The sequence below is a fragment of the Macaca mulatta genome, chromosome 1 (genome assembly GCF_049350105.2).
Source record: "Macaca mulatta isolate MMU2019108-1 chromosome 1, T2T-MMU8v2.0, whole genome shotgun sequence".
NCBI classification, from domain to species: Eukaryota; Metazoa; Chordata; class Mammalia; order Primates; family Cercopithecidae; genus Macaca; species Macaca mulatta.
In genome coordinates this window covers 219,732,418-220,309,133 of record NC_133406.1, presented here as the reverse complement: position 1 = coordinate 220,309,133, position 576,716 = coordinate 219,732,418, and the positions used below count along the sequence as shown (strand labels likewise).

The window sequence follows — 576,716 nt, the reverse complement described above, 5'->3', positions numbered from 1 at the left end:
CCAGCGAGAGGCCAGCAAGGTGAGGCTGTCCCGGCTTCGAGGGGATGGTATGGGTGGAAACCTCTGTTCTCGTTCCAGAGTGAAAGTCAGGTTTGGGCCAGAGCCACAGTGACAGATCCTCTGTGTTAGGAAGGTAAAGGCTAGTTACAGGAGAACAAAAAACAGATTTTAATGTAGATAGGAGTAGGAGCGCTAGCCACATCATAGTCAGAATCCCAGCAGTTCAACTCCTGTGGCTTTTTAGTTGCTTAAAAAGTTGTTCAGAGGCCAGACACGGTGGCTCATGCCTGTAATCCCAGCACTTTGGGAGGCCAAGGTGGGCGGATCACTTGGGACCAGGAGTTCCAGAGCAGCCTGGTCAATGTGGTAAAACCCCATCTGTAATAAAAATACAAAAATTAGCCAGGTGTCGTGGCGCATGCCTGTAATTCCAGCTACTTGGGAGGCTGAAGCAGGAGAATCACTTGAACCTGGGAGAGAGAGGTTGCAGTGAGCCAAGATCACACCACTGCACTCCGGCCTAGGTGACAGTGCAAGACTCTGTCTCAAAAAAAAAAAAAAAAAAAAAAAAAAGCTATTCAGAGAGAAAAGGATGTATTTTTGAGAAACGTTTAATGGAGATGTAGCTCATGGAAACAGCTGAGAACTGATCAGAGAGAGAGAGATGGAAAACATTTCCTGAGAGCAGATCTGGACGTTGTGAAATTAATATAAAGGAATGCATAGGCAGACCCGTCTGAAGCCGTAATTGGAGTGGCAGCTGGCTCAGGGGCAGGCTTAGTGCAAAGAGCTGAGCCATAACTGCGTCCCAGCACTGTTCTGCCACTCTGTTAACCGCTCTCTGTACGTAGCCTGCTATCTTGGTGCACAGTGATGGTTAGAATAATAGCTGCAACCAGTTATGAAATGATAGGAGGCAACTTACCTGGTACAAGGGACCAGATAGCTGTGCACAAGAGGCACTGGGCTTTCCACCGGGGGGAAAGGCTGTTTAAACAATGCATGCTACCCCATGCAGAGGTGTACATGTGGAAAAGCTTGGAGCACGGGGAGGGGCAGGCAGTATTTGTCACCTGAGTGAAGGGCATCAGTAGGAGATGGGTAAGGAAGAACTGGGTTGGGACCAGAGAAAGGAAGACCCTCACTAACAAAGCAGGCTTTGGGTTGAGACATTAACAGACATTAACAGAATGTCTTCAACAGATGTTCTAACTTTAGCTTCCCTTCCTGTTGCAGAGACCATCTGCCCGAGTAGCTGCAAATGTGCTTCATCTAAGCCTCTGGGGTGAACAGATTCTAGCCCTGAAGAATCTGAAGTTAGATAAGATGGTTGGCTGGCTTCTCCAACAATCGGCTGCCACTTTGTTGGCCAACAGGCTCACAGAGAAGTGTTGTGTGGAAACAAAAATGAAGATGCTCTTTCTGGCTAACCTGGAGTGTGAAACGCTCTGCCAGGCAGCCCTCCTTCTCTGCTCATGGAGGGCAGCCCTGTGATGTCCCTGCATGCAGCTAGTGAATTACTAAAAGAACTTGGCATCCGCTGTGTCGTGATGGTCTGTGAATGGTGAGGGTGGGAGTCAGGAGACAAGATGGCGCAGAGAGGGCTGGTTAGCCAGAAAAAGCTTCAGGCTTGGCAAATGGAAGAACTTGAGTCAGAGTTCAGTCTGCAGTCCTGTGCTCACAGACATCTGAAAAGTGAATGGCCAAGCTGGTCTAGTAGATGAAGCCGAACTGAGGAGGGAGAGGCCTGCATCCACATAGAGGCTCCAGGCCAAGGCACTGGCTGTCAGTGGCAGAGTTTGGCTGTGACCTTTGCCCCTAACATGAGGAACTCGTTTGAAGGAGGCAGCGTAGCATGTCTGCATTTGCCACCTGGATGAAGGCAGCTATCAGCATGGGTCAGCACGAGACAGCACATTCAGTTACGGGAGTGGGAAACGTCTGCGTGAGGCCTGGGCCTCTGTATTCCCAAGCTGTGTGTTCTGGACCAGCTACTGAATTAATCTCACATAGCGAAAGTGACTGATGAGCAGTTAAGTGTGGGGATTTACACTTGAGGGCTTCCCTCCTGACCAGCCTCTCTTACAGGAACTGTGAAATATTAAATGCAAATTTACAACTGCAGATGACGTATGTGCCTTGAACTGAATATTTGGCTTTAAGAATGATTCTTACACTCTGAAGGTGAGAACATTTTGTGGGCAGGTATCAACATTGGGGAAGAGATCTCACGTCTAACTTTATACATGATTTTTAGGAACACAGCTATTGCCTAAATAAAGCAACGTCAACATGCAGTTAAGGTTCTCTTCAACTAAGCTGTTCTAGTTTTCTCTTCCCCAGCACTGTCATTCTAGATTTTCCATTTCAGTGATTCCCACCCCTCAGTCTACTAGCAACTTTCTTGTATCCTTTGAGGAGATGTTAGGAAGACTCATCATTTCACAGTTAAAGACAGTCCAGTCCTAGGCAAAATTTCATGAAGCCACTTAGGACTTTGTATCTAGTCATCACCAAACAGCAATCCCCACCCACAGCCGTTAGCAAAGCAGGACGGAGGCAAGGTGAAATTTGAGGGCGACGTCGCTCTTTATTTTAGAAATGAGAGTGACTGCACATATGAAAAATGCCAATTAGCAATTCGAAGTGGAAAAACTTACATAAAAATTATCCCGACTCCCACCCGTTGGCTCTCAGTGTTACATCTCCCGCAGAGGTAAAGTTGTGCCATTCTCCCATGGCTTTAAACAAAGCAAAATAAAACCACCAATCCTAATAACCCCCGCCCCGTCTCCACACTGTGCAGAGTCCCGGGGCTCTGGCCCCTCAGTCAGACTTCTCCTTCTCCTTCATGTGCAAGAAGACGATGCTGAAGATGAAGAGCCCCAGCATCATGGAGAAGGCGCTGGTGTAGTAGGGGTAGGCCGAGGGGATGAAGCGCTCATACTGTGTGTGCTGGAGTGGCCGCACGGATACCTGCAGGACAGACGTAGCAACACCTGGCCACTGCAGAGCCCGGGCAGGGCACATGCTAGCTGAAAACGGGCTGTCACCTATGCTTACCTGAGTGGAAGAGTACAGGTGTGTGTAGCCTAGCCGGTTGTAATCCACTTTAAACTGGAATACACCATACACATCAGGCAACTTGAACTGAACGCTGTATTTGCCACCTGCAGAAGAACCAACACGAATAACCGGGAGGGGTTTCCCAGAGCGTTTCCTGGTTGGGCCTCAGGAGCAAGTGAGGCCTGGGCCGTTTCTGGCAGTATCCTTGTGCAGGAACTACACTCACCTTTCTTCTTCAGGAAGGTCCTCACAAAAGGATCGATGCGGACAAACTCCAGTTGAATGTCATCGCCATCAAAGGGGACCCATTTCCCATTTGAGAGCTGCTGGATCACGATGCTGTACTCCTGAGATAAAAGGCCAGGTTAGCCACGGCTGGCCATGACTGGAGGCGTGCCACCACCCGCAGGCAGAGCTGCACTTAATTCCCACCCGACGAACGTGGCAGGAATGCCCAGGAGTTCAGAAGACCTGCAGATGCCCCGCCACCTGGCCCTGATCAGTAACCAATCTCTCTCCTCAGCAAGGTTAATCCCCCAACACAGCATCTCTGCCTCTTCTCTGAAGGCTCAAATGCCTTCACACGGTATTCATGGCACATCAAAGTCTGGACTCAGACCACCCTGCTGACCCGGAATGTGCCAGGCACTTTCAAGCATTCATGCTTCCATATTCGCTTTCTCTCACCTAACAAATTCATCCTAATGACCTAACCGAAATGTCGTTTCTCTTATTAAGTCCAACTTTCTGGGCAGAGTTAATCAGTGAAGCCCCTCCCACTGCTGCCACTCTTAGCAAATACACATACCTCTTCAAAAGAAGTGCTCCTATTAGGACATCAGTTTTCATGCCAAGCTCTGCATTGAACCTGGCATGCTCGGGTGTAAGGATTAACTTCTTCATCTTTATGTATGCCCTTTAGGCCAGCACAGAAGTGTTCAATAAGTGCTTCTGAGCTGAGCCCAGTCAGCTTGGCAAACCCTTGGGGCCCTCCCACCCCAAGCATCTCTTACCACTAGGTCAGTGACAGTGTAGGCATTGGGTGGGGCTGTCTCGCCCACCCGGTGATGGGACACAGGCCCCACACGGAGAACACCCTCCTCCTTGAACACCCAGCGGGAGAGGGCCACAGCTAGCTCATAGTTGCCTGTCTGGGAATACCTGCAGGAGGGAAACAGAAGAAGCTTGGGCACCAGAGCCACCTTTTTTCCAGTGGTGCCTGATGGGCAGGACCGCTCATGTCCACCATGACAATGCCCTAGCAAAGTTCTGCTTGTAGGCCTTGGGCACCTAGGGACCCATGGTTAAAGGGAACACAGGAAAAAACGAAAAGATACGGGTGGTTGGGTGTTATTGCTCTGGGTGTCATTTGCACAACAAATACACAATTTTCTAAAAGGAACGGGGAGGTTAGGGATCTCTAGATGTCACGACTACCTTAAAGAATTGGAAGTGAGGCCGGGCGCGGTGGCTCAAGCCTGTAATCCCAGTACTTTGGGAGGCCGAGGCGGGTGGATCATGAAGTCAGGAGATCGAGACCATCCTGGCTAACATGGTGAAACCCCGTCTCTACTAAAAATACAAAAAACTAGCCGGGCGTGGTGGCGGGCGCCTGTAGTCCCAGCTACTCGGAGGCTGAGGCAGGAGAATGGCGTAAACCCGGGAGGCGGAGCTTGCAGTGAGCCGAGATCGCGCCACTGCACTCCAGCCTGGGTGACACAGCGAGACTCCGTCTCAAAAAAAAAAAAAAAAAAAGAATTGGAAGTGCCAATACCAGCAATATAGCAATAAAGCCCTGAAATAATCTGACAGCATCTGAAACACTCAGCCTCTGACACTTTGAGCTAAAAGCCTCCTTCTTCCCCTTCTGAGTCCTCCCCATATACACAGACTGCACCACCTGGATCCCCGGCCCCTAAGCCTCCTGGCAGCTACCTCTGGGAGCCAGGTGCTGCCTTCTGCACTGCTGAGTTGAAGAAGGAGTCGCTGAAGAAGTCGAGGGAGCCGCTGAAGATGACACGGGCATTGTTCCTGGCCTGGAGCCCAGCAATGAGGAGGGTGTTCTTCCCCACCGCATGTGGATACTGGGAACAAAACAAGGCTGTGACCCAAGCAGTTCCAAGTAAGGGAAAAGCTGCCGCGCCTCCCGAGCAAGAGGACAGCAGGCCAGACCAAAACGACCCTGGCCCTACCTGAAGGGGAAGGCTGAGGCCACACCGCTTCTGCTCATGCCCCACCCCACCAACTTGTCACTTCCTCCACCTCAGCCAAATGTGCTGTTCTGCTTCATTCTTATTTCGAAGGCTCAAGGTTGTGAAGCCCTTACCTGAGTGATAGGCTTATCTGGGAAGAAGGAGTAAGATGTGGAAGAGCCCGTCAGGATGTCCAACACCAAAGGGTTATCAGGATCAGCCACCATCCTGTAGCAGGACGAGAGCAGCCCAGCACTGGCCCCAGGAACTGAGTCCAAGGACATGGGATCCCCAAGAGCCAGTTCTTCCCAGGAATGAATCCTTTTGTCTTAATTGCCAACCACTTAGCTCTTGTCTTGCTATAACAATGGAGTTTGACTTTTTGTTTTGTTTTGAAGACAGATCTCACTCTGTCACTCAGGCTGGAGTGGAGTGGCACAATCTTGGCTCACTGCAACCTCCGCCTCCCGGGTCCAAGACATTCCCTTGCATCAGCCTCCCAAGTAGCTGGGATTACAGGCGCACACCACCATGCCCAGCTAATTTTTGTATTTTTAGTAGAGACAGGGTTTTACCATGTTAGCCAGGCTAGTCTTGAACTCCTGAACTCAGGGGATCTGAGCCTCAGCCTCCCAAAGTGCTGGGATTACAGGCATGAGCCACCGCGCCCAGCCAACTATTTTTTTGTGTGTGTTAAGAGAGGAGCTCTCACTATGTTGCCCAGGCTGGTCTCAAACTCCTGGCCTCAAGTGATCCTCCTGCCTAGGCCTTCCCAAAGTGCTGGGATTACAGGTGTGAGCCACTCTACTTGGCCTTGACTTAATATAATACATTAATCCCATTTATATAGCCCCAAAGAATCACAATTTTGGCTTGATTTCCCAAAAAAATTAAGTGACCCCTTATTCCCCTAGGTTTCTGCTGGTCTCTTCCTGCGCACTCACCCAACACCTCGAAAGAGGATGGGATTGAGAGATGATTTCCCAACGATGGTTGGGGCCTTCAGCAGGTTCTCAGTGTCAGCCACGATTAGCGTATGCTGCAAAGAGCAGATGGAAAGGTGGGTGGTCAGGAAAAGGTTCCTGAAGCCAGGGAGAACCTCCTCACGCCCTCTTGGTTTTTGGCTAGGCAGAGCTTTGCCTTATGTCCCTGAAACCTGGAGGGTGACAGGCCTGATTACCTGGCCAAGGTCTGAGATGTCATAGTTGTGATGGTCAATGACAGCCGTTTTCTCCTCATCAAACTCGATCCCACACTCACTGCCCAGCTCTCGAAGAGGGTCACCTGCAGAGACCCAAGAGACACCTGGCTGAGCCCTTACAGGGGGACCTTGGGCCAAGTGTCCTGGCTTCATTGTGACTCCCTCTCTGCCAGTCAGCCCCAGTGCCCTGCAGCTTCGTCCGGCTGTCAGCCCCAAATGGACCGCTGGACAGCAGCGTGGTATTCTGCCCCAGGAGTCACAATCTGAACTGATAAAACAGTTCCCTCACTGACTCCCCAGCTAAGGCCCACCCAGTGAATGCTAATTTGGCAGCTTCTGTTTGTAATGCTCTCCAACGCCCTGGAGAAGTGGAAAGCACCAGAACCTCCCAGGTCGGACTCACCAATGTCTGAGCTGGCAGCTACCAGCACACTGCCTCCACCGTCAATAAAGGCACTGATGGTCTCCACATTGATGTTGCCTCCAAAATCTGAAAGCAGGCACCAGACACAGTGACCCAGAGATCTCCTCTCCCTGCTCCTCTTGACACTGGCAGGGAGGGGACATGAAAGGCAGAGCAGCCACGATCACTCACAGAGCAGCACCCTCTGGGGGCCACAATGAGGGAGAGGTTACGAGCACCACATCCCAGAACGGAAAGGCCCCATCCTTCCAGCGTGAAGACTCAAAATTATGGCTCGGACTTAGAAACTTCTGGAGGTTTGGAGGAAACAGTCAAACATCCACTAATTGCACTGGTCAAGTAAGCTGTACGTATGCATTTGGAAATGCTGTACTGCCCATATTTCATCTCATCACCTGCACCTTTCACACTAGTGACGCTGATCACTGGAGTCAGTTTCCAGAGCCTGTCAATTCCACTCCGTCTAAATGGTTTGAGGAAGAGCACTTCTGCATCGCCGGTGATGCCGCCACTTGACGCCAGTACTCCCTGGTCTGGCATTAATCCATTTTTCCTTATTAATCCTACAGATTCTATCCATGACATCCACAACAGAGCCACCCAGTACACTGCTTTTTAAAAAGTGATCACCAAAAGGGCTCATTAATTTCCAACATTTGTAACTGTGAGATCCTATCCTTTTTTGGTCAATTAATTGGGTCATGTGACTACTGCTATAAGCATCTAAAACTAGCACTGGGTGGGGCTATTTGAGGCTCCAGAGTCTCCCCAAAGTGTACTCTGATGTTCAACCTAAGGTAATGAAGGAAGTGCTCAGTAATCCATTTATTCATTAAATGAGTAATTCTGTGAGCCGAGAAGAAAAACAAAGCGGACAGTGTGGGAGGGGAGCTCTTGTGCCAAGGCTGTTTAGGGAAGACCTGCAAGTGGCATCTGAGAAGATGTAAGCGTGAGCCAGGCAGTCTGTGGGGTCAGAGGATTCCCAGCATAGTGAACACCAGGTGCAAAGTCCCCAAGGCGGGTGGGCACGGTCACCAGCAAGGGGCCCAGTGTGGCTTAGCTGGAAAGAAAGGAGTGAGCAGCAGGAGGTAAGGCCGGGTGAAGTGAGGGCCCGGGCTGCGCAGGGCTCTGCACCCCACACAAGGGCCCTGTCGTGGGGAGCTGCTGGAGGATTCTGAGCAGGAGCCTGGCAGGATCTCCCTCCTATTTTTGAAGGATGATCCTGGCGGCGGGGTAGAGACTAGGGTACGAGGGTGAGCGTGGCCGTGGTGATGGGTGAAGGCCACTGTGAAAAGCTAGGCAGTGAAGAGTGCTGAGCTGACCATGCAGCAGCAACAGAGGGAGGCGCGGCAGGCTTCCACGCCTTCTGAGGGCACAGCCGCAGGGCCTGCTGATGCTTTGACAGAGGCCTCAGAAAAGCTCCAAGGAGTCTGGCTGAGCAGCCGGAAGGACGGACGTGCCAATTTCTGAGACTGGACAGAGAAGTGTATCCATTAGACCCCTAGTAGCAGGTGGAAATAACTTTGTAAAGATCTGAATAGAAGAGCCCTGTTTCTTGAGGGGTAATCTTCAGCAGAAAATAAAAGTGCCTTACCTGACCTTCAGGCATACACAGAAGCTCCTGTACTCTCTACCTCTGCCTCTCATGCTACATTCAAAAAGCCATCTATCCACTCTCCTTCAGATCAAAAAGCCATCTATCCACTCTCCTTCAGATCAAAAAGCCATCTATCCACTCTCCTTCAGAGAGGCCAGGCAGTCTTAGACATTCCAAAAGCAGCCTATTGGCAGTGCAGTGGTTTGCAATCTTGGGCGATTTTGCCCCTCAGAGCAACGTCTGGAGACATTTCTTTGCTGTCACATAACAGGAAAAAGTGGCTACTGGCATTAATAGGCAGAGGCCCAGGGTGCTGTTAAACACCCTACAGTACACAGGACAGCCTCACTGTAAAAAATTATCCAGTCTGAAATGTCAAGAGTGCACCTGTTGAGGAACTCTTGTAAGGTAGAGAGAACACGGGCTTTGAAATTGAGACCACCTGGGGTTAAAACTAGGCAAATCTCTTCATCCTTTTGAACCCATTTCCCCATCTATAACAGGGATCCAGTTTTTCCTGGGTATAGAGGATGCGCTGAAAATTTCTTCCCTTGTAGCCATGACTGCCAGTGACCTGGGAGCCTTCTGATGCCAGAGAGGGCAAAGAAGCCACTGGAACATGGAGAGGGAAGCCAGACCAGCACTCACACACCTGAGAGAATGACAGTGACAGTGGTCATGGGACCAAGGCAGGGCCCTGGGAGCAGACACCAAACCCCTACACCCTGAACCCTACCCTGCAGCCTTCTCCCAAGGAACGCCTGAGGATTTCCTGCAGCAGCACCTTCCAAAGTGTGGGACCCACTCCACCAGAGGCAGAAAAGGCAGCAACAGGAATGCGGGAACCGGGTTTTAAATAACCTTGAATCTCAGGGACAGAAATTACTCCCCTTCCTTACTTTTCAAGCTTTCTCCATCAAAGAGAATGTCTTAGTTTGATACTAGTTGTTAGAACTTCTAATGCTTGCTAATCTCTTTTCAAGAGGGAACCTCAGGTTCAAAGCCTTCAGCAGGCAGCAGTATCTGGCTAGAACTTACGGATGTTGTTTTTATTCTATTTATAGTTACCTTCTATGTACGTCAAGTGACGACACTGGATTTCCATTTTCAGTGGTGATTCTGGGCTCACTATTGGTTCCCTTTTAAAATGTTATTTTAGTTTAGTTTTGTTTTTTTCTTCTTTTTTGAGACAGGGTCTTGCTCTGTCACTTATGCTGGAGTGCAGCTGGCATGATCTCAGCTCACTGCAGCCTTGACCACCAAGGGTCAGCAATCCTCCCACCTCAGCTTCCCCAGTAGCTGGGACTACAGGCATGTGCCCCACGCCCAGCTAATTTTGTTCATTTTTTGTAGAGATGAGGTGTCACTATGTTGCCCAGGCTGGTCTCAAACTCCGCGACTCAAGCGATCCTTCTGCCTTGGCCTCCCAAAGTGATGGGATTACAGAGATAATCTATCGTACCTAGCCTTTTTTTTTTTCTTTTGAGCAGGTCAATTTGAAGAAAAATACTAGGTAGTTATTAGCACAGGAGATATGTAATATGGTAAAAACCATGAAGGATGTGTGTAAATAACTAAAGTTGGGGAAACACTGTTTTTCACTCTCTGCTGTTTCTCCCACCAACAGTATCCTCTCTCAGCCCACTCCCGACCAGTCTCATTCACTGCTTCTTTCCTTTGGACCTATACAAGCTGACAGTGCTTCCACTTCATCTTACATCCTGACACAGGGTTTGGTAACTCATTTCAGGTCTTTACTTTTATTTCCTCAAAAACAGACTGAACTCCTCTAGGGCAGACTCCCTATCCTTAAGATCTCCCCCAGTCCACTGTATGGTACCTATTTCAAAGTTTCAAACACAGTAAAAACTTGGCAAACCACCCATTACTACACTGAAGCCTCCATTCACCTGCCCAGTCATCTGAATATTTCAACTTATACCAATTGGGGGTGATATCCGCCTAACTAATCTTGCCTCCAAAAAGCCAATTCCAAAAGCACACGTTGCAAGGGAGTTGGGAGTGACACAGTAAGTAACAGAAGCCTAGGAAAAATACTTGAGGGATTTGGTGGAACCGAACCTCACGTGAACTACAGAGAATAAACAAGCCATGTCCCAGTTATTCGAGAGTCTGAGGGAGGATCCCTTGAGCCTGGGAGGTAGAGGCTGCAGTGAGCCATGATCGAACCACTGCACTCAGCCTAGGGGACAGAGCAAGACCCTGTCTCAAAAAAAAAAAAAAAAAAAAAAAGGCGCCAATGAAGAACTTCCTAGGCTTCATCAACTGAAGGGAGGAAGGCAGTCCTGTCTTAGACAGGGGTAACTTGAGTCTTTTGAGAAAAAGATAAACTGAAGCAAATAAGAGAATGACTAACATGCTCACCAAAAAAGTATGGCAAAAGAGAAACAGCCAAGGAGCTGGGGATGTTCAGCCTGGAGGAGAAACAACTGAATAAGCTATGACTATGTGGAGGCTATGCCTCCAAGCAAGATAAGCATTAGATCTATTCTCTAAGGTGCTGGGGAGCTTAAGAACAAAATAAAGCAGGAGACAATATTTGCTTAATATAAGAACTTCTTAACAGAATTGTTCAGTGGTGGAGTAGATTGCCTCGTAAAACAGGAATACTCAAGTATAAATTGGATAATCTGGCCAAGATATTCATTCTGTTAAACGACTAGCTCTCTGCGAGGCTGCTGGACCTATCTATCCAGCCTCAAATGGGAGGAGGGGTAGACTGGATAATTGCTAAGGCTCTTTTTCCAGCCCGAGACTATGAATCTATCTGAATTCTTAAGATCAACTGCCACAATGCACAATGCCTCTTTATAGCAATCCATATTAATAACAGGCCATTTCCTCTTTCCACCCAGGCAAACCCAACCCAGGAGATTTCCATCTTTCTATGAGGCCCTTTACAGAGTAAACTCCCTTCTCAGTAGAGCAGCAGGGTCCTGGGTTCCATAGTCTGCAGCAACACTTGACTCCACAATCCTTAGCTGTGTCTTTTAGAAAGATCTCCCCTCCTAGGGTCAGGTCAGAAATGAGCCTTTTTCTCATCTCCGTGGTAGCTGCGCCCATCCTATCACCCAGGACATGCCCAAGAACCAGAAGAAAGCAATCCATCAGTCCCGGGTCTCGAATCCCAGCGCTAGGGGCGACGCGGAACCCTTACCTTCTACCGAGGGGGAGAAAATGATGAGATTGTCATAGAGGAATTCCCCATACTTTATGAGAGACAAGCTGGGGTCATCAGCGGTCTTGAATGTGAGCTCAAAGCCCCGGTCTAGACAAGAAAAAACAGGTAGTTGAGAAAGACGGGACGCGAAGGGAAACCCCTGCTGCAGACATCGCGGACCCGCACCCCAAGCGGCAGGCCAGACCCGGGCGGCCTGCTCCAGGAAAGGGAGTGGGGAGGAGAGTGCTCAATGCCCTCGATGCCGTAACAACCCCAGGCCCCCACACGCTCCTCCCTCAGACCCCGCTCTCACCCTTCAGGCTCCGGAAGAAAAGCGAATGAGTCTCCCGCACGTTGAGGTTGTCCAGCAGCACTAAGGTGCGGGGTCCGCTGGCGCAAACCGCGCCAAGCAAGGGCAGCAGCAACCAAAAGAGGGCCCAAGCCCGGGCCGCGGTGCTGGGCTCCATCTTCCTCCTCCTACCAAAGAACCCAGCACCTGGACACCGGAAGTACCCCGTCTACGGTAGCCCAATCGCGGCTCGTGGCCGTGGAGCATCACCCGGAAGTGATCGGCATACGCCGGGGCTAGGCGCCAGAGCCGGAGCTTTGGCGGTAAGGAGCGCAGAGCACAACCGGAAGTGTCCTGGTGGGAGGCGGATTCCTTGAACCCTATTGGTGAGAGTGTATCAAGGCCCCGCCTCCCTAAAGAAAAGGTTCAATCCTAGAGAGACAGCTCTGCAGCCGCGGCCAATCAACGAGGCCGAGCGCCCTTTGCTCCGCCCAGGCCGGCCTCCCGCCCCCTAGTCTGGAGCCCGCTGCCCGCTGGAGCTTGAGGGAGTCTGCCTGGGTTTGACCGTCGCGTCCCGGACAGGTTGTGGAGCCACCTTCTCGCTGGCGGGGTCTTCACTGGGCCTGGGAAGGCTCGGGATCAGGAACTAAGCCCCACCTCCACCATCTCTAGGGAAGAGGGGTTGGAAGAGTAAGATCAGGGCCAGGGCACTTGGAGCCAGCTTCCTGGGGCTCACGACTCCAGGGGCCATGGCATGGACGGGCCTGTCCTGCCCAGCTCGGTGGCCCACGCTGGAGACTGTGGATGGGCAGTGGACTGGCCTAGCGATGGTTCTGTTTCCAAGCTGCATCTCTCACTAGCCGTTACCCGGGCATTGCACTTCTCTCCAGGACAGTTTCCCTGGCTGTAAATAGGGCTAAGGACGAGGTCCAGCTTCGCTGCTTATCTGTGTGCCTTAGGAACAGCCATTTAATTAACTCATCTCTGGGCTCTTGGGAGGAACATGGCAGGTTTTGAAGCACTTAGCGCCAGGCTAGACTGAACATCCATTCAATAATGTGGCTCCCACCTCTTCTAGGTTAATACAGAGGCCACCCGGTTCACGTCAGACCTGCCTTTGCCCACCAGGGGTCTAAGTAAAAACTACCACAAGCAGCAAGACTTCCACTGTCCTCTGCGTCCCAACCACAATCCTGAGGCCAATGGTGACGGCACTTGTAGAGACAGAAGGTAGCAGTTCCTTTCTGACACTTGTCCACCAACCCAAAAATTGGGCAAAAATCAAAACCTCCCTCCATGCATCTTCTTAACGGACTCTGCTTGCTCTCCATTCCCACTGGCTCCGCCCCAAGGTAAGCCTCTGCAGAGCTCCTGGCTCCTTCACCCTAACTCCTGCCCTTCACCCTCGACACACAATACCACGTCCGCGCACCTCTAATTCAGAGCCAACGGTGTTAAACTGTTGTTTAGGAGTCGGCCACAGCACAGGGACACCCCAAGGCTCTTTGCTGTCAGGTCTCCACCTACACTCATCTCAGCAGCCTCATCCCCCCTCAGTCCTTGCTCAGGGCGTCCATGCAACAGGAATGGCCCAGCCTTTAACCCCCTGAGTTCCACACCTCCTGCCTTTTGCTTTGCAGCGCCCTCCGCCAGGAGCCCCCTCCTTACACCCCCATCTTAAACCTCCCGGGATCTTCTCCATCCTTTCTGGGAGCCCCACCCAGCACTGCTTCCTTCAGAAAGGCACTCTTTGTTCCCCATAAAGACCTCATCTCGACCAGGTGCAGTGGCTCACACCTGTAATCCCAGCACTTTGGCAGGCCGAGGCGGGCAGATCACTTGAGGTCAGGAGTTCGTGACCAGCCTGGCCAACATGGTGAAACCCCGTCTCTACTAAAAATACAAAAAAAATTAGTCGGGTGTGGTGACGGGCGCCTATAATTCCAGCTACTCATGAGGCTGAGGCAGGAGAATCGCTTGAACCCGGAAGGCGGAGGTTTCACTGAGCTGAGATGGCGCCACTGCACTCCAGCCTGGGTGACAGAGCGAAACTCCATCTCAAAAAAAGAAAATAATTTTTTTTTTTTTTTTTTTTTTTTTGAGACAGTCTAGCTCTGTTGCCCAGGCTGGAGTGTGGTGGCGCAATCTTGGCTCACTGCAAGCTCCTCCCGGTTTCCCGCCATTCTCCTGCCTCAGCCTCCCGAGTAGCTGGGACTACAGGTGCCGCCACCACACCCGGCTAATTTTTTGTATTTTTAGTAGAGACGGGGTTTCACCATGTTGCCCAGGATGGTCTCGATCTCTTGACCTTGTGATCCGCCGGCCTTGGCCTCCAAAAGTGCTGGGATTACAGGCGTGAGCCACCACGCCCGGCCTAAAAATAATTTTAAAAAGACCTGATGTCACCTGTTCTGACTCAAGACGCACTGCCGCCTGCCACTGGCTGGACATCTCTGTAGCTGTCTAAGCACCCCCACCCGAGCTTCTCAAGAGTGTGAGCTTCTCAAGAGTGTGAGCCCAGGCCTGGGTGTTGTGGGACCTGCCATGGAAATTGATACAAAATAGGGAGGCGGAGGACTAACACAGAGCACCTGCTATGCCCCAGGAGCTTTACATACTATCTCATTTAATCTTCACATGAACCCTGTGAGGTGGGCGTTATCCCCATTTCACAGATAAGGCTCAGAGTGAAATGGGTTCCAGGACTGTGCCAAAGGCCAAGCCTTTTCCCTTAGATTTGGGGCCCCCCACAGGAGAGGCCTGGGATAGAATGGGCAAGGGGAGGTACCCCCCTATGTGGACACAAATAGGTTGGCCTGGATTCATTTCTGGCTGTATCAGGGAACCCAGTCCCAGCACAGCCCCCAGGACTGTCAAAAGCTGGGCCCTTTTCTGGCCTCAGTGAGACATGGCCCTATTTTCCACAACAAGGGGTCTGCTTTCTTGGGTCACAGGTCCTTCGAGAATCTAATGAAAATTCAGACGCTCTTCCCAGAAGAATGTACTCACGATTGTAGGGAGCTGCAGAAACCCAGGAGGTCCCAGGCAAAAGAGCCCTTCTTCCAGAAAGAGCTTCCCTGGGACAGCCAGGCCACAATGGCAGGGAGGGGCCCCAAGTGACACAGTCAGAGGGCCAGAGAAGGGGAGCTTATCTTAAAAGCAGTTTATTGGGCAGCTTGATGTGGAGTGGCCTTCCCTGGGCCACAGACCAGCCAGGGGTGGGCAGTGCAGGAAGACTTGCTGTGGGACCCCTGTACCACCCACGGGGCAGGGCAGTTCTCAGGAAGTGGGGCCAGTCAGGCAGAGGCACAGTTCCTTCCCGGCTGATACTGAGCTTCCTCCACGTGGCAGCTGCTGCCCACTCCATCAGGGCTGGTGAAGGCCATGAAGCAGGTCTGAGGCTTTGAAGCAAAGACCAACACTGGTGGGCATGGGTGTGCGCTCCGTGGCAGGTGAGCAGACGGAAACACTGATGTGGTGCGAACAGCTGGAGCAGGCCTCTCTAAGGAGGACTGTTCAGCCTCCAAGGGGCTCCTGCCCAGGGCAGAGGTGGACTCTCTGGGGAACAGGGAAGGGAATGTGTCTTCCCAGGGCTGAGGGAGCCCTCAGGCCCTGGAGCGCTGTGTGGCAGGTGGGAGGAGGCCTGGCTGGGACTGCCCTGGGAGGGCCTGGCAGTCATTAGATGCCTATAAGGCAGACAGCGGCAGGCAGCTGTGCTCACAGAGGCTCACTGCCAAAGTTGCTTTTACTTTTCTTACGCTTGGCCTTGGTGAAAGGGATGTCAAGGGACTCGAGGCGGAAGGGCCGGGGCTGGGGCATTTCAGGGGCCTGGGTGGGTGGGATGGCAGGGTTGCTGAGTGGGCAGCTGAGGCCTGGTGGCGAGTTGTGATGTGCTGTGGGGAAGAGGGGCAGAGGTGCTGGTAAGCCAAGAGAGCAAGGATGGAGAGAAAATGCCCTAAGTGGGTAGGATGGAGAGCCTAGCCCACCCTGCTCCCGCCACCCCCTGCCCAGCCAGAGGCCCTGGCCCTGCAGCTGGGACCCCAGGCTCTGCAAGGCTGCTCTGGCTGAGGTCTCAGACCCAGCAACTATGTCTGCATCTAAAGAGGCTGGGCTGGGGAGTTGGGGTTTTAAAGCCTCAGACTGAGGCAGCCTGGGATCTCAAGCCAGTCAAGCCTGGGTTCAAAGCCCAGCTCCACTGCTTCCTATAACCTTAGAGAAGCTGCTTCATCTCTGAGCCTTAGTTTCCTCATCTGCAACATAGGCACAATGCCAGGCACTCAATCCTATTTCCCCACCCACCCCCCACCACCTTATTCCTCAACTCTACCCGTTCTGTCTCTTAAATAACCTCAATATATAGAACTAAAATTTGCTTTTTTTTTTTTTTTTTTTTTAAAGACAAAGTCTCACTCTGTCACCCAGGCTGGAGTGCATTGGCACAGTCTCAGCTCACACGGTCTCAGCTCACTGCAACCTCCACCTCTCAGGTTCAAGCAATTCTCATGCCTCAGCCTCCCGAGTAGTGGGAATTACAGGCATACATCACCACACCTAGCTAATTTTTTTTTTTTTTTTTTTTTTTTTTTTTTTTTTGAGACAGGGTCTCACTCTGTCGTCCAGACTGGAATGCAGTGGTACAATCTCGAATCACTGCAACCCCCACCTCCCAAGCTCAAATGATTCTCCTGCCTCAGCCTCCCAAGTAGCTGGGATTACAGGCACGCGCCACTACCGCCTGGCTAATTTTTGTATTTTTAGTAGAGAGGGGGTTTCACCATGTTGGCCAGGCTTGTCTCGAACTCCTGGCCTCAAGTGATCTACCCGCCTCAGCCTGCCAACGTGCTGGGATTACAGGCGTGAGCCACCACACCTGGCCAAGATTTGCTTTTTATTGCTATTTTATTGGAAGCTCTGCGGGCTTTGCTTTCAGTTTTAAAAGCAGATAAATGAAGTGATGCTTAATTCTTAAAAGCGTATTTTGCATTTGTGGCCCTTGACAAGTGAAGTCAATCTGCATTTGGAGGAAGTCACAATGCTGGCGTGTAACTCACCAGGAAGCTGGTGTGTAACTAGTGAGACCTGAACCCGTGCATCCCCAGCCGGGACCCTGAGCCATGTGCTGAGTGCCTACGGGGGCCGGGGAGACAAGGATGGAGCAAAGAGGAGACTCTGTATTGAGCACCAGCCCCCGGGCTGGGCCGTTTCCTCACCTCCTCTCACCTAATCCTGAGAAGTTGGTGTTACCCCCCACATTTTGTAGCTAAGGAAACTGAGGCTCCGAGAGGGAAAGCAGTTTTTGAACCCAGGTCTGTCTGACTTCAAAACTATCCCCTTCATGCCTCTCCCAGTTGTGTGGAGACAGTGGGAACAGGGGAGGGACACTCACTGAGGCTCTTCCTGGCGTCGGTGCTGAGGATCTGGCTGGCCCGCTTAGACCGGAAGTAGTTGCTGGCGATGTTTTCACTGTTGCTTCGGCTGAGCATGAGCCTATAGCGGTCCTCCTCCTGCCAAGATGCAGATGCCCGTGGTCACGCCCCCTTGTTTGTGCCCCTGGCACAGGGCTCCGCAGCCTCTGGCATCCTGCGGCAGTGGGGGGCCACCCCAGCCTCCCCCAAGTTATCACAGGGCTGGAGCAGGCACTGCCCACTCTGGTATACCCTACACCGTAGGCCCTGGACTCGTGGGTGGGATCCCAGGTAGCTCGGGGCCAGGAAGTCAGAGTCTCCAGCCAAGCCTGCACCCGGCCTCCCCTTCCTTGAGATGGGAAGTGCCTTATTCTCTCTTACAAAGCTCAAAACAGGGTGTCCTGCCGGCTCCAGCAGGGGCCAGGGTGATACACAAACCCCAAATCTATCACGACATGTTCATAGAATAGGCAATGCGATGCTATCCTCAGCTCACGGGTACATTTGTGACCATTAGAACTGGAATCCTAGCGTTTTTATCACCAAGAGCTATTATTTTTCACCACTATTATGGACTTGTTTTCTTCAGTCTAAACCTCCCTTTTCAGGGAATTGTCCTCCTTCCACTTGATGGTCCCAGTGGGGTGAGCATTCATAGAGCCCTATACTACATCTGACTCCCACCCCTTTGCTACACAGCTGGACATGTGACCCAGACTGCACCAATCACAGAACCACATCTTCCTAAACACAGTAATTGGTCCAAGAGTAGGCCCATGACCCAGGCAGAGCCAATCAGAATCTCTCCCTGAGCTGTAGTTTAAGGATGCTTTAAGACAAGGGCCTCCAACCCCCAGGCCATGGACTGGTACCAGTCCATGGGCTGCACAGCAGGAAGTGAGCGGCAGGTGAGCAAGTGAAGCTTCATCTATATTTACAGCTGCTCCCCATCGCTTGAATTATTGCCTGAGCTCCACCTCCTGTCAGATCAGCGGTGGCATTAGATTCTCATAGGAGTGCAAACCCTATTGTGAACTGCGCATGTGAGGGATCTAGGTTGCTCGCTCCTTATGAGAATCTAATGCCTGATGACCCGTCACTGTCTCCCATCACCCCTAGATGGGACCGTCTAGTTGCAGGAAAACATGCTCACGGCTCCCACTGATTCTACATTATGGTGAGTTATATAATTATTTCATTATATATTACAATCTAATACCAATAGAAATGAAGTCCACATTAAATGTAATGCACTTGAATCATCCCGAAACTATCCAACCCCCACCCTGTCCTGATCTGTGGAAAAATTGTCTTCTACGAAACTGGTCTCTGGTGCCAAAAAGACTGGGGACAGTTGCTTTAACAGACCAGGCCTCTCTCCCTTTTGGATCACCAATGGCCAGCAGCTATCCTTCCAACCATGTGGAGAAAGCCTGCAGCTAGCATACCAACGGAAGCAGGAACAAGAGGTGAAGACATAGGCCAGGAGCGGTGGCTTACGCTGTGATCCCAACACTTTGGGAGGCCAAGGCGGGCAGATCACCTGAGGTCGGGAGTTCAAGACCAGCCTGACCAACATGGAGAAACCCTGTCTCTACTAAAAATACAAAAAAATTAGCTGGACGTTGTGGTGCACGCCTGTAATCCCAACTACTCTGGAGGCTGAGGCAGGAGAATTGCTTGAACCTGGAGGCAGAGGTTGCAGTGAGCTGAGATCACACCACTGCACTCCAGCCTGGGCAACGAGAGCGAAACTCTGTCTCAAAAGAAAAAAAGAAAAAAAAGGTGAAGACAGACACAGACCCTGACTGTTTCAGCCCCTAGATCCAGCCATGCCTGAAACTGGTCCACTTACATGAACTAAAAAATTCCCTATTTTTCTTATGGTTGTTTGCTTTGGTATCTATCACTTGGAGCTGAACGCATTCTGACATAACCTCTTTGTGGTCCCAGATTAAGAATGTCTTTTTTCCTGGCAGCAAATTTCCTTTTGATGAAACTGCCAATCAAGCTCTAGACCACCATGAGTGGCCCCTTGCAGCCTGAGTTGCTCAGCCAGAGATGTTTGGTTGGAATTCATTAGCGATCTTATCATAACTGTAAAGGTATATTCTATGTGGGTTTTCTGAAATATTTGTAATGGCTTAAGGCAGAATCTGGCCTGCAGACTATTTTTGTAAATAAAGTTTTATTGGAACACCATTCATTTGTGTATTACCTGTGGCTGTTTTTGTGCTACAGTGGCAGAGTTGAGTGGTTGTGACAGAGACCACATGGTTCACAAAGCCCAAGATATTTATGATCGGGTCCTTTACAGAAAAAGTTTGTTGACCACTTATCAACAAACTTTTTGACCCCTGTCAAACCCCTGTCAAAAAGTTTGTTGACAACTCTTTGAGTTTTTCTATTAACTTAGCTGGTAGTTACTGTCCCCAGCAGCCGCCAGAGGCCCAGACACAAGGACACCAACAGGGGGTCCAGCTGCCTGGGTCCCTCTCTGGTGGCCCTGCCTAGCCTGAGGATCTATAAATAATAACAACTTTCATATCATTGTTCATGGAGTTGTGTCGTGGAAGCTGTGCCTGCTGACCAGGCCACCCCCAGGGACCGGTGGACTCCCCGCTGGTGCCCTTCTGTCTGGGCCTCTGGTGGCTGCTGGGGACAGTAGCTCCCAGCTAAGTTAACAAACTTGAAGAGTTTCATTGAAAACACCCTGCTTGGCCAGGCACAGTGGCTCACGCCTATAATCCCAGCACTTTGGGAGGCCGAGGCGGGTAGATCACGAGGTCAGGAGATTGAGACCATCCTGGCTATCACAGTGAAACCCCATCTCTACTAAAAATACAAAAAATTAGCCGGGCGTGGTGGCAGGCACCTGTAGTCCCAGCTACTTGGGAGGCTGAGGCAGAAGAATGGTGTGAACCCGGGAGGCAGAGCTTACAGTGAGCCGAGATCGCGCCACTGCACTCAGCTCACTGCACTCCAGCCTGGGCGACAGAGCGAGACTCTGTCTCAAAATAATAATAATAATAATAATAATAATAGTAATAATAAAAAGGAGGCCAGGCATGGTGGCTCACACCTGTAATCCCAGAACTCTGGGAGGCCGAGGCGGGTGGATCATGAGGGCGGGTGGATCACGAGGTCAAGAGATCAAGACTCTCCTGGCCAACATGGTGAAACCCTGTCTCTACTAAAAATACAAAAATTAGCTGGGCATGGTGGCACGTGCCTGTCATCCCAGCTGAGGCTGAGGCAGGAGAAACGCTTGAACTTGGGAGGCAGAGGTTGCAGTGAGCCGAGATCGCACCACTGCACTCCAGCCTGGTGACAGAGTGAGACTCCATCTCAAAAAAAAAAAAAAAAAAAAACCACCCATGCTTTAAGAACATGCATTTCTGCTGGGCGCGGTGGCTCAAGCCTGTAATCCCAGCACTTTGGGAGGCCGAGACGGGCGGATCACGAGGTCAGGAGTTCGAGACCATCCTGGCTAACATGGTGAAACCCCGTCTCTACTAAAAAATACAAAAAACTAGCCGGGCGAGGTGGCGGGCGCCTGTAGTCCCGGCTACTTGGGAGGCTGAGGCAGGAGAATGGCGTAAAAACCCGGGAGGCAGAGCTTGCAGTGAGCTGAGATCCGGCCACTGCACTCCAGCCTGGGCGACACAGCGAGACTCCGTCTCAAAAAAAAAAAAAAAAAGAACATGCATTTCTGTTGCACTGCAAAATATAGGAGATAGGTCTTGCCACTGAGCTCAGAAAAAGAATAAAAAAAGACAATACGAGAGAGGTGAAAATAAAGTGACTTAGGAATCCCAATTACTGCTTCATGAACCCTCTGAGGACCCTTGTGGTCTGAGGATTACCGGCAGGAAACCAGAATGTGCTGCTTGTCCTCTGAGTTTGAGGCTGAAGCCTCTGTCCTTCACCGGCAAGATGGGCCACCGGGAACCACTACTTTCCCTTGGTATTTATGACCGCGAGTGCCTTTGAATGAGGGCCAGAGGGGGTTGAGGGTCTAGGTGCCAATGGAGGGACATGAAAAGGATCCAGCCTTGGCCCCTTCTTTAATCCTTAGGCAGGAGGAAAGTAGAAGACCAGCTCTCTGCGGTAACGCTGTCCCACAGCACTGGGGGCAGAGCCCTCCCAGCCCCGACACCCCACTCCTTCTCCCCACCGGGAGGGAGTCCTCACCATGTTCGGCTCGCCGTTGTCTGCTGCAGAGGTTTTGCGGGCTGGTTTGTTCTGTGGCCCAGTTGAAACTGCTATGAGAAAACAAAAGCTGAAGTCACTGCTGCCTGGTGCAAGGCCCAGAGGAGGGCACAGGTGGAGGTGGGGGTCAGGCCTGGCTCAGGCTTAAACAGGGGAGGACGCTTCCCAGCCCAAGCCAAGGGATAATTTTAAGAAACAGACAGCAGGAGGGGCTCAGACACCAGAGAAGACCCTCATCTGCTTCCAGGCAAGATAGCAGCCAAGGGGCTTCCAGGAAAGACAGCAGGCGAGGGTGGGGACAGACAGGAAGGCTGCTGCATCCGAGAGCATGTGGGAAATGGAGCGGGCTGGGGTCTCAGCAGGGATAGTGTCAATGCCATCTATAAATATCAGAGATGTCGGACCTGGATGAACACTCTGAGCAAGAGGGAGGACTCCTGGGGGGCACTGTGGGCTCCCCAAATGCGCAGAGTCAGGTCCATGGCTGGAGAAAGAGCCACAGCATGTCTGGCTTTACTCTGAGACTCATCAGAGGTGAGGAGGCCTTCAAGGTCATCTCATCCAACCCCTTCTTTGTAAAGAAGCCCAGAGAGGGACAGTGATCTTCGGAACGTCACACGTGAGGTCAGCAGCAAGAGCGGAAGCTGAACCAGGCCTGAAACTCTGCACTGTGGGTTTCGATCCATGGTCCTCCCACTCACTGCTGTGACTGTGACTTTAGACCGTCTGAGATTGTGTGCTCCTATGTGAAAGGGGTAGAAGACCTGTCCTTCTTAGGGCTGTTGTAAGGATGAACCAGTGGCAATGCTGATTAGGGTAACATGTAGCAAGCACTCACTATGTGCCAGGCGCTGCTCTAAGCGTTTCATGTGTAGTAACACATTTCTGGTTTTTGTTTTTCGGGGGTTTGTTTGTTTTGAGACAGGGTCTCACTTTGTCACCCAGGCTGGAATGCAGTGGCACAATCTTGGCTCACTGCAGCCTTGACTTCCCAGGCTCAAGCAATCCTCTCGCCTCAGCCCCCCAAGTAGGTGGGACTACAGGTACACACTGCCACGCCTGGCTAATTTTTGTATTTTTTTTTAGAGACAGGGTTTCATCACGTGGGCCAGGCTGATCTCGAACTCCTGGACTCAAGCGATCTGCCAGCCTCAGCCTCCCAAAGTGCTGGGATTACAGGCGTGAGCCACCGCACCTGGCCTGTTAACACAGTTCAAGCCTTACAGCAACTTTAAGAAAGGTGCTGTTATTCATCCCCATTTCACAGATGAGGACACCGAGTCCCAAAAAGGGCACACAGGCAATGGTGCTGCCAGAATTCCAACCCACATCTGTCTGCCTCCAGACAGTGTGAAAACACACCACTTTCTCAGAGTCCTGACGCATTAGATACCCAGGCCCACGTGTCTGCTACACCCACAGCCTGCAAGGACAGGCCCACGCTCCCTGCCAGTCTGCAGGATGGTGAACCGTGAAGGAGGGAGGGGAGGGCAAGGGCCAGCCAAGGTCCTGACCTACTGGGAGGCTGGTTTTTGTGATGACGGGCTGTGGGATCTTCCAGAAGCCATTATCTTCGTCCCAGCAGGACTCACGCCGAATCTTCTCCAGGTTGCTGTAGTTACAGTCCCTGCGAATCAGGGGCTGCACCTGCTCCAGGAGTTGCTGCAAGAGCATGGAGTCACGCTCCTGCCGGCGGATGGTGGCCAAGTAATCGATCTTCTCCAGCTGAAACTCGGACTGCAGATCTTTGATCTCCACCTCTGCTGCCCGAAGCTGAAAGCAAAGGATGACAGGCAGTGAGCAGGGAAAGATACCTCCCGTTCCATCTAACCGCCCTGTCCACTCACTGTCCGGCCAGCAGCCACACATCGTCTGTTCACTGGCCTGATCAGCCATCCATTCTCATCCTCACCATCCATCCAGCCATCCTTCCCTCTATCCATCCATCCACCTTCTCTCACACCCACCAATCCTTCCGTCTATCCAACCACCCTGCTGCCTCTCCACCTGGCATTTAAATGAGCTCCTAATGTGTCCCCCCAGCCCTGCAAAATGCAGGGGAAAAGTTGATCAGCAACTCCAACAGCCAGCCCTCAGTCACTATCCCCCAGTGTACGTTTCATTCAGGGACCTTTTAGAAGGCCCCACATCCATCACCACAGTTCTAAAGGATCTCAGAGAACGGCACAAGTGACATCTCTAAGGAGGACAACAGGCACAAACTCTCCAATTGACAATCCTCACTCTCCCACTGCTACAGCCCTGTTACAGTGTGACAAACACTGGACCTAAGAGTAAGACCCACCTTGATTTGATCAGGGGTTCCAGATTCTTTTGGTCTCCTCCTCAAGTCTGCCAGACTGGTCCCCCTGGTCCCTCCTGAGCACAGGTGACTGCCAGCCCCAGCCATAACCACCCTCTCCCTGAGCTCCAGGACTCCCTGGTACACAGTCTGTTTCCTCAAAGAGCAGGTACAGTTTGACTAGTAAAGAGGGATGTTTGAGGTTGGGCGCGGTGGCTCACACCTGTAATCCCAGCACTTTGGAAGGCTGAGGCGGGTGGATCATTTGAGGTCAGGAGTTTGAAACCAGCCTAGCCAACATGGTGAAATCCCATCTCCACTAAAAATACAAAAAAATTAGCCAGGTGTGGTGGTGGGCACCTGTAATCCCAGCTGTTTGGGAGGCTGAGGTAGGAGAATTGCTTGAACCCGGGAGGTGAAGGTTGCAGTGATCACACCAGTGCACTCCAGCCTGGGCAACAGAGTGAGACTCTGTCTCACAATAAATAAATAAATAAATAAATAAATAAATAAATAAGAAGGATGTTTGAATTCATGCACTGATACCCATTTGAGAACAGCTGGCAGGACACGGGTGGGCAGGACAGCCACAGAGAGGCTGGTGCACAGGGGTTTCAACTGGATTAACAATGTTCCATTTCTTTTGTTTTGTTTGTTTGTTTGCTTTAAATAGAGACAAGGTTTCACTTTGTTGACCAGGCTGGTCTCAAACTCCTGGACTCAAGCAGTCCTCCCATCTCAGCTTTCTAAAGTGCTGGGATTACATGCATGAGCCACAGTGGCCCAGCCTGCTCCTTTTTTTTTTTTTTTTTTTTTTTGAGACAGATTCACTCTGTCGCCCAGGCTGGAGTGCAGTGGCGAGATCTCAGCTCACTACAACCTCTGCCTCCAGGGTTTGAGCGACTGTTATGCCCCAGCACCCGAGTAGCTGGGACTACAGGCTTGAGTCACCACACTCAGCTCACTTTTTTGTATTTTTAGTAGAGACAGGGCTTCACCATGTTGGCCAGGCTGATCTCAAATTCCTGACCGCAGGTGATCTGCCCGCCTTGGCCTCCCAAAGTGTTGGGATTACAGGTGTGATCCACTAAGCCCGGCCCTGCTCCATTTCTTAGACTGGGTAGTAAGCACATGGTGTTAGTGGGTATAATAATCATTATATATATTTGGACATCTGGAATCACGCACAATAATTTTTGTTTGTTGTTTTTTTTTTTAGAGACAGGGTCTCACTCTGTTGCCCAGGCTGGAGTGCAGGGGCACCTTCTCAGCTCACTGCGGCCTCGACCTTCTGGGCTCAAGCAATCCTCCCACTTCAGCCTCCCAAGTAGCTGGGACTACAGGTGTGAGCCACCACACCCTGCTAATTTTTTAATTTATTGCAGCGACAGGATCTCCCTGTGTTGCCCAGGCTTGTCTGGAGTTCCTGGCCTCAAGTGGTCTTTCTGCCTCAGCCTTTCAAAGTCCTGGGATTACAGGCATGAGCAACCGCACCCAGCACGATAATTTTTATAACAGTTTTCTTGAGATGTAATTCATATAATTCATATGCCATACAATTCTCACCGTCACCAAGCTGGAGTGCAGTGGTGTGATCTTGGTTCACTGTAGCCTCGACCTTCCAGTCCTCCCTCTCTCCCAGTCCTCAGTCTCCCGAGTAGTTGGGACTACAGGTGCATGCCACCACTTCTGGCTAATATTTTTTAAATTTTTCGTAGAGGCAGGGTTTCCCCCATGTTATCGAGGCTAGTCTTGAACTCCTGGGTTCAACCGATCCTCCCACTTTGGCCTCCCAAAGTGCGGGGATGATAGGCATGAGCCACTGCACCATCCAATTTATCCCTCTTTTTTTTTAAGTGACTTGTGCTTTTGGTGTCATACCTGAGAAACCACTGCCTAATCCAAGGTAACAAAGATTTACACCTACGTTTTCTTCCAAGAGTTTTACAGTTTTGGCTCTTACATTTAGGTTTTGATCCATTTTGAGTTAATTTTTGTATGCGGTGTGAGGTAAAGGGTCCAACATTATTCTTTGGCATGTGAATATCCAGTTGTCTCTGCACCATTTATTGACAAGACTGTCCTTCTGCCACTGAATTATCTTGGCATCCTTATCAAAAATCAGTTGACAGGCTGCATGTGGTGGCTCAGTCCTGTAATCCCAGCACTTTGAGAGGCCAAGGCAGGTGGATCACCTGAGGTCAGGAGTTCGAGACCAGCCTGACCAATATGGTGAGGCCCCATCTCTACTAAAAAATACGAAAATTAGCCAGGTGTGGTGGCATGTGCCTGTAGTCCCAGCTACTTGGGAAGCTGAGACAGGAGAATTGCTTGAACCCGAGAGGCAGAGGTTGCAGTGAGCCAAGATTGCACCACTGCACTCCATCTCAAAAAAAAAAAAATTAATTGATAACTGTAAATATGAGGGTTTATTTCTGGATGCTCAATTGTATTCCATTGATCTGTGTGTCTGTTCTCATGCCAGTACCACACTGTCTTGATTACTGTAGCTTTGTAGCAAAGCTTTGCAACCAGGAAGTGTGATTCCCCTGACTTTGTTCTTTTCAAGATTGTTTTGGCTATTTTGAGTCCCTTGAATTTCATTGTGAACTTTACGATTAGCTTATCAATTTCTGCAAAGAAACCAGCGGGAACTCTGAACTCTGATAGGGATTGCCTTGAATCTATAGATCAATTTGAGGAGTACTGACCTCTCACCAATACGACTCTGCCAATTCATATGAACATGAGATAGCTTTCCATTTATTTTGGTTTTCTTAATTGCTTTCACATTTTTTTCACTGTTTTTGGAATATAAGTTGTATACTTTTTTTTTTAAAATAGCTGGGCGTGGTGGTGCACATCTGTAATCCCAGCTACTCAAGAGGCTGAGCCATGAGAATCACTTGAACCTAGGAGGTGGAGGTTGCAGTGAGCAAAAATCATGCCACTGCACTCCAGCCTGAGACTCTGTCTCAAAAAAATGAAAAAGAAAAAAAGAAAAGATAATATCAAATCAGCTCCTCACACATGTGCCAGGATAAACTCCAACTAGATCAGAGATTTACTTTTTTTCTCCACCCCTGTGACAGATTAAGGATCAGAGATTTAAATGTAAAAAAGATGAAACCATAGAAGTTCTAGAAAAAACATGAGGGAATTTTCCCAACTATGATTGAAAATGAATATGCAATAATTTTTTAATAGTTGGTCAATTTGACAAAATCTAAAAATTGAAAATTTTCATATGGCAAAAATATCATAAAGCACAGTAAAAGACAAAAGACAAACTGGAAAAAAATTTACAATTTATATCACAGACCAAGAGTTAATATTCCTAGTGTATAAAGAGTTTCTACATGTGGAAAAGAAAAAGAACAACCACCTTAATAGAGAAAAGAGCAAAAGAGATAAAAATAGTTTGGAGAAAAACTACAAATGGCCACAAAACATACGCAAAAGTATTCAACACTGCTCACAATAAGAAAAATGCAAATTAAAACTACACTGATGCTGGGCACGGTGACTCACGCCTGTAATCCCAGCACTTTGGGAGGCCGAGGTGGGCAGATCACCTGAGGTCAGGAGTTTGAGACCAGCCTGGCCAACATGGTGAAACCCTATCTCTATTAAATTAAAAAAATTAGCCAGGCATGGTGGCACATGCCTGTAATCCCAGCTACTTGGGAGGCTGAGGCAGGAGAATCACTTGAATCTGGGAAGCGAAGGTTGCGGTGAGCCGAGATTGCACCATTGCACTCCAGCCTGGGCAACAAGAGCGAAACTCCATCTCAGAAAAATAAAATAAAATAAACAACAAAAAATCAACACTAAGATATTATTTCTCACCTAACAAAGTGGTAAAAATCCAAGTTTTGGGGGCCGGATGCAGTGGCCCAGGCCTGTAATCCTAGCACTTTGGGAGGCCAAGGCAGGAGGATCACTTGAGCCCAGGAGTTTGAGACCAGCCCAGGCAACATGGTGAAACCCTGTCTCTACAAAAAACACAAAAATCATCCAGACATGGTGATGCACGCCTGTAGTCCCAGCTATTTGGGAGGCTGAGGTAGGAGGATCACCTGAGCCCAGGAGGCTGAAGTTGCAGTGAGCTGTGATCGTGCCACTGCACTCCAGCACGAGCAACAGGGTGAGACCTCGTCTCAAAAAAGAAAAAGAGCTGGGTGTGGTGGCTCACACCTGTAATCCCAGCACTTTGGGAGGCTGAGATGGGCGGATCACGAGGTCAGGAGATCGAGACCATCCTGGCTAACATGGTGAAACCCCGTCTCTACTAAAAATACAAAAAATTAGCCGGGAGTGGTGGCGGGTGCCTGTAGTCCCAGCTACTAGGGAGGCTGAGGCAGGAGAATGGCGTGAACCTGGGAGGCGGAGCTTGCAGTGAGCCGAGATCGTACCACTGCACTCCAGCCTGGGCGATAGAGTGAGACTCCGTCTCAAAAAAAAAAAAAAAAAAAGGGAAAAGAAAAAGAAAATCCAGGCTTTTGTAAATATACTCTGTTGGTGAGAAACACATGGATACATGCTAGTGGAAATACCAAACAATACAATCCTTATGGAGGAGAAGTTGGCCTATCTAGTGACATCGAGCAAAATCACACTTGCATTACCCTTTGTTCCAGCATCCCCAGTTCGAGGAATAGATTCTAGAGAAACCTACCAAGAATACAGAAGTCATATGCACAGGCTGTTTACTACAGCAGCCTTTATTATTACAAGATATTGGAAACACCCCAAGTGTTTATCAAGAGAGGACTGACTCAATAAGCAATGATCCAGACTCACGATGGAGAGCTATGTAGCTGTCAGAGAATGAGGAGGCCAGGCATAGTGGCTCACATCTGTAATCCCAGCACTTTGGGAGGCTGAGGTGGGTGGATCACCCGAGATCAGGAGTTCAAGACCAGTCTGGCCAACATGGTGAAACCTCATCTCTACTAAAATATAGAAAAATTAGCCAGGCATGGGTGGTACACACCTGTAGTCCCAGCTACTCGGGAGGCTGAGGTGGGAGAATCTCTTGAACCCAGGAGGCAGAGATTGCAGTGAGCTGAGATTGGGCCACTGCACTCCAGCTTGGGCAACAGAGCGAGATTCCATCTCAAAAACAAAAAAGAATGAGGAGTATCTTTCCATACTGCTGTGGACTTCAGGATATTATATGCTGTTACGTGAGGAAAGCTAGGTAGCAGAAAGCGTGCACTAGAGCTACTTTTATCTAAGAAAGAGCTGCAGTGAGCTATGATTCTGCCACTGCACTCCATTCTGGGCAACACAGCGAGACCCTATCTCAAAATAAAATGAAAAATAAAAATAAAAGCAACAGAGGAAGGCAGAGAGGCAGGCAGGAGCGATGTGGTAGAAAAGATGTTTCTGAAAGATGAGGCAGGAGTGGAGTCAGAGAGATTCCACGCGTGAGAGGGACTGCTCCCCACCCTGGCTGTCTTTGCAGGGGTCCAGGAGCCCAGGAGTGCAGGCAGTATCTAGAAGCCTGAGTGCTTGTGTGTGTGTATTGGTCTGTTTTCACAAAGCTCATAAAGACATACCCAACACTGGGTAATTTATAAACAAAAAGAAGTTTAATGCACTCACAGTTCCACATGCCTGGGACAGCCTCACAATCACGGTGGAAGGTGAAAGGCACGTCTTACATGGTGGCAGGCAAAAGGAAAATCAGAACCAAGTGAAAGGGGTTTCCCCTTTTAAAACCATCAGATCTCATGAGACTCATTCACTACCACAAAAACAATATGGGGGAAACGGACCCCATGATTCAATTATCTCCCACCGGGTCCCTCCCGCAACACATGAAAATTATGGGAGCTATAAATCAAGATGAGGTTTGGGTGGGGACACAGCCAGACCATGTCAGTGTGTACACAAACATACATACGTATTTCCTTATACAAACAAACAAACAAACAAAAAAAAAAACAAAAAAAAAATCCCAGCTCTCTAGGTGCCTTAGGATGAAAAGATCCATCTAAGTCTGAATCTCTCCCATAAGATCTCCAAAAAAACATACAGAAGAACCAGGAGAGAAAAATAAAACCACCCTTAACCAGTTTACAGCATGACCTGAAGACAGAGAACACTGGAAGCTTTGAATTACATGGAAGTACGGAGATAAACCCTCAAGTCCAGCAGACAGCCCCTGAGCCACCCCATGGGGAGGTAAGCAGAGAGCACCCAGGACAGCATGGGGCGAGGAGGAACGAGGTGATGGAAGGCAGGATGCAGTCCCTACACAAGGAGCAAGAAAATCCTAAAAACAGATCTGAAACCTGAAAATGAGAAACTGATGGAAGAGACCAGTATATGTGCAGGACCAGAGGAGTTAGTCTCCAGAAGGTGCTGCATTTAGAAGTGGGAAGCACCGGCTGGGCGCGGTAGCTCAAGCCTGTAATCCCAGCACTTTGGGAGGCCGAGACGGGCGGATCACCAGGTCAGGAGATCGAGACCATCCTGGCTAACATGGTGAAACCCCGTCTCTGCTAAAAAATATAAAAAACTAGCCGGGCGAGGTGGTGGGTGCCTGTAGTCCCAGCTACTTGGGAGGCTGAGGCAGGAGAATGGCCTAAACCCGGGAGGCGGAACTTGCAGTGAGCCAAGATCCGGCCACTGCACTCCAGCCTGGGCGACAGAGCGAGACTCCGTCTCAAAAAAAAAAAAAAGAAGTGGGAAGCACCCTTGATGTGGAAACTGAAAGTCCTGCAGAAACAAGAGAAAACCACAAAAGACAAAAACCACCAAAAAAAACAAGCTTTCCTTTCACCCCCAAGATTTCTGCCCCCTATTTTTGTGCCTGTGAATATGGTATCTTCCTTGACAAAAAAAAAAAAAAAAAAAAGGCTTTGCAGCTGGGTTCGGTGGCTGATGCCTGTAATCCTGGCACTTTGGGAGGCTGAGGCGGGCAGATCATTTGAACTTAGGAGTTCGAGACCAGCCTGGGCAACGTGGCAAAACCCCTTCTCTACAGAACAATTAGCTGGGTGCAGTGGCATGCGCCTGCGGTCCCAGCTACTTGGGAGGCTGAGGCAAGAGAATTGTTTGAGCCTGGGACAGCCAAGGTAACATAGCAAGACCCCCAGGAGTTTGAGACCAGCCTAGGTAACATAGCAAGACCCCTTCTCTACAAAAAATAATTAAAAAAAAAAATTAACCAGGCGTGGTGGTGCGTACCTGTAGTCCCAGCTACTCAGGAGGCTGAGGCAGGAGGATTTCTTGAGCCCAGGAGGTCAAGGCTGCAGTGAGCCATGATTGTGCCACTGCACTCCAGCCTGGGCAACAGAGTGAGACCCTATCTCAAAATAAAAATAAAAATAAAAGCAACAGAGGAAGGCAGAGAGGCAAGCAGGAGCGATGTGGTAGAAAAGATGTTTCTGAAAGATGAGGCAGGAGTGGAGTCAGAGAGATTCCACACGTGAGAGGGACTGCTCCCCACCCTGGCTGTCTTTGCAGGGGTCCAGGAGCCCAGGAGTGCAGGCAGTGTCTAGAAGCCAAGAGTGGCCGACAGTCAGCAAAAAGATGAGAACTTCAGTGCTGCAAACCACCTCATCGAACTAAATTCTGCCAACACCTGAAATGAGTGTGGACAAGGATTCTTCCCTTAGAACCTCCTGAAGGAAGTCCAGCCCCACTAACACCTTGATTTCAGCCTTGTGGAATTCTAAGCAGAGAAGCCAGCCCCACTGTACCCAGACTTTGACCTACAGAACTGTGAGATGGTATGTTTGTGTATATTAAGTAAATAAATGTATAGTAATTTGTTAACACAGTAATAGGAAACAAATCAGAGATTGATTGATTGATTAATTTGAGACAGGGTTTCATGCTGCTGTCCAGGCTGGAGTGCAATGTCACGATCTCCACTCACTGCAAGCTCCACCTCCCAGGCTCAAGCAATTCGCCCACCTCAGCCTCCCAAAGTGCTAGGATTACAGGCATGAGCCACCGTGCTCGGCCTAGAGTTCTATTTAAAACTCCACTTCACTATACAAAGAGAAGAGTGTGCTATTGAATGAAGAAACCTAAGATACCACCCCAACCTTCATCTGTGCCTTCAGCTGTTATTGACAGTCCAGAAAAAACAAGACATCACAGAATAAACAGAAAAGAAGGAAAAAGCAGATGTGTCTAACCAAAGCTACTAGAAGAAACAGAAAATAAAAATCAAAACATTTCAGTGAAGAAAATTCTCCCCGAAAGCACAAGCTCACAGAACCTAGACAGCAGATTAAAAATGTAACACAAGGCCGGATGCAGTGGCTCACACCTACCCCAGCAGTTTGGGAGGCTGAGGCGGGAGGATTGTTTGAGCCCAAGGGTTCAAGGTTATAGTGAGCTATGCTCGTGCCACTGCACTTCAGCCTGGGTGACAGAGTGAGACTCTTAAAACTAAAAACTAAAAAATAACCCCAATTAGAATACATTTGAATAAAATGTTCTTAAACAGGCAGTCACAGGTATGAACATTTCTAATCCAAAATCGAAAAACTTAGAAAGGGATAAAAAAATCAAGAAGATACGAAATAGGACATTAATGAAAAGAAAGGAAAAAATATTAGAAATGTAGACCTAATTCAAGATATCTACGTGAGAATGAATTCAACTGGAAATATAACAAGGAGCATTAAGAAAAGACATAAAAATAGCCAAGAAGGGCCAGGCATGGTGGCTCACACCTGTAATCCCAGCACTTTGGGAGGCCGAGGCGGACAGATCACGAGGTCAGGAGATGGAAACCATCCTGGCTAACATGGTGAAACCCCGTCTCTACTAAAAATACAAAAAATTAGCCAGGCGTGGTGGCGGGTGCCTGTAGTGCCAGCTACTCAGGAGGCTGAGGCAGGAGAATAGCGTGAACTCAGGAGGCGGAGCTTGCAGTGAGCCGAGATCACGCCACTGCACTCCAGCCTGGGCGACGGAGTGAGACTGTCTCAAAAAAAAAAAAAAAAAGCCAAGAAAATAAAAAACTAAGGAGGTTAAAAAGGCAAAAAGGTTTTGTTTTGTTGTTTTGTTTTTGAGATGGAGTGTCGCTCTGTCACCCAGGCTGGAGTGCTGTGGCGTGATGTCAGCTCACTGCAATCTCTACCTCCCAGAGTCAAGTGATTCTCCTGCCTCAGCCTCCTGAGTAGCTGGGATTACAGTGTGCGCCACCAGGCCGGACTAATTTTTATATTTTTCTTTAGTAGAGATGGCGTTTCACCATGTTGGCCAGGTTGGTCTTGAACTCCTGACCTCTGGTGATCCGCCCGTCTCAGCCTCCCAAAGTGCTGGGATTACAGGTGAGAGCTACCGCGCCCAGCCCAAAGAGGCAAAAATTTTTATGCTTGGCAAGATCCTTTGGCTGCCAGGACGGTGGTGGGGGCGGGGAGGGGTGGGGAGGACCCTGAAGATGGCCAAGGAGCCATCATGAGGATCAGGAAACCCAGACAGCACAGAGAAAGCTCCAAAGGCAGCGCATGTAACCCTCACCACGGGCAGAATCGCACTCTCCCTGACTCGGGCCTCACTCCCTTTCTCCAGCTGCATCTGCCCACTCTCTGCTCCTAGAACATGCTGACCTCTCTCCTGCTTCAGGCTCCATCCCAATGCTCCTCCTCACGCCACCCAGGGCTGGTTCTTTCTCTCTCAGTTCTCCCAGAAGTCTCTACCTCCAGGAGAACGTCCCTGTCCCCCACCTGTGGTAGCCCAGGTCCTTCTGAGGTTCCCAGTCTGGGTGCTTGTTTCATGGGCATGCTTTGTGGAAGGCACTTTATAGAAATGAATCAAGTTGCCGGGCGCGGTGGCTCACGCCTGTAATCCCAGCACTTTGGGAGGCCGAGGCGGGCGGATCACAAGGTCAGGAGATCGAGACCATGGTGAAACCCCGTCTCTACTAAAAATACAAAAAATTAGCCGGGCGCGGTTGTGGGCGCCTGTAGTCCCAGCTACTCGGGAGGCTGAGGCAGGAGAATGGCGTGAACCCGGGAGGCGGAGCTTGCAGTGAGCCGAGATCGCGCCACTGCACTCCAGCCTGGGCAACAGAGCGAGACTCCGTCTCAAAAAAAAAAAAAAAAACCAAACAAAAAAAGAAATGAATCAAGTTGTGCATTTGTAATGTGTGCACTTAATCATCTACAAAAATGAAAACATAAAGACGGAGTTGTCTCGCTCTGGTATTCTCTTCACAGTACTGACCACTCCTCGATATTCTCTTATTTCTCTGCTGTGTTATTTCTTACACACACACACCCACACGTGCACACACACAACACATACACACATGCATGTACACACACACAACATATCCGCATGCATGCACACACACACAACACACACACTGGGAGACAAGCTCCACAGTGACAGGGACACATGTGTCTCTGTGACTGCTCTGCCTGCCAGCATCAGAACAGGGTGTGCCACACTGCAGGCACTTAATAAGTGCTTTCCAGCCTGGGCAATATGGTGAGACCCTGCCTGTCCAAAAAATTTCATAAAGTAGCCAGGTGTGGTGGTGCACACCTGTAGTCTCAGCTACTCGGGGGACTGAGACAGGGAAGATGGCTCGATTCTGGGAGGTGGAGGCTGCAGTGAGCTGACTGTACCACTGCACTCCAGCCTGGGCGACACAGAGAGACCCTGTCTCTGAAAATAAATAATAAATGCATGCATGCCTGCTGTGTAAAGAGTAGAGGGCTGCCTGGCTTCCCACAAGGTGTAGGGATGCCTGGATGGGGGTCTCACCCATCTCTGGACAGCTGGGCATGGGGGGCTGCACCTGGGCCTCACCTTCCTCTGCATCTTCTCCAGCAGCTTGCTCTTGGCCCGGACTTCCTCCTGGATGGAGTCATAGACATTGAGCAGCACCCAGTCCCCGCTGTCCTCATCCGAGTTCTGCAGGGCAGCCACCAGCTGCTTCCTGCGCTCGTCTGCGTAGCGCTTTCGCCGCTTGTGCTTCTCCTTCAGGTCCTTGTTCTTGGCCTGCTCGCCACCCACCACCTGCTGCTCCAACAGCTGCAGACTGCCGGCGCAGAGGAAAAAGCAAACAAGAAAATATCTGCTCATCACCGAGCACGTGCCATCCGGCAGGCTCCAGGCTACGCGTGAGCCCACCAAATCCTTCCAACGACCCCACTTCACAGGGAGGGAAACCGAGGCTCAGCGACAGGACGCTGCTTGCTCAGGGTCACAACCAGGACTCCTGCCCAACTCCCTGCCTGTGCACTCGACCACAGTGGTGGGTCAGGGCGGGAATCTTCCTGTGGGCTCAGCTAACCCACCCCTGAGCTGCGGACTTCCCACGCTGGTGCTCCCTGCAGCTGAGCAGGTGCGTTCTGTGTCTGAGGCCACTGGCATGATGAGAAGAACCCTGGGTTGTGAAAAATGTTCAATGCACTCAATGCACAATATTTAATCAGGGAGGGACACGTACAATACATTGTTAAGACTATTATATCCAACATGCTCAAAAATGGTTAGAGTTTTGTCCTTTAAACGTACAAACTTTAGGCCGGGTGCAGTGGCTCACGCCTATAATCCCAACACTTGGGGAGGCTGAGGCAGGTAGGCTGCTTGAGCCCGGGAGCTTGAGACCAGCCTGGGCAACATGGAGAGACTCCATCTCTACCAAAAAATAAAATAAAATAAAATAAATTTTAAAAAATCAATAAAAATGCACCAATGCCAAAAAAAAAAAAAAAAGATACAAATTTTAAATAACTATAGAGAAAAGCTTACGGGAATTGCCACCTCCCACTGTCTAATGAAGCAACACAAAAATTTTTCAAACCCTGCCTCTTTCCAAAGGGAGTGAGTAGCCCAGAGGCTTGATAAGGATTCACAAAAGGAGGAGAGGATCATGCTCAGGAAAAAAATGGAACTTTGCAACCCGAGCAGCCAGGCTCTAACCACTTCAGGCTCCATGGCAGCCAGTGCAAAAGGGAACCATGTCCATGTCACTGCTCTGTTTAAAATCCTGCTGTGGGGCTGGGTGCAGTGGCTCACGCCTGTAATCCCAGCACTTTGGGAGGCCTGGGCAGGTGAATCACTTGAGGTCAGGAGTTTGAGACCAGCCTAGCCAACATGGTTAAACCCCATTTCTACTAACGATATAAAAATTAGCCAGGCGTGGTGGTGCACACCTGTAATCCCAGCTACTTGGGAGACTGAGGCATGAGAATGGCTTGAACCCAGGAGGCAGAGGTTGCAGTGAGCTGAGATCACGCCACTGCACTCCAGTCAGCCTGGGCGACAGAGCAAGGCTCCGTCTCAAAAAAAAAAAAAAAGAAAGAAAGAAAAAGAAAAAGAAAAAACAAATCCTGCTGTGGGTCGAGCCAAGCACCCAAGGAGGGTACACAGGGTCCTCCCTCCAGCCCCCCTGCACCCCTCCCCTGTTCACTCCAGCTTTCACTCATTGCTTGCACGTCTCCAAACGCCCAGGCCGGGTCCCACCTTTGCAAGTGCTGTGCCCTTTCTCTAGGATGCCACCCCTGCAGCAAACCTTATTCAGGTGTCTCCCCTTCTGTGAAGCGCACCCCCCCTCAGCCTTCCCTCCATAGCACACTGCGAAAATAGCCAGGACACGTGCCAGGTGTTTACTGCGTGCCCAGCGTGGGGCTGCCACGTTGCAGGCAATGCCTCGTTTTGACCCTCACCACAAGCTTCTCACACTGAGACTATTGATATCGCCCATTCTGAAGACGGGCAGCGAAGGCACAGAGAGGTTTCAAGTTGGCCCGAGGTGGCAGAGCTAGTGGAGGAGGCAGGCTGGGAACTGCTAGAGAACAGGACCCTCTTGGCTCTGCCTGTCCCCCGCCCTGGCCTGTGGGCCCTTGGGACTGGGGCAGCAGCTTGCTCATTCTTGCGTCCTGTGCCCAGCACTCAAGAGTCATTCAGTTAGTGTTTGAACTGTGGCCTCTGGGACTGGGTCTCCCCCATTGAACCCCTGGATGACTGTGGCATGGAGGTCGGGCTGACATCATTAACAGAAGTGAGAACTGAGGCTCAGAAAAGTTAAGCAACCTAACAAAGCCACACGGCAAGTGAGGAAAGGCCAGCTCCCCAGGCGGTCTCAGAGAGTGCCTGGGGATGACTTGTCCTGTGGGTGAGTGGGTATCACATCAGGGAGGGCACTGGAGGCCAGGGGGCTGGGGGCTTGGCTGGGATGGGAGAAAAGCCTGTGATACTCTGCCCTGGGATTCCTGAAACCTAAAGGCCAGCAGGCCTGACAAGGGATGCTGGTGGCAGCCTGTGTAGCTTCCAGAGCAGAGCCCTGCCCGCCCAGTCCCCACTGTGCCTGGAGACGAATCAGGGCCACCCTGCCACGTTAGAAGGGAGAGCTGGGAGGAAGCTATGGCACCCCCGCCTCCATCCTGGAACGCAGCCCCTTCCTACCCCACCGTGGGGTCCCACCGGCCCCATGCTCTGCTGCTTACCGGGCCAGCACCTGCTGCTGGTCCACGACGGGCAGCGGGTCATCGGTCAGCACTGCCACCTCCATGCCCACACTGTCCCTCCTCACACTGGCTGTGGACGGCAGGGACTGAGGCTGAGCCACCACGGACACTGGGGCCTCAGTCTCCAACCACACGCCAGGCTCTGCCGTCGGCACCACCTCCAAGGCCACTTCGGAGGCCAGATCTACCTCCTGAGTGTGAAGAGAAACCCAGGTGGAGGTGGGAAGGCCACCCCCTCCCCCACGCCCGATGTCTCCCAGGAGGCTCAGTCCCAGACCGGGCCATTCCGCCTGCTGCAGCCCCGACAGGTCACCTCCAGCTCAGGGACCCCAGTGACACAAAAACACGCCCTGTTGAGTTCTTACTGCCGCTATTCCCACTGACACCCCCACGCTGGGAGGAAAGCTCCCAGCTTCCTCTCTCACCTCCCACAATCCAGTCTCCACAGGCAGCCAGGGCCATCTTAAAATAGAAACTGATCACATCCCGTTCCGATGAGCCCCGCGTGACTTCCCGTCGCGTTAGCAGCAAAGTCCACTTTCCTCTCCGCCGGCTCCCTACCTCCACGGCCTCCCCCACCACCCTGGCCTCCTTTTCCATCGCTCAGAAAGTCAAGGTCTTTCCAGCCATAGGACCTTGGCACTTCCTGTCCCCTCTGCTTGCTGCTTCCCCCCGTCCCTCCTTCACGCCTGGGTCCCATCTCAGAGTCACTTCCTAGCCAGGGCTGCCCCGGCCGCTCCATCTACGCCCCGCTGAGAGTCTGCTGCAGGCCCTGTGCCCAGCCCACCCTTGAGTCTAGATTGTCTTCTCTATAAATGTGGGGAGATTTAAAGCCTCCTCTCGCTCTCCTGGGGTGTTCAAACTGGGTTCCCTGATGGTGTCTTAGGGGCTACCAGCCCCGACCTGCAGCCCTTGTCCTTTACATACACTGGGCCTCAACTGCTTTACACAAAGGGCACCAAGGCTGAGGAAGGTTTGAAAGCCACCATCTAGAACAACAGGCCTCTTTCACTCCATAAGAAGATGATGGTTCCTCCCACTGCATACTGCCTGGTCACGGGCCATGGGCCACAAGCCCGGGGAAGGCGGGGGTTGTTGTTCTCAGCTCATGCATGAGGAAACTGAGGCACAGGGAGGGAGAAGACAAGCTGGAGTTTCCCAGGAAGTTGAAGAGAACCCCGTCCCCAACACGGAGACCCAGGGAGGTACTCACAGGCCTGGGCGGGAAGTCATCAGCCGCCTCGGCTTCGGGTCTGGCATCCCTGGGCTCCAGCAGGTCTGTCAGCACGGGGGCCTGGGAGGAGAGAGGGGATGGGGGAGGAAGAAGGCTGATTTGGGCCAGAACCATCCTCTGCTCCCTTACCCCTGGCTTCACTTCAACTCCCCAAGGCCTCTTACCACCCGCTACCCTCCCCTGCCTGTCACTCCTGAGAGAAGGAGCACAAAGTGGGGGAAGAGATGAGGGAGAGAACAGAGAAGAGAGGAAATGGGACAAGGGCTGCGGGTCAGGGCGTGTGGTGGGCTCCTGCTGTGTACCAGGAGTGTTGCCTGTATCCACTCCTCTGAAGCATCCTCGTTTTACAGATGAGGAAACTGAGCTCAGAAAGGTCACACACCAAGGAAGTGGTAGACCTGAGATCTGTCTCTCTAAATACACACACACACAGACACACACACACAAACACAGACACACACAGGAAAGGAAAGGAAAGCAGAGAACAAAAAGAGAAGAAAATAGGACTCTTTTTTTCTTTGAGATGGAGTCTCACTCTGTCACCCAGGCTGGAGCACAGTGGTGCGATCTTGACTCACTGCAATCTCCATCTCCCAGGTTCAAGTGATCCTCCTACCTCAGCTTCCTGAGTAGCTGGGATTACAGGTGCATGCCACCACACCTGGCTAATTTTTATAGTTTTAGTAGAAATGGGGTTTCACCATGTTGGCCAGGCTGGTCTTGAACTCCTGGCCTCAGGCGATCCACCCACCTCGGTCTCCCAAAGTTCTGGGATTACAGGAGTGAGCCAATGTGCCTGGCCAAGAGGAACATTTTTTTAAAACGAGAGGGTTGTTGAAAAGGGAGAAGATGTTGGTCAGGGGGCCGGACGGACGGAGGAAGAGCAGTGTCCCAGAAGCCTCACGGTCACTGAAAGGTGGCTGGATTCCCACAGACCCCCCACCCAGCTCACTACAGAGCTCACGAGCCGGTGAGGGTTGCCCAAGGCTCCGTCAGGCCTGGACACTCACTGTAACCATGGCAACTGGGCAAACGCCCCGTACAGCTGTCACTCCATCTGCAGAACAGGTGCCCACCTGGCATAACCTTGCACCTCGACCCCAACTTTCTTACTGAATTACAGAGCATGAGACAGATCTTCTCCTTTCCCAACCCCTGGACACCAGTGCCCCTGAACCAGCTACCAGTGCCAGAGCCACAGCGGACACAGTGGAGCCACGGCCTGAGCAGCAGAGGCCGTGTGTGTGAACAGTGTGTGGACAGTGAGCTCCAGACCCTGGGCAAGCTCTGCCTGCTCAGCGTTTGCATGGCACCAGGCATGACATCAGCTACCTGCACGGGGACCTTGGGGATGTCTGCCTGGGGTGCGTCTGTCCTGGCCACGGTGGAGGAGAGTCTGGCCAGCTTGGCTTCCACCTCGGCAAACGGGTCCCGCAGGCCTAGTAACCCCTGCAGGGGCACCTCCTGCGGCTCCTCTTCCGGGAGGTAGTTCTGTTCCCCCAGCTGGTGCCCAGTGGCCTCCTGCCCGACACACTCATCCAGGAAGTATCTGCTCCTGGACTCCACAGTGGGCATGGAGACCTCCACGTTGGAGGGCTCCTCGGGCCCAGGGAAAGCCTCAGACACAGAGGTTTCTTCGAGTGAGGATGACTCACTGGAGCCCACAGAAATCCCAGACTTGGAGGGTTCCACATTGGGCAGCTCCGCAAACCTGGAGGAAACCTCAGTCTTGGAGACATCATCACTGGGCAGAGTGTCAGTCGTGGAGAAGACCTCGGGTTTCACCACTGTCTCATACTGGAAAGCAGGCGGGTACTCAGAGCTGGTGGCAAACTCGGCCCTGGACATGACCTCAGCCTTGTAGAGGACTTCCGCCTGCAAGACAGCCTCTGCAAAATGGAGAAATTCCTTCAGGTTTTTTTTTTTTTTTTTTGAGAGAGAGTCTCGGTCTGTCGCCCAGGCTGGAGTGCAGTGGCCAGATCTCAGCTCGCTGCAAGCTCCGCCTCCTGGGTTTACGCCATTCTCCTGCCTCAGCCTCCCAAGTAGCTGGGACTACAGGTGCCCGCCACCTCGCCTGGCTAGGTTTTTTTTTGTATTTTTTAGTAGTAGAGACGGGGTTTCACCGTGTTAGCCAGGATGGTCTCGATCTCCTGACATCGTGATCCGCCCGTCTCGGCCTCCCAAAGTGCTGGGATTACAGGCTTGAGCCACGGCGCCCGGCCGTCCTTCAGGTTTTTAAAGGGTCAGAATGAGAGATCCTTCTGCAGAAGGTGGCCCCAAGCCCAGTGTTTCTTTTCCTTTTTTTTTTTTTGGAGACGGAGTCTCGCTCTGTCGCCCAGGCTGGAGTGCAGTGGGGCAATCTCAGCTCACTGCAAGCTCTGCCTTCCAGGTTCACGCCATTCTCCTGCCTCAGCCTCCCCAGTAGCTGGGACTATGGGCACCCGCCACCACACCTGGCTAATTTTTTTGTAGTTTTAGTAGAGATGGGGTTTCACCGTGTAAGCCAGGATGGTCCAATCTCCTGACCTTGTGATCCTCCCGCCTCAGCCTCCCAAAGTGCTGGGATTACAGGTGTGAGCCACCACACCCGGCCCAAGCCCACTGTTTCTAAAAGACCAGCTTGAGAGTCAGAGCCTCCTAGGCCCTCCAGAGGCTGGCTACAGCCTGCCTGCCTTCCCATCTCTGCTCTTATCAGAACCCAAACCTACTGCCTTCCACCTCTTCCAGGAAGCCTTCCCTGACCAACACTGTGATTTCTCCATTTTCTGACCTCCACAGCCACTAAGTGCTGGGCTCTTACGGCACGCCCTGCCTCGGGACCACTCTTCACACACTGGCAGGCTTCCTGGGGCCTTGTTGCCTTCCAAGGCTGGGAGTTCAGCAGATTTCATGCCCAGGTGCCCTAGGAGCCCCCACTGGAGTGCCCGGCCCAGGGCTCTTGTCCACTGGATATGCTAGATCCGCGAGAGCTAAATGAATGCTGTGGATGAATGTCAGAGCCAGACAAAGAGCAGCTGGAGGCCTCATATTCAATCTGGACTGCAGGGAACACTCCAAAGGGCAGAACATGCTAGAATCGGCTCCCTCCTCTTCCCCTGGGTCTCCTCCAGGAGCGCGTCTCCCTTGCAGTGGAGACAGGGCTGCATTCACATGGACCCCTTAGTGCTCCGGCTCAGGGGGCTCCCAGCGCCTCTCATACCTCCCACCCATTTCTTCATCGCTGTGTCCCAGACCCCTGTAAGCGGGTCTTGATATTTCCCTTTGCTGAAATATGGGATCCACTCCCCAGCTAAATGGCCTGGATCTCTCTCAGACTTGGTTTCCACGTGGTTAGGGGAAGATTCAGGGAGTCCTACCTCGCTGGACTGGGGAAAGAGAGGCTCAGTGAGAAGGTACAGGTAAAGCAGGTAAATTACCCGACACGTGGTAATGTGCAACAAATGGTACCGACGGTGCGATCAGTATCATCATCATTCCAGGCCTGGATTCTACTCTATTCATGAGTGCTAGGAAGTCTGAACCTCCAGGCAGCATGCGTGTTTGACTGACACTGGTACAGCAGAACATCCTAGGGCGGCAAAAAGAAGACAAAAACTAAAGGCCAAGTGCAGTGGCTCACGCCTGTAATCCCACTTTGGGAGGCCAAGGCAGGTGGACCGCTTGAGCCCTGGAGTTCGAGACCAGCCTGGCCAACATGACGAAACCCCATCTCTACTGAAAACACAAAAATTAGCCGGGTGTGGTAGTGTGCACCTGTAATTCCAGCTACTCAGGAGACTGAGGCATGACAATTGCTTAAACCCGGGATGTAGAGGTTGCAGTGAGCCAAGATCATGCCACTGCACTCCAGCCTGGGCGACAGAGCAAGACTCCATCTCAAAACAAATTTTTTTTTTTTTTTTAAAAAGACAAAAACTTCCAGATAGGTAAAAACTTGTGGCTACGGATTAAATCCTTATTATGGGATGTGTTTGCTTTGGTAACAGAGAGGCTCAAAAGTAAGAGGAGAAAATGGAAAACACAGAAATTTGGGGCAGGGGCTTGCCTTTACAGAAAGGGTGTACTTCACAGCTCACAGTCAGCCTCGAGCTGGAGCCCAGCCCGTGGCTAAGCCATCCCAGTGCAGTGCTGTGGGTGAGAACACTGGCTCTGGGGCCAGACTGCCTGGGTTCAAATCCTGGCTCTCCTTTACCAGCTGTGTGACCATGGATGGGCAACTTACTTACCCTCTCTGTGCCTCAGTTTCCTCATCTATATAGTGAGCATAACTGTCGTACCTACCTTACCGGACCATTGTGAGGATAAAACAGACCTGAGCCTGGGGTGTAGAAAATGCTCTGTGATGCAGTTACTGCAGTGAGGCAGAAAGGAGGCCACCTTCCCTCGAGACAGCCTGGAGAGGCAAGGGGTGCCCACCTGTCTCCTTCCGCAGGTTCTCCTCCAGTGTGGACAGCCTGACATCATATGAGTTGCGCATGGCAGTGATATCTTCCTCCAGCCTGGCCCGAGACTCCTGCTCAGCCTTATAGTCGGCTTTCAGCCGGGCCAGGCGCTCTTCATACTCCTGGTGGGGAGGGGGGACCAGAGGGCAGGCAGCATTTTATCATCGTTTTGAAACCCAGCTTTAGGTATTCCTTTGTTGCTATTCAAACAATACAGAACATATAAGTAAGCCAAGAGAATCCAATTGTACAACACTGTGATAATTACTTGCTAGTGAAGACCTTTCTAAACTGTTCTCAATGCTTTTTTGTTTTCTTTTGTTTTTGAGACAGGGTCTCACTCTGTCCCCCAGGATGGAGTGCAATGGCATAATCATGGCTCATTCCAGCCTCAAACTCCCAGGCTCAAGTGATCCTCCTGCCTCAGCCTCCTGAATAGCTGGGACTATAGGCATGCCACCATCAGCTAATTAAAAAAAAAATTTTTGTGGGGCAGGCGCAGTGGCTCACGCCTGTAACTCCAACACTTTGGGAAACCGAGGCAGATCGCTTGAGGCCAGGGTTCAAGACCAGCCTGGCCAACATGGCGAAACCCCGTCTCTACTAAAAGTACAAAAATTAGCCAAGCATGGTGGCGTGCCTGTAATCTCAGTTACTGGGGAAGCAGAGGCATGAGACTGCGTGAACCTGGGAAGTGGGGGTCACAGTGAGCCAAGATCATGCCACTGCTCTCCAGCCTGGGTGACAGAGTGAGACTCTGTCTCAAAAATAAAAATAAATAAAAAATTTCTAGAGTAGGGGTCTCACTATGTTGCCCAGCTTGTTCTCAAACTCCTGGACTCAAGTTATCCTCCCACCCTGGCCTCCCAAAGTGTTGGGATTACAGGCATGAGCCACCACACCCAGCCTCTCAGTGCTTCTTTTTGTTTGTTTGTTTGTTTTTTGAGATGGAGTTTCACTCTTGTTGCCCAGGTTGGAGTGCAATGGCACAATCTCAGCTCACTGCAACCTCCACCCCCCAGGTTCAGGCGATTCTCCTGCCGCAGCCTCCCAAGTAGCTGGGATTACAGGTGTCCACCACCAAGTCCGGTTAATTTTTTTTTTTTTTTTTAGTAGAGACGGGGTTTCACCATGTTGGCCAGGTTGGTCTTGAACTCCTGACCTCAGGTGATCCGCCAGCCTCAGCCTCCCAATGTGCTGGGAATACAGGCGTGAGCCACTATGCCCAGGCTGCTCAGTGCATTTTTAACAGATTAATAATATGTGCGTTTGTTTGCAATCTATTTTATCCACACAGCAATATATCAAGAACACCTTTCCATGTTGGCAAATACCTTTCTGCCCAATGGTCCTCAATCCATCAATGACAAAATATATTTTTATTCACCCACTTCTCTCCATCTTTGCTATCACTGCCAGCTCTCATCCAAACAGCCACCTGGTCCTCACCTCTGTTCTCACTCTGGCCCCAACCTCTGACACAGCCATGGTGTCCATGCAGGTGTCTCCCCTGCTTAGGATCTGCTAATGGAATCCCATGTTCATGGATGAAATCTAAGCTCCCCAACTTGATCTGAGTCCCAAGTGATTTGGCCCTGCCTACCCCTCAACGGCTATGATGCACATTTGGGGCCTCCTAGACAAACCCACTTCCTCCCTGCCCCAAGGCCTGTGCCCTGCTCCCTGGCAAGCACCTTCCCAGGCCTCAGCTTAGTAACACCCCTCAGAGAGGCCTTCCCTGACCATACTCTCAGAAGCCCTCCTGCACTGCTCTCTGTCCCTTCCTCTATTGCTTTTTTTTTTTTTTTTTTCCTGAGACAGAGTCTCACTCTGTCACCTGGGCTGGAGTGCAGTGGCTCAATTTCAGCTCACTGCAACCTCTGCCTCCCAGGTTCAAGTGCTTCTCCTGCCTCTGCCTCCCAAGTAGCCTATTACATGCTCACCCCACCATGCCTGGCTCATTTTTGTATTTTTGGTAGAGATGGGGTTCTCAATCATTTCACTACCCCAGGATGAGGACTCCTGGGAGATAGCCAAGGGCAGGACACACTTGCCCGGGGAAGGGTGTGAATGGGTGTGAACGGGTGTGAACGGGTGTGACTGGGTGAATGGTGGGTGGGTGGGTGTGAATGGGTGTGTGGTGTGTGAATGGGTGTGAACGGGTGTGACTGGGTGAATGGTGGGTGGGTGGGTGTGAATGGGTGTGTGGTGTGTGAATGGGTGTGAACAGGTGTGACTGGGTGAATGGTGGGTGGATGGGTGTGAATGGGTGTGTGGTGTGTGAATGGGTGTGAACACTGTGTGAGCTGTCTCAGCAGCGCCCCCTTCCTCACAGCCCTCCACAGCTGCTGTCTTCTGACACCAGGGCAAGGGCCGCCAGTTGCTTCTTTTCCTTCCTTGTGTCTCTTCTGTCTCTCCAGCTTCCTAGTAATCACAGGAGCTGCTACTTCTGCCTGACTCATTGCTTCCTCCATGATCATCTCTACGTATTTGATTACAGTTTATTGTTGGTCTCCCCTACCAGAAGGCACCCTCCAGAGAGCAAGGACCATCCTGTCCTTTTTTGTTGTTGTTGTTGTGAGACGGAGTCTCGCTCTGTTGCCCAGGCTGGAGTGCAGTGGTGTGATCTCAGCTCACTGTAACCTCCACCTCCCAGGTTCAAGCAATTCTCCTGCCTCAGCCTCCTGAGTAGCTGGGACTACAGGTGTGCCCCACCACACCCAGCTAATTTTTTACATTTTTGGTAGAGACAGGGTTTCACCATCTTGGCCAGGCTGGAAGGACCATCCTGTCTTGTAACCTCGGAGCCTGCCAGAAGAGGGATTCCAGAAACACCTGTGGAGCCAGTAAATGGCAGAACTGCAGGTTATGGGCATGCAACATATTCAGGCCTCTGACACACACGTCCCAAGAGAAGGGCAGGGCATTTATGAATTAAAGATAGTCTGGGACCCTTTGTCTTCTGGAGCCACTGCTGACAGACGCGCCTGCCACTGTAGTAAGCCAGAGAGAGGGGACAAGGACAGGGATGGGGTGGGCAAGCACCACGTCATACTCCCACATCTCCAGATCCCTTTGGCAAATACAAACTGGCATGGATAGCACTGATTTAGGCTCTTAGGGAGGGAGAGAAGGGGACAGAGAATAATTCAGATGTAATCGTGCATTCTTCAGTACATTTTTAGATACACTTGAACCTCAAAGCAATACCCACAGTGTTACTGAGGCCCAGGGAGGTTCCATGACCAGGCAGCTCTTCAGAGCCCTGCAGCCCTCTCCTCCACTGCCCCCTGCTCTCGCTGCCCTCCTCACCAGGACCCATGGCTCGAGTCATCCCAGGACCCATGGCTCGAGTCAGTAAACATCCCTGACTCCCTCACCCAGCCCCTCTATTGTTTTCTCCCAGCACAGCCCTGACCCTGGTTAAACCCAGGCCTCACCTTAGCAATACACGGATGGAAACATACACATACTCACGCACACACATGCAGGCACACACATGCACATGCAGGCACACATGTACCCGCAGGCACACATGCGCACACACACATGCACCCCATAGGCACACATGCACACACACACATTCACACACATACACATGCAGGCACACATGCACACATACATGCACACGCATGCACGCATACATGCACACACGCACACACGGACACAACATATGCATGTGCACAGCACCACCAGTCTCCTTTTTTTTTTAATTTTTAATTTTTTTTTTAGTCAGAGTCTCACTCTGTCGCCCAGGCTGGAGTGCAGTGGCACCATCTCGGCTCACTGCAACCTCCGCCTCCCGGGTTCAACCAGTTCTCCTGCCTCAGCCACCCAAGTAACTGGGATCACAGGCACATGCCATCACGCCCAGCTAATTTTTGTATTTTTAGTAGAGACGGGGTTTCGCCATGTTGGCCCGGCTGGTCTTGAACTCCTGACCTCAAGCAATCAGCCCCCTTCGGCATACCAAAATGCTGGGATTACAGGCATGAGCCACTGCGCCCAACCCCATTCTCACTTTTAAACATGGGACCCGAATCTCAGGCAGGTGGGCTTCTACATGGCAGAGCCCACAGCCCCAGTCCCACCCTTTCGCTCTGTCTTCCCAACCCTCCTCTCCTCCCACATTCGTTGCCTGGTGAGTCACAGAGAACAGGGAGGCACAGGACTCCCTCACCTTCCCGTCCACCTGCAGGTCTACCCGGAAGCTCCACCTCCTCTCATCCCACGCCGCACAGCTCCAGGACCTTGTGCTTGCGATCCGCCCCCTCCTTCCTGTACCTCGACTTCTCCCTCTGTGCTGGATAATTCCCGACAGTCTACAAGACATGCTCTCTTACTTCCCACATTTAAAGCATTAAAAACCCTTCCTTGGCCCCACATCTCCCTCTGGCTAGAGTGTCCAGCACTCAGCAAGCGCTCACAATATGCCTGTTAAGGTCTGAATGGCGGAGCTGACCCCCAACTCTTGCTTGGTACATGATACACAGCCCGCCAAGGAGAAGACGGCCCTTCATTTCATCCTCTTACATCCCTAAGCAGCAGCAGGAAAGGCGCTATGATGCCTGTTCTGCAGATGAGACAGAGGCTCAGAGAGCTCCAACAACCTGCCCAAGGTCACAGAGCCTATAAGGATGGACCTGCAGAAAGTGAAAGCTGGACGGACCCCAGGAATCTTCCGGTCCAAACCCCTGGTTCAGACTGGGGACCGAAACCCGGCTCCCGGCCCGTGCCCTTCCTTACACAGAGGGGCCTTCTCCCTTTTCCTGAATGGTTCTGGAATAGAAAGCGAAACATGGTCCCAGGAGCATAGCAGGAGCTCAATAAATATGAGAGTTGAGGAAAAGAACAAATGGGAGGGAGGAAGGAAGCAGGGATAGCAGAGGTGCGGGGGGCACACACATCTTCAACGCTTCCTCCAAGCATGGCTCACAGAAGAAACCTCACGGTTTCTTGGAATCCTGGTGGCGGTGGCGTCAGGCAGCAGCACTCTGACGCAGTGTCCACTGGGACGCCCCACGAGGAGGAGGCAGGCGACCCCATCCCCAGGGCAGAAGGCACCCCCATCCGTGGCTCTCCGGGGGCCTGCCAGGAACGGCGTCGCTTCTCCCTGGTGACCACCAGGGGGAGGCAGTGCCCTACTTACCGGAGAGCGGGGCCGCCGGCCCCATCGGGCTTCCCGGGAAGGAAGCCTCCGTCCCCGTCCTGCACAGCCCGCCCCACCCCCTCCATCTGTGACCAAAGCCCCCCGGGCTGCGACTCCATGTGTGACTCCCAGCCTCCGAGCCCCCCTGTGCGACTCCATGCCCACTCCGAATTCCAGCAGGCTGGCTTCTCTGGTTTCTGTGGGCTTATCTGAGCTCAGCCATCCCCCAGGGCCCCTCCTTGCTAAAGCCTCCCTGGGAGCCTCCCCACGGCTACAGGAAGGGACCTGACACCCGGGCTGGAAACGGCAGTGGAGGGAGAAAGGCAGTGCCCGCCGCAGAGCTCCCAGAGCCAGCAGGAGCGGACGGCGTCCGCTGGGGGCACCATCGAGCCTCTCCCCAAACAGCACAGGCCCCGCCCGTCACGTACAGCACCCAAGGCCTGGATTTCTCCCAGGCCTCTGGCCCACAGGACTGAGACCCCCAAAGTCCTCCTATCTGCCCCAGAGGCTGGGCCCCAGGTCCCCACAGCCCAACAGGGGCTTCCGAGGCCTGAGGGCGGACCCGAATGGGAGGTCGTAGTTGAGTGGCAGGGGTCCAGCAGCGGACACATCCAGGCCCAGCCCCTGGATAGCTCGTCCTGCGTGGCATCGGGTTCCAAATCAGGAAAAGCCAGGGATCTAAAGGGACCATCAGGCCCGGCGCAGTGGCTCATGCCTGTAAACCCAACACTTCGGGAGGCTGAGGTGGGAGGATCGCTTGAGCCCAGGAGTTCAAGACCAGCCTAGGAAACATAGAGACCCCATCTCTACAAAAAAATTTAAAAATTAGCCAAGCGTAATGACATGCACCTGTGGTCCAGGCTACTTGGGAAGCTGAGGTGGGAGGAGCACCTGAGCCAGGGAGTTTGCAGCTGCGTGAGTTGAGATCACACCACTGCACTCCAGCCTGGGTGACAACAAGATGCTGTCTCAAAAATAAATAAGTAAATAAATAAATGAATAAAGGGACTGCCACATGTCAAACTCCACCGCACACTCGGGTCTCAGGATGCAGCATTTAGGCGGGATTCTCTGGAAACCAACAGAGCCTGGAGTCAGGGATGGAGCCAAAGGCAGGAGTGGGGAGGCCCCACCACGCCTGGCTGTGGAAGTCCTGCTCTGGGGATCAGCTCTGCCTTCGGAAATCAGGGGCATCATCTCACCCGCTGCTTCCCAGGGATGTTGGGAGGCACTCACATGAGAGGACCCAGGCGCCCCAGGTGACAGCTTTTTCCAGGAGGCTAACACCACATACCTGCTGGTCAGACGGGCTGCCTGGCTCTAAGACCCTGGCTTGTTCACGGCTGCTGCGGGACAGACTCCTCCGCACCCTGACTGCCTCGCCCCTGCACAGGCCATTTCCACAGCCAGGCATGCCTTTTCTGCTTCCATCAATGCACAGCTACCCCTTCCTTCAAAACCGAGGGGGAGAACACACCCCTGGAGACGCCCCTGGAGACGCCCCCGCACCCCTCTATTCTCACCATGCAGGCCCTGAGGCAGTACTGACTGCAGTCTGGAGTCAAGAACTCAAGTTCAAATCCTGGCTCAGACTCTTTGCTGTGTGACGTTGGGCAAGTCCTGGCATCTCTTTGAGCCTCAACTTTCTCAGGACCAACCCCAAGGTGAAGGTACGGTGATACCGCATTGGACCCAGCGGCAGCTCTGCCCTTCTTGCTGGGCCACACCTGCCTGCCCCTTCTCCATGTTCCCACCCACTTGGATCTCACCTCCCGGATCAGCTGCTTCTCGGCCTCCATGTCATGCTGGATCACAGGTGGGGGCAACAGCTTCTCCTCCAGCTGCACAGGGTCTGGGGGCACCTGCCTGGACAGCAAGGCTGGAGGAGAAACAGAAATTAGCAGCCAGGACAAGGGGCAGATGGTGTGCAGGAATTACACGGAAATCTGTAAAAAGACGACCTCATGGTCATTCAAAAAGACTTTAAAGTATTGAGCTTATTTCAAACACATCTCCATGTAAAAGGCTGTTAGTCACCCAACAAATATTTATGGAGCACCTCGATGTTCTAGACGCTGAGGATGCGGCACTGAACAAAGACAAAACTCCACACCCACGCTGAGTTTTCCACTGGGAAAAAGAGGCAAAAGGCAGATGGACAAGGTGAAATGCCTCGTGGTGGTGTTCAAGGCCCTCTCCACTCGAGCCCTGCCTGACTACCTCCCATCAAAATTAATAAGCAAAATGGGTAACACGTTACAAGGTGATGTGTACTGAGAAGAAAAAGCAAGTAGGGAGGGTGCTTGGGAGTTAGAAGCAGTTAGAAGGGTTGCAATTTATTTACTTATATATTTATTGAGACAGGGTCTTGCTCTGCCACCCAAGCCAGAGTGCAGTGGTGGGATTATAACTCACTGAAGCCTCAAATTCCTGGGCTCAAATGATCCTCCCACCTAAGCCTCCCGAGTAGCTGGGACTACAGGCACACACCACCATGCCCAGCTAATCTTATTTTATTTTTTTGTAAAGATGGGGTCTCACCATGCTGTCCAGACTGGTCTCAAACTCCTGGGATCAAGCAATCTTCTCGTCTCGGCCTCCCAAATTTCTGGGATTAAAGTGTGAGCTGCCTTGCCTGGCCCAAGTTGCCATTTAAATAGTGTGTTAGGCCGGGCACAGTGTCTCACGTCTGTAACCCCAGTACTTTGGGAGGCTGAGGCGGCGGATCACTTGAGGTCAGGAGTTCAAGACAAGCCCAGCCAACATAGTAAAACCCCGTCTCTACCAAAAATACAAAAATTAGCCGGGCATGGTGGCGGGAGCCTGTAATCCCAGCTACTCAGGAGGCTGAGACAGGAGAATTGCTTGAACCGGGAGGGCGGAGGTTGCAGTGAGCTGAGATGGCGCTATTGCACTCCAGCCTGTGCGAAAGAGCGAGACTCTGTCTACAAAAATAAATAAATAAATAAATAAACAGCTTATTTATTGAAGGTCTTTTAGTCAAGGCATGAAGGAAGCAGCGAGGAGAGGCAGGCACAGGAGGAGCTTGCTAGAGGGCGGGAGTGGTGAGTGCGAGGGTCCTGAGGCAGTTGTGAGCCTGCACTGTTCCTGGCCCAGCCAGGAGGCCAGTGTGGCTGGAGGGGAGGGAGTGATGGGCAGGACAGGCAGAGAAGTCCAAGAGGGATAATGCCAGATTGTGAGAGCTGTGGAGGGCCGGGTGAGGGCTTTGGCTGTGACTCTGGACTGAACGGGGCAGGTGTGCACAGGGCAGTCACAGGCCTTGCATTTGAACAGGCTCTCCCTGGCTGCTGCGCGGACAGTGCACTGAGGGGAACCAGAGCAGGCGCTAGGAGACCCGTGGGGGGCGGTGCAGAAACTCAGGCTGGAGGGCAGCAGTGAACAGGCTGTAGCCAGTGTTTTCTTTTTCTTTCCTTTTCTTTTTTTTTTTTTTGAGACGGGGTCTTTGCTCTGTCGCCTAGGCTAGATGCAGTGGTATAATTTTGGCTCACTGCAACCTCCCTCTCCCAGGTTCAAGTGATACTCCTGCCTCAGACTCCTGAGTAGCTGGGACTACAGGTGCACACCACCACGTCCGGCTAATATTTTCTGTTTTAGTAGAGACGAGGCTTCACCATGTTGGCCAGGCTGGTCTCAAACTCCTGACCTCCAGTGATCTGCCCACCTCAGCCTCCCAAAGTACTCGGATTATAGGCATGAGCCACTGCACCCGGCCAGGCTGTGGCCAGTTTTGAAGGTGGAGGTGGCAGGAGCTGCTGACCAACTGGATGTGGATTTGAGAGAAAGTGAGAAGCCAGGGGTGACCCCAAGGTGCCTGGTTTGAACACCTGAGTTGCCGCCATCAGCTGTGGGGGGGAAGCACGCCTAGCAGATTTGGGGGCCCATCGAGTTGACAGTGGGACATGTTGGGTTTGAAATGCTTATTACACAGCTGCAGATTCAAGTCCGGAATTCAGAGGACATGGATAGTATGTTTTACTTGTTTTCTACATTGCATGATGTTCTGTTATCTTGAAGGACTTGCTGGGCAGGATTAGACTGCCCTTCAGGGCTAGATAATTCCTAGAAACCGTAAACCACGAGTCAGTGAGTCCATCTTTGGTATATAAACCAGCCGAGCCCGAGTCCACACCCCAAGCCACCTGCTGTATATAACTCTCACACCAGGCCAAGATTCCCCCTGCCCTGAACAGACCCAGGGCCAGGCATAGACAATAAGGAACAGCCCCTCGACCCAAAAACCTACCAGAATTATTCATATCAGCTGGTCCCAACCTGCCTTCCAGGCCCTGCCATGATTTTCCCACAGGAAGCCCAGTAAAGGCTGTGGCCCGGGCCCCACTCCCTTCTCCCTCCAGACCAATGCTGGTGCTTCCCCGTGGCCTGTGGGTGTGCCCGACCCCAGGTTTCCAGGAGCACTGTGAGTCACAGTGAACTTCCCTTTCAGTGGCGCTGACCTCTCTGTGCTGTCACCCAGTCACGTTTATAAATTAAGACACGAGGCCAGGCAAGGTGGCTCGCGCCTGTAATCTCAGCACTTTGGGAGGCCGAGGTGGGCGAATCACGAGGTCCTGATCAAGACCATCCTGGCTAACACAGTGAAACCCCATCTCTATTAAAAATACAAAAAATTAGCTGGGCATGGTGGCGTGTGCCTGTAGTACCAGCTACTTGGGAGGCTGAGGCAGGAGAATCACCTGAACCAAGGAGGCAGAGGTTGCAGTGAGCCGAGATCGCGCCACTGCACTACAGCCTGGGCAACAGAGCAAGACTCCGTCTCAAAAAAAAAAAAAAAAGAGACACGACCACAAATTGCATGGCCAGGCTGTGGGTTGCATGTGGGGAAGTCGGGAGCGCAGAGGTGGTGATAACACCAGGGACCCAGGCGAAGCCACCTTAGCAGCGAGTGCAGAGAGAGGACAGCAGAGGTCCAGCCCAGGACAGCCCAGGGTTAGGAGGCCAGGGAGCAGGAAGGACTCGCCCCTGGGAACTGAGGAGAGGTGGGTGGGGAGGCAGGAGGGGACCGAGGGCAGAGGCATGTAGGAAGCAAAGGTCTCATGAAGGGAGGGGGTCTGCTGAGCCAACTGGTGCTGAGGTGGCAAGGTGAGGCCTGCCCCAGGACAGTCACTGCGCTCCACAACAGGAGGCCATAGATGACAAGGACAGCATCAGTGGGCCAGGACAGGGCCTGTCTGGGTAGGGGCAAGAGAGAGCGGAGGGAGAGAAACTGGAACCGGTAAAAGTAGATGGATGTTTCAAGTTTTGTTGTAAGGGAAAATGAGGGATATGCTAGAGGGAGAACCAGGGCTAAGGGGGAAATGTCTAAAGTGAGTCCTGGGCGGGGAAAACACAGGGAGCTTTGGGTCAGGCACCCCTGGTCTCAAGGCCCAGCTCCAAAGTGAAGGCAGCACACATTGTCTCTGGAGCCCACTGTGCCAGGCCTCGTGCTGAGCCCACACATGCATGATCTCAGGTAATTTTCCCAGTTGCCTCACAGCACACACAAAGCGGGTATCATTATGATGGCCCTTTTACAGATGAAGAGACTGAGGTTCTCAGTGGCTGAGTTGCTTGTCTGCGGAGCTGGGAGGTGAGCGGGTGATAACTGCTCAGCTCTCAGCTATCCACCCAGCACCACCCCAGTCACTCTGCTGGCTGGGCTCCTTGCTCCTCATCCAGGGAGAGGGGGTGCTAACAGCCTCTACCCTGGGGGGCTGCCTCTGTCACCAATGGAAGGCTGCACAGGTGTCAGCTGCTGGGTGCGGGGGCCGCAGGCCCAGCCTCCCCCACTCCCTCCTGGTACCCTCACCATTCTTGTCTTCCCCCTTACCAATCTTGCGGGTGAGTAGGGTTGGGGTGAGGAGTAGGGAAAGAGGAGGAAGGCAGATGGCTGAGGTGGAATGCCTTGCAATGGTGTTCAAGGCCCTCTCCACCCCAGTCCTGCCTGACCACCTCCCATCACCCAAGGCAGCCGGCAGAGGGCTTTGTAGTTCCCCAAACGCACCTTAGAGTTTTGCGCATCTCTGCACACACTGGACACTCTTATCCTAACAGGGAAATTTCTCCTCTTCCAAGACTTTGCTCAATTACTGCCTCCTCCGGGAAGCCTTCCCTCACCGACATTATCCCACCACAGATAGACCTGGCTGACCACACACTCCTTTCTGCCCTGTACAGCTGTCTGCCCTAGAGTGTATCTCATTGCATGTGATGGCCTGCTGGAGTGTCCTTCTTCCTCAGGAGATTAGATACCCCACAAGGCACAGCCTGCCTCTGATTCATCTCTGTGCATCCAGTACCCAGCACGGGTCCACACACAGAGGAGCAGCTCAGGGAATCTTGAATGGATGGATGGGCAGGTGAGTGGAAAAATAGATAAAAGAATGGATGATAGGATGGAGTGAATGAATGGGTGGATATATGGATGATAGGGTGGATGGGGTGGGTGATTAGAATGGGTGAATGGATGGGTAGATAAAATGAATGGAAGATGGATAGGTGGGTACACAGAAGGAAGGCTGGAGATGGATAGATGGATGGATGGATGGATGGATGGATGGATGGATGGATGGATGGATAGATGGATAGATGGATGGATAGATGGATGGATGGATGGATGGATGGATGGATGGATAGATGGATGGATAGATGGATGGATGGATGGATGGATAGATGGATGGATGGATGGATGGATGGATGGATAGATGGATGGATGGATGGATGGATGGATGGATGGATAGATGGATGGATGGATAGATGGATGGATAGATGGATAGATGGATGGATGGATGGATAGATGGATGGATGGATAGATGGATGGATGGATGGATGGATGGATGGATGGATAGATGGATGGGAGATGGAAGGATGGAAGGAAGAAAGGAAGAAAGGAAGAAAGGATCTCTGGATGAATAGATAAGTGGATGAAAGGAAGATTGATGAATGGATGGATGCATGGACAAATGGATGGAAGGAAGGATCAATGGATGAATGGATGCATGGATGGATGACAGATGAATGGATGGAAGAAAGGAAGGAAGGGTCAGTGAATGCATTGATGGATGAATGGAAGGGTGGGTGGGTGGCTGTGTAGATGGATGGATGGAAGGAAGAAATGGATTGATGGAATGAAGGGAGGGATGGGTAGATGGAAGGATGGAAGGATCAATGGATGGATGGATGGATGGATAGATGTATAGGTGGGTGAGTGGATGGGTGGATGGGTGACTGTGCAGATGGATAAATAATGGGGTGAGTAGGAAGGTGGGTAGGTGGACAAAAAGGTGGGTGGATGAATGGGTAAATGGGAGGATGGGCAGATGGGTGGATGAGTGGGTAGGTGAATGGGTGTGTGTAGAATGAACAGATGGAGAGGAAGGTGGGTGGGAGGGGGATGAATGGACAGATAGACACTAGCTTTTTTGTGTTCTCTTCCCTAAGAGCTTCTGAGATAAAAAAAATCTTAAGACTCCTTCAGTTCCAAAGCCCCTTCAGGCCAATGCTCCAGGTGTGGATTTCCACCTGCCAGGTGACAGGCAAATGCCGTGGCGCACAAGCTGCTATGACGAGGTGCCCGTGAAGAGCAGATGCGGCTGTGGGGAGCGAGTTGCCAGCCGTTGAGCAGCGAACACGTATTGCGACAATGCCACGGACAGCAGCAGACGGGGGGGTGGGGGGGGGTGTGGATAATGGATGAGCAGATCAGAGGTGGGGAGTGGGCAACAGCCTGCATCAGATGGGACAGGCCAGAGAGACTGCCCTCCTCCCAGGGCACTGACAAGCAGATACCATCTGGGCCGTCTCCAACCAGGGCCCAGCGCTCACATGGGGCTGAGGGGCGGGAGGATGCTGCTCCCACTGTCTTTTAGATGGGAAGTTGGAGGCGAGAAAACAGAGGGGAGGAAGTTTTCTCCTGGGGACCTGGCCCTCCCGCCACTACCCCAACGTGGTCCCACCTGACAGGCTGCTGGGGCTCATCTGCTGTGTCAGGATGGCCTTGAGCTTCTTGATCTCCTCCTGGTACTCGCGAAGCAGCGCATCCTTGGGGTCCTCATTGATGCGCGGCTTGTTCCTGATGTTCTTGGCCCGGTTGGCGTAGCGCAGTGTGCTGAGTGTCTCATCGTAGTTGTTGTCCGCAGGCGACAGGCAGGCCACCATCAGCGTCTTGGTGTTGCCGCCCAGTGAGTCCTGCAGCAGCCGCGTCAGCTTCGAGTCACGGTAGGGGATGTGTTTACAGCGCCCATCCACCAGTGCCGAGATGACGTTGCCCAGCGCCGACAGCGACAGGTTGATCTTGGTGGCTTCCTTGAGTCGCTCGCCCGTGGCCCCGGTCTTGGACTGCCGCTCGCTGCCCGCCAGGTCCACCAGGTTCAGCTTGCCCGCCCGGAGGTGGTCCTTGCCCCGCTCATCTGCAGACAGACCAGGCAGAGGGGCGAGGGCCTCGGGTGAGCCCTATGTATCGAGGGCAATCAGTGCCAGGCACTGGGTGCTCAATGCCTGCCCACCGAGGGTTTCCCCTCAGCTACACAGGAGCCCCAGGAAGCAGGTGCTATGATTAGGCTCATCTTACAGATGGGTAGACTGAGGCTCAGAGAGGGCATGGAACTTGCCCAAGGTCACACAGCTGCTAAACACTATAGCCACCATCAGAACCCAGGGCAGGCTGTCTCCAGGAGCAGGGGCTGGAGTTAGAGACCATTCTGAGTGCAACAGGGCCTCTGGCTGCCACAGCAGCTCCCGAAGGCTTCCTGCAAGGTCAAAGGTGGAGAAGGGCAGGGGTGTGGCTGGATCGCCAGGGAGTTATGTCATTCAACACAGAAAACATCTGCTTTGGAGACTCCCGGACCCGGTTCCCAACCCAGTCCTGTCGTCTCCTTGCTGTGTGGCAGTAGCAGAGCCACCTATCTCCCAGATTCTCAATTCCCCACATCAACAAAATGAGACCCCATTAGGGTTTGTGAGACAAAGTGGCAGATGTTAGAAGCCACGTTTGCTCTTTTCCACTTGCCAGCATAATCAGCTCGCAAAGCCGCTGCCTCTGTGCCAACGTGCAGAGCTGTGCAGAGCTCCGCAGATATGCTTTGAAGACAAAACAGAATGGAGTCTACAGTTCCCCATGTCTCTGGCTGAATCACCACCTCACTTAAAGACAGACCCTAGGCCATGCCTCTTCCTACACATGAGATAATATCTGCCGGGGTTTGTGAGGAAGCCTCTGGAATCTATCACCGGATGTGCTCTTGCACCCAAACCTTGATGTTTCTGAGCAAGTCAGATGCGATTCTGCAGGTGCTGCCTTCACCACCTGTATATAAACTGTGACCTGAAATACTGACAGAGCCGCTCTGGGCTGTAGGCCCCAGTCTATTATCCTCAGTAGGATGTCTCTTTTTTTTTTTTTTTTTTTTGAGACGGAGTCTTGCTCTGTCACCCAGGCTGGAGTGCAGTGGCCGGATCTCAGCTCACGGCAAGCTCCGCCTCCTGGGTTTACCCCATTCTCCTGCCTCAGCCTCCCGAGTAGCTGGGACTACAGGCGCCTGCCACCTCGCCCGGCTAGTTTTTTTTGTATTTTTTAGTAGAGACGGGGTTTCACTGTGTTCGCCAGGATGGTCTCGATCTCCTGACCTCGTGATCCGCCCGTCTCGGCCTCCCAAAGCGCTGGGATTACAGGCTTGAGCCACTGCGCCCGGCCTTTTTTTTTTTTTTTTTTTTTGCCTTTGGGACAGGATCTCACTCTGTTGCCCAGACTGGAGTGCAGTGGTGCAATCCTAGCTCAATACAGCCTCGAACTCCCAGGCTCAAGCAATCCTCCTGCTTCAGTCTCCCGAGTACCTGGGACTGAAGGCGTACATCACCTGGCTAATTTCTTTCTTTCTAGCGATTGGGTGTCCCTATGTTGCCCAGGCTGGTCTCAAACTCCTGGCCTCAAGTGATCCTCCTGCCTTGGCCTCCCAAAGTGCTGGGATTACAGGCATGAGCCACTGTGCCCAGCCTTGTTGATTTTTCTTTAGTTGACAGGTTGGTGGTCTGGAGAAGTAAACAGCGCATTCGTAGCCAGCCAGTTCCTTTTTTTTTTTTTTTTCTGGAGACGGAGTCTCGCTCTGTCGCCCAGGCTGGAGTGCAGTGGCCGGATCTCGGCTCACTGCAAGCTCCGTCTCCCGGGTTCACGCCATTCTCCTGCCTCAGCCTCCCGAGTAGCTGGGACTACAGGCGCCCGCCACCTCGCCCGGCTAGTTTTTTGTATTTTTTTTTAGTAGAGATGGGATTTCACTGTGTTAGCCAAGATGGTCTCGATCTCCTGACCTCGTGATCCGCCCGTCTCGGCCTCCCAAAGTGCTGGGATTACAGGCTTGAGCCACCGCGCCCGGCCGCCAGCCAGTTCTTTAGGCTATTAAAAAACAACAACAGGCTGGGTGTAGTGGCTCACGCCTGTAATCTCAGCACTTTGGGAGGCCAAGGCAGGTGGATCACCTGAGGTCAGGAGTTCAAGACCAACCTGGCCAACATGGTGAAACCTTGTATCTACTAAAAATACAAAAATTAGCCAGGCATGGTGGCACATGCCTGTAATCCCAGCTACTCGGGAGGCTGAGGCACAAGAATTGCTTGAACCTGGGAGGTGAAGGTTGCAGTGAGCTGAGATTGTAACACTGCACTTCAGCCTGGGCGACAGAGCAAGACTCTGTCTCAAAAACAACAACAACAGGCCAGGGGCAGCAGCTCACACCTGTAATCCCAGAATTTTGGGAGATGGGTGGATTGCTTGATCCCAGGAGTTCGAGACCAGCCTGGGCAACATGGTGAAACCCCTTCTTTACCAAAAAAAAAAAAAAAAAATTAGCTGGGGCGGGGCGTGGTGGCTCACGCCTGTAATCCCAGCACTTTGGGAGGCTGAGGTGGGTGGATCATGAGGTCAGAAGATCGAGACCATCCTGGCTAACACAGTGAAACCCGTCTTCACTAAAAATACAAAAAATTAGCCAGGCATGGTGGCGGGCGCCTGTAGTCCCCGCTACTCGGGAGGCTGATGCAGGAAAATGGCGTGAACCTGGGAGGCGGAGTTTGCAGTGAGCCAAGATTGCACCATTGCACTCCAGCCTGGGCAACAGAGTGAGACTCTGTCTCAAAAAAAAAAAAAAAAAAAAATTAGCCACGTGTGGTGGTGCATGCCTGTGGTCTCAGCTATTTCAGAGGCTGAGGTAGGATGATCACGTGAGCCTAGGAGGTTAAGGTTGCAGTGAGCTGTGATCATGCCACTGCATTCTAGCCTGGGCAACAAAATAAAACCCTGTCTCAGAAAAAAAGAAAAGAAAAGAAAAGAAAACAAAAAAAACCACACCAAAAACAGCTGGGTGTATAGTGTCATGTGCCTGTGGTCCCAGCTACTCAGGAGGCTGAGATGGGAGAAATGCTTGAGCCCAGAAGTTCAAGGCTACAGTGAGCTATGATTGCACCACTGCACTCCAGCCTGAGTGGCAGAGTGAGACCCTGTCTCTAAAAAAAGGACAGGAAGGAACCTGGTGCTGCCCCTTTGGGAAGCTCTTTGCAGAACGGAACAGGAGCCTTAACCACGTGTGTTATCTTTGCTCCAGGAACTCCCTTCCAGGGAACCGAGTCTGAGGAAATGACTCTCAGAGGAGAAAAAGCTTTGTGCACACAGATGTCCATCATGGCATGACTTCCAGCACTGGGAAACTGGAAACCACTGATCAAGGACCAGTTGGAAAAGGGCATGAGCCAGGCCACCACACATGGTCATGAAGACACGGTGACAGTAACATGCAGAAATGCTTAGTGATGGCAAGGGAGATGAAACCAGGGGAAACCATGGCATAAGATTTCAGCTGTGTTTAAAACATTCATAGGAAAAAAAGGATCAAAAGAAAATACGGGCTGGGCGCAGTGGCTCATGCCTGTAATCCCAGCAGTTTGGGAGGCTGAGGTGGATTGCTTGAGTCCAGGAGCTCGAGACCAGCCTGGGCAACATGGCGAGATCCTGTTGCTACAAAACATAAAAATTAGCTGGGTGTGCTGGTGCATGCCTGTAGTTCCAAGCTACTTGGGAGGCTAAGGTGGGAGGATTGGTTGAGCCTGGGAGACCAAAGTTGCAGTGATCTGAGATTACACCACTGCACTCCAGCCTGGGCAACAGAGCTGTCTCAAAAAAAAACCAAACAAACAAACAAAAAAAAAACCAATGTGTATATATGTGTGTGTATATATATTGTATATTTATATATAAATAAACAATATAAAGAATTATATTATAAATATAAATAATTATTATACATTAATATAATGCTTAAATGTTAGTGGTGTTTAGGTGTCAGAACTATGAGTAACTGTTCCCTACCATTCCCTACTTTCTTACCATCATCACTGAGCTCACATTATTTTATAAGGTGAATGTGCAACCAGCCTGCCTCATCCTTCAAACCTTCCTGCAAAGACCAAAAGGTGCCCACCAAACCCGCTCCCCCCTCCTCCCTCCTGATCTGTTCTCAGTTGCCCTGGTCTCTGTGCCTCCCCAAGCTGCAGCATCGAGGCTGTGACCACGCTGGTCCCAGCCTTCCCCATATCAGCACCCCCAGGACACTGGGACTCATGGCCTCATACCCAAGCAAGCACTGGGGCTTGGCCCAAGGCCAGGTCACCACACCGGCTGGGCAATATGTCTGGGAGGCTCCATCTACCCAGGCCTTGACCCTGGGTAGTGCAGTGGTGTGATCTCAGATCACTGCAACCTCGGTCTCCCAGGCTCAACCAGTCCTCTCACCTCAGCCTCCCAAGTAGCTGGGAGTATAGGCATGCACCATCACACCCAGCTAATTCCTGACCCTGATCCCTGGGTCAGGGATCTCTCCAGAATTATGTTCCCAGTTGGGCTGAGGCCACCTCCTGCCCCATTGCTCTTTGGAGTTCTAGTCATGATGGACCACAACTTGGAGGCAGCTGCAGTATTCATGGGAAAACCCAGACATCAGGGAGACCCGGGTTCAAATCCCAGCTCCACCAGTTAGTGGCAGTAAGACCTTGAACAAGCAAATCACTTTCCTTCTCAGAGCCTCTGTTTCCTCATCTATAAAATGAGGATTCTAGTGCCTGTCTCTAAATGGAATGAAAGGTATAAAGAGTTTGGCACTGTAGATGACCAATGGGGCCCCCAAATAAACATGGGTTTCTTTCCTTCCTCTTCGCTTTCTCAGCAGCTCTTCCAGAAAAAAACAATAATGAGATGACTGAGGAGTAGAGAATGTTAGAGAGAGGAGAATCCACAGGGTTGGAGTGACACACACTCCAGAGGAAGACCCCGGGATAGAAGCTGGGCTCTGACGCTAGTTCCTAGTTGTGTGACCTCGATTTCTTCATCTGTAAAATGGGGATGATTCAGTATCCACCTCATGGGAGTGCTGTAGGAGTAAGTGACACAATACACACACATTACCTGGCATATTGGCTGGGCGCAGTGGCTCACACCTGTAATCCTAGCACGTTGGGAGGCCAAGGCGGGAGGATTGCTTGAGCTCAGGAGTTCAAGACCAACCTGGGCAACATAGCAAGACCCTATCTCTACAAAAAATTAGCCAGGCGTGGTGGTTTACCTGTAGTTCCAGCTGCTCAGGAGGCTGAGGTGGGAGGATCACCCAAGCCTGGGAGGCAGAGGTTGCAGTGAGCCGAGATCACCACTGCACTCCAGCCTGGATGACAGAGTAAGACCTTGTCTCAAAAAACAAGAAAATAAATAAAAATTGTCTGGCACACAGTAAGTGCTCAATGTTGGCTCCCAGCGTTACTGTCGTTGCTGCTGTTTATCCTGGGAACACGGTCCCAGCATCCCAAGGATCTTCTTGGGTTTCCCTCCAGGCTGTTAGAGCATCTCTTCCCACTTTCCAGGGGCTCTTGCGACCCCGAGAGGTGGCACGCCTTGGCTAGTGGGAGTGGAAGTGTGGCTGGGTCATCTGTCCCCCCGCCACCCCCGCCCGCAGCAGCTCGCATACCCACAGCAGACATCTCGATGCTGATAGTGAAGATGGAGTGGGAGCGTGAGGAATCCTTGTTCATCAGCGTGTAGCCGACTGAGCGGTTCTTCCAGCCGGTCTCCATGATGTGCTCACACTGGGCCACGCTGTGCACCGTGTGCATGGACAGCCCCTTCACATACACGCCCTTCTCTGGGTGCTCCTTCAGCTGAGGGAGGAGAAACGGGTCGGGGTGGAACCTCCAGCCTCCAAAGGTTAGGACCAGGGATGGTCAAGGAACCAGAGAGAAGGGCCCCATGCGGACCGCCCTCGCCCTCCTGCAGTGCAGGCTGGCACCTCACACACCTGTCACAGGGAGGGGTGCGTTCCAGGCTCAGCCAGCCTCAGACCTACCCCTGCCTCCTACTTGCTGGGGGACCTTCAGCCAGTGATAACCTAAGCCTCAGTTTCCACATCTGTGAAATGGGCATGAGACAGCTATCTCACAGGGATATGGGGAGGAATCCGTAAAATAAGGCACATACAGTGCTTAGCATGGTGCCAGCACCTAAGTGCCCCATAGATGCCAGCCACTGTCTGTGCTGTTGTTGTTAGTGCTACGATTGCAAAAGCGGTTTTCCGTCAGGGAGCTTCAGATCCCAGGGGCTGTGTCTGTCGCCACCCATGAGCCCCGAGTGCTGTCTCCTTTCGCCCTGTTGCTAGGGCTCCATATCCCCTCCGCCGTGGCTCTAGAACAGCAGGAATATCCCCAAACCCTCAGATCACAGGTGAGGCCACTGGCTGCCCAGAACCCCACAGGCTCACAGCCCGGAGGCCCCCAGCCTTCAGGGCGATGGCAGCAGTAAGTTAATTTATCTGCTGGCTCCCTGCTGGTTTTCCAGGCAGCAAAGTCATTTTGTTGCAGACCCAGAGCTGTGAAATGCAGTATTTTCCAAGTGTGAGAGGAAAAAAAACCACTCTGGCACAAGAGCAGAATGAATGAGGACAAAAGGCATTAGTCTGGCAAGTGGTCCTGCGGGTCAGAGCCACAGGAGGCTCAGCGGCTTTGCTCCCAGCAGCTTTAGGGGGGTCCCAGGTGGGCTCAGGCCCCAGCTGTGGGAGGGGCGTGGGTGGGGGTCAGGGGTGGTCCTATCTGCTGAAGCGTGAAAAAACAGCCAAGCCCCACCAAGGGACTGGGCTTCATGGAATAGATGAGTAACTGACACCCAGAAAGGAGAAGGTGAAGGTCACAGCTGTTAGTGGGGTCACAGCCGATGGAAGGCTCCAGGGATAGGGCACAGACACAGGCCGGAGCATCCTGCAGTGGCTGAAGCTTGAGATGACAGAAGGCAGGTCTTGGCCCAGGTGGCAGCTGTGAGGAGGGAGCTCAGAGGACGGAGCTGCGTGTGGCCAGAGGGCACCCCGTTCTGTGACTTGCTGGTTGGGGAGGTTAATTTGCCTCTCTAGGTCTCAATTTTCTCTTCCGTAAAATGGGGATGATAACTCCTATTTCTACAAGATTATTATGAGGATTAGGAAGAGAACAGATCTAAAAAAAAGTTCTGTGGGTACTCAGCAGGGGTCAGTTACAAAAAGGATGAGTCGCCATCTCGGGCCTGAGCAACCCGAGGAGACAACCCCTCACCCAAGAGGTCTCCTGCCATGAGATTTTCCAGCCCAGGAAGGCTCCCTGCTCCCAAACTTATGATGGCCTCAGGGGTCCTCCCCCCACCGCACTCCCAACCTCACTCCACCCCCGACGCCTGGGGAGGCGCTGAGTGACAGCCCCCAGCTGCGCACCAGGCTCCTTGGTAACTGCTCATCTCTGCTGCGGAGGCCAGAGCCGGGTCACCATGGCAACCAGCTGGGATGCAGCAAGGATGAGAGAGGGGAGCATGGCAGGAACGTGTCCATCGTTGCCACGGGGAGGGGAGCCCTTGACACTTTGCCGGGACATGGGTGGGGAGAACCCGCTGGAGAGGCCCCCTCAGACCTCACCAGATCAGACAGTACAGGGCTGGGTTCTGGGATGGTAGTTTACAGTGGCTAGGGGGAGGGCACAGAACTCTGCTTCCCCAAACCTCTTGCTGGCCTTAAGTGATGTAATAACCTCTGATTATAACCACGATTGGGCCTCTGTTAAACACGGGTTAACAGTGTGTGCTGTGGAGTTCCTGGATTCAAATCCCATCGCCACTCTTTATCGACGGTGCGTCCTTGGGCTGGTCTTACTTAGGCACATGGAGCCTCAGTTTCCTCATCTGTTGTTATAAGGGATTAGAACGGTGCCTCCTCCTGGACTGCCAGGAGGTTTACATTAGAGCCATCTGCACATCCTCCTCGAGGGAGTGTGTCTAAAGCCCGGTGGTCCCCGGAGTGTGTTTCAGAGAGCGCATCTGTCACTGCAGCCCCCAAGGCAGCTGGTTCAATAGGCCTGAGGCCCATGGCTCAGCTGCAACAAGTATGCGTAGCTGCCAGCCTTTGGCCCCTCTAAGCCCGGCTAACTGAGGCCTTTCTAGGGTCCAGGGTAGTGAGGAGGGGGAGGAGGGTTCCCTGCTGCTCCAGTGCAGGTTAGCAGAAGGTTTGCAGGGGGCCAGAGTGCCCTAACCCCACAGGCTGGCCTTCTGGGACTGACATGTGGAAACAACACCCTGTGTTGCCTCCTGTCTTTGATTCCCTGTCTGGGGGCTGAGCTATGATTAAGCTGCACTAGGAGAGAGAACGCGGTAGAAAAACTCTAGGTGGGAGGCTGGAGGCTCCCGCATAAAAAACACCAAGTGGCTGGGTGCATGTGGTGATACATGCCTGCAGTCCCAGCTACTGGGGGCGCTGAGGTAGAAGGCTCAAGGCCAGGAGTTCGAGGCCAGCCTGGGCAACGCAGCGAGACTCTGTCTCAAAATGGTCTCGCTGCGTTGCCCAGGCTGGAGTGCAGTGGCACAATCTCAGCTCACTGCAACCCCTACCTCCTGGGTTCAAGTGATTCTCCTGCCTCAGCCTCCCCAGTAGCTGGAACTACGGACATGCACCACCACGCCCGGCTAGTTTTTGTATTTTTAGTAGAGATGGATTTTCACCATGTTGTCCAGGCTGGTCTCGAACTCCTGACCTCAAATGATCCGCCCACCTCGGCCTCCCAAAGTGTTAGGATTATGGGCAAGAGATACCACGCCCTGCCTAAAAAAATTTTTTTATTAAAAAAAAAAAAAAGTCCCGACATCAGTGTCCCAGTGCCGGCACCCTCAGGACACTTTCCCATATTTCTGAGGGAGCAGCACCAATGCCAACCTCCCCCCTACCAGCCCCACCTGCCCACACTGGGTCTGTGCCCACCTCCAGCTTCTGCTTGGTGTCAGTCCCCAGGAGGTCCCGCACGTCTTCATTGTAGATCTCCAGGTAGGAAGCCCGGACCAGGAACTTGGTGTTCTCTGCACACTGCAGGGAGTACACAGAAAGAACCCAGACATCAGAGCTCCAAGTCCACCTGCTGCCAGGCTTGGCCCTGGGCCCTGGGCCCTCTGCCACCAGGACATCATGGGAGGAGAAGGAACGTCGGGGCAAGAGGAGTCTCCAACCCAACCCGCCCTGTCAGCCCTCCTGGCAAGCTCTCTCCTCGTCTCCAGCTTGGTGGGTGCCCAGGCCTCTTTGAGTTGTATCATCTTCATATTGCTGTCTAATGCTCTGTCTACAGTCCTCATGGGAAAGGAAACAGAGGCCTCCCCGTTATTCAGGGTAAAAAAACACACAAACAAACAAACAAAAAAACAGGGCCGGGCGCTGCTCACGCCTGTAATCCCAGTGCTTTCGGAGGCCTACGTGGGTGGATCACCTGAGGTCAGGAGTTCAAGACCAGCCTGACCAACATGACGAAACCTCATCTCTATTAAAAATACAAAAATTAGCCAGGCGTGGTAGCAGACGCCTGTAATCCCAGCTACTTAGGAGGCTGAGGCAGGAGAATTGCTTGAACCAGGGAGGCAGAGGCTGCAGTGAGCCAAGATTGTTCCATTGCACTCCAGCCTGAGCAAAAGAGCAAGACTCCATCTCAAAAACAAAAACAAAAACCCTGGCTGGGCGTGGTGGCTCACGCCTGTAATCCCAACACTTTGGGAGGCCAAGGCTGGCGAATCACTTGAGGTCCGGAGTTCAAGACCCAACCTGGCCAACATGGCGAAACCCCATCTCTACTAAAAGTACAAAAATAAGCTGGATGTGGTGATGGGCGCCTGTAATCTCAGCTACTTGGGAGACTAAGGCAGGAGAATTGCTTGAATCTGGGAGGCAGAGGTTACAGTGAGCCAAGATCATGCCATTATACTCCAGCCTGAGTGACAGAGCAAGACTCTGTCTCAAAAAACAACAACAATCCAACAAAAATCTGAGGCCACAGGGAAGGCCTGGCTCTGGGCTGGCTCTGGGCTGGTCCCTGGCAGCTCTCCGAGGCCCTACATATTGCTCTGGCTACCATGATGAGTCCTGGGAGCGGCACAGTGGGTTCTGCAGCTGACCAGGGTCGTCCCCATCCGCCATTCCCCATGCACTGCCACAAATGGTCGCCAGGTAATTCTCACCTGCAGCCTGGATGCTGGGATGAATTCAGAGTCCAGTCTCAACCTGGCCCATAAAGGCTCAGAGTCTCAACCTCCCTATCTCAAAAATGGGGCTATCAGCTACCTCCTGGGTCAGGCTGGAGATTCAGTGAGATAAGGATGCCAAGGGCTTCACATACGACTTGGTCCATAACAATTGCTCAATAAGAGGGAAGCTGTGATTGTTACAACCACTTCCTGGCCCAGTGCACAGGGTCAGCAGATCCACAGGAAACGCTCCACTAAGGGTTAGAAGCCAAAAATGACGCGAGAAAAGCACGGACAGAATTTTCTCTGTTTTACGTTTTTTTCCCACCACCTTTTCAGAACCTGGAGCCTTCCCTGCTCACCTGCACGGGGTCAGGCCGGACTCCGAACACTTCCTGTGTCCCTGCCACCTGTCAGAAGTGCTCTGGGGCCCAGCTGCAGCTCTGGCGCTGCCCCTTCCCTCCACGAAGCCCGTACCTGGACGCTCTCAAACACGTGCTCGAAGGCCCTGGGGATGATGCCTCTCTGGGAGGGTGGATCCGGCAGGCCCTGCATGGTGAAGGACTTCCCGCTGCCTGTCTGGCCGTAGGCAAAGATGGTGCCATTGTAGCCCTCAGTGACGCCCTGAGTGGGAGGAAGCCAGGACCCCGTGATCAGCGGACCAGGCACAGCAGGGCTCGGGACAGGGCTCCCTAACTCACAGACTCAGGGCCCTTCCTGGTCCCCCCACCCAACAATGGCACTGGAGTGTGGAGATAAACAAGGCCCGGCTCTGTCCTCAAGGAGCTGACTGTCTGGTGGGGTGGAAGCTGTCCCAGTGTGTGGGTGGGGAAGAGCCTGCGCTGCGGGCTCACATCCATCTCCACCTTTACTGTGTGCCCTTGGGCTGGCCTTACTGAGGCACATTGATAAGATGATAAGAATAACACCTTAGGCCAGGTGGGGTGGCTCACGCTTGTAATCCTAGCACTTTGGAAGGCTGAGGCTGGCAGATTACCTGAGGTCAGGAGTTCGAGACCAGCCTGGGCAACACGGTGAAACCCTGTCTCTACTAAAAATATGAAAAATTAGCTGGGTGTGGTGGTGAGCTCCTGCAGTCCCAGCTACTCAGGAGGCTGAGGCAGGATAATTTATTGAACCAGGGAGATTGCAGTGAGCTGAGATCATGCCACTGCACTCCAGCCCGGGGGACAGAGTGACACTCCATCCAAACAAACAAACAAAAAAAGATCGGCCGGGCGCGGTGGCTCACGCCTGTAATTCCAACACTTTGGGAGGCCGAGGCGGACGGATCACCAGGTCAGGAGAAAGAGACCATCCTAGCTAACACGGTGAAACCCCATCTCTACTAAAAAAATATAAAAAATTAGCCGGGCGTGGTGGCGGGTGCCTGTAGTCCCAGCTACTCGGGAGGCTGAGGCAGGAGAATGGCGTAAACCCGGGAGGCGGAGCTTGCAGTGAGCCGAGATCGCGCCACTGCACTCCAGCCTGGGTGACAGAGTGAGATTCCATCTCAAAAACAAAAAAAAAAACAAAAAAAAAACAAAAAAAAGGATCAACATCTTAAAGAGTAAGAATAGCACCTGCGAGGCTCCTGCAGCGTGCATATGGGGATTCTTTCATGCATTGGCACAGGAAGCACCGCCATACACAGGTGATCGCCCAATGTCCGCTTGCAATGGAGGGAGCTGGACACGTACAGGTGATTCTCGTGGCGGGCTATGGGGCGGGAGCACAGCGACAAGAGTCCAGGCAGCCAGCAGGGATGGGGAGTACAAAGAAGTGAAAACAGGATAGTGCAGGAAGAACAAAGCACAGCTTTCCAGGCGGCAAAGACAGGGAGAATTGGGAAGGTGACAGGAAGAGGAAGGCATTCCAGGCTGAGGGGACAGCTTGAGTAAAGCCACACAGGTGAGGTGTGAAGAGCAGAAGGTACTGGGGGAAGGGTGGAAGATGAGGCCTAGAAGGAAGAGAGGAGGCAAACCCGGTGCCGTTCCCAAAGTCATTTTTCCTTCATGGCTGTTTCTATTCATTCGACAGGGACTATGCTTAGCCTAGGGACAAAGTGGTGAACCAGGTAGACACAGTTCCTGTCCTTGCAGAGCTCATGAGTTTGCAAATTCTAGACCTTAGTGTGGGCCTGGGGTGGATCCTGTGTGGGCAGATCATCCCAGAGAACTGCTCTGAGGCCCCAAGGGCCCACATGGCATCTATGCCCGGTTCCACTGCAAAGACCCATGCTGTAACCAAAACAGGGCTGGGTGTGCCCCGACTTGCCAGTGAGGGAAGATGAAAAGTCACCATTTTGCCAGATCCAGTGACTCATGCCTGTGATCCCAGCACTTGGCGGGAGGATCACTTGAGGTCAGGAGTTCGAGAACAGCCTGGCCAACATGGTGAAACCCCATCTCTACTAAAAACACAAAAATTAGACGGGCGTGGTGGCAAGCACCTGTAATCCCAGCTACTTGGGAGGCTGAGGCATGAGAATCGCTTGAACCCGGGAGGCGGAGGCGCTGGGGACAGTGCAGACCTGGAGGCGACACTAGAGGCAGGCTCTGGTTGTGTCCCGCCTGGACAAAAACCTCCGGACCTACCTGTTCCCGTCTGCCTGCGCCCCTCGAGGGCCTTTCCGCCTGGCTGGGGGGCAGTGCCGCCCCCTGGGTACCCTCGGGGCGGCCCCATGCCCTGCGGCCTGGAGGGCGGCCTGTCCCGCGCCCTCACCTCCACCAGCGGGTAGGCGATCTCGTTGTAGATCTGCTCGGTGACGTGGTCCACGTGGTAGGCGCCGTCGAAGGTGAACTGCTTGGGCGGCTCGTCCGCGGCGCCCGGGTTCTGGATGCAGCACTGGCCGCGCGCGCAGTCCACAGTCACCACCGGCTGGCAGCGCAGCTCCCGCTCCCGCTGGTTCATGGGGCGGCAGCGCACGACAACCTTCACCGCTTCGGAAGCCATAGCGCCGCGCCCAGGACCACCGGGACCGGAGCCGACCCCCGCCCCGCCGGGGACCCCCAGCAGCCCGGGCCAAGGGGCGGGGCCAGCGCCAGCCACGGGGGGCGGGGCCTTGCGGCAGGGGTGGGGCCGCGGCGGGGGGCGGGGACCCCTTGGGGGGCGCCCCGAGGGGAGCGGGGAGTCGCAAGACCCGAGCCGGGGCCGCCGCCTCCTCCCGCGCCCGGGCTCGCCCGTTTCTGAGGCCCGGCCCGAGCGGGGACGTGGGGGATCCGCGCTGCAGGCGCCGCCGCAGGACCTCAGCCCGGAGCCTCCCCAGACGCCCGCCGGCACGCTCACCGCCTCGGCGTTCGCGGTTGCTGGGCAACGCCCGTGGCGTCACAGGAGGGGCCCCGGGAACGCCTGGCCTGGCCCGCCAGCTTCGCCCGAGTAATCCCCGGGCAGCCACGCGCGGCCACTTGCGGGAAGCCCCAGTCCTGGCTGGGCTCCTTTCGCATCTGCTGTCTTCTCGAATCCGCACAGCCCCAGTTCAGAGACGTTGCGCAGCTTGCCGAGGCTGCGGTTAAGACTAGGACTCCCGGCCTAGATAGATCCCAGGCCTTAGGCACGGGCCAGGGACCTAACTGAGAACAGCGGCAAGGACCTGTTGCCCCTTATCCACGTCCCCGTACTGGCTCAGGGGAAGGCTGCCCACAACCCACAGCCCCTGGACAGCTTCCTCTCATGCCACCCTTGTTATTTCTAAGACCCGAGATTGTAAAACAAACACTTTAGAAGCCAAGTCTTTTGGGCCGGGCGCGGTGGCTCACGTCTGTAATCCCAGCGCTTTTGGAGGCCAAGGCGGGTGGATCACCTGACATCAGGAGTTCGAGACCAGCCTGGCTAACATGGTGAAACCCCCATCTCTGGTGGTGGGCACCTGTAATCCCAGCTACTCAGGAAGCTAAGGCGGGAGAATCACTTGAACACGGGGGGCAGAGGTTGCAGTTGCAGTGAGTTGAGATTGCACCATTGCACTCCAGCCTGGGCAAAAAGAGCAAAGTTCCATCTCAAAAAAAAAAAACAAAACAAAAACAAAACCAAATCTTTTGGATGGAAGGCTGCCTGGCCTATCCCTCCTGGCTCAGCGCAAGTTCCCCAGCCAGAAGAGCACCTCTGTCACACCTCTGGGCTCTTCCTTGCACTGCAACACTGAGTGTCAGCTCCGTGTCAGGCACCGTGACAGATACTGGGGAGACAACCCTCCTGGCCCATGATCTAGCTGGAGAGACAGACACAGGCAACAAAATCCCACAAACAAAATCCCTTAAATGAAAATGTAATTAAAAACTGAATAATCAGTTCCATGCAACGTATTTTTTTTGAGACAGGGTCTTGCCCTATCACCCAGGCTGGAGTGCAATCATAGCTTGCTGCTGCCTCAACCTCACGGTCCCAAGCGATCCTCCTACCTCAGCCTCCCGAGTGGCTAAGTTTTGTTACCCAGGTTGGTCTCCAATTTCTGGGCTCAAACAATCCTCTCACCTCGGCCTCCCAAAGTGCTGGGATTACAGGCACGAACCACTGCACCCAGCCCATGGAACATATAAAAAAGGAACCTCACTCAGCCCAGGGCATAGGGCAGGCATCTTGAGGTTGACTGGAGCTGAAATATGATGGCTGCGTGGTTAACAAGGTGAAGGGAAGGGAGGAGGTGGAGGATGCCGGTCTGGGCTGTGTGGAGGTCCTGTGGCACATTGCAGAAGCAGAAAGCAAGCCCGGGTTGCCAGTGCAGAAGGACTTGAGTCTTTTTCCTATAGACATATCCACTGAAAGTTACAGCAGAAGAGGAACGTAATTTGATTGAGTCTCCCTGAGCAATTCCTTCTGAGCCCTTGAGGACAGGACCTCTGGTTCACCATTCAGCACCAGCTGAAGGTATGTTTGGCAAAAACGAAATAGGGAAACTGGACAAAAACCTCACCTTTCGAAGGAAAGAAAAGTCTGTAGCAGATCATCTGAAGCAACACATTTTATTTTGTTTCAAATCCATACAGCAAGGAAAGCGGGGCTACCGAGGTGGCGCTGATTGGAACAAAGAGAAAACTGTGGTCTCTGATTAAGACATGGAGTCTGCAAACAGGGGCCAAAAACCTTGCCCTCTTTGTAACATGAGATCAATCAATGCTGGCTGGAGGGATGTTAAAGTGCTTGGTGGAGACTGGTCCCTTCAGTGTGCTAAACATGGCCCTGATAGCTTCTCCACACAGGTAATTCACCAGTAAAACCCATCCCTCACAGAGGAGAGCCTTGGCCCAAGTCTGGACCAATGACCAGGTCTCCTTAACTGCCAATCTCTGGGCTATAATCCTGGGCCCAGGACATCGCTAAACCTCTCTCTCCTTGCCAGGGAAATGTGAGGCTGGGGCCTCCCATAGAGACCAGTGGTTGGTCCAGGAAGGGGATGGCTCCAGCACAGATGGCTGTAAAGCAGAGTCCCAGCTTCCCACTCACACTCAACATAAAGAAGTCCCAAAGGGCAGTTCCTTCTATCTTTTGTGACGGGATAGCTCACTTCACTTGCAAGGAAGTTACAAGGTCCCAAGCCAAGCCCCTGTCCTCGCTGGAGGGTTGGAGGTGGGGAACACGAGGCCTGGGCCTCTGGGAGGCTGGCTTCTCACTCCCCAAGTTTGCCTCCCTTCTTTCTGCTCTGGCGGGGCTGTCCACTTCCTTCCAGGAGTCAGAAATCTGTGACTTTCAAGGCACTGAACAGTTCTGTCCCACTCCCAGATGGGGAGAGGGCAGCCCCCAGGCTCATGACGCGGCTTCTGCTTCAATAAGAGAAGTTCATGCAAAATGAACTTGTTCTGTAACTGAGTTCGGTAGATTCATGTTTGTCAAGTTTGCTTACAAAGAGGGCTAGCTGGGTTTGTCGGTCCCTGGCAGGACCACTGCCTCACACTAGAGTCGCTTCCCTGGGTCTCCCACGGCCCGCTGAGGCCAAGCGCCCCTGGCAGGGCCCACATCAGGTCCACCTTTCGACGGTTCTGCTGTGACTGACCCCATTCCCAGTGGGGCTGGCCTGGTGAGGCAAGGTGGCCCCTGACAGCCACGGTCAGCGCCATGCTAAGGGGAATGTCAGCATCGGACAGCCTCCCTCCCAAGGCAGCCACCAAACCACATGCGGTCGAGTTGGGGAGGGCCCTGGTCACCCCTCTAAGCCTGCAGCTCACTGCTGGCCCCTCCCTATCAAATGGCTAAAGGAGATGAGCTGAGGGTGGGGGTGCCCTGGTGATTCCTAGGGAGAAGGGGTGAGCTGTGCATCCCTTCGGAGAAAGTGGGAGTCACAGCCCTGAGGTTTTGAGTGGAGACAGCATGGAGATTCTTGGCCCTATCTGCTGGTGTGCATCCCTTTCTGCAACAGGAGTCCACCCGTGCGTGAGCGCTGGGCACAGCTCTCTGTCCCTCCTGCCCTCTCTGCACCTTCCCACCCCTCCTTCGCTCTCAGATACATGTGAGAAACAGCCCTGCTCTGTCAGCCCAGATGGGTTCATCCCCAGCCTCCTGCCCACCAGCTCCACAGAGTCATCTCTGCTCCCACAGACACAGTGGCTCACTCCAGGTCTTTGCCCAGAGTGCAAACTCACTCCTGCCTCCCCAAACCCCTCTCATGAGCTTTCTGGAGACTCCCAGTCAGGGCCCCAAGTCCTGGCCTCCTTACGAGAGGGCCGCGACTCCGCGGTGAAGAAGCTCCTGTCCCAGGAGTAAAGTGGAAGCCCAGAAGTCCCAAAGCATCCGAAGCCACCCAGCGGGTCATCCAAAGCCACCCAATGGGTTACCCAAAACCTGCAACTCCACCTGCCCTCCTGGAATCTCAGCAGCCCACATGTTCTGCGAGAAGCCACTGGCGATACCCAACCTCAGGGCTCCCCTCCCACGGACAGTGAGGTGATGGAAGACTGCTCCAAGGGCAGGGTGACTGGATGGAACTGGCGACCAGAGGCGTGCAGGAAGGGCAGAGACACTGCCGGGGCCCAGGAGCCGGGATGAGGCGGGGCCTGTGGGACCCGGGCCCTACCTCTTAGCCCAGGCCCTGCAGCTCTGCCTCGGACTTGGCATGGCTGAGGGGCCGGAGAGTCCGGGGCGGCCTGCCCGGGGGCCCACAGTCCTGCTCCTCGTAGGTGGGGTTCAGGCGGCCCATGTCGAGGGGACAGAAGAGGCTGCGTTCAGTAACCGCGTGGTTCTCCACCAGAGCCTCCAGGCTGGGGAACTCTGCCGGCAGGTGCTAGGGGAGGAAGGGGCTTCAGCTCCAGTCCCCTTCCCCAGGGCTCACGCCAGGCACCAGCCACCTCCTCCCACAGGAACCTGCCCATTTTAGAGAGCAGGGGACGAAGCCCAGAGACTTCACATGTGCTATCGTGGCAAAGCCAAGCACCATTCCCTCTCTCTCTTCCCAGCCTGGGTAGGACTGAGATGTTTAGCTTGGAAGTAAGGGCACACATGTGAAAAACCCCTCCCATCCCTAGAAACTGGGGGGCAGGACAAGACATCACACTGGAGACTCAGAGGTTGTTGAGCTCAGGCAAGCCCCTGCTCTCTCTGAGTCAGTTTCCTCCTCTGCTAATTTGGGCTAGGGTGTGGGAAAGCCAGGATTCCTGTAGAAATGTTACACGTGACTCCAGCTCAAGACTCTTATTAGAGGTACCCTTCGAAGCCCCCTCCGGACAGAAGGGCCCTCAGTGACCAGGCACCTCCCTTCCCCTCCAAGAGCCTTCAGGTCAGAACAGAGTGGAGCCAGCAGAGGTGGGGCCAAGTGGGCCAGCTGTGGGGCGAGGCCAGCAGGGCCAATGAGGAAAGAGCAGGACAATAGAGGCAGGATGGAATTGGACGAGGAGCGACACCAGGGAGAGCCAATGGGAGACAGGGATGGCGGTGAGGCGCATTCAGGACCTCAGCAGTTAGAAACGGGAGGGCACCAAGGACCAGGGATGGAGCCAATGATGCGGCGGGGCCCAGGCCCCTCTGGCCGCTGCACTCTTACCTCCAGGCAGTAGCGGCCCAGGTGATTCCGGAAGACCTGGTGGGGCACCACGCCGCACTGCGTGTGCACGGACAGACACCACTGGCCGCTGGCACCCGGCTCAGGCCACAGCAGGAAAGCCCCAAGCACGTCTCTCCGCAACAGGGCCAGGGCACAGGGCCTAGGGGCACAGAGGGGAGAGGGTAAAGGCTGGACTGCTCTCCTGGGCAATGGTCATGACAACCCCAGCAGCATCAAGGCAGCCTGTGGATTAAATGCCCTTAAACACACAGTGCATTGCCTGGGCTTGGTGGCTTATGCCTGTAATCCCAGCACTTTGGGAGGCCTAGGCAGGAGGATCCCGTGAGCCCGGGAGTTCAAGGCTGCAGTGAGCCATGACCACGCTACTGCACTTCAGCCTGGGTGACGGAATGAGACCCTGTCTCTAAAGTGAAATTTAAAAACAAAACAAAACAAAAAACAGCAAAAACCCAACATGGGGCCTGACTCAAGAGTCAGGCTCAACAGAAAGAAGTTTTTAGAAGCTTAGAAGGTTTCTCCAAGGTCTGTAATTGTTGGCAACGTCAAGACTTTCTCAGGAAAGAGGCTTAAAGAGCTGACGCTTAGGGGCCTCGCCCTGTGCAGGCCAAGTGCTGAGGGCTCTACCCAAATTACCTCATTTGACCCTCTCCACAGCCTTAAGATGAAGCTCCTTTCGTTAACCCCATTTTACATTAGAGAAAATGGAGGCCCAGGGTGGTGAAGTCCCAGGCCTGAGGTCACCGAGGTTGGCAGCGCTCTGCCCGTGCACAGGAGTGTGTGCCTCAGGGGCCTGGGAAACCCGTATTTCTCTGCCCACTCCAAGGGACTGGGCATCGGGCCAGGCCAGGCCTTTCCTACCTGGAGATGCCAGCGAAGGCCCAGATGTTCTCCGTCAGGCTGCCCTCGCTCTCCACCAGGCACGAGTGGCCACCAGGACCCCGGGGCCATGCCTCCCATGCGGTAGGAACTGTGGAGACCATCCAGGAGTCAGAAGGAGAGTGGCCAGGCCCTCCCATTCCCTACGGCTGCAGGCCTCATCACCCATCACCTCTCTGCCCTGCTCAGCAGACACATCCGCACACAGGTCTTCCACCCGCCAGTTTTGGTCCATATGCAGCTGTACGCAGTCCCCTGTGCATAGACCCGGATGCAGGCAAACACACACAATGCACAGGCATCACTTGGAGGTGTGGCCACAGCCTTGCAGGAATGGGCACTCACGCCCATCTCTGGCTGGTCCAGGAGCGCACAGGCACGTGTCCCAGGTACACACAGGGCAGGCATGTTCCCACTACTCACAGGCCTCCCGAGCCGACAGCTGCAGCTGGGTCTCATAGGTGCAGCCGCGGTAGGCCCCCGAGCGGATCACCTTGCTGCGAATGGCCTTCTTGCGCACCAGCGTGGGCGAGCAGTAGGGATTCCCCAGGCGGGCATGGCGGGCGCGGCCTTCCGACTCTGGCAGCTCCTTCTAGGGCACCAAGAGGGGCCCACAGGCAGGCAGACTCAGGTCCAGCCATGTCAGGCCAAGTGAAGCCCCTGCCCCCGACATGCCCCCCAAACCTATACCCAGTTCCCTTGTCCACTGCCCACTCCTTGGCTGGGGTGCTGCGTACCCCACTGCCCACCAGCCCCTCTGCTGGCAGCCGCCGGAAGGAGACCAATGCATGGACGTTCTGAGAGAGTTGATCACAGCCGAAGGGCTCCCGCACCAGGCCCCCAGGGGGGCCCCCAGAGCTGGACAGTGACTTTAGGGGCACCACCCCTGTGGGTCCTGGGCAGGGCTCTGGCAGTGCCCGCTCCTCAGGGTGCTGCAAGAGGTAAGCCAGCTGGAAAGAGCGGCATAGGAGCAGGTGCAGGATCTGGACCTGGGAGGGAGGGAGAGAGGTGGGCTCAGTTGGAGGAGATCTCCGTCTCCCTGGGCCTCAGCCCACTCACCATGGGTGCATGCAGCCCCTTGGCTTCGGAGGCGCTTCCCATTCTTCCTGGGAAAGCTCCTACTTACCCTTCAAAACCTCACCACCATGCAGGCTCCCCTACCAGCTTCCTTTATTTTTTATTTTTTATTTTTTTTTGAGACGGAGTCTCGCTCTGTAGCCCAGGCTGGAGTGCAGTGGCCGGATCTCAGCTCACTGCAAGCTCCGCCTCCCGGGTTCACGCCATTCTCCTGCCTCAGCCTCCCGAGTAGCTGGGACTACAGGCATCCGCCACCTCGCCTGGCTAGTTTTTTGTATTTTTTTTTTTTTTTTGAGACGGAGTCTCGCTGTGTCTCCCAGGCTAGAGTGCAGTGGCGTGATCTCGGCTCACTGCAAGCTCCGCCTCCTGGGTTCACGCCATTCTCCCGCCTCAGCCTCCCAAGTAGCTGAGACTACAGGCGCCCGCCACCACGCCCGGCTAGTTTTTTGTATTTTTAGTAGAGACGGGGTTTCACCATGTTAGCCAGGATAGTCTCGATCTGACCTCGTGATCCACCCGCCTCGGCCTCCCAAAGTGCTGGGATTACAGGCTTGAGCCACCGCGCCCAGCCAGTTTTTTGTATTTTTTAGTAGGGACGGGGTTTCACCATGTTAACCAGGATGGTCTCGATCTCCTGACCTCATGATCCGCCCGTCTCGGCCTCCCAAAGTGCTGGGATTACAGGCTTGAGCCACCGCACCCGGCCTCAGCTTCCTTTATTTATTTAACAAACAGTGAGGACCTTCTGTGGTCCAGGTATCACGCATGGAGCAGAGAATGGAAGCATGAGCTCACGCACTCCTGCCCCCAGGCTTACCACCCCAACCCTGCACGCCACATCAGCACCCCCTTCCAGGAAGGGCCAAAAGCCCAGGCCCTGAAGTCAGAACTTGAGTTCCAATCCTGGCTCTGCCACGTAGGAGCGGCTGTGGGACCCTGGGTAGAGCATGGCACCTCTCTGTGCCTCGGTTTCCTCATCCCCACCTCCCTGTGCCCCTTTGAGTCAGTGAAATGGAGCACAGGAAATTCCCAGCACAGGCCCAGTGCTTGTTGGGAGCAGCGCATCCCACCCGCCACACACACCATCCAGACTCAACGTGTCAGACCCGTGAGCATCAGATCAAGGACCATGACTCAGCCACCTGTCACCCTAGTATCCAGCACAGGGCCTGGATAGACAAGATGACAGCAAATGGTTGCTGGCCAGAACCAAACTCAGAGCCTGTCTGCCAAACGCCTCGCTGCTGAGGCTCTGTTGTTCACGACAGTCAGGCTGGCTTTGACTTTCTGATCCACCTGCCCACCCCGACTGCTCTGGGCCAAGCACTGTCTCAAGACCTGGACCCAGACTCTGCTCTCAAAGAACTCAAGTGCCTGTAATTAGGGCAGACGATGGTAGCGTGCAGTTCATGTCGCAGGACCCCAGAGAGAGGGGCCCTGCAGAGGAGTCAAGGCGGGGTTCAGACATGTGGGCTGAGCCCTGGTGAGTGGAATGTGCCAGGATGAGAAGGGGAGGGGGTGCCAGACAGAATGGCATGAGCGAAGCCCTAGTGGTGTGACTCTCCATTCTCCAAGCACGTGGCCAGGTTCCCGCCCCTGGGCCCTAGGGAATGCTGAGGCCACTGACTTGCTTTGTGGTGTCCTCAGTGGGAAGAGCCACGGAAAGAGGCGAGGTGTGCATGCCTGGAGGGGGATCAGGCTGCCCTGACAAAACCCTCAAGGAACCCGCCCTGATGCCCGGCACACAGTCCCTCCGGCCTCCATGGTGGTCCCCTGCCTCGAGCCCCAGATACCTCTCCTGGCTGGCTGCCCACAAAGAGGTGGCAGAAGAGTTTGCTGGCTGGGCTCCGTGGGTTTCGAGCCACGAAGGCAAACTGGCAGTCGGCAGGGCACCAGGTGGAGTAGAGGATGCGCCTCAGGGCATGCGCCATCAGAAGCACCTGGCGAGGCAGCAGCATGAGGCCCCCATCAGACCCACCAGGCAGCCCCACCCCTGCTCGCCAGCCTGCAGGGGTGAAGAAACCCTCTTTCCTTCCGTCCCGCCCAGTCTCAAGCCCTCATCCTTCACATGGGCCCTGGGGCTCAAGATCGCCACCCCCATGTGATGCTCGGCCTGCCGGGGGCCCAGAGAACGGGAGTGACGGCAGGCACTGGGGTGACACGCCTGGCCCCTGGAGGCAGGTGACTGGGGTGTGAATCCTGGCTCTGCCACTCATTTGTGTGACTCGGGCAGGCGAGGGCAGTCCTCTGAGCGCCTGTGGTGACGCGTCAGGTAGGGAGATACCAGCACCTCTCAACGGGGCTGTTGCTGGGGGTCAGTGGGACCTCATGTGAGTGGCACAGGACCTGACCCCAGGGCCCCGCAATGCCCAGCTCTGGAGACACCAGGTGTGCCTCAGTGGTAGGTGACTGATGCCCGCAGCTGTGAGGTACAGTCTGGCGCGCAGTTAGTGCCCGCCCCACGCTGGCTCAGCAGGAGGACGAGCCGGCAGCAGGGCAGGGAGGAGCAGTGGCCAGGAGCAGCCCTACCGCACCTGGGTGAAGCTGCCCATGGCCCACCAGCCAGGGCGGGGCAGGGAAGCTGCGAAAGCCTCAGTGGGCTGGATGTTCCTGATGCTCAGGCGGGGAGGGGGCCCCGGAGGGATTCTGGAGGCCCAGGGGTGGGAAGCTGTTGCCCGAGCCAGCCCTGGGAGGAGGCCCTTGGTGCAAGTCCACAGGCCCAGAGCAGGTAGGCTGGTGCGCCAGGGGGACCCCAGGGGAAGCAAGGGGGCTGAGCTGAGGCCAGGACCTAGGTGGAGAGCGCATCCTGAGGCTGGAGACACCTGTACCCATCCAGTCCTCACCTGCACCCACAGGGGTTCCTACCTCACCCTCCCCGCTGTAGATCTTGAGACCCTGAAGGTTGAATTTCAGGATGACGGCTCGGCGTCGGGGACAGTCCTAGGTGGAAAATAGTAGTGGGGCCAGGCATCACCTCCCAGACCCTGCCTTGGCCTGCCCAGCCTCAGTACCATCCACCAAAGGCTGGTTAGCCCACTCCACCACCCCTGGCACGGGGTGGGGCCCTGGCTGGTGGAACCCCCTGGCGCTGGGGAAGTGTGGATGGCTCCTGGCAGACGACCCCTAGCTACGGCCACCGCTGGCCAGGCTATGACTGTCACCCACATCTCCATCTGTGGCTTCCAGCTGTGGGGCCCAGGTCGCAGTAGCCCAGGGCATAAGGGATGGGGCCTCTGGGGCCTGGGTGTGTGTCCTGACCAGCCCACCACAAACACTGCCTGTGTCCCACCCCTCTCTAACTGTGGGGAGGGTGGATCTGGTCTCGGGGGTTATCTGGTCTTCAAGGCTGTGACTTTCACTAGGGAAGTGCCCTCCCAGGCCACCCACCTTCAGCGCCCACAGCTGCTGCTGCACCAGCCACACGCTCTCCTGGGTGTCCAGGTCGTCCACAGGGAAGGAGCCCACGTACTGCTCGGTGGTGGGGCGAAGGGAGTAAGTCAGGGAGTCAGGTCCGTGGCTCCTAACCCCATCCTCCAAATTCCCCCCAAACACACATCTGCTCTGCCAGGCAGGCTGTGGACAGACAGAGCTCGATTCTCGGAGCCCAGGCTCTGCTGCTTTCCTGGCAGGTGACCTTGGTCAGGTCACTGAAGCTCTCCGAAGTCCCAGTCCCTCATCAGGACACACACACACACTCCCCAGCCCAAGTCAGGGAAGAGAGAGGTAGAAGTAGGTCCTAGACCCATAGCACTTCCCAACCACCAGCACCTGCTACCTGAGGGCCACCCACCAGAGCACACCTGGACAGGGCGTCCCCACCCACCTGGGCAAACTTGGTGATGCACCTGGGCCGGTGAGGGGCCAGCCCACAGTCAGAGGCCCTGCGGCCCCCAGCCCCCGCCTTCTGCATGGCCCCCGGGGTGCCTGGCTTCCAGCTCCACAGGAGGGGAGGCTGCAAAGGGCAGAGGGGGAAGGGCTGCTTTCGAGGCAGGCAAGCCACAGAGTGCCCCCCACAGGCCATTCATTCACTGGCTTCCTAAGCAGCTGCTATGTGTGCAGCAATGCTGGGCAATGCCCTGGGCACTGGGGAGCCAGCCCCGAAGAAAATGATGACATCTCTGACTGCCCTCAAGGAGCTTCCATTGTTGCTGGGGGGAAAGACATTGAACTAAATAGTAAGGTAGATCACACGTGAGATGCGGATGGAGCGAGGAGGAGAATGGGAAACGTCAGCTTAGAGGCTAGGCTGATTGTTGCTGGGAAGCCCTCACTGAGGAGGGGAGGTTTGGGTCAAGATCTGAAGGGTGTGGCGGTACATGCCCAGGGTCACTCACTCATTCACTCAGCAAGCTCTGAGGATTGTGGTGCTCTGGGCTGGGGCCTCCCCCAGGGGGTGGAAGTCAAGGGATAGACCTGTAACCAGCTTTCACAAAGTGCCCGAGGGAAGGGAGGGCCACCTGAGAGGGCGCCATCAAAGAGAAAGGCAGTGACAGCAGCAGAAACAGAGACTGCAGCAGGTTGGATCCAGTTTGGGATCAGCCTTAGATGCCAGGCTCAGGAATTCAGACCCCACCCTGTGGGCAGTGGGAGCTATAGCAGGTTCTAGGGCAGGAGCTCTGTAATTCATGAAGGTGGCTGGCTATAAGCTGGATGGCCAGAGCTGATGAGGCCAGGGACCTGCTGCAGGTGACCATGCCTCACTCAGCCCAAACGGACCCCAGCCCCTTCCTGAACCCCCCAGTCCCTTGCAGATCACGAAAACCAGAACTCAGCCAGACAGTGCACTGACGCAGACGGGATGTGGGGAAGGAGGACAACTGCCCTGGGGGCTGAGGACCACCCCCTCCAACTGCTCAGCCCAGCCAGGCTCTGGTCTTTCCTGGGACCCCTCTCCCACATCCAGTCGTGGAAGAGGAGTGGACCCCCCTTAGGCGATTGTCCTCAAGGGCAGGGAGCACACTATTTCCCATGGGAGCCCAGGACACAGCTGGTGCTCATTTAATGTGGAATTAACACATCATAGCCCCATGGTTCCAAGAAAGAACGGCTGAATGCCTCTGGCGAGGTCCCCCAGGACTCAGGTCCCTCAGTCTCTGCTGGGACCAATGGGAAAGCCACCTCTGTGTCCCATCCTGGCTGGCTTCTCTCACCAGCCTGCTTGTCATCACTGACTTGGGATCAGAGTCCTGGGTCCAAATCCTGTGTGACTTTGGGCCAGCTGCCTCAACCCTCTGAGCATCCCCTTCCTCATTTGCAAACCTGGGATCATGTGAGAAGTAGATGGGGACAAGAATGGAGGAGCAGGCGCCCAGCCCGACATCAGCCAGGCTTGCATCCAAAGCTCAACAAAGCCTGCTGCTCAGGAGGGAGCTTGGGAGGACAGCGGGGTCTGACCACTTCCGCTTCCCTCCTTGTCCTTGGCCACCCCGACAGGCGCCCACCCAGGGTGGGAGGGCCAGGCTGGGGAGTCCTGCCTGGGGGCTCGGATTCCCGCCACAGAGAGCAGGTATCCAACAGAGCCCTGGGCAGCAAGGACGGGTCTGGGGTGTGCTCTAGCTCAAGGAGGAGGGCTGGGGTGCTTTGGAACTGACTCTGTTAGCACCAAGAGCCCAGGAAGGGACCCTGTTTCTGCCCGCCCATGACCTTTAACCCCAGGCTCAGGCCAGGGTGGAGGTGCCTGCACCGATCCACTTTCAGTGAGCAGCCAGGAGCCAGAAAAAAAACGCTGCACCTGTACCGTCCCCTTGAGTCTTCCTGGCGCCCCCTCCTATCCTGGCTGCCCTCCTGCTTTTCTGGGCTATTGTACCCTGATCATTTTCATGTCATACCTTTCATGTTTAAATAAAGCAAAGTTAGATGTGCAACCCGCACTAAAGCCATGTGACATCATTTCCAGGTAAGGAGGTGGCAGGGCGGGGGGGCTTCCAGTGAAGCCACCTTTCAACTTCATAGTCACATCCTGGGGCCAGGATAGGCCAGGATGGCAGGCAGTGGGGAGGGAGGAGGCAAAGACAACGAAACGCAAAACGCGGAGAAAAGGAGAGGGAAGGTACAGAGGATTAGGGGGTGGCCGGGGACAGAGGCAGGAACAGAGAAGGGCGAGAAAGACAAAGCAAAGGAGAGAAAGGAGAGCTGTGGGGAGGAGAGGGAAGGGTACGTTTCCCATCCTGTCCTGGCGGACCCAGCCCCTCAGGCACCAAGCGTGAGATGGGGAGGAGCCGCGTGGGCATCTCACACTCACACGCGCACATAGCTGTGTCCAGGGCTGCTGTAGCCCCTCCCTCCACACCCAAAGCTGCAGCTTTCGGCATCCCCAGTGTCCCGGCTGTGGGGATGCGGAGGCCAACCACTGGCCCTCTTAGGGGCCCCACCCCACCCACCATCACCTGATCCTTTCCCCATCTCCCTGGTCCTTAGCCTCCGTGGAAACTGGAAGTTCCTCCCTCCTTCCTAAGCCTGAGGAGCACAGTGCGTTCAGCCCAGGCGTGGAGTTGGGGCGGGGGGCTCCGGGGGGACCAGGGAGGGCACGGGACTCACTCTAAGCCTGGAAACAGACCTTACCCATTCCAGGCACAAAACACCCACTTGTCTCTCTGGGGGCAGATCTGCTTTTCCCAGGCTTTCCACTGCAGTCTGGCTGGGCCGGCACCTTCCGAAGGGGACACACTTGGAATGAGGCTGGGGCTGTCCTCAGGTTTTCCAGGTGGCCCTGCTCAGAGGCAGGAGACTGGATGGGCTGACCTGCCTCGTGGGCCAGGCGCAGAAGCCCTCTGGGGCACTGCACCATAGCTGAGTTGGGGAGACCACCAGCCTGCAGACCCTGGGTCAGCAAAGGGTGGCTCAGAGGAGTGAAGTCACTTGGCCATGGTCACACAGCTTAAGTGGGAGAGCAGGGAAGCAAATCCATGTCTCGTGCTGTTTCCTGAGGCCATGGCGGTGCCTTTCTGCTCGGACTCCCCTCCCACAGATAAGCAGGGTGTCCACTGCTGGAGTTTGGTGGGGGTCCCCGCCAGTCCAGGAGGAGGCGAGGCAAGGAAGCCGCCGGCTAGGGAACTAGGTGCTGCCTTCTGGCCGGAGGGTCTACTCCCACTGCCCCAACAAGCGTCCACCTGTCCTGGGCCACAGGGTCGGGAAACCCAAGGCCACCCAGCCAGGGGTCAAGAACCTGGATTGTGGGGTCTAACGTGGTTGGCTGGCGTGACCTTGGGCAAGTCACTTAAGCTCTCAGCCTCCAGGTCCTCAGCTGTAGGGTGGGAATCCCCCAGCACTACCTGTTGGGGTGCTCGTAGCTCTGGTCCTTCTTGGAATGTTTCCGAGGCTGACTGTGTGTCAGGCCCCGCCGCCAGTGGACGAAGGTCCCCGCCCTCTAGGGGCACCCAGCAGGGGGTGGTGGAGGCGGCATGGGGCTAAAGTAATGAGAAGAGAACAGCGGGGTGAGGAGAAGGCGAGGTGCGTGCGTGTGCTGGGGGTGCTGCTTCACGGCCTCTCGAAACAGGCGACACGGGAGCGGGAAGTGCTGTTCCAGGGGTGGGTGCGCCGAGGCTCCTGGGGGGCGGGCGCGGGGGTGCGAAGCGCTCCAGAGTGGGCCGCCGGTCCCGCTGCGCTACCTCGCTCGGGGCGCTACGGGGGACGGCCAGGGGCCCCAGCAGAGTCCCTGGACCCAGGAGCGGGCTGGGCTCTGCTCCAGGGCACGGAGGAGGCTTACGGTGGCAGGGAGGGCAGAAGACGACCGAGCGAGTGACGGGCGCCCCTCACTCCCGAGACCCTCCCGCGCCCGCGTCCGCGTACCAAGCCCCCCGCCCCGGCCCGGCTCCCGGCACTCACTCACCACCTCTCGAGTCAGGTCCCCGCCGCTCCGGCCCGCGACCGCCGCGTCTTCCGCCGCCGCCGCCCGGCGCTCGGGTGCCCGCCCTCCGCCGCCCCCGCCCCCGGCCCCGCGCCGGTCCCCGCGCCCCCACACGTGGCCGCGGGAACCGACCCCCAGATCACCTGGCGGCGGCGAGCCGCCTCACTCACCAATCGGCGCCCTCGGAGCCGCTCCTCTCCGCCGCGCCGCCCAATCAGCGGCCGCGAGGGGCCCTGGCACCGCCCACGCCCGGCGCTGCGCCTGAAAGGGCGGTAGAGGCTGGCCCCGAGCTCCGAAGGCACCTCCTCCCGGGCTGGGGGCGCTGAATCCCCCACGCTTCACTCACGGGTCCCTCCTCCTGGAGAGCCTTTGCCCCTCCCCTCCTGGCTGGCTCCTCCGCGTCTTCCGAGCTGCGGCTACCGCACCGCCTCCTCCGGGAAGCCTTCCATGACCACCACTCACGCTTCACTCTCTGCAGAGCCCTTGTGACTCCCTTGCTCGCCTGTCATCCCTCTCCTCTTACTCGAGGACAAGTGACACTGGACCGGAGTGTCTCCGTCCCCATTGTGTAGGACCGAGCCCGGCTCGGTGGAGGCGCTCAGGGAGGGGTGGTTCGGACCCGGCCTTTGTGAGTGGAGGGTCGTTGCGCATCCTCCTCCTCCTCACTTTCTTCCCGCCCGGACGTTCTCAGCAGGGAACTGACCGATCCTGCCTAGCCCGGGGCCCAGCACCGAGAAGTCTGGGAAGGAACGTTGCTCACCGCACACGGGCCATGGCCCCGTCCTTCGGGCCCTTTAGGTGGGGAATGGGGCGAGCAGCTGCAGCCACGGCACTGGGACCGGGAGCGCTAACGTCCCAGGAGACCGGGCGACGAGCCAAGGCTGCTGTGTATCAAACGTGACATCTGCAGAAACCCCCCCGGAACCTGCCCATGCACCACACCACAGAGAAATCAGGACACAGGGGCTCAGGGCCAGTGGGGGCGCAAAGACTGCAGCCCGGGAGCGGGGCACCCTGACAGGCGGGAACAGCGCAGAGGGCCTGAGGGTCCCTGGAGTTCCAGAGGAGGCGGGTTTGCGCCAAGAGGCCATGCTGGCCATTCCTCCTCAGGGGATCTGGGAACCCAGAGGCAGCAATGAGGCGTGGCCCCAAATCTGGGCGCTTCCTCTTACGAACGTGAGGCCTTGGGCAAACGCCTTTATCACTTTCATCTGTGAGCGCCTCGGATGGAAAGGAGCGTTACTAACGCCTGACTCACAGCCACGTGAGCATTCAAACGAGCAAAGTGCGTAGCACAGTGCCTGATCCACAGGAAGTGAGGCACCCAGTAAATATTAGCTGACATTAGACTTTACTTTTATTCTTGATTTTCTTTTGTATGTGACAGTACAGCAAGGTGAAGTTTAAGGCAGGGTCTGACTCTCTCGCGCAGGCTGGAGTGCAGTGGCGCGATCACGATCACTGCTCACTCCTCCATCTCTCAGGTTCAAGCGATCCTCCTGCCTCAGCCACCGAGCAGCGAGCAGCTGGGACTACGGGTGCATGCCACCACGCCCAGCTAATGTTTTTGTTTGTTTTTTAGTAGAGACGAGGTCTCACTATATTGCCCAGGGCTGAAGCAAGGGTTCTCTGACTTCTAAATGTCAAGTGCTCTGGGCAACACTTCACCACAGCCATCTGCCAGCCTCGAGTCCAGTGACAAGAGGGACCAAGATGGTTTACAAGTCGCTCCTATTCTCTGCAAATCCAGCTTATTAAACTCGGAGTTCACAAAGAATAAAGGGTTAATTCCTAGCTTTCTTGAGTGGGGCAGGAGGGAGAAAAACGCATAAATTTTAAATAGAGGACTGGACAATTACTAGCTCCCCAGTCCCCGTTTTGAGAATATTCAGAGAGAGCAACAGGAGGCACAGCTCCGTTAAATACTAACTCTAACAAGTTTTCTGATGCATACAATTCATTCTGATACATGCAATTTAAAAAATAGTGGCAGGAATTTGTTTCAGGTCAAAATGACAAAAGTTTAAATTCAGATGATGAAACAGTCAAAACCAGAGGGAGAATCCCGCTTTCTAAATCTTTCTCAGAAGGAAACAGAGGGTCAATATTTGAGTGGCAGGCACTGTGCTAGATCCCAGGAACACAGAGATTTACAATAAAACATACAAAGTGCTACAAAAACCAGATCTAGAGGCCGGGTGCGGTGGCTCACACCTGTAATCTCAGCATTTGGGAGGCCAAGGCACGTAGATCACCTGAGGTCAGGAGTTGGAGACTAGCCTGGCCAACAAGGTGAAACCCCATCTCTACTAAACATACAAAAATTAGCTGGGCATGGTGGTGTGGGCCTGTAATCCCAGCTACTTGAGAGGCTGAGGCAGGAGAATTGCTTAAACCCAGGAGGTGGAGGTTGCAGTGAGCTGGGATCATGTCACTGCACTCCAGCCTGGGCAACAAGAGCAAGACTCCGTCTCAGGAAAAAAAAAAAAAAAAAGAAAAGAAAAGAAAAAGAAAATCTAGAAAGATAAGTATGTTCAAAGTCTGCGACATTGACTACTGACTTCTACTAACAAGAAGGGCCTTCTTTTTGTTGGTCTTCAGTCTGACTCAGAAATACAAGGTTTCAAAACCAAATGCATTTATATATTTGAAGTTTTCTATTTTTACTTAAAAAAATTTTTTTTTGGCTGGGCGCGGTGTCTCACGCCTGTAATCCCAGCACTTTGGGAGGCTGAGGCAGGTGGATCACGAAGTCAGGAGATCGAGACCATCCTGGCTAACACGGTGAAACCCTGTCTCTATTAAAAAATACAAAAAAATTAGCTGGGCGTGGTGGCAGGTGCCTGTAGTCCCAGCTACTCAGGAGGTTGAGGCAGGAGAATGGCTTGAAACCCGGGAGGCAGAGCTTGCAGTGAGCCGCACTGCACTCCATGGAGCCTGGGCAACAGAGTGAGACTTTTGAGATGGAGTCTCGCTGTGTCACCCAGGCTGGAGTACTAGGGTGCAATCTCTGCTCATTGCAACCTCCGCCTCCCAGGTTGAAGCAATTCTCCTGCCTCTGCCTCCCAAATAGCCTATTACATGTGCACACCACCACGCCTGGCTAATTTTCACATTTTTGGTAGAGACGGCCCAGGCTGGTCTTGAACTCCTGACCTCAAGTGACCCACCTGCCTCAGCCTCCCAAAGGGCTGGGATTATAGGCATGAGCCACCGTGCCCGGCCTTCGTTTTAATTTATGCATAGAAATAATGTAACTGCTTATCTGAGTTATTTCCCCAGGTTACCAAATTCAGTTGGTCCTAAAAGCAATTCTCCTGCCTCTCCTAAAAGCGCAGAAACACCAAACTTGTACCACAGATGCAGCCTCGCTAAAGGTACATTTGATGTACAAACTGAAAGGTTTACATGAAATGTAACAAACTTCAGTGGGTGTCAGCCATTTCCTGGGTTCCGCTCAGGATTGCAGCATAAAACGGCCATCACTGCGTCATCTGCCAAATGTCTGTGATCTCACATTCATGACAACACAAGCTCTTGGTAGCCACCAGGTGTAAAACTTCAACCACTGGATTAATGACTCACGTGTGCAGGAAGCCCAAAGGACCCGTATTAAGCAGGGAAGGACGACAAAAAGGCAAGCTGGGGTGGGGGTGGGAGTCATGACTGCTGAACATGTTGGTGCACATGCCATGTCATGGTATTTCCTGATGCGTCAATGACAATGACTAAACCACACATGTGTGAGCTTGCTATCAATCTTCCCTTCTCTAAAATCCCAGAATCTAGTGCTGGAGTGGGCAGCTGACGAATGTGTGGGAAGTAACACCACATCACTGAGAAGCTGTTCTCCAACAACAGGACTGAAAACCAGAGCCAAGATGGTGAACTCCCAACAGGCTTAGCACAGTAACAGGTCATCCACATCCACTTTGAACAGTGCACACTCCATCTCAAGTCTCCAACACCTTCACATGTTGAGTTACTTTCACCTTTGAACACTATCATTCTGTTCTCTCAGATGTGTCCTGGCGGCCGTCCCTGCTATTTACCAACACTGTCCCCCAAAAATAAGCGACCTAGAACATTGAGTTTAAAAAATATTCCGGCCAGGTGCTGTGGCTCACACCTGTAATCCCAGCAGTTTGGGAGGCCGAAGCGGGCAGATCACCTGAGGTCGGGAGTTCCAAGATCAGCCTGACCAACATGGAGAAACCCTGTCTCTACTAAAAATACAAAATTCGCCGGGCGTGGTGGCGCGTGCCTGTAATCTCAGCTACTCAGGAGGCTGAGGCAGAAGAATCACTTGAACCCAGGAGGTGGAGATTGCAGTGAGCCGAGATCACGCCATTGCACTCCAGAGTGGGCAACAAGAGTGAAACTCCGTCTCAAAAAAAAAAAAAAAAAGAAAAAAAAAAAAATTCCGAGCCAGGCACAGTGGCTCATACTTGTTGTAATCTCAATGTTTTGGGAGGCTGAGATGGGAGGATCACCTGAGGCCAGGAGTTCCAAACCAGCCCGGGCAACAGAGCAAGATTCTACCAAAATAATAAAAAAAAAAAAAAGTTAAAAATTAGCTGGGTGTGGTGACACACACTTATAGTCCCAGCTATTTGGAAGGCAGAGGTGGAAGGATCGCTTGAGCCCAGGAGTTTGAGGCTGCAGTAAGCTATGATCATGCCACTGCACACCAGCCTGGGTGGCAGAGCAAGATCCCGTTTCCAAAAATTAACAAAAAAAAAAAAAAAAAAAAAGAAATTCGGAGACAATGTCATGAACTGTCCTCCCTAAATTCTTATGTTGAAGTCCTAATCTCCAGTACCTCAGAGTCATATTGGGAGATGGGGTCTTTAAGGGGATAAATTAAGAGTTCATTAGTGTGGGTCCTAATCCGGTAACACTGATGTCCTTATAGGAAGAGGAAATTTGGACACAGACAAGTACAGAGGTGAGGTGACATAAATACACAGGGAAAAGACAGCCATTTATAAGCCAAGGAGAAAGGCCTAGAACAGATCCTTCCCTCAGGGGCCTCAGGAGAAACCAACCTTGCTGACTCCTTGATGTTGGACCTCTAGCCTTCAGAACTGGAGAAAATATTAATACATTTTTGTTTAAACCTGTCTGTGGTACTTTGTTATGGTCCCCCCTAGAAAACTAATACAGTGATTAAAATAAGATTACTGGCCAGGCATGGTGGCACATGCCTACCCCAGCTACTTGGGAGGCTGAGGCAGGAGAATCGCTTGAGCCAGGAGTTTGAGTCTAGCCTAGGTAACACAGTGAGACCCCCATCTCTAAGAAACATAAGGCTCCTTATCCATCAGGAAATGGGCCACAACACAGTATTGCTTGGCTCTTCTTCCCTGTATATTCTTCTGGTTGGCAGAAAGTGTGGAGGTTATACAGAGAAATGTCAGAGCTGGAGGGGCTGCAACAAATGATTTGAGTTCAACTCACTTTTCCAGAGAATCAGAAGGTTAAGTGACTTGCCCAAGGTAGCACTGCTAGTCCTGGTTCCAAAGTGGACACAGACTACAGGTAGCTGTACACTCTCGGAGGGTCCCAGGCACTGCTTCTCGTGTTTTCCACGGAGAGTGAGTGAACGTACATGTCTTGGGGATCAGACAGCAGAGCCTACCTGAAGCACTCCTGCTGCTTTGTTTCTGGGAAATCTCGTTTCATCTTACCAACTCTTGTGGGCTCCATACTACCTTCCATTTGTGTCAATATTACCATGAAGCAGTATACTCTGCAGTATCTTTGAATAAAACTGATGCCCCAGAAAGAGGCACCATATTTCTTTTGTTCCTACGCTTATCCGAGAGGCAGAGAAACGAGGAATGGTTTCTAGTACCTTCCCAACTGAAAAGCACAGGTCTGGAAAAAGATGGCTCCTTCCCAGAAATGCTTTTTACAAAGTTTGTTACCACAGACAAAACAGGAGGTCTTGAAATGCATTCCAGAAAGTAAGGTAAGGCAGGTATTAACCAGTATTAAAATAATGCCTATGCTGAAAGACTTAAGCTGGTATTCTTTAATGGAGATTTTAAGAAATAAAGATTGCACATCAAGTAGTTTCAGTTTTCTCTGCAGCTCTGTTCTTCATCTACACGGACAAGTGAGCCAAATGAGGCACCAGGTTTGACCCCGGTGGCAGCTAGGCATCTGGTGGCCACAGCTCAGAAGGAACTCACATCTCTTGCTCACCTGGCTTCTCTTCCCTGCTCCCTGGCTTTTGAAACTCGAGGCTGTATATACTTCATTCTTGTTCATCTTTTACCAAGTAAGCTTCTAACAGTTTAATAATCTGATTTAAAAATCTGCGAATCAAAAAAAAATACGCTAACCAATGCCCATTAATTTTATGGCATGACCCTCTCGTTCTTGCTGTCAAGAGTTTGCTGCTTGAACTATCAGTGTACAAAACCACTAAAGGAGGCACCGAAGGAGGATGAGTGGTCAAGCCTGGCTTCAATCTAACTCCTTCACTTATTACACATCCTGAATTTGGGGGAAATCAACTAAATTTATTTGCTTCTGAAAATTGAGGATAATTTCATATATCTTTGAAAATATATCTGTGAGAATTTGAGATAATGTGATTTAAAGCATGTAGCAATAAGAAACTACAATGTAGTTTAAACAAAACAGAACTTTTGTGAAATTGGATGTTTTGGCTCTCATTTTTAAAAAGTCTTTCCTAAGATACTAAATGCATTACTAACTGTAGCGTAGTGAACATAGTTCAGTATCTCTTTGGAATTGAAGACTCTCACATTGCTTCTAGGTATTACTCTAAAAAAACAAGGATTGTGAACGTGAAGCCCATCAATTTAAAGATGAGGAAATCAAGGCTCAGGGAGATTAAGTGGTGGCCAGGGTCATACATCTGGTAAGTGACACAGTCTTCAAGGACCACTGTGCAGGACCACAGCCATAGATGTTAGGACACTGGACTGAACGGTATACTCTGACCGGGAGTCAATCTCAATTTGCAACAGAAGAACATTTATTATTCTATAGACTATATCAGCAAGTTTGAGTTACACAAACAGGTAACAAGGAATTTAGGTCTGACAGAATGAATTCATCAGAGCAAAAGTTCTCAAAACAGTAGAATGGATGAGCAGGATGTGAAACTCAGGGAATTAGGAAAAAGAGTATTTATTTGTTGGTATTAGACAAAGCACACAAAGATAGGAGAGACTGAATGACTAAGGTTTCTTTCAGAATCATAAATAAAAGAGCAAGGATTTCTAACATTCCAGGTCATGATTACTAAGCAGATCCCATGTCCAAAAAATTCAGTTTTCTGAGAAAATCCCCATTCTGGAATTTTTCTTACTTCCTGGAACATAAGTTCACAGTTTATAAAAGCAAGCTGCTCATTTAGCAACATAAAGTTCTGATAGAAGCTGTGGCTCCTGGTGGGGAAAAGCTCTCACGAGTATCAGCGTCCTGCAAACTGGACGAATTCACAGGATGAATTTTCCTACAATGAGTACACCGCGAGGAAACCAGAGTGTCCCACAACCAGGATATGAGAATGACCAAATACCTGGAGTGTCCTAAAAAAAGACTTAAGGGATTGCTTAGTAACTTGTGACATAAAAATGAACAAACAAAAAACCCCCAAAGTGTAGCCAAGATAGTATCCTCCAGTAATCCAAGGTCTAATTTTGACAGTTATCAAAATTAACAGCCACACTGACTTGACTATTGGCAAAGTTGACAATAATTTCATTTCCAAGCCCTCTGCTCTCTTAAACATGTGCTTGGCTGGGCGCAGTGGCTCATACCTGTAATTCCAACACTTTGTGAGGCCAAGGCAGGAGGATCAACTGAGGTCAGGAATTCGTAATCAGCCTGGCCAACCTGGTGAAACGCCATCTCTACTAAAAATACAAAAATTTGCTGGGTGTGGTGGCACATGCCTGTAGTCCCAGCTACTCAGGAGGCTGAGGCGGGAGGATTGCTTGAACCAGGGAGGCAGGGGCTGCAGTGAGCCAAGACCCCACCACTTCACTCCAGCCTGGGTGAAAGGGCGAGACTCTATCTCAAAAATAAAATAAAAATAATATCTGAACAGAGCCTGATGTGGAAGAAGCTCAGCTAGTGTTAGGTGTTATGACTATTACTAGTTACATTAATAAGCCAGACTATACTTTATGAGACATACTCTAGGCACCACAGAGTTCTGTTTTGCCAAGCAAAGATTTGATAGTGAACAGTGTTAATTATACATTATATACAATATCAGGAGAAAAAAAAGAGTTGTAATTTTTGAGGAAAATTGCTTCAGCCTGTTGAGGCCTCCTTTGCCATACCAGTGGTTGACAAGACAGAATTAAGAACAGTTAAAACAGTCAAAAAGTTGATAAAATTAAATCATCAAAGGTAGAAAGTTTTTCCAACAGGAAAAAAGCCACTGAAATTAGCAATCTTGTGGAAAAGAACAGAAGAAAGAATAGGGCCAGGTATGGTGACTCACACGTGTAATTCTGGCACTTTGGAAAGCCCAGGTGGGAAGACCGTGTGAGGCCAGGAGTTCAAGACCAGCCTGGGCAAAATAATGAGGCCCTGTCTCTAGAAAAGACAAATTAGCCAGGCATTTCTTAGCTTGCCTGTAGTCCCAGCTACTTGGGAGGCTGAGATGGGGAGAACTGCTTGAGCACAGAAGTTCAAAGCCGCAGTGAGCCAAGATCATACCACTACACTGCAGCCTTAGTGACACAGCAAACTCCATTTCAAAAAAATAAGTAAAAGAATACAGCTATAAAGATGATAGAGATTAATTTCTTTAAAAAAGAAAATAATGTAGCTGAATAGGGGTACTGTTTAGCCATCTGTAATGGCTTCTAAACAAATCTTTGTCAAGTGGTTCCTAAGCCAAGAGCTTCAACAGTTCTGGTTCCTTGGCTTTGGCTCTGCAGAAGTGAGTGACCATCTGTTCCACCATGAAAATGCAAAAGCAAAATCTACATGCTAGAGAGTAATGTCAACCAGAACCTCTGGGGAAACAGTTTAATGGTCTTTTCCAATTAAGAATAGAATTTCTCTTCTTTCATAGCTAAAATTAGAATTTTTGCTTAATCCAAAGAAAGATAAATTAATCAGGTTCCAAAAATAGGAGACCTTAACTATAATCCTAAATTTTTAGTTTCTCTTAGTTAAATGCAGTATTTAATGAATATGGGTGGTGAGCTTCGTTCTCATGACATATCAAGATGGCAAGAGGATCACAGCCTGACAGAATAATTTCATAGGCTCTTTAAAGTAAGTATTAAGAATTGGTTAGCAAACCTTGACAAGGGCTAACAAAATCTGGAAAAACAGGAATGAAGAAAAAACAAATGTCAAAAGATATTAGCATATTGTTTAGTTTTGTTTTCATGTCATTTTCCTGTTAATTATACCCAAAAGACATGATTAAAACATACACCTGTTTCCTAAGATTCATACAGGATCAGGTTGCCTTTAATTAAGTCCATGTGGATGGTTAATCAGAATCCATCTGCAATGAATGCTTGTGTCAGTGCTAAGGAAAGGTCTCCACATTTCGCAGCAATGGTGTCTTTTCTTCCTCATTTTGTAGGTTAAGAAGCCAACAATTGGCCGGGCGTGGTGGCTCACGCCTGTAATCGCAGCACTTTGGGAGGCCGAGGCGGGCAGATCACGAGGTCAGGAGATGGAGACCATCCTGGTTAACACGGTGAAACCCCGTCTCTACTAAAAATACAAAAATTAGCCGGGCGTGGTAGCAGGTGCCTGTAGTCCCAGCTACTCGGAGGCTGAGGCAGGAGAATGGTGTGAACCCAGGAGGCGGAGCTTGCAGTGAGCCGAGATCACGCCACTGCACTCCAGCCCGGGCGACAAAGCGAGACGCGTCTCAAAAAAAAAAAAAAGCCAACAATCTCTCTCCCAGCACTTTCTGAGACTCATTTATCAAAGGTAGCTTGTAGGTAGTTTCAGAGTGTATGAAACACTCTAAATGAGGTCACTAAGCCACCAACAGAGTACTGAAGCTATTGATCCATGCTAGAGATTTCTGGGATTACCTCTGGGGTTTGTTGTTCCCCTTTCTGAACAGAGAAATAAAAACTATAAACGTGTTCTGCTCCTTTGGAATGCCTGGAAGGGAAAAATCAAACATTCTTTTATCTCAATGTAAGTAAGGTGTATGTCTTTGACAGCTGTGGATGTTCGTGGAAGAGTGCAATGACCCTCCTGTTTTTTCCCTTTACATATGTTGAAACAAACTGTCCTTATAGTTAACAGAATGTTAGAGTTGGAAGAAACTTTAAATGTTCTAAACTTCTCAGCCTGTGCTTAAGTGCCTGGTGTGCAATACAGCCACCAGGTGATTACTCAGTCTTTTAAAAAGCAGTATCGTAAAGCAAAGAAACCAACCAAAATCTCCCAACTTTTGATTCCAGAAGAGTATAGAATTCTGAGCACAGGTACCTAACATCCATACTATTAAGAATCATTACTTGCTAGAGAGCACAAGAGAAATTACTACAATTTCTTTCTAGAATTTGATATCTAGGGTTTATCTGTTATCTTCTGCAGTACTGTTTTTTCTAGTCCAAGGACTTATCTGAACATTGAACATTTATTGAACATGAAAGATTGTACTCTATGATCTTGAAAGCAGTCCTTAATAAAACACAAAATGATTTTTTAAACCTTTGATTCACTAAGTAATTAGCATTCAATGTATCTGGAAACATCATTTACCCTCTCTAAGAATTCCAAAGCACATGAACTGGAGCTTGTATTTAAAAAGGAAAATGATGGTGTTCATTTCAAGGAGTAGAAAAGACTTGAAGTGAGGGTGACACTTAGCACTTATATACTTCTGAAGACATACTATACTCAAAACCTTTAAATATAAGCTACGGTTCAGCAGCTTTTAAAATTTCATGTTTATTCATATTTTTCAAAATATATGTACATAAAAAAAGGAAGATTTACAACAGGAAAGATTGCCTTACATGCAACACAAATTCCAATGAACTCATGATGGGATCACACATGATCATGATCTAATTCAAGCCAATCTTCTCAAGTCCATTTCCCAGCCATACTTTAGGCTACAGAAGGGATCCCAGGAGACAAAAGTGGAATGAGTAAGAAACAAACATCTTTTGCCTCTGGCAGTACTCAAGGGGCCAGAAGATGTACTTCAAAAAGTTTAAGACAATTAAAATGTCAAGTGCCACAGGGAAGAGAAATGATAACCAGAAATTGGTATTTCTAGCTAGTACTATTTAACACAACTTCACAATACTAAAACAAATACAAATAAGAAAGGGTTAGGTAGTTGGGCTTCATTTACTTTTCTTCCTTTTTTTTTTTTAATATCTCAAAAAGGAAGCCACTTGCTTGATATCAAAAGTGCTGTGGAAAGAAAGGAGGGGAAAAAACCCACAAATAAATGTGGAATCTATTTTACCAAACTGTGTATTTTTCCACTTAACATTTCTACATTAGCAATGATGTAACTCTCCAATATTGCCTTATAAAAAAGGCAAACAAGAAGTGACAACTCATGCTCCCAATATTAAAAAATATATTTAAACGTATGATCAAGAAGATTTGGGCTGGGAACAGTGGCTCACATCTGTAATCCCAGGATTGTGGGAGGCTGAGGTGGGCAGATCATGAGGTCAGGTGATCGAGACCATCCTGGCTAACATGGTAAAACCCCATCTCTACTAAAAATACAAAAAATTAGCTGGGCGTGGTGGCACGCGCCTGTAGTCCCAATTCGGGAGGCTGAGGCAGGAGAATTGCTTGAATCTGAGAGGCGGAGGTTGCAGTAAGCCAAAATCATGCCACTGCATTCCAGCCTGGGTGACAGAGCGAGACTCTGTCTCAAAAAAAAAAAAAAAAAAAAATTTGTTTTGGTTTTTGGTAACACAGGTGACACCAGAAATCACAAATCAACATATTTCTGTACTTCCCCTTCAGTCAAAAACCAAGTGGGATAGGCCGGGCATGGTGGCTCACTCCTGTAATCCCAGCACTTTGGGAGGTGGATCACCTGAGGTCAGGAGTTCGAGACCAGCCTGACCAACACGGTGAAACCCCATTTCTACTAAAAATACAAATAAATTGCCAGGCAGGCGTGGTGGTGCACACCTGTAATCCCAGCTACTTGGCAGGCTGAAGCAGGAGAATTGCTTGAACCCAGGAGGCGGAGGTTGCAGTGAGCCAAGATTGTGCCACTGCACTCCAGGGCACGTGAGCAAGACTCTGTCTCAAAATAACAATAACAACAACAACAACAACAAAAACAAGTGATATAGAGAACTTGTGCTTGCTGTTAAGGGAATGCAATACTTTGGGCCAGTGAAAAATACATGGAAATTGATCAATATGAAAACTAACCCAAAGAAGTCATGTATCTTCAAAATCTAATGAGATCACACTGTTTTTGGCTTATTCCCAAAGCTGTCTCTGTGTTTATAGTTGGAGAGAAAAGGTTAGTGGAGTGGCTTTTATAAATAAGATTAATTATTACAGCTATCACTGAAGTTTCCAGGCAGGAGGCTTTACAATTCAGTCAGTGCTATATTTCACCTCCATTTTACTTCCAGGACCTGACTGACATACCATTCTTGATGCTTTCTACAAATATAAAAATCATTGCAACTGTTCAGATAAAATTGGAAGGGAAAAAAAAGGCAAAGCTGACCATAAAAACAATAGGGGTTGGGGGAGGGGGCAAAAAAGGACAAGTATAGATTACATAGTTGAGGAAAGTCCAGGATTATTGCAGAAATTAAAATGAACAAGGAAAAGGGCAGGCACCAAGAAAAGCACCTAAAGCTAGCAAATGCCTACACTGGTTTATTTATAGTCCCTCCCCACAATGTTCATAGGGGAGGAAAATAATGTAATTTGAAAAGCATCAAAACTAAACAAATGCACACTGACCTTAGAAAATAAGATTTTGAATTTCATCATGATACCCTTTTTTCCTATAAAATTTACTTTTTCACTCTGAAAGACTTCTTCATGGTGGATTTACCCTTGCCCGGCAATTTTACTTCCTTTCTTGCACTGGTTGCAGGCTTCTTTGAGGAGCCACCACTAGGTTTCTTGATGACTGTGGGTGAGGGTCTGGCTTTCTTGGCAGGAGTTTTGGCCTTAGGAGGGGCTTTCTTGGGCAAGGGCCTAGCTTTCCCCCGCTGGGCAGCTGAGACTTTAGGTGTAGGTTTGGACCCTCTCTGCTTCACAGACGTGGCCTTCCCTGGGGACTTGGCTGGGGTTTTCTTCTGCAACCTGTGAGAACCAAAGAGCAAAGACCATCACTTCTTAAGAAATCTGTTTTCTTGGGACAACCAGAAGCTTTCTAAAGAGAAATGGCAGGCCGGGCACGGTGGCTCACGCCTGTAAACCCAGCACTCTGGGAGGCCGAGACGGGTGGATCACGAGGTCAGGAGATCGAGACCATCCTGGCTAACACGGTGAAACCCAGTCTCTACTAAAAAATACAAAAAACTAGCTGGGCGAGGTGGCGGGCGCCTGTAGTCCCGGCTACTCTGGAGGCTGAGGCAGGAGAATGGCGTAAACCCGGGAGGCGGAGCTTGCAGTGAGCTGAGATCCGGCCACTGCACTCCAGCCTGGGCGACAGAGCGAGACTCTGTCTCAAAAAAAAAAAAAAAAGAGAGAGAGAGAGAGAAATGGCATATGAAACGGTCACTTATGTTAAGAATAGGAATGTGACAATTTTTTTACTAGAGATTTTACTAAAATAAAATTCAACCAATTCATGAAGTCTAGACATAATTTCATGACGTTTTTCCTAGGGAAATGTGGAATTATTTTTCTTTGAATAACTAAACTGGGGATACACACAGCCTTGCCCTAAAAGTTTGGAGCCCTTGATTTTCTTTTTTTTTTTTTTTTTTTTTTGAGACGGAGTCTTGCTCTGTGCCCCAGGCTGGAGTGCAGTGGCGCGATCTCGGCTCACTGCAAGCTCCGCCTCCCCGGGTTCACGCCATTCTCCTGCCTCAGCCTCCCGAGTAGCTGGGACTACAGGCGCCCGCCACCTCGCCCAGCTAATTTTCTTGTATTTTTAGTAGAGATGGGGTTTCACCGTGTTAGCCAGGATGGTCTCGATCTCCTGACCTCGTGATCCGCCCGTCTCGGCCTCCCAAAGTGCTGGGATTACAGGCTTGAGCCACCGCGCCCGGCCTGAGCCCTTGATTTTCAAGAGAGAAGATCAATCCAAATTTATATAAAGAACTTGAGAGGGGTCCTGAGTTTCTGAAACACTTTTTAGCTTCAGCCCCTCCTATAGTACTATTTTTCAGCTCTGAGGTATTTAGTGTCCTCCCCACAAGGGGTTTTCACCTTCTCTTAGGTGGCGGCTCTTCATCCTCAGAGTCTTCTTCTGATGACTCATCTTCATCCTCATCCTCATCTCTAGAATCGTCTGGCTCTTTCTTCGGAAATAGAACTCCTGGGCTATGGGGGGAAAATTAGATTAAAACACAAGTCCCATATAAGACAAGAAAAATAATGTGAACCTAGATGCTCTTACCTGGACATTTCCCACTTCTTCCCACCCTTCCCAAAAATGTCAAGTTAGGTTACATGTATCAGGTTACAATTTACCGTATTTTGAACATACATATAAAGTTATGCCAAATCTATAAAAATCCTGTACCATGCCTAATTCTATACCCACTATTTAATAAAATTAACCCATAATCATTTATTTAGTAAACAACTACTTAAACCCCTAATATGTGTCTGGCACTGTATTAGCCAATGAGTACACAGCAATGAACGGTCTGCATGGAATACACACTTCAGCCTCATAATAAATACTGGCAAAAGACCTCCAAGTCTTAACAGAAGACCTCAAAGGCCTAAATCTCTTCAAAGCTTTACAGAAATTCAGCAAGGATCTCCTAAACTCTTTTTTGTCCTTGGTGGTATAAACCTTGATTCCTTTGATTAACATGTCCTTAAATAACATATATACATACATATATGTGTGTGTGTTTCTTGTTTTTTTCAGACACAGGGTCTTGCTATGTTGCTCAGGCTGGAATCAAATTCCTAGGCTCAAGGGATCCTCCCACCTCACCTTCCCAAGTAGCTAGGACTACAAGTGCATCCCACTACACCTGGCAGAATGTAACATTTTGTATGTGTGACTTTGGGAATTTAATTTAATGTTTGAAAAATTCATATAATATGTATTCAGCCAAGTAACTTATGTTTGTACAGAAAAATATAAGAAAGTTACACAATAGTCTTGCTAAAACAGGGTCTTAGTGGTATATGTTATGAACTTTACTGGAAATCAAAAGGCTTTAACACCGGTGCATGAAACAATGCTTGGACCACAGGAGGTGCTCAATACATTTTTTTGTTTCAAAGAATAAATAAGGTATTTGCAAGAGACAAATTTTCAAGTAAAAGTGTCCCTGTCTCTACAGTATGAAGGCAGAGTTAAGATTCTTGGAAACAGTCAATGTTCTCCCCACTTGGTATTGGACAATTAAAACTTATACATACAATCCCATCACTTTGGGAGGCTGAGGCGGGAGGACTGCTTGAGCCCAGGAGATCAAGGCCAGCCTGGATAACATGGCGAGACCCCATCTCTACAAAAAACACAAAAATTAGCCGGGTGTGGTGGCACACATCTGTAGTCTCAGCTACGTGGGAGACTGAGGTGGGAGGATCACTTGAGCTCAGGAGGCGGAGGTTGCAGTGAGCTGAGATTATACCACTACTCCAGCCTGGGCGACAGAGTGAGACCCTGTCTCAAAAAACAAAAACAAAAACTCATTCATAATCCTCTAAGAATCTGTCATTATCATTTACTTGATAAAGGAGGAATGAATATCAAAGTGACCATCCAAGGATCTCAAATAATCTGATGCCTGGCTAAAATCCCTATTTTTAAACAAAAACCTTTTACTCCAAAATAATACTGCCTTAAGTCATCTTTATTTTCAAATACAGTTGACCTTTGAACAACACAGGTTTGAAACGCATGAGTCCACTTTATACGTGGACTTTTTTTCCAACCAGACACAGATCAGAAATATAACATTCGCAGGATGCAAAGCCTGCATACAAGGAGGACAGACTTTTCAGATACATGGATTCCACAGGGCTGAATACATGTGCATTTGGGTATGCAGGCAGTTCTGTAACCAATGCCCCACACATAACAAAGGATGACTGTATTTCCAGTTCACTAAAACAGTAATGAGGGTAAAATAAATTAAACTAAATGTGTAACTTAGAATCAGATTATAAATTTACAGTGATCTATTATAGGCTAAGTGCTCACCTGGGATAATAGGGAAAACAGAGCTGGAAGGTGCCACTGAACCCTTTCCCAGAGATCTGTTCCATCCACCCATTCTTTTCGCATTTCTGCAGGGTTTTTTTCAGCAAATGCACTAAACAAAAAAATTCAGAAATGAAAGTTATCTAGTTATTCAGATAATTTCCTCAACCCCTCAACCACAAACAGATGCCCATCAATTTAATATCCTGTCACATATAGTAATTGACAAACACTAAGCGAATCCTATGTGTTCAAAGGTATTTAATTCATTAAACATTTATTTAATGCCTATAAGTTTGGCAAGAGTTAAATTATATACATACATACATATATATATTTAAAAATTTTGCAAAATATAGAGACAAAGTCTCACTACGTTGCCCAGGCTGGTCTCAAACTCCTGGGCTCAAGCAATACTCCCACCTTGGCCTCCCAAACAGCTGGGACTCCAGGTATGAGCCACCATACCTGGCAAGAGTTATAATGAAAAGAGACATTAGAGACCATTGAGTCAAATACCTTATTTCATAGAAAAGAAAAAACTCCAGAGTGGTTAAGTGACTTGAGCTCAAAGTAGTTAAGTGACTTGCTCTAAGGTAGCACATAAACAGCAGACCTAAAATTAAATATTTAATTATTTCCATTCATTTAAACATCTACCTATAGGTATTGATAATCATCTAGGAGAATATCTTATAAAGAGGAACAGAACGAATTATTCATAAGTCAGTAAACAGTAACAAAACAGTATCATGGTTCCTGAAGTCCTTCATTCTCATCTTCCTTACAGAGACACATCCAAAATATATTTTATGGTGATCCAGTATCCAAAAAACAGCTGCAAATATCAATGAAACTGAAAGGCTTGTTAACCAAATTCATCTTCTCTTAAAACATTTGGCAAACAGAAAATCATGAAATAGGCCGGGCGTGGTGGCTCATGCCTGTAATCCTAGCACTTTGGGAGGCCGAGGTGGCGCAGATCATGAGGTGAGGAGATCGAGATCATCCTGGCTAACACGGTGAAACCCTGACTCTACCAAAAAAAACAGAAACAAAACAAAAACAAACAAAAAAAAATTAGCTGGGTGTGTTAAAGATGCCTGTAGTCCCAGCTTCTCAGGAGGTGGAGGCAGGAGAATGGCGTGAACCCAGGAGAGGCGAAATATGCAGTGAGCAGAGATCGCACCACTACGCTCCCCAGCCTGGGCAACAGAGTGAGACTCCGTCTAAATAAAAAAAAAGACTTCAAAATTACCTTTTAATTTACAATAATATATTCTGGATTGCCTTCTTCTGTTACTTAATTTCCATATCCCTCACCCTACAACATTGTGTCTAATAGTTCATTGAGAAGTCACCCAGTCTCACCAATCCATACATGATAATGCTGATAAGGCAGGGTGTCTCATCTCAAATCACCACCTCCTAGAGTAAATATACTTTACTGAAATAAAGTATTTTCTGTTGTGGGGCTTAGGTTAGTAAGAACTAATGTAAGTAGTAAGTATTCTAAAATCCTGGCTTTGTTTCAAAGTAAAATTAGATGTTTTTGGTGAACATCCAGAAGTAGGAAAAAATATACTATAATTTAGAGTTGTTTTGAACCCAGAGATTTATCTGAATTACAATAAAAATCAGAAAAATAAAATCAGTTAAAAAAATAAAATTTACAGTAAAGTAAAATCGACTTCTTACAAGGATATGCTTTAAATTAAGAATTCAGTTTTGATTATTTGTTTTTCTTTTTGTAAATATTAAATTTGTAAGGCTGTTCCCTCTTGGTTTTCACAGTCAGTAGTTAATACTTTGACATTAATAGCATGATCTCTATGTTTTTTTCTTCTTTTTTTTTTTTTGTTTTGAGACACAGTCTTGCAACTGTCGCCCAGACTGGAATGCAATGGTGTGATCTCAGCTCACTGCAACCTCTGCTTCCTGGGTTCATGCGTTTCTCCTGCCTCAGCCTCCCGAGTAGCTGGGACTACAGGCGCACAACTACCACACCCTGCTAATTTTTTTGTATTTTAAGTAGAGATGGAGTTTCACTATGTTGGCCAGACTGGTCTCGAACTCCCTACCTCGTGATCCGCCCACCTCAGCCTCCCAAAGTGCTGGGATTACAGGCATGAGTCACAGCACCTGGACTTCTATAGTTTTTTCAAAAGAAAATTCTCCTAATCCCAGTTCAATATATACAACTGAGTCTTACTTTGATAGTTAGAATTGGTTCCTGGGTGATTCTCTAGGACGTATTTCTTCAGAGCAGTGGTAGAGCAGGTCTTCGGCTCATTCATGGCAGCAATAGCAGACAAGATTGCATATTCCATCAGGCTTCCACCAAGCAGGGGTTTCTCCCCTGATTTCTTCAGCTGTTTTCCAAGGAGGAAGAGAAAAGCATCAAGACAACACTCTCCCAAAGCAGGTCAAGACAAGACTCCTCTGCACCAGGTGGGTCGGAGTTCCTGCATTATTAGCACAGATATGTTTTACAATAAATTGTCAGCTTAGGGACTTTCTCTTCCCATTCAACAGGTATTCAATCTAACTGAGAAGTTCCAACCCTCCTATGGATATTTTCTTCTTCCATCTACCCTCCATCCACCCTAAAATGATAGCCAACCTAACCCAAAGATACCGACAACTGTACCCCAATAAGCAGGTTAACCAGTTAGGTCCCTAAAAATTAAGATTCTTTTGGCTGGGTGCTCACACCTATAGTCCCAGCACTTTGGGAGGAACAGGCAGGCAGATCACTTAAGGCCAGGAGTTCGAGACCAGCCTGGCCAACACGGCGAAAACCTGTTTCTACTAAAAATACAAAAATAAATAAATAAATAAATAATAGCAGCCAGGTTTGGTGGCAAGTGCCTGTGGTCCCAGCTACTTGGGAGGCTGGGGCAGGAGAATCACTTGAACCCAAGAGGCGGAGGTTGCAGTGTGCTGAAATCATGCCAGTGAACTCCAGCCTCGGCGACAGAGCAAGATTCTGTCTAAAAATAAATAAATAAATAAATAAACATTATTTTATTTGAGAATATTTCACTTTTCTGAATCTGAAAAATGAAGTACATCTGACCCTTGAACACAACACAGTTTTATCTGTGCTGGTCCACTTATATGTGGATTTTCTTCTGCCTCTGCCTGCCACCCCAAGACAGCAAGACCAATACCTCCTTGTCCTCCTCAGCCTACTTAACTCGAAGATGACAAGGATAAAGACATTTACGATCATCCACTTCCACTTAATGAAGAGTAAATATATTCTTTTCTTTTCTTTTTTTTTTTGAGATGGAGTCTTGCTCTGTCGTCCAGGCTGGATGGCAATGGCGTGGTCTCGGCTCACTGCAACCTCTGTCTCCTGGGTTCAAGCAATTCTCCTGCCTCAACTTCCCAAGTAGCTGGGATTACAGGTATCCACCACCAGGCTTGGCTCATTTTTTTATTTTTAGTAGAGACATGGTTTTACCATGTTGGCCAGGCTGGTCCTGAACTCCAGACCTTAGGAGATCCGCCTGCCTCGGCCTCCCGAAGTGCTGGGATTACAGGTGTGAGCCACCGTGGCTGGCCATATTTCCTCTTTCTTATGATTTTCTCGATAATATTTTCTTTTCTCTAGCTTTATTGTAAGAGTACATTATATCATACATACAACACACAAAATGTGTATTAACTGTAAGGCTTCCGGTCAACAGTAGGCTATTAAGAGTCAAGTTTGCTGGGAATCTAAAGTTATGTATGAAATTTTTTTAATGCATGGGGGATCTGCACCTTTAACCCCTATGTTGTTCAAGGGTCAGCTGTAGTTATAAAAAATAATAAATAGCCCTTTTAATCCTATGAGGAAAATAGCAATGAAAAATTTTGATAAATATTGAGGGTATCAGGGAGCACAGTAATCCCAGTACTTTGGGAGGCTAATGGGGGAGGACTGCTTGAGGCCAAGAGTTCAAGACCAAACTGGGCAACATGGCAAGACCTTCTGTCTACTAAAAATTAAAAAACTAGCTATGAATGGTGGCGTGCCTGTAGTCCTACCTACATGAAAGGCTGAGGCGGGAGGATGGCTTAAGCCCAGGAAGTTGAGGCTACAGTGAGCTATGATTACATCACTATACTCCAGTTTGAGTGACAGAGCAAGACTCTGTCTCTAAAAATAAATAAATAAATAAATAAACTTAAAAAAAAAAAAAAAGAGTATCATACAAAAGAAAATTACACAGCATACTTTGAAAATGAAAGGTGTGGGAACAAAGGTTAGCAATAATACGCAAAAAGGGAAAAGGAGAAAACCAGAAATGCTCTACAAAACTGGTTAGTGGTTCTTAAAGAATGGTCTGGTTACAACCGTCTGGGTTCCTGAGACCCTTTCAGAGGATCTGCAAAATCAAAACTATTCGTATAATAAAACTAAGATAGGCCAGACGTGGTGGCTCATGCCTGTAACCCCAGCACTTTAGGAGGCTGAGACGGGTGGATCACCTGAGGTCAGGAGCTCAAGACCAGCCTGGCCAACATGGTGAAACCCTGTCTCTACCAAAAATACAAAAATTAGCCGGGTGTGGTGGTACATGCCTGTAATCCCACCTACTTAGGAGGCTGGGGCAGGAGAATCGCTTGAACCTCAGAGGTGGAGGTTGCAGTGAGCCGAGATCAAGCCACTGTACTCATTGCAGCAAGACTCCATCTCAAAAAACAAACAAAAACTTAAAATGTGATTTGCTTTTTCACTGTCTTTTTTTTTTTTTTGAGACAGAGTTTCACTCTGTTGTGCAATGGCGTGGTCTGGGCTCACTGCAACCTCCGCCTCTCGAATTCAAGAGCTTCTCCTGCATCTTTCTCCAGAGTAGCTGGGACTACAGGCACCCGCCACCACACCTGGCTAATTTTTGTATTCTTAGTAGAGACGGGGTTTCACCATGTTGGCCAGGCTGGCCTCAAACTCCTGACCAAGTAAACCGCCCGCCTGGGCATCCCAAAGTGCTAGGATTACAGGTGTGAGTCACCACACCTGGCCTTTTCGCTATTTTGACATTTGCACTGATGGTGCAGAAGCAATGGTGAGTAAAACTGCTGTCAGCTTACCACAGATAAAGGCAGAGGCACAAAAATGTGGTTATTGTCTTCTTTACTGCTATGTACTTATGGTTTTAAAAAAGAGCACCAATTCACTTAGAATGCCCTTGATAAAGTTCTAAAAATTATCTCAACTTCTGAATATGTGTCTTTAGAATATTTTATGTGATGAAACAGGAAGAACACATAATCCGTATCTGCTACATATGCAGACATGATGGTATCCAGGAAAAGCACTTGTGTAATTGTTAGAGTTATGAGCTGGATTAGCTGCACTTTTCTTCGAACACTTTTTTTTTTTGAGACGGAGTCTCATTCTGTCACCCAGGCTGGAGGCAGTACAGTGGTGTGATCTCGGCTCACTGCAACCTCCGCCTCCCGGGTTCAAGCGATTCTCCTGCCTCAGCCTCCCAAGTAGCTGGGATTGCAGGTGTGTGCCACCATGCCCAGCTAATTTTTTGTATTTTTACTAGAGACTGGGTTTCACCGTGTTAGCCATGATGGTCTCGATCTCCTGACCTCGTGATTCGCCGGCCTCAGCCTCCCAAAGTGCTGGGATTACAGGTGTGAGCCACCGCGCCCAGCCTGGAATACTTTACTTGAAAAAATAACTGACAGCTAACCTACTGGTTATGAGGTAGACAGTATCTTGAAAATGAACTAAGAGCCGGCCATGTCAAAAAACAATAGTATTTGTTGCCAATGATAAAATTCAAACTTTCAAGAGAAAATTTAAATTCTGAAAAACTTGTATCTATCACTGTGAGTTTGTTATTTTCCCAATACTTAAATACTGTTCTTGTAAGATCAGTGGCCGATACCAATGACTGTGATTTTTGTTATCGTATATAATGAAATGCCAACATTTGGAAAATCTACATAACTGCGAGCTACTGTTTTTCAAATGACCAATGTATTGTGCTACAAAATTATGTTGGATTAAAATATCTATTCAAAGTTCAATAAATTTTAAGGTAACATAGTCCAAGAAATTCACTGATTATGGTTTCAGGTTCCACATGGCAACTAAACTTTAAAGAATTTACCACAAAACAAATAATGTTAACAGACCATATGAACAAAGGACACAAACCACACAATCATCTCAACAGACACTGAAAAAGCACTTGACAAATCCAACAGCCATTCATGATAAAAAAAAAACTCCCAGGAAACTAGTAGCATAGAAGGGAACTTGCTCAACCTGACAATAGGCATCTATGAAAAACCTATAGCTAACTTGTGAAAGACTGAATGTTTTCTCTCCAGGATGTGGAACAAGGCAAAGATGTCTGCTGTTACTACTTCTATTCAACACTGTAATGGAGGTTAATCTAGAGCAATCAGGCAATCAGAAGAAGTAAAAGACATCCAGACTGGAAAGGAAGAAGTAAAATGCTCTTTATTTGCAGATAACGGATCCTGTATATAGAAAACTGTATGGAATTCACAAAGAAACTACTACAACTGATGAGTTTAGCAAGGGTGAAGGACACAAGAGCAATGGACAAATCAATTGTACTTCTATAGGTTAGCACTAACAACCTGAAAACGAAAATTAGAAAACACTTCCACCACTCATGACGGCATGGAAAAAGAATAAAATACTTGGCAATAAATTTAACAAAAAAAATTCAAGACTCGTACACTGAAAACTACAAAAGACTACTGAGAGAAATTAAATAAAGAGACCTTCTGTGTCATGGATTGGAAAATTCAACATTGTAAAGATAGTGAGTCTCCCCAAATTGATCTATAGGTTCAATGCAATTCCTACTAAAACTCCAGCTGTTTGTTTTTTGGCAGAAATGGACAATTTGTATGGAACTGTACAGGACCCAGCATAGTCAAAACATTCCTGAAAAAGTTAGAGGGCTTATAATTCCAAATTTCAAAATTCACTATAAAGCTACAGCCAATAAGACAGTGGAGTACTGGCATGAAGGATACACATATAGAACAACAAAAGAGAACTCAGAATCCAGAAATAAACCCTTGTATTTATGGTCAATTGATTTTCATAAGATGCCAAGGCAATTCAATAGGGAAGGGACAGTCTTTTCAATAAAAGGTGCTAGGATGATCAGATACCCACATGCAAAAAGATAAATTATATCCTTACCTCACACTATAAACAAAACAATATAGATCACAGACCTAAATTTAAAAGTCAAAACTATAAAACTCCAAAACATAGGAGTAAATTTAGTTAGGCAATGTTTCTTAGATAACCATAAAACTGCAAAAGCAATTTTTAAAAATGATAAATAGGACTTCATCAAATATTAAACACTTCAAAAGATACTACTGAGAAAGTCACAGGAGAAAAAACTTGATGGGACTTTATATCTAGAGTAATGAATTCTTATAGCGAATAACTCCATTTTAAAAATGGGCAAAAGATCTGAATACACATTTCACTACAGAAAATAAACAAATGGCCTTAAGCACAAGAGATGCTCAACATCAGTAACTATTAGGGAAATGCCAATCAAAACTACAATGAGATACCCTATATCCACTAGTATGGCTATAATAAAAAAGAGTAACAAATGTTGAAGAGGATATGGAGAAAATTGAGCCCTGGTCAGGTGGGTCACACCTGTAATTCCAACACCTCGGGAAGCTGAGGCAGGCAGACTACTTCACTGAACCCAGAAGTTCAAGAGCAGCCTCGGCAACACGGCGAAACCCCATTTCTATAAAACACAGAAAAATTAATCAGGCATGGTGGTGTCCCATAATCCCATATACTAGGGAGGCTAAGATGGGAGGATCAATTGAGCCAGGGAGGTGGAGGTTGCAGTGAGCTGAGATCACACCACTGCACTCTAGCCTAGGTGACAGAGTGAGACCCTATCTCAAAACAAAACAAAACAAAACAAAACAAAACAAAATGACTTGAGTCCTTATAAACACTGCCAGTTTCTTAGAACATAAATTTACCATATGGCCCAGCAAGTCCTGAAAACATATCCACACAAAGACTTGAACATAAATGTTCATAGGCAGTATTATTCATAATTAGCTGAAAAGTAGAAATAATCCAAATGTCCACCATCATCTCATGAATAGATAAACAAAATGTGACATCCATAGAATGAAATACTATTGGACAATAAAAAAGAATGAAAGTACTGGTACATGCTGCAATGTGGATAAAACTCAAAAACATCAAGGTAAAAGAAGCCAGACACAGAAGATCACATAGTACATGATTCTATCCACATGAAACATGAAGAAAATGCACATGTGCAGACAGAGAACAGACTAGAGGTTGCCTGAGGTTGCTTTTGGAATAGGGAGTGACTGCAAATGGTTACAAGGGATCTTTTCTGGGTGACAGAAATGTCCGAAAATTGGACTGTAACAGTTGTACAACTCTATAAAGTTACTAAAAATCACTGGGTTATAAACTGTAATTATATAAATTAAATTGTATATGGTATGTAAATCGACCTCAATAAAGCTGCTAAAAAATAACAATTTATTGAGTTTTGGTGTAGTATGAAATAATAATTTCTACAACTATCTGAAAGTTATCTTAAAATATTCCATCATTTTCTAACTGTATTTCTGTGTGAGGTTAGATTTTCTTCAAATAAGTAACCCGAAATAAACTGGAACAGATACTAGCTGTCTACTGTTATGCTAGACGTTAAAGACATTTGCAAAAATGTAAACAGTGCCTGACGACTTCTCATTAAAAAAAAAATTGGGGGAGACAGATACAATCCCAGCACTTTGGGAGGCTGGCGCTGGAGGATCGCTTGAACCTGGGAGATAGAGGCTACAGTGAGCTGCGATTGTGCCACTGCACTCCAGCCTGGGAAACAGAGCGAAACGCTGTCTCAAAAAAAGGGCTGGGAGGTGAAGGGGGAGGACAGTTATTTTTCACTAAAAAATATGTAATTTATGTAAACATGTAATGGGTTTTCTACTATTATTTTAAAGCAAATCAATAAATATTTAAATTTTTCCTCAGTTTTCTTTTTTTTTTTTTTTTGAGATGGAATCTCACTCTGTCACCTAGGCTAGAGCACAGTGGTGCGATCTCAGCTCAATGCAACCTCCACCTCCCGCATTCAAGTGATTCTCCTGTCTCAGCCTCCCAAGTAGCTGGGACTACAGGCACGTGCCACCACGCCCAGCTCATTTTTATATTTTTAGTAGAGACAACGGGGTTTCACCAGGCTGGTCTCGAACTCCCAACCGCAGGTGATCCACCCACCTCAGCCTCCCAAAGTACTGGGATTACAGGTGTGAGCCACCACACCCAGACCTCAGTGTTAGTTTCTAACATAGTAAATGTTGACAGATACAACCCACATAAACAAAAATTATTTGAGGTTCCTCAATAAATTTTTACAGTATAAGGAAGGAGGTCCTGAAACCAAAAACTTTAAAAAGCACTTCTCCACAACCAGGCCTCTGATTTCTAACCTGGAATGTCCCTGAAGCACCTTTGCCAGTTATCTGTTCTAACTGGCCTCTCTCTACTGCTCTCTGCAGAGCGTTCTTCAACAGCTGAGGCCTGCAAAGAAAAACAAACAAACAAAAAAACAGTGATAAATACATTAATAAAAAAAAAAAAGTAAAGAAATAGATACAGGGTTATTCCCAGATCTAGAGTTCTGATTACTATTATTATCATCATTATTTTTTTTGAGATGGAGCTTTACTCTTGTTGCCCAGGCTGGAGTGCAATGGCACAATCTTGGCTCACTGCAACCTCCACTTCCCGGGTTCAGCAATTCTCCTGCCTCAGCCTCTCGAGTAGCTGGGGGATAACAGGCATGCACCACCACGCCCAGCTAATTTTGTATTTTTAGTAGAGACGGGGTTTATCCATGTTGGTCAGGCTGGTCTCGAACTCTTGACCTCAGGTGATCTGCCCAATTTGGTCTCCGAAAGTGCTGGGATTACAGGCGGGAGCCACCATGCCCAGCCTCTGATTACTAGTATATGTATTAGCTTTGTTAAAATGAAAAAAAGTAGTAACAAATTGCTGACATCCTTAATAAGAGGTACTCTTTTCTTTCAAGTAAAGAAGCTAAGTCATTATTTATACATACAGAATCTCATACCATATAGAACCAATTTCTAAATTGCCAAGACACTCCAAAAACCCACCCACCACTGGTTGCCATTGGACCACAACCATGATCAAACTGAGTAATCAAGCAAGGGATGGATATCTTAAAAGTCTCATTCAACTCTGGAATTCTCTGAGGCCAACTGTGAACACTGGCCTGTCAGAAATGCATACATGAAATTAAGAAAATCAAGAGAACTCTTGAAATAACTAAGAGTTGAAAATTAAGAATCTAAGAGGTCTCCAAATACATTAGTATGTTTAGAGAAAAGTATAGGGTATAATACTGCATCTTGGGCTGTGCTCACTTTTTGATGTAAATAGAGAAAAGCCAAAAACAGAGTTTTTGAGTTACATCTTACATGAGGATTTTTTTTTTTTTTGGATACAGGGTCTCGCTCTGTTGCCCAAGATGCAGTGCAGTGGCAAACCATGGCGAGCTGCAGCCTCAATCTCCTAGGCTCACACAATCCACCTGCCTTGGGCTCCCAAGTAGCTGGGACTAGCTGGGTGTATAAGTGTGTGCCACTATGCTTGGCTAAATTGTTTTGTTGTTGTTGTTGTTGCTGTTTTGGTAGAGGTGGAGTCTCACTATGTTTCCCAGGCTGGTCTTCAACTCCTGGCCTCGAGCAATCCTCTCACTAAGGCCTCCCAAAATGCTGGGATTACAGGCATGAGGCACCACGCCTGGCTGAAGATTAGATTTTAACATTTGACTTCTAACGCCATATGACAGACCTAGAAAATTTCGAAAGACACCTTCTTCAAGGCCAACTCAGTGTCTCTATGTACCCAATATGTCCAGTTCTTCTTCTAGGTTGCAAAAAAATCACTATTACCAAATTAAGAAGGCAACTTGCATGTTATATAAAAAACCAATGTCTTGGCCGGGCATGGTGGCTCATGCTTGTAATCCCAACACTCTGGGAGGCCAAGGCTGGTGGATCACGACGTCAGGAGTTTGAGACCAGCCTGGCCAACACAGCGAAACCGTTGCTCCACCAAAAATACAAAAAAATTAGCCGGGTGTGGTGTCAGGCAACTGTAGTCCCAGCTACTCAGGAGGCTGAAGCAGGAGAATCATTTGAACCCAGGAGGCGGAGGTTGCGGTGAGTTGAGACTGCGCCATTGCAATCCAGCCTGGACAGCGGAGCAAGACTCTGTCTCAAAAAAAATAAAATAAAAAACAAAACAAAACAAAAAACATGATGTCTTTAAATATTAGAATCCTGTTTAGCATGGTGTGATGGTCATACTATGAGAAGTTGGTACTGAGACTAATAAGAATAATATTAGTTGAACATTTACTAGGTGCCAAGGACTATTCTAAGTGCTTAGCACAGACTAAGAAACTCAAACCCTATGAGTTAAACATTTTTGTTTTTCTTTTTTTTGAGATGGAGTCTTGCTCATCGCCCAGGCTGGAGTGCAGCAGTGCGATCTTGGCTCACTGCAACCTCCGCCCCCCAGGTTGAAGTGATTCTCCTGCCTCAGCCTCCCAAGTAGCTGGGACTACCGGTGCCTGCCACCACGCCCAGCTAATTTTTTGTATTTTTAATAGACGGGGTTTCACCATGTTAGCCAGGATTGTCTCGATCTCCTGACCTCATGATCCGCCCGCCTCGGCCTCCCAAAGAGCTGGGATTACAGGCGTGAGCCACCACACTCGGCCCCTTTTTCTTTTTTTTTTTTTTGAGAGAGGATCTCACTGTGTCACTCAGGCTGGAGTGCAGTGGTATGATCACGGCTCACTGCAGCCTCGATCTCCCAGGCTCAAGTAACCCTTCTGCCGCCTCAGCCTCCCGAGTAGTTGGTACTATAGGCACATGACACTACACCAGCTAATTTTTGTAATTTTTTTGTACAGAGGGGGTTCCACTATGTTGCCCAGCCTAGTCTTGAACTTGTAGGTTCAAGCGATCCTCCTGCTTCGGCCTCCCAAAGTGCAGGGATTACATATGTGAACCGCAGCACCTGACCGGCAGAGAGGTTTTGGTTGGTCATTATCAACCAAATACAACGTGTGGGCCATGTTCGTAAAAATAACTGTAAAATATCATTCTGGAGACAACTAGGGACACCTGAACACGGACTGGGTACTAGATAATAATAAATTATTAATTTTGTTAAGAATGATTTAAGTGGCCGGGTGAGGTGGCTCATGCCTGGAATCCCAGCACTTTGGGAGGCTGAGGCAGGCAGATCACCTGAGGTCGGGAGTTCGACACCAGGCTGACCAACATGGAGAAACCCCATCTGTACCAAAAAATACAAAATTAGCTGGGTGTGGTGGCGCATGCCTATAATCCCAGCTACTTGGAAGGTTGATGAGGCAGGAGAATCGCTTGAACTCGGGAGGTGGAGGTTGCGGTGAGCCAAGATCATGCCACTCACTGCACTCCAGCCTGGGAAACGAGCAAAACTCCATCTCAACAACAACAACAACAACAACAAAAAGAACGAATTAAGTATGATGGTTAATGTTCTCTATGTTTCTTTGTACATGTTTGAAAATTTCCAAGATAAAACATTTAAGAAAGTATTAAGGGCTCCTTCTGTCATATGAAGATACAATGAGAAGACGACAATCTGCAACCCAGAAGAGGCCCTCACAGAACTCAGCCATGCTGGCACCCTGATCTCAGACTTCGAGTCTGCACAACTGTGAGAAATACATTTCTCTTGTTTATATGCCAAAGTAACAACAATAATAAAAATAGTCAAGGCAGATCTTTGGTGATGATATTAGACTAAAAACTTAAGGAAGTAAAGGAACTGGCAAAGTGGCTTATGGGGAAAAAGCCATTCAGTTAAAGGGAATGCAACAGAAAGGCTGTGAGACCAGTGAGGGAGTGAAGAGTAGTAGTTTAGGTCAGAGATACAAGGGAATGTAGTGCCTTGTATTTAAAGGCACTTTTAAAGATTGATTTTTTTGTTTGTTTGTGTTTGTTTCCCCGCCGAGACGGAGTCTTGCTCTGTCGCCCAGGCTGGAGTGCAGTGGCGCAATCTTGGCTCACTGCAACCCTGCAACCTCTGCCTCCCGGGTTCAAGCAATTCTCCTGCCTCAGCCTCCTGAGTAGCTGGGATTACAGGCATGTGCCACCACGCCCGGCTAATTTTTGTATGCTTAGTAGAGATGAGGTTTCACCATGTTGGCCAGGATGGTCTCGAACTCCTGACCTCGTGATCCACCCACCTCAGACTCCCAAAGTGCTGGGATTACAGGTGTGGGCCACCACACCCAACCCTAAAGACTGATTTTTTACCTGTGAGGGGGTTGGGAAGACATGAATGTTTGAGTAGAAAGGCAACATGACACTGGGCACAGTGGTTCACACCTGTAATTCCAACACCTGGGTGGCCAAAGCAGGAGGATCACTTGAGGCCAGGAGTTAAAGACCAGTCTGGGCAATGTAGGGAGATTGTTTCTATAAAAAACTTAAAAACTATTAGCTGCATGTGGTGACACATTCCTGCAGTCCCAGCTACTTGGGAGGCTGCAGTGGGAGGATTGTTTGAGCCTAGGAGTTTGAGGTTGCCACGAGTCGCAATCTTGCCACTATACTCCAGTCTGGGCAACAGAGCAAGACCCCAGCTTGAAAAAAAAACAAAAAAAAAGTGACAGGCTGGGCGCAGTGGCTCACGTCTGTAATCCTCTGGGAGGCCAAGGCGGGCAGATCACTGGAGGCCAGGAATTTGAGACCAGCCTGGCCAACATGGTGAAACTCCCAATCTACTAAAAATACAGAAATTACCCGGGTATGGTGGCACAGCCTGTAATCCCAGCTACTCGGGAGGCTGAGACAGGAGAGTCACTTGAACCCAGTGGGTGGAGGTTGCAGTGAGCCGAGATCACACCACTGCATTCCAGCCAGGGAAACAGAACAAGATTCCTTCTCAAATAAATAAATAAATAAATAAATTTTAAAAAGTGACAGAACTTACATTTTTCAAAAAGTCTCACTCTCACTATGATGGTAAGAACATACTGAAAGGGAGCATGAAAAAAGCAGTTAGGAAGTTATTGCTCTAATACAGGTGAGAGATGATGGTGGCCTGGAAGAGAATGGTAGTGGTGCAGGTGATGAGTAAGTAGTATGTTTACTATTTTATTTTTTTATTTTATTTTATATTTTATTTTGAGATGGAGCCTCACTGTCGCCCAGGCTGGAATGCAGTGGCGTGATCTTGGCTCACTGCAGACTCTGCCTCCCAGGTTTAAGTGATTCTCTTGCCTTGGCCTCCTGAGTAGCTGGAACTACAGGCGCATGCCACCATGCCTGGCTAATTTTTTTGTATTTTTAGTAGAGAGAGGGTTTCACCATGTTGGCCTGGTTGGTCTCGAACTCCTGACCTCATGTGATCCACCTGCCTCCCAAAGTGCTGGGATTTACAGGCATGAGCCACAGCACCCAGCCTGTTTACTGATATATTTTAAAGACAGAGCAAAATAATTGCTTATAGATTAGAGAAAGGTGTGTAACAAAGAGAAGAGTCCAGCACAAAGCCAGGGTTTTTGGTTTCAGCAAGTGGAAAGATAATATTGTCATGAACTAAAATGAAGATAACGTGGGAAATGCAGGGATTTTGGGGGGGAGCGGGGGCAGAGTGGGGATCAAGAGTTCAGTTTTCAACATTTAAATCAGACATCCAAGTGGTGATGTTGAACAGGCATCCATATACATGAATCTGAAGTTACAAGGGAGGTACGGGCTAGATTCATAAATTTGTGAATTAATAGTTTATAGCTGGTATTTAAAGCTTTGCAAGTGAAAGGAATCACCAAGCAAATGTGGACATAAAAGATGAGAGGCTTAAGGTATAACCCTGAGGGCACCTTTATATTAAGAGGTAAAGCAGAAATCCTTAGAAGATTGAGAAAGGAGGGGTACAAAGGTGTGGTGTCCTGGAAGGCAAGTAAAGAAAATGTTTCAAGCAGGTAGGAGTCATCAACTGTGTCAAATGCCATTGAGAGGGCAGTTGGTAAGGACTATGAATTGACCACTGAAATCTGCAAAGTGAGACTGAGAAAATATTCAGGTAACGTGGTGGGGTAAAGTCTGACTAAAGTGGGGAAAGTGGAAGGGAAGACATTGGAGATACCAAGTACAGACAACTTACATTTTGGTGAAACTGTATTTTTCTTCCTCTTTTGTTTGGCCAAGCAAGAATGGCTGAATTTTCAAGTTAAATGTGTATATGACAGGACTCCATTATAATCAAGAATTAGAGAAAATCAATATGGCTTCACGTAAAAGAAAAAAGTTTCAATGGAAAAAATTACCATTAAAAAGGCCATGAGAAAAGGTCTTCAGGCTCATTAGCACCTTTGGGTTGACAACCCATCTATTATCAGGTAAATTTTGTTTCAGCATAAGGTCATGACAATATGTTTCAAAAGAAGTGGAGCAAAGGCACACTGGTAGCAACACACCACCTTACGTAAGTAGAGTAGAACCACAAGAAAAAAAAATGGGGAGGATATGGTCTCCACTCACCAAAAGGCAGAGAGTAAAGGGTGTGAAAGGAAAATAAGGCTTGGGATCCCCAAATCAGGAACCAAAGGGAAAAGTCAAGCTGGGAACTGCTTAGGGCAAATTTGCCTCCCATTCTATTCCTAAAAAAAAAAAGATAGCCACTAAGATAAAAAAGCTACGTACTTCCCTCACAATTTGTCCACAAAGGAAAATCCTTGCAGACAAAGGACAGAACTCCAAGTCATTCATCTACTCACCTAGATAAATGCATATCTGTCTCCTTTGAAAAGGTAATCAGAAACTCAAAAAGAATGAAACTGTCTTTTATTTACCTATAACCTGGAAGCCCCCTCCCTGATTTGAGTTGTCCCACCTTTCCAGAATAAACCAATGTACACCTTACATTATTACTGTCTCACATCTCCCTAAGTGTAAAACCAAGCTGTGCCCAGACCACCTTGGGCACAAGTTTTCAGGACCTCCTGATGCTGTGTCACGGGCACAACCTTAACCTTGGCAAAATAAACTTTCTAAATTGACTGAGACCTCTCTCAGATAATTTGGGGTCACACAAGGGAGATAAAAGTGAAATGTGAGACCCAGTGTTGCAGGTGGGGCCTAGTGGGAGGTGTTTGAGTTACAGGGATGGATCCCTCATGAATGGCTTCGTGTCTTCCTGGTCGTAATGAGCGGGTTGTTTAAAACAACTGGTTGTTTTAAGAGTGTGAGATCTGGTTAAGAGTGTGGCACCTTTCCCTCCTCTCTTGCTCCCTTTCTTGCCATGTGATATGATAGCTCCTCCTTCCACCATGATTATAAGTTTCCTGAAGCCCTCACTAGAAGCAGATGGCTGCACTATGCTTCTTGTACAGCCTGCAGTTACTATGAGCCAAATAAACTTTATTCTTTATTAAAGAACAGTGAAATGTTTCCATCTTTAAATGCATCATACAATGCATTTTTGATCCATAATTGTGTCTGCCTACTACCACTACACTCAGCATGTAAGAAGCATGAAAACATCAGCACATTAATTCATTAATTTAGAACTTTCTGCTTCAATGATTCCCTTTTTTTTTTTTTTTTTTTTTTTTTTTGAGACAGAGTCTCGCTCTGTCGCCCAGGCTGGAGTGCAGTGGCCGGATCTCAGCTCACTGCAAGCTCCGCCTCCCGGGTTTACGCCATTCTCCTGCCTCAGCCTCCCCAGCAGCTGGGACTACAGGTGCCCGCCACCTCGCCCGGCTAATTTTTTGTATTTTTTAGTAGAGACGGGGTTTCACGGGGTTAGCCAGGATGATCTCAATCTCCTGATCTCGTGATCCGCCCGTCTCGGCCTCCCAAAGTGCTGGGATTACAGGCTTGAGCCACCGCGCCCGGCGATTCCCTTTTCTTTTGCACTATTTCACTAGCTCTTTAATTTGGCACTCTGATGACCACTACTGATTTTCTGAAAATGTGGCTTCTGGACTGAAACCTCAGCAATTCTAAATGTATGCTTTAGTAATGCAAGTAAATACTGGTACTAAACTGTATCAGGACATTGTGCACTCAATATAGTAGTCTTCTGTAGACAGAAATCTGGATTAAACATAATTTTCTAGAAGTCATCTCACACAAACACTCTCAGAGTCTGCGAATTACAAATTTAAACAAATTGATATATCTGCATGAATCTACAACTGAGCAAATGGGACAATCTAAATGATCTGTCAAGACGTTAAGTGGCAAATTTTACATATGAATTACTAACAAAATTATCTCAGAACTTTAAGCCACGTTTAAATGATGAAAACATTCTGCTATTGCTGTGTAAAGGTGTTACTGAAGCCTGAATTCTCATGAAATATATATATGATATACATGTATGTATGTATATATCATACATCTATAATGTTTTCTGAGACAGAGTCTCACTCTGTCACCCAGGCTGGAGTGCTAGGATTATAAGCGTGAGCCACCGTGCCCAGCCTAAAAGTACATTTTAACCCAATACCAGACTCAAAAACTATACTCAGATGCAATTTTTCTTCCTGTTTTTGTAAATACTAACATTCTTCTCCCCAACACATACGATTTCATTTGTGTAAAGTATTTCTACAATAAAATGAAATGTCTTGTACTCATTTATATCAGAAATTGAAATAGTATTTTCTACACTTTTTTTTTTCTTACAACTCTGAAGCTTTTTATCCTTTTTTCATAGACTTTTCAAACACTTTCAAAATGAACTTTATGCATTTCTTTCTGGTGCTGTACTTCATTCTTTAGTTATTAAAGGCTAAGAATAAATTAGGACCTTTAAAATCTACACTCCTTTTTACTTTTATGTGTTTTTTTTTTTTTTTTTTTTTTTTTGAGACGGAGTTTCACTCTTGGGCCCAGGCTGGAGTACAATGGTGCAATCTCGGCTCATTGCAAACTCCACCTCCTGGGTTCAAGCAATTCTCCTGCCTCAGTCTCCTGAGTAGCTGGGATTGCAGGTGTCTACCACCACACCCGGCCTAGTTTTTTTTTTTTTTTCTTTTAAACCTGAGAAGACACAGAGTTCAATATTAAATATCTTAACAGCTAACAATATTAAAAGAGTTACTCTACCAGGCTCTTACAAAGAAACATACAATTTGGGTTTGGAAAAAAACAAAACAAAACACATGCACACACACAAAAAAAACAAAAGTAGGCCAAGAATAGTAATCGGTGCCTGTAATCCCAGCTACTCGGGAGGCTGTGGCAGGAGAATCGCTTGAACCCGGGAGGTAGAGGTTGCAGTGAGCTGAGGTTGTGCTACTGCGCTCTAGCCTGGACAAGAGTGAGACTTCATCTCAAAAATAAAATAAAATAAAAGGCCGGCCACAGTGGCTCACACCTGTAATCCTAGCACTCTGGGAGGCCGAGGCGGGTGGATCACTTGAGTTCAAAAGTTCGAGACCAGCCTCGCCGACATGATGAAACCTTGACTCTACTAAAAATACAAAAATTAGCTGGGTATGGTGGTGGGCGCCTGTAGTCCCAGCTACGTGGGAGGCAGAGGCAGGAGAATCGCTTGAACCCAGAAGGCGGAGGCAGGAGAATCCCTTGAATCTGGGAGGCAGAGGCTGCAGTGAGCCGAGACGGTGCCACTGCACTCCAGCCTGGATGACAAGAGCAAACCTGTCTCCAAACAAACAAACAAACAAAAAAACTACACATGGAGATATGAAGAGAAACACATAATGGGGCAAAAAAAATAAGACCAACAAAAAAGGTTTATTCTTAGCTAAAAGTAATCCTTCCTCAGTATTTAATCTATCTCCTTTCCCATGAAAAGGCAGCTAAAGGAAGTAACACATCATGTTTTAAAGGCCAGGCCAATGGCTCATACCTGATGTCCACTCTAAGCTTAGGATAATACTGAGACACGTATTTCCTGATGAGACTGTAGGAAGCTTCTTTAGGTTCACAAAGGCGAGTAAAGGCCAGTGGGAGGACATCCTCCAATTTTACTTGTGGTTCTGGATCCACTGCAGAACTTCTATTCTGAAAAGTAATTATCAAAAATTATGATCATTATAGAATGTAAATGCTTCTACATACAACTCAAAGGCTTTCCTCAGTTGATGATCAAATTTGTCAATTTTGTGGCAACTTCTTTGATATAAAATTTTCAACTGAGAGCATTAAAAATACATATAAAAGCTGGGTGTGGTGGCTCATACCTGTAATCCCAGCACTTTGGGAGGCCAAGGTGGGCAGATCACTTGAGGTCAGGAGTTCAAGACCAGCCTGGCCAACATGGTGTAACCCCCCCTCTACTAAAAATATAAAAATTAGCCAGGCGTGGTAGCCTGTAATCCCAGCTACTCGGGAGGCTGAGGTACAACAATTGCTTGAACTCAGGAGGTGGAGATTGCAGTGATGCAAGACAGAGCCACCACATTCCAGCCTGGGTGACAAGTGAGACTCCGTCTCAAAAAAAAAAAACAACAACAAAACAAGAAAACAGCCGGGCGTGGTGGCTCATGCCTGTAATCCCAGCACTTTGGGGTGCTGAGGTGGGCTGATCACCTGAGGTCACAAGTTCGAGACCAGCCTGACCAACGTGGTAAAACCCTGTCTCTAATAAAAATACACAATTAGCCAGGACTGGTGGCATGCACCTGCAATCTCATTTACTCGGGAGGCTGAGGCAGGAAAATCACTTGAACCCGGGAGGCGGAGGTTGCAGAGAGCTGAGATTGCGCCATCGCACTCCAGCCTGAGCAACAAGAGCAAAACTCCATCTCAAAAAACAAAAAAAAACACATAAAAGTAAAAAGGAGTGTAGACTTTAAAGGTCCTAATTTATGAAGTGCAGCACCAGAAAGTAATGCATAAAGTTCATTTTGAAAGTGTTTGAAAACTCTATGAAAAAAGGATAAAAAGCTTCAGTCATAAAAAAAAAAAAAGTTTAAAAAAACATTATTTCAATTTCTGATATAAATGAGTACAAGACATTTCACTTTATTACTGCAGAAATACCTTACACAAATGATACGTGTTGGGGAGAAGAATATTAGTATTTACAAAAACCGGAAGAAAAATTGGATCTGGGTAGTTTTGGGGTCTAGTATTCAGTAAAAATGTACTTTTAGGCCGGGCACAGTGGCTCACGTCTATAATCCCAGCATGCCGGGAGGCCGAGGCAGGCAGATCACCTGAGGTCAGGAGTTGGAGGCCAGCCTGGCCAACGTAGTGAAACTCTGTCTCTACTACAAATACAAACATTAGCTGGGCATGGTGGCACATGCCTGTAGTAGTCCCAGCTACTGGGGAGGCTGAGGCAGGAGAATCGCTTAAATCCTGGAGGCGGAGGTTGCAATAAGCCAAGATCGTGCCACTGCACTCCAGCCCAGGCAATAGAGCAAGACTCTATCTTAAAAAAAACAAAAACAAAAAAACTCCTGTATCTTCTCTAGTTTAAAAGATACTTCACAAAAAGCAGTATAATTCAGCCGGGCGCGGTGGCTCACCCTGTAATCTCAGCACTTTGGGAGGCCGAGGTGGGCAGATCACTTGAGGTCAGGAGTTCAAGACCAGCCTGGCCAACATGGTGAAACTCCATCTCTACTAAAAAATACAAAACAATTAGCCGGGCATTGTGGTGAGTGCCTATAATCCCAGCTACTCAGGAGGCTGAGGCAGGAGAATTGCTTGAACCCAGGAGGTGGAGGCTGCAGCTAGCTGAGATCACGCCACTGCACTCTAGCATGGGCAACAGAGCAAGACTCCATCTCAAAACAAAAAGCAGTATAATTAATATAGCTGCCCATAATTTAATGTAAGGCACTTAAGAGCATAGACTTAACCAGGTTGGACTGCTTGGATCTGCATCCTGGCTATTCTACTCACTAGATGAACAAATTATTTGTAACTTCCCTAGACTTTAGCACAAAGGCTGAACTTTGCATACTGCCAGGCACACAGCAAAGACTCAATGAATGTTGCTGTTTTTGGTAGCAATAACAGCTCCACAGCACTCAAACTGTGGTATACATTGTCTTACCTTTCTGTTTCTGGATTTCTGAGGTGTTTTTCTTGATTTCTGAACCACAACAAAACTTCCAGAAGCACCTTTTCCTTTAACCTAAAGTAAATTAATTTTTGTTATTCTAGTATTCATAACTTTACATTAGGCTAAGGAAATTACAGGGCATGGTAATGCAAGAGCTAATGTAAAGTGGTGTTTACTTCTTCAGAGAAAAAAAAAACAGTCAATGAAAAGTCAAAAGACTTCAGATGAAAGGTCCTTTACGTACCATCTAGCTGATGTTGAGTAATATTGTACAACCCAGTTAACCCTCTGAGCTTTTTGTTTTCTCATCTACAAAATTTTGAGAAGAATGCTACTGTGATACTAGGTTAAACCGTCTATTAAAAACTTTCAAAACGAAATAAAAAAGGAAAATAAAAATATCCCACAGAAAGAAGGGACATAATCTCTTAGGGAAAATAAGAAAAGCCCTCACTATCTTAAAAGCTCCTTGGAAAAAGTTTACACCCTAATTAGTCTCAGGCCACATAACTTCCCATAGTTTACCAACGATACATTATTCCTTATGGGAAGGGTTATCTAACAATATTTTGGCTGGGCACAGTGGCTCATGCCTGTAATCCCAGCACTTTGGGAGGCCAAGGTGGGTGGATCACGAGGTCAGGAGAACCAGACCATCCTGGCTAACAAAGTGAAACCCCATCTCTACTAAAAATACAAAAAATTAGCCGGATGTGGTGGCGGGCACCTGTAGTCCCAGCTACTCAGGAGGCTGAGGCAGGAGAATAGTGTGAACCCGGGAGGCGGAGCTTGCAGTGAGCTGAGATCACACCAGTGCACTATAGCCTGGGTGACAGAGCGAGACTCCATCTCAAAAAAAAAAAACAATTTTTTAGCCACTGCACACAATGCTAAGTTTTACCACATATTTCCAGTTCACAAAGCACTTTCATAAAATTTTAAAGTTGATTCGCAATAGGCCAGGCATGGTGGTTCATTCCTATAATCCCAGCACTTTGGGAGGCCGAGGTGGACAGATCACTTGAGGTCAAGAGTTTGAGACCAGCCTGGCCAATTTGGTGAAATCCTGTCTCCACTAAAAATACAAAAATTAGTTGGGTGTGGTGGCGGGTGCCTGTAAACCCAGCTACTCAGGAGGCTAAGGCAGGAGAATTGCTTGAACATGGGAGGCAGAGGGTGCAGTGAGCTGAGACTGTGCCACTGTGTAACAGAGCAAGACTCCATCTCAAAAAAAAAAGTTGATTCACAATAATTAAAGTCTTCCACAGCTTAGTTTTACCTACACTGCTATCAATGAGCAATCAAGCTGGAATGCTTTTAGCCTACTAAGAGTTGTTTAGGCATCAACCAAAGGTGGTCAGGCTATGTAGGCTACAGCAGGTCATAAACTAAAACATGAAGCCATCACATAAGCTTTGCTGACATATACTATGTTACACAACAGGTCCTTGGCTCTGATAATCATATTAACTAGGTTAAGACCTTTTAGTCAATGATCATTCTGTTTTATTTTAGAGACAGGGTCTTACTCTGTCACCCATGCTGGAGTGCACTGGCACAATCATAGCTCACTGCAGACTCAAGCAATCCTCCTGCCTCAGCCTCTTGAGTTGGGAGTACAGGCATGCACCCCTACATTTGGCTGATTTTCAAATTTTTTGTAAAAGCTGGGCATAGTGGCTCACGTCTATAATCCCAGCACTTTGGGAGACTGAGGTGGGTGAATCACTTGGGCCCAGGAGCTTGAGGCCAGCCTGGGCAACATGGCAAAACCTTGTCTCTACAAAGAATACAGAAATTATCTGGGTGTGGTGGTGCACACCTATAGTCCCAGGTACTCAGGAGGCTGAGGTGGGAGGACTGTTGGAGTCCAGCAGGTAGAGAGTGCAGTAAGCCAAGACTGCACCTCTGCACTCCAGCCTGAGCCAGAGTGAGATTCTGTCTCAAAAAGTAAAATAGAATACAGAAATAATTTTTTTTGTAGAGACAGGGTCTCACCTTGCTATGTTGCCCAGGATGGTCTCAAACTCCTGGCCTGAAGCAACCCTCCCACCTCAGCTTACAGGCAAGAGCCACTGCGCCTGGGCATCAGTGATAATTTTAAAGGCCATTTAAATATCAGTTTTACATTTTGAGAAAGCTAGACTCTCAGCTCCACACAGCAGCAATCTGTTTTATTCAGTAACAGACCTTCAGGCAACTGGCACATAGGAGACAAGACATATCTGTGAAATTAAGTACTAGTTCAAAGTCCCTAAGCAGAGTTTAAATGCCTGAGTGGCACAGAATTCTATTCTGATCAAACAGGCAGTGGGTCTAGAAAAAGCGTAACCAGACTCTAGGAATGTGGTGAACTAGGTTTTTAAAATTAAGACGTTAGTAGTTATTTCATCACTCTGGACCTCTTAAGAGGGTAACACATTATAAAGTTTATTCTAGCTTTAGATTTCTATGGTTCTAAGCCTCCATGCACTATGCAAGGTAAAGTAGACTTATGCCTGAAATCAACATTGGTTCTAGTGCTAGTCACATTTCACTCAGGCTTCTCTGATACTCCTAATAGGCTTTAATGGTTTAGATACTAATCAGTTAAAGTGAGCATATTTATGAAGCTAAAAATTAATACTAACAAGTCTATCATGTAAGTTAGGCTTGAATGGAAACAAACCTAAGACAAGGGCAATTATCATTTTTGTTATTCCTTTTTTTTCAGACAGGGTCTCACTCTCACCGAGGCTGGAATGGTGAGATCATAGCTCACGATAGCCTCAACCTCCCAGGCTCAAGTGGTCCTCCCGCCTCTACCTTCAGAGTAGCTGGGACTAGTGGCACATGCCACCAAATCCTGCTAATTTTGTATTTTTTCTAGAGAAGGGGTCTTGCTATGTTGCCCAGGCTGGTCTCGAACTCCTGGGCTCAAGTGATCCTCCCAACTCAGCCTCCCAAAGTGCTGGGACTACAGGTGTAAGCCACCATGCCTAGTCTCATTTTTGCTGTTTCAGTAGTAGGATTCCTTACCTTTCTCATGTTCAGTGCTACATGATTTCAAGCACAAGCAGCCCCCAAAGAAAAATCTAATTAAGAACAAAACAAACTAGAAAAAAGTTACACTATTTAAATGGCACCAACGTTTTTGAAACCTAGCCTCAGATAATTCAACTAGGTTAAACTTAAGGAATTTCATCATTATGCAACTTATTTTTTAACAAAAAAGACACAAAAAGCCTAAACGTTACTAACTGTAGACTTAAAGCTAATACACAGTGAAATGATCTTACTACTAATAATTGTGTAATACCTGTTTGATGACGCCTCTATTTAATTCTCTTTTCAGTGCTTGTTTAAGGAGATAACCCCTTCTCTCCAGCTCCAGAGAAGGATACTTATGGATGATGTATTTTCGAATAGCAACCACTGATGCACCACTCTTCTGGAAGCATGCCTAGAAAAGATTTATCAAACCATATACATTAAACCAGTTTTTTTTTATTAGATACAGAGCCTGACATATATTTTCAAAATAAATTATTTTGGAAGTGAACTTGATAATGGATGACAAAAATGGTAGGGAAGAATGAACTTCAGAAGACTTCAGTTCATAATGGCTGTAGAGAAATAACAGAATTACTAAATATTTCTACTACAATTTTAAATTGTTCAAAACAGCCTAAAAGATCATACTGAACATGAACAACATTCTATGCATAATGAAGAACCTCTTTCCATTTTAATTCCATTCTATACCTAGAAGATGGATCTTTGGCATCAAAATGAGAAAAGTAGAACAAACCTATCACTTATAGGATCACAGATCTGGCCCATTTTAAGGCATGAGCTTAAGGAATGAGCATGCCAGGACATTTTCCTGAAGGCTCTGTATGAATGTCAGCAGAGAGAAGAATCAAAGATAATCTAAACAAATGGCATAAAACTGGGTTTACACATGGCAAAGTCCTGAAGGAGAATTTTGGTTAACAGTGAAGGTGTTCTATTTGAATTTAATGTGCCCTCTTCTATTTCCATCCTATTTTACTTATACTCCATTTGACTAATGCACCTGGAAGAATGAAGTAGCTCATTATGTCACAAAGGCAGCAAATACTTAATTTTCTCAAATGCTTAAAGTTTTGTTTTCCAACTGGTCACTGACTTGAAATCAAATGCTTTAAATTTTGAAGCACACAGAAGTAGCATCTGTCATTTATCTAATGGGCCAGTCCATCAATTTTGTACTGCCACGGTGTCTATTAAATGAATGTAGCACTTATTCATTCTCACTGAATAAGAACTTCATTGAATGTTTTTATACACTTTGACAACAAAGAAAAATAACTCACAGGTACATGGTCCAGAAAAGATTGTACAACATGAAACAAGCTGTATTAATATGAGTCATGTAATTCAAGTCTATGTCTCTGAACTATTAATGACCTACTGAGGTTTACTCCTGATCTTTCAAGAAAACACAAAGCAAATAAAATCAAGCAGAAAAGAACACTAATGCTGAAACAAATAATCTTTTGCTCCACCAATCTGACAGTGAGATGGCAGTAGGTATCATGATTCCTTTTTGATACAGAAAATGGTATCCATGGTCTGCAATAATTTGTCATATTGCATGGAATACACATTATCTATATAAAATCAATCATTAGGCCGGGCGCGGTGGCTCAAGCCTGTAATCCCAGCACTTTGGGAGGCCGAGATGGGCGGATCACGAGGTCAGGAGATCGAGACCATCCTGGCTAACACGGTGAAACCCCGTCTCTACTAAAAAATACAAAAAACTAGCCGGGCGCGGTGGCGGGCGCCTGTAGTCCCAGCTACTCAGGAGGCTGAGGCAGGAGAATGGCGTGAACCCGGGAGGCGGAGCTTGCAGTGAGCTGAGATCTGGCCACTGCACTCCAGCCTGGGCGGCAGAGCGAGACTCCGTCTCAAAAAATAAATAAATAAATAAATAAATAAATAAAATAAAATAAAATCAATCATCTGCATAAATATGCACAGTTATATTCAAACCATTCTTTAAGCCAAATTGATATCGTTTTAATTTTTTATTTCACTATTCTAAAGTTTTAGTCCTTTTTCCATCCTTACTATGATGCTGCTCCTTCAAACCCAGGCTGAGTGGTCAAGTGAAATCCTTGAAGAAAGGCTATACAAAGAACAGAGATTTCACTACAGTGAGGTGATCTAGACCAATAGTATTCTTAATGAGACGAGAGCATAAGAAGTCTTGAAGGAGTAAAGGGACAAGTCTGAAGGCAAACCCGTTTTCCAGTTTATATGTTAGTGCTATCTTCTCGCATTCTAAGAATGACAACCAGGCTGCTCCTTTTTATACACATCCCCCCTTTTCTGGTTAAAAATCATCTGTATCCCTGTCTCCCCAATCCTGCCTCAGATCCTAACAACAGGGTCCCTGAAAGATGGGTCTGTTTGAACTCCTCTTATCATCTGATCATATGAACTAAACAAGGCAAAATTAAATGAAAAGACTTACACAATAAAGGCAATGTCAGATTAGAAGATAACCTTTAAAAATTAAAATAGAAAAACCACATCTAACGAAAGTCAATGGATTATAGCAAATCATAAATCTATGTAGGGAGGACAATTTTTGTAAGCATTTTGGAATGTCTAGGTGATAAAGCAGTGTTTATAACAGGGTTCAGGTGTGAAAGATATCTACTACCAAGATCAGACACTTAGCTTTACAAATGAACCTAGAGATATTTTTTAAACAAAAATTCTCAGTATTTTTCAGTTACTGAGTCACAATTAGATTAATAAGGGCAAGGACTTTGCTAGCCTTAGTTAATTTTATACCACTAGCAGGGGCGCCCGACAGAGGGAAAGTAGTCCTTAAATCTTTGTTCAATGAATTAACATTTTCAGCCTTCAAATAAAAACTGTACTTAATCGATAAGCTGAATTTAAAAATTCTAAAGTTAAAAATATTTGCTATAGCAAATGTATATTTTTGAAAAAAATTAAGTGTTCACCAAATCTGATATTAGAAAAACATGAACTCATAATGACTTTCCTCTCTTTAAAACTCCTTTAGGAAGCAGAGCAAGATTTATGTCTAGACAGAAATATGCCATTTTCAAATAAGAAAAAAAATGAACATAATAAATCTAGGATGAATTGCTTGAAATAAAAACTTGCCTTAATGGCCTCAGTTAAGATTGCATCCATCTTGGGACGTGGGGAAGAAGCCATCGGTGTTTGTTTCTGGGCCCTGGCTAGCTGGCTGGCAGAAAGGGTAGCCCAGGAAGGAATTGTTTTTTTCACTTTCTTCTCCTTTTCTTTAGACTGATCTTTCTCACTTTAAAACAAAGAATTGTTATTATAGAAAATAAACTCTCTAGAAAGACGTATAAAGTCAGAAGGAGGAAAAGACCAGGGAGGGATAAAAATTAATGCTTTAATTTATTCACAGGCTAAGGTGATATGTACCATAAGCAAAATTTTACAAAACAAGTCTTTCTTTAAAAACTGGGTACCATAAATGAATTAAAAAGGTATTTTTCTCTTAGGTGCAGAAGAGAGGAGTCACATAAATTAGCACTGGTATAAGGGCTCAGTACATAAAAGAGAATTTTAAAATGCATATTAGTTAGCAACTACAACAGATGCAATATGGTATAGTGGAAAAACTCAAGCTCTTAAGTCAGAAAACCTTTGTCTGCATTTTCACACAAACATTTACTAGCTAGCTATATGATCTCAGTATATGATGTGAGTCTTTCTCCTAAGCTATAAAATAGTAATATAAAACCAACTACTTCCCAAGGTGTTGCAAGAATTATAAGAGTATGTTTATCAAAGCAATTTTGTAAAATTTAAAGAATTATATAAATTTTATTCTGAGTATATAATAGTGCTCTGTGCACCTAATAGATGCATTAGAACATTTAACAACAGAGGATAGGCTGGGTGCAGTGGCTCATGCCTGTAATCCCAGCAATTTGGGAGGCTAAGGTTGGAGGACTGCTTGAGGCCAGGAGTTCAAGCCCAACCTAGCCAACATAGTGAGATACCATCTCTATTAAACACACACACACACACACACACACACACACACACGATAGTCGCTATAAATTCCACAGACCTTAGCTATACTTATGAAACTCAGATAAAGAATACCCTGAATATTACAGCTAGAAGGTAGAGTTATTACTAAGTTATTCTTTTATGGTTATGTGCTGCATAACAATATTTTGGTCAACAGACCACATATACGATGGTCGTCCCCTAAGATTATAATGGAACTGAAAACCTCCTATTACCCGGTTAACATGATAGTGGTGGTAATATCACAGCGCAACAAGTTACTCACTTGTTTGTGGAGACATTGGTGTAAACAAACCTACTGTGCTGCCAGTCACATAAAAATACAGCACACTGGCTCATGCCTGTAATCCCAGCACTTTGGGAGGCCAAGGTGGGCAGATCACAAGGCCAAGAGATTGAGACCATTCTGGCCAACATGGTGAAACCCCCGTCTCTCCTAAAAATACAAAAATTAGCTGGGTATGGTGGCGCACGCCTGTAGTCCCAGCTGCTCGAGAGATTGAGGCAGGAGAATCGTGTGAACCTGGGAGGTGGAGGTTGCAATGAGCCGAGATCGCGCCACTGCACTCTAGCCTGGGTGACAGAGCGAGACTCTGTCTCCCCCCCAAAAAAAAAAAGCACATTACCATTATACATAATACTTGATAATAAACAGCTATGTTACTAGTTTATGTGTTTAGTATACTCTACTTTTTATCATTAGAGTATATATGCTTTCTACCTTAAAAAAAAAACGTTAACTGTAAAACAGCCTCAAGCAGGTCCTTCAGAAGGTATTCCAAAAGACAGCATTGTTATCATAGGAAATGACAGGTCCATGTGTGTTGCTGCCCCTGAAGGCCTTCCAGTGGAAGATGTGGAGGTGGAAGACAGTGATACTGATGACCCTGACCCTGTGCAGGCCTAGGTTAAGGTGTGTGTGTGTCTTACTTTTGTTTTTTTAATAGATATAAGGTCTCCCAATGTTGCCCAATCTAGACTCAAATTTCAGGACTCAAGCAATCCCCCTACCTCAGCTTCCTAAGTAGCTAAGGTAGCTAAGGCTACAGGTGTACACCACTGAGTCTGGCTTTTGTCTTTGTTTTTAGTAAAGTTTTAAAAAATAAAAACTTTTAAAAATAGAAAAAAGCTTATAAATTTAGTGTAGCCTAAGCATACAGTATTTACAGAGTCTACAGTTGCACACAGTAATGTCCTAGGCCTTTGCATTCACTTACACTCACTCACCCAAACAACTTCCAATCTTTTAAGGTCAATTCATGGCAGGTGTCCTACAAAGGTATACCTTTTTTTAAATCTTTTATATCATATTTTTACTGTACCTTTTCTATGTTTAAATACACAAATACTTACCACTGTGTTATAACTGCCTACAGTATTTAGTACAGTAGCATGCTGTACAGGTTTGCAGCCTAGGAGCAACAGACTATCCCATAAAGCCTAGTTATGTAGTAGGCTGTACCATGTAGGTTTGTGTAAGTACGCTTTATGATGTTGGCACAATGATGAAATCGCCTAAAGATGCATCTCTCAGAATGCATACTCATTGTTAAGCAATGCATGACTCTATTTAAAAGTAATTTCTAACTGTTTGACCAATTATGAAAAGAGTAGAATGAATACTACCAGCTCTCCTGCAAAAAAAAAAAAAAAAATTAAAAATTAAAAAGTAACTGCCATCACCTTATATAGATACATATCAACAGCAAATTTTACTTTCAGATTCTCAAAGTCAATTCTCCAACTGAATACTTCATCAAACATATATAGACTTTTAGGTCACACTAACCAATAGCTTGATACAGACTAACGCCTTCTAACATAAGCACACAAAAGCAACCCACTCCTGGCACAGAGGTAGGAATAAAATAGTGAAGTGTCTTCTAGGTCAGATTTTTATAATTATGTTTCATTTCTTATTGAAGTCTTGCCAATGCTTAAAATATCAGATACTCCCACAATAAATTACAAGCTCAAAAACATATTCCAAAGTCAATGACAAAGACTTTTGGATCATTCAAACCATTGTGTTCTGCTAACTACAGCATATTCTAACAGGTCATACAACTATATAATAAACCTATTTCAAATGGTAATTCTAAAAATTAAATCCAAATAGCAAATACCTAGCATAAGCCAATGTTATAACACTTTAAAATAATCTGATCTAAAGTCCTTTTACACCTTCTTCAAATACAAATAGCAAGAAGACATAACTCCTTACTCCTTTTTGGTTTCCTCAGAAGACTTATTTTCTTCTTTCTCTTCATTCTCAGGTTCCCCCTTTGGCTGCTCTGCCTCACTCGAAGTAGCAGGTGGAGTTTCATTCTCTTGTTCTTCTACAGTGGAGACAGATTCCTCTGAACTTATGTCTGGTTCTAAAAAATCAGGTGAGCAGAATTGCATAAGCAGATGTATTCCAATCTGAGTCAATAAAAGGGTAAAAGTTTATCTTATTAAACGGACCAGCCGAAGTCTCCAATTAACAAATGAATTCTAGAATGAAAACAAATGACCGCTAATGCAGTTTTCTTACATTCTTTATGTCACTCAAGTTGCCTGGTCAGGTGGTTATCTATTATTAGAAAAATAGATAGACCAGGAAATTACACAGAAAGGAAAACTCATTTCATCCCAAATGATTTAATTATTCTACTTTGCAATATTCATGAGACTTATAATTAAGAAATTAGCCATTTTTTAATTCAACAGTCAAATCTCAGAGAATAAGTAATAAAAAACTCATGTATTCTCCAAGAGGATGACTGAAGCAAGAGTAGAAATATGAGAGGGGAACATGGAGGTCTGCTGTTATTTGTGCCTTTCCTTCACAGCATGTCTCTGAGCAGCTACTACAAAACACAGAACCCCAGGCACTGGTTATGCAGGGACTTCAGAGAACTCCAAAAAACAACAACAACAACAACAACAACAACAAAAAACAAACAAACAATCACACACACACAAAAGAAAAAGGACTCCAGGGAGGCCGAGGCGGGCGGATCACAAGGTCAGGAGATTGAGACCACGGTGAAATCCCGTCTCTACTAAAAATACAAAAAATGGCCGGGCGCGGTGGCTCAAGCCTGTAATCCCAGCACTTTGGGAGGCCGAGACGGGCGGATCACAAGGTCAGGAGATCGAGACCAGCCTGGCTAAATACGGTGAAACCCCGTCTCTACTAAAAAATACAAAAAACCAGCCGGGTGAGGTGGCGGGCGCCTGTAGTCCCAGCTACTCGGGAGGCTGAGGCAGGAGAATGGCGTAGACCCGGGAGGCGGAGTTTGCAGTGAGCTGAGATGCGGCCACTGCACTCCAGCCTGGGCGACAGAGCGAGACTCCGTCTCAAAAAAAAAAAAAAAAAAAAATACAAAAAATTAGCCGGGCGCTGTGGCACGTGCCTGTAGTCCCAGCTACTCAGGAGGCTGAGGCAAGAGAATGGCATGAACCCGGGAGGCGGAGCTTGCAGTGAGCCGAGTTCGCGCCACTGCACTCCAGCATGGGCGACAGAGCGAGACTCCATCTCAAAAAAAAAAAAAAAAAAAGACTCCAGTGGCAAGCATATACTTCAAACCAAAGTATATGATTGAAGAATTTGATCATTTAAATTATGTGAACTACTTATTGCAATAATGACAAGGACTTCTTTGTGGCCTACACATAAAGAGAATTTTAAAATGCCACTTCTTTCTTAAAACCAAATCGCATAAGTACAATTCTAACACTTATACTAAGCGAGTGATTTCCATCCTCCTTTGGCCTTCTCTGCTTCTAAAATTGTTTTCCATATGCTTAGGATCACAAAGTATTATGGACAGAACTTCACTGTAACAATGGTATCTGGGGATAAAGATAGTAACTGCATTTAGGTTTTCCAAAATAAAATGTATTTTTCATCATGATATATCTTGTACTGCCCCTCACACCAACAACTTGACCTAAATTGCTGCATGGGCAAGAATTTACTATTAGTTAGTCATGTTTATTTATACTTTGTCTTATTCTAAAAAAGATGAAAAGCTAAGAATCATTCACGGGTTTTACTGCAATAAGACTTATAAATTTAATTTTACATTATTTTCTCTTCTCAAGAGTAACTGCTCAAGAGTTATGGCTTAAAGTTCAGTCACTCAACGGATACTGAATATGTAGTTTGTATATGACTGTTTCCAACTCACCGAACTACTGTCTGTTTCTGGGTAAAATGTAGAGTTTATAAAATTTAAAATGAGTGAAGTCTAATTTCTATGTACAAAATACTATGTACAAAATGGGATAGAGAGAAGATTAAACAAACATACAACTTGTGAAGTGACACTGTTTCTTCATAAACTCTTGGTTGACTTTTCTAATACTTTACCTCTGAACCCTCTGGCACATATTCTGAAAACTGATGTTATTAGTGATTTAGTGGCTTCAGCTGGCTGTTAAACATGGATTAAGATGGACCACCAAGCGGCTTATCCCACTGCTGGACAAGATAACCTATCTTCAACTCACCAGCACCCATTTACTTTTTCAAATATTCGGATTCTCATGTTTCTTAACTGCCTTAGGCTAGGGTGCCCAAATTGCTTACAGCATTCATCGAAGGATTTAGAGAAAAAAATCCAGGCTCAGCCAGAAAAAAGAGTATATTGACTCATTATTGATGTCTGTCCTGATGCACCAAGGGATACAGGAAACAAGGATGCACGTATTTTCTATTCCTTTTTTTTTTTTTTTGGAGACAGTTTCCCCTGTTGCCCACGCTGGAATACAATGGCGTGATCTCAGCTCACTGCAATCTCTGCCTCCTGGGCTCAAGCAATTCTTGTGCCTCAGCCTCCTGAGTAGCAGGGATTACAGGCATGCACCACCATGCCCAGATAATGTTTGTAATTTTAGTAGAGACGGGGTTTCACCATGATGGCCAGGCTGGTCTCGAACTCCTGACCTCAGGTGATCTACCCGCCTTGGCCTCCCAAAGTGCTGGGATTACAGGCGTGAGCCACTGTGCCCGGCCCTCTATTCCTAATACATGCTAGTCAGCAAATAATTGATTCTAACAGCCACAACAGAGGCAGCACAGTGTGCTCATCCCTGAAAAACTTGAGATAAAAGGCAAGAGAAAAAGGCAAAAAGGGAAAAGACAAAGAAAAAAAACAAAAAGATCATGAGAAGAAAAATAAAGACGGGAAAAGGAGAAGAGATGGTTATAGACGCCATAAAGGAGCACCAGCACTCCATACTGATGGGTTTATATTTCTTTCCATTTGTTAAGCTCCCACCACTGACTTTTCTCTACCGATACCTGTTACAGATCAACAGATCACCATTTGCTTCTCTTAAGGCCTCCAGATGATTTCTGGATGAACTTTCCACGTCTATCCTAAAGGCCCACGTTTTCCATTCTCCCACACTGCATTCATCCCCATGACACTTTATGTCCAGAATGCTACTCTTTGGCCATTCCTGTCATCCCCAACCATTTTTCTGTTTTTAATTCCAACATATCATTTTCACCTTCCAAAAATCTTTACAGAGAAGATGAAATCTTACTTTGCCCTCATGGTCTGGCAATGACATACCAATAGCTACTGATTCTCTCTCCAAATGTTTCCCCAAAACACTTAGCCATGAAAAAAAGAATAATTAAGTTCAAAGGAATTTATGGGACACTCCAAACTGCAGCATAACTTTTGATGTTTTAAGTTGTGTCACCATTTTACTTTACCTGGCTTTTCTTCCTCCCCTTCAGCAAGCTTGCTTTTGGGAGGAGTTTCCCGGGTAGAATTCACAGTTCGACGAATCGGCATGGTGCTATCTTCTACCTTCTAAGAAAAGAGATGGCCATAATCAAACATGCATTAAAAAATTGTTTTATCTCTTTCTCAAAAGGCCTAACTGGGTGTCAGAAGATGTAGGAGAATTCTTCAAGTCGACTCCAGGATCTGATGCAAATTACTTTTAACAAGTTTTTTTGAAGTGAAATATGATTTTTAAGATACACTTTTTAAAAGTATGTTATTTTAGCTTGAATTTCAAATGGAAACACATAATTATAGTTGATTTGCTATAAATTTAGAAGGTTGGAGGTTTTCTGAGGAATTTGAGGGGAAAGGGAAGATGAAAAGAATCTGATTTTGTTTCAAATTCACAACCTAGACTCCCCAAAGTAAGGGAAGGAGCATGTACCAAGAAGGAGGACCCAGCAGGGCCTGAAGTCAGGGATTGATCCAAGAGTGAGCTTCAAGAATGTGTCAGCCCCTACCTCACCTAACTTGTCCGCGTGGATCAGCTGAGCTCCTACTATAAGTGGGAGTGCCTTAGGATGGACGAGTTCACCTTGAGACGTATCAGTCGCCATTTTAAATAATTTCTAGGCCCGAGTACAGGTTACACTCTGAAGCCTCTGCTGTTAACCACAAGGATTTTTCCTAATGGTTTCAGTGTGGTGAAGAATCAACCTAAAGCACAGAAAAGACCTGGTGTGAAGATTAACAGAAACAAAACTAAACTAAAACTTCTAAATTTAATACACATCCAAAGGGAAAAAATATAACTATAAAATGTATAGTTAAGTGACAGATGATTTGGTTACTCAGAAAGATAAAACTACTAAAATATAGACTACATAAAGCAGCAACTAAGACGAATGCATAAGCCACAGCAGCTGTTGCACCTTCCGCATGAACAAAGACAAGGGCAAGGCAGCTCATATGGAACCTAGTCCCATCCCCTCCTGCCACCATCAGGAACTGAGGAGGACAGAATAGAGAGACTGAGGAACAGTCAGTGAAATGTTAGTCAAAGATCAGTTTACAAAGAGAAGGCTTTTGTTGTCACTGTTCTCAAAAGGGTAGGAAAATTAACTGTAATCTTAAACTCTATCTCTATTAGAAAAGTACTTTTATTTTTCTCTGTTAAGGGAAAACACAAGGGCAAAAATACTGCTGAATAACCCAACATTCTAGTAACTTCCAGACCCACAGAAGCAAATTTAGACCATCACTTAGGAGAATAAACGTATGCTTCTAAGACTGTCATATTTTTAATGTAAGGAAAACTAGTACAGAAGAATATAATTAAATATTCAAAGATCAAAAACCCATGCAGTCACCCAAGTTTACCTGATCACTAACACCCCCTCTTCCCCAAAAATCTCATCTAAGACTCAATGACATTTTATACAAAAATTCCTCTATTAAAAAAAGACCACTTAAGTGTTTAGATCTCTGTGCTAATGAACTATTAACAATGAGTGGGGGAATGACAGTCATTCAACTTCTACATTAAGCTCTAACCTTGTCTAAGAATTTAAGAGCTTTCAACTTGGCAAGTAACAGTCCCAACCTACAATAACTAGGATAAATCCAGAAAACTGAAACACAGAGGATGCATTCACATTTACAGGGAAAATATCTTTACAGGAACACCAAGAGCAATACCAGACTTGTCAACTGTCAGTCAGCTGCAAGCAAATCTTTCAGTCAGCTGAAAGAATTCAGTGCAGTGTAACACACTCATACATAGTGAACTAGAATATCCATTAATATTAAAATTTTTTTTCCTTTTTTTGAGACGGAGTCTTGCTCTGTTGCCCAGGCTAGAGTGCTGTGGCACGATCTCTGCTCACTGCAACCACTGCCTCCTTGGTTCAAGCGATTCTCCTGCCTCACCTTCCTGAGTAGCTGGGATTACAGGCATGCGCCACCATGCCCAGCTAATTTTGTGTTTTTAGTAGAGATGGGGTTTCACCATGCTGGTCAGGCTGGTCTTGAACTCCTGACCTCAGATGATCTGCCCACCTCAGCCTCCCAAAGTGCTGGGATTGCAGGGGTGAGCCACCACGCCCGGCCTATTTTTCTTAATCATAAAAAGCCTTACGCAAATCTGCTGGTATTTTTACATGCAAACATGATACGGAAATAACAGAGTATCACAATCAGATTATCCTTAGTAAAGTTATATTGCTAATGAATTCATCTTTCTTAATCCACGATAACACTAGCTAGGCTGAAAATGCTACAGTGAAGTCAACAACCTTCAGGAGTATCCGTTCATAGGAATCTTTAAAAAAGTATTTTCCCATTTGGCACAGTAGCTCATGCCTGCAACTCCAGCACTTTAGGAGGCAGAGGTGGGAGGATCCCTTGAGGCTAGAAATTCAAAACTAGCCTGGGCAACATTAGACTTGGTCTTTACCAAAAGTAAACAAATTAAAATTTAAAAACAGGCCAGGTGTGGTGGCTCACACCTGTAACCCCAGCACTCTGGGAGGCTAAGGTAGGAGGATCACTCCAGCCCAGGAGTTCAAGACCAGCCTGGGCAATACAGACCTTGTGTCTAAAAAATAAATTACAAATGGGAATGGTGGCATGTGCCTACAGTCCCAGCTACTTGGGAAGCTGAGATTGGGAGGATTGCTTGAGCCCAGAAGGTTTAGGATGCAGTGACCTGAGATCCAGCCACTGCATTCCAAGCCTAGCTGACAGAGCAGAGCCTGCCTCAAAATAATAGTAATAATAATAATAATTATTATTAAAAACACACACACACACACACACACACACACAAGGGCCAGGCATGGTGGCTCATGCCTGTAATCCCAGCACTTTGGGAGGCCGAGGCTGATGGATCACAAGGTCAGGAGTTCAAGACCAGCCTGGCCAGTATGGTGAAACCCCGTCTCTACTAAAAATACAAAAATTAGCCAGGCGTGGTGGTGTGCGCCTGTAGTCCCAGCTACTCAGGAGGCTGAGGAAGAAGAATCACTTGAACCTGGGAGGCGGAGGTTCAAAAATGTAGTACTTAATACTATATTCATTATGTCTGAAGAACACTTAAAACCCAGTTATTTGGGACAAATATTAAGAGATGATAGGGCCAGGTACAGTGGCTCATGCCTGTAATCCCAGCACTTTGGTAGGCTGAGACAGGGGTCACCTGAGGTCAGGAGTTCGAAATCAGCCTGGCCAACATGGTGAAACCCCATTTTTTTTTTTTTTTTAAGACGGAGTCTCGCTCTGTCGCCCGGGCTGGAGTGCAGTGGCCGGATCTCAGCTCACTGCAAGCTCCGCCTCCCAGGTTTACGCCATTCTCCTGCCTCAGCCTCCCGAGTAGCTGGGACTACAGGCGCCAGCCACCTCGCCCGGCTAGTTTTTTGTATTTTTTAGTAGAGACGGGGTTTCACTGTGTTCGCCAGGATGGTCTCGATCTCCTGACCTCGTGATCCGCCCGTCTCAGCCTCCCAAAGTGCTGGGATTACAGGCTTGAGCCACCGCGCCCGGCCGTGAAACCCCATCTCTACTAAAAATACAAAAGTTAGCCAGTTGCAGTGGCGCACGCCTGTAGTCCCAGCTACTCCGGAGGCTGAGGGAGGAGAATCACTTGAACCTGGAGGAGGTTGCAGTGAGCTGAGATCATGCCACTGCACTCCAGCCTGGGTGACAGAGCAACACTCCATCTCAACAAAATAGAGATGTTAGCCTCATCTCCGCATTTCCTTAGTAAAAGTTGTAGAACTTTGAAGCTTCAATCTGTAGTACTTTCTTTAGAATATTGGGTTAGTCCCAGCTACTACGCGAGGCTGAGGCAGGAGAATCACTTGAACTCGGGAGGCGGAAGTTGCAAAAAGCTGAGATTACGCCACTGCACTCCAGCCCGGGTGACAGAGTGAGACTCCGTCTTAAAAAAAAAAAAAAAAAAAAAAAAAAAAAAAGATGTTAGCCTCAGCTCTGCATTTCCTTAATAAAAGTCAAAGTCACATAACTTCAAAGCTTCAACCTGTAGTACTTGCTTTAGAATAGTTGGGTTAATTGGCTATTTAATAAATTCACTGTTCATTACAGAGCTAAGTATATGCAAGGTTAATTCACACTGCTAACATCACTGTACCTATGTTTTTTTTGTTTGTTTTGAGACAGGGTCTCACTCTGATGCCCACGTTGCAGTATCACAGCTCACTGCAGTCTCAACCTCCCAGGCTCAAGCAATTCTCCCAGCTTAGTCTCGCTAGTAGCTGGGACTACAGGCATGCATCGCCATGCCTAGATAATTTTTCTCTTTTTTGTATAGACAGGGTTTTGCCATGTTGTCCAGGCTGATCACAAACTCCTGGGCTCAAGCGATCCACCTGCCTCGGCCTCTCAACATGTTGGGGTTACAGGTGTAAGCCACCGCATTTGACCCAGTGTACCTATTAACTAAACTTTTTACTATTGCATTTGTGAATGATCAGATTTTTAGGCTGCCACACTTGTTCCTGGCAGGGATCTGATCTGATTCACTTGCTGCATACCTGATGCCTGAGAACATACCAGGCACAGAATAGATGCTCAATTAATATTTGTTAAACTAAAGGATGAACAAATGAAACTTATTTGTGTTTTTCTTTTTTTTTTTTTTTTTGAGACGGAGTCTCACTCTGTTGCCCAGGCTGGAGTGCAGTGGCGCGATCTTGGCTCACTACAAACCCCGCCTCCCGGTTCACACCATTCTCCTGCCTCAGCCTCCTGAGTAGCTGGGAGTACAGGCGTCCGTGTCCGCCACCACGCCCGGCTATTTTTAGTAGAGACGGGGTTTCACCGTGTTAGCCAGGATGGTCTCGATCTCCTGACCTCGTGATCCACCCGCCTCGGCCTCCCAAAGTGTTGGGACTACAGGCGAGAGCCACCGCGTCCGACCTATTCATGTTTTTCATCTTGGTTCTTACGTGTGCCAAAACCAGTCTGAGTTTACCTGTGGTTTACATGGTCCTCTTATAAGCATCAGTTTGTTTAAAGTTAGTGTTTGAACAACTACAAAGATTTGTTTTTTGTCAAGGGAAATACTTAAATTAAATCGGTTGAGACAGGGTCTCAGGACATGACCAGGGATCACTGTAGCCTCGACCTCCTGAGCTCAAGTGATCTCCTCCCACCTCAGCCACCTGAGTAGCTGGGACTACAGGTATGCGCCACGACAACCCGACAGTTTTTCTATTTTCTGTAGAGACAGGGTCTCCCTATGTTGCCCAAGCTGGTCTCCAACTCCTGGACTCGAGATCCTCCTCTTTGGCCTCCCAAAGTGTTAGGATTACAGGTGTGAGCCACCATGCCTGGCTTTAAATTATTTGAATGCAAGCAAGAAAAAAAAGGATTGTAGAAATAAAAAGCCCAAATTTCAGTTTTAATTTATTCCCTCTACATTAAAAGAAAGCGGCAGAAAAGCGAGGAGTTTAACACCGTATTTCAGTTTACTGATACCCTTGATAATATGCATTTTAGGGAAAGTACTATAATTTCACATTTTACCATAAAATATATGTAATACATGTTATTAGTAATGCACTGAACACCTCACATTGTTCCCAATCTAAAGTCATTCATTATACTCAGATTTAACGAGTCATGTCACAAAAAGAATGCCTGTAATTTGATTGCTGGCACCATTTGTTTTTCATTTTCAAATTTAAGTTATGTAAGCAAGCATATACTCGGTGTCTGTCTCTGGCATAGATGCTAAGGACACTAGAGTGTCTCATCTCAACAAAATCACAATCTAACTGGGTAAGGAGTTGAAACTTTCATCTGGATATGGAGAGTTCAGCATACTTTCTCCACTAACTTTCAGCCCTACCATCTTCCAAGTAAGCTTAAAAACAAAGCCAAAACCAACCAACCAACCCAGCAAATTTTAAAATGTTACTTCTATTTTGAAACAAATTACACTAAACTTTTGAGAAGAGCAATGAAAAATTTAAAAGCTAGTAAGTTTTTTGCCTATGCCAGGTTAAACAAAATTAAAGCATCTTTCAAAAATGACTAGTCACGTCTAATTTCACTCTTAAGACAAGACAGCGTGCTCAAAAAGCCGCAGGCGATTTTTAGACGTTATTTCGAATTGGATTCTCACTTTCGATGCAATGCAAAGTCAGGAAGCGCAATAACACAGAGAACGTGCACACGGAGGCGGCAGCACAGTTCACCCGGTTCGGTCTCCGTACGGGAGAGAATTCTTTCTCAAAAAGGTTAAGTGGCTGTCCCCGATCACAGCTGTCAATTCAGTACCAACCCTCAGATCTGGGGCTCTCACCTCACCACTCCTGCCTCCATCTCTTACAAACGCTCAGATGGGCGACTGTAACTTTCTGACGACCTACCGAGGCACTGCTCCCATTCAAACCCCACCGCCTAAGGTGGCCAGTAACCAGTTCTATGTTTCCCACCGGGGGAGCAAGACTCAAGACCGCCGTCGCGGAGCAGCAAAGCGACAGCCAACAGCCCCGCCCGCAGAGGGCCGCGGGAAGGACGGCAAGAGCAGCGGAGACAAAGCGGCGAGGCGAGGCAGCTACAGGCCACAGCGGCGAACGCGCACGGCGGGGGAGAGCGCGGGCCGCCAGCGAGGCGGAGAAAGCTCGGACCGCGGACACCGACGGATGAGGCTGGGGCTCGGCGCGGTGACAGTTCGGGGCTCACGCTCGGCAGGGACACCGCGGCGCCTGCCCCGGCGACGGAAGCAGCGGCGGAACGCGAGCCTCAGCGCTCCGCACACTCACCACTGGGAGCTCCGTAATGGCGGCGGCGGGGGCGGAGAACCCGGGGGGCGGGCCCGCCGCAGCCAGTCACCGCCGCCGGCATCTTTCGAACCGGCTCCGAAAACCGCTGAGAGAGTGGGGTGAGGGGAGGGCGCGGGCGGACGCTGGACCGCGGCGGGCCTCGGAGCATGCGCAGCCCTCAGCCAATCGGGGCAGGCGGAGGACGCCGACGCAGGCGCGCTGGGACGCAGGGTCGCACGGCCAGGGAAGAGCTCCCCCTCCTCCCCCAAGTCCAAACAAAACAAGGGCGGGAGCGCGCGCGCCGGAGGGCCCCTGAGGAGGAGTCCGCCAGAAGGGCAGGGGGCTAGGTCGCAGGGGAGGGGAAGGGAGGGGGGCGGAGCGGTCGGGGCAGGCAGACAAAAGGCGCCACCTCCGGGGACCCGGGCGCCCCGCCCCCTCCTCTCAGGGAGCGGCGTCGGCGCCCCGGGCGAGCGGCCTCCGCCACTCGCCTTCGGGGCTCAGCGAGCCCGCGCCCACTCCCCGGCCGCCTGTTCCGTCCTGCGTTACCTCTGCGTTCGGCCGGTCCTGGCGCCCGCGTCCCGCACGGCCTCTCGGCGCCGCTCCCGCCGCCGCTAGTCGCCTCCGCCGCCGCTGTCCTCCAGTCCCAGCCGCCGAGCTCTGCCGCCCCGCCCCCCTGCCCGCGGCCCCGCGCGCGCCCCCGCCGGCCCCGCCCCCCGCGCGTGGGGTACGAGGGGGCGCGCGGGGACGGGCGGACGCCGGCGGAGCGCGGGGCGTCGGCGCGCGTTCCCGGCGCTGCTTGGTGGCACCCATTGGCTTGGCTTGGCGTGGCGGGGCGGTGTCGGTTTCCTCGGAGGGGCGCTGCTTTCCCCCGCAACCTTGGCTTTCTATGCTCTCCAGGGCAGTCCCTGCTCTTAACTGGGTTTCCGCTTCGGCCACCCGTCCGCCTTTAGCGGGTCTCGCCTTTTCCGCTTCTCAGTTTAGGCGCTGCTCAAGAGCAGACAACCTTTTTTGAAGACCGTAGAAGAATTGGAAAACTAGAGAGCGGAGAATTCACTGCCTCGCATTAGCTCCCGTTAAGTCTCCAGACAGTACAGGGCAGAGTAGTGACTCGGGAGTCGGAACTGAAAAGTTGAAACGGGCTTTCCGAGCTCCCTAATCCGCACATGCAGGGGGAGTTCCCCAGAAGAAAACCCTGAGATTAGAAGACGGGATTCCCTTTGAATTGTCATATTACGTTGCTATCAGCGTACTTAAGCAACGTACATACGAAGGAAAAGTGCAGCTCTTCAAAGCTAGTTTGGAAAGATTGTTTTTAAAGTTGCAGCTGTTGGGGGACAGGGGAGGGACTGGGTAATAAATGTAGGGAAATACCAGTAGAATTGCCCCAAGCTTACAGTACCCAAACGTATGTGCCAAGGTTTATAAAGACGACATCATTTAAGCACTCACCTGGCCTTGCCATTAGCATGATTCGTGTCACCAGCTTTCCCTGCCACAGCCACCCCACTCTATCGGTTCAAATTTCACAGCCACCATAAAAAATGTTTTACGAGGTGAGTGAATAATCATGATGAATAATCATATCCTGATGGCATTACCAGTGTTTAGTACTCTGGTGTGATATTCCAGCTGTTCAGAAGGGGTTTTGGTCTTTTTATGGCATTCTTCATTCTGCTCACTCCCTTTGTTGTTAACGTTTCTGTTGTCTCCCTTTTCAAAGACTCTGTTCCATTTTTATGTATTCGTACATTTAAAACATCCTACCATTCTGCTTTTACACTAAAATGTATTTAACCCCATCTCATGTAAGAAGCAGACTCGGAAGAGAGCAAACTGGGAGATGTTTCCTCCTCCACATATTTTTGCTAAAAAAAATAAAATAAAATAAACTTAGGCCTAGACTGGTGGTTTATGCCTGTAATCCCTGCACTTTGGGAGGCCTAGGTGGGAGGATTGCATGAGGCTTGGGGCCAGGAGTTCGAGGCCAGCCAGGGCAACATAATTAGACCCCATCTCTAAATAAATAAATAAGGCAGGAATGGTGGCAAAGGCTTTTAGTCCCAGCTACTTGGGAGGCTGAGGCAGGAGGATGGCTGAAGCCCAGAAGTTTGAGGCCACAGTGAGCTATGATCACCACTGCGCTCCAGCCTGATAGAGCAAGACCCTGTCTCAAAAACATCTTGGTTAGGCACGGTGGCTCATGCCTGTAATCCCAGCACTTTGGGGGGTTTAGGTTCCCAAAAGGAGGATCTTTTTAGCCCAGGAAGTTTAAGACCACCCTGGAGCAACATGGAGAAACCCCATTTCTATACATGATAAAAATATTAGGCCGGGAACGGTGGCTCAAGCCTGTAATCCCAGCACTTGGGGAGGCCGAGGCAGGCAGATCATGAGGTCAGGAGATCCAGACCATCCTGACTAACACGGTGAAAGCCTGTATCTACTGAAAATACAAAAAATTAGCCGGGCATGGTGGCACGAGCCTGTAGTCCCAGCTACTCACAGGAGGCTGAGGAAGGAGAATCACTTGAACTCAGGAGAAGGAGGTTGCAGTGAGCCGAGATCGCACCACTGCACTCCAGCCTGGGTGACCGAGCGAGACTCCGTATATATATATAAAAAAATTAGCTGGGTGTGGTGACACACACCTGTGGTCACCTACATGGGAGGCTGAGATGGGAGGATCACTTAAGCACAAATGGTTGAGGCTGTAGTGAGCCGTGGTGGTGACACTGCACTTCAGCGTGGGCAATAAAGTGTTCCAAAAATCAATCAAGCTGGAGTGTCGTGGCTCATGCCTGTAATCCCAGCACTTTGGGAGGCCTAGGTCAGGAGTTCGAGACCAGCCTGGCCAACATGGTGAAACTCTGTCCCTACTAAAAATACAAAAATTAGCTGGGCGTGTGGCACGTGCCTGCAATCCCAGCCACTCGGGAGGCTGAGGCAGGAGAACCCCTTGAACCCAGGAGGCAGAGGTTGCAGTGAGCCAAGATTGCGCCACTGCACTCCAGCCTGTCCAACAGAGCGAGTCTCTGTCTAAAAAAAAAAAAAAAAATCAAGGCTGGGCATAGTAGCTCACACCTGTAATCCCAGCACTTTGGGAGGCAGAGGCAGGCGAATCACCTGAGGTCAGGAGTTCAGGCCATCCTGGCCAACATGATGAAACACTGTCTCTACAAAAATACAAAAATTAGCCGGGCATGATGGTGGGGGCCTGTAATCCCAGCTACTCAGGAGGCTGAGGGGGGAGAATCCCTTGAGCCTGGGAGGCGGAGGCTGCAGTGAGCAGAGATCGTGCTGTTGCACTCCAGCCTGGGCGACAGAGCAAGACTCTGTCTCAGAAACAACAACAACAACAAAAAATCAATCTTACTTTGTTGTTCACGACATGAACACCAAAGAAGGAAAAGTCCTGAAACAAATTTTTTCCACAAGAGTGCGGCGCGCGCCACGCACACACACACACACAGAGGCAGGCATTGAGGGTACCACTTACTGAAGACTGAAGCTGAATGTTTTCTACTTAGGCATCTGAAATTTTTATTATACATGTCTATTAAAGCACTTTACCTTTGCTCAATGTAATATTTAATATCTGGCCAGTTTTGATTTTTGTATGTACCTGCCTCTGAATCAAAAGATTCCATAGGCGTATAGTTTTATAGTTTATTTCACTTGGCTTTCTTTAAGCTATACTAGTCACAGATCATTGAAGTGTGTTATGTAACAGGTGTTGTTTTGTTTTGAGATGGAGTCTCTCTCTCACCCAGGCTGGAGTGCACTGGCGGGATCTTGGCTCACTGCAACCTCCACCTCCTGGGTTCAAGTGATTCTTACGCCTCAGCCTTCCAAGTAGCTGGGATTACAGACGTGCACCACCATGACTGGCTAATTTTTGTATTTTTAGTAGCGACGGGATTTCACCATGTTGGCCAAGCTGGCCTTGAACTCCTGACCGCAGGTGATCCACCTGCCTCAGCCTCCCAAAGTGCTGGGATTACAGGTGTGAGCCACTGCACCCAGCCAACAATTACATGATGATTTTTGTACCATTTACTTAAACATAAACAAACTGCATTGGTGGAAAGACCCACCTTGAAAAGTTTAGAAGAGCAGGTCAGTTCTTACGGGGTGTATTATAGAAGGCTGCCATCGAAGACTGAGCTTCCAGGCACTGGGAAGACCCTCTCACTCAGAGACCTCTCACACTCATCAAAGTCCCTGAAGTTCTACCACTCAGAGATTCATTCCTTTGGTTTAATCTTCACTTTCTTCTACAGCACCTAAAAAAATTGTTTTAGAGATGGGGTCTTGCTATGCTGCCCAGACTGGACTCAAACTCCTGGGCTCAAGCAGTTCTCCTGCCTCAGTCTCCCAAGCAGCTGTAATTATAGGCACACCACCTCTCCCAGCCATTCTTCTATAGCACTTTTCAAGTGATAATTGAGAATTCCTACTTTAAACCTCTTTCCGGATGGATCAGAAGATAAGAACCCTGGAGGTCTGACTAGGGTAGGAACTTCTGGGGAGAGAAAGGAGTAAATGAGGGGCCATCTGTGATGACTTCACAGTTCTGCCCAAGGCTATCCATTCTCAGGGAGTCCTTGCCTAGGGAGTCCCAGAAAGATGAAGAAACATAGTAGTTTGTGAACTAGGAGTGCAAGTGTTAAGAAGTCCTCACAATCTAACTGTATCATCTCTAATTTTCAACACCCACTTTTTCAGAAGCCAAGTCCCTGTTGAAACTTTAGCATGAGACTAGCTTTGCAGACTTCACAGCCTGTTGTGAAGGTAATAGATTGGTTGCTTTTTGTTTTTGTTTTCTTCCTGTTCCTCAAATTTATTTTATGTATGTATTTATGTATGTATGCATGCATGTATTTTTGAGACAGAGTCTCGCTCTGTCGCCCAGGCTGGAGTGCACTGGCGGGATCTCGGCTCACTGCAACCTCCACCTCCTGGGTTCAAGTGATTCTTATGCCTCAACCTTCCAAGTAGCTGGGATTACAGGCGCGCACCACCACGCCTGGCTAATTTTTGTATTTTTAGTAGAGATGAGGTTTCACCATGTTGGCCAGGCTGGTCTTGAACTCTTCACCTCAGGTGATCCACCTGCCTGGCCTCCTAAAATGCGGGGATTACAGGCATGAGCCACTGTGCCCAGACAAAGCAACTGCAGATTCAGATTCTAGGAATATTCCAGACCAGAGCTATGACATCACAGTCACTGGGCTGAGCATCAAAAGACATATCTACCTATTTTACTTACATTCCACCTTGTGTTAACAAGGAGAGGTTTGAAGAATTATTCCCCCCATGGGGGTTTTCTGGTAAAAATCAGAAAACAAATTCTAGAAGAGCTGTTAACAGTCAAATAATTTTAAAACATTTATTATGGAGACAGGGTCTTGTTCTGTCGCCCAGACAGGAGTGCAGTAGCACAATCACAGCATCGAATTCCTGGGCTCAGGTAATCCTCCTGCCTCAGCCTCCTGAGTAGTTGGGATTACAGGCACCCACCACCATGCCCAGTTAAATTTTTTTTTTATTTTGTATAGTCTCACTATATTGCGCAGGCTAGTCTGGAACTGGGCTCCAGTGACCCTCCAGTCTTGGCCTGCTATATTCCTAGCTGTAATTGGCTGCAATTACAGCTGTGAGCCACTGTGCCTGGCCAACACTTGAAGAATAATTCTTGATTGGCTGGTGGGAAGAGGAGGGTTCTGTTCCTAGCCCAGCTGATCTTTATTCTTTCCATGAGTCATGTCTGAGGGATTGCAATTTCACACAGAAGTAACAACAACAACAAAAAAAAAACAGGCCAGGGCTTGGATCTCATTAGAATGTATGGTCTTGGCAGGGTTGAAGGTTACTGGACTTTTGTGGTTTCCAGCCAGAAGGACTGGAAACAGCCCCTAACTTAGCTGCAGCATGGAAAGGGATGGTAAGAGAAGGAACAATGTATGCTGCTTAACAAGAAATGGAGGCTGATAAAAACATTTAATATGATTCTCCCACTCCCAGTGATTTTCTCTTACTGTTTGTAGTGTTACTTGAGGGTCAAGATGTTGGTTTAAAGGCAGGAACACCCTTGGAACCTCCCTTGCCATTGCTGCACTTTTCTTTATTCACTGGTGACAATAGTTTGAACTCCACTTAGCCTAGCAGTCATCCAACTTTGAAACATTTTCTTAAACTGAAGAATTCTGAAACACATGTTGTCCCAACAGTTTTGGATAAAGGATCGTGAATCAGTAATCGCCTCTTGCCCATGGGGGATACCTTCCAAGAACCCCAGTTGATGCCTGAAACTATGGATAGTACAAAATCTTATGCACACTGTGTTTTTTCCTATACCTAAATACATGTAAGAAAGTTTCATTTATAAATTAGGTGCAGTTAAGATTAACAACAATTATAACAATGTACTGTTAAAAAAGTTATGTGGATGTGGTTCTCTGAAAACATTTTTGAACTGTGGTCAGGCGTGGTGGCTCATGCCTGTAATCCCAGCACTTTGGGAAGCTGAGGCTGGCAGACTGCTTGAGCCTAGGAGTCAAGACCAGCCTGGGCAACGTGGTGAAACTCTAGGTCTCTGCCAAAGAATTTTGACTGTGGGGTCCCTGAAACCTCGAAAAGTGAAATCACGAATACGGGGGTACTACTGTATATAAAAGCCAAAATGTTTTACTAAATAACATTTACCTTAAGGTGTATTTGTATGTTCTATTTTGTAAAATGCCGACTGCATTTTTAAAAGTTAATTCTGCCATTCACAGTTAGAGAAACTCTATCCTATAGATGTCAGCAGCCTCCGCCCAGCGTTCAGTGGGAGTCAACATTTCTACCTACAGCTCTTACCTGAGGGAGTCTGAAAAGTGTGCCAAACGTTTCCTATCATTTTGAGGATAAAGGTTTGAAATAACAGTTATCCTTGAGTTTGTAGCATCTGACATACTGAGTAGAGTTACAATTCAGCACGCAAGGGAACAGAAACATTTGAGAATGTTATTACAAGAGTCTTTCCATAGGGATAGAATCTAAAACCAAGGTGAGTAAAGTACTTAGTCCCGCCATCTTCAGGGAAACTTCAGGGAACTTGCTTCCAAGCCTGTATTCATGTCAGGTTCTGGGATTTGTGTTGATAGGTCTTTTCCTGCTTTCAATGCCAGAGGCAAACCAGCTGCTTTTCAGCCTGAAGACACACTACTTGCCAGATGTACTAAAAGCAGAATATATCCAGTTTTGTTTTGACAGTGTCATGTGAAGTAAATGTACTAACAGCACTGTTCCTCCCCTTTTACTCCTGCTTTGTGGCTTTACAGGCAGATCTTTGCAGGAGGATTTCCTTCTTTGCAGGGCAACCAGGCCTCTGAGGGTGGCCAGAAATTAGTGTCAGCTCAGTGACATCCAGGGTGACCAACTGTCCCAGTTTATCCATTGAGGGTAGGGTGGGGAGTTTGTAGGGGTGGGGGTTGGACTTTCAGATTTTGTTTTTTTTTTTTTTTCCTTGAGATGGAGTCTTGCCCTGTCACCCGGGCTGGAGTGCACTGGCATGATCTTGGCTCACTGCAACCTCCGCCTCCTGGGTTCAAGCAATTCTCCTGCCTCAGCCTCCTACCTGGGACTAGAGGCACGCGCCATCGTGCCTGGCTAATTTTTGCATTTTCAGTAGAGACAGGGTTTCACCATGTTGGCCAGGCTGGTCCTGAACTCCTGACCTTGTGATCCACCTGCCTTGGCCTCCCAAAGTGCTGGGATTACATCCGTGAGCCACCACGACCAGCCAGACTTTCCGTTTTTAAACCAGAAAAGTCCCAGCAAACCAAGTTGGCTACCCTAGGACATTTGTTTTGTAGATATGGAGTAGTCTGAGAAAGTTTAAGTGTAAAGGGAATATTTTTCTTTTCAATAAAACCCAGTAATTTGGGCTGGGCGCGGTGGCTGACGCCTGTAATCATAGCACTTTGGGAGGTCGAGGTGGGTGGATCACCTGATGTTAGGAGTTGGGGACCAGACTGGCCAACATGTTGAAACCCCGTCTCTACTAAGAATACAGAAATCCGCCGGGCTCAGTGGCTCACACCTGTAATCCCAGCACTCTGGGAGGCCGAGGTGGGCGGATCGCCTGAGGTCAAGAGTCCAAGACCAGCCTGGCCAACATGGTGAAACCCCGTCTCTACTAAAAATTTAAAAATTAGCCTCCTGAACCAGGAGGCGGAAGTTGCAGTGAGCCAAGGTCATGCCACCACACTCCAGCCTGGGTGACAGAGGGAGACTCCATCTCCAAAATAAATAAATAAAAAATTAGGAATGGTGCTGCATGCCTGTAGTCCCGGCTACTCGGGAGGCCGAGGCAGGATAGTCGCTTGAACCTGGGAGGCGGAGGTTGCAGTGAGCAGAGATCATGCCACTACACTCCAGCCTGGATGACAGAGCAAGACTCTGTTTCAAAGAAGCAAAAAAACAGGCCAGACGTGGTGGCTCATGCCTGTAATCCCAGCACTTTGGGACGCCGAGGCAGGCAGATCATGAGGTCAGGAGATTGAGACCATCCTGGCTAACACGGTGAAGCCCCGTCTCTACTAAAAAATAAAAATAAAAATAAATAATGAGCCGGGCGCGGTGGCGGGCGCCTGTAGTCCCAGCTACTCAGGAGGCTGAGGCAGGAGAATGGCGTGAACCCGGGAAGCGGAGTTTGCAGTGAGCCGAGATTGCGCCACTGCACTCCAGCCTGGGCGACAGAGCAAGACTCTGTCTCAAAAAACAAAAAACAAACCAAAAGACACAAAAACAACAACAAAAAACCCCCAGTAAATTAAAGGAAAACATGAGTCAAAATCTGTGGTTGGGAATAAGATGGAATTTTAAAAATTAGAATCATGAAATTGGATCCATTTATTTAAAAAAATAGATGAAGAGTTTCAAAAAGATGGTGATGAAAAGGATCATTTCATTTTATAAATCAAAACGCAACTGCATGGTGATGAGAAAATGCAAACTTTCAAAAAACCAATACATACTGGCTCTGCGTTTTGTTTTGTTTCGTTTTTTTTGAGACGAGTCTCGCTCTCTCGCCAGGCTGGAATGCAGTGGCGAGATCTCGGCTCACTGCAACCTCTGCCTCCCGGGTTCAAGGGATTCTCCTGCCTCAGCCTCTTGAGTAGCTGGGACTATAGGCGCATGCCACCACGCCCAGCTAATTTTTGTACTTTTAGTAGAGACGGGGTTTCACCACATTGGCCAGGATGGTCTTGATCTCTTAACCTCGTGATCCGCCTACCTCAGTCTCCCAAAGTGTTGGGATTACTGGCGTTAGCCAGCGCACCCTGCTGGCTCTGAGTTTTCTTAATATACTTGCACAAGGCTGTAAAAGTTTCAACCATCCAAACTTTGGAATTAGTAGCATAATTCTTAAGAACCATATATATCAAGACCCAGGGTTGTTCAGCTTTAAAAACTGACATTTCATTGGTGATATTCCTGCTCTTCGCAAAAGATAAAAACATTTTGAGCAAGAAAAAAAACCCACGATTATATTCAAATTTATCCTAATCTTTGTGTCTTTTTTACACTCTGCTGGTTAAGTCTATGACACTTAATAAGAAAAAGCCAGAATTTATTTATTTATTTATTTATTTATTTATTTATTTATTTATTATTTATTTATTTGATGGAGTCTCACTCTGTCGCCCAGGCTGGAGTGCAGTGGTGTGATCTCAGCTCACTGCAACCTCCACCTCCCAGGTTCAAGCAGTTCTCCTGCCTCAGCCTCCCGAGTAGCTGGGACTACAGTTGCGTACCACCGTGCCTGGCTAATTTTTTGTATTTTTAGTAGAGACAGGGTTTCACCGTGTTAGCCAGGATGGTCTTGATCTCCTGACCTCATGATCTGTCTGCCTTGGCCTCTCAAAGTGCTAGGATTATAGGCATGAGCCACCGCGCCCAGCCTGGAATGTATTCTAAGCAGCCAGCAGGCTTGTTTGATATAGCTCTCTCTTTGCCCAAAGTAGTTGGCATCCCCTAAATTAGGAACAAAGCCAGAGCTGGATGTGACAGAACATGCATTTGTAACTACCTGGTATTTTTGGGAGTTCATTATGATTTTGTAGGAAAATAGTCATTTTCTTTCTAGGTAGGGCAATAAACAACTTGAAAGGGACACTAAGCATTGATCCTTGTGTTAAAAAACAAAAACAAAAAAACCCCAGGATTTTGCAATGTTCTACTGAATCCCCGGAAAAGTGGGAGCTAAAAGCCTCTATTCCCAAGTCTGTTAGCCGTAGGGATAGACAGTTAAGACTTCACAGTATTTTCTAGGGAAAGTAAAACAAATTTAAAAATTTGATCAATAGAAATGTGGGCCGGGCATGGTGGCTCACGCCTGTAATCCCAGCACTTTGGGAGGCTGAGGCAGGCAGATCACCTGAGGTCAGGAGTTCGAGACCAGCCTGGCAAATATGATGAAATCCCATCTCTACTGAAAATACAAAAAAATTAGCCAGGCGTGGTGGTGCATGCTTGTAGTCCCAGCTGCTTGGGAGGCTGAGGCAGGAGAATCGCTTTAACTGTGGAGGCGGAGGTTGCATTCAGCCGAGATCGTGCCACTGCACTCCAGCCTGGGTGACAGTGAGACTCCGTCTCAAAAGAAAAATAAAAAATAAAAAAGAAATGTGGATAGGTAAACCATAATCTCCTACAGTTCTGAAGATGGTGTAGCCTAACTGTATCTAACTGATTATGACCAAGGTAGTAGAGTGTGGCAGAAAAAGAACACTGGACACAGGCCGGTAGGGCCCTAGGTATTTCAGGCAGAATGCTGGGCACTTTAGCCGATCTCCTTTAATTCCTCAAGACAACCCCACGAAGTGGATAATGTTACTTTTGTTTTATAGATGAGGCAACTGGCCAGGTGCAGTAACTCATGCCTGCAACCCCAGCACATTGGGAGGCTAAGGTGGGTTGATGACTTGAGCTCAGGTGTTCGAGACCAGCCTGGGCAACATGGTGAAAACCCATCTCTACAAAAAATACAAAAATTAGCCACAGTCCCAGCTACTCTGGAGGCTCCCTTGAGCCCAGGAGACAGAGGTTGCAATGAGCTGAGATCACAGCACTAAGCTCCAGCCTGGGCAACAGAGACCGACCCTGTCTCAAAAATACATACATACATACATACATAAGAGGAAACCGAGGTTTCAGCAACCCCGGCAGGGCTATACTAATGCCCCTATTTTTCCAATGCCAATAATCCAAACTATATCCACTATATCATTTTCCCCAAAAGAAAGCTCTTGGTGGTGAGAGTTATTTTTTGGACAATAGTGCCTCCGAGAAAACAAGTGCCAGTCCTGCTTCTGACACTTGCTAGGTACATGACTTCTGTGGTACTCAGTTCCCTACCTGGTAAAAGGAAGCAGTACCACCTTACATGTCAGAAGCCTAGTATGAAGACCAATTAGATGCCATCCTGCATTGCCTAGGAAATTAATTTACTATTCGTTTACTACAGAAATTAGTTTTAACATGTATCATTTCACTGATACTGTGCTACAGGAAGGGTTTCTGTATTGTAGATGCGAAAGTACAAGCCTAAAGGTTCTCAAAGCAGCATATAACTTGTTTTGTGTTAGCTTTTTGAAGAGGATTATACTCTGGCAGAGATGTGAAATACTCCTAGGCAGTGGTTCTTAAACTTCAGTGTGCCTAAGAATCATCTGAAGAGCTTAATAGCAATTTCTTGGGATCCTTCCATCTCTTCAGATTCTGTTTTAGTAGGCTGGGGCCTGTGAATTTGCATTCTAATAAGCTCGCAGGTGATGCTGATGCTGCTAGTCCGAGGCCCATACTTTCACTCACCATGAGGTTAGATATAACTGATTACTCCAAAGAGACTACAGTTATTCCAACATGCTGTGTGGCTAACTGTGAACTGGAAAAGGCTGAAAGCATTGTTATTCCTTTTGCCGAGTAACTATTAAAAAACCAACTAAAGTTCATCTCCAGTGAATTCTGCTATGTGAAAGTTTAGGGCAACTTTCAAAAGTTCTTTCCATGACCGGGCGCGGTAGCTCATGCCTGTAATCCCAGCATGTTGGGAGGCCGAGGCGGGTGGATCACCTGAGGTTAGGAGTTCAAGACTAGCCTGGTCAAATGGTGAAACCCCGTCTCTACTAAAAATACAAAAATTAGCCAGGCGTGGTGGTGCATGCCTGTAGTCCCAGTTACTTGGGAGGCTGAGGCAGGAGAATCACTTGAACCTGGGAGGTGGAGGTTGCAGTGAGCTGAGATTGTGCCATTGCACTCCAGCCTGGGTGATAGAGTGAGACTCTGTATCAAAAAGAAAAAAAAAAAAGGTTCTTTCCCTCTATTTGTCCAGAAAAAGTTTGTCTGGATTAATTTGTCACTGGGCACGTTCAGATTCGACTTTTGCATGTGAGAATGAACTGTTGCCATACTGTCACCCTTTCTTCATTCTCAAATACACCATGCGTCACCCAACCATGGACTTTGCACACAAGATCTCCTCTACTTGAACAGACCCCCTTAACTATTTGATTCTCCAGATTTTTGTTTAAAATTCTCCTCCTAAGGGCAGCATTCCCTAATCCCCTAGTGCATACAGGGTCCCCATTATATGCTCTCCTAACACTGTATTTTCAAAATATGTGCCATATGTAAGTCCATTTGTTTGTCCAACACATTGCAGTTAAAATATATTTCTGAAATACCTGAAAATAGAAATCATTCTCTATATTGTTAGCTGAATCAGGTTATTTTCACCATTCCAATGTCGTCTCAACCCTGGGTCATATTATGATCACCTAGGGAATTTAAAGAAAAAAAAAAAGAGAAAGAGATGCCCAGGTCTCGTCCCCAGAGATTCTGAAATAATGGTCTGAGGTGGGGCTCCAGGATTGGTATTTTTGAAAGTTTTCCAGGTACTTCTAACATGCAGCCGATGGCGAGCACTATTTATTCCACACTGTAGGAAGCAGCTATGGCAGGGTGGCTTTTTGGAATTTGGCCAAGATCGTTTCCTAGGACTTCAGGTCAGAGGACATGTATTTACCAACAAGAGGTAAATATGACAGAAGGATTGAAAAGGAATAGTGATAGTACAAGTTCAACTCATGGGGATTTGAAATTTCAGAAATTCTTGATATTTTTATTTCATTGAAAAGCTGGTAATATCCTATTATTACCAAAACCTTGTATCTTTTTTAAGCTTGGTAGGCAGTATTTAAGGTGATTCTGGAGGTGCTCATATGGTTGGCAAGAGTGAACCCTTTCTAGAGAAGACAGGAAGGCCCATACCAAGCGGGTGGTCAAATATTCAGTGAACAGCAGTGTTAGCATTAGACCACAGATCTCCCAATTCTAGTCTATACCTCCTTCCACTACAGCACACAACTTCTTCCTACAGAAAGAAGAGTGAACTCTTGATATTCACTTAGGTGGCATCTCCCCACCCCCCGTTGGTTCTTCTGATACCCTAACTCATCTACTTTAAACTTGTATGGTTTCTAAATAGATGTATTTAAAGGTTTTACATTTACCTAAAAGTATTACTCAGCTTTTTTTGCTTTAAGAGACAGGGTCTCAACTCTTGTCACCCAGGCTGGAGTGCAGTGGCACAATCAAAGCTCACTGTAACCTCAAACTCTTGGGCTTACTTTACGTTTATCTCAAGTTTTGACATGCAGTGCTTTTATCATCAGTTAACTTTTCATTATTTCACAATTTCCATTATTATTTAACCGAGTTAACGTTTTAACACTGCTCTGTATTCGCACCTTAGTAGACTCTAAATGTTACTAAGGGAAATTAAAACAAATCATGAGAATGGGGAAAGAAACAGTTCAATATTTATTTGAGACAGAGTCTCACTCTGTCACCCAGGCTGGAGTGCAGTGGCCCTATCTTGGTTCACTGCAACCTCCGCCTCCCAGGTTCAAGTCTTGTGCCTCAACCTTCTGGGTAGCTGGAATTACAGGCATGTGCCACCACGCCCAGCTAATTTTTGTATTTTTTTAGTAGAGACAGAGTCTTGCCATGTTGGCCAGGCTGGTTTTGAACTCCTGGCCTCAAGTGATCTGCCCACCATGGCCTCCCAAAAGTGCTGGGATTACAGGTATGAGCCCCAGTGGCTGGCCCTCTATTTTCTTCTCCTGTAAGATGAGCAGAAAATGAATGAGGTATCTATAGGCTTGAGTCTTTTGGGTACCAAAGTATTTTATCTTATTATTATTATTTTTTAGACAGAGTCTTGCTCTGTTACCCAAGCTGGAGTGCAATGGCAGGATCTTGGCTCACTGCAACCTCTGCCTCCCGGAGTCAAGCAGTTCTCCTACGTCAGCCTCCCAAGTATCTGGGACTACGGGTGCCCGCCACCACACCCGGCTAATTTTGTATGTTTTTAGTAGAGATGGGGTTTCACCATGTTGGACAGGCTGGTCTCAAACTCCTGACATGTGATCTACCCACCCTGGCCTCCCAAAGTGCTAGGATTACAGGCGTGAGCCACTGCGTTCGGCCCAGAGTAATACATACACACACACACACACACACACCAGAACTATGTTTTCTTTTTTTTTTTTTGAGACAGAGTCTCACTGTCATCAGGTTGGAGTGCTGTGGCGCGATCTTGGCTCACTGAAACCTTCGACTCCTTGGTTCAAATGATTCTCCTGCCTCAGCCTCCCAACTAGCTGGGATTACAGGCATGTGTCACCACACACAGTTAACTTTTGTATTTTTAGCAGAGACGGTGTTTCAGCATGTTGGCCAGGATGGTCTCGATCTACTTACCTCGTGATCCACCCATCATGGCCTCCCAAAGTACTGGGATTACAGAGGTGAGCTACCGTGCCCAGCCCAGAACTATGTTTTCTAAAGGTCATAGTGCTCCATGTGAAAGCAGCTTACTCACCTGGCAAGAAAATGAAGTTTAAAATGTTGGCAGACCAACAGGCTGAGATGCCCCAATAGCAACATGCAAACCCAGTGAGTAAAATCTTGGTTTCTAAATCCTATTCTCCTAAAAGAAACCAGGGATTCTTGTAGAAATGGCTGATTCTAGGACTGAGGCAGGGAAAATATAAGGTATGTCTGTGGCATCATGTGATGTCAGAAAGTACATGCTCTAAAAAACAAAACTATCAGGGAATGTCAAGGGACACACAAGCCAACTTGAAAGAGCCCCTAATGGCTAAAGCTGGAACAATCTGAACAATAAAACCATGTACTATTGGGTTATAATTCAAAGTGTGAAATATACACAAGCCCATACTGACAGATACATAGCCATGCGTGTACCTTTATACATACATATAAATACATATGAGTGACTAAATAAACAAATGGAGAAGAGAGACATCTTCCTTGTGGGAAAATTCCAAATCATGTAAGTAGACGCTTCCCACTCTAGAAAGGAAGTGAAGCTTAATTCTCTCCTACTCCCACCTCTCTTCCCAAGTGTGGGCTGGATTTAGTGACTGGCTTTCAAACAGACTAGAGTAAGAAAGGGGGGAAAGAAAAGTTAACTATAGAGTGGAGAAACCTGGCAAACACCAACTTAACTAAGTAAAGTTAAGTGAGTATCTTGTACCTGCTGATAGATGAGAAGAGAGCTTCATTTATATGGTATTTGTGTTTCTATTTTTTAGAGACAGGGTCTCATTCTACTACCCAAGCTGAAATGCCGTGGCATGATCATAGCTCACTGCAGCCTTGAGCTCCTGGGCTCAAGTGATTCTCCTGCCTTAGCTTCCCGAGCAGCTGGGACTACGGGTGTGCATCACCATGCCTGGCTAACTTTTAAGTATTTTTGTAGAGATGGGGGTGGTCTCCCTATATTGCCCAGGCTGGTCTCAAACTCCTAGCTTCAAGTAATCCTCCTGCCTTGGTTTCCCAAAGAGCTGGGATTAAAATATACAGTTATTTTTATCTAAAATACATAACCCCACTTTAATCATGAGAAAAACACCAGACAAATACAAATTGACAGACATTCTACAAAATGTCCCATTATTACTCCTCAAAATTGTCAAGGTCATGAAAAAGACCAAAAAACTGTCAAAGTTCAGAGGACACTAAGGAGATGATTACTTAGATGCAATGTAGTATACTGGATTGCATCTTGGACCAGAAAAGGGACATAGGTGAAAATCTAAATAGTCTTAGGTTTAGTTACAAGGAACATACCAGAGCTGGTTTCTTAGTTTTGACAAATGTCCCATGGTAATATAAGATGTTATTATAAAGGGAACTGGGTGAGGGGTATATGGAACTTTCTGTAAAATCTGCAACTTTTCTGTGAGTCTAAAATTATTTCAAAATAAAACTTTAACTGAATAACATTTGGCATATGATTCTCTGTAGCTTAATGTATAAATCATCTCATGATTTGGTAATACACAGTGATGTCAGGTTGTTTTTTTAAGTCCCCAAACTAACAGATTATCATTTTTCTTTTTGAGGGACATATGTGATATTTTATGCCAGTGGGCATGCAGCATCTCTCTCCCTACCTGGCCTGAGCCTGTAATCCCAGCTACTCGGGAGGCTGAGGCAGGAGAATCACTTGAACACGGGAGGCAGAGGCTGCAGTGAGCCAAGATCATATCACTGCACTCCTGTCTGGGCGACAGATCAAGACTCTATCTCAAGAAAAGAAAAAGCAAACAAAAAGTAACGTAAAATGTTACTCCCTACAAAATGGAGAATATAGAAGTAGATGCTAATGACATAGTTGAAATTGAAAAACTATATTCCTCTACTTTTTTTTTTAAAGAATAAAACTTGAGTGATGAAAACAGAATCAGATATAGTAGCCTAGGATCTTCCCCCCACCAACTTAGAATTCTATTAACTTAAAAGGAGCCATTTGGCTGGGCGCGGTGGCTCAAGCCTGTAATCCCAGCACTTTGGGAGGCTGAGACGGGCGGATCACAAGGTCAGGAGATCGAGACCATCCTGGCTAACACGGTGAAACCCCGTCTCTACTAAAAAAAAAAAAAAAAAAAAAAAGGAGCCATTTGAAACAAAAAGATAGTACGTCAAAAACTCCTAAAACTTGTTTGGAGAGTGGTTTTAAAGCTCTCTTTGGATTTAATTGTTGCAAACAGCCTAGAATGAATTTTGAAATATAAAGAAAAAAATACTAACAAAGATCTGCCAGAGTAATAAGGAGCAGATACTTCTTAGTGGGATATGATGCTGATGCAGCATGTTAATAACCTTTAGCTTTCTGTTTTCATGAAGAATATGAGATCCATGAAAGCAGAGACTACTTTGGTCACTGTTATCCTATCTCCACTTAGTGCACAGTAGAAGTTGAGCTATATATTGGTTGAACAAAACAAGTTCATGATGCATTTATGGGCTGGCTTATTGGCCTAGGCAAGAGCCCAAAATAAGTTCATTTTGAAAATTAGTATCATTTTCCTTTGTTAGAAATGACAAAATGTTCATTTACTGAATAGCCATAAGTTAACTGGTTAGAAAATAGGTATAAGCACCCTAATAAATGCACTAAAAGAGGCACTGGGTCAGGTGCGGTGGCTCACGCCTGTATCCCAGCATTTTGGGAGGCCTTTTGCTACAGCTTGAGGGAGTGCTGGCATATCAATGTTGGCATTGTCACCTATTATATTAAAACAAGAATTGCCAAACCCTGTTTTCCAGTAAAAAGACTAGACAGGGTAATAATCTTGACAATGTTTAGCAATTCAGTTGATATTAGTAGGGGTCTATTATCTTACTTTGCTCATATTTTGTCATTAGGTAACTTCCAATCCTAGCACACATTCCGTGTCCACAGCAACAAGATACTCAAAGCTTACTTTGTAGTCTCTTCAGCACACTTCATGTTATAGGTGAGATTTCAAACATTGTTTCTGTCATTGTACTACAGATGTTTATGTCTTAAGATATTTTTCAACCCTTTAATTGTTCTTTCAAAAATATTTTTCTCTCTCCTCCATTCCTTACACTTGTTAATATGTAAAATACTGGCAACTAGGCCATCTCTACTACCTGAAATCCCTCCCTGGTCAGACCCCTGCAAAAAACAGCTACTGATTCTGAAGAGGCAGTTACCACCCTGTATTCCCCCAAACTCCCCCTCCCTCAACCCCTGTGAGTGCTGCCAATACCTTCTAAAAACTTCTATCACTCAGAAAAGATTCCTTGATCATAATCCTCTGCACTTTGATTCTGGAGTTTGTTTACTCAGCAAGACCCTGTCTCATAACAAAACAAAACAAAAGCAGCATACAGCAGGGGTCCCCAACCCCCGGGCCAACTGCACGTACTGGTCCGAGACCTGTTAGAAACTGGGCTGCACAGCCGGTGAGTGGTGTGTGAGCAAGCATTTCCGCCTGAGCTCTGCCTCCTGTCACATCAACGGCGACATTAGACTCTCACAGGAGCGCGAACCCCATTGTGAACTGCATATGCGAGGGATCTAGGTTGCGCATTGGGGACCACTGGCACACAGCATTACACCACTGAAAAATGGCCTCTGTGGGCTTATGTAGTGGGATCTTGTCTTGTGTTCAGCTACACTTCAGAAAAACATTTTATTGCTATAGAAAATTTTGTTCTTGTGTTTCACAAGTCTTGCCAAGTCTCTTAATGTGGATATTTCTTCAGAGATGGAAGCCAGCAGAAATCTCTTATTATCCAGATACAAAAGACAAAGACTATTTATCTGGGAGTAGTCTGGCTTTCTTCACAAATACACTGATGGCCCACAAACAACTGAAATGGAAAACCATCTGTAGAGACTGCGACTTCATGAAAGGGTGGGAAAATTAGAAAGCACAGCACTCCAATATCTGTAGGAGAAGCAGAGGCCAAAGCAGAGGCCCACAGTTAGCTTTATACTCACCAGAATGCCTTGAATGAGGTTGGAGTTGGCAGACAATGTGATTTTCATACATGGTATTGGTTTGATTTAAACCCCACCCCCACTTTTATAAAAATCCCACCCCCACTTTTGTAAAAGCATAACATAGCTTTTGGTTTTATTCATTCTTTAGAGGACATCTTTGGGTTTCTTAAGCATTGCAGGCAATTGATGGAAGATTTTAAAATCAGTGGTAGTGGCAGTCTCCAAGTGAATTATTATCCTGAGTCCTGATACATACAGTGGAAAACTTAGTTATCTAAAGGACTGCCCTGAGGTTTACTGTCCTGAATGCATTTCTAGTTAGTGTTGGAAATAAGTTTAACTGGACTCCCAGTGGGGCATTCCCACCCAAGCACGAGTGCCCTCCTTACCCACAAAGTAGCTTGCCTTTTCAGTGAGTAGAGACATATACATACATACATGTGCATGCACATACATGCGCACACACGCACACACACACACTCTCAATCTCTCTCGTTTTCTCTCTCCCACCTCAGGAGTGATTTGAATTAGACAATAAATAGCCAGACAGCACCCCCAGGAATGGGCACACATGCAGCAGCTGTCCAAAGGAGAAGTCACTTTACTTTTTTTTAAACTTGCAATGTTTGTCTTTATTTTGTTCTTTATATTTTCAAAGTGAAAAGAAATAGTATTGAGTCAATTTCTTTTTGTTTTTTTAAATATTTGTTCTATGTATTTACAAGCCTTAAAGTTGCTCTAAAGATTTCCAGAATATTAAGAGTACTTTTCTCAGGGTAGCACTTTTTTTTTTTTAAACAATTCTTGGAGTTCTGTGGTCCACAGCATTTCCTTCTGTTTCAATGTTATGTATGTTTTGATTACTATTGTGATTTTTTAAGTTTTCTGAAGCAAGCTGAGAGGCAGGCAGAAAGATTTGATGCCAAAAAAAAAAATCTTTCTTACCTTGTTCACCCCAAACTTTCTCAAATCTGGACTAAATGCTATACCTTAAAACAAACATGAGGTGCATCTTGAAGGGGAGGGAAATTTATTTCTCTGCTTTTCTATTATACAAGTTGTTTACAGAAACTGCAAATTAAAAAATTACACTGGCATTTGCAGTCCTTAAAATAAATTAAAAGTTCTCAACTTTTTTTTTTTTTTTTGCTAAACATTTTTTTTAGTCCTTGTTTAAAAAGAAAAGATTAAAACAGAAAATATTTTCTATAAATAATACATGTATTTTGGTTTTAGTGCTCCCGCCCTAAGGTTTGAAGTTTACTTTTTTCCAGTACCTTTTTCCTCCATGATCACCTTTTTTTCTCTTTCCCCTCTCCCACTCGTGCACACGTGGGGGTTTCTGCGAGAATTGGCCTTGCTGCACTGTGATTGGCGAAGACGTGAAACTTTTTAAAAAAATACTTAAATTGTTTGTTTCCTTTTGTGTATTTGAAGTTTTAGTTATCCTCAGACTCCTCTTCTGCTTCCCGCAGCCACGTGAAGAATGCCGTGACAGATTTCAGGGCCACGCCCTTCCCATTCTGCTCTGCAGGGTCCTTGCTGCTCTCCCATTTGTAGAAGGCATCCTCGGAGATCACCTCCTCATCATACAGGCAATCAAAAAACATTCGCAGCAAATCTGCAAGGAGGTGAAAATAAACTATAAGCTTTGGGACACTGTAGTTATGAGGAAAAGAATGTATTTCAAAATAATGAATGACTGAATAAATGTGCATTAATTCCCCCAGAAAAAAGCAATAATGACAATTCACCATACTTGCTCTTGACAGTATAAACAGCCCAACAACTTGTTCAAAGGAGAGGAAAAAAATATTGAAGCAGTCTAAATTATTTTTTATTCCTATTATTTTGTTCAATTTGAACTTCCTTTCTTTTTCCTTTTTTTTTTTTTTTTTTTGAGAGACAATCTTGTTCTGTCCCCAGGTTGGAGTGCAGTGGTGTGATCTTGGCTCACTGCAACCTCCACCTTGTGGGTTTAAGCAACTTTCCTGCCTCAGCCTCCCAAGTACCTGGGATTACAGGCACCCGCCACCACGGTCAGCTAATTTTTGTATTTTAAGTAGAGACGGGGTTTCACCATATTGGCCAGGCTGGTCTCAAACTCCTGATCTCAGGTGATCCACATGCCTCAGCCTTTTTTAAAAGATTTATCTTTGTAATTATATTAGTCAAGCTAATATTATCAAATTATCTGATTCACGGTAGATTGACTCTTCAATTATACTATAAGGATAATTTGCTTTGATCTTTTCCTTTATCTCCCAGAGTGATTCAGCAGGACTAGGGAAGAAGGAATTTTACAAAAGCAAAACTAAGGAAGTACCAAAGAACTACTTGAGTGCTCTCTCTCATAGCTATGTACTGCCCACTTTAACAAATTCCAACTGAATTTTCAAGATGTAATAAAAATCACTAGTTAACACTGAGTATCACTAAGACTTAAGTGTACAGGTTACTTTGTTTCATTAGCCAAGAATTAATCATAACACTTAACTAAAAACGATTCTGAAACTCCTTAGTAAATATACCATGGTAAATAAACTATACTTAGGGTCTTTGTTGGGTGTCTAAAGATTCTAGAGTATCATCCTCAACATCATTAACCATCTTCATGCCCTAGACCTGTGATGTCCAATATGGAAGCTACTAGCCAAACATGGCTATTTAAATTTAAAGTCAATAATTCAGTTCCTAAGTCACAACAGACACATTTAAGTATAGAACTGCCACATGTGGCTCATGGTTACCATACTCAATGGTATGAATATACTTCCATCATTGTAGAAAGTTTTGTTAGGCCTGCCCTGGAATGGGGATGAAATAACCTAATCTAAATAGTTTTCTTGTTGTGATCTTTTCATACAAGCATATAACAAATTCTTTTTTTTTTGGATGGAGTCTTGCTCTGTTGCCCAGGCTGGAGTGCAGTGGCACAATCTTGGCTCACTGCAAACTCCGCCTCCCAGGTTCAAGTGATTCTCTTGCCTCAGCTTCCCGAGTAGCTGGGACTACAGGCACACGCCACCTAGCCCATTTTTGTATTTTTTTTTTTTTTTTTTTTGAGACAGTCTCACTCTGTCGCCAGGCTGGAGTGCAGTGGCGTGATCTTGGATCACTGTAACCTCCGCCTCCTGTGTTCAAGCGGTTCTCCTGCTTCAGCCTACCAAGTAGCTGGCATTACAGACGCGTGCCACCACACCCGGCTAATGTTTTGTATTTTTAGTGGAGACGGGGTTTCACTGTGTTAGCTAGGATGGTCTCGATCTCCTGACCTCATGATCCATCCGCCTTGGCCTTCCAAAGTGCTGGGATTACAGTCGTGAGCCACTGTGCCTGGCCAATTTCTGTATTTTTAGTAGGGACGGGTTTTCACCATGATGGCCAGGCTGGTCTTGAACTCTTGACCTCAAGTGAGCTGCCCGCCGTGGCCTCCCAAAGTGCTGGGATTACAGGCGCGAGCTACTGCACCCGGCCAAATTCAGATTTATTAAAGTTAGTTATATGAGTTTTTGTTATTAGTGATTCTTTTATTGTCCAATGTTCAAACCCTAAATCATCTCTAAGTCCTGGCTTGGATAAATCTCACTCATTGGTTGGATTAACTGTAACATGAGATAAACTTACTGGCAGGTTGATCGAGTTTTACTATCGATGCTTGTAGTGCATAAAGTGCTTGCAGTTCCTTCTCTGTATCTGAGTCTAGGTACTTGAGTAAGATCGGCACTCTCTGCTTGATAACAGCAGTGTCCACTCTGAAGGTAGAAGAGTCGGCTAAAGATGATAGAAGAACTAGGAATTACATTTAAGGAGTTAACATAGAATTATATTTAATTTTCTTTCTTTCTTTTTTCTTTTTTTTTTGTGAGACAGAGTCTCGCTCTATCGCCCAGGCTGGAGTGCAGTGGCATGATCTCAGCTCACTGCAACCTCTGTCTCCCAGGTTCAAGCGATTATCCTGTCTCAGCCTCCCAAGTTGCTGGGACTACAGGTGCTTGCCACCACGCCTGACTGATCTTTTTGTGTATTTTTAGCAGAGATGGGGCTTCACAATGTTGGTCAGGCTTGTCTCGAACTCCTGACCTCAGGCGATCCACCTGCCTCAGCCTCCCAAACTGCTTGGATTACAGGCATGAGCCACCACTCCTGGCCTCTTTCTTCTTCTTCTTAATTTTTAGTTTTTTAAATAATAGAGACAAGGTCTCACTATATTGCCCAAGTTGGTCTTGAACTCCTGGGCTCAAGCAATCCTTCTGCCTTGGCCTCCCAAAATGGTAGGATTACAGGCATGAGCCACTGCACTTGGCTCATTTTCAATTTTCTGAGTACAAAGGACCCATATGGCTCTACAAGAGAAGAGGAGGCAAGAAGGTCTAAGGCAAATATTTTGAAATCCAAAATGCTCTGAAATTATTAATGAGACATTCTCTCACAAATAATAAAAAACATGGAGGGGGATGTATTTTGAATGCTGGTTTCCCTCGGGGTAGCATACCCAATTATCTTTAATTATAATGAAACGGTGACAGTGGTTTTATGACAAACTACAAAAGCAAAATTAATCAAATGTCTTACCATAAAAAAAGGTAAGTGAGGTGATAGATATGTTAATTAATTTGATTCATTCATTCCACATTGGACACATATATCAAAACATCACATTGTACCCCATAAACATATACAATCATAATTTGTCAATCAAAAATAAGTGAAACATAGAGTAGGAATTTCAAGTGAGTACTTAAAAAAAGCAACATAAAAAAAGCAACATTAGAAAAGGAAATTAAAGTGACACTTAATACAAATCTTTTCAGAAGGGTAAAATAATTGGAACCATTTTGTTATTACTAGGATAAAAATTAACTGTGGCAGTGGCAGATAGCATACCTAAGCCAGGCCTTTTGAGGGAAAGGAATGATAAAAAGGGGCTGAGAAATGCAAAGCATCCTCAGTGTGAAGACACATAAGGGCTTATATTATCTGTAAGTTATCACTAAGACACAATTTTGTTTTCAAAAGCAGACTTTGTGCTGGGCCTCATGGCTCATGCCTGTAATTCCAGCTACTCAAGAGGCTAAGGCGATAGGATCCCTTAAGCCCAGGAGTTCTGGTCCAGCCTGGGCAACATAGTGACCCCCACCATCTCAAGAAAACAAAAACCAACAGCTTTTGGACTTCCCAACTCGAATTTTAAAACATGAAAGTCTTATGATGGTTCTATGGATACTGAAAATGATTTTTAAAAATTTCATGAAGACTTTCTACTTAGCTTTGTTATTTATCTCATTAAAGAACACTGAAAATAAAGTCATTGTAAATCTTAAATTACAATTCTGAAGCTATATTAAGTGGCAGGAAGCTGTCTTCAAAAATAATACAGACAGACTTGAAATTCTGAGACATCTTTTGTGCTGATGAATTTTTTTTCTCACTCCAGTGACAGAAGTATGAATTTCTATCTGAAACTAAAGACATGTCTTCATTGAATAATGTTAAATATTGTATACAGCTTGGAATATTTAGGATTTCTACTGATCCTAATCCTATCAATATTAATAATTCATAAACCAGTAAAAGTGTCTTATCATATAAAATAAAGTCAATGAAGAACAGGACAAACTGTTGGTATTTTTTTCTTCATATATGTACTTATATAAAATGACTTTTTTGATGAGAATAACCCTATACTGATAATTAGATTAAGAATATTCAACCCATTCATTGTAATTCATGATTGGAAGGAGGCGGCAGCCCTGAATGTTAGAGGTGAAAAGATAAAGAAAAAGCTACACACAATGTAGTAAAAAACAACCCAAGGAGCATGCAAGGCATGTGGTAGCTGGTTAGATCTGGGTTCTCTGTAGGCGGAAGAGCTATTTGTCTCCATGCTTGAGACAACCAGGCATCACAGACAGAAAGGACAGTGCACAGAAAAGTGAGCTACATAGGTCAAGTTTTGAAAACAATGTAACATCAAACTGTATGCTTAGTAGTTGACATAATGGGGATTTCAGATGTTACGAGCTGCCTTCAGAAATGTTACTTACCTATAATAGCTGCTTTACAAACAGCAGTCATTAAAGCTCTAAGGAATGTAGGTGAACTCATCTGGCTTTCGTCTAGATTAGCCTGAAGTCAAAAAGAAATAAAACAATTAAAGATAACCTTGCTTAGCCAGGCACAGAGGATCACGCCTGTAATCCCAACACTTTGGGAGGCCGAGACAGGAGGATCACTTGAGGCTAGGAGTTGAGACCAGTCTGGGCAATATAGTGAGACCCTATCTCTACAAAAGCAAAACAAAACAAAACAAAAAACCCTGGTATTGTGGCACATGCCTGTGCCTCTGTTCCCAGCTACCTGGGAGACTAAGGTGGGAGGACTGCTTGATCCCAAGAGTTTGAGGCTGCAGTAAGCTATGACTGCACCACTGTACTACAGCATGGGTGACAGAGCAAGACCTAGTCTCAAGAAAACAAAAAACAGGCCCATTGCAGTGGCTCATGCCTGTAATTCCAGCGCTTTGGGAGGCTGAAGAGGACGGATCACCTGAGGTCAGGAGTTCGAGACCAGCCTGGCCAATATGATGAAACCGTGTCTCTACTAAAAACACAAAAATCAGCCAGGCATGGTGGCAGGCAGAGGTTGAGGCAGGAGAATCATTTGAACCTGGGAGGTGGAGGCTGCAGTGAGCCAAAATTGCACCACTGTACTCCAGACTGGGCGATAAGAGCAAAACTCCATCTCAAAAAAGACCGAAAAACAAAAAAAGATATCCTTGCACACCAGACAAATTATCCTCCTGAAAATCAGGACCAATCTGGCACTAAGAACAACAGATGAGTCACTTTTTTTTTGTTTTTTGAGACAGAGTCTCACACTGTCACGCAGGCTGGAGTGCAGTGGTGCGATCTCAGCTCACTGCAACCTCTGCCTCCCAGGTTCAAGCGATTCTCCTGCCTCAGCCTCCCGAGTAGCTGGGACTACAGGCGCCTGCCACCATGCCCAGCTAATTTTTTAGTACTTTTAGTACAGACGTTACACTATGTTGGCCAGGCTAGTCTCAAACTCCTGACCTTGTGATCTGCCCACCTTGGCCTCTCAAAGTGCTGGGATTACAGGCATGAGCCATCACGTCCGGACCACATGAGTCACATTTTTGCACATTCTTGCTAAAATTAAATATCCAATTCATTGAAAAATAATTTGGCTATTGCCAGTTCTATATGCAAATATTTGAATTAAGAGTATTTACTTTTCAGGGTCCTCCCCACGGCCTATCCGCTACTCGTTCAATTATACAGTGTTAAGTACTTGTACATTTGGAAGTACAACCACTTAAAAACATATTTTATTCACCAATAAATAATCCATATTAAGATAATCTACTCAATCTATGAAAGAATGACACCACAACTGCAGTGTATTTTAATGACTGCTTACTCAGAAGCATGTAACTATTTTTACATGTGCCAATACTGCTTTTTCATCTGAATTTTAATGTGAATTAAAGTTAATCTCAAGCATTACTTAACCCCTTTAAGTGGTGAGAAAAATATTACTCTTTTCTAAGGATGGCAAAACAAAAGCATTTAAAAACTAATCATTAAGGTTAAAAACTCATGAAGTGAACAGATAGGTAAGCGAATTAAGGGGATCCCACAAGAATCTTTCCTTAGAGATATCAGGGAAGGTGACATAGTCTTTATACCTCTACCCAATCAAAGATCTGTTCATCATTCGCTTTGTCCTCAATAATGAGTTTCTCGAGTCGCTTATACAGCTCTTCGGCAGACAATTCTTTCTTTGAAAGTGCTTCAGAGGAACAGGGACTGTCAGACTCTATGAAGTCCAACTTCTGAAACATAAAAGGAGGAACATATTAATATATTAATATAATTCTATGTTATTATCATCCTGAGAGAAGAACAAAGTCATAGGTTATGTCTTCTATTTTACACGGAATCAGAATGATCAGCAGAGGCTATTTTATGTTTGTAGTTGTTTCTTTTTTGAGACAGGGTCTTGCTCTGTCACCCAGGCTGGAGTTTGGCTCACTGCAACTTCCACATCACGGGCTCAAGCAATCCTCCCACCTCAGCCTCCTGAATAGCTGGGACTCCAGACCTGCACTACCACAGTTGGCTATTTTTTTGTATTTTTAGTAGAGAAGGGGTCTCGCCATGTTGCCCAGGCTGGTCTTGAGCTCCTGAGCTCAAGCAATCCGCCCTCCTTGGCCTCCCAAAGTACTGGGATTACAGGCACGACTCACCACGCCCAACCTGTTTGTATTATAGTTTTGAAAGACTGTAGTCCACTATCCTTCTGAATATTTTTCCAACTTCTCATACTGTGTATCTTAAAAAGGAAGGAAATAAACCCCCTATAATTATCTCTAGGCTATGGTTACATGCAAATAATCTTGAGCTTCAATCTTCCCCTTAGCTGCAACATAGCTCTTTAAGGCAGGATAGGAGCCCTAGAAAAGGGTAAAGTTTCACTCCCTTTCTGCAACCTATGGTTTAACATTAGTATTGGTACTCAGCAAACTCGATAGGTTAATATTAGGTTAATATTAAACCTATAGTTTAATATTAGTATTGGTATCAAAACTCGATAGTTTTGGCTTTGTTAAGTTATGGCCATTTTGAATATAGGTGTGAGAAATGATGCTGTAATTGTTTAGCACGTAGATACATAGTTTTAAAAAATCTATAATCAGTCTGGGTGCAGTGGCTCATGCCATTAATTCCAGCACTTTGGGAGGCCAAGGCAGGAGAAGTGTATGAGTCCAGGAGTTTGAGACCAGCCTGGGCAACATGGCAAAACCCCGTCTCTACCAAAACAAATACCAAAATTAGCCAGGTGTTGTGGCGTGTTGTCCCAGCTATTCAGGAGGCTGAGATGGGAGGATTGCTTGAGCATGGGAGGTTGAGGCTGCAGTGAGCTGTCACTGCATTGCAGCCTGGCAGTAGGGTGAGATCCTGTCTCAAAAAGAAAAAAAAAATCTATAATCAAAATTATTCATAATTTTCAAGGGACTAAAGAAATGAGGTATGTACGTATGCCTTGCTTCATGTGGCTTCTTTACACAAAAACCATAAAGATGAATATACTAAGGATTACTCACATTAGGTCTTCTCTAATACCCTTGAATACTCTGGTATAGTCCTGTACCCTATCCCCAATCCACAAAGTGAAAACCACTGTCTTGAATTCTGTCATCTGATTGTTCCATTTCTACCACTTATGTAGCATCTCTAAATGATACTTCCCAATAAGGTTTTATTATTTATTTATTTTTGACTTGAGGTCTCATGTTGCTAGGTTGGACTTGAACTCTGGGACTCAAAGATCCTCCTGCCTCAGCCTCCCGAGCAGCTGAGACTACAGTGTGTACCACTGCACCCAGTTCCATAAGGTTTTAGAAACGTGGCTCAATATTACAAACAGTTTTTCTGATTCAGTATTGGTTAACTACATATCCAATCCATGATGCTCCAATATATGCAAAAAACCACAACATTAAGGCCATAAGCTCTTTAAGCTTTATCTTTAAGTCAAGATACAGGCCAAGTTTTTTTCAACCTCATTTTTCAAACTATACTCTAAACACTTTTATATATTCATTTTATTATGTATATATTATTTTGCCTTTTTTTCTTTTAAACTGAAAGAAAAAAAATATTTATTTATTTAGACACAGTCTTCCTCTTTCACCCAGGTTACAGTGCAATGGCACTAGCACAGCTCACTGCAGCCTTGACCTCTGATTGCTTTTTTTTTCTTTTAAACTGAAGTCTCATATTTATTTATTTATTTAGACAGGGTCTTGCTCTTTTGCCCAGGTTACAGTGCAGTGGCACTACCATGGCTCACTGTAGCCTTGACCTCCCAGGCCAAGTGATCCTTAGCCAACTAATGCAGGAACAAAAAATCAAATACTGCGTGTTCTCACTCATAGGTGGGAGCTAAATGGTGACAACACATGGACACATAGAGTGGAACAACACACACGAACCTATCAGAGGGCAGAGGTTGGGAGGAGGGAGAAGATCAGGGAAAATAATAGGTACTAGGCTTAATACCTGGATGACAAAATAATCTGTACAACAAACCCTCTTGACACAAGTTTACCTATATAACAAACCTGCAAATGTACCCCGACCTTAAAATAAAAGTTAAATTTAAGGAAAAAGAGGAGTCAGGGAGAGGGAGTGGAGGAGGAGGAAAGAGGAGAGAGGGGAGAGGAGAGGAGAGAGATAAGAGAAAGAGAGAGAGACAGAGAGAGAGAGAGAGATACTATTGATGGCAGTGGCTGCTGCCATTACGCTGGCTGCAGGAGGGAGGCGCAGCTGGTGCTGTACACTGCATGGAGCTGGTGGGAGCCCTGTCCCTTCTGAGTTGGGATGGGAGCTGCGTGTGCTACTGCAGCCACCCAAACCACAGCTGTAGACCCAGGCCTCCTGCTCTATGGAACAGGCAGAAGCCCTGCCCTCCTAGAGTCACCCAAACTGCAGCTATGGATCCGAGCCTCTCTGTGCTCTTGGGGGATCAGGGAACAGGCAGGATCTCCCCTCCTGGGTGCTGTCACAGCTGCCTGACCCGCGGCTGCAGACCTGCGCCTCCCGTTCCACAAAGCAGGCAGGAGACGGGACAAGGGAGAGCCCTGCCTCTTCTGAGTTGGTGGGGTGGGAGCTCTGGGGTGCAGCTGTGGCTGCCCTCCCAGGCATGCAGGAACCTGGGCATCTCCGCAGTCTGCACTCTCAGGTGCCCCAGGAAGGACCCCCTGTCCCTGCAGGCTCAGGGGTGTCTGCTCTCTGATCTTGGAGTGGGGTTGGGACCAAGCCCCAGGGCCATGAATGGCAGCAGGAGGCAGACAGAGTCCCGGGTAGAAGGGGGCAGGGTCCCCAGTAAGGCCCCACCCTCAGGCCAGGGAGGAACTAAAGGCTGGGGTGCCAGTCCAGCAGACTGGAGTGGGGCATCATGGTGCCTCTTCCAGGCCCAACCATGGCTGCCTATGGACCAGTCGCCATGCATTTCCTCCCCTCTGAGGTATAAAAGCCCTGGGCTTAGCCAGAGCAGGGCAGAAGATGGCCAGAGGACAAAGAGGGCAGAGAGATGATGGGAGGACCAGCTGCAGAGAAGAATGCCTTCTCTGCTGAGAGCTACAGAGATGACCTGCCAGCAGAGAGGAGCTACCCTCTCCACTGAGAGCCTCAGAGACGTGCAGAAATGTCCAAATGACCTGCCTGTGGAGAGGAGCTATCCTCTCCAGAGCCGTGATGGCAGATTACAGGCACGTGGGATCACAGGCGTGTGCTACCACACCCAGCTAATTTTTGTATTTTTATTAGAGACGAGGTTTCACCATGTTGGCCAGGCTGGTCTCGAACTCCTGACCTCGTGATCCGCTACCCACTCCTCTGAGCTGTTCTAACACTAAAACTCCTCTTCACCCTTCACTTGTTTGCATACCTCATTCTTCCTGGACACAGGACGAGAACTCAGGCAAAGGTGCCATGGTCACAGAGGTTTCTGGCCAAAAAAATCAACACCCCAGAGATCCCATAACACTACTGCTTAAATACTTTGATAGTTACAGCCCTAAAAGCTACTTTAGTTGGAAAGGATTGAAATAACAGCCAGCCCCAGCACTGGCCTCTCAGTCAACTGCCAGGCAGATTAAAAGACACAACGCCAATCCTTGGAAAATGAAGTCCTTATTATTCAACCTGGCACCAGCAAGCTGCACCAGAAATGGTGTGATGCCAATTTCCTAGCGGTCTGCCACAGGGCTGGGTGCTGGTAGGTTCTATGCAAAATTCCTAAATTCACTGAAATTTATCAGACTCTTTTCATCATGCATTTCCCTGGTGTTGATAATGCATGTATTTAACCAGACTCCACAGTTCCAAAACAGTTGGCTTTAACAGATCTTGCCAGTTCAATAGTTGTGTCAGTGGAGGGACTGAATCCTGGAGCTTCACCACCTTCCCTATTACGTATACTTCCCTATTATGTATACTTCACCATCTTCCCTATTATGTATACTTCACCATCTTCCCTATTATGTATACATCAATTTTCAAATATTAAACCCACCTTACATTTCTGGGATAAACCCTACATCGTTATTATTATTATTATTATTATTATTTTTTTTTTCCTGATACAGAGTCTTCCTCTGTCACCCAGAGCTGGAGTGCAGTAATGTGATCTTGGCTCACTGCAACCTCTGCCTCCTGGGTTCAAGCAATTCTCCTGCCTTAGCCTCCCGAGTAGCTGGGATTACAGGCACGTGCTATCACACCCGGCTAATTTTTGTATTTTTAATAGAGACAGGGTTTCACCATGTTGGCCAGGCTGGTCTCGAACTCCTGACCTCGTGATCTGCCCACCTCGGCCTCCCAAAGTGCTGGGATTACAGGCGTGAGCCACCATGCCCAGCCAATCCTACCTTATTATAATGTGTTACTCTTATTATATATTGTTGGATTTGATTTTCTAAAATTGTATTGGGAATTTTTTCTCAATTTTTTTTATTATACTTTAAGTTCTAGGGTACATGTGCACAACGTGCAGGTTTGTTACATATGTATACCTGTGCCGTGTTGGTGTGCTGCATCCACCAACTCGTCAGCACCCATCAACTCGTCATTGTAAATGTAAATGCAAATTACATTGTAGATGTAAATATCACGTATAACTCCCTGTGCCATCTCTCCCCTCCCCCTCCCCATAATAGGCCCCAGTGTGTGATGTTCCCCCTCCAGAGTCTAAGTGATCTCATTGTTCAATTTCTCAATGTTCATGAGATATATTGCTCTACAGATTTTTGAAATGTCTTTGGTTTTGGTATCAGACTAATGCTGGCCTTATAGAAGTACCTGCTCCTCTTCAATATTCTGAATAGTTGTACAACTCTTTTGTTAAATGGGTATTATTTCCGCTTTGAATGTTTGGTAGAGTTTACCAGTGAAACCATTTAAGCCTGGACTTGTTTTGTGGGAATACTTTTAACTATGAATTCAATTTCTTTAATAGATATGCAGGTTATCCATCTCTTGAGACAGCTCTAGTAGTCTGTATCTTTTAAGAAATTTGTGGCTGAGCGCAGCAGCTCACCCTTGTAATCCCAGCACTTTGGGAAGCCGAGGCAGGCGGATCACCTGAGGTCAGGAGTTCGACACTAGCCTGACCAACATGGAGAAACCCCATCTCTACAAAAAATACAAAATTAGCCAGGCGTGGTGGCACATGCCTGTAATCCCAGCTACTTGGGAGGCTGAAGCAGGAGAATCACTTATGTTCTCCTGAGGTTATGGTGAGCCAAGATCATGCCATTGCACTCCAGCCTGGGCAACAAGAGCAAAACTCTGTCTCAAAAAAAAAAAAAAAGAAAAGAAAGAAAAATGTGTTCATTTCAACTAGTTCAACTACATCGATGTATTCAACTAGAGTTACTTCTTTTTGAAGACAGGGTCTCACTCTGCTATCTAGGCTGGAGTGTAGTGACAGGATTACAGCTCACTGTAGCCTTGACCTCCCAGGCTCAAGCAATCCTCCCACCTCAGCCTCTTGAGTAGCTATGATTACAGGCATGTACCACCATGCCTGGCTTATTTTTGTACTTTTTGTAGAGATGGGATTTTACCATGTTGCCCAGGTTGGTCTTGAACTCCTAGGCTCAAGCAATTTGAGCCTTGGCCTCTCAAAGTGCTGGAATTACAGGCATGAGCCACCATGCCTGGCTGATGTATTTATTGACATAAAGATTATTCATAAAATTTCCTCACCCACTTTTATGTACAGAATCTGTGTTGATGTTACCGCTTTCATTCCAGATATCAGCAATATGTACCTTCTTTTTTTTTTTTTTTTTTTGAGACAGAGTCTGGCTCTGCCGCCCAGGCTGGAGTGCAGTGGCCGGATCTCAGCTCACTGCAAGCTCCGCCTCCCGGGTTCACGCCATTCTCCTGCCTCAGCCTCCCGAGTAGCTGGAACTACAGGCGCCCGCCACCTCGCCCGGCTAATGTTTTGTATTTTTAGTAGAGACGGGGTTTCACCGTGTTAGCCAGGATGGTCTCGATCTCCTGACCTCGTGATCCACCCGTCTCGGCCTCCCAAAGTGCTGGGATTACAGGCTTGAGCCACCGCGCCCGGCCTGTACCTTCTTTTTAAACTTTTTTTCCTGATCAATCTTGCTAGAGGTATCACTTTTATCTTCTCAAAGTACAGGCTTTTTTTTTCTTTCCGAGACGGAGTCTCGCCCTTTTGTCCAGGCTGGAGTGCAATGGCGCAATCTCAGCTCACTGTAACTTCCGCCTCCTGGAGAACCAGCTTTTGATTTCACTGGTTTTTCTCTAAAAAGTCTTCTATTTCATTGATTTCTGATAAAATGTTTATTATTTCCTTTATTCTATTTACTTGGAGCTTCATTTGCTCTTATTGTTCTAATGTCTTTCTTTCTTTTGTTTCTGTTTTTTTTTTTTTGGTTGTAGGGTCTTGCTGTGTTGCCTGGGCTGGTCTCTCAAGGTCCTGGGCTCAAGCAATCCTCCTGCCTTGGCCTCCCAAAGTGTTGGGATTATAGGCATGAGCCGTTGTGTCCGGCCTTATTTTTCTAATTTCTTAAGGCTGAAGCTGAGGTTATTGACCTTTCTTCTTTTCTAAATATCAATGACATGTTGTGTTTTCGTTTTCATTCAGTTAAAAATGTTTTTTACTATCCTTTTTCATTGCTTCTTTGACCCATGTGTATTTAGAAGTATGTTGTTAAGTTTCTTAGTGTGCATTGCCCTAATTCTTAAAGGTTAGATTAGCTGCACAGGCAATTCTAAATTTACTGTTCGTTTCTCAGCACTGTGAGATTATTCTACCATCTTCTGGCTTTCATGGTTCCTATTGCAAAGTCTATTTTTTTGTGTATTTTTTTTTTGAGGGGGAGGCAGATAGGTAATGTGCTTCTTCTTTCCAGTTTCTTTAAAATCTTTCATTTGTCTTTGGTATTATGCAGTTTCACTAAAATATAATTATCCTGTATGGCATATATGGACTTTCATTATAGATTTGTATATTTTATCACTTCTAGAAGTCTCAGCCACTGTCTCTTCAAATATTGCCTCTTCTCCATTCAGGCTAATTTTCCTTCTGGGACTCCAATTAAGATAGTTTAGATGGTCTCTCATTCTTTCCTCCAAATCTCCTAACGTATCAACATATCTTAGATAGCTACCTACAGATTTTGGGGTGTGTGTGTGTGTGTGTGTGGCTTTTGTTTATTTGTTTTTTGTTTTGTTTTTTTTTGACAGGCTCTCGCTTTGTCTCTCAGGTTGGAGTGCAGTGGTGTGATCATATCTCACTGCAGCCTTAAACTCACAGGTTCTAGTGATCCTTCTGCCTCAGTCTCTTGAGTAGCTTAGCACTACAGGTGCACCAATACACCCAGCTAATTTTTTTTTTTTTTTTTGAGACGGAGTCTCGCTCTGTCGTCCAGGCTGGAGTGCAGTGGAGTGATCTCGGCTCACTGCAAGCTCCGCCTCCCGGGTTCATGCCATTCTCCTGCCTCAGCCTCCTGAGTAGCTGGACTACAGGCACCCATCACCACGCCCGGCTAATTTTTTTTTTCTGTATTTTAGTAGAGACGGGTTTTCACCGTGTTAGCCAGGATGGTCTCGATCTCCTGACCTCATGATCCGCCTGTCTCGGCCTCCCAAAGTGCTGGGATTATAGGCGTGAGCCACTGCGCCAGGCCCCGCTAATTTTTTTTTAGTAGAGACAGGTCTCACTATGTTGTCCAGGCTGATCTCCAACTCCTGGCTTCAAGAGATTCTCTTGCCTCAGCCTCCCAAAGTGCTAGGATTATAGGCATGAGCCACTGCACCCAACCTTTTTTTTTTTTTTTTTCCAAATCTCTTTAACCATTTTGACTAGTCTCTTGTTTGCTCATTTTTGTGATTTCTTCTCTTTAATATGGTATTGTTTTATATTCTGAATGATAATTCCATTACCTCAAGTCCATGGGATCTAAATCTACTACTTATTGTCTGTTTACTTTTATCTTTACTTCTTTAATTGTATGCTAAATGAACACCAGTGTCAACTCATATATTTAGATAACTTGTATTTGTAGAAAATAAGGGGACCTAAGTTGAGGATGTTTCTCCAAAGAGCATTTTGATTTGCTTCTTCTGGGAGCCAAGGTAATACTGAACTGGGACTAAGTCAACTTTTTCCATGACATCTGACATCATTTGTAATAGTATCTTCCCATTGGGCTATGTGTCCTTTGGGCAAGATGCCTTTCACATGTAATTACTATTCATAGTTCAGGTTTCATCTCTGGCTTTTCCCCCTCATTAATTCTTTTTGTCCCTTTGAAGGAAATTACTTCCACCTCTTCTGAGTCCAGCAACACATCAGAAGTTATGCTTCACGCAGGTTCTTATTGCTGTGGCAAGAAAGTTCTTCAGTGTTCTAGACTACAACCAAAAAGAAAGCTAATGTGCATAGCAACCTAATATAATGTCTTTATCCAGAACAATATACTTATTTTAAAGTCATTTTCAGATTGCATTCTTGTTCTCTTTTTATCTACGGTGATTTTTTCTTCTCCTTATTCCTGATTTTGTTGGCTGTCTTAGCTTTAGTTTTCCTCATGAGTTTTAAGATTTCGATTTTCAGTAACGTTTTGAGAGAGTTTTGTTTTCTTTCTGTTACTTTTCTTGATCTAATTTGTTTTATGGTTACCTCAATCTAACAGCCTACAAATCCTCCTGTAGGACCAGATTATACTGACCATGGGGTCTTCTGTTTTGTAGATTTCTGGATTTAGTTACCAAGTCAGTAGGCGGGATAGCTAAGTATAAGGGTATAAGACTTATAGCCTGGGTCTTATACCCTGAGTATAAGACTGTGTCTACTTCCTTGCACTTATTTACCTGTGCAGTTTCAAGTTATAAGCTTGTCTCTAATCTTCCACCTTATAATAACAAGTCTCCATTCCCCACAGAATAACTTCTGGCTGCTTCTGCCTGCCATCAGACCCAGAAATCAGGAGACAGCTTTGGCTCTGTCACCCTGCTTTACTTGTCAACTTCATTTCTGCTTCCTGGAGCTTGTTTTTCTACAGGTTGCTAAGTCTTTTACATTTTCTTCTTTTAAACATCAATCATCTGATGACCACACAGTTGCAGAGTGGCTTTAAAAGCATGAACTTGGCCGGGCGCGGTGGCTCAAGCCTGTAATCCCAGCACTTTGGGAGGCCGAGGCGGGCGGATCACGAGGTCAGGAGATCGAGACCATCCTGGCTGACACGGTGAAACCCCGTCTCTACTAAAAAATACAAAAAACTAGCCGGGCGAGGTGGCGGGTGCCTGTAGTCCCAGCTACTGGGGAGGCTGAGGCAGGAGAATTGCGTGAACCTGGGAGGCGGAGCCTGCAGTGAGCTGAGATCCGGCCACTGCACTCCAGCCTGGGCAGCAGAGCAAGACTGCGTCTCAAAAAAAAAAAAAAAAAAAAAAAGCATGAACTTAAAATGACATCTTTACCAAAATTCCTATTTTGATGTAATTTTAATGACTGGAATACGAAGGCAATTACCTTCATTTCCTCTATGAAACAGATCAACTATCAAACAGCAAAAGGTAAGCCTTGTTCTTACCTGCTCCAAAAGAAAATTATGTACATCTTCTCCTTCTGGTAAAAAGTCCTTCCAGCTGAGGTCAGCCTCCCTCCATAAGGCTCCCACTTTCTTATGGCTCTAAAATAGAGATAAATTCAATCCATTTACTTTCACAGTGGAAGAAGAAATAGAAAAAAAAAAAAAAAAGATTTGCCTGAAGTCAAAGAGTGCAAAACCCAAAAAGCTAAAAAATCAAAACTTTTCCAGTGGGGCATGGTGGTGTACACCTGTAGTCCTAGCTACTTGGGAGGCTGAGGTGGGAAGATAGCTTTCACCCAGGAGTGTGCGTCTAGACCAGGCAACACACACAGCAAGACCCGTCTCAAAAACAAACTTTTCCTCGCTGATAAAAAGTTAATCTCTTAAGACCTGTGACTTTCAAACTATGTCTGAATGCATATAAATATAATGGTGAATAATTGAAGTACAGCTGCTTAAGGTTAAATACTTTATTTATGAGGTGACTAATCTGGGGAGCTACAAGCTGGTTATTTGGGGTTTATAAATATAAACATCAAAAAAAGTCCAATACATAGAGTTTATAAATTCCACACTGTGTCTTTTCGTAGATAGCTCTGTATGTATCTGCTATTAAAGCCATTCGAGAAGCCTCACTAGAATCCCTCTTTGTAATAGATCACAGCGATGCTGCCTGATACAAGGAGGCTTAAGGCAGCTGTTGTTCCTGAACCAGGAATGAGAAGTGTTTCAAGGGCAAGAAGCACAAGGTTGAGCCCAAGAGAGACAATAAAGAAGAGCTGTTGTCAGGTAGAAAAACGTGAAGAGGTGCAAGTCCTCTAGCTGGAGAAAGTCACAGTGAAAAGGAAAGTGCCAGGTCTGAGGCTGTGGCTGTCACCTGAGAGGCATATATTAATTACTTCATAGAGTAACTTGTCCAAGGCACAGCTGAAAATATGGTGGAACCAGAATTTGAACCCAGGAATCTAGCTCCAAAGCTTATACTCTATGAGAATTTAGTTTTATTTAGAAGTAGGGTTGTGCTGTTTCTACACATAAAAGTAAGAATGTGAGTTTTATTTTTAGTTATTATTATTAATTTTTGAGACAGAGTCTCTTTCTGTAGCTCAGGTTGAAACGCAGTGGCACGATCTCAGCTCACTCCAACCTCCACCTCCCAGATTCAAGTGATTCTCCTGCCTCAGCCTCCCAAGCAGCTGGGATTACAGGTGCCTGCCACCACATCTGGCTAATTTTTGTATTTTTAGTAGAGATGGGATTTCGCCATGTTGGCCAGGCTGGTCTCCAACTCCTGACCTCAAGTGATCCACCCGCCTCGGCCTCCCAAGGTGCTGGGATTACAGGCATGAGCCACTGTGCCGGCCAGAATGTGAGTTTTTGTTCTTGTTTTTTTTTTGAGATGGAGTCTTGCTCTGTTGCCAGGCTGGAGTGCAGTGGCATGATCTTGGCTAACTGCAACCTCCGCCTCCCGGGTTCAAGTGATTCTCCTGCCTCCGCCTCCTGAGTAGCTGGGATTACAGGTGCATGCCACCACGCCCGGCTAATTTTTGTATTTTTAGTAGAGACAGGGTTTCACCATGTTGGCCAGGATGGTCTCGATCTCTTAACCTCGTGATCTGCCCACCTCGGCCTCCCAAAGTGCAGGGATAACAGGCATGAACCACCATGCCTGGCCAGAATGTGAGTTTTAAATAAGGACTAAAGTCAAGTAGGTCAGAGAGGAAGAAATTTTGGACATAAAAACTAGGGTTCAGTAAAAATTTTAGTGCCATTAAGCAAAGAGTAGTATTAACAAATAATCAACAGAACTAGAGACCAGGATATTTAGTGCATCTCTTTATGAATAACTACCACACAAATGGGATACAGAAGGACTTCTGTATCAGAGGGAGGAATGAAACACTGGCTTTAAACGTTAAAATCTATCATCCAATATCTTTGGGTCAGGTGTAAGTCAGAAATCACTCCAGAATCTTCATTTCTGAGTTCTATTTTGTTTTGACATCTCTCGTCCCTCTCATCCTAGACATTTAATTCCCTTTGTGATGCCACGACACTTCCCCAAACCTCTTAGACTTTAACAGAGCACTTTCACACTCTTTTGAAATTATTGGTTTAGATTTATCTGTTCCCACTTTATAGACTGACAGCCTGCCACAGACTTTATAGACTGACAGCCTCCAGCTCTATGGAGCTTTTCGTTGAAATCTATTAAAACATATAAATGATATACCCATTTTGTTTCAAGGGAAGAAAAAATCACCAACCACAAATAACACGTCTTGAGATTCTTTAGAATTATACCAAATCTAGTCGAGATTTGATAAGTCTTCCCCACGATATTAGTAAACAGAAGGACAAATGCACCTCAGAAAGAAACTGGGTTGAAGCAGAGACCTCACTCTTTTTTCAAAGAATAAAAGGAAATAGAATTTCTTGCACCCTGAGACCTAAGCTATTCACAGATAACCCAAGATCAAGATCACTGCACTGCCCTTCCTAATAATGCTGTTGAGGCTGACACTCAGTTTAACACTCACCATTTGTTTGCATAGTAGGTGCAATATTTCAGAAAGCAAGACCCCAGCTCTTCCAACAGGAAGTAAAGGTTTGCTAAATTCTCTGTAAAAGACAGGAGCAGTGAATAAGTACCTCTGAAGAAATCCTTTCTTCTAGAACAAGAGGCAAACAATGTGTGACAAAAAGCCAGACACTGTGCAACCTAAACAATACTGGGCAAGCCAAAGCTCCAGGACATGCTCTAAGTCATTTTCAGGAGAAGTTCCTGAAAAGGAACATGCGAGTTCTTGGTTTTTACCTTTTTCTTTAACCACTTCAGTGATAGAAGCAACACAAAGCTCAGACTCGGTAATCTGTTTGTTTATATAAGGTCTGCTTCAAGCTAAAACAAGAAGCATCTTAGGTAACAGGGAGTTGTGATGCTTTCATAAAGTTTTTTTTTTTTTTTTTTTTTTTTGAGGCAGAGTCTTGCTCTGTCGCCAGGTTGGAGTGCACTGGCGCAATCGCGGCTCACCGCAATCTCCAATTCCCTGGTTCAAGCGATTCTCCTGCCTCAGCCTCCTGAGTAGCTGGGATTAAAAGCACGCAACACCACACCCAGCTAATTTTTGCATTTTAGTAGAGATGGGGTTTCACCACGTTGGCCAGGATTGTTTTGATCTCCTGACCTTGTGATCCGCCTGCCTTGGCCTCCCAAAGTGCTGGGATTACAGGCGTGAGCCACCGTGCCTGGCCGTATATAAAGTATTTTTAAGAAAGGAAGCTTTTCTTTATAGATGAAATTATGGATGAAACAGAGAAGGGGCCAATTTTTTAATAGTCTAAATCAGTATTTCTCAAACTGTGTTCCATAGGATATCTATACTTTAAGTGATGCAATGCTGAATTAAACAAAGCTAACTACTTTTTATTTATTGCTTTATTATAGGACTCTCATAAACTTTAATATGCTAAATATGTTTTGTTAATCTCAAAGAAAAGGGACATGGCAGTGTGCAAAGTTTGACTATATAAACAACTTTTGCGGAAACACTAGTGTTTCAAAGAACAGAGTTTGGGAACCACTGGTCTATATAATGTAGCATCCATTCCCCACTCATATCCAAACTTAGGAATACTTGAGATCTGTTTCTTTTATTATAATCATGAGCATGTACTATGGGGTACCGCAGTCTGACAAGCTACAGTGGGAAAATATAACTACTTACAGCACTAGTGCAATGATAGACACAAAAGCCAGATTAACATTAAGCTTCTAGAAGCAGTCATCTTCCAGTTACACGATTCTGGAGCCAATCTATTATCACAACTACCCTCAACAGACCACAGGGCTATCATATCCCCAACATATCTCAGGTGTAGACCTAGCATAATGTAACATTTTTACACTGAAATCAGAAGTCTTTAAGAGTCACAAGCTGCATTCAGGAGTCTCCAAAAGCAACCATGGGATAGTACTATGCTAGAGAGCTAGCAGGTGAGTTATGTGTCAGTTCTACCTGACATCTATCAAGAGAAACAAGTATAACTTACGTGGTAAGTTCTCTCATGGAGATTCCGCCTTCTTTTAACATGGGGGTCACCAGTTCAGCAAGGTACAACCAAATATGGGGAATATCAATGGCCATGTCATCTGCCAATTCCAAAGTTTCTGAAAAACTGAAAAGGAATGGGGGTAAAAATAACATGCAAATGTAATTCAAAAGTTAAGATTAAATAAAAAGATAAAAAAATCAATCAACAAATACATATTAATCACCTGCTATGTTAGGTACAGTCTAGCCACAAAGTAACTGGTTAACACATTACCATTCTCAAAGAGATTATGTCAGCGTGGGGAAAAAGACTAGAACAGACAAAAGCATACTTGCAGATAGAGCTAATACTCTGAAGAACATGAACTATGGTACCAGAAGGAGGTCAGAAAACACCTCCATATAAAGGTGACATTTGAAAGCCTTAAATGATGAAAAAGAGGACAGTCCTGTGAAGTTCTAGGGGAAAAACTATCCATTTAATCCCGTACTATAAAGAATTCACCACAGTTGAATATCACGTCCTCTGAGTCAATCAAAAGCACTGACTAAACACTTACTGTAACAAAGATCTGACACAAAGAAAAGGCAAAAAGCCGGGCGCGGTGGCTCAAGCCTGTAATCCCAGCACTTTGGGAGGCCGAGACGGGCGGATCACGAGGTCAGGAGATCGAGACCATCCTGGCTAACACGGTGAAACCCCGTCTCTACTAAAAAATACAAAAAACTAGCCGGGCGAGGTGGCGGGTGCCTGTAGTCCCAGCTACTCGGGAGGCTGAGGCAGGAGAATGGCGTGAACCCGGGAGGCGGAGCTTGCAGTGAGCTGAGATCCGGCCACTGCACTGCAGCCTGGGTGACAGAGCGAGACTCCGTCTCAAAAAAAAAAAAAGAAAGAAAGAAAAGGCAAAAATCTGTGTCCTTGAGGAACCTTACAATGGGTAAAAAAACTGGATGGATATAAAAGAGTCTGACAACATTACTAACATTACCATCATTATTACATGTTACAAACTGTTCTATTTCTACAGAAAAGCTAATGGTTTCAGACTTTTGTCCTATGAATTATAACTATTTCTCAATGTCAAGCAAATGGGAATTAAATGTAAAACTTAGGAAAATCAAATATAAAATACCAGCAGTCTTACGTAGGCTAAAAATCACAGCTATTCACTTGGAAGTAGAAACAAACAACTCAAGATGTTGTTAATTATTTCCATATACAATATATTAAAAAGTACAAAAGCAAATGAATTTAACTACAGGAGACATACACATAACTGCAAGTCATAAGGAAAGGGAGGAATGAATTGAAGGGCTAAGAGCAGGTGGTAATTGTATGCATGCCCTTTCAGATCTCTACAATTGTAAAATGTGTGCTTTTCCACTGCAGTTCCAGGTTCTAGCCAAAGTACACCACCCTTTTTTCAGAGGCCTACATGTCAGTAAAACTTTTCACTTAAAAACAGCTACTACCGTGGGCAGGGTCACCATTCTGAAGCTGCCATTTCAAAACAGTTTGCAGCTCAGCCATATTACCTAACTCCGGGCTTCATGAATCCTTAATTCCAACTTTCTGACCTCACAGCTTGCAATTATTTGACGCCGAGGACAGTGTCTGTGCTATGGCAAATAGATGTCAAATAATTGCAGGTTCTCTCATTATGTGCATACTTTGGGTTCAGTTAATGTACTCCTGATGGAATATAATCTAGCTGGACTCCAGGATTTCTAGGTTAACCACCTGACCCTGCCAACTCCTGCTCCATGGGCTAGCAGCATAAATGAAGCTGTTCAATGGGCCCAAGAGACAACTGTAGCCATGCTGGTCTTTCAGCAGTATATCTGCTGCTATTTTTATCTCATATATTTTACCTCATTACAAATAAAATATACCCATATTCTTGCCTTGGTTTTTTACTCCTTGATCAGTCAGTTCATCATGGGACAGTCTGCAGAATACAATCAGTGGTCAAATCTATACTGCTAACAAAAACCTTTTTTAGCTGAACATAGGATTTCCAGAGAACAAGCCTGTAAGGAGCTTATTGTTTTTTCAGGTTTACAGTTCCTAAATCCTGTTGCATGATTCTAAAAGAAAAATCCTAAGTGTGCGGAAGCACCTAGGTAATAACTGTTTTTATGTCTTTGCACTACTACATAGCCTATAATAATGCTTTGTACCACACGTATTTTCTAAAAGCTGAAAAAATGAAACAGAGCTACATCATACCCTTGCCTCTTGGCATGTAGTGACCATCACAGTCATTGGACTGTCAGGCTGTTCTTTGGCTGCAGGGAAAAAACCACAGCCATTGGACTGAACTTTGGTAGGGTCTACATAGATGAGACTGCAGATATCCCTCCACCCATTTCAATCACAAAAGCTCCACTTCATTTTATATACTGGGTTTTTGTCTAAAATTTTAAATGTAGAAAGGGATACACGATTAAAAGAAAAATATTTTAAAATTTTAATGCAGTAAAGTTCCGATAAGAAATCTTTTAAAAAAGCAAAATAATGCTACCACAATTGAAAGTGGTATTGTCAAAATAACCAGAAAACAAATTACAAAATGGCAGTGGCAAGTCCTTATCTATAAATAATTATATCAAATGTAAATGGATTAAATTTTCCAATCAAAAGACGGAGTGGCTAAATAGATTAAAAAATAAGATCTGGCCAGGTGCAATGGCTCATGCCTATAATCCCAACACTTGAAGGGGCCAAGGCAGGAGGATCACTTGAGCCTAGTTGTTGGAGACCATCCTGGGCAATGTAGGGAGACTCTGTCTCTATAAAAAAATAAAAAAAATTAGCCAGGCATCTTGATACATGGCTATGGTCTCAGCTACCCAGGAGGATTGCTTGAGCCCAGAAAGAAGAGGTTGCAGTGAGCCTTGATTGCGCCACTACACTCCAGCCTTGGTGAGAGAGTGTGACTCTCTCTCAAAACTTAAAAAATAAATAAATGAAAAATGAGATCCAACCATATGCTGTCTGTAAGAGACTCATTTTACTAGTAAGGACATTAACAGACTGAAAAGGAAGAGAAGAAAAAAGATATTTCATGAAAACAGAAACCAAAAGAGGGCAAGGGTAGCTATACTTACACAAGACAAAAAGGACATTAAGTAAAAAACTGTAAGAGACAAAGGTCATTATGTAATGATAAAGGAATCAATTTACTAAGAGGATATCACAGTTATAAATACATATGCATCTCACATCGGAGTACCGAAAAACATAAGGCAATTAATTATCTGAAGGGAAAGATAGACTACAGTACAGCAAGAGTAGGGGACCTCAACACCCTTCTTTAAACAATGAACAACTCATCTAGACAGAAAATCAGTAAGGAAACATTGGCCTTGAATTATACTTTAAACCAAATAAAAATATACAGAACATTCCATTAAACAGCAGCAGAATACATATTCTTCTAAAGTGCAAATAAAACATTTTCCCCAATAGAGCATATGTTAGACCACAAAACAAGATTTAACAAATTTAAGAGGACTGAAATCATATCAAATATCTTTTTGGATCACAATGCAATAAAACTTGAAATCAGTAACAGGGGAAATCTTGGAAAATATCCAAACATGTGAATGTCAAACAACATTCTCCTAAACAACCAATAGGTCACAGAAAAAATTACAAAGGAATTTAAAAAAATACCTTGAGACAAATGAAAATGGAAACACAACATACCAAAACTTATAGAATGCAGCAAAAGTACTCTTAAGAGGGAAAAATGAGTATGCATATCAAAAAAGAAAAAAGATCTCAAACAATATACCATTACACATCAAGGAAATAGAAGAACAAACTAAGCCCAAAGTTAGCACAGGGAAGGAAATAACAAACATGCAAACAGAAATAAATGAAATAGACACTTAAAAAATGAAAGAAAAAAAAATCAATGATACTCGGAGTTGTTTTTTTTTTTTTGGAATAATGAAGAAAATCAAGAAACCCTTATCTAGACTAGGAGAAAAGAGAGAAGACTCAAAATAAGGAATGAAAGAGGAGATATTACAACTGATACCACAGAAATACAAAGGATCGTTAAGAAACTACTATGAACAATAATATGGATAATCTAGAAAAAAACAGATAAACTCACAGATACATACAACAAATCAAGACTGAATTATGGCCAGGTGCACTGCCTTCAACCTATAATCCCAGCACTTTGAGAGGCCAAGGTGGAAGGATCATTTGAGTCTAGGAGTGCAAGACCAGCCTGGGCAACATAGTGAGACATCATCTCTAAAAAAAATAAAAAATGAGCTGAGCATAGTGGCATGCACCTACTGTTCCAGCTACTTGAGAGGCTGAGGTGGGAGGATCACTTGAGTCCAGGAGGTTGAGGTTGCAGTGAGCTACGATGAAGCCACTGCACTCCAACCCGGGTGACAGAGCAAGACCCTATCTCAGAAAGGGAAAAAAAAAAAAAAAAAGGCCCAGGACTAGATGGCTTCACTGCTGAATTCTACCAAACACTTGAAGAAGAACAAATTCTTCTCAAACTCTTCCAAGAAATCGAAGTGGAGAAAATACTTTCCAAGTCATTTTACAAGGTCAGTATGGCAATCCTCCCACCTCAGCTTCTTGAGTAGCTGCAGCTATAGGCACCCACCAGCATGCCCAGATAGTTTTGGTATTTTTTGGTAGGGATGGGGTTTCACCATGTTGCCCAGGCTAGTCTGAAACTCCTAGGCTCAAGCAACTTGCCCACTATGGCCTCCCAAAGTGTTTTTTTGTTTTTAAAGATAGGATCTCACTCTGTTGCCCAGGCTGGGGTGCAGTGATGTTCTCATAGTTCATTACAGCCTTGAACTCCTGGGCTCAAGCAATCTTCCTGCCTCAGCCTCCCAAGTAGCTGTAATTATTGGCATGTGCCACCATGCACAGCTACTTTTTTTGTTACTTTTTTTTTAGAGATGGGGTCTTGCTATGTTGCCCAGACTGGTCGTCTTGAACTCCTGGCCTCAAGCCATCCTCCCACCTTAGCCTCCCTGGTAGCTGAAGATTACAGGTGCGAGTCACCATGTCCAGCCTATGTAGGGTCTTTTACCAATGTAGAATTGCTGCAAGCAGTCATAAAAGTTCCAGAAAAGTAGTCAAGGAAGAGATAAGAATTTCCTCTCTAACAAACATCTCCCAAAATGAAATATTAATGTATCAATCTTCCTCTAGGGTACATATTTTGTGTCTATTGTCCACTCTAATTTTTACAACCTTGGTCTTCATTTGTTTATTACACTTTCAAAGTCATTCCAATTCTGTGACTAACAGCAAACTGCACTCAACTATATTTATTAGACAGTTTTTAAAAAGTTTTCTGAAATCATGATATAAAAAGACTATCAACACAGTTTGAAGTGCATTACCTATACAATAATGCTTCTACCTATCTACCTACCGACCTAACTTGTGTCATAAAGTATTTAGATTCAAGTCCTGAAAATCTCAGGAGAATGGCTTGATGTTATCTTTGTGGAGGTATGTTTTACACACAGCAACTATTATGCTCACAGTTGACGTAACATCTTGTAAGGAAAATTCCAAAGGCCCTAAAAGCTATATTCATAAAGCCTATTTGAAATTTTTGTCTATTTTACTACTTTGCAGCAGTGCATACTCTAAAGAGAACCACAGGGAGAAATGGCAGATTAGTAACTAGCTCACCAGGGATCAGTATACCTGGAGGCTTTCTGCCTTTTTTTTTTTTTTTTTTGGAGATGGAGTCTCACTCTGTTGCCAGGATGGAGTGCACTGGTGCAATCTCGGCTCACTGCAACCTCCGACTCCCTGGTTCACACAATTCTCCTGCCTCAGCCTCCCGAGTAGCTGGGATTATAGGCATGTACCACCATGCCTAGCTAATTTTTGTATTTTCAGTAGAGATGGGGTTTCACCATGTTGGCCAGGATGGTCTCAATCTCCTGACCTCGTGATCCGCCTGCTTCGGACTCCCAAAGTGCTGGGATTACAGGCGTGAGCCACCGCACCTGGCTGCCTTTCTGCTTTCTAACCTTCCCAGGGTTATCACTGGCTTGGCAAGCTAGGCAGAAACTGCTTCCCCAACTGTTCAGAAGTTGACATCTAAGCAGTAGCAGCACCCAAACCAGCTGATCTCAGAGGCTCTTCCACAATACTATGGAAGGACAACACTATCTTTGTAGGTTAAGAAATAGAAGCAAAAGACAGGGTATCTTCATGGCTCCAATAAATGGTCCCCCTAGACAGTATGAGCCATTTATAACTCAGGTTTTAGAAGGGATTGTGAAATTCTCATCTACTTGCAAGATGGCTCCTGGCGGACACTGACATGAAGCAATCCCTACCATTTCCCTCTTAGAAAAAGGTGGGCACTAAATTGTCAGGCCTCTCCATTCAGAATAAAATAGTACAACTTTTACATGTCTTGGTCTAAGGTCCAAGACTGGTTAGGTCTAAGCATCAAAAGTTAGGCCTGGAGACACTGCACTGCCTCTAGTTGCAGAAGGAAGCAGGTATGGTGAAACATGAAGTAATTGCTGAGACACAGAAGCGTTAACCTCATTTTATGTCTAAATAAAAGGTAGTAGTGTGGTAGTTATTGCCAGCAACAGCAATTCTACTACCAACAACAAAAGTGTAGCCACCATGTCTGGTTATGATATTCTTTCTTCAGGGAATCCCACAAAGGGAGAAATGCAAATGTCTGAGATATCCTAGAGACTAAGTTAGTATCTCACAAGTTCAATTATAGCCAATAATGGTAGACTATGCTTCCGGGGATCTTTATAGATATGAATCAACTTCTGAATATAGTTTGAAGAGACAGAAAATAGTAAACAATAATTTACCATTATCATTTCCGGAATTTTCTGAGGAATATATCATAATACCTGGGTAATAAGTAACTATTTATAAATGGATATCCTTGTCACTCCAACAGTATTATTTCTAGGAAATTATAGTTTCAAGTCTGCTGGGGGGACCATATTCAATCTGATTTTGAGGGTGTACATACCTTCATTTGCTCTTACCATTTGCACTGGCTAGTTACTGGACTGAATTGGAAGCTTCTCTTTTAAAACTGGGAAACCATCCTGGCCTTAAAAACCAATAACCACAGCAACTTTTGCCAAAATTTCTTACTAACTGGTTCAAATGGACTTAATCTAGTCATTCACTGAATTCAGAGCAATCTAGCTTATTGCTGAAAGAAAACTTTTTTTTTTTTTCCATACAAGGTCTCATTCTGTTACCTAGGCTGGCGTGCAGTGGTGTGATCATGGCTCACTGCAGCCTGGACCTCCCAGGTGCAATCCTTCTGCCTCAGCCTCCCAAGTAGCTGGGACTATAGGTGCACACCACCATGCCCAGCTAATTTTTGTATTTTTAGTATAAATGGAGTTTCACCATGTTGCACAGGCTGGTCTCAAACTCCTGGGCTCAAGCGATCTTTCTGCCTCAGCCTTCCAAAGTGCTAGGATTACAGGTGTGAGTCACCATGCCCAGCCTGAAAGAAAACTTTTTTTTTTTTGAGAGGGAGTCTCACTCTGTCGCCCAGAATGGAGTGCAGTGGCACAATTTCAGCTCACTGCAACCTCTGCCTCCCTAGTTCAAGCGATTCTCTTGCTTCAGTCTCTGGGTAGCTGGGATTCGTGCCACCATGCCTGGCTAATTTTTTGTATTTTTAGTAGAGACACGGTTTCACCATGTTAGCCAGGATGATTTCGATCTCCTGACCTCGTGATCCACCCGCCTCGGCCTACCAAAGTGCTAGGATTACAGGTGTGAGCCACGGTGCCCAGCCTAATTTTCATAGTTTTAGTAGAGACGGGGTTTCACCATGTTGGTCAGGCTGGTCTTGAACTCCTGACCTCGTGATCCACCCGCCTCGGCCTACCAAAGCGCTAGGATTACAGGTGTGAGCCACGGTGCCCAGCCTAATTTTCATAGTTTTAGTAGAGACGGGGTTTCACCATGTTGGTCAGGCTGGTCTTGAACTCCTGACCTTGTGATCCGCCCGCCTCGGCCTCCCAAAATACTGGGATTACAGGTGTGAGTCACCACGCTTGGCAAGAAAACTTTTTAATGATCCTAGGGGCAAGTATAAATTTTCAAGGACCTAGAAGACAATGTTATCATTGTCTACAAAATCAAATGAATAAATTCAACAATGACTTTTTTGTTTTTTTGAGACTAAGCCAGGCAGAGTGCAGTGGTGCAATCTTCGCTCACTGCAACCTCCGCCTCCCGGGTTCAAGCGATTCTTATGCCTCAGCCTCACAAGTAGCTGGGATTGCAGGTTCATGCCACTACATTGGGCTAATTTTTGTATTTTTAGTAGATGTTGGCCATGTTGGCCATGGCTGGTTTCAGACTCCTGATCTCAAGTGATCCACCCACTGCAGCCTCCCGAAGTGCTGGGATTACAGGTGTGAGCCACTGCACCCGGACAATAATGACATTTAATGGTTACCTTATTCTAAAAGGATGGCTATATGTGAAATGAATACAGAAAAATATACAGTGGCATTTAATCATATGTGCATTTAATTTATGAGAATATAAGCTTGGCAAAAAAAAAGAAAGGAAAATTACAAGTAGTGCAGAATTCTTACTGCCATTTGACTCAATAAGCATATGTCCAAGTGAGGACGAGATGGCAGATGCATATCCAATGTCCAGACCTTAGGAGATCCTAGTTGCTATTCCCTTAGAGAGTGGGCATCTGTCAGTGCCGGGTGTGACTCTGTGTTTATATTTGATACAACATGGCTCCTAAAACAAAATTTTTTACCAATGCAATTTTCACTTTAAACATTGGTTATACAACCTATGCCTGGGTAAAATTTTGTGGTTGAACCAAAAGGAACCTGATCTATGCACTTGTGATGATGGTATATCACAAATATACCAGAACCTGATCAAATGAGGATTCACCACCAATGACAGGCAGACCTCATCAAACCGTCCATTGACAAGAATCATAATGAAACCAAACTGAAACAGACTAAATCATTAAGAACATGGAGTTACATATCCTTCTCCATGAGGCTAGAGTGGGCAGACAAGTGCTTCCTACCCACAATAACCATGGTTTATTGGAAGAATAAGGTTTTTAAATTTAAGACAATTTTTCAGAATTGTTCTCACAAAGAAAAGGTTTTTTCCTCAAAGAACATTTGGGGATCACATGTAAATGGGCTGCTAAAGGCCTCAGAGTTTCCCTGAGCCTAAGGGGTCTCTGCTACCTTACTTACATCATGATAGAGATCTAACAATAATATTCAGAAAACCAAAAGATAACCTTTATGCCCTAGCACAATCTATAAAATGCCATCACATCAACCAACATATATCAATATATTAATTGCATCATATCAACACATTACAGTGGATACAACTTTCATCTATGGAAAAAACTAAATACTTAAAGAGGTAAGTACTTTAAAAATTAACTGATACCCAAGAGCCTAGTAACTGAATACCACTCTTGAAGAGGATACCGACCCTTTGAAAAAGTCCTGTTTGCTGAGTTTTTCTGATTGTACCAGCTGATAGAGTAGTTGGCCCATGTGATCCCTGGTGATCTGGCTCCTTTCCAGGGTGGACTCCACTCCCACTCTCACAAAAACATGTAGCAGGCCCTGGGCATTCAGCTCTTCCACACACTGCACGGCTTCCTGTTCCAACAGCAAAGAAAGGCTTACTCCAAAATCTGGATAGTGTTACCAGAATGTTAAGATAACTTTAAAATCTTTTACTTAGAATCAGGAGAAAGCTCCATGAACAGGACAGTTTCCATATTTAAGTTTCTATTTGTTTAACATACTCTATAGCTCAGTAAATTGCAGGCTGATATGGGCAATATTAAAAGTCATACAAAAAAAGAGCATTATAGCTCTTTTCAAATTTGTCTAGTAGGTTTTCCAGTTTTTACCAGAGAACCGTTTTTATAAATAAAAATTTTTAAAAAAATGATGCATCTTTACAAAGTTAACATGTTTAGTTTAACAATTTTATTAAACATCACTCAAAGGGCCAGAGTCAAATGTATTTTTCTACATAATATTTACTTATTTTATGATCATTTATTTAAAAAATTGAAAATAGTATATTATGAAATAGATATTTAATGTCGTGATTCAAAAGCCTTAATGTGTCAACAGAGATTACTGTGTCTATGTAGGTTAATATTTGCTCAATCTTCAATGAAAAAAGTCTTCATATGAAAATTAAATTGAAGTGATACAGTTAGGTTAAGCATTAAAATTCTTTTAGTAAGTTTTTGTGGTATGCTTCTTAATTTGTGCTTGTTAACTGGTGTTTACTATAGAGTAATCCAGCCAAGTCAATATCTTTGGTCTGAAGGGTGAAAGCCGGTCAGCCAGAGTTGCTGATACACCAATAAAGCAGTGTACCTCTCTGCTCTCAGCTACTGGAAATTAGTCTGGTGCCCTGAATTCAAAATCTGTTGGTTCAACCTTTGAAGCAAAGTAGCTCTTCCAAGGGGGAGGATGTAGGTAGGAAGGGTGGTGACCTGATGCAGAAGGGAGGAAGCTCATCTAGGTGTCTCACCACTGATGCTTTTTCCTCCTTGCTCCTTTATTTAATACCTCCCTCACATTAACTTTTTATCTAACAAAATTTCAAGCCTACAGAAAAATTAAAGTCATACAATATACAACTACATATCTTCACTTTGATTTAGATTCATCAATTGTTTTCTTTCTTTCTGAATGTCCAAATTTACTATTAATGATGTCAATAAAAATATTTGATATATAATACATATTCAAATTTCCACAACTGTCTCTAAAGGTCTAACACAGCTTTTTGTTGTTGCTGAGTCCAGCTGAGAATCCAACTTTACATGTTATGATGTTGTTCATATTCCTTTAATCTAGAACGGTCCTTTCTCTTTTTTGTCTTTTCATGACATTGCCATTTTTGAAACATTTGAAAACATTTTGAGACAATTATGTAAAATGGTTTCTTTTTTCTTTTGAGACAGAGTTTCACTCTTGTTGCCCAGGCTGGAGTACAATGATGCAATCTTGGCTCACTGAAACCTCTGCCTCCCAGGTTCAAGAGATTCTCCTGCCTCAGTCTCCCAAGTAGCTGGGATTACAGGCACGCACCACCAAGCCTGGCTAATTTTGTATTTTTAGTAGAGACGATGTTTCCCCATGTTGGTCAGGCAGGTTTCAAACTCCTGACCTCAGGTAATCGCCTGCCTCAGCCTCCCAAAATGCTGGGATTATAGGCGTGAGCCACCGCGCCCGGCTGTAAAAGATTTCTTATATATGCTTTTAACCAACTAATTCCCTTTTGTTTCTGGCCACATCTGTACCTCACACACAGTCTTAGTTTGTTAAATACATTACCACTCATCCTTCTTATTCCAACTTCCAGAATGTCGCTTCTGTCTATTCCCTGGTCTCTTCATCCTTGTGGGTCTTTCACTTTTTTTTTTTTTTTGAGACGGAGTCTTGCTCTGTCGCCCAGGCTGGAGTGCAGTGGCGCGATCTCCCCTCACTGCAAGCTCCACCGCCTCCCGGGTTCACACCATTCTCCTGCCTTAGCGTCCCTAGAAGCTGGGACTACAGGCGCCCGCCACGACGCCCCGCTAATTTTTTTGTATTTTTAGTAGAGACGGGGTTTCACCGTGTTCGCCAGGATGGTCTCGATTTCCTGACCTCCTGATCCGCCCGCCTCGGTATCCCAAAGTGCTGGGATTACAGGTGTAAGCCACCGCACCCGGCCTTTTTTTTTTTTTTTTTTAAACAATATAAGGTCTCACTTAGTTACCCAGGCTAGAGTGTAGTGGCATGATTATAGCTCACCACTGCTTCAAGTTCCCAGGCTCCGGCAATCCTCTTGCCTCAGCCTCCCCAGTAGCTAGGACCACAGGTGTGCCACCATGCCCAGCTAATTAAAAAATTTTTTTTTGTGGAGATGGATATCTTGCCCAGGCTGGTCTTAAATTCCTGGGCTCAAGTAATCCGCTAGCCTTAGCCTCCGAAAGTGCTGGGATTACAGGGGTGAGCCACCGTACCTGGCCCCTTGTGGGTTTTTTAACCTTACTTTAAGCCAATCAACATCATTGCTACGCCTTTTCCAAAGGACCTGTAAATGAATGCAAATATTCAATCCTCAAGCTGGGCGTGGTGGCTCACACCTGTAATCTCAGCACTTTCGGAGGCCAAGGTGGGCAGATCATTTGAGGTCAGCAGTTTGAGACCAGGCTGGTCAAGAAGGCGAAACCCTGTGTCTACCAAAAATACAAAAATTAGCTGTGTATAGTGGCACGCGCCTGTAATCCCAGCCACTCGGGAGGCTGAGGCAGGAGAATTGCTTGGAACTGGGAGGCAGAGCTTGCAGTGAGCTGCAATCGCCCCACAGCACTCCAGCCTGGGCAACAGGGCAAGACTCTGTCTCCAAAAAATAAATAAATAAATAAAATAAATAAATAAATATCAATCCTCACTACACGGAAGTGATTAAATGTTTTCTAATGGGAATTCATTCACTGTGTTTGCATAAAGGGTCAATTAGCTATATCATGATACACATTTTTTAAACTTTAAAAAGTTCAGGGGTACATGTGCAGGATGTACAGGTTTGCTACATAGGTAAATGTGTGTCATGGGGGTTTGCTGTAGGGATTATTTCATCACCCAGATACTAAGCCTAGTATCCACTAGTTATTTTTCCTGATCCTCTCTCTCTCCTTCCACCTTCTGTCCTCCAGTAGGCCCCAGTGTGCATTGTTCCCCTCTACGTGTCCATGTGTTCTCATCATTTAGTTTCCACTTACAAGTGAGAACATCAGGTATTTGCTTTTCTGTTCCTGCATTAGTTTGCTAAGGATAATGGTCTCCAGCAAAATCCATGTCCCTGCAAAGGACATGATCTTGGTCTCTGTATGGCTGTATAATATTTCACGGCGTCTATGTACCACATTTTCTTTATCCAGTCTATTGTTGATGGGCATTTAGGTTGATTGCATGTTTTTGCTATTGTGAACAGCGCTACAATGAACACACGTGTGCATGTGTCTTTATAAAAGAACAATTTATATTCCTTTGGGTATATACCCAGTAATGGGATTGCTGGGTCAAATGTTACTTCTGTCTCTAGGTCTCTCAGAAGTAGCCACACTGTCTTCCACAATGATTGAACTAATTTACACTACAACAGTATAAAAGTGTTCCTTTTTCTCCACAACCTTGCCAACATCTATTATTTTTTGATTTTTTAATAAGAGCCATTCTAACTGGTATCAGATGGTATGTCATTGTGGTTTTGATTTGCATTTCTCTAATAATCAGTGATGTTGAGCTTTTTTTTCTTGTGATTGTTGGCCACATGTATGTCTTCCTCTGAATACTGTCTGTTCATGTCCTCTGTCTACTTTTTAGTGTGTTTTTTTTATTTCTTGTAAATTTGTTTAAGCTCCTCATAGATGCTGCACATAAGACCTTTGTTGGGGGCCAGGTGCAGTGGCTTATGCCTGTAATCCCAGTACTTTGGGAGGCGGATCACCTGAGGTTAGGAGTTTGAGACCAGCCTGGTCAACATGGCGAAACCCCATCTCTACTAAAAATACAAAAAAATTAGCTGGGGGTGGTGGTGGGTGCCTGTAATCCCAGTTACTCGGGAGGCTGAGGTAGGAGAATTGCTTGAACCCGGGAGGTGGAGGTTGCAGTGAGCTGAGATTGCACCACGGCACTCCAGCGTGGGTGACAAGAGCAAAACTCTGTCTCCATAAAAAAAAAAAGAGAGCAAAAGAAAAAACGACAACAAAAAACCACCTTTGTCTGATGTATACATTGCAAACAGTTTCTCCTATTCTGTAAGTTGTCTGTTTATTCTGTTGATTGATAGTTTCTTTTGCTGTGCAGAAGCTCTGTCATTTGATTAGATCCCATTTGTAAATTTTTGTTTTCATTGCAATTGCTTTTGGCATCTTCATCATGAAATCTTTGCCTGTGCCTATGTCCTGAATGGTATTGTGTAAGTTTTCTTCTTCACAGTTTTGAGTTTTACATTTTAATCCATCTCTAGTTGATTTTTGTATATGGTATAAGGAAAGGATCCAATTTCAATTTTCCGCATATGACCAGCCAGGTATCCCAACACCATTTATTAAAATGGGAATCCTTTCCCCATTGCTTGTTTTTGTCAGGTTTGTTGAAGATAATTGAAGGTGTGTAGTCTTATTTCTGGGTTCTCTATTCTGTTCCACTGGTCTGTGTGTCTGTTGTTGTACCATACCACGTTGTTTTGGTTACTGTAGCCCTGTAATATAATTTGAAGTAGGTTCAGTGCAGTAGCTCATGCCTGTAATTCCAGAACTTTGGGAGGCCAAGGAGGGCGGATCACGAGGTCAGGAGATCAAGACCATCCTGACTAACACGCTGAAACCCCGTCTCTACTAAAAGTACAAAAAATTAGCCAGGCGTGGTGGCAGGTGCCTGTAGTCCCAGCTACTTGGGAGGCTGAGGCAGGAGAATGGCGTGAACCCAGGAGACAGAGCTTGTAGTGAGCCGAGATCGTGCCACTGCACTCCAGCCTGGGCAACAGTGTAAGAATTTGACTCAAAAAAAAAAAAATATATATATACACACACACACACACACACACACACACACACATACACACATACATGGTTTGAAGCAGGGCAGTGTGATGCCTCCAGTTTGTTCTTTTTGCTTACGACTGTCTTGGCTATTTGGGCTCCTTTTTTTGGTTCCATATGAATTTTTAAATAGGTTTTTCTAGTTTTGTGTAGAATGTCAAAGGTAGTTTAATGGGAATAGCACCGAATCTATAAATTGCTTTGGGCAGTATAGCCATTTTTATGATAGTGATTCTTCCTATCCATGAGCATGGGACGTGTGGTGGCTCAGGCCTGTAATCCCAGCACTTTAAGAGCCCGAGGTGGGTGGATCATTTGAGCTCAGGCGTTCAAGACCAGCCTGGCCAAAATGGTGAAACCCCGCCTCTTCTAAAAATACAAAAATTAGCTGGGCATGGTTACAGGCACCTGTAGTCCCAGCTACTTGGGAGAGTGAGGTAGGAGAATTGCTTGAACTTGGGAGGTGGAGGTTGCAGTGAGCCGAGATTGTGCCACTGCACTCCAGCCTGGGCAACAGAGCAAGACTCTGTCTCAAAGAAATAAAAAAGACCATGACAGCTATATCCAGGGTGCCAGAAATGCTTCATAATGATAATGTGTTGTTTTTGCTCCTTAATATCGAAGTCAATTTGGTTTTCCTTTAGTGGGGTACTCATTCTCTCTGCCCACCACTCTATGTTGTAAATTATAGCATCCAATTAAAAGAGAGTACTTGGCAGAAATGCATCAGCGTTAAGCAAACTGAATTGTGTAGGACTTGGATTACTCAACCTAAGTATTATCAGTTCATAATGACACCTGATTTAGACCAGAACCAAGTATTATATACTGTCAAAGGACTTTGTTTTTTTTTTTTTTTTAATCTCATTTACCTTAAAATCATTAATGTGTAGAAATTCATCAATGATAGATTTGGACTTCCTCTCCATTTCCTCTTCTGATAATGCAGCCTTGTCAGGAGCTGACACTGCTGAAATTTCTGGTTTTGCTATTAGAGAGGCCCCCCCCCAAAAAAAAGTAAAAATAATAAAAATTACTATTAAAATAGTGAGATTATGGTTGACAATATTATGTACTTTACATTATTTTTACAGTAAAGGCATTTAATAGCTACAAGACAATAGATACAAGACATTTAAACAGAATACAGAAACCTTTTGTTTTAGAATAGATTTGCACTAACTAACTTTATAATCTACAATAACAATGAACAAGATTTAGGAACATGGTAAACTTTCCTATTTAAAGCTTTTTTGTTCCTTTCTGTATTATGATCGTTCCCCATTGCTTCGAAGATGAAGAGTTCACGAGGTCTTCACAATCCTGCACAGGTCAGGGCCCTGCTTGCTACTAAGCCTGAGCCACACTGCTGCTTGAACAAATCGTGGCTATTCCTACTACAGCTTTGCTCATAGTAATCCTGTCTGGAGTGCTCTTTTCCTCTGCTTCACACCCATCCCTGTCTACAAACCTGCTTCATTCCCATGGGTCCTTCAGATGAAGGAAACCTCCCCTTGCCCTAATTCTACATAGCTCCTTGGTACCAGATAGTTCTAAGTATTCTCTTAGAACTAAATTCCTTTCTTCATAGCACCTTTCTCAGTTTGTGTCTTTTGTGGAATTACTAAAAAAGGTCTTTCTGACTCAGCAGACTGAAGGCCGAGAACAGGGATCAAGTGCCTCACACTTGCTGTGCATCTGGTAAATGTACAAATGAATCAGATGATAAAAACACATAGAGCAGCTGTGCTACATTATTCACTACACACAAGATATTTTAATATCCTATCTTGTTATATTTCAAAAGTATCTACCACAGATTTAAAAAAGTCACACGTCCCTAAAGCTGTATTATCTAAAGTTACACCAATTGGGAGAAGACACTTTAATTTGTCTCTGAGATCCATTTAGGGACTACAGTTAAGAGAAACAATTTAAATAGTGAAACAAATTAGAAAGCTATATAAATATTAAAAACAACTGGAATTACTTCATGATAAATATTTAAAAGAGGCTGAAAATAATCTTCAATTTAAACTGTTTTCCATTGCTATATTCGTTATCACAACATTTAATACTTTTTGAAAACCCTGGCCGGGCGCGGTGGCTCAAGCCTGTAATCCCAGCACTTTGGGAGGCCGAGACGGTGGATCACGAGGTCAGGAGATCGAGACCATCCTGGCTAACACGGTGAAACCCCGTCTCTACTAAAAAATACAAAAAACTAGCCGGGCGAGATGGCGGGCGCCTGTAGTCCCAGCTACTCGGGAGGCTGAGGCAGGAGAATGGCGTAAACCCTGGAGGCGGAGCTTGCAGTGAGCTGAGATCCGGCCACTGCACTCCAGCCCGGGCGACACAGCGAGACTCCGTCTCAAAAAAAAAAAAAAAAAAAAAAAAAAAAAAAAAAAAAGAAAACCCTGTATTTATCGGGTAATGTTCTAAGTATTTACATGTATTAACTTCTTATTTAATTTTCATAATATCCTGAAAAGGTAGGTACAACTTATCCCCATTTAACAGATAAGGAAACTGAAACACAGGTTAAATACATGAAGCAAGTTTTAGAGCATTATCTGAGCAAGTCCTCTAAGTATATACATGCTAAATGCATACAAAAAACAACAGGTTACCAAGGAAGATGAAGGCGACTAAAGATAACCTAATACCTTCTCTTTGGTTTGTCTTGCAGTGGCTTAATAATGAGAATTTTCACACATTTGAGGGGCTCTACACAGCATACACAATCTAACAGCAACGTAAAGTGTGGGATGCTACAGGGACTTGTAAGAAATTCAGATTGCTTAAAATACAGCAGGAGGACCTCCTCACCATAACATTTAATAAAGAATGGAGAAAATTTACAAACTGTCGAGCTAAGGCATACCTAGGGAATGAGAACAGTTATAAAACTATGAAGTGCCCTTTCACTCTTCAGATGCTGGTATGTGTTGCTATTATATGTTGATTCTAAAATCTACTCAGGCAGTCTCCTTTTTATTTTTCCTTCCAAATTTAAAACCCAAATCAGAATCTGCATCTGTTTAAGCCAAGTCTCTCACCTGACTCCCTTGTTTTATTTCGCTCGGCCTCAGTGTTGTTCCTCTCCACATCCACAGCCCCTGTGAGCTGCTTCACGGTCTCCAGCATCTCTCTCCGCTGCTCTTCTTGAGACTGATTGTCTAGCAGGTCTTTACTGCTGCCACCCCTCATGAAAGTATTTGGCCGAGCTGTTGCAGATGGAAGGGGCTTATCATTCTTCTCCCTGCCCATACTTCCACGACTTAAAAGACAAAACAACACTTTTCAAAGGAAAGACAAGCCCATGTCCCCTACATATTCAAATTATAAAATAACACTAAGACTTCCTGAAAGTATGCAGAATAATTTTTCACAGATAACATTAGATGTGTGAGGCACCAACTATATTTCAAAGTCTGCTTATTCAACAAACAAGTAAAAGAGTACTTTAAAGGGAATATTTATTAAGATGTTTTAACTTTTTTCTCTGAAGCGATACTACTTAATACTTTAAAATGTCAGTGGTGGCCAAGCATGGTGGCTCACACCTGTAATCCCAGCACTTTGGGAGGCCAAGCAGGGCAGATCACTTGAGGTCAGGAGTTCAAGACCAGCCTGGTTAACATGGTGAAACCGTGTCTCTACTAAAATTACAAAAATTAGCCGGATTTGGTGCCGGGTGCTTGTAATCCCAGCTACTTGGGAGGCTGAGGTACGAGAATTGCCTGAAACTGTGAGGAGGAAGTTGCAGTGAGCCAAGATTGCACCACCACACTCTAGCCTGGGCGATGGTGAGACTCTGTCTCAAAAAAAAGTCAGTGATAATTTTGGTAATTTCTTTTTCTTTTCTTTTTTGAGATGGAGTTTTACTCTTGTTGCCCAGGCTGGAGTGCAATGGAGTGATCTCAGCTTACTACAACCTCCGCCTCCCGGGTTCAAGTGATTCTCTTGCCTCAGCCTCCTGAGTAGCTGGGATTACAGGCATGCACCACCATGCCTGGCTAATTCTGTATTTTTAGTAGAGACAGGGTTTCTCCATGGTGGTCAGACTGGTCTCGAACTCCCGACCTCAGGTGATCTGCCCACCTTGGCCTCCCAAACTGCTGGGATTACAGGCGTGAGCCACCATGCCTGGCCTTAATTTTGGCAATTTCTTATTTTAGTTTTTAAAAATCTTTCAGGAAAAAGAAGACAATGATGAAAGTATGAGTTACATAAATGAAAGGGAAACAAATATTATAAGAACATGGTATCACTATCTGAGAAATTATACAATGGTACCTTTTTATTTAGAAACTTAAAACATATGGAAAATATTTGAGAATCAAGTAAAAGCTGTCTTAGATTAGCTAACGCCATATATTTTATTCCTTTTAAGAGAGACTCTCCATATTTCCTGATTTCGTCTTCTTTTAGACAATTTTAACCAGCTGGGCAAACAGTTTGTTGGCCCATGGTAGACCAGAAGCAGCAAATTAAAAGGGAAAAGGAGAGACTCAGGCAGGATAATGGTCTAACTATTGTGAAAGAACATACACAAGTGCTTAGGAAGTAGAACCATTAGGGGACATTTATGAGAGCAAAGCGCCACAAGTGATACTCAACGACAATCTGAATCATCATGAAAAGCTGACTTGTGCTAAGTATACTTCGTTTCAGAAGAAGTCAAGGGATTAAGTAACACAGTTTGCAAAGTCTACCTAATCAAACTTATTACAATAATAATAATAAAAAGCCTGATGGGAGGATCGCCTGAGACCACGAGTTCAATGCCAGCCTGGGCAACATAGCAAGATGCCATCTCTAAAAAATAATAATTAAAAAAAAATTTTAGAGCTTAAAGAAACTTCAGTTCTGAAAGTGCTTATGTAAAAAATGTTTTTTGTGACTGCACTACAGGGTCCCCATTCATGGTATGTAAACCAGCCAACAGAATACTTGACTGTAACAATCCTATAAAAGCAAAAGTAGAAAGATAGTGAAATATGGAGACTAGCAAAAAAAATGAAGGAAAACCTCAAATATAATGTGAAGAACACTGTGACAGAGAAATGTATGGGTGGATTGTCACGTTCTTTAATTCCCATAGTTGAGAATGCTAGATGCTTCTAGAGTATCTGGAGGATTAGCTTGGGGAGCCCCTAGACATGCCTCCAGCGCTGTTTGGGTGGGCCTAGTTTTCTTAAGAATCCCTTCCCTCCCAGCCAGGCACAGTGGCTCACGCCTGTAATCCCAGCACTTTGGGAGGCCGAGGAGGGCAGATCACAAGGTCAGGAGATGATCAAGATCATCCCGGCTAACACGGTGAAACCCCGTCTCTACTGAAAGTACAAAAAATTAGCTGGGCGTGGTGGCCGGTGCCTGAAGTCCCAGCTACTCGGGAGGCTGAGGCAGGAGAATGGCGTGAACCCAGGAGGTGGAGCTTGCAGTGAGCCAAAATCATGCCACTGCACTCCAGCCTGGGCGACAGTACAAGACCCCATCTCAAAAAAAGAAAAAAAAAAAGAATCCCTTCCCTCCCATCCCATCCCAAATCCACCACCCAATTATGTTCCTATCTTAGAAATTATAGTGTGTGTGAAGATTAAAGAAGGAAATCAACTTTAGGAATAAAAGGAATGCATCTATAAGGATTACTATCAGAATCCTTGCTCCCATCTTGCCACACATACTGGCAAGCAGGCTGGCCTTGGGTAGACATAAAAAGCAGGGTTCTCACCTAGTTATGGTCCTTCGGGAATCAAACTCTACAGGCGTGGATGGCGTGGACCCTGAGGGTGCTGGAAGTTGCAGGGCAGAGAATCTGTTTAAACTGGAAGCACTTGACCGTAAGGCATCTACACATGTCAAGGATTTAGAAAAAAATACAAATCACATGACTAAAATGCAAATAATCAGTCATCTGCATCCCTGGGTGAGGCCTGAGACCAGGCATTCCTAACAAGCTTAGGTGATGCCAATCTCCTGGTCCCTCTACCATATTCTGAGAAGCAAAGTGTTAGAAGGAATTTGCATGTAACAGAGTTTAGAAGTCTTCATTTATTACAACCATTCGTTCCTTTAAGAACATAGTAAACGGGTGGGAGTGGCAAATAGAGGAAGAAGGCAAGCAAAAACAGAATAAAACTTTAACAAAGCTAACCAACACAAATGCTTCAATCTCATGTGTGTACAAATAAGCATGTGGGTTTTACTGAATAATGACATTTTTTAAAATTTAAAGAAAAAAGGCTGAAATTACTTAGTAGAAGGGACATATGGGAAGTAGGTTAACACTGAATTTTTTTGTTCTTTCCATTGGGCTTCCTCAGTTAATAGGATGTGTTTCTGATGATCCAAACATCTTTGGACTTCAGGTCAAATCTCTCAAAATCTGATTTTCAAAAAAGATTTTGAACAATATTTCTTTATTCTTTTATAACTCCCTAAAATTACAGTAAATGCACCTGCATATTAAGATTCTTTCCTCAACATAATGAGTTTCCCTTTTAATTTGAGGTCCCAGTAGTTTCTCTAGCTATATTAAATTTGTCAACAACTACAAAAAGGAACCTAAAAAATTAAGGTCTTAGTGGCTGAGTGTGGCTCATAACTGTAATCCCAGCACTCAGGAGGCCAAGGTGGGAGGATCACTGGAGCCCAGGAGTGCAAGACTAGCCTAGACAACACAGTGAGACTCCATCTCTACAAAAAAAAAAAAAAAAAAAAAATCAGTCAGGTGTGATGGCGTGTGCCGGTAGTCCCAGCTACTCAGGAGACTGAGGCAGGAAGATTGCTTGAACCTAGGAGGTTGAGGCTGTGGTGAGCTGTGATCATGACACTACACTCCAGCCTGGGTGACACAGCAGGATCCAATCTCAAAAAAATAAATAAATAAAATAAAAATAAATCAATAAACAAAGGTCTTAATTAGCCTAAATGAATGAACTGAAATTTTTTTTTTTAATGCTTAAAATTATTTAAGGATCCTGAGAAAGGATCTATGTTGAAAGGAAAGGGCTACCAATAAAATTTTAGGCATGATTAGTCTACATATCTTTCCCTAAAACCATCATTCGATGACTATGGGAATGTGCTGTGAGGCGAATGCTAACAAGCCACAGCCAGGTTTGAGGAGGGACACTGCACACTTACCAGTCTCGCTTGCCTTTGCTCCACCACTGCTGCCTTTTCCCCAGCTGCCTAGCTGTGCTTTAGGTACCAGCTGAATTTTTTCATCAATTGTAGGCTGTAACATAAGAGACCACAAGTCAGTTATAGGAAATATTCTAGAAGAATAGTTTTTCTTTTATTTTTTTTCTTCTTCAGTGAAGTAGAACCAATTATAGCAACAAAAAATTTGTTCAGAATGCCAATTTAATAGAAACAGAAATTGGAGTTGTTCTCATTAAACTGGGATCTATGTGGCCCCTGAAGCACTTCCTTGGACTCCAGTTTCTATAAAATACTGTTTGGTCTAGAGAATGCATCCAGGTCCTCCTATTTAAGATGGTTTATGAATTTGCTAACTGTAATAAGCAGTTTCTAATCATTCTTCTTGTACACTACCCATTAATTTTAAAAAGAAAAAATACAAATACCACAAAATTAATTCATTAGTATCTTTACATGACTGTCAGAACACAGATCAACAGACACAACAATTTCATGTTGGGGCTAGAGATAGGCAGTGGGATGTGAGTATTCAACAAAGAATAAGAAGACATTTGAATGTTAGGCAGGGAGCGTAGGAAGGTGCCTGATATCTCATGTTTAATCTTCCAAGCACACCTTTACTACAAGTGAAATAAAATTACGCTGTATGCATTATATTATTATAAAATAAATATAACATAAAAGCTGTAATGTAGCTCTTTGTAAAAAAGATATTTCTATGTTCTGACAGCTCATAATATGTTGCTATGCTATATAATGTGCTTTCACACAAACCTCTCCCAATTAACAATAAATATGTTTAATGGTTTTGTTCTAGGATACTCATGTATAGTATCTCCAGTATAACTATCTGAATACACAAAGTTTATTAACAATTTACATACTTAAAAATATTAAAGTAGTAATGTTGGAGATTTGATACCAGCATTGTTTTTATAGTATCCAAGCACGGAAAACATAATATTTAAAAATACAAATGTTGTTATTAAATACTGACACATTTTTCAAAATGCTGGAGGATTTCTTTAAACATAAACTTTTGGTTAAAACTGTCTCTAGATGGAAATGGAGATGGTAAGACTCAAACTGTATTCAGCAATGGAATTCTTGCTCTGAGATATAAACAACTAGAAGAAAGTACCAGAATCTTGGAGAAAAGGATCCTAGCTAACTACATTATTAAGAGAGATCCAGAGGGAGAATTTTCTATCATGAAGCAAAGCTTCGACAAAACTGTGAGATGCAAATGACATAGCCCATTTTATTCCAATTTTCTTTTTTTTTTTTTTTTTTTTTTTGAGATGGAGTCTCGCTCTGTAGCCCAGGCTGAAGTGCAGTGGCTGGATCTCAGCTCGCTGCAAGCTCCGCCTCCCAGGTTTATGCCATTCTCCTGCCTCAGCCTCCCGAGTAGCTGGGACTACAGGCACCCGCCACCTCGCCCGGCTAGTTTTTTGTATTTTTTAGTAGAGACGGGGTTTCACCGTGTTAGCCAGGATGGTCTCGATCTCCTGACCTCGTGATCCGCCCGTCTCGGCCTCCCAAAGTGCTGGGATTACAGGCTTGAGCCACCGCGCCCGGCCTATTCCAATTTTCTTAAAGATTTTTCTTAATACTTCTTGTCAGTTATCTTCTTTCATGTAGTATTTTCACATTAGTTTTGATTGTCTTCAGTATTTTGCTAGCAGAGTGCCAATTTTCAGAACTATGGAAAGTATAAGGATGAAACTAGACTTGCAAATTGGAAAACCCACTGGACTTTGGAAGTTTCCACTCTTATCATATTTAATACTGCTTTCTCTACATTCTCCAAAGTTCTTCATTCTACTTACATGATCAACTTTTACTGCTGAAAATATCTGCTAGAGAGTTTTTTCCTCTTACTGCCCACAGACTCTCAAAAGAGAGGAAAGCAGAGTCTATTAAATCCTTATTACAGAATGATTTCTAGTAGGCCCTCTGTGGTTTCCTTTAGGCCTTGGATAAGGCAAATCTTTCACGGTAAGGTTTAAACAGGTGACTGCTTTTTTCCCCAGAGCTATGGATACATTGTGTAAAAGCCTGCAATTGACTTAGGCTTCTAAAATATCTTTATTACCTCTCCTATATTAAGCATCTTATATCTACGAAGTAACCTAGTCTTTCCCTCTTTAGTAAACCCTTATAGAAGCAGAAATGAGTATGTAGAATACATTGATCAATAGCAACTTGAAGAAAAATGCATTAAAAAATAACCACCCCACGGATTTGCAATATTGCTGTTTTACATAAATAAGTACTTTTGAGACTCATGTTTTGCAACTATTGTAAATTGTGTGTGTGTGTGTGTGTGTGTGTTTAATATCAAAGGCATCAAAGGAGAGTGTAAATTGTACTTTAAATGTCAGACTCACCTTAGTGATTTTTAGGAATTTTGAGGGGTCCAGTACCCGACTGTTCTTGGCCCCTTGTACAGTGTTCCACCCACCTTCATCCACTCTCTGGACACCTGCAAGGACAACAGAGTGTCAGTCTCTCATCTGTCTCAAGTCAGTTGGACACTGAAAGAGTGAGCAATATTTTCATCAAAACCAAGAAGAAAGACAACAGAAGCTGTTAAAGCATTGATGACAGTATCTTTAATCCCACAGCAGGAAAATACATGCAGAAGCACGGCTTATTTTGGCTCACCCATGAAACATTACCGACCTACAAACAAACAACTGACACAAATGAATATCTGGTGCTGGAGAAGGCAGGGCCAAATCCAGTATTCACAGAATTAATGACTAGAACACTTTGGGAGAAGTCAGATGGAAATTATTTATTCTAAAGTATATTGTATTTAATGGGGTCAAATGATAGAAGTATGCTTTGATTATTTCCCAAGCCTGCTTCTCCAACATTTCAGCTGCTCAAGTGGAAAACCTTGACTCCTCTTTCACACTTCACATCCAATTTTTGTCAGTAAACCTGGTGAGTTAAACCTACACAATATATTCAGAATCTACTAACAACATTAGCAGTTTTGTTTAAGCCACCAACACCCCTTTCCTAGATTACTGTAGAGACCTGTTTTGGCCTTCCTGCTTCTACCTTCAGCTGTGCTCATCATGGCAGCCAGTGTGATTCTAGTGAAGTACAAGATTCTGCACTTTTTTGTTCAAAACACTTCTGATACCTTTCTATCTCATTCAGAGAAAAAGAGAAGATTCCTTACAAATGGCCTCTAAATAATCTGGCTCCTGTTGCCTCTCAGTCCCCATCTTCTACCACTCTCCACATCAGGCCCTTCTTAGGTTCAGCTGCACTGGCCCCCTTGCTGTTCCTTGAAAATGCTGCTTCAGGGTCTTTGTACTTACTACTCCCTTTGCCTAAGTATCTTTACCCATATTTCCACATGATTTAACACCCTCACTTGCTTCAGGTCTTTGCTCAAACAATACCAACTTTTATAGTTTCCCCAATTTTCCTATTTAAAACTGCACCCTACTTGCCAAGATTTGCACTCCCTAGTCCCTTCTCCTTTCTTTTTCTACAAATTTATTTGACAAATGATATATTTTCTTTAAGTATTTATTATTTATTGTCTCCTCTCTCCCCTCTACCATAAGATGTAAGCCACATGATGGAAAAGACTTTGTGTGCCTTTTTAAGTGACAGACAATAAATACTTGCTGAATGAATTAATAAATTGAAAGATCACCTGTCTATCCAAAAGCTTTTCTGGTCCTAACATACTTCGTGATTTTCTCTGTGCTATCTGATATTACTGATCATAAACAGACTTGCTTCTTCCTTGTTTCTATGACACTTGTATCTTAGTCCTTTCTTTCCACTTGCTCTTATCTGTCACTTTTCCAAGAGTTCTTTTCTTCCTTTAGTCATATGTGAATATCCTCCATGAATTAGGCTTTGATATCTACTCCTTTTCCCTCTCAATCTGGTTCAGTGATAAATAAAAGATATTACCCAAAAGGCACTGCACTAGGTACCAGAGTGAGGAAGGTAAGTGTGGTATCTCGAGAAACTTAAAAGTAAAATTTTCTTCTCTGCAGAATTCATCTCTCCTAACAATTTCACTATAAGCTCTACTGTGTCTGTGACAATAACTAATGGTTACAAAGTATTTACTATCAGCCAGAAAATTATCATTGCCCTCTGAAAAACGTTTTCTTTTCCAGTGTTCCTAAACTTAGTAAATGGACTATTGTCTCAGGTTTAAAATGCCTTCTATTTCATCTTTCACTTATTTTGCATGTCTCTTTCTTTTTATTTATTTGTTAATTTTTTTGAGATGTAGCCTCACTCTGTTCCCCAGGCTGGAGTGCAGTGGTGCAATTGCGGCTCACTGCAACCTCCAACTCCTGGGTTCAAGTGATTCTCCTGCCTCAGACTCCTGAGTAGCTGGGACTACAGGCACACATCACTATGTCCAGCAAATTTTTTAGTAGAGATGAGGTTTCACCATGTTGGTCAGGCTGGTCTCAAACTCCTGACCACAAATGATCCACCCACCTCAGGCTCCCAAAGTGCTGGGATTACAGGCATGAGCCACCGTGCCCAGCCTGCTACAAAGTGCCCCTTTCTTTTTTTTTTGGAGATGGAGTCTCGCTCTGCCGCCCAGGCTGGAGTGCAGTGGCGCAATCTCGGCTCACTGCAAGCTCCGCCTCCCGCGTTCATGCCATTCTCCTGCCTCAGCCTCCCGAGTAGCTGGGACTACAGGCACCCGCCACTATGCCCGGCTAATTTTTCTGTATTTTTAATAGAGACGGGGTTTCACTGTGTTAGCCAGGATGGTCTCGATCTCCTGACCTTGTGATCCACCCGCCTCGGCCTCCCAAAGTGCTGGGATTACAGGCGTGAGCCACCGCACTCGGCCCCCTTTCTTAAATAAAGTTTTCTTTCAGCTTTCTCTCTTCTTTTCCTCTAAATTTTAACACTTAATGGAGAATACATTTCATAATTGATACTATCTTCCATTTGCTTAACAAATGTTCCTCTTTTGCTTGTCAAAAGTTTTACCTTACCAGATAAACTGTACACTGAGAGGGAAGTAACTACATTTTCCACTTCTTTTTCTAGTCTCACCAGTTCTGAGTATACAGAAGTTGCTCAATAAAGTCTTACTGCTTACTGGCATTTAAGTAGTGAAAGGAATCATGTTTTGTTCCTGCATTCTCAACTTTTACTCAATAACTTTACTCTTCAGGTGAAACTGCTTCACCTAACAATCACCACTCTATTCTTTGGGCTATTCTTTCTGATCTCATTTTACACCTAAAAATAGATAATTCTTAATATGTATTCGTGAAACTTCCAAGTTCTCTAAACCCTGGTGGATTCCGGCCTCACCTGGTCTTCTCTTCTCTTTGGTCATGAGCTGCTGGACCTTCCTTTGCTCTTCTTGTTCTTCTATTTTAGCTTCTTTGTGAATCTGTTCGATAGTTTTAGGCCCTTGATCTGCTCTTCGAGATACCCAATTGCACTACAAAAGTAGAAAATAAGGTTATCTGCCAGATAACTGAAAATTTTTTAAAATTTAAAAATTTGTAATTTTTACTACTGGAAAAGTACGAAATACCTACAAAAGCTGTATTATGGTAGTTTCTCATGTATCTTATAGATGACACTATGAGCAGTTTAGGATCAGAGCTAAAGAATTAAAATCTTCTCAATCAAACCTGACCAATTGTATACTACATATTCCAATAGCCAATGCATACAAAGAACAGGGTGAAAGATGGCCCAAATTTATTATTACATTTTTAAGCATGGCATATATTTCTCTGTGGACTAGACAGATTTTATCTGTATCAGTATTTTGTACATTTGAAAGGAGGAGAGAAAAGTAAAAATGACGAGGATTTCTTGGCCTTGCCTTAATCTGTGGGATTACTACTCAGATCATACCAACTCCACAGGGGTTCTAAGTCAAGGATGACTCCTGCTTTTCTTTCTCCAATATCATGATTCTGATATTCTACACAAAGGTCCACACCACTCTGCCCTTTGGTTATCCCCTGTATTAAGGACAAAATAAGTTGTCACTTTATAATTATACTTCTCCCTTCTCTCCCTAGCAACAGTCCCAAAATCTGATATAAGTAGAAGTGGCTGATAACATGGGTGGAGACATTTTTTATATTTATTTATATTAGCTAGAGGCAAGAATGGGAAACAGGTTTAAATCAGAATGCAAATTCTGATCAGCTAGTGGTGGCTTTCGTAATATGAAGGATCGTAAGATCACATCTAGTCTCAGCAAGATAAAGAATCATCATTAATGCTATCTGGCCTGGGTGGAGGAGAAATAAGAGGTAGGGCTTTGTTCACTTTCTCTAGTGATGTAGTATATTCCCTGTCGGAGTGAAACTTACAAAAGAGTAACTCCCTGTAGGAGTTAAACTTAAAAAAGAGAAAAGTAGTAGTAACAAAAACAGCACCTGGTAAGAGAAATGAGAAAAAACAAAACAAAACGAAACAAAAACAGCAGCAGAATAGCAGGGTCACAGGAAAAACGAAAGAGAAGAAAACACCAATATCTGAGCTGGGCACCTTACATAATTATTCCATTGACTCTTTACAACAAATCTACAAGGCAGGCAACATCCTCATTTTAGAGATCAAAAATGTAAGGCTCAGAGAGTTAAATGTATTTACTGTGGAGATGAGACTTGCTGATTATTTAGCATACAAAGACTAAATTTAATTGAATTTAAATTTGAATGGAGTTTGAATTCAGAATGGCTGATTACAAAATTGCAAGTGGCTGGGCACAGTGGCTCACTCCTGTAATCCCAGCACTTTGGGAGGCTTGAGGTCAGGAGTTCCAGACCAGCCTGGCCAACAGCGTGAAACCCCATCTCTACTAAAATTACAAAAATTGCCCAGGTGTGGGGACATGTGCTGGTAATCCCAGCTACTTGGGAGGCTGAGGCAGTAGAATCACCTGAACCTGGGAGGCGGAGGTTGCAGTGAGCTGAAACTGAGCCATTGCACTCCAGCCTGGGCGACAGAGTGAGACTCTGTCTCAAGGAAAACAAAACAAACAAACAAAAAGAAAAACAAAGCAAAAACAAAATATGGTTTGATAATCGGAATAAGGAGAAGAAGCACGTAACTGGCAATAGGACTTCTGTCCTTCCTCAGAACTCTCCCACTGAAAGTTTGCCAATTCAAGTTCTGAAAGTCCTGAAGCAAAAGCACTGACTTTACACATGTAAACAACAGGACATCCTTCCCCAGTCCAATTCCTTTAAAGACACTGGACCAGTAAGCTTATTATTATTTTTTTTTCCCACTCACCAGCCTTAGGTCTATTACATCTTGAAGCATGAACCGAATCCTAGATGAGGTTTTTCTTTCTTTCACAATTTTCTCCATCTGATTAAAGTACTGGTCCATACGTGGCTGCAAGAGACAAAATCATTAGTACTCCTGTCTGAGAAACTTAAATGTAATTTTCCCATGTTACAGTTATTTATTTATGTAGTTATCTATTTATTTTCTTAGAGATGGGGTCTCACTCTGTTGCCCAGGATGGAGTGCAGTGGCACAATCACAGCTCACTGCAGCTTAGACCTCTCAGGCTCAACCGATCCCACCTCAGCCTCTAGAGTAGCTGGGACTACAGGAACATGCCACCATGCCTGGCTAATCTTTTAAGTTTTTGTAGAGATGGGGTCTCATTATGTTGCTCAGGCTGGTCTTGAACTCCTGGGCTCAAGTGATCCTCCAGCCTTGGTCTCTCAAAGTGCTGGAATTTCAGGCATTAGTCACTGCGTCCAGCCCATGTAGTTTTTAAAATGGTCTAGGAATATCAATTTATAGCGAAAATATAATGTGGTACAATTTTTATTTTTATTTTTTTCAGACAGAGTCTTGTTCTGTCACCCAGTTGCGAGTGCAGTGGGTCAATTATGGCTCACTGCAGCCTCAGTCTTCTGGGCTTAAGTCATCCTTCTGCCTCAGCTTCCCAAGTAGCTGGGACCACAGGCATATGCCACTACACTTAGGTAAATTTTTCTGTGTGTATGATTTTTTTGAGATATGAAATCTCACTATGTTACCCAGGCTGGTCTCAAACTGCTGAGCTCAAGCAATCCTTCTGCCTCAGCCTCCCAAAGTATTAGGATTGTAGGTATGAGTCACTCTGCCTGGCCATGTGGTAGAATTTTCAGTTGTTCATATGACCACCTAAAATAAAGACTACATTTTTCTAGGCTCCTGGCAGCTGGCTTTGGTCATGTGATTAATTATAGGCACTAATATAAATGGAAATGTTATGCTATAGCTTCCTATGGCCTTCCTAAAGAGACCCAATGGGCTAGGCATAGTGACTCATACCTGTAATCCTAGCAATTAGGGAGGCCAAGGCAAGAGGATTGCTTGAAGCCAGGAGTTTAAGACCAGCCTGGGCAACTAAGTGAGACCCCTCATCTCTACAAAAAGTAAAACAAAAAGAAAAAAAATTGGATGACAGGGCAAGACCCTGTTACTTTTTTTTTCTTTTTTTTTTTTGAGAGGGAGTTTCGCTCCTGTTGTCCAGGCTGGAGTGCGATGGCTCACTGCAACCTCCACCTCCCAGGTTCAAGCAATTCTCCTGTCTCAGCCTCCCGAGGAGCTGGGATTACAGGCATGTGCCACCACGCCTGGCTAATTTTGTATTTTTAGTAGAGACGGGGTTTCTCTATGTTGGTCAGGCTGGTCACGAACTCCCGACCTCAGGATTTGCCCGCCTCAGCCTCCCAAAGTGCTGGGATTACAAGCGTGAGCCACCGTGCCCGGCCGACCCTGTTACTTAAAAAAAAAAAAGTGAGAGAGAGAGAGACACACACACACACAGAGAGGTGGTTGTGTCTTTTGCCCCTTTTCCTACCTTCTCTGGTGAGAGTGATTAGGACAAGGGTTACACTTTAGGAGTCACAGAATGTTAAGCTGAAAGGACTTACCTCTGAACTTTGTTTACATAAATAAGAAATAAACCTCAATCCTGTATAAACCACTGGGTTTTCTGTCACAGCTAAGCATAATCCTAGCTGAATTAGATGTTATGGAGCATTTCTGACATTATTTCTTTGAAACATTTCTAATTTCTATAACCTTAAACAGCACATATTATTATAGTATTTTTAATGATTTCTTATATTATGGTTAGATAGCTGTGTCATCAATTAGAGTATAAACTTTAGAAGCTACTGCTGGGTCTTCATTTCTGTATTACCCTTAGGCCATAGTAGTTTTCCTTTTCGTATTTCTGTTCCCAAATTGTCAAATGGTTACAGAAGAAGAAAAAAGAATATGAGACAAATAATCTGAAGAATCTACAAACTGGCTTTTACACAATTTGGGACCCTCCTCACCTCTGACTCTAATGGAAATGTAAGGAGCACGATGGTTGAACACTGACAATGAGATGGGCAAAAGAAGAAAAATAAACAGCCTAGACCTTTGGGACAAGACAGAACTATTTTGTTTGCAGTCTAAGTTCTTTTGCAACTGACAAGGAGCCTTTGTGAAGGTTTCTGAGCTTCTAGATTTTTACCTTTGCTTTTTCAAAGTCCAAGTCTTTGCCAATGGTGGTGAGCAGGCGACACAGGCACTCCAGGGATTCTTCATCATGGTTCTTTAGCAGCTTCACCACACAGTCGTGCATGATGGCTTCAGTCAGCATTTTGAGTTTAAAGAGTTCTCCAATAAACTTGATGTTGCCAATGGATCTCCGCCGGGCTTTGTCCTTGGCTTCTTCCAGTTCATCATGAAGCCTGGTCCTCTCCTCTGGCTGTTGTATAAGGAGGAATAATAGCATCTTGATGATGAAAGCTGTACTGCACAATAAACACTGAGATTCATGGTCTTTACTCTTTCTAGGGGTCAGATGCCTCGGAGAATCTAATAGCAAGTGTGAATCTACTCCTCAGAAAACTGAACTATACCCATCCATTTCAGATTTTTGGAATTCAGTGACCTCACTCAGGCTTAGATTGAATCGCTGGCATGGAAAATTGAGCTGTCCCCTATATTAGACACTAAAAGGAACAAAGCATTCCCCTAAACATTAATATGTTGTTTCAACATGAAAAAGGCAATAGGTCCCTCTTAAGGTAGCAGGGAGATGCTGTATCCAGCTTCCTGAAATTTCTACTTTACAGTGCTCAAAGTGTACAAGCACTGTCTTTCTATGAAAATACTTACAGCACTGGCAGCCTCAAGTTCTTTCTGCTTCTTCTCAAAGACATCATCATCTGCTTTATCTTTTTCAAACTCCTTCTGGCAACGGTTCAGTAGCAGCTTCCGGAAATTCACTGTGTTACCAGGCTTGTCTGCCATGGGTACTTTCAGCTACATCCAGACAGGAAAATAAAGAAAAGCAACAAGATTACTTAAATACATTACAAATATTTGTTTGCTTTATTGTATGAAATATGCTGACTGAACCACAGGCAAGCATTCTATAAGAGGCAAACAATATAGCTTCAGGCATTTCATGATTCAACAGTAATATGTTTTAAATTTTATTTAGAAAAGACAGACATTCCTCTCATATAAATGTACTTTTTTTTTAGCCATGCTTCTAGCTGACATGGAAATCCTTGTCATATCATTGCAACTATAACCCTGAACTTATCTAGACCTTACTTAAAAAAAAAAAAAAAAACTGTGTAGAGTTATTACTTCTTTTTTTAAGAAGTACCATTGTAGTAAGTATTTTGGTTTAATAGGACACACAGAAATGACATAGGACAAGGGAGAATTTGCTGGCTATCACAAAACTGTTGTAGATGAGATCCTTATTGCATTTATGCAGAAGTTGGAATACTGGGGGATTTTTGATATATCTTTCCATTGGGGAATGTTATAATGTTAGTACTTACCTTGACTATAAATACAGTATGTTTATTGCTTATTGCTTATGTGCCATGAGAATATACTAGTTCTCCAAAAGTTTGGAAGCAACACCCTTACAAGGTTTCCATCCAAATCCAACAATAATTGTTTTCTAATAGTTGTAATAGCTCAAGGTTACTTGTAACCAAACACAGAGACATTCTTATGAACATACTTAGAATATAAAGACAGTAGACTGCAGCGGGGATTCTACTAAAATATTCTAATGTACAGATGACATCCCTCTGAGCACCATTTTGAACAGCTATTTCATTATATGATACAACAGTTTTTCTGGGATCACAAAGCGGCTTCCAAAGTTCTGGAATGTATGCATGGTCTTTGCCCTATGTATAATGGAAGATCTTTGTGAAAATAGGGTACACTGCATTCATACTCATGAAATAATTAATGTTATCAACCAGAATGAACTTGGTCAGCTGCTGATCAAGGCTGGATGGCTAGAAAAACTTACTGAGAACTGAGGATGATGATGCTATAGAATATCTGTACTAGAACTGATGGCACACTCTCCAATGTATTCCCTATCATGTATGAAAGATCATTTAACAGGTCCAGTTATACTCAACCACGTGTTACATTGCATATTTCCTTTTGGTAGGAAACATTATCTTAGGAAGAGGGGAACATCTTCAGATAATTTTTAGACAACCAAAGAAAAGGCTACTGTATCCTTAACTCCAAATTTAGGCTACATAAATGCAAGCAACTATAGATCATTTCACAGTCAGGCCTACTCTAAAGTCACACAAGTCAGCCTTCAAGAAAAGAAATGCTACATGAAAGCAAGAGTTTTCCAAAGCAAAAGCCAAAAGTTGATTCTACCTTCTCTTATATAAGACCCAGAATACACAATAATGGACTAAGAAATACAAAAGAGAACCAAGAAGTATATTCAAAAGCAGGGTGGCATACAATAGAGCACCAACATGACATTAAATTTTAGAACTAAAGGTTCTAAAAATCAGCAGTTATATCCAATTTACTGCTTTATAGGAACATAAGTTAAACCAGCCACAAAATCCTAGCCAGCATCTTGGCATATTTACCTCCATCATCAGTATTGACATTAAGTGCATAACTGACTGATAAGAAAATAATAGTCCAGCCCACAATCTATCATCTCTAAAGAGATGTTTCCTACATTACAGATTTACTGTGTAGAAACTGGGAGAAATGAGGACAACAAACAACATGAAAATCTAAGCACTGCCATATGGTGAGAAGTGTAGGGAAGACTATTTTAAAAGAGCTGGGTTAAGGATCAAAAGTTTTGCTTACTTGCTGTGTAAACAAAGGCAATTCTTTTAATCCAAGTTTCAGTTTCATCATCTAAAACAAGGGAGGCACAGTCTCTATGTCCAACTGAGAGGGCAGCTTGAGCATTCAGCATAGAAGCACTTTAATAAGCCACAGAAAAGTAAGCTGTAACTGAAATCGAAAGAGTGCTGGAATCTGAGTCACAAAATCAGAAACTGAATCCCAGCTCTTTCATTTAATCTACTACGTGAATTTGAGCAAGCTACCTCATCGAACCTCAGTCCTTACACCTGCAGAATGAGATATTCCAAAATGATTATAGATTAAGGAACATGATAAAACAGCTGTTGAAAAGGGAGCTCTGGACATAGTCACAATCCCAGCTCTGCCATGTGACTTTGGCCAAATTACTCAGTTTCACCAAACCTCTATTTCAAAAATGGGGTAAGGTATTATATCTATCTCTTAGGAGGTGTTATTGGGAGGATCAAATGAGGTATCTAAGGAAACAAATAGTGGCTGACACACAGTAAGGGCCCAATAAACAACTAGTATAGCTATATTTAACACTTGAAGCTCCATTTGACAGGCCTATGATTAAACATTAAGAGTAACCTATATCGTAATAACATAGCTATCAAAGAAAGGATAAAGCAAAGTTAGCTCACTAAGCAATAAAGAGGAAATCACAAAATGCAAGAGAAACAAAAGTCTGCTATCCCAAAATGATGGTCAAGAGGAATTTCACATGAATAGGGGCATAAAGAACATGTAATCATGCATAAACTTTTCAGATATATTCACATGGAAGTATTGAAACTGAATAACAAGCAGAATGACTACAGATTTACAAAAATGTATCTCTGAATGAATGAATACCTAGCTACACAGCTCCTTGAAGACTTGTTTTGGAATGTGACCTTAATATCCTCTGGGGATGGTTGACAGGGCTGTAGAAATATGGAAAGGGGCCAGTGAGAACATATCCTCTGAGAATAGTGATTCATGGTGATTTTCTTTCTTTCTTTTTTTGTCCTTAGGAGATGGTAAATTTGATAGGGCTGTAAGTGAGAACTTGTCTGCTGGACACTGGGTGGTCAGGAGACCCACTGAGATTGGTTAGTTGGAACAGAACATGAAGAGTGGATATCTTAATCTGCTTGGGCTGCTATAACAAAATACCATAGACAGGGTGGCTTAAACAATGGAAGTTTATTTCTCACAGTTGTGAAAGCTGAGAAGTTCAAAATCAAGGTACCGGCAGATTAAGTTCTTGGTGAGGACCCTCTTCCTGGCTCTTAAACGACTGACTTCTCACTGTATCCTTACATGACAGGGAGAGAAACAGCTCAGGTGTTTCCTCTTCTAAGGGCACTAATCCCATTGTGTGGGCTCCACCCTCATGACCTCAACTAAACCTAGTTACCGCCCCCCACCCACCTCCTACACCTCCTAATACAATTATAGTAAGAGGGCTTCAAACTATTTTTCAGAGACACAACAGTGGACAAGGCAGATGCATGCAAATATGATCATGGATAATAGCAAGAATGAAAGGTAGTATGTGACAGTGAGAAAAGGATCTATTTAGACAACTACAATTTTCACTTAGTCCACGATCAACACTAAAATGTGTGGGTTTAAATGGGTTGTCTGGGACGGATTTCTTTTTCTCAGGGAGCAAGGGAGTCGGTGAGAATGTTTTAGTAAGGCTGCTTGATAAGCTGAATTCACTAGAAAGCACCTACCTTTTTATTTTTACACAGTAGTAAACAAACAATGTGGCATCAGTGTAATGACAGCCATTCACACACAGGTCACTCAGCAATCTTAGATATGAATGTTATCAGCATCAGGTAGTAATTTTCTTCAAGCAACGGGGCCTATACTGCTGACATATTTGTTAGTATTGAGGGTGGACATGCTTATCCCCAAAAGGATCAAACTGTAGAGAATCATCAAGGGCTCTCAGCAGTGCGGTAATTATGGTAATCAAACAGAAATGAAAATGGAATAAGTCCTGGCCTTGGCTTAGCATGTTCAGGATTTTCAGTGCTGTCTCAGAACATAAAGATGTTAATGGTAATCCATGGCCCAGTAGTAATTTTGCCCCCAAATCATGTGCTAGTATGAAGTAAAGTATTTGTAATGAATAGTATAATGTAAGCAAGTGACACCTCTGTGCTAGCTCTAAAACTCCGGTTTCTAGAGGATAGTTTACTCTTAAAAAAATTTTTTTTTTGGAGACAGTGTCTCCCTATGTTTCCAAGGCTGGTCTCAAACTCTGGGGCTCAAGTGATCCTCCCACCTGTCTCTTGAGTAGCTGGGATTATAGGCATGTGCCACTACTCCTGGCCAAGGACGGTTTGCTCTTAAATGTGAAGTAAATAGCAATACAGCAATTTTAAAACATTGTTTAATAAACCAACATAACGATCAGGCCCATGGTGATATACTATTTTCTATCAGTGGTTATATTATGATCTTAGGCAATTTAACCTGCCAAAACTGTACATAATACTCTGCATACTATGAACACATCTATCAAAATGGATCTCTGTTAGATATACCTGAAGAGGTATAGTTTTAGGATAAGCACATGATTCAAAAGGGAGTGGTCAGTTATGAAAGTATAAGTCATCTCTGATCATTTTTTTCTTCAACACATTATAAAATCTTCCATCAGGACAGTTACAAGTCCCTCCTTCTCCAGTTGACCGGCCACTCGCTGTTGCCCGCGGCCGACTTGTCATGTCTGCAATTCCAGGCTTTATTTTTTATGAGATTTAACTGCCTCTCTTTTTCTCTCAGTGTCTCTTCCTATTCTCGGTCCCGTCATTCTCCTCATGTTTTGCTTTTAAACACTTAAAGTGGCAATACTACAAGCTCTGTACCTGGAATAACAGTACACAGAATGCTTAAAAATCTGCCTTCAGTGCCATTCTTTGTAGCTGAAGTAGGCATGTCTCCCATAGCACAGATAAAATGTAACAAAACTACAGTCTCAGGGCATAAAAGAAACTCTTTCAAGTTGGTTATTCTTTCATTCAGGCATTTACCTACTCATTCACAACTATTACCTGCCAAGAATCATTCTAGGCATTGGGAATTCAGCAGTGAACAAAACAGAAAAAGTCCCTTCTCGTGGAGTTTATATTCTAGAGGGCTTCTGAGATGAGGATTCTCATTTCAATTATAATTAAGACAAAAGCAGAGCAATTTAAAATTGTACTTAAGTACAGATTTAGATACAGAACAACATTTTTCTTGTCCACTCTTTTCCATCTGCCACTTAATTCAGATGTCCTCCTCCTAAAAGAAGTGCTAAATTCTAGTTAAATGCTTTATTATTCATGAAGGAAGTCTCACAGACCTCTTCAGTCATTTCTAGTTGAACTAGCAGAAGCAGCAAAATACTCCAGAGGCGCAGCTGACCATCTCTTATGATTCCCTCTTAGTAGAGCTTGGTGGACACGGGCAGCTGCATATATGGATGGATATGTACATATGTGTGTGTATACGGTATTACAGAGCAACGAGGGAAAGCTGAATCCATTACATCAATTTCCTCTATAAATCTAAAGGAATCTTTCCTAAAGGCCTACCCTTTAAGACTTCATGAAAAAATTAACAAACAAAATAATTTTATACTCTAGGATTCACCTAATCACTGCAAAGTTACAAAAGAGGTTTTAAATGGAGGTGTGCAATCAATGTGAATGACATGGAAAGAGAAAAATGGCTTAACAACTGCTCTAAACAATGAGAACACATATTCTCCTAAATCTTACAATCTCAACAGTCTAGGCCAGGGTTTTTAAACCTCAACACTACTGACATTTGGGGTAGGATAATTATTTCTTGTGGAGGGCTCTCCTGCACACTATAGAAAGCTTAGCAGCATCCTCATCCCATACCCACTAAGATGCCATACGAATAACCAAGAAGGCCTCCAGACACTGCCAAATGTCCTGAGGTGGGGGTGGGAGGGAATGTCCCTGGTTGAGACCAGACTCCCAGATACTAGTTTAAATTTTTATTCACTGTCTTCAGTTTCTTTGATTCTGTTGGTAGGTATTATTTTTCAAGCTAATAATTACCTTAAGGAAATTTTTCTAAATGCCTGTGGTCTAGAGGTTTGCAAAATGATGTATACAGTAGATCTTTCCTGTCTGATTTCACAAGAAACCTTAGCATAGTAAACAGGGGCTTGAAGGAAATAAATCTGCTTACGCCTGCATTGTTGAAACATATACTAACAGCTCAATTTTGGGCATTTCACTTTTGGGCAACACTGGTCCGTGGACATGTCATCTTGAAAAAGCAATTCAGTAGACTCCATTTCTTTTCTTTTTTTTTTTTTGAGACAGGGTCTTGCTCTGTCACCCAGCCTGGAGTGCAGTGGTGCAATCTTGGTTTACTGCAACCTCCACCTCCTGGGTTCAAGTGATTCTTGTGCCTCAGCCTCCCAAGTAGCTGGGGTGACAGGCATGCGCCACCATGCCCAACTAATTCATTTCTTTTCTAACAGTACAAAATAAAATAGCACACACTCAGGTATCCATTGCCCAAATGTGTCAAATCTTAACATTTTGCCATACTTGTTTTAGATCTTTTACTTAAAAAAAAAAAAATCAGTGACTGTGTGTCTGTGTGTATACACAAATATTAGAGACAGGGTCTTGCTCTGTCACCCAGGCTAGAGTGCAATAGTGCCATCACAGCTCACTGCACCCTTAAACTCCTGGGCTCAAGTGATCCTCTTGCCTCAGTCTTTGGAGTAGCTGGGACTAAAGGTGCATGCCACCACACTCAGCTTTTTTACTTTATTTTATTTTATTTTTTTGAGACAGGGTCTCACTCTGCTCACCCAGGCTGGAGTGCAGTGGCCCAATCATAGCTCACCGCAGCCTTGACCTCTTGGGCTCAAGTGATCCTCCCACCTCAGCACCTGCCTAATTTTTTTCTATTTTTTTGTAGTGACAAGGTCTCACTATGTTGCCCAGGTTGGTCTCCAGCTCCTAGGCTCACGTGATCCTTCCACCTCAGCCTCCCAAACTAGGATTATAGGCATCAGCCACCATAGCTGGCCACTTTTTCAGATTTTAAGAAACTAAATATTACAGTAAAACTTAAAAGCCGGTAGTGGCTTTTAAGCTTTTCACTCTATTGCTTATTTTTGTTTTGAAAACTTTTTAAGATTCAGCTCAATTAATTATGAAAAAGCAAACTCCATAAACACCACCAGGTATGGTACCAGGTCAAGATACAGAACACTGAAAGCTTCTCAGAAGCTCCTCTTAAATTACCTTCCAAAGCACATCCACAACCCCCTCTCTGTCTCCAAAGTTATACAAAAGCCTTCTAGACTTTTATAATAACTTTCTTGCTTTTGTTTTACAAAGAAAACATGCAACCCCTAACACTACAGACAGGTATCCCCAAACACCCAAGTTAGTTTTTGTTTCATTTTTGAACATTAAATAAATAAATCATATAGTATCTTTTTGGGTCTGCCTTCTTTTACTCAAACTTACTCTTGTGAGAATCCATGTCCATGTAGTTGTACTTCAGATTCACTGTCCTTGTATAAACATGCTACAATTTATCCATTCTACTATTAACAGGCATTTATTCATGTTTTTTTTTTCTGTATAAAAAAATGCTACAACATTTTTGTATATATTTCCTAGCATATGAGATATGTATGTTTATTGGTTGTGTATATACCTAAGAATTAAAATGCTAGTTTTGGCAGAAAAACTTCAGCTTTAGTATATAATGCTAAACAATTTCCAAAGTGGCTGTTGCAATTCACATTACCATGACCAGTATGCGAGAGTTCTTGTTGCTTCACATGTATGTAAATCTCTGGTAAATGTAGCAATTTGGTGTTATTGCATAGTACATGAACATCTTTAACATTATTGCCCAATTGCCCTCATAAATGGTTGTATTCATCTTTAAAAGCATTTAAAATGGGATTTTTAAAAAAAATCTAGTGGGGATGAATTTTATAGAACTATAGTTTATCTTTTCTTAGTTTATCACTTCCCTAATAATGAATAACATTGAATGTCTTTTTTTTTCCCTTAAAAAAAACACAAAAAAACGAGATACATGTGCAGGTTGTACAGGTTTGTTACATAGGTATACATGTGCCATGGTGGTTTGCTGCACCTACTGACCCGTCCTCTAAGTTCCCTCCCCTCAACTCCCACCCCTAACAGGCCCTGGTGTGTGTTGTTCTCCTCTCTGTATCCATGTGTTCTCAACGTGAAACTCCCACTTATGAGTGAGAAGATGTAGTGCTTGGTTTTCTGTTCCTGTGTTACTTTGTGGAGGATGATGGCTTCCAGATTCATCCATGTCCCTGAAAAGGACATGATCTCATTCCTTTTTCTGGCTGCATAGTATTTCATGGTGTACATGTACCACATTTTCTTTATCCAGTCTATCATTGATGGGCATTTGAGTTGGTTCCATGTCTCTGCTATTGTAAATAGTGCTGCAAAAACACACACATGCATGTGTCTTTATAGTAGAATGATTTATATTCCTTTGGTTAAACACCTAGTAATGGGATTGTTGGGTCAAATGGTATTTCTGGTTCTAGATCCTTGAGGAATCATCATACTGTTGAACTAATTTACACTCCCACCAACAGTGTAAAAGCATTCCTGTTTCTCCACAGCCTTGCTAGCATCTATTGTTTCCTTTTTAATAATCACCATTCTGACTGGCATGAGATGGTATCTCATTGTGGTTTTGATTTGCATTTCTCCGATGATCAGTGATGCTGAGCTTTTTTTCATATGTCTGTTAGCTGCGTAAATGTCTTATTTTGAGAAGTGCTGCCATTGATTATCTTTTCTAAAGTTTATCAACCAATGGATTTTCATTTCTATGAACTACCCATATTTTTATTGGGCTGTTTTTTTCCTTACTGATTTGCTTCTTTTTCCTCCTTAATTCTGGATTCTAATATTCTGTCAGTTAATGCACTCCAAACATACTCCTAGGTTGTAGTTTTATCTTTGTATTTATTTACAGTATCTTTTGCCGCACCAAAGATTATAAATTTTAACAGTCAAATCTTACACCTTTATCCTTCATGTTTTGAATCTTGCTAAAGACATCTTTCCCTACTCAAAGTTCATGAAAATAGCCTCCTCGATTTTCTTATAAAAGGTTACCTTTTCAAATTTAGATATTTAATAATCCTATAATGTTTGATGTGTGTAGTAGGATCCTATGATTCTATGCTCACTGTTACTATTTTATTTCAGTCTCTCAATCCCTCAAAAGTAATCAACTATGGTGTTAGAAGTCAGGACAGTGGTTACCTTTTTTGCTTTCCCTGAGACTGAGTCTCACTCACTCTGTCACCAGGCTAGAGTAAGTACCATGGTACTATCATGGTCCACTGCAGTCTTGACCTCCTGAGCTCAAGGGATCCTCACATCGGAGCCTCCCTAGTAGCTGGGATTACAGGTGCGTGCCATCATGCCTGGCTAATTTTTCAATTTTTTATTTGTAGAGACAGAGTCTCATGTTGCTCAGTCTGGCCTCAAACTCCTGGGCTCAAGCAATCCTCCTGCCTCAGCTTTCCAAAGTGTTGACATTACAGGTGCAAGCCACCGCACCTGGTCCTAGCTGCCTTTAGAAAAGAGTAAAGAGTATTGAATAGGGTCTAAGGTGTTGCTGATATACATTGAGCTGTACAGTAATGATCTGTATACCCTTCTGTAAGCATGTTGCATTGGTGTGTTGAAGCTGGTTCATATTGGTTTATGACAGACAACTGTTTAACAGTAATTTTGTGAGTCTTGTCAAACTGTCAGTAGATTACAAATAGTCCTGAGGACAGCATTTACATCATTAAATTTGGCAAATGCAACAAATGAAGAATTTCAACCCAGAAAGCACATATATTAGTCATATTTCAACAAAAAAGTTTCAAAGATTAAAAACATACATGAGAGAGATAAAAGTCAGGTGCAGTGGCTAACGCTTATAATCCCAGCACTTTGGTAAGGACGCAGGAGGATTGCTTGAGCCCAGGAGTTTAAGACCAGTCTGGGCAACATATTGAGATTCTGTCTCTATTAAAAAATTAAAGATTAACTGGACACGGTGGTTCGTGTTTATGGTACTAGCTACTCAGGAGGCTGAGGTGGGAGGATCATGTGAGCTCAGAAGGTTGAGAAGGCAGGAAGTCCAGATCCTGCCACTGCACTCTAGCCTGGGTGACAGAACAAGACAAAAAGGAAAGGGAAGGGGAAGGAAAAGAAGAAAGAGGCCAGGCATGGTGGCTCACATCTATGGTCCCAACACTTTGGGAGGCTGAGGCAAGCGGATCACTTGAGCTCAGGAGTTCCAGATCAGCCTACAACATGTCGAAACCCTGAAACACTACATTTATAAAAAAATACAAAAATTAGCTGAGCATGTGCCTGTAGTTCCAGCTACTTGGGAGGCAGAGATGGGAGGATTGCTTGGACCCGGGAATTTGAAGTTGCAGTGAGCTGTGATCACGCCACTGTACTCCAGCCTGGGATACAGAGCGAGATCTTGTGTGGGGAAAAAAAAAAAAAAAAAGGAAGGGAGGGAGGGAGGCAAACTCCAGAATACAAGGATAAAAGAACACGAGAGACAGAGAGAGAGAGGTAGAGGCAGCAGAGGGAGGGAGGGGAGAGAGAGAGAGAGAGAGAAAGAGATGGTTGAATAAGTTACGGTATATGCATATTATGAAATATTATGCAATTTGTATAAAAGTATGAGTAAAATATATCTGTAATGACCTAGAGGGCTGCCCAAAACATTTATTAAGTTAAAAAAACAAAAAGGCAAACTGAAAATAATTTATATAATTCAATTAAAGCAAAACCAAAAAAATACCTCTTTATACATACACTCATATTTTCATATGATTTTATAAATATGAAGAAAACTGTAGATGATTACATCAAAACCATTCACAGTGACTATCTGATAGGGAAGGAAGATTAACTGCTTGGGGCTGCAAGCAGACAGTAATAACTGTATTAACTATACCATTTGACTTGTTCAAATAGGTTGTTATCTTATAATTTAAAATAATCCAGGAGGCCAGGAGATGGCTCCTGCCTGTAATCCCTGCACTTTGGGAGGCCAAGGCGGGAGGAGCACTTGAGCCTAGGAGTTTTTGAGACCAATCTGGGCAAATAGTGAGACCTCATCTCTACTAAAAATAAAAAAAATAGCCAGACCTGGTGGTGCTGTGTGCCTACAGTCAAGCAGGAGGATTGCTTGAGCCCAGGAGTTTGAAGCTTCAGTGAGCTATGATCACAATACTGGACTCCAGCCTGGGCAACAGAGCAAAAGACCTTGTCTCAAGCAAAATAAATAAACAATCCAATAAAGTTTTCAAAAGTCTCATAAGTGGGTGGCTTGTCTATAATTTCTTCCTATTCCAATCCAATTTGTACTTATTGCCAGATCATTTCAAAAGCCATTTTCATCAATATCACTCCTCCACTAAACTGCCTGAACACCACTTAACTGCCTATCTGATAAAATTCAAAACTGGGAAAGGGCACTGAAGTGTGATCCAGAGGATCTGGGATCCAGTCCTAATTTTAATGAGTGACCACAGGATGCCATGGCTACCACAATGAAAATGAGCTCCCAGAAATGGAAAATTAGTTTGCTTCCATAGAACTATGGCACATCAGGAGACACTATGGCAAGTGATTGAGTTAAATAATCCCTGATTTGGATTCTAGCAATGCCACTTACTACTTATATCACCCCGAGCAAGTTATTTTTCCTTTTTAAGCTCAGTTTTTGGTTCAAGAAAGTGGGGCTGACCTTTCAGAGTTAGAATAACCATTAAAAATAATATGTATACATAAAGCCTCTACCCATATTTCAACTTAGTAGGTGCTGAATAGATTATTTTTATTATAATAATAATCATCCTCATTCTATAGCGAACATTCAAAACCTTCACAAATTGGACCTAAAAGGTCCAGTATAGTTTCAGTTTATTTAGGGTTAACTACAGGACAAACACTGAGCTAGAAATTTTGTAATCTCATTTTTTTAAAATTAATTTTATCCTTATAATATTGTAAATGGTATGAATTAATCTCATTTTATGGATTAAAAACAGGGGCTTAAAGACATTGGTAACTATTCTAAGGTCATAAAGTTAGGAAGCGGCAGAGTAGGAACTATTTTATCTTATCTTAATTTTATTTTATTTTGAGACAGAGTCTCACTCTTATCACCCAGGCTGGAATGTAGTGGTGCAGTCTCTGCTCATAGCAACCTCAGCCTCCCTCCTGAGTTCAAGTGATTCTCCTGCCTCAGCCTCCCAAGTAGCTGGGATTACAGGCGCATGCTATCATGCCCGGCTAATTTATGTTACCACACCCAACTAATTTTTGTATTTTTAGTAGAGACAAAGTTTCGCCATATTGCCCAGGCTGGTCTCAAACTCCTGACCTCAGCCTGCCTCAGCCTCCCAAAGTGCTGAGATTACAGGCATAAGCCACCGTGCCCAACCTGGAATTTCATTTTAAAGTTTAAATGTTAAACCTAGAGCTGTGACTCCAAAGCCACACTTACTGCTTCAGAATTGAGCCTGCTTAGAATATATTCTTTCTTCTCCAAATGTGTATTCCCCATTATCTCAGGTCCAACTCAAACTCTATTTGCTTTGTAAAAGTTTTGTGGCTCTCCCACCAACATACTGTTTTTTTTTTCTTCCAACTTATTTTTCAGTCTAACCATCCATTCAGGCATTAAGATACTGCTACATCACACAATACCTTTTAAGTATTTTTTTTCTTGGAAATACTTATTTTCAAAATGGATTTTGAGTTCCTTTAAGACAGAAGATGTGACTTTTCCAAACCCCAAAAGACTTACCTACCTTTGACATAGGTAGTCAAAACTATTGGTAGAATGAGAGAATTTTGCATTTTCATAGCTTGTTTCTAAGCAGCAAGGCACGACAACGAGTTGTAATAATTAAGAAAAAATCCAAATGTTAAAGGACAGACATTTCTGACACAAGTACCTTGGTAACAACAGGAAGAGAAAACACAGATGATACATGGCAGTTTATGATCGTGGGATAGAGGACAATGAACACTAATCAGAAGCTCTTTGGTCTCCCTCTCTGTCTTGCCCTAGATTTGACAGGCTGTGGAGATTAAATGGCTTCAGACAATGTAAACAGAGAGAAATCTAACAGTTTCTATGACATGAAATTATCAGCTTTGAAATCTTTTTGACTACAGAACAACTATCCTTTCATTTTCACAGAGATTAGAATTAGAATCAACGTGTTTTTAAATTTCAAACTTAATTAAATGTGAAAGCATGCATTTGCTTGCTTTCCATAAGAGACACACAGGAAAAATTTGTTGCCTATGACAATAATTTTACATTACTAATTCAAACCTGACTCAATCTTTCTTATGTTGAATGGGCCCATCTCATGTCCATTTCAGTACAGACTTCATATCCCCTACAGAGGGGAGTATACGTTTTAATAAAGCAAGATTGTCTTTATATAATGAGGATATATCAATAAATACTAAAAATATATTCTCCCCTTTATGTTGCCCCAATAACACTTCTGGGAAGAATGTGTAGTGAGGGGAGAATATACCTCTTGAAGATTTCTGGTTTTACTCCTTCCTCTCTTCTTACCGTTACTAAACATCGACACATGTTTGCGTAAGCCACAGAGAAACTGGGTTCATCAATAGCCTTCTCAAAGACCAGGTCAATAACTCCTTTCAGCCGCTCCTCTGTATCAACAGTAAGTCCTGACACTTGCTTCATCAGTTGATTGAACATCTGTGGTGTCAATTTATTTAAGATACTTCGAACTTTTCTAAAAAGCTCCTAGAAGGGCCACAAAAAAGAATAGCATTAGAGTAACTTAGAGTAACTGTGACAATATGGTACTTTCTGTAATGATTAATTTTTAAAATAATGTATAAGTTCAACTTCTCAAATTATTAACAAGGACTGTGAACTAGTTATAGAAATAATTAATCTATTTTAACAAATAGTCAGAAATTACCTTCTTTTCACTACTGAGGAGAATTCTAGAAATAGGTATATACACACTTAGCTGGTGGGAGCATTATCTGTTAACATTTCTAAGGGCAATTTGACAATGTGTATCAAAAGCTTTAAGATTGTGTATGTAACCTTTGAACCAGTAATTATACTTTTAGAAATATATTTATATTTAGCGATACGTAAAAATATTTTAGCCACACTAATTTCCATCATAATAACCCATTACAGAAAATAACTTTGATGTAAAAAAATAGAAATTTGTCTAAATTATGGTATAATATAAATAATGGTATGAAATACTAGGCAGGAGTCTTTTAAAATAATGTTATAAAATCTCTATTTAAAAAAAAAAAAAAGGAATTGAAGATCTTCCTAGACTAGTAAAAGGAGATATACAACTCCACTTAATGGTGAAAGGCAAAATGATTTTTGCCCCTAAGATTGAGAATAATGCAAAAAATGTTTCTTCTCACCATTCCCATTCAACATCATAACAGAGGTCCTAATCAATGCAATAAAGCAAAGAAAAAGCAATAAAAGGTATGTAGATTGTAAAGGAAGAAATAAAACTCTATGCAGAGAAGATAAAATTGTCTACATAGACAATCGTAAGGAATCTACAAAAAGACCAGAATAAGTCAGTCTAGCAATTGTAGGATACAATGTCAAAATGCAAACATCAACTACTTTTCTATATATTACCAATAAATAACCAGAAATTATTTTTTTAAAGTACCATTTACAGCAGCACCAAAATCTATAAAATGTTTAGCCAAAAAACTAACAAAAGGTCAGCAGTGGTGGCTCACACCTTTAATCCCAACTTGGGAGACTGAGGTGGGTGGATCAGTTGAGGCCAGAGGTTCAAGACCAGCCTGGCCAACACGGCAAAACGCCATCTCTATTAAAAACAGAAAAATTAGCTGGATATGGTAATGCATGCCTCTAATCCCAGCTACTCTGGAGGCTGAGGCACAAGAAGTACTTGAACCTGGGAGGCGGCTGCAGTGAACTGAGATTGCATCTCTGTACTGCAGCTTGGGCAACAGAGAGAGACTCTGTCTCAAAAAAAAAAAAAAAAGAAAGATGGAAAAAAATACAAAAACTATAAATCACTGAAGGAAATCGAAGAGGGCTTAAATAAATGAAGATATATATCATGTTCATGTATTAAAAGATTCATTATTGTCAAGATGTCAGTTTTCTCCAAAGTGATCTACAGATATATCATAATCCAAATCCTAATAGGGCCTTTTGTTTTTTGTTTCGGGTAGAAAACAAGGAGCTGATTCTACAATTTATATGAAAAGATACACACACACACACACACACACACACACACACACACACACACACACACACAAAAAAAAACCCTAGAAGAGCCTAAACAATTTTGAAGAAAAAAAAGAAGTTGGAGAATTGAATTCACACAACCAGATTTCAAAACTTTCTATATAAAGACAGAGTAGTGTTGGCCAGAGGACAGACATAGCTTGATGAAGAATGTAGAGTCTAGAAATAGATGCACACATATATGATGAACTGATTTTTAACAAAGATGCCAAAACATTTCAATGGAGAAAGGATAATCTTTTCAACAAATGGTGCTGTAACAGCTGGACATCCACAAGAAAGGGGAGAAAAAGAACCCTGACCTATTATCTTGTACCTTGTACAAAACTCAACAAAAATTGGATCACAAAACTAACTGTGAAACCTAAAACTATAAACTTCTAGAAGACAACACAGTAGAAAAACGTTGTTTTCTTGGGTTTATGCAAATATTTCTTAGATATGACAGCAAAAGCACAATCATGAATGAAAAGGTTAATTCAGTATTATCAAAATTAGAAACCAGCTGGGTACGGTGGCTCATGCCTATAATCCCAGTATTTTAAGAGGCTGGGGTGGGTGGACTGTTCGAGCCCAGGAGTTTGAGACCAGCCTGGGCAACATGGCGAAACCCTGTCCCTACAAAAAATACAAAAATTAGCTGAGTACGGTGGCACGCACCTGTAGTCCCAGCTACTTGGGAGGTTTAGGTGGGAGGACTGCCTGAGCCAGGGGAGGCTGAGGTTACAGTGAGCTGTGATTGTGCCACTGCACTCCAGTCTGGGCAACAAAGTGGGGCTATGTCTCAAAAAATAAATAAATAAATAAATAAATAAATAAAAATAAAAATAAAAACAACTGCTCTGTGAAAGACACTGCTGAAAGAATGAAAAGAGGCTGGGTGCAGTGGCTCATGCCTATAATCCCAGCTCTTTGGAAGGCAGATTGCTTGAGCTCAGGAGTTTCGACACCAGCCTGGGCAACATGGCGAAACCCCATTGCTACAAAAAATACAAAAATCAGCTGGATGTGTAGTAAGCACCCGTAGTTCTAGTTGTGGGGCTGAGGCAGGAGGATTGCTTGAGCCTGGGAGTTCAAGGCTTCAGTGAGCTGAGATCATGCCTCTGCACTCCAGCATGGGTAACAAAGGGAGACTCTGTCTCCAAAAAAAAAATTACATACACACACACACACACACACACACACACACAAAATCATTTATTAGCTAAGCTACAGGAGTTCATGCCTGTAATCTCAACACTTTGGGAGGCCAAGGCAGGAGGATTGCAGGAGGCCAAGAGTTCAAGACCAGTTTGGGCAACACTGCCTCTAAAAAATTTTTAGGCCAGGCGCAATGGCTCACACCTGTAATCCCAGCACTTTGGGAGGCGAAGGAAGGCGGATCACTTGAGGTCAGGAGTTCCAGACTAGCCTGGTCAACATGTGAAACCCTGTCTCTACAAAAAATACCAAAAAATTAGCTGGGTGTGGTGGGGTATGCCTGTAGTCCCAGCTACTTGGGAGGGTGAGGTCGGAGAATCGTTTGAACCCAGGAGGCGGAGGTTGCAGTGAGCTGAGATCGCATCACTGTACTCTAGCCTGGGCGATGCAGCGAGACTCCGTCTCAAAAAAAAATAAAAAATAAAAAATAAATTGTAACAAATTAGCCAGGTATGGTGGTCCATGCCTATAGTCTCAGCTACTTGGGAGGCTGAGGTGGGAGCCTAGGAGGTTGAAGCTTCAGCGAGACACCATCGTGCTACTGCACTCCAGCCTGGGCAACAGATTAAGACCCTCTTTCAAAAAAAAAAAAAAAAAAAAAAAAGCCTGAGATGGTAGCTCATGACCAGCCTCGGCAACAGAATGAGACCTGGTTTCTACAAAAAAATTAGCCAGGCATTGTGGCACATGCCTGCAGTCCCAGATACTTGAGAGGCTGAGGAGGGAGGATCGCTTGAGCCCAGCAGATCAAGGCTGCAGTGAGCTGTGATAGTGCCACTGCACTTCAGCCCTGGTGACAGAGTGAAACCCTGTCTCAAAAAAAAAAAAAAAAAAAATCTTTTCACTGTAACTAAATATCTAGTTGATGTCCACTAAATTTTGTGTTAGGTACAAATGAAGCACAAAGCAGTTATTGCCTTCCACAGAATCAAAATCTAGTTGCAGGGACAATACATTTAAAAACGAAGTGATAAAGCAAGTACTAGGGTTGATTAGAGACCAGAAAGGGGAATAGTTTAGGTACATGAGGTCAGAGGCACTGGATTAGTCGAGGAATGCCTTTAGAAGGAAATGAGGGCCGGGGGTGGTGGCTCACGCCTGTAATCCCACACGTTTGGAGGCTGAGGTGGGCAGATCACCAGTTCAGGTGATAGAGACCATCCTGGCTAACATGGTGAAACCCGGTCTCCACTAAAAATACAAAAAGTTAGCCAGGCGTGGAGGCACATGCCTGTAATACCAACTGCTTGGGAGGCTGAGGCAGGAGAATCGCTTGAACCCAGGAGGCAGAGGCTGCAATGAGCCAGGATCGCACCACTGCACTCCAGGCTGGGCGACAGAGCGAGAGAGACTCCATCTTAAAAGAAAAGAAAAAAAAAAAGAAGGAAATGATAATTGGGCCAGATAATAAAGGATAGAAAGAGCTGGCTAAAGGGAAGAAAAAAAAATAAAGGAGATATTTGATGAAAGAGAAAACACTTTAGGAAGGAATTGTTAATGAGGATTTTCTAGCCTGCTAATTGAGAGAACACGCTGGAAATATCAGAAGACTAGCCTTCTCTGGTTGTGAGTGAAAATGACATATTGAACGCTAGGTTAAAAAGCTCGAATGGAAAGACAAAAATCAGTGTTTCAGGTAGATGACTCAGGCAGCCTCAGTAGAAATGTTGTTAACAGAGGAGAAAGAAGAAAGAGAATGCAGGGAATCCTAGGGGTAGAAGCCCAGACATGTCCTGAGGCAATGATTTCCTAGAAATGCTTCAAGAAGATGAGAATAAGGTCATCAACAGTGGTCGTTCATAATGCTGATTTAAATGATTTAATATAGTAGTAGGAACATAAGGAAAGGCAACAAATCAAGTCCATATTTAAAAGAAAGTGTCAAGAAAAAGAAGGTTGTACTGGCTCTGTAAAGGAATTTTAATAATTCTCCATTGGATTTCTTTTATCTACTTACTAAAGAAAACCTATTAATTAATGCTACCTCATATCAAGATAATTATTGTTTCTGAAATAAGACTTAATAATGGAGAGAACTCTGTTATAAACAAGCAGATTACAAGTTATAACAACTGGACTATTCTTTTATGACGCTTGACAACTTTTGAAGCTTTAGTTTCCTCATATGAAAAAAAAGGGTAACATCTATTTCCTCATTATAGGTACAGTAAGAATTTAATAAAGTAAGGCACTAATCCAAGTGCCTTAAATACATCTTCACTGTCAATTATGAAGATCCAGTAGGAAGTTTTAACTATCTTCATACAGGCCATTTAGGCCCATTATCATTAAGCATTTCTCAGGGAGATTGGAGAGAGGGACAAAGAAGGCTTTTTTTTTTTTCCCTCCAAAAAAGGTTGAGATATGTTGAAATGGAGAGAAATGTAGGGACTTGATCTCAGCAATGTGAAGAAGGATGTCCTTAGGAACCCTGTGGCAAATGTTTGGGGATAATCACTACAGAGATAAACAAAAGCAAGCCGCCAATTACAGTTTGACAGCACGGCTAGTTGACGGATTGCTTCATCTTCATCTCTGTTTTGTATTAACTACTCTGTGGGTTCGCTTATTTACTGAACAATTATTTACTGAGAATTTACTCTCTCGAACAGTGGTCCCCAACCTTTTGGCACTAGGAACTGGTTTTGTGGAAGGCAATTTTTCCACAGACCAGGGTTGGGGAAGAGGAACGTGGTTTTTGGGATAAAATTATTCTACCTCAGATCATCAGGTATTAGTTAGATTCTCATAAGGAGCGTGCAGCCTAGATCGCTTGCATGTACAGTTCACTCCTATGAGAATCTAGGGCTGCCACTGATCTGACAGGAGGTGGAGCTCAGGTGGTAATGCTCTTTTGCCACCACTCACCTCCTGCTGTGTGGCCCAGTTACCAACAGGCCACCGACTGGTACTAGGGGTTGGGGATCCCCTGTTCTCTGAGGTTACGTGATGGAACTGAATCAGAACGATATCTAAGGCCCATCTCCGCTCTCAGGGACATCATCATACTGAGCACTTAACCAAGCTCCAGGAACCATGCCAAATGGTTTATATTATTTCATTCAATCTTAACACTGGCCCTATGAGGCACTCAATGTTTGTAACTTCATTTTATAGTTGAGATTAAGAACCTGCCTAACAGAGTCAGGATTCTGCCTCCAGACCTGGAACTTTGAACTGCTACACTTAACTGTTCATGGTGAGAGAAAAGATATATAAGGAATCAAGATGCTCAAAAGTTAGTAGGTGATCTGTGATGCTTAGCTCTGGTACAAGTGTGAATTTTAAGAGACTCCAGTTTTGGTGCCTAGAAGCAAAAACATCTGAAGTCGCAGAGGTAACCTGGGGATAGGAATTGACATTGTGTATAAAGCAAAAGATGAATAAAGGCTTTATATAATCTGACACATAAAAATTAATTTTGTGTCAATAAAATAAATCCATTCAATTTATCCTCATAATTCTGAGGGCAGGATATGCATAAAAAGATTCAAAGAATTAAATTTTATTCCAAAAGCCTTCAAAACAAGATGAGTTTCTAAATTCTAGCTTATTGGCAATGAAGGCCTGACAAAGAACATAAAGCAATGTAATAATTAGGATAAATAGGATAAAGAGACTCAATCACTGAGAATCTAAAAATGTATTTTAAAGAAAAGCAAATATTAACTTAAGCCTGAATTACATAAGTCTATGACACATGAAACCTCTAGACCTGGAAACTATTCTGAAAAAACACACAAAAAGCAATTTCAAGAGAAAACAGTAGGTTGTCTGGCATCCATAATGGCTTTTAGAATAATTCTTTTAATAGGAAAACATTATACAAAGTCTTAAACTGATTATCTCTACAAACATTAGCAAAGCAAAATAAGTTTGAAGAAAATCAACATAATTTCAAAACAATGTCAGGATATGCTTTTGTTCTCACCTGGGTTTTAATGTTTTCGGGATCATCGGCTTGGCTGTCTCGTTTTTGGCTGGGCTTCCAGGCATTTTCTGCCTTTTTTAGGTGTACATCTTCTTTTACAGAAACTGTGATAATCTTTCTTGGTTCTCTTCTTTGGCCAGGTTGAGATCTTCGTGGTCCAACATTCAACAACTAGGACAAGAATATTACAGCTATTCAGAGTACTTACAATTTATTGTCTTTGCTGTGCTGTTCAAGTCAAGCCTGATGACCACACCAAGCAATGCTAGACACTCAAGCTGGATGTAATCTTTTTGCGGGGTAAAAAAACAACCTCAGAAGACCATCAATGTAATATTCTCCACCACTACAATTTTTGAACAAGAGGCCTTTTTGAACAAGATGTTTGACAAAGCTGTCACTTCTAATGAGAAAGACTACTTCTAACTGAAGCTTTATCTTTTATTAGTTGCATAACTGTGGACTGGTCACTTCAATAATTACAAAAATTCAAAGGTAGTTATCATCCCAGTTACAAATCTGCTAAAATTGCGTTTCTACAATCCCAGGGTAAAATGCAAATATAACATCAACACTAAGCCTTACTGTAGATCATAAAATATTCCACTTGATATGTTGGGTCAGAAATACTAAAATAAACTCATTATATATCATCGATGAGAGTCAAACTAAATTACTCCCTGAAAAAAAATGTCTTCCTTTTATTTGTCAGCTCTGTTCCTGCTAGATTCCCACTATACTCTTGTGTTAAAACCAAAGTATGTTGCCATGTTATACTGCCAGCACACTAAGTAGAGATAACAGAGTAAGTTAAAAGTTGCATTTTGTGTATCAAAACATTCATAACAATTACTATCTTAAATGCTTGGAAATAATTTTTCAAGGTTAAACATTTGGGTTGACACTAAGCTCTGCTACCTTCAAGCAGACCTGCTGCATGTTGACAACCTTTACTTTTTCTGATATATCATTCTTTTAGTGCTGAGCAAATATTGCCATCAGATTTTTTTTTTTTCTTTCTGAGTTGTACTGAAGGGCTAGCCACTAGATTTCAAGAGAGAATAAAAACTTCATACAAAGCACACATAGATGAGAATCATTTCTCACTTAAGGCCCCAATGCTGCCCTTTTGAATTCATAAAACACTTCAGAGAAAGAAGTACAGACTTTAATGTCATTTATTATATAAAAAGGCAGTTTCTAGGAGATACACAGTCTGGGGCCTAAGCTGCTAAGCTCAAACACCTTTACACATCAATCATTCTCAGAATTATTCCTTTATGCTTCACCATCTGCCCCAATTAGAAATGGTAGTTATCAAGAATGCATCAGGATCAAAAGTTAGAGTTTCTGCAAAATTTCACACCAATCTTGTCAAATGCACCCAGCTAAGGATACAGTACTGATGATATCTCAGACTATTTGATAAACATCAAAAACAAAACACACACACACAAAAAAAAACAGGTCAGATAAACCCAGAGGTATGAGACACATGGTATAACTGAAAGGAAATAAAGATCATCAGATTGGAAAAATGCCAACAGGGAACAGTTGTTAAACCAGACAGTACTACTATAAGAACATAAATTGTAACTGAAACTTTAATATAGTAGCCCAGACAAAACAATTCTGTTAGAAAAATGTAGCAATCAGTCCGGCGCAGTGGCTCAAGCCTGTAATCCCAGCACTTTGGGAGGCCAAGACGGGTGGATCACGAGGTCAGGAGATCGAGACCATCCTGGCTAACATGGTGAAACCCCGTCTCTACTAAAAACTACAAAAAACTAGCCGGGTGTGGTGGCGGGCGCCTGTAGTCTCAGCTACTCGGGAGGCTGAGGCAGGAGAATGGCATAAACCTGGGAGGCGGAGCTTGCAGTGAGCTGAGATCTGGCCACTGCAGTCCAACCTCGGCGACAGAGCAAGACTCTGTCTCAAAAAAAAAAAAAAAAAAAAAAAAAAAAGTAGCAATCAAGTAATGCCTGATTTTTATAATTCAAGTTATATTCTACTGTTGACTTATGTAGATTAATAACTTATTAAATGGTTGGCTAAACCTCAGGTAAACAATTATATCACAAGATATTTAATTTAATCCATGCATTTGTACATAAACATTGCCAAGAACAAATGTTTCTGGATGTAATGAAAGGAAATTATGTCAAAATCAAGTAAGAGCCATAGATGCACATTAGGAGACAAAGTCAGAAAATGCCCATTTCCAAACCCTACTGCAAACACCAATAAATAAATATGCCTTGAGATTTGAATCTGGAAAATGGCAATACGATTTATTCCACACCTCTTTACCTGCTCCAAGACAAATATGTGTGAGTCTCAAATGAGCAACACAGAGATGTGAGAAAGTAACAATAATGCTTCAAAGGAAAAAAAGCTTTGAAAAGCTAACTGATAAATTGTTAGTCCAAGATAAAATAGTTAAAATTAAAACCCAGGTGAAAACACCCATGAAAAATTTTAAAATTATAATTGTATCTCTGGTTATAACTAAGATAAAGACACTGTTCTCAAATATTTATCTAGGTATTTTGAGTCCTTAATACATCTACTATACTTACAAAATCTTAGTATGTTCAATTAATCAATCTCTAATGCGCCCATATTTACACTCTGAGAATGAATTCACTGTTTGGAATAGCAATGCCTGGAAAACTGTGGTGTAGTGAACTTAGGAGACAAAAGAATCAGACTCTAGAGAGTACAAATCTGCTATGTATGAGCAAAGTTACTGTAGGAAAGTCTCTTAGTTTTGTTAAGGTTTTTCACGTATACAATGCCAGCCCTACCTAAAAATGTGATTATAGGATATACACCATGTAAAAGGACCCTAAAAACTATGTTATCGTCAATACCAAAGGATCAAAAGGAACTTTTAAAAAAGTGATATATAGGCCGGGCGCGGTGGCTCACGCCTGTAATCCCAGCACTTTGGGAGGCCGAGGCAGGCGGATCATGAGGTCAGGAGATCAAGACCATCCTGGCTAACACGATGAAACCCTGTCTCTACTAAAAATACAAAAAATTAGCCGGGCGTAGTGGTGGGCGCCTGTAGTCCCAGCTACTCAGGAGGCTGAGACAGGAGAATGGCGTGAATCCAGGAGGCAGAGTTTGCAGTGAGCCGAGATCGCGACACTGCACTCCAGCCTGGGTGATAGAGCGAGACTCTGTCTCAAAAACAAAAACAAAAACAAAAACAAAAAAAAGTGATATATAAACGTAAACATTTCACGTCCCTTTTTGTGTGTGAAAAACAATACAGATAATCAAATTTTTGGTATCCTTCAGAAGTAGCAACAGATGATGAATGATTTATATACTAAACACACAAAAAATCTAGGATCCTGTGCTAAAAGTTATGGGCTACACAAAAATAAATGACACCTGGTTTCTTTCTTTGAAAGACGGTACTTTAAGGAACTTTAAGATATAATGTACTCAAGGTCCACAATGTCAAAACTAAAAATGTCAAAATCTGGGGTTGATTAGTGAGCCATTTTCTTTTTTCAGGCGATATTAAAGTTTGAATTTTTTACCCACTGTCAGTTTTCAAAAAGGTATTAAGAAATTATACCCATCTCGGTTTTGCAATTTAATATACATCATTCCTATCTTATTCGGCGACTGTAACCTTAAATTCCACTGCTTACCTGGATAATCAAAGAAAATATGATTGATCAGTTTATCTCAAAAGTTAGTTAAAATAACTATAAATGGCAAATTACTTGTCTAGGTCCAATGCTCCTCTTAAGATATATTTTTTGGAGTGCTTTCTGTGATGTCCACAAAAAGACTACAAAGACAACTGATGAGTAATTTTATTTTATTTTTTAAAATTTTTTATTTTTTGGGACGGAGTCTTGCTCTGTCACGATCTTGGAGGGAGTGCAGTGGCACGATCTTGGCTCACTGCAAGCTCCGCCTCCCAGGTTCACGCCATTCTCCTGCCTCAGCTTCCCGAGTAGCTGGGACTACAGGCGTCCACCACCACGCCCGGCTAATTTTTCGTATTTTTAGTGGAGATGGGGTTTCACCGTGTTAGCCAGGATGGTCTCGATCTCCTGGCCTCGTGATCCACCTGCCTCAGCCTCCCAAAGTGCTGGGATTACAGGCGTGAACCACCGTCGCCCCGCCCATAATTTTATTTTAAAAATAACTAAAGACATGCTATTTCGTGGTAATTTCTAACAGATAAGCACTTTACTATCCAGTGAAGGACACTTAGGTTTGAAAACTACGTAGCTGCATATGACATTTTAAAATCATTAGCATGCATTAAAAATATTTTATAGTAAGTCTGTTGCAGCAGCAGTTTTTGTGGTTTTTTTTTTTTTTTTTAGACAGTCTTGCTCTGTCACCCAGGCTGGAGTGCAGTGGCATGATCTTGGCTCACTACAGCCTCTGTCTCCTGGGTTCAAGCAATTCTTGTGCCTCAGCCTTCTGCGTAGTTGGGATTACAGACATGTAATCCCAGGCTAATTTTTGTTTGTTTGTTTTTTTTTTTGTTTTGTTTTTAAATTTTTATATTTTTGTAATTTTGTATTTTTGTATTTTTAGTAGACACAGGGCTTCGCCATGTTGGCCAGGCTGGGCTCGAACTCCTGGCATCATGTGATCTGCCCACCTCAGCCTCCCAAAGTGCTGAGATTACAGGCGTGAGCCACCGTACCTAGCCTGTTGCAGAAAAGTTTGTATTAGAAGTCATGGCTAATTAAGATAATAATGGGGCATACCACATAGATTTTAATATTATTAGGTGATAATTAATTATAAGATAATTTGGAGAACTAAAAAAAGTTATTTGAAGTATGGAATCAGAAACTGCAAAGAGTAGGGGAGTAGGGCTGTTGCTTTTTTCCAAACAGCATTATTTTTGTTACTGTTTTTTTGAGACAGAGCCCCGCTCTGTTGCCCAGGCTGGAGTGCAGTGGTGCGATCTTGGCTCACTGCAGCCTCTGTCTCCAACTTCTGCTTCCCAGGCTCAGGCAATCCTCCCACCTCAGTCTCTCAAGTACCTGGTACTACAGGTGTGTGCCGTCATGCCCGGCAAATTTTTGTATTTTTTGTAGGGACAGGATTTCACCATGTTGCCCAGGCTGGTCTTGAACTCCTGGACTCAAGCGATCTACCCGCTTTGGCCTCCCAAAGTGCTGGGATTACAGGCATGAGCCACTGTGCCTGGCCATTTTTGTTTCTTTATATGTTGATATTTATGTCCTGTGACATTCCCATCTGTATCTATATCAATATACCAAGGTAAGCTGGGCACATTAAGTGGAGAATGTCTGTTATCTAGGAGACAGGCTGGAAGAATAACTTGCCTTAAGGCTTAACATATCAACATTATCCTGAGAAATCAAAATTTCACTTAAAAACTAGCTTCTGACATAGAACAAAACTGCTTAATAAAAGTAAATTAAATAATTAAAGTTGATATTTTTGGAGCTACTACAAATTCTAGATAATGTCTCACTTCTAGTCACATTACTTTGAATGTACCAGAATAACTCACTGATCTCACATATGTAGGTATACAGAGGAGTGGTATACACTGTGATAAAGTTACTTTTAAAAATTATTTTCTATTTTCAATAATTTAAAAGAGACGTCACTTACTCTAAACTCACAATATTTCCTTTTTGTTGTAACTAGTTATTAGCAAACAATGACTAGCAAGCTGGTAGTGAAAAGTGACAATATACATTGGAAGAGGATTTATACATTTTGTGAGCCACCTATCAACAAAATTGGGCAATATGATAATAACCACAGATGCTGTTATCCACAGAATATTCAAAACAGCATCAACATTATTTCAAATATTTGGCAAAACAAAGATAAACCAAAACCAAAACGAACAATAATACAAATAAAAATTCAACATTAAAAAAGGAAATAATATTGAAAAAAAGGTATAAAATGGTTTCTAGAAAGCTGCTTTCTAAGACGTGCTGGTGAGGTAACTCAAGATTTAAAAAAATTTTAATTTAGTATTTCCTGAAAATAGATAAATGTGTGAGAAACAGAGTATCTCACATACACAGGTCTCTAAAATGGTGATGGTAATGACTCAATAAACAGTATGCTTCAAATTCAGGTGGTTTTCAGTAGTTTTTACAAAGTCTACAACACACTGTAGGCATTCAAGTATATTCTATCACTGTTTGGTTGCAGGAAAATAATCAAATAATTTAAATATCTACAAAGTGACATTTGTTGTCAGACAATGTAGTCTTAATTCAAAGCAGGTTTCAAAAGTTGCCATTTCAGAAATAAAAAGGTGATGGAGAAACAAAAAGCGTCACCTTACATAAAATGAAGTAACAGGGTGATCTGCAAATGTACATCAAACCCCAAGCTCCTCCAGAATGTTAGATTTATTGCTCTCTATGCCATTCTAACTTGGGGAAAAGAGGTATTCAACATCGTTGGCAACTTTCCCCATGCTTTCTGAATTCTACAAAGCATGGAGTAGGCAGAGTCTGCCGAATCTTGCACAGTGCAGTGCCCCAGCATAACTCCACTGGTGATGCCACTTCCACCGCTGAAGAGCCTGCCACTGGAGGTGTAACAGCAATCTGCAGTTTACCGATACTGTACTCTTTTGTACTTGTCATTTGTTCAAATTTTGACTTAATAATCAATAGTAAATAAAAAGAGTGTAACAGAAAATATTGTAACACCAGAGACTATTATTACAAAAAACAAAGCGTTCAGCGCACCCCTAGAGGCAGGCTCTTCACGGGTGGGTGTGACATCGCCAGCGGAGGGCAAGTTGGGGCTTTGCTCTGTTCCAGAATTGGCAATCCATGCCTGCTCTGCACTTTGCAAATCTGTAGAAACAAACACAAGACATGATCATTAGCTGAATGTCATCAGAGATCTCCAGTATATCAGGACACCTCAAAACAAAACAGGAATCTTATCAAGACTGGCGCTCTCTCTCTCTATTTTTTTTTCAGAGACAGGGTCTTGCTTTGTTGCCCAGACTGGAGTGCAGTGGCATGATCATGGCTCACTGCAGCCTGGACCTCCTGTTCTTGTTTTGTCAGCCAGACTGGAGTACAGTTGCATGATCATGGCTCTGGACCTCCTGGGGTCAAGTAATCCTCCCACCTCAGTCTCCCGAGTAGCCAGGACTAGGACTATAAGCATGCGCCAGCATGCCTGGCCTATTTTATTTCTTTTCTTTTCTTTTTTTTTTTTTTTGTGGTAGAGACAGGGTCTCTCTTAGTTGCCAGGCTGGTTCTGAACTCCTGACCTCAGGTGATCCTCCTGCCTTGACCCCACAAAGTGCTAGCATTACAGGCCTGAGCCACCATCCCCGGCCATGGTTGGCACTATTTTTAAACCTATTTGCAGGTCACCTCAATTGAAAAAATGGGGGAAAAAAAATCAAGACCAAATTAATGCAGACTAGCTTCTGTCAAGTAAAAACAACTCAAGTGTATTCTTTATTTGCTTTAATATGAGTATGGAAAGGATAGTCTTTGCCTCTTCTTCTTCTTGACTAGAATCAACGAACAAAAGCTGCTGTCTTGCCGTGAGGTAGGATTTCATGGAGTCTGTGCCAGTGTCTAACTAAGTGAGTTGTAGGGAACTTGCACTTACAGGCACGCCTCTTCCACCAGGTGTCTGCCTTCCAAAATCAGCAAAGGCTGGTGTAAAGTCTGGTCCTCGAGGCAAAATCCGAGGATCCAGAGTTCGCATTGGCAATTTGGGTTGGTTGATCTGCATGAAGAAGCAAAAGAAAGCTTAATACATGTTCCAGAGCATTCCCTGCCACAAAAGATAACAAAAAATTTGACTGAAAGGTTACATCAGCTTAAACGGTAAGCACACGGTAAGCATCAGCTTCGGAACCAGCAGAAGCCCAACCTCATCCATGGCAGGTTCTCCTGGGCTATCCTTAGAGCCATTAGGCTAAAACAATGGTTTTCCGACACCCTGAGAATGATTTAGGCCTTAAATTTCCAAGTAGGGGCTATACATAATCAGTAGATTGGCTCACTAGATACTGAGGACCAACTGAAAGGCACAAGACATTTTGAGATCCTCTACGCTAGCGTCAAATTTTAGAAATAAAAAAAAAATATTCACCAGGACATAGAGCACTTGCCTATAGGAATCCTGCTACTGCTCATTTTAGTTTTGATGCTGTAGACTTATGGTTAGTAAAGAATGTATTATGAGTGGACAATAAGTATTAAAGGAGATATATTTCATGGGTGATGATTCATTTAAAATTTCACTGTCTGCCTTGTTAATCTGAGATATCTGACTTTGAATAAGCATGTAATGTGACTATGGACGACACAAAGTTAAGCAGACCAGTGAGAAGTCAACTAATTAAGTGTCCAAAGTCATAAACAGATAAGGCAGCAGGACAGGCAGGAATATTTTCTAAGAGGATAATCTAATTTGGTGGATATAACACTTGACTTCTGAGGTACTGAAGTAGCCTCAAATTAGCACCATTAATCAATCATTCAGCTGTCCTCACATAACTATCTAGGAGAGAAGACTTAGATACCACCAATAGAAGTAAGAAGACCTATTGCTATAAGAAAGTAAAATAATATAAATGAGTTCTGGATAAGCAGCTCCTGGACATCTTTATTACCCCATTTATGCCGGAGGCTGCAAATTTTTTTGCGTGAAAAATCAGATCTTGGTTATGACCTTGAGCAGTAGGATACAAGTAACTCCCACAAGCTTAGCATTCCAATAATGAAACACTAGGCATAAATCAGTTAAGAGGTAGATATGATTCCATAAGATAGTTAATCTCTACATTTTACATTTTTGTTCCTCTACAAAACAAGAATACTTCAAGCTTAGTCATCAGCTCTGGTTTATCTTTGATTTCCATGAAATTACTTTAGTAGATCTGACTTTACTCCTTTTAATTTAGTAAACAAATATTGACTGTACTAATTTGCTGTGTGCACCATTAAGATCAGATGCAAAGAGGAAGGATGCCTGTTTGCACAAGATTGGGGAATTCAATCACTGGAGGTATCTATCAGGGAAATTTTGAGATACATATTATTTGAATCATGTTGACTCTCACTTATGTTTGATCTGCCAAATACCTTCCTAGATTTCTGACCTGTCCTCAATGCCGATAGAATTCCATAATGAACTTTTAGAACAATGAGGAAAGACCCCTGTATCAATTTAGCCATATGTTTCCCCCAACAAACACAAAATTTTTATATCACCAAAAAACAGCCATAATAAGCAGATAAATCAATTAATAAACATTAAAAAAACACTAGTCCAATATGGGCCAAATCCCAAAATGACTGTAACCTATAAGGAACTCCAAATCCAACAGTGTTTAGGGAAACAAATTCTTAAACATTAGATATTGTTATATCATTTGGTCTAACAATTACTAAAAACTGCTGATACTTCACATATTTGCACTTATAGTTAAAATCAGTTCCCACCAAAAAGAACTAGTTTTCTCTGAGTATGCAGCTTACCTTGTCAAGAACCACATCACTGATAGGAGGCAGGCCCTCTGGTTTTTGTATACAGGCTGGCATGAACTGGAAGTCCAGCAGAAACTCCCTGTCATACTGCTTCTTACCTTCAGTATCAGTAGGCTTCCAGGATTCTAGAAAGAGGAATACAGGCAGACAACTGTTTATAGGGCATTATATTATATATGTCATGCACTGCAAAACAACATTTCCATCAACAGCAAACTGCATATACAACGGTGGTCCCATAAGGCTATAATGAAGCTGAAAGGTTCCTATTGCCTAATGACACTGTAACTATCCTAATATGGCAGCACAATGCATTATTCACATGTATGTGTTAATGGTAGTGTAAACAAACCTACTGTGCTGCCAGTCACTTAAAAGTATAGCACATACAATCAAGTGTAACACATAATACTTCATAGTAATAAGAAATAACTATGTTACTGGCTTACGTACCTACTACACTATACTTTTTAATCACTAGAGTATATTCCTTCTACTTATTAAAAAAAAAGTTAACTGTAAAACAGCCTCAGGCAAGTCCTTCAGGAAATATTCCAGAGGAAGGCACCGTTATCATAGAAGATGACAGCTCTATGAATATTATCGCCCCAGAAGACCTTCCAGTGGGACAAGATCTGGAGGTAGAAGACAGTGATGTTGATGATCTTGACCGTGTATAGGCCTAGGCTAATGCGTGTGTTTGTGTCTTAGTTTTTAACAAAAATTCTTAAGTAAAAAGATAAATAATTTTAAAAATAGAAAAAAGCCTATAGAATAAGGACATAAAGAAACAAGGCCAGGGATGGTGGTTCACACCTATAATCCCAGTACTTTGGGGGCCAAGAGTTTGAGACTAGCCTGGGCAATGTAGTAAGACCTAATCTCTAGGAAAAAAAATCTTTTTAAATTAGCTGGGCGTGGTGACGTGCAACTGCAGTCCCAGCTATCAGGTGGCTGAGGTGGGAAGATCACTCAAGTCCAGGCGGCTGAGGCTGCAGTGAGCTATGATTGCACCACTGCACTCCAGCCTGGGTAACAGAGTAGGAGATTCCATCTCAAAAAAAAAGAAAAAGAAAAAGAAAAAAGAAAGAAATATTTTTGCATAGCTGTACAGTGTGTTTTAAGCTAAACATTATTACAAAAGTAAAAAAGTTAAAAAATTTTAAAAGTTTATCAAGTAAAAAGGTTACAGTAAGCTAAGAATAAATTCATTATTAGAGAAAGTACAAATTTTAAAATAAATGTAGTGTGCCCTAATGTTTTTAAAATCTACACCAGCGTACAGTAATGACCTAGGTCTTTACATTCACTCACCACTCACCCAGAACAACTTCAAGTCCTGCAATCTCCATTCATGGTAAGTGCCCTATACAGTGTAACATTTTAAAACTTTTATATAGTATTTTTACTATACCTTATCTATGTTTAGTTATATTTAGATATACAAATACTTACCATTATGTTACAACTGCCTACTATTCAGTATAGTAACATGCTGTACAAGTTTGCAGTCTAAGAGCAGCAGGCTATACTATACAGCCTAGTTGTGTAGTAGGCTAGAACATCTAGGTTTGTGTAAATACTCTTTTGTTTGCACAAGGAAGAAACTGCCTAATGATGCATTTCTCAGAACAAATCACCGTCATTAAATGATGCGTGACTTACATCCCCTCAGAGTACAAAACACTTTCCAGTATTTATCTCTTCATGAACAAACACAAAATAGAAGGGAACAATGAAATACAGTCAGGAAATATGTGAAGATTTTAAACCATCACTTGTTCTTTCATCCCTTCTAAATACCTTTGAGTAGTAAAATAATCTAAAGCACGTAGGAATCATTTCACATACACACTAACCAACCTTTGGCCAGGGACATATAATAATCTTCACTAAATAAACTACCAAGCCCTTAAATAACTAAGAAATAAGAAACCTGATAAAACCCTTGGCTTCAATGAAAACGGATAGTTTGGTTGTTCACTTGGAAATGTTATTTTAGAGAAAAAAAAAAGCAAAAGGACACAAAACACAGAAACAACTTATTTAAGATAATGAAATGTCTAAGCAGTTAGATACTAAGTTTTCTTCCTTGCCTGTAATTTCATCTAAAAAAAAAAATCACAGTTTTCTTATTTTAATTAATAAAACTCATCAAAATCAGACTCCAGATTACTTCCTGATAGCAGATTGGATCCTCTTTATATTAGAGGTTCCTAATGTGTAGGTTATAGACCCACTGATGGTCTTTGAGAATATTCCAGATGTTTTCCACCATATCTTTATTACCTATTATATTTATTAAAAAGTAGACAGTTTATTGGGATCTAAATTTCAAACTGTTTTTGTTCCAATTTCTACTGTCTTTTTTCAATTACTGCTGTTAAATACTACAAGAGCAAAAGGTAGTTGGTCAATTATAGTCAGGGCCTATATTGTAAAACTGATGGATGAAAAGAATTAAAATATAATATGAAATATAACTAACATAAATTATGCAATATACAAAATGTTAAAACAAAATAAAATAATATAAAAATATAATTTACATAGTCTAAAAATAGCAATAGTGTTTCCATTTTCTTAAGACACACTGGCGATGGCTACAAGTACTCTGTGACCTGGTACAAGCCTAGATCTTTTTCTTTATTTTTGAACACAGTATACAAGCCTAAGTTGACAAAAGCAATTCAGTACACTCAGTCCTAGGGTTTTTTAAAAAAACTTTTACAACAGCATAAATTTACAATTTCATAAAGCCCATTAACAGGAGTTTACTGGTAGTGAAAGATCAGTATATCAAAGTGGTAAGGGCTGGGCGTGGGAGCACTTTGGGAGGCTGAGGCAGGAGGAGTGCTTGAGCATAGGAGTTTGAAAGCAGCCTGGCCAACATAGAGAGACCCTCCCTCTGTAAAAAATAAAAAATAAATAAAAGAATTTAAAAATAATATAAAATAAAGTGATAAGTAATAGTCATTGGTTTTCAAACATCTCTGACTACAACTCACAGTAAGACATAAAATGACCTCATGACCCAGGAGAATCATACACGCATACATAACTACTAAGTTTCCAAACTGATACTTATTCTCACTACATGTAATAGACAGACATTTTTTCATTATATTATCCTTTTTAAAAATGTTGGTTGTGACCTATAAATTTCACAATCTATTAAATAGTATTAAACCCAACGGTTTGAAAAACACCTATCTAGGTTATCTTTGAGGTCTGGTATTTTACATTTGAACCCTACCTCCTGCAAAACTTAGTCTAGATGTGGCAGACTAAGGAAAACTTTTCACTTACTCCAAACTTTTTTTTTTTTTTTTTGAGATGGAGTTTCGCTCTTGTTGCTCAGGCTGGAGTGCAATGGTACAATCTCGGCTCACTGCAAGCTCTGCCTCCTGGGTTCAAGCGGTTCTCCTACCTCAGCTTCCCAAGTAGCTGAAATTATAGGCATGTGCCACCATGCCCAGCTAATTTTGTATTTTTAGTAGAGACGGGATTTCTCCATGTTGGTCAGGCTGGTCTCGAACTCCTGATCTCAGGTGATCCGCCCGCCTTGGCCTCCCTAAGTGCTGGGATTACAGGCGTAAGCCACCATACCCAGCCCAAACTTTCTATCAAAGGAACCATCTTTCCTCACAGATCCACACCAAATCTCTCCATATATCTCAAAGTCAGTCACGGTTCATATAGTATTACGTCACAGGTTTAATCCATTTGATGGTGTCTTAAGATAAATCCTCCAGGGTTTGTATTTGTTTACCATATGTTTATCAAATATATTCCTTATTTACTTGTTTATCATACAGATTTACCGCAGGGGACCTCCCATATTGCAGGTACTCAATATCTTGTTTCAGAGTTCAGTTCTACAGAGTGATTTCTGTCAACAGAGTTCGAGTCTTATGAAAGATGACTAACGCCATCTCAAGGAATGTGGTAATATCTCTAGATCCTTTTCAATTAAAACAAATAGAATAATTTTTAAAATCAAACTGCACCCACTAGCCTGGAACTGATTCCCTCTGCCAGATGCTCTTCCATTGCCAGTAAAAGGGGAATACCAGTGTCGGGTATCATTTCCATCAATACAGAACTCTCTGGATTTGCTAGTCACTAACTTAGGCTTGATGATCTGTCCTGTAAATATTATATTGTGATAAACCTCTTTCTTCCATCCAGTATCTCTCTATCAAAAGGCAACATTTCTCTAAGGTTGCAGTAGAGGGAAAAGAGGTAAATAGGAAGGCAGGTATAAACTTACCTGGTTTAAATGGAAACGTGAGCCCATCACCAGAACTATCGGTGGAACCTGAATTAGCATCTATTCCTTCACCCTCAGAAACACTCTCAGCACCATTACGTACTGGCTCAGCCTCTTCTCCATTTTCTTCCACAGCTTTCACTTTTTTTAGGTCAGAGGGGTCTCTTTCAGGATGAAACCCCTGGCTCATTTTATCTTGTTCAGATTCAAGTACTTTGTCAACTGAAAGTTCCTCTTCGGCTTTAGGCTAAATAATAAATGAACAAAGAGGTTACATTTTTTTCATGGGTGTAAATATACACAAAAACATACATCAACCCCCTTCAAACAGCAAAGGAAAACATGTCACTCAAGATAAGAATGTCTGTGTTCAGCATGTTGTATTAGAATGGTGAGTTTTAAAAAAATACTTTTCTCATTTCAGCACCTAGGAAAAGGAAGACAATTCAAATGGCTGCTGAAATGCTTTAACATGAGACTAATAATATCCAAATGTACCAAAGGTTAGAATGGAAAGAACTGTTAATCCATGGAACTTTACGAACATGAAAGAGTCCTAGTCAGAAATCTAAAACGAGCACTACACTACCCTTGCCATGAAAGCTCCACAAATATAAAAAGAAACACTGGAGGGTATTTTTTATACTGTCCTCTGGCTGTGGAATTGAGGGTCTGGAGAAGTGCTCAAAGCATCTAAGTTTTACAAAGCTGATCATATCTCATTTTACAAAAAGGCCACTTGCTAGTTAAAATCTATTTTGTTATTTGTTCTTAGACTTCTCTGAGGCTGGGACCATATAGAAAAATCTTGTATAGCCAAAAAAAAAAAAAAAAAAGAGAGAGAAATCTGGGATCTGGAATATCACACCTATTTTCAGAAGGCAAAAAAGAACTGAAGTTATTCCTTAGATTATTTTTGACCATCTTAGTGTCAGATATCAAACAAAAATGGTTTTGTAAAGGCCTCATGAATCTTCAAAACTCCTTGAGGCAAAGTTCTCCACGAACTCCTTTTTCATGAAGGGTAAGCACTCTGAAAACAATCCTCTGAAACAAGTACTCAGAGGTGTTCTAATTGATAAATTCACACGAGGAGAAGAGCCAAGAATTGGAGCTGGTTCAGCAGAGGATAGTGTAAAGTAGTGTCATATATAGCAGAAAGTAGTTCACCCCAAATAATCTATGAAATTACATTTAAAACAATTTTTGAGTGACAAATACTTCTTTGTTAGATAGTATTAAAACAGATATAATACTAGCAAATTTTATTTTGCCATATAACAGATCATGGTTGAAAAGCCAATAAATTGTTTAATGTTATTAATAGAAACAGTTTTTAGACTCTGTTTCTAATAACGGAAATAAAAAGTTCATGCAAATATGCACAAACCCCACCCCACCCCCATTCCCCCGACTAATCCATGGAAAAAGATAGTACATAAAAATCCTCAAAAGACAGACAGACATAAAATTCCAAAAAAATAAGTTTGGAAACAATTTATTTTATAAAGCATGGCAGAAAGTTGGTATCATTTAAACATTGAAAAAACCAGATCTACCAAATTTGAATCATGAATCAGCAGCCTCATTTTTAAAAATTTTAGACTCTAGTATAGTCTAATTATAATAATCTTATAATACCATCTCATAATTAAGTACAGGTCATCAAGAAGACATTTAATAAATCTGGGATATGAGTATGTTAATGGTATTTAACTTATTAAAGAGCAACCTAACCAAATTATACAATGATACAGAATTCTTATTTCAGATCTTATAAAATGTGAAAAAGTTTTTTTTAGAGAATACAGCGCATCCTCTTCTCTGTATCTACAATCAACAACCGTCTATCACATAGAAACGGAGGCTACATTACTCAGAAATTTAATTTCTAACTGGAAAAGGAAGTATAAAGAAACAAGTTTTATGAATAACAAACCATAATTCAGAGAACACGGAATCACTGAATTATCTCAGGTGTATTACTATGAGGGGTATTTGAAGAGAATAACAAAAATAGCTTAATTAAATATTATGGGTTTTTTGTTTTGTTTTGTTTTTAGCAGGATAAAATCCTAGTCAACTAGTCTGTAAGCGTCTAACAGTTCCTAAATTGTTTACGCAGAAAACCAGATTTAAGAAAAAGATCACTTCACTGGCTGGACAGCCAAAGGTAAACCTTTTATAGGAACCTGTTAAGAATTCACTTGACAGAACTCTATGCTTAATGCAATGAGTTTTTTAAAAGTGCTAGAAAATCAGACTGGCAACTATGCATATAATAATTGATGAAATGCTCTAAAATTTTAAAATTTATTTTAAGATACTTTGCCCAGCAATTTTAACATGAAATCATCCTTCATCCTTACTTTTCTAGGCTATAATTTTTTTTTTTTTTTTTTTTTTTTTTTTTTTTGAGACGGAATCTCGCTCTGTCATCCAGGCTGGAGTCAGTGGTGCGATCTTGGCCCACTGCAATCTCCACCTCCCAGGTTCAAGCGATTCTCCTGCCTCCAGCCTCCAGAGTAGCTGGCATTACAGGCATGCACTACCATGCCTGGCTAATTTCTGTATTTTTAGTAGAGACAGGGTTTCACCATGTTGGTCAGGCTGGTCTCAAACTCCTGACCTCGTGATCTGCCCACCTCAGCCTCCCAAAGTGCTGGGATTACAGGCGTGAGCCACCGCGCCCAACCTCTAAGCTATAATTTTGATAAATATCTTTAATAATGCAACAACCTAATATGTAACCCAAATAAGCTGATACCAGAAACAAACTAGTTTAAAAGCTGAGAAAATAAATCTAAGAAAGGGGGAGCTTGATTAGTGGAAATGAACACAATGGCATCCAGTATTTACTACACTATGCCAACGAAAGCTCAGTTTTAGGAAAGACAGAAAAAAGAATTTCTGAAAGAAGTCAGTGTATAAAAAAAACAAATATTTTTTTGTCTTGCTTTAGTTTTTAAAAATTTTTTAGGTTACTTTATTTTTTTGAGACAGTCTCGCTCTGTTGCCCAGGCTGGAGTGCACTGGCACAATCTTGGCTCATTGCAACCTCCGCCTTCCAGGTTCAAGTGGTTCTCCTGTCTCAGCCTCCTGAGTAGCTGGGATTACAGGTGAGCACCACCATGGCCAGATAATTTTTTTTATTTTTAGTAGAGATGGGGTTTTGTCATGTTGGCCAGGCTGGTCTCGAAATCCTGGCCTCAAGTGATCCTCCTGCCTCAGCCTACAAAAGTGCTAGAATTACAGGCATGAGCCCCTGCGCTCAGCCTTGTCTTAAAGTATAAAGTTAAGAAAAAGTGATTGGTTCAAAATAAGTCAAAACAGTTCTTGTGTTTGAAGAGTAACAAGCTAAAGAAGCTTTATAGCCAACTCCGGCCCAAGGGCCAATTCTGGCTCACCACCTGCTTTTGCACAGCATACAAGGTAAGGATGATTTTTATATTTGTAATATCTGAAAAAATCTGGAAAAATATTTCCTGGCATACAAATTCAGATTTCAAGGTCTATCAATAAAGTTTTGTGAAGATACAACCATGCTTCTTTCATTTACACATTGTTGATGGCTGCTTTTAAGCTACAGTGGCAGATCTGAGGAATTGTAACAGCATAAAATATTTACTATCTGGACCTTTACACAAAAAGTTTGCTGAACCTCAAGCTGAAGATTAGGATGAATATTTGAAGGCATGGGAGGAGCGGCCTATCTAATATTCAATAATGCTTAGAAATCCAACATGAAGTATAAGATAAGAAAAATAACAAAAAAACAGCTGAATCTAAAACGAAATCAGGATTGTATGTGATCCCCATGCCTCTGGAAGGTATTTTATTCTCTGTAGGAGCAACATTTCCTTGTTCAGCTGCAAAAGGAGTGCACCTCTATATCTTACTGCCAGTTTTTACACCCTAATAACCACAATGAAATCACACCCATCAACATTTTAGTGGTTGCTATGAGACTAACAGTGACATCAACACAGCATCATGTAACAGCAATGACAGCACAGGGAAAGTAACCAAGGGGTACTGTTAGATGCCCAAAGAAGGTAAGAATTATAACTTGCTAGAAAAGCCGAATGAATTAAACACGCTCAAAGTTATCTTAAGAAAATTTTTACATTTTAATATTATCATGTTAAACCTTGAGTAAAATTATTTTTAAAAAGTAGCTAAAAGAATAGTCAAAAAAGGGAAAAAGCTACATACAGATTTATATTGCTCTTCATTTATAAGCTTCAATACATAATGCTAAGGATGTTGAGATTACAGACAAGGAAATTGTTACAGTAATCCTTAGGACTGATTTGCCCTTGTTTCTTCCTCACATTCATCTCTTGGACTTGGTATGTTTTAATCTAAAGCAAAATCTGGCATGCCTTATTTTAAGACAGACAAACCACATGAAGAAAAGTTATGTTTCTGGGACGCAGTTAACAGATCACAGATTCAAAATGAATTTCTTTATAATGTACTAGATTAATTCTACCACCATTACTAATGGCATTTTTAAAAACTCTCCATTTTTGTTTACCAGATTATCTTTCTATCAAGTTAATACAAAGAAAATTTCTAGTTGGGGGAAGAGAAGAGTTAACCAAAAATTGTCATTTTATTTATTTATTTGAGATAATGTTCAGCTCTGTTGCCCAGGCTGGAGTGCAGTGGCATGATCACATCTCACTGCAGCCTCAACCTCCAGGGCTCAAGCAATCCTCCCACCTGAGCCTCCCAAGTAGCTGGGACCACAGGTATGCACCACCATGTCTAGCTAATTTTTTAAAAACATTTTTGTACAGTCAGGGTCTCCCTATATTGCCCAGGCTGGTCTCAAACTCCTGGGTTCAGGTGATCATCCTGCCTTCACCTCACAAAGTGCTGGGATTACAGCTGTGAGCCACTGTGCCTGGCCAAGTTTGTTATTTTAAAAGAGGTATTTTGAAAGAAAAACAAGAATTCAATGAAATCAAACATGCTACTAAAAATCTTTTTAAAATTCTAATATAAAATGGACTTAAAACAATTGGTCTCTGAGCTTGATATATTAAGTTTTGCTTAAAAAACTATTTCAAGAAATAGGTATAAACACACACCTGTCTATGAAATGGCACCACTGCTCTCAATATGAACTTAAGAGATTTGCTTACCTCCAATTCTGCCTCTAACATCTCTTCAGTGGTTCGGGTCCGATCTTTTGGTTTCTTCCATGTCTTTGGTACAGTTATAGCTATTTGAGCTGAAATACAAGATCAGGCCCATTACTTGCCACTGCAAAGTCATTCTGAGAAATATTAGGTCTAAGTGATATCTATATTCACATTCAGCAGGATAAAAGAGAACTTCACCTACACCAAATAAATAGTTGGCTGATAAAGTGAACAACTCTGTAGTAGCCCAGAGATTGCAACGTCAAGTGCTGTGGGTACAAACTCATAGCTTTCTAACCAGTGGCCTGCGTTCTTCCCATTTCATGGTTAGAAATACCCCAGCATGTAATTCAACATGTGATGAGTATGCACATAAGAAAACTGACTTGTGATCCAATTCTAGACTTGGGTCTACTTCTATTAATCAACTATGTAAACTTAAGCAAGTTAGGCCGGGCGCGGTGGCTCAAGCCTGTAATCCCAGCACTTTGGGAGGCCGAGACGGGTGGATCACGAGGTCAGGAGATCGAGACCATCCTGGCTAACACGGTGAAACCCCGTCTCTACTAAGAAATACAAAAAACTAGCCGGGCGAGGTGGCGGGCGCCTGTAGTCCCAGCTACTTGGGAGGCTGAGGCCGGAGAATGGCGTGAACCCGGGAGGCGGAGCTTGCAGTGAGCTGAGATCCGGCCACTGCACTCCAGCCTGGGCTACAGAGTGAGACTCCGTCTCAAAAAAAAAAAAAAAAAACTTAAGCAAGTCACAGCTCTCAGGCCCCTACATTATTCAGCTATAAAGTGTAAGAGTGAGACTAGATATCTAAAGTTACTTCAAGCAATAAAACATAAAACGCTCAGGATTCTGTTATTTTTAAGTTTTCTAGACAACAAAAGGATACTTCAATTAAGGTTTTATTAGATAGGCAGCATTTCTAAAACATTCTGTTTTCATCTCAGATCAATACTGTTTGCCTAGCCTTTCATATTGCTAGAGTGAAAACTAAGAAAATAGATAATTTTTACTGAACTATTCCATCGTTTCAGAAATTCTAGATTAAAGGATTAAGTTTACAAAGGATTTTTAAAAATTCATCTGGCTTACAAATTCCACAGAATCATGGGTGTATAAGTGAAAGATTTTAACGATCAGATAGTAAGCTGATAATATTAAACTGCTTCTACAGAGGGCAACTTATGAATCAATAGACAGGAGTGAGGTACTATAGGAGGATGAACAGGGAGAAGAGTTAAAGAAAGGCCACTTAATAGGGAACATTACCAAAAGCAAATAAACACAAAGCTAAAGGGTATCATCTAATCTGATTCGCTACAGAAATATAAGATAATTCACTGAGACTCTGGGACAGTCTCATCTTTTTCGGTACGACAGTAAAATGTGCACACACACTTTTTGGGGGAACAAGAAAAAGGAGACATTTAATATTTTTCCTCAAAATTACTGTACCATCTTAAAAAGTACTCTGCATATCTTCGTTATACACCTCACACCAATTATTCTTTTTTCTTCCCCTCAGGAACCATTAAGGAAACACTAATAGACAAGCTGATATATTCTTGCTTTGTATCCTACTCAAGGTAAATTTTTTCAAAGGATGGAAACCATGGGTGGGTTTAAATTTGCTATTGTCTCACAGCCTTCTACTGAATACGTATATTCTGTAGTTGTCTCTTTGCATTTTTTGTGGATCTTCTGATTTGATATAACCAGTCTGTTTAATGCGCTTCCTCCAAAATTCTTGTGATTTTCAACTCTGCTTCCTGAATCTTTTTAGGAGTTAGAGAGTTCAGAGAATCTGTAATATTATTTTGTTTTGCATTTGTATGAATTTAGCTCTAAATCTCATTCATGGAAAAGAGGAAGAACATTTTTTGGAGGATTTTTGGGCCTCAAATATAAGCTCAAAAGGAACTTCCTCTAAACAACAAAAAACAAAGATAAACTTTTCTTTCCACAAATATATCAAATATACTCAACCCCAAAACATGAAACAAAATATTTCTTCCTTGAGTAATATAACACATTTAACATACTTGGAAAAAAAACAGCTGCCGAGCCAGTGAGAACTGTTACTCATCTTGTTTAGATGGCTATTTAAAGTCTTGATTTAAAACAATAATTCAGAAAAAGAGGGACAGAAAGAGCACAGTATTCTTTAGGAGACACTTAGTCCTTCAAAAAACCTGAACAGATACACACACACACACACACACACACACACACACACACACACACACACCCTAATGCCCAGTGAGGTTGGGGCATATATATCCCCTCTCCTACAATTACTAATAGAAAGGTGCACACACACACACACACACACACACACACACACACACCCTAATGCCCAGTGAGGTTGGGGCATATATATCCCCTCTCCTACAATTACTAATAGAAAGGTGCGCGCGCGCGCGCGCACACACACACACACACACACACACACACACACACACACACACCCCCTAATGCCCAGTGAGGTTGGGGCATATATATCCCCTCTCCTACAATTACTAATAGAAAGGTGCAGTAAAATTTGGGTGTGGTGAGGAATGAAGGGGGAGAAAAGGGAGTAGAAGGGAAGCAGTCAGGAAGAAAAAGGGAGAGAGAAGAGAGAAAGAGAGTGACATAGATTTACATGATAATTAACACTGATTAAACTAGAATGGGGGAATTAAATTTAAGCTATTGTCTCAGATTTGTTCTTTACTTTCTAGTTCATTGCACAGGGAGGGCACTCGAATTTGTTGACTGAACAAATAATAGCAGTTCTAGGCAAAGGCAATATTATTGACCTTCCCAAGGCAAAGACGTAGATTGTTTCCGCCTTGTCTTGTATTAAAGCATGACAGGACAAGCGACAGTCTCTGCATAGGATTCATGATTACCTGGACTCCCTCACCTAAGAACTAAAGTCTTACAGACACATTTAATTTCAAGATTTTTGCAAATTTTTGTGATACTGGAACAAAATGTTTTTCTTCAGAGCTATTTTGTAAAATGTCTAATGGACAAATTCAGAAAATTATTAGAGCAACAGACACGTTTAATCATTGGGTTTTAGGGAGATTCTTTGTCTTCTCTCTACGGAAGTTTTAAAACTGTGCTACAGTTTACTGTTCCTACAGCTAATTGGAGGGAAACAATTTTTGATGTGTTAAGATGTCTTAAGATTTCAAAAAGAATGCACATTATAGTAACATTTTTCTGGTTCTGTAAGATGTATCACAAGTCATCCCCATAAATGGAAGTGTCTCTTAGTTTTTCATTTACTTTTTATATGGGCTTGACTGGAGTCAAATTGTTACTCCTGCAAATTAAGAGCTAACAACTATCCCTGTACAACCTAAGAGATAAACACTGGACTTGGAGATGGAGGGCAAGGGTGAATGTAAAAGTTTCATAAACTTACTGGTTTTTATATAACCCACACGTGTTTTTAAAAATAGTTTTCCCTGAAGTCTGAGGTAGTTAGAATATGGAGGCCGGGTGCAGCGGCTCACGCCTGTAATCCCAGCACTTTGGGAGGCCAAGGCAGGCAGATCACGTGAAGTCAAGAGTTCAAGACCAGCCTGGCCAACATGGTGAAACCCTGTCTCTACTAAAAAATACAAAAATTAGCTGGGCATGGTGGCATGTGCCTGTAATCCCAGCTACTCGGGAGGCTGAGGCAGGAGAATCGCTTGAACCTGGAGGTGGAGGTTGCAGTGAGCAGAGATCACGCCACTGCATTTCAGCCTGGGCGATCGAGCAAGACTCCATCTCAAAAAAAAAAAAAAAAGATTATGGAGAAAAACTTTTATGTAAAATTGTAGGTCTTACCGGAATAGCAGAATCAAGAGTAGTTATGAGACAGGAATATAATACATTCTGAGGAACTATTCTGTGTAAACACATGATCTAGAACATGCAGTCTTTCTTTTTCTTTGCAGAAATACCAGCTCTTAAAGAAACTGCTAATAGTTAAGTCATGGTTTTTAGTCTAAAATCCTGACTCAGAAATGTTACACAGTAAGTATAAGAATGACAAACGTTACTGCTATCACTGGCATAATCTCCCTTTGTCTAGATTATTTATTCTAATCACAAAAAAGTACACCCATTGAAGAACGCTTATAAAGTAAAGCTGGAAAAAAAAAAACCACCTACGTGTTATCTTTGAGACATTGTAAACCTGGGTTATTTTCTTTCCGAGATTTAAAAAGCATTATTATAGGCACATGTCTATTTAGTTTTATACTGGTTTTTGTTTTTTCCCCCACTAAACTTCAAACAAGAATTTAACCTTTACAGTTTTGGTCTTTGGGACTGTCCTAACACAAATTAACTGTTAAAATTCTTATATATTCAATCTGCTAATTTTTTTTTTTTTTTTTTTTGAGACATGGTCTTCCTTTGTTGTCCAGGCTGGAGCACAGTGGCATGAACTTGGCTCACTGTAGCTTCAAACTCCTGGGCCCCAGTGATTCTCCCACCTCAGCCTCCCCAGTAGCTGGGACCGCAGGTACATGCAACCATGCCCAGCTAATTTTTTAAACTTTTTGTAGACATCATCTCTTACCATGTTGCCCAGGCTGGTCTTGAACTCCTGGGCTCAAGTGATCCTCCCGTCTTGGCTCCCAAAGCGCTGGGATTACAGGAGTGAGCCACTGCCACACTCAGCCCAATCTGCTAAATAGTGATTAAGCAGCTAAAAGCTCATAATTACTCCTATGTAGTAGGATAATTTGAAAGCAATCAACTAAGAGGGAGACGACTAAAATTAAAAAAGATTCTAAAAAGATAAATAGGCAGTGAAGAACTATAAAAGAGCTAAATGTACATGATTCTAAAAATTAAGACATTTTATTCAAAAGTAAACAGGAACTAAAAAAACCTACTTGGCCTGGCATGGTGGCTCACGTCTAGAATCCCAGCACTTTGGGAGGCCAAGGTGGGCAGATCACAAGGTCAGGAGTTCAAGACCAGCCAGGACAACATAGTGAAACCCTGTCTCTACTAAAAATACAAAACATTAGCCGGGTGTGGTGGCAGGCCCCCGTAATCCCAGCTACTTGGGAGGCTGAGGCAGGAAAATCGCTTGAACCTGGGAGGTGGAGGTTTCAGTGAGCCAAAATTATGCCATTGCACTCCAGCCCGGGTGACAGTGTGAGACTCCCACTCAAAAAAAAAACAAAAAGAAAAAAAAAAATACCTTCATGATTAGTCTTCAGAAAATCCACATAAGGATAAAATTAAACTGGTCAAGTTTCACATCTACTGTCAAGAGTCAAATCACAGCACAGATCTTTATGAGCCACTTCTAGTAGCAAGGATTTGGATTCAGGCTAATGAAATTAAATGGGATTTTTAGAGAGTAGGGTAAGGTTAAAAAACAGAAAAGGGTAAAAAAATATAAAATTATACCTACACTTCATTTATAACCATGTAAAATATTTATGTAAAAACTGGGAGGAAACAAAGAAAAGTTTAATGCTAACATGCAGGCTACATACTTGAATAATAAGTGGTTTCTCTTTGTTCTTCAATGCTTGTAATGATAATTTAAAATTGGAAGAAATAAAAAAGTAAAACTTTTAAAGTTAATTTTCATTCACTATTTCAAATCCTGTTTTATCCTGTATGACTAACCCACTTTAGTCTTGTTATAGATTTTAGGACAGATTGCTCTTTATAAAAATACTATTGGAACACATTTTAAAAACAGCTAATTTTACTGGGCACAGTACAATTTTGTGTATGATTTTGATCTGGAGAACTCATGGAGTTCATAGACAGTACTCATTTTATACCCCAAAAAACGAAAAACCAAAAACAGCATCATTCCACAGAAGTTAAAAGAATGTAAAAGAGGTTGAGAGCGGTGGCTCACACCTGTAATCCCAGCACTCTAGGAGGTTGAGGAGGGAAGACTGTTTGAGGTCAGGAGATCAAGACCAGCCTAAGTGAGACCTCTACAAAAAAATTAAAAAATTAGCCAGGCACGGGGTACATGATTGTCATTCCGGCTTCTCAGGAGGCTAAAGTAGGAGGATCACTTGAGCCCAGGAGTTGGAGGTACAGTGAGCCATGATCGTGCCACTGTACTCTAGCCTGGGTAACAGAGTGAGACCTTGCCTCAAAGAAAAAAAAAAAAAAACCAAAAGAATGTAAAAGCGCTAACTACGTAAGACAGGTAAATCTCTAATCCCAGGGTATCCTATCCTACTATTAGCTATGCCACAATATAAATCTGACAGCAATTTTTAGGTAAACTTAATATTGCTTCTCTTTACTAATTTATTAATCAGGTAGTCATCCAAGTAAGTTGCAAGAGTTTAACATTTTTTTCTATTTCCTTGGTATAATAAAGAAAAGAGATCTTTATTTTCCTCTCTCTCCCTTTTCTTAGATCTTAAGCTAAAGAACACTTGTAGTTAATTGCAAATGCTTCCTCTACCCCTTATATAAATATAAATATAGATATAGATAGCTAGACTCTGTCTCTTATAAAAATAAAATATACTGCACTCCAGCCTTGGTGACAGAGTGAGACTCTGTCTCTAAAAAAATAAGGCCAAGTATGGTGGCTCATGCCACCATGAGGTCAAGATGGGAGCATTGTCTAGGAGTTCAAGACCAGCCTGGGCAACATAGGGAGACCTCATCTCTACAAAATACAAAAAATTAGCCCAGCATGGTGGCTAATTTTTAAAAATTAGCCAGGTATAGTGTTGTGCACCTGTGGTACAAGCTACTCCGGAGGCTGAGGCAAGAGGATTGCCCGAGCCCGGGAGATTGAGGCTACAGTGAGCTGTGATCACACCACTGTGCTCTAGCTTGGGTGAAAGAGTGAGACTTGGTCTCAAGATATAATTTTAAAAAAATTAATAAGGCTGTTTTATTTTCTGCATTTGTGGAGATAATTTTCTGGGTTGGCCTGAACTGTGCACATTAGCTGAAGATCTTGTGACCACATAATGGCCAGGTAAGAGACTGAATTACAAAAAAGTCTCCCTTCTAGCTCCACATGCTTTTGGAATATAACATAAACTCCCTAGTTCCAAGATTTGAAATTTACGTGTCCAGAGTCTGGGTCTCTTAGATTGAAGTGACACAAAATTGACACTATGAAGACTTTCCAAGGATAGACACTTCACTAATGCTCAGGGAACAGTCCCAGTGCATTGTCACAGAGTTGCGCATAAACAGAGGAGAATGTTCTAATAATGGAACTTTCAGTGAGAGTTCCTATCCTTGTCACCTGGTTTTAATCCCTTCTCATCCATTCTTGATATATTTTGACAATTTTTACTTTTTTCCAAGTTTTGAGATCTACAGGTTGGTACTAAATCATTCTGATTACACAATATGCAAGAACTTTTTCCCTCTAGAGTACCCATAGGCTGTGAATCATATTCTGTGCCAAATCACCACCTTTTTTCCTTTCACAGATCTTCATGGAAATCTAGGAAAATGTGATGATTCATCTAAGAAACTAAGGTGGCACGAAGAAGAAACCCAGGTGAGAGAAGGATAAATTTTACAATGAAGATGTAATGACCTGAAAAGAGTAACAATGGCGATGAAATATGTAAGAATGATGGGTCACTGAGAGATGTCAACCAAAAGAAAAACTTGAGAGTTAGGTCTAGTGTTTTTCAGGCATTTTCTCAGAGGTTGTTATATGAAATGTATGTTGACTTGGTAATTAGGCTTCCCATTGTATGACAAAATCTCTCTGCTCTATCACTGCTTCACAAAGAGCTTGAATTACATGACTTGGTTTGGTGAGGTCCTAGCAACGGAAACAAAACAGTATAATAAAATGAGGAAAATAGACTTAAATTCTATCAAACACAGCCATTTCGCTTGGGGAGGACAAGGTGGGTGAACTGCTTGAGGCCAGGAGTTCCAAAATTAGCCTGAGCAACACAGTGAGATACCATCTCTTATGAAAAAAATTTTTAAATTAGCTAGGTGTGGTGGCATGTGTCTATAGTCCTAGCTACTTAGGAGGCTGAGGCAGGAGGACCGCTTGAGCCCAAGGGTTGAAGGTTATATGATCGTATTACTGTACCCTAGCCTGTGTGACATAGCAAGAACCTGTCTCTAAAAACAACGAAGCCAGGTATCTATAACACAATTTAAATGTTTTTACTTCTAGCTTTAACGTTAAATATCAAAGTAAAAGTCAAATCCAGGTTTAGTAATTTTATTTATATCCTCAATAACCACTTTTTGGTTTTATAAATTTTTTCCCTACTGTTTTCTTGTTATCTGTTTAATTTATTTCCTATCTGTATTATTTCCTTTCTTTTACTTTTTCTGGGTTTGTTCTTCTTTTAATAATTTCTTAAGGTGAAAGCTGAGGTCAATAATTAGATTTTTTTTTTTTTTTTTTTTTTTTGACAGAGTCTTGCTCTGTCACCCAGGTTGGAGTGCAGTGGCGCCATCTCGGCTCACTGTACGCTCCGCCTCCCGGGTTCACGCCATTCTCCTGCCTCAGCTTCCCCAGCAGCTGGGACTACAGGCGCATGCCACCATGCCTGGCTAATTTTTTTGTATTTTTAGTAGAGATGGGGTTTCACTGTGTTAGCCAGGATGGTCTCGATCTCCTGACCTCATGATCCGCCTGCCTCGGCCTCCCAAAGTGCTGGGATTACAGGTGTGAGCCACCGTGCCTGGTCTTTTTTTTCGTTTCTAATAATTGCGGTTAAGTGATGTAAATTTCCATCTGTGTACTGCTTTAGCAGTGTGGTAGGCAGAACAATGGACCAAACCAAAGATGCCAATGACTTAATGCTTTTAACCTTGTGAATACGTAACCTTACCTGGCAAAACTGACTTTACAAATGTGATATTAAAGGATCTTGTGATGAAGAGACTATTATCCTGGATTAACCCAGTGGATCCAATGTAATCGAAAGGCTCGTTACAAGCAAGAGGGAGGTAGGAGAAACAGAGAAAGAGATTTGAAGATGCTATGCTGTTGGCTTTGAAGATGGAGGAAGGGGTCACAGCCAAAGAACGTAAGCAGTCTCTAACAGATAAAAAAGACAAGGGAATAGATTCTTCCACAGAGCCTCCAGAGGAGTCACAGACCTGATGATACCTTGATTTTTGGCCCAAATGAAACCCATTTTGGACTTCTGACATCCAAAACTGTAAGATAATATGTATTGTTTTAAGCCACTGTGTTTGTGGTGATTTGTTACAACAGCAATAGAAAATGAACATAAGAAACACCCACAAAATTTGATATGTTGGGTGGGTTTTCATTTTCCCTCGGTTCAAAATATTTTATAATTTCATTTCTGATTTCTTCTTTGACCTCTGCGTTATTTAAAAGTGTGCTAGTTTCTAAACATATGGGGGATTTTCCAGAGATATTTTTCTCATTGATTTCCAACTTGAATCCTTTTAAAGTTATTAAGCCTCGGTTTTGGAAACACAATATGGTCTATCTCGGTAAGTGTTCAATTTGTATTTGAAAAGAATGTGTATCTACTGTTCGAATGGTTAGTCAATTAAATCAAGTTGGTTGACTGTGCTATTCAATCTCCTAGGTCCTTACTAGTTTTCTGTTTACTGGTTCTACCAATTCTGGGTTTTCCAGTTATGTCGATTCCTTATCGCTTGAATATGTGAAATACAGTTATAGCAACCGTATCTAATAACCCTTTAATGATTTTTCTGCTAATTCTAAGTATGTCAGTAATGAGTTTCAACTGATTTGCTTTCTCCTTATTATGGGTCATATTTTTTTCATGGTGTCACAGGGCCAAAAATCAAGGTATCATCAGGTCTGTGACTCCTCTGGAGGCTCTGTGGAAGAATCTATTCCCTTGTCTTTTTTATCTGTTAGAGACTGTTTGTATTCTTTGCAAATACTTGAGGAAGAAACAATATCAATTTTACACCAACTTTCTCAGAATACTGAAGGAGAAAACTCATTAACTCATCATTTGAAGTCTGCGTCGTTACCAAGATACCCAAACATGACAATCACCAAAAAACTAAAGGTGAACATCCCTTATAAATTTAAACACAAACGCCCCACCCCCCAAAAAAAAACACTAAATAAAATTTCAGCAAGTAAAATTCAACAATACAGAAAAAGAAAAAAATGTGATGGCCAAATTTTATCCCAGGAAAGCAGGTTGGTTTAATATTCAAATATCACATATTTTCAAATAAGCAATTAATAAGCAAAAAAGAAAACCATATGATTTACTAACAAATGCAGGAAAAGCAACTGATAAAATCCAATCTATATTCTTGACTAAAATAATTTCTCAGCAGTCTAGGAATAAAAAAGAAGTTCCTCATCTAGATAATAAAAAACTGACAGTTAACATCATACTTAATGGTAAAAGATTGAATGATTTCTCCCTGAGAAAATGTTTACTTTTACCACTTCTATTCAACATTGTATTGAAGGTCCCAGCTAGTGCAGTAAGTCAAGAAAAAGAAATAAAGCGTGCATCCAGATGGAAATGAATTAACTTTGTCTTCGTTCAAATAAGATTATCCATATAAAAAAATCCAAAGGGATCGCCATGAAAAAGCTAACAAGACTAGCAAGTGTACTTAGCGAGGTTGCAAGACATGAAACTGATATACAAAAATCTATCATATATTGTATTTCCATATACTAGTAACAAAAATTGAAATAAAAAATACCACGTACAAGAGCATCTAAAGATATAAATTTGACAAAAGATACAAAAAACCTATACGCTAGAAACTCCAATTATTGAGAGAATTAAAGAATACTTTAAAATATGCCTTTGGGAGGCTGAGGCAGTCAGATCACGAGGTCAGGAGATCGAGACCATCCTGGCTAACACGGTGAAACCCCATCTCTACTAAAAATACAAAAAATTAGCTGGGTGTGGTGGCGGGCGCCTGTAGTCTCAGCTACTTGGGAGAGGCAGGAGAATGGCGTGATCCCGGGAGGCAGAGGCTGCAGTGAGCTGAGATCATCCCATTGCACTCCAGCTTGAGCGATAAGAGCGAGACTCTGTCTCAAAAAAACAAACAAACAAAAAATACCATGACCATGTTCATGGGTCAGAATACTCAATATTGCAAGATGTCAATTCTGTCTACAGTGTCAATGCAAATCAAATTTCAACTGCCTTTTTTTTGCAGGAAAAAATATAGAAAACCTGATTATAAAATGAATCTAGAAAAACAAAGGACCTAGAATGGCCAAAACAACTTTGAAAAAGAAGAATGAAATTAGAGGGCTTAATACTCGGATTTTAAGACTTATTACAAAGCTTCTCTATCACGACTGTGTGGTATGAGCATAAAGACAACCGGATAAATAGAAAAAAACAGAGAATCCATTCAGTCGACTCTCAATATGTATGCACAACATACTTATAGAAGTGGTACAAAGGAGATTTAGCAGAAACAAGATAGCCTGAAATTTTCAGACATTACTGGTGGGAATATAAAATGGCAAATGTACTTTCGAAAATGACTTACAAGTTCTTAAAAATTAATATACAGCTATATATAACCCAGCCATTTCAGCTATACATATTTACCCAAGAAAAATGACAGCTTATGTCCATACAAAGACTTGTACCTAGGTGCTCACAGCAACATTATTTGTAATAGCCCCAAACTGGAAACAGCCAAAATGTCTATCAATAGGTTAACAGACAAATTGTGGCAAATCCATACTCGGCATTTCTTTAAAAATACAACATATAGGCCGGGCACGGTGGCTCATGCCTGTAATCCCAGCACTTTGGGAGGCCGAGGCGGGTGGATCACGATGTCAGGAGCTCAAGACCATCCTGGCCAACATGGTGAAATCCCGTCTCTACTAAAAATACAAAAAATTAGCCGGGCGAGGTGGCGGGCGCCTGTAGTCCCAGCTACTCGGGAGGCTGAGGCAGGAGAATGGCGTGAACCTGGGAGGCGGAGCTTGCAGTGAGCCGAGATCGCACCACTGCACTCCAGCCTGGGTGACAGAGTGAGATTCTGTCTCAAACAAAACAAAACAAAACAAAACAAAAAACAAAACAAAAAAACATATATAAACATGCTGAATGAAAGAAGCCAGTCAGGCTGGGCATGGTGGCTCATGCCTTTAACCTCATCACTTTGGGAGGCCGAGGCAGGTGGATTGCTTAAGCTCAGAGTTTGAGATCAGCCTGGGCAACATGGTGAAACTGTCTCTACAAACAAAAAACAAAAAATTAGCCAGACATTGTAGTGCACGCCTGTTGCCCCAGCTACTTGGGAGGCTGAGGCAGGAGGATGCATTGAACCTGGGGGGTCAAGGCTGCAGTGGGCTGTGATCGTGCTACTGCACTCCAACCTAGGTGACAGAGTGAGACTCTATCTCAGAAAGAAGCCAGACAAAAAAGAGTTCATGCTTTCATTTACGTAAGATTTCTAAAATGCAAACTAATCTGTAGTGACAAAAAACTTGTGCTTGCCTGGCGATGAAATGAGGCTAGTAGTGCAGGAGGGAGGGATTTACAAAACAGGCATAAAAAAATTTTGGGTGATAAATATGATTATAGTTACCATTTATACAGAGTATGTTACTGTTAAAAGTGATCAAATATTTTGTGTACATTAACCTTATGTCAACTATACCTCGATAGAAATATTAAAGTGTCCTGGGTGGTTTCTGAAGTACCCAAAACATTAGCATATCCATGCATCTATTACACACTTATCAAAATATGATAATGTATGTTTACTGGCATAAAAACATTTCTATGACATACTGTTTTTACAAGGCTTTAAAATTATATATACAGTTATTTTTCCATTTACAAAGGTAAATATATAATCTGTACATCTAAGTAGTGGGATTCCAAGGGGTTTTTTTCTTCCTCCTCATTTGTTGCTTTTATCGTTTACTTTTTGTTTTTAATGACAAATGTGTCCATTGAAACAAAGGTAATATCCCTCTCTCCCGACTAGCCATTTCTACTTGCCTGAGGTGAACCTTGCCTCAGCACTTTGTATCTGATGTATAGTCTTCTACACCATCATGGCTCATACAAATAATCACAACCCCATATACAAGTTTATTTTATTATTTATTTTATTTTTTAGACAGGGTTTCTCTCTGTGGCTCAGGCTGGAGTGCACTGGTGCAGTCACGGCTCTCTATACTCTTGAATTGCCAGGTTCAAGCAGTTCTCCTGCTTCGGCCTCTTGAGTAGCTGGGACCACAGTCACACGCGAGCACTTTGCTAATTTTTATTTTTTTGTAGAGACGGGTCTCCCTATGTTGCCTAGGTTGGTCTTGAACTCCTGGGCACAAGCAATCCTTCCGTCTTAGCCTCCCAAAGTGCTGGAATTACAGGCATGAGCCACAGCACGTAGCCACAAGTTTAATGGGGTCATAACTATATGAGTTGTTCTTCAACATGCTTTATTTTCACTTAAGAAAATCCCTCCTAGCGTCTAGTCATTATGCAAACACCAGTATGCAACATTTCTTTTGAAAAATCTTACGTTTTTGCTATTTTTCTTACCACGAAAACTTTTAAATATATCCCACTAGTACCTTTTATTAAAAAAAAAAAAAAAAAAAAAAAAGGCAGTTTCTCACTATGTTGCCCAGGCTGCTCTTGAACTTCTGGGCTCAAGTAATCCTCTGCCTCAGCCTCCTGAGTAGCTGAAATTATAGGTGTGAGCCACTGCACCCAGCCTATACTAGTTATTTCCAAATACAGATATTGTCAGATTTAGTTCCACAAAGGTTACTCATACTCCTCTCACAAAGAAATGTGTCTTGGATTTTCTCTATTCTCACAAGTACTTTATATTTGGCAAACTAATAGCTTAAACGTGCTATTTCTACACTCACTAATGAGGTTAAGCATTTTTTCCTTTTTTTGTTTTTGGTTATTTGCTCTTTCTTTTCTGTGAATTTCCTATTTTCATCCTTTATCTAATCTTCCATTAGATACTTTGTTTTCTTTTTAACCCACAGGTATTTTCCTACAGATAGGTTAACCTTATACATATGGTCTTTTGATTTCCTTTCTGCCAAGACAAAACCCAACATTTATTTATTCTTTTCTTTTAGACAGGGTCTCACTTTGTCGCCCAGGCTGAAGAACAGTGGCTCAATCATGGCTCACTGCAGCTTCAACCCCCCTGGTTCAGGTGATCCTCCCACCTCAGCCTCCCACGTAGCTGAAGTACAGGTGCATGCCACCACACCTCGTTAATTTTTGTATTTTTTATAGAGACAGGATTTCGTTATATTGTTCAGGCTGGTCTTTGAACTCCTGGGCTCAAGCAATCCACCCAACTTGACCTCCCATAGTGCTGGGATTACAGGTGTAAGCCATCAAGCCTGACCCCATTTTTTAAAAATTATCATCACTTTATATTGAATTTTCTCTAACCAGTATATGCTGACTTTGAAAACAATACCAAAAGAAAAAATAATAATAAAAAAAATCCATTTTAACTAATCTGAAATTAAGGCAAGGGAAAGTCTTTTTTCTCTTGCCTTTAATACATATCACAAAGTAAATTAGAAGGGAGACACAGCGTCTACAAAGCCTATGATCTGGCATACTTCTCCTCAGCAGTAAGCTACTATTTTACTCTAGCTATGAATTTTGAGAATCACGAAGCAATAATATTTTTTAAAGACCCTTTTATAGAGAAGAAAATCAGAATGTTATTTCCTATTGTAAGGATGTAGGCTATCCTTCTAAAGACACCGAAGTCAGAATGTTATTTTCTCTTGTGATGACTTTAGTTAGCCCTCTGGATATATATATATATATATATATATATATATATATATATATATATAGTAAGACGGAGTTTTGGTCTTGTTGTCCAGGCTGGAGTGGAATGGCGCAATCTTGGCTCACTGCAACCTCCACCTCCTGGGTTCAAGCAATTCTCTTGCCTCAGCCTCCCAAGTAGCTGGGATTACAGGCACACACCACCACACCCAGCTAATTTTGTATTTTTAGTAGAGATGAGATTTCTCCATTTTGGTCAGGCTGGTCTCAAACTCCCAATCTCAGGTGATCAGCCGGCCTCGACCTCCCAAAGTGCTGGGTTTACAGGCGTGAGTCACTGTGCCCGGTCGAGATAAATTACTTTATTATACAAATAAAATTTATAAATGGTGACATTTAACTAAGTTTTTAAAATAGGCAATTTGTTTTAAGTCACATATTTCAAGTAGACAAATTCCTGTAAATTTTCAAGCAAACTTTGATTTAATATATTTTATTCACATTCTTATCTTTTATTAGTAAAGATATGAGATAGCCTATTAATAAGTGATCATTATGGCAGAAAAGTAAGTAGAAAGGGCAACAATTAAAACTGAAAATTATCATCACATTATGACTGGTGATTGGATAGAAGAGAGAATAGAATAGTAGAATATATTAGGCTTGTTCTCTGCTTTTAAGCAAGAAAGGTGATTCCTACTGCCAAGAACAGGAAGTCGGAATAACTTTCTTCAATTAATCTACCATGTAATAGGAACTGAGAGAATTCTAAGAGAAAGAGGCTTAAAAATTCCAGTAACATATATGGTAGACTTTCTTACTGATCAGAAGCTACCTGATTCTCACTGTACTCTGTTTCATCTCCTATTCTGACCAAAACTTCCACCGAGAGCTTGGGTTTTTTTTCCCTATTAACTTCAGTCCTAGGCCTTTGGGATTTTTACACCAACTCTCTTTGGTCACTCTCTAGAAATACTGTTTCAGAATGGCAGTGGTCCAGGTTTCCTGATAGTAAATGCAGGAACCATCCATATATAGAGAAAGCTAAAGTCTCAATATTATTTTCAAAACCTTTTCTGCTAAAATATATTTTAGTAACAGTGTGCCTCTCTGTTGCTCCTCCAAACAACATAACTCATGTGAACAGGAATAATTATTTTATATAATAGAAGTGTTTATAAAAATTATGTGTAAATTATACTTGGGTGTATTTGAAAATGCTAAGAATGAATTATGTGATGTAACCATGTATAATTCTTAATGCATATGAAACCCTAAATATACCATATTCATAATGGAAAAAAATCTAATTTTTCCATTGACCAAATACCTATTTTGTGCAGAGAACAATTCCATATGTTGTTATTTGTAAATGAAAAAGCAAAAGCCAAGAAAAGCCAACACAATTTTGACGTAGAATTGAAAGGTAGTGGGCTTGTAATATTAAGATATTATAAAACTAAAGTAACTAAGGTAATTATGCTATTGATGCAAGGTTAGGCAGAGAAAAGAAGTGGCTCAATAGAAACCATTAATCTGAAGGCAGTGTTGAAGTGCTGTTATCAGCTTAACTAACAGTGTGCCTCATTATATAAATTGACCTCAGTCCTTGACCATTCCGAGAGAACAGCTGTTGGATTCCAAACCATGATTTTAAGGTCATGGATGATGTCACAGGATTGCAATGTGAGACATCTGTACCAGGGACTAGATACCACACTATCAAATTATACCAAGATATGAGCTGGTGATTCCATAGCCATATATGCTAAACTGGAAGAATACTGTTGAATTCAATTTTTTGTCATTATACTCCAGCTTCTGATATTGCCAGGTGAGGAGATAATGCTTACTAAAGTATGCAGTCTAAAAGCTCCAGCTTAGCCAATGTTTGGGCTCTGTCCCAAAGTGGCATGGAAAATAGAAGAAAATGTGCATCTGCTTCTGCTTTTCTCATCATGCTTCAGCAGGTCCAGTGTGTATTTTGACATCCCCAGGCTTCTGCCCTGCCATGGACATTCCTGTATCTTTATTTTCTTGATTTCACTATTCTTTCTTCAAATCTTTGGTGCTTATATCTACTTAGGTGATGGAATTTCTCTCAGAGTAGTAAATGACAAAATTATCAAAAATTCAACATCCTTTCAATTCACCATTACACTCAAATATTTTTGCAGCATTTGGGATTGGTATTGTCTGATACAAACTCTTTTTGAAAAGTTCTTTTAGGCCTATATTCGTATCAGTCTCTAAGTCCTGCTTTTCCTATTTCCATATCGAACATACTTCTTAGAATCTGAAGACCTCTATCTTATTTCAAATATCAATTTCACTTGACTGAACTCTAGTTTTTTGATATCTCAAATACTTATCAAAGTACCACTTATATCCAAAAATTCTGATGTAAATTCACTTGCATGGGAATGAATCTACTACTAGCTTCAAGGTCTACCTTTTTTTTTTTTAAAAAACGGAGTTTTGCTCTTGTTGCCCAGGCTGGAGTGCAATGGCATGATCTCGGCTCACCACAACCTCTGCCTCCCGGGTAGCTGGGATTACAGGCATGCGCCACCACGCCCGGTTGATTTTGTATTTTTAGTAGAAATAGGGTTTCTCCATGTTGGTCGGGCTGGTCTCAAACTCCCAACCTCAGGAGATCTGCCCACCTTGGCCTCCCAAAGTGCTGGGATTACAGGCGTGAGCCACCATGCCCAGCCTTGAAGGTCTACCTCTTTAAGAACATGTGCTTCTCTGGTTTCTGACACATAGCAAAGTTAGAAATTTGGCTTTTACCTTTTGGTCAACATCAGGCCCATTTACTGCTCTGCATTTTTAACATTTTTACCAAGCCACTTAGTGTATACCCTTGCTACTCTACACAATCAAAGACTTGGATACAAGCTAAGAATAATTATTAGGGTTTGAGTTCTTTGAGGATAAGGATTGTATTTTATTGGTCTCTTCAATCTACCCAGCAACCAATACAATGCCTGGCAAATCTGTTAATGAATAAATGACCTGCAATCAAAATTAAACTCACGATTAATGTCTCTCTAGAACAACAATACTGGTTAAATCTCTTTGTATTAAGTAGGTAGTATTACAGTATTCCCATTTCAGAGATGAGGAAACTGAAGAACAGAGAGATGTAAGTTTCCCCTTTACAGAGAGTAAAGGTTGGAGCTAGAACTGAGACACAGATCTAACTTCCAAATCCTTCCCAACTCAATACCCTGCCTCTCAAGTCTGCCTTATCCTGCACTTTCTCGCCTGAGTTCCAGCTTCATTATTATCTTGGTTAAAGTTGTCTTTTGCTTTTGTAGCAGAATAGGATGTGCAGTTTACTGTCCCAACAGCACAGTATGTCATTAGAAAAATAAAATGGCAAAGTGACACTAAGTAGAAGGTTTGTTCCAAAAAGTTCAGTGGAGGACAGTCCATTAAGCAATTGTCGACACTGAGAACAAAGATGACTCCAATGAGACCACTGGCGTATTTTTGAGGCCTCTGTTTTTACTGCTCTGTTTGCAGCCTTAGGCACTTTTGCATTTCAATAAGACACTTTTGAACCACTTCTACCATCATCAAAAACGCCTGCAATTTAATTCAAGGTAAACCTAGTACAGATGCAAAAAAGTCAATCACTACAGCACAAATATGTAATTTAATTAGGAAAGAGACTATAACATACATAGTTATCGTTCCATCTACTCAACACTTTTCGTCTCCAAATAAAATGCTACAGCTGACTGCCTCGAATATGTAAACCTAGATGGAAAAAAATATATATACTTTCCATCTGACCATCAGTGAATCTACATTACCAGACTGCAAAGCGCAGAGAAATTTGCTCTAACCTTAATATGTGGGAGCTATTATGAGTAATAAAAAATACACTCTAACAGGGACCATCACTTACTCCCTTCTCTCTTTACCTTACCCATCCCAATATTTATATATCTGTCTCTCTATAAAATTATCAGGTTCTCAGTGGAAAGGGACTTTGCCTCATTCATCTCTGTGGTGCTAGAGGTCAGAAAAGGGCCTGTCACATGGTAGGTATAAATTAGCATTGCCAGAACAAATGAAATCAATCTATTAACCAATTTAATTCTGGATTTTGTACCAAAAATAGTGAAGCATGGATTTATAACATCTCTTTTGGCACATCATAAAAACTTATGGTTAAGTCATTCGTATTTCTTGGTTTTCCATGACAGTTCCCGGTTTGAATATTCTTCTCTAATGTGTCCCAAAATATGGAGAATAGGCAGTCAAAAGGGTATTCTAATTTATAACTCATTTTAACATAACATTTTAGAGAAGATCTAGAGTCTGTTATTGAAATTTAAAGAAAGAACTACCAGCGTCTATTTATTCCAACTTTATCTGCTGATATGTTTGTTGAATTGAACACTACTAAATCTTATCTCCAAAAAACTGGAATTTTTCTGGGCTCTAATGAAAACATAATGATACAAGTGGTATCAGAAATTAACACAAAAAATAAATTCTTAAGAAATATTTCCATTCTCTGCATTCACATTACTGAAGAATAATAATTGATATTAATAAGAAGTGAGGCATTGCAAATCTTGAAGAATATTAGAAATCATTCAAAACAGACTGGTAGGTACCTTTTGAAATTTGACAATCTATGTTTCACATGTATCAGATAAATCATCATGAGAGAATTGTTTTTGTTTTTGTTTCTGAGATGGAGTCTCACTCTTGTCACCTAGGCTGGAGTGCATGCAGTGACATAATCTCGGCTCACTGCTACCTCAGCCTCCTTGGTTCAAGCAATTCTCCTGCCTCAGTCTCTGGCGTAGCTGCGACTACATGCACCACTACACTTGGCTAACTTCTATATTTTCAATAGAGATGGGGTTTCACCATGTTGGCCAGGCTGGTCTCGACTCCTGACCTCAGGTGATCCATCCGCCCACCTTGGCCTCCCAAAGTGCTGGGATTACAGGCGTGAACCACCTCACTCAACCGAAAATTATTATTTGAATGAGACCTAAGACACATATAACTGCAAAATTTATAATTAAACTTGCTTCTGGCTTCAATTATGACAAAAGTAATTCATATGAACAAAAAAATTTCACAACAAACGAGGAAAAACTGAAAAAGTCTTCTCTTTCCCATCTTGCTCCTAGGTCTCTCTCCCCAGAGAAAATTATTAAGTATTTCCTACTTATCCTCAGAAAATGTTGGTGTATATGCAAGCACATATATGTGTGCATTATACATGTGAATGTACATACAGGTTTCTCCTTTATTTATACTGTAAGTACTGTTTTACACCGTGGTATGGCTTTAAAATGAGAGCAAAACTCATTTGTAAGATACACAGAAAAGCCATGTTTTAGGGGTTATTCATGATTGATATAATTTATGGAACATCAATGTATAATACGATGTCAAAGGGAGGTTTTCCCTACATGATCAGGTATACGGATTTAAATATTTCAAATGTCACTCAAATCTTATTTGAATTATGTTAAAAACTAAAATAAATTATGACAGTCTGGGACTCAATAAATACCTGTTGAATGAAAGAGAACTATTAACGATGGTATTATGTTACAAAGGCCCTAATAGTTTTTGGATGTTATTGATCATCTCATTGAATACTGAACGCTATCACATAAATAATGACTTCTACTTTTATTTCTATACATTTTAGCAACAGGGTGTTGCTATGCTGCCCAAGTTGGAGTGCGGTGACACCATCATAGCTCACTGCAACCTCCAACTCCTAGGCTCAAGTAATCTTTCTGTCCCAGATTCCTGAGTACCTCCAACTACAGGCATACGCCACCGTGCCTGGTTAATTTTTAAACTTTTTGTAGAGAAAGGGTCTCTGTGTTGCCCAGGCTGGTCACGAACTCTGGGCCTCAAGTGATCTTCTCACCTCAGCCTTGCAAAGTGCTGGGATTATACTGTGAGCCACGGTAGCCAGCCTACTTTTATTTCTTAAACACTGCACTTGTATTAAGGTGATGGCTAGGTTACATGCACGAATTCTGGAATTGGCAGAAATTTGGAGAGAGGTATTAACTAATGAACTGGGAAGGATACATTCTGTGCTTTTTGCTATCCCTTACTAATAATTACTCAGGGTGAGCGCATTTGACTTTGTATCCCTTGTTATCAACTACCTGTCATCCAGCTGTAGCTTTATGTAAATATTATATTCATCTTTCATATAAAAATATCTTACTTTAGTAAGAACTATTTTAAATGATTTTAACTTTTGAATGCTGAAGTCTAAGATTTGTTTACAGGATATGTAGCTTAATTTGAGAGGCAGTATTACAAAAATGTGGCTATGAGTATAAATTGTAGAGTTGAAATTTGAATTCTGATTCCACCAATTATTAACTATATAACCTTCAGCAAGTATCATCTCCTCCATGCCTCATTCACCTCTTCTGTAAAGTAAGGATAATAGAGTTGTCGTGAGGGTTAAAGAATTTACCACAGTGTCTGATAAATAGCAAGCATTTAATCAGTGATAGCTACTATTATTAAAATCAACAGGCCAGGCATGGTAGCTCATGCCTGTAACCCCAGCACTTTGGAAGGCCAAGGCAGGAGGACTGCTGGAGGCCAGGAGTTCAAGACCAGCTGGGCAATATGGCAAGACTATGTCTCTACAAAAAGTTAGCTTGGTGTGGTGGCATGCACCTGTAGTTCCAGCTACTCAGGTGGCTGAGGTGGGAAGATTGCTTGAGACCAGGAGGTCAACTCCGCAGTGAGCCATGTTTATGCCACTGCACTCTAGCCTGGGTGACAGAGCAAGACCCTGTCTCAAAGAAAAGAAAAGAAAAGAAAAGAAAAGAAGAAAAAACCTACAAATTTTTCTTCCCAGGGTGGTGATTTTAAATATACCTGCTTTGTTACTATCAGATATTCTAAAAAACAAGACAAAACAAAAACCCAACAAAAATATCAACACAAATTTATACATTTGCTGAAATGAGTAAATAAACATTTAATAAAAGCTCTCAGGGGATTAGAAAAATAAAAGCTTTACTAATTCTGGAGATGTAAAAGAAGTTGGAGAGGTAAAATGTATACATATCAATATGCATAAAGTACTATGAGTATTTTAAATTGACATAATTATATTTATATGTTTAAGGGTTCAAGGAATTATCAGAAGAGAAAACCTTGTGAATAGAGTCATACTGAAAAATTGAAAAAAAAACAAACATTTTTTTTTCCCTTGAGGTGGAGTCTCACTCTGTTGCCCAGGCTGGAGTGCAGTGGCGCAATCTTGGCACTGCAACCTCCGCCTCCTGGGTTCAAGCAATTCTCCTGCCTTAGCCTCCTTAGTAGCTGGGATTACAGGTAACTGGCACCACACCCAGCTAACTGAATTGAGCAGTTTCCTTAATGTGGTCTAGGTTGAAGACAGCATCAAGGAAACAATGCAGGAATTAACACTCATCAAATAGGTGTGGGAGATTGGCAAAAAGATTAAAAAATAATATTAAAGCAAAGTTAGGATGAAATAACGATAGAGTTTCAAGGCTCATCTGGGAGCCTGGATCTTGTATCCTCGAAACGACTATTTCTACAGGTCTTAGAGAGATACCTGGCATCCAGCAGCAATATTTTCTCTGAAAGAATTTTCCGGAAAATGTGCACTTTAAACACTTTTCCAGAGAAGTCTGAAAGCAGAGTTGTAATAGCTGAGGTGTAAGACAACGACAGTCTGTGAAATGGAGTGAAAAAAAACGGGGATTGAACAGATGGGTGAATAAATGAATGGTTTGACAGGTGGAAAGAAGAGACAGATACAGAAGGGTCTCAGGTAGAAGAGTTGAAGGAAGACTTACAGAGGGTGGCTGAATTGGGCCAAAAACATAAGAGACCAAGTTACAAACAAAGAAAAAGCAGAATCACTACCTTAAGTTCTGATCACAGGGAACCGCTCTGCTTTCCGGGCCCAACTGGGTATTTCCTATTTGTGACATCAAGCAATGCCTCTAGAATGATTGCTACAGGCTTTTGTTTTTGTTTTTGTTTTTGTTTTTTTGACAAGATCTTACTCTGTCGCCCAGGCTGGAGTGCAGTAGTGTGAACACGGCTCAGTGCAGCCTCAATCTCAAAGGCTCAAGCAATCCTCCCACCTCATTCTCCAGAGTAGCTGGGACTACAGGCACACACCGCCATGCTTGGCTAATTTTTTACTTTTTTTTTATAGGGACGAGAGGTCTCTGTATGTTGCCCAGGCTGGTCTTGAACTCTACAGGTGGAACATTCAATACCAAGATGAGAACACTCTCTCAAACTGAGGTAAAATGTAACTAGCAGTAAAGTAATAAAACAGAATAAAAACAATACAGTTTTTATTTATATACTATATAAGTAAATAAATAAATTTATACAACAATAGCATGTGTCAAAAGAGGAAATAATTTTTGGCTATACACAAATACTCCTGTATCTCTGATACCGTCAGTTGTGGTGTTCTGGTTGAAATTTAATTCCTCAATTTTTAAGCTATAACTTCCCTAAGCAAATCCTTATATAGATTCTGGTGGCACCACCATATCATACTCAGTTTTCTTTTTTGTGAGACAGAGTCTCACTCTGTTGTCCAGGCTGGAGTGCAGTTATGTGATCCTGGCTCACTGCAACCTCCACCTTCCAGGTTCGAAAGATTCTCCTGCCTCAGCCTCCTGAGTAGCTGGGACTACAGGCATGCACCACCACGCCTGGCTAATTTTTTGTATTTTTAGTAGAGATGGGTTTCACCATGTTGGCCAGGATGGTCTCCATCTCCTGACCTCGTGATCGGCCCACCTCAGCCTCCCAAAGTGCTGGGATTACAGATGTGAGCCACCACACCAGGCCCCTCTTTTTCTTTATACAGTATTTGTTGACATGTAATTTACGTATCATAAAATTAACTTTTTAAAACTATATAATTTAATGGTTTGTGGTATATCCATAGTTGTGTGACCATTACTGCTATCTAACTTTAGAATATTTTCATCACCCCAGAAAGAAGCTTGGTATGCATTAGTACTGCCTCCCCACCTTCTTCTCTCCCCAACCCTGGCGAGCACTAATTTATTTTCTGCTTCTATGGATTTGCCTATTTCAGACATTTCATACAAATGGAATCATATAAAATGTGGTCTTTTGTGACTTTTTTCACTTAGCATAATGTTTTTAAGGTTCATCCATCGTATACCATGTGAATTTCATTCTTTATCATGGTCCAATATTCCATGGTATGTATATATCACATTTTGTTTATTCATACATCAGTTGATAAACTGATTTGGGTTGTTACCACTTTATGACTGCCCTATTCATTTTTTCCCCCATTCTTCTGAATTTTCTCTGTCTTTCTTCCTAATTTTCCACTCCTGCCAAAGCAGGAAGTTAATGATGGTATTACCATCCTCAACTCAATTGCAGATTTTCCTTCACTGTTCTAAGCAGGCCTTCTCCTTTACCAATCACAGCAGAGGTCACCTTGAGATGTGTCTACTGTGAAGATAAATGACATAATGGATACAAAAACTTTTAGTCAACATTATACATGCGAACGGCCTATCCTAAGGGATTTTCCACCATCTCATGTCCCAGATTTTATTAAAAACGTTTCAGAAGGTATTCAACTTCTTGAGCTTCCTTTCTTTGGAAGATAAATTCCTCAGGGCAAAGATCATGATATCCAACTCTTCTGTGTATTAGTAGAGTTCAAAGGGAACATTTGGGCTCTTAATACAAGCTGAAAATAGAAGTATCAATATTATTTAATATTCAGAGTGCTTAATATGTGTCAGATGTTGTGCTAAGTACTTTACATACATCACATTTTATCTTTACTACAATTCTATAAGGTAAATACTATTATTATCTTCATTTTCTAGATGAGAAACAGACTCAAAGAGGTTAGGAAACTCATGCAAGGTCACAGAGACAGACAAGGAAAAAGGGTAAGACTCAGGAGTGTTTGATTCTGTTGCTTTGATCTTACTACTAAATTTTACTGCCAGTGTTTAATACATGAAAAATTACATTCAGATCCTATGCCTACATAGGTATAGGCATACTTCGAAGATATTGTGGGTTTGTTTCCAGACCATAGCAATGAAGTTAACATTGCAATAAAGCAAGTCACACATTTTTGGTTTCCCAGTGTGTATAAAAGCTATGTTTCTACTAAACTGTAGTTTATTAAATGTGCAATAGCATTATGTCTAAAAATAATGCATATACCTGAATTAAATAATACTTTATTGCTAAAAAATACTAATGATCATCTCAGCCCTCAGCAAGATGTAATCTTTTTGTTGGTGGAGGGTCTTACCTTGATGATGATGGCTGCTGCCTCATCAGGATAGTGGTTGCTGAGGCATGAGAGCAGCTGTGGCAATTTCTTACAATAAGACAACAATGAAGTTTGCTGCAACACTTGACTGCTCCTTTCATGAATGATTCCTCTGTATCATGTGATACTATTTGATAGCATTTTACCCCTTCCTCTCATATCCTTCCACTGTTTTATCAACTAAGTTTATGTAATATTCTAAATCTTTTGTTGTCATGCCTACAATGTTCACAGTATCCTCACCAAGAACAGATTCCAACTCAAGAAACCATTTTCTTTGCTTACCCATTAAGAAGCAACTGCTTATCCATTCAAGTTTTATTATGGGATTGCAGTAACTGAGTCACATTTTCAGGCTTTAGTTCTATGTTTTTGTTTTCTTAGAGTTGGGGTCTCACTATGTTGCCCAGGCTAGTCTCAAGCTCCTGGCCTCAAGCAATCCTCCTGCCTCAGCCTCCCAAATGCTGAGATTACAGATGCATGGCACCATGCCTAGCCAGGCTCCACTTCTAATTCTAGTTATCTTGCTACTTCCATCACTTCTTCTACTGAAGTTTTGAGCTCCTCAAAATTATCCATGAAGGTTACAATCAACTTCTTCCAAATGCTTATTAATGTTGATATATTAACCTCCTCATCCCATGAATCACAATTTTTTTTTTTTTTTAAGAGACAGGAATTTTGCTGAGGTATCTCCTTTTTTGTGCAGCCTAACTTTGAAGTTCTTAGCTCAAACGATCATCCCACCTTAGCCTCTTGAGTAGCTGGGACTATAGGCATGCTGCACTGCACCCACAGATGTTTTTAATGGCATCTAGAATGCTGAAATTATTTTGGCTATTTGGTGGAGAACAAATTTGAAGTAGGGGCAAAACCGGAGGTAGGGAAATGACAAGCATCCACACACAAGTGAGGGCTAACTAAGGCAGAAGAAGGAAATGAAGAGGAGGGAACACATGCCACAAACAAATCAGATTTCCAGGAGGTTTTTAATTTAGTTTGCCCAGATCCATCACAGGAATCACTATCTATGGCAGCTACAGCCATACAAAATGTACTTATTAAATAATAAGGCTTGAAAGTCAAAATTACTCCTTGATCTCAGGTTACTAGGTGTGTTGCCAATGTGCAGAAATACTCAGCAGGCAGGCTTGTAAAGAGTCAGTAAGCCACGCTGCAAACAGATGTGTCATCATATAGGCTTTGTGGCTCCATTTATAGAGCACAGGAAGAATAGATTTAGCAGAATTCTTAAGGGCCTTAGGACTTCCCATATGGTAAATGAGCACTGGCTTAAAATTGAAGTCACTGGCTGCATAAGCCCCTAACAAGTCAGCCTGTCTTTTGCAGCTTTAACGCCAGCTGTTGACTTCTCCTCTTCTCCTCTTTAACAAGTCAGCCTGTCTTTTGTAGCTTTAATGCCAGCTGTTGACTTCTCCTCTTCTCCTCTTTCACCGTAAAAGTGCTGGATGGGGCCGGGCATAGTGGCTGACGCCTGTAATCCCAGCACTTTGGGAGGCCAAGGTGGGCAGATAATGAGGTCAAGAGATTGAGAGCATTCTGGCCAACAAGGTGAAACCCTGTCTCTACTAAAAATACAAAAATTAGCTGGGTGTGGTAGTGCACACCTGTAGTCCCAGCTACTCAGGAGGCTGAGGCAGGAGAATCGCTTGAACCCGGGAGGTGGAGGTTGCAGTGAGCCAAGATGGCGCCACTGCACTCCAGCCTGGCGATAGAGAGAGACTCCGTCTTAAAAAAGAAAGTAGGTAAATGGTATCTTCTTCTAACATAAGGCGGTTTCATCTACAATATCAGTATCCATTGATTTTCAACAAATATTGAGAATGTGTAATTTAGTGTGGCCAATATCATCAATTATCTTAGCTAGATCATCTGGAAAACTTCCCGTGGCTCCTCTAATCACCACTTGCTGCTTCCACCTTGCACTTTTACGTTATGATGACATCTTTTCTCAATCTCATGAGCTAAGCTCTGCTAGCTTCAAGCTTTTCTTCTGCAGCTTCCTCACCTCACCCAGTCTTTGGAGAATTGAAGAGACTTAGTGCACTGTTTTGGATGAGGCTTTGACTTAAGGGAATGTTGTGGCTGGTTTTATCTATCCAGACCACTGAAACTTTCTCCATGTCAGCAAAAAGGCTGTTTTGCTTTTGTATCATTTGTGTGATCACTGGAGTAGCACTTTAAACTTCCTTCAAGAACTTTTCCTTTGCATTCACAACTTGACTGTCTCAAGGGGCCTAGCTTTCAGTCTATCTCAGCTATTCATATATGTTCCTCACTAAGCTTAATCATTTCTAGCTTTTAATTTCAAGTGGGAGACGTATGACTCTTCCTTTCACTTGAACACTTAGAAGTCACTGCCGGGTTAATTAATACCCTAATTTCAATATTGTTGTATCTCAGGAAAGAAGAAGGCCCAAGGAGAGGGAGAGAGATGGAAAAACTGCCGGTTGGTGGAGCAGTCAGAACATACATACTTCTCGATCAAGTCTGCCATCTTACATGGTAATTGGTGCCCTAAAACATTTATAATACTAACATCAAAGATCAGTGATCACAGATCACTATAACACATATAATAATGAAAGGTCTGAAATACTGTGAGAATTACCAAAATGTGACAGAGACAGGAAGTGAGCACATGCTGTTGGAAAACGGCATTAACAGGTTTGCTCAACACAGAGTTGCCACAAACCTTCAATTTGTAAAAAAACAGTATCACTGAAAGCACAATAAAGAGAAGTGCAATAAAATGAGGTATGCCTGTATACTCAGAAGACTCCTACTATATGGCACCTTTGAAATAATCTCCAGGCTTCTAGAACACTGGTGGATTACTGTAGCTGACAATGCAGAGGAATGAGAGGACATGGATACCAGAAGACCTTGTGGTAAAACTTGAGAAGCTTAGAGTTTATCTCGCAGGATATTTCCCCCAATCTTTCACAGCATCCTGAAGGGCTTAAAAAGACGTGAAAGAGGAGTGACAAAGCTAGACCTGTATTTTGAAAAGATGATTTTGGCCACTTGGTGGAGAACAATTTCAAGTGGGGGCAAAACTGGGGCCAAGGAAATGACAAGCATCCACACATAAGGGATAAGCAGGGATAAGGCTGGGGAAGAAGGAAAGAGAGAAGAGGGAACAAATGCCACAAATACATTAGATAAAACCAGGGCACCAGCTGGGAGCCGGTGTATAAAACAGTTCCGATGTATAAAACAGAGCCGGATTATAAAACAGGTCCATCAGCTGGGAGTGGTGGCTCACACCTGTAATCCCAGCACTTTGGGAGGCCGAGGCGGGCAAATCACAAGGTCAGGAGTTTGAGATCAGCCTGAACAACATGGTGAAACCCCATCTGTACTAAAAATACAAAAATTAGCCGGGCATGGTGGTGCGCACCTGTAATTCCAGCTACTTGGGGCTGAGGGAGGAGAATCCTTTGAACCTGGGAGGTGGAAGGTTGCAGTGAGCTGAGATCGCACCACTGCACTCCAGCCTGGGCAACAGAACGAGACTCCATCTTGGGAAAAAACAAAACAAAACCAAAACCAAAACAGGGTACCTTGTGAAATGACTGGATGGGAGAAAAGGGGATTCAAAAGGGAGATTCGTCAATAGTGGCTTCAGGGTTTTAGTTTAATTAAAGCCAGTGCTATAACGTGAGATGAAAGAATAGGCTTAGAAGACTAGGGGACTGGTTTAGTATTGGATACACTGAATTTGAGATACTTTGAGATTTCCAAGTGGAGATATTTGTCAGATAATTGGAAATTTAAGATTGAAGTTTAGAGGAGGAGTTGGGACAGAGATAAAAATTTGGAAATCCTACTTTGGCCTCCCAAAATGTGGGGATTACAGGCATGAGCCACTACACCCAGCTGATGGAACTGTTTTATATTTTGACTGTTGTGATTACATGGCTTTCTGTGCTAGTCAAAACTCACAGAAATGAATGCTAGCTAACAAGGGTGAATTTTACTGCATATAAATGACACTCAACCTAACTTAAAAGAGAGAGAGAGAGAGAGAGAGAGAGAGAGAGAGAGAGAGAGAAAGACCAATAGTGGTAAAATGAGGCAAAAAGACTAGGAAGATAAACTTATGTCTACTGATGACCCTGCTGAGGAAGATTCAACTAGCATATTAGGAGCATAAATCAAACTATATGTTAGTTGAACAGTGAAAAGAATAGTAGAAGAAATGGTAGACTATTCTTAAACAGTTTGGGACAGAAGAAAATGATACCATTTAAGTGGCAGCTAAATGGATATGTGGGACTCAGAGAGTGTCTCTGGCAAGAAAGATACATCAGCATGTTTACAGACAAGAAGAAGGTGGTAGACAGGCAGCGAATATATACGAGACTGTAAGAGACAGCTAAGAGAGCTTGATGAAGGTTTCAATATAGCCAGGTGTGTAAGGGGGCAGAAAGTTAAAAAAAAAAGGCATACCCAGTGTCTTCAATGTTCTCAATGAAGAAGGAGACAAGGTCATGTGCGGCAGGTGAATAGCGCTGGGCAGAGTACAGGATTTTCAACAGAAAAATCATAAAAATAATGGTTGGGATGGACAGTGGGAATTTGTAGTTGCACTCACAGCACTTAACAGTGGTGTGATCTTCTCCAGGAGTGCTCTGCCTACTGGAGTTTAATAGACAAAGTAGAAGTTATAGTACTCATTCAAGGGTTTTCATAGGTATGTTTTTCAAAAGGAAAAACAGGAAAATCACAAATTTTGTAGAGGGTAGCTCAAATAATCCTCCTCCTCTTTGCTCAAATCTTACCTCCTACTGAGGCCTATGACTGTGATCATATTACTTAAATACTACAACCTGTTGCCCCTTGGCATTCCTCACCCTGTTTTATTATTTTTAAAGCACTTAAAACTAATACATCACTAGGGCAGGGATCTTTGTATTACTCATTCATAAATCTCAAGTGCATGGAACAATGACTGACACATAGTGGGCCTTCAGTAACTACTGTGGCTGAAACAGGTGGGCTTTCACGTTTCACTTTGAACCTAGGTCACAAGCATAAAGTATAACTGTCAAATCCTAAGGTAACTTTGTATTGACACACCATCTCTGAAAGATTAATAGAAACATGACGTAAAGGAAGGGGTGGTAATTCTCCTGTGAGCCTGAGAAAGCTGATTTACCATTCTGAGGCTTATTTTTGTCACCAGCAAAACAGAAATAACTGTATCCCAGGAATAACTGTTCAAATCACAAGAATAATGCTTGAAATGCCCGGGAAGGCCTTTGGAAACAGAAAAATATACAATAATTTTTATTAGGATTGCGACTAAATTACCAAGTATTTTAATACAGTAATAGAAAATGACAAAAATATATTGAAGGAAATGTATTTTGGGCATTTTTATGCACGAGTAGGGAAAATTATCTTTTTTCTTAATAAAGTCTTACTAAACTTATCTTCCTTATTTTGGCATACTTGTGCTTTTATTTTTTAATTCTAAATTTGTAAGGATACATAATAGTCATACATATTTGTGGGGTACATGTGATATTTTGATAAAAGCACATAATGTGTAATGACCAAATCAGGGTTATTGGGGTATCCATCACCTCAAGTGTTTATCATTTCCTTGTGTTAGGAACATGGAAAGTTATCCTTTCAAAGGCAATGAGGCAACTGTGTGCAAGGTAATGATGGATATTAGAGAAAGGGAAAACTTACAGTAAAACTAGGTTTTCCTGAAGAGGTTTTCTTTAGACTGAGGGAGCACACCTCTAGGCTGGCTGAATTACCCTCTCTGGAAGCAGGTCAGTACAATAGTCCTTTGTGGTGGAGGAGGATTAGTTACTAAGTGTAGGGGAAAGGGAGTTACATTTTGAACAAAGTATATCTACTCAGGAAGATGTAGAACTTAGTTAATATCCAACTACTGAGACTTTAGGGCTCATGTTGAAAGACATGAACTACTGTAAAAAACGGGGAGATCTATCCCACATAAAAAGGCAAGGAGGAACTACGTAAGGGACTTGCTAGGAGGCTCGACTAACAGGTGTCTGGGCTCATTCTGCAGTATATAAAAGAATTTAACCAGCATCAGTATTTTCCAAGGAATGCCTAAGAGTTTACTGGGGAGGGCAACAAGAAAATAGGAATGGGATGGCAGAAACATACTTTTTAGGCAGCTTTGTTGGAAATAGTTTACCAACAAGGTGGAGAAAACCTTTATTTATCCCTAAGGATCACTCAGACTCAAGCCTCTGAAAACCGAAGCCAAGGGTCCTTGCTTTAAGGATCACTCTGCTGGTTTTGGTAGATGACAAAGAACCAGAAATGTGTAAAGAGTCCTGTTCCCATGTTTCCAGAACACGTTTCTGTAGAAGCTAAATTATAAGGATGCACAGTAGTATAGTGTTTAGGCCAATGGGACACTCAAACCATTGGCGATCTACTTTTGGCCCCAGCAACTAAATCTTCCAGAGATATTTCAAATATGTTTTAGAATATGTAAGTAGAGCAAAGATTAGAATAAATTTTATTATTTAAAAGATTAGTCATTTTTAGTTTAATCTAGAAAAACTGATAAGACTTTTATATCTCTGGTTTTATGTTTGCTATGTTTATTTCTTTGAAAGTATTCTGAATACTCTCACAGTTGAGAATAAAGCAAGTGTTGTTATTAAAATATTTTCATTGCACTGAAGTATGTTCCCTTTACAGTTCAGTAAGTCTCAACTAAAAGAGAAAGCGGCAACTTGATTGGCTACACAGATCAGTATTTTGTTAACATTACCAAAACATACAGTTGTATCTCCATTTGAGAAATAAACTTACCATCTTATGTCCTATAGAATCTGGAAACCCTCCTACATCCTTAGCTGCGCTTACGAGAATATAAGGTAAACTACAGGTCAGTGGATGATGTCATCCTTACATTCCTAGGGGTACAGGAGGGTGTGCCAGTCTCTATAACCAAGGAATTTGTATCTTTAACACCTATAAGAAAAGAGAGATCTTGGATCCCTGCAAAGTGGGAACTTGGAACTGAGATACTCACATAAAGCTCTGAGACTCCTAAATGGGTGACATGCTCAGTGAAAATATAGCTTAAAAAAGAGAGAGGGAATAAACCACTGAACCAACACAGTGATGATGAGAAAGCATGTTGTTTCAACTGGATGGAGAGAAGATTGCTGTTACCTGAAAATTCGTATCCATGCCATAGGGTATGGCTGTCCTTAGACTTTGGGATAGAATTGTACCTCTAGGACATTAAACCCAGATTTAGTTCCAACAAACATTAAACCTAGATTTAGTTCCAGCAAATGCTTTCCCTGAGACATGTAGCAGATAAAGTAGACACAAATCTGTTTTAGAATAAGTTGCCATCAATCTACATCCAGGAAAATTTATCTGGGTAAGTTCATAAAACAAACTTACAAAATATACATTAAAAATGTACTATGAGCAAGAGCCAAAAAAAAAAAAAAAAAAACAGAAAAATTAGAAATCTCCCTCTGCCTAAGAAAATTTAAATAATGGTTTTATATCTGATACAGATAAAAATAATAAAATAAAAAAGTCATGATTCTTTTAAAAAGTGGGAAAGTTAATGTTACATACTATACATCATATACATTGCTAAAATTGCAGAAAACGAACTCCTAGATGATTAATGGGGAATGCTTTCCCACAAGTTCAAAACACTCCTTTTTCCCCCCACCAGATATACAGAATAAACAATAAAAATTCCCAAGACTTTAATAAATCATCCAAGTAGTATCTAGTTTTATGCATTTAATTATTGAAGTGACGGAGATATTAAAAGTGTGGCCAATAGCTGAGGCTTTTTAGAGTACACTGAAGATATATACACACCAAATTCTAATTTTACAGAGCTTGTTCTTCAGTCCGAAAACAACCGATGCTTTTTTTTTTTTTTTTTAGACGGGGTCTTGCTCAGTTGCCTAGGCTGGAGTGAAGTGGTGCAATCTCAGATCACTGCAGCTTCCGTCTCCCAAGTTCAAGCAATTGTCCCACCTCAGCCGCCAGAGTAGCTGGTTATAAGCACACCAGCACACCGGGGTAATTTTTGTATTTTCAGTAGAGATGGGGTTTCACCATTTTGGCCAGGCTGGTCCTGAACTCCTGACCTCAGGTGATCTACCCTCCTTGGCCTCCCAAAGTGCTGGGATTACAAGCGTGAGCCACCACGCCTGGCCTCAACTGATGCATTTTTATTCATTCAGAAATATGATCTAGAATAGTTACAAGAAAATGTTTTGCAGCAGAACTAAAAGATACCATATCCCTTATGTTATGACTTTCCTGCTTTAACCAACTATATACCAACTGATATAAATGTTATTTATGTATCAGGTTTCCGAAGTCAGCTTTGAGGTGTTTCATCCTCAAGCAGAGACAAGTAAAAACTATTCTCAAAAGTCACCACCAAAAGACTCATATGCAAACCAGACTGTTGTGGTGTTATGATTTATTAACTTCTCAAAGTAAACGGCTGTCATGATTTATTAACTTCTCAAAGTAAACAGCTGTTATGATTTATTAACTTCTCAAAGTAAACAAGGTGTGATAAGTGAATATTAAGTGAATAAGTACAAATAAATTGCAGTCATTAAGCATATGACCACGTCAGGTGGATATACTTAAAGACTGGAGGTAATTTTAATTTTCATTGTTAACTTCTGTGACAAAACCATTAAAAAATATTGAGACAGAAATGAATGGGTCAGAAATGCTTCTGAGGCTTTATAATTTAAAAACTGCTGGCCGGGCGCGGTGGTTCATGCCTGTAGTCCCAGCACTTTGGGAGGCTGAGGCGGGCTGATCACAAGGTCAGTAGTTCAAGACCAGCCTGACCAACATGGTGAAACCCCCATCTCTACTAAAAATACAAAAATTAGCCAGGCATGGTGGTGCACGCCTGTAATCCCAGCTACTCAGGAAGCTGAGGCACAACTGCTTGAACCTGGAAGCTGGAGGCTGCAGTGAGCTGAGATGGCGCCACTGCACTCCAGCCTGGGTGACAGAGCGAGACTCCATCTTAAAAAAAAAAAAAAAGGTTAAAAAAAAAAAAAAGCTAGAGTTGCAGGGGTTCTTAAAGCTCATTTACTGTTGGATTTCGAAGACTATTAAGACAATTAAGATGTAAAAGGAAATTATAAAACTTGTAGTTCCCTTAAACATATAGGTTAAAAAATCATGAGACTAGAAAAATGCCAAGAAACTTTACCTCCCAACATCACAAACCTCTATGTCACTCCAAGTCATGAAAACAACAGTTCTTTCTTTTCTAAGTGCTCTCTGGATTACCACTGAAGAATCTATACTCTTTGATTAAGGTGCTGGTGATCACAATACTAATACTGAGAGGATCTGCATTTCAAACAAATGTACCATGGTATGAACATTATTTAAACCAAAAGTCTGTTTGCCCATCCATCCCTGGGCACTGTCTTGCAATATCAGGCCATCTAAGTGGCAAACTGATTTTTAAAAAAGCATAAATGTCAGAAATGAGTGAAGTACGATTTTGATGCATGGTCTTTTTCACTTTACACTTACTTCAACTCTGAGGTACGGTTTGTATCTTCAACTTATATTTCCTATGATTGTTTTGTTTTTGTTTTTACATTTTAAAAACTTTTTTGTTCATTAGTTTCTCTCATTTTTGTAACTATCATATCACTGCAAATGAAAATGAACAATGAAGTGTCAAACAAATTGCTGTTCTCCAACAAACAGGTGTTCTTTGGAGGGCATTGACCTATAGCCACACCAAAACCAAGATTGTTTTCTTTTTTTTTTTTTTGAGACGGAGTCTCCATCTGTTGCCCAGGCTGGAGTGCGGTGGCACGATCTTGGCTCACTGAAACCTCTGCCTCCCAGATTCAAGCAATTCTCCTGCCTCAGCCTCCCAAGTAGCTGGGAATACAGGCCCACACCGCCACGTCTGGCTTTTTTTTTGTATTTCAGTGGAGACGGGGTTTCACCGTGTTGCCCAGACTGGTCTCGAACTCCTGAGCTCAGGCAATCCACCCACCTTGGCCTCCCAAAGTGCAGGGATTACAGGCGTGATCTGCTACTCCGGGCCCCAAGGTTGTTTTTCTAACTGACAAAACAAGGTCTAAGGTCATCTCTCCACCAAGGAAGAAGGTCCACTGTTTGTGATGGCACTATGAATACTGATGTCAATGGAAGACAGACAGTTGAAGAAACAGGTAATTTACAAAGACTTATGACAAATTTCTCACTGTTCCAATTGCCCTGCATTGTTTTCTTTTCTGCTCTGGCTCATGGTGTTCTACAAGATGTTCTACAATTCCAAGAGGCTAGACACCTCTTACAGACACTGATGAGGAAATTGTCTCAAGAACAAAGCTGGGTAGAAAAGCCACATCTAAAAAGTAGGGATCAGTTTTTGGGTTTGTCAAATTTCCTTATTACACACCTCAAAATAGACAAAATACTGAGGACGTTGGTGACCAAAACCTACTCACTGCATGTTAAGAATCAACTGCTGGAGGAGCACTCATTTATCAAAAAGCCCAATTTACATATGCATTACTTAATCTGACAGGCATAGAGAAAGGAAATTATATAGCAAAGGACAATGTTGAAGAAGATAGGCTGTGCTGAATTGTTCAAAGCCAAAACTTCAATATTCCTAAGGGCTAACTGAGAATAGCTGATAAGCCTCAGATAACTTTTGATTAAACTTACAATAACCCAATGGTTAGTTCCTAAGGTCCCAGGTGATGCTACTTTAAAAACAAATAATTTGAACTGGGAAGACTATAATACTCCAAGGATATTACTGACCAGGTAAAACTGTACACAAAAAATAAAACAGTTTCAAAAGGCAAAGTGAGAGAACATTAAGCTTACCTGCAAGTGAATCAACAAGAGCATTATATTTTCAAAAATAGTTATAAACCTTTGATGTTCTGATTGCTATCATCCTACATCCAAGATTTAAAAAGAAGTCATGCATAGAGGAGTTCCTTTAAGTTTAGGACTGACTGGGTTTTAAAATTCTGGGAAGACAGTTTTAGGGACTATAGATCATCCTGGTTTTGACTGTTTTCTAGCCCCAAAGCAGCAAAGTTAAGCATTGAGAAACTGATTCATATGAATGAAGCAACAACAACAACAATAAAACCCAACATGTTTCATGACATATACCTTGGAGGCATTTTGTATATTTGGAAATTCTCATTTGCATTTTTAGACAATGGAGTAACTCTTTTGCAGGTTGTACTAAAACACAAACACACCACTGAAGAAACCAGACTAGGAATTTCAGCATTCATTCGATGTTTCTGGAAGTCAAGGAAAGTAGCCAATTAAAAAATAACTCAAACACTGCCTATTCTTCATGTTCAGCAAGCATGAGATTAATGGCAGAATGGCTTACCTGGGACAGGGCTCCTTCTTGAATTTAAGTTTTGAGAATCCAAAATCTCTTCTGTTTGCCCATCTTCTTCTACCTCTATTTTGTTTTGAATCTCTTTTGCATCTTCACTAAGGCAAGTTCTTATACTCTCGTCCTCCTCTAGGACTCTCTGGACTGTGATGGCAGCACTCGGAGAACTAACAGTAGTGGCGGCAGCAGGAACAATCACTGGAGTGGGAGGAGGAGAAGTTGGAGGAGTTGGAGGAGTTGGAGGAAAGGAAGGAACTGTGGAAGGGGTGATGGGAGTTGGGATACACTCCAGTTTCATTTCTTCTGGGGGATTTTCGAGAATCTCCAATTCAAGAGTCAATGGCAATACTTCCTGTTTTACTATTTCCACAGTGCTCTCCGTGGCTGGTAATTTTTCACTAACTCCATTTATTTCATTAATTAGGGTAGTACTAGAAATCAGTGGAATATCATTAGGTGCTACACTACATGGTTTCTTGCATATATCACCATCATTTTCATTTGTTGGTAAAGGGTCTGATGTTTCTGTGCAAGATGTGAGGCTGGGTACAGGAACTGTGTCTTCTCTTGAGGATGAGAGTTCACATCTGTCATCTATAGCAGTGGTGAATAGTGGTTGGCTACTGAGAGCAGAAGAGGTGGGGGAAGCAATTGTACTTCGAGCAATAGAAGAAACAGTGGTAGGTGATGGAGGCAGAGGAAGCTCTGCTATGGATACTACTGCAGTAGTTTCAGATGTCTGGCCTTCTTGTTCTTTCTTCTCTCCACTGAGGACTAGCCTAAGGACTGGGGAAGGAGACTTTAACACTGGATCTGGTTTTGGCTTCTCCTCTGGGGAAGAAAAAAATAAGTTTTAAGAATAATTCTTGGATCAGAGACTATATATTGCCTTGGGCCAATTCTTTCAATCTCTTACCCTAAATTACAGGCAGCAGAATAGAGACTAATATATTAGACTTATTGTGGTGTGCCAAAAACATTGTCTCTTTTCTTTCTTTCTTTTTTTTTACTTAAACCTACTACTTATTTGGTAACCAATACATAAAGTCTATTTTGGAGTAAGAGAAGGAATCTATTCACCAAATAATTATATCAAGAACACAACTGAAAAGTTCATCAAAACTGAGGCTAAACCATTCTTGGTTTCGGAGTGAGGCTTTTCTTTAAGGTAGGAAAACCTTAATTTCTACCATCTCTTGTTCCCTAAAAAAATTTTTTTCCAGGGATATATTATAGTGGCAGAACAGTACAAGGGCAAACAATTAAAAATTAAATATTATAAAGGGACTGATGTTATTTTTTATTCTATATATTTTCATGTTTGGGGAGGTAATTTTTATTTTAAAAAGCATTACTTGTATAAAAATTCAAGGCAAAGCATCACATTTTATGTAATGAAATTTATTATCAGTGAAATCAAACTATTCTCAGTAACTGATAAAAATCAGTTTATAAATTAATTTACCCTTCAATTCTCAACAGAAGTATATAACCAGAAATAATGTAAGGTATAAAAATGGAAATTGCTGGGCTTGGTGGCACACGCCTGTAATCCCAACTACTCAAAAGGCTGAGGTGGGAGGATCACTTGAGCCCAGGAGATTGAGGTTGCAGTGAGCTACGAATGCATCACTGCACTCCAGCCTGGGTGACCGAACGAGACCCCCTCTCTAGACAAAATAAAAATAACAAAATTTATCTTGTGTCTTGACATGTAAAACAATTAAGGCGAAAACAAAGTTAATACACAAATAAATCCAATGAAAAAGAAAACTATATATAGTATGAAAGTACTAGTATTTCATAGTATGAAATAGTTTGATATACAAAAATGCATCTGTGTATATATAGAGAGAAGGAGACAGAGAGAGAGAAGAAACTGGTCATCATAATGAGGGTACCAGAAAAATACAAGGAACGATAATTAACAATAATTTCCACATTTTTATTAATAAATTCCAGGTAAATTGATATGTGATTCATCCCTGAGTGGAGGAAACCAAAGGAGATTTACACTGGCTTCCAGCCTTGTGCTTCCTTAGCACAATAAATAGGCTCCATGGAAAAACATATACTCATGAGTATGTTTATCAAATGACAATAAAAGTTTCAAGCACTACTAAAAGACAACCTAAAATGAGACTTTACTTTCTCCAACAGAATTTTTTTATGCATCAATGAAAGTGAGTCTTTACAATAAACTGCAATTATGTGAAAGCAAATATGCATTGTTTGTCAGATAAATAGGTAGTAAATACTATCATTAAGATATTATTAATTCATTCACTGTAATGACAGTTATTAGCCTTAAAATATACTTTTATTTATAGGCACAGAAGCTGGTGCTTCTAAAATTGGACTTTTCTTAGTTACTGTAGTGATGAGATAGAATCAATAGGCTCTCATTGCCAAATCCCTCAGACTAAGTTGACAGGGCAACAGACAAAAGTATTTCTGGAAAACATGTGTTTATTTTGTGCGCGCGTGTGTGTGCACACGCTCATGTGTGTGTTCATTCTAGATGGAACACGCCATACATAATACATAAATACAAACATGTATTTATCAAAATATCTTTGATGAAAATAATTTCCAGCTCACTGCAGTAACTGCTAAATAAGTCACCCAGATTACATAATGCTACTGTGAAAGCTTATCAGAATAACACCCTTTATGACCACTGACTGAAACCTAGATGCAGTAAATTTCAAAACAGGGCAGGGTGTGATGGCTCATGTCTGTAATCTTAGTACTTTAGGAGGCTGAGACGGGAGGATCTCTTGAGCCTAGGAATTTGCAATAAGCCTTGGCAACATAGTGAGACCTTGTGTCTACAAAAAATAAAAAGATTAGCCAGGTGAGGTGGCGCAGACCTGTAGACCCAGCTACTCGGGAGGCCAAGATGGAAGGATCGTTTGAGCCCAGGAGGATGAGGCTGCAGCAAGCTGTGATCATGCCACTGCACTCCAACCTGGGCAATAGAGCAAGATGTTGTCTCAAAATGAAAAAGGGAAAGGAAAAGTGGGGAGAAGGGGAGAGTGGGAGTGGGAGAGAGGGAGAGGGAAACGGGGAGGGGGAGAGAGAGGGAGGGAGGGAAAGGGAGGGAGGGGGAGGGAGGGGGAGGGAGGGGAAAGGAGGGGGAGGGAGGGAGAGGGGGAGAGAGAGAGAGAAGAGAGAGATTGATTCTCACATTAAATATCTAATAAGAGTATGTCAATTCAATTATTAATGTTGGGAAACAATTTCTGATAGTAAAAAATCAAACAAAAGTAGACCTACAACTGATAAACTTCTATATACTCTTCAGAAAAATCTAGTATTGAAAAAATTAGGCCAGGCACGGTGAGCTCATGCCTGTAAATCCCAGCACTTTGGGAGGCCAAGGGGGAAGATCACTTGAGCCCAGGAGGTCTCAAACTACAAGACCTCATTTCTACAAGCTGGGCATGGTGGTGTGTATTCACGGTCCCAGGTACGCAGGAGGCCAAGGTAAGAGGACCACCTGAGCCCGTGAGGTTGAGGCTGCAGTGAGCTGTCATCGCACCCCTGTACTTCAGTCTGGGTGATACAGTAGAGGGAGACTCTATCTCAAACAAAACAAAACAAAAAAATTATGAGTTCTTCATTCTAAAATAAAAGTCCTTTAACCCACTAATTAAAGCTTTCATACAGAAAGCTGAAAACACAGTAGAGCTAAATTAAAAAAACAAAACAAAACACTTACTTTATCCCTCTAAAGACTTCTACTATAAAGAGTTTGGCCATCTTTAAGAATTTGTAGGAATTCCAACTTTAAGAATTTTTCTAATAATCATGAAAGGGGTAGCAAAGACAGATGTCTAGAATATTTAAGGCAACACTATTTATATTATAATACAAGAAAAAAGGAAATCAATTAAATGTTCAACAATAGAGATTTTATTAAAGAAATGATGGTCTGGGCATATAATGGCATACTATGCAATATTTAAAATAGGTTTTTAAAAGAGTATTTAATGATATGGAAAGTTTTTTGTAATAAAATATATGTTTTGTTCTGTTTCGAGACAGTCTTGCTCTGTCGCCTAGGCTGGAGTGCAGTGGTGTGATCTCAGCTCACTGCAACCTCCAGTCTCAAGCAATCCTCCTACCTCAGCCTCCCAAGTATCTGAGACCACACGTACGAGCCACCATACCTGGCTAATATTTTTATTTTTTGTAGAGACGGGGTCTTGCTATATTACTCAGCTGGTCTTGAACTCTTGAGCTCAAGCAATCCTCCTGCCTCGTCCTCCCAAAGTGCTTAGATTACAGGCATGAGCCACCGCATCTGGCAAGAACGTTTATTTTATTTTTTTTTAAGCAGGGTACAAAACTGTATGTAGAACCCAATTTGGTAACTTAAAAAAATACTTAGTACTAACATATGTGCATAGGGGAAAATCAGTTTATTAATAATGGCTCTGAGTAATCAGACACATACTTTCTCATTTTGCTTATCTGTAGTTTCCATAAGGAGTGTCAAATTTTAAGAAGAATAAAATTGCTCCCTTTCATTCTCATATGGTGGTGGAATCAATGACCAAGACAAGGGTGTCTTTTGGTTGTCACAAGCCTCTCAATGACTGAAATGCTATTGTCATTTAATAGGCAGAGAGAGGAATACTGAGCATCCTGCAATTTGAGGTACAGTCTCACTTGACAAAAATAGGTCTAAATGCCAACAGAGTCCCAAATGAACAACACTGCTATGGATGGTTGAATTACAAACAGAATACCATTCACTGAACACACTAGGTGCTTTCAACAGGCACTAAGATTAAGACTAAGGCACCAACTAACTCATTTAATTATCCATATCATATCCTCAATACAATGCATTTAATTTTCTTTCTCATCAGTAAACAGCAATCATTTCAGCTGTGTACTATCAATACCAAGCAAAAATTTTAATTAATTCAACAGTTGTTCTCTCTACAAACCAATGTGAAGTATTCTCTATGTCTTCATCAGGTGTCAAACAAAGGTAAAATGGTAGATTTGTCTGGAACCTTGGCCTTCGTGTAAATATTCTAGCTGTTTCATGTCAAAAACTCTGTAAACCAGAAGCTTAATAATGGCAGCTAACATTTGTTAAGCACTTACTATGTTCCAGGAACTGGGTCAAATACCATACATACATTGTCCCTTTTAATTCTCACAACCACCATTGGGGTAGAAATTATTTGCCTGTTTTACAGATAAGGAAACTGAGGGTTTTAGAGATCAGTCATAGGCCCAAGGTCATGTAAGTAGCAAGTGCTCAAGCCTGAGAATGATTTCAAAGCCCACATTCTTCCAACTTTGTGGAGGAAAGGGGAGGCTTATGGAAACAGAAGTACTTAAGTCAATCAAGCAGGAGGGAGACTTTAGAGTTAACAGGAGATTCTGTAACTGAGTACAAACTCTCAGTAATGACATTTCTATTGAGAAAGAAAAAAACAATCTGACTACAAAATGTAGAGATTCTGGGAGTAATATAACAATCTTTGAAAAAAGTCAGCTTTTATATGCTAATTTCAAAAGGAATCTATATTTAAGAAGGAAATTTTGAAAAACTCCTTGGCTGGCCGAGGTGGCTCCCATCTGTAATCCCAGCACCTTGGGAGGCCATAGCAGACAGGTCACTTGAGCTTAGGTGTTTGAGACCAGCCTACACAACATGGAAAAATCTCGCCTCTACAAATACAAAAACTAGCTGGGCGTGGTGGTTCACGCCTGTAGTTCCAGCTACTCAGGAGGCTGAAGTGAGAGGACTGCTTGAGCCTGGGAGGTGGAGGCTGCAGTGAGCCATGATCATGTCACTGCACTCCATCCTGGGTGACAGAACGAAACCCTGTCTCAAAATAGAAGAAAAAAGAAAAAAAAATCCTCAGTGTAAAGAAAAAAAAAAAAAAACATTTTCTCTGAAAAAATAGTAAGCCCTTTCTAACGTTACATAAATTTAATTAAAAAAAAAAACTCTGAAAACAGTAATATTTTAGATATCGGCAGGCTAATAGATGAAATCAGAAAAGCTACTGTTTGACCAGTCAAGAAAGAAAAAAGAAAGAGAGAGAGAGATGAAAGAAAGAACAAGAGAGTGAGAGAGCAAGTGAAAGAGAAGGAAGGAAAGAAAGAAAAAGAAAGAAAAAGAAAGAAAGAAAGAAAGAAAGAAAGAAAGAAAGAAAGAAAGAAAGAAAGAAAGAAAGAAAAGAAAAGAAAGAAGAAAAGAGAAAAGAAAAGAAAAAAGAAAAAAGCGAGAGAAGGGAAGGAGGGAAGGAAGGAAGGAAGGAGGGAGGGAGGGAGGGAGGGAGGGAGGGAGGGTAGGAAGGAAGGGAGGGAGAAAGAAAAAAAGAGAGAGAGAGTGAAAGGGAGAGAGAAAGGGAAAGAGAGAGAAACAGAGAAAGAGAGTTAGTTTTCTGGTGAATAGGTGGTACTAAAAGGAAGATAATAGTAATCCCAGAGAGTTACTTATAACCTCTGAAATGCACTTAAAATACTACAAGTTTTTCTTTTCATCAAGGTAACCTGAATACTTTCCAATTAAGCCTATATTATGCACCAGTTTGATATGTTGATGTTGTTATTCAAATTTCCACTAAGCAAAACAAAAACAAAAACCTGAGAGGAAATAAAGTCTGCATTCCTTGTCTGGAAATCTGGGCCTAAATATGACAAAATGCAGGGATCTCATAATCTAAAAATTTTAACATTATTTTTCACAAAATAATGGCAAATGCAATAATACTGTCTTCAGGAAGGACAGAACTATCATCATCAAAGTATGTGATAAACTTTTTAAAAATCCTGGCACAGCTACAGAGAAAGTCTGCACAGAGGATAAATTTTAAGGCCTCTTTGCATGGGAAGTATTCAATATGCTTAGCATAATTCTAACCAGTAAAAGGATTACACATTTGCAAAAGCGCAATCAAGTTTTGAAGGGAAATACTCTGAGAATTATTATCCACTAAGATTAAAAACATTCTGAACTTTGACTCAAAACTACTTTGTCACTGAAGGTAGCGAGGGGACTTCCACATTTGGTCTCTACAACCTGTAATTTTGCAAGGTAAATGGTTTTACTATTTAAAAAATTCGCTTGAAGCATGCAGGAGTTCTCTTTTAACTCAAAATGTTGCTGAAAGAAGTTCTTGACAGTGTAATTTTTTGAAGCATGCCAGATTAGGATCACTGACTATCTTTTGGTTTAAAACTATCTTACATAACAAATACAATATAGTACCTGTCTGTTCAAGAATATCAGGCTTCTCAATACTCAGGGGGAAAATGAAATTTCTATATTAAAAACACGTGATAATCTTTGTTTCATGTAAAAATCATTGAAATCATACATTAGAAATACATCTTCCAGAAAGTTTATAAATGTGATTAACCTGCAGTCTACCCAAAAACCTTTAATATTAAATATGTCGATTTTATGGGCCACTCCTAAATATTTTTTGAAGGATAATTTTTAGTATGGGCATGGTGTCTCAGGCCTGTAATCCCAGCACTTTGGGAGGCTGAGGCAGGCGGATCACTTGAGGTCAGGAATTCAAGACCAGCCTGGCCAACATGGTGAAACCCCGTCTCTACTAAAAATACAAAAATTAGCTGTGCATGGTGGTGCATGCTTGTAATTCCAGCTACTCGGGAGGCTGAGGCAGGAGAATAGGTTGAGCCCAGGAGGAGGAGGTTGCAGTGAGTTAAGACTGCACCACTGCACTCCAGCCTGGGCAACAGAGCAAGACTCTGTCTCAAAAAAAAAAAAAAAAAAAAAAAGACAATAAGTTTTAGAAAATCTATATACTAACCATAGAGCTATAGAATAAACAAATGGTTTGGAGGAATGAATAATTCAAGAAAATTAGAAGGTAAATGGCTTCCATATATGATATCCAATCATTTTTAGAAATCTGAAACATAAAGCAAGGTCAAAGTTACTTGCTTCCTCGAACTGTGTTTAGAATTATCTCTCAATTTTAGCAAAGGTCAAGTTAAAATCCAACTAGGCAGGAAAGAAAGACTATGATATCCCACTTCCTGGTATGAGATTTCCCTTACATTTTCTATTATACTCCCAAAGGCACAGTATTTATTTCAACAAACATTTGGCACCTTCATGTTCAAGTTCAATAGGAGCAGAGACCTTAGTGTACTATTCCTTAATATAGCATTAATGGCTATAATTTACTAAGCATTTTTCATGTGATAGGCACGTTCCCACAGTAATCCTGTCAGGCATGTAGGTCTTTATTCCATTCTACAAGTGAAGAAACCGAGACACACAAGGTCAGTGGCTCAATAGATCAAATAACTAGTGCATGATGGAGCCGGGAGTTGAACTTGGATCCATCTCCAACTGTGGCTATAGAAGCCCAGTCTTGTAAGAAGAAACGCTTTATCTTTTTTTTTTTTTAAATAGCAAGATACCTAGGGACATGCTGAATATATAAGCTAAATTGTATTGTTCTTGTAAAGTAACATATGCTATGATTTCTCCCTCCACCTCTCACCTTGTTTTAAAGGGCGGTTTAAGGCAGCTAACCTTTTACCTATATACAGATACTAACAGTGAGAGATTAAACAAATGTATGAAAAAATTTTACCAATTATCCCTACTTTAGTTTCCTAGAGGCAGAATACTTTAATTTTCTGCCTCAAAGCTTTGTTTAAAGGTGGGTGTCTAAATAATCCTCGGATGCTGTACTCTTACTCCTGAATGCTGAGGGCAATGAAATTAATAAAAAAGAGACTGAAGATAAGAGGGAGGAAAACAGTCATACACAAACCTTGCTTCTGGTCGCTAGCTGCAGTGACAGGGGTGCTGGCAGCAAGATGAGCGCTCTCCACAGTCCCATAAACCACAGGGCTGTGCTCAGGGACCTGGCTGGGCAGCTGCTGGGATTTGAAGTACAAAAAAGGGTGATAATGAGCGTGCGAACATAAAAACTAGCAACATGGAACCCAAGCGAGTAGGGAAGACAGTAGAGCACGGGAGATCACAAAATTAAAAAAGGAAAGCAAGGAAAAAATATATAGTCCAATTTAATAAATTCAAAAGTACATGGGAAGACAGGGAAGATAAAGAAAGAGGCAGCAGAAAAAGGGGAAGGAAAAGAAATGATTACTATTAACCACAGCAAGAGAAGACAGCACAACAATCATTAGTACAATTTATTTCCCAGTATTCCTTCTAAGGACAAGCCGACTTGTCAACCTAACAATAGATGTCACATCTGAGAGGGAATTTAACACTCTCCCAAAGACCAAAATTGATTTGGTCAACTTCATGTATAAATTATCTAGCAAACCAGTACAAACAGAAAATGTAATGAGACTGAAAACCAGTTACAGATTCAAGAAAACAATACTGAAAAATGATTCCTGCTACTCATCCATGTAATCATACAGGTGAAATACTTTGAAAGTATATAATAAAGCAATTTCACCATAAAATGTCTATAGGTTCTGGGTCAAGTATGGTATTTTCAGAATCAGAAATCTTGAGTAAAATACCGGGTTTTTCAGAGATATGAGGAAACTCTCATTTTCACTCAGGCATTGTATTAGAATGAAAAATGACCATCAAAATCCAAGCAGGGTAGGTTGAGAAAAATCACAGCTATTGCTCAACTTAGAGGAACAGAATTACACAAGAGAGGACATGAACACTCATTCTACATCACATTCCAGGCAGGTATTCATTCAGGATTTGAGGGTTACACAAGCAACAAAACAAAGCAGTGTCTCTCCTCGGAGATCTAAGGTCAATATTTTTGGTATCTATAATATCCTACAATGAATTATATCAGTGCTATCAAAGTAGAGCTCCTATACAATTCTATTTTTCTTTTTCTTCTGAGGAATAGGGATGGGGAGATTAAGATGTAGGTAAGTGTGGGCAAATAGAGACACTTAAAAAGTGAGAGTTCATAAAAAATATTTTCAAGTCGGTGTCACTTAAAATGGGAATATAAAATGAATTGGACACATACAATTTAGGATGATAGATATCATTTAAGTAACAATGCTTTTCAGAATGTACAACATGAAATTTATATTTGAGTATATAAGGACTGTATGGAATAATAGACAGAAATAGTGAAAATGCTATCCTTTCACCTATTCATTAGACCGTGAAAATGTTCATATTCCACAATTACTTCTAAATGAAGACTACTAAAATTATATTTCTATATAAAAAAATGGAGAGTTACTGTTTTCACAGGGACAAATAAAGAAAATAGCACTGCCGTAATTACTCTGGATCCGTAGTTTCAGTGGGAAAAAAAATGCACTACTGAAATTCAATAGAAAGGTTCATAGCTAAAAATAAAAATACCGATTTTTCAGTTCTACAGGTTGAAAACAGATCTGGAACAAAGGAAACACTCCATGTTATTTAGCATTCATTAAGCAGTTATCCACATTTCTCAGGAAAGAAAGATTTGTAAGTTGTATCATTTACCTGAAAGGAAAAAAATATTAACTACTCCAATCGCCTGGGAAATTAATAACCAAATAAAAAGGGGGGGGGCAGGTTAAGTGCTAAAAGTAGGTCACAAAATGACATTCACAGAAAAAGTAAGATGTTTAAGACAGTAAAAGGCTACTAGAGTCAATGATTTTTCCATCTAAAATACCTTCAATCATATAAAAGATGGACATTTTAAAATTAACAAAGTCCTAAAAAGAATCTATGTATAAAGAGTCTTAAGAAAGGAATGAGATAATATGTTTAAGTTACAATTTGAAATCCAAGTATCCAGTACACAAGTATATATCCATAAAATGCTCGGAAAGTACTTCTCAGTTTTCACAGCAGTGAAATGTAGAACTAAAGATCCTACAGTCTCCTTCAACTTCATCATTTTATAAGCCTCCAGCAGTACTAATAAAATCATAACATATTAACATGTAATTCAATACTTTTTTTTTTTTTTGAGACAGAGTCTTGCTCTGTCACCAGGCAGGAGAGCAGTGACACAACCTCGGCTCACTGAAACCTCAGCCTCCCAGGTTCAAGTGATTTCCTTGCCTCAGCCTCCTGAGTAGCTGGGGCTACAGGTGTGTGCCACCACACCCAACTAGTTTTTTGTATTTTAGTAGAGACGGGACTTCACCATGTTGGCCAGGGTGGTCTTTATCTCCTGACCACATGATCCGCCTGCCTTGGCATCCCAAAGTGCTGGGAATACAGGCATAAGCCACTGTGCCCGGCCAGAATTCAATACTTTAATCTTGTTCAGAATTAGTTTTAATTTAGGATAATCTTCTCAAATTGTATTTTAACCACTAATTTCATCTCTTCTCTCCTAAAGAAGTAATTCAACCAGGGCAGGCACTGTGGCTCATGCCTGTAATCCCAGCACTCTGGGAGGCCAAGGCAGGCAGATCACCTGAGGTCAGGAGTTCGAGACCAGCCTGGCCAACATGATGAAACCCCGTCTCTACCAAAAATAGAAAAATTAGCTGGGAGTGGTGGCAGGTGCCTGTAATTCCAGCTACTCGGGAGGCTGAGGCAGGAGAATTGCTTGAACCCGGGAGTTGGAGGTTGCAGTGAGCCAAGATTGCGTCAAGGTGACAAGAGCAAGGCTCCGTCTCCAAACAAACAAACAAACAAACAAACAAACAAAAAAACCCCGTCTATTACAAAGGAGTTTCTTATCTTCCCAAAGCTCAAATAATCATGAACTATTTTACTAATCAATAAGTCAGAACAATCAGGAAACATACCAAGTACTGTGACATAAAACATCACATCCAATGCTGTGTGCATTTTGATACATATAAAGAAACTAAGCTAGATGGTTAAGAATATATTTAAGGAATTTCAAAGCCACTGTATTTTAGTCACATTCACTATTGGTGGGAATGAAAACTTATAAAATCATTCTGGAAAGGCAATTGCTATCAAAATATAAAACAACTCAATAAAGATGCTAAGGAAGTCAGAGTTAAAAGGTCAGGGTCATTTAGCAACTCTTTGCAACAACTTATAATTTATGTAAATGGTAAAATCCCCCATCAAATTTTTCAAAATCAAGGTTCTGATTGGTACAAGGAAAAAAATAAAATGTTTCTCTTTTTTTTTTTTTTTTTTTTTTTTTTTGATTTTGAGATGGAGTCTCGCTCTGTCGCCCAGGCTGGAGTGCAGTGGCCGGATCTCAGCTCACTGCAAGCTCCGCCTCCCAGGTTCACGCCATTCTCCTGCCTCAGCCTCCCGAGTAGCTGGGACTACAGGCGCTCGCCACCACGCCCGGCTAGTTTTTTGTATTTTTTAGTAGAGATGGGTTTTCACCGTGTTAGCCAGGATGGTCTCGATCTCCTGACCTCGTGATCCGCCTGTCTCGGCCTCCCAAAGTGCTGGGATTACAGGCTTGAGCCACCGCGCCCGGCCAAAATGTTTCTCTTATAAACTGGAATGAAAAGAGTTTAAGGGAGGGTAAGATAGTCGATTCCTGATAGTGTTTGAGAAAAATTCTTTATAAATTCTCCTTTAGAATCTACTCAAAGATTTATATACTAAATGTAAAGTACTGACCTCAAGAGATCATGGTAAGCTTAGGCCCACATACTGGAGGAATTCATTTTTTAAAAACATAATGTTTACCTAGTAAGTAAACGGGCAACAGAATCTAAAATTGTTCTTAAATATTTCTTTCCACAATTTAAAATTCATTTTTCCTCTTTTTTTTTTTTGAGACGGAGTCTCGCTCTGCCGCCCAGGCTGGAGTGCAGTGGCCGGATCTCAGCTCACTACAAGTTCCGTCTCCCGGGTTTACGCCATTCTCCTGCCTCAGCCTCCCGAGTAGCTGGGACAGCAGGCGCTCGCCAGGTCACTCGGCTAGTTTTTGGTATTTTTAGTAGAGACGGGGTTTCACCGTGTTAGCCAGGATGGTCTCGATCTCCTGACCTCGTGATCCGCCCTTCTCAGCCTCCCAAAGTGCTGGAATTACAGGCTTGAACCACTGCGCCCGGCCCATTTTTCTTTACAAAGGGACATTGTTTTGCCCAGAAAGGGGGTCACCTTATTTTGTCTTCTATTTTAATCACATAAATGATAGAATACTTACAGAGGTGGTTATAGACAAGGGTCAACAACTATGCCCCTGGGGCCATATACCTGATTTTATACTGCCCACAAGGTAAGTTTCTACAATTTCAAATGTTGGCGGGGGAAGCAAGAGATAAACAGTATTTCTTGACACATGAAAATTATACAAAATTCAAATTTTGGTGCCCATAAATAACATGTTATTGGAAGAGACACACCCATCCATTTATATATTATCTATAACTGCTTTTGTGCCACAATGGCAGAATTGAAGAGTGCTAAAAGAGACAATATGGTTGCAAAGCCTAAAATATTTACTATCTGGCCCACTACAGATAATATTCGCTGAGCTCTATTATAATTGATTTAGAGAAAGCCAGAGACTTCAAATAGTTACATAAATATAAGCAAAAAGTTGATTTACTGTTATCATAAGAATACCATTCAATGACTTTAAAATAATCCTGTATAGGCCGGGCGCGGTGGCTCAAGCCTGTAATCCCAGCACTTTGGGAGGCCGAGACGGGTGGATCACGAGGTCAGGAGATCGAGACCATCCTGGCTAACACGGTGAAACCCCGTCTCTACTAAAAAATACAAAAAACTAGCCGGGCGAGGTGGCGGGTGCCTGTAGTCCCAGCTACTCGGGAGGCTGAGGCAGGAGAATGGCGTAAACCCGGGAGGCGGAGCTTGCAGTGAGCTGAGATCCGGCCACTGCACTCCAGCCTGGGTGACAGAGCAAGACTCCGTCTCAAAATAATAATAATAATCATCATCATCATCATCATCCTGTATAAATACCTCATGTATTTAACATATATAAAATATGTGGATGAACAAGTATAGCCTCCACTGAGAAACACCATGAAGGTTAAGAAACAAAACAAAGGCCAGGCACGGTGGCTCATGCCTGTAATCCCAGCACTTTGGGAGGCTGAGGTGGGTGGATCACGAGGTTAAGATTTCAAGACCAGTCTGGCCAAGACAGTGAAACCCCGTCTCTACTAAAAATACAAAAATTAGCTGGACGCGGTGGCAGGCACTTATAATCCCAGCTACTCGGGAGGCTGAGGCAGAAGAATTGTTTGAACTCAGGGGACGGAGGATGCAGTGAGCCGAGATCGTGCCACTGCACTCCAGCCTAGGCAACAGAGTGAGACTCCGTCTCAAAAAAAAAGCAGCAGCAAAACAATAGTATATTTAACAATGCCAGGAAAAAGTACCAAAACATGCTTCTTTCTTAAGGAGGAATTTCTCCCATTCTCTCATTAGAAATGTGTGTGTCAATATATGCGTATTTCCTCCTGATGTTTAACTTGCACAAAACACTATGAACCCACTCAAGGCTAAGACAAAATTCCTGGGTTCATGGAGCTTACATTCTAACAAAGGAAACATATGGCATAAACCACAAAATTAATCATTTAATTACCATAAGTACAAATGCTTTACTGGGGAAGTAAGAGTACAAAGATGACCCATAATCTGGGGTTCTGACTGTGATGTGTGAGAGGAAGATATTCTGAGTAAGCAACATTCAGGCTGAGTTTCAAATAATCAATGTGAATGTTGGCATGTAGGAAGAAGGGCAGGTAGACGCATCTCATGCAGAGAGAACACATGTATGAAAGCTCTAAAAGGAAAAGTATTCCGTGATCACCTACCTTATGTAAAAGGTAAGAGGGATGCAGAAAAAACAGAGGAATCTGGTGTGAAATGAGGCAGGCAGGAGCCAGGCAGATGGGCCTTACAGGCCAGACCAAGGGTTTTGGTCTTTATCCCCATAGCAATGGGAAGCCAGGGCCAGGTTTTAAGCAGCAATGTGATATAATCAGATTTGTGTTTTATTTTGTAGGTATTTTTTCTTTTTCTTTTTTTTTTTTTTTGAGACAGAATCTCACTCTGTCACCCTGGCTGGAGTGCAGTGGCGCAATCACAGCTCACTGCAGCCTCGACCTCTTGAGTTCAAGTGTTCCTCTCACCTCAGCCTCCTAAAGCAGCTAGGACCACAGGTGTGTACCAACATGCCCAGCGATTTTTTTTCTATTTTTTGTAGAGTTGGGGTCCCAGTATTTTGCCTGGGCTGGTCTTGAACTCCTGGGCTCAAGTAATCCTCCCGCCTCAGCCTCCTAAAATGTGGAGATTACAGGCATGAGCCATCACACCTGGCTGATATTTTATAAAGATAATTCTGACCACTGCATGGAGAATGAACTAGAGCAAGGAATCAGCAGTCATAAGAAAACAGTTTTCAAAGTAACTTCAGTAGTCCAAGGGCAATAATTTTGGTGGTAATAATGGGGGGCAGTGACTGAATTTTACTTGATTAGGTAACTGATGAGACATGGTAGAGAGGGGATCTATGAGGACAGAGGGGTAAAAAGAAAAACATTAGGTTTCTGGTTTCTGAGATAGGGGCCAGTCTGAGAAAGGGAACACTGGAGGAGACATAAGGTTTGGAAATCATAGGTTTGGTTAGAGGAAAACCATGAACTCCAGTTTTGAGGTTGAAGTGCTTGTGAAATACCTGAGTACAGAGATCAAGTCAAAAATTAGGTATCTAACCTGAAGTTCTGAAGTGTTCTCATAATATAATAATATATGACATGCCATAACAAGCACCTCCTTTCATACAAAGGCAATAAAAAAATAAATAATGACCATAGCAATAATATAATAGTAACAATAATTCCACTGAACTCTAAGGCAGGAATTATAGGATATAAGGACTACAACAGTCATCAGCCACATAGATCAGTTCTTTCTATACTAATTAATCCTATACTAATATGGTTTGACTGTGTCCCCACTCAAATCTCATCTTGTAGTTCCCATAATCCCCATATACACTTCAAAAATTCTATGAATATGGACTCCTTCAAAGCAATGAAAGGTTGCCAAGGTCAGAAATGATGAGAGGAAACCCAGACACTCAAAATAAAAGCTTGATGGCTTAAGAAAAATGATTTTTAAAGTTCTTGGAGGCAAAAGGAACCCTCAAAACTATACAAATACATGGAAATTAAATAATCTGTTTCTAAATGATATCTGGGTTAATAATGAAATCAAGATGGAAAAATTATCTGAATCAAATGATAATGACACAAATTATCAAAACCTCTGGAGTACAGCAAAAGAAGTGCCAAGAGCAAAGTTTGCAGCACTAAATGCCTACATCAAAAAGTCTGAAAGAGCACAAACTGACAACCTAATGTGTGTGTACCTCAAGGAATTAGAAAAACAAGCACAAGCACAAACTAAACAAGACTCTGTCTCAAAAAAAAATAAAAATAAAAATAAAAATTGCAGCAAAACTAAATAAAATTCAAACAAAAAAAGCATTACAAAAGATCAATGAAATAAAACATTGGTTCTTTGAAAAAATAGATAGCCCATTCACTAGATTAACCAAGAAAAGAGAGAAGATCCAAATAAGCTCAATTAGAAATGGAACTGGAGACACTACAACAGACACCAGAGAAATAAAAAAGATCACTTGAGACTACTATGAACAACTTTATGCATACAAACTATAAAACCTAAAGGAAATGGATAAATTCCTGGAAACATACCACACTCCTACATTAAATCAGGAGGAAAGCGAAACCCTGAACAGACCAATGACAAGCAGCAAGATTGAATCAGATTTTTAAATTTGCAACACACAAAAAAAGCCTGGGACCAGATGGATTCATGGCTATATTCTACCAGACATTCAAAGAAGAATTGATACCAATCCTACTGAAACTATTCCAAGTGATTGGGAAAGAGAGAATCCTCCCTAAATCACTCTATGAAGCCAGTATCACCCTGATACCTAAGCCAGGAAAGAACACACAAAAAAACAAAAACTACAGACCAATTTCCATGATGAACACAGATGTAAAAACTGTCAACAAAATACTAGCTAACCAAATGCAACAGCACATCAAAAAGATAATTTATCATGATCAAGTGGGTTTTATTTCAAGGATGCAGGGATGGTTTAACATATGTAAGTCAATAAATGTGATACATCACATAAAAAGAATTATAAACAAAAACCATATGACCATCTCAATAGATGCTGAAAAAGCATTCAACAAAATCCAGCATCCATTTATGATAAAATCCTCAACTAAGTGGGCATAAAAGGGACTTACCTCAAAATAGTAAAATCCATATATGATAGACCCACAGTCAGTATCACACTGAATGAGAAAAAGTTGAAAGTATTCTCCCTGACAACAGGAACAAGACAGGGATACCTACTTTCACCACCTCTATTCAACATAGTTTTGGATGTTCCAGCTAGAGCAATTAAGTAAGAGAAAGAAATAAAGGGCACCCAAATTGGAAAAGAGGAAGTCAAACTATCGCTGTTGGCAGATGATATAATTGTATACCTAGAAAACCCTGCCAGGCACGGTGGTTCACGCCTGTAATCCCAGCACTTTGGGAGGCCGAGGTGGGTGGATCACGAGGTCAGGAGATCGAGACCATCCTGGCTAACACGGTGAAATCCCATCTCTACTAAAAATACAAAAAATTAATTGGGTGTGGTGGTGTGCGCCTGTAGTCCCAGCTACTCAGAGGCTGAGGCAGGAGAATGGTGTGAACCCGGGAGGCGGAGCTTGCAGTGAGCTGAGATCCAGCCTGGGCGACAAAGCGAGACTCCACCTCAAAAAAAAAAAAAAAAAAGAAAACCCTAGAGACTCCTTCAAAAGACTCCTAAATTTGATAAAGGAGTTCAGTAAAGTCTCAGGTTACAAAATCAATGGACACAAATCAGCAGCACTGCTATACACCAACAACGACCAAGCTGAGAATTAAATCAAGAATTCAATACCTTTCATGACAGCTGCACAAATAAAATGAAATGCCTAGGAATATACTTAACCAAGGAGGTGAAAGATCTCTACGAGGAGAAATACAAAACATTACTGAAAGAAATCACAGATGACATAAACAAATGGAAATGCATCCCATAATCATAGACTGGAAGAATCAATGTTGTGAAAATGGCCATACTATACTAAAAGCGATCTACAGATTCAATGTAATTCTCATCAAAATACCAACATGTTTCACAGAATCAGAAAAAACAATCCTAAAATTCATAAGGAACCAAAAAAGGGCCCAAGTAGCCAAAGCAATCCTAGGCAAAAAGGAGAAATCTGTGAGCATCACATTACTTCAAATTATACAAGGTTACAGTAAACAAAACAACATGGTACTGGTATAAAAGTAGGCACATAAACTAATGGAACAGAATAAAGAACCCAGAAATAAAGCCAATAAAGTACAGCCAACTGATCTTCAACAAAGCATACAAAAACATAAACTGGGGAATAGACACCCTATTTAACAAATAGTGCTGGAAAAACTGGCAAACCTCATGTAAAAGACTGAAACTGGATCCCTATTTCTCACCTTATACAAAAATCAACTCAAGATAGATCAAAGACTTAAATATAAGACCTGAAACTGGAAAAATTCTAGAAGATAACATTGCAAAAACTCTTCTAGACATCAGCCCAGGCAAATTATTCATGACTAAGACCCCAAAGCAAATGCAACAAAAACACAAATAAATAAATGGAACCTAATTAAACTAAAAACCTGCACAGCTAAAGAAACAATAGAGTAAAAAGACAACCCATAGAGATGCAAACTACACATCTGATGGACTGGCATCCAGAAATCTACAAGGAACTCAAACAAATCAACAATAATAATAATAATAATCCCATCAAAAAGTGGGCAAAGGACATGAATAGACATTTCTCAAAAGAAGATACATAAATTGGCCTACAAACAATATGAAAGAATGCTTAACATCACTAATGATCATGGAAATGCAAATTAAAACCACAAAGCAATACCATCTTACTGCTGCAAGAATGGCCATTATTAAAAAGTCAAAAAACAATAGATGCTGGTGTGGATGTGGGAAAAAGGGAATGCTTATACACTGCTGGTGGGAATGTAAAACTGGTAAGAATGCATAACCTCTATGGAAAACAGTACAAAGATTCCTTAAAGAGCTAAAAGTAGATCTACCATTTGATCCAGCAACCCTACTACTGGGTATCTACACAAAGGAAACGAAGTCATTATATGAAAAAGAGATTTGCAAACATACGTTTACAGCAGTACAATTCACAATTGCAAAGATGTGGAACTAACCTAAGTGCATTTTGATATATAAGTGTACATATCAAAAATAAATTCTGGCTGGGCACGGTGGCTCATGCCTGTAATCCCAGCACTTTGTGAGGCTGAAGTGGGCAGATCAACTGAGGTCAGGAGTTCAAGACCAGCCTGGCCAACATGCCAAAACCCTGTCTCTACTAAAAATACAAAAATTAGCCGGGCATGGTGGCAGGCACCTGTAATCCCAGCTACTCAGGAGGCTGAGACAGGCGAACTGCTTGAATCCAGGAGACGGAGGTTGCAGTGAGCCAAGATCGTGCCACTGAACTCCAGCCTGGGCGACAGAGACTCTGTCTCAAAAAAGAAAAAGAAAAAAAATTCAGCTGGTGCAGTGGCTCGTAGCAGAAATATGGGAGGCTGAGGCAGGATTATCGCTTGAATTCAGGAGTTTGAGACCAGCCTGGGCAACACAGCGAGACCTTATCTTTACTGAAAATAAAAAGCATTAGCCAGGCGTGGTGGCATGTGCATGTAGTCCCAGTTACTCAGAAGGCTGAGGCAGGAGGTGGGAGGATTGTTTGAGCCCAGGATGTCAAGGTTGCAGTGAGCTGTGACTGTGTCACAGCACTCTAGCCAGGGCAACAGACAAGACCCCGTCTCAAAAATAATAAATAAAACAGAAAATTTAACAATTCCATATAACAGAAGGCATGATTAACAAAGCTAAAACACAATCATCAAACAAGAAAAACATTTCAACATCTGTCAAAGGATTTATTTAGCATGTAAATCACTCTTATAAATCTATCAGACAAAAATCATCACTCAAAAGACATGTGTACAACACATAATTCATATACCCACAAATAACTGGTGAACATCAAAAACTTCTTAACTTCATAAGAATACACAAAAATTAAACAAGATCTTGTTTTTTATTCTGTCAGATAAGCAATTATATAGGGAAAAGAGTATTCTCTTACACTGCTGGGTAAGAGATTAGCTGGTACATTTCTGGAAGGTAGAAAATGACAACACAGTAACCCAAAAATAAGCAAACAAAGTTGTTCATCATAGCATTGTTAATATAGTGACAAACAAGAAACAATATGAATACCCGTCATGTAAATAAACTATGGTACATTAAAACAAAGGCATGTCATATAGACATTTTAATATAATCAAACATAAACATTTCTATGTGATCACTGAAAAAAATGCTAGTTTATAAAACGGCTTCCATAAGTATTAAATTATATGTTTGAGCTATGATCATGCCACTGCACTCCAGCCTGGGCAACAGAGTGAGACTCTGTCTCTAATTATAAAAACATATATATATACATATACACACACACACACACACACACACAGAGATGTATATGTATATACGCACATGCACTAAAAGATATCTGAAAAGATATTCTAACAAAAGTTAACAATGGTTAATTCTTGCTAACAAGAGTTAGGATTAAGATTTCCTTCTTTACTACTCTTTTCCAATGAAGACCTATCATTTGTATAAAGTTATTTTAAGTTTGAAAATATATTTTAAATAAAAGACTAAGCCTGATAGTTTCTTGTGATCTTTCACAGAACTTTTTGTGATCACTTACAACTATCATAGTTGTCGGATGGCTACAAGTTCTAATACCGTTGCTCAATGTCCAATGTAGGCAGTAGGAACAGGAACTGTCACACACACAAAAATCTAAGTCACACTTTCTTTATAATTAGGATTCTGGTTTACAGCATTCAAGGTAAAATTAAATCACTATAAAAGCAAAAGCATTCACATAAATTGATGAAGAATTACGAGAAAACAGGTCAAAAGAAAAACACGAAATTTAATTTTACTAATGTGTCCCATAGGCTTATTTTTATTGGGATACCCAAGCAACTTAAAACATACTTGCTCCACTGGCTTCTCAAAGAAGGTTAAGTATTTCAAAATAGCTGTAAATCAAATATTCTTTTCTTGCTTGCTTTAGGAAATTCCTACAGGCATTGAAGCTGGAGAATCTCAGATGTATTTAAAAATAACACATTTTTTAAAAACCATGTTGGAGACAGACCTGATGAAATAAACAACCTTGCTCTACAAATCTAAGTAGGAACCTTTGATGGTCTGTGTGCAAATTCTTTCAAAATAGTTTTTATTGGCCGGGTGTGGTGGCTCACGCCTGTAATCCCAGCACTTTGGGAGGCCGAGGCGGGTGGATCACGAGGTCAGGAGAGTGAGACCATCCCGGCCAACATGGTGAAATCCCGTCTCTACTAAAAATATAAAAATTAGCTGGGCATGGTGGCGCATGCCTGTATCCCCCCTACTCAGGAGGCTGAGGCAGGAGAACACTTGAACCAGGGAGACAGAGGTTGCAGTGAGCCAAGATCGCACAACTGCACTCCAGCCTGGTGACAGGGCAAGTACTCCATCTCAAAAAAATAGTAATTTTTATTACTGCATAACAGATGTACACAGCTTTAGTGTACATGTAAAAATTTAATGTACTTATATAATTTGAAGATAAATATTTGTCTTTTCTTTATGGTAGGAGCATTTGAATTCTTCTCTTCTAGCTATTTCAAACTGTACAACGGATTATTATAAACTATAGTCACCCTACTGATCTACCAAACATTAGGTCTTATTTCCTCTATCAAACCACATATTGTATACAAATTCATTTTAAACTATGAAACATCATAACAAAGCAAGGATCTCTGTTCATCATGATGAACAGAATAGGACACTTTTCAAATGTCCCATTTAAAAACTTTTGAGAGAACCCACCCCAGTTTAGATACCTATTTAAAGTCTACAAGGCTTTACATATTATTGAAAAGCACCATTTTTAAGTCAAGGGAGGTTACTAATGATAAGTTATTTCATTAAAGATAAAGAACAATATAATTTAATTTAGTAACCACTATTTTTATCGTAGTCACCACTAAAACAAAACCACACCCGTATGCTTTAAGGTACAGAATGCCATTAATTTATCAGTGCCTATGACTGAGATGACAAAATGAAATTTTGAAAGATTGGGTTTGTTTACAATATACTAGGTATCACCTTCAAATTTTTCATGCAGGAATGTAACTACTTACTGCACATATCAACTTATAACATGAATATCATAACCAAAGCTATAGACCCAATTCTAGGAAACTATTACTGCTAAACCATGGAATGAACTACAGTTGGCCCTTGAACAATTCAGGAGCTAGAGGAACTGACCCCACACAGTTAAAAATCTGTGTATAACTTTTGACTCCCCAAAAACTTAACTAGTAACAGCCTACTGTTGACTGAAAGCCTTACCGATAAAACATATTTTTTCTCAGTATGTATGTATGTTTTATTATATACTATATTCTTACAATAATGTAAGCTAGAAGAAAATGTGTTTAAGAAAACCATTAGGAAGATAAAATACATTTACAACACTATACTGTATTCATCAATACCATAAGTTTACATCATCTGTTTATAAAATAAATCATCTGTCTAAAATGGTCAACCACAGCAGCAGACTTCGATCTATGGTAGATACCAAGCAATTCAACTTTTTCTTGTAAAGTTAGCACTTTTCTCTGCTTCTTGGAAGTACTGCCAGCATCACTGGTGGCACTCTGTATAGGTCCCATGGTGTTATTCAAGGTTTATGGCAATGCACTAAACACGATGAAAAAATATGCAAGAACAAAGAGAGATCACTTTTTACTATGAGGCACAATTTACAAGAGAGTGAACTGCTCATCTGGAGATGATTAGTGTCACAGGATATTTTAAGCAGATACTCTCAACACTTGAGCTCACTAAAATAGCAACAGGAGGTGGCTATAAAATTACATTAGTACAGTATGTACTACAGTTAATTTTATGAAGTTAGGATGTAATATTGCCTCTTTTATTTATTCATTTATTTTTTGAGAGACATGGTCTTGCTATGTTGCCCAGGCTGGTCTCATACTCCTGGGCTGAAGCAACCCTCCCACCTCGACTTCCCAAAGTGCTGGGATTACAGGCGTGCACCACCATGTCCAGATTGCGTATTTATGTCTGTTGACACTTCTCTCAATTGCGAATGGCATCATATATGGTCTGTATTTGTGTACCTAAGTTTTGATAAACTTTAACTTTTATAATAGATTTGCATATATTTTATGGCACTAAATGAAAACATAGACTACATATATTTTATGCATCCATGACATATCTAAATTTTTCTTTTTTTGATAATTTTAGGCAGTATGTCATCTGGGAGTTTTCAAGTTATCACAATGTCCAAAACATTTTCCAATATATTTACTGAAAAAAATTATCATATGAATGAACCCATTTTGTTCAAGGGTCAATTGTAATTAATAAATGGTCATGGAATTTAAGGTTTGCAGGTATCAACTTCATAAGCAGCTCAACAAAAGACTGAATAACCTGCTGACTTTACTAATTTTCCCAAATGGTAGGAGAAATTGTATCTTGCCTAAGATATGCTATCAATCCATAATTTCCTACCCCAAAGCCCCATAGCATAGGACTCTCTCCCATGTTACAACTGTGTTTCATTACAAGAATAATTCTAGAAGCGGGGGGGAAAAGAGTATATCAAGAAGAAAGGTACATAATTCATTTTTTAAAATTAAGTGATCTTCGGCCGGGCATGGTGGCTCATGCCTGTAATCTCAGAGCTTTGGGAGGCTGAGGCGAGCAGATCACTTGAGATCAGGCATTCGAGACCAGTCTGGGTCAACATGATGAAACCCTGTCTCTACTAAAAATACAAAAATGAGCCAGCATGGTGGCACGTGCCTGTAATTCCAGCTACTTAAGAGGCCGAGGTTGCAGTGAGTCGAGATTGTGCCACTGCACTTGCACTCTAACCCAGGTGACAAAGTGAGTGAGACTCCATCTTAAATAAAAAAAAAAAAAAGTGATTTTTGATCCACCACTCATCCCCTTCGGAAGTAGACAATTTTGACATGGCATCATGTATTTATTTTTACCCTACAGGGTTTCCACGAAGACTATCAGGCATAATAGCTAGCTTATTTCTAAATACAGGGATATTCCTTATGCATTATTGTCATCATGAAGAGCTGAGATATTTGATACTGAGCGAGTAACAAAATTCTTCCTTCTTTCCCACTTTAATAGGTAAGAACTAAAAGGGAACTCTCAGATTATTTCATACAATTCCTCATTTTACAGATGAAAAAATAGGGGTTTTAAGAACTTAACGTTCTGACCCAAGGTTATAAATCTAAGTAACAGAGTGAAAACCAGCAGCAAGTGTTCTAGTGCTCCATGATACCAGTCATGCACCTCCATCTATGCACTGTGATTCTCTGTACGGGAACATGTATATACACGTATGCATATTTCCTAAATATGTGAGAATATCTCTACTAGTTAGCCCACAGAAAATTTTAAGACTTATGAAGAACAGTTTGAAATTCTGTATACTTCTTATTAGGGTAAAAACAGCAGCAGCAAAAATTTGTTTCTCTTCTCCATTCTCCTCACAGAAACCCAATGCAGTTTCCCTCAATTAGCTCATAGCTTGTGTCACAAATGAAATATAATTGCTCCCTCAGCATCCACTTTTAGGTCTGGCATATGTTTTTGAAACCCAGTTGTACCCTTTCTCCTTTGGCCTAGTTCAAATGTTTCCTTCCTGTGTACTTGCTTGTGAAAGAGGCCGTTTGTTCCTCATCTCACTGATCCAGAACACAACACATCTCATAGCTGCTGACCATGATACAACCTAATGGTTAACACCAGACTCATGTAAATAAGTTCACCCTTGGAGAGTGTTTTCTTCAAACTAGCAAATCCATAACTCCAGTGAGGAAGCCTAACGGAGGACATGGACCTTAATAAAGGGACAGTCAGTCCCACAAGTCTTCCTTCTCTCTCTCTCCACCTGAGTGCCCTGATGTCTTCAGAGCTCCCCTATCAGTCTCCCATCACCACTGTAAACCTCTCTGGGATTAGGAAGTAGTAAATTTTTTTCTGTTTCATGCATTTTGGTTTCACTTCCTCATTATGTCTTATCTGACAAACACACCCAAATGTAACTTTTACCTGGTCAGGGCTCTCTTAGAGAGTGGCCATCTTGGTTTATGGCCATTCTTGACAGAGAGACCTCAAGACCAAATTAGATAAAAATCACAATGGCTTGACTGCTTGCCAAAATCAAACTCATTATCCCCCTCTTTAAACTTCCCCATGTATACTCAATATTACGTTTCACCACAAAAGAGGTATTTTTAAACATGAAGAGGCATCCCTGACTCTCTCTCTCCCTTACATCTAGAGAAAACTTACATCCCCATTTACATGTGCCGTACTGATTATGCCTGCTGTGCTGGCATTAACAATAGCATTGCCACTCATTTCCACAATTGCCCCAATTTAGATGGTAAATTATATGGTCATCCTTTTTAGAGTCCTTATCTAGTTAATAATTAATTGCTAAACATCTCTCCAACTGGTTTCCTCTCCTTCAACTAATTTCTCACCTGAAATATAATAATAGCCTCCCTTCATCTAATTTCCCATTTTTGCACATGCTGTTCCTCTGTCTAAATACCCCTTTCCCTTTCATTTTGTGAATACCCATGAAAGTTAGATCAAATGGCGTCTCTGCGGTAAAGCCTTCCCACATTCTTCCAGTCATTCTCTGTGCCTCCTGAAATAATTGCAATACTAATAACAGATATTTGCTGAATACTCATTGTGCACCACACAGTGAACTTAAACAATTTTTAAACATTTTGTCTCATTTAATCCTCTCTGTTTGATAGGTTTTACTTTTTAAATGTAGAAGGTAATGCCCTGGGATAAAGTAATTGGGCTAAAGTTACAAAGCTAAGCAGTGGAACCGAGAGTTGAAACCCAGTATGTCTGATTCCAAGTCAAAGTTTTAAACCTCCTCCCTGTTCTATTTTACATGTACCACCACCATTAATGGGTTTCTGATATCTGTGCTACAATTCTGCCCCACTTGGTCACCTCTGCACCAGTCAGGTCTTAGTAACGGGTCTTCTGTTTCCCTTTACAGAGACTGGGACTTCCCTCGGTGATAGGGAAAGGCTTGGCTATCCACAGCATAAGCGATTATATCTAACTCAAAGCAGGTACTCTAAGTCCAGTACTACAGTATTTACTGTTTAATCCTAAATTCTTACGCAGATGGCTGTCTCATCTGTAGTCTTCTAACCAGACATGATTCTGTATTTATCTAGATTGATGTCAAAATTGAAAACTAGTAAAACTGAAGTTAAATCTAGTGAGTTTTCTTTGACTGGCAGAGTGCTACTTTGTTAATGAAATTAGTTGCCAATATTTATAACTTGCAGCTTTTTTACACATAACTAAAGATTTGTAGCTTCTTCTAAAACACTGGGTCAACATTTTTTTTTTTTTTTTTTGAGACAGAGTCTCTCTCTGTTGTCCAGGCTGGAGTGCAGTGGCACTATCTCGGCTCACTGCAACCTCTGCCTCCCAGGTTCAAGCGATTCTCCTGCCTCAGCCTCCTGAGTAGCTGGGATTACAGGTGCCTGCCATCACGCCTGGCTAGCTTTTTTGTATTTTTAGAAGAGATAGGGTTTCACCATGTTGGCTAGCATGGTTTCAAACTTCTGACCTCAAGTGATCTGCCTACCTCGGCCTCCCAAAGTGCTAGGATTACAGGCGTGAGCCGCTGCATCCAGCCCTCTGTGTACCACTTTCTATGACGTTCCAGAAAATGAGGTCAAATGTCAGTTGCCATCATCATGATTGTGCTGCTGTTTTTCTTAAGAGGAAAATGAAATATCTCTAGTACACATGTCTCTGCTAAAAAGCTATTCGTTCATTCTATGAATTTCATGCATTTGGATTTAAATACAAGTCACCTAATAAACTTATGCGTTATAACTGATGTTACACTTCTCAAAAAGAACTACCAACATTACAACTATTGACTGATGGCCTTCATCTGCTCAAAGTGTAGATTCAATGTTCTTTATGATTACAGAGAAATATACACTCATATTCAGAACCACAGTCTCTGGGGAAAGACAAAGAGCAAAAAGATTTCTGTAGCTAAACACAGAGGGATACCAGAAGAGGGTGGGAACCAAGCTTGGAAGGTTAAAGGAAACCAATCACATCCCAGAGGGCATTTAAGTGCAAAAAGACACATATATGTCCAGATTGAGAATTTAAACAGAAATCAACAAAGGATTGTCTATCCTTTATCTGGCTTGACAGTAGTAACATTTTAATGTTTGAAAATACAGACTAAAATTTGACTGCACTGATCAACTAATCCCAAAGTTTTGCTATAGTGTATTCCCACCTAACAGAACACATATATAGATTACTTCAATTTGGAAATTTTGCTTATCCCATGCTTACTTCCAGGGAAGAGACTAAATATAAGACCTTCTTAATCATTCCAAAATTGGAATGTTCCTAGGGGAATAATGAGGAATGATGAAGAATTATTAACATGAACTTACAACTCACATGTCCAGATGCACATATATACTCATCTGGATAATGAAAGACTGAGATAAATGTCAGCTAGATACCATCATTTCCAAGAGAAAACACATCGTTACAACAAAGTACTAAATTTAAGGCTTTCTCAAATTCACAGATTTCCAAGGGGCTCTAAACTCAGCTGTTTGTGACTTTGGTATTTAAGAACATTTTTATGAACTTTTTATTTTTGTCTGTACTACTAAAATTAAGTCAGTAGTCTATCATTCTGAAATGCTTTATATACGATCATCTGTATCACTTGTTTGTAAACTGGGCTCCAAGGAACCCCTTTACCATCCAAGCATAAAACAGGAGAGAGAGAGCAGCCCCCTACTCCTTAATAGCTTTCTTTTTATCTGTTTCTAGACACGAGGATTTCACTTTAGACCATTTTTTTTAAAGGGACAGGATCTTCCTATGTTGCCTAAGCTGGAATCAAGGAATCCTCCTGCTAAGCCTCCCAAATAGCTGGGACTATCGGCATGCACCACTGTACCTGCAATTGGCTTCACTTTAGACAATTTTTAAGATGTGAAAACCATGTGTCTCTAAATCATTTATCAAAATTTAAAGTGACATAGGAATGAAATACAATTTTTTTTTTTTAAAAGACGAAGTCTCTCTCTATTGCCCAGGCTGGGGAGTACAGTGGCACAATCTTGGCTCACCACGGCCTCCGCCTCCTGGGTTCAAGCAATTCTCCTGCCTCAGTTTCCTGAGTAGCTGAGATTATAGGCACATGCCACCATGCCCAGCTAATTTTTGTAATTTTTAGTACAGATAGGGTTTCACCATGTTGGCCAGGCTGGTCTTGAACTCCAGACCTCGGATGATCTGACCCACCTCAGCCTCCCAAAGTGGTGGGATTACAGGATTACAGGCGTGAGACACACGCGCTGCCCAGCCTTGAAATACAAATCTTGTCAGATTTGCAGAATTCTAATCTCTATTATAGTTTACTAAACTCCAGTTCCTTCTACAATATCTTGATTTCTAAAAACAAGAAAGTAAAATCTTAGGAGATTATGATAACCACATTCTTCACCAGGAAGAAAAAGGTGCCTAACTGACAATTTATTAATAAGCTCCACATTCACATATTCAACCAACTGTGGATAAAAAGGAAAAAAACATTTTTTAATAAAAACATAATAGAAATTTAAAAATAATATAGTATGACAACCACTTATACTGTATTAGATATTATAAGTAATTTAGAGATTATTTGAGTATATGGGAGGATGTGCACTTATATGCAAATACTATGCCATTTTACATAATGAACTTGAACAACCACGAATTTTGGTACTGGGGAGGGGGCTTCTTTGAACAAATCCCCTGAGGATAACAAGAGATGACTGTAATTAAAGAAGACACTCTCCACTCAAGAAGCTCATTTATGTAGTTCTAAAATATAAGAAGTACACCTGTTATACATCCTAATATGCTCTCAATAACACAGGCAATCATCTCAAGCAACACTGTTTGGTAAAATGTTAAATTCTCAACCTTAATGTTTGCATTAACAAAGTGTGCAGCACTTAAATCCTAAGGTTCCATGTGAAATGTGAAATACTCATTTAATGATGAGATTTTCACAAGAATACAGCTCCTTTTGGTATCATGCAATAGTTCATTAAGAAGAGTGGTAGCACCTCACCTGTGCTCTGATTGTGAAAACAATACATAAATATATTAACAATAAAAATTTAAAAATATTATAATTTGCAAAGAGAAAAAACATGTCTGTTTAAATACCATTTAGATATTCGAGGCTGCGAGACAACTGATGGAAATGAAAAGTACAGAAAGTGGCTATAGAAGAAAGAAGAATTCAGTAGAGGTTAGTGAACAAATAGTGCCATCCATTACAACTCATTATGTCTTACCTGAGGAGGAGTAGGTGTGGACGTGGGTCTTCCTATGGGTGGAGTAGGATTTCTGCTGCCACCTCCAGACATAATCTCCTCTGTTATGTCTTTACCTCCCTGGTTTGGATCCCGAATTCTTATCTATAAGGTTAAATAAAATGGCATATGTACAGATGAGTGTCTTAGTAGAAAATTTACAGGCATATGAGTGAGTTAAAGGTGCAAATTGGGAAACCTGTCAAATATCAAAGGTGATAATCACCACTTTTGACTTTATTTCAATCACAGATCCATCATATAAATGTAGGCCATTAGCTCTGACATGAACTAATTAGAATAACAAGCTAAAATGAAACCTAATTGGCTGGATTTCTAGGTCAAAAAGGCAAACTATTAATATTTATACTTGTTTTGTAAGAACCTGTTGGACTGATTTTATTTACCATATAAGTTTCATAAAATGCTTTTAATATATGAAAGTTACTGCATAGATAAAAGTTCTTTTTTTTTTTTTTTTTTTTGAGACAGTCTCGCTCTGTCACCCAGGCTGGAGTGCAGTGGCGCGAAGTCAGCTCACTGCAATCTCCGCCACCCAGGTTCAAGCGATTTTTGTGCCTCAGCCTCCCATGCTAGGATTACAGGCGTGAACCACAGCACCTGGCCTAGAATAAAGTTTTAAATGCTGTAAATGATTCTCTGAAGTTCTTTACCAAAATAAAAAATATAAATACCCTACGAGTGAGGAATAATTTATCCTGAAAACAACCTTATATACTATGTAATAATGCTGACTGCAATCATGCCTTTTCCAGCAAAGACTGGAAAAAGGTTGATCGAGAACAGAATAGCTCAAAAATTATCTTACGTCAGCCAGGCGCGGTGGTTCACACCTGTAATCCCAGCACTTGAGGAGGCTGAGGCGGGCGGATCACAAGGTCAGGGGATCGAGACCATCCTGGCTAACACGGTGAAACCCTGTCTCTACTAAAAATACAAAAAATTAGCCAGGCATGGTGACACATGCCTGTAGTCTCAGCTACTCAGGAGGCTGAGGCGAGAGAATCACTTGAACCCGAGAGGCGGAGGTTGCAGTAAGCCAAGATTGCGCCACTGCACTCCAGCCTGGGCAATAGGGCAAGACTCTGTTTCAAAAAAATAAAAATTATCTTAGGTCCTTAGAATTAAACACTTAACAGTCAGTAAAAAGAATGAGGCAGATCTGGCCGGGCTCACGCCTGTAATCCCACCACTTTGGGAGGCCGAGGTGGGCGGATGACCTGAGGTCAAGAGTTTGAGACCAGCCTGGCCAACATGGTGAAACTCCGTCTCTACTAAAAATACAAAAATTAGCCAGGTGCAGTGGTAGGCACCTATAATCCCAGCTACTCAGGAGGCTGAGGCAGGAGAATAGCTTGAACACGGGAGGCGGAGGTTGCAGTGAGCTGAGATGGCACCACTGCACTCCAGTCTGGAGGACAAGAGCAAGACTTTGTCTCAAAAAAAAAAAAAAAAAAAAGAATGAGGCAGATCTACATGAACTGAACTGACACAGAATAATCATTAAGATGTGCTGGTAGGTGAAAAAATGCAATAAGCACAGAAGTGTGTATGGTCTTATTTTAATTTTTTTAAACGCTACCCTATGCTTACAGATATCAGTGGAGTTGGTGCTGTAAAGGAGATAAGTGTCTGCGTCTAGGCATTGTATTCTGGGAGAATGCTAAGATATAAAGGACCACTGTTGTTCATTACCACCATACCTTAATCAAGGCAGTCCACACTTCTTGAGAATTTTAAGGAATTCACTAATGAAACTACCTGGATCTGGAAGCTTTTAGGGGAGTCCTTCAATTAAGACTTCTAATGCCAGCTATTGTTCGGGTATGGAAAATTATTTCTAATACACTTTTAAGTATAGCTTTAATTCATTTATTCTACTTTCTTCTTTAGAAACATCTGTAACTACCGTCTTCCAGTTTCATTATTTCTTCTGTTCATTTTTCTGCATTCTGAGAGTGTTCTTCAAGTCCAACTTCTATCATGCTGATTCAACATTACCAAAGCATATAGTTTCCTGACTGTAGTGTCATGATACATTGTCATGTGCTGTTCATTATGATATATGCACAAGTAATTTGTTTCTAATAATAAAAACAAGTATTAAACCAAAGTCTTGAACCTCATTATTATTTTCTTGTTTGTTTACTTGAGATACAGTTTCACACTGTCGCCCAGGCTGGAGTGCAGGGGCCTGATCTCACTGCAACCTCTCCCTCCCAGTTTCAAGTGATTCTCATGCCTCAGCCTCCTGAGTAGCTGGAATTACAGGCGCGAGCCTCCACACCCAGCTAATTTTTGTATTTTTAGTAAAGATGGGTTTTCTCCATGTTGGCCAGGCTGCTCTCAAACTCGTTTCCTCAAGTGATCTACCCATCTTGGCCTCCAAAGTGCTAGGGTTACAGGTGTGAGCCACTGTCCTGGCCTGAACCTCATTAATTTTTATTAAGTTAGAGTAATTCAAGAGTATTGCTATAAGTCACCCCACCTATCTGTGAATGTGAGAGTCTCTCTTGAATATAAAGATCACCCATTTTGTGTGTTCTGTTGGGTAAGAAATTGCAAGCCACTCTTCTACAATTTTTCTGCCATTTGACTTTTATATTACTACACTCCAATTCTCTTGGGCCTGCCTCATTAGACACAGACAAAGCCCCTATAAATTATAAAAACCAATTAGAATATATTTTCTAAACTCTGTTTTTTGTTTCTTAAAAGATATCTATTTCACAGGAAAGACTTTTCTTGCTATCCTTAATATCTCAGTTCTTTTTCTCTTGTGCTGTTTTTTTCTTCTGTCAATTCATACTTGAATGGAGAACTGATTAAGACTGGTGTTGGCCAGGCACGGTGGCTCACGCCTATAATCCCAGCACTTTGGGGGCCCACGGTGGGCAGACTGCCTGAACTTAGGAGTTTGAGATCACCCTGGGCAACATGGCAAAACTCCACCTCTACTAAAATACAAAAAATTAGCCAGGCCTGGTGGCTTGTGCCTGTAGTCCCAACTACTCGGGAGGCTGAGGCATGAGAATCGCTTGAGCCTCGGAAGCAGAGGGTGCAGGTGAGCTGAGATCCCACCACTGCACTCCAGCTTGGGCTAGAGTGAGACTGAGTCTCAAAAAAAAAAAAAAAAAAAAAAAAAGACTGGTATTAAAGAAGAGTCTAGATGTGAGAACTGAGCTTAAATTCCTCACAGAGTAAAACCTTAGCCCACTAAACCCTCCCAGTTCTAAAGGTGGAGCACATGTTGTCATGTGGCATACCTAGCTCAGTGAATAATTAAAGATGATATTATGCCACTGGTATAAACAACTTCTAATTACATGCCCATACAAATCCTCCAGGTCAAGTGGTGTGAATATAAGGGAATAATAAACAAATAAAAATAAATTTTAAAAGGCACAGTAATTTGTGAATTGAAATGAATAATGACTAAGTAAACTTATCTGATAAGTAAATAGATTTTAGATTTAAAATAAGAAAAAGTAATAAACATCTCTTACAGTTTTTTTCTCTCTCTTGGCTGGAGGCGGCTGTTGCTGCGTAGGCACTATGATAGGTGCGGACTGATACACTGGCTGACTTGGGTAAAAAGGCGTTCCTAAGAAGTTAGAAAAAGATTAAATAGGCATTCAGGTATTTTGTCAAACACTACAGAACTATCAATGACACTGTGTCTCTGTACAATCCCTTTAAAAGGGTAAAAAAAAAAACACTCAGCATTCTTCATCATCTTTTTCCATTAGCTCTCCTCCAGTTACTGAAGTGGTCAAGAAATTATTTCCAAAATATATAATGTCTTCAAACATTCACAAACATCCAATATGAAAACCACTAAATACCCGGTTCCTACAGATTTACACCACAGTTATCTTTCTAAAACATGGATCATGCTATAGTGTTGCTTTTAAAAAATATTATTCTGAGGCTTACCAAATGCAACCATGACTCTCACACAAGGGTGTATGTGTATGTCTGTTTATGGGTTTTGACAGGGACAGAAGGGAATATATCTGATTATCTTGGAAAGTAGGGGTGATCTAATTCTTCTCCTTACTCATGGGGAATTACTGCCATACGGAGGTACATAAAGGATTAGCAAATTTCCTAATGCTGGGGTGGAAAAAAGGCTGAGAACGTATGGCCTAAAGATGAAGTCCAGATACTTAGAATCCAGGTTCCAAACTACATTTTCTATCATTCTCGAATCCACATCTTTGTTCTAGCTATAACGTACTCCTAACTCCTATCCTTTGAGTACAACAAACTCTTCGACTTTGACTATACTGCCCATCTGCCTGAAATTATCTTCTTCCCCCACTCTTTGTACTCCCAATGAGCTGTTTTTAACTTTCAGAACTTAAGACTATTATAATTATTATCAAGCTAAAGTGTTTGGAGTAGAGGTGTGGAGAAGGAGTCAAATACTGGACGGTTTGAAGGTAGAGCCTATAGATATGCTGATGAATTGGATACTGGTGTGAGAGAAAGAAGACTCAAGGAAAACTCTTTCAGTTTTATGCCTGAGCAAGTGAAAGAACAGAGGTACTACTTACTAAGATGAGGAAAACTGAAGTAATAGAATTTGGGGCAGAAAAATCAAGAGCTCAATTTTAGACAGGGCAAGTTTCGGGTGCTTATCAGATCTTCAAATACAGATCAAGTGGTTAGAAAGTGACACAAATCTGGAGTCAGAGGATAGGTATGAGTTACAGTTAACCATTTTGGAATTGACAGAATATAAACAACATTTAAACATGACTAGGTAACTCAGGAAATGAATACAGATAGAAAAGAAGCCCAATGGTTAAATCCTAAGGCATTCCACGTCTGTTAGAGGTCACAGAAATTGGGAAAACTCCAGCCAAAGAGATGAAAACCAAGGTAGTGGCTGAAATCCAGAAAACTATTCAAGAATGAGGGCTGTGCGGCCGGGCGCGGTGGCTCAAGCCTGTAATCCCAGCACTTTGGGAGGCCGAGACGGGCGGATCACGAGGTCAGGAGATTGAGACCATCCTGGCTAACACGGTGAAACCCCGTCTCTACTAAAAAATACAAAAAACTAGCCGGGCGAGGTGGCGGGCGCCTGTAGTCCCAGCTACTTGGGAGGCTGAGGCAGGAGAATGGCGTAAACCCGGGAGGCGGAGCTTGCAGTGAGCTGAGATCCGGCCACTGCACTCCAGCCCAGGTAACACAGCAAGACTCCATCTCAAAAAAAAAAAAAAAAAGAATGAGGGCTGTGCTTAACCACATCAAATGGTGCTGAAGAAGTCAAGTAAGATTTTTCAAAGTACAAATCACCAGTGACCTTGACAAAAGTTGTTTGGGCAGAGAAGTGAAGAGTGTGAAGCCTGATTTGAGTGGGTTCAATAGTGAAAGAGAAGACAGAAAATGAACACCATGAGCATAAATATTTTCCTTAAAAATTTTTGCTGTAAAAGAAAAGCAGAAAAATAGAGCTATAGCTGGACAAAAATATGGAATCAAAAAAAACTTTCCTTAATGTTTCAATGAAACAGTGTGCCTATATACAGACGACACTAATACAGCAGAGGAAGTGGGGAAAATTGTCAATGTGGGAAAGAAAGAACTGCTAGAGTAATAGCCTTAAATGGGTCTAGGACGGGATCCAGCACACGCATACAAGATTGGCTTTCCACAGGAAGATGGATAATTGATTCACTGTAACAAGAAGGAAAAAAATATGTATGAGGGTAGTTAACACAGGTAAAATCCTTGGTACTAAGCAAACAGTCAAATAAGGTTGGCCCACTTTCATTATCACCATCAACATCCCCACTACCACCATAACACTTTTCAAGTGTAAAGTTGTTGGAAGCACTATGATTTGCGGTATCAGAATTCTGCAGGTATCAATCAGGTTTGCTGAATCGGATTTGGAAAAGATCTAAGCAGAGGGCATGACTATGGTTTCAGTAAGTTCGATGTAAAAAGACCAAAAAAAAAAAAAAAACTCAGTCATCCTCTAACAATGAGTAAACTATTCTCAAAGCACAGCTTAAATTAGCAATTATGTGCTACTTTATTATGTCATTGACTCAGAAATTAAATCAGAAAACAAACCCCAAAAATTGGTTTTAAATGCTGCCAGGCAAGCAACACAATCTGCTCACTTCACCATATTTTTTGAGGTAAGTGAGATAAGATCCAAAAAGTGATCTCTTAAAAAACAAACAAACAAAAAAAAACCTAGATTCTTCTCATGAAACATTTTTGAGCCAACATGATTGCGGAAGAGCCTGCTATATCACATTAATCTAATAAATATGGCAGAACAACATAATCTCAATATAGTGGGATTAAATGCAATGAGCAAAGCATTAAGTCTTCTTAACTGTGAACTCTAGCAGAGTAGAAAATCTGCCCTACCAAATAATAGTATATTATTATAAATATATAATATTTATAATAAGCTAGTCAGAAACATTTAAAAACATTTTTATTCTACTAGGAATGTGAGTCATTTTTGCATATCATTTATTAATTAGGTAAGTTAATTAACATCTCTGGACCTCAGATTTCTTATGCATGGAATGAAGTACATTTGCCTATATCAAGGATCTGTCAACTACAGTCTAAGAGCCAAATCAAGCCCACCATTATTTATTTTTTTAAATAAAGTTTTATTGGAAGATACCCACGTACAGTAGTTTATCAACTGTCTATGGCTGATTTTACATCACAGTGGCACAGCTGAACAGCTGCAACAGAGACCACACAGCCTGCAAAACCTGAATTATTACTGTCTAGCCCTTTACTGAAAAAAAAGTTTACTGATCCCAGTTCTAAATCAGTTTCCCAAACCTCAGTATATATAAAAAGTGTCAATGACATATTGCAAAATTAATACAGTAACAATCATGAAATACAAACACACAGAGGTTTAACAACTTAAAATTTGTATAAAGGACTGCTCCTATTTGATTATTTCAGTCCTACACTTTTGTTGTTAAAATGTGAAATGATACTGGCAGTAAATGGCAGTTTTCTTTAAAGGTCTTCTTGGCAAAATTATAAATTTAATAGTCATGTGTGTCTTCTACTTTATTTTACTCTACTTTTAATTCATTTTACTTGTCTATGATGTGAAACCAATGGGGCAGTCAATATTTAGATTTCTTCTCATTGTTTGAACCTAAGCACAATATGTAACAGACTTACTATAAGAAAATGAATGGCAGGAAGAGTATCTTAATACCTGTATTCCACAAAGTAATTAGCACACTGCCTGTCTTCTAAGAAAAGTTGAAAACCTTGAATTTTCCACAGAAACAATAATAAACATGGCCAGGCACAGTGCCTCATGCCTGTAATCCTAGCACTTTGGGAAGCCAAGGCAGGCGAAATGCCTGAGCTCAGGAGTTCGAGACCAGCCTTGGTACATGGTGAAACACCATCTCTACTAAAGTACAAAAAATTATGTATCATAAATTATGATTCATTCCAAAAAGAGAATATTATGTAGCTTTTAAAAGAAATGAGAGAAGTTCTATAGATAATGAAATAGAAAGATGCCTATGAATATAGTATGAGAGGAAAAAAATAAGCAGGAAGTTCTATTATTTAGACTACTATTAATATTCTGTGTCGATTTTAGTTTAACAAACTTGTTAAATATAAATAAAAAAATACATATCAAACTGTTAAATGTTATTTCCTTAAAGGGTAGGAAGGGAGAGAAACTGGCTATTTCAACTTTATGCACTCTATATTATTTAATTTTTTTTTTTTTTTTAGACAGAGTCTCACTCTGTCACCCAGGCTGAAGTGCAGTGGCATGATCTCCGCTCACTGCAACCTCCGCTTCCTGGGTTCAAGCAATTCTTCTGCCTCGGCCTCCCAAGTAGCTGGGACTACAGGTGTCCGCCACCACAACCAGCTAATTTTTGTATTTTAAGTAGAGACAGGGTTTCACCATGTTGCCCAGGCTGATCTCAAACTCCTGACCTCGTGATCCACCTACCTTGGCCTCCCAAAGTGCTGGGATTACAGGCGTGAGCCACTATGCCCAGCCTATGTAAATTTTTATCATTAATTTACTTCCTTTCATAATGAAATATTTTAAAATTGTTTTTCTAATATTAAGAAAACTAGAGAAACTAATATTTTAATCTACATGATAAACTGACCACTTGATGTCTACTGGATCTGCACGAGAATTTACTGGGGAAGAAAGCATATCTATGAAAGGGAACAGACATCAATAATATCTGAGATACAATTATACCTCAATATACTGCTTTTTCATAAAAATGAATAAAAATGGTATATATCTAATAGAAATAAAGCCAAAATGTTATAATACTGTATATTCAAATCTGCACATTATGTCCCTACCAGTAAACTCATCATTACTGTCTCTATACATATTATACAATAGTATTAACAGCAATAAAGAGGGCTGGCACAGACTTACAGCAGGAAATTTAATGATGACATTTTCTGAGTAAAGTGATTTGCATAATCGCTAAGTAAAAAGCAGGTTACAATTCAGTAAGACATCTTTAAAAATGATTTTGTAAATTAGAAGACTAATTGTATTCCCTTTGCAACACAGAAATTAAAGGGAGATACTGTCCATTTTAGCATGTTTATGCTGAATAATAATCCATTTTCTATTAAAAACTTGTAGACAGTAACAATCCGTTTTTTTTTTTTTTTGAGACGGAGTCTCGCTCTGTCACCCAGGCTGGAGTGCAGTGGCGACTCACTGCAACCTCCACCTCCTGGGTTCACGTCATTCTCCTGCCTCAGCCTCCTGAGTAGCTGGGACTACAGGCGCCTGCCACCGCACCTGGCTAATTTTTTGTATTTTTAGTAGAGACGGGGTTTCACTGTGGTCTCGATCTCCTGACCTTGTGATTTGCCCGCCTTGGCCTCCCAAAGTGCTGGGATTACAGGCGTGAGCCACCGCGCCCGGCCCATTGTTACTCTTAAAAATTATTACTTGGATTTAAGTTTTCAGAATAAGGACCTAGAATAAAGGCACTAAAATTACATAAAAATGGTGACAAAGGTAAGCCCAAGGATTACACAAGGAATATTCAACAGCACTTGCAATATGTGGTCGAAAATTGGGTGATATATACATATATAGTGTAACTTTTAAACTCACATATATGTAACACATTACTGTTCTGAAAATATCAAATTTCATAGTCATGATACAACTTAATAAAGCTGAGTTAAATAAACATATTTGAGCCATTTAGTAAGGTTATATAAAATGCAGTATTAATCCCTTATCTGCACTTTCAGTTACCTGCAGTCAATCATGGTCTGAAAATATTAAAACAAAAGATTCCAGAAATTAACAATTCATAAGATTTAAATTGCAAGCCATTCTGAATAGCATGATAAAATCTTGCACTGTCCTGCTTCATGTCACCAGGGATGTGAATCATCCCTTTATCCAGTGTATCCATGCTGTATATGCTATATGCCAGTTAGTCACTTAGCAGCCCTTTTATCAGATTAAAAACAAAACAAAACAAAACAAAACCATGGTATATATAGCATACTCTCTCAGATTTCAGACATCCATTGGAGGTCTTGGAATGCATTCCCTGAGGATAAGTGAAGACTACTGCATATCACTTTGAAATAGCAGTTTCCCAAGACAACTATCAACCAAGGTAACAGAAAGCTTTTCCCTTCTCTAAAAGAAGTAAAGCCGTGGAACATTTGGTTGCTTTGCCTATTTCACCTCAAAACTCAAGAAAAACCTTCTTGGACTACTTGAATCAAATCAATTCTGCTGTAATCTTAACTGAGACAATCCCAATTTTAGGAAACTGGTTAATGTATAAGTTACCATGTTACATTAAGATTATTTAATACGTTTTTGCTTTGTTGGTAATATAACAGATCAATACTTACTGAACCTCAAAACTTAATTTTTCTACTATCTACTAATTTTATCCCTTATTATTCACCTTCCATGGAATAAAAGAAATGTAATACGCAGTAAAAATTTGTTAAATGAAGTAAGTAATTTTTATCATTTTTAGTTCAGCATTGGCACATATGCCAAATATAATCTTGGCAACCCAGCTCTCTCTAAATAAAAAACACTTTTAATTTTTCAAGGCATTTTCATTAGAACTAATACCCAAAACCTCCCCCATGCCATAGATCTTACCACAATTTTGCAGAGAACCACAGGTTCACTGAGTTATATTCAGTTATGGCATGTATATTCTCCATGTGCCTGCCAGTCACTGTTCTAGGGGCTGGGGATATAGCAGTGAACAAAACAAAAATCTCTACTTTCATGGAAATTGCATTCTAGTAAGAAATACATTAACAAAATCTTTAAGGTGGAAAGTAGTGGGAAATATTTGGAGAAAAAGAAATTGTGAAAGGAAGATAAGGTATATTCATGCCATTGGCAAAACTCCAGTAAAAATCTAGGTAACAGTGAACTGGTGGAAGATGTCAGAACTCTGAAACATGATTCTTTCCAGTAGAATCATCAGCTTGTAAAGAAGATGTCATTAACTAAATATATTTCTATAATACTTTTCTTGTAAGCCACCATCTAAAAAGTACCTTTTCTTTTTTTTTTTTTTTTTTGAGACGGAGTCTCGCTCTGCCACCCAGGCTGGAGTGCAGTGGCGCGATCTCAGCTCACTGCAAGCTCCGCCTCCTGGGTTCAAGCCATTCTCCTGCCTCAGCCTCCCGAGTAGCTGGGACTACAGGTGCCTGCCGCCAAGCCCGGCTAATTTTTTGTATTTTTAGTAGAGACGGGGTTTCACCGTGTTAGCCAGGATGGTCTCAATCTCCTCGCCCACCTTGGCCTCCCCAAAGTGCTGGAATTACAGGCATGAGCCACCGCGCCCAGCCAAGAAACTACTTTTAAAGCTGGGCAGACTGGCATGTGCCTGTAGCTCCAGCTACTTGGGAAGCTAAGGCAGGATGACTGCTTGAACCCAGGAGTTGAAGACCAGCCTAACATAATGAGACTCCCATTTCTGGGGAGGGGAAAAAAAAAAAAGTAGCTTTCAAGAAAGAACTGTTAGCAGCATGTTATTTAAAAATCCTTCTTACCACTAAACCTCATTGTATAAACTGACCCACCAAGCAACAAAATCAAATAAACACAAAAAACTGGCAGAAATGTCTTGACTTTTCCTACTTACCATAAGCATTGGGGAAGTCCCCAGGTCCTGGTCCAGGATAAAAAGGACCTGGCCCCGGTGGTTGAACTGGATATTGTTGTGGGGGCCCAACATAAGGAGGGCCACTATGACGGTACTAGAAAAGAGAAAGTATGAACATATAAATAATACGGTCTCTGGGGCCAAAAACCATAATAAAATAATAAGAAGAAGAAAGTAGCTTACTACAGAAAGTAAAGTTCTCTGTGTAAGAGAATCATTTAAATGAGGTAAAGCCATTGGGTCAACCACATTCAAAATGCTTGCTTGCCATCAAGATACAATGAGAATGAAGAGAAAGGTGCAGCTTAGTAAAGCCATACAACATATCAGCACACAGGCAGACATCAGCTCACTGTAAAATAATCTCAGGCTGATAATTTTTCAATGACATTAAAGGATTTCAGGAACAGCATAATCACTGAGCCCATTTTAGAGCAGTTGGTTGTGGTGAGTGGAAGGGAGAAAGCAAGTAGATAAAAAAATTTCTCTGTCATTTTAAAAAAATTTAAGTAAATAGATGTAGAAATATCTTCACACAGCATAATGAAAAAATCACAAAAGGGCTAATTTGTAACCAACAAAACAGTTCACATGTCACCAAAAACTAATGCCATAATTCATCCTCCCAGCTCCCTCTGATGAGAATCTGGGTTAATTCCCACTCTACTGCTGGACCACCTAGGCCTCAAAGATACTTTACCTGTGGAATACAGTACTGAGGCCCCTGGGGCACTGGGTACGGCATGGGCAGATGGTTAACCATCATGATGTGCTGATTAGCCTGGTACACTGCAGTGGGTGTCTGTGCACCAGGACGAATGGATGGACTGCTGTTCGGGATGGTAGCTCTAGGAGGCTGTATTTGAGGCCTCTGGAAAAACTGGGAAGGGGAGAAAAAAAAAATTTTTTTTTCTTTCTTTTTTTTCTTTTTTTTTTACAAAGGGGAATATATAAATTTTACTGTCTCCTTTTCTTCACTAATAAAAATCTGGTCAACTTGAATTACAAATACAATATGCATAAAAAGAATAAATTACCTATTGCTGGATTTCCAAAAATATACCATACAAGGGCGAGCTCTTATCAGTATTATCACATATTTGAAAACAGTAGGATAGTTTCGACCTGACTGTATATATACATATGTATAGATGCATACATATATGTATATACACATACTGTATATATATACACATACATGTATAATAAAGTATAACAAAAGGGGTAGCTGATATTTCTCTATTATATAAAAGAACTGACTCTGATAAAGAGTTGGTTCATTACCAACTCATTAAAAATTAAAAGTAGTCTCCTAAAAGACGGCTGCTCAAGTAATTTATAAAATACTTAGAACAAGAAGGAATCTCTTTGATCATAAAATATTTACCCAGTCCATCAGGGTCAAGCTAAATTAAACCATCTGTAGGGTTGTCACATGCTGAACTAAGCAGTTTTTTTCCTCTCCAAAAGGTGGCACAATCCTATACTAAACTGAGCCTTCTAGAATAGTTTATAATAAAAGTGGACAATCTAGATAGGCCTAAGAATGGACTAGAATGAGTAGAGTTCAAATTTCTAAAAATGGCAACCAGTATCTGTAGTTATTTATAATTTTCACTGCAGGCTTAAAAGCCTTGAAACAATATACCAATAGTAAATTTCCAATGTGAATGTATCCATTCATTAGCAATCAATCTCAATGTAATAATAGTAAGCAGACTGAGTTATAAAGAGGCCATGCAGAACCAGTAGTTTGTTACCTGGATAGGTCTGAATCCTCCCTTCAAATATGAAGCAAGAAAGCAGCAGGAAACAGAAAGAAAGCCAATGGAAAAGCTTACAGATCAGTTGAAAGGGACAGGACATAGCATGCAGCTCAACAAAAGTATCTTTCTATTTAGTAATAATAGGAGAAGAAAGAAGACTAGAAAATCAAAATGACAGTTCTTCACTTGAGAATTTAATCACACATAGAATCAAAGAATCAAGTCACATTTAACTGAAATCCAGTGGCAAAAATCCTCGACTATTATTAACAGCCACAAGTTACAGCAGTGTGCAAGGAAATGTCTGCTTGGTGGCACAAGTATAGTTGTGTGATTACTGGTTCCTACTCTTGGATCTCATTAGCACCCATTTCATGATCTGGCATTGTCTAGCATCTCTATGATCTACTCGCCATCTGTGTCATTTGTTATTTTTGTAAAAGTCCTAAGAAATAAACTTTTCAATATATATTAGACTCTTCATGACAGAGACTTGCTCGTTCTTTTTAACTAATCAGGTACATAAGAGGGCACTTATAGCTCTAAAATGGAGAACTATAATAACAATCTTAAAATATGGTCTTGCACCAAAATAAATAAAGCAGAAAAATATTTGTTGCTATCAGTCCAAATAAAGCCAAGCTTCGACCTTTGGGCCCACTCTGGTCTATTCTGTCCTACTCTTAGGCATCAAGCTACCCAGAGATGGTATAAGTAACTTCATCTTGTGCTCAAAAGGAAGAACTGGGATCTAGTGTCCAAGGCTCATCCCCATTCAGCCTTCATATCCCAGGGCAAAGAAGGCCCTAAAGAAATTAAGTCACAGAAAAACAACAGCCAGAAAAGTATAGCAGGAGAATGGAATAAATGGGGGAAACCAAAGGGGCAGGCCACAGAGAGTAGGTGATGGAGATGAAAAGAAAGCACAGGAGGCAAAGTTGGTAACATAGGAACCTGGGCTGCACTACAACTACAGGAACCATCTTCTAGTTATCTCCACTGACACAGTTTTGGTGACAACATTTTTTTTTTGTTGGCAGGAACAATAAAGCAGTAAACCTCCCAATACTGGACTGCATTTCTCCTAATTACCAAGCAGAGAGAATCTATTATACATCAATGCATGTGATCTGTAAACACCATCTCAGGAACAAACTTAAGTATTTTTATAATGTAGCTAATATCAGGAGCCACAAAAATGATACAAGCCTCAAGCAGAGAACACTCATTATCTGTTCAACTTATTGGGCATTACTAAATAACACAGGCAGAGGGTAAAATCTTCATACTGAAAGATCCTTTGAAATCAACTGTAGAGGGCAGCCCAGCCAAGATAAAGGGCATATCAAATGAACACAGGTGATCATCTATTATGGTAACATTATCATGAAATAATGTTAAAATACTCTATGTTGCCTGAATAAATAGGGTGTTACGGGGTTGGTAAGGAGAGGAGAAAGAAAACTAATCCATTAACTTATGCAGAGTAAGAAAAATAGATACGGGCAATGTTTCCCAAAAATTTTAACAGTCTGTATGTGAAATCTTTTCTTACCCTATTTTCCAGCTGTTCTGATGAAACTTTTAACCAGCCTGTCCAGAATAACTGAGGTTACATCTTATTCAAGGTTTCTGAACAGTATGAAACTATTTTCCTCAGTGACTTTCAAGTAAAAAGTGTTTCTAACGATATTCCTAATATTAATACATAGCTGAACCAAAAAGCCATTAAATATGTGGTTATATTGATATAATAATTTTTTGTTTTTTTGTTTGTTTGTTTTTTGGAGATGGAGTCTTACTCTGCCGCCTAGACTGGAGTGCAGGGGTATGATCTTGGCTCACTGCAACCTCCACATCCTGGGTTCAAGCGATTCTCCTGCCTCAGCCTCCCGACTAGCTGGAACTATAGGCACCTGCCACCATGCCTGGCTAATTTTTGTATTTTTAGTACAGACGGGGTTTTACCATATTGGCTAGGCTGGTCTGGAATACCTGACCTTCTGATCCACCCACCCTGGCCTCCACCAAAGTGCTGGGATTACAAGCATGAGCCACTGTGCCCGGCCAATATACTAATTTTTATACACTAAGAATTCAGATTTGAAGCTAAAGAGAAATGTATTTATAAAGCACCAACCTAAGCATTTTACATATATATACACACATACACACACACACACACACACACACACATATATATACATACTTTTTTTTTTTTGAGACAGAATCTTGCTCTGTCGCCAGGCTGAAGTGCAGTGGCATGATCTCGGCTCACTGCAACCTCCACCTCCCGGGTTCAAGTGATTCTCCTGCCTCAACCTCTTGAGTAGCTGGGACTACAGGCGCCCGCCACCACGCCCAGCTAAATTTTTGTCTTTTTAGTACAGACAGGGTTTCACCGTGTTAGCCAAGATGGTCTCGATCTCCTGACCTCGTGATCTGCCCGCCTTGGCCTCCCAAAGTGCTGGGATTGCAGGTGTGAGCTACCGTGCCCGGTCAACATATATATATTAACTCATGCTCACAAATGACCTTGAAGGCAAGTACTATTATTAACAGGTCGTAAGATACACGTAAAAACTGAGGAACAGGGAGATTAAATAACTCGCTGAAAGCCCCCCACCATCTGTAACTAAAACACAGTCAGGTTATAGACATGTACTTTTAACTGTTACACATACTACCTCTCATGAAATGGAATACCCCCATATTTTTAAACAAACCAGCAGAAATCTTTTCTTTACAAATGCTGAAGGGATGTGGCAGGACCTTTATCCAACTACACTAATGGGTGGCATGTCCCTCAACCATAACTGATTCCTAGTAAGAAAAATTTTCCATCAAGTTACTTCACAAAATACATGCTTATCATTCAAGAAAACAAATTTCTTCTACCTACACAACTCTAATTCTCTATCTCCCAAAAAGTGACTGCAACTTGTTCATGTGCTAAAAGCATATCCTTGGCATACCATGTTACAGACTTACTTTTGCTCAACTTCACTGCATTAATACTTTTTAGAACAACAGTCCATCTGGAGCTTGTGTTTTCCATGTAAAAGTACAGGATCACTTACACACACACACACACGCGCGCACCAGGAGAGATTCTAGAAAAGCCGTAGTAACTAGAAATGCAAAAAAAAAAAAAAAAAAGAATCTCCTTTTTGTACTCCTCCTGAACCATTCAATTACAAATGCATAATTAAATTTAATAGTAATGCAAGAAATTCAGATTCTCAGTTGGGCAAGCATAGCAATAAACCACAGGTTATTAAAAGGAATATATAAACGGGCTTTTCCAAACTGCTTGCAATCCTTCAAATTTCTTTCCTTCTCAGCTGAATGATGAACAATCATTAAGAGTCAAACTCTCCTGAATGGAAGGAGCCATTTAGTCTCACCATCCACTTAAAGTCTGAATATCTTTTACAATATACCACTGGGGATATGAAACTTTAGCAACTTAAGATACAAATTCTTTTCAAAATTAAATGGAGTTCTAACACTGTAAAACTCTTCCTTCTACTGACCCCCAATTTTTCTCCCTATATCACCTATCCACTTGTCTCATGTCCCTTCCTAAAACCACAAAGAAGTCTAATCCTTCCCCGTAAGTGACAGACCACTAAGTCATGTGAACATTGCCATTACTGCCAATTTTCATCCACCTTGGCCTCCCAAAGTGCTGGGATTATAAAGGCATGAGCCACCGTGCCTGGGCCATTACTGCCAATTTTCACACCACTATTTTTTGTTTCAAGCCAATCATAACCCTCTCCTAGCATCCTGTCCCTCCAACCAAGATTTCTAATTCCCAAACCAGCTTGATCTTCTCTTTCAAGCTTGTTCCAACACAAAGGTAACAAGGTGGGGTCTGCCCAGAATGTACTTGGCACTCACTAAAAAAAATTTGTTCCTGAGTGAAAGGGCAATATACCTCTCTAATTCCTGCCAGCTCCAATTCCATTAATGAAACCAAGAACCACAGGAGCACTTTTGTCAATCATATTTTACTACTGATTGGTACTGACACTCATCTAATGCATTTAAATCCTCTTTATACATAACCTGGCTAAATAAGCCATGTTCTTCACTTCAGTGTGTACTCTTACAATTGTGTTTTGAAGCTCATATAGAGGATTTTGTAGTTGGTAACTTTGAAAATTTATCTGGCTAAACAACCCATCGTTTCAGATTGTACCAATTGCATGACAATGTCAAACTACATAATCATTAGAAAACCTGACATAAATGTCACTTATCCAAGTAACTGATAAAAATGCTGCAAAGAGCTAGGCAGAGAAAAGAGAGCCATGCATGCACAACATAAAATTCACCTCCTAAACTTCATTTCAATCTGTTTTAATTCTTTCATCTTTCAAGGATTTATTATTAACATGCCAGGAGGATGGCAGAGGAAGGTGAAAACTCTCATTTGAGGTAGTATTTTGGGCAGATCCAACAAGATAGGATACTTTTAAAACAGAGGCTGAATTTAGTATACTTAATAATTGCTTACTTTCCCAGAAACACTCTAGAAGCCAGAAGAAAAAATGTTTCCTCTCGAAAAATCCTTCTAAAGATGCAATAATTCATATCACTACCCAAAGCTTCCTCATCAAAAATGTCTAACAAATGGTGTTTGAACATGCTGGTAATTATGAAATATCATTTTTCATGACTTTGCTCAGTAAAAGCACAAAAAGACAAAAACACCTAATAAATTATATAACAGAAATTCTCTGCAATATTTCAAGTTTTTAAATTACTATTGTATCTGTTATGGTGATGTGTGATCACTGACCTTTTATGTTATCACTGTAACTGGGAGCACCATGAACTGCACCCATAGAAGATAGTAAACTTAAGACAGTCGTGTGTGTTCTAACTGCTCCACCTACGTCTGTTGTCCCCTGCCACTCCTATCTTTCTCCTCTCCTTAGACCTTCCTATTCAGCAGACACAATAATATTGAAGTTAGGCCATTATATCAAAATTAATAACTGAACAGTGGCCTCTATGTGGTCTTGTGCCACATTTCTCACTTTAAATAAAAACTATAAATGACTAAACTTAGTGAGGAGAGCATGTTAAAAGCTGAAATAGGCTGAAAGCTACTTCAAAAGCCAAGTTGTAAATGCAAAGAATAAGTTCTTGGAGGAAATTTAAAGTGCTACTCTCCAGTGAACACACAAATGATAAGAAAGCAAAACAGCCTTATTGCTGTTATGGAGAAAGTGAGAGCAGTTTGGACAGAAGATCAAACCAGCCACAACATTCCCTTAAGCCAAAATGTAATCCAAAGCAAGCTCCTAACTCTCATTTCAATTCTATGAAGGCTGAGAAGTAAGAAAGCCACAGAAGAAAAGTTTGAATAGCAAAGCTTAGCTCAGGAGGTTTAATGAAAGCAGCTGTCTCCATAACATAAAAGTGCAAGGTGAAGCAGCAAGTGCTTATGGAGAAACTGCTTCAAGTTATCCAGAAGATCCAGCCAAGATAACTGATGAAAGTGCCTACACATGATTTTAAGTGTAGATGAAACAGCCATCTATTGAAACAAGATGTCATGCATTGACTTCTCTCTAACTAGGACTTTCATAGCTAGTGAGAAGTCAATGCCTAGCATCAAAGCTTCAAAGCTTCAACAGGCTGACTCGACTTTTAGGTGCTAATATAGTTGGTGACTTTAATTTGAAGCCAGTACTTATTTACTATCTGGAAAATCCTAGGGCCCTTAAGAAATATGCTAAATCTACTCAGACTATGCCCTATAAATAAAACAACAAAGCCAGAATGATACCACATCTGTTGGCAGCATGGGTTACTGGCTATTTTAAGGCCATTGTAGAGAGCTTAGATTCCTTTCAAAATATTACTGCTTGCTGGGAAAACACCTAGTCACCCAAGAGCTCTGAGGGAGATGTATACAGAGATAAATGCTGCTTTCATGCCTGCTAACACATCTACTCTGCAGCCTATGGATCAAGGATTTGTTTTGATTTTCAAGTCTTATTATTTAAGAAGTATATTTTGTAAGGCTACAGCTGCCATACATACTGATTTCTCTGATGGTTCTGGGCAAACTACATTAAAAACTTCCTGGAAAGGATTCACCATTGCTGATGCCATTAATAACATTCCTGGATGCAGTAGTGTACGACTGGAGTCCCAGCTACTTAGGAGGCTGACGTAGGGTAGGGTAGGGTAGGGTAGGGTAGGGTAGGGTAGGGCAGGGCAGGGCAGGGCAGGGCAGGGCAGGGAAGGGCAGGGCAGGGCAGGGCAGGGCAGGGAAGGGAAGGGAAGGGAAGGGAAGGGAAGGGAAGGGAAAAAACATTTGTGATTCATGGGAGAAGGCCAAAATATCAACATTAACAAGCATTTGGAAGAAGCTGATTCCAATACTCATGGATGACTACGAAGTATTCAAGACTTCAGTGGAAGAAGTAAGTGCTGATATAGTGGAAATAGCAAGAGAACTAGAATTAGAAGTAGCACCTGGGCCGGGAGCAGTGGCTCACGCCTGTAATCCCAACACTTCGGGAAGTCGAGGCGGGTGGATCACCTGAGGTCAGGAGTTCGAGACCAGCCTGCCCAATATGGTGAAACCCCATCTCTACTAAAAATGCAAAAAATTAGCTGGGCATGGTGGCGAATGTCTGTAATCCCAGCTACTTGGGAGGGTGAGCCAGGAGAATCACTTGAACCTGGGAGGCGGAGGTTGCAGTGAGCCGAGAAGGCGCCACTGCACTGCAGCCTAGACAACGAGAGTGAAACGCCATCTCAAAAAAAAAAAAGAAAAAAAAAAGTAGAGCCCGAAGATGTGACTGACTTTATCATGACAATCTCATGATAAAATTTGAACAAATGAGGACTGGTTTCATATGGAGGAGCAAAAAAAAAGTGATTTCCTGAGATGGAATCTACTCCTGGTAAGGAGCTGTGAACACTGTTGAAAGGACAATAAAAGATTTAGAATATTACATAAACCTAGTTGATAAAGCAGCAGCAGAGTTTGAGATTGACTCCAATGATAAAATAAGTTCTACTCTGCGTAAAATGCTGTTAAACAGCATCACATGCTGCAGAGAAATCTTTCAAGAAAATAAGAGTCCATTGGCTGGGTGCAGTAGCTCATGCCTGTAATCCCAGCACTTTGGGAGGCCAATGTGGGCAGATCACTTGCGGTCAGGAGTTTGAGAGCAGTCCAGCCAATAGGGTGAAACCTCAGCTCTACTAAAAACACAAAAAATTAGCCAGATATGGTGGCATGTGCCTATAGTCCCAGCTACTCAGGGGGCTGATGCAGGAGAATCACTTGAACGCAGGAGGTGGAGGTTGCAGTGAGCAGAGATTATGCCACTGCACTCCAGCCTGGGTGACACAGCAAGACTCCATCTCAAAAACAAATAAATTAAAAAAAAAAAAAAAAGAAGAGTCCATCAATGTGGCAAACTTTGTCTTATATCAAGAAATTGCCACAGCCACCTCAATCCTCAGCAACCACTATCCTGATCAGTCAGCACCCACCTACACTGAAGATGCTTCACCAGCAAAAAGATTACAACTCACTGAAGACTCAGATAATCATTAGCATTTTTTAGCCAGAAAGTATTTAATTACCGGCCAGGCGCGGCGGCACACACCTGTAATCCTAGCACTTTAGGAGGCCAAGGTGGGCAGATCATGAGGTCAGGAGTTCAAGACCAGCCTGGCCAACATGGTGAAACCCTGTCTCTACCAGAAATACAAAAATTAGCCAGCATAGCAGCACGCGCCTGTAATCCCAGCTACTTGGGAGGCTGAGGCAGAATTGCTTGAACCCGGGAGGCAGAGGCTGCAATGAGCTGAGATCATACCACTGTACTCCAGCCTGGGCAACTGAGCAAGACTCTGTCTCAAAAAAAGAGAAAGTATTTAATTACTATATGTACATCATTTTCTTACACATAATTCTACTGTTCAGTTAGCAGACTACAGCATAGTGGAAACATAACATACATACACTGGGAAACCAAAAAATTCATGTGACTTACTTTATTGCAGTATTTGCTTGATTGTCGTGGTCTGAAAACAAGTCAGCAATATCTCCGAGGCATGCCTATATTTACTAACTTGCAAAGCAATAAAAAATATGCTTCTGAAATCTCTAGTGTTATGCAGTATACAGTTTAGCCTACTAGAAGATTAAAAACTAACATCTGCAATTAGGAATTTCCTTGGTGAGTATCTTTTAAAAGTCTAAAGTACTCTTGAAGAACAGTGATATGATTTGCTGGCAAGTTATAAAGGGACAAGCTTTAAAGAGTCCACATAATGGAATTTGACTCAGGTGTCAATTTGATAATCTGTTGATCCATGATAATTTATAACGGAGATTATTCCATTCCAAATTTTTTCTATATTTCCCTGCATGTGGTCAATATTATATAATTTAGGTTTCACTAAGAATCGGGATATGTAAGCCCTAGAGCTAAGTTGTTCAATACAGTAGCCACAAGTCATACTTGACTACTTATATCAAAAATTCAGTTCTGGGTCAAGCACGGTGGCTCACGCCTTTAATCCCAGCACTTTGGGAGGCTAAGGTAGGTGGATCGCTTGAGGTCAGGAGCTCAAGACCAGCCTGGCCAACATGGCAAAATCCTGCCTCTACAAAAAATACAAAAATTAGTAGGGTGTGGTAGCTCACACCTGTATTTCCAGCTACTCAGGTGGCCAAGGCACAAAAATCACTTGAACCTGGGAGGTGGAGGTTGTAGAGAGCTGAGATCCTGCCACTGCACTCCAGCCTAGGTGACAGAGTGAGACTCTGTCTCCCAAAAAAAAAAAAAATTCAGTTATTTAGCTGCATTAGCCACATTTAAAGTGCTCAATAGCCATGTATAGCTAGTACAGCTACAGCAGTGAAAAGCACAAGTACAGAACATTTTCATCATCATAGAAACTCTATTACACAGTGCTACCCTAGAGGTTTATGTCAGGAACAGAAGGTGTTCTGTCAGATCATAAGGGAGAGTCTTGGAAATGAGCATCATTATAAAATACTTCATTCATGCTAAAAAATAGCTGGGGAAAAGGGGGAAAGGCAGGCGGTCTCACTGCTAAAGGAAACTGACACCAAGGACTTACTACATTTCAGACACTGTGATAGGCAGGTACTTTATCCTCACAACACCCATAGGAAATACGTGCAGTTATTATAAATCATCTCAATCTTACATCATTTATGAGCATATTTTTCCCATTTTGAAGATGAGAAACCTGACACCCAAAGATAATTTGCAGTGAAGCTGAAACTGAATCCCAGTTTTACTGACTCCGAATATATATTTTCTTCACTATTTATGCTGCTACTATACAACGCCTTGTGAATGAGATACCAGTTTTAAAGCCACCCCTCACTTGTATCAAGCTCCAAAAAACAAATAGTTCATAAGATCATAATTTAAGAGGTTTAAGGTTGTATAGATGCTTGAGATGGCTTGTTATTCATATCAATTTAATTCTGTTGCACCAGGTCTGGTCCCAGAGGCAAGCCCAAGCCTTCATTTATTTTACTTTCCAAACCTAATAAATTGCCTATAGTAAAACAAATATATCTCGTCTAGGAATATAACACCACAAACTTTCAGTAAAGAAACCTTTAGGGATCACAATGAAAAAGAAATCTACATAAATCAGCTGTTCTTTTCAAAAGTTTCTTTTTTCACAAAAAGAACCAAACCACAACAGGAAAACATGCACAATTTCAATGCTTGCACCAAGTAAGACATTTCTTGATGGCACATACTCCTCCTCCTGCTGCTGCTGCTAGCATATGCTGGTTTTATGAAGCTCATTATTTGTTTATGCTAAATCCTACTGCTTTGAATACAGCATATTTTTCAGCATTTGTGAAAAGTATGTGAACTAAAATCATGTATCAAAAAACTACAGTGTTTTGTCCTATGAACACTTTAAAATACCATTTCCCTGATCTTTCCCATAATGAAAAGACTACTTAGTCATAGTATATGACCAACACTTAATCTCTATTGTGAAACCCAAAAGTAAAATAAGGACAGGAACCTAAGTAACTTTAAACCAGAACTACACAGATTTTAATGACCAAATACTTAAAGTAAACAACACAAGCCAGAATCCAAATTATACCAAGTGACTTGCTATAATTCTGTGTGTACTTTCTGTTCTTTCAGTTTCTAATTACCTTGGGATTTTCAAGCATCAGTACAAAAATAGTTGACATATTTCTAAAGCCAAGAGTGTTTTGCATATAAAATGACTTAGCATTTCTCGTTTTATCTTTGAAGAAAACTGTAATTCTAAAAGCTCTTCAGTTTATAAAATGCCAAAAGAATAGCACATCCTCAATAATCTGAAGAATCTCCACAAAAGACAAAAACTAATAGTAATATTAGGAAGGCGATGGGGCTGAAATAATCCTAACTGCAGTATGGTGCATTTGATTTGTGTGGACTCAAAAAGAGCTCTAGCCCTCCAAACAGAGTTACAAGACCTTCTAAATAAAAGAAGTTCCAAAAAATACACTCAAAGCAGTTTCTTGATTTCATTAAGAACAAAGAAAACATTTACCATTTAAAATCTTGTTTATTTTTGTTTACTTGAATTCAGGTTAACTCTATCTTACACAGAAAAAATATTTAAATTCTAGATTACTAAACTGGGTGATGTTTTCTTTTCACAAGCAATTAATTCCAAAAAGCCTACCTAAATAATTACATAGTTTTTTGCAACAGCTATAGAACATACTTTGCAATTTTTACTAAGCATCAACAAAAAATTATTATATTTGCTATTGGAGTTTAGAAACAATAATCATTAAAAACATCATCCAACAACAAATTCCTTCAAAAAATAAACTGAGATCAAAGCATGAAAGCATGTAAAATGATCAGAAAGGTAGCCACTGATGAATAATGCAATAAAGGACAAAAAAGAAATCTATTCACTGGCCAAAGCCAACTACCACAGACGAAAAAACCATTTGTGCCTTCAATTCCACTTTAAGTCTTAAGCATGTCAAATCCAAAATATCCCAGAACATGAGGGTTTTCCCTTTAAAAGCATATTCTCTGTATACCACTCAATGTTTGTTTCCTCCAATAGCTTGCATTTCATTATGCAAGTCTCTATGTCTTGTTTTGTATTATGAGCAACTCCTCTGTAAATCTTTCAGGGTTTAGGTGCTACCTGACTTTAGATCTGAAGAGAAGATACTGTGAAATACAGATTCAGTAAGCGATTCTCAAATGGGAAATGCTGTCACTTCCATGGAAATGTACAGTGGTGTTTTTGTTTTGCTTTGTTTTCTAATTGTCACTAGGGAAATTCTACTGGCATTTAGAGCCCAAAGGATACTAAATTAATTGTATTATATAGGGCAGTTTTGATAACTGCTTATCCCACCCACATGCCAACACCTATTCCGTAGTGAAACAAACTAAACTGACCCCACATCTCCTGTGGATGCTATACCATACATAATGCCGGTTCAGTTAGCTCTGCTCAGCTATGCCACTTTCAACCCCATGTCTTTCTCCTCCTCTATTCAAGGTAATTACTGTTGCTGCCTGAGGCAAGGGTACAGACACCCTTATTCAATTCTCTGTGATATGATGAAAAGAATTTAACTGGTGTTCAAGAAAATGAAGGATAACAAAGGAAAAAAGTGCCGGCTACCTGAATTTTCTGAATTAAAAATCATTCCTCTGGGTTTATGCTGCATCTTAGGAACTCACCTCCAAGAACTATTGTTAAACAATAATTATTTTCCTTGGTAATAAATAAATAATATAATAAACATTTATAATTTTTTTTTCTTTTGAGACAAGGTCTCACTCTTTCACCCAGGCTAGAGTACAGTGGCACAATCACACCTCACTGCAACCTTGACCACGTGGGCTCAGATGATTCTCCTACCTCAGCCTCCCAGAGTAGCTGGGACTACAGGCATGCACCACCACGCCCAACTAATTTCTGTATTTATATTTTTGTTTTGTAGAGATGAGGTATCACCATGTTACTGAGGCTGATCTCTTAACTCCTGGGCTCAAGTGATCCACCTGCCTCAGCCTCCCAAAGTGCTGGGATTGCAGGCATCAAATACCGTATCTGGCCTATACTTCTATTTTTAAAATAATCAAAACTAGCCATAAATTCATGAGAATTATCATACAGCTAAACGACTAATCTGCTCTTTACTGAGTCATACTGCACACGAAAATGTGGGCTGAAATCAATCTTTTCTCACAGAGATTTCTGAACATTTCCCCCAATTGTTGGAATTAAAGAAAGACAAAATGTACCACATAACTTTAAAGCTCATAAAAAAGTTTTCTTAGAAAACAGAATTTCCCAAGGCTCATTACAAATGCTTAAATACAGTATCCTAATTTTAGAACCACTATTATTGAACACAAGTAGCAGAAACACAACCTTAAAGTTTGTGCTATTTTCATTAAGAACCTAAATTTTTTGATCAACAGTCTTTAAAAGAGTTACTAGTCTTAATAAGAAATGTCCAGGCTATTTAGTAATCTGGATCTTTTTTGTTTGTTTGTTTTTGTGTTTTGAGATGGAGTCTCGCTCTGTCGCCCAGGCTGGAGTGCAGGTATGATCTTGGCTCACTGCAACCTCCGCCTCCCAGGTTCAAGTGATCTCCTGCCTCAGCCTCCCAAGTAACTGGGATTACAGGTGCCTGCCACCATGCCCGGCTAATTTTTGCATTTTTAGTACAGATGGGGTTTCACCATGTTGGCCAGGCTGGTCTTGAACTCCTGACCTCAAGTGATTCACCCACCTCAGCCTCCCAAGGTGTTGGGATTACAGGCGTGAGCAACCATACCTGGCCTATTAAGCAATATTGCTTTTGTTTCAAAATTCACTCATCATTCCATCAATCTACAGAGTAGAAAATCCAACAAAATAACTGTGGCCAATGGTAATGTTAATTCCTTCTACTTACAGTTTACCTTAAGCTATCTGAAATGACTTATGAAATAAACCAAGGTTTGAAAAACACAAGCATGTGAACAAAGAAATTAACAGGTGCCTTACATAAAGGAGCTCAGAAAACATTTTCGCCCTAATTCCTTTGCAGTTATTTCACTAATAGTTTCTTTTCACTCTGCTTCTTGAGCAAAGATCCCCAATGTCTCTCTCTTTTAGGAGTATTTGCCTTGTCCCTGGATTAAAATTTAAGCCATGCCTCTATGGCCCTGGACTAAATTTTTAAATAAAATTATAAACACTCTTTTACACAAGAAACTAGTATTTTTATTATTAGTAGTCATAATATTAATCATATGTCCTAGTTACTATGTGCCAAACACCCTGATAATCATTTTATTTTCATTATCTCATTTACTTTTCATAATAGTTTCCTTTTTTGAGATGGAGTCTCACTCTGTCACCCAGGCTAGAGTGCAGTGGCGCAGTCTCAGCTCACTGCAAGCTCCGCCTCCCGGGTTCATGCCATTCTCCTGCCTCAGCCTCCTGAGTAGCTGGGACTACAGGCGCTCGCCACCACGCCCGGCTAATGTTTTGTATTTTTAGTGGAGAGGGGGTTTCACCGTGTTAGCAAGGATGGTCTCAATCTCCTGACCTCGTGATCCACCCGCCTCGGCCTCCCAAAGTGCTGGGATTACAGGCGTGAGCCACTGTGCCCGGCCCATAATAGTTTCAACATGGTATTATTGTCTCCATTTTACAGGTGAGAAAACTAAGGTGGAGAGCAGTAAATGATTTATCCAAGAACCCTCGGTTATAATATGGAAGAATCAAACCTAGGTCTAGTTGATGGCAAAGTCCATCTTAAAGTATTAATACTTTACAACACTATCTCTGAATTAAAAAAAAAAAATACCCCAAGGTTTTATTTCATTATGAAACCCAAACAATAGCCATCCACCTCATGTAGCCATCCTCCTGCAAAGTACCTTTAATAACTCAGATTTGCTTTGCCCTTACAGTCTCCAGATTGGAAGGACTACATTTTGAGAAAAAGAGTCAGGTATTAAATCACTCAAGACAATGGAAGCCTTCAACTAAACAATATCCACTAACTCAGTAATAAGAATTCTAAATATGATAACACAGGCAAATACTGGTAGTATTTACTTTATCCAACCATACTTTGTTCCATAACAATCATATTAAAGACAGCTACCACTTACTGACTGCTTGTTTTGTGCCAAATGCTTACACTATTTCTATGGCAGAGATATTAACTCCATTTTACATATGAGGAAACAAAGATGCAGAAAAAGATTTGCCTAACCAGCTGGTTAAATAGTAAAGCTTGTAATATGAACAGACTCTAAACCGAAGCTCTTTCAGCAGAAGAAAATGTTTCAGAATACCCCATAAAAAGCTATTGGGGGTTGGAGGGAGAACCCTGAAAGTCCTTCTGTCTTGCCACCTCTAAACAGATTCCTACTAAATGACAGTGTTCACATACATACTTTTGAAATTTTGGTTTATACAATTATTTCATTTAGAAAACCAATAGGATAAAGTTATTTAAATTAATTAAGGTATCTATTTTCTCTGTGTCCTAAGTATAAAAAAAATTCTATCCAGCAAATGGATGTACACTATTTTTAATCAATTTATTACTAGATCTAAGTTAGTAACTGAGTTTAAGTAGTTTTAGAAATACTAATGCTATTTTATACACATCAATACAGGTTATATCAGAATGTTAACAGAAAACCCATAGAATGCTGCCTGCTTCATTCAGTTAAATTTAACTTACTACAAATATCCACAAAATCTATAAACACTTATTATCTCAATTTTTCAAAATTGTAAAATTTAAAAACAATCTTTGTTTGGCAAGAAAAAAGAATGTAGCATTTTTTAAATGTGCCATAAACAGAGGCAAACGGATTTGTTAATAACAAAATGCAGTGAGATTAATGAAGGACAAAGAAAGTTGAATTAGATCAGATAAAAGCTACTCTTGAAATGAGTAATTTGAGTAGTTCTATGGGATGGCAGCATTCTAAGAGTCAGCAGCTACTAAAGCCCCCACCTATTAGTTAAGGGTGATAGTGAAGGGGCAAGGGTACAGTACCTGATGATGGGGAGGTCGAGGCCCCGCTGCAAACTGAGAAAAGGAGGGAAAACAAACACAAAAGGAAAGGCACAAAGAGTCAGAAACACCACAACAAAAACCAAAATTTCACACAATATGCCAAAAGAAAAAAACCCACAGCGGGGAAATAAAAAACAACACACAAAACAGTCAAAGCTTTGCTGCAGGACAGTGACAGACAGGTACTAAGATTCAACAGGTTAACACCACTATCAGAATAGTTTGCCATTTATCAGCTGGGAGAGAAACAGGCTATGCTGTTAGGCATGTAAGGTACTCTCTAATAGGACTATTTTTTTTGAAAAACAACAACCCTAAAATAAGGCAAAAGAAAGTTTGAAAAATTAAGTGGTTATATTAAGACAAACGTGAAAATCAAGTATGCTGTATGTAACTGATACAGCTGGAGGAAATGAGAAAGTTTTTACATTACAAGACCTAACCAGGAGATAATTACAAAGTCCAGCAGGAAGTAAAAAATGTAAAAGGATTAATTGCAAATTTTCTTAAGTTAAATGGGATATCTTATCCATGAAATGGAAGTTTCAATATCTTAATTTCTTAAGAGTTAAAGAAAAATTTTTTTATGACTTTACACACGCACACACACACACACACACACTCTTAAGTTTAAATGCAGTTAACTAGTATAGTTTAATACAAGGCATGTCAAGGCAAACAGCTAGTAAAGAACATCAGTCTCTAACATGATTAATCCAAGTGGTATTCTTATAGGCTTGAGAAGAAAAAAGAGTAAATAAGTCAAATCTCTTAATTACTATAGACAACAGCAAAGCACTGTGTATATGTACCTATTGTCATCTAAGAATAAAGCACAAAGAAATGTAATTCCTCAGCTAAATCACTGAGTACTTGAAAGTGGCTAATATATATTCCAACCCTTCCACTAACTTAGAATAAAAGAAAAAGTTTTTTCACCTATGTGAATTTTAACTGCTAAACCTCTAGGATCAAATAATTCACCCGGCCAAATTTGGGTTTGAATACATTTTAACTGAAAGGAACAGACAAAAATATTGGGGTATGTAGAGCCATATTCTGGATACTAATACATTAGCTATTGTAATGTTAACCATCCTCTTCAATAGTAAAAGAAAATATTTAGAAAGCAGTGTTTAATGTAAACCATATACAGGGTTTTTATCTAATATATTTAGGAGCTAAAATATATGTCTTTGGCTGTCTTATTTCCTCTATAGAGACTTCCTTCTGTCAGCTTAACACTACAGATGAATTAGACTGGCGATTAAGAAACAATCTCTCAGGCTCAGCATTTCAGTTATGTGCAATACTGATTTGCAAAACATTTGGAATTAGTTCCCCAACTACCATTAGTTCAGATTTTAAAAATTTCAACCAATTACAGTAGAACACGTGGCCACAATGTAGGAGACAGCTGAAAACATCTCTGTCAAGAATTCACCTCAGAAGCTAAAATGTCACCTGTTGTTCAAGTAATGAAAAGTACATTAATGACCTATAAGGTTGGGTTATGTTAGGTCAGCCATCATATTTGGCTAATCAATATAATACAGCTTTTCAGAATGATGATAATTGGCAGCTACAGTTCTTGCAGAAAATTTTCTCTTCAAAGAAACTGAGGTCTTACATTTTCAGTTTTCCAATTAGGAGAAGAAAACATCATACTTCTACTATGGACAAGAATAGGCAATACCAGGCATGTGGTATGAAAGTCGGGAGTGGAGTATGAAATGTTTCTTCCTGACACTTTTGAAGAAACTGGAAGAGAGGGGCCATGTTACAAAATTAACCTGAGTATGGCAGTACCTGTCTTATCACTGTTCCACAGAAAATGTCCCATTTTCAAGGCTCTAAAATAAAAGCTAAAACTTTGTACAGTTTGAATGTTCCAGTCAAAAGAGAACTTTCTATGAACAAGAAGAGTATCTTATAAAATTACACATATATAAAAACAAAAGCAAGAAAGAAAATCCCAACTTAAGTTAGTAGAAAGTGCCCTAGGAAAGTACCCTAGTCTATTTTGCACTAGTCACCATTGGCTATTGAGTTTTTCATTTGAAATGACAATAGTCTTAATCCTATGGGTAGCTGTAAGCAACAGAACAAACTGTAGTCGCTGCTGGCTCATGTTAAAAATAGAAATTTTTCTTTCTTTTTTCTTTCCTTTTTGTTAAAGAAGGGTCTTTAAGATGGTGAGGACTGTAGATATAAAGGAAAGCGGCCTTCTGTGAACTTGCATCCAATGTTAATGCCACCCACCCACTTACTCACCCCTTCTATGCACAGTTGGTAACTGAGCATGGCCAACATAACACTGATATAATTTTGACACAATACCACAAATTATAAAAATAACCAATGGTTAGAGTTATTACAAAAGCCAAACTGTCTCCCTCTCCAAATTAAGTATTTAATAGCTTCACTACTTTAGACAGGCTATTAAAAACAACAACAACAACAACAACAACTAACACTGTTTAAAAGTTCCGGTAAAACGAGAAAATGGAACAGATAGCTTATCAGTGTTTTTATTACTTTTAAAAAAGATTTTCTTTCCATATTATGAATTTAACTAAGATTCTAAGCATCAAGTAGAAAGACAGGCACAAAGATAACCTGAAGGAGGGAGGGAGGCCATTTGAAGCCAGTTGGATTGCAAAGGCAGCTGTCCAGGGAAGAACAGAAAAGCCTAAAACTGTGCAATTGCCAATGGCCTATTAATGCAGAAATAGAATGGAGTAAGCTTTAGCTGCTCTACAAAGCCACAGGAAGAGGCCCTTCCTTAATGTAACAGCTTACCTCTCCTCACCAGTTGGGACAGCTATGAGATGGATGAGACTAGACTATGACAACTTGGGATGTAAACAGAAAATGCAATCGTGCCAAATTTCAGACCCCAACTTCACCCTCCCAGTGCCAAAAAAAAAAAAAAAAAAAAAAAAAAAAAACAAAAAACACAACGGCAACAACAACAAAAAACCCATAACAAAATAAAGAAAATCAAACCTAAAACAAGAAGCAAGAGTAGTCTGGAGTCTGCTAGTCTTGCACTTGTTTTAGGGTATGTAATGGAATGTTATGTGTGTGGTTTTTAGTAATGGGGTGGGTAATGGTCACTAGCAGAGCAGATGGCAAAAACTGTATAGAGAATAGTATCTGAAGAGTTTATGACCACAGAAAAATGGCTGACAACTACAGACAATTTCCTCCTTAATATTCAATTATAAAATTGAAAGGGAGTAAAAAGAAGCCTTGATACTTATCTTTTAAATTCAAATTTATCTGAAAGGGATATCTCACTTCAAGTTTAAAATAAAGAAAAATCTAAACCCCCAAATTCTTCCTGACTAATTCCCAATAGAGAACACCCACCCAATTTGTTATTCTTTTCCCCACTATGCCTGGCAGAAACTGCCATGCTAGGTTGAACTTTCAGAGAGGAAGCAATCAATGCATTTCTGTTCATCAGCCAATAAATGGATGTGGTCAAAAATATTAAGTGCCAGAGGCACCACTGCCTGCAAGAAGTACAGTTTGTTATATTGCTTACAATGCAGTATTTTATCCAGCCTCTTCCAGCCAAGGACCTGTAAACGGGAGTCTGTTCCAAAACCTTCCTCCTCTTCCAGTTGTCTGTGCAATGTATTGGCACTGTTCTGCTGGGCTGTCAAAAAAACTGGTTTAGAGATGCAGCTCTTCAGTCAGGTTCTGCGCCAGTTCTAACCATGTAAATTTAATTTATTTTCTTTTTTGATAATCAGAAAAGAGGGGTGGGGGCATAGAGAAAGAGGGCCAAAGAATTCTTTGCAATAGGAGCTTACCATAATGTTCCATGTTTAATTATTAGAACCAGGGCCTACCTAAATTGATCTGGTGAGATCTCAGACCCAAGTAGTCAAGTGTACACATCCCTGAACCACTCTCATAACAAAACCTGTATCAGACATCTTATTGACTATTTCAGCAAAAAAAGAGACAAGCAAACAGGCAACTAGGACCAAAGTCCCACCTCTTTAGAATGGTTCCTCCACCACTGGGGAGAACCAGGATCTAAGAACAGCTGTTGGAGAACAGGGCAAAAGGGAAAAGGAAAATAGAAAAAGGATAAGAAAGAGATTACATTTTGGTGCAGACTATGCTCTCCTAGTTCTCTGAGTAAGTCTTTGGTACATTTAAACAATTATAAATTCATGCATAAAACGAAATGAATAGGAGCTAATGCAATGAGGTATTCCTGCACTCCAGGCAAAAAAGCAGGGGCAGAGAACAAAAAGAAATCCCTGTATTCTGAAGAATACACAGAGCTGAGGTACAAAGAGGGATGTGAGATAAACAATGTGAGATGTTACAGAAGCACCTTCTAGCCAAAGTTAATCATGCAGGGCAGGAAACGATGTTCTAAGGAATGGAGAGCTGAAGCCACTGTATACTTTTGTGAAACAAAGGATGAACCTTGTGTAAATTCTCAGTCTTGGCAGTACTTACTGCAATTCATGTAAAGGATGAAAAAAGAGGATGATAGCATTTACATTTGTATCACAATTTATTTACCATTTGAATAAATGAATACACTCACTGGTATATGTCATGCACATACCCACACCGTCAAATGGTGAGAACAGACCTAATAACACTGATTGAAAAGTCCTGCTTCCTCAAACCACTGGGATTTGAGAATTTAATTAGTGAAATTCAATTTACTCCTAAAATCATTGTACTTTACTCTTACCTGAATTTTGAACAGTACAACTAACAAAAATTATAAGCTAAAATAAAGTAAACTTGAATGCAACCAGACTTAAAAATCATGCTATAGAAAAGTATTAAAAGGGGGTGGGGGGTTAAAAGCTCCACCTCTTCTTTTTCTCAATAAATTTAATTATTGCTACAGGTAAGGTCTGAAAATACAAACTAACAAATAATAGTAGTAGTCGTAATAATAAATCATCTTTGGAAGAAACTTCCAAAATCCAGTAAAAATATTTGGCAAAGAAACCCAAGCCACTACACACACAAACACAGGTAGAGAATGTAATTTGCTACAAGCTTCTGCTTACTTACCGGAGAACGGGTTTGAGGTTGTGAATTCATTGTCTGAGGGGCTTGAGGGTATACCAGCGTGGTTGGACCTGCATTCTGTCCAGAGGGATAAGGCGTCTGTCAAAGAATGGCAAGAACAACATAATATTTTGAAAAAAGATGGCATGGCAATTCAAGTTCAAGATGTTTTATAAAAGTTTATAGAAGTGGTTATTAATGTGGTTTACAGTTCTACTTTTTAACAATTTAACTTTATCACAATATCCAGTAACTCAAAATCAAGTGCAGTTCCTTTTTTTTTTTTTTCCTTTAATTAATGAACTGGGGTCTCACTCTGTCACCTGGGCTACAGTGCAATGGCGCAATCATGGCTTGGTGCAGCCTCAAACTCATGGTTTTAAGTGGATCCTCCCACCTCAGCCTCTGGAGTAGCTGGGACTACAGGCACACAGTACTGTGCTGGACTAATTTTTTTTATTTCTTTCTTTTTTCTTTTTGCAGAGACAGGGTCTCACTTTGTTGCCAAGGCTGGGCTCAAACTCCAGGCCTCAAGAAATACTCCTGCCTTGGCTTCCCAAAGCGCCCGAACAACTTTTTAATTTTTTTTAAGAGACAGAGTCTTGGTATTTGCCCAGGCTGGTCTTGAACTCCTGGGCTCAAGAGATCCTCTCGCCTCATCCTCTTCAGCAGCTGGAACTACAGGCAAGAGCTTCCTTACCAGCTAGTGCAACACTTTTTAAGTTACCATAAATCTCCTGATAAAAGGACATCACCAACCCAAAATCTAGGTGTAATCATTTTTCTTTTTTTGTGCATTAAGGCATTTTATTTACAAGTATGTATTATGTTGCTAGAAAAAGCATCCCAGAACTTTCCCTCCTGTGTGTTTCACCTTGCCTCTTCAAGGTCTCTGATGCCAGGTAAGGTTGTCAGTGCAATGAAACAAAACCGACAGGATGAGAGCAGATTATTCTGCCATTTTTTTCTAGATCTTTGAGTTGCACATCATATCTCAGGCTGATCACTCCACACTTATTTAACCTGCCTGTGAGGTTCCCAACAATTTTTCCCTGCTCTCTGATCATCAATGATTTCAAATTTGCCAATGTAAATTGCCTTATCATGCCTCATCATCATGGTTAGAAGGAAAGCATGACCTAGTAAGAATCTGGTGGTTACCTCTCTATTCAGCATTGTTGACGCTCCTGAGAGCATCAACCAGAACATTCATATACACAATTGTGGCAGCACAAAAAGATGAAGGAAACACTAGGTACAATTATTTGAAATTATCAATGCAAAGAGGACCTACTGTGAATTCATCTAGTTCTGAAATGGATAGCCCAAACCACAAACAATATCAAACATGGATGAGAACACTTGCTTTTGCTATGGTGTGCTTTCCTTGAAGAAGACACCTCAGAGCCACAATTAGAGTCTACACAGTTAACGGTTACATATTGCTGTAATCTTGCCAAGACTTACATACCTTAATCCTTTTAAATGATCCCATAAAAATCAATAACCAATAAGAACCTTATACAAAACCTTAGAATAAGTGATAATGTAATACACACGGCTAATTTACCATATATTTTCTGAAAATAAAAACATAAGCTTTTCATTGCAAATCCATGCCAATTGTTACTTTTTTTTTTTTTTTTTTTTTTTGAGATGGAGTCTCGCTCTGTCACCTAGGCTGGAGTGCAGTGGTCCGATCTCGGCTCACTGCAAGCTCCGCCTCCCGGGTTTACGCCATTCTCCTGCCTCAGCCTCCTGAGTAGCTGGGACTACAGGCGCCCGCCACCACGCCCGGCTAGTTTTTTTGCATTTTTTAGTAGAGACGGGGTTTCACCGTGTTAGCCAGGATGGTCTCGATCTCCTGACCTCGTGATCCGCCCGTCTCGGCCTCCCAAAGTGCTGGGATTACAGGCTGGAGCCACCGCGCCCGGCCCAATTGTTACTATTAAACTGTGCGCTATTCAATATTTTTTTTAAAAAATGCTTGTAACGTATGTAAAATGAAATGCCACCAAGAACAATGGACATATACTCACAAGACTTGGACTGAAATCCTAACAATTGCTACTGAATACCGTTGTTAGTTTGGGCAACTCATTTATCTTTCCCATGAATGTAAACAGGAACAACACACATACCTCTCAAGGCAGTTTGTGAAGATTAAATGAGATAAAGTAAAATATTCCCAAAGCACCTTTATTTACCACTATCCCACAGCTATGAATGAGGAAACCAAGGACTGAAAAATTGAAGTATCTTACCTAAGAAAACAAAGTAAATAATATATCTGGAAAGTATTAGCATCTGTTGACCATTTAATGTTTAGCCGGATCACCAATTTTAAAGGAAATATTTGACAGGATTCATCATACCTTCCAAATAACAAAACAAAACAAAATTTCTTTTTCTTTTTCTTTATGAGTCATACAAAACAAAATTAATGGCTTCATATTAGACACACAGGCTATCTGGCAATCTTTCAACATGGTAACCTTAATATAGCCATCTCTGTAGCTGACACTAAGGTTCAACATCAGATTGATTTCCTTTCCTACTCTAGTTCTACTAAATCTAGCCACTAACCTAAAAATATGGCAGCAAAGTATCTCATGTCTATCAAATAATTAATAAATGGGTCAAACACTACCTAAAACTTATTCAAAGTTTTCTTATCAACGATTATTTACAGCACTGTTTCAGACACAACATTTATGTGTATGTATCACATTCAAAATCTGAAAGGCTGCAAGTTTGACTATTTTAACTTAAACAAACATGAGGAATGAATTTCTTATTAATTCTGGCTCCACTGAGATAGGGAAAGTATTTCTTCAACTTCTATTAGAGAATTTGGATATAGTTTTAAAAGAGAGCACCAATTTCATTCTTCATTAAATTAAAAAAAAATCAAGTATTCATAAGGTCATTTCTCAGTAATGAGGCTCTTTGATCTTAGGATATATTTTGACACTAATTTAATTTGGAGGTATTCTGAAGCAGGAATTTCTAAATGTCAAGATATTAAATATAACATTGAAATATATCACTTACAAAAACATAAAGAAATGTTGCCTCTTTCTACACTTCAATTAGAGGAACACTTTGTTCTCTCATAGTTGTTGTACTATTGAAATAGAAAGGGAATCCATAGTATTTCATTGAACATGCTAAAAATATACATGACAACCTTATTTGACTTCAGTCAAAATTTTAACAATATTTTCAACACTCAAGCCAAATAAGGCAACATACAGCCAACTGAAAATGCAATATGTGAATTGGCAGTCAAAGATAAAGTTCTTCTGTTCAGAAAGAACACCCTCCCTGATCACACATATGGCTGGGGCTCTGTCAACAATGTTCCCAATGCGCCTTTTTCCAGATTATATCCTTGCTCTGAAAATGATTACTAAAAAAACAAAAAATTATTTTCTTTTGTCTTAGGCTTTCTACTCTAAAAAAGACTAAAAAAATAATAATCAAGTACTTCTTCTCATATTTACTTTGTACATATGCCAAGAGCTAATTCAGACTCTGTACACAAGTAGTTTCATAAAATGGAGAGCACAATCTCTAATGCAGCCACATACAGAAGTAATTGTTCTGTCACAATGTATGCCATTATACCATTAGCAATATGCAATGCTTAACAGAGGCACATGACAAAGAAATTTTGCTGATAGATCATTCAATGATCGTTCAGAGCATTTTTCCATTCTCTGTGGATGCCTTTAGAAACTTCTTAGGAATGGTATGACTTGTTACCTACCATTGCTGTAAGCAGTGCAACTGTAAAAGATGCCTCTACTCTTTTATCTCTTCTCTTCATTTAATGATTTATTCTAGAATAATTTCCTTAATTTACTACCATGCTTTGTTGAAAAATAATGTAAAAGTTTCAGTGGGAACATACTTTGACCATGTTTCACATCAAATGCATAGAAAACTAGGGACAGATCAATGAATAATCATTTCAATAATAATCAGAGCTTCTGTTTGTACTTTCCCTTTTCAAGTAATTTCAAAGTCATCACAAAGATTTACTTCTCCAAGGACATATGGATGAACACACAGAATTTACACTGCAATCCAGTATACTGTCCAAGTTGATGAGTTACAGACATCTGTTCTCATTTCCATTATTAATTTTATGTTTCAATAAACCTTTTTTAATACTTTTTATATTGGGGGGAGATAAGAACGCAATAGTGACAGCAAACCCAGCAAACGATGTAAATTAATAATGTTACTGAAAAGCCAATTACAACAGTCCTTATGGTGTATATATAACCCTTAAATCCCTAATGATGATGTTAAAAGCAGTGATTTGGACAGTCAACCACAGGTAGAAATGGTGAATTCCATTATAAGACAAAACAAACTAACACAGCATATCAAGTATAACAAGACTCCAGACGTGATGGTTTTCAAACCACAGACATGCGAAAAAATAAATCTACATTTCCTATTTTCACAATACAGTACAATGGACTTAAGCTAACAAAAATAATTATAACATAAAACATTTGTTTAGCTTTTACTAGGTTTCAGGTACTATTATAAGTACTTTATATAAAGTCAGAGATGACATGCCATTTCTCGTTTTAAGATTCTGCCATCACCTAAACTAAATTCTGCCATAAAGATTAAACTCAGTATTGTACACGCTGTATGTGAACAAACATAAATCTGACTAAAAAACTAAGCTGCCAACTTTTCAAAGAGCTATAAAGGGCCAGGTGTGGTGGCTCATGCCTGTAATCCCAGCACTTTGGGAGGTAGAGACAGGCAGATCACCTGAGGTCAGGATCTCAAGACCAGCCTGGCCAACAGTTTCACTCTGTCTCTACTAAAAATACAAAAATTAGCTGGGCATGGTGGTGGGCACCTGTAATCCCAGCTACTTGGGAGGCTGAGACAGGACAATCGCTTGAACTCGGGAGGCAGAGGTTACAGTGAAACAAGATCGTACCACTGCAATCCAACCTAGATGATAAAAGCAAAACTTCATCTCAAAAAAAAAAAAAAATCTATAAGGTAATACTGAGTACATTTTAAATATGCTTATCCTTTTGATTCTATGATTCCACTTCAGGGAACTCACTCTGTGAATATATTCACAATGGGCCCTTCCTAAAAGAAAAAAAAATACTCAAAAACAAAAAAACTGGAAATATTCTAAATGTCTACATATAAAAAAGGTGAGATTATGTACTTAGTCACTGAGAGAATATAGAATAATCTTTAAAATGAATAAAGTTAACATACACCATGGAAAGATGTCCATAATAATATCAAGTGACAAAAGCAAATTGTAGAATTTTTAAGTATAAAAAGACTCTGTCTTAACTTTAAAAACTAAACATATGCACATAGTACATATATCAACCAAGGAAGATAAACGTCTTAGAGAAATATGTAGCAAATTTTAAACTGACTACTTCAGAGACAGTTATAAAGAGTGTACAGGATACAACTTATAGGTTTTATTTCATATGCTTCTATATTATATCCAATGATCAGCAGGATTATTTTATAATAAAAATTTAATAAAGAAAACCTCTGTCCTCCTCCAGCTTCTCTTGCATGAAATACAAACATGCCAAGCAAGCTGGGTGCAGTGGCTCATGCCTGTAATCCCACTTTGGGAGGCCAAGGTCAGAGGATCGCTTGACCCCAGGAGGTTGAGGCTGCAGTGAGCTATAATTGTGCCACTGTACTTCACCCTGGGCAACAGAGTGAGAACCTGTCTCGAACAAACAAACAAAAAACAAAGCAAACCAGAATATCCAGTAGGAAGTCTGCTGTTTTATAGAGCTCTAAATAATTTTTGATAATAAAAATTAAATCAACAGCATTAGCAGAAATCTAGCACAAAGGAAACACTGTGCTGTAGGCTATGTGCGTAAATAAGGCCTAAGACAGATGATTGTTTCACTTATTTTAATCTTTTTTTTTTTTTCTTTGAGATGGAGTCTCACTCTGTCACCCAGGCTAGAGTACAATGGCGTAATCTCAGCTCACTGCAACCTCCCCCTCCTGGGTCCAAGCACTTCTCCTGCCTCAGCCTCCTGAATAGCTGGGATTACAGGCGCCCGCCACCTCGCCCAGCTAATTTTTTGTATTTTTAGTAGAGACGGGGTTTCACCATGTTGGTCAGGCTGGTCCCAAACTCCTGACCTAAGGTGATCCACCTGGCTCAGCCTCCCAAAATGCTGGGATCATGGGCGTGAGCCACTGTGCCCAGGATACTTATTTTTAATCTTTAAGAAGTTTAGTACTAAATCAATAAAGAAATATAGATGTAAGAAGCACTTACTCAGCCACAGTGTATAATCCTTTGCAGTCATTAAAAAAGATACAGAAGAACATTTAATGATATGGAATGAGTAATACAGAGAATGTTGAAATAAACCCACATATATGCAGAAGGTATTAGAAACATTTCAAATTAGTAGAAAAATACCAAAATTAATAAATTGTGTTGAGAAAACTAAATAATCATTTAGAAGAAAGATGGTTAACCATCCTCAACTCATTATACCAAAAGAAATTCTAGATTGATTACAATGTTGGAATGAAAAATTTGAAATTGTAAAGGGGCTAGATGGAAATCTATCTCTATCATCTTAGAGTTGGTAAAGACTTAAAATCTGAATAAGACTACATAGCTATACCAATAAGTTTTAAAAATAGGCTATTCCTATTAATTCATACAAGTTCTTAATTCTGCTTTAAAATTTCTCTTTATAAACTTCTTTCTCTTTTTGCATATATAAGTGTGTTTATTCATTTTTCTTCTTTTATCCTTGGAGACACGGTCTCGTTCTGTCACCTAGACTAAAGTACAGTGCTACCAACACAGCTCACTGCAGCCTCAGCCTCCTGGGCTCAAGCAATCTTCCTGCCTCAGCCTCCAAGTGCTAAGACTACAGGCACATAACACAATGCCTAATTTTTAAATTTTTCGTGGAGATAGGGTCTTGCCAATGTTGCCCAGTCTGGTCTTGAATTCCTGGCTTCAAACAATCCTCCTGCCTCAGCCTCTCTAAGTGTTGGGATTATAGGCGTGAGCCACCACATCCAGCGCCGTTGATTCTCATTAGTAGATATTATAGGGTACAAATTAAGAGAGAGAAACTCTTCCACCTAACAAATGTTTGACACTTAAATCTGGCCAGAGTAACAAAAATAGCACCTTAAAGTCTAGACCAAGTACCTTCAACCTCTTAAGAATTGTTCTCTTCCTCTTCTTCTTTTTTTTTTTTTTGAGACGGAGTCTCGCTCTGTCGCCCAGGCTGGAGTGCAATGGTGCGATCTCAGCTCACTGCAACCTCTGCCTCCCAGGTTCAAGCAATTCTTCTGCCTCAGCCTCCCAAGTAGCTGGGACTATAGGTGCATGCCACCACGTCTGGCTAATTTTTGTACTTTTAGTAGAGACAGGGTTTTACCATATTGGCCAGGCTGGTCTCAAACTCCTGACCTTGTGAACCGCCTGCCTTGGCCTCCCAAAGCGCTGGGATTACAGGCGTGAGCCACCCCACCCAGCCAAAAATTGTCTTCTTAAGCGCTACACAACACAACCAATGCAAATAGAACTTTCTGTGATAATTATAAATGTTCCATATTTACTCTCTCTAAAATAGTAGCTATTAGCCTCATGTGGCTACTGAACACTTGAAATATGACTGATGAAACTGAAAAAATAAATTTTTATTTAAATGCATTTTACTCAATTTAAATGTTGTGGTAGAAAACATGTAACAAGGCCTGGCGCGGTGGCTCATGCCTGTAATCCCAGCACTCTGGGAGGCCAAGGCAGTCGGACCACAAGGTCTAGGAGTTCGAGAACCTGGCCAATATACAAAAATTAGCCGGGCATGGTGGCTCACGCCTGTAGTCCCAGCTACTCAGGAGGCTGAGGCAGAAGAACCACTTGAACCCAGGAGGCGAAGGTTGCAGTAAGCCAAGATGGTGCCACTGCACTCCAGCCTGGGTGACAGCGGGAGACTCTGCCTCAAAACAAAAAAAGAAAAGAGAAGAAAACATGTAACAAAATTTACTATCTTAACCACTAAATATACAGTACTGTTAAAAACTATATGCACATAATACAACAGATCTCTAGAACTTTTTCATCTTGCAAAAAACAAACTCTATAACCACTGATTTCCATTTAAATTGTATTTATATACATTTTAATCACTTAGAATGTAAATATCCATATATATAGCCCATGGCTAACATACTGCACGGCACAGGTATAGAAAACTGTTAATTTCCATGTTTTGCTTTTACGAGTTCTATATTTTATATCACTTCTGCGACTCTACTTTTATAGAAGTACAACAATATCCAACGAACAAGATCACAATATAAGACACTGGAGACAGTGGCAGAGACCTATCACTGAATTTCCTACGCAGTCTTAAGCATAGCACTTGTTTTCCTCAGCTAATAAAGACTAAAGCAGTAAGCTACTGATTATCAAAGTGTGGTCCACAGTGTCCTAGGCATCTCTGTAATGCTACTAAAGCAGGTGTGGGAGGTGAAATATTTTCATAATATAAATACTAAGATGTTACAGGCCTGTGCTGATATTTTCAACAATGACAGAAAAGCAAGGTGGATGTAGCTACTAGTAAATCTTACATATATACTCAGGAAATCTGAGATTTCACTAAGTAAATCTTATATATACTTAGTGAAAATCAAGGCAATGATAGTCATTGTATTCTTCATCCCTAAGCCTTCATGACAAATTAAACTTTAAAAAAAAATTAAAGGAAAAAAAAGAGCCAGTACTTAAGAATGTCACTTTATTTAACTTTTAAATTTTTCTATTCTACAGATAATTGACAAAAGAATGTCACTTCTTTAACAGAATGTATCACTTTTTAAGTTGAAATAATTATAGACTTACATGGAATTTGAGAAATAAAACAGAGATCCCATATACTCTTCATCTAGTTTCCCTAATGGTAATACCTAACTACAGTACAGTACAACAGCCAGAAAAACCGCATCGATACAATCCACCAACCTTATTCAGATTTCCTGAGTTTTACTACAGATGCATGCATACACATCTGTGTGTATATTTAGTTCTATGCAATTTTGTTACATGTATAAATTCATATAACCACAATTACAGTCAAAATACAAAAAATTTCTTGACAAGGATCTGTGGTATTACCCTACCTATTAATAGCCACAAACATCTTCCTTCCTGCCTCACTCCTCTCCCTTGACAACCACAAATATATTATCCTCCATCTCTATAATTTGGTTATTTAAATAAGTTATATAAATAAAACAATATACTCATAAACTTTAGCACACCTTTTTAGTATACCGTGTTGATCAAGTGAGAAGACATAAAACAGTTCTGAGGTAAATTAGTAGTACTAAGAAAAAGCACCTGTACCACCATTAGAGTCACAAACTGAACTAGCCACTTTTTCATGCAATGCCATTTTACTTGAAAGAATGATAAACTATGCTTATACACATGGGTATGTGCAGACATTTTTATTAGTAGATATAATGCATATAGTATTGAGAACCCCAAAGAGTTCTATTTAAGAGTATAAAGGGATACTGAAGTATAAAAGTTTGAGAACACTGGCCTATACTGATATTAGAACTATAAGTTTTCCTCCTTTACCTCTTGCTATTTAATTATTAAACATTTACATTATCTATCCTTAAGTTTTTGTCTTAAAAAAAAAAATCCAACATTCTCATTCCTGAGGGTTTCAGGACAGTCCTTTACCATCCCGTATTTCCACAGGTATGGCACATTATTTTATTGTGACCCTAAAATGATTTCCCATTCACAATGCTTAGAGGCACCTGCAACCTCATGAGAACTTTTCTCCCCAAATCTGTATAATTAGTGCACATTTCAAATCCCACTGCAATAAAATGCTTGAATTAAGAGAAACAGCAAAAATTCTATTGTTTCATAAAGCAGGACACTTTTTGCTTCAAAAACATGTATATCTGCTTCAAAAACACAAGACATCAGAAAGACAACAGACTACGATGATCCAGGTCCACATCACCCCATGAAAACACCAAGTGAACAACATACTGACCAAAGTACCTTTGTAAAAACTCAAGAAACCAGTTAAGAACCTGGAGAACTGGAGAACAGAAGCCACTAGGATTCACAAAGAATAAAGTTTTGTGACTGAACGACCAAGCTCCCCATCCAGAACAACAAAAAGCAGGGAGACAGGATTAACGTGCAGCTCCCACTTGGATGAAGAGAAGAACGTGGAGATTCACACCATAGACTTTTGCTCCAAGAACCACCCACAGGAACATATCGGGAAAACAGAAAGAATCCACAGATCCTCTGAAAGAAGTAGCACACCGCTGCAAATTCCACAGGACAGGTGAGAAATCGTGAGTTCCCCAAGTGTAACAGTAGGAAAACCTGCCTCAGAACACACATTCCCACTGAAAAAAAATGAAAATCCAGATTACAGAAGGATTTAACTTTACCTAGAACTGAAGCAGATTTAGTGTGGGATATGAAAGTAGAAGCAGTAGCAGGAAGAGCTTTGCAGGCACTCACATTCTCCAGCTAGAGTCCAGGAAAGCTATCCCTGACTATACCTCACAGGGGCCCTCAGGGAAGGAAGCCAGCAGAATTTGGGAAGGGGTCACAGGGTGAAAGAAGCTGCCAACTCATTTGTGTAATAATTTCAACCAGACACAAACTCTCTCAAGCAGTTAAGAATCTGCAGCAGCCAACTGAGTATGCCCAATCAAGAAAAAGCCACACTCAAAACAACATAGAAAAAAATTTAAAATATTAAAATAAAGAACAATAATTTGTTAAGGCAGTCAAGGAAAAAAAATTTTTTAATGTATATATGTATGCATATTTAGAGGTCACACTTGCTCCAATCCCTCCTCATTGATGTCAAGGTGGGAGGAACCCAACTAATTCTAAGAAGCTCCATCATGACAGAAGGAAAAGAGTGGAACTTGTTTGCATCATTCTGGCTTGTCTGGGGGCTGCTCATGGGACTGATTTCTGTTTCACCTTATGCAAAGTTCAGATGGGAAGAGTGGCTGAGTTGAGAGCTACAGAGATGCTGCCGACCTGCCAGTGCTAGGGGGACAAAAGACAAATGGCAGAGGAACACGACAGAACATCTAAGATGCCACTCTTACATCAAGGCACCTAAATGCACTGATAAATCCCAGGGATCTGGGGAAAAGTGTTCACATAGGTCCAGTGAATACACACACACAGAAAAGGTCTACAGGACCTCAAGCCTTCACACCAGGCTGATACTCCTGATGTTACCCATCATGGAATCAGTCCACAAAGATTAGAAGAGCTGGCTATTTAAGTGCTCAACTTTCAACAAATATCATAAAGTGTAGAAATCGGGTGGGCACAGTAGCTCATGCCTGTAATCTCAGCACTTTGGGAGGTTGAGGCGGGCTGATCACCTGAGATCAGGAGTTCGAGACCAGCCTGGCCAACATGGTGAAACCCTGTCTCTACTACAAATATAAAAATTAGCTGGGCATGGTGGTGGGTGCCTGTAATCCCAGCTACTTGGGAGCTGAGGCAAGAGAATTGCTTGAACCTGGGAGGTGGAGGTTGCAGTGAGTCAAGGTCATGCCACTGCACTCCAGCCTGGGTGACAAAGCGAGACTCCATCTCAAAATAAAAAAAAAAACACAAACAAAAACAAGTTGTTGTTCTGAAAGAATTATCACTGGTGGAGGCACTGGCATAGTACGTGTGTCCATGGTTTATTGGTTGTTGCTAATCAGGAATTGCAGCACTGACAAAATTCAGTTGTTTTCAAGGATGTTGTGATTGTGGCTGTCTGGCCCAGTTCAAAAGTTAAAGACAAGTTCCTGGGGTATTTTGTTTTTATTTCTTTTTAACTCTTATAGGTTCAGGAGTGCAAGTGCAGGTTTGTTAAATAGGTAAATTGTGTATCACAGGGGTTGTGTGTAGACATTTTGTCACTCAGGTAATAAGCACAGTAGTTGGTAGGCAATTTTTTGATTCTTACACTCCTCCCACCCTCCATCCTCAAATAGGCCCCAAGGTCTGTTGTTCCTTTCTTTGCATCCATGTGTACTCAAGTTTAGCTCCCACTTGTAAGTGACAACATGCAGTATTTGGTTTTCAGTTCCTGTGTTAGTTCTCTTAGTATAATGGCCTCCAGCTCCAGACAAACACTTTTTTTTTTGGTATGGAGTCTCACACTGTCATCCTGGCTGGAGTGCAGTGGCACAATGTTGGTTCACTGCAACCTCTGTCCCCTGGGTTCAAGCAATTCTCCTGCCTCAGTCTCCCTAGTAGCTAGGATAACAGACGCACACTACCACACCTGGCTAATTTTAGTACTTTTAGTAGAGACGGAGTTTTGCCATGTTGGCCAGGCTGGTCTCGAACTCCTGACCTCAAGTGATCTGCCTGCCTCGGTCTCCCAAAGTGCTGGGATTTCAGGCATGAGCCACCATGCCCGGCCTCTAGACAAAGACTTTTAAACTGTCCTAAATACACTCAATAAGCTAAAGAAAGAGGATGGGAGGGAGGACAGACCTAAATGAAATTTAAAAAAAGATATATAAATAGAGAATATCAAATAGTTTTAAAAAAGGGTGGGGGAGGAAGGGGAAGAAGAAAAGAAACAAATTCTGGAGCTGAAAAAATAACTGAATTGAAAAATTCACTAGAAGAGTACAAAAGCAGGCTCTAATAACAGAACAAAGAATTAGTGAACTTAAAGGAAAGTTATTTGAAATTATCCAGTCTGAGAAGCAAAAATTAGAAAGCATAAAGAAAAGGTAACAGAACCTAAGGGACTTATGGGACACCATCAAGCAAATCAATATTCACATTACAGAAGAAGAGAGACGAAAAGGAACAGGATTATTTCAGAAAAAATGGGAGAAAACTTTCCACATTTGAAGACATGGATATATGATAGCAAGAACTCAATGAACCCCATGTAGGAAAAAAATCAAACAGACCCACATGGAAACACACATTCAAAATCTGAAAAGTAAAAGACAGCCTAGGTACAGTGGTTCATGCTTATAATTGCATCACTTTGGAGGGATCAAGACAGGAGATCAAGAACAGCCTGGGGAACATAGCAAGACCCTGTCTATACAAATTTTTCTTCTTTAAGGTAAAACACTATTAACCTTAGACTATTGAGAGCAGCAAGATAAAACCGAATCATGACAAGCAAGGGATCTTCAATAAGATTATCAGCAGAAACTTGTAGACCAGAAGGTAGTAGAATGACATTATTCAACATGCTGAAAGGAAGGAAAAAAAAACAACAACCACCTTATCACATGAGAATTCTATATCCAACAAAACCTTCACTCAAAAATGAGGGAAGAATTAAGACATTCCCAAATTTCAAATTAATGAAATTAATAAGCTGAGAAAGTTCATTACCATAAGACATGCCCTATAAGAAATGACAAAAGATTCTTCAAATTGAGAAGAAAGGAACTAGACAGTAACTGAAAACCATATGAAAACATAAAGTTCTCCAGCAAAGATAAATACACGGGCAAATATATAAGCCTCTATTATTAAAATTTTGGTTCGTAAGTCTAGTTTTTATTCTTTTACAGGATTTTAGACAAAAGCATAAAAATCTAAGGGCATACACAATATATAAAGATGTGATTTGTGATATCAGCAACAAAGTTGGAGGGGACAAAGTTGGAGGGGCCTGAGGTGCAAAGAAGTACAGTTTTTGTAGCCAACTGATGTTAAATTGTTATCACCTTAAAATACATATTCATAACTTCACGATTTTACATGAAATCCCTCTGATAATCATCCCAAACAAATTCTGTAGACTACACATAAAATGAAACAAAAAGAAAATCAAAATGTGTCACTACAAAAACTCAACTAAGCACAACAAAAGGCAGTAAGGGAAGAAATTAGGCAGACTCTTAAAAAAGATATTTGTGGCCAGGTGTGGTGGCTCATACCTGTAATGCCAACACTTTGGGAGGCTGAGGTGGAAGGATTACTTGAGCCCAGGAATTGGAGACCAACTTGGTTAACATTGTGATACTCAACTCTACCAAAAATAAATAATTAGTTGGGTGTGGTGATGTACTCCTGTAGTCTCAGCTACCCCAGAGGCTGAAGTGGGAAAATCACCTGAGCCCAGAAGGTCAAGGCCATGATCGCATCACTGCACTCCAGCCTGGGTGACAGTATGAGACCCTGTCTTAAAAAAAACAATAAAAGGCCGGGCACAGTGGCTCATGCCTGTAATCCTAGCACTTTGGGAGACCAAGACGGGTGGTCAGGAGTTCAAGACCAGTGTGACCAACGTGGTAAAACTCCATCTCTACTAAAAAATATAAAAATTAGCCAGGCGTGGTGGTGTGCGCCTGTAGTCCTAGCTACTCGGGGACCTAAGACAGGAGAATTACTTGAACCCAGGAGGCAGAGGTTGCAGTGAGCCGAGATCACGCCACTGCACTCCAGCCTGGGTGACAGAGCGAGGCTCTGTCTCATTTAAAAATAAATAAATAAATAAATAAATAATAAAAGAAGATATTTCCACACCCATGTTCATATCAGCATTATTCACAATAGCTAAAAAGGTGGGGGCAACCCAAGTGTTCACTGACAGATGAATGGACAAGCAAAATGTGGCAAACACATACAAAAAAGTATTATTCATCCTTTAAAAAGCAGCGAATTCTCACACATTACAACATGGATGAGCTTTCAGGATATTATTCTAAGTGAAATAAGCCAGTCACAAGAAAACAAATACTGTTTGATTTCACTTCTACGAGGTACCTACTCTATGGCAAATCACAGAGAAAGAAAATAAAATTGTCGTTAGCAAGGGATGGGGAGAGGAGATAATGGGGAGTTAGAAGTTTAGTATCCTTAATCCAAATGCTCCAAAATCTGTAAATTTGTGAGAGCTGGCATGAAACAAAAAAATTTTAAAACCTCATTGGAGCACTTGAGATTTTCATACTAGAAATGCTGAACCTGTAAATAACGTAACTCCAAAATTCAAAAAAATCTGAAATCCAAAACTCTTCTGGTCCCAAGCATTCTGGATAAGGAACACTAGATCTGTCTTTAATGGACAAAAAGTTTCAGTTTTGCAAGATGAAAAGAGGTATAGAAGATATACAGTGTTGATAGTTACATATTTTTTTTTCCCTGAGACAAGGTCTCACTCTGTTTCCCAGGATGGAGTGCAGTGGCATAATCATAGCTCACCACAGCCTTGATCTCCCAGGCTCAAGCGATCCTCCCACCTCTGCCTCCCAAGTAATTGTGACTACAGGTATGTGCCACCACGCCCAGTAATTTTTTTTTAAAAAATCTTTTATAGAGACAGGTTCTTGCTGTCACCCAGACTGGTCTCAAATTCCTGGGCTCAATCAATGCCCCTGTATTGACATCCCAAAGTGCTGGGATTACAGGTATGGGCCAAAGTGCCCAGCCAAATGTAAATGTTCTTAATACCACGGAACTATAAACTTAAAAATGATTAAGGTGGGCTGGGCAGGGTGGCTCACACTTGTAATCCTAGCACTTTGGGAGGCCGAGGCGGGCGGATCATGAGGTCAGGAGTTCGAGACCAGCCTGGCCAACACAGTCTCTACCAAAAATACAAAAATTGGCTGGGCGTGGTGGTGGGCACCTGTAATCCCAGCTACTTGGGAGGTTGAGGCAGGAGAAGGTTGCAGTGAGCAGAGATCACGCCACTGCACTCCAGCCTGGGCAAGAGAGCTAGACTCCTTCTCAAAAAAATAAATAATAAATAAATAAAATAGATAAAAGGTTAAGGTAGTACTATGGTTGAATACTGACCCCTCCAAATCTCATATTGAAATATGACCCCCAATGTTGGAGCTGGAGTCTAATGGGAAGTGTTTGGATCAAGGGAGTTGATCTCTCATGAATGAGTTGCTGCCATCCTTGTTGGAGTGAGTTCTCACTGAGTTCCCTTAAGAACTGGTTATTGGCCGGGCGCGGTGGCTCAAGCCTGTAATCCCAGCACTTTGGGAGGCCGAGACGGGCGGATCACGAGGTCAGGAGATCGAGACCATCCTGGCTAACACGGTGAAACCCCGTCTCTACTAAAAAATACAAAAAACTAGCCAGGCGAGGTGGCGGGCGCCTGTAGTCCCAGCTACTCGGGAGGCTGAGGCAGGAGAATGGCGTGAACCCGGGAGGCGGAGCTTGCAGTGAGCTGAGATCCGGCCACTGCACTCCAGCCTGGGCAGCAGAGCGAGACTCCGTCTCAAAAAAAAAAAAAAGAACTGGTTATTAAGAAGAGCCTGTCACCTCATTCTCATCATGTGATTTCTGAACACACCTCCCCCTCACCTTTTGCCATGAGTAGAAGCTTCCTGAGGCCCTTATTTTTAGCAGGTATTGGTCTGGCAACATGCTTCTTGTATAGCCTACAGAACCATAAGCCTAATAAAGCTTTTTTATTTCAAATAATCCAGATTTAGGTATTCCTTTATAGCAAATGATCTCAGAAAGATGGTAAATTTTATGTGTATTTTATCACAATTGAAAAAAAAATTTTTTTAAGAGAACAGGTCTCACTCTGTTGCCCAGAGTGGAGTACAGTGGCACAATCATAGCTCACTGCAGCCTAGAACTCCTGGGTTTAAGTGATTTTCCCCTGCTTCAGCCTCCCAAGTAGCTGGGACTAGAGGCACGAGTCACCACATCCAGATAAAAACATTTTGAAAGTAGTCAAAACAACAATATTACTATAGCACAAAAGCCTGATATCAAACAAGTTTGTTTCAAGAGCATTGACTCAATTTCACTAATTGGTTGTCAGACTAATACATATTTGCACATGTATTTGTAAATGCTTGCTTGTTTCTTGTTGAATTGTAAAGAATACTTGACAAAGTAGAGCTGTCTAAACAATGAAAACATGATATGGCAGTATATTCCACATGAAACTCATATATGGTAGACAGCTATATAAAACCATCCAACACAGATGTTAAAATCAACATTTAACAGTCTGCACAAAACATGATGCCTTTTTTATGTTTCAGTGAATAAAAAATAAAAATTTTTATATTTTATTATCGAGGGAGAGTAAGAAAGGCCCAAACAGAATACCTATTTTTTCTCATCTCATAGAGCAAGAGAAGTTATTTAAAAACAAAATGCCATAGCATGCCAAGGCAGGAGGATCACGAGGTCAAGAGATTGAGACCATCCTGGCCATCATGGTGAAACCCCGTCTCTACTAAAAATACAAAAAATTAGCTGGGCGTGGTGGCACGTGCCCGTAGTCCCAAAAACTCGGGAGACTGAGGCAGAAGAATCGCTTGAACCCAGGAGGCAGAGCTTGCAGTGATCCGAGACTACGCCACTGCACTCCAGCCTGGCGACAAAGCAAGACTCCGTCTCAAAAAAAAAAAAAAAAAGCCCCCATGAATATAATCAAGAAATACTACAAATAATTAAATAAAACAAGAAAATAATTCCTCTACTACAGGAAAACATTGGCTCTTCAGGTCAATGAGGGTTCTGTTTCTATTGCAACTGCCAATCTGACAGGAAATGAGGAACCACTTTTTCCTTCTTAAAATCTAACATCATCCCATGTGGAATAGTTGCGTCCACTTAAAAACATTTTCTTATTTATTCTTTGCAGTGTGCCAAAACACTATGCTGAACTCAGGCTTTGAGGCCCAGGCAACCATCAGAAATGACCAATTTGTGGGGCCAAGGCACAGTGATCACATCTGTAATCCTAGCACTTTGGGAGGCCGAGGTGAGAGGATTGCTTGAGCTTAGAAGTTAAGACCAGCCTAGGTAACACAGCGAGACACCATCCCTACAAAAAAAATTTAAAAATTACCCAGGCATGGTGGTGCATGCCTGTGGTGCAAACTACTGGCGAGGGTGAGGTGGAAGGACTGCTTCATCCTAGGAGGAGAAGGTTGCAGTGAGCCAAGATCATGTGACTGCGCTCCAGCCTGGGCAACAGAGTGAGATCCTGTCTCAAAAATAAATAAATAAATGAATAAATGAATAAATAAAGAAGAATACCATTCATCTGTTGAGATAAGGGCAGGTATGGGACCATGTATAGCCAGCGCGATTACTGGAAAATACATTTCAAATGGTGTCCAAGTCAGGTCCTATTTACATGCAGTGAATCAGAAGATATGTACTTTAATTTTCCATTCTAGGTTAATACAAAATATCTAATAACTATACCAACTAAAACATTTTAAAACAGAAATCCCATTAAATATTCAAACAACAGTATAATATTGTAAATAAAAAACAAGTCCTGTGATTTTTATTGAAACATGGAGTGAAATAAAACAGTGCAAGCTTAATGCAGAAACTTTTTAAATCAATTATAAAAAAGGTACGTATTTCCTACTTTATATATAGCATCAACCACTGGGTAGTTCTATTGACTATTAGATTGATCACACATTCCCACTACACTAAGTATTATTGTAAACAGAATGCTGGCATTTATTTCTTATTTATTTATTTATTTTATTTTATTTTTAGTTTTTATTTATTTATTTTTTTTTTGAGACAGTCTCCCTCTATCAGCCAGGCTGGAGTGCAGTGGTGAGATCTTGGTTCACTGCAACCTTCACCTCTCAGGTTCAAGCCATCCTCATACTTCAGCCTCCCGAGTACCTGGGACTATAGGTGGGCACCACCACCCTCAGTTAATGTTTGCATTTTTAGTAGACACAGTGTTCTGCCACGTTGGCCAGGCTAGTCTCGAACTCCTGGCCTCAAGTGATCTGCCCACCTCAGCCTCTCAAAGTGCTGGGATTATAGTTATGAGCCACTGCGCCCAGCCTATTTCTTCTTAGTGACTCTAGCTTCCCTTTCCCTTTTGAAATAATCTCTGACTAAAGTTTATATGCTACATATCCTGCACCTCTGAGAGCAAGAATACTCAAATGTCAAAAAGAATAAACCATAACAACTCACAATTTCTCAGACAAATGAGCAGATTATGATTATTATGTAAGCTCAGGCTTCCAAGTGCTCTCTCCTTCAAAGCCAAGCGTATAATAGGTATACAGCATAATAATAACCACACTCTGACATACTTAAGATTCTCTCTTTCTTTTTTCTTTATTTGGAGATATAGTCTCGCTCTGTCACCCAGGCTGGAGTGCAGTGGCACAATCTCGGCCCACTGCAACCTCCGCCTCCTGGGTTCAAGCGATTCTCCTACCTCAGCCTTCCAAGCAGCTGGGACACAGGCACGTGGCACGACACCTGGCTAATTTTTGTATTTTTAGCAGAAATGGGGTTTCACCATGTTGGGCAGGCTGGTCTGGAACTCCTGAACTCAGGTGATCCACTTACCTCAGCTGCCCAAAGTGCTGGGATTACAGCCATGAACCACCGTGCCCGGCTCTGACATATTTAAGACTCAATTACAGTATATGGTAGACACAAACCTTCAGTACAAGATGAGTAAATCAAGAAAATCAAAGTAAAACTACTGCTACTATAATTTAATATTAACATAAAATCCAGCAAATACAGTAAATTTCCATTTCAAAACAACATTTGCTACAGCCTCACAAAAAAGTTCCTATACGAAAATTTTGGCACAAAAATACCTCAACGATGGTGCTGCTGCATCGAAAACGCTTATCTGTCCAGAGTATAAAATGGTACATAATTATTTTATGGATAATTTAAAGGCTATCTTCTTTCGCTACCTTTCAGTTAAATACTAAAGATTTCACCTTAACAATGTAAGAAATGAAATAGTACTGGCTGACTATATATTCAGTTATTTATAAGGGAAAGCTCTCAATGATGGGTGTCCATTATGATTTTTCTATCTGATTATGCTAAATGTAGTACAAAAACCCCACAAGTTATTTTTAGGTCATCACTGAGTTGGTTAAATAAACATTATGTCTGCTGTGTAATGTGACTCCCATAGTACTTACTCTGTCAAGAATAAACAGACATCATGCACACTGAATCATATGAGACAGGTTCAGAAAATAGCTGAGTCACCCACCATTAGCCCTTTACTTCCTGTTCCCAGTAACTCGGTGGAAATTTCTACCTCACCACAACATCAGGCTTTTCCTATTCCCACTAGTAAATTATACTTTCCTGAAAACTTTCCCTCAATAACACCAACCAGTTTGTGTTAAAGCTCAATTTAGACATCACATAGTTTTATTATGTTCTAACATTCTATTATGTTCTATTATTCCCAACCCACACACCAAGTTCCTGACAGTACAAAAATAAAGACAAATAACATTAGGAGGTTAATTAGGTTGGCACGCATCATCACAATTAGGCCAGGTCTATTTGGGAAAAAAACAAGCCTCTCCAGTTGACCTATAGGTGGAAGTATTACAGCATCACATCACTGGCCATGTAGCTTGTACTTTTTTGACACAGCCAACAGATCCCCTATGTTTTCTCTCTAAAGCTTCCCTGAATTATATGGCAAATGTTCTTTTACTATGAATAACAAGCTTTAAAGCAAAATCACTTTCAGTTTTCTTTCCTTTGGGGATGCTAATTAGTAGTACCCTCAGTGAAAAACATTTAGGCACACAAAAACTTTTACTCACATTAGAATGAAAGAAACTTGTAAACCATAGTTGACTTCAGATGTAGCAATCTAACAAGTTTGTGAGTTTTTCTTTTTTGTTTGCAGTAGCAATTCTAAGTCATGGAAATCAAGTTGAAAGAAGACACGATTCCTATGCACAGGGATTTACAATTTACCTAATAACTGTAAAAATGACATAGAAAGTGGCATAAGGCGTGTGAATAATATATCAAGAAGTACAAAGCAGAATGTGATTAATTCGTCCTGGGAGAAGATTTCCAGGGAGCCTCCAAAGGTGGCAGATCAACAGTAATAGATGGTGAGTTTGCAGTCAGCCATAAAAAGTGGAGGAGATCATGTGTAGGCAAAACAAAGGATATTTTAAACAGAAGCACAAAGACCTGAAAAACTTAGGGCATGTCTACTGAACCATAAACACGTCAGCAATGGCAAAGAACAGAAGTGCATGAGGTAGAGTGAGAGGAGGTGACATCAGAGGATTAGATTAGGGCCAGACTAAAAAGACAGGTCAAGTAAGGACTTTACCATGAAGGTAATCCTAGGAGATGTTGAACAGGGCAGCAATATCATCCAATTTGTTTAATAAAGAGAGCCATTACAACAATATGAACTCTTAGTGAAGATACTTGTGTCAAGACACCAGACAGGGATCTATTCCAACAGCCCAGGTACATAGTGATAAGGGCCTGATAACAGCAGTGGATCCAGACCAAAAAAAAAAAAAAAGGCAGATTTGGGAGTTAGTTCATATATGGAAACAGCAGGACTTTCTGAGCACCTAAACATAAGAGGAAGAAAGTTGCTTCTCCAAGGTGTGAGGTTTAGGTGGCGAAGAATGCTTATAGAGCCCAAAATGATTGGGTCCCAGGCTATCATTGACTTCACTTCTCATACCATTACTGTCCAGCCATATTGGCCTTATTTATTTCTCTCAAATATACCAACTTTATTTTCTCTTAAGGCTTTTGCAATAGTTATTTTCTCTGCTTTGAATAAAGAAGTGATGAATTCATTTATATTATGGAGAGTTTTAATGTCAAAGAGACCTCTAGGTACAAAAGTCCACAGAGTAATTAGGCATGAAGAGAGCAGAATCAACCCAGAATGAACTAGGAATCAGCAAACATAATCAACAGTCCTTGCCATGAGAGTGGATGAGATAACCTAAAAACCCAATAACAGAAAATTACCCCCTGTTCATGAACTGGAAGATTTAATATTGTTAATATTCCAATACAACCCAAAGTGATTTACAGATTCAACGCAATCTCTATCAAAATCCCAATGGTGTGTTCCACAAAAACAGAAACTCTCCCCATCCTGATATTAATAGGTATTCTCAAGGGAGTCTGAATAGCCAAAACAATAGTTGAAAAGAAAAAAGCTGTAAGTCTCAAAATTCCAGATTTCATAATTACAAATCTGCAAAAATGAAAAGTGCAGTACTGGTGTAAAAATAAGCCAAAAGTAATTAGAAATGGGAAAAAATGGCCCAGAAATAATCCCACACACACATTTCAAATGATTTTTGAAAAGGGTACCAAAACCATTCAATAGGGAAAGGACATTTTCAACAAATGGTTCTGGGAGAAATTTCATATACATACGCAAAAGGATGAAGTTAGACCCTCACCTAACACCAAATACAAAAATTAAGTCAAAATAGATTAAGACCAAAATGTAAGAGCTAAAAGTAAAAAAATCTGAGAAGAAATCACACAGCAAATGCTCTGAAACACTGGATTTGGCAATGACTTCTTAGATACAATACCAAAGGCAGAAGCAAAAAAAAAAAAAAAAAAAGGTAGACAACTTGGGCATATTAACAATTTAAAATTCTTGTGCATCAAAAGATACTACACCAAGAGAGTAAAGAGGCAACCGACAAAAGAAGAGAAAATATTTGTAAACTGTACATCTGTTAAAAAGTCAATATCTTGGGCTCGGCACAGTGGCCCATGTCTGTAATCCCAGCACTTCGGGAGGCCAAGGTGGGGAAATCACTTGAGGCCAGGAGTTCGAGACCAGCCTGACCAACATGGCAAAACCCTGTCTCTACTAAAAATACAAAAATGAGCCGGGTGTGATAATCCCAGCTACTCAGGTGGCTGAGGCATGAGAATCGTTTAAACCCAGGAGGCAGAGGTTGCAGTGAGCTGAGATCGCACTACTGCACTCCAGCCTGCGTGACAGAGGGAGACACTGTCTCAAAAAAAAAAAAAAAAGTTAATATCCTGAATATACAGAACTCCTAAAACTCAATCACAAAAAAAAAAGGAAACAATCAGATTCAGAAATGGGCAAAGGACATGAATAGACACTTCTATTAAAAAGAGATATACAAATGGCCAACCAGCCCATGAAAAGATGCTAATCCTAAGGAAATACAAATCAATACTACATTGAGATATATCGCCTCCTCACACCAAGATGGCTAGTATATATATGTGTACACACACACAAATTTTTTTTTTTTTTGAGATGGAGTCTCGCTCTGTATCCCAGGCTGGAGTGCAGTGGCATGATCTCAGCTCATTGCAACCTCCACCTCCCGGGTTCAAGAGATTCTCCTGCCTCAGCCTCCCAAGTAGCTGGCAATACAGGCGTGTGCAACCATGTCCGGTGCAGTGCCTCATGCCTGTAATCCCAGACTTTGGTAGGCCAAGGTGGGCAGATCACGAGGTCAGGAGTTTGAGACCATCCTGGCTAACCCAGTAAAAGCCTGTGTCTACTAAAAATACAAAAAATTAGCCGGGCATGGTGGCATGGGCCTGTAGTCCCAGATACTTGGCAGGCTGAGGCAGGAGAATAGCTTGCACCCAGGAGGTGGAGGTTGCAGTGAGCCGAGACCACACCACTGCACTTCAACTTGGGCAACAGAGCAAGACTCCATCTCAAAAATAATAATAATAATAATAAGTGTTGTAAAGGATGTGGAGAATGTGGAACTCTTATACACTGTTGGTAGGAATGTAAAATAGGTACAGCCATTGTGGAAAACAGTATGGTACTTTCACAAAAAATAGGAATAACCATACAGTTCTGCAATTCCACTTCCAAGTATCCACTCTAAATAAATGAAAACAAGGTCTTAAGAGAGTTGTTTGTACATCCACATTCACATCAGTATTATTCGTAATAGGTAAAACATGAAAGCCAACCAAGTGTTCATCAGCAAATGAATAGATAAGCAGAACACGGTACAATACATAAAGTGAAACATTAGCCTTAAAAAGAAGGGAAATTCTGACATATCCTACAAAATGGATGGAACTTGAGGACAACATGCTAAGTGAAATAAGCCAGTCACAAACAACTATTGTATGATAACAGTTATATGATGTAGTTAAAGACTAGCCAAAGCCACAGACAGACAGGAGAATGGCTGTTGCCAGGGTTCGAAGGGAGGGGTCAAAGGGAAGTTAATGGTTTTTTTTTTTTTTTTTTTGAGATGGAGTCTCGCTCTGTCACCTAGGCTGCAGTGCAGTGGCCGGATCTCAGCTCACTGCAAGCTCCACCTCCCGGGTTCACACCATTCTCCTGCCTCAGCCTCCCAAGTAGCTGGGACTACAGGCACCCGCCACCACGCCCGGCTAATTTTTTTTGTATTTTAGTAGAGACGGGGTTTCACCGTGTTAGCCAGGATGGTCTCGATCTCCTGACCTTGTGATCCGCCCGTCTCGGCCTCCCAAAGTGCTGGGATTACAGGCTTGAGCCACCGCGCCCGGGAAGTTACCGTTTAATGCATATAGACTTTCAGTTTTACAAGATGAAAGAAAAGAGTTATCAAGATGGATCATGGTGATGACTGCATATTATCAATGTATACTTAAAATGTATATTTAAAAATGGGGTTAAGATTTTAAACTTTGTGCTATTTGCATTTTAACATAATTTTTTAAATTGGGGGAAAAATGAGAAAGGTTCAGAGATAATAAAGTAAGTTGCCCAAGGTCACACATGATGGCTAATTGAAAATGTAAACCTCAAAATGCAGACACCAGTGAAATTATAAGACAAATATCTATTTACACAAAACTCAAGAAAATTGTTACCCCTAGGGAGAAAGAGGGGGCTGGGATAAAGGAGGAATACAGAGTGGCTTCAAAGATATTGATAATCAATTTAAGGTGAGTGGTGGTTGGTTGTGTTATGATTATCTTTTCAAACCAAACACATCATAATATACTTTTATAAGCTTAAACATGTCATAATAAATTGTAAAACACAGGTGTTTCAACAAAGAGTAAGCAACAGAAGTAAACAAGGTGAAGCAGAGCTACTCATGATACGTAACTTCACAAGTATAACTTCACAAGCTATACAGTGCATGGCCTGTCTAGTTGTTGGTGACCAACCTAATACTGAAGTAAGCACAGTGCAGGATATGACTGAGAGTAAATTCGTGATTACTAAAAAGATTATCAAGCAGCTAAGTTGTAGCTATGTTACACCTAAGTAGAGTTTAGACCAGCTGTATTAATAAATCATTAATTTTTTGTTTGAGATAAAGTATTGCTCTGTTGCCCAATCTGGAGTTCATGAACACAGCCCACCATAACCTCTCACTCCCGGATGCATCAAGTGAGTCTCCAGCCTCAGCTTCCCAAAGTGCTGAATTACTGGCTTGAGCCAACGCGCCTGGTCCAAACAGAGTCTCACTCTGGAGTACAGGGTCATGATCAAGGCTCACTGCAACCTCCGCCTCCCGGGTCCAAGCGATTCTCATGCCTCTGCCTCTCGAGTAGCTCAAACTACAGGTGCACACAACCACACCCAGCTAATGTTTTGTATTTTTGAGTAGAGACAAGGTTTCACCATGTTGGCTAGGCTGGTCTTGAACTCCTGGCCTCATGTGATCCGACTGCCTCAGCCTCCCAAAGTGCTGGGATTACAGGCATGAGCCACCCTGCCTGGCCCCAATCATAAAGTTTTAATTAGACTCCACCAACACAGGTAATTCAATTTCCAAAGCAGAGCTATCCATCCTGGGAGCCAGAACAGAGGAAAAGATCTGCTGAGTTAGATCCAGGGATAAGAACTGGGAAGAGAGAGAAATTGAGTGGGTGGCGGGGAGGGGAAGAAACTAGTGGGCCAGGTGCAGTGGCTCACACCTGTAATCCTAGCACTTTGGGAGGCCAAGGCAGAAGGACCACTTGAGGCCAGGAGTTTGAGATAAGCCTGCACAACATAGCAAGACCTCATCACTACAAAATAAACAATTTGATTTTTATTTTAAACAAAGAGAACTAGTGGTTTTATAAAAATAAAGTTATAGTAGTTAGTGATAGGATCAAGGATAAATAAGAGAAAGTGAAGGCAGAAAGGGGCTGCCATCTTGAGAAAAGAAATGGATTAAAGAATTAAAAGCTTGTAGGCTATGAAATAGGTACAATAAGACTGGCATGGGATAGGAAAAAGGAACAAAGACTATGGTCAGAAAAATGTTACTTATTTTTTATTTTATTTTTTATTTTTGAGACAGGGTCTCACTTTGTTGCCAGGCTGGAGCTCAGTGGCACGATCATGGCTGCAGTGAGCCATGAACTCCTGGGGATCCTCCCACCTCAGCCTCCCAAGTAGCTGAGACTACAGGGGTAAAACAACATGCCCAACTAATTTTTTAAAATTTTTGTAGAGGCAGGGTCTTGCTTTGCTGCCCAGAAACTTTGCTGGCCTGAAACTTCTCGCTTCAAGTGATCATCTGCCTCAACCTCCCAAAGTGCTGGAACTACAGGTGTGAGCCACTGGGTTGGTCAGAGAAATTTTAGACTTCAAGAATTCAAAGGTGAGAGCACTTCTCAGCTGATATGGTTTGGCTGTGTCTCCACCCACATCTCATCTTCTAGCTCCCATAATTCCCACATGTTATGGGAAGGACCCAGTGAGAGATGACTGAATTATGGAGGCAGGTCTTTTCCTGTGCTGTTCTAGTGATAGTGAACGGGTGTCACGTGATCTGATGGTTTTAGAAATGGGACTTGCCCTACACAAGCTCTCTTTTTGCCTGCTGCCATCCACGTAAGATGTGACTTGCTCTCCCTTGCCTTCTGCCATGATTATGAGGCCTCCCCAGACATGTGGGAGTCCTAAGTCCTCCAGAGCCTAAGTCCAATAAACCTCTTTCTTTTGTAAATTGCCCAGTGTCAAGTATATCTTTACCAGCAGCCTGAAAACGGACTAATACATCAGGAAAGACCAGGTCCAGGCCTGTGCTCTTAACAAAAATATAAAAAATACAATACAAACCACACAAGTAATTTAAAATTTTCTAGGTCTCCAGATTAGAAAAACTTAAAACTGGGGAAATTAATTTTGTGTTTTACACTTTATAGAACATCTCAATTAGCAGAAACTATGTTTCAAGTGCTCAAAAGCCACAGTGGCTCTAATAGCTACCACATTGCAAAGTGCAGATCTAAACTGTGTCCATATAGATTGCTGAATATGTGTCTATATACAGTTGCTATGGGGAGGTAAAGAAGGGAAGGAAAAGAGGATCAGCCAGGTGTGGTGGCTCACGCCTGTAATCCCAGCAATTTGGGAGGCCAAAGTGGGTGGATCACTTGGGGTCAGGAGTTCAAGACCAGCCTGGCCAACATGATGAAACTCCATCTCTACTAAAAATACAAAAATTAGCCAGGCAAGATGGCACATGCCTGTAATCCCAGCTATTTGGGTGGCTGAGGCAGGAGAATCACTTGAACCCAGGAGGCATAGGCTGGAGTGAACCAAGATCACACCACTGCATTCCAGCCTGTACAACAGAGTAAGACTGTCTCAAAAAAACAAACAAACAAACAAAAACAGGGTCGATCCAGGAGCCCACAGGCAATGGTTGGACAGGACAACACAAATGTTACAAGTCATCCTTGTGGATGGCAGAAAGCAAAACAGAAAAGTAAATTATGAGCCAGATACTAAAATTCTCAAACAAAGAGAAAATGGGTCCATGAAAATGAGGAATTATGGCCAAAAAAAAAAAAAAAGCGCTGTTTATGCATTTTCGGCACAAAGGTTGCAGGCAAACAACCTAGAGAAAGCAGTGAAGGGCCAGGAGAATGCTGAGCCAGCCTTCCAAGATATAAAGAATGTAAGAACACTAACAATGTTGAAGTGGAAGGATTTCTACGGAAAGTAGTATAAATTTCCACAGAGTAAGGATATGAAGGAAGAGTTCAAAGAAAGGGTGTAAGGAAAAAATATGACAACAAAAGGGACTTGCCAAAAAGTCCAGTAACAGGATGTTAGCAGAGAGATACTCTACAAGCAACCTATAAAATAAAAAGTATATCCAGATAACTAATAAATAGCAGAAGGAGAATTTCTTGATTCTAGGACTAAGCTCCTAATTCTTCTGAAATTTAGAATACATAGTCACATAAACTTTAGATATTCTTCTCAAAAAACAAATGGCTTAAATATACAAGTGGTAGTTCATAAGGAAAATAATAACTTTGTGTGGTGGCCTTTCCCAAATAAATCCATTTACGTCTAATGCACAGTATGTACTCTACAAATACCAGGCATCCAAATAGTTGTATGAAGAATAGACCTCTAAAAGAATCTTGCTATTTGTTGTCTTCAGATGGAGAGGAAGAAAACGTATTCAATAAAATAGCTTTAAAAATAGGTTTAAAGAGAAATCAAAACACATAAATCCTATTAACCAAAACAAATCTATATAGACTTCTTTATCTTTTTAAGTCATTTCCAACTTTTTCTACTATATCCATTAACACAGGAAATTATAGTAGACAAGCTGTTTCCCTGCAGACAAGCTGATCTCTTATAATTTTTTATTCTCATTAAATCCAGCAAAAGGACAGGCATGAAAAACAGAAAATAGTAATTTTTAGTTAATCTTTGGCAGAACTGTTCCTCATGACACCGCTCATCTAATAAATTAAAAATATGTACATTACAAATCAAAGTCTATCTAATTCTCAGCATGGCTCTAATGGATGACTTGGGATAAATGTGAATCAAACTTCAATGTAAACAAATACAATTAATCTAGCCAAGAGATAGTACATTCTCTCTTCATCTTCTTCCTCATTCCTACCTTGAAGAAGAAAAATTCTTGTTTTGTTTGATTTAGGAAACAATGTTTCAGCCTTTAAAAAAAAAATAAGTCTTATACTGATTTACAATAAGACTGGGCAAAACCAGACTTTTCAGAGAGGCCAAACCATTATTTCAGGTATGTTCTTCAAATGTTTTCATCTTGAATTCTATTTATGAAGAGTTACTAACAAAAAGCAACACCAACGGATCAGATGTCACATGCAATTTCTTCTGCCTACAATTCTAGAGTTTACGAACAAATAGCTTTAAAAAAAAAAAAGAAGTAAAAAAAGGGAGTGAAAATATGGTAGAGAATAATGATCAAGAGGCCATAATCCACCTCACAAAATAAAAGCTGGGAACATTAAACCAGTAATGAATTATTTTCCTTATGAACTATTTCAGCACTTGAACTTTCCCCCAAATCCATCATAATACACTGACAGACTGCTTCTCAAACTAGTAACAGATATGCCTACTAAGTCAGAGGTTTTCCTTTTCATGTGCTCTAATATTTGCTTAACAGTTAACACTGCTGAATGATTTCTGGAAAACTTTACACAGTAACCTCACTATGTTTCAAGATGACATCAAGGTAATTGCCATGATTTTCTGAGTGGTTATCCTGAGATTTCTAAACAAGTCTATATATCAGTTTTACCTGACATATAAGTTTTTGTTTTTATTTCTTAAACAACAATGCAGGAAAAATAAATCATACATAATAAATATGGTAAGAGTCAAACTAATGAAATCTTTTAATAATATTAGGAAATAATATTTCATGGTATAAATCCCTATTAGTAACATCTGATTTTCAGTAATGATGATTAAAGTATCATAAACTGATATGAAAGAGTTAAGAAAAAGTTCCAGAAACACGATATTAAAACCTAACAGCAGAGCAGATAAAGAATTCATTCTCTAGAATTTTGAACTTAAAAATTAAATTTAAAAAAGGTAAATACGCCAATGCTACTGCAACAAAAGACATGCAAGGAACACTTACTTAGCATCCTATGATACAGGCATTATTATTTCTATTGAACAAATGGCAGGACTTCCACTTGGAATAAGGTTCAATTTATGAAAGATCTCACAATTAGTAAGTGATAGAACTGTGATTCACAGCCATGTCTCTGTTTTTGAAATCATACTTCACTTTCTGTAATGCAGCCTTTATACTATAGCAAATTGAAAATTCTTTTCCACAGTTTATAGTTTGAAGGTTGTGGTGAAGAGAACATGGGGAATGCTATATGATCAATCTTTTTAGTTAGATCAGTAAGAAAAAAAGGCCATGTATGATGGCTTATGCCTGCAATCACAGCGCTTTAGGAGGCCAAGGAGGGAGGATAGCCTAAGGTGAGTTCAAGACCAGCCTGGGCAACACATGTGAGACCCTGCCTCTATAAAAAAATTTTTACAAATTAGCTGGGTGTGCTGGTATGTGCCTGTAGTACTAACTACTTGGGAGGCTGAGGTGAGGGAGGCTGAGATGGGAGGATCCCTTGAGCCCAGGAATTCAAGAACTGTGATTATGACAACACACTCCAGCCTGGATGACAGAGGGAGACTGTCTGAAAGATAAAAAGAAAATTTTTTTCTGGGAATTTATCACAGTTCAACAGTGGGGCTGTACTTGAGGCCTCTTCAAGAAGAGCTCCAGTAGAGAGATTATTTATTTCTGAATGGGATCTCTTTTCAACACCAGGGACATTGGTACTTGAAAATCAAAAAGGCTGTATTTTAAATGTTATCTACCACAAATATTGCTCTTACTTAATTGTGGCTTTTGGAAAATTTTTAATGAATGTTTTAAGCAACTCAAACATTCATTTAAGTCACAGTATGTGTTTTACTCTTCATTACGACCATCCAATTATTCTTACTCTGTTACCTCAAAAATATATTTAATGAGCATTACTCTACACAAATTGAAGTACACTTCAATATTATTCATCACCCATTCAACAGCTGTATTTGTCACGCCATCCTATCAACCAAACTCTAAAAATATTTATCACTATAAAACAGGACTATAGTATGAGACAATTTTGCCAAGTAAACCAATTTCACATAATACTCTGTAAACTGAAATACTATCTTAGTGATGGCAGTGGTGGGCCATCCAAAGTGGCTGCTAACATAGCACTGGTAGAGGTGGGGTGCAGGCGCAGGTTGTGGGTCCTCAGGTATGGACACTGAGGTGAATGGTACATAGGGCCTGTGGCCCTGGGATGGCACCAGGTTTCTGCACTTCAGCAAGAGGCTCAGATTGGGGCCACCTGAGGTTATGTCCCCAGGATCTGCCCCATGTTGGGGTGTCTACTGAGCCTGGCACTCCTGATGGCCAGGCCCGGGCCCAGGATCTGCTCCCAGAGGTGCCACCCTGGCAGAGCTGTGAGCCAGGCAAGGGGGAGTCCTGGCGCTGCAGGGGGATCTTGTAGCCACATCACCCCTGCCCTGGATGCCAGTCTGGGCCCAGTGAGAGCCTGGAGCCCCACCCCAGGCTGCAAGGAGGAGGACAGGGCAGCAGGAGCAGCAGTGATGGCAGTAGGTCCTCTGTGCTCATGTCCCCAAGGAAGTCAACTGTGCCACCCCCACCCTCGCACAGCTGGGTAGGACCCACTTCCAGGCCTGGGGGCTGCTACAGCCTCGACCTCACTTTTGGCCGTGTCCTGGGAGCCGAAGGTGCAGCCAGGACTTGCGGAACCACCCCGGGAGCATCAGGTTTGTTTGTGCAGGGCTAGCCAGGGCCACCATGCCACCTGCCGCTGCTATGGGAAGACACAGAGAAGGAGCACAGCTAGGGCTGTGCACTCTGCAGCCAGGGACAGGCAGGAGACCCGCCCCTCCTGAGTTGGCAGGGCAGGAGCTCCCCAGGCACAGCTCCAGTCACTCAGGTTATGGCTGTGGGCCCAGGTCTCTTGATGCTCTCAGGGGCCCGGGAGAGCCCCTGTCACCACAGGCTCAGGGGTGTCTGCTCCTGCTGCTTGGCCTCTCCCCACTCCCAGCATCTGCTCCTATCTCCAAGTGGGATTGGGGCCAAGCCCCGACACTGTTGCAGCCCAGTCGGGTATGCACAAGCTCAGGGCAGCACTGACCCGCTGGGCCCCTTCCAGCTTGGTCCAAGACTGCAGGAGGGTGGCCAAGATAGGGCCGGGGGCAGTTCAGCGATAGCCTGTGGGCATCCCTTGGCGCAAGTGACCTGGGGGCCATAGGCAGTGGTGGGAGGCAAATGCGCTCCTGGGCCAGAAGGGATGAGTCCTCAGTGAGGCCCCACCTTTTGCCAGGGAGGTTGTGAAGGTTAGGGGTGGGCTACTCATCCCATGGACCAGAGTGGGGACTTGTAGTGCCTTTTCTGGGCTGCCCATGGACCAACTGACATGTACTACCTCCCCACTAAGGCCCATAAAAGCTCCAGGCTCAACCTGAGCAAGGCAGAGGAAGTAGAGACATCAAGACGACCAGCTGCAGAGAGGAGCTACCCTCTCTAGGGCCTCCTCTCTGCTGAGAGCTGCAGACACTGGAATGACCTGCCTACAGAGAGAAGCCACCTGCTCCAGTGCCTCCTCTCTGGCTGAGAGCAACAGACATCAGGACGACCAGAGGCAGAGAGGAGCCACCCACTGCAGGCCTCCTCTCTGCTGAGAACTGCAGAGATAATGGGACAATCTGCCTGAAGAGAGGAGCCACCCACTCTAGGGCCTCCTCTCTGCCGAGAGCTGAACACTCAACAGGACAACCTGCCTACAGAGAGGAACTGCCCACTGCAGGTCTCCTCTGAGCTGTTCTAACACTCAGAAAAGCTCTTCTTCGTCTTGCACACCCTCCACTTGTCTGCATACCTCATTCTTCCTGGATGTAGGACAAGAACTCAGGCAAAAGCGCCACTGGCCACAGAGGTTTCTGGCCAGAAAACTGACACCCCAAAGATACCTTTATAATGTTAGTACAAAAAAAAAAGAGGATGAATCATAGTCTCTCATTACCGTTCTTTAAACACCTTAATATTTAAAATCAGTTACACAGAGATGGTATTTCTTTGTACCTAGCCACCATACCATGTCTCTATATAAATGCTTATTTGTGGGCTGGGTGCAGTGGCTCACACCTGTAATCCCAACACTTTGGGAGCCTGTGCAGGTGGATCACTTGAGCTCAGGAGTTCAAGGCCAGCCTGGGCAATATGGCAAAACCCCTTCTCTACAAAAAAATACAAAAAGTAGCCAGGTGCGGTGGCATGCACCTATAGTCTCAGCTACTTGAGAGGCTGAGGTGGGAGGATGACTTGAGCCCAGGAGGTGAAGGTTACAGTGAGTCAAGACTGTGTCACTGCACTCCAGTCTGGAGACACAATAAGACTCCACCTCTAAAAAAAAAATAAAATAAAAGCTTATTTATGAGTTATATTCTGGAAATATTCATACTAAACAATGAGATCACCTACTCAGAAAAAGTAAGCAATTCTCTATTCAGTATAGTACTGAACTGGTTTAAAAGACCTAAATCTGTCATGGCATCCTGACAAAAGACTTTTCCAGCTTAGGAACTCAGTCTTAATTATTTGATTCACAATGACAGAACAGTTGGAATAATAAGATTCCCAGAGCCTCACAGAATAAGGTCTCTAAGGGTGTAAAACACAATATTTGGCTCTTTTAAAGTTAAGCATGTACTGGTAAACTTTTACTGAATTGTACAAAATTAACAGCACCGGTTGGAAAAAGAAAAAAAAAATTTTTTTTTAGCCAAATAAAGCATCCACACTGCAAACAGCCAAAAAGTGACACTTCTGGAAAATTTCATTTAGAGCTAGTTTTCATTCATCAATTATTTAGGGGCTTACTATGGATCAGGCACTGCTAGTCATATGGTGGAAAAGAGTTTTGCTGCTTTTAAAAGTTTGAAAACACTATACTATAAATCTAGGAGTATCTGATTGTATGGAAGCAAAAAGCACCCACTCTTATTCTGGGTGAATCAGAAGAGTCAATTACATAGTACCTGTCAGGGTATAATTTGGTTCTATCACCAAAATAAATTGGTATATAAAATCAATACTGTAAAAACTTTCTGAGTACAGACCACAATGTAAAGGATATTATCTGTAAAAAGCTGTAACAGGCTGTTTTAGCTACTAAACAGAAGTGGCTTCTCAATCACCAGAGCTATTTTCCCTAAATTAAGACCAGCCCAATTCACTTTGCTTGTATAAGGTCTGAAAATGAGGGCATCTTGCTCCTTTCAGTGAAAACCATCCCCAGTAAACAAAGCCTATAAAGTATAATTTGGGCAATATGTATCAAAAGGCACTGTTCCTAATCGGCTGTGGGATTAGAGGGAGGAAAAGGCACTGTTCCACAGCTTTATCTCAATGCTGGGTGCACATTAGCATTACCTAGGCTCATCCCAAGCAATTAAATGAGAATCTCTGGAGAAGGGGACCCAGGCATCAGGTGATTCTAAGTGGGAAGGCAGAAATGAAAAGCACTGATCCAACCCTTTCTCATTTCTGAGCAGTGGTATTACATGGAGCAGGGAAACACTGTGATGAAATCATCACCATTTCTGCACTCTTTATAATTAGTTCAACATTGAAATGCTATGGCTTTCTGCCCTTCACAAGACAATAGTGGACTCACATAACAGGATGGCTTGATCACAGGCTGCCTGTGTTCTCTCAAAAGCAACTATACTATTCAGAGCTTAGCTTTTACCTATACAGCATGACAACCCAGTTTTCTCTCCAATCCCAGGACCAGTTCCCCCAACACTGTGGGCTAAATGCACCAGTGTACTGAGAGAGAGATGCTGTTGGTTCAATGAATGCCCAACAAAGGTATTCTATAATGTCTGCAATGCTGGCTCTCCACTTCCCACTTCAATGGCTGCTATTTAGGACCCTCTCTGGACCTACTACTGATAGCCACCACGATTATCTCTACTAATTTCTTCCCCTCATTTCCCCACCTTTACATAGTCTCTGGTTTCCTGTCAGTTTCTTCTTCTAAATCTCAGCTAAAACATCCCTAGCCAGAGTTCTCATTCATTTGTCACACTAGATCACTAGACACAATCTTCACTCTAGGTCCTGATATAACCCTAATTCAGACCACCTCCTACTCCACTAATTTCTTTCTTTTCTTCTTCTCTCTCTCTCTCTGTTTCTCTTAAATCTAGGACTGCAAATTAGATTTTTAAGTACCTATGAAATGAATCATTAACTAGAACATTCCCAGTTCTTGGGAGTATCTATAAAAGTTATGTTTAAGTTCTTTATTAGGGTGAATACTATATCTTAATTCCACTCTCAAGAAATGATGCTTTCTTCACCTACTTAGAAAAAGAATGTTGTGTCCATTATGATACACACATTTTTTAAAAAGAATACACAGAATCCTATAAAAATCCCAAAAACAAATTTTAGGAAAATAGAAAAGCCCATTCTAAAATTCATATGGAATCTTAACGGTCCCCAAACAGCCAAAACAATCTCAAAAAAGGAGGACAAACCTAGAGGTCTCACACCTGGATTTTAAAACTTACTACAAAGCTACAACAATCAAGTCAGTATGGTACTGGCATACAGACAGACATATAGAGCGATGAAAAGAAAAGAGCCCGGAAATAAACCTTCACATATATGGTCAAATGATTTTTGACAAAGGTGCCAAGACTATTAAATGGGTAAAGGATAGTCTTTTCAACTAATGGTGCTAGAAAAACTGGATAGCCACATGCCAAAAAAATGAAGCCAGGCCTTTATCTTAAACCATACATAAAAATTAGATCAATTGAATCATAGTTCCATTCTGAGAGAACACAGAAAAATAAAATCTTTAAAATGAATCACAGATCTAAATGTAAGAGCTAAAAGTATATAATTCCAACAAAGGAACATAGGGGGAAACTTTCAGAACATCAAATTTGGCAATGTTTTCTTAGCTATGACACCAAAAGCACAGACAACAAAAGATAAACTAGACTTCATCAAAATTAAAAAGTTATGGCCGGGCGCGGTGGCTCACGCCTGTAATCCCTGCACTTTGGGAGGCCGAGGCGGGCGGATCACGAGGTCAGTAGATCGAGACCATCCTGGCTAACACGGTGAAACCCCGTCTCTACTAAAATACAAAAAATTAGCCGGGCGCGGTGGCGGGCGCCTGTAGTCCCAGCTACTCCGGAGGCTGAGGCAGGAGAATGGCGCGAACCCGGGAGGCGGAGCTTGCAGTGAGCCGAGATGGTGCCACTGCACTCCAGCCTGGGCGACAGAGTGAAGACTCCGCCTCAAAAAAAAAAAAAAAAAAAAAAAAGTTGTGAGCGAGGCATGGTGGCACATGCCTGTCGTCCCAGATACTTGGGAGGATAAGTTGGGGGATCCCTTGTATCCCAGAGACGGAAGCTACAGTGAGTTGTGTCCATGCCCCTGAACTCCAGACTGGTGTACAGAATGAGACCTGTCTCAAAAAATAACCAAAAATTAAAAACTTTCTGTAAAGAACACTATCAACAAAGTGAAAAGGCACCTGACAGGATAGGATAAAATATATGTAAATCGCACATCTGATAAGGAATTGATATCCAGAACATATAAAGAACTCCTACAACTCAACAACAAAACAAGCAACCCAATTTAAAAAGGGGCAAAGGGCTTTCAATAGACATTTCTCCAAAAATAGACAAATGGCCAGTAAGCACTTTAAAAGACGTTCTATATCAATAATCGTTAGCGACATGCAAATATTTTACAAATACACTCTCTCTCCTCGCCTCTCAGCACGTAAAGTTTCTGATACCACCACGGTGATATTAGGAAATACATATTTGGTCTTCATCCTGATTCCTGTCATACAACTTCTAAAAACCTTAGAATCTCCAAAGTCTGTCTTTTTGTATGCTACTGTTGACTGATAGCTAGAGTTGATCATTACAAGGGCATGATTAGAGGGTTAGGACTTTCAATCCAACCCCCAACCTCAGGGGAAGGAGACGGGCTAAAGGTCAAGCTGATCACCAATGGTCAATAGTTTAACCAATTATGCATATAATGAGGTCTCCAAAAAACCTAGGACACGGTTAAGTGAGCTTCTAGGTAGCTGAACACACGGAAGTTGCTGGAGGGTGGTGCACCAAGGAAGGGCAGAGAAGCTCTGTGCCCCTTCCCCCATACCTCACCCTAGGCATCTCTTCAACTGTATCCTTTGTGTTATCCTTTATAATAAACAAGAAAACATGTTTTCTTGAGATCTGTGAGCTGCTCCAGCAAATTTATCAAACCCAAAGAGGGGATCACGAGATCCCCAACTTGAAGCCAGTCAGTCGAAAGTTCCAGAGGTCCGGATGTATGGCTGGTATCTGAAGGTGTGGGAAGGCAGTCTTGAGGAATGTTTTTAATCTTTCTGTGTCAAGTTTAAATGCATATTCCTAGATTTCGGTTTTTGACCAATTTGAGTTACCACTGAATTGAGATAATTTAACTGTGTTATTATTACAGTTATGTTAAAGCGAACTAAATATGGCCTGAGAAGGACTCCGTATTTCTACATCTGAGTCCCGGTGGATGAACCCTAACTCAGCTTAAAAGGCAGATAAGGCTGAAAACCTAACTTAAGAGTATGCAGCTGTAACAACAGATAAGTCTTGGCCAATCCCAGCAGCCATATTTCAACCAATCATAGACTGCTGAGTGTTCAAACAAGGCAAACGTAACCCCATAACCAATTCAGCTGTTTCTGTACCTCACTTCTGATATTTTTTTTACAACACTTTCCCCTTTTTTTGGTCTATAAATTTGTTCTGACCAAAAGGTACCCCTGGAGTCTCTCTGAATTTGCTGTGATTCTGGGGGCTGCCTGCACCAATCGTTCACTGCTCAATTAAACTCCTTTAAATTTAATTCGACTAAGTTTTAACAGTTATGAATATGTTTCACAGTCCAGATGTCTTATCACATTTACATTGTATTTCCCCTTTCCTGACTTTCTCTCAGGGATGTCAGCTGCTTTCTGCAGTTATTAATCTCTAGATTACCTCTGCATCCTTTTTATTTTTATTTTTTGTAGAGACCAAGTCTCACTATGTTGCCCAGGCTCATCTCGAACTCCTGGGCTCAAGCTATGCTTCCACCTCAGGCTCCCAAAGTGCTAGGATTACAGGTGTGAGCCACAATGCCCAGCCTCAGCATGCCCCTTATTAATCATTCAACCAGTATTCACATATTAAAAATCCTCTCCATTTGAAATAGTTTAATTTATTTCTTACTATAAGACTTTGACAGCTGCACTAAACAGGCATGTGAAAATTTGAAACTGAACTATAAAAGAAGACGGGCAATTTTCAGGATGATCAAGAGTAATAAGATGTGGATAATAAACAAAATTTTGAATAATATAGTATAGTACTTGAAACTGGAGTAACACTGGCAGTGAAGAGAAATGGAAATATGTTTTACATGAAAAGTATAATAAAATGTTGGCAACATGGTTTCTTTGATATGTCACCTACTTAGGGGTTTTCTACGAAACAAAATACTTCAGAGAACACACACACACACACACACACACACACACACACACACACACACGGGAGACAGAATTCAGATAGTTTGAGAGTTCATTATTCTTCACAGAGAAAAGGGTCCATCAACTGATGAAAAATTTGGAAATCAGACTTAGCCCTTCGTGTTACCTAATTATAAGCATGACTAGACATCAGAGAAAAAAAAAAAAAAAGAAACAGTAAATAAATGCATGCACTAAGGAAAAAAGTTTATTGGTTTAGTAAGTAACACTTTTTTTTTTTTTTGGAGACAGGGTCTCACTCTGCCGCCAAGGCTGGAGTGCAAGTAGCACAAGCATGGCTCACTGCAGCCTTGACCTCCTGGGCTCAGGTGAGGCTCCCACTTTAGCCTCCCAATCAGATGAGACTAGAGGCCCACGCCGCCATACCCGGCTACTTTTTGTAGAGTTGGGGTTTCCCTGTGTTGCCCAGGCTGGTCTCAAACTCCTGAGCTCAAGCGAACTGCCCACCTCAGCCTCCCAAAGTGCTGGGATTACAAGCATGAGCCACCTCATCCAGCCCAACATTTTTATTTTCTAATAGTCATTCTAAATATCAATTTATAATATTCATTCTTTATACTTAATTGATTCTATTTGCTTTAAATATAACTAAGTTAACCTCTCGTTACTATTCATTGAGAAAATTTAAAATGACCATCATCTACAAGTTGATTGTGTGTGTTGCTGGCTTTTCATTGATTGCTGAGTCACTGAAATTCACAGTTCTTAGTTCTATAAAGATAGCTAGCTTTTGTATACTACACTTCATAGTTTGTGACTTTTAAGTAATTTTTTTCATTTGATCCCTTATAAAAACAGTCCTGAATTAAGCTTGTCCTCTCATTTCTCTCCCAGCAATCAGCATGCTCCCGTCCACTACAATAAATCTGAACAGACATATATATCCATTTATCTGACTAAACTCAAGACAGTATTATGTCTACTATGGTACTTAACCTCTCTGCTGAGCTTTCCCTCAGAGTTCTGTCTGCTCACTTCCCCCACAACACTCTCTGAATCACATATACATTTTTGCAGGAACTATCACAAGCACTTTAAATTGAAGAGTCAAACTGCACAATTTCTTCATTATTCTTAAAACTTACCTGTTCTACTTCTCATCCTTAAATTTACTGACACATACTAATCTCCGTAGCTGAACTGAATTAGCAATTTTCAGAACCATAAAAATCTAAAAATCTGAATGTCACAACCAGATAAAAAATAAATTAGTGGCACTAAAGTGAGTTTCTCCCCTAAATCTATGGGAAATAAATGAAGTCTGATATTCCCAAGAGGTAAACTGGCAAGAAAAATGCTGACAGAGTTTTTCATGACTTCTTAAAACAAATGAGAGGTAGCCAGAGAAACAAACAAGAGTCTCCCAGGATGCATCCAAAAGAAATAGCTGTTCAAATGTAAAAGACAAAATCCTAAACCTTTTTTCTCTGACAGGATTTAAGTGAAAATGAACATCATCAACAAAAGACTGAGCCTACATAAAACAGAAGAAAAGAAATGCTTACAAAATCACAATCAGTTTGGTTCTTACAAAATTCCTTAGCTTTCTGTAATAGTGCTGAATTAATACTCAGATATTCTAAAATGTGGGTTCCAGCCATGTGAATTTGCCAAACAGAATGTAAAACTTAGGGTGAGAAGTCTGAAAAATAATTGTACTTAATCTCTTGCAGCAACATTTAAAAACTAACCACAGAAATGTCAAAAGAAAATAAATGGAATTTTTTTTTTGGCTACAGGCAATACAAAGAGAAGTATAATCAAACATATAAAAGCTGCTTTAGGCACATTTCAAGGTAAGTTACAGGACTGCATAAAAGATTAAACACCTAGGCCAGGCACGGTGGCTCACACCTGTAATCCTAGCACTCCGGGAGGCCAAGGCAGGCAGGTTGCTTGAACTCAGGACTTCGAGACCAGCCTGCGCAACTTGGGGAAACCCAGTTCCTACAAAAAAATACAAAAAGTCAGCTAGTCCCAGCTACTCAGGAGGCTAAGACAAGAGGATTGCTTGAGCCTGGGAGGTGGAGACTGCAGTGAACAGAAAACACACCACTGCACTCCAATTTGGGTGGCAGAGTGAAACCTTGGCCAAAAAAAAAAAGAAGGAAGGATGGAAAGAGAGAAAGAAAAAGAAAGAAAGAAAAAGAAAGAAAAAGAAGGAAGGAAGGAAGGAAGGAAGGAAGGAAGGAAGGAAGGAAGGAAGGAAGGAAGGAAGGAAGGAAGGAAGGAAGGAAGGAAGAGAGAGAGAGAGGAAACACCTATTAGAAAAAAATTTGATCAAGGTCGCTTTATAAATATGGTTGCAACTAATTTTTTAAATAAAAACAAAAAATGACCAAAAGAGCTGAACACTCTTCTAATCAAGTATCACATTAAAATAAATGTCAACAACTAGAAAAGCCTACCATGATTCTTTACAAGTTGTATTCATGGTACATGGGGACTTGGTGTGGGTCTGGACACCTGCAGTACTGACTGCACTGAGTTGGTCCCCTTGGTGACAAATCTTCCATTTGGTTTTTCTAAGTTGATAATATGTGTAAGTTCTTAAAAACCTACTTTTTGTTAAAAGTGTCAACAAATATTGTCATTAAACACTTTACAAATAACATGCCTTTGCAAATGTCATTAATTTAAAAGTAAGTTATAAAGGCCTATAAAATATTCATATTTATATTTGTGATATGCTAAAGAATCCTGGTAAGCTCACCTCAAATACTGCCTTAGACGGGTATGATGTGTTTCAAAGTGGGGGCCTTGAGGAGTGTAAAAACTATAAATTTTGTTTTTTTAAATTAAATCAATACTCATCTATTTCAACAATGAAATGTGATGTTTTCTTAAAGCAAACTTTCACAGCTTCCTCTACTTTATCATGGTTAACAAAGACGCATCAAACTCAGAATTTATATTCTTCACAAAAGGTAACCAAAAAAAAAAAAGCATATGCAGTAAGGAAAAATCGCTATTCAGCTTCATTCGTTTTGTTTGTTTGTTTGTGTTTCCTTTGAGACAGGGTCTCACTCTGCCACCCAGGCTGGAGTTTAATGGTGTAATACCAGCTCACTGCAGCCTCAACGTCCCAGTCTCCAGCAATCCTCTCACCTCAGCCTCCCAAGCAGCTGGGACTACGATTGTGTGCCATCACACCTGGCTAGTATTTTTTACATTTTTTGTAGAGACAGGGTCTCAGAAGGGCACCATGGCTCAAGCCTATAAACCCATTTCCTTGTGAGGCTGAGGCTGGAGGACTGTATGAGACCAAGATTTAGAAACAAAACCTGCCTTGGCAACAAAGCAAGTCCCATCTCTGCAAAAAATTAAAAAATGAGTCAGTCACCATGGAGCTCGCATACAGTCCCAGCTACCTGAAGAACTGCTTGAGTCCAGGGGGTCAAGGCTGCAGTGAGCTATGATCACACTACTGCATTCCAGCTTGGGTGACAGAGTGAGGCCCTGTCTCTAAAAATAAAAAAAAATAAAATAAAGAAAAAAACAGCTTACAAAGGCTGGAGCAGTCAATGAACAATTATGAGACAACACAGAGAAATTCTCCTTAGTAAATAAAACAAGATTCCTGGAAGCTGGATAAAGCAAAAATGGTTGTTGGGACCATTCATCATTTGAAACGCATCCTTCACTAATGATGAAAACTGTGGTGTAACAATAAGCATCACGATCAAGCAATACTCCTCAGTGAAGAACTCTGCTTAGTATTTCCAGAGACAATAAAGAATCTAGCCAGTGGGTCATACGCCATCACCATCTCAGTTACTATATATTATATGCTATAGAAGGAGTTCCTCTCCCAGAAAAAAACAGAGAGCCAAATGAAATCCAGAAACAGCAGGCAGATAACACCTATTACCTCACTTCTTTGGCATCATTTTGAGCATGTCTTCTCATTTAATTTCTGTGAATATAGCTCCAAAAGCCTGGAAATCTAGACAACGATGCCAAGAGAAAAAAGAAAAGACCTAGATTTTGATCCTGGTTAATCAGCGCCAGTTTGGTCTTTTTGTAATGGCTACTTTGTGAAAATTAACTAAGTTAAAGCAAATGTACGTCACCAATTAAGCAATAAGTAGGAGTCTCTTTTGTTTTTGCTTATCTTGAGAAGTAATTTTAAATAATTCAAATAAACTTCTCTTCAAAAAAAAAAAAGAATGAAACAAGGCAAAGTTTGGGTAATTTTAAATCTAAAATAGTTTTGTAATTTTCCATAACAACAAATGGCTACTTTCAAGTTAGTGTCCAAAACCCAGGGAGGTCTTAAAGAAAATTCTGATCTCATCTAACAAAAGCTGCTCATGCACAAAGAAGAAAACTGGGCATTAATAGGAACTTCCATAGGTTAAATTATAAAACAGTGTTAGGAGGGTTGGAACTCTCAATTAGAGAGTCTTTTCTCCTGACTCCCTAGAGAGTGTACTTCTCCAGGGAGATTTACTTTGCAATCTGCCACCAAAGGATACCTTTAAATTCCACACTATTTACTCTTTCCAGAGTACAGACATGCTGGGTTTCAAGATTGTTCAAAAGTATTGCCATTTCTGGGGAACTGATAAGAATCTATGCCTATAAAGACTCTGTCTCACCAATTTACCACTGTCTGAAATGTCATAGTCTAAGTCTTTGACTAATTAAACAAAATCTCCAAAGAGGACAAAGTTAGAAAGAACTACAACTCATGTAAAAAAAGGAAATGCACATTAAGCCTTAAAACTTGGCACATAGACAGGTGAGGTGAAGTACCTGTTTATGTGTAAAATCCTGTCTTAACAAAGAGAAAGAAGCAGGTAACGAGATTGCTGAGGAGGTTGGAAACAATATTCTACATTTTCCCTCTTTCATGTTTCAAAACTATGAAATTCACTTTTCTTCGGCTTAGCTTCTTTCACTTAGACCTTAGCAGATTCACTGAGTGTCAAACGTTGAGTCACAGACATAGGTAGTTACTTTGGACAAAAATATTTAATTTACAGAAGAAGGGGAGACTGACACATCAAAAAGGACATGTAGCTAAAGAATGGTTTCTTTGATCGTATCCTCAGTTGACCAAACCTGTTTTGTATAGAAGAATAAAACAAATCACCGCCAACAGAAAATAACCAATCCAACTGTTATCTGAACATCAGAATAGGCAAAGACATGGAAGACATTTCAAACTCTTGGAGATAGCTTCTAAGTTTCACACTAAATCTTGACAGGTAGCCAAATAAAAGAATTAGCAGGCAAGGATACATGCACAAACACACATGCACATATATATATACACACACATATATATATAAATCTTGAGGGGAACCATGTCTGGCAGGCATACAAATAATAAATGCAACTTACTAAATTCAGGAAATCCTGTTCTGAGGCAGCAATTTACATAATCATAACAACACTCTTACAGAGCAGTAGAATTCTAATTTCCCCCTATATAACAGATGAAGAAACGAAGTTCCAGAGATATTAAATAATTTACCCAATATCATATAACCAGAAAGTAACAAAGCCAGCCCTAGAACCTATGGTTTGACTTCAAGCCTATAATCCTTTCCCCTCTATTCTGAAGGCTCTTCTTTCTACTACCACCCATGAACTTGGTGGGGCACAGAGATATGACTAAGAAAACGTCTTTCCAAAAGAAACACAATTGTCTTAAGACCACCCTCCCATGGAAGCTCATCAAATAATCAGAAAAGATTAATCATGGAAGAGAGAAGAGACTAAAGCTATCACCACATCAAGAGAGACTTTTCATTTTACTTCTGAGGGTAACTCTTCAGAGATTCTCCAGGAGATTTAACATTCATAGTAAGACAACCTTTGTTCACACTGAAGTCTCATTCCTCACCTTCCTGCCACCTCCCCAGGAGCTCAGAGGAACTCTGTCTCAGACTATTGTAATTTGGACTCATTCATTTCACCTAAAAATCATTTACTTCCCCTCTAAAATTCCCTACAGCCCATTCCCCACCCTGCTTCCCTCTCCCCTATGAAGAGGGTACTCAAGCCTCAACCATCTCTCCCTTCTTTGTGTTTCCTATGTGCAGGACTCTTATGTATCCATGCACATTGATAAATCTGTCTATCGTCAGTCATTTCAGCAAACCCTCAGAGGGCAGAAGGGAAGCTTTGCATCAGCCCCTGCAAACTGTTTCAACTGTTAAACCTAAAAAAAAACTTGAGTTTCCCACAGAACTCTTCATTTTTCTAGGTATGCTAGTTTAGAAAAACTTCCTCACCATATCAACAAATGTTAACATATTGCTAGGAGACAGATGAATCCATAGAAGCTTCCCTCGGTCTGAAAGGATGGAGGGGAAAAAAGGGCAGTGAACCAGGTGTGATTTACTGGGTTCATTCATCAGATTTAGGCAAAATGGTGGCAAAACAGACCACAAAAGAATGCAACACAATATTTGGTGGCCATTCTCCCTGGTATTCATGTACTCTGGTTTCTAAAGGCACCTGATAAAATGGCATATAGAACAGCACTTGAGAGGTTCAACAAGTGAGATGCTGGGAGACCATCTTTTCAAACACAAACTATGCATTTGTGAGCAGCCTATCTTTCAGAAAACTTAAGTCCTTTGGGTCAACTGCTTGGGTCAAATCACAACTTGAAACAGTAAGAATTTCAAATGGAAAACTAAGCTATTTCCCTTACATGCCAGTTATCAACTGCTTGTCTTTCATATCAAAATTCACCCTGTTTGCCTGTAATGAGAAAATGGATCTGAGCTCTATAAATATTTTAATATTTCGGCTGACACAACATTAAATTTTCTCAGTAGAAGGTCCTAGAGATATGTAGGAGGAAAGGGTTTTGCTCCCTGGTTCCTGGTTCCTGGAGAAGCCCAGATAGCTTCTCCAAAAGATGGCTTCTCTAGTGACCGGCTTCCCTCATGGGCATAGCTTCATCAGAGCAAGATTTCTGCTTCAGTGCACAGCAAGCAACAGTACCCAGCAGCCAAGAGCTACTCCTGGTATTCCCTCAGGAAGATACGCAGCACAGGGTCTTTTCTAAGAAATCTCCCTGCGAACAGCTTTCCCTCAGCATCCTAGAGGGCAGAATTCTGACAAGTTCTGAGGGTGGATTTTCAGTAAGTTCCACTGAAATGGCACCACTGCCATTCAGAAAGCCACACCATGCCCTCTCCAACAAGGTCAAGATCTTAGCCCAGGGTAGTGGTAGCAGTCTCTCACCTAAAACTACCACAAAAAATAAGAGGTAGGTTTGGTAGGCCTCTTTTGGATTTTAGAGGCAACATATACACTACATCTGAATGTGCCACCTTAACCGATTACAGAGTGACCTAGGAAGTTACCAATTTTGAGTAAGGAACACAATATATGAAGGTTCAACAGCAAATTAGGGATGGGCAGTGCAAGCTGCTCTACCACTTGGGACTTTTGATCCAGTAGATCTAATGCTTTGAATTGTCTGTGGGAAATAGACATGCTGTAAGGAGCCTTTTAGCCAGCGTGCACTGCATTAGCTCTTGGCTATAAGAGATTGGTGCTGGAGAAGCAAGCTTTCCCCAATACTTCATAGGGCAAATTTCCAGCAAGTTCCAGAACAAAGAGTTTCAGCAAGTTCTGAACAGTAACACAGTGGCTTTTCTACCACAGCCTTTGGCTCAGCCCTAAAGAGAAAGGCTCCCTATCTGAGCCTCTACTCAGCCCTAAGGTAAGCATTTGCTCTTTGTATCTGCTATTCTTATGTTCTTGAGAGTGCACAGTTTTTCTCTCCTGATTAGACTCAGATTAATATACCTTAACAGTAAGTTGCGAGGCTGTGTTCAGTCTAAGAAACCCAATACAAGAACCTCATTTAAACAAACAGGAGCTCATTTTGTTTTGTTTTCAATGTTTAAAACTCAAAATTATATAGGAATAATTTAGACCAAGTTTAGGCATAGCACTAAGTTCTTGACAAACTTATTTATATATTCATTAACAGGGCTATTTCAGTCATGGTTTGGCAAACTGTACATTCCTTTTCCAGACATTCTGTAGTCTAAAATGTAATTAATCAGCACATGGCCAGGAGTTCGAGGCCAATCTGAGCAACACAGCAAGACTCTATCTCTAAAAAACTTTAACCAAAAAAAAAAAAAATTAGCTGGGCATGGTGGCATGAGCCTGTAGTCTCAGCTAACTGGGAAACTGAGGCAAGAAGATCACTTGAGTCCAAGAGTTAGAGGTTACAGTGAGCTGTGATCACGCCACCACTGTACTCCAGCCTGGGCCACAGGGCAAGAACCTGTCTCTAAAAAAATAACAAAGAAGGAATAAAAATTGTCTCTAAAAAAAATGAAGAATAAAAAATAAAATCAGCCCCTAACTTATAATCACCATCTTTAGCATTATTTTTAGCAATTCCTGATCTCTCCTATTATTCAAGCTCTAAAAGGTCTGAAATATGGAGGCTAAAATCACAAATAATGTTATAAAAACGATTTTCATTATCAAAAGAGTAGCTCTTACATGTAAATACTGATAATCTCACACAGGTCAAGGTTATTGGCTTGACTCACTCCACATTCCCTAAGGGACTGTTAAGCCAACTCTTAACCACAAGGAAATCCAAACAAGCTTGCAACAGTAGGTCGGTGCAAGCTAAACAATGTATCTTGGCAAACAGCTTAAGTGCAAGGAACACATAGGAACATCTTTAAACAGTGTCTGAATGTCTGTTGTTCCCATTAAGTAGAAATACACTAAGGGGTTCACAATTCTTTTAACAGTTCAACAAAAACTTAAGCCTATCAAATTACAATAATCGACTCAGAAAACAACCAAACCAACAAACAAAAAATCCCACTGATGCTACTCAAGAGGGGAAGACACCAAGTTTTCACATAAGTAGAAAATAACCATCAATGCTTCACCCGAAAGGGGTGGAGACAGTAGCAGATTAAGCATCGAAAAGCAAATCAGTGCTTTGTGGGGGGGTTTTAAGTAAACTTTAGAATTAAACTCTAATTTCTTAAACAACAAAAATGAAAACTAAATATCACTGACAGTTAATTTTTAATGACTCCAGAATGAAATGTGTGAAATTTGTTAGTAGCCATCTTTATGAACGGTTAAGTCTGAAAAGATGCCAAAGACAAACTAGAAATTACAAGTAATGTTTTATGTTACTGCTTAGGAGTCTCTTTAGAAAAACAAAAATTATGCTTTTACAAGGACATTTCTTATTTTTAAAAAAAAGGTTTATCTTACTTGAGAGAGTCCAGGGGACGATGCATGTCCCGGGGGCGTTGCCGCAAGATTTGGATGCCCCTTGTTTATTTCATGTGCTGAATAAGGGGATGGGGTAGGGGTTCCCGGCTGTCTTGCTACTTGTGTTACCTGTGAGGAAATCAATATTTAGTAAGAGCATTATATTAGTAAATCAATCTTAATAAATACAGCTGAACTATCTGATTTTTAATTGGATTTCCTGCCTCACAACTTACACTAAAATAAGCACCTGACTGAACAAACACTTAAATTTTTCAAAACTGAAAAAAATAGATTTCTTAAAAAATATATACATGAATATTCTCATCAATTTGATCAAAGATTCTTGAAGCATGATCTCAAAAGCAAAAATCTTGAAAACACATGCTACAGGAAAGAAACAATACTTGAAACTACAAACTGTATGATACCATTTTGTAAAAGGAACAGAAAAGAAATAAATGGTTGAAAGAGGAAGGAGATGACTACAGAAGAGGAATAAGGAGAGTTTTGAGGGTGACAGAACTGTCTGTATCATGCTTATAGTGAGAACTGAATGTCTCCGTGCTTGTCAAGACTTATGGACGTATACACTAAAAAGGGTGAATCTTACAAAATTACATCTCAATAAATCTAAACTCCAAAAATGGTAAGTTACTTATACGACATAATCTCATTTTTGTCTTTAAAAACGTATATCTAGCCAGGTGCTGTGGCTGATTCCTGTAATCCCAGCACTTTGGGAGGCCAACACAAGAAGACTGCTTAAGAACAGAAGTTTCAGACCAGCCTGTGCAACACAGCAAGACTTCATCTCTATTTTTAAAAAATATTTTTTTTCATTAGCTAGGCATGGTGGCATCCACCTGTAGACATAGCTACTTGGAAGGCTGAGGCAAAAGGACTGCTTGGGCCCAGGAGTTCAAGGATTACAGTGAGCTATGATCACACCACTGTCCTATAACCTGGGTGACAGAGGAAGACCCTATCTCTTTAAATACAAAAAATTTTTTAAAAAGGACATCTAAACATGTGTATACATACACATGTGTAGGAATGTTTCTATACACATATTTGTTTATGTAGGTATATAATACACACATACACATCTAAAAACATGTATATATAATATTTTTAAAGATCTGTAAGGAAACACACCAAAATCATAACAGAAAGCATTGCAGGTATTTCTTTATTTTCTCATTTACATTTTCTAATATAATACAATAATCATAAATTTATACAACTGAAAAAAATCAGCATGTTTTTATGTAACCAAAAATTTTATTTTCTCCATTTTTTGCAGGCAGTAAATTGCTCATCAGCCCATGACAGATATGAAACCACTTTACTCAGACCCCTAGTGGAAGTGTCTACCAATCAATCCTAGCCAGCTCTTCCCTCTCATAGTCTAATCCAGACTAACACTGATGGTTTTGCAAACTTTCATGAATTATGGACAGTTCTGTACTCTGCTAAAATCAAAGAAGCCATTCTCCTTAAGCAATAGTTCTTAAATTTGAGAGGAACATGAACCCTTTGCCAATCTAGAATAAAATACAGACTTCTCAGAATCATATTATTAAATGCATAAAATATATAGGATTATGACAACAAGTGATCTATATTGAAATACAGGTATAAAAATATTAAAACAAATTCCTGACATAGTAATATACGTTCTTTATTGGTGCATTAAATATAATAACTAACAGCAATTGTTGTCTATAGTCATAATACAAAGAAATGTTAAAATTCATCATTAGACATATTCTCTACTTTCAGTTCATAGGTCTTCTGAATTTTATCATAAAGTTAAAAACTCTGCCCAGGGAAAAAGGAAAATGGCCTGGAATTCACTCAGTCAAAAGGTCTGAAGAAAATCTAGTCCCTGGTACTCTAACCTTCAAATCACTTACAACTCTCTAAACAGACAGAAACATCTTCAGGATCAGCTACCCGATCCCAATACTGAAATCAAATGGACTCACACAGAACTAACTAGAACTAAAAGCTTACGAGTTAAAAGACACATAAATGATGCTACAAATAATTGTAACTAGTTTCATCCCTGTTTTGTAAATAACTTTGATTATGATTTTCTTGGGAATCTTTTTTCTTGGGAAAATTTTGTTTCCAATTTTGAGTGACTATTACCTTTATAAGGGCATAAAGTTTACCATGAAATGTAACAGCGTATATAAATCTCACCAAGGAAATTTTTCAAAGGAGAAAAGTTGGACTGCTATGTAAACATCTACTTTAGAAAATTAATAATCAGAAATGAAGAGTTCTTATAAGTAAATTTCTTACCAACAAAGCTTATGAATTTATATTATTTCCCATGTTTTAGAATTACTTATTTTGATATTTTGCTAAAGTAAAACCTCAATATGAATACACATTTTTAACATGGGAAAAATTCTGTACAGTGAAATAAAGTAAAAATAAAAAGAGAGCAAAGAAGTTAACTATATAAAATCTTAGACCAGTTTTCAGATTTATTCTGATAAAAATTAAATATCAAATTTGCCCATGACAATAAATCATAGTAAAGTTTTTAAATACTATTGATAAAAAATATTAAAATACATTATATGTTTATCAACTAAACTAACAAAAGTAAGTTAAAAACAAATCTTTGCCCCATTATTGGCAGGGATCTAAGGAAGCAGGACACAGATAAGATACTGTGAATCGGTTACTATCTTCCCAGGATTATAGAACAATGTGTCACCAAGTAAATGCTTCAAAACAATCACTCCAAAATTATTTCACTTTAGAGTACATACCCTAAAGAAAATCTCACCTCAAAAATTAGGAACTTAAAGATATATCCAGCAGCATTTCACATGATGGCAAAAACAGGTAGAAATACCAACTAATGGGAAAATGAAGTAACATAACTGAACTAAATACATACAAAATATAAACCCGTACACTGCAGAGTTGTAAAGAAAAATACATCTGCAGAGTTGTAAAGATTGTAAGCTATGTTTCCTACAGAACTATAAAGAGGTACTGGCATATACTAAAGAATACTGAAAGAACAAATTAAATCATTACAAATAAAATTAGTATCCACTGGTTTGTCAGAAAACTATTATATTGCCCCATAAAACACAAATGTTTGAGAGAAGGAGAAAAAGCATTGTGCCAAAGCCAAAAGTAGTATGCTCTTGCTACATAAAAAGCTTCCTTAAAGGAAACACCGATGAAAAACAACTTTCATGGGTATATGCCTATGGTATGCATCCTTTGCAACTCTAAATAGTTCTGCCTAACTAGTAATCCTTTGGTATCAGATATTCTAAAAGGGCACTTCCTCCTAAATTGAGGGATGTCTACTAATAAAAGCAGGTCAAAGAAAATAAGTCTGCATCAAAATAATAGAAGAACTAGAATTTCTAATAAATTCTTTCTAGAAACAGGCTGTTACATATAATAAAAATCTCTCAGCTTCACTGTGCTGTATTCAATTCAAATAAGATCCTCTATTACATATGTCACACTGCATTAGGCATTCCATATTTGCTTTTAGTGTATTTGTTACAGGGCTTAATGTCTCTGCCAGGGAAAAAAGGTATACCATCTTTAACTAGAAATTATACAGAACAGAAATAGTTAGCACAATCTTATCCCAAAGAAATGCCACAAAGGCTAATAAAATTGCCATAGATAAAAATCAAATTTAGACTAAAATTTAAATACCTCTTGCAAAATATTCCTAAATTAATGATTAACGAATCTTATACTATCTAGCTAAGGGTGCTTCTCTCTTGCTAAACTGTTCAATTTCAGGTCATACTGTTGAAATCCATCTCCTTTAAAGGTAGTAGCAAGAAGTTATTATGCAAAGAAAACAACGTACATTTTCCCATTATTTGAAAGAAATTGCTACCTTCTCAACTATGAAGGCTGGGAGGGAGCAGAGGTGTAGAACAGCTGATAACAGCAACTACTTAACTACCTCCAAAGCTAAACAGATTGTTGTCTTTTCTATAATACTAATCCTAAGCAAAATACATCAACCATTTCTTGTAGTGCAATATATGTTTGTGTGTACTGCTTATTGTGTTTAAAAGAAAATATGCCCAAGAAACGTTTTTGTTTCTTATAGATATTATATTTTTGCATTGGTAACAATGTGGGGCTTACAAAATTTTCATTCTCTTTCTGGTAGAAATGTAAACTGGTACAACCACTTTGGGAAGCCATTTGGCATTAGCTGGTAAGCTTGGAAACAGTCATGCCCTATGACCCAGCCATTCCACTCCCAGATATACTTCTGGGAAAAAACAATGAAAACGTGCCCCAGGGTACAAGAACAAAAATGTTTATAGTTGTATTGTTTTAATAACCAAAAACTGGAAACAACCCAAGTGTTCATTAATAGAATTGATCAATAATGAAATTTTCATACACAGAAAATTTTCCTATACAGAAACAGAATAAAAAACTAGCATAACACAATTTAGATGACCCTCATAAATGGTACTGAGTAAAAGATTAAGAACAATATATAAAGTATGACTCCATTTATCCAAATACCCAAAACCAGCAAAACTGGACCATATTAGTCAATAGAGGTATATACATGTTTAGCAACACTATAAAGAGAAGCAGGAAAATGACTTTTAAAAGGCAGATAGTATTATTTCTGGGGAGAGAGGAAATTATGACACGTCATGTAATTTTTTTAAAAATTGGTTTGAAACATTTTTTTTGCTTTAAAATTATTTGTTAAACTCTACCTTTAAGTTTTATGTACTTTTATGAATGTGTATTTTAATCCTCTTCCATACCACCTACCTCAAAAACAAGATTAAAGACAAAAACAAGTGAACTACTAACACCTGTGATAAAATATCACTTACACTGGTATTACACTGTTACTCTGCATAGTAGAAAGAAAATTTAAAAAGAAATACTGCTGGAAGAAAGAAAAGCTCTAAAATTTTGACTCAGTGGAAACTTCAGGTAGCTAGTGATTTTTCATTCAAGATTTCCACCAAAAAATAATCTCCTATAAAATTAACGACATTTGGTGGTTGGTGACCAATATTAACTTCACAGAGTTTTACAAAAATTTAAAGTAGACCATAAAGATCGTGCAAGTTAAGATTAGTCATTAGGTATAAAATGTATTTATCTAGCACTAACTTAACAGATTTGATTATATTCTGCCCAATTAAGAGCTATCATACATAAACCACAATGTTCAAATAACAAATAAAATATGGAAAACAAAGTTTCCTTAATATGATCATCCTTATGACTCCAGAGCAAGGGAAATACCCCCTGAAGGAAACAAAATGGGGAAAAAAACTGGCCAGATGTAAACAACAGAGATTAGGGACTATGAAAAACGGTAGAGAATGGCCACTACCCAGGGGGCAGCAGATACTGAGATACTGGCATGCAGGAATTCCAGATAAGCAATGCTACTTCTTCAAAATTTTCAAGAGTAACCAAAAATAAGGCTTTCTGCATGAAATTGTCCTGATTTCCCATACACACTACATGCCAAATAAACCATATATTGGTATATTAAATACACAGGCAGCCAGAGTATGAACATGGCTCTAGGGGTATGTCATGATCATCATCAAATATAAACTTGCTTTTTAATTTTTTTTTAGGTGATGGGGTCTCATTGTGTTGCCCAGGCTGGGGTGCACTGGTGTGATCACAGCTCACTCCAGCCTCCATCTCCCAGTGATCCACCCACCTCAGGCTACAGAGTATCTGGGACTACAGGCACATGCCACCATGGCTCAGTAATGTGTGTGTGTGTGTTTTGTAGAGACAAGTTCTCATTGTGTTGTCCGGATGGCTCAGTAATACGTGTGTGTGTGTGTGTGTGTGTGTGTGTGTGTGTGTTTTGTAGAGACAAGTTCTCATTGTGTTGTCCGGATGGCTCAGTAATGTGTGTGTGTGTGTGTGTGTGTGTGTTTTGTAGAGACAAGTTCTCACTGTGTTGTCCGGACAGGTCTCAAACTCTGAAACTCAAGTGATCTTCCTACCTCCGCTTCCCAAGGTGCCAGGATCACAGGTATGAGCCACTACACCTGGCCAAACTTTCTATAAATACTCAGATATAGACTTGTGACTGGATTCTACACAAATAGGCATTGACTGAATACAGATATATTGTTAAATATAACACACGCAGAAAGCACTATGTTTTTATTGTATATATTTTATATAATATGAATAAAAACATACTGCTTTTAAAAGTACAGTAATTAATCAGTTACTAAAAGAATAACAGGAAACTCCAGGATTCCTATCAAGTAAATTAAATTTTCAGCAACAAATGATTCATATAAAGGTAAAAGGCACACGGTTTATGTGTGTGACGTCCCTTATTTTATAAATCCCAAGATAAAGTTTATTTAGCGAGGTCACCTAAAAACATTTCAGCAGCTGCAACTCATACACAGAAATAACCAAGTCCCATTCTGGGTAGTTCGGAAAGATCCCAAAGCTTTTCTTACCTGGGTAATTTCTATAGTTTATGCTCCTCAAGCAGCAGAATAGATAAGTGAAGTCTTTCCCTTCATTAATATTTTGTATCATCCTAGTTCTTCCTTCAGATCATTTATTTTCCAAAATCTATAGATACTGAGAACTAAATAAAAGCTGGTCTGCTCAACTAAAAGGAACACTACAGTGGATACTAGGATGGAAGTTTTACTTATACCTGACACTATTTGAATTCTGTTAATATCACTGCCAATCCACAACCACCAAGAAAAAAAGAGAAAGAAATAGAAAATGGTATTCCTCCTTGCTCTACTCTTACCTATACTTAATAAGTTGAATTACATGAAATTCCAGATTTACAGATATTCAAGTATATTTTAACCTTAAAAAAGAAAAGGTAATTTTATATGATTTGAGTAATACTTAAAAACTCAAGCAAACACACACCATATATGTTCTACTATGGACTTTGTCAGCACTGGGTTTAATTCTGAGGGTTGCTTTTCTTATTTACTAACTGTCCAACAGAAACAGGAAAATGTTCTATTTCAAAGAACATTTCAAAGTTGGAGGGTCAGTAACAATGCTAACAAACGAAAAAATAAATAAGAAAGAAACACTTCCAAAAATGTCTAGGTATTAAAGGTTAGCGAAAGTGGACCATATGTGAATCCTTGAGGACCACAGGGCAAACTATTTTTATTGAGACGGTCTGTATCGCCTAGGCAGGTGTATAGTGGCCCGATCTCGGCTCACTGCAGGTTCCAACTACCTCCCAGGATCAAGTGATCCTCCCAACTCAGCCTCCTGAGTAGCTGGGAATACAGGCGTGCACTACCACTCCCAGCTAATTTTTTATTTTTTGTAGAGACAAGATTTCGCCATGTTGCCCAGGCTGGTCTTAAACTTATGGGCTCAAGGAGTCCACCCGCCTTGGCCCTCCAAAGTGCTGAAATTACAGGCGTGCATCACCGCATCCAGCCAGGGTGGATTCAAATCTAAGATGGCTCTCAGTATTCCTATACTTGGTGTACACACCCTGAATAATTCCCTCCTCTGAAGAAAGAGGGGGGCCAGTGAATATAGTAGGCTGATGTGGCTAGGTAATTTATTAGTTATCTGAATTAATCAAGAGACAACTCATAAACTTAACAGCTTAAAACACCAAACATTTAAGTCCTTGTTGGCATGGTAAGGACTTAGGGTTTTATTCTAACATGATTGGGAACCTACAGGAAGTTTTAAGTAGGAGTGTGAAAAGATCCAATGTTTTCCAAAGATCATTTTGGTTGCTCTGTAAGAATAAGAACTGAAGAGTACAAGAATAGAAGCAGAGAGATTAGTTAAAAGCTATCATGCCAGGCCGCAGTGGCTCACATCTGTAGTCCCAGCAACTTAGGAGTGTAAGGCAAGAGGCCCAACAGCTCGGGGCTGTAAGGCACCATGATCATGCCTGTGAAAAGCCACTGCATTGTAGCCTGGTCAACATAGCGAGATCGTGTCTCTTAAGGGGGAAAAAAAAAAAAAGCTATTGCAATCATCTCGGCCACAACTGATGGTGGCTTAGAACATGGTAATAACAAGATAATTTGTTTGAGCAGGCGGGACAGAAAGGAATGTAGACTGATTGATTGATTCATTCGTTTAACATATATTTACTGAGAACTTTATACCAAGCGTTGTACTGGGTGCATGGAATACATCAGTGAGTAAGAGAGACTAAAATCCCTGCATTCCTGGAGTTTACAGTCTAGCTGAAATACTAACAGCCATAATACTTAAATAAATTATATAGTGTACTTGAAAGTGATAGATTATGAATATCAGGGATGGATTTTAAGTTTATGGCTTGAAAGATTAGGTGGGAAGAAGGGAAAGTACTCCTAATCCAAAATGCCTGGTACCAGAAGTATTTCAGTTGTTTTTTTTAATTGTTGAATGTATGCACTGTACCACTTCAGCAGCCCTAATCCGAAAATCCAAAATCCAAATGCTCTAATGATCATTTTCCTTGAGCCATCATGTTGGCACTCCAAAACATTCAGACTGTGAAGCACTGTATATTTTTGGATCGGGATGTTCAACCTGTATTACTGTGAGACAGGATTAGAGGCAGAATAGACAAAGGGAAAGGGATAATCACAAGTAGTTTTAGATGCCTATCAGAGACTCAAATGGAAATAATAAATAGTGTGTTGACTATATGAATCTAAGCTCAGGAGAGCAGTCAGGGCCAAGCAAGTAAATCTAGAGGTAGGTTCAATACCAACATTCCACATAGCATCTAAGCTAATTATCAAAACCAGCAAATTTCAGATGAAAACGTCGGAAACGTATGAGAGGAAGACAGCAAAAGGCAAAGCTAAAATTTATTTCTGGATCAATTTTGTCAATGTCAATTGTTACATACTCAAGGTTGTGCTTACTCTCATTATGTAATCAGTACGGTTTATTTCTCTGCTTAGTTTTTTAGGGTTTTTTGTTTTTGTTTTTTTGGAGACAGCGACTCACTCTGTCACCCAGGCTGAAGTATAGTGGTGCAATCTTGGCTCACTGCAACCTCCACCTCCCGGGTTCAAGCAATTCTCCTGCCTCAGTCTCCCAAGTAGCCGAGACTACAGGCACATGCCACCATGCCTGGCTAATTTTTGTATTTTTAATAGTCTGGTTTCATCATGTTGGCTAGGCTGGTCTCAAACACCTGACCTCAAGTGATCCACCTGCCTTAGACTTCCAAAAGTGCTGAGATTACAGGCGTGAGTCACTGCGCCCGGTCTTTCTGCTTGCTTTTTGTTTGTTTGTTTCTGACGCAGGGTCTTGCTCTGTCACTCAGGCTGAAGCACAGTGAAGGGATGCAATCACAGCCCACTGCAACCTCAAACTCCAGGGCTCAAGCAATCCTCCCGTTTCAGCCTCCCAAGTAGTTAAAACTACATGTGTGTGCCACTACACTGGGCTAATTTGTTGTATTTTTTGGAGAAACAGGGCCTCACTATGTTGCCCAGGCTGGCTTCAAACTCCTGGGTTCAAGCGATCCTCCCACCTCAGCCTCCCAAAGTGCTGGGATTACAGGCATGAGCCACTATTCCTAGCCTCTGCTTGTAATTCTAAAAGAAAAAAAACATGATCATCAGAGAATAAATCAGTAATATCCTAAACTAAAATTAAATCAAAGTCAGAATCTCAAAATTTCAAAATACAGGCAAAAGGTGACTAAGGAACAATCAAACCAATGTCAGTAGTCTCAGGATGGATATGGACCTAGCACCACAGAGAAGACACAAGCAGTAGATATATCTATAGATATAGATATAGCTATAGATATAGATATAGATATTGATACTATTTTGAGATGGAGTTCTACTCTTATTGCCCAAACTGGAATGAATGCAATGGTGCAATCTTGGCTCACTGCAACCTCTGCCTCCCGGGTTCAAGCGTTTCTCCTGCCTCAGCCTCCCAAGTAGCTGGGATTACAGGCGCACGCCACCACGCCTGGCTAATTTTTTGTATTTTTAATAGAAACAGGGTTTCACCATGTTAGCCAAGCTGGTCTTGAACTACCGACCTCAGATGATCCGCCCACCTCGGCCTCCCAAAGTGCTAGGATTACAGGCATGAGCCACCACGCCCAGCTGATACATATTTTTTTAAATAATGGGTCTGCTGATGCTGGGACAGAATATAAAGGATAGGAAGGATACCATACAGCAATCCAAACCAATTTGATATGATTCCTAATTTCACCTACTCTGTCATCATAAATGAATTATGTGATAAATACCATAGAAAATTTATTTTTTTAGTTTTATTTTTTTGAGGCAGGGTCTCACTTTGTCACCCAAGCTAGAATGCAGTGGCACAATCACAACTCACTGGAGCCTCCACTTCCCAAGCTCAATCAATCCTCTCACCTCAGCCTCCTGAGTAGCTGGGACTACAGGCACATGCTACAACGCCCGGCTAATAGGATATATTTAAAGTACTGCTGAAAAATAAAGTAACCAGGTCTGAGAAGAATCTGGAAGGGTTTAGTGGCATCTTACTTACACCTTGAGAACAACAAGGGTTCAGTTCAGATCAAAAGTTAGAGGCAGTATTTTGAAAAAAACATTGATTCTGTTGAGAGAGCATTAAAAAATATAGAAAATTAATAGATGCCAAGAAACTATGTGACAGTTGTCTGAACACTGTAAGAGTAAAAAATACTAACTCATTAGAGAACAAGTAAACACATTCTTACAATATATATTTAGAAAAATGTTTTAAAAATGGGAAGTTGCTTATGGTATAATTTTAAGTAAAGAAAGCAGGACAGAAATTTGTGGTGCACTGATAACTTTTTTTTTTAAGTGCACAGCAAAACAACTTGAAGGATCCTGTTAAAATGGGTGGTATGAGTCTTTTGTTAACAACATCATGGATCATGTTTTTCCTGTCATACTTTTCATTTTGCAGGGGCGGGGGGGCGAGCGGTTGCGGGTGAAGGAGTCTCACTCTGTTGCCCACACTAGAGTGCAGTGGTGCAACCTCGGCTCACTGCAACCTCTGCCTCCCAGGTTCAAGCAATTCTCCTGCCTCAGCCTCCCAAGTAGCTGGGATTACAGGCACATGCCATCACACCCAGCTAATTTTTTTTTTTTTTTTTGGTATTTTTATTAGAGATGGGGTTTTGCCACCTTGGCCAGGCTGGTCTGCAACTCCTTACCTCAAGTGATTCGCTTGCCTCAGCCTCCCAAAGTGCTGGGATTATAGGCGTGAGCCATTGTGCCCAGTCTCCTGTCATACTTTTCTCTGTGTTTCAATTTTTCTAGCAGACACATTAATTTTACGGTGAGCAAAATCTGCTATTTGGAACTTGGCAGTGAGGTATCCAGACTGTCTTATAAAATCCTGCTTAAGCCAATGATGTAGTTGAGGATGGCAAGGTTCATGCTATCCTTTGTGCCCTGCAGTCACCCAGAGACTGCAAGGACACAATCAGTGAGTGATCACTGATTCTTATCATCTGTTTGCATACTTGCAATCCTTGTGGACAGGAATAAGACTTAATGAATACTTATGACAGTGCTTGCAGACCAGTGGATACTCAGACGTTTAAGTATAAATATTTTCTCTGTTACTAACTCAACCAAATCTTACTATTATATGGCTATTTGAGGGTAAAATTATTTAGAATATCAACTCATGAAGACATCAGGTAGCCAGGGCTGGTTTACAGCCTAAAGGGAGGAAGCCAAGATAGTAAAAAGATTTTTATTTCTTTCACTGCTAATAGAATCCTGGAGAACTGTATTACAATTCCAAGGTCCTTTCCCAGTTCAACAGCTAAACCTTGATCAGTTAGGAATGACTGTCTTGAATTAAAAAAAAAAAAAAAAAAAAAAAGGGTGGTAAGGTTTATCTGTTCTACTAAATCCAATCATTTAGTAGAACTACACATAAAATTAATAAAATCTACATAAGCACAAAAAATTAACTCCTTACTTTTTCAAGGAATATACATATATTAGAGACCAACTGCTGTCCCTGTGGTCAGAAGCAGGAACACGTGACAACTGATCTTCTGAGGAGTGATAGCTTTTAACAGACACTCACATTCTCTTTCTTATGTTCAAAACCCACAGTCAGAGTTTTCCACCAGGACAAGGTTGTATGTGAGTCTGGAGATTACTAATATACATTCAGTGACTGCAATGAATTAGTCATTTACCAACTTACAACTTAATTTTTTAAAACTAATGCTTTACTATTTCCCTGTTGATCTTTAGTCAGTTGCTAATCAACTAGTTATTTAACTGACCCAAGGTAAGTGAATTCTATTTTAATTCCAAGGTATTAACAAATCTCAGATTTTAGTATTCAACTATAAATAAGCACACATTCAATTATATTATCAAAACCACAATATTAAGTTCCTCTGACACAGATCCCAAATCATATAAGATGTGAGACATATGTGCCCCCCTTTTGCAGCTGAGTCATGAATTACTACTTTCCAAACACAAACTTGAAAGAAGGAACATAAGCAGAAGGTAAACAGATTCAAGGTATCCAAGTAGGCTAAACAGCATCAATAAAAGAGCACAGTTGTTTCTACCAAAAAAAAAAAAAAAAATTAGGCATGGTGGTGTGCACTTGTAGTCCTAGCTCTAGGGAGGCTGGGATGGGAGGATTAAGCCCAGAAGTTGCAGCAAGCTATGATCATGCTACTGCACTCCAGCCTGGGAGACAGACTGAAACCCTATCTTAAAAAACAAAAAAAAAAAACCGTGGTGGCAGCAGGGGGAAGAAAAAAGAAAAAAATGAGCATGGGTTTCGGTGTCAGAGACCTAAGTTTGAATTCTGGCTCTACTACACAGAAACTATATAAGCAAATTACTTAAATTTAGTTTCCTCTTCTGTAAAAGTGAAAAGTAAGGTCTTATCACGCTGATTTATTCAACACATTAAGACAATATTTATCATAACGCCCAGTATATAAAAAGTGTTCTAAAGTGGTAGCTCTTTGTGTTTAATTATTTACCAATATTTAAACTGTTGGTTTAAAATCCTAATATTAAGCCAGTAAGTGTAGAACAGTTTTTGGGGTGAAATGATTCCTGCTTGATTTTCATTTATACAAATGGGAGTGAGGGTGTTACAATAACCCTAAAGCTGTGGTTTGCAAAGTGTGGTCCCTAGACCAGAGGCATAAGCATCACCTAGAAACTTTCTGAAAACAAATTCACAGGTCTCACCAAGACCTGCTGATTCAGTAACTCCAGGGGTGAGACCCATAAACGTATGGTTAACAAACACACCAGTTAACAACCACTGACCTAAACACAATAATGGCAAGTTTGCACTAACATTCACAGCACCTGCATGATATGCCTGCTTTTCTTTTTTTAATCTGCTGAATTACAACACAAATTAGCAAAAGACAGATTACTGGACATATATATGGCTATACTATATTATTGCTGGGTATGATGGAACACTGTCATTTATAAACATTTTTTATCCCTAAAATGTGCTTTCTTCCCCCAAAAAAGGTAAAAACCACTTTCTTGACTTAACAGACTCATCCTGCTCTCTCCTTTACCCTGCATTCACATTGCACCTAAGGAACATCTTATACTAGGTTAATGGTAAAACCTCAATTTCTTGAAATCCTTGAGGGAAGAACTGACTACACTACTAGATTTTCCAGAATGCTAGGAATTAATCTCTTTACAAAACTTATTTTCCTCATGTAACTGTTTTAAATGGAAATCTTTAGCATTGTCCACATTGAATGTAATCCAAACTTTTTTCTTGGCCACATAAATTCATCATTATGAACACCAAGTTTTATGCACAAATATACTTCATGAAGTGTCAATAAAACTCTAAACCAGTCTGTATACTTTTCTGCATCTACATTTGCTATCATGCAGTTAGCTATGATTTTCAGCTGCTACCAACATTCCAACCTGAGGCTATAAGTTTACTTGTTTGTTATTCCATCCTTCTAATAATCTTAGGTGGGCATCGAAACTCAACCAATATTCTGATACCTTTTCTTAGTTCCCTAGTATTCCTCCAATCTCCTAAACATATAAATCTTTTTCTTCTGCATACTTTCCACTTATCCTTAGAAATTCAGCCCAGGGCCGGGCGCGGTGGCTCAAGCCTGTAATCCCAGCACTTTGGGAGGCCGAGATGGGCGGATCATGAGGTCAGGAGATCGCGACCATCCTGGCTAACATGGTGAAACCCCGTCTCTACTAAAAAATACAAAAAAACTAGCCGGGCGAGGTGGTGGGCGCCTGTAGTCCCAGCTACTCGGGAGGCTGAGGCGGGAGGCTGAGGCAGGAGAATGGCGTAAACCCGGGAGGCGGAGCCTGCAGTGAGCTGAGATCCGGCCACTGCACCCCAGCCTGGGCGACAGAGCGAGACTCCTGTCTCAAAAAAAAAAAGAAAGAAAGAAATTCAGCCCAAATCTCACCTCCCATGAGAAAAATTTCTTAAAACCCTGTCTCCCTAACTGGGTTTCACACTGCTGCTCCACACTTATAAGAATAGCAAGACATTCTCTGCCTGTCCTTCTATAAGCATTTATCTCACTGCACTTAAACTAGACTTCACTTTCAGCTTTCCCACTAGGTTGTAAGTACCTTGAGGGCAGGGAGCAGTGTATCTACTGTGCACAATGCTTGCAAGCAGATACTCTAAAAAAGAGGAACAGGCTATGGTCTGGGGGGAAAAACCCTTGCCAGGGAAGCATAAGAACTTTGGCTCAATGATACAGTATCTGCTTTGTCTAAATTACAGGACCTTGCTTTTGTTCAGTGTTACTATTTGATTTTTATTTTCTTCACTTCCAACAAAGTGTTGAACAATTTCTTTCCTCTAATTCTTTTAGCTACTCACCAACTTCTGAGTACATTTTGTCTTTCCAGCCAAAATGTAAGAATATAAAGAGAACCCTCTTTTCCATTGTTTTTTCTCCCACAGAACCTAACCCAACAAATAATAACAATGAGAAAAAAAAAATCTGCCCCTAAACATGACCTGGGTTAAACTTATTTTATAACATTTCTTAGCTTCTTTTAAAAAATAATTGGGACTCCTAATACTTGACCAATTTTCACAGACGTTAATGAGTTGTCCTCCAGAAAGCTTCCCACCCAATGCAGCCAAACAATCTTTAGTCATAGATTTCAATATTATACTGTCATGTGTGGTTAAACAACAGGCCTACACTCTGAGAAACACATTATTATGTGATTTAGATGCTGTGCAAACAGAGGGTACTTACATAAACCTAGATGGTACAGCCTACCACCTACCTAGGTTATGTGGTACAGCCTATTGCTCCTAGGCTACAAACCTGCACATGTTACTGTACTGAAAACTGTAGGTAATTGTAACACAACAGTAGGTATTTGTATACATAAATATAGAAAAGGTACAGTAAAAATATGGTAGAAATCTTGTGGCACCACTGTCACACTCTGTCACTGACCTAAATGTCATTACGGAATGCATGACTGTACCTCTTTCCTTTTCTTTTCTATAAATGTCTTTATCAAGAGAACAAGCTCTAAATTGGTCTTTCAAAGTCTAATCCTTTAAGCAAGTTTAAAATAAATACTTGACCAGCCTAGGAAACATGGCAAAACCCTGTCTCTAATAAAAGTACAAAAATTAGCCAGAGGCTGTGGCTACTCAAGAGGCTGAAGTGGGAGACTGCCAACTGACCCCAGGAGGTCAAGGCTGCAGTGAGCCATGATCATACCACTGGGCAACAGAGTGAGACTCTGTCTCAAAAGAAAATTAATAATAACAAATAACTAAATACTTGACACCTCATCCTAATTGATTTTTCTTAATTTTTAAAAAAGTTATTGGGGGACGGGGAAGCATGAGGGGCCAGGTCCTGCAGCCTCATCAGACTCAGTCCACTCCTGGAGGTAAAAAATGAAAAAAAGGTAAAAAATATAAAAACATTAAAAAAAAATAGTTACTAAACAAATGATTAGTGAACAAAGAATAACAATATACCACTGATTTTACATTAGATATGTAAAAAATTAACACAGAAATGTTATAGCCAGCCGGGCACGGTGGCTCACGCCTGTAATCCCAGCACTTTGGGAAGCCGAGGCGGGTGGATTACGAGGTTAGGAGATGGAGACCATCCTGGCTAACACAGTGAAACCCTGTCTCTACTAAAGAATACAAAAAACTAGCCGGGCGTGGTGGTGAGCACCTATAGTCCCAGCTAGTCAGGAGGCTGAGGCAGGAGAATGTCATGAACCCGGGAGGCAGAGGTTGCAGTGAGCCAAGATCGCACCACTGCACTCCAGCCTGGGCGGCAGAGCAAGACGCTGTCTCAAAAAAAAAAAAAGGAAGAAAGAAATGTTACAGCCATAAGAAATTAACATAGTCAAAAGTTATTTGGGATTTGTAACAGCTAAAGAAACTAAACACCTTTCTAATCTAGCATTCTGCATTCTATATGGCACTTAAGCAACCACAGAATGACAGTTTAAATGCACAAAGAACAGTTTCTAACCCTTCACAATTTCTTGCCTACAGAATTCCCCTGACAGCCAGACGTGCTTTTAAAAGATAAAAACGGAATTGTATAAAGTTGAAGTTAAATGCTCCAGTGCCTATCAAAGTTTACAGTAAAAACTGATCTTTCTATTCATGCCAACAACTTCATGGCAATAATAAATCCATGCCTGGAGATACTAATGGTCTTTGTTTCTTTTTCCTTAAAATAATTAAACTCCATTTACCACACAACTAGTTATTAAAATCTAATTTCCTATGACTCATTTCAGTTAAATGTGCTCCATATCAGTTGTTTTATTTTTAAAAACAGTACATATACTTTGTAAAATTGCTGTGAAGGGAACACCCCACACTTCAAAGAAACACATTTTCATAGTTTTCAAACATTAAAGAACTTTATTATTATTTCTACTGTTTTCTTATCCCAGAAATTCAAAAGACATTTATAACTGGCATTTAACAACAGAACACACCTTTGTATCTTTAAGGTTAATTTTGAAGAAAAGTAATCAAATAAATATATATTAATTTTTCTTTTTCTTTTTTTTTTTTTTTTTTTGAGATAGAGTTTCATTCTTGTCACCTAGACTGGATTGCAATGGCATGATCTTGGCTCACTGCAACCTCTGCTTCTGGGGTTTAAGGGATTCCCCCGCCTTAGCCTCCCGAACAGCTGGGATTACAGGCGCCCACCACTACACCTGGCTAATTTTTGTATTTTTAGTAGAGACCAGGCTGGTCTCGAACTCCCAACCTCAGGTGATGTGCCCACCACAGCCTCCCAAAGTGCTAGGATTACAGGCATGAGCCACCATGTCCAGCTTTTACTAAATAATATTTTAACAAGGTATCTGATTTAACATTTAATGAGCAAATTCATATTAAATATTAACAACAAGGAATCCTAACTTTGATAAATATCATTAATCAGCAAGCAGATACCATGATGGGTAGAAAAAGACATAAAATTGTTAATAACCAGAACATAATTAAGTACCACAAGTAAAAATGCTTTTTAAGAAAATAATTCAAAATAGAAGGGTAAATAAAATCTTAATAAGATACCTATCCATTTAATACACTATAAAGTCGAAGGTGAGCTATTTCCAAATCCTAGGAATCAGGGTCAACGTGCAACACAGCACCCCTGCAAGGAGAAAATCTGTCTAAACTAGAATAAGGAATCTTATCAGTGAGAGTTATTGAACTCTCTTAAAACTGCAGTTAAAAAATAAAAAGAGGCCACACACACTGGCTCACATCACTGCACTCCAGCCTCGGCGACAGAGGGAGACTCCATCTCTCAAAAAAAATAATAATAATAAAATAAAAAAAGAAAACCCCTATGTTTGTATGTTTATTGTTATGCAAAGTAGATCCATAACTTTCATCAGATTTTCAAAAGGGTCCTAATCCCCCCAAAATTGAGTATTGCTTTTGACCTTATTTGTGATCTTAACAAAAAGAAGGGGCCAGGCACAGTGGCTCATGCCTATAATCCCAGCACTTTCGGAGGCCAAGGTGGGTGTATCACCTGAGGTCAGGAGTTCAAGACCAGCCTGGTCAAGATGGTGAAACCTTGTCTCTACTAAAAATACAAAAAATTAGCTGGGCATGAGGCACCTGTAATCCCAGCTACTCAGGTGGCTGAGGCAAAAGTATTGCTTGAACCTATGAGGCGGAGGTTGCAGTGAGCCAAGATCGTACCACTGCACTCTAGTCTGGGTGACATTGTGAGACTCTTGTCTTTTAAAAAAAAAAAAACGGGGGGGGGGGTTCCCACACAGTAAAACAGAATACTTCACATGAACTTATAGACTCAAACACACCTGTATTCAAATTACATGTTTCCAAGTCCCATTTTCCTTTTTTGTAAATAAGGGTTGTCATAAGTATTAAACATCATGAATGTAAAGCATTTAGCACAGTGTCTGGGACACTGTAATCACTCAATAAATGTTAAAGATCCACCAAAGTTCAAATCTAACCTCTACCACACACTACCTGGATAACTTTGGGCAGGATACGTCACCTCTGTGTCTATTTGCCAACTAACAATGGGGAATGTAATTATACCTACCTCATACAGTTGTCATAAGGGTTGAGTTAATACTTAAAATGCGGCCGGGCACGGTGGCTTACGCCTGTAATCCCAGCACTTTGGGAGGCCGAGGCGGGCGGATCACGAGGTCAGGAGATCAAGACCATCCTGGCGAACACAGTGAAACCCCGTCTCTACTAAAAACATAAAAAAATTAGCCGGGCATGGTGGCGGGCGCCTGTAGTCCCAGCTTCTAGGGAAGCTGAGGCAGGAGAATGGCATGAACCCAGGAGGTGGCGGAGCTTGCAGTGAGCGGAGATCGCGCCACTGCACTCCAGCCTGGGCGACAGAGCGAGACTCCATTCCCCCCCAAAAAAAAAAATACTTAAAATGCTTAGAAAAGTAATTGCTACAAGTAAGTGTTACTTATAGTAATAAAGAAAATATTCTACAGGTGAGTATCCCTATCTGAAAAATTTGGAACCAGAAATGTTTCAGATTTTAGATTTTGGAACACCTGCATTATATTTACCAGTTCAGCATCCCCAATCTGAAAATCCAAAATCTGAACTGCTCCATTGAGCATTTCCTTTGAGAATAATGCTGGTACACAAAAAGTCTCAGGTTTTAGCACATACCAGATTTTGAATGTTTTGATTAGGGATGCTCAACCTGTATAAACTATTCTATCAAGTTTTTTACCAGTTAACTCCTCTGCCTGGGTTTGGTCAATTTTCATACCTATTTCATGGCTCATTACACTGTGTAGCTGTAACCTTATCCTCCACCTCAAAGGCTTTAACTGATGTGTGTACACTCATTCCAGTATCTTGTAAGATGCAGTCCAAATTTGCTGCCCATCTACATTTCATGGCTTCTTAAGAGTTCATCTAGATACCATCTTTCTCTATTATAACCCTGCTTCACTCCTCCAAGTACTTTTGCTTAATGAGAATCCAGGAAAACTACACCAGTAAGTGTTACTACTTATTTACATATTTTTGTTCTCATTTACATAATCATTGTCTCTTCCTCACATTCCCATATGTACTTAAAACAGTGTAAAATGAGCACTCTTAAAGACAAGGATCATAGTGTCCACCACTGCTTTCTCACATTACCAGGCACAAAACCTTGCATATGGCTCTCATTCAATATTTGTTTTCTAAATTAAGTTTATCTCAATATTCTTAAAAGTTCTGCAACATCTCCAATGTTTAGGCCCCTGGAAAAGCAAGCTCCAAGAGGCCAGAGGATCTTTCAGTTATTTTACACTTAGGACAACACAGAAAAGTAACTTCAAACACTTTTTAGACTGTCACAACAGGAAAAGCTGTTCTCTATTTAGAAAGAAAGGCAAAACAGAAAAAAGACTGAGTCTAATTCGTAGGAATTTTTACCGGGGGAGGGTGGGGGTGCAGCAGCAGCATCTGGATTTCACAAATATTTGATGACGCTGACTGTGAAGTTTGTCGAAAGAAAAGAGGATGAGTTAATCATGGGTAAGAATGAGATTTTTTTTTTTTAAAGTAAAAGAGCACAGGAAGAATAGGGAAACGAAATATACTCAATCGTGGGTATCTTATAAATCATAATAGAATTCAGTCAAAGATGATCTTTCAAAGTAATGCAAGACCTGAACTCAGCTAACTGTCCTATATTAAAATTTTGGAAAAATAAATTTCAGACCACAAAGGAAAACTGCAAGTCACAACTAATACAATCTGATTTTTCAATAATCTGGGAAATTTTTAAGGCCACTGTGGAAAACCATTTGCATCTAGTGATTGAATCAGGATAGAATTATTACCAATTTGCGTATCAGGCAGTGGCAACTAAGATTGTGAGAAAAAAAAAAGAGCTTGATGCTCACTTTCTGTAATTGCTAAAATAATGTATAAACATGATTTTTGTTCAAAAAAAGAAAAAGTAGTGCCCACTTCACCCTTCAAATCCCACTCCATTCCCTATGGCAAAATGATTAATACTCTGAAGCACATTATTACAAACGTTTCTATACATTTACAAATGTATAAAAATAATTGCAACAATATAATAATAAATATCCAATGACATTTTCCTTTCCACTTATCAAAACATTAGAGATCTTTCCAAGTCAATAAACATACCTGCTTCATTCTTGTTCTAAATTAAGTAGTAACTACTTTCTTTTTAACTACTAATTTTTTTAAAACCCCTTAATGAAAAGAACTATATAACCTACTAACATTTTAAGAGCCAAACATGTATGTGCAAACATAAAATAAAAAACAAACTACCAGCCGGGCATGGTGGCTCAAGCCTGTAATCCCAGCACTTTGGGAGGCCGAGACGGGCGGATCACGAGGTCAGGAGATTGAGACCATCCTGGCTAACACAATGAAACTCCGTCTCTACTAAAAAATACAAAAAACTAGCCGGGCGAGGTGGTGGGCGCCTGTAGTCCCAGCTACTTGGGAGGCTGAGGCAGGAGAATGGCATAAACCCGGGAGGCGGAGCTTGCAGTGAGCTGAGATCCAGCCACTGCACTCCAGCCTGGGCAAGAGAGCGAGACTCTGCCTCAAAAAACAACAACAACAACAACAACAAACAAACAAACAAAAAAACTACCTTCTTTTTGCTAAGTTTCAGAAATGGCAATTAATATAAATTGGAACCGCCCAAAACCTTGAGAGAGGGCAGTTTTAGAATATCAAAGGTAAACTGATATTCCATAAACATTCTTGACAGCACAATAATAATTCTTAAGTAACTAGTGATAATAGACTGAATATTTTTATAAGTGTAAACAGAAACTTCCAAAGAACTTGAAAGTGGACTAATTGATATTTATTGCTGTCTAGTAACTTCATTTTATTCTATTTCATTCCATATCTTGAGAGTAGGTACAACCACTACCACCCACCATACCTTGCATACAATAGGTTCTTCAGTGCAAATGACTGATTTTCACTATTGGTTAATGCAATTCATATCAGATATAAAGAATAAATTAAAAATTCACATTAGCTTGATTTAGTAGCCAAAATAAATGATTGATCTAATATAAGAAACATGATAGCCAGGTGGCATGGCTCATGTCTGTAATCTCAGAACCTTGGAAGGCTAAGGCAGGAGGATCGTCTGAGGCCAGGAGTTTTAGACCAGCCTGGGCAACACAGTGAGATCCTGTCACCACAGAAAATGAAACAAAACAAAATTAGCCGGGCATGACCCTATGCACCTATAGTCCCAGCTACTTGGGAGGCTGAGGCAGGAAGATTGCTTGAGCCCAGGAGTTCCAAGTTAATTACAGTGAACTATAATTGTGCCACCATGCTCCAGCCTGGACAACAGGGTGAGAACCTGTCTCCAAAAAAACAAAGAGAAACACATCTACTCCATGTAATCCTCTAGTGCAGTCCTGGCACTCCACAGAAGGCATCACAGATAAAAACTGTATCCACTACTACCATCTGTCAAAACTGGCATTTGAAAAGCACTTACAAGGCCGGGCATGGTGGCTCAAGCCTGTAATCCCAGCACTTTGGGAGGCCAAGGCAGGAGGATCATGAGGTCAGGAGTTCAAGACCAGCCTGACCAACATGTTGACACCCTGTCTCTACCGAAAATACAAAAATTAGCCGGGCATGGTGGTGCACGCCTGTAATCCCAGCTACTCAGGAGGCTGAGGCAGGAGAATCGCTTGAACCCAGGAGGAAGAGGTTACAGGGAGTCAAGATTGCGCCACTGCACTCCAGCCGAGGTGACACAGCGAGGCTCCGCCTCAAAAAAAAAAAGAGGAAAAGAAAAAGAAAAGCACGTACAGCTACTTCCCAAATAAGTCAAAGACAGAGAGAAAGAAATAGCTTTTAAACATAAAGTGACAATAATCTACAACTACAGCTGGGCAACACTATTAAAATTATATTATTTCTACAAACAATTTGGTATGGAATTATTAAAAATAAAACAATGGGTCTAATAATATGGCAACAGTTAAGTCAAAAGAGAAAATATATTTAACACATGGATAATTATACCACAAGTCTTTTATCCCTTAACTTCCTAAGTTTTGTATCATGTATATCTAGTAGTTTATTAAAGGAGTTTACTTTTCTAAGGTAATAAAGTTGGACATTCCAATATGACAAACATATAATAAGTATTGATGATAAATACTAAAGTTTGAAAAGCAACACTACTGGCTGGGTGCAGTGGCTCATGCCAGTAATCCCAACACTTTGGGAGGCCGAGGTAGAAGGATTGCTTGAGCCCAGGAGTTTGAGGCCAATGTAGGCAACATAGACCCCATGTCTATACAGAAAAAACATTTAATTTTTTTTTTTTTTTTTTTTGAAACGGAGTCTCACTGTCGCCCAGGCTGGAGTGCAGTGGTGCCACCTCGGTTCACTGCAAGCTCCGCCTCCCGGGTTCACGCCATTCTCCTGCCTCAGCCTCCATTGTAGCTGGGACTACAGGTGCCTGCCACCTCGCCTGGCTAATTTTTTGTATTTTAGTAGAGATGGGATTTCACCGTGTTAGCCAGGATGGTCTCGATCTCCCGACCTCATGATCCGCCCGCCTCCGCCTCCCAAAGTGCTAGAATTACAGGCGTGAGCCACCATGCCCGACTTTTAATATTTTTAAAAAATAAAAAAGCAACACTATTGAAATGAAAATCATAAGCGTTTTATCTAACACCACATTAAGCTTGTTCAGATTTTGTATCAAATAAATGGTATGAATAGTTTCTTCATCCTAGTTGTAAGAATAGAGTACTGATGGTAGCAGCAGCTGCTAGTACATATCTGAGTGATGACTGTGTATCAAGCTCTAGGAGGTTTAAATGGATTTGTCCCATTTAACCTTCATAAGGACCTTCGTAGATCAGCACTACTATTATCTCCATTTTACTAATGAGGAAGGAAACTGGGTGCAAGAAACTTGCCCAATGAGACACACAGCTGCTATGTGGAAACACCAGGATCTGAATTCATTTGGTCAGATTCCAGAGCCACTTAGCTGCTCTTAACATTCTGCTCCCCATGTAACCTATAAACTCCAATTCATCTGGTAATAAATGAGTATTTTCATGATTTAAATGTTATGTCATTCCCTTAGTAGAAACTCTTCAATAGCTCCTTCTATACATCAGATAAAACCCAAATACCTAATCAAAACCTTATAAAATTACATGACCTAGATTCTGTCGGCCTCTAGAAGGGCATTTTCAAATTTAGTAGGAACCACATGCAGCTATTCACATTTAAATTAATGAAAATTAAATAAAACTTAAAATTCAGGTCCTCAATTGCATTGCCCACATTTCAAGTGCTCAAAAGGAAATGTTCTACTAGACAGCATGGTTCTGAGCCTCCAATCATCAGGAGGCTCCCACCTTAAAGCCTTGGAGCTCTGCAATATCTATTTGGAAGGTTCATGCTCTTCCTCCTCATCCATGAAGAGCTGAATACATTTCATGGTTCAGATGTCACCTAAAATGCCATCTTCTCATAAGAACTGTAAGCCTCACAGCATGGACCCCTCGAAGTCTCCCTGGACACACGTCACATGCAGATTTCAGTTCTTTCCCAATCTTCTTGGTATAAAGGTCAACAATTCTATTACCAAGGGCTCATGACAGCCTAGTTTTGTTAGAGGCTATACTGTAGGGAAGCCTACGATGGTATTGTCACATGCTGGATCATTCTGAGTGCCTGTAGACAACATTCCTGGAAGAGATATTTTTAATTTTTAATGGAATCAGGTTTTCACTTTGTTGTCCAGGCTGGAGTGCAGTGGTGTGATAATGGCTCACTGCAGCCTCGAACTCTGAGGTTCAAATGATCCTTCCACCTTCTCTCATATCTTAACAGGAATTATCAATTTTAAATACTGTTTCTCTATTTCTAAACACTTACTACAATTTCCATTATTTTTTACTTTCATATTTTTTTTACCACCATCTAGTATAGTAACATAGATAGTATTGAACAAATACTGGCTAGATTAATAAATATTAGTAATATTAACTAATCTTAATAATTTTGCCTAACATTTGAGAAAATCTAGGTTCAAGTTTCTCAACAGTGACACTACTGACACTAGGGCCAGAATAATTCTTTATCATGAGATTGTTATGTGCACTTGGATGTTTAGATACTTACTTGGCCTCTACCCACTAAATGACAGCAGCATCCTCTGTCCATCTCCTCAACCCTCACCAGCTGTGGCAGTCAAAAACATTTCCACACATAACTAAATATACCTGGGGGTAAACTCACCTCCAGTTGAGAACAGCTGACCTAGGTATTTCCAAATGATTGGCAAATTCTAAGCTAAATATTATAACAATGCCTAACATTATGAAAATATCTAAACATGGTTTTCATCTTTTATTTAAATTTATCAAATACAAAAATCTAGATTTCTAACTATGGTCAGTTATCACTCATAAATGCTACTGGAAAAAACTAATAATAATAATTTATATATATAAATCTTCTTACAACCAAATCCTTTTTGTCTTAACAATCAAGAAAATTTCATTACTTTCCCATACCAAATAATTCAAATGCATTAAACAGGAAAAAAAGATTAAACAGCTAAGAAGAAAGTTCTTTAAAAATTCCTAATTATTATGTTCCTACAGAATTAGGAAGATTATAACTGCTGTGTAGTAACTTGGAAAAATATTTTCCTAAAAAATGTTACATTAAAAAAGAAAACTAATCCAGGTACACTGGCTCATGCCTTTAATCCCAGGACTTGGAGAGGCCAAGGTGAGAGGAGCGCTTGAGCCCAGGAGTTTGAGACCAGTCTGGGAAACACTGCAAGACCCTACCTCTACAAAAAGTAAAGTATTCGCCAGGGGTGGTTACCATAAGTGAAAAGATGATAATCACAATCATGAAAACATGGAAAAGTATAAAACTCACTGATAGATCAGATACACAAACAAGAAAGAAAAAAGAGTAAAATCTTATCACTACACAAAACCAACAAACCACAGTAATAAGGAGAGGGAAAAAAGGAACAAAGGATATACAAAACAACAAGAAGACAATTAACAAAATGATAGGAATTAGTACTTATCTGTCAATAATAACCATGAATGTAAATGAATTAAATTTCCCAATTAAAAAATACAGACTGGCTGGATTAAAAAACATTACATGACTATATGTTGCCTATACAAAATTCCCCATAAAGACACACACAGGGCAGGCATGGTGGCTCATGTCTGTAATCCTAGCACTTTCGAAGGCCAAGGTGGGCAGATCACCTGAGGCCAGGAGTTTGAGACCAGGCTGGCCAACATGGTGAAACCCCATCTCTACTAAAAATCCAAAAATTAGCCAGGTATGGTGGTGGGTGACGGTAATCCCAGCTACTTGGGAGGTTGAGGCAGGAGAATCACTGGAACCCAGGAGGCAGAGGTTGCAGTGAGCCGAGATTGTGCCATTGTACTTCAGCCTGGGCAACAGAGTGAGACTCCAAGTCACACACACACAAAAAAGACACACATAGACTAAAAGTGAAGAGATAAAAAAAGTTATTCATCACAAATACAAACCAAAAGTAAGCGGGAGTAGCTATGCTTATATCAGATAAAACAGGTTTTAAGTCAAAAACTGTAAAAAAGACAGAAAAGGTACACCATATGATGATAAATGGATCAATTCAGCAAGAAAATATAACAATTATAAATACATATGCACGCAACAAAAGAGTACCCAGACATATATAGCGAGTACTATTTGATCTAAAGGGTGAGATAGACTACAATAAAATAATAGTTGGGGACTTGAACTATTATTCAACTTAAATATCCCACTCTCAGCATTGGACAGATGATCTAGAAAGAAAATCAATAACCAAACGTTGGATTTAAACTGCATTTTAAACGAAATACACCTAACAGACATTATAGACCATTTCATCCAACAGCTTCAGAAGGCATATTCTCTTCATCAGCACACGGATTCTCCAAAATAGACCACTTAGGCCACAAAACAAGTCTCAGCAAATTTAAAAGAAATAAAATCATACCAAGTATCTTTTCTGACCGATATACAATGAAACTAGAAATCAGTAACAAAAAGATCTTTGGAAATAGATCTGTACAAATACATGGAAATTAAGCAACATCCTCCTGAAGGAACAATGGATCAATGAAGAAATTAAGAAGAAAATTTTAAAATTTCCTGAAATAAATGACAGTAGAAAAACAAAATGGGACACAGCAAAAGCAGCAGTAAGAGGAAAGTTTATTGCAATAAACACCTACATCAAAAAAGCAGAAAGAAAAGCAAAAGCAAAAGAGCAGAAAGGCAAAAAAGCCAAGATCTGGCCATTGCTCTCCAGCCTGGGAGAGAGAGCAAGACTCCGTCTCAAAAAATAAAAATAAAAAATGAAAAAAACTAGAGACATCATACTACCTAACTTCAAACTATACTGCACAGCTACAGTAACCAAAACAGCATGGTACTGGACTAAAAACACAGACCAATGGAAGACAACAGAGAATAAAGAAATAAATCCATTTATTTACAGCCAATTCATCTTTTTAAAGGTGCCAAGAATATACACAGGAGAAAGGACAGTCTCCTCAACCAACAGTGCTGGGAAAACTGGATATCTACATGCAGAGAAATGAAACTAGACTCCTATCTCTAACCATATACCAAAATCAAACCAAAATGGATTAAATTTTTAAATGTTAAGATCTGAAACCATGAAACGAATACAAGACAACACCAGGGAAATCCTTCAGAACATTGGTCTGAAAAAAGTTATTTCTTTTGGGTAAAATCTAGGAAGAGAAAACAAAAGCAAAAATAGAGAAATGGGATTACATCCAATTAAAAAATTTCTACACATTTAAGGAAACAGTCAACAGAGTGAAGAGACGACCTACAGAATGGGAGAAAATACATGCAAACTATCCATTTGACAACTGATTAATAGCTAAACTATATAAGAAACACAACTCAATAGCAAAAAGAAAAGAAGAAAAAAAAATCCAATTTAAAAATGGGCAGGCAGAGCCAGGCACAGTGGCTCACATCTGTAATCCCAACACTCTAGGAGGTCAAGATAGGAGGACTGCTTGATCCCAGGCATTCAAGACCATCCTAGGCAATACAGTGTGACCCCATAGCTACAAAAATAAATAAATTGGCCTGGTGTGGAGGCAGCATGCCTGTAGTCCCAACTACTCAGGAAGCTGAGGCAGGAGCATCGCACCACTGTCCTCCAGCCTGGGCGACACAGCAAGGCCCTGCCTAGAAGAAAAAAAGGGGCAAATGATCTAAACAGACATTTCTCAAAAGAAGACATACAAATGGCTGACAAGTATATGAAAAGTGCTCAATATCACCGATCATCAGGGAAACACAATGAGCTATCATCTCCCTCCCAATAAAGTGGCTATTATTAAAAATACTAAAAAAAAGGGCCGGGCGTGGTGGCTCACGCCTGTAATCCCAGCACTTTGGGAAGCCAAGGTGGGCAGATCACATGAGGTTGGGAATTCGAGACCAGCCTGACCAACATGGAGAAACCCCATCTCTATGAAAAACACAAAATGAGCCGGCAGTGGTGGCACATGCCTGTAATCCCAGCTACTCAGGAGGCTGAGGCAGGAGAATCACTTGAAATCAGGAGGCAGAAGTTGTGGTGAGCCGAGATCACATCATTGCACTCCAGCCAGGGCAACAACAGAGAAAACTCCATCTCAAAAAAAAAAAAAAAAAAAAAGACACTGCCGACAAAGTAGAGAAAGGAGAATGCTCGCACCGCTGCTGGGAATATGTTAGTATGGCCACTATGGAGAACAGTATAAAGGTTCATGAAAAAACTAAAATAGAGCTACCATATGATCCAGCCAATCCCACTGCTGGGTATATATCCGAAAGAAAGGAAATCAGTGCATTAAAATTATAAGTGAATTCTATAGCATTTAGAATTTATAGCATTCATTTATTTATCAATGAATTCAGTGCAAAGAGAGAGCTGCCACCCATGTTTACTGCAGCACTATTCACGATAGCCAAGATGTGGATCAATGTAAGTATACATCAACAGATTAATGGATAATAAAAATGTGTCACATATACACAATGAAATATCAGTCAACCACATCCATTTGCAACAACAGAGATGGAACAGGAGGTAATGATGTTAAGTGAAATAAGCCAAGCCAAGAAAGAAAAATACCATGTCTTCACTCCTACGTAGGAGTTACAAAAACTTCATCTCATGTAGGTACAGAGTAGAATGATGGTTACCGGAGACTGAGAAGCATGGAAGGGTGATGAGATATGAAGACTGGTTGGTTAATGAGTACAAACATACAGTTAGATAAAAGGAATAAGTTCTAGTGTTAGCAGAGTAAGGCAACTATAGTTAACACTCGTTTATTGTATATTTCAAAATAGCTAGAAGATTTCAAATGTTTCTAACACAAAAGATAAAATACTTGAGGTGATGAATATCCTAATTACCCTGATTTGACCACCACACATTACTTGCATGCATCAAAATGACACGTGGCTGGGCACAGTGGTTCATGCCTGTAATCCCAACACTTTGGGAGGCCAAAGCAGGTGGATCACTTGAGGTCAGGAGTTCAAGACCAGCCTGGCCAATATGATGAAACTCCGTCTCTACTAAAAATACAAAAATTCGCCAGGTGTGGTGGCGCATACCTATAGTCCCAGCTATGGAGGCTGAGGCAGGAGAATAGCTTGAACCTGGGAGGCGGAGGCTGCAGTAAGCTGAGATCATGCCATTACACTCCAACCTGGGCAACGCAGTGAGACTCCGTATCAAATAAATAAATAAAATAGCACATGTATCCCACAAATAATTACTAAGTATCAATTTTTAAAAGCAGAGATATAAAGATAAATACATGCTTCTTCTAAAAAAAGTTATAAATAAATCTTTAGTTTAACTGATGTATTTGCCATCTGTGCTAGATGATAAGACAATCAAACAGATTTACACGTGGCTGGACACCACTGCCTAAAGAATATGGATCAACCCAAGCTAAATTTTGTCTCTGGCGAGGTATCTCCATTGAAATCCTAGCCTACTCAACAGTGACCTGGCAAATACTCAACAGTGACCTGGCAAAAGAAATAAAAGCATGGTTCTCTAATTAAACAAAGCTTTAGGGTAAAAGAATCAAGATTTTTTAAAGTATAAAATGGCTAAATGTATCATGAGGCCAGGAGCAGTGGCTCACACCTATAATCCCAACACTTTAGAAGGCTGAGGCAGAAACACTGCTTGAGTCAGGAGTTCAAGACCAGCCTGGGCAACATAGTGAGACCCTGTCTCTACAGAAAAGAAAAAAATGTTTTTTAATTAGCAGGAGCCATGATGTGCATCTGTAGTCCTGGCTACTTGAGAGGCTGAGGCAAGAGGATCTCTTGAGCCTAAGAAGTTGAGGCTACAGTGCGCCATGACTAAGCTACTGCACTCCAGCCTGGATGACACAGTAAGACCCTATCTCAAAAGAAAAAAAAAAAAATCATGAAATTTTATGGCATAGCTGGGCATGGTGGCTCATGCCTGTAATCCCAGCACTTTAGAAGGCTGAGGTGGGAGAACTGCTTGAGCCCCGACATTAGAGACCAGCCTGGGCAACACAGCAAGATCTCATCTCTACAAAAATTTTAAAAATTAGCCAGGTACGGGCCGGGTGCGGTGGCTCACACCTGTAATCCCAGAACTTTGGGAGGCCGAGGAGGGTGGATCACCTGAGATCAGGAGCTCGAGACCAGCCTGGCCAACATGGTGAAACCCCATCACTACTGAAAATATAAAAACTAGCCAGGCATGGTGGTGGGTGCCTGTAATCCCAGCTACTCGGGAGGCTGAGGCAGGAGAATTCCTTGAACCCAGGAGACGAAGGTTGCAGTGAGCCAACACGGTACCACCACTGGACTCCAGCCTCGGTGACAGAGTAAGACTCCGTCTCAAAAAAAAAAAAAAAGGAAAGAAAAATTAGTCAGGCATGGTGATGCATGCCTGTAGTCCTAACTACTTGGAAAGCTAGGGGAGGAGGGATCGCTTGAGCCCAGGAGTTTAAGGCTGCAGTGAGCCATGATCGTGCAACTGCACTCCACCCTAGGCAACAGAGAGAGTCCCTGTCTCAACCAAAAAAAAAATAAAAAGAGAGCGAGAGAAAGAAGAAAACAAATTTTATGGTATTGAAGAGGAATTATCCATAGTCAGCTAAAATTACGCCACCGTACTCCAGCCTGTGCAAGAGGGAGGACCCTGTCTCAAAAAAATTAAAAAAATAAAAACCTTTATTAAGAAGTACTTTAAATAATTTACACAAATTTATTTATTTATTTATTTTTGGCGAGGGACAGAGTCTTGCTCTGTTGCCCAGGCTCCAGTGCAATGGCGCCATCTCAGCTCACTGCAACCTCCGCCTCCCAGGTTCAAGCGATTCTCCTGCCTCAGTCTCCTGAGTAGCTGGGATTACAGGCGTGAGCCACCTTGCCTGACTAATTTTTGTATTTTTAGTAGAGACAGGGTTTCACCATGTTGGTCAGGCTGATTTCAAGCTCCTAACTTCGTGATCTGTCCGCCTTGGCCTCCCAAAATGCTGGGATTACAGGCATGAGCCACCATGCCCAGTCAGGAATTTTTCATAAGCAGTTATTAAGATAACCCTTCCAATTGCACAGAATATAAATGTCTCCTTCTTTTAGAAATGTCATTATTCTATTACTAAATTCATCTCTGCAATTATATTAAAAATACTAGCCTGACAGTCATAAAATCTAATTTCTCTAAGCAAAATATATATGACAAAATTATACAACATAGTAAAAGTCCACAGTTTATAATGCAGAGGCAGGCCAATATAAGAAAGTTACTAATTAATATTTCAAATTAATCTATGTTTCTGTAGTTTTGACATTTTCCCTCCCCCATTTAACATATGTAGCTCTTACTAGACCTTTTAAAACTATGTGCTTGGGCCAGGTGTGGTGGCTCACGCCTGTAATCCCAGCACTTTGAGAGGCTGAGGTGGGTGGATCACAAAGTCAGGAGATCAAGACCATCCTGGCTAACATGGTGAAACCCCGTCTGTATTAAAAATACAAAAAATTAGCTGGGTATGGGTGGTGCGTGCCTGTAGTCCCAGCTACTCGGGAGGCTGAGGCAGGAGAATCACTTGAACCTGGGAGGCAGAAGTTGCAGTAAGCCGAGATGGCGCCACTGCACTCCAGCCTGGGCGACAGAGCAAGACTCCGTCTCAAAATATATATACATATACACATATATACATATACATACACACATACATATATATATGTGCTTGATTCTTTTTTTGTTCATATGATCAATCACTCAGTTATGGCTAATAAGGAATAATGACATAAGCTTCCCTCTCATCCCTGATAAATGTACCCAGGGCAAACTTGCATAAAGCAGGTTAAAATAAATACAAAATAACTAGACTAAATGTAACATGAACACATTCCAGAAGATGACTCCAATTTTTTTTTTTTTTGGAAACAGAGTCTTGCTCTATCACCCAAGCTGGAGTGCAGTAGTGCAATCTCAGTTCACCACCACCTCTGACTCCCGCGTTCAAGCAATTCTCACACCTCAGCCTCCCAAGTAGCTGGGACTACCGGCTCACACCACCATGCCCAGCCAATTTTTTGTATTTTTAGTAGAGGCAGGGTTTCACCATGTTGGCCAAGCTGGTCTCAAACTCCTGACCTCAAGTGATCTACCCACCTCAGCCTCTCAAAGTGCTGGGACTACAGGAGTGAGCCAACCACACACAGTCCCAAATTTTTTTTTCTTAATTTTTTAAAACTACAGAGACAGGGTCTCACCATGTTGCCCAGGCTGGTCTCAAACTCCTGACCTCAAGCAATCCTCCCACCACCTTGGCCTCCCAAAGTACTGGGATGACAGGTGTGAGCCACCATGCCCGGCCAAGTCCAACTTTTAATGCTTCTTTGATTATCAGCAAATCCCTATTACGTAAAATGGCGGACATCAGTGTATAAAACCTGCATACCAGATACAAAAAAGCACAATCTTTGTGTAATTTTGAGACTGGCCAGGAGTCTTTCAAGCCTTTCAAGGAATTTAACCAATTCAATGAAAGTGACATATGGACACCACATGCTAAGGCAGTAGGAGGTGAACTGGGGGTTAACTTTTACTTCATGACATAATCCCAGCATATTGGGAGGCCAAGGCGGGTGAATCACTCGACGTCAGGAGTTCAAGACCAGCCCGGCCAACACGGTGAAACTCCTTCTTTACTAAAAAATACAAAAATCTGTCGGGTGTGGTGGCACATGCCTGCAGTACCAGCTACTCAGGAGGCAGGAGAATCACTTGAACCCCAGAGATGGAGGTTTCAGTGAACCAAGAATGCATCACTGCACTCTAGCCTGGGTGACAGAGTAAGGTTCCACCTAAAAACAAACAAAAAACAACAACAAAAAAGGGGACCAGCAGGATGAAGCAGCTCACACCATAATCCCAGCACTTGAGTGGCTGAGGCGAGAGGATCAATTGAAGCCAGGAGTTTGAGACCAGCCAGGGCAACACAGCAAGGCTCTGCCTCTGTTAAAAAGTATAAAACATTAGCTGGGTACGGTGGCTTGTGCCTCCAATCCTAGTTACTCAGCTATTTAGGAAGCTGAGATGGGAGGTTCATTTGAACTCAGGAGTTCAAGGCTTCGATGAGCTGTAATTATGGCAGTACACTCTGACCTGGGCGACAGAGTGAGACTCTGTCAAATAAATAAATTAAAAAAAAGTAAAGACTATCATACTTTAAGGTAACTTCTAGCTCCCTAAAATCCTTTCTTCCAGAATAGGCATAAAATATAATATATACACAAACATTTTTTTTTTCTTTTTTTTTTTCTTTTTTTTTTTTTGCAGATGATGGTTTCATTCTGTCTCCCAGGCTGGTCTCAAGTTCCCGGGCTCGAGCAGTCCTCCCACCTTGGCATGCCAAAGTGCTAGGATTACATGTGTCAGCCACCACACTCAGCCACACACACACTTTTTTTTTTTTTTCTAATAGAGACGGGGTTTCATCATGTTGCCCAGACTGGTCTCAAACTCCTGAGCTCAAGTGATCCACCCACCTCAGCCTCCCAAAGTGCTGGGATTACAGGTGTGAGCCACCATGCCTGGTCTCGATTTTTTAAAACTGATCAAAGGACTACAAATATGACAGTAGTTTTAAATAGTAAAAATCAAATTAGATCAAACTCAAAAAACACATTCAAAAGCTTAGATTCAAATATTTCATGTAAACTACATGAGAGGCAGTGTGCTGTTGCTCACAGGATTTTGATGATCTATTCTCCAAAGTAATAAATGTACAGAATTATATGTCCTCATTTATGAGGTTTTATAACTAAGGTTTTTTCAACAAAATACTTGTTCCTCATTCAGTATTCATCTCCACAAACAGGACTACTGAGTTGTCCAAACCAAGATCTATGACACCACCTTTACTCTTTTCTCTCACATCCCACATCCAAGACATCAACATACTCTACTGACTTTACTTCTCCTTACTCCCACTTCAATCACCACCACATGTCCACATCACACAGTCTATTCTCCATACAGCAGCCACATTGACCTTCTAAAAGTAAATTCACATCTACTGCTCTGAATCCTCCACTGCCTTTCTAGTATATCTAGATTAAAATCCAAAATCTTTACTATGGTCTGTAATGTCCATGTATTAGTCCATTCTCACACTGCTACAGAGAACTACCTGAGACTGCGTAATTTATTAAGAAAAAAGAAAAAGGAAAAAAAAAAGAGGTTTAACTGACTCACAGTTCCACATGGCTGGGGAGGCCCCAAGAAACTTACAACAATGGTGGAAAATGAAGAGGAAGCAAGGCATGTCTTACATGGTGGCAGGAGAGAGAGAGAGAAAGCAAGGGGGGAAGCGCCGCACCTTTAAACCATCAGATCTCAGGAGAACTCATTCACTATCACAAGAACAGCACGGGGAAAATCCGCCCCCATGATCCAATCACCTCCCACCAGGTCCCTCCGGACATGTTGGGGATTACAATTCCACATGAGATTTGAGTAAGGACACAGAGCCAAACCAAACCAGTCCACATAATCTGATGTCTCAAATCCAACCTCTCTCCATTCCAGCCACACTGGCTTTCTTCCATTTCTAAGACTACATTGAGCTCACTACTATCTCTGGGCGTCTGCACTGCTGTTCCTTCTACCACAAATGCTTTTTTTCCCTAGAAATCTTCACTTTCAGCTTAATTGCCACCTTTTCAGAGAGGTGGCAATTGTCTCTCTTTTCAGAGAGACTTTCCCTGAGATAATTAGTTAAGGTAGAATGACCAGTATCCTGCTTTATTCTCATCAAGCTACTTATTACAACCCAATAGGAAACTGTATATATATATTTGTTTGCTGTCTTCTTATACCATAAAGATGTAATATCCATGAGGGCTGAGGGTCTGTGTTGCTCCATTACCATATCCTGAACACCTAGACCACTGCATGACACACAGTAAAAGCTTAAGTATTCAATGCTGAGTGATTAAATTCTATAATAAACAATATATAACCACTTATTTAAGAACTGTTATCTAAGGAATGGCATACGAAAAGCTGATATGAGATAAAGTGACAAGATAAAGCATAGGGCCTACAAAACAGACAAGAAAGACAAACTAAACTATACCCCAAAAATGGTTATAGTATTTGTCTCTATAAATCACTCAGGATTACTACAAGTTTTCATTTTCTTTCACTTATCTTAGTTTAAAAATAATATTTAAATGGTGAAAGTACACTTAGGTAATTAGAAAACATCGTATTTTAAGAGGGATTCTGACAATGATGCTGTTCTTTTGCATAGTACTTTTTTAAAAAACCATAAAAAACTAAGACCTAGAGGAAGGTTGTGCCAGAAAAAAAATATTTTAAGTTTTCTTTTTTTTCTTAAGACACAGGGTCTTGCTGTACTGCCCAGACTGGAACGCAGAGGCACAATCAGATATCACACTGCAGCCTCGACCTCCTGGGCTCAAGTGATTCTCCTGCCTCAGTCTCCCAACTACCTAAAATTACAGGCTCACATCACCATGACTGGCTAGATTTTTTTATTTTTTGTTGAGATGGGGTCTCATTATGTTGCACAGGCTGGTATCAAACTACTGGGTTCAAGCAATCCTCCCGCCTTGGCCTCCCCTACTGCTGGGATTACAGGTAGGAGACAGCACAATCAGCCAAAGGTTATTTTTCTTTTCTTTTGAGACACAGTCTCGCTCTGGCGCCAGGCTGGAGTGCAGTGGCACGATCTTGGCTCACTGTAACCTCTGCCTCCCAGATTTAACCTATTCTCCTGCCTCAGTCTCCCGAGTAGCTGGGACTACAGGTTCACACCACCACACCCGGCTAATTTTTGTATTAATAGTAGAGACGAGGTTTCACTATGTTGGCCAGAATGGTCTCGATCTCCTGACCTTGTGATCCACTCGCCTTGGCCTCCCAAACCCCCAGGATTACAGGAGTAAGCCACCACCCTGGGCCCAACGGTTATTTTCCAATGTGTTATTCAAAATGTTATTTTTCAATGAATTGAAGATTCCTAATGATTAGGGTGACCAGATAATTTATAATAGAAACTGGGTCAATTCTAAGAGTGAATAGGGCTGCAGAAATAATAAATTGATCTACAATAGGTGTTACTGAGCCTTGTTTCAGACAAACCAAGAAAAACTATCATCCTATCCATTACCTGCATGATACTCTTTTTTTTGTTGAGGGTCTCACTCTGTCACCCAGGCTGGAGCATAGAGGTTTGATCAAAGCTCACTGCAGCCTTGAACTCCTGGCCTCAAGTGATCCCCTTGCCTCAGCCTCTAAAGTACCTGGGACCACAGGTAAATGCCACCATGCTTAGTTAATTTGCAAATATACAAAGGTCAGCTTAAACCCCCACCCCCCAACCAACCTACATACTCTTTATTTCACTTAATATTATGTCACAGTGAACTGACTACTGGCCACTCTGTTAACCACGCGTCTGAATCTTCACTTCCTAGAAGGCTTTGCCTTCCCTTCTCTACCTACAGAAGTCTTGCATCTTCTGCTTTAAGTGTCACTTTCTGAATGCAGTCACCTCTTCCTTTCGCATGCAATTAACATGTTCCTGTCACCAGTCAAAGGTTCTTAATCTGGAGCTTAGAAATGGCCTGATGAGGTGGAGCGCAGGGTCTCACACCTGTAATCCCAGAACACTGGGAGGCCGAGGTGGGTGGATCACTGGAGGTCAGGAGTTTGAGACCAGCCTGGCCAATATGGTGAAACCCCATCTTTACTAAAAATACAAAAATTAGCCAGGTGTGGTGATGCGCACCTGTAATCCCAGCTACTCGGAAGGCTGAGGCAGGAGAATCACTTGAACCAGGAGGCAGAGGCTGTAGTGAGCCGAGATCAAGCCCCTGCACTCTAGCCTGGGCGACAGAGTGAGATTCCATCTCAAAAAAAAGAAATGGCCTGATGGACATCTGGGAAATTCTGAAATTATATGTAAACACTGAATATATGTTCCTCTTGAAAGAGAGAACATTAAAACTATTTTCAGATTCTAAAAGTGATTCATAACCCAAAACCATATGAATCACTTCTCTATCATATCACTTTATATTAGAATTATTTATTTTCTTATCTCCCTCAGTAGACTGTGAGTCCTTTTAAGGCATTCTATCTAATGGTATGTTGAGTCGAAATATTTAAAAGATAGGTTTCACTCCCTAATTCCCCTAAATTATCTTAGGCTCGCTGTAAAACACCTAAAACTTACTTCTAATATTGTTACCTTCATCCTCTAACTTTTAAATTTTCTTTCATATGGCTAGGCATGGTGGCTCACGCCTGTAATCCCAGCACTTTGGGAGGCCAAGGTGGATGGATCACTTGAGCCCAGGAACCTGAAACCAGCCTGCTCAACCAAGTAAGAATCCTCAAAATAATTATTTTCCCTTCATTTATGAATTTGAATCATCTAATATAAAAAATTAAAGGGGCTGGGCATAATGGCTCATGTCTATAATCCCAGCACTTTGGGAGGTGGAGGCAGGCGGACTGCTTGAGTTTGGGAGTCTGACCAGCCTGAGCAACATCGTAAGACCCTGCCTCTGCCAAAATATAATTTTTTTTTTTTTTTTGAGACGGAGTCTCGCTCTGTTGCCCAGGCTGGAGTGCAGTGGCGCAATCTCGGCTCACTGCAAGCTCCGCCTGCTGGGTTCACGCCATTCTCCTGCCTCAGCCTCCGAAGTAGCTGGGACTACAGGCGCTCGCCACCACGCCCAGCTAATTTTTTGTATTTTTAGTAGAGACGGGGTTTCACTGTGTTAGCCAGATGGTCTCGCTCTCCTGACCTCGTGATCCACCCACCTTGGCCTCCCAAAGTGCTGGGATTACAGGCGTGAGCCATCTTGCCCAGCCAAAAAATTATTTTAATTAGCATGCACAGAGCAATGTGACTGTAGTCCCAATTACTTGGGAGGCTGAGGCAGGAGGATAACTTGAGGCCAGGAGTTCAAGGCGCAGTAATCCATAATCATGCCACTGCACTCCAGCCTGGGTGACAGAGTGAGACCTGATCTCTTAAAAATGAAAAAAAAATTAAATTTCCTTCTGTTAAAAACGGTGTTCACAGCCGGGCACAGTGGCTCACACCTATAATTCCAGCACTTTGAGGGGCTGAGGCGGTGGATCACTTGAGGTCAGGAGTTCAAGACCAGCCTAACCAACATGGTGAAACTCTGTCTCTACTAAAAGTACAAAATTAGCAAGGCGTGGTGGCGCATGCCTATAATCCCAGCTACTTCGGAGGCTGAGGCAGATGAATCGCTTGAACTGGGAAGGCAGAGGTTGCAGTGAGCCGAGATCGCACCATTACATTCCAGCCTGGGCAACAAGAGCAAATCTCCATCTCAAATTTTTAAAAAAAGTGTTCACTCTTCTAAACTTTCAGCATTTTGAAAATACATAATCAAGGAGAATAAAAAGTAAAATTTTAAAAATTTAAAGTTTAGAAAACATAAAACTGGTGAAATTTTTAAGAAAAAAAAATCCAGAAAGAAAATAAAACTCAGAGTGCAAAAAGAATACAAAGCTGCCTGTAATCCCAGCACGTTAGGAGGCCAAGGTGGGCAGATCACCTGAGGTCAGGAGTTTGAGACCAGCCTGGCCACCATGGTGAAACCCCACCTGTACTAAAAATACAAGAATTAGCCCGGTGTGGTGGCACGTGCCTGTAGTCCCAGTTACTGGGAGGCTGAGGAGGGAGAATCGCTTGAACCCAGGAGGCGGAGGTTGCAATAAGCCAAGATCATACCACTGCACTCCAGCCTGGGTGACACAGTGAAACTCCATCTCGAAAATAATAAAAATAATAATAATAATAGCCGGGCGCGGTGGCTCACGCCTGTAATCCCAGCACTTTGGGAGGCCGAGGTGGGCGGATCACAAGGTCAGGAGATCGAGACCATCCTGGCTAACACGGTGAAACCCCGTCTCTACTAAAAATACAAAAAAATTAGCCGGGCGAGATGGCGGGCGCCTGTAGTCCCAGCTACTCAGGAGGCTGAGGCAGGAGAATGGCGGGATCCCGGGAGGCGGAGCTTGCAGTGAGCGGAGATCGCGCCATTGCACTCCAGCCTGGGGGACAGAGCAAGACTCCGTCTCAAAAAAAAAAAAAAAAAAAATTAATAATAATAATAATAATAATTATAAGGCCAGAGGTTAATATTTACAGAAAGGAAAAATAAGTCTATCTTTTTGTTGTTGTTGTTTTGTTTTGTTTTGTTTGTTTTTTTGTTTTTTTTTGAGACGGAGTCTCGCTTTGTTGCCCAGTTTGGAGCGCAGTGGCACGATCTCGGCTCACTGCAAGCTCCACCTCCCGAGTAGCTGGGACTACAGGCGCCCGCCACCATGCCCGGCTAATTTTTTGTATTTTTAGTAGAGACAGGGTTTCACCGTGTTAGCCAGGATGGTCTCGATCTCCTGACCTCGTGATCCGCCCGTCTCAGCCTCCCAAAGTGCTGGGATTACAGGCGTGAGCCACCGCACCCGGCAAGTCTCTCTATCTTAACATAGTATTTGTTTCACTCCATTTCTTAGATTAAGATGATGGGGAAAGAGCCTATTCACCTTATCCTATTACATACATCTCATTCTATTCAGAATTTTATTGAACTTTTTGCCGAAAATTTGTCATGTATCAATCAAACACTGCCTATAATTAATACCAAGGATTCACACACAAAAGCACACACACAATTTGACAAGCTGCAGACACTCACCGTGCTGTAGACTGCTGAGACAGTGGGAGTGAAGATTCGATCCTCAAGAGGCTGTTGCACAGGTCCTCTAGGAATTCTAGAAGAGCGAGTTAAGGATAAGAGAATTCAAAAATGGATGCTTAATAGTTAAGAGACAACTGCCACCACAAATTTCCACCAACGACCTAAGCACTTTCACCCAATTAGTAAGTTATATACTTCTCCACCAAAACTAAAAAATAAAATACTTCAAACATCCTAAAATGACTATATCAATCTCTTCAAAAGCCTTCCCATGATAAACATTCCATGGAATCTCAAAACAAACACAACTATACAGTAAGTGTCCAAACTTGAGGCCCATGATGAGATTCTGCCACCTTTATTTTCTACTAAAAATAACTGGCTGGGTGCAGTGGCTCAAGCCTATAATCCCAACACTTTTGGAGGTCAAATTGAGAGAATTACTTAAACCCCTTGCAAGAGTTCGAGACAAGCCTGGGCAACACAGCAAGACCTCGTCTCTACTAAATTAGCCGAGTGTAGCTGCCAGCACCTGTAGTCTCAGCTACTCGGGAGGCTGAGGTGGTAGGATCACTTGAGCACAGGAGTTTAACCAGTTGCAATTAGCACACCTCTCTACCAAAAAAAAAGCCTAAATAAATCAGTATGAGACAGGAACTGCCAGAAATTTTCCACAGAATTTGAATTCAAAGAAATGACCCCCGTAAAACTTTGTACACTACCACATACTTCCTTCCTAATTCTGCCTGCCATCGTGCTTATTACCAGTTCTCACCAAACTCTGTATCTCCAAGCATAAATCACTGGATGTTTCTTTCTCTCTGAGCTCAAGATACAGGCCAAACAGCTTTTCATAGTGCTACTTAAAATTCTAATTCAATAATTGAGCAGTGTAACATGCACATACAATAATCCAGAACATGCTGATTTTTTTAAATCCATGACTGAAATACAGTAGTACATCCACTTGATATTTCTGTATTTCAAATTGCTGTAATTTATATCATTAGGAAATACAAGCAAAACTATTAGTAAGATTATATAGATGGTATGCAATACTGAATTAAGACTCTAAGTAGAAATATAAATGTAAAAAATTTCAAATTCTCCACTTTCTTTTTCTAGTAGAATAATACAAGGCAAATTTCATAAATAAATACAATTTGATGGTTAAAGATTACTGAAGCACAACAGACTCTGATTATTAAAGTACTCACTACATACATGTTACAACAAATACCAACTAGGCAAATACACTTGCAGAGACTAAATTTCATCAGAGAAGTCCAAGAATCCATGAGGAGGTTACATGATATGTATTAATGATATGTTTCCCACTTATGCAGAAAAGAGAGCTCCAATACATTTTAAAGAACAAATGTTTATGAAACTTCATGAAGGATGAACTCTCTTCAAAATAAACCCTCTTGATCAATGGCAATCATATCTGGCACTGGAGTTGTTTATAGTCAGTACCTCCTTAAAAGGTGCATTTTCACAAAGTAAAAACAAGAAGTGAAAATAAACAGAAATTGTTTTTCAGTCTAACAAAATACTAAAGTCATTTATAATTCCCAGCTGAACATTCCTAAACCTTGCCCCACTCCACTACAAGAAAAACTACTGCCCTAATGTTCAGCATAAGCAATATTCTTAAAGTGAAAGACTCAGGTTATCATTTCCTCATTGAAAGGAAGATCAAGGATACCAGTCATCAAATAAATACTGATTTACAGGTAAAATAAGCAACTAGTATCAGGAGATAAAAAAATAATGCAAAGGGTCTTTTTCTATATTATTTATTATTTAGGCAAATATGTCGATGTCAATTTATGCTTTCTTTACTTCTTATTTCTACATAGTTCTGACAATAAAAAAGGAAGTTAACTTCTATAATACATAAAATAATGGCAGAATTACTAAACTATACACTATTTCACAAAGATGCCGAACATAATTTCTCAAAAGATGTACTTTTTAAAATACAGTTACTCTGGAAATAGCTATAGTCTTCTTTTTTTAGTTTTTTATTTTTTGAGACAGAGTCTAGCTCTGTCACCCAGGCTGGAGTTCAGTGGCACAATCTCAGCTCACTGCAACCTCTGCCTTCCAGGTTCAAGCGATTCTCATGACTCAGCCTCCTGTGACTCAGTCTCCCAAGTAGCTGAGACTACAGGCATGCACTACCACAGCTGGCTAATTTTTTGTATTTTTAGTAGAGACGGGGCTTTGCCATGGTGCCCAGGCTGGTCTCGAACTCCTGAGCTCAGGCAATCCGCCCACCTCAGCCTCCCAAAGTGCTAGGATTACAGACACGAGTCACCACACCTGACCATAGCTACAGTCTTTTAATATTACTTCTGAACCACACGAATATGTTTTTCAAAAATTAAAAAAATCCAATTTAAACAAACCAGCTCCAGCCCAGCCCACAAGAGACCCTGTCTCTATAAATATATATTAAAAAAAAAAAAAAAAAAAAGCCAGGATCTTTTTGTAAATAGCCCCTACAAAAGAAAAAATAACCTATTTTTAAAAAGAGCCTGGCACAGTGGTGCATACCTGTAGTTCCAGCCACTAAGAAAGCTGTGATGGCAGGATCCCTCGAGCCCAAACATTCACCTGGGCAATTCTTTCTTTACTCTCCTTACCTTTTACCATTGAGATCTAAGGAAATAAAACTAACCAATTTTAAACTCTGTTTCAACTCTACTTAATGCTGGCTGTTAATTCAGGTCCAAAAACCCTATTGGAAATCAAGAATTTTTCCACTACTAGAGCGCAAACACAGTGCTTATGTATACTACCTAACACCCCTAGCAGAATCTAGGCAGCACCCTTAATCAAACACATTAATATCTCTACAGCAAAATATATGAATATTCAAACTTCTACCCTTCTGTCCAGAAATTTACCAATGCAAGAAAAAGAACAGTTTTCCAAGCTCTTGGGATTTTAGAACTGCAAGACTATACTATCTTTATCATTGAATCTTTGCAATTCGTATCTCTGAATGTACACAACTAGAAACCATTACATTAGATTTTGTTTTGTTTTTGGAGTATAGTGGTCTGATCACAGTTGACTGCAGCCTCAACCTCCTGAGCTCAAGTGATCTTCTCAGTCTCCAGAGTAGCTGGGCCTACAGGTGTGCACCATCATGCTCAGCTAATCTTTAAATTTTTTGGTAGAGGTGGTGTCTCCCTATGTTGCCCAGGCTAGTCTCAAAATCCTGGGTTCAAGTAATCCTCTCGCCTTGGCCTCCCAAATTTCTGGGATTACAGGCACGAGCCACCACACCTGACCTATATTAGATTTTTAACAAATTCAGAAACATTAGTCTCAAAGAGCTTAGCCAGAAAACCCCTTGTTCTGGCTCTGATTTTCTATGAACTCAGACACAAGTCAGCACATATTGCTAACTGATTTCCTACCAGTCATATTTAAGTTTACCCAGAAACATATCCGGTGTATAAGTTTAGAAACATACAAACAAAAAACCAAAACAATATTGCCACAGCCTATGCAACAATGGCTGCTGACTACACTGTTATTTCTACACAAGATAAAAATACACATTTTCTGTGAGACAAAATGATATACACATGCAAAAATGAGTGATACACTCACAAGTTTCAAATGCCCTCACATTTTTAGTTCTACAACAGACTAATATGCTTTAACAGTGTTTTCTAATGCCCAATTCAGATTCAAATACAATCAATCCATATGACAAAGCAAAGGCAGAAGGCAACAAAGTAAGCCTCCCTCCTCAAAAATGCCCACCTTGCACAATAGGAAAAATATGGAATCAACCTAAGTGTCCATCAGAAGATGACTGCATAAAAAAGACGTGGTATATAGACACAATGGAATACTATTCAACCATAAAAAATGAAGTCATGTCTTTTGCAGCAACGTAGATGGAACTGGAAGCCATTATCTTATGTGAAACAACTCAGAAAGACAAATACATGTTCTCATTTACTAATGAGATTTAAATAATGTATACACATGGAGGTAGAGTGTGGAATGTCACAAAACAAAGACTCACAAGGGAGTAGGGGGTTGATGAGAAATTACTTAATGGGTACAACATACGTTTTTCAGGTGATGGGCACATTGAAAACCCTGACTTCACCACTACAGCAATATATCCATTGAACAAAATTACACTTGTCCCCCACAAATTTATACAATTTTTTAATTGCCCACCTTGAAGAAGTATCAGTAACAAAAACAAGTTGAAGTTAACAATTCCAGTTGGACCTACATCTGAACCACTCAAATGGCCTTGATAATAATCAAAATAAAACATGCTGATTCACCAAATTTCTCTGGACATAGATGTGGATAATAATAGGTGAGCTACATACATTTGGCAGACTTTAAAAAGCTATATTTTAAAGAATAACTGAATGCTACTCGCATATGATAAAAATCAAAGTTTGCTGGAAGTTATACTACTGGCTGAAAGTTTTTATAGGTGTAACTATAAGATTTACAAAAATGTTAAGGCCTTGTCATTGACCTGAAATGCTAGAGCACTGTTAATATGTAATTTCAAGAAGTGAATGTAACTTTAATGTGCTAAAACTTTCAGTGATGGAACTTACGTTAAAAAATAATCATGATTAGGCCAGGCACGGTGGCTCAAGCCTGTAATCCCAGCACTTTGGGAGGCCGAGACGGGCGGATCACGAGGTCAGGAGATTGAGACCATCCTGGCTAACATGGTGAAACCCTGTTTCTACTAAAAAATACAAAAAAACTAGCGGGGCGAGGTGACGGGTGCCTGTAGTCCCAGCTACTCAGGAGGCTGAGGCAGGAGAATGGCGTAAACCCGGGAGGCGGAGCTTGCAGTGAGCCGAGATCCGGCCACTGCACTCCAGTCTGGGCGACAAAGCGAGACTCCGTCTCAAAAAAAAAAAAAAAAAAAAAAACATGATTAATCTTGAACATGAATGGTGGTTATGGCTGCACGATGTGAATTTACTTAATGCGACAGAACTGTACACTGAAAAATGATTAAAATGGTAAATACTGTGTTATGTATATTTTACCACAATAAAAAACAAACTTTTAAAATAAATAGATAAAAGAACCATGACTATGGAATAGGCAGAGGAGATTCTTCTAAGTTTGGCTTTACTATTCTGTACAAATAGCGTGCAGATTCTATCAAGGATACACAATCTTTCCGATTTTGTATTTCCTTCCTGGAGTAAAAGAAGTGAGACTCTTTTCATCGAAAAAGGTGCTTTGTGCTAAGATGATGCAGCTAACGATCAGACTTGTACGCAATGCAACCACTTTCAGTATGTATCCCTAGGAAAAAGGACAAGCAGTCATCCACATCATCCTCAACTTCACATATCCTCTACCTCAGTATTCCAAACCGTGGTTCTCAATTCAGATAGGAAGAAAGGAAAAACTCATGAATTTGAGGTATTGCTATATGTTACCTCAGGTAAAATAAAATGGCTGTTTTTTATGATATGAAACTGAAGTTTTTAACTTTGAAAAACCAAAAGGAAGGGGGCTTTAGATAAACATCCAAACCTTAAAATTAACACTTGAAAACCAAGATAGTGTGGTACTGGCAAAAGGACATGCAAACAAATCAATAAACAGAATGTAAAACCCTTAAGAAGGCCCACACAAATGTGGTGAATCGATTTTTCACAAAGGTGCAAAGGCAATTAAGTAGAGAAATAGTCTTTTCAACAAATGGTGCTGGAACAACTGAAAAACCATATGCAAAACAATGACGCTCTTTACCAATACCGCACCCTTTGTACAAAAATTAATTCAAAATGTGTGCATCTAGTGTAAAACAGAAAACTATGAATCTTTTAGAAGAAACAGTAAGAGGAAACAACTGTTATCTTGGATTAGGCCAAGAGTTCCTAGATAATACATCAAAAGCATGATCTATTTAAAAAAAAAAAAATTGATAGGACCAGGCACAGTGGCTCATGCCTGTAATCCAAGCACTTTGGGAGGACGAGGTGGGAGGATCACTTGAGTCCAGGAGTTTGAGACCAGCTTGGGCAACATAGCAAGCAAAGCCTTGTCTCTACAAAATATTTTTTATTTACTTTTTTGTTTGTTTGTTTGTTTTGGGGGGGCGGAGTCTCGCTCTGTCACCCAGGCTGGAGTGCAATGGCTGGATCTCGGCTCACTCCGGCAAGTTCCGCCTCCCGGGTTCACGCCATTCTCCTGCCTCAGCCTCCGGAGTAGCTGGGACTACAGGTACCTGCCACCTCGCCCGGCTAGTTTATTTTGTATTTTTTTAGTAGAGACGGGGGTTTCACCATGTTAGCCAGGATGGTCTCGATCTCCTGACCTCGTGATCCGCCTGTCTCGGCCTCCCAAAGTGCTGGGATTACAGGCTTGAGCCACTGCGCCCGGCCTCAAAATATTTTTTAAAAAGAAGAAAATTGATAAACTGAACATCATCAAAACTAAAAACATTTCCACTGTGAAAGACATTGTTATAAGAACAAAGGGACAAGATACAGACTGTGGTAAATACTTGTAAAACTTACGTAAATAAGATAAAGGATTTGTATCGAAAATACATGAAGAAACTAGGCTGGGCACAGTGGCTCATGCTGGTAATCCCAACACTTTGGGAGGCTGTGGTGGGTGAACTGCTTGAATCCAGGAGTTCAGGACTAGCCTGGGCAAGATGGCAAAACCGCATCTCTACTAAAAAAACAAAAAACTAGGCAGGCATGTCGGAGCCTGTAATCCCTACAACTTGGGAAGTTGAGGTGGGAGAATCACCTGAGCCCAGGAGGTGGAGATTGCAGTGAGCTGGGATAGAGCCACTGTACTCCAGCCTGGGCAACCAGAGTGAGGCACTGTCTCCAAAAAAAAAAAAAAGAAAGAAAGAAAGAAGAAAGAAACTAAACACTCAATAACAAGACAACAAACAACCTAATATTTTTCAAATGGACAAAAGTTTGCTGTGGTTGCTGTTTTGAGAGACAGGGTCTTGCTCTGTCGCCCCACGCTGGAGTGCAGTTGCAGGATCATGGCTCACTACAGCTTAAGCAATCCTCCCAGCTCAACCTGTAACTGGTATGTGCCACCATGCCCAGCTAATTTTTTCATTTTTTGTAAAGATGAAGTCTCGCGCTGTTGCCCAAGCTGGTCCTAAACTCCTGAGTTCAAGCAATGCTCCTGGCCTTAGCCTTCCAAAGTGCTAGGATTATAGGCATGACCCACAGTGCCTGGCCTCAAATAGGGAAAAGTCTTAAATGAATGACACCTAATCAAAGAAAATATACACGTCGCAAATAAAGACACAAAAGGATCTTTATTTCCTTAATGAAACACCATTAAGTGCTGACAAGGATGAGGAGCAATTTGGAAGTCTCACACATTGTTGGTAGAGTGCAAAATGGTATAGTCACTTTGGAAAGCAGTTTGGCAGTTTCTTATGAAAGTTAAACATACACTAACCATATGACTCAGCAATCCCACCCGTAGGTATTTACCCAAGATAAATGACAACTTAAATTCACACAAAACCCTGAACACAAATGCTTGTAGTAGTTTCATTCATAATGTTCAAAAAAACTGGAAATTAGTCAAATATCTTCTGGCCAATATACAAACTATGGCACATCCATATAATTGATTACTAGTAGGCATTTAAAAGGAATTAACTATTAATAGACACAAAGACATGAATGGATCTCAAATGCTAATCATTTTAAGTAAAAGAACCTAGACTCACTGCACTCCTGCCTGGGCAACAGACTGAGACCCTGTCCCTGAGGGAGTGCAAGTGGTGGAGAAGCTAGACTCCAAAAGACTGTAAGTCCATTTATGTAATATTCTACTTAACACAAAACTGTAGAAATGGAAAACAGATCAGTGCTTGCCAGGGGCTAGAGGTTGGAGGCAGAGTTTATCCACAAACGGACTTTGTCAAAGGAATGTAACAGGGTAAATGGAAGTTTTCTGTGTCTTCTATGTAGTAGGTTACAAAAACCATTCATTTTTCAGAACTTATAAACTATGTATCTAAAATAAATGAATAGTCAGTTCCTCAAAAGGTTAAGCAATAGAGTCACCATAGGGTTCAGTAATTTCACTCTTAGGCACGTATTCAACAGAAAAATAAAAAGCATGTCCATGTAAAACTGGTACATGAATGTTCACATCAGCATTATATATAATAGCAAAAAAGTGGGGATAAATGTCCATCAACTGTTAGATGGACAAATTGTGGCATATCAATACAATGGGATTTTATCTGGCAATAAAAAGAAAGTGCTGATACATGTATATTACGGATAAACCTTGAAAACATATGGTAAGTGAAAGAAGCCAATCACCAAAGACTGTAATATCGTGGGATTCTGCTTCTATGAAATGTCCAGAATAGGTAAATCCATAGAGATAGAAAGTAGGTTAGTGGTTGCCTAAGCTGAAGGGAGAGGTGGGAGGAAGGAGGGTGACTGCTAAAAGATCCTGGGTTTCCTTTTGAGATAAACAACATTCTCAAACTGTGGTGATGGATGCACAACTCTGGATATTAAGTATAATTTAATACAGTTAACTGTATATTTTTACATTTTAATTGGGTGAATTTTATGGTGTGTGAATTATATCTCAATAATGCTGTTACCAAAAAAAGTAAATATTATTGCATGTAATTTACAAATATTAGAACTCCATGGTGAGACAAGCATCTTATCTGTTCTACCACTCTCACCCCAGAATCCAGAATATTGCAGAAAGAAGTCATAAACTCAAAATGTTTCATCTTCATGATCTGGTTCAACAGACTTTTAAAAAGTATGGCTTGCCAAGCACAGTTTCACATGCCTATAGTCCCAACTACTCAGGAGTCTGAGGCAGGAGGACTCCTTGAGTCCATGAAGTTCAAGGCTGAAATGCACTATGATTATCCCAAGCTGCTCTCCAGGGAGATCCCATCTCTTACAAATTAAAAAAAAAAAAAAAAAAAAAGGAGTATGGCTCATCCTGCGAACCTACACAAACAAAGAGAATTGTTATGCAACAGGAATAAACAGGCACCACACAGGAAAACAGCTGGGCTTGTGCGACAAACTACGTCCTTTTTCAAGGACAGGAAAAAAGCAATCTAGTATCCACACTCCTGAAATCTTGCTTAATGACCTCACAAGATGGAAACCCGCCCAACCTGCTTTTTGACACTACTCCTAACAAAATTCTCTCTTCACTAATATCAAGAAAAGATCCTTCTCCACAGCCAATAAACCCAAGTCAAAGCACACTTGTACTAAATCAGTGGATGAAGACTGTCAACATACCTAAGGAGAGATTTAGTTACGGTGCCTAGAAATAAGTCAACGTTATTTTCAGATAAAAGAGATCAAAGTTTAACGGTAAAAATAACTTCATGAAGTGAAAAATCATGGTTAATTATCAGAGAAAAACATCCTCCCAAAGTGCTGGGATTACAGGCATGAGCCACCGTCCCTGGTCAAGAATTTCATCTTAATTTAAATCACTGCAGGATAAAATATGCAATAGGGCCGGGCACGGTGGCTCACATCAGTAAACTCAGCACTTTGGGAGGCTGAGGCGGGCGGATCACTTGAGGTCAGGAGTTCGAGACCAGCCTGGCCAACATGGCAAAACTCTGTGTCTGCCAAAAAATACAAAAGTTAGCCAGGCGTGGTAGTGGACACTAGTAATTCCAAGCTACTCGGGAGGCGGAGGTGGTAGAATCGCTCGAACCCGGGAGGCAGAGGTTGCTGTAAGCCAAGATCGCACCACTACACTCTAGCCTGGGCAACAGGGTCTCAAAAAAACAGAGCAAGGAAGGAAGAAACGGAGGGAGGGAGGCAGGGAGGGACTCATTCCAACAGACATTCCTCCAACTTTAAATCAATGTAATCAATACCACTGTGAGTGAAACTGATGAAACAGCTACAAATTTCACCTTTATGTTATTATTGTATTTATTAAATCATTATATTGTCCAAGAACGTATCATAAATACTTTCTGGAATCAAATAACTTGTATTCTGCACACACAAGCAGGGAGCTACAATAAAGTACATCCAGACCTTCAGAGTATAACCGGTAACAAAAAAAAAACTTTCTTTTCATCACACTTGAGAGACTGGCCATCTGCTAAAGTTATAAGTTATATACAAAAAACTTATAAATGAAATCATAAATTACAAATTAAAAATGGAATAAGCTTGAGAAGATTTATGAAATACGTGCCAAAGCCCAATTAAGATGCTGTGAATTCTCAGGCCTAGAATGCAACTAAAGAATGTTGCTAGTTTTATATGGTAAGCTATCTGAGGAAAAAAGAAAACACCAAAAAGGAAATAGTTTTAAAAATGGAGGTATTTCTGACTGGGCATGGTGGCTCATGCTTGTAATCCCACCATTTTGGGAGGCCAAGGCGGGGTGATCACCTGAGATTAGGAGTTTGAGACCAGCCTGGCCATTATGGTGAAACCCTGTCTCCACTAAAAATACAAAAATTATTTATAAAAACAGGTAGCCAGCCAGTGGGCCACAGATTGCAAACCCTGATTTTTACCTAATAAAACAGTTCAGATTATAAATGCTATGGTTATATAATACATTTGATAACAAAAACTGTAAGTTACCAAACATTAATTAAATTAATCCATGATATACTTATAGTGCTATGTTAATAAATGGACAGTGCTAAAGAGACATTCTTAAAATCATCATTAATAAAAATTTGATGGTATTATTTGAAACAGAGTATACATGACTTAAACTCAGGACTAGGTTCTTAATAATTAGAGCAATTTATTTATTAATTGACACCCTCCCACCGCCTTGACTCTTGGCATCTCTTCCACCCCATCCTCCTAATTTTCCTCCTCTCCAGATATTCTTCGTAGTCATCAATAATTAAAGCAATTTCTGATATGCCAATAGTCCACTGAAATGTTAATTCAGTAATAATGGCAGTAAATTCTTAAGTAATTTTATTCTATAACCTCAAGTAATTACTTAAAAATTAAAATAACAGATGTCAAGAGAAAAAAATGATGTATCCATCCATAGTAAAAGGAACAGGATCACAAATACATTCCATTTCAATTCTCTTTCCTATTCAACCACCTTCACTAGTACTAAAAATTTATATTGAAACCAAATATGCTTTAATTCTGACAAAGTTACTATAATAAAGGGGAAATATTTGGATGTATTTTTTTAATTGATAATATTTGTAAAAACACATGGATCTCCTCGTAGCACAATGTCTCACTAAAGCTCCTTAATGCTTTTAAGATAGGCATTGGTGTGATTTGTTTGATTTAATGTACTATAATAACAGACTGAAAATTGCAGTCCAGCAACCCAGTTCATATGGTCAGCTAAACTCTACTCCTATATCACTTTCTATTCACTTTCCCTGTCCCTCTTCCATACTCTTGACTATCTACCCAGTCCCCTACACCAAAAGTTCACTATTTACACAGCAAGGAGGCAAGGAGGCAACCAAAAAGGAATGCTAAATCCTCCCTACCCCGTATCACTTAACTTTTATAAATCCTGTTTTAAGAGAACTGTAAAATATATATATATATATAAATTATAAATAATGCCCTAGAGAATATTGAGTGTGATTTATTTTATCTGGAGATGAATGGGTAAATGGTGACTATGAGGATAAACTTACAGCAGTGGAAGAATGAAAGAGGAAAAATGAATGAAGAAACAAGATCCAGGCCAGGCACGCTGGCTCATGCCTGCAATCCCAGAACTTTGGGAGACCAAGGTGGATGGATCATCTGAGGCCAGGAGTTCGAGACCAGTCTGGCTAACATGGTGAAACCTCATCTCTACAAAAAATAAAAAAATCAGCCAGGTGTGGTGATGTGCGTCTGTAGTCCCAGCTACTTGGGAGGCTGAGGCACGAGAATTGCTTAAACCTGGGAGGCAGCGGTTGCAGTGAGCCAAGATCACGCCACTGCACTCCAACCTGGGTGACAGAGCAAGACTCTGTCTCAGGAAAAAAAAAAAAAGAAAAAGAAAAGATCCATCTCTGCTTTTTTAAGTGACCAAAATTCTGTGTTCGTATAGCACTTTGTCCACAGAATTCCTTACCATTTCATGCTGCAGGTGTTTTGGAGTCAGACAATCTTGGGTTCCATTTCTAACTTTATCCCTTAGTAAACTGTGCAATCATAGTTAACCTCGAAGCATTAGCTCCTCAATTATAAAATGGTGATAGTAAAAACAGTCATAAATTGCTCTGAGTATTAACTAAATCACTACATGAAATACTCTGCACAATGCCTGGTACATGATATTCAATCTGTTAATTCCCCTTCCTGGCCCTCAAACTAGAAGTAATATGATATGATCATGACCAGGAAAGTGGTACTAGAAAGACAAATGCTTAAGCCTTCTTGGTGGCTCACGCCTGTAATCCCAGCACTATTGGGAGGCCAAGGCGGGCGGATCACGAGGTTAGGAGATCGAGATCATCCTGGCTAACACAGTGAAACTCCGTCTCTACTAAAAATAAAAAAATACAAAGCATGAGCCGGGCTTGGTGGCAGGCACCTGTAGTCCCAGCTACTCAGGAGGTTGAGGCAGGAGAATGGCGTGAACCCAGGAGGCAGAGTTTGCAGTGAGCCGAGATCACGCCACTGCACTCCAGCCTGGGCGACAGAGCGAGACTCCGTCTCAAAAAAAAAAAAAAAAAAAAAAGTCTTCTTGAAAGCACTAGTAACATCCTTCTTCATTCAACCATCCTCAACAAATATTTTATTAGTAGCTACAAAATAGTAAACCAAACAACTTGTGGCACTTACATTCTATTGGGAGCAAACAGACTATAAGTCAGTAAACAAACGAGAAAATTAAAATAGTAAAAATTATAAAGTGGGCAAAGAACATGAACACTTTTCTAAAGAAGACATATACATAGCCAACAAGCATACGAAAAAATGCTCCACATAACTATCATTAAAGAAATGCAAATCAAAACCACAATGAGATACTACCTTACACCAGTCACAATGGCCATTACTAAAAAGTCAAAAACTAACAGAGGCTGACTAGGTTGTGGAGCAAAGGGAATACTTACATACTGCTACTGTGGAAATGTAAATTACTTCAGTCATTGTGGAAAGCAGTTTAGCAATTTCTCAAAGAACTTAAACCATTTGACCCAGTAATCCCATTATTGGGTATATATCCAAAGGAATATAAATCGTTCTACTATAAAGACACATGCACAGGTATGTTTGTCATAGCACTACTCACAACAGCAAAGACATACAACCAACCTAAATGCCCTTCAGTGGTAGACTAAAGAAAATGTAGTATATACACCATGAAATACTATATGCCCATTAAAAAAAAATGAGATCATGTCCCTTGCAGGAACACGGATGGAGCTGGAAGTCATCCTAAGACAACTAATGAAGGAACGGAAAACCAAATACTGCATGTTCTCACAAGTGGGAGCTAAAATTTGAGTACACATTAACACAAAGAAGGGAACAACAGACACCAGGGCCTACCTGAGGGTGAAGTGTGAATGGAGAGTGAGGATCGAAAAACTACCTATCCAAGTACTATGCTTATTACCTGGGTGATAAAATAATGTGTACAGGCCAGGCGCGTTGGCTCACACCTGTAATCCCAGCACTTTGGGAGGCCAAGGCAGGTGGATCATCTGAGGTCAGGAGTTCGAGACCAGCCTGGCCAACATGGTGAAACCCCATCCCTACTAAAAAAAAAAAAAAAAAAAAAATACAAAAATTAGCCAAAGGTGGTGGCGCAAGCCTGTCATCCCAGCTACTCAGGAGGCTGAGGCAGGAGAATCACTTGAACCCAGGAGGCCGAGGTTGCAGTGAGCGGAGATTGCACCATTGCACTCCAGCCTGGGCAACGGGAGAAACTCTGTCTTTAAAAAAAAAAAAAAAATCTGTACACCAAACCCCCACCATGACATGCAATTTACCTATATAAACAAACCTGCATATATACCCCTGAACCTAAAATGTTTTTATAAGATTAAATAAAATACATAAAAAATAGTGAAAATGGTATGAAGAAAATTTTGTTAAATGACATGAGAGGAAGGCAATAGTATTCCAGATAAAGTAGAAGTAATTTCTGAATTGAAATCTGAATAATACAAATAAGCCCATCCTATGAAGAGAAAGGGAAAGAGCATTCCAGGAAGGTAGGCATCTGGCGTACAGGTTTTATGTGGAAAAGGGCTGTGATCAAGGATAAGAGTGGTCGGGCACAGAGACTCACTCCTATAATCCCAGCACTTTGGAAGGTCATGGTAGGAGGATCAGTTGAAGCCAGGAGTTCGAGGCCAGCCTGGGCAACTTGGCAAGAACTCATCCCTACAAAAATACAAATAAAAAATTACGTGGGCATGGTGGCATGTGCCTGTAGTCCTAGCTACTCAGGAAGCTGAGGCAGGAGGGTCGCTTGAGCCAAGGAGTTCAAGGTTACAGTAAGCTATGAATGTGCCACTGCACTCCAGCCTGAATGACAGCAAAACCCTGTCTCTCTTTTTTTTTTTTTTTTTTTGTTAAGGATCAAGGGAGCTATGCAGAGAGTAGTAATTAGAGTTTGGAAATTTAAGCCGGAGCTACATCACTGAGAGGCTTGTAGGGCCTGGTAAGCAATATGAATTCTTTTAAGATTAACAGGCGACAATGGGAGAATTTAAACAGAGGAGATCCATAATAGTACTGTTAAAGACCATTCATTGTTTATAAAAAAAAAAAAAACCGGAGAAGGGTAGGAGAGGAAAGAAAAGAAGTTGGGAGATTATAGCAGTTGTCCAAATAAAAGGTAGTGGCCTAGAAGACAGTAGGAAAACAGAAATGAATGAGGAGAAAAGGAGTAGTTTAAATAGTAAAACCAAGGGGATTAGCTATTGCATAAGAGGCATGAAGGAAAGGAATAATCAAGAATAGTTTACAGATAGTTTATCTTGAGTAGTTAAGCAGACAGCAGTACTAGTTGCCAAAACTGGAAAGGAACAGGTTGAAATAGAAGTATAAAGGAAATCAAAAGTTCTATTTTGAGCATATAAATTCTGAAATGCCTATGAAAAATCCAGGAGGAGATGTAAATACACAAAGTGAATATATGAATATGCAATTCAGGCTAAAACTCTGATCCAAAGATACAAATTTGAAAGTAATGAACATAAAAATGGCATTTAATGCCAAAATAAAAAATTTTTTTTAAAAAAAAAGGAAGAGGTAAAGGACCTGACAATAAGACAAAGGAGGAATTAGTAAAGCAACTTGCAGAGAAGTGGCAACTGAGGTCGGAGGAAAACAAACAGATGTTAGGACACCACCATTCACAGAAGGAACTATTGTATTCAAAATACTCTTCACACTTTACATTCTATTGTTGACACATCAGGACAAGGGCAACTTACCTACCAGCCCTACAGGAAACCAGAGAATCAAGTTTCACACCACATGGGCTACTGTACTCTATACAACATATTGCTAAAATTTTTTTCAGCATTCAAAACAAAAAAAAGTATGGGAAAATGCAAACTCTCTCTTGGAACTGAAATAATACATTCAGAGTATCTAACAGTGTCTGGCAGATACGAAAGTTCAATAAATGTTACTATCATGGTGGTTATTTAGAAAACTATCCAATTTTTTTTTGGCCGGGCGCGGTGGCTCAAGCCTGTAATCCCAGCACTTTGGGAGGCCGAGACGGGCGGATCACGAGGTCAGGAGATTGAGACCATCCTGGCTAACCCCGTGAAACCCCGTCTCTACTAAAAAATACAAAAAACTAGCCGGGCGAGGTGACGGGCACCTGCAGTCCCAGCTACTCGGGAGGCTGAGGCAGGAGAATGGCGTAAACCTGGGAGGCGGAGCTTGCAGTGAGCTGAGATCCGGCCACTGCACTCCAGCCTGGGCGACAGAGCGAGACTCTGTCTCAAAAAAAAAAAAAAAAAAGAAAACTATCCAATTTATTATTTTATTATTTACTTATTGAGATGGAGTCTTACTCTGTTGCCCAGACTGGAATGCAATGGCACCATCTTGGCTCGCTGCAACCTCTGCCTCCTAATTCAAGCAATTCTCCTGCCTCTGCCTCCTTAATAACTGGGACTACAGGTGTGTACCACCATGTCCGGCTAATTTTTTTGTATTTTTAGTAGAGACTGGACATGTTGGCCAGGCTGGTCTCAAACTCCTGACCTCAAGTGATCTGCCTGCCTCAGATTCCCAAAGTGCTGGGATTACAGGAATAAGCCACTGCGCCCGACCTGCAAACTATCCAATTTTTAAAAATGGCTTAGCATTTACAGTCACAAGTTTTATTGGCTAAGAGATGAGTTCTGAGGTTCCAGAGCAGGGGTCTCCATAAGATAGCTACAATCTTAATAGGTTTGTCAAATGTATAAAGTTTTATTAATGAAACAAGTGATACTATTAGTGTGAGCATTACAGCTATTCATACAAGTTATTTGGTTTGTTTTTCTTCTTGTTTGAAACAGGATCTCATGCTGTCACCCAGGCTGGAGTGAAGTGGTACAATCATGGCTCACTGCAGCCTCAACTGCCCCGACTCAAGCAATTCTCCTGCTTCAGCCTCCTGAGTAGCTGGGACTACAGACACGCGCCACCATGCCCAGGTCACACAAGTTACAATTCTTTTTTGGCCAGATTGGCTCATGCCTGCAATCCCAGAACTTTGGGAGGCCAAGGCAGGAGGACTGCTCGAGCCCAGGAATTTAAGGCCAGCCTGGGCAACACAAGGAGAACTCATCTCTACAAATAATAAAAAAATTAGCCAGGCACAGTGGCACACTCCTGCAGTCCCAGCTACTCGGAATATTGAAGTGGGAGGATCGCTTAAGACTGGGAGGCAGAGGACGCAGTGTTGAGATCACACCACTACATTCCAGCCTGGGCACTCCAACCACTGCACATAGCAAGGCCCTGTCTCAAACAAAGAAAAAATACAATCTTTGAAAGAATAAACAAAGAAAATCTGACCACTTGCTAAGAAACCATCTCTTAAGTAATATCCATGAGGAAGGTCTAAAATAAGCTAGGTATATAAAATAGATGTACAATCAACCCTATTATTCAGAAATCAATTCCCTATGTTACCACTTCTACTATTGTCTTTTCACTCATCATTAGATTATTAGACAATGGAGAAAGGAGGGGAATGTTGACAAAACGGGTTGTCAATTTTACTGTATTACATCCTTCCAGTGTAGGACACTGTTTTAAAGTTTAGTAACGTATTTCATTTCATTATTAATTTCTGAATATGAAGGCTTAAATATAAAAGTACTAATATAAATGCAAAAAGATGTTAAAGAAATAAATGTTTTATCTTCTAAAACTACAAGGGGCCAGGTGTGGTGGCTGACGCCTGTAATCCCAACACTTTGGGAGGCCAAGGCGTGCAGATTACCTGAGGTCAGGTGTTCGAGACCAGCCTGGCCAACATGGCAAAACCCCGTCTCTACTAAAATACAAAAATTAGCTGAGTGTGGTGGCACACGCCTGTAATCCCAGCTACTCGTGAGGCTGAGGCAGGAGAATCACTTCAACCCGGGAGATGGAGGTCGCAGTGAGCTGAGATCGCGCCAATACACTTCAGACTGGGCGACAGAGTAAGACTCCGTCTCAAAAAAAAAAAGAAAAGAAAAAACCTACAAGGGGCCAGGTGTGGTGGCTCAATGCCTGTAATCCCAGCATTTTGGGAGGCCAAGGCGGGTGGATCACATGAGGCAAGGAGTTTGAGACCAGTTTGGCAAACATGAAGAAACGCCATCTCTACTAAAAATACAAAAATTAACTGGGCATGGTGGTGCCCGTCTGTAATCTCAGCTGCTCGGTAGGCTGATGCACAAGAATCGCTTGAACCTGGGAGACAGAGGTTGCAATGAGCTGAGATCATAGCACCGCACTCCAGCCTGGGCAACTGAGCAAGACTGTCTCAAGGAAAAAACTACAAGGGTTTTATACCCTTACTTTGTTTCAGCCCTGGTCATGATGTTTATTTTTCCCCTATTTTATGTCTTGCTTTATTCCACAATGGATCTGAGATAGCTTACAAAAAACATATATAATAGAATATTTAAATGGGACTAGACATGGTGGCTCATGCTGTAATCCTAACACTTTGGAAGACTGAAGCAGAAGGATCACTTAAGCCCAGGAGTTCCAGACGAGCCCGGGCAACATTGCAAGACTTCGTCTCTATAAAATTAAAATAAGTATAAAAGAAACAACAAGAAGAAGAATATTTAAATGAAAGTAAATAATAAGACATAGACTAGCAGTCTATAAATTCCCACAATATTGCAAAACTTGGGCCATTAATTTGGTTCATAGTTTCCTGGTGGCCGCAGTATCATTTGCGTAATTCCCAATTTTTAATGCAAGGAACAGAAGAAGTATTTGAATGTTGCAGTTCCTCTAGGAATTAATACCAATTTTTGAGGACTAACACAACACTGAAATGAAGTGTATGGCCCATTTCAACAGAAAAAAAATACACTTCATAAAAAATAAATAAATAAATAAATAAATTTTTTATTTTTATTTTTTTGAGATAGCATCTCACTCCGACATCCAGGCTGCAGTGCAGTGGCATGATCTCGGCTCACCGCAACATCCCCCTTCTAGGTTCAAGCGATTCTCCTGCAGCCACCCAAGTAGCTGGGATTACAGGTGCATGCCACCACACCCAGCTAAATTTTGTATTTTGGGTAGAGATGGAAACTTTGCACCATGTTGGCCAGGCTGGTCTCAAACTCCTGACCTCAAGTGATCCACCTGTCTCAGCCTCTCAAACTGCTAGGATTATAGGCATGAGCCACCATGCCCGACCAACAAATTTTAAAGTAGAAACTTTAAAGTAAAGTGAAATATAAAGGTGCACAATCATAAGGATAATTTCTATATTTTTTTAATTTCTCAGAAGGATAATTTGATGACAAGGCAAGTAAATTCATATTCAAATCTAACCAATATTCTACAGGGAGCCCTTATTTCAACACCTAAATGCTGTAATTCAGCACAGGTTTCAGAGCAACTTTTTCTTTTTCTTTTTCTTTTTTTTTTTTTTGAGACGGGGTCCTGCTCTGTCACCCAGGCTGGAGTACAGTGGCGTAATCGCAGCTCACTGCAACCTCCACCCTCCAGGTTAAAGTGATTCTCCTGTCTCAGCCTCCTGAGTAGCTGGGATTACAGGAGCATACCGCCACGCCCAGCTAATTTTTTGTATTTCAGTAGAGACGGGGTTTCACCATGTTGCCCAGTCTGGTCTTGAACTCCTGAGCTCAGGCAATTCGCCCACCTTGGCCTCCCAAAGTGCAAGGATTACAGGCATGAGCCACCACGCCTGGCCTAATTTTTGTATTTTCAGTAGAGATGAAGTTTCACCATATTGGTCAGACTGGTCTCAAACTCCTGACCTCAGGTGATCCACCCACCTCAGCCTCCCAAAATGCTGGGATAACAGGCATGAGCCACCACGCCTAGCCTTTTTTTTTTTGGATTTTTAGTAAAGACAGGGTTTCACCATGTTGGCCAGGCTGGTTTCAAACTCCTGACCTCAAGTCATCCACCCACCTCAGCCTCCCAAAGTGCTAGGATTATAGGCGTGAGTCACTGCGCCCAGACCCAGAGTAATTTTTTCAAAATACTGTATTATTCAACCATTGCAACTAATACACGCTTTTGTTTCCTCCTTAATGTCTGCATCCAATCTATGCTAAAACACTTGACTTTCTCTGTTAAACTATGAAGAACATAAAACACACATACAAGTAGTTCACCTAAGACTGTACTTTGAACTAATCTTAGATAATTTATCTTTCAAGAAAATACGTTCAGAAAAGGAACTTTCAGGCTCTTGTTAAATAAGATAATGAAAATTTAATTACATGGGCTATAAAGTTAATCCGTCACTGAATGTAAACACAAGATACATTTCAGGACAAAATGAACAATTTCTGTTGCTTTTAGAATGTGTTGCACATTCCTGAGTACTAACAAACAAGTAGCACTCTATGACAGCATGGACTTTGAAGCTGGAAAAAACGAAAATTTGAATCCTAGATTTGTTTGCCAGTTAGATTATCTTGGGAAAATGATGTGATCTCTCCAAACTTCAGTTTCCTCATCAATACTCTGTGAGACTGCTGGAAAGAATTAGCAAAATAAGGCTTAGGATGGGCTTAGCACATAAGCAATACTTCATTATTATAAATAACTCTTCCATAAAGATCATGAGTTTTCCTTTCTGCAGACTATCCAGGTGACACCGCCTTTAAGACATCTCTCCCAGATTCCTAATTATCTAAGAACACCAACAGATCTCCTAACTTCATTCTTTAGAGCTTAGAAAAGCTACAATAAAATATATTATAAGGAAAAGTAGGTCCTTGGGAGCATGTGAGATAGACAGATATATACACATATCATGACATACAAAACAGAAGCTAAAAAGAATGCAATCTGCTACACATTTGACAAAATCCTGAAAGATATTGACCCACTTTTGCTACTTTGCATGGTGAACTTTTATGTGCATTTATTCACTTCCTGAAAGAATGTCTCTCTGCCATGAAAGCTGTTAATTCTGATTTAACAGCTATTCCCAAGGTGGGAATACTACAGAATAATAACAGTTCTCTGCTCAAAGTAGTTTTCACAGAAGGGTCAGAGAGAAAACTGCTTTTCTTACTTACATCTAAATGACTTACATCTAAACGACTAGTATCATTAGCCAAATTAATCACCCAGTTGTCACATTCCAAATATCTAGTTTATTGAATATACTTGTTCTCACCATGCCAGCTATCAAGGAAAATTATGAAAAAAATCATTACTCCTTTTATTAGCAAGACTTTTCTCCAAAGGCCTCCACTTACACTTTTTAATTAAGTCTATTTTTCCCGTTAAAGAAGAATGATCTGATGAATATCAACAGCAACATAAAATATTAGCTACCACCACTCAGAAAATATAATTCTCTTCCTTCATCCTGGAGTCATCATTCTTAACAATATCAAAGTACACTGGAAACACTTTTCATCACTACCTGTATTTGTAAATTCACAACCAGTAAGAGTTGAAAACCATTCTATAAGCCAGTCTCACCCCACTCAGAGCTGCTTAAGACAGCAGGCCCTCTAGTGAGCAGCAATGAATAAACAAAATAAAATGTCTGACCACTAAGCACAAAAGTGAACTACATTATCTTTAGCTTTTGGTTATAACATGAACAAGAAGAATACAAACTTTTACATCATTTATAATTTACTTCCTAAATTCAATTAAAATGCCCTTACTGAGAAAAAACATCCTACAAACTATCAAAACTCTAAATATAATTTCTTAAGATGGATACCCACGTGAAGTCAATGTTACTTTATTTGGTTTTTCTGAGGTATAAAAATTCTACAGGCAATATTTTACTTTCTCATTCTAGACCGAATTCCCACAAAGATGTTTTCTTTCTTATAGCATTCAGCAGCATTTCATTTAAAATAAAATGCCTAAAGGAAAGCATGTTATAATAAAAATATTCTCAAATAGAAAGCCTTTCAGCACATTCTATGTTCTTATGTAGAAGGGGTATACTCAAAGTGACTTTCTTCCATAAATTTCAGCACAATGTAATCACTACTTATCCAGTATCATAAGTCCAAATTTAAGAGTCTACCAAAAAAAAAGTTTTGAATAATCAAATGCCATTTCTCAAAGATAGCCAATTTATAAAGTGACTTTAAAATAAATGTGAGTGGTAAAAATCAGAAACATAAATATTTAGAAAAAGGGCTGAGCGCAGTGGCTCATGCCTGTAATCCCAGCACTTTGGGAGGCAGAGGCGAGCGGTTAGCCTGAAGTTAGGAGTTCGAGACCTGCCTGGCCAACATGGTAAAATCCTGTCTCTATTAGAAATACAAAAAAATTAGCCAGGCGTGGTGGCACGTGCCTGTAGTCCTAGCTACTCGGGAGGCTGAGGCAGGAGAATAGCTTGATCCCAGGAAGCGGAGGTTGCAGTGAGCCGATATTGCATCACTGCACTCCAGACTGGGTAACAGAGCGAGACTCCATCTTAAAACAAAACAAAAAAGGCCGGGCGTGGTGGCTCAAGCCTGTAATCCCAGCACTTTGGGAGGCCGAGACGGGCGGATCACGAGGTCGGGAGATCGAGACCATCCTGGCTAACACGGTGAAACCCCGTCTCTACTAAAAAGTACAAAAAACTAGCCGGGCGAGGTGGCGGGCGCCTGTAGTCCCAGCTACTCGGGAGGCTAAGGCAGGAGAATGGCGTAAACCCGGGAGGCGGAGCTTGCAGTGAGCTGAGATCCGGCCACTGCACTCCAGCCTGGGCGACAGAGTGAGACTCCGTCTCAAAAAAAAAAAAAAAAAAGATCAAGTGATATTTTATTTATTTATTTATTTATTTATTTAGAGGCTGGAGTGCAAACGGCATGATCTTGGCTCACAGCAACCTCCCCCTCCTGGGTTCAAGAATTCTACCTAAGCCTCCTGAGTAGCTGGGATTGCAGGCGTCCGCCACCATGCCTGGCTAATTTTTGTATTTTTAGTAGAGACGAGGTTTCACCATGTTGCCGAGGCTGGTCTCGAACTCCTGACCCCAGATGATCCACCCACCTCAGCCTCCGAAAGTGCTGGGATTACAGGCATGAGTCACTGTGCCCAGCCAATCAACTGATATTTTAATAAGAAGAAACTTATCATCAGTTCTAATATACTTTGGTATATAAAATATTCAAGCATTGATAGGTATATAAAAATTCTAAAATTATATAATGCTTCAAATAAAACAATGCCACCAGAATGTGAACATTTAATCAAGAACGCTGCTCCTCTTCTACCCCACTGATTCACGTCTCCCTCTCAGTATCCCATTCTGGTCATTTTTCACTGTAAATATCCCATTCAGACCATTACATGTTCAAGTTAGGCTAAGGTAGAGGCTTCCCTCTAAGCTGATAACTGAGTCCAATAGGATGCTGTATACTTTCTAGTTTTGCTAATTGAACATAAAAATCTTGTGAAAATGCTTAAGTAGGCAATCTAGATTCTCAAGATCTACTGCCTATAACAAAATTACATATGGTTTCTCTATTAAAAAGAAACCACTAAAGTTGCATAGAATTCTAAATACATTATAAGCCTAATAAATGTTAATTATATAAAGGCAAAAGTTGAAATTCAGCTTGCCCTAGGTTACACAGGATAGAAACCATAAAATCAGGATTAAAATCTATAACCTGGTTCTCCATTAAAATTTACTACTGTTTTTTTTAAGGACTGGGAAAACTTTCTACAATTGCTTGGTACCTAGAAATATTTAATATATTTGACGGCTCTGCGAATGTTAAATGTTTAAAAGCTTTACTCTATGCATGCATATGCACAAAACACCTCTGAAAGAGCACATAAGAAACTGACAACAGGCCTGGTGCAGTGACTCATGCCTGTAATCCCAGCACTTTGGGAGGCCGAGGCAGGAGGATCACTTGAGGCCAGGAGTTTAAGACCAGCCTGACCAACAAGGCAAAACCTCATCTCTACTAAAGATACAAAAATTAGCAAGATGTGGTGGCACAAGCCTGTAATCCCAGGAACTCAGGAGGCTGAGAAACGAGAATCGCTTGAACCCGGGAGGCAGAGGTTATAGTGAGCCAAGATCACTCCACTGCACTCCAGCCTAGGCAACAGAGCAAGACACTGTCTCAAAAAAAAAAGAAAATAAAATGACAACAGTGGCTGCCCTAAGAAAGGGAGTTAGGGAATTGAATATTAGGAGATTTACTTTTCAAAGTATACACTCTTTTGTCATGTTTGACTTTTTCATTGTCTACCAAAAACCTACAAATACTATGTTTTTAATATGTGATTTAAAAATCACTAAATTGGCTGGGCGCAGTGGCTCACGCCTGTAATCCCAGCACTTTGGGAGGCTGAAGTGGGCAGATCACAAGGTCAGGAGATCGAGACCATCCTGGCTAGCACAGTCTCTACTAAAAATACAAAAAATTAGCCGAGCGTGGTGACGGGCGCCTGTAGTCCCAGCTGCTCAGGAGGCTGAAGCAGGAGAAAGGTGTGAACCCAGAAGACAGAGCTTGCAGCGAGCCGAAATCGTGCCACTGCACTCCAACCTGGGCGACAGAGCAAGACTCCATCTCAAAAAAAAAAAAAAAGTGTAACGTGTGTACACTGATATAATAGTTAAATGATATCATTGATACCGTAATAGTTACTGCTCAACTTACTTGGCAGGAGGAAGTAGGTTCAAGATAGTGAGGCTATGCAAATGTAACAAATTATTTTTAATTCAAATTTAACTCCTGTTTCTATAACATTTAAAGAAACATTCCTTTTAGAATTGAAGCCACAGAAATTAATAGGGTCGTCTAGTTTCTGATTATATATATACATACATAAAATACAACATGCATGTGTATGGATTATGTATTTGTATAGATAAGAGTCCCATCAATCCTGCACAATTCCTACACTTGAACAAACTCAACCATGCCATGGGAAAGGTAGAGGAGAAGAGAGATGCAGAGAAATGTGAACAGTGCTGACTCCTGTCATTCCACTCAAGGAGCTCCAGAGTCCGCATGAGACTTAGATCTAAACCAACTAATTTCTTTAGTTCTCAAGATCCTAAGTGTGATTCTAATGTCAAGCACATAATTTGCTATACAATCTGACCTCTAAGTAACAGTGAATTATCCTGTGCTCAGACAGGGAGGAAATATAAACTGAAAGAAAAACTGACTGTGCTGGACATACTGAAACACAGTACAGTGTATCTGATATGACCACTTTAAAAAGGTTTTCAAAAGTAATTTTGACCCTATGCAGCTTCATAATTAACCATCCCTCACACCAGCACACCACTGTGTATAAAATATCCCAACCACTCTCCCATTACTCAGTGTCCAACTTTGTTCCAAGGCCAAATCAGTCACATTCTTACCAATCTCTGCAGAGATCAATATAATGATTCTATCCAAAAGCCAAAATGTTATATAATACATTAATGAGCTATACTACATTTTTTTAAAATTCAAGAAAAAAAATCCTACTGGGTAAAATTGGTCTTTGTGCTACATGTAAGAATTCAGCCAGTCTTCTATTACACAAGATATTAATGAGGTTTGCAAACACTGTAAAACAATACCATTTTTCCCTAAATTAAAAAAATATATATGACTATTTTCTAAAATAAAAAATGTTAACATACGGTTGGTTTATCAATTGTATAGTTCTTAAAATTACCTAATACAACAGTCCAATTATTAACTAATATGCAAGCTAATTGCTAGTATACAATTTTAGCCCTCAAATTCATTCAATTTCCTCTCTATACCTCTTGTAAAATTTTTCTAAAAGCCACCCTCATCTTCCATTTCCCAAGCCCATGGCCACCACTACAACTCAGATATTTATTTCTTCTCTTGTAGCCTCTCTATCTGCAGTAGCTGCTTGGACTTTCCTGACTGGAATCTCTTCCACTTAAATTCATACAGCACAATATTATCAGACCAATCTTCATGAACATTATAGTCATCAATGAACATCAAATGTTATTTTTTACCTCCAAGTACAGACCCTGTGATTCAATTACCACCATACATGGGATCCCTCCAACTAAACCTATTTTTATACTCCACACCATGAAACCTTCCCTAAATAAAAACTACCAGTCCCTGCAGGGTATGGTTGCTCACCCCTGTAATCCCAGCACTTTGGGAGGCCTAGGCAGGTGGATCACAAGGTCAGGAGTTCGAGACCACCCTGGTCAATATGGCGAAACCTTGTCTCTACTAAAAATACAAAAAAATTAGCTGGGCATGGTGGCGCACACCTGTAATCCCAGCTACTCTGTAGGCTGAGGCAGGAGAATTGTTTGAACCCAGGAGGCGCAGGTTGCAGTGAGCCGAGATCACGCCACTACACTCCTGTCTGAGCGACAGAGCAAGACTCCGTCTCAAAATAAATTAATTAATTAATCAAAATGCCAGTCTCTGCCAGGCAGGGTGGCTCACGCCTGGAATCCCAGCACTTGGGGAGGTCGAGGCAGGTGGATCATTTGAGGTCAGGAGTTCCAGACCAGACTGGCCAACATGGCAAAACCTCATCTCTACCAAAAATACAAAATTTAGCTGGGCATAGTGATATGCACTTGTAGTCCTAACTAGTCAGAATGGTGAGGCAAGAGAATCAATCACTTGAGCCTGGGGGTTTGAGGCTGTAGTGACCTATGATGGTGACACTGCATTCCAGCCTGGGTGACAGACCAAGACACTGTCTCTAAAAGAATTTAAAGAAAGATCACATGGGCTTCCTTTCACTTAGCCTCAGTTATCTATTTATTTGTAAAAGGAAACATGAAATAATGAAATGCTGTACAAAGAATGTTGTAGGGATTAAATGAAATAATCCTTATAAAAAATGTAGTACATAACAGGTGTTCAGTAAATGATGTTATTTCTTATGTTAACATCTTTTCTCCAACTAGAACACAGACTTTTTTTTTTTTTTTTTTGACACAGTCTTGCTCTTGTCTCCCAGGCTGGAGTGCAATGGCATGATCTCAAACTCACTGCAACCTCTGCCTCCCGGCTTCAAGGAATTCTCCTGCCTCAGCCTCCCAAGCAGCTGGGATTATAGGCACGCACCACCACGCCCAGCTAATTTTTGTATTTTTAGTACAGACAGGATTTTCCATGTTGGTCAGGCTGATCTCGAACTCCTAACCTCAGATGATCCAGTCACCTCAGCCTCCCAAAGTGTTAAGATTACAGGCACCCGCCACCACGCCTAGCTAATTTTTAGAACACATACGCTTTCTGAAGGATGAATGGTTGAAGAATCCACAGAAGCAAATTAGTTCCAAAGCTGATTTGAACCCAAAGCTACCTGCCCTTTTTCTATACTGGTAAAAGATTTGAAGGCAGGGATTATTAACAAGTCTTGGTCTGAATGACCAAAAGGATCATTTTCTTATGTGAAGACTGGAAAAAAACGACATGCCACCAGCGCCAAACCAGCATCTCCCACAAGAGTATAAACATTGCCTCAAACATCAAATCAAAGTACTAAATCGAAATCCTGCCTCTCTTCTAGCCAGCCTATCCAGCTACAGTCATCACAGATCAGTCAGCTAAGAGAGGTAACAACCACTCAAATGACCCATGTTCAGGGGAGATACCCAACGCATGCAGAAAAAGGGGCAGGGGAAAAAATGGGTAGAAAAGTAAGTGCTGACTCCTCCATTTTTCCCCATCCACTCATGTTACTTGGGAGACAGCAGATAAAATGAAAAGTGTTCACTTGCAGAAAAAATAAGGTCTTACTGGCTGGGCACGGTGGCTCACACCTGTAATCCCAGCACTTTGGGAGGCCAAGGCAGGTGGATCACCTAAGGTCGGGAGTTAGAGACCAGCCTGACCAACATAGAGAAACCCCGTCTCTTGTAAAAATACAAAATTAGCTGGGCGTGATGGCGCATGCCTATAATCCCAGCTACTCAGGAGGCTGAGGGAGGAGAATCGTTTGAACCCAAAAGGAAGAGGTTGTGGTGAGCCAAGATCGCGCCATTGCACTCCAGCCTGGGCAACAAGAGTGAAACTCTGTCCCAAAAATAAAAATTAGTCGGGCGTGGTGGTGCATGCCGTTAGTCCCAGCTACTCAGGAGGCTGAGGCAGGAGAATCGCTTGAAACCTGGAGGTGCAGGTTGCAGTGAGCCAAGATGGCGCCACTGCTCTCCAGCCTAGGGGACAGCAAGAGACTCAGTCTCAAAAATAAAAAAAAAGAAAAAAGATGATCTTACTTTGAATCTTGATCCCTGTACTTTCTAAAATGGGAAAGTCACTTCATCTCCCCGAACCTCAGTTTCCTCATAAATGATAGCAGATGTCTCACAGAATTATGGTAATATTTTAAGTAGATGTCATCTTAGATACATTTGCTAACAATGACATTAAATCTAAAATAAAAGCAGGCCATTATGGCAAACACGTTATGTGATTACAAACGTGAACTCTGGTGTCAAGTTCCTAATTCATATTCTGACTCCACCACTTACTACTTGTGGTGGAGACACATTATTTTCTGAGCCCCAATTTTCCTATATGTAAACAGCAAGATTAATAGCCCTTACACTTCATATAGTTGCAGTGAAAATTAAATAATGTATGTGATATGCTTGATATAATCCCTAATAATTACAGCAACTAAATAAGTTACAACAGAAAAAGTTTATTTCTCTCTTTATTTAACTGCCTCATTAAAATAATCAAGTCTAAGCAACAACAGCTTTAATTGTTGGGAGTGGCCTAATTCAGTGTATCTAAACTTTATGGTCTTAGAATCCCTTTACATCTAAAAATTATCAAGCAACATAAACAGCTTTTGCTTAAACAGGTTACTTCCACCTATATTTGCCAAATTAGAAGTTAAAACTAAAAAAAAATTAAATATTAACTTATTCTAGGATAATAATAAGCCAACTATATGTTATCGTAAGTAATGCTTGTTTTGAGACAGAGTCTCGCTCTGTCACCCAGGGTGGAGTGCAATGGTGCAATCTTGGCTCATTGCAATCTCCGCGTCCCAGGCTCAAGTAATCTTCCCTCCTTGGCCTGGCCTAAGTAATGTTTTTTTAATTTTTAAGGATAGCCATATAAGCTGAGCATGGTGGCGTGCACCTGTAGTCTCAGCTACTAAGGAGGCTGAGGTAGGAGAATGGCTTGAGCCCAGGAGTCGAAGCTGCAGTGAGCTATGATTGAGCCACTGTACTCCAGCCCGGCTGACAAAGTGAGACCCTGTATCAAAAAAAAGAGTCATGTAATTTTTTTTTAATGAAGGGAGAAGAGTAGCACTGTACTTTTTTTTTTTTTTTTTTTTTTTTGAGACGGAGTCTTGCTCTGTCGCCCGGGCTGGAGTGCAGTAGCCGGATCTCAGCACACTGCAAGCTCCGCCTCCCGGGTTGACGCCATTCTCCTGCCTCAGCCTCCCGAGTAGCTGGGACTACAGGTGCCCGCCACCTCACCCGGCTGGTTTTTTGTATTTTTTAGTAGAGACAGGGTTTCACCGTGTTAGCCAGGATGGTCTCGATCTCCTGACCTCATGATCCGCCCGTCTCGACCTCTCAAAGTGCTGGGATTACAGGCTTGAGCTACCGCGCCCAGCCGCACTGTACATTTTTTGCAAATCACTTTCATGTCTGGTTTAATGGTAGACCAGCTGAATTATTTTCTTTTTTTTTTAATAGGCTTTCTTAGGCTGAATGATTTTCTTTTTAATTCTATCAAATGGATTCAGACAGAAGAATGAATTCTTAGATGTGCTTCTGCATTTAATCTGTTACATGTTATTTTGAAGTCTGTGGAAAAAACCTGGTCTCACACCAGAAAAAAAGGATGAGTATTTTAATACTGTTTCCTAAATACTGGGCATTTTTTTTTCATTACACCAAAATTCAATGAGTGATAGTTTTTAAGACTTAGGTGCTAATCTAAATTAGATTAAGTTCTAATCTAAAACCAAATGAATGAACTTTTCATATGCTGTTACACTAAAATCAACTGGTCAATACTGAATTTTAAATGTATCTTTCACCTGTCCATGATTTTGTAACATCATGCATTGGTCACCCGGAAAATATTGGTGCACTGTTATACAGGACTTCCTTGACACATTTCATTGTACAGTATCAAAAATCTTATCTGGGCCAGGGAAAGTGGCTCATGACTTGGAATCCCAGTACTTTGAGAGGCTGAGGCGGGAGGATCCCTTGAACCAAGAGTTTGAGACTATCCTGGGCAACATGGCAAAACCCAATCTCTTCAAAAATTACAAAAAATTAGCTGGATGTGGTGGCACATGCCTGTATTCCCAGCTATTTGGGAGGCTGAAGTGGGAAGAATACCTGAGTCCAGGAGGTTGAGGCTGTAGTGAGCCATGATTGCACCACTACACTCCAGCCAGAGTGACACAGTGACATCCTGCCTCAATTTTTTTTTAACTTTATCTGTTCATATCTCTACTGATATCATCAGAAAAGTCTATTAAGTATTGGAAAGTTGTCAAGTTCATGGCGGTGGATTCAAGTGTCTAAAATTCTAATTTTCACTTGAAAGCTGTAATTTTGTTTTGTTTTGTTTTGTTTTGTTTTTCTTGAGACGGAGTCTCACTCTCTCGCCAGGCTGGAGTGCAGTGGCGTGATCTTGGCTCACTGAAACCTCCACCTCCCGGGTTCAAGCCATTCTCCTGCCTCAGTCTCACGAGTAGCTGGGACTACAGGTGCGTGCCACCATGCCCAGCTACTCTTTGTATTTTTAGTAGAGACAGGGTTTCACCATGTTCGCCAGGATAGTCTCGATCTCCTCACCTCGTGATCCACCCACCTTGGCCTCCCAGAGTACTGGGATTACAGGCATGAGCCACCGTGCCCGGCCCTTCAAAGCTGTAATTTTACCATTGGCAACAGTTTTCCTTGAAATCACAAGCACAATCATCTATTTTTGATAATTTGTCTGGAAAATATCCAAGCAGAAATAACCAGTTTATCATTTCAAAATGGTGATGCCTGAAAGAAGCCGCTATTTGGGCTTGCCACTCACTCACACAAGTGTTATTCATTAAGACCACTATTGGACAATTATGCAACAGAACTGCTGTATGTGTACTTCCCATTTTATCACACAGAATATTAAGAAGATGTATATTCAAAGGCCAAGAATTAATAAAAAAAATTTTTTTGCTGTTTCATCAAAGATATTAAATGAAAAGTAAAACTGCTGTTTTGTTTGTTTGTTTGAGTGTGCATGTTGGGGAAAAACCCAATCGTTACTATTAGCATGGTTTGGTACCACTACCTTGATTTGTGCTAAGGTGCCAGCAACAAATCAATTGTGCAAGTCACTTTGCTTACGCCTGTAATCCTAGCATTTTGAGAGGCTGAGGCAAGAGGACCACTTAAGTCCAGGAGTTCTAGACCAACCTGGGCAACATGGTGAGATCCCATCTCTACGGGAAAAAAAACATGTTTCTTTATTTACAATTACAGTTTACATTTTCACAATTGGTGAAAATGTATACAAAATAAGGGCAAAAAAAAAATCTTACTATAATCTTATGTGTTCACTGGAGCAGCACTTTTAATTTCCTTCAAGAACTTTTCCTTTGCATTCACAACTTGGCTAACACCTTCCTTGCAAAGCTGAATCATTTCTAGCTATTGATTTAAAGTGAGACATGTAACTCTTCCTTTCACATGACCCTTAGAGGACACCGCAGGGTTACTGGCCTAATTTCAATATTGTCATATCTCAGAAAAGAGCAAGGCCCATGGGGAGAGAGGGGAATGGCCTTTCAGTGGAACAATCAGCACACAGTATTTTTTATTACATTTGCCATATTACATGAGCATGGCACCTCAAAACAATTATAATAGTAAGATCAAAGATCACTAAAAATAATTATAAAGAGACACGAAGTGGGCACATGCTGTTAAAAATGATGCCGAAAGCTTTGCTTCATTCAGCTGCCACAAACCTTAAATTTGTTAGGAAACCAACAAACAAAAAAGTAATGTGAAGTGCAACAGACTGAGGTGAAATAAAGTGAGATGTGTCTGTAAGATTGTTTCTTCACCTGCAAAATGAAGGGAGAAAAAAAAAAAAACATGTACTACTTCAGAGAGCTGATATAGAGTTAAATAAGATGATTCATTAGAATAATTTGTTGTTGTTGTTGTTTTTAAAGAAACAGGGTCCCACTCTGCTGCCCAGGCAGAATGCAATGGCATGATCATAGCTTACTGCACCCGTGAACTCCTGGGCTCAAACAGTCCTCCTGCCTCAGTCTCCCAGGTATCTAGGAATATACAGGTAGGGACCCACCATGCCCAGCTAATTCATTTTTTTGTTTTTGTTTTTGTTTTTGCAGAGACAGGAGTCTCATCATGTTACCCAGGTTGGTCTAGAACTCCTGGCCTTAACCAATCCTCTTGCCTCAGCCTCCCAAAGTGCTACAATTACAGGTGTGAGCCACTGTGCCCAGACAATTTAAAGGATACCCAGTGCCTTGTATATTGTAGGCATACCACAAACCACTGCTACTATTATGACCTCTAAGAGCAATCATCTAATAATAAAGGTCAAAATGAGGTACAATACTTTAATAGCAGCTGAATTAATGACAGAATAACAGAAAATTTCTCTCCGACTTCAACCCTGTATTTGTACAACAGTCTATATAATATATAACAGTAAAATTTATATACACATAAATTTTCACTATGTGTAATACATTATATTCCCTTCTTCGAATATGTGACAACCAAGCTTTAGTATCTAAAAATTTAGTGTATCAGCTTGTTTAATATTGAGATTGTTAAACATAATTTTGAAAGTTCTATTTGATACTTTCCAACCAGAAACCATGTAACATCAAGGGTAATCAAGAGCACTCACTAGGTTTATCTTAACAAATGACTTGTCTAGGAGGGAAATTTGAGACAAATGAGAAAATAAAATAATCATAAATAAGACACAGATTCAGATATTAGGATCAACAAAATCCTCCAAAATCTCGTTTAAAAATCCAAATACAAGTGGCTCACGCCTGTAATCCCAGCACTTTGGGAGGCTCAGGGGGGCGGATCACGAGGTCAGGAGTTCGAGACCAACCTGACAAACAAAGTGAAACCCTGTCTCTACCAAAAATACAAAAATTAGCTGGGCGTGGTGGCGGACGCCTATAATCCCAGCTACTCAGGAGGCTGAGGCAGGAGAATTGCTTGAACCCAGGAGGCGGAGGTTGCAGTGAGCCAAGATCCCACCACCGTACTTCAGCCTGGGCGACAGAGCGAGACTCCTTCTCAAAAAAAAAACACATGCAAGTACAACAAAGCTAGGTGGCAGGCACACAAGCATCTGTTGTATTATTTTTATAATTTTCCATATGCATTAAACATTTCATTAAAAGATTAATCACTTGCATAAAAAATGAAAGAGAATTCTTGGGTATTGCAAATTGGAAATAAAATTGTAAAATATAGTCCGGCTCTATCTGATAAAGCCTACCTATCCAAATGTAACATCTATTAAATAATAACTTTTTTATTTCATCTTAATGGTGTACTTCTATACAAGAAAGGTGAAAGACAAAGACAATACTACAAGGTTTATCTTAAGGAGATATGTCAATCTGGACTGAGGCTAAAGGCATTTTTAAATTATCCACATAATTGTCTAAACTCTCCTCTTCATCTTATCTAATAAAACATAAAAATATGAAGTAATTTCAAAATCACCTGGCACTGGTAAAAGATTCTTGTATTTCATGAATGAGTATCAAGCACCAACAATGAGTTAGATGAGATACAGTCACACACAAAAAAATAATATTTATTTTGACTGTACTTTTTAAATGACACAGTAATTCCAACAAAACCAAATGCTGCAGTGTGGCACTCAGCTATAACAGTGTACCTTCTTTATCCAAATAAACACAAGAAAAGCTTTGCTTTGCATTGTTCATTATAAAAAACTGAATTTTTCTGTTGCAACTATTTATTTTTAAATTAGGAAGTAAAATTTTCAAAACGATATAGTTGCTGCTGCAAAGTATGAATAATAAGACTGAGGGAGGTAAGAGAGAAACGACTAGTGCAAGCCCTAACAAAAGCCCTGTACACTGGGTATGGCTAAACCCTGAGTATGAAAGCACTCTTTGTCTTTCTGGTCAATGGAAGGCCTTTCACTGTCCCAGTATATAGTGTAAAAAAAAAAAAAAATTTAAAGCAGGAGAACAGGGAGGATGGGGAGTTCTGCCTCTTTAGGGGATATCTCCTCAGCTGCCTGGCTACAATAAGGACGAAGACTGCACGAACACAGGAAAGTTTTCCAAGCATGCAGCTACTAGGTCTTTGTTCAACACAGACCAGCCAAAAAAAGGACTTGTGTACCCTACTTATACCACATTTCACTTTACTCTTAAACCAAATTCCAGGAATTGCATTTTTATTTCACATTGGCCCCTGCAAACTAGTTCACTGAGAAATCCACAGAGGACACAGTCTTTTGGCTTACAATTTGGACTCCAGCAAAGATAATCCCACTCCTTCTATTTGAGAAGACATTAGCAAAGTTATTAAGAAATTTCATGATTTTGTCCATTTTTCAAAGGCCGCATAACCAAATGCAGTTCTCTATGAAGTTAACAGTTCACTGTCTCATTAAGTACTTCACATATGAACAAGTAATACACATTCATAACCAGACATCTCCATATTTCAGTATACAACACTTTGAACACAATAAACCCTCAGGGTGTGGATCATAACTATTTTCCTCATTGCCATAACTGAACCAACTAAAATGCAATTAATGAAAGAAACTGTCATAGTTTAATTAGCTTTGGTTGATAACCCACCGTGTAATTATCTGCGAAGCTACAGGTAGCCTAAGACATCACTTCCTTTCAGGTTCTAAACAAAGAAAAAAAGACTCATTCTCTAGTATTAAGATTAGATATAGAAATGTTGGGCCCGGCGCAGTGGCTCACACCTGTAATCCCAAGACTTTGGGAGGCGGAGGCGGAGGCGGGCAGATCACTAAGGTCAGGAGTTCAAGACCAGCCTGGCCAACATGGTACAACCCCGTCTCTACTAAAAATACAAAAATCATCTGGGTGTGGTGGCAGGTGCCTGTAATCCCAGCTACTTGGGAGGCTGAGGAAGGAGAATCACTCGTATTTGGGAGGCAACGGTTACAGTGAGGCAAGATCGCACCACCGCACTCCAGCCTGCGTGACAGAGCAAGACTACGTCTCAAAATAAAACAAAGAAATAGAAATGCTGAGAGCTGGGCACAGTGGCACATGCCTATACTCCCCGCTATAGGTGCATCAGAATCATACCAATGAATAGCCACCACACTCCAGCCGAGGCAACATACTGAGAACCAACCTCTATTAAAAAAAAAAAAAAAAAAAAGAGAGAAGAAATGTTTATTTTCTTTAAAAAATACATATATATGAAGTTAATATATCTTCATTTCTGGAAATTTTCTTTTAAAAATCCAACTCCATGACTAAGATTTTAAGTAGTATATGGCTGACTTTATGAAGAGCTACATTAGAATTCGCTTGTAAGACAAATTAGATTGCAAAAAAATGCATTTTAATAATTACAGATTATTCTGAAGTCCATCTAGTTCAAGAAATTTTGTTTGTAACACTACTTTAAGAACTACTAGGCCGGGCGTGGTGGCTCACGCCTGTAATCTCAGCACTTTAGGAGGCTGAGAGGGTGGATCACGAGGTCAGGAGATCGAGACCATCCTGGCTAACACGGTGAAACCCCGTCTCTACTAAAAATACAAAAAATTAGCTGGGCGTGGTGGCGGGCGCCTATAGTCCCAGCTACTTGGGAGGCTGAGGCAGGAGAATGGCGTGAACCCGGGAGGCGGAGCTTGCAGTAAACTGAGATCTGGCCACTGCACTCCAGCCTGGGAGACACAGCGAGACTCTGTCTCAAAAAAAAAAAAAAAACAAAAACAGAACTACTGAATGCCATCTTTTGAGTTGAAATGGGTATGAAATGCTTACAGAATGAGATTTGAAAGAGTCCTGGGAGATAATCTTATGAAATTAAAGTCTGACTAAATAAAAAGGAAAAAAAATGCCGGGCACGGTGACTCAAGCCTGTAATCCCAGCAGTTTGGGAGGCCGAGACGGGTGGATTACGAGGTCAGGAGATCGAGACCATCCTGGCTAACATGGTGAAACCCTGTCTCTACTAAAAAATAAAAAATAAAAAGACTAGCCGGGCGAGGTGGTGGGCTCCTGTAGTCCCAGCTACTGGGGAGGCTGAGGGCAGGAAAATCGTGTAAACCTGGGAGGCGGAGCTTGCAGTGAGCCGAGATCCGGCCACTGCACTCCATCCTGGGTGACAGAGTGAGAGACTCCGTCTCAAAAAAAAAAAAAGAAAAAAAAAGAAAAGAAAAAAAAAAAGACTTGAGAAATAAAGTAATCTATTGAAGGTAACATAGCTAAATTTCCTTTATAAAATGACTATAGAGAATAAAATGCCAAATTCATGTACAGTTTGCAACCTTTCCTGGGTCATGATTTGCAAATGAATAATGTAGTCCCAAAGGGCCACTATATTTTCTGGAAATCATGCTGACTAGTGAAAGAAAATGGTACTTCAGTGAGAATAAAAGGAAAAAGATATGCAAAGAATATAAGTTAACTTTATTTGGCAAACAAAAAGTAAATATTATGTAATTTGAAAAAGGACAAAGAAACTATAGATATAACCATAACCTGTAGATCTGCAAATGGCCTGTGCTATTAACTCTAACTTTTTTTAAGTATCACTGAATTACTGTTAAAGAAAAACATTTATATAGTACAGAGGCTATAAAAGAGAAAGGACTAGGATACAAGGATGTAAGGTAGAAAGTATCTTCCATCATCCAATCTTTTTCTTTCAAAAGTAACCACTATCGAGTTTCTTATGCATCTTTACACATACACTTTTATCGATTTAACGGCTCTTAAAAATTTTCTAAAATTAATCATTGTGATTGTTCTAAAATTATCTAAAATGTCAGCTCTAGAGGTATAAGAAAATTTCTAAAATATGGGTCTTATTCACAATTATGAAAACATATGATGAAGACTGCTGGTAAAAGTTATAAAACAGAAAATAAATATACCAAATTCTTAAGAATGTGGCCTAATATTCCATCTGCAAAGATCGTTTTTAGCATTTATTTTCATACTATGCAGAAAATTAAAACATACATACTTGATAAATGATGCTGTCACTTTTGACAAGTTACATAATCTATAAACTTACAATTTATCAATCCAGTCCATCTTCTTTTCTTCCATTTCCTCTCAATTATACATCATTAAGTCTGTTCCAATTGAGTAATCACTCCTTTGTAAGCAAAACTAGGTCAAATCATAAACTAGCAATAGCACTCCATGTCCTGACGAAAAAAAATCAACAAATAAAAATCTATGTCCAGGCATGGTGGCTCACGCCAGTAATCCCAGCACTTTGGAAGCCTGACCAGCCTGGCTAATGTGGTGAAACCTCGTCTCTACTAAAAATACAAAACTTAGTCGGGCATGGTGGTTCATGCCTATAATCCCAGCTACTCAAGCAGGAGGCAGGAGAATAACTTGAACCCAGGAGGCAATGGCTGCAGCGAGCTGAGATCATTACAGCCTGGACAACAGAGTGAGACTCCATCTCAAAAAAAAAAAAAAAAAAAAAAAGTACTATTATACAAATACATACAGTCTCCAGTAAATATGTCCTAATAGATCAAAGATACCAGTTTTAAATATGCATATCCCAGTTGATGATGGGGTTAAAAAAAAGACTATGGCACTGAATATGAATCTCAACTCACATTACTTAATACGCATCTCAGTATAAGAGCACGAGTATGAACTTTACCTTCCTTTTTACTTTTTACTAGCTTCCTAAGTGTGAAGCATAAACTTAAGTCAGACCAACAAGTTTAGTTTCCTAACCTGTAAAATGGTTTTTGGGGTGTTTTTTGAGACAAGGTCTCGCTCTGTCACCCAGGCTGGAGTGCAGTGGCATGATCATGACTCTCTACAGTCTCGACTTCCTGGGTTAGGACTAGAGAGAACTCTGCTTAAACAACGACACATTTGAATTTGAAATAGTTTAGATGAGCTCTCAATATAGTATTTCTACAACATTACATTCATACCATGCTTACCCTTAGATGGACAATTTTCAAAATATGAAAACTCCTTTATACCAAAGAATAAATTGCAATTACCAACAGCAAAATCATGTAAACAGAAGCAAGAAGTCAAATAATTTCTATCCTCCCATATATTGGAAAACCAAAAACCTAAATGACTAATTCAAGCCATGTAACTTATTTTTCTGTTGATTTTTATAAATTACAAGGTGAGAGAAAAGAATTACTTTTTCTGCATGTCATAAACTGGAAAATTAGCTGCAAATTCAAACTTCATGTTTTTTAAATAAACATCTCCTTATTTAATATGCTTTCACACACCTAATGTTTTAATATCTTCAGCAGTTAGCACACTGATACAGAACAGGTCAAACGAGATGTTTTTCAGTTTGGGTGAATTCAAGTTCAACTGTGATTCAATTATTATAGCCCAAACCAATAATATTGAGCACTTTCATGTAAGAAAACACAATTTAAATGTGTGAAAAACTCCTTTCCAATGCATTTAACATATCAGCTGGGGTCTTAGTCTTGCCAGTCTGTATTACACATATGGATGATGTGTAATTGCACTTATACTAGTAATAATGTTTTTTCAAGCTATACAGATTCAGATTCAAGCAAGACAGGAATCATGATGTCTACAGAAGCTAGAGACAAGTTAAAATCATGTACTGAGGCAAAATTACATGGTTGCAACATGAACGAAAGGGCAATATAATCCAACCCCAATAAAAAGTAAAAGCCTCTGGAAAACTGCTATACAACTTGATGGCCAACCTTTTCGTCTTGTGTCTTCATTATCATTGCCATCCTCTCTTAATGGTAAATTATCAAAATATTTAAAAGTTGTAAGACATCTACCTAGTCGCGAAAGGATCTCCAATTTTCTTAATCGGCCCTAGTCCACATGACTCTGAGACAGTGGTAGGCTTAAATAACACAAGACATAACACTGTGGAAAAAACGGTTCATCCAAAAAAGAAAGAAGTGATGCCTTCGATACCTAAACTAAAGTAAATCAGAGGCCAGGTGCAGTGGCTCATGCCTGTAATCCAAGCACTTTGGGAGGCTGAGGTGAGCAGATCACTTGAGGCCAGGAGTTCAACACCAGCCTGGCCAACACGGCAAAATCCTGTCTCTACTAAAAATACAAAAAATTAGCTGGCTGTGGTGACACGCACCTGTAGTCCCAGCTACTCAGGAGGCTGAGACACAAGAATCGCTTGAACCCAGGAGGTGAAGGTTACAGTGAGCCAAGATCACACCACTGCATTCCAGCCCGGCAACAGAGCAAGACTGTCTCAAAAAAAAAAAAAAAAAAAAAAAAAAGTATTAATAGATCAGAGCATTTGGGCCAAAAATTTGTCTTAAAATTTACTGGCATTAAGGTTAAAATAAAAAGGGAAGTGGGTGGCAGGAAAAGACACCCTGTTGGCCAGGGTGGTCTCGAACACCTAACCTCAAGTGATCCACCCGCCTTGGCCTCCCAAAATGCTGGGATTACAGGCATGAGCTAGCTAGCTCAACTAAGCACCCAATACCTTACGCTAAAGGCCTGAAGGAAGAAGAGGCATGCCCATTTCCAAACATAAATGTTACTTATCTCAGTCTCTACTGTTCTATACAATGTTCAACGCTTAATCAAAACTTAGGAGACCCACATATAGAAAAAAAACCACCTGTAATGAAGAGGAAAAAGTAATTAATGCAACAAGATTCAGAGATGACACAGAAGCTAGAAAAATGAAGAAAGGGATTTCTCTGTAATTATGATTAGTATATATTAAAGGACAAAGCGAAAAAGGAGAAAACATACATGAACAGATGGGTAATTTCAGGAAGAAAAATTATTTTTAGATGGAAAATAATTTCAAAAGCTAAATGCAAGTGCTAGAAATAAAAAATACCATGTCAGCAGACTGGGCCCAACTGATGAAAGAATCAATGAACTTGGGCCGGGCACGGTGGCTCACGCCTATAATCCCGGCACTTTGGGAGGTCAAGGTGGGTGAATCACCTGAGATCAGGAGTTTAAGACCAGGCTGGTCAACATGGCAAAACCCCATCTCTACTAAAAATACAAAAATTAGCCAGGCATGGCAGTGCACGCCTGTAATCCCAGCTACTCAAGAGGCTGTGGCACGAGAATCACTTGAACCCAGGAGATGGAGATTGCAGTGAGCCAAAATCATGCCACCGCACTCCAGCCTGGGCGACATAGTGAGATTCTGTCTCAAAAAAAAAAAAAAAGTCAATTAACTTAAAGATACATGAAGATGCATCAATAGGAATTACCCAAATTACAACATAGGGAGGAAAAGAAAAAGAAAAAGAGGCCGGGCATGGTGGCTCAAGCCTGTAATCCCAGCACTTTAGGAGGCTGAGGAGGGTGGATCACGAGGTCAGGAGATCGAGACCATCCTGGCTAACACGGTGAAACCCCATCTCTACTAAAAAAAATACAAAAAACTAGCCGGGCGTGGTAGCGGGCAACTGTAGTCCCAGCTACTCGGGAGGCTGAGGCCGGAGAATAGCGTGAACCTGGGAGGTGGAGCTTGCAGTGAGCTGAGATCCCGCCACTGCACTCCAGCCTGGGTGACAGAGCGAGACTCCGTCTCAAAAAAAAAAAAAGAAAAAGAGGTTCCACTAATGTGGGAAAGTATCAAATGGTATAATATACATATAACTGGATTCACAGAAGAAAAAAGAGACTAAAACAAAGGAAATACTTGAGATAATGAGCTAGAATTTTCCAGAAAAAAATTTAAAATCCCAAACCACAGATCCAAGAAGTTTAGAGAAATCCTAAGCAGGATAAATATAAAACAAACCAACAAACACACAAGCCTGGAAACATCAAAGTCAAACAGCATGAAGGCAGCAAGAAGAAGAAAACAAAAAATTACACATATACTTAAGTAAACAGATAAGAATTACAGCAGACTTTGTGAGAAGCAATACAAGTCAGAAAACAATGACATTTGCACTACTTTAAAAGAGTGTGGCCGAGCTTGGTAATTCCAGCACTTTTGGCAGCTGAGGCTGGAGGACAGCTTGAGCCAAGGAGTTTGAGACCAGCCTGGGCAACATGGAATCTACAAGAAATTGAAAACGTTGCCAGGCGTGGTCATGTGCACCTGTAGTCCAAGCTACTTGGGAGGCTGAGGTGGGAGGATCATCTGAGCCTAGGAGGTCAAGGCTATAGTAAGCCATGATTGTACTACTGCACTCCAGCCTGGGAAACAGTGAGACACTGTCTCAAAAAAAACATTTTTTTTAATAATCAAAAAAAGAAAAAAACTTGTCAACACAGAATTTTATATCAGGAAAAATATTTTTCAAAAATGAAGGCAATATAAAGATCAGTATCATTAATATAAATAATGTTCTCCATACCAAAGTAAATATATTGTTAGATATTTTTACTCAAAACTTAATAAACACAGTCAAAGTGATATTTGTCCTTCAAATGAGGTTTAAAAACTGGGAGACTCAAACATTTTCCTTAACATTCAATGTAAGTTTAGCTTTTCTAAACACCATCTAAAGAAATCCTCCCTGTTAATTCTGATATTGCTTGTCCCATCTATAGCTTGGAAGGCTCTGGAGGAGCACTGTGTTGCTTTAGTTAAAGCAACCAAAAGAAAATTAAATAAGCCTAGGAAAAAAATGCTGAATTAAAAAAAAAGGTTCTTTCTGAATAGTGAAATTAGGGTTTGTCTCTTCATAGCTTTTGTTTTTGAAACAGAGTCTTGCTCTGTCACCCAGGCTAAAGTGCAGTGGTGCTTACCAGAGCCTGGATTTCTTGGGCTCAACTGATCCTCCCACCTCAGCCTCCCAAGTATTACTGCTAGGACCACAGGCATAAGCCACCACACCAAGCATATTTTGTGTTTTTTTGTAAAGATGGGGTCTCATTATGTTGTGTAGGCTAGTGTCAAACTCCTGGGCTCAAGCAATCCTCTCATCTCAGCCTCCCAAAATGCTAGAAGTACAGGCATGAGCTACCATGCCCAGCTTTCAAAGGAAAACTTTCAAATTTTCCTTTTTTTTTATTTTTTATTTTTTTTATTTTTTGGAGATGGGGTCTCGCTCTGTCACCTAGGCTGGAGTACAGTGGCGTGATCTCGGCGCACTGCAACCTCCACCTCCCAGGTTCAAGAGATTCTCTACCTCAGTCTCCTGAGTATCTAAAATTACAGGTGCACACCACCAAGCCCAGCTAATTTTTGTATTTTTAGTAGAGAAGGGGATTTCACCATGTTGCCCAGGCTGGTCTTGAACTCCTGGGCTCAAGCAATCCACCCACCTCAGCCTCCCCAAGTGCTGGGATTATAGGTGTGAGCCATCACGCCCAGCCCCAAATTTTTCATTATGAATATTTACTAAATTTGTTTCAAATGGAAAAATATCCTATTAAACAAAAATGACAATGTACCAGATTTAAATAAGATTACACTTCACAGACAGGGCTGGGGTCAAGCACAAAGCCTTCCAAAGCCTTCTTTCTTTTTTTTGTTTTTTGAGACGGAGTCTCGCTGTGTCACCCAGGCTGGAGCGCAACGGCACGATCTCAGCTCACTGCAAGCTCCGCCTCCTGCGTTCATGCCATTCTCCTGCCTCAGCCTCCCCAGTAGCTGGGACTACAGGCGCCCGCCACCACACCCGGCTAATTTTTGTATTTTTGTAGTAGAGACGGGGTTTCACCATATTGGCCAGGCTGGTCTCAAACTCCTGACCTCATGATCTGCCCACCTCGGCCTCCCAAAGTGCTGGGATTACAGGTGTGAGCCACCACACCCAGCCTAAGCCTTCTTTCTTAATGACTGTTGTCTAGGCTATTGGTTTGGAGTACCACTGGCTCCCTACAGGAGGGTGAAGATGCAACAATCAAGAAGGAAACATAGTCCTACCTTCCAGAGTGTTGAAAATCTAAAAGGAGTAGCTTCTAGCTGTCATATTCCACTCATAGACACTATCTCTTAACAAATGAAGCTAATAACAGCAACTGTGTAAATTCAAAGGCCACAAATACTAAGGTTTGAAAAATATGTGGCATACTAAGAGAGCACCCAGGATGATTCAGGGCACTTTATATACTCTAGTCCTCCCCATTATCCTAATAATCTAAGTACTGTCATTCTCATTTATAGATAAGTATCATCAGAATTCAGATGCTTAAAGGTCACCATCATCACACTGTTCTCAGTCATTGAACTGTACTTACTGCCAAGATTTACAAGATTTACACCATGGATTTCAATGTCACTTGCTGCTTCTATGCTTACGCCTAAATACAGTAAAACAGACCATATTTAATAAATCTCGTATTAGAATTTTACTTCACTGAACAAAATAATTTTAAACGGTCTTATTCCTGCTCCCCCCCGCTTTTTTTTTTTTTTTTTTTTTTGAGACGGAGTCTCGCTCTGTCGCCCAGGCTAGAGTGCAGTGGCCGGATCTCAGCTCACTGCAAGCTCCGCCTCCCGGGTTTATGCCATTCTCCTGCCTCAGCCTCCCGAGTAGCTGGGACTACAGGTGCCCGTCACCTCGCCTGGCTAGTTTTTTATATTTTTTTTTTAGTAGAGACGGGGTTTCACCGTGTTAGCCAGGATGGTCTCGATCTCCTGACCTCGTGATCCGCCCGTCTCGGCCTCCCAAAGTGCTGGGATTACAGGCTTGAGCCACCGCGCCCGGCCATTCCTGCCCTTTATAAGATTAAAATCTTAACAGCTCAAAATATTGGGTATTAATACTAAGATTAGCTCTTTCAAACTTTACATTCCTGTATCTCAGTCATAATATGACTTAATAACTCTCCAGAAATACAATGTTGGAACTAAGTTCAGAAAATACCTTACAGGCTGAAAAAATACAAACATGTCAATTGAGATTCAATAATTCTGATTTCTTCTTCAGCTGAAATAAAAATAGACACCTAGAAAACTCAGATATACATATATAGTAAATATAGAAACACATTGGGCTGGCCAGGTGCGGTGGCTCACACCTGTAATCCCAACACTTTGGAGGGCTGAGGCGGGAGGATCACATGAGGTAAGGAGTGTGAGACCAACCTAGCCAACATGGTGAAACTCCCATCTCTACTAAAAATACAAAAATTAGCCAGGCATGGTGGTGCACACCTGCAGTCCCAGCTACTCGGGACGCTGATTCATGAGAATCACTTGAGCCCGGGAGGCAGAAGTCACAGTGAGCTGAGACCGCACCACTGCACTCCAGCCTGGACGACAGAATGAGACTCCATCTCAAAAAAAAAAAAAAAAAACAAAAATAAAAATAACAGAAATACATTGGGCTAATGAATCCCAAATTCAGGATACCAGTTATCTCTGGTGAAAGAGAGAAGCAAGTGATCGTGGAGGGTACATGCAAGGGACTTTAGTTATATTTGTTTGTGAAGCCAGCTGATGAATGCATTGCTTTGCTATATTATAGTGTATTTTTATATAATACTATGCAGTGTTTTGTTTGTTTGTTTGTTTTATTCTCTTACAGCTACCAATCTCAAACACATATGCAATATTTTAAAATACAATTGTTTTAGGTTTTCAAACCAGATGTGCCACTTTATATCTGCCTAAATACAAACATAAATTTCACATAAAACATCATCATCATGTTACTATTGTAGATTCTAAGATATACGTCCCACCACATACACTAAATTTACAAATTCCGTTCATGAGATGCAAATGCCTTTTGTAACAGAAGATAGTAAAACCCATTTTCATCATCTATACAACGAGGTGAACACCACCTGCATAGTCACAGCAGGACTGTGAAAATTAAACAGGGTAGGCCAGGCGTGGTGGTTCACGCTTGTAATCCCAGCACTTTGGGAGGCCAAGGCAGGTGGATCACCTGAGGTCAGGAATTCAAGAAGGGCCTGGCCAACATGGTGAAACCCCATCTCTACTAAAAATACAAAATTAGCTGGGTGTGATGGCGCATGCCTGTGATGCTAGCTACTTGGGAGAGGCTGAGGCAGGAGAATCGCTTGAACATGGGAGGTGAAGGTTGCAGTGAACAGAGATCGCGGCATTGAACTCCAGCCTGGGCAACAAGAGCGAAACCCTGTCTCAAAAATTAAAATAAAAAGAAAGAAAATTCAACAAGGTAAAAAATGAATAGTCCACATAGAATATTTTCATCAAAAGTTAGTTATTACTCCTGGCAAAAGCTAACCTATAAAGATGCAAACATATGAGACCGTGTGTCGGTATTTAATAACACTACGGTCCTCATATGTGGTCTTACTCCTGATGGTGTATATATTTTCCCTGACTCCCAATTTGTAGAATAAGCCTGGGAATGAATTCATGTATAACTAATATGGATGATGTAACACACCCAGGTCCCAAGCATATAATCAATCATGCCAGAGCTCCCTGTTCTCACTAGAAAGACTTCTAATAATAAATATAGCATCTACTTTATTCCTAGCATAGACAGACCCTTATGAAAACAGAAACAAAGAACATACTCCCTTGTCAAAGAAAAAGAAAAAGAAAACAACAGGTTGGGCATGGTGGCTCATGCCTGTAATCCCAGCACTTTGGGAGGCCGAGGCAGGTGGATCATGGTTCGAGACCAACCTGACCAACATGGTGAAATCCCATCTCTACTAAAAATATGAAAATTAGCCAGGCCTGGTGGTGGATGCCTGTAATCCCAGCTACTCAGGAGGCTGAGGCAGGAGAATTGCTTGAACCTGGGAAGCAGAGGTTGCAGTGAGTCGAGATCACACTATTGCACTCCACCCTGGGTAACAAAGTGAGATTCCGTATCAAAAATAAAAAAAAAAAAAAAATACTCCCTTGCCTTAACTACACTGTTTAATGGGAAAACCTGATAAATAATAACATCACAATACAGTACCCAAATGCCTGTAAAAAGTTGCCCATAGCTGTTAGTAGAGTAACTAACCCAGGAAGGGAATGGTAGGAATCATCACAATACTGATAGGTATTGCCCGTCATACACCTCTGCCTCTTCATCCTTTCCCTTGCACTTCAAATCTGCTAGTTCTGATCCTTTCTGAAAGCAGGCAGAAAACAGTATTTACGCTTTAATATATTACAGAACTGCACTGTTCAATAGGTAGCCTCCAGGAATGCTGAGCTATTGAACTCTTGAAATCTGGCTGGTTCAAGACAAGGTGTGCTATTACTGTAAGTGTAAAACATACACTGAAGTGCAAAGGGTTAGTACAAAGAATGTAAAATACAGTATCTCACTAACAATTTTTTATATGATCATGTCTTAATATTTTTATATATTGAGTTAAATATTAAAATTGATTTTTCCTGTTTCTTTTTACTTTTTAATGTAGCTACTAGAAAATCTAAAATCTAAAATTACATGGGTGGTTCATGTGACATTACTTTTGTTTTTCCTTTTTTTTTTTTTTTTTTTTGGAGACTAGGTCTCACTCTGTTGCTCAAGCTAGATTGCAGTGGCACAATCATAGTTCACTTTAACTTTGAACTCCTGGGCTAAAGTGATCCTCCTGCCTCAGCCTGCTGACTACCTGGGGCTACAGGTGTGCACCACCACACCTGGATAACTTATTTTAATTTTTGTAGAGACAAGGTCTCCCTACATTGCTCAGGCTGGTCTCAAACTCTGGCTTCAAGAGATCCCGCCTCAGCCTCCAAAGTGCTGGCATTACAGGCATTAGACACTGCACCTGGTCTCACATTATGTACTGGACACCATCATCTATGAAAAAAATTAAACTGTATACATAATGCACCTCAGAAGTATTCAACAAAGTACAGTTGACTAAGCATGGTGGCTCATCTCATGCCTGTAATTCCAACACTTTGGGAGTCAGAGGCAGGAGGATCACTTGAGCCTTGGAGTTTGAGACCAGCCTGAGCAACATAGTAAGACCTTATCTCTACAAAATTAAAAAATATTAATAACAATAATAGCCAGGCATGGCGGTGTACACTTGTACTCCCAGCTACTCAGGAAGCTGAAGTGGGAGGATCACTTGAGCCTGGTGGTCAAGGCTGCAGTGAGCTACAATGGCGCCACTGCACTCCAGTCTAAGCAACAGAAGACCCTGTCTCCAAAAAAAAAAGATAGTTAAATGTGAATCCCAGATTGAAACTTCAAAAATAACTAGCTAAAGTAATCCATAACTAAATCTAAATGTTATCTTTTTAAAAAGCAAACAAAGAAAAGACCTACGCTCTCAGAATCCTAATTACCTTGGGCACGTTTATGGTTTGACAATGACACTCATTAACTCAACAAATTAAAACCACAACTCTACTTTTCTGAATTAACCAATATGGAGTAAAACTGTTCCTCCTCGTTTTGCATTAATTACACTAGAAATAGCCCAGTTAACACAGTTCATCAAAGTCAGACCACAACATCAAACCTAAGCTCTTTTCATAGGAAACACAGAGGGGAAAATTTCAAAACATCCTGGAAACACCATTAACTGTATTAATGCAATCCATTTAAATTACCTGTCCATCCATATTTATAGAATCAGTCCCCTGAAGCTAAAAGTCAGAGCTCTGGCTCTTCACTGTCTAGAAAGAAGTCATGAAAAATAACTCAAAATAGGTACATGAATCACAATGACCCAAGTTCCTCAAGAGTGACCTGAAAAAAACGTGGAACAGAGCAAGAGTAAAAAATCCTCAAGTTCACTCCAAACAAAAAAGAGAGAATTCCTAAGCCCTCCTTCCCCAAACCAAGGAGGTTGTACATGGCTGAGAAGGTTCGGCACAGACCAAACCAAAGGAAATATGAATGATCTTAATATCAAGATGTCCGGTGGGGCGCAGTGGCTCACACCTGTAATCCCAGCACTCTGGGAGGCTGAGCAGGCAGATCACTTCAGGTCAGGAGTTCAAGGTCAGCCTGGCCAACATGGCCAAACCCCGTCTCTACTAAAAATATAGCCAGGCATGATGGCAACACGCCTGTAATCACAGCTACTCGGGTGGCTGAGGCAAAAGAATCGCTTGAACCTGGGAGGCACAGGTTGCAGTGAGCCAAGATCGCACTACTGTACTCCAGCCTGGGCAACAGAGTAAGACTATTTCAAAAAAATTTAAAAAAAAAAACTTAAGCCGGGCGCGGTGGCTCAAGCCTGTAATCCCAGCACTTTGGGAGGCTGAGACGGGCGGATCACAAGGTCAGGAGATCGAGACCATCCTGGCTAACACGGTGAAACCCCGTCTCTACTAAAAAATACAAAAAAAGCTAGCCGGGCGAGGTGGCGGGCGCCTGTAGTCCCAGCTACTCGGGAGGCTGAGGCAGGAGAATGGCGTGAACCCGGGAGGCGGAGCTTGCAGTGAGCTGAGATCCGGCCACTGCACTCCAGCCCGGGTGACAGAGCGAGACTCCATCTCAAAAAAAAAAAAAAAAAAAAAAAAAAAAAAAAAAACTCACTTCCTAATGTGAAAAAAGAGCTAAGTACTATCATTGCCCATTAATTTGGGTTTTTTCTGCTTTGTTTTTTCAGACAAGGTCTCACCCTGCCATCCAGGCTAGAGTGCAGTGGTGTGATCACAACTCACAACAGCCTTGACCTCCTGGGCTCAAGCAATCCTCATACCTCAGCCTCCTGAGTAGCTAGGGCTTTAGGTGTGCACCACCACATCAGGCTAATGTTTTTTTTTTAATTTGTTGTAGAGACTTGCTCTCACTTTGTTGCCCAAGCTGGTCTCAAACTCCTGAGCTCAAGCAATCATCCTGCCTTGGCCTCCCAAAATGCTGGGATTACAGGCATGAGCCACTGTGCCCAGCTTAGTTTCTAACTTTGACCAATTAGATAACTGGTAATGAAATATTCCAAGTTCTAAGAAGGTGTCAAGTACAACATGCTTGGTTTGCACTTTATCAGGTCCCAAAACAAATCCACTTCAAAGGGAAAAAACATCTTCCTCTACTCATACACCAAACCCTGTTTATACTATTACTCTAGAAAAGAAACTAAAAGAATATATCCACTGAGAAATAATCAACTTATTTCTGGATCATGACAAGCCAAAAATCTTCACAAGAAGGCTGGGTGTGGTGGTTCACACCTGTAATCCCAGAACATTGGGTGGCTGAGGCAGGAGAATTGCTCGAGGCCAGGAGTTTGAGGCAGCAGTAAGCTACAATCTCACCACTGCACTCCAGTCTGGGTGACAGAGTGAGACCCTGTCTCAGAAAAAAACAAAAAAAAGCTTAAGAAACGATAGGCTCTAAATCCAACAATCAGCATCATACTGGTAACTCAAAGCTTTCGAAAAAGATATTGTGCAAATAACAAGGCAAATACCAATTTAATATCCTTTATATTACATATAAGACCTAAATGAACTCACTACTGAGCATCCTAATTCTCTAAGCCAGGGGTCTTAACTAAATGGTATATCTAAAACTCAAGCTGCAAAATCTGATTCAGGTCTGTTTAATTTTTTTTTAAGATGGGTTTCACTATGTTGCCAACATAGAATGCAGTGGCTCTTCACAGCCACGATCATCGCAAAAGATAGCCCTGAACACCTGGCCTCAAGCCAAACTCCTGCTTCAGCCTCCCGAGTAGCTAGGACTACAGACCCACCCTGGTTTATATAATTTAAACTACAAAACTGACTCCAACAGCCAGCACTGAGTACAACTATCCTAGCCTTACCACATCCCTAGAATCATCCTAATTAAGATAGTATTTTCTTCCATTAGAAAAAAATGTAAAGGATTCCTTACTTGGGTCACCCAAGTCTAATGAAAATATTAACGAACTTTGCTCAGTGATTTAAAAAGTTAGCAAACATTTCTTACATTCTTAAAAACATTCTCCAGATTTAGCTCAGTCTGTCTTCTCTCTATAAGAGTATGTCATAATGTGTCTTTCTCAGGAAAATATTCTCTAGACATTTGTGGATAACCAACACAGTAACAAAATCATTACGAAACTGATTTTCCAATAGCAAAGAAGGGAATAACCTACAGAAACAACAGCATAGGAACAATAAAATGTTCTTCCTTTCACTGAAATTGAAGGTCCCAGTAGCATGGGCAATTTTTTTTTTTTTTTTTTTTTTTGAGACAGAGTCTTGTTCTATTGCCCAGGCTGGAGTGCAGTAGCACGATCTCGGCTCACAACAACCTCAACCTCCTGGGTTCAAGTGAGCCTCCTGCCTCAGCCCCCTAAATAGCTGGGACTACAGGAATGCACCACCACGCATGGCTAGTTTCTGTATTTTTATTAGAGACAGGGTTTCACCATATGCCCAGACTGGTCTTGAACTGGCCTCATTTGATCCGCCTGTCTTGGCCACCCAAAGTGCTAGGATTACAGGCCTGAGCCACCACACCTGGCCTTGGCAAAATTACTTATGCAGGTTATAAAAAGATAAAATTAAAGTAAGCAGTTTTCAGCAATGGCTGATATGAAGACTACTATTTGAAAACAAGACTATATTGTAAAAACTATACAAAATAGAACCTGAGAAATGCAGACATATCCAGGGTTAGGAATGAAAAGCAATTAATTACTTCCCTATTTTATAAATGCTCTGAAGCTTCAATTAAGTTCTTCACTCAAGGAATTAAGAGCAAAATAAGACTTGTTACCAGTTACTAAAATAAAAACCAACTATCACTTTGAAAGCATCTAAGGGAAAAATAAGGTGTTCTAAAATAAAGTTTTCTGCACATCAATTTGAGAATGACTTAATGAATGTGATAAATCCATAACATATATATTTTTTAAATGAGAAAGTTATAATCATTACATTACAGTTTATATTTATTCAGCTAAATATCTTGAACCAACTGTTCTAAGAACTTCACAAGTCAATGTTAACCCTCAAAAAAATCCTAGGAACAATTATAATTCCCGTATTTCAAAACAGAAAACCCCAGTGCATAGCAGCAATGCAGTCTGCCCAAGGTCATACTACATAAATGAAGAGGTGTCAACCAACTCCAACTGGGGTTCTTAACTACTCACCAAACTGTTTCTCTTTCTGTGTCATGTTACAGAACAATCTACAACACACTGAAAGAAGAAGAAAAGCTGTGAGACAGCATGTGTGTTTGAATTGAACATTACCATTTCTAATTGAGAAAAATATTGTTTTCTTTCTGTGTGTGTGTGTGTGTGTAGTTCTACGTATGAAAAAAAAAGTGTGGAAAAAGATTTTTATTTCAAAAGAACTTTGTGTTTTTCTTCCTACCAAGAGAAAAAAAACAAGATCCTGCTTACTTAGTGATTATAATACTACAGTATGTTTTCTATTTTACATTAAGAAAGTGAAGAAACAAAGACAAAAAGCAGATTCCACCCTGTAGGAGAGAAATGGTACAGGGAACAGAAAAAGGTTTTTTAAATTTTTTAATTAGGCCAGGCACAGTGGCTCATGCCTGTAATCCCAACACTTTGGGAAGCCAAGGCAGGAAGACAGTTTGAACCTAGGAGTTCAAGACTAGCCTGCACAACGTAGTGAGACCCTGACTCTACCAAAAATTTTTATAACTTAGTCAGTCGTGGTGGTGTGGGCCTGTAGTCCCAGCTACCAGAGAGGTTGAGGTAGAAGAATCGCTTGAGTCTGGGAAATCGAGGATGCAGTGAGCTGTGACTGTGCCACTGTGCTCCATCCAGCCTGGGCAACAGAGCAAGACCCTGTCTCTAAAAAAAAAAAAAAAAAAAAATGCTAATCAGTGCCACCCAAGGACTCAAGATAATAATAGTTCCCTAATTTTGTTACAAAGAGAATTTAGCCTGGCACAGTGCCATGTGCCTGTAATCTCAGTCATTTCCAAAAAATGGAGATAGATATGTATTACTGAAACATAAAGCTACTCAGGAGTCTGAGGTGGGAGGAACACAGAGTCCGGGCATTTAAGGCCAGCCTAGGCAACTCAGTTAGACGTCGTCTCAGGGAAAAAAACATATATTAGGATTCTAAAAGTGGCTAATGGTCAGGCATAATGGCTCACGCCTGTAATCCCAGTATTTTGGGAGGTCGAGGTGGGTGTATTGCTTGAGCCCAGGAGTCTGAGACCAGCCTGGGCAACATGATGAAACCCCCACTCTACAAAAAAAAAAAAAAAAAAAAAAATACAAAAATACAAAAATTAGCCAGTGTGGTGGCATGTGCCTGCGGTCCCAGCTATTCAGGAGGCTGAGGTGGGAGAATTGGTTGAGCCTGGGAGGTGGAAGTTGCAGTGAGTTGAGATCGTATAACCGCACTCCAGCCTAAGTGACAGAGTGAGACCCTAGCTCCCCCAAAATTACATTTTTTTAAGTGGCTAACTAGAATACATGCTACAAAGCAAAATAATACAAAGTAAATACAAACAAAAAAGAAAAACAATAAAGATATAAATGGAACCAGGAACCAAACCATCTAAAACTCATAATAGCTAACACTTAATTTCCACAACCTTTTTACCTACTTCATACTCTGACATACTTCCCTTCATACATTTTGATCTACTTCTATAATTTATCCCAAAAAATATCCATTCAAGTAAAAGAAGATGTATAAAAAGGTTAAGTGCAGCATGGTTCATAACATAAGAAAAACAGAAATAACCCAAGTAGATTAGCAAGAATTGAATAAAAATAAATTAAGCAGCATCCGTAATTCTAGTCATTTCCAAAAAATGGAAATAGATATCTATTACTGAAACATAAAACTGTTACTATAGAAATTACACTAAAAAGGAAAAGTAGGCTGGGTGTGGTGGCTCATGCCTGTAATCCCAGTACTATGGGAGACCGAGACAGGCAGATCACTTGAAGTTAGGAGTTCGAGACCAGCCTGACCAACATGATAAAACCCTGTCTCTACTAAAAATACAAAAATTAGTCAGGTGTGGTAGCAGGCGCCTGTAATCCCAGCTACTAGGGAGGTTAAGGCAGGTTGAGGCAGGAGAATAACTTGAACCCAGGAAGCGGAGATTGCAGTGAGTCAATATCGCGCCACTGCACTCAAGCCTGGGCGACAGAGTAAGAATTCGTCAAGAAAGAAATGAAAAAAATAAAGGAGGGAAGGGGAGGGGAGAAAAGGGGAAGGGAGGGGAGAAAAGGGGAGGGGGGAAAGAGAGAGAAAGAGAGGAAAGCAAAGGAAAGGAAGAAGGAGAAAGAGAGAGAGAGAGAGAGAGATAGAAAGAGAGAGAAAAGAGAAAGAAAAAGAAAACTATAAAACAGTATAACTAAGAAAGAATACTACAAAACAGTATACAACATTTTTTAGTTAAAATTTAAAATGTTGTAATAGGCATAGAAAGTCTGGAGAAAGACTTCAAACAGTTAACCAAGGAGGTGTGAAACTACAGGGAATTCCATTTACTAATGTATGTCTATAATATACAGTAAGATACATGTATTTCTTCTTTAGCACAAAATAAATTTCATTATAACAAACAATTATTAAACATACAAAATATTTTTGAAAATTTTTTATTTATACACTTTGGGAGGCCGAGGCGGGCAAATCACTTGAGGCCAGGAGTTTAGGACCAGGCTGGCCAACATGGCAAAACCCCATCTCTACTAAAAATATTTTTTAAATTAGCTGGGTGTGGTGGTACGTGCCTGTAGTCCCAGCCACTCAGGAGGTTGAGGCACCAGAATCACTTGAACCCAGGAGGCGGAGGCTGCCATGAGCCAAGATCATGCCACCACGCTCCAGCCTGGGTGACAGAGCATGACTGTCTCCAAAAAAAGAAAAAATTTATTTATAAAAGAAATGAGGTCTCCCTAAGTTGCTGTGGCCTGTTTCGAACTCCTGGCCTCAAGGTTCATATGCATGAGACACTATGCCAGATCCAAAATATTTTTAAGAAAGCAAATAACAAAATGAAGCAATTTCATGTTTCCCCCCCCCCACCCCCCGGCTTCCATTTTTTTGCTGCAAGCAATTTCATGTTTTAAGAGAGCTCTGATAGTCAAAATAGAGCTCCAAAAATTAATTCCAAGTATCTATGGGTAATCTTTGGGAGATAACATCTCTCCCATAACAATAACAGTTATCTGCTTCAATCTATTTATTTATTTATTTTGGAAACAGAGTCTCACTGCTGTGCAGGCTAAAGTGCGCTGGCACAATCATAACTTACTCTAGCCTCAATCTTGAGGGATCCCCTTGAGGGAACCTCCCACCTCAGCTTCCTGAGTAGCCAGGACTATAAACACTACAGGAGGACACCACCACACCCATCTTTTCTTTTTTTTTCTTTTTTTTTTTTTGGCAGAGATGGGGGTCTCGCTATGTTGCCTAGGCTGGTCTCAAGCAATCCTCCCACCTTGGCCTCCCAAAGTGCTAGACTTACAGGCATGAGCCACTGGTTCCTGACCCTGCTTCAATCATTTTTACGGATGAAATACAACAGAACTCTTGAGAAATAAAAGCACCTTGGTACACTCTGAGTAATAGACAGGTTTAACCATGTTAAACTGCGCCTAAATAGTAAAATGGCTTTGTCTCAGGTCATAAAGTAAATTTCAATAGATTATAATAAATAAACCATTAAAAGACAAAGAATGAGTCCCATCTTTCAAAAAGCCCATGAAGATGCATTTTACCAGGCCAGATTTCTTTCTCATAAGGTTTCTACCTTCTAATCCTTGAAACAGAGGGTTTTCAAACTATGCAGATCTTGGTCACTAATATCAACACAGCAGAACACTAGAAGAGGTAAAGCACGTACTGATAAGCGTGTGCCTTGTTAAATAGTCTAATTCTCCAGGAAATGAGTTTTGTTTTATGCTGGCTAGAATAATAATAGCATTGTTTCCTGGCCAGGCATGGTGGCTCATGCCTGTAATTCTAGCACTTTGGGAAGCCAAGGTGGGAGGATTGCTTGAGCCCAGGAGTTAAGAGACCAGCCTACATAGCAAGAAAAAAAAAATTATGCCATTATTTCTTGAGTACCAACCATATCTCTATCAATGTATTTGGTATTTTGCATAGAGGGCTCATGTAATCCTCAGAACAACTTGTAAGGTATCATCAACTCTCTGATATAGACAAGGAAACCAAGTTCCAAGATGTTACATTAAGAGAAGTGCCAAAGATCACATGACTACTTCAAGTAGAACCAGAGCTTTAAAAAAAAAAAAAAAAATCCTAGGGTTTAACTCTCAGGTTTTGCTCTATCTTCTAAACCCAATGATCCTGACCAATATATCTCTTAAAGTGTCCAGTTTATTTGATGCCTTTTTTTTTTTTTTTTTTTTTAAGTGTCAGGGTCTCACTGTGGTTCCCAGGCTGGTCTCAAACACGTAGCCTCAAAGGATACTTCCACACTGCCCCCGACTCAGTGGGATTACAGGTTTGAGCCACCACACCCAGCTATGGAATTCACTTGAAACAAAATTAAAAACTTATATACATTGTGATTTCCCTTAAGGAAAACATAAATATTCAAGTGTGAATGGTAAAGTTTCACCAAAACCATTTAGTTATCCAGTATATTAGGAATAAAATTTGGTACCATACAAATCTCTATGACAAAATCTAGCCAATATCACAAAATTCTCACAGGTTAAAAATTACAGTAAATGGGCTGGGTGTGGTGGCTCATATCTGCAATCCCAGTGCTTTGGGAGGCCACCACAGGAGGATCACTTGAGGCCAAATGTTTGAGACCAGTCTGGGCAACACAGCAAGACCTCATCACTACCAAAAATATTTTTAATTTTTTTTTAAATTAGCTGATTGTAGTGGGCACAGGACTGCAGTTCTAGCTACATAGAAAGCTGAGGCAGGTGGATCAACAGAGCCCAGGAGTTCGAGGCTGTAGTGAGCCAAGATAGTGCCACTGCACTCCAGCCTGGGCAACACAGTGAGAATCTGTCTCCAAAACTAAAAAAAATTCAGGAGTAGAGGTTGGAGGATTACTTGAGCCTAGGAATCGCAGACCAGTCTGAGCAACATAGTGAGATCCAGTCTCTATAGAAAAAATTTTTTTAATTAGCCAGGCACAATGGTGTGCACCTGTAGTCCTAGCTAATCAGGAGGCTGAGGCAGGAAAATCACTTGAACCCAGGAGGCTGAAGCTGAGATGAGCCACGGCTGCACCACTGAATTCCCGCCTGGGCAATAGAGCAAGACCCTGTCTCAAGAACTTTTATAAAGTAAAGTAAATGAAGGGCAAACATATGGTTATTAACAGTTAATTTCAATAACAAACAATATGCAAATCAGAGAGGCAATTTTATATTTAAAAAATATTAAAATTGGCCAGGCACGGTGGCTCACACCTGTAATCCCAGCACTCTGGGAGGCCAAAGCGGGTGGATAACCTGAGGTCAGGAGTTCGAGACCAGCCTGGCAACATGGCCAGTCTCTACTAAAATTACAAAAAAAAGCAGCCAGGCATGGTGGTGGGCACCTGCAATCCCAGCTACTAGGGAAGCTGAGGCAGGAGGATTGCTTGAACCTGGGAGGCGGAGGTTGCAGCAAGCCAAGATCACGCCATTGCACTCCAGCCTGGGCAACAAGAACAAAACTCCATCTCAAAAATAAATAAATAAAATTACATATTAGATGGTGACAACAGTAATTCAATAACTGGAATAAGAAAAATTAATAGTCACAAGGAGCTTTTCATTTCACACAAGAAAGTCTATAAAATACTACTACTATCAATGCAATAATTGTAATAAAAGGCAAACTTGAACTCTTCAAAAGCTAGTAAGTTACCTAAAGATACAGTTATTTCAGAAATTTCAGGATTTGGGTGGGGTGCAGTGGCTCCCGCTTATAACCCCAGCGCTTTGGGAGGCTGAGGCAGATCAGTCTCAGGCAGATCACCTGAGGTCAGGAGTTCTAGACCAGCCTGGCCAACATGGCAAAAACCCATTTCTATTAAAAATACAAAAATCAGCCAGGCGTGGTGGCGGGTGCCTGTAATCCAGCTACTCTGGAGGGTGGGGCAGGAGAATCGCTTGAGCCCAGGAGGCAGAGGTTGCAGTGAGCAGAGATCATGCCACTGCACTCCAGCCTGGGCAAAAGCGAGAATGCATCTCAAAAAAAAAAAGGAAGAAATTTCAGGATTTCCACCTCACAGTATCTATTTTTTTGAGGAGATGATATAGGTCCAAAATCACAACTAAAATATATTTGGAAAATATTCTGTATAAGAAACTCCACTCCACAAAACATAAATAGTATGCAGACATAAAAAACTGACCATAATACAAACGTACCATGAATTAACATAGGTATTTCCACTTTTTTAAATAATATATTCATTTTAAAAAATTATTTGAATTCCCTACAGACAACCAAAAAAAAATTATTGGAAGACCTCATCCTTCATTCATAACTATGAATAGAAACTACTAATTACCATACATTAACAAAGTAAAGAACAAAGAGGAGATCTCCCAGAGGAGAGAGATGGTGCACAGTATAGGAAAAGGTTTATTAAATTTCAAATTAGTATATTTGAAAAGACTCGTGATTAATAGTCATAAAACATGGGAGGCCAAGGAGGGAAGACTGCTTGAACCCAGGGGTCCAAGACGAGCCTGTTCAACGTTGTGAGACCTCATTTCTACAAAAGATAAACAAAATTAGCTGAGCATGGCTGCGTACACCTACGGTCCTAATTATCTGGAGGGCTGAGGTGGGAGGATCACTTTGGCCAGTGAGGTCAAGGCTGTAGTGAGCCATGATCATGCCACTGCACTCCAGCCTGGGCAACAGAGCAAGACTCTTCTCAAAAAAATTGTTTAAAGTCATAAAATAAGGTACAATTGCTAGCCCCCAAAAAAGCAGCAGAAAGAAAAGTTCTTAGTATTGAAAAAGTGACTGTCAAGTTGTTGCTCTTTTATTTACATACTTTTCAATTCAGCAATTCTATTTACAGGACTCCATTCTACTAAAATACATATACACAAAGATATATATGTACAAGGATATGCACTACAACTTTAATACCAAAATATCCATTAAAAACTACATTAATATCCACAAATAGGAAAAAAATAATAGTACAACTAGACTACACAATGGTCTGTATGTATTGACATGGCAAAGATTTATATGATACATAAATAAGGAGACACTAAGCATGGGCAGTATAATCCTACTTACATTCCTTTTACACAGTAATGTAATACAATAATAATATTAACAGCAACTACTATACCTATTTTACTATATAACACTGGTTCTCAGGTACTATTCTAAGCATTCTAAATGTATTAACTCATTTAATCCTCAGAACTCAAGACACCAGAGTCTATAACTACCACTCTCTGTAAATATAAGGATACTAGGGCACAAACAGGTGAAATCGCTTTCCCAAGACACACAGCACTAAATCAAGAGAGCTGGGACTCCAAATCCACCAAGGTGATACTTCACATTTCCAGCAGTCAGGACACAAACCAAAGCCCAGCTCCAGTCCATCCTCTAAAACCTCTGCTTTTCTCTCTCTCCCTCTTCTTCTCCTTATATGTAAATGCATATAAAAAGGTAAGAACAGACACACCAAACTGTCAACTGTGATAACCTTTAATCATGAAAGTATAAGTGAAAAGAGTTTTTCCCATTTTAAAATACATCATATGAAGGTATATATCTATATAATTGGCCAGGTGCAGTGGCTCACACCTGTAATCCTCCAGCACTTCGGGAGGCCGAGGCGGGTGGATCACGAAGTCAGGAGTTCGAGACCAGCCTGGCCAACATAGTGAAACACCGTCTCTACTAAAAATACAAAAAATTAGCCAGGCATGGTGGCAGGCACCTGTAATCCCAGTTATTCAGGAGGCTGAGGCAGGAGAATCTCTTGAACCCGGGAGGCGGAGGCTGCAGTGAGCTGAGATCGTGCTACTACACTCCAGCCTGGCGACAGAGCAAGACTCTGTCTCAAAAAATAAATAAATAAATAAATCTATATAATTTGTATTATTTATAAAACACATGCATTATTTTACTAAGTTTTTTTTTTCTTTTTTTTTTTTTTCCTGAGACAGAGTCTCACACTGTCGCCCAGGCTGGAGTGCAATGGCGCAATCTCAGCACACAGCAACCTCTGCCTCCCGGGTTCAAGCAATTCTCCTGCCTCAGCCTCCTGAGTAGCTGGGATTACAGGTGCCTGCCATCACACCTGACTAATTTTTGGTATTTTTAGTAGAGACGGGGTTTCACTAATGTTGGCCAGGCTGGTCTCAAACTCCTGACCTCATGATCCGCCCTCCTCGGCCTCCCAAAGTGCTGGGATTACAGGCATGAGTCACCGCGCCCAGCCTTTGCTAAATTTTGAACCTAAACCAAAATCTCAAAAAATACATGAGCCTAGGATATGAACAAATAATTTCCAAAACAGGAAATAAATGGCCGGGCGTAGTGGCTCACGCCTGTAATCCCAGCACTTTGGGAGGCTGAGGCAGGCGGATCACGAGGTCAGGAGATCGAGACCATCCTGGCCAACACAGTGAAACCCCGTCTCTACTAAAAATACAAAAACAAAATTAGCCTGGCGTGGTGTAGGCGCCTGTAGTCCCAGCTACTCAGGAGGCTGAGGCAGGAGAATGGCGTGAACCCAGGAGGCAGAGCTTGCAGTGAGCGGACATCCAGCCACTGCACTCCAGCCTGGGCGAAAGAGTGAGACTCCGTCTCAAAAAAAATAAATAAATAAACCTAGTAAACAAGGGAGAAAAAATAAACCTTACAAGTAATGAAAGAAATGCAAACTAAAATCGTCTATCATTTTCACCTAACAAACAAAAACTGAAAGACTGCAATATTTAATGCTGATAAAAAGAGCAGAACCTGAAAATATGTACATGTATTATGTATCAATAAAAACAATTTTAAAAATGTAACAGGCACTAGGGTACACTGCAGGTAAAGTGAAAATTCGTATCTGGTAATATAGATCAATTTTCCTAGTGTTCACACCTGTTGACTCAGTAATTTTTACTTTTACTAAGGAAGTATCTAAAATACTGAAAAGCATTATGCACAAAGATGGTTTCCAGCATTCCTTTTTTTCTTTTCTTTTTAAGAGAAGAGTCTCACTCTGTCACCCAAGCTGGAGTGTGCAATAGCACAATCATAACTCACTGCAGCCTCAAACTCCTGAGCTCAAGCAATCCTCCCAGCTCAACATCCCAAGTAGCCACGGCTACAGGCACACTCCATTAGGCCTCACTAATTTTTTTCTAATTTCATAGATACAAGGTCTTGCTATGTTGCCCAGGTTGGTCTTGAACTCCTAGGCCTAAAGCAATCTGCCTACCTTGGCCTCCCAAACTGGTTATTACAGGCATGAGCCACCCTGCCTGGTCTCAGCACTCCTTTCAATAGCAAACTGTTAACTTAAAAATCGAGTAAATGGTGCATGTCTGTAATCCCTGCAACTTGAGAGGCTGAGGTGGGAGGATAGTCAGGAGTTCAAAGTCAGCCTAGGAAACACAGCAAGATCCTCATGTCAAAAAAAGAAAAAAAAAAACAAAAATCCAGCAGTAAGGAATGTGTTTTCAGTAAATTGTGGCACGGTCATGTATCTAATATTATAAAGCCATTAAAGATGCCTTCAAAATGTTTACTGAAATGTGACTATACTGGCCAGTTAAGGTGGCTCATGCCTGCAATCCCAGCGACTGGGTAAGCTGAGGCAGGAGGACAGCTTGAGCCCAGGAGTTGGAGGTTAGAGTGAGCTATGATCATGCCACTGTACTCCAGCCTAAGCGACAGAGACTCTATCTCTAGAAAAAAGAAAGAAACAAATGTTAATATATCAGTATGTTAAAATAGGAAAAATAATAAAGTTACATTTACAGTATGATTTGCAGCTACGCAAATGTGTGTATACATATAAACACATATATGCCAACCCATGTGTACATAAATATGTACAAAAATATGTATAATATATAAACAAAAAATTCCTTCAACGAAATTTATCAAAATACATCAATGAGTTAGAGTTATGAGTAAACTTCTTTTTTTTTCCTGTATTTTCCACAATGATTACATATGGCTTTCCTAGAGAATGGGGGTTTTTCTGTTTCTTAAGCAAAAAAGCCTTTTCTCTTCATCACACTGAAAGAGAAATGAATGAAGTACTGTGTTACTGCCTATCTAGATACACGGTATTTTACTGGTTGCTAAGCAGCAGATCCTGGTGTTTTTACATCATGCCTATCTCTAGTCACAGGCAGAAAGGACTGGAACTCAGGCACAAACTCACCCCATCCAAATGGCAGTGTATTTCCTCTTGGAGAGTGGCCCAAAGAGCACATACAGCAACTTTAATTCTCTACTCAAACCACTCCCCATCTCTCACCTTAACATACCAAGCAGATTTTTTATATGGAACAGTAATCCTCACACGAGCTGCACGAAAGGGAAGACCTTTTTAATCCTCTACTATATGCCACCCACTCCATCCCTGAGAGATAATTTGCATTTAAGTACATTCACCCACCAAGCTAGAAATCACCATCATTCTGGACATGTATCTGTCATCAACTGACACAGACAGGTAAGCCTTGCTGCTTTCTGAAAACAGCCAATCCTGCTCAGTGAATGACAGCATCAGCTAAGATTTCTTCTACTGCAGAGAATGGGTGGGTCCCCCACTAATGCTGTAAATCCCAATACTCAGTGTCATTCCCTCCAAACAGCAGAATCTACAGTATGGAAATTCTTCCACAAGAAAAGCCCAATTCTTGTGGCCACAACCATTAAGAGAATCCCAAGTCAAGGCATTCTCCCCAAGCTTCTCTTCCTGCGTCTTCACAGGAACCACAGAAGCCAAGTCCTATACTATGCCCGCCCCTGCTGCTGCAGCAGCCATTTTTGGCTCAGCCCTGCTGCAGTCCCAGATGAAAGCCAGGACAGTAAGGACAAGATGGCAAAGGACTTTTAAAATGGAAACTCTTTAACAAAAATAACAATGAAGCAGGCATCATAAAAAATGTTGCAATAATATGCCATGTCATTTAAAATAAGGTTTAAAAAAAAAAAAAAGATGCCTATACTTAAGCACTTTAAACCGTTTTTCATAGCATCATGAAAAATTTGAGGAAACCTAATTCATCAAAATGTGAGATCGGCACTATACTGATTCTATGGTAAAACCAACATTAATCAGAATGGGGAACACAATGCTTAACGAGTTTAGCTTCTACTCAACTAATAGTTAACAACAACAACAAAAACTCCCTTGATTTCTGTTGAAAATCTAAATGCATTTTAAATTCCTCTTCACTGTCTTAAAATAATGTAATTTAATCTTTGCTGAATGAGAGTTCACGGAGAGTCAAATTTTAACTTGTTTTGATTTTCCAAAATAGAAGTAGCTTTAATTTGCTAATTATAAAAATAACTGGCCGGGTGCGGTGGCTCAGACCTGTAATCCCAGCACTTTGGGAGGTCGAGGCGGGTGGATCACCTGAGGTCGGGAGTTCAAGATCAGCCTGGCTAATATGGTGAAATCCCATCTCTACTAAAAATACAAAATTAGCTGGGCATGGTGGCACACGCCTGTAATCCCAGATACTTGGGAGGCTGAGGTATGAGAATTGTTTGAACTCGGGAGGCGGAGGTTGCAGTGAGCCAGAATCATACCACTGCACTCCAGCCTGGGCAACACAGTGAGACTCCATCAATCAATCAATCAATCAATCAATAACATGGTTAAACAAAATATTACTTATTGCAGAAAGAAATCAAATGACCTAATCTCACCAGCAACCAGTAACCACATGAACACTGCTGTATAATCAAGCACCTTTTCCTAATGTATTTAAATAAAATTTGAATATACATGCTATTTTTAACTAACTTCCACAGAGAAAATGTGCACTTTTTTATATCAGTAAATGTTTCTGTAACATTTTTAATGGTTATATAGTATTTCAATGCCTATATAGCCTGTAATTTGCCCAACGTCATATTACTAGGCCTTTAGCATGTTTCAAAAGGTTTACTATCATGAAAGATGACATGAGATCAGGACTTTATTTGAATACCAACTTTCAAAGTATAATTCTATAAAAGCAAATTGTATTAAATAAAAAAAAAGCAGGGCTAATTTCAAGGTAACCCTTGAATGTATGTTAAAAAAAATCTCTTAGAATACTAACAAAATATAATACAACAGTCCAGTTTCTGTTACATCACCTAGGGCCACAAGAAACAAACTCCTAGATCAAACTACATCACCCACTCCACTTGGAAAGAGATTCATCCTAGTCCCTATCTCACTCTAGATACTAGTTTAGTAAAACAGACTTAAATTCAAACAAAAGAAGATAGTAACTAAGCCTAGGGAAAAACTGAAACCAATTCCATGAGGTAAGACTGATCCAGGACTCTAATCAGACAATTATGAGGTCTAGCTTTAGATTGGAGAATGGAGGGATTAAAAGGCTCAGAAGAAGTTCTAAAGACTCCCAGATTTATAACTGACAGGGAACCAAGCACCTAAAAAAAGCAGGCAAGCTCAGAAGTACACTATACATTCCATCACAGACATTTCTTCGGGCCAGGCACGGTGGCTCAAGCCTATAATCCTAAGACTTTGGGAGGCCAAGGCAGGTGAATTGCTTGAACTTAGGAGTCTGAGAACAGCCTGAGCTACATGGTGAAATCCCATCTCTACAAAAAAATTCAAGAGTTAGCTGAGCATGGTGGCACATGCCTACAGTCCCAGCTACTCTGGAGGCTGAGGCAGAAGGATAGTTTGAGTCTGGAAAGTCGGTGCTGCAATGAGCCAAGATGATGCCACTGTACTCCGGCCTGGGCAACAGAGCGAGACCCTGTCTCTATAAAATAATAAAATAAAAGCAAATAAATTTTTTTTTAAATCTTTGGGTTCACAGATTTGAAAAGGCCAACTACCTTTGGTTACGTACTCCTTAGATGGAATCAAACTTGCTAACACTAAAAAAAAGCAACCAGAAAAATAAAATGCCCCCTACAGGGCCTTCAACATAAAACTTTTTTATAAAAGTAAAATCCATTTCCCTTCCACTCCCAGACTGTTTCCTAATGCAACTTCAATTACCTTTCCAGCCGTTACAAGTCACAGTAAGCTGGTATCTACTACCATGACCCAGAGAGCTTCCCAAAATACTCTCCTTATAAGATCATAGTGATACCAGCTATTAATAACATGATTTTATGCCATATAAAAAATATATCAACATTTGGAAATTTTACATAACTTAATGAACAATTACCTTCAAAATAACTGATGCATAATCCTATAATCTTCCAAATAACCAATGCATGATGTTACAAAATCATACATAGGTAAAAGATCCATTCAAGCCAAGCACGATGTACACACTCTGTCATCCTAGCAACTCAAGATGCCGAGGCAGAAGGATGGCTTGAGGCCAGGAGTTCGAGGCTGCAGGGAGCTATGACTGTACCTGTGAATAGCCACTGCACTCCAGCCTGGGAAACAAAGAAATATGCTGTCGGCCGGGCGCGGTGGCTCAAGCCTGTAATCCCAGCACTTTGGGAGGCCGAGACGGGTGGATCACGAGGTCAGGCGATCGAGACCATCCTGGCTAACACGGTGAAACCCCGTCTCTACTAAGAAATATAAAAAACTAGCCGGGCGAGGTGGCGGGCGCCTGTAGTCCCAGCTACTCGGGAGGCTGAGGCAGGAGAATGGCGTGGACCCGGGAGGCGGAGCTTGCAGTGAGCTGAGATCCGGCCACTGCACTCCAGCCTGGGCTACAGAGCGAGACTCCGTCTCAAAAAAAAAAAAAAAAAAAAAAAAAAGAAATATGCTGTCTCCAAAATAATTTTTAAATAATCACAAATTGATTCCTAAATGCTCCAAAGTTCCCTCCTTTCTCAAATCTATTTTCTAATTAGATTAGAAAATGTTGAGGGACAATGGTCACTCTTCATTTTTACTTCTTCCCACAGTCCTCCTGAAGTGTATAGCAGGCCCGGATGTGTGCTGCCCCTAGTAGCTTTCAGTCACTTTCAGAATGTGTTATTTTTGAAAGGCGGCTAAAAGATACTACATCTCAAAGACTCCTAGACAGACAAACGTCTTCACTCATCTAGAAGATTCTAATGGCATTCTGAATAGCACTATCATTCTTTTAACTACCTACTATGACAGCTACCACAGTAACATTTCTTTTTAATAGCTGAGGCCATTTGAGAAGGAGGTGAGTTAAAGATTTCCATAATCCATTCTAACTCTCACATTCTAAGATTCTGGTTCTCGAGCACGGGGGAACAAGGTCGTGAAAACAAGGTCTTGATGAGGTGCCGCCATTTCATCGGTCCCCCGTCTCTGCGCTTTTCGCAGAGCTTCCAGCAGCGCTATGTTGGGCCACAGCATCCGGAAGTTCACAACCTCTGTGGTCCATAGGAGCCACTATGAGGAGGGTCCTGGGAAGTATTCGCCATTTTCAGTGGAAAACAAGTGGGCGTTACTAGTTAAGATGTGCTTGTACTTTGGATCTGCATTTGCTGCACCCTTCCTTATAGTACAACACCAACTGCTTAAATCATAAGGATGTTTCAGCTCGTCCATTTAACAGATATGAAGAGCATTTTAAGAGATACAGCCTCTGGAAATGGATCAAACTCTAACTCATGGCATACTAGGTATGTTTGTCAATAAACTTACGACATGAAAAAAAAAAAAAAAGAAGATTCTGGTTCTCTTTATTCTCAAGTCCCAGCATTCAATAATGCTGGATACTACAGTTATTTAGGGGCTGGAAGATGAGGCAGCAGGTGTAGCCATTTGTGAGAAGCAGCTTTTTTCTTTTTTTTTTTTTTTTTTTTTGAGACGGAGTCTTGCTCTTGTAATCCAGGCTGCAGTGCAATGAATGGCACAATTTCGGCTCAGGGCAACCTCCACCTCCCAGGTTCAAGTGATTCTCCTGCCTCAGCCTCCTGAGTAGCTGGGATTACAGGCATGCACCACCACACCGCACTAATTTTTCTGTTTTTAGTAGAGACTGGATTTCACCATGTTGGCCAGGCTGGTCTTGAACTCCTGACTTCAGGTGATCCTCCCACCTTGGCCTCCCAAAGTGTTGGGATTATAGGCGTGAGCCACCGAGCCTAGCCAAGAAGCAGTTTCATTATACTTCAAACAACAGTGAAGCCAGCAAAAGACAGCTGCTGTGGTTTACATTGCTGAACACGCTGTTGGGTTTCACAGGCCAGTAAAAACTACCCATTGTCAGCAAGCCTCATTTTTCTTAGTTAAGGGTTAAGAAGCACCAGACTTAGCTAGTAGTTCCTAAAGTAGAATGAACAATCTCTTTTCTCAAAGCAGAATTAGTATAAGCGCTTATCCGCCAAAATCAGGGTTATTGGTTTAACGGAATTTGCTCATTTCTGAAGATGTCCTACTGGAAATAGGATAACTGAACATTAAAAAACCATTCTTGCCTAGGAATGTGCCTCCGGTTGCAATAAACAAACTCTCTACGTAAACCACTAATGTTATACATGCTCAGACACAGGAAAAACTGCTTTCAATAACAACAAAAAAAAGTAAGTCAAGGGCATTATTTTTTTTAATCACAAAATGCTATTAACTAAAGTACAGAGAAAGGAATAGAAAATATGCAGATACAATATCAATCACTAACCTTTTTTGTGAGAGCCAGAAAGGCAAAACAACCTGCAACATTCTATGAAAGTATCTATTGTTTTGGTTTTGAATATTTTCAACTCAGTTTCACTTCTGAGTCAAAAGTAGTTCATCTTTAAGAATTCTGTCATAAGTAGCCTCCCCTCCAAATATAATTTTCAAAGTTTTGGTTTCCAGTGAAGGACTAAACTGAAAAACACCTCCTAACTGCTTTCTGGTTTCATATCCAATGGTTCATCTGAGCATTACACCCTGAACACAAATAGATGTTCCTTTTTCATTCAAAGGCAGCCAATTTAACCTAACATTTCAAATTCTAGCTGAACTATTAATAAGGAGATGCGGATATATGCTATGTATCTATACGTCTATGTATATCTCCATCTATGTATCTCTTTAGCACTATGATAAAAGATGTCCTACCTTTTGATGAGCAGGTACTTTCACTATTGTCTCATTATTTGAGTATTAAAACAACACGCCTCAATTTTACTCACTTATAAACAATCTACTACAAACCTGCTACTAACCACTCACTAACCATAAACAAAGGCTGAAACTGAAAACAGAAATATATTTTTTAAATATATAGGCCAGCGGGGCGCAGTCGCTCACACCTGTAATCCCAGAACTTTGGGAGGCTGAGGCGGGCAGATTACTCGAGGTCAGGAGTTCGAGACCAGCCTGGCCAACACAGAGACACCCCATCTCTACTAAAAATACAGAACTTACCTAGGCTTGGTGGCAGATGCCTGTAATCCCAGCTACTCGGGAGGCTGAGACAGGAGAATCGCTTGAACCTGGGAGGCGGGGGCTACAGTGACCCAAGATCACGCCACTGCACTCCAGCCTTGGCAACAGAGTGAAACTCCATCTCAAAAACTAAAATAAAATATGTAGGCCAGGCACAGTGGCACACACCTATAATCCTAACACTTTTGGAGGCCCTGGTGGGAGGATTACTTCAGCCCAAGAGTTTGAGAATAGCCTGGGCAACATAAGGGGACCCCTATCTCTGTCTTGCTCTGTCGCCCAGGCTGGAGTGCAGTGGCGCAATCTCGGCTCACTGCAACCTCCGCCTTCCGGGTTCACGCAATTTTTCTGTCACAGCCTCCCAAGTGGTTGGGACTACAGGTGCACACCACCATGACTGGCTAACTTTTTGTATTTTTAGTAGAGGTGAGGTTTCACCATATTGGTCAGGCTGGTCTCGAACGCCTGACCTCAGGTGATCCACCAGCCTTGGCCTCCCCAAGTACTGGGATTACAGGCGTGAGCCACTCTGCCCAGCAAAAAAAAAAAAAAAAAAAATGAGCCAAGTGTGGTGGTACACATCTGTGGTCTCAGCTACTCAGGAGGCTTAGGTAACAAGATCTCTCAAGCCCAGGAGGTCACGGCTGCAGTGAGCTATGACCACACCACTGCACCCTAGTTTAGACAATAGAGCAAGACCTCGTTTCCAAAAAAATATATATATATATGTATACATACATGTATATATTAAATGCAGACTGGATAACAATCATGGGAATTTACCTAGATACAAGCTTTTTTATACCTATTTGAAAAACTGAAGAAAAAAAGGTAATCTGAAAAGTCATCCTTATGAAAAGTATATAAAATCTATTTAAAAGTCCTAAGTAAAAAACTTAATTCACACATCAATCTTGGATTTGAATTACTCACTACAAACATATAACCCAACCCTCCCTCCTAACATGCTTCCAGAAGGGTCCTTCTAAAACACAAATTGGCCAGTCATTCCCTAGCCTACAGCTCTGACGGCTTCTCACTGTCAGCTTCTCAGTACAGCTTCTCACTGTCATGTGAGTGATCTTCAAGCTTTTTAGCATGGTTTATAAGGCCCTTCCTGTGGCCTCTGATTATCTGTCCACTACCCTTCAAATCCTTGCTCTACCAATAAGAGGTAAGTCATTTTTCACTGTCTTGAGTCTCTGCATGCACTGATTCCTGGCTGGAATTCTCTTTATCCCACTGCTCTCCTTCGTATGGTTTGTTCATCCTTCCAGTTTCAGTTTAGAGGAGTACCCTTCTCCAAGAAGCCTTTGAATTCCCTCATTTCTCTCAATCTTTTCCCACTCACCCGCTAAGTGGTCCTCCTCAGAGCTCTCACAGGCCCTCTGCTTACTGATTTCTCTTTACCTTCTTACATATCTGTCTCCTGAATAAGGACTTTAAGTTTCTTCAATTTTTTTTTTTTTTTTTTAAGAGATAGGGTCTCACTCGGTCACCAAAGCTGGAGTACAGTGGCGCAATCATAGCTCACAGCAGCCTCAAACTCCTGGCCTCAAGCCATCCTCCCATTTTAGCCTCTTGTAACTGTAACTACAGTGGCACAGGCGTTACTATGTCAGCCTAAATTTTTTTTTTTTTTTTTTGAGACAGGGCCTGGCTATGTTGCCCAGGCTAGGACTGTAAGTTTCTTGAACGCAAAGGTTATGTCTTATTTCTAATTCCCCAGTGCTTAGCCCAGGACACACTTTCAGTGCTCTAACATCTACCAAACAAACATCTACCGAACGATCAAGTCAGAATACACAACGAGAACACAGGCTTCTCTTTAGAATCTAGGCAGAAAGTATCCCAACTCTGCTTTGTTCAACACTCCATACAAAACAGCTTGCCAAATCACCAGCTCCCAATGGTTCAAATACTGGGCTAACAAAGGAGTTCCCCACATGTGGGCAAGATGCCTTAGGCCCACAAACACATCGTCCACAAGCTATTTTCACTATATCAAAAAGTCTAAGAAATTACACATCGGCCAGGCGCCAGTGGTTCACACCTATAATCCCAGCACTTTGGGAGGCTGAGGCGGGCGGATCATGAGGTCAAGAGATCGAGACCATCCTGGCCAACATTGTGAAACCCCACCTCTACTAAAAACACAAAAATTAGCTGGCAGTGGCATGCGCCTATAGTCCCAGCTACTCAGGAGGCTGAGGCAGGAGAATCGCTGGAACCCAGGAGGCAGAGGTTGCAGTAAGCCGAGATTGCGCCACTGCACTCCAGCCTGGGCAACAGTGCAAGACTCTTTCACAAAAAAAAAAAAAAAAAAAAACAGAAAATCCACAATAATGAGGCCAAGACAAGCTAACTCAAACAGTTCCTTTTCTTCTGCTTAAAATTTATCAACTAAGGATAGTAACGGAGTTTATCATGCTCTGCCTAATTCCTGATTAGCATATGAAAATCTTTTATTGAAAACTCCAGTTTCAAATTAATGATTTCACAATAACTACTGCCCAGAACCCCAATAGCAGCCTATTAGAGAGATAGCAAGTGGTTTCCATCTTTTTGATGTTTTAGCCAGTTGCGGTGCCTCACACCTCTAATCTCAGTCACTTGGAAGGCTAATGCTGAAGAATAGCTTGAGCCCAGGAGTTTGCAGTGAACTATGACAGCGCCACTTTCCACCCTGGGTGAAAGAATGAGACTCCATCTCAAAAAAATAAATAAATATTTTGAAATGTTTTTTTATTTCTAAAATGTGATTATAGGAAATAAGCAAAAGTATAAACTTAAACGTAACTCTCCAAACCAAAGCCCTAAAGAACTAATTTTAGACTTGTAGGAGAAACACGCAAAAAGCCAGGTGCTCATGCCTGTAATCCCAGCACTTTGAGAGGCTGAGGCAGGCGGATCACTTGAGGTCAGGAATTCAAGACTAGCCTGGCCAACATGGTGAAACCCCAACTCTACTAAAAATACAAAAATCAGCTGGGCGTGGTGGCGCATGCCTGTAGTCCCAGCTACTCAGGAGGCTGAGATGGGAGAATCACTTGAACCCAGAGGGCAGAGGCTGCAGTGAGCTGAGATCGTGCCATTGCACTCCAGCCTGGGCAACAAGAGCGAAACTCTGTCTCCAAAAAAAAAAAAAAGACTGGGCGCGGTGGCTCACGCCTCTAATCCCAGCACTTTGGGAGGCTGAGGCAGGCAGATCACAAGGTCAGGAGATCGAGACCATGATGATTAACATGGTAAAACCCCATCTCTACTTAAAAAAAAAAAAAAAAAAAAATGCACAGAATTGGCCGGGCATGGTGGCAGGTGCCTGCAGCTACTCGGGAGGCTGAGGCAGGAAAGTGGCGTGAGCCTGGGAGGCAGAGGTTGCAGTGAGCCGAGACTGCCACTGCACTCCATCCTGGGCGACAGAGCGAGATTCCGACTCAAAAAAAAAAAAAAAAAAAAAAAAAAAACTCAAGAGTCTTCAATCAAAAACTAGCTGTCAAGGATTAAATGTCACTTCCTCCAATTACATAAACAAAACTCAGTGGGAATCTATTCTGGATAGTTTAAAGGTTGTGCTGCCTTGATCCTCCTCTTTCCTCTCAGCAGTTTCTTCCTCTTTTCTGTAAGCTTCCTCATCCTCCTCAAGTAACCAGACACTGCATAGACTACTAATAATCTATGCTTTTCTCTTCCCTCTCTCTCCATTATGCTTATATTTTCACAGATTTGTTTTTCCAACCATTTCTGCTCATCTGACTTCCATCTCCCCATTTCCAAACATCTTCAGTTATCTCCATTTGTTTGTAAAATGAATTGGACATTTCATTCATTTCAAATCCAACATGTCCTAAACTGAATTTATCTGACCACTATCTCAAAACAATGTATACAATTAAATCCTACATCTTTCTTACTACATCACTGAACAGCATCATTTTCTAGTCTCAAAACCCTGGAGTCAATTTTAACTCTTCTTTCATCAAAGATATTCAAATCCCTATTTTTCTTCCTTTATGATAGCTTTCATGATACGATCACCCTTTCCTTTCCATTTCCCTCTAGACAGGATGTACCTCAGCAAAACCTTGGAAAACCTTGGAAAAATTAGGCTGGGCGCAGGGGCTCACCTCTGTAATCCCAGCACTTTGGGAGGCCGGAGCCAGAGGATCGCTTGAGCCCAGGAGTTCAAGACCAGGCTAGGCAACATAGTGAAACCTCATCTCTACAAAATATCAACCTGGGACCACCTGTCGTCCCTACTATTTGGGAGGTTGAGGCAGAAGTATTGCATGAGTCTGGGAGGTTGAGGCTGCAGTGAGTCATGATCAAACCACTGCACTCCAGCCTAGGCAACAAAGCAAGACCCTGTCTCAAAAAAAATAAATAAACGATAAATTATACAGTTAGGGCCGGGCGCGGTGGCTCAAGCCTGTAATCCCAGCACTTTGGGAGGACGAGGCGGGTGGATCACGAGGTCAGGAGATCGAGACTATCCTGGCTAACATGGTGAAACCCCGTCTCTACTAAAAATACAAAAAACTAGCCGGGCGTGGTGGCGGGCGCCTGTAGTCTCAGCTACTTGGGAGGCTGAGGCGGGAGAATGGCGTGAACCCGGGAGGCGGAGCTTGCAGTGAGCCGAGATCACGCCACTGCACTCCAGCCTGGGAGACACAGCGAGACTCCGTCTCAAAAAAAAAAAAAAAAAAAATTATACAGTTAGATATCCAAAGGGTCTCCAAAATTGTCAGATGCACATTCACTGCTTTCTATTTTAGCCCAGTGGGTCTTCAGACTACCCCAAATAACACCATACACCATTTCCTTTTTTTTTTTTTTTTTTTTTTTTTTTTTTTTTTTTTTGAGACGGAGTCTCGCTCTGTCGCCTGGGCTGGAGTGCAGTGGCCGGATCTCAGCTCACTGCAAGCTCCGCCTCCCGGGTTTACGCCATTCTCCTGCCTCAGCCTCCCAAGTAGCTGGGACTACAGGCGCCCGCCACCTCGCCCGGCTAGTTTTTTTTTGTATTTTTTTTTTAGTAGAGACGGGGTTTCACCGTGTTAGCCAGGATGGTCTCGATCTCCTGACCTTGTGATCCGCCCGTCTCGGCCTCCCAAAGTGCTGGGATTACAGGCTTGAGCCACCGCGCCCGGCCATACACCATTTCCTAACCACTGACAACTCTGCCCATACCATTTCCCTCAACTGTAGATGTCCTTCCCCTCAACTTCAAGTCAGCCCAAATACTACTTCCTATTCCTCTAGTCCTCACTGACTTTCTGATCTCCTACCTCCATTTGAGAGTACTGTATATTCTTTTTTTCTTTTTTTAAAGAGAAGATCTTGCTCTCTTTCTTACCCAGGCTGGAGTGCAGTGGTATGATCATGACTCACTGCAGCTTCAACCTCCCGGGTTAGAGCAACCCTCCTGCTTTAGCCCTTCCCACACAGCTGAGACTCACCACTACACGTGGCTAAATTTTTTTTTTTTTTTTTTTTGGTGGAGACAGCATCTCCCTATGTTGCCCAGGTTGGTCTTCCTACTCCTAGGCTCAAGTGCTCCTTCTGTCTACCCTCGCAAAGTGCTGGGATTACAAGTGTGAGCCATCACACCCAGCCTCAGGTTTCTTTTGTATATTCTTCAATAGACAGCACAGACATACAATGTTAGTTAATAAATATTTGCTCCATTAATTATTGATTAAATAAGTATTGTGCACCTGCTAAGAATCAGGTACTGTGGTTAGCTTAATCTGTAATATCAAAACAATAACATTTCTCTTCTCTTTTTTCTTATTCTTTCTCAAGATTCTACTAGTCTTTCCTTCAGTTTACCATTACCAGTTGTCCTTTTATACTCAGTTAAGCCCTCAGCTGAATAGCAGTTAAGCTACCTCATTAACATGATTCTGGAATAAAAGGGAATAATGACTTTTCTCTCAAAATATTCCAAGAAAGGCCGGGCGCGGTGGCTCAAGCCTGTAATCCCAGCACTCTGGGAGGCTGAGGCGGGCGGATCACGAGGTCAGGAGATCGAGACCATCCTGGCTAACACGGTGAAACCCCGTCTCTACTAAAAAAAATGCAAAAAACTAGCCGGGCGAGGTGGCGGGCGCCTGTAGTCCCAGCTATTCGGGAGGCTGAGGCAGGAGAATGGCGTAAACCCGGGAGGCGGAGCTTGCAGTGAGCTGAGATCCGGCCACTGCACTCCAGCCCAGGCGACAGAGCGAGACTCTGTCTCAAAAAAAAAAAAAAAAAAAAATATTCCAAGAAAATCAGAAAGAATAACGAGCAGTAAGTTTCCAAAGGCTATTTGACCAACTGGAGGTTTCTCACAATTGTCCTTATCGTCAACTAATTTCACACTGGTGCCCTTAAGAACTGACCAAAGCCTTCAATGTCACTGAAAGCACTGAAAGCATAAGAAAACTTCCTTTCTGTGCCTGGACTCTATTTGATAAATACATAGCTTTTTTTTTTTTTTTTTTTTTTTTTTTTGGGGCAAGGTCTCACTCTGTCACCCAGGCTGGAGTGCAGCAGTACGATCTCCACTCACTGCAGCCTCTCTACCTCTTGGACTCAAGCGATCCACCCACCTCAGCCTCCCAAGTGGCTGGGACGAGAGGCGCATACCACCACGCCCAGCTAACTTTTGTATTTTTGGTAGAGATGAGGTTTTGCCATGTTGCCCAGGCAGGTTTCAAACTCCTGAGCTCAAGCAATCCACCCACCTTGGCCTCCGAAAGTGTTAGAATTACAGGCATAAGCTACCACGCCAAGCCAATATATAGTTAATTGAAGAAAAGCGATTATTTTTAAAGTGCTTATGAACTGTAACTTATGATGACCAAATATTTATTTCAACTTAGCTCCTCCAACTAAAACAATCACTCTGACCTGATACTCAAGATTTAACACCACTAAAACACAACATAAACCAGGCACAGTGACACACACTTGTAATCCCACCTACTCAAGAAGCTGAGGCAGTAGAATCATCTGAGTTTGAGTCCAATGGTTTGAGTATACACACGTACATACATACACACACACACACACACACACACACACACTCACACTCTCTCTCTCTCTCTCTCTCGGTGTTCATCCATGGGTTCCACAAAGATAACTAGAGTACATTTGGGGCCTTTAATCCCATCTAAACAATTTGCTGTTAACAAAACTCAAAAACAGAAATACCTATATTTTCTCACTAAATCAAATTGTTACCTATGAGGAGTAAAGACATTGGATCTGCAGGTCCTAGTACAATCTATAGATAGAAGGCCTTTCAAATTTGAGGCGCAAAAAAAAAAAAAAGAAAAAATCTTCTACACACTTCCTTCTTTTATCTGCAATATAAGAAGGAATCCTTTTTAACTCTAATAACGTATTAACGTGAATTAAGAACACGATTGTTGGGAAACTCAGATGTTGGCAAAGCTTAAAAATAAAAAAACAAGGGCTGAGTACAGTGGCTCAGGCCTATAATCCCACCACTTTGGGAGGCCGAAGCAGGAGGATTGCTTAAGCCCAGGAGTTTCCGATCAGACTAGACAACAAAGTGAGACCCCTATCCCTATCTCTCCAAAAATTTTAAAAATTAGCTGGGCACAGTGGTGTGTGCCTGTAGTCCCAGATACTTAGGAGGCTAAAATGGGAGGATCCCTTGAGTCCAGGAGTTCGAGATTGCAGTGAGCTATGATCAAACCACTTCGCTTCAGCCTGGGTGACAGAGCAAGGGTTTAAAAAAAAAAAAAAAAAAAAAAGGCCAGCACAGTGGCTCATGCCTGCAATCCCAGCACTACGGGAGGCCGAGGCGGGCAGATCACCTGACGTCAGGAGTTCGAGACAAGACTGGCCAACACGGCAAAACCCTGTCTCTACTAAAAACACAAAAAAACCCAGCCAGGCGTGGTGGTACACACTTGTAATCCCAGCTGCTTGGGAGGCTGAGGCAGAAGAATCACTTGAACCTGGGAGGTGGAGGCTGCAGTGAGCCAAGATCGTGCCACTGCACTCCAGTCTGACACAGAGTGAGATTCCGTCTCAAAAAAAAAAAAATAGCATGCAAGAAAAAGCTTAATTTTCTGATCACACTTTGGTACTATGGCTCCAATGGCAGCTGATACATTAAAAATAGATTATTTAAAAGAAAAAAAAAAAAGCCAGGTATGGTGGCTCATGCCTGTAATCCTAGCACTTTGGGAGGCCAAGGCCGGAAGATCAACTGAGGTTGGGAGTTTGAGACCAGCCTGGGCAACACAGTAAGACCATCTCTACAAAAAATTGAAAAATTATCCACGTGCCAGGCACGGTGGCTCACATGTGAAACCCCTGAGCAACATGGTGAAACTCCAACTCTACAAAAATACAAAAAGTTAGCCAGGCATGATGGCAGGTGCCTGTAATCCTAGGTACTCTGGAAGCTGAGGCAGGAGAATTGCTTGAACCCGCGACGTGGAGGTTGCAGTGAGCCGAGATCATGCCATTGCACTCCAGCCTGGGCGACAGAACAAGACTCCTCTAAAAAAAAAAATTTAGCCACGTATGGTGGTGCACGCCCATCATGCCTATAGTCCCAGGTACTCGGGAGGCTGAGGTGGGAGATCTCTTGGGCCAGGGAAGTTGAGGTCACAGCGAGCCGTGATCAAGCCACTTCACTCCAGCCTGGGGAACACAGCAACACCCTGTCTCATTTTAAAAAAAAAAAAGAAAAAAAAAAAAAAAAGGCCAGGCGAATTGGCTCAACGCCTGTAATCCCAGCACTTTGGGAGGCTGAGGTGGGCAGGTCACCTGAGGTCAGGAGTTCGAGACCAGCCTGGCCAACACGGAGAAACCCCGTCTCTACTAAAAATAAAAATTTAAAAAAAAAAAAAATCAGCCGGGAGTACTGACGCACACCTGTAATCCCAGCTACTCAGGAGGCTGAGGCAGGAGAATCGCTTGAACCTGGGAGGCAGAGGTTGCAGTGAGCCGAGATTGCGCTATTGCACTCCAGCTTGGGCAACAAGAGCAAAACTCCAACTCAAACATAAAAAAGATGATGGCTTCTTGAAAGAACACAGAAATCAACCTAAAGGAATTCCTGATGGCCAAAGCTAGAACAATCTGAGTAACAAAACAATGACAGTTACTAGATTTTAACCCATAAAATAAAATACATACCCACGAGTCCATAGTGATATGAATAATAAATAAACAAATGAAGGAAAGAAAGCTCTTCCTCATAGAATTACAATCAATAAATGTAGAAGGAGAGTGAAATAGAAAGTCACAGTTAGGCAACCACAAAAGCAATAAATTTTGCAGACAAGCTCCACCAGTTGCTAAAATTGAGAACCAAAGTTTGAGAAGACTTTAACATTGTTTGCAAACTCATCAAGTATCTCCCACAAGATACTTATGAACAACAAAAGGAAAGAAAATAACTCCACAATAGAAAGACTCTCAAGACGCCAACTTAACCAAGTAATCAAGGTAAGCATCATCGTACTGACATCACGAATCTCCTGATATGGGACAATGAGAAGGAATGCATAACCTCACCCCATTCATGAGAAAACATCAAACAAAATCCAAACTGAGGCATACCCTATAAACAACGGATCAGTAATCTTCAAAAGTGTCAAAGTCACAAAACATAAGGAAAGTCACAGAAATAGTTACAAACCGTAAGAGAATAAAGAGAAATAACAAAATGCAATTAGAATCCTGAAACAGAAAAAGGACATCGGGGTCTCTCCTTCCAGCACAGTATGAGAGCAGAGCAGGACCTGTAGTGCTGGGAGTCATGGCAGGAAAAGCATTTAGAAAGTTTCTTAGGTCTGTAATCCCAACACTTTGGGAGGCAAAGGTGGGCGGATCACTTGAGGTCGGGAGTTCGTGACCAGCCTGACCAACATGGTGAAACCCCATCTCTACTGAAAATACAAAAATTAGCCGGAAGCAATAGTACACGCCTGTAATCTCAGCTACTTAGGAGGCTGAGGCAGCAGAATCACTTGAACCCGGGAGGCAGAGGCTGCAGTGAGCACAGATCGCGCCACTGCACTCCAGCTTGGACAAGAGAGAGAGACTCTGTCTCAAAAAATAAGTTTCTTCCTCTTTGAGCACTGGTTGAAAAACAAGTGCCGGCCAGGCCTGGTGGCTCATGCCTATAATCCCAGCACTTTGGGAGGCTGAGGCGGGTGCATCACCTGAGGTCAGGAGTTTAAGACCAGCCTGGCCAACATGACAAAACCCCACCTCTACTAAAAATACAAAATTAGCAGGGCATAGTGGCGCATGCTTGTAATCGCAGCTACTTAGGAGGGTGAGGCTTGAGAATCGCTTGAACCCGGGAGGCGGAAGTTGCAGTGAGCCAAGATCGCACCATTGCACTCCAGCCTGGGCAACAAGAGCAGAATTTCATCTCAAAAAAAAGAAAAACAAGTGCCACTGAAATCGTAACCAAAGGAAGCATAATTCTTTCAGAAAAATCTCAAAGAAAAGTATGGCAAGCAACAGCAGTAGCTGCTGGATCAGGCTCTGAACGAAAGGATAGAGAGAGATTCAACCAGTCAATGTAAAAGTTGGAGATAGGCCGGGCATGGTGGCTCATGTGCCAGTGTAATCCCAGCATTTTGGGAGGCCAAGGCAGGTGGATCACCTGAGGTCAGGAGTTCAAGACCTGCCTAATCAACATGGTGAAACCCCGACTCTACTAAAAATACAAAAATTAGCCATGGTGGCGAGTGCCTGTAATCCCAGCTACTCAGGAGGCTGAGGCAGGAGAATTGCTTGAACCCGGGAGGCAGAGGGTGCGGTGAGCCGAGATCACGCCACTGTACTCCAGCCTGGGCAACAAGAGCAAAACTCCGTCTCAAAAAAAAAAAAAAAAAAAGTTGGAGATAAAGTTCTTCCAGAATTTAGAGGTGCCAAAGCAGCTCTAGGTGACAAGGATTATTCATTTAGAGATGGTGATACTCTTGGAAAGTATGTAAACTGAAATAAATCACTACTGAAATGGCATCAATGTGAAGCTGCCCATTCCACTAAAGTTCTAAAATCATTCATCATGTAAATAATTTTCAAGTCTTTTATAATAAATTAATGATATCTAAACTAATCCAAAGCAGGCGGATCACCAGAGGTCAGGAGTTCAAGATCAGCCTGGCCAACATGGAGAAACCTTGTCTCTACTAAAAATACAAATTAGCCGGGTGTGGTGGCAGGTACCTATAATCCCAGTTACTCTGGAGGCTGAGGCAGGAGAAACGTTTGAACCCAGGAGGAGGAGGTCGCAGTGAGCTGAGATCACACCATGGCACTCCAGCCTGGGCAACTGAGCAAGTCACCACGGAAACAAAAAAAAAGGCGGGACACAGTAGCTTATGCCTGTAATCCCAGCACTTTGGGAGGCCGAGGCAGGTTCACTTGAGGAGTTCGAGACCAGCCTGGCCAACATGGAGAAACCTTGTCTTTAATGAAAATACAAAACTTAGCTGGGTGTAGTGGCACACACCTATAATGCCAGCTACTCTGTAGGCTGAGGCAGGAGAATCGCTTGAACCTGGGAGGCAGACGTTGCAGTGAGCCAAGATGGTACCATTGCACTCCAGCCTGGGGGACAGAGCGAGACTCCATCTCCAATAAATAGACAGACACAAAGAAAGAGAGAGAGAGAGAGAGAGAAAGACAGAAAAGGAAGGAAGGGAGGAAGGGAGGGAGGAAGGGAGGGAGGGAGGGAGGGAGGGAGGGAGGAAGATTGATTCCTAATTGTCTAAGCCATGTAATGGTTACCAGGTAGGGGTATCCATATAAATTACTATCCAAACCAAGACCATTACAGGAGAAACAGGATCTATTAGTAGGTCACTGGTCAGTGTTGTTAAAGACCTCAAATAACCTTGCAATGGCATGAACTTTATGGTTAGGCAAGTTTCCCTCACCTCCCCTCAGCCTCTGGAACAAAGGCAGGAGAGGGGGCAGAAAGTTGAACCAGAAAAATCCCCAAACTCCTTTCCAGCTTAGAAAAATCATTGGTTTTTGGTGGTACCCTTCAAAGACATTTCTTTTTAAATTTACTAAGTGTCTATTATGTGTAAAGGAAAAATAAGCTAATGCATACTTATATTTGGATCCTTTAACTATGATTTTTCTTTTTTTTTTTTTTTTTTTTTTTTTGAGACGGAGACTCGCCCTGTCGCCCAGGCTGGAGTGCAGTGGCCGGATCTCAGCTCACTGCAAGCTCCGCCTCCCGGGTTCACGCCATTCTCTTGCCTCAGCCTCCCGAGTAGCTGGGACTACAGGCGCCCACCACCGCGCCCGGCTAGTTTTTTGTATTTTTAGTAGAGACGGGGTTTCACCGTGTTAGCCAGGATGGTCTCGATCTCCTGACCTCGTGATCCACCCGTCTCAGCCTCCCAAAGTGCTGGGATTACAGGCGTGAGCCACCGCGCCCGGCCTAACTATGATTTTTCTAATGAAGATCAAGAATGAAATCAGTGACATTCTAGAGCCGCATTCAGCTTTCATTGCCTTACCTAAAATGTACCACATTTAAATACACTCACTCAGTCACACAATATAAAAGGTAAAAAGCTAAGGTCAAGTGCTCTGTAGTCTGCTTTTGAAACAGCATTTATTCCAGGAAGTTGGACCACTTCCAAATTCTAATATTTCTGAAAAAGATCAACAATGTAATACTGGGAGTATCAGCTGACTACATTAGCCTCAAAGATTCAACAATATTAATTAGGTACTTGATGCCATTAAAATTATACATGGACTAATTAAGACCTACTTCCTTTGAATATTGAGTAAGAGCTAAGCTAGAGACATGCATAATAATTTAAAACCTAAAGCAGATATAATCTTACAAAATCAGCAACTCCACTCATTCCCACTTCCCAATTTCAAGTAATTGAAGAGTTTTTTTGTGGAAAGTCTTTACCCAAAACAAACTTTTTATTACACCTAAAGGTAACAAAATAACCTCTTCTTTAATGTGGTCTTTTCCTAAATAGCAAAAAGAATCCCGCTAGACAAGAGATTAAGCAGTATTTCCCAATTTTGTTTTTTGTTTGTTTGGTTTTTTTTGAGACAGGGTCTGGCTCTGTAGCCCAGGCTGGAGAACAGTGACATGATCTCAGCTCATCGTAGCCTACCTCTGCCTCCCGGGCTCAAGAGATTCTCCTGCCTCAGCCTCCCAAGTAGCTGGGATTACAGGCATGTGCCACCACAACCGGCTAATTTTTGTATTTTTTTAGTAGAGTCAGGGTTTCTCCATATTGGCCAGGCTGGTCTTGAACTCCTGACCTCAGGTAATCCGCCCACCTCAGCCTCCCAAAGTGCTGGGATTACAGGTGTGAGCCACCGTGCCCCGCCCCAATTTTGTTTCTTTATAATAACATATACATTAGAATAGCCTGAGAGTATAACCTCATATCAATCAACAACCAATTTTAACCTGACAGAACTAACCCTATGCAAAATCCAAAAACCTAAGAATTTGTAACACACAATTTCAATTATTCACAGGACAGCAAAATAGTCAAATGCTTATACTTTGTTTTACAAAACTATTGCTGCTTAATAGTAATTTATCTTAATGACAAAAGCAGGCAACACTTGTTTTCTGGGCATAAAAAAGGACAGAAATGGTCAAAGTTCATTTATCCAATAGGCCTTATTTTATAAATAGCACACCTCACTAAATTTCAAGCACTTAATGGATTATATAACCTTAACATGCAGGCTAGGTGGGGTGGCTCATGCCTGTAATTCCAACACTTTGGGAAGCCAAGGCAGGAGAATCACTTGAGCTCAGGAGTTTGAGACACGACTGGGCAACACAGTGAGACTCTGTCTCTACCGAAAATAAAAAACTAGCCAGGAGTGGTGGCTTGCACCTATAATTCCAGCATTTTGGAAGGCCAAGGTAGGCAGATCACTAGAGCCCAGGAGTTGGAGACCAGCCTGGGCAACATGGTGAAATCCCATCTCTACAAAAAATACAAAAAGTAGCTGGGGGTAGTGGCGCACACACTCAGTTAGTCCCAGCTACTTGGTAAGCTTAGGTGGAAGGGCTCCTTGAGCTCAGGAGTTCGAGGCTGCAGTGAGATCTGATTGTGCCATTACACTCCAGCCTGGGTGACAGAGAGAGACCTCAAGAAAATGAAAAGATAATCCACTAAATGAGAGAAAATACTTGCAAATCCTATATCTGTTAAACAACTTATATTCAGAATATATAAAGAACTCTTTACAACTCAACAATAAAAAGACATATGACCCAATTAACAACTGGGCAAAGGAGCTGTATAGATAATTCTCCGTAACTGACAAATGGCCAAATGCACACAAAAACACGCTCAACTCCATCAGCCATCAGGGAAATGCAGATCAAAACCACAATGAGATACCACTTTACACCCAGTAGGATGGCCTATAATCAAAAAGACAGATAATGACAGGTGTTGGCAAGGATACAGAAAAACTGAAATCCTCATACACTGTTGACAGGAACATAAAATGGTGCAACCACTTTGGAAAACATTTTGGCAGTTCCTCCAGATGTTAAACATGGAGTTACCTCATATAACCCAGCAACTATACCCCAACGTATATACTCAACAGAAATTGCAACATAACATCTATATAAAAACGTCCATGAATGTTCACAGCAACATCATTCAGAGCCAGAAATTTTATCCAACTTTTTGGCTATTAATTATCCAAAGGCCAAGAAGTTGAAAAAACCCAAACGTCCATGGTACATGGAATATTATTCAACAATTTTAAAAATGAAGTACTAATACATGGTTACAACACAGATGAACCCTGAAAACATTATGCTGAGAGAAACAAATCACAAAAAAAAAAAAAAACATTCGTCCACTTACGTAAAAAGTTCAAAATAGGCAGATATATAGAAGTAAAAAATAGACTTGGACTTGCCCAGGGCAGGGAGAATTGGGGGAAAACGGGGAGTCAAACAGATTCCTCTGGGGAGTGACAAAAATATCCTAAAATTGTGATGGTAGTTGTACAATTCTCAACTAGTTTTGAATATACTCAAAACCACTGAATTATACAATCTAAATGGGTGACTTGTATGACATGTGGACTACATCTCAATAAAGCTGTTTTTAAAGAAAGTAATGGTTTCACACAGCTGAAGTCTAACTTCCTCTTATTCAAAATGCTCTAGAATCTGAATCCATTATCTTGAATATTCTACCATGAGAATCCTCCATTCCAAGCACACAGATCCAAATCCTTAGAAGACAGCATACATTACACTTGCTTCAAGCCCAAATCTTTTGTTCATATTGATCACCCACTCATCATAATCCACCCTCCTCTGCCTATCCAAACCCCGACTATAGTCTTAAACTCTTTTTTTTTTCCTTTTAAAAATTCATATTTCCATGCCAGGCTCAATTGCTCATACCTGTAATCCCGGCACTTTGGTAGACCAAAGCGAGAGGATCCCTTGAGCCCAGGAGTTTGAGATCAGCCTGGGGAACAAACTGAGATCTCTAAAAAAAAAACTCAAAAATTAGCCAGGCATAGCGGAGTGTATCTGTGGTCCCAGGTACACAAGAGGCTGAGGCAGGAGGACTGCTTGAGCCCAGCAGGTCAAAGCTACAGTGAGCCATAATTGTGCCACTGCACTCCAGTCTGAGAGACACAGCCAGACCCCATCCAAAAAAATGAATAAGCTGGGCACAGTGGCTCATGCCTGTAATCCCAGCACTTTGGGAAGCTGAGACAGGCAGGTCACTTAAGGTAAGGAGTCTGAAGCCAGCCTGGCCAATTATGGTGAAACCCCATCTCTACTAAAAATACAAAAATTGGCCCAATGTGGTGGTATGCACCTGTAATCCCAGCTACTCGGGAGGCTGAGGCATGAGAATCGCTTGAACCTGGGATGCAAAAGTTGCAGTGAGCTGAGATGGAGATCGCACCACTGTACTCCAGCTTGGGCGACAGAGCGAGATTGTCTCAAAAATAAATAAATAAACAAATAAATAAATAAATGAAATAAGGGTTTTTTTTTGTTTTGGGGGGGTTTTGGAGACAGGGTCTCACTCTGTCACCCAGGCTGGAAGGCAGCAGTGCAATCATGGCTCACTGCAGCCTCAACCTCCTAGGCTCAAGCAATCCTTCCACCTTAGCCTCCCAAGTAGCTGGGACTACAGGCACCTGCAACTCCACCTGGCTAATTTTTGTATTTTTTTAAAGACAGGGTTTTGTCATGTCATCCAGGATGGTCTCAAACTCCTGAACTCAAGCAATCCACCCACCTTGGGCTCCTGAAGTGCTGGGATTACAGGCCATGAGCCACCGCACCTGGTGAAGTTCTCCGACCAAGTTCTACTTCTTATATAGTAATTACTAGGACCCAGAAAAAAGGTCAGGAATCATCTCATTTACCCTTTCTTATGTCCCTTCAAGGTTCGGTCCTTTCCATTCTCAATGTAAAAATAGTATTCTGGTTTAAAACTGGCTGTATTCATTTTCTATTTCCACTTAATTCGCTCTCCTTATTCCAAAATTCTGTTTGTTTCCACATTTCAATCCTCTTTCCCTTATCCCACATGAATCCCTGTGGTCTTTTCCTCCTTCCTTCAATCACTCCTTATGATACTAACACTTCCTGAAAACCAACTAAAGGCTGGACACGATGGCTCACGCCTGTAATCCCAGCACTTTGGGAAGCTGAGGTGGGTGGATCACCTGAGGTCAGGAGTTCGAGACCAGCCTGGTCAATACATAAACAGGCTAGGTACGGTGGCTCATGCCTATAATCCCAGTACTTTGGAAGGCCAAGGTCAGGAGTTCAAGACCAGCCAGGCCAATATGGCAAAACCCTGCCTCTACTAAAAATACAAAAATTAACCAGGGGTGGTGCCAGGTGCCTATAATCCCAGCTACTGAGGAGCCTGAGGCAGGGGAATTGCTTGAACCCAGGAGGTGGAGGATGCAATGAGCCAAGACAGCAACACTGCAATCCAGCCTGGGCAACAGAGTGAGACTCCATCACAAAAAAAAAAAAATTAGGACTTTTTTAAAAACTTAGAATACTTGAACATATAAAGATGAACGTAAAGGGATAATAAAGAAATGTAAATAATTGTATGGGAAAAAAATTGTGATGTTACACAGAGTTTTACTCTTGTAAATAACGCAAAACATTACAGGAACAACAACTCAAAAGATGTTTGACTTATTGATAAAGGTTTGAACACTCCCCTTTGTAATGTGCAGTCATAACTTCTAAGCTAAAAGCCAAAGGTGAAAAAATATTCCCAAGAAAAACATTCCAAAGAAACAAAAAGTTAACTTACATTCCAAGTAGATATAGAATAAAACTATTCAAGAAGTATCTCTTGGGTGGACGCGGTGGCTCACGCCTGTAATCCCAACACTTTGGGAGGCCGAGGTGGGCAGATCACTTGAGGTCAGGAGTTTGAGACCAGCCTGGCCAACACGGTGAAACCCCGTCTCTACTAAAAATACAAAAAATTAGCCGGTCGTGGTGGAGGACACCTGTAATCCCAGCTACTCGGGAGGCTGAGGCAGAACTGCTTGACCCGGGAGACAGAGTTTGCAGTGAGCTGAGATTGTGCCACTGCACTTCAGCCTGGGTGACAGAGTGAGACTCTGTCTCAATTTAAAAAAAAAAAAAAAAGGTACCTCTTTTTATTTTTTTTGGAGTCTTGCCCTTTCACCCAGGCTGGTGTGCAATGGCACAAAATCAGGTCTCACTACAGCCTTGACCTCCCGGGCTCAAGCAATCCTCCAGCCTCAGCCTCCTGAGTAGTGGGGACTACAGGCATGCACTGCCACTCCTGGCAAACTATTTTTTAATTTTTAGTAGAGATGGGGTCTCACTGTGTTGCCCAGGCTGGTCTCAAACTCCTAAACTCAAGTGATCATCCTGCTCCAGCCTCCCAAAGTACTGGGATTACAAGCATGAGCCACCATACCTGGCCAAAAAAAGTACTTTTCATGGCAGACACTTAGGTAGCAAATTAAGCAAGATACAAAACTATGTACATAATCTGACTTTGTTACAAAAATGTATGTCCACGAATATCAAAATCCACAGAAAAAAAAAAAATCAGGAAAGAAATACACCAAAATGTTAAAAGTGGTACACATGCCTATAATCCCAGCACTTTGGGAGGCCAAGGTGAGCAAGTGGCTTGAGCCCAGGAGTTTGAGACCAGCCTGGGTAACATGGCAAAACCCCATCTCTACAAAAAAATTAGCTGGGCGTGGTGGCACACACCTGTGGTCCGGTCCCCACTCCTTGGGAGGCTGAGGTGGGAGGATTGCTTGAGCCCAGGAGGTCAAGGCTGTAGTGAGACATGACCACCCTGTCTCTTAAAAAGAGTGGCAAGGCACGGTGGCTCACACCTGTAATCCCAGCACCTTGGGAGGCCAAGGTGGGCAGATCACCTGAAGTCAGGAGTTCGAGACCGGCCTGGCCAACATAGTGAAACCCCACCTCTACCCAAAATACAAAAATTAGCCGCATATAATGGCACGCACCTGTAATCCCAGCTACTCTGGAGGCTGAGGCAGAACTGCTTGAAGCTGGGAGGCAGAGGTTGCAGTGACCCAAGATTGTGCCACTGCACTTCAGCCTGGGCAACAGGGCAAGACTCTGTCCCCCCACAAAAAAAAAAAAAAAAAAAAAAAGGCCGGGCATGGTGGCTCACACCTGTAATCCCAGCACTTTGGGAGGCTGAGGCAGGCGGATCACGAGGTCAGGAGATCAAGACCATCCTGGCTAATACAGTGAAACCCCGTCTCTACTAAAAATACAAAACAAAATTAGCCAGGCGTGGTGGTGGGCGCCTGTAGTCCCAGCTACTCAGGAGGCTGAGGCAGGAGAATGGCGTGAACCCGGGAGGTGGAGCTTGCAGTGAGCCGAGATTGCGCCACTGCACTCCAGCCTGGGCAACAAGAGTGAGACTCGTCTCAAAAAAAAAAAAAAAAAGTGGTTTTCTCTACTAATAAGATTATGAGTGATTTTTTACTATTTTTTACTTCTCTTTTCTATATTTTTCCTAAATTCTCATTTAATTATATGTTGTTCTTATAAGCATAACTTTTTAACAATAATATTTAACTACAGATGTTGTTCCTCTTTGGCCTTCATACCAACCCTAATCCTCAGTATCTATATGTACTTCAAATACAACTCAGACACTTCAGATGGCTTTGTAAACTGGGTCAATGCTATTCTATCTGAAAGAAAATTATAGAATTATTTTCAATTCAATTATACATCAGTGCAAAATAATTTGAGGGCAGCTCTGAATGCTGTGAGTGAGTTGTGATGCCATCTATATTAATCCTAAAACTAATCTTCAAATTGATTCCCAAAGTCCAACGCACTTAACATTTCACTTAATAAATATTTACAGGCCAGGCGCTGTGGCTCACACCTGTAATCCCAGCACTTTGGGAGGCCAAGGCGAGCGGATCACAAGATGAGGAGATTGAGAACATCTTGACCAAAAGGGTGAAACCTCATCTCTACTAAAAATACAAAAATCAGCCAGAGGTGGTGCGTAGTCCCAGCTACTCTAGAGGCTGAAGCAGGAGAATCACTTGAACCCTGGAGGTGGAGGTTGAAGGGAGCTGAGATTGTGCCACTGCACTCCAGCCTGGGCGACAAGAGTGAAACTCCATCTCAAAAATAAATAAATAAATTTACAGACTGCCTACTCTCTGTCAAGCACTATTCTAGATGCTAGCAATTCCACAGTGAACAAAACAAACAAAAATCTCTGCCTTCATAGAGTTTACATTCTATTAACAAAATTCAATGTCTTCTAAGAGTCAGGCAGCACACAGCGGGTTCAACAAAGTACAAAACAGGCCGGGTGCGGGGCTCACGCCTGTAATCCCAGCACTTTGGGAGGCTGACATGGGCAGATCACTTGAGGTCGGGAGTTCGAGAACAGCCTAGCCAACATGGTGAAACCCCACCTGTACCCAAAATACAAAAATTAGATGGGTATGATGGCACGCACCTATAATCCCAGCTACTCAGGAAGCTAAGGGAAGAGAATCATTTGAGCCCAGGAGCAGAGGATGCAGTGAGCCGAGACTGAGCCACTGCACTCCAGCCTAGACAACAGAGACTCTGTCTCAAAAAAAAAAAGTACAAAACAATTACTAGTTAATGAAGATCATGGCTGGGCACAGCGGCTAACACCTGTAATTCCAGAACTTTGGGAGGTCAAGGCAGATGGATCACTTGAAGTCAGGAGTTCAAGAGCAGCCTGGCCAACATGGCGAAATCCATCTCTACTAAAACTACAAAAATTAGCTAGGTGTGGTGGTACACACCTGTAATCCCAGCTATTTGGGAGGCTGAGGCATGAGAATCACTTGAACCCAGGAAGCAGAGGTTGCAGTGAGCCAAGATGACACTCCAGCCTGGGTGACAGAGCAAAATCCTAAAAAAAAAAAAAAAAAGTAAGTCATAAAAACCAACAAATTTCAAATGCACTTAAAATAGTTTAACTATCTCAAATTTCAGCTGAGCTACAGGAGATTGAAAAATTCCTTTTGGTTGGCAGCAAGCCAGAGAACTGGAAGCCATTCGAGAATTCAGAAGTCGTTTGGGAGCCTGCAATATTTCATCTGTGTAAGTCTCAGCTGCAGTTTATCCATTGCTTAAAGTCATATGTGTGGCTAATAATCAGGAACTAGTTAGTTTCCTATTATATTAGCTCAAAGTATTATTCCTTAGGCAAAAATAGATTGTGTCTTACCACAGTACCACAAGAGTTTATTCCAGAACTTACTTCCCCTCGTATCTCATAATGAACTAACTGTATCATTACCCAGAACAAGCCAGCAAATGACCATGGCAACCTTATTTTATGGTCTCACACTATCTCACAACTAACTATACAGTCTTCACCACTAAAGTTACAGAGAGCTTCAATCTCTTTGGGTGAATCTAACATTAACAAGCCTAAAACCAGAAGCAGCTTATATGAGCAAACCGCTTTGCCTCTGCCCCATGTTAGTATCTTCTAATATCAATAAGCCACCACAAAAACATGTCACTTACCATCAGACAAAGAAACCATTAACTGGTTTCTGTAAATCCCTCCCCTCTACTTGCAAGAATAACACAAATCTCAAAGGACAATCATAAGCAATTATAATTCAAGAAGGTCACTGAATAAATGAGTCTAGCCCCTACATTTCAGAGAAGGGATAACCAATGCCTGGAGCAGTTGCATGGTTAGTCCAAGATAAGATATCTATTACAATGAAAGAGCCAAACTCAAATCCAGGTTTTTTTGCCTCCAAATCAGGTGCACTTCTCAATACACCAAGGTAAATCTATTTTAAGGCTAGCAAGTACTGTTTCTAAGCCAAAGTCTAGTATCAAAAGGGCAAGGATATTATAAGATGCAGTGGGAAGGAGACCAGGAACAGACCAACCACAGATCAGATCAGATATGTAGCTCCTTTTCATACACTAATTCCTCAGATTATGATACAGAAAATACTTTGAATTTTTAGCTCATGTTTGTCACTTTTTCTGGTATCTCCTCTAGCAAAAAAAAAAAAAAAAAAAAAAAAAAAGCAGCCGGGCGCGGTGGCTCAAGCCTGTAATGACAGCACTCCAGGAGGCCAAAACAGGCGGATCACGAGGTCAGGAGATCGAGACCATCCTGGTTAACCCGGTGAAACCCCATCTCTACTAAAAAAAAAATACAAAAAACTAGCTCGGCAAGGTGGCAGGCGCCTGTAGTCCCAGCTACTCGGGAGGCTGAGGCAAGAGAATGGTGTAAACCCAGGAGGCAGAGCTTGCAGTAAGCTGAGATCCGGCCACTGCACTCCAGCCTGGGCGACAGAGCGAGACTCCGTCTCAGGGAAAAAAAAAAAAAAGGCCTGAAACGTGACTGAAATCCATTTGTTAAAACTCTACGCAGCAGCAACAGAATTGGGAAAAGTAGGCCGGCAGAAGAGAAAGCTATGTAAACCTGGGTTCTTATTCATTCTTCTAATTTAGCTGAGATGTCAACTTCTTTTTTTTTTTTTTTTTTTTTTTGAGACGGAGCCTGGCTCTGTCGCCCGGGCTGGAGTGCAGTGGCCGGATCTCAGCTCACTGCAAGCTCCGCCTCCCGGGTTTACGCCATTCTCCTGCCTCAGCCTCGCCCGGCTAGTTTTTTGTATTTTTTTAGTAGAGACGGGGTTTCACCGTGTTCGCCAGGATGGTCTCGATCTCCTGACCTAGTGATCCGCCCGTCTCGGCCTCCCAAAGTGCTGGGATTACAGGCTTGAGCCACCGCGCCCGGCCGAGATGTCAACTTCTTTTAGAAAGTCTTAACTCCTCCTTCCCCAGACTACCCTCACAGCAGAATTATCACTGTACTTGCCTCATGACGTTTTGTTTACACACCTCTACCCAAAAGGACAAAGTTCTTTGAGGGCAAATATTTCTACCTTAGCTCTTCAATCCTACATCTAGCACTTAGTGTAGCAGCACACAGTGGGTGCTGAATTAATGAATTCATAAACTTGCCACACCTATTGAAGCCTCAATATAAATGGCAAAATGTGGCAACGCTCTCCATTTATTTATTTTGTTGTTGTTGCTTTTTTTTGAGACAGAGTCTCACCGTCACCCAGGCCAGAGTGCAGTAGCGCAATCTTGGCTCACTGCAAGCTCCGCCTCCCAGGTTCACGCCATTCTCCTGCCTCAGCCTCCCAAGTAGCTGGCACTACAGGCACCTGCCACCATGCCCTGCAAATTTTTTGTATTTTTAGTAGAGATGGGGTTTCACCGTGTTAGCCAGGATGGTCTCGATCTCCTGACCTCATGATCTGCCCACCTCGGCCTCCCAAAGTGTCGGGATTACAGGAATCCTCTCCATTGATTTAAGACGTGGTTCTCGGCCGGGCGCAGTGGCTCACACCTGTAATCCAGCACTTTGGGAGGCCGAGGCAGGCGGATCACGAGGTCAGGAGATAGAGAGAGACCATCCTGGCTAACACGGTGAAACCCCGTCTCTCCTAAAATACAAAAAATTAGCCAGGCATGGTGGCACACACCTGTAGTCCCAGCTACTCAGGAGGCTGAGGTAGGGGAATTGTTTGAACCCAGGAGGCGGAGGTTGCAGTGAGCCAAGATCGTGCCACTATACCCCAGCCTGGCAACAAAGCGAGACTCGGTCTCAAAAAAAAAAAAAAAAGATGTGGTTTTCAAACATTTTCTAGAAGACCTTTGATTTCGTTTTGTTTTGTTTTGTTTTGTTTTTTTGAGGCGGAGTCTCACTCTGTAACCCAGGCTGGAGCACAGTGGTGCAATCTTGGCTCACTGCAACCTCTGCCTGCTGGGTTCAAGCGATTCTCCTGCCTCGGCCTTCCAAGTAGCTGAAATTACAGGCAGGCGCCACCACACCAGGCTAATTTTTGTATTTTTAGTAGAGACCGGGTTTCACCGGATCAGGGCCGGGTGCAGTGGCTCAATGCCTGTAATCCTAGCACTTTGGGAGGCTGAGGCAGGCGGATTACCTGAAGCCAGGAGTTCAAGACCAGCCTGGTCAACATGGTGAAACCCAGTCTCTACTAAAAACACAAAAATTAGCCAGGCATGGTGGTACACACCCGTAATCCCAGCTACTCAGGAGGCCGAGGAAGGACAATCACTTGAACCCGGGAGATGGAGGTTGCAGTCAGCTGAGATCGTACCACTGCACTCTGGCCTGGGTGACAGAGCAAGACTCTTGTCTCAAAAATAATAATAATAATAAAAAATCAAAAAGGTTTTCAGAAACCCCAATATGGAAAATCAACGCATCAGTCCTAAGTTGGTTTAAACTCTCATGGTTTGATAGAAAATACTTCACTTTGATCACTTCTTGACTTTCTAGCTAAGATCAGGTACAGAAAATACTTCCCTCTGAAACCCATAAACCTAGGACAGGAAGTAGCAGCAGCTGAGCTGGAACTCAGGCATCTGAGTAACTTTCTTCCTTATCTCCATCTTGTATCTGTTGCCCTCTGTCCTCCTATAGGAGGATCTGTACTCAATATATGACGTTTTCTTGATGGTAGGGCTTAGGAGCAGAAAGACTGCTGGCCACTAAATGAGCTACACAATTCTAATTGCTAATTATAACGGTATTCTGCTTGAGGCCTTGCTAACTTCTGAACAAGCAGGAACATGCACTGAACCAAAGGCCTATGTCTTAAGGCTCAATAAGTTAAAGATAACCTAATTGTCTAGCAGTATGTGACTATTAACTAATTAAAACAAAGTACAGTATCACTGTGTTCTAGATTACTCCACAGAACCTCATTTCTGTATACGGACCTTCCCCTGGCTCTCAAATAGAGGAGAGTATTCTTCCTCCCATTCCCACATACAGGCTTGGGGAGAAACAGCCAAGCATAGTAAAAAAGGCATTCATGGGCTTTGGAGTCAGTCATACCAGTCTGAATCACAGACCACCACTTACTAGGAGAACCCTGGAAACATTACTTCTCTGCACTTCAGTTTCCTCACCTATAAAATACGGACAATACCGACTACCTTATTAAAGTTCTCCTGGGAATTAAATAAAATCATGCATGTCTGGCTCCCAGGATAGTAGGAACTCAATAAATAAATACTATTATTAATTATTCAGATTTAGCTTTGGTAGACAGGCAAAAAAGAAGACAGAAAATGTTATTGGCTTCAGCCTGTAAGATAAAACTGAATATCAATACAGAAATTAAAAAGGAAAACTCTAATACCAAAATATTACAGGAATAGTGGTTTTTAATATATATGTCATATATGTATGACAAACTAGCTAAGAACATGAGGTATTTTCCGGCTGATGCAGGTCTTTCCCAAATTTAGCTCCTAGTAAGAACCCACCGCTTGATTTTCTTAACTATATTGGCTGCCCCAAAACAGTAACTAGACTCCCCAGAAGTGTCAGCAACCCTGAGAGAAATTACACCCTGAAGTCTTTCCATATAGAGAGAACATTGTGTATTCATAACAGACTGCAAAGTTGTACTTTTTAAGTCAGAACTACTTGGATACCTAAATTCAAACTCATTTATCTTGAATTATCTGAAGGGTGAGCAATTTCAATCTAAAGGGCTAGGCTTTTAAGAGGGGGGCCAAGAACTGCCCCCCCAAAAAAATGTAAGCAACAGTTTCTGTGTATGCACAGTTTTCTGTGGAAAGGGTCCCTATAGCTTTCATCAAAATGTCAAAGTTGTTTGTTACCCAGAAAAGGTTAAGAATCACTGTTAAGATTCTCCACAGAGCCTCTTGGAACCTCATACGGGAAAGTGAGGGTGAGCGTATCTCAAGGCAAATATTTTAAAGAGCTAATTTCATAACCTATAAACTTCATGCTGGATTATGTTATGAAAACCCTAAGCCTATTTCGCCATTCCTTTAGCACTTTTCATATCAGAGTTTTTCTTTTTCCAGCCTCTGCCATCCTGGCCTGCCCTCTGCCAGGCCCCCAACATCTGCTGCTTTTAAGCCAAAGGCCACTACTTGAAATGGCCTTATGGGCCCTGCCATGCAATACTGATTCCTACTTTTAAGCGTTTCGGTTTACATTCAAATCCGTTAATGTTAACACTTCTCCTCATTTCTGATTTGTCACTTGAACACTAAGTATAAATGAAGGACATAGTGCCATGCAAATCTTTCTAGCATTTTTACAAATTTAAAATACCGTCTGGCCAGGTGCAGTGGCTCACGCCTGTAACTCCAGCAGTTTGGGACGCTGATCACACCCTACAAAAAATTTCCTGGACGTGGTGGCACACAGCTGTAATCCCAGCTACTCAGGAGGCTGAGGCATGAGAATCCCTTGAACCCAGCAGGCATAGGTTGCAGTGAGCCGAGATCACACCACTGCACTCCAGCCTGGGCGACACAGCGAGACTCTGTCTCAAAAAATGAATAAATAAAACTGTCTGAACTTATTAATTCAATGCAAACACAACTATACTCACATACTTTGAGGGTCTGGAAATCTATTCAAGCCATGAAAAGTGCAACTCCAGCTATGCACTCCTGCCAAGATGCTTAAATGTTATCAACTTATTGAACAGTGACCACTTGCGTCAAATACAAATGCCCATACTCCCTCGGGATAGAAAAGCAGAACTGCTCTATTTCAATCCTTTTTTAATCAATACCCCATTACCAGTTGATAACACTTCACCACTGGTATGTTCTGATGAAATCTATAACCTATACTTCATTTACTGTTCATACAATAAAATGTTCTATTTTTAGCAATTGTAACCTTTCAGTGTGTAAAAGCAAACAGAAAATAATAAGAGCTGTGAAACACGTCAAGAGGAAGATTAATTTTAGCTTCAATGGCATGAGGCAAAGTAAAAACTTAAAGCCACATAAAAGTAAGTATTCCATTCAACTAAAATTGGTTTAAAATTATTTACACTGGAAATTACACTTAAATTTATCTCTTTAACAGCTGCTTTTTATTCAAAAGAAAATTAAGTTTCAGTTTTTAACTACTTGAATGTTGCAACCAACTCAGAGCTTTTATAAGTTCTTCGATGAAATGCACTGAGAAAAAGCATACTTGAAACACAGCTCTTTGTGTCCTAAAAAGCCACCAAATTCACCAAGCAGTGTCACATTCAGGACTGCGGTCCTTACTACTCTGTACATCAAGGACACCCACTATGGGTTTCCTTTCATTTCTGTTTAATTACCAAAACAACTCAAAGATGCAGGTAATGAGTAATTTACTTAGTGGCACAATTCAGAAACTTAAAAGTCCTAACCAAGTATAGGCAATCAAGGCAAAACATGAAATTAGAAAGGAATTTAAACTCACAAAGTAGTACGCAAAGACAGGTTTAAGAGATCCAACACTGAACTCTGCCTTGAAGTCGGCAAACCAGCCAACCTTCCCCAACCCCGGAGACACTGACCAAAACTAACCAGGTTTTCCACAAGCAACGCTAAGTTATCACTACACCTTCTCATCGCTGAACAATTCCTAATTGAACACAATCACGCAGGATAAAAACATTATGAAATCAGTACACACGTCACACTGGAAAGGAATTTATCTTTACACTGCACCATGGTGCCTGGATTGAAAAACATGAACTAGATTTAAAGAACAGAGAAAATGACACTTGGCAGAAAACAATGACCTGAAATGACTCTAGAAGGGAGACTGCTTTCCCTTCTCAAAGTAATCTATACAGACAAGAATCAAACTACAGACTGTGAAATAATCTGGGGACCTCACAGCAGTTAGCTTCTTACTTGCTCAAACATCCTACAATCTCTAAAAGTCAAATACACGATGACACAAATACAACAACACATCTAACATCCAATCATTATTGATTTACACAAATACAGTGGGTGCAGGGAGGAGGTGATGCATGATGAAATGTTATTCTCAGGTACGCAATACCTTTCTAAATCTCCGTGGAATTCATAAATTCAACGTTTTACCTTCACCGGTTAGTTTTTGACTAAAATACCCCATCACCAAGTCTTTTCAATCAAAGCTGTCCAAAATTCTACAATCGAGCAAATAACATGAAATTAGAAACATTCAATACTAGACTTTCCTCCAGAAGCCCTGGTAACTCTCTAGACATCATCAGGCCTATGAAGAGTAAATCAAAGCCCATTAAAAATATTCAGCCTAACGCAAATCTTCCAAGAAGTGAGACTTTTGTGAGTGATGGGTAATGTCAGTGAACTTCCTCTTCCTTTAAAAAGGTCAAAGACAGGGAAGCGTCCGGCGTCACATTTCCTCCTTAGATCTCGATCTACCACAAACCACATCACAACTCTCCCATTACTAAAAAAAACTATCCAGAGGAACTGCTTTCTGTACATTTTCACCTTAGACTGAAAATCCAACTTACCTCGGAAACGAGCTGATTAGTTTCAAACAAGAAATTTACCGATAAAGTTTATTATGTACTAATAATAATTAGGGAAGCCCATCGTGTCCCGCTGTAGGGGGAGCCGAGGGGAGGTGAGTAGAAGGGTGTAATCCTCACAACCACCAGAGAAAAGCCCTCCCTGCAGGGTTGGTCTCAGACACCAAGCAAATTCTGCCCAATAAAGAGGGGGAAGGCACCTTAGGGGAGAAGGGTCCCCAAGCTCTAAAAGGGGCTGCAGAAGCATGGCCAAGTGGAGCTAGCTTTCACAGTATTGCTGAGGGTCTCGGGGTCCCCCCGCAGTGCGGCTGCCGGGGCACCCCAAAAGCTCCGGCCAAGCCCGATGCAGGGGCTTGAGCCGCTGCCCCTTTCCAGGCTGGGCTGTGGCGGCCGACAGGAGGGTCCCCTGGGCTGCGATGACGAGAACCGAAGGGCCGACAGGAAGGTGAAAAGGATACTGTTGGGGCGCCTGGGTCTGGAGGGCCCTGATGTTCGGGTGAGGAGGGGGGGCCGCCGCCGCCGCCGCCGCTGCCGCCGCCGCCGCTGCCGCCGCTGCCGCCGCCGCCGGGTGAGGAGGCGGTACCGCTGCTGCCGCCGCCGCCGCCGCTCCGGTGCCGGGTCCGGTTCCTGCTGCAGTCGCTGTGCCTGATTTCAGAGCCGGTTTCTGCGGTAAACTCATGGCAAAGCGAAGCCACCAACCCCCCCAGAGCGGGACCGGGCGCGGCGGGGTACAGGGGCCGGGGGCAGCGGGGGGGCGGGATGGGGGCAGACCCGGGGAGGCGGCGGGAGCGGGGGGCTGGGGGGAGCCTGGGAGGAGGAGGAGGAGGGGGCCGGGGCCGGTCACACACGCCCGACGCCGCCGCCGCCGCCGCCTCCGCCGCCGCCGCCGCCGGCAGCAGCAGCCGCCCCGCGGGCCAGCACCACCGGCTGCCGGTCTCCGTGACAACGCGACCCCAGGGGGGGGGCCGGACCCGGCGGGGGCAGGAGGCGGAGAGACCGGACCTTTCACGGCAATATCCTCATGGGCCGGCGGCGGGGGATCTTTATCCCCCTCCCCGGGGGAAGCGGCGCCCTTCTCGGTAGCGGGGCTTAGGCGATGCCGGCGGATTTTCTTCACTCAACGAGCAGAGCATCCAACATGGCGCTGTGGCCGCCTCCAGCAGTCCGGCAGGACGGCCGCTCGGAAAACTTCGGGCTTTTTCGGAATGACTCGGGAGGCCGACGGTGGGAAGCCTCTTCGGCTCTTTCCGGAGACTGCGAGGGGTCGGGATTCTTCGGAGACGCTCGGGTGCGTCCTCGGCCGCCGTTCGGGAGCGCTCAGGGGCTAACTCGCTTCCTCGGCAAAGATCGGCGAGAGGGGCTTCTCCGGTTTACAGCGGCGCGGGCGCGGGGCGGAGGGAGAGACCAAAGGCGAGGTCTGGCTTGCGGGAGTCCTCCCTGCGGCCCAGCCTCGAAGAACAATGGTAATGGCCCCGGAGTCGGCTGTTCGCTGAGCCCTGCCCGCAGAGGCGGAGAGGCAGCGGCGAGGCGAGAAACCCCGGTTCCTGGGTAAGGAACCGCTTAACCGGAATGGAACCCGTTGGATAAGGACCCCCCGCGGGGACTTCGCATAACCAATGCTACCCGCCGGCCCGTAACCCACGCATTTCACACCCATTGTGTCGACACTTCCTCTTCAGACGCTCTGAGAGGTGAATGAGGAGCACCATTTCCCGAGGACACAGAGGAAACGTGACTGGCCCAAGGTCATCTTATTGGGAAAGGACAGAGCCTAAATCTAAATGCCACCTTCATCTGGATGAACCTTGCCGCCTCCCATGTTGGCTGGGGACATGATCTGAGCCGCCATATCTAATCAGCAGCCTTAACTGAGGTCTGTGGATAGATTCAAACCTAGGCCTTCCCCAGGACTGGAGCGCCTTTTGATCAGCTCCCCAGTGTCCTACGCTGGGTGACATTTGTTGATACGGATTTTCTTCCCAGCTAGACCTGCCAAGATCCCTCCCCGCAACCCCGCACACTCCACTCCTTAGCAGCGGCCTTGTCCTAAGCACAGTAGCACTGAGTGGAAAAGAATGGCAGGCATCGTTCGGGCGCGGTGGCTCACGCCTGTAATCCCAGGACTTTGGGAGGCCTAGGCCGGTGGATCACTTGTGGTCAGGAGTTCAAGACCAGCCTTGCTAACATGGTGAAACCTCGTCTCTACTAAAAATACAAAAATTAGCCAGGCGTGGTGGCAGGCACCAGCTACTCCGGAGGCTGAGGCAGGAGAATCACTTGAACCCAGAAGGCGGAGGTTGCAGTGAGCCGAGAGAGTGCCATTGCACTCCAGCCTGGGCAACAGAGTGAGGCTCTGTCTCAAAAAAAAAAAAAAAAAAGAAAAGAAGAAAAAACAATGGCAGGCATCATGGGGCAATCAAGTTTTAATATAATAGTTATCAGACATGGCACTAAGCGCTGTACCCTTCGTTATCTCAAGCAGTCCTGTGAAATAGGTAGTATCCATTTTACAAATAAATAAACTGAGACTGGGGAGGCTCAATACCATCCAACAACAGAAAAGCTGAGAAAATTGAGGCTCAAAACGCACAAAAGACTTTCCCGAGGTTGCATGGACAGTGTGGTTTGCAGAGCCAAGATTAGCATCTAGTTCTGACTCCTGCTGCTATCCTGCTTCACACACTGCCTTCCTTTTTCGTTGTTGTTGTTGTTGTTGTTTTGTTTGTTTTTTTTTTTTTTTTTTTTTTTGAGACGGAGTCTCGCTCTGTCGCCCAGGCTGGAGTGCAGTGGCCGGATCTCAGCTCACTGCAAGCTCCGCCTCCCGGGTTTACGCCATTCTCCTGCCTCAGCCTCCCGAGTAGCTGGGACTACAGGCGTCCACCACCTCGCCCGGCTAGTTTTTTGTATTTTTAGTAGAGACGGGGTTTCACCATGTTAGCCAGGATGGTCTCAATCTTCTGACCTTGTGATCCGCCCGTCTCGGCCTCCCAAAGTGCTGGGATTACAGGCTTGAGCCACCGCGCCCGGCCTGTTGTTGTTTTTTGAGACGGAGTTTCGCTCTTGTTGCCCAGGCTGGAGTGCGATGGCACAATCTCTGCTCACCGAAACCTCCACCTCCCATGTTCAAGCGATTCTTCTGCCTCAGCCTCCCTAGTAGCTGGGATTACAGGCACGCACCACACCTGGCTAATTTTGTATTTTTAGTAGAGACGGGGTTTCTCCATGTTGGCCAGGCTGGTCTCAAACTCCCAACCTCAGGTGATCCACCTGCCTCAGCCTCCCAAAGTGCTGGGATTACAGGCGTGAGCCACTGCACCTGGCCTGTTGTTGTTTTTAATTCATATAAAGCTCTACACATAGTGGATGCTTAATTTGTGACAATCCCTGGGAGCCCCAAATGCTCTTGCTGGGATAAAAGAGCATCTGAGGCCGGGCGCGGTGGCTCAAGCCTGTAATCCCAGCACTTTGGGAGGCCGAGACGGGTGGATCACGAGGTCAGGAGATCGAGACCATCCTGGCTAACACGGTGAAACCCCATCTCTACTAAAAAATACAAAAAACTAGCCGGGCGAGGTGGCGGGCGCCTGTAGTCCCAGCTACTCAGGAGGCTGAGGCAGGAGAATGGCGTAAACCCGGGAGGTGGAGCTTGCAGTGAGCTGAGATCCGGCCACTGCACTCCAGCCTGGGCGACAGAGCAAGACTCCGTCTCAAAAAAAAAAAAAAAAAAAAAAAAGAGCATCTGAAAGAGAGTGATACCACAACCCCCTACGGCGTCTTTCTAGCTAGGACTCCATAGTTTCTGACATTGAAAAGGATGCCTCATCCCCCGTCTCCAGACTGAAAGACAGCAGCTACTTCATACTGTGGCATCTTAAACTGTCTGGATTTGTAACACCTGATTATTTAGGATGGAATTTTTTGCTCCTCTCCAGGCATGATTGGCTCCAGGAAGAATTTCCTAGTGGTCCTTCAGTTCCCCAGATTCTCCTTTCATTTTCTGAAATCTCAGGCATCCTTATCCCAATCAAAACCTGTTCCCAGGAAAGGATTTGACTTCTCATTTACACTAGAGTGATAACAGGCTGATAATTGCCTAATTGTTATTCTTTTCTGAGCTTAGTTTCATTTTCTAACTTAATAATAGCTGCAAGCATCAGACGATTACTGTGTGCCAGTCTTAGCTAAGCACTTTATGAACATTATCTGTTTTAAAACGGACAGACCTTGGGCAAAATAATGTAAAAGTCCCTGATAAGATTCTGGCCGCAGGCAATCGAGAACGTTTGGGAACAAAGTCAAAAAGGTAGAGCTCTGTTCTTTCGTCCAAAAGAGTGGCCCTGCTCAAGTCAAGACCTCCTCACTTGCATACAGCAGCTAATATATCTATATAACAAGTGGCATATATAGAGAGAGAGTCGTTTTGAGACGGAGTCTCGTCGTCTCCCAGGCTGGAGTGCAGTGGCGCGATCCCAGCTCACTGCAACTTCCACCTCCTGGGTTCCAGCGATTCTCCCGCCTCAGCCTCCTGAGTAGCTGGGATTACAGGTGTGCATCACCATGCCCAGCTAATTTTTTGTATTTTTAGTAGAAATAGGGTTTCACCATGTTGGCCAGGCTGGTCTCAAACTCCTGACCTCAAGTGATCCGCCCACCTCAGCCTCCCACAGTGCTGGGATTACAGGTGTGAGCCACCATGCCTGGCCTATTTATTTATTTTTGAGATAGGGTCTCAGGCTGGAGTGCAGTGGCACAATCACAGTTCAGTGCAGCCTCGACTTCCCCGGGCTCAGATTATTCTCCCACCTCAGCCTCCTGAGTAGTCGGGACTACAGGTTCGCACCACCATGCCTGGCTAATTTTTCTTTTTTTTTTTTTTTTTTTAATAGAGGCAGGGGTCTCACCGTGTAATCCAGGCTGGTCTCAAACTCCTGGGCCCCAGTAATCTGCCCACTTCGGCCTCCCAAAGTGCTGGAATTACAGGTGTGAACCACCACTCCCTGCTTCTACAAATTTAAAAACTGAGATTCAAAGATGTGAAAATTCTCGTAACTTCTAAGTAAATGTACAGGGATTCAAACCCAAGGCATCTGACTCTAGGTCTGATTTGCCATGTTGCCTTCAACATAGCAACCTACCCACTATGGCCAGAGGTACTGTCAACAAGAAAAGCTAGTTTTGTTAACTTTCCTGTGACCATCACCTTCAGGATCCAATCTAAATCGAAGGTCTTTCAGAGTCTGGGCTCTGCTTCCAATCTGCCCCGCACTACCTCAAATTCAGAGCGGCAGCCACCTTGGTCTATTGGAAACGAAACCATTCTCCTTGCGCTGGGGCGCATGTGCAGCCTGCTGCTACTCCCTGTATCCCTAAAACCTCCTCACTCCCCTTAGCCAATTGGCTAATTCCTGATTGAAGGTTTGGCTCAAGCATCACCTCCTCAAGGCAGCCTTTTTTCACTCCCCAAGCTGAACTAGGGACCCTTCCTCTAGATCCTCTTGGCAGTGGATGCTTAAAACTCTCAGGGCACTCTCCACGAGTGCAGCCACTGGAAGCAAATGACCTGAGTTTGATTCTCTGCCCTACCATTGATTAGCTGAATTATCTTGGAGAACACACTTAATTTCTCCAAGCCTTGGTTTTCTCATCTGTAAAATAAAGAGGTTCTACCTCCTAGAGTTATCATAAAAAATAAAATAGGCCAGGCGCAGTGGCTCACGCCTGTAATCCCAGCACTTTGGGAGGCTGAGGTGGGTGGATCACCTGAGGTCAGGAGTTCGAGACCAGCCTGACCCACAGAGAGAAACCCCATCTCTACTAAAAATACAAAATTAGCCGGGCTTGTTGGTGCATGCCTATAATCCCAGCTACTTGGGAAGGCTAAGGCAGGAGAATCACTTGAACCTGGGAGGTGGCAGTTGCGGTGAGCCAAGATTGCACCATTGCACTCCAGCCTGGGCAACAAGAGCAAAACTCCATCTCAAAAAAATAATAAATAATAAATAATAAAAGTGGCCAGGCGCAATGGCTCATGCTTGTAATCCTAGCACTTTGGGAGGCTGAGGCAGGCAGATCACGAGGTCAGGAATTTGAGACCGGCCTGGCCAACTCAGTGAAACCCCATCTGTACTAAAAATAAAAAAAGTTAGCTGGGCGTGGTGGCGGCGCCAGTAATCCCAGCTACTTTGGAGGCTGAGGCAAGAGAATCACTTGAACCCAGGAAGCGGAGGTTGCAGTGAACCAAGATTGCCCCACTGCACTCCAGCCTGGGCAACAGAGCTAGACTCCATCTCAATAAATTAATTAATAAATAAAACAAATGCAAAACACTTAGCTCAGTCCCTGGCTAATAGTAATTCTTGGATACGTTTTAGCTATTTTTTTTTTTCATTTATGCAGGGAGATTATTTGGCCTTTTTTTTTTTTTTTTTTTTTTTTTTTTTGAGACGGAGTTTCACTCTTGTTGCCCAGGCTAGAGTGCAGTGGCACAATCTCTGGCTCACCACAACCTCTGCCTCCCAGGTTCAAGCGATCCTTCTTTCTCAGCCTCCCGAGTAGCTGGGATTACAGGCATACGCCACCACACCCAGCTAATTTTGTATTTTTAGTAGAGACAGGGTTTCTCCATGTTGGTCAGGCTGGTCTCGAACTCCCAACCTCAGGGGATCTGCCCGCCTCGGCCTCCCAAAGTGCTAGGATTACAGGCATGAGCCACCATGCCCGGCCGGAGATTACTTAGTTAATTAAAATATCTCTGACATCTAGCACTCAATAAATAGGATGTGAAATTTGCTGAATGACTGAATAATCATGAATTGCCTAAAGATTTGGTGTTACCCTGGAGAAATTTTGAGTAACACAAGAGCCCAGACTGAGTCTCACTGCACAGGGAGAGAGAAAAGCAAGAGTATCCTAGAGCAGGCACTGCTAGCCCATGAGAGGGACACTGTGTCTTTGACCAGCCATCCACTGTTCCCAGAGCCCACTGCAGCCTCTGTCAAAGACCTACATTCCCAAAGAGCTAGATGACAGATGAAGACTCAGCTTGTAAACTTGTACATTTCCTCATAGCTGGGTGATGGTGCATTGCTTGTTACCATGTGGGATCATGGCTCTCTTTCCCTCAGTGAGCTGAGGATTGGCCCCAGGGGGACTACTCAGTAGTTCTTAATTAAGTCCATGAGACTTGGTTTGCTGTGTCCTGGCGACAAAGTCTTTTTTTTTTTTTTTTTTTTTTTTGAGACGGAGTCTCGCTCTGTCGCCCAGGCTGGAGTGCAGTGGCTCAGCTCACTGCAAGCTCCGCCTCCCGGATTCACGCCATTCTCCTGCCTCAGCCTCCCGAGTAGCTGGGACTACAGGCGCCCACCACCTCGCCCGGCTAGTTTTTTGTATTTTTTTAGTAGAGACGGGGTTTCACCGTGTTAGCCAGGATGGTCTCGATCTCCCGACCTCGTGATCTGCCCGTCTCGGCCTCCCAAAGTGCTGGGATTACAGGCTTGAGCCACCGCGCCCGGCCGACAAAGTCTTTTTGAAGAAAGTGGCTTGGTAATCTAAATTTTCCAGTCCCTAAGGGTAAAGTTCATCACCCGCCCACCACCCCCCACAAAAAAAAAAAAAAAAAAAAAAAATTCCAAAATGTTGTGGCAAGCTGGAGTTTTCTGACCCTTTCATTTTCCTCCTGGAGGGACTGGCCTTTAAAAGTAAGCCATGTTGGCGGGGCGCGGTGGCTCAAGCCTGTAATCCCAGCACTTCGGGAGGCCGAGACGGGCAGATCACGAGGTCAGGAGATCGAGACCATCCTGGCTAACACGGTGAAACCCCGTCTCTACTAAAAAAATACATAAAACTAGCCGGGCGAGGTGGCGGGCGCCTGTAGTCCCAGCTACTCGGGAGGCTGAGGCAGGAGAATGGCGTAAACCCGGCAGTGAGCTGAGATCCGGCCACTGCATTCCAGCCTGGGCGACAGAGTGAGACTCCGTCTCCAAAAAAAAAAAAAAAAAAAAAAAAGTAAGCCATGTTATGCCAAGAGAAGGCATTTGTATTAGCCCAAAGAGACTTGAGTATCATTAGATACTTTGCACAGAAATATGCAAACGTCCACCAAGGCGTGCTGAGAATAGATCTAGACCCAAGGTAATTAAAGCATAGAGATGGGAGGCCAAAGGGGTTAAAAAGGAAGGACAGCTAGGTGTGGTGACTCACGCCTGTAATCCCAGCACTTTGGGAGGCCTAGGTGGGTGGATCATGAGGTCAAGAGATTGAGACCATCCTGGCCAACAAGGTGAAACCCCGTCTCTACTAAAAATACAAAAATTAGCTGGGTGTGGTGGCGCTTACCTGTAGTCCCAGCTTCTCAGGAGGCTGAGGCAGGAGAATCGCTTGAACCTGGGAGGCGGAGCTTGCAGTGAGCTGAGATCGTGCCACTGCACTCCAGCCTGGTGACAGAGCGAGACTCCGTCTCAAAAAAAAAAAAAAAAAAAAAAAAGGAAGGAGGAGAAGGAAAAGGAGGAAGAGGAGGAGGAGAAAACAAAGAAGATGAAGGACGAGAAGAAAAAGGAGGAGGAAGAGGAGAAAAAAAGGAGGTGGCGGGGAGGAAGCTGGGCACTGTGGCGCACACCTGTAATCTCAATGCTTTGGGAGGCTTGGCAGTAGGATCGCTTGAAACCAGTGAGTTGCTATCTCTACAAAAAAAGTTTACGAACTAGCTGAGTGTGATGCCACGTGTCTGTAGTCCCATCTATTCGGAAGGCTGAGGCAGGAGGATCACTTGAGCCTAGGAGTTTGAGGCTGCAGTGAGCTATGATGGCATCACTGCACTCCAGCCTGAGCAACAGAATGAGACCCTGTCTCAAAAATAAGTAAATAATAAAATAAATAATTAGCCAAACATGGTGGTACATGCCCATAATCCAAGCTATTTGGGAGTCTGAGGCAGGAGGATCTGTTGAGCTCAGGAGTTCAAGGCTGCAGTAAGCTACGGTTGTGCCACTACATTCCAGCCTGGGCTACAAGATAAGACCCTGTCTCTAAAAAATAAATATAAAGGAAGAAGAGACTGTGGGGCTCCCACCTGAAATAGACATGGAGGAAGAAACTCCAATTGGAAAAGTAATGATTAGCTCCATTCCCCGTGCATGCAAATATGCTCATGATGGGCCACAAATGCTCATCCACATAGAGCTGAGCCAGCTGGCCCTTCCAAATGCATTAGGGCCCAGGGATATGTGGTGGTGTGTGAGGGTCGTGGTTCCTTTTACGACTTTAAGACAGATCTGGATTCTAACCTGATAGACTAAGCTGTACCACCCTAAGTAAGTTTCCTGACTTCTCTGGACCATTTACCAAATGAAAATAAGTCAGCCTCTAACAGACGAGAACAAGAAGTAAAGGAACTTGTCTGCAGAGACTGTCAACAGGGCCTAGGGCACAGTGGGCAGCTCAGCAACCCTTACTTCCTTCCCTATTCCCCTCAGGGCGAAGTTTCAGCCTCTTTGATTTAACATCAACTCTCACTTCTGGGGCTAAGCTGTCCTATTGCCCACAGCATGTGTGATTTCTTTTTTTTTTTTTTTTTTTTTTTTTGAGACGGAGTCTCGCTCTGCCGCCCAGGCTGGAGTGCAGTGGCCGGATCTCAGCTCACTGCAAGCTCCGCCTCCCGGGTTCACGCCATTCTCCTGCCTCAGCCTCCCGAGTAGTTGGGACTACAGGCGCCCGCCACCGCGCCCGGCTAGTTTTTTGTATTTTTTAGTAGAGACGGGGTTTCACCGTGTTAGCCAGGATGGTCTCGATCTCCTGACCTCGTGATCCGCCCGTCTCGGCCTCCCAAAGTGCTGGGATTACAGGCTTGAGCCACGGCGCCCGGCCAGCATGTGTGATTTCTTACAGCTGTCAGCAATTCCTAGCGTTGACCACAGCGCCTGCAGCCAGTGTGGCCTCAGATAGTTCAGGTTCACTAGGATGCAAAAGAGAGCAAAAAGTATTGTCATAGAATGTTTAAGATGGTAAGTGAGGCCGGGCGCGGTGGCTCAAGCCTGTAATCCCAGCACTTTGGGAGGCCGAGGCGGGCGGATCACGAGGTCAGGAGATCGAGACCATCCTGGCTAACACGGTGAAACCCCGTCTCTACTAAAAATACAAAAAGAAATTAGCCGGGCGTGGTGGCGGGCGCCTGTAGTCCCAGCTACTCGGGAGGCTGAGGCAGGAGAATGGCGGGAACCCGGGAGGCGGAGCTTGCAGTGAGCCGAGATCGCGCCACTGCACTCCAGTCTGGGCGACAGAGCGAGACTCCGTCTCAAGAAAAAAAAAAAAAAAAAAAAAAAAAAAAAAAAGATGGTAAGTGTTACTATGTGTGTTTTAGCACAATTTTTAACAAATATTACAGAGTCTGGTTGGGCTGGAAACACCCTTAAGGACTACCTTTCCCGGGCTCCTGGTTTAGGCATAGAGCACAAAGCTGGAAAAGGATTTTCTCAAGTAAATGAACAGCAGAGCCAGGACTGAACTCCTCTCTAAGGTGTCTCTCACGATGTGATCCTATCCTCTCATCTGGAAGTAGGATCCTACTGAGCACAGTGGCTCACATCTGTAATCCTAACACTTTGGGAGGCCAAGGTGGGTGGATCACTTGAACTCAGGAGTTTGAGAGCAGCATGGGCAACATGGCAAAACCCTGACTCTACCAAAAGTACAAAAATTAGCCAGGCAGTGGTGGTGCGCCCCTGTGGTCCCAGCTACTCGGGAGACTGAGGTAGGAGAATCACTGGAGCCCAGAAAGTCAAGGCTGCAGTGAGCCATGATTGTGCCCGTGCACTCCAGCCTGGGTGACAGAACGGGACCCTGTCTCAAAAAAAAAAAGTAGGATCAACCTGGTCGGTATTCTGTAGCTCACACCTGTAATCCTAATGCTTTGGGAGGCCAAGGTGTGAGGATGGCTTAAGCCCAGGAGTTCAAGACCAGCCTAGGCAACATAGCAAGACCCCACTTCTAAAAAAAAAAAAAATTATCTGTGTGTGGGGTACATTCCTGTAGTCCCAGCTACTTGAGCCCAGCCGTGAGCCGCAATTGTGCCACTGCAATTCAGCCTGGGTAACGGCGCAAGACCGTATCTCAACCCAGGAAAAGAAAAAAAAGTCAAAGTCACCGGGCACAGTGGCTCCCACCTATAAGCCCAGCTACTTAGGGAACTGAGGCAGGAGGATCGCTTGATCCCAGGAGTTCAAGGCTGTAGTGAACTGACAGCACAACTACACTCCAGCCTGGGCAACAGAACAAGACCCTGTCTCTTTTATTTTATTTATTAATTTATTTTTTGACACAGAGTTTCACTCTTGTTGCCCAGGCTGGAGTGCAATGGCGTGATCTTAGCTCACTGCAACATCCACCTCCCAGGTTCAAGTGATTCTCCTGCCTCAGCCTCCCAAGCAGCTGGGATCACAAGCACCCACCACCATGCCCAGCTAATTCCTGTATCTTTATTTATATATATATATATATATATATATATATATATATTTCTTTTTAGGGCTGAATAATATTCCATGGTGTGGATATACCACATTTTGTTTATCCATTCAAACACTGGGGAGATTTGAGTTGTTTCCACCTTTTGGCTATTGCGAATAATGCTGCTATGAATTTGGGTGTACATATATCTGTTTGGATTCCTGCTTTCAATTCTTTGGGGTATATGCCTAGAAATGGGATTGCTGGATCATATGGTAATTCTATATTTAACCTTCTGAGGAACCACCATACTGTTCTCCATAGCAGCTGTACCATCTTACATCATCTCTACCGGCAACACACAAGGGTTCAGATTTCTCCATATCCTCACCAACACTTGTTATTTTCTGTTTGTTTTGTGTTTTCTTTTACTTTTTTTGTTCTTTTGAGACAGAGTTTTGCTCTTGTCCCTCAGGCTGGAGTACAATGCTGCAATCTCAGCTCACTGCAACCTCCGCCTGTCGGGTTCAAGCAATTCTCCTGCCTTAGCCTCTTGAGTAACTGGGATTATAGGCACGTGCCACCATGCCTGGCTAATTTTTATATTTTTAGTAGAGATGGGGTTTCACCATGTTGTCCAGGCTGGTCTCAAACTACTGGCCTCAAGTGATCTACCCGCCTTGGCCTCCCAAAGTGCTAGGACTACAGGCATGAGCCATCTGAATGGTTATAATATATAATATTAATATATAATAGGCTGGGCATGGTGGCTCACACCTGTAATCCCAGCACTTAGGGAGGCTGAGCCGGGTGGATCATCTGAGGTAGGGAGTTTAAGACCAGCCTGACCAAAATGGAGAAACTCCATTTAATTTATTTATATATATATATATAAATATATATAAATATATATATATTTAATATATAAATTAATATATAAATATATAAAAATATTTATTTAATATATAAATATATAAACATATAATAGCCATCTGAATGGTTGTGAAGTGATATCTCTTTGTGGTTTTGATTTGCTTTTCCTAATCATTGGTGATGTTGAGCATCTTTTTTGTGTTTTTAATGACCATTCAAGTTCTTTGCCTTTTTTTTTTTTTTTTTTTTTTTGAGAATGGACTCTCTCTCTCTGTTGCCCAGAATGGAGTGCAGTGGCGCAATCTTGGCTCACTGCAACCTCCGCCTCCCAAGTTCAAGCAATTCTCATGCCTCAGCCTCCCAAGTAGCTGGGATTACAGGCATCTGCCACCATGCCTAGTTAATTTTTGTATTTTTAATAGAGATGGGGGTTTCACTATGTTGGCCAGGCTGGTCACAAACTCCTGACCTCAAGTGATCTGACCGCCTCAGCCTCCCAAAGTGCTGGGATTACAGGTGTGAGCCACTGCACCTGGCCTCTTTGCCCATTTTTTAATCAGGTTGTTTATTTTGTTGTTGTTATTGTTAGTTGTAGAAGTTCTTTCCAGCTCTGCCACTTTTATCTGTGTGTCCTTGAGGCACTGTGCCTCAGTTCACTAAATTGCAAAAAAACAAATTTTGGCCAGGCACAGTGGCTCACACCTCTAATCCCAGCACTTTGGGAGGCCGAGGTAGGAAGATCACTTGAGCTCGGAAGTTCGAGACTAGCCTGGACTCATCTTTACTAAAAATTTTAAGAATTAGTCAGGCATTGTGGTGTGCACCTGTAGTCCCAGCTACTCAGGAAACTGAGGTGGGAGGATTGCTTGAGCCTGAGAGATCAAGGCTGCAGTGAGCTCTGGTTACCCCATTGCACTCCAGCCAGCCTAGGTGACAGAGTGAGACCGTGTCTCAACAAACACACAAAAAATGTTAAAAACTATTAATTTCTACTTCCAAGGGTTATTGTGAGTGCTGTAGGCTAGCAAGCTAAAATCAACCACTAGTGTGTCTGTCCGATAAAAACAACAACTAACATTGACCGAGCACTCATTATATGCCAAGTATTAGGCAAAGCTCTTGACATGCCTTAACTCATTTAATCAGGCTCTGTGTATGAATAATGCCTGCATGTAGGAGGTGAGCCATGGCAGGGGCTTCGTTTTTTCCTCTGGCTAATCACCCAATATGTTCAGGAGGAAGCCGCTGGACCTGGGGTCGAGGTAGCCTTAGACCTTGCTAATGCCAGGCCTTATTAGCACAACCCTCACATACGCCAAATCCACTGAGCTACCCCGTTGCTGAATCGACATACACCTCCACCAAACCTGGCTCAGTGAAGGTCTCTAATACATGCCTAACATGCCTCCAGCAGTCTCTAAGCCAAGGGGCTTCACCCACTCACCCGCACTTCTCATCTTGAATCTGGAAACCACATCCTTCTACCCTGGGTGGTGCAGCCTTCCCCTGGCCCTGGTTGAACCTGATGCCATTTAAATATCCTGCCAAGCTTGCTGCCTTGGGAAAACCTTGGACACTGATTTACCTCCTATCTAATGACTAGAAGAGGAAGGTGGATTTCCAGATGCCCACAGCTGGTGTCAAGCACCAGGCTGGCTCCAGTGGTCTCTGTGGGAGTCAGCCTGCCAGCCTGGCCTGGCCTGCCCAGACTCCCGACACCTAGAAAGAGACTGAAGCGTTGCTATGCTATGCCTTTTCCCACCAGCAGGAGAGTGAAAATAGCAGTGATTTAGAATTAATTCTGCAGATGAACATGTTTCGGTTTCCCAAATTTGGCAATCTTTCTCTCCTTGTTTTTTCCACCTTCATTGCATGCCTTTTCTTCTACTTGAATAGAGAAGATGAAGAAGATACTTGGTTCTCATCTTTCATGCAGGGTATCTGGGTATTGGGTAGAGTCCAGGTCCCTCAGCTGGGCACCTACTGCTCCATCACTTCTGGCTCTTGCCAATCTCTGCAGCCTCAGTTCCCAGCCCTCTCTCACTGACATGCACCCTGAACAGCCATGGATTTTCATGTCTCTGAGTCTTTCCATTTGCTGTTCCCTCCACCTAGCATATCTCCTGCTTCTGGCTTGCCTAGAAGCTCCAATTTATCTTTTAAAACCCAGCTTAAGGCCGGGCGCAGTGGCTCAAGCCTGTAATCCCAGCACTTTGGGAGGCCAAGACGGGCAGATCACGAGGTCAGGAGATCGAGACCATCCTGGCTAACACAGTGAAACCCCGTCTCTACTAAAAAATACAAAAAAACTAGCCAGGCGAGGTGGCGGGTGCCTGTAGTCCCAGCTACTTGGGAGGCTGAGGCAGGAGAATGGCGTGAACCCAGGAGGCGGAGCTTGCAGTGAGCTGAGATCCAGCCACTGCACTCCAGCCTGGGCGACAGGGCGAGACTCCGTCTCAAAAATAAATAAATAAATAAATAAATAAATAAATAAATAAAACCCAGCTTAAGGCCAGGTGCAGTGGCTCACGCCTATAATCCCAGCACTTTGGGAGACCAATGTGGGTGGATCACCCAAGGTCAGGAGTTCTAAACCAGCCTGGCCAACATGGTGAAACCCCGTCTCACTAAAAATACAAAAAAATTAGCTGGGTGTGGTGGCGGGAGCCTGTAATCCCAGTGACTTAAGAGGCTGAGGCAGGAGAATCACTTGAACCCAAGAGGCAGAGGTTGCAGTGAGCTGAGATTGCACCACTGCACCTCAGCCTGGGAGATAGAGACTCCATCTCAAAAAAGCAAAACGAAACAAAACCTATTCAGGTGGCATCTGAGATAAACTTTCCTAGGTTCCCTTCTCCCAGCTAGACAGACTTAATCGCCCCCCCTCCCCCTGCTACTTCTGTGCTGAGACATTATTTTCTTGTGATTCTATCGCACTATATTAATAAAAAGTTTATGTAGCCTAGTACCTGGCACATAGGAAGTATTCAATAAACATTAGCTTATTTATATCCTCTATGAAGCCGGAAATGGCTTGGGGAGACTATCAAAACTTGCTCTTTGAACATCAAGAAAATAGGAACCTCTTTCATTTCATGCCATAGCATGGCTGGCTTTCAGCTTTGGCCAAGAACACTAAGTTAACATTTTCGAACTTCTCAACCCAAAGGGTTGGAAAGGGCCCTCACACCCTTAAATACATGGAAAACGCCCATATCTGTTATCAGCCCGGAGCTCCCTTCACTTCTCAGGCTTATAATTACTTGTATCATGACTGTTCCCTGCTAGAGAGTAAGCTCCAACGACAGGGACTGTGACCTTCATCTTCATTGCTGTATGTCCAACACAGTTCCTGGCACACAAGAGGTGCTCCATGAACAGTGGAGGGATGGATGCTGATTGATGTATTGAGTATAACCCTACTCTGGCAGGTGTGGGGAACACCTGGGGAGGCTGGAGTTCTCTCCTGTACAAGAGTTTCTGGAGTGGCCTTCCCTGCTCTTAGGAGAGCACCTGAGCCCCTCTCTTTGGCATCATAACTGAGAAATGTGGGAGAAGAAGGGCCCAGGACTATTCTACATCTGTGGCGTAGGTTTTACAAAACAATAGACCTTGGCTCCAATCCCAGTTCTGAGACCTTAGTTAAGCCACCCTGGAAGCCTTGATTTCTCTCATTTCTATGAAGGGGATTATAGTAGTTCCAGTGTTCCAGCAAAGGTGCGAGGTAGAAAGATCTAGCATAACACTGGACACATAAGAGGTGGTCAAGAAATAAGTATAGTTCCGTTGCACTCCAGCCTGGGCAACAGAGCAGGACTCAAAAAAAAAGAGCAAAAAAGAGAGAGAGAGAGATGAAGGAAGGAAGGAAGGAAGAAGGAAGGAGGGAGGGAGGGGGGGAAGGAAGGGGAAGGGAAGGGAAGGGGAAGGGAAAGGAAAGGAAAGGAGAAGAGAGGAGAGGGGAGGGGAGGGGAGGGGAGGGGAGGGAAGGGGAGAGGAGAGGAGAGGAGAGGAGAGGATCTCCTTTATTCTCCCTTCCAGTTGTGAAAGGAGAATAAATCTTGGGGCCCCAAAATCACTAAGCTAAAGGGAAAAATCAAGCTGAGAACTGCTTAGGGGAAACCTACCTCCCATTCTATTCAAAGTCACCCCTCTGCTCACTGAGATAAATGCATATCTGGTTGCCTCCTTTGGAGAGGCTAATCAGAAACTCAAAAGAATGCAACCGGCCGGGCGCGGTGGCTCAAGCCTGTAATCCCAGCACTTTGGGAGGCCGAGACGGGCGGATCACGAGGTCAGGAGATCGAGACCATCCTGGCTAACACGGTGAAACCCCGTCTCTACTAAAAATACAAAAAACTAGCCGGGCGAGGCGGCGGGCGCCTGTAGTCCCAGCTACTCAGGAGGCTGAGGCAGGAGAATGGCGCAAACCCGGGAGGCGAAGCTTGCAGTGAGCTGAGATCCGGCCACTGCACTCCAGCCCGGGCTACAGAGCAAGACTCCGTCTCAAAAAAAAAAAAAAAGAATGCAACCATTTATCTCATATCTACCTATGACCTGGAAGCCCCCTCCTCACTTCCAGTTATCCTGCATCACCAATGTGCATCTTACACATATTGATTGATGTCTCATGTCTCCCTAAAATGTATGAAACCCAGCTTTGCCCCGACCACCTTGGGCACATGTCATCAGGACCTCCTGAGGCTATGTCAGGGGTGTGCATCCTCAACCTTGGCAAAATAAACTTTCTAAATTAACTGAGACCTGTATCAGATTTTCAGCGTTCACAAAGTCTTCCTCATCTTTCCTGACGATCTTTAGGGAGAGAAAATTCCATGTGTCTCAGTCGTAGAACTATGCCCAGCTCTAACTCACACCCAGCTCTAACTCATGGCCAGAAAGGCACAGTGTTTAGGAGCTCAGGCTTTTGAGCCAGTTTGCTTGGGTTCAAATCTCAGCTCACTAGCTGTGTGACCTTGAGCAAGACATTTAATCTCTCTCTACTTCAGTCTTTTTTTTGTTTTTTTTGAAAGGGTCTCATTCTGTTGCCCAGGCTGGAATGCAATAGCCTGATCACAGCTCACTGCAGCCTTGACCTCCTGAGCTCAGGTGATCCTCCCACTTAGGCTCCTGAATAGCTGGAACTATAGGCACGTGCCACCATGCCTGGCTAATTTTTGTATTGTTGGTAGAGACAGGAGTTTCATCATGTTGCCCAGGCTGATCTTGAATTTCTGGGCTCAAGTGATCCTCCCGCCTGAGCCTCCCAAAGTGCTGGGATTACAAGTGTGAGCCACCATACCTGGCCTTCTTCAGTCTCTCTCTTTTTTTTTTTTGAGACGGAGTCTTGCTCTGTTGCCCAGGCTGGAGTGAAGTGGTGCAATCTTGGCTCACTGCAAGCTCTGCCTCCTGGGTTCACGCCATTCTCCTGCTCAGCCTCCCGAGTAGCTGGGACTACAGGCGCCAGCCACCATGCCCGGCTAATTTTTTCTGTATTTTTAGTAGAGACAGGGTTTCACCGTGTTAGCCAGGATGGTCTCGATCTCCTGACCTCGTGATCTGCCTGCCTCGGCCTCCCAAAGTGCTGGGATTACAGGCGTGAGCCACCATGCCCAGCCTTCAGTCTCTTTATCTGCATTATAGCAACAATAATGATAGCATCGATCTCATAAGACTTTGTAATGAGTAAGTGAGAAAGTGCCTTGTGTGCAATAAGCCCTCACAAAACCAAGACTTGAGCCAGCTCCTGTATTAAGGTGAATGTAATCCTGGCATACACTCAGTTTGGTCATCCTCATAGCCGCCCATGGCTGGATCTGCTACAGTGACTTTGGTTTGTCAGGACTTGAATCTCTGGACTGCCATTCCCTGACCCCTTACCCTATTTCTGGCCTAGAAGTAAAGGAAAACCGAGCTGCAGACAAACCAAAGTCACTGTAGCAGATCCAGCCATGGGCGGCTATGAGGATGACCAAACTGAGTGTATGCCAGTGACACTGAATAGTGGGCAAAGCCCAGGCTCTGGAGTCCAGCCCAACCTGGGCAGGAATCTGAGCTTTGCAGCTTCCTGGATGGGTTCCTTTTCCTCTCCATATTCCAGTTTCCTGCTAAGAACAACAATGTCTATCTTACAGAGCTGATTTGAGGATTAGAGGAAATAACATATGCAAAGCACTCAGAATGGGGCCAGGTCCAGAGGAGATGCTTGGGGGACAGTGACTCCCTTCCTCACTCTCCTGCTGCCATTCTGCCCCCTCCCCGCTCTGGCACTGCCTACCAAGTTCAAAAGCGGCTGCTGCAGCTGTCGTTTCTGAAAATATACCCCCTGACTGCTTTTGTCTTTCCATCCAAGTCTTCTCCAAACCTTTAAACATCCCCAAATCAAGGGTTTCACAAGACAAAAAGCCCAAGCTGACTTATCCACACCACCGTGTTGGCAAATGTCCCAGAGGATCTTGCTCTGCCAGTCACCAAGTTTGACATTCAGCTCCCTCGGTCAAATTCACTCATATTTGACAAGATCAATGAGAAAAATAGGCAGCGATGATCAAAAGGGCCAACCAAGGCTCTTGGGGCAACTCTCCCAGCGGGATTTCATGCCACACAAAAGTGCATGCAGGGGGTGTTCCATAAAAGCTTCTCCACTTGCAGGCATCCCTTATGCCCAGCGACACCAAAAAATGGTTCCCATGGCAACACTGCTGCAAATGTTATATATAAACGTGTGTGTGTGCTCCTGTGTGTACGTGGTCACACAGAGATACATGGAAATAAACTCTTGGCACCATTTTTTCCTGTTCCAAACACAAAATAACCTGCAAGGATTGATTGCTGGAGAAGACGATAAAGGCTTTGAACAAATACGCTTCCAAAGGACTGGCTTCCATTGATTACACCTGTTTTGATGTGGGTCTGTTTTATTTCCTGCATCTGGATTATAGTAGATATTCAGTTAATAATTGTTGAAGGAATGAATAATGGATGAGTAAGTAGAAGACTGGGAGGGAGAAAGGAGAGGAAGCGAAGCATCCTGGAATGTCAGAGCTGGAAGGGTTCCTATGAGTATCCAGTCTAATCTAACCCGTTCTTTTTCTTCTTTGAAACGAGTCTGGGTCTGTCATCAGGCTGGAATGCAATGGCGCAATCTCGGCTCACTGCAACCTCTGCCTCCCGGGTTCAAGTGATTCTCCTGCCTCAGCCTCCCAAATAGCGGGGACTACAGGCACACGCCACCATGCGCAGCTAATTTTTGTACTTTTAGTAGAGATGGGGTTTCACCATGTCGGCCAGGATGGTCTCGATCTCTTGACCTCGTGATCCACCCACCTTGGCCTCCCAAAATGCTGGGATTACGGGCGTGAGCCACCGCACCCGGCCCTTTTTCCTTCTTTCTTTCTTTCTTTTTTTTTAAATTTTTTTATTTCCATATGTTTTTAGGGAACAGGTGGTATTTGGTTACATGAGTAAGTTCTTTAGTGGCGACTTGTGAGATTTTGGTGCACCCATTGCCCGAGAAGTATACACTGAACCCAATTTGTAGTCTTTTATCCCTCACCCCCTTCCTATCCTTTCCCCTTGAGTCCCCAACGTCCATTGTGTCATTTTTATGCCTTTGCATCCTCATAGCTTAACTCCCACTTATGAGTGAGAACATATGATGTTTAGTTTTCCACTGCTGAGTTACTTCGCTTAGACTAAGTGTCTCCAATCCCATCCAGGTTGCTGTGAATGCCATTAATTCATTCCTTTTTTTATGGCCGAGTAGTATTCCATTATATATATATATGTGTGTGTGTGTGTGTGTGTGTGTGTATGCACACATATATAATAGTTTATTTATCCACTCATTGATTGATGGTAACCCCTTATTTTTCTATTGGATAAACTGGGGCTCAGAAAAGGGAAGGAATCTTGCTAAAAGCTACAAAAGGAATTGCCAGCAGAACCCCAGTCCCAGAAATCCATTAAGTAAGCCCTTTAAGTAAGCACTTGCCATCCTGGCTAACATGGTGAAACCCCGTCTCTACTAAAAATACAAAAAATTAGCCAGGCATGGTTGGGTGCCTGTAGTCCCAGCTACTCGGGAGGCTGAGGCAGGAGAATGGCATGAACCCGGGAGGCGGAGCTTGCAGTGAGCTGAGATTGCGCCACTGCACTCCAGCCTGGGCAACAGAGCAAGACTGCATCTCAAAAAAAAAAAAAAAAAAAAAAAAGACAGACAGACAGAAAAAAAAAGTAATCACTTAATAAGTGAGCTAAATTTCTTAAATTGCTATGTGAATAATAAACATATATTGAACAATTATTACGTGCCAGCAACTGTGCTAAGTACTTAATAGACATTATCTCATTTACAACTTACAAATATGCAAAAGATGTGTTAGAATTCCCATTTAACAAAAAGGGAAAATGTAGCTCTGCAGGCTGGGTGTGGTGGCTCATACCTGTAATCCCAGCACTTTGGGAGGCCGAGGGGGGAAGAATCACTTGAGGGTACGAAATCAGCCTGGGCAAAACAGTGAAACCCTGTCCCTACCAAAAATACAAAAATTAGCTGGGCGTGGTAGCATGTGCCTGTAGTCCCAACTACTTGGGAGGCTACGGTGAGAGGATCACTTGAGCCCAGGAGGCAGATGTTGCAGTGAGCTGAGATCACGCCACTGTACTCCAGCCTGGGCGACAGAGTAAGACAGTCTTAAAAAAAAAAAAAAAAGTGAATCCACTTGACCAAGGTTATAGAACTAGTTTATAGTTGGGGTTGGGTTTAAACCCAGGTCACTCAAACACCAGATTCTGAACACATTACTCGGTCTCCTTCTGAATTTAGGGCTAAGGGCCTGGGGCAGGGATTATCAGCTCCATTCTTGCCTATATTGGGAGCTGAGAAATGTGAAGTAACTTGCTCAAGTCAGGAAACTGAGGGGCAGGAACTAGAACTCACATTTTCAAGCACCCAGTTCAGAATTCCTTCAGTTTACTCACTGCCTTCTAACCAGCATCTGAAAAACAGAAAGACTGGCTCCCGTCAGCCGAGTCAGCCGTCTCACTGGGCAACGGGAGGGTACGCCCTTCAGCTGTCTGCATCCCAGGATTCGGTCTCCAGGAAGTGGACCCGGGGCCTCTTCCAAGCGTCTCTTTGGGTTTTTCTGCCCTCTGGTGGTAAATCTTGAAACTAGCAAGAAACAGCTCACCTGAACTTCCCAGCACACTCCCTCTATAGAACAACGTTTTTGCCTTAGTGCTCTGGAAAAAAAACGGAAGTGGTATAAGAGGTTGAGGCAGCCAAGCATGGTGGCTCACACGGTAAATCCAGTACTTTGGGAGGCCAAGGTGGCAGGATTGCCTAAACCCAGGAGTTCAAAACCAGCCTGGTCAACATGGTGAGACCCACATCTCTATAAAAACTGAAAAATTAGCCAGGTGGTCCCAGCTACTCGAGAGGCTGAGGCAGGAGGATTGCTTGAGCCCAGGAGGTTGAGGCTGTAGTGAGCCGTGATTGCAACGCTATCCTCCAGCCTGGGTGACAGAGCGAGACCTTGTCTCAAAAAAATAATACAGGCCGGGCGCGGTGGCTCAAGCCTGTAATCCCAGCACTTTGGGAGGCCGAGGTGGGCGGATCACAAGGTCAGGAGATCGAGACCACAGTGAAACCCCGTCTCTACTAAAAATACAAAAAATTAGCCGGGCGCGGTGGCGGGCGCCTGTAGTCCCAGCTACTCAGGAGGCTGAGGCAGGAGAATGGCGTGAACCCAGGAGGCGGAGCTTGCAGTGAGCCGAGATCGCGCCACTGCACTCCAGCCGGGGCAACAGCGTGAGACTCCGTCTCAAAAAAAAAAAAAATAATAATAATAATAATACATAAATAGGTTGGGTGTAGTAGCTCACTCCTGTAATCCCAGCACTTTGGGAGGCCGAGGCAGGCGGATCACCTGAGGTCAAGAGTTTGAGACCAGCCTGGCCAACATGGTGAAACCCCGTCTCTACTAAAAGTACAAAAATTAGCTGGGTGTGGGAGCGGGTGCCTGTATTCCCAGCTACTTGAGAGGCTGAGGTAGGAGAATTGCTTGAACCCGGGAGGTGGAGGTTGCAGTGAGCTGATATCATGCCACTGCACTCCAGCCTGGGTGACAGAGGAAGACTGTCTTGAAAAAATAAAAATAAATAAATAAAAGAGTTGACTAGGCGTGGTGACTCACGCCTGTAATCCTAACACTTTCAGAGGCCGAGGCAGGCGGATCACCTGAGGTCAGGAGTTCAAGACCAGCCTGACCAACATGGTGAAATCCCATCTCTACTAAAAAAAAAAAAAAAAAAAAAAAAAAAAAAATTAGCTGGGCGTGGTGGCGGACACCTGTAATCCCAGCTACTTGGGAAGCTGAGGCAGGAGAATCGCTTGAACCTGGGAGGCGGAGGTTGCAATGAGCTGAGATGGCGCCATTGCACTCCAGCCTGGGCAACAGGAGTGAAACTCCATCTAAAAACATAAATAAATAAACGAAAATACAAAAGTAAAATTAAAAAGGGTTGAGGTGCAATCTCCCTGCTGTCCTGGATGTGCCATGCTCCCCTTTTTTTTCTGCTTCCTGACTGGTCTCCCCATTTCCACTCTGGCCCTCCTCCGATCCATTGTCTGCACAGCCTGCTGAACAGCTTTTCAAAGACCCAAACTAATCAGGTGACTTGCTCCCTGCCTATACTCCCCAGTAGCTTCCCATTGCTCTCAGGATAAAGTCCAGTCGTCCTCTTATGACCCGCAGGATGCATACGGGTCATAAGACCCGTATACCTCTCTCTCTCCATCCCCTCCGTCTCCATCATCTTCAGCCTCACTGGGCCTTCTTCCAGTTGCTTACATATGTCCAAGCCTCTTCCTAATTCGGCCTTACACATGCTGTTCCCTTTGGCTGGCACACCTAGCAAATTCTTGCTTGTTCTTCAAGTCTCAGTTTAAAGGTACTTCCCTAGAGATACGCTTTTTTTTTGAGATGGAGCCTCGCTCTGTTCCCCAGGCTGGAGCGCAGTGGCATGATCTCGGCTCACTGCAACCTCCACCTCCCGAGTTCAAGCAGTTCTCCTGCCTCAGCCTCCCGAGTAACTGGGATTATAGTCCCCCACCACCACGCCTGGCTAATTTTTGTATTTTTAGTAGAGATGGGGTTTCACCATCTTGGCCAGGCTGGTCTTGAACTCCTGACCTCGTGGTCCACCCATCTCTGCCTCCCAAAGTGCTGGAATTACAGGGGTGAGGCACCATGCCTGGCCGAGATACACTTTTTTTTTTTTTTTTTTTTTTTTTTTTAATTTTTGAGATGGTCTCACTCTTCACCCAGGCTGGGGTGCAGTGGTGTGATCATGGCTCATTGCAGCCTCAACCTCCCAGGCTTAAGTGATTCTCCCACTTCAGCCTTCTGTGTAGCTGGGATCATAGGTGCATGCCACTACGCCTGGCTAATATTTTTAAAAAATTTTGTAGAGACAGGGTCTCCCTATGTTGCACTGGCTGGTCTTGAACCCCTGGTCTCAAGTGGTCCCCCTATCTTGACTTCCCAAAGTATTGGGATTACAAGTATGAGCCACCACACCTGGCAGAGATAATTTTTTTTTTTTTTTTTTTTTTTTTTTAGACGGAGTCTCTCTGTCACCAGGCTGGAGTGCAGTGACGTGATCTCGGCCCACTGCAACTTCTGCCTCCTGAGTTCAAGCAATTCTCCTGCCTCAGCCTCCCAAGTGGACTACAGACGCATGCCACCATGCCCAGCTAATTTTTTTTGTATTTTTAGTAGAGGCGGGGTTTCACCATGTTGGTCAGGATGGTCTCAATCTCTTGATCTCGTGATCCACCCGCCTTGGCCTCCCAAAGTGCTGGGATTACAAGTGTGAGCCACCGCGCCTGGCCCAGAGATACACTTTTATATTCCCCTGCACTTCCAGTTTTAGAGTATTCTTTGGAATTGTAATTACTTGTCTGGTGACTGCCTTTTGCTTATTTTTAATTTTTTTGCAGTGATGGGGCCTCACTATGCTGATCAAGATGGTCTCAAATTCCTGGCTTTAAGCTGTCCTTCTGCCTTGGCCTCCCAAAGTGTTGGGATTACAGGCGTGAGCCACCAGTTCTGGCCCAACCTTTCTTCATAGCTAACAAGAACCCTATCTCATTCCATGCTATATTCCCAGCACCTAGCACAATTCCTAGCACATGGTAGGTTCTGAACACTAGTTGAATGAGTAAGTGAGTGAAGGCAGCAATCCAAAGAACTAGAAGCCATTCGAGAATTCAGAAGTCGCTTGGGAGCCTGCCATATTTCATCTGTGTAAGTCTCAGCTGCAGTTTATCCATTGCTTAAAGTCATATGTGTGGCTAATAATCAGGAACTAGTTTCCTATTAGCTCAAAGTATTATTCCTTAGGTAATAATAGATTGTGTCTTACCACAGTACCGCAGGAGTTTATTCCAGAACTTACTTTCCCTCGTATCTCATAATGAACTAACTGTATCATCACCCAGAACAAGCCAGCAAATGACCATGGCAACCTTACTTTATGGTCTCACACTATCTCACAACTAACTATACAGTCTTCACCACTAAAGTTATAGAGGTGGCCACTTTGCATCTGTATTTCTGCACCATGAGGTGCAAGTCTGGCGGCAGGGAGGGGCTGTAGCTGCAGGAATGCAGGGAGGTCTCAGCCTCACCCAGGCCCTTTCCCCTTGTAGAGCACAAGTGTTAGGCTGCAGGGAAACGGCAGTGAACCTGCACATCCAGGGCACATGTGAAGACCCATTGCAGCTGGGGGAAGAGGGAGGGATGGAAAACCATCCTTGACCCAGGATTGTATGCCAATACCATTACAAGGTTCCTACTTTCGGGAAAGGGGCAAGAAGCTCTCATATAGGATCTGCCAAACGTACCAGGCAGAGTTTTGGTGCTGTGGGAAGGGGGAAGGAGCAAGATCACTGAGGAAGCCCCACTCTCAAGACCTAGGGCGATGGAGTTTGCATAAGATTGAATTTGAACCAGGACAACAGACACCCCTGGTTTTAAGGCTAGCAAGCATCAAGTAACAAGCACTAGCAATCTAACTTAGGAGTGGAAAGCTGACAGGTAGGAGCAGTAACACAGAGTAAATCCCTCCAGCAACCCCGCCCTCATCCTCAGCTTGAGATGATGCTAAAAGAATGAAGAACCAGTGGTACAGTGAAGGTAACCATAGCAACAATAAAGGTAATCATAGCAACAACGAAATCCAAACCCCACCCAACTCCTGACCAGACTAACTTCAGCTCCAATACTAAGTGCTACATGCCCATTTCCAGGAATGAATACTATTTAAGTCTCAACTGTCCTACACACAATGTCAGGCACTTATTCAAAAATTATAAAACACTAAAAAGCAAGAAATAAAATAACAATCTACTGTCAAGATACAAAGCAGAGCTGGGTGTGGTGATGCGTGCCTGCAGTCCCAACAACTTGGGAGGCTGAGGTGGGAGGATTACCTGAGTCCAGGAGGTCAAGGCTGCTGTGAGCCAAGGTCATGCCACTGCACTCCAGTCAGGATGACAGAGCAAGACTTTGTCTCAAAACAAGCAAACAAATAAACAAACGAGACAGAAAGTAATCCACTAAGCCAGCAATGCTAAAAAAATGATGCAGTTGTTGAAAGCGACAGGAATTTTAGTCATGATTTATATGTGAAAGATGCTAGTAGAAAAGATGGACCACAAACATAAACAGATGGGCAATTTCAGCAGAGACAGAAACTATTTGAGTCAAGTGGAAATTCTGGAAATAAAAGCATGGTAACAGAGGAGGCATGCCTTCTAAGGGTGTATCTATATCAGCAGACTCCACAAAATTGAAGAAAGAATCTAAAAAATTTGAAATTAGGTTGATAGAAATTACCTGCACTGAAATACAAAGAGAAAAATAAGTGAGGCCGGACGCGGTGGCTCATGCCTGTAATCCAGCACTTTGGGAGGCTGAGGTGGGCAGATCACGAGGTCAGGAGTTTGAGACCAGCCTGACCAACATAGTGAAACCCCGTCTCTACTAAAAATACAAAAATTAGCTGGGCATGGTGGTCTGCACCTGTAATCCCAGCTACTCAGGAGGCTGAGGCAGGAGAATCACTTGAACCTGGGAGGTGGAGGTTGCAGTGAGCTGAGATTGCGCCATTGCACTCCAGCCTGGATAACAAAGTGAGACTCTTGTCTTGAAAAAAGAAGAAGGAAGGAAGGAAGGAAGGAAGGAAGGAAGGAAAGAAAGGAAGAAAGAAAGGTGAAAAAACAAAGAACAGAGCATCTGAGAAATGTGGGACAACATCAGGTTTTCTTTTTTTTTTTTTTTTTTTTTTTTTTTTTTGAGACAGAGTCTCGCTCTGTCACCCAGGCTGGAGTGCAGTGGCGCAATCTCGGCTCACTGCAAGCTCCGCCTCCCGGGTTCACGCCATTCTCCTGCCTCAGCCTCCTGAGTAGCTGGGACTACAGGCGCCCGCCACCGCGCCCGGCTAATTTTTTGTATTTTTAGTAGAAACGGGGTTTCACCGTGGTCTCGATCTCCTGACCTTGTGATCCGCCCGCCTCGGCCTCCCAAAGTGCTGGGATTACAGGCGTGAGCCACCGCGCCCGGCCTTTTTTTTTTTTTTGCAGGTTTTCAAATCTGCATGTAATTGGACTCAAAGAAGGAAGAGAAAGAGAATAGGGAGAAAAAATGTCTGAAGAGATAATGGCTGAGAATTTTCCAAAAATAGTGAAAGGCATCAAAACATATGTCCAAAAATCACAGAGAACATTATATAGTATAAATATCATCTCCACAAAAAACAAAAACCATACCTAGATACATCATAGTAAAAAAGCTAAAAACCAAGGATATGCTGGGTGCAGTGGCACACGCCTGTAATCACAGCACTTTGGAAGGCCAAGGTGGGTTAATTGCTTGAGCCCAGGAGTTCCAGAGCAGCCTGGACAACATGGCGAGACCCTTGCTTCTACAAAACAAACAAAAATAGCTGGCTGTAGAGGTGCGCACCTGTAGTCCCAGCTACTTGGGATGCTGAGATAGGAAATCCCTTGAGCCTGGGAGGCGGAGGTTTCAGTGAGATGTGATTACACCACTGCACTCCAGCCTGGGAATATAGGGAGACCCTGTCGCAAACAAACAAACAAAAAATTTAAAAAAATTAAAAATTAAAACCAAAGATAAAGAGACAATTTTGAAGGCAGCCTGTATTAGTCAGGGTTCTCCAGAGAAACAGAGCCAATAAGACATGGATGGGTAGATAGATAGGGATGTATTATAAGAAATTGCCTCATGCAATTATGGAAGCTTACAAGTCCTAAGATTTGCAGGATGAGTCAGCAAGCTGGAGACACAGGAGAGTCAATGGTTTAGTTCCAGTCCGAGGGCATGAGAATCAGGAAAGCCAATGGAATAGTTTCTGCAGAAAGGCTGGGAAGTTTGAGACCCAGGAAGGGCTGATGTTTCAGTTCTTTTTTTTTTTGTCTCTTGTTGCCCAGGCTGGAGTGCAGTGGCACAATCTCAGCTCACCGCAACCCCCACCTCCCGGGTTCAAGAGATTCTCCTGCCTCAGCCTCCCAAGTAGCTGGGATTACAGGCATGTGCCCCCATGCATGGCTAATTTTGTATTTTTAGTAGAGACGGGGTTTCTCCATGTTGGTCAGGCTGGTCTCAAACTCCTGACCTCAGGTGGCTTCCCAAAGTGCTGGGATTACAGACGTGAGCCACTGCGCCCGGCCTGACATTTCAGTTCTGGTCTGAGGCAGGAAAGGAAAAAGCTGATGTCCCAGTTTGAAGGCAGTCAGGTAGGAAGAAGTATCTTACTCAGGGAAGAGTCAACCGTTTTGTTCTATTGAGGCCTTCAATGGATTGGATGAGGCCCACTCATATTAGGGAGGGCAGACTTCTTTACTTAGTCTACTGATTTGAATCTGATACTGATTTAAACTCATCCAAAAGACTTTCACAGAAACATCCAGAATAATTGTTGACTAAATATCTGACCACCCCATGGCTCAGTCAAGATGACACCTAAAATTAATCATCACACAGCCAAAGGGGAAAAAACGACACGTTATTACATACAGAGGAACAAAGATAAGAATTATACCTGCCTTCTTGTCAGAAACTATCCATGCAAGCATAAGACAATGAACCGACATCTTTAGTGCTGAAGAAACCATCAACCCAGAATTCTATATGTTGCAAGAATTGATTTCAAAAGTGAGGGTGTTGGTAACGAATTCATACATGGTGTAAATTGCACAGACCTCTACATGCACACACTGGAATACGTATAAAAACTCACATAGGAGAAATCTGAATAAAGTCTGTATTCTGCTTAAAATCATTGTACTCATGTCAGTGTCTTGAATTGACAATATCAGGTTTTGATATTTTACATAGTTATTTAAAATGTTACCATTAGGAGAAGCTAGATGAAGGGTAAGCAGGGCTCTCAATGCTATTTTTTGCAACTTCCTATGAATCTATAATTATTTTATAGATTCATTTAATTATTTTAATATAAAGAGGTATATTTATTTATTTATTTATTTTATTATTATTATTATTTTTTTTTTTTTTGAGACGGAGTCTCGTGCTGTCACCCAGGCTGGAGTGCAGTGGCCGGATCTCAGCTCACTGCAAGCTCTGCCTCCCGGGTTCACGCCATTCTCCTGCCTCAGCCTCCCGAGTAGCTGGGACTACAGGCGCCCGCCACCTCACCCGGCTAATTTTTTGTATTTTTTAGTAGAGACGGGGTTTCACCGTGTTAACCAGCATGGTCTCGATCTCCTGACCTCGTGATCCGCCCGTCTCGGCCTCCCAAAGTGCTGGGATTACAGGCTTGAGCCACCGCGCCCAGCCTGTATATTTATTTATTTAGTTTTTTTGTTTTGTTTTGTTTTTGAGACAGGATCTCACTCTGTTGCCCAGGCTGGAGTGCAGTGGCAGGATCATAGCTCACTGCAGCCTCCATCTCCTGAGCTCAAGTGATCCTCCCACCTCAGTCCCTCAAGTACCTGGGACTATAGGCATATACCACCATGCTTTTATTTATATATATTATATAAAAATATATATTATATAATATATATAAAATATATCAAATATATATAATATATATTATATACTATATTATATAATATATATATTTGACACTGGCTCTTGCTCTGTTGCCCAGGCTGGAGTGCAGAGGTGTGATCCTGGCTTACTTCAACCTTGACCACTCAGACTCAAGTGATCCACCTGCCTCAGCCTCTTGAGTAGCTAGGACCACAGGTGTGCACCCCCACACTTGGGTAATTTTTTTTTTTTTTTTTTTGAGACAGAGTCTCACTCTCTCTCCCAGGTTAGAGTGCAATGGCATGATCTCGGCTCACTGCAACCTCCACCTCCCAGGTTCAAGCAATTCTCCTGCCTCAGCCTCCTGAGTAGCTGGGATTACAGGCACCTACCACCATGCCCGGCTAATTTTTGTAATTTTAGTAGACAGGGTTTCACTATGTTGGCTAGGCTGGTCTTGAACTCCTGATCTCAGGTGATCTGCACACCTTGGCCTCCCAAAGTGCTGGGATTACAGACGTGAGCCACCATGCCTGGCCACTTGGCTAATTTTTAAAATTATTTATAGAGGTGAGGTCTCACTATATTGCCCAGGTTGGTCTCAAACTCCTGGGCTCAAGTGATCCTCCCTCCTTAGCCTCCCAAAGTGCTAGGATTACAGGTGTGAGCCACCACCTCCTGCCAAAAGACATGTTTAAATTATTTCTAGGCCAGGCACGGTGGCTCACGCCTGTAATCCCAGCACTTTGGGAGGCTGAGGCGGACAGATCAGAGGTCAAGAGATTGAGACCATCCTGGCCAACATGGTGAAACCCTGTCTCTACTAAAAATACAAAAATTAGCTGGGTGTGATGATGCACACCTGTAGTCCCAGCTACTTGGGAGGCTGCAGCAGGAGAATCACTTGAACCTGGGAGGCGGAGGTTGTAGTGAGCTGAGATTGCGCCACTGCACTCCAGCCTGGTGACAGAGCAAGACTCCATCTCAAAAAAAAAAAAAATTATTTCTGATTACCCTGAAAGATAATTGACAATCTAAAGCAAAAATAACAGCAATGTGGGCTGGACACAGTGGCTCACGCCTATAATACTAGCACTTTGGGAGGCCAAGGAAGGAGAATCACTTAAGCTCAGGAGTTCAAGACCAGCCTGGGTAACACAGTGAGACCCTGCCTCTACAAAAAAAATTTAAAAATTAGCTGGATGTGTACTGGTGCCTACCTGTGGTCCTAGCTGCTCGGGAGGCTGACGTGTCTGTAAGCTATGATCGTGGCACTACACTTCAGCCTGGGTACCAGTGCAAAACCGGGTCTCATAATAATAATAGTAATAGCAATGTATTGTTGATTTATAGATGTGGAAAAATACGAGCAGGGTGGAGGGATAGGAGAGATATTGGTCAAAGAACAGAAAATTTTAGGAGGAATAAGTTGAAGAGATTTTTTTGTACATCATGGTGACTATAGTTAACAATATATTGTGTACTTAAAAATTGCCAAGAGAGTAGATTTTTAAAGTTCTCACCACAAATAAAACGGTAAGTATGAGAGGTAATGCATATGTTAATTAATTTGATGTAGCAGTTTCACAGTGTATACACATATCAAAACATCATGTTGGGCCAGGCGCAGTGGCTCACTCCTGTAATCCCAGCACTTTGGGGGGCCAAGGTGTGCAGATCACCTGAGGTCAGGAGTTCGAGACCAGCCTGGCCAACATGGTGAAACCCCATCTCTACTAAAATTACAAAAATTAGCCGGGCATGGTGGTAGGTGCCTGTAATCCCAGCTACTAGGAGGCTGAAGCAGGGGAATCACTTGAACCTGGGAGGTGGAGGTTGCAGTGAGCCGAGATCGCACTATTGTACTTCTGCCTGGGGGACAAGAGTGAAACTTCGTCTCAAACAACAACAACAACAACAACAAAAAATCACCACCAACAAAAAAACACATCATTTTGTACACCATAAATGTGTACAATTTTTGGCCTAGTGTGGTGGCTTATGTCTAAAATCGCAGCTCTTTGAGAGACCGAGGCAGGAGAATCCCTTTAGCCCAGGAATTTGAGACCAGCCTGGGCAACGTGGCAAAAACCCCATCTCTACTAAAGACACAAAATTAGCCAGGCATGGTGGCACACACCTGTAGTCCCAGCTACTCGGGAGGCTGAGGTGGGAGGAATACCTGAACCTGGGAGGCAAAGGTTGCAATGAGACAAAATCGTGCCACTGCCCTCCAAAAAATCTGGGTGACAGAGTGAGACCCTATCTCTAAATAAATAAATAAATAAATAAATAAATAAATAATATATGACAATAATACACAAAAGATAGAAGAGATGAATTGTAAATACTCTTTTTTTTTTTTTTTTTGAGATGGAGTTTTGCTCTGTCACCCAGGCTGGATGGCACAATCTCAGCTCACTGCAACCTCCACCTCCCGGGTTCAAGTGATTCTCCTGCCTCAGCCTCCCAAGTAGCTGGGATTACAGGCACCTGCCACTGCACCCAGCTAATTTTTGTATTTTTTAGTAGAGATGGGTTTCACCATGTTGGCCAGGCTGGTCTCAAACTCTTGACCTCAGGTGATCTACCCACCTCGGCCTCCCAAAGTGCTGGGATTACAGGCATGAGCCACCACGCCCGGCCAAGAAGAATCATCTTTTATGACACTTGAAAATTATATGGAATTCAGATTTCAGTGTCCATAAGGGAAATGTCATTGGAATATGCTGTCTCATTTGTGTATTTCCTATGGCTGCTTTTGTGCTCCAACAGCAGAACCTGGTAATTGTGACAGAGACAGAATAGTCTGCAAAGCCTAAGGTATTTACTAGCTGGCCATCTACAGAGAAAATGTTTGCCAACCAGTGCAGTATGGGTCCACTAAGCAGAGATTCTGAAATTAGTGTTTTCGCTCAAAGAGTTAAAGGGCTTTCACAGGCTGGGCGCGGTGGCTCACGCCCGTAATCCCAGCACTTTAGGAGGCCAAGGCAGGTGGATCACCTGAGGTCAGGAGTTAGAGACCATCCTGGCCGACATGGTGAAAACCCATCTCTATTAATAACACAAAAATTAGCTGGGCATGGTGGCACATGCCTGTAATCCCAGCTACTCGGGAGGCTGAGGCAGGAGAATTGCTTGAGCCTGGGAGGTGGAGGTTTCAGTGAGCTGAGATCATGCCATTGCACCTCAGCCTGAGTGACAAGAGTGAAATTCATCTCAAAAAAAAAAAAAAAAAAAAAGGCTTTCGCAGGTTGGTTGGTTGTATGAAATGTGGACCGGAAGGTAAATGAGTAAATGAAGCTGAAATGCCAGAATTGCCTTGCTGTCCTGCAAAGAGAAGGATCCAAAGGCTTAGGGGGATTGAAATGCAGAGTGCATTCGTCATGGAAGACCTATTTACCCACCACGGGAGGATCCAGAGGACACACCTTTCACCACTGTGGTAAATACATTTTTGAGAGGAGCTTCAGCATCCTTGAAGAGCTCTGTGGTCTTTTTTTCTCTTTTGGTTAGAAATTACAGTGGAGGCCAGGCGAGGTGTCTCACCCCTGTAATCCTAGCACTTTGGGAGGCCGAGGCAGGCAGATCATTTGAGGTCAGTAGTTCGAGACCAGCCTAGCCAGCATGGTGAAATCCTGTCTCTACTTAAAAAAAATACAAAAATTAGCTGGGCATGGTGGCGTGTACCTGTAGTCCCAGTTACTCGGGAGGCTGAGGCAGAATAGCTTGAACCTGGGAGGCGGAGGTTGCAGTAAGCCAAGATCCTGCCACTGTACTTCAGTCTGGGCAACAGAGTGAGACTCCATCTCAAAAAAAAAAAAAAAAAAAAAAAAAAAAAGAAGAAGAAGAAAAAAGAAATTACTGTGGGAATTGCTATAATTTCCCATTGAACTGGGATCCCTAAATACAATGTGGATAATGAGATCCTGGGATAGCAGGGGTCAAGCGGCAGTACTTACTTGCCAAAACCATGGTGCACAGGTGCTGTAATGAACAGCAGAGCCAAAATAGTAACCAGAATGATCTGACTCACAGAGACCTATGCATTCATTGGCTCGTTGATCATGACATCCCTTGAAAAGAATAATATGAGTAATCTATTAAAGTCTTTTTTTTTTTTTCCCCAGATAGGGTCTCACTCTGTCACCCAGGCTGGAGTGCAGAATCATGGCTCACTGCTGCCTTGACCTCCCGGGGTCAAGCGCTCCTCTCATCTTAGCCTCCTGAGTAGCTAGGACTACAGGCACATGCCACCACACCCAGCTAATTTATTACATATATATATATAAATGTATGTGTGTGTGTGTGTGTGTGTGTATTTAGACAGAGTTTCACTCTTGTTGCTCAGGCTGGAGTGCAACAGCACAATCTTGGCTCGCTGCAACCTCTGCCTCCTGGGTTCGAGCGATTCTCCTGTCTCAACCTCCCAAGTAGCTGGGATTAGAGGCACGCGCCACCACGCCTGGCTAATTTTGTATTTTTAGTAGAGACAGGGTTTCTCCATGTTGGTCAGGCTGGTCTCGCACTCCAGGCCTCAGGTGATCAGCCCGTCTCAGCCTCCCAAAGTGCTGGGATTACAGGCGTGAGCCACTGCGCCCGGTCACTAATTTTTTTTTTCTTTTTTTTTGTTTGAGACAGAGTTTTGCTCTTGTTGCCCAGGCTGGAGTGCAATGGTACAATCTCGGCTCACCACAACCTCCGCCTCCTGGGTTCAAGTGGGTTTCCTGCCTCAGCCTCCCGAGTAGCTGGGATTACAGGTATGTGCCACCATGCCCAGCTAATTTTGTAATTTTAGTAGAGACGGAGTTTCTCCATGTTGATCAGGCTAATCTCGAACTCCTAACCTCAGGTGATCCACCCTCCTTGGCCTCCCAAAGTGCTGAGATTACAGGTGTGTGCCACTGTGCCTAGCCCCCGGACACTAATTTTTTATTTTTATTTTTATTTTTTTGAGATGGAGTCTTGCTCTGTTGCCCAGGCTGGAGTGTAGTGGTGCAATCTCAGCTCACTGCAACCTCCGCCTCCCAGGTTCACGCCATTCTCCTGCCTCATCCTCCCAAGTAGCTGGGACTACAGGTGCCCGCCACCATGCCCAGCTAATATTTTTGTATTTTTTAGTAGAGATGAGGTTTCACCATGTTAGCCAGCATGGTCTCGATCTCTGGACCTCGCGATGCGTCCGCCTCGGCCTCCCAAAGTGCTGGGATTAAAGGCGTGAGCCACCGCACACAGCCCCTGGCCACTAATTTTTATATATATTTTGTAGAGCCAGGGTCTTACTTTGTTTATCAGGCTGGTCTCAAACTCCTGGCCTCAACTGATCCTCCCTCCTTGGCCTCCAAAAGTGTTGAGGCTACAGGCAGGCATGAGCCACTGCACACATCCTATTAAATTCTTACTTGATCTGTATAAGCAGAAGAGTTATGGAGTGAATGAAGTCTAATTTGAATCACCAAAACAGAGAATCATGGCCTCTCAACCAGTTTCTACACTTGAGGCAATTTTCAGACTCAGAGACCAGAATCCCTTGAATGAAAGGGAGGACAAATGCTGTATGAAAGACCTGCTACATTGCCAAAAACATATACTGTTAGTCTTTCTCCCAGTCTTCCCCAAGGGACCTGTGGCTATTTACCAGGGTGACAGCATACTGGGGAAAAGGAAGGAGTCAGACTTTCCAGGGATTATTGGACACTGGCTCTGAATTGACACTTTTTTTCTGGAGACCCAAAATGTCACTGTGGTCCCTCATCACAGTAAAGGTTTATGGAGGTCAGGTGACTGATGGAGTTTTAGCTCAGGTCCTACTTATGGTGGGCCCAGTGAATGCTCAGATCAATCCTGTGGCTATTTCCCCAGCTCTGAATGCATAATTGGAATAGATACACTCAGCAACTGGCAGAATCCCTGCATTGGTTCCCTGACCTGTGGTGTAAGGGCTATTACAGTAGGAAAGGCTAAATGGAAGCCACGAGGGCTGCCTCTACTTGCAAAATTAGTAAACCAAAACCACCCTGCATTTGCAGAGACTTCAGAGATGAGTACCCCATCAAGGACTTAAAAGATACAGGAGTGGTGATTCTCATCACATCCCCATTCAACTTACCTATTTGGCCTGTGCAGGAAACAGATGAATCTTGGAGAATGACAGTGGATTATCAAAAACTTAATCAGACAGTAACTCAACTGCACTGCTGTTCCAGATATGATTTAACTGCTTGAGCAAATTGGCATGTTCCCTGATACCTGGTATGCAGCTACTGACTTGGCAAATGCTTTTTGCTCCATCCCTGTCCATAAAGACCACCAGAAGCAGTTTGCTTTCAGCAACACCTTCACTGTCCTATCTCAGGGATATATGAACTCTCCAGTTTTTTTTTTTTTTTTTTTTGAGATGGAGTCTCGCTCTGTCGCCCAGGCTGGAGTGCAGTGGCGCGATCTCGGCTCACTGCAAGCTCCGCCTCCTGGGTTTTTACGCCATTCTCCTGCCTCAGCCTCCTGAGTAGCTGGGACTACAGGCGCCCGCCACCGCGCCCGGCTAATTTTTTGTATTTTTAGTAGAGACGGGGTTTCACCGTGGTCTCGATCTCCTGACCTTGTGATCCGCCCGCCTCGGCCTCCCAAAGTGCTGGGATTACAGGCGTGAGCCACCGCGCCCGGCCGTTTTTTTTTTTTTTAAAGATGGACTCTCGGCCGGGCGTGGTGGCTCACGCCTGTAATCCCAGCACTTTGGGACGCTGAGGCGGGTGGATCACAAGGTCAGGAGATCGAGACCACCCTGGTTAACACAGTGAAACCCCGTCTCTATTAAAAATACAAAAATTAGCTGGGCGTGTTGGCGGGCGCCTGTAGTCCCAGCTACTCAGGAGGCTGAGGCAGGAGAATGGCATGAACCCAGGAGGTGGAGCTTGCAGGGAGCTGAGATTGCACCACTGCATTCCAGCCTGGGTGACAGAGTGAGACTCCGTCACAAACAAACAAACAACAACAACAAAAACCTCTGCCTCCCAGGTTCAAGTGATTTTCCTGCCTCAGCCTCCTGAGTAGCTGGGATTACAGGCCTGTGACACCACACCTGGCTAATTTTTTTGTATTTTTAGTAGAGACAGGGTTTCACCATGTTGGCCAGGATGGTCTCAAACTCCTGACCTCAGGTGAGCCGCCCGCCTCAGCCTCCCAAAGTGCTGAGATTACATATATGAGCCATGACACCCAGCTCCATGGATTTTCACAGTATTGCTTCTGATGAAGCAGCTCACTTCACTGCATATGAGATGTGGAAATGCGCCTAGAATTCATTGGTCATTCCATATGGTGAATTCACCATATGGAATTCACCATAATTGACTGGTCTTACCATGTTCCCATTAGCCTGAAGCAGCTGGTTTGACAGAATAGTGAATTGCCTTTTGAAGACTCAGTGACAATGCCATCTAGGTGACAATACTTTGCAGGGCTAGGGCAATGCCCTGCAGGATGCTGTACATCCTCTAAATCAGTGTCCAGCATATGGTGCTATTTCTCTTACAGCCAGGTTTCACAGGGCCAGGAGTCAAAGGGTAGAAATTAGGAGTGGCTCCAATCACCTTTATTTATTTATTTAAGATGGAGTCTTGCTCTGTCACTAGGCTGGAGTGCAGTGGCACGATCTCAGCTCACTGAAACCTCTGGCTCTCTTGTTCAAGTGATTCTCCTGCCTCAGCCTCCCGAGTAGTTGGGATTACAGGCACACACCACCATGTCTAGCTAAGTTTTGTATTTTTAGTAGAGATGGGGTTTCACCATGTTGGCCAGGATGGTCTTGATCTTCTGACCTCATGTTCTGCCTGCCTCGGCCTCCCAAAGTGCTGGGATTACAGCTGTGAACCACCGCGCCCGGCCTCCAATCACTTTTATCCCTACCGATGCACTAGCAGCATTTCTGCTGCCTGTCCCCATGACCTTAGGCTCTGCTAATTTAGAGGTTGGTTCCAAAGGGAGAAATGCTTCCACTAGGCAACACAATGATTACATTGAACTGGAGGTTGAGGCTGCCACTCAGTCGCCTTGTGCTCTCCTTACCCAAAATTAATAGGCAAAGAAGGAGGTCACTGTACTGGCTGGGATGACTGGCCTTGATTACCAAGGGGACCCTGTATTGCTGCTACACAACAGAGGTAAGGAAGAGTATTATCTGGAATACAGGAGCTCCCTTAGGGCATCTGTTAATACAGACAGTCTTTGTCTTATGATGATTTGACTTACGATTTTCTTGACTTTATGATGGGCAGAAGTGATACACATTCAGTAGAAACTGTTCTTTGAATTGTCAATTTTGGTCTCTTCCTGGGCTAGCAATATAGAGTACAATGCTTTCTCATGATGCTGGGCAGTGGCGGTGACTGTGACTCCCAGTCAGCCACACGATTATGAGGGTAGACAGCTGATATTGTATTCTACAGTGCGCTGTATTTAATAAATTACGTGAGATAGTCAACATATCTAGTCAACAAAATAGGCTTTGTGTTAGATGATTTTGCCTAACCACAGGCTAATGGAAGTGTTCTGAGCACATTTAAGGGCTGAGCTATGATGTTCAGTAGGTTAGATGCATTAAGTGAATTTTCAATTTAGGGTATTTACAACTTAAGATGGATTTATGAGGGCCAGATGCAGTGGCTCACACCTGTAATCTCAGCGCTCAGGCCAAGGCAGGCAGATCACCTGAGCCCAGGAGTTCAAGAATGGCCTGGGCCACATGGTGAAACCCCGTCTCTACTAAAAATACAAAAAATTTAGCCAGGCGTGATAGTGCATGGAGGCTGAGGTGGGAGGATCACCTGAGCTTGGGAAGTAGAGGCTGCAGTGAGCCAAGATTGCACCACTGCCCTCCAACCTGGGTGATAGAGACCCCATCTCAAAAAAAAAAAAAAATGGATTTATCAGGACATAACCTCATTGTAAGTGGAGGAGCATCGGTACCACGTCCTGTGACTAAAATAAACAAAAGTGACAACAGCCTAATTCAGGCAGGAATATTAATGGTCCAGGAATCTCAGGAATGAAGGTTTGGGTCACCCCACCAGGCAAAGAACCATGACCAGATGAGGTGCTTGCTAAGGGAAAAGGAAATACAGAAAGGGCAGTGGAGGAAGGGAATTATAAAGACCAGCTCTGACCACATGACCAGTTGCAGAAATGAGGACAGTAATAACTATGAGTATTTCTTCCTTATTTTGTTATGAATGTTTGTATATAGATTAACCAAATATTTTTGTTTTCTTCCCTCTTACTCCCTTATCATCTAACATGAGATGTATTAATAATTTAAGCGGGGTGCGGGGGCTCACGCCTATAATCCCAGCTTTTTGGGAGGGCAAGGCAGGCAATTACTTGAGGCTGAGGAGTTTGAGACCAGTCTGGGCAACATGGCAAAATTCCTGTCTCTACAAAAAATACAAAAAATTAGCTGGGGGTGGTGGCGTGCACCTGTAGTCCCAGCTACTGGGGAGACTGAGGCGGGAGGATTGCCTGAGCCCAGGAGGTGGAGGCTACAGTGAGCCGAGATTGTACCACTGCACTCCAGCCTGGGTGATACAGTGAGGCCCTGTCTCAAAATAAACAACTAAATAAAATAATAATTAACTTTATATTACGGTATTTAGGTTACAGGATATCAAAAGAGAAGAATGAACATTATCCAGGGATTTTGTATCTTCTCCTGGGGAAGGGTTGGTGTGTTTTTGGTTGCATGCAGGATAGTTGTACCATGTTAGGTGTTAAGTATGACTTTGTTATTGTGTGTATTTGGAAATGAAGTGTGGTTTAAGGATATCAATGAGGAAAATTAAAATTCTTCCATGATTTTTAAAACTATTTTCTTTAGCCTCAGTCTAGTTAGTCTTTCCTACTAGATTGATTGATGGATTGATTGATTGACGGAGACAGACTCTCACTCTGTCACCCAGGCTGGAGTGCAGTGGTGCAATCACAGTTCACTACATCCTTGACCTCCTGGGCTCAAGTGACCCTCCCACCACAGCCTCCAGAGTAGCTGGGACTACAGGCACATGCCACGACACTCCGCTAATTTTTGTATTTTTTTGTAGAGACGGGGGTCTTGCTACGATGTTCAGGCTGGCCTCAAACTCGTGGGCTCAAGCAATCTTCAGGTTCCCAAAGTGCTGGAATCACAGGTATGAGCCATTGCACCCAGCTTCCCTATCTTTTTAAAAAGGAGATGGAGTTGCAGCCTCCTTTTTTTTTTTTTTGTGACAGGGTCTCACTCTGTCACCCAGGCTGGAGTGCAGTGACGTGATCTCAGCTCACTGCAACTTCTGCCTCCTGGCTCAAGCAAACCTCCCACCTCAGCCTCCCGAGTGGCTGGGACCACAGGCATGTGCCACCACACCAGGCTAATTTTTTTTTTTTTTGAGACGGAGTCTTGCTCTGTCACCCAGGCTGGAGTGCAGTGGCCGGATCTCAGCTCACTGCAAGCTCCGCCTCCCGGGTTTACGCCATTCTCCTGCCTCAGCCTCCCGAGTAGCTGGGACTACAGGCGCCTGCCACCTCGCCCGGCTAAGTTTTTGTATTTTTAGTAGAGACGGGGTTTCACTGTGTTAGCCAGGATGGTCTTGATCTCCTGACCTCGTGATCCGCCCGTCTCGGCCTCCCAAAGTGCTGGGATTACAGGCTTGAGCCACCGCGCCCGGCCGCTAATTTTTGTATTTTTAGTAAAGACAAGTGTCTTGCCGTGTTGCCCAGGCTGGTCTCGAACTCCTGAGCTCAAGCGGTCCTCCTGCCTTGGCCTCCCAAAGTGCTGGGATTACAGGTGTGTGCCACTGCACAAGTGCCCCCTTTATCCTATACCAATTCCCACATAGACACAGAAGTATTGTTGCTGTCTAATCCATTCTAAGTGTTCAATTTCTCTATTCCCACACCAATACCATATATGTAATTTACTGTCGCTTTATAACATTTTGATTGGGCCAGCTACTTCATTGTTCTATTTTCTCAAAAATGTCTTGCTTGGCTACTCTTTTTTCTTTTTTTTTTTGAGATGGAGTCTTGCTCTGTTACCCAGGCTGGAGTGCAATGGTGCGATCTCGGTTCACTCCCGGATTCACGCCATTCTCCTGCTCAGCCTCCCAAGTAGCTGGGACTACAGGCACCCGCCACCACGCCTGGCTAATTTTTTGTATTTTTAGTAGAGACGTGGTTTCACTGTGTTAGCCAGGATGGTCTCGATCTCCTGATCTCGTGATCCGCCCACCTCGGCCTCCCAAAGAGCTGGGATTACAGGCGTGAGCCACCGCGCCCGGTCTACTCCCTCCTTTTAAAGCAAGGCAGGAGCAGAGTCCGGGTGAGTTTTGTCCCTGGCACGGGTGCCTGTGCAGGCCATCACTCTGTCTACCATGGGATGTAAATCCTGGGTCAAGGCTCACCTGGAATTTCTCCTGTCTAGGAAATCTTCTCTGGTCACCCTAGCCCACCAGGTTGTCCTGTCCCTGGCACTGGTGTATTGTGGGGTGGTCCCTTCAGTCACTTCAGTCATATGTTGCTTATGGCTATCTGCCCTCCAGCATCCTTCGATCTCCCCGTCCATGTAGCCAAGTCACTGAGCCCTGCTATGTGCCTGGCCCTCAGCCAGG

The 576,716-nt window shown here is 42.5% G+C and overlaps 7 protein-coding genes, 12 long non-coding RNA genes and 1 other non-coding gene across 106 annotated transcripts in view; 9 read left to right on the top strand and 11 right to left on the bottom strand.

Annotated features, from left to right (window-relative positions):
* Positions 1–2,124, top strand: part of PINK1 (PTEN induced kinase 1) — an 18,995-nt gene extending 16,871 nt beyond the window's left edge. Inside the window, exons 7-8 of the mRNA XM_001096957.5 lie at positions 1–19; positions 1,237–2,124. The exon at positions 1–19 is cut by the window's left edge and continues 218 nt beyond it. Coding sequence (XP_001096957.1) covers positions 1–19; positions 1,237–1,494 — 277 coding nt within the window. The 3' untranslated portion in view covers positions 1,495–2,124. The remainder of the gene's footprint in view (positions 20–1,236) is intronic.
* Positions 2,125–2,565: 441 nt separating this feature from the next.
* DDOST (dolichyl-diphosphooligosaccharide--protein glycosyltransferase non-catalytic subunit) lies at positions 2,566–12,181 on the bottom strand. 3 transcript variants are annotated; one of them, XM_077971692.1, is made up of 11 exons: positions 11,975–12,181; positions 11,659–11,769; positions 6,839–6,949; positions 6,439–6,563; positions 6,203–6,297; positions 5,393–5,486; positions 5,002–5,150; positions 4,080–4,227; positions 3,293–3,413; positions 3,064–3,170; positions 2,566–2,976 (listed from the first exon to the last, which is right to left on the bottom strand). In XM_077971692.1, the coding sequence occupies exons 1-11, from the start codon at positions 12,126–12,128 to the stop codon at positions 2,827–2,829; spliced, it is 1,365 nt and encodes a 454-aa protein (XP_077827818.1). In that variant the 5' UTR covers positions 12,129–12,181; the 3' UTR covers positions 2,566–2,826. The 3 variants fall into 3 exon arrangements, with proteins under 3 accessions (XP_077827818.1, XP_014985400.2, XP_077827830.1); XM_015129914.3 differs by having other exon boundaries at positions 6,439–6,542; positions 6,863–6,949; XM_077971704.1 differs by lacking the exon at positions 11,659–11,769 and having other exon boundaries at positions 6,439–6,542; positions 6,863–6,949.
* Positions 12,182–12,463: 282 nt separating this feature from the next.
* LOC114673957 (uncharacterized) lies at positions 12,464–18,975 on the top strand. 2 transcript variants are annotated; one of them, XR_013406795.1, is made up of 4 exons: positions 12,464–12,532; positions 13,029–13,302; positions 18,475–18,532; positions 18,710–18,975. It is a non-coding gene; the product is annotated as an uncharacterized LOC114673957 (long non-coding RNA). The 2 variants fall into 2 exon arrangements; XR_013406796.1 differs by lacking the exons at positions 18,475–18,532; positions 18,710–18,975 and adding an exon at positions 14,304–15,642 and having other exon boundaries at positions 13,029–13,731.
* KIF17 (kinesin family member 17) lies at positions 15,102–69,975 on the bottom strand. 5 transcript variants are annotated; one of them, XM_015129890.3, is made up of 15 exons: positions 69,426–69,975; positions 67,179–67,325; positions 65,458–65,559; positions 62,167–62,356; positions 56,125–56,577; positions 49,921–50,030; positions 42,977–43,124; positions 39,893–40,449; positions 38,540–38,620; positions 37,306–37,517; positions 34,661–34,892; positions 23,082–23,340; positions 21,550–21,620; positions 17,337–17,454; positions 15,102–15,843 (listed from the first exon to the last, which is right to left on the bottom strand). In XM_015129890.3, the coding sequence occupies exons 1-15, from the start codon at positions 69,654–69,656 to the stop codon at positions 15,668–15,670; spliced, it is 3,087 nt and encodes a 1,028-aa protein (XP_014985376.1). In that variant the 5' UTR covers positions 69,657–69,975; the 3' UTR covers positions 15,102–15,667. The 5 variants fall into 5 exon arrangements, with proteins under 5 accessions (XP_014985376.1, XP_077827782.1, XP_014985381.1 ...); XM_077971656.1 differs by having other exon boundaries at positions 17,333–17,454; positions 21,550–21,617; XM_015129895.3 differs by having other exon boundaries at positions 21,550–21,617.
* Positions 69,976–71,648: 1,673 nt separating this feature from the next.
* Positions 71,649–85,330, bottom strand: SH2D5 (SH2 domain containing 5). 22 transcript variants are annotated; one of them, XM_077995867.1, is made up of 13 exons: positions 84,837–85,132; positions 84,661–84,751; positions 83,916–84,050; positions 83,230–83,293; positions 80,468–80,596; positions 80,032–80,112; positions 79,510–79,584; positions 78,438–78,584; positions 76,305–76,556; positions 75,991–76,159; positions 75,550–75,658; positions 74,671–74,830; positions 71,649–73,914 (listed from the first exon to the last, which is right to left on the bottom strand). In XM_077995867.1, the coding sequence occupies exons 5-13, from the start codon at positions 80,552–80,554 to the stop codon at positions 73,711–73,713; spliced, it is 1,284 nt and encodes a 427-aa protein (XP_077851993.1). In that variant the 5' UTR covers positions 80,555–80,596; positions 83,230–83,293; positions 83,916–84,050; positions 84,661–84,751; positions 84,837–85,132; the 3' UTR covers positions 71,649–73,710.
* Positions 85,331–95,404: 10,074 nt separating this feature from the next.
* HP1BP3 (heterochromatin protein 1 binding protein 3) lies at positions 95,405–142,260 on the bottom strand. Of its 26 annotated transcripts, none has more exons than XR_013408242.1 (14): positions 141,602–142,260; positions 135,335–135,530; positions 134,798–134,897; positions 131,306–131,459; positions 128,173–128,332; positions 125,300–125,443; positions 121,993–122,073; positions 119,833–119,987; positions 110,343–110,433; positions 103,036–103,195; positions 100,824–100,935; positions 98,861–98,974; positions 96,689–97,786; positions 95,405–96,298 (listed from the first exon to the last, which is right to left on the bottom strand). XR_013408242.1 is itself a non-coding variant. In XM_028843160.2 (13 exons), exons 2-13 carry the CDS (start codon positions 135,428–135,430, stop codon positions 97,492–97,494), a joined length of 1,662 nt encoding a protein of 553 aa, XP_028698993.1. In that variant the 5' UTR covers positions 135,431–135,530; positions 142,148–142,260; the 3' UTR covers positions 95,405–97,491.
* Positions 113,824–116,758, top strand: LOC144335703 (uncharacterized). The gene is made up of 3 exons (XR_013406771.1): positions 113,824–113,961; positions 114,590–114,791; positions 115,701–116,758. It is a non-coding gene; the product is annotated as an uncharacterized LOC144335703 (long non-coding RNA).
* Positions 142,261–161,104: 18,844 nt separating the features above from the next.
* On the bottom strand, positions 161,105–536,862 carry EIF4G3 (eukaryotic translation initiation factor 4 gamma 3). Of its 33 annotated transcripts, none has more exons than XM_077971281.1 (37): positions 536,687–536,862; positions 536,143–536,329; positions 440,554–440,629; positions 400,609–400,737; positions 353,076–353,171; positions 351,565–351,678; positions 347,991–348,023; positions 332,882–332,902; positions 331,822–332,001; positions 331,101–331,215; positions 323,442–323,539; positions 319,897–320,019; positions 299,066–299,174; positions 290,262–291,101; positions 253,703–253,791; positions 248,550–248,796; positions 244,268–244,401; positions 242,388–242,507; positions 234,759–234,929; positions 227,894–228,091; positions 214,214–214,360; positions 213,564–213,800; positions 211,325–211,429; positions 209,372–209,504; positions 206,431–206,525; positions 204,020–204,113; positions 202,605–202,722; positions 199,927–200,147; positions 197,740–197,855; positions 191,734–191,906; positions 182,215–182,340; positions 180,702–180,783; positions 178,162–178,260; positions 168,211–168,357; positions 166,547–166,628; positions 164,127–164,273; positions 161,105–162,120 (listed from the first exon to the last, which is right to left on the bottom strand). In XM_077971281.1, exons 5-37 carry the CDS (start codon positions 353,103–353,105, stop codon positions 161,939–161,941), a joined length of 4,926 nt encoding a protein of 1,641 aa, XP_077827407.1. In that variant the 5' UTR covers positions 353,106–353,171; positions 400,609–400,737; positions 440,554–440,629; positions 536,143–536,329; positions 536,687–536,862; the 3' UTR covers positions 161,105–161,938. The 33 variants fall into 33 exon arrangements, with proteins under 33 accessions (XP_077827407.1, XP_077827390.1, XP_077827383.1 ...); XM_077971264.1 differs by lacking the exon at positions 332,882–332,902 and adding an exon at positions 241,499–241,609; XM_077971257.1 differs by lacking the exons at positions 536,143–536,329; positions 536,687–536,862 and adding exons at positions 241,499–241,609; positions 534,610–534,764.
* On the top strand, positions 192,114–192,175 carry LOC114675016 (U7 small nuclear RNA). The gene has a single exon (XR_003726101.1). It is a non-coding gene; the product is annotated as a U7 small nuclear RNA (small nuclear RNA).
* Positions 221,692–224,793, bottom strand: LOC144335683 (uncharacterized). Its single transcript, XR_013406740.1, has 2 exons — positions 224,276–224,793; positions 221,692–223,781 (listed from the first exon to the last, which is right to left on the bottom strand). It is a non-coding gene; the product is annotated as an uncharacterized LOC144335683 (long non-coding RNA).
* Positions 252,532–289,065, top strand: LOC144335692 (uncharacterized). Its single transcript, XR_013406751.1, has 7 exons — positions 252,532–252,604; positions 255,237–255,297; positions 261,151–261,221; positions 276,677–276,768; positions 278,361–278,426; positions 281,246–281,347; positions 288,821–289,065. It is a non-coding gene; the product is annotated as an uncharacterized LOC144335692 (long non-coding RNA).
* Positions 290,404–296,023, top strand: LOC144335701 (uncharacterized). The gene is made up of 2 exons (XR_013406768.1): positions 290,404–291,845; positions 294,406–296,023. It is a non-coding gene; the product is annotated as an uncharacterized LOC144335701 (long non-coding RNA).
* LOC144335702 (uncharacterized) lies at positions 337,270–340,652 on the bottom strand. Its single transcript, XR_013406769.1, has 2 exons — positions 340,128–340,652; positions 337,270–339,529 (listed from the first exon to the last, which is right to left on the bottom strand). It is a non-coding gene; the product is annotated as an uncharacterized LOC144335702 (long non-coding RNA).
* Positions 384,924–391,528, top strand: LOC144335694 (uncharacterized). The gene is made up of 2 exons (XR_013406761.1): positions 384,924–388,796; positions 389,108–391,528. It is a non-coding gene; the product is annotated as an uncharacterized LOC144335694 (long non-coding RNA).
* Positions 399,006–450,551, top strand: LOC144335679 (uncharacterized). The gene is made up of 4 exons (XR_013406736.1): positions 399,006–399,067; positions 406,601–406,663; positions 438,103–438,197; positions 449,296–450,551. It is a non-coding gene; the product is annotated as an uncharacterized LOC144335679 (long non-coding RNA).
* LOC144335700 (uncharacterized) lies at positions 417,677–421,117 on the bottom strand. The gene is made up of 3 exons (XR_013406767.1): positions 419,440–421,117; positions 418,858–419,305; positions 417,677–417,764 (listed from the first exon to the last, which is right to left on the bottom strand). It is a non-coding gene; the product is annotated as an uncharacterized LOC144335700 (long non-coding RNA).
* LOC144335693 (uncharacterized) lies at positions 478,193–485,247 on the bottom strand. The gene is made up of 2 exons (XR_013406753.1): positions 484,073–485,247; positions 478,193–479,336 (listed from the first exon to the last, which is right to left on the bottom strand). It is a non-coding gene; the product is annotated as an uncharacterized LOC144335693 (long non-coding RNA).
* Positions 486,788–487,750, bottom strand: LOC144335684 (uncharacterized). The gene is made up of 3 exons (XR_013406745.1): positions 487,407–487,750; positions 487,054–487,258; positions 486,788–486,917 (listed from the first exon to the last, which is right to left on the bottom strand). It is a non-coding gene; the product is annotated as an uncharacterized LOC144335684 (long non-coding RNA).
* LOC114673956 (cytochrome c oxidase subunit 7C, mitochondrial-like) lies at positions 505,686–505,895 on the top strand. Its single transcript, XM_028838517.2, has one exon. The coding sequence runs from the start codon at positions 505,704–505,706 to the stop codon at positions 505,893–505,895; it is 192 nt and encodes a 63-aa protein (XP_028694350.1). The 5' UTR covers positions 505,686–505,703.
* On the bottom strand, positions 510,037–516,471 carry LOC144335678 (uncharacterized). Of its 2 annotated transcripts, none has more exons than XR_013406730.1 (2): positions 516,161–516,471; positions 510,037–510,777 (listed from the first exon to the last, which is right to left on the bottom strand). It is a non-coding gene; the product is annotated as an uncharacterized LOC144335678 (long non-coding RNA). The 2 variants fall into 2 exon arrangements; XR_013406728.1 differs by having other exon boundaries at positions 510,037–510,768.
* Positions 536,863–576,716: the final 39,854 nt, after the last annotated feature.

Coding starts and splice junctions, on each gene's coding strand:
- DDOST (XM_077971692.1), bottom strand. CDS start 12,128: ATGGAGCCCAGCACCGCGGCCCGGGCTTGGGCCCTCTTTTGGTTGCTG. Junction 5,151..5,392: donor CAGATAAGCCTATCACTCAG/GTAAGGGCTTCA, acceptor TTTTGTTCCCAG/TATCCACATGCGGTGGGGAA. Junction 3,414..4,079: donor ACACTGTCACTGACCTAGTG/GTAAGAGATGCT, acceptor CTTTTATCTCAG/GAGTACAGCATCGTGATCCA.
- KIF17 (XM_015129890.3), bottom strand. CDS start 69,656: ATGGCTTCCGAAGCGGTGAAGGTTGTCGTGCGCTGCCGCCCCATGAAC. Junction 23,341..34,660: donor TGGAGAAGATGCAGAGGAAG/GTGAGGCCCAGG, acceptor CTTTGCTTTCAG/CTTCGGGCAGCAGAGGTGGA. Junction 17,455..21,549: donor ACAACGGCGAGCCGAACATG/GTGAGGACTCCC, acceptor GCATCTTGGCAG/GAGGAGGACCGCTATAGGCT.
- SH2D5 (XM_077995862.1), bottom strand. CDS start 80,554: ATGCAGAAGGCGGGGGCTGGGGGCCGCAGGGCCTCTGACTGTGGGCTG. Junction 79,585..80,031: donor AGCAGCTGTGGGCGCTGAAG/GTGGGTGGCCTG, acceptor TTTTCCACCTAG/GACTGTCCCCGACGCCGAGC. Junction 78,585..79,509: donor TCTACAGCGGGGAGGGTGAG/GTAGGAACCCCT, acceptor CTGCCTCGCCAG/GTGCTTCTGATGGCGCATGC.
- HP1BP3 (XM_028843160.2), bottom strand. CDS start 135,430: ATGGCGACTGATACGTCTCAAGGTGAACTCGTCCATCCTAAGGCACTC. Junction 110,434..119,832: donor AAGCTTAGAGTGGACATCAG/GTATGAGCCATT, acceptor TTTTCTTTGCAG/GCCTCAGCTGTTGAAGAACG. Junction 100,936..103,035: donor AACCAATTCTAACTATCAAA/GTAAGACTCAGT, acceptor TTTTTTGTTTAG/TGCATTTGCTGAAAAAAACC.
- LOC114673956 (XM_028838517.2), top strand. CDS start 505,704: ATGTTGGGCCACAGCATCCGGAAGTTCACAACCTCTGTGGTCCATAGG.
- EIF4G3 (XM_077971257.1), bottom strand. CDS start 534,761: ATGAGAAGGTGTAGTGATAACTTAGCGTTGCTTGTGGAAAACCTGGTT. Junction 214,361..227,893: donor TGTGTCGATGTTTAGTAACG/GTAAGAAGAGAG, acceptor GTCTGGATGTAG/CTGAAAGTACCCATGGCAGA. Junction 197,856..199,926: donor AAATAAAACAAGGGAGTCAG/GTGAGAGACTTG, acceptor CCTCTCTAATAG/CAAAACCAGAAATTTCAGCA.